General features: G+C 42.9%; 6 protein-coding genes, 1 long non-coding RNA gene and 1 pseudogene across 14 annotated transcripts in view; 5 read left to right on the forward strand and 3 right to left on the reverse strand.

Moving 5' to 3' along the window:
• Positions 1-61,972: 61,972 nt before the first annotated feature.
• On the forward strand, positions 61,973-65,147 carry LOC144690141 (uncharacterized). The gene is made up of 3 exons (XR_013578764.1): positions 61,973-62,185; positions 62,804-62,844; positions 64,724-65,147. It is a non-coding gene; the product is annotated as an uncharacterized LOC144690141 (long non-coding RNA).
• Positions 65,148-129,607: 64,460 nt separating this feature from the next.
• Positions 129,608-150,136, reverse strand: slc30a1a (solute carrier family 30 member 1a). The gene is made up of 2 exons (XM_078557025.1): positions 148,497-150,136; positions 129,608-135,890 (listed from the first exon to the last, which is right to left on the reverse strand). Exons 1-2 carry the CDS (start codon positions 149,146-149,148, stop codon positions 134,986-134,988), a joined length of 1,557 nt encoding a protein of 518 aa, XP_078413151.1. The 5' UTR covers positions 149,149-150,136; the 3' UTR covers positions 129,608-134,985.
• Positions 150,137-182,162: 32,026 nt separating this feature from the next.
• Positions 182,163-238,700, reverse strand: nek2 (NIMA-related kinase 2). Of its 3 annotated transcripts, none has more exons than XM_078557032.1 (9): positions 238,586-238,700; positions 209,315-209,532; positions 204,645-204,885; positions 204,164-204,246; positions 195,628-195,754; positions 190,548-190,770; positions 189,768-189,822; positions 185,726-185,799; positions 182,163-183,254 (listed from the first exon to the last, which is right to left on the reverse strand). In XM_078557032.1, the coding sequence occupies exons 2-9, from the start codon at positions 209,512-209,514 to the stop codon at positions 183,025-183,027; spliced, it is 1,233 nt and encodes a 410-aa protein (XP_078413158.1). In that variant the 5' UTR covers positions 209,515-209,532; positions 238,586-238,700; the 3' UTR covers positions 182,163-183,024. The 3 variants fall into 3 exon arrangements, with proteins under 3 accessions (XP_078413158.1, XP_078413156.1, XP_078413157.1); XM_078557030.1 differs by lacking the exon at positions 238,586-238,700 and adding an exon at positions 213,054-213,276; XM_078557031.1 differs by lacking the exon at positions 238,586-238,700 and adding an exon at positions 210,035-210,123.
• Positions 238,701-238,939: 239 nt separating this feature from the next.
• On the forward strand, positions 238,940-367,546 carry lpgat1 (lysophosphatidylglycerol acyltransferase 1). The gene is made up of 8 exons (XM_078557033.1): positions 238,940-239,048; positions 240,802-241,062; positions 272,377-272,495; positions 281,213-281,308; positions 290,616-290,883; positions 318,622-318,748; positions 349,770-349,876; positions 362,685-367,546. The coding sequence occupies exons 1-8, from the start codon at positions 238,979-238,981 to the stop codon at positions 362,837-362,839; spliced, it is 1,203 nt and encodes a 400-aa protein (XP_078413159.1). The 5' UTR covers positions 238,940-238,978; the 3' UTR covers positions 362,840-367,546.
• On the forward strand, positions 318,672-484,736 carry dtl (denticleless E3 ubiquitin protein ligase adapter). 2 transcript variants are annotated; one of them, XM_078557024.1, is made up of 15 exons: positions 318,672-318,748; positions 457,577-457,699; positions 458,357-458,455; positions 460,833-460,894; positions 460,985-461,105; positions 461,198-461,263; positions 467,161-467,276; positions 467,407-467,480; positions 471,433-471,536; positions 471,981-472,085; positions 476,255-476,367; positions 478,839-478,928; positions 479,768-479,882; positions 480,759-481,585; positions 483,226-484,736. In XM_078557024.1, the coding sequence occupies exons 1-15, from the start codon at positions 318,736-318,738 to the stop codon at positions 483,322-483,324; spliced, it is 2,127 nt and encodes a 708-aa protein (XP_078413150.1). In that variant the 5' UTR covers positions 318,672-318,735; the 3' UTR covers positions 483,325-484,736. The 2 variants fall into 2 exon arrangements, with proteins under 2 accessions (XP_078413150.1, XP_078413149.1); XM_078557023.1 differs by lacking the exon at positions 318,672-318,748 and adding an exon at positions 452,001-452,082.
• On the reverse strand, positions 387,374-451,891 carry ints7 (integrator complex subunit 7). Of its 2 annotated transcripts, none has more exons than XM_078557021.1 (20): positions 451,757-451,891; positions 448,563-448,692; positions 448,316-448,462; positions 447,417-447,554; positions 440,646-440,692; positions 424,530-424,729; positions 422,511-422,633; positions 420,725-420,842; positions 418,600-418,731; positions 415,539-415,636; positions 410,029-410,268; positions 408,925-409,062; positions 404,693-404,899; positions 402,705-402,899; positions 401,815-401,918; positions 401,107-401,175; positions 396,899-397,031; positions 393,996-394,094; positions 391,583-391,768; positions 387,374-390,959 (listed from the first exon to the last, which is right to left on the reverse strand). In XM_078557021.1, the coding sequence occupies exons 1-20, from the start codon at positions 451,848-451,850 to the stop codon at positions 390,672-390,674; spliced, it is 2,886 nt and encodes a 961-aa protein (XP_078413147.1). In that variant the 5' UTR covers positions 451,851-451,891; the 3' UTR covers positions 387,374-390,671. The 2 variants fall into 2 exon arrangements, with proteins under 2 accessions (XP_078413147.1, XP_078413148.1); XM_078557022.1 differs by having other exon boundaries at positions 451,726-451,891.
• On the forward strand, positions 419,242-420,358 carry LOC144690003 (cytochrome c oxidase subunit 7B, mitochondrial pseudogene; annotated as a pseudogene).
• Positions 484,737-540,422: 55,686 nt separating the features above from the next.
• The window catches only part of ppp2r5a (protein phosphatase 2, regulatory subunit B', alpha isoform), a 181,176-nt gene continuing 144,882 nt past the window's right edge, over positions 540,423-576,716 (forward strand). Inside the window, exon 1 of one of the 4 annotated variants that reach the window (XM_078557029.1) lies at positions 540,423-541,214. Coding sequence is in view for 3 of the 4 variants with exons in the window: in XM_078557027.1 (XP_078413153.1) it covers positions 541,631-541,790 (160 nt within the window). In the remaining variant the exon portion in view is untranslated. Of the gene's footprint in view, positions 541,215-541,328; positions 541,791-542,418; positions 542,468-576,716 lie in introns of those variants that run through there. The other 3 variants (XM_078557027.1, XM_078557026.1, XM_078557028.1) reach the window with 3 other exon arrangements.

Consider the following 576,716-nt stretch of genomic DNA (forward strand, 5'->3'; position numbering starts at 1 on the left):
AGGATTAATGCGCATTCATACAAACAGGGAATTAATCACCTTTACCTCGTTTAATCAGCACGAATTTGGGACATGATTCATTAAGCAGATGTCATCAATTGCTTCCCAGACCAAAAGGTGAAGAATTCTGATTTTCTGGAATCAAGTTGCTGATGGGGTTGAATTCTTGTTTAAATGTATTGAGTTTTCCTTCTGCTTTTAACTGGATTAATGTAAATTGTTACGTAAAGCATCAAAAAGTAGGTTGATGAAGAGCTTGGAATAATCCTCTCTAATAAGTACAAGAGGCTTTCCATAATCTTATCTTCTAATATTTGATGTTGTTTTCTACAGTTAATTTCCTTTTTTTCTCTCTTAAGTTTTCCTATTTAATTGTGCTTTTCTTTAGTTTCCTTTGTTTTTCTTATTAGGACAAAGTGGAGATATTTTTCTGTTATATATCCAACGTACTTCTAAATGCTGTATGCTAAGTTAAAGATTGAAGTAAATGTATTGCACATATTCAATATAGTAGACCAGGGTAAATATTGGGGCAAAAGTGTAAGATATTGGTTAATACATCATAAACACTAAAAATCTAAAATAAATGCAGAAAAGACTGTAAAGTAACCATTCTATCCTCTTCTGCAGTCCACCTTCTTGTTAGTGCTTTCTCCTGGTTCTGCACATGTCTGTGTCAAGGCAAGTACTAATTAACTTCAAATCTTTGCCTCACCTGCCCCCAGGGCCAGTTTGTGGCCCATGCCTAGTTACTCCTCAGACTCTACATGCTATGCCTTAGCAATTAGGAAGTATGAAATGAACTGTCATGTGGAAGTTGATAGTTTTCTCCATTGATTGAAAAATTGGTGCTACCTCTTACGCTTCTCAAGCATGTCCAGATCTGAATGAGCCAAAATCGTCTACTGTTTAATATTGTCAAAACAACTGCTATCATTTTTTTGACAGCTACCAGTATCTATACGCTATTAGTTTCAACTCCCCAGCTGCCAGCTCAGTCCGAGTAAAAAGATACAGAATTTCATCGTACTGTTCAACACTATCTGCCTCCAATATGAATTACTCCACTTTGCCCCTGTCCATGCCTTTGTCACCTTGAGGCTTTATTTCTCTAATGCAATTTTAACCGACCTACCTACTTGAATGCATCCAAAATGCAGCAGTCTCCAACCTCATCTACACAAAGTTCAGCTCTGCCATCAAACCTGCCTTTTCAAGCTTCACTGGATCTATAAGTTCCAACAAGTTGACTTCAAAGTTTTCATCCTGGTATTCAAATCTCTCCATGGCCCTGCACCCAGCTTTATAGTGATTGCCTCCTGCCTTATGTTCTTGCTTAATCCTCTTCTCCACTAACACTTGTCTTCTCCACATCCCTTACTTCCTCCATTCAGTATTAGTGCTCATTTGTTTAGCCACAATGCTGCTGCTCATTCCACTTCTCTTTGCCACCTTCTCTCTTCCATATTCGAAAACCTCTTCAAAACCCTTCTCTCTGACTCTCTTTTAGTTTACTCCAAACTCTCCATTTTCCCTTTACCTATTAACTGTACTGCCCTTCTTAACATAAAGTACTTTGTGGCATTTTCATGCTGATAAAGTGTGCTAGATATTCTGATTCAACAAAAAGTTTGATTATTAAAGAGAATGGTACATTAATACTTTAGGTTTAACATTTCATCAGAACTCACTGATAATACACACAAAACCACACATTCACTTATTGAAAGAACATTTGGAGCACTAAAATGTTCTTTCATTGCCTTATCAAGTCACCAGATGCTCTTTCGAATGTCCCACAAAAAGCCTTCAAAATCTATATGCTGTCCTATGTATTGAATAATGCAGTTGTACTTTAAGGCATCATGATTACATAGAATTTTACTATATACAAACAGGTCATTTGACCTGACAAGGTCTAGGTTCCACAGGAGCCTCCTATCTGTCTGAGGAACGAATGTGTGAATGCCATGGAGATGCTCAGCTATAGTAGCCTGTTCATGCAGCTGAACTAACTAAATGAATCAGTGAAATAAAAACAAATCCAAATCTGACATTCTTTTCCTAAAGGGCAATCAAAAATATCACAAATAAAAAAAAGCTGTAATTGTTCTATTTTATTGGAAGTTGTTTCCGAAGTAAGACAGTATCATGTTGTGAATTTTAACTTCTAAGCATCCCTACATTTCAATATGCAATGCAATTAATGGTAAACTCCCTTAATGTTTCAGAATCTGCAACACTAAGTTAGTCTTGCATGCACCCATTTTTGTTTGATAATACTAAAATTTGTGGAAAGCAAACTGTTACATAGTTTAAGATTGGATATTCAGTACCACAGGATGGCAAGAATCTGTTCAGTCATAAGCAAATGTATCGTTAAGTATCATATAATGACCAAAGTAATACACATTCATCAAACAGATTCTCCAAAGTGAAGGAAATGGGATGTTGCAAATGTCAATATGAAGTAATGTTGGATTGCAAACTGTACTAAGTTAACAGAATTCTATTTTACCTGGAGAACCAGAATCATCTGCCTTCAGAGAATGGAGTCGTGTCAGAGCCTGTGGATCGATCTGTGGTTCGGGGTGGGTGCATGGAGAATGGAGGGGACTTGGAGACCATTTACTGCAGTGGCCGAATAGTGAATGGGAGTGGTGCTGAGAGAGAAGCACCCAGTGAAGGTAGAATGAAAGCTTGGGAGCTTACGGTAGGTAAATAGTGAAAGGTTGTTTCAGCTGTTGGGTGAATAGTCAACAAGGAGTATTCTGACTGGAAGACGGAAGGAGGAAAGTTCTTAAATTGAGAGCTGAATAAGGGGTAGTTATTCAGAGTGGCAGAAGGTGGGAAGTTCATCAAGACAAGACAGTGTTGAGACCACTACCGTTCACAATTTAACAATTTGTAATCAAAAGCGCAATTTCTAAATTTACCAATCACACCAAATTGGGGTGGTGGATAGTCAATACCGAGGAGGACTGCAACAAATTACAGAAGAATATTCATAAATTTGCAGAATAGGCAAATAATTGACAAATGAAGTTGAGCACAGATAAATGTGTGGTAATACATTTTGATAGGGAGAATAGAGAGGTCACTTATTGGAAGTTGCAAGTCTAGGTGAAGTAGAGGGACGAAGGGATCTCAGAATAACAATCGTTAAAAGTTTTGCCACAGGCTAGCAAGGTCGTCACAAAAGCAAACAAAGCACTGAGCTTTCTATTTCTGGTGAGATAGAATTGAAAAGTAGGGAAGTTTTGCAAAGTCTTCATTGAACCTTGGTAAGATCACAGCCTCTATACTCTGTGCAAAGTACTTTGTGCAGTTCTGGTCACCATATTATAAAAAGAATATAGAGGCACTGGAGTGGCGCAGAGAAGATTTACAGATATGTGTGGTATACATATTAGGATAGGATTGACAGGCTGGGTCTAATTTCTCTTGAAAAAAAAAGGTTGAGAGGTGACCTAAGAGGTATTTAAAATGATGCAAGGTTTTAACAGAGTGGATACAGAGAGAATGTTTCCTCTTGTGTGGAGGAGCATAACTAGAGACCATCAATATAAGAAAGTCACCAAGAAATCCAATAGGGAATTCAAAGAATGGTGAGAATGTGGAAGTCATTACCATAGGGAAGCAAATAGTTTAAATGCATTTGAGGTGCATTATTAGACAAGCATATGAGGGGGCAAGAGAATAGATTGTTGCAATGATGATTTAGATGAGAAAAGATGGGTGGAGACTTGTGTGGAACATATATACCGGCATGGACTGGTTGGGCCAAATGGCCTGTTTCTGTGTCATATATCCCACGTAATCCTTTTAGATCAGGGGATGCTTCATTGCAAATGGCTAAGGAGACTAAAACACCATTTAAAAGGGAATGGGGTAAATATTTGAAAAGGAGGAACATTAAAGGATCCAGGGAAGTGGAGTTACAGGGCAGAGTGGCAGCATCATCACAGGCACTAGGGGGTGAAAAGCTTCTTCTCTGTACTGTGATTTATACCATTCGGTGAAAACACTCCTGGGTTCAGGAGCAGCTTAGAATTGTTGGTGTTGAACTGAGTTTGGGACAATGCGCTCTGTGGGAACGCCAAGCCAACTGCCCTTGTATGATCTCTAGGTTTGGTTCAGGGCTGTGATAACTGATTTTGATTAGTGAGACAGGATTTTCTTGCAGGCTTCGGGACCTTGATGTCAGGATTAAATGGGGGTCTCAACCCTTCACTTGCCAGGACCCAGACTGGGGGATCGATTTTTCCAGAAGTGGTCTCTTAATCAGCCTGGTCCATTCTCAGTGTCCTCTTAAGGATGGTGGGCAGGTTCCTAACACTGCCAGCCCAATCTCTGGCCTCTCTAGAGCTTCAGCGGCCCCATCAGGAGAGGTGACACTGTTAGGGCAGATCCGAGACCTTGAAGGTGTCTCAGGTATAAATTATAAATTTGAACTATAGATTCAGAGGGGCCAGGTAGGCAGGCCACTTGGAGTGGAGGGGAAACCCCTGTAGCAGCAATGTTTGGGCCAGAAGTGTGACCTTTGGTGAATGAAGCCTCTGGCACCAATGGCCCCCAGCCTGCCCCAGGGATTCAAAATGGCAGTGGGCCAGAAAATGTACCTCTAATTGGAGCCTTAATTATTTAAATTGGCTGCCCATCTCCATTCGGCAAGAGGCTGATCTGCATTCCTGGTGGCTGGAATGTGTTGGGGGAGCTGTTCCATCCAATGCAACCCCCCCACCCCAACTATCTTTACAGCCTTTCCCACCTCCAAGCCTGTATCCCTGAGATGAGGAAAATTCAACTGATGGAACGCAAGTACAGATTGACTCTGAGGCTCTGAGTTCAGAGTTATCCCCTTTGCACAGAACACCTATTATTATCAGTGAGTCACAGTATTGCAAGTGGTTATAGAAAAGGGAGGATGAGTCATTAATCCCATCTGACCTCTCAAATGTACATCAAAGCCACTATTTCAAAGAAGAGCAGGGGAGTTATCCTCGGGGTCCTGTCCAATATTTATCCCTCAATCACAAAATCAGATTATCTGGCCATTATCACATTGCAAACTGGCTTCAACCTTTCCTTCATTACAACAGTGATCACACTTGTTCAAAAGCACTCATTGGCTGTAAAGTACTTTGGAACATCTGGTGGTTTTGAAAGGCACTGTATAAATGCAAGCCTTTCTTTTTATTGAGCACCTTTCATGACCTCAGAATGTCCTAAAGCACTTTATAGCAAATTAAGTACTTTTGAAGTTTAGTTGCTATTGAAATGTAGGAAAAGTGGGATACAATTTGTGCACAGCAAGCTCCCACAAAGAGCAATGTGCTAAAGGTCAGATAATTTGTTTAAGTGAAGCTGATTGAGGGATCAATACTAGACAGGCCACCAGGGATAACTCACCCATTCATCTTCAAAATCGTTCCATGGGATCTTTTGTGCTCATTTGACAAGCAAACAGAGCCTTGGTTTAACATCCCTTTTGAAAGACAGCATCCCCAACCGTAAAGTACTCCCTTAGTACTGCACTGGAGTGTCAGCCCAGATTTTTGTGCTTTACGGCCAGATTTTGGCTGCAGAAGCAGGTAGCTCAGGTTGGGAAATTTCCCAACTTGGCAGCCCCACCCCACCTCAAGTAAAAAGTACCCCAAAATGGGTGATTTTCACTCCAGGGTGAGTGCAGGTTAGAGTCAGGCCCAGCAACCCTGAAAGCAGAGGATAGGTAGCCACAGGAGTGGGAGAATGCCGAGGTGGGATTGTTGGAAGGCCTGCCTTGGTTCTCTGGGACTTGATCCCAGTTGTTTTAGAAGTTATTAAGACCTCTAGCTCACAGTCCCTCACTGCCCCCACCTCCCCCATGGCCCCTCATGCCCTCAATACCAACTCATGCATACTATCTACCCTCCATAGCCCCACATAGCCTCCATGCCACCTTCATAGTCACTCATCCAGTATCCACCATGGGCTGACCTCAGGAGCCATGTGGAGTTGAAAAAAATCTTCTAACAATCTAATACAGCTTTCACCCCTACACACTTGATAGTGAAAAATCTCCCATTCATAAACTCATTCAAAGCTTTTAAATTTCCTCAAGTGGTTAATCTCTTATAAAAACAAACTTCTATTCAGACCCCACATCAAAGGCAACTAATCCTTTAATAGACTCTTTAAGCTGTCAACCAAATTGTGAATTCTGAATCCTCTGTTGGGAAAATTGTACCTTTTGAAACTCAGCCAAACATTCATAATGACCTAATGATAGCCCTTTGGGAAATGTCAACAAAGAGCTCTATTGAAATTGTATGACTGGACATTACTTTTTTTTCTAATCTACACCTGACAATTAAAGTAGTCCAGCACATAATTTCTTTTTAGCTCTCAGTTGCAGCCTGTTTTATTTTGAAGTTTAAAGAGTGGGGCATTTAAAAAAAATTTAGATCATGACAGTTATACAGACCTTATTCACTCTTCAAGTGTGTTTACGCCTACTCTATCAATTCATGATTCCCACACTCTGGGTTAAGGTCCTTTGACTCAGCACTGAGTTCAAATGCACTGCTGAGTTTTGGCTTCCTTCCTCTGTGAATCACACTCAGCCCCCTTTCCACTATCACCAAAAATTGTATGTCTGAAATGGAGGCAGGATTTCTGCATCTGGTTACCACCTTCCATTTTTAAAGGTCCGTGGTGTCTTCCGGATTCCACAAAAATCCGGCCCTAAGTCTCTGAATTGATTTGAACCCACAATCTCCTTGACTCGGAGGTGAGAGTGTTATCATCTGAGCCACGACTGAGAGGAATTGAGCAGAATTAGAGTGGTAGTAGTGTTACTATTAGTTGTCAGTATAATTTTGGCTAATTATTAAAAGTTAGTGGTGGGGTCAAAGTCCATCCCTCCTCTGGTTTTCCCTCTTTCCCAGCCTTGGTTTCAGTTTTTCGCCTGATTGTGTACGGCCTCTGGAGCCTTGGAATACAGCTGCTGAGCAAAGATACTCAACTACAGAGAATGGAATCTTCATTAGATAAATGCAACAACACTTATAGGCATTGAATGATCACATGGTCAAAATATCTCAAGATCAAACCTCTGAGAATATCAATAACTAGAGTTGGTGATCCGATCTGCAGGGGACTGCGGGACTTAGAATTTTGAGGCCAGTGGATTAAAGCTGTTACACTATCAGCCTGTCATCTGTAGTCAGCACTGAATACAGAAATTAAATTTATAACAATAAATGTATTCATATGAATGAGTTAGTATTAATGTCCAAGGATTGTTACAAGCTACAGTTAGACACAGAGGATTGTTAATATCACAGGAACTTGGCAATTTCTAATTATATCTAAGGTACATTAATTATAATTGGCTGGTCTGTCATACATGTAGCCATTTTGTTTGATATGGGCTGGTGGTAGCTTATCAGACTAGTTCCATTACTCCTTCATCGTGTCTCTTTTTTTAAACTTGTATTTGTAATTGAGTGCATTTGCATGGAACTATTTCAAATTCCCACTTGTGATTAACTATCTAATACATTGCAGTAAAAATAAATGCTGACCTTACTACTAATCCATGTTGTCTGTTCTTAATACAATCTGTACCTCAACAGTTTAATATGGGCCATCATTCACTTCAAAGGATTTCAGAGCGCAAAACTGCCTTTTCTCAGCCATTAAGATAAGGACCTGGTGCTGGCACTTGGTCACCAGTAACACAGGTGAGATCCCAATAATACAGGGTACAATCTTTAATTTCTATATTTATGATATGACATAGAAATTATTAGATATGGGTAAGTATTTCAGTTGCTTTATATCATGATCAATGTAGCATATGTGCCTGGTTAAAAGAGGAAACATTCATTTCTGAAAATTAGGCAGTAGTTCATGACACAGGTGGCCTAAGGTTTCCTTGTGGAGCCTGGAGAAACACTTCCAATATGCCTCATGATGACTGTGGTCACTTAGAACTTGTTTTGTTGCATTCAGAAGTCAGAGAGGAATTTTCCAGGATTGTATTTTTTCCCTGAATTGGTCTACTGTTTTTAACTGGGATATTTTGTCTCTCCCAGACAATTACATGGCTCTTGGTGGATGGGAACACTGGGGTCATGATGCTTAATTATAACATAACTGGATGAGACAGCCTCAGTATACCAGCTGGTCATTTTCTGTCTGTTATTTTCATTTGTTCAAGGGTACTAAGGGCTAATCCTCCATCCCAGGACTGCAGAACAGTGCTACACACAGTTCACGACTTGACCAGGGTTGACATGGTGATGCCTATGCTGAGAGTTTATGCACTCTTCACCCTCTTAAAGCAACACACACAATAATTCTTCACACTACATGCTTCTGATACCCAATCCTCCACTGTGGCTTTGCAACTCCCTTAATACAAGGGAAGTATCTTGTAGAATCCAGAAACATCTTTCTCCACGTTAACACACACCATACTTCCACATTTATTACTTCACTTCCCCCCCTGTCACTTGGTACATACTCCTCAACTGGCATCCTTACTCTAATTATCTCTGGGTGGAAGATGTTGCACAGCAAAAGCAGGCCACTAGAGGGGGCACCCCTTAACTCCTTTGAGAACAAAGCCAGCAATTCCTGACAATAGCTTGGCTACTGCTGTGGCAGTTAGTGAGCCCGGCATCTTGCTGTCATCAGATTGGTAACCTGGCACCTACATTGTTACCCAGGCATCTGTGTGAAGCACCACACAGACAAAACATTCAACTGCTTTCCTGTGTCTCATTAATCCCAAGGCAATAGGGTTCACACATTCTGCCATCCTTTCCGCACTACCTCCACTGCAATGAGGTATATGGCTGGTGGAAGATGGTGATGAAAACGTTGTTGGAGGAGAAAGAGAGGGACCTTATTTTGTTCCTCATCAAGCATGGAGATGATAATGATGAAGAGGAGAAGGAGGACCAGCCCACTCACCATTTCTAGCTGCTTCATCCTTAGCCCAATCTTTCATTGTCCTCCCACTTACTATCTCTGGTCTTTATTTCTGGTCTCCCAAGCAACGGTTCAGAGACATTCACCTGGGGGTATTAGCGAGGAATTGGCACCGGATGGATCACGAAGCACGAGGGAACTGGAGCAGTGGGGAATGAGGAAGAATGTGCCCCCTTCCCAGTGGAGGCTGAGGAGAAGACTGCCTATGGCTTTAGAGTTGTGGGACCCAGAACTCATGGACACTCGCCTGAAAAGTAGAATGTCAAACAGACTCTGAGGACAATCTTTCAGGATGGGTAGCAGTTGGCAGATCTGAGTCTACTGCTCTCCTTTGTGACATCATTTAACCTTTGACTCCTCGCAAGCATCAATGCAGCAAGTATCAGCTGCATTGAAATCTGCAACAGAAGCCTAGCAAAGGAAGGTCTGGAACCACTACCTGACCTTCTCCCATGCTTGTTTACAAAGAGATAATGGCCTCAGGTGATGAATATTCGAAAAGTTATGTCAGGGCAAAGAGGGCTGATGTGTTTTCACATGGTAGGGTAGGTATGTTTTGAAGGAGTGACCTAAAAATTTAGCCGTGCCCATTTTGGGGCATGAGGGCGAAGGGTGCAATCCCTATCCCCTAATAATGGACCTCGGGTCTCATTGTTACAGAGTGAAAAAGCTGCAAAGAGCAACCAATGAAAAGATTGGGCTACTGCTGGAATTGTAGTGGCCCTCAGGTAATTGAGGGAAGATGAGTAATTGGGCCTTGAGCCATTAAAGGTGAGTGATTGGGTTGGATCTATCAGTGGCTGAGGGGAGGTAGTGGTGAGTGATAAAGGCAGTGATAGCAGTGTTTGGGATAGTGGGGAGGAGAGGGGAGGGGAGGGGCATGTGGATGTGAACAGTGGCTGGAAGGATTGGCCTGCATTCTTTTAACATCAAAGCATTCCTACTACTCCTGGCTCCACATTCAGACAAATATGGGAAGCCTCCCTGCTGGTTAGCGCCATGTCATGCTGAGCAAGTTAAACACATGGTGAGTGAAACATGGGGGTGTTCAAAATAGGTCCAGCATGATTCACAGAACCCTAATTTGAAAAAATGATCCTAGCCTTCCAATGTTCCAGATGTGCACCCCTGCCAACAGCGTATCTGTCTTATATTATATGGTGGGCAGCCCACTTTCAGACAAAAATGTATGTCCTCTTCCTACACACCATAATGGGAGCTTAGTAGACCAGTTAGTGCCCGAAACAGGCACGTTGCAGCTGAATTTCTGGGTCATTGTCTTTTTATTTGAAAGTGGTGGAGAAGGCAATCAGGTTGTGGTATCCAGGCGGACCGAATCATATAGAGAAGACTTTGGACTTTATGCCTTCCAGTACCCCATGAAGCTGCCAGCCAAGATTCCTTCATGCGGGTATTGTCCTAATATCCTGTTTCCAGAAATTTAGCTGTCAGGCTGGTGATTCAAATCATACTTCTTGTGCCTAGTTCAGGATCCTTCTCTTCAAACTGCCATGCAACCCTTTCTGGATGGAAAAACAATGAATGGCATAAAAGCTACTGATAATTCTGGAGATCCTATCTGCCACATAGTGCAGCATCCTAGCCAACTTACCTAGGCAGAAAACGTGTGATTTCAATCACCAATCTGGCAGTTGCATGTGTTTGATTGGACCACTCCTTTACTTCAGTTTGGGGTCATTGGATTGGGCTCGCCAGCAATGGCAGCAGAGTTTATGCCCTATTACTCAGTAGCCAGACATTGATCTAGTTTTCTCTCTTGAAGACATCAGGGAGGGCTAAATGCCATAAGATGAAGGCATCAGGGCAGCTTCCGATGTACCAGACAGTGGCATGAAGGATTTTCTAAGAGGTGCCACAAACCATATGCACATTAATAATGTGAAATCCCTTCCTGTTCACATAGCTGAGGAGATAGTCTGAGGTAACCTTCAATGTGACATGGGTGCCATTGATGTCAGCCAGCAACTCCACAGAACCATGAGGTCTTTTTTTCTATGCTGCCTTTCCTGTAACGCCACAGCTTATTAAGGCTTGGTATTCATGTCTTTATTGCTTCATGGTTTTTGTTGCCTGTTTGAAAGGTGAAAGGAACTTGAGCTGGAAAAAGTTTTCAGGCAGCAGTGACCTTCATTGCTACAGACAGAGCTGCGCTGAGAGATGAGCATGAGTTGAGGTCTTCATGGGCAGAATCTTCAGATCGGCGAGTGGGGGTGGGCCCCACTCACCGACGCATAAAATGACGCACGGTGACGTCAGGCGTGTGTCCCGATGTCACCGCGCGTCATTCAGATATTTAGTTCAGCGGGTGCGCAGCGGAGCGCCCACCGAACTGAGAAAAGGCCTATTAAGGCCATTTAAATATCAATTAAAATACTTAACGGAGCTGCCCGTCCAACTGTAAGGTTGGCGGGCAGGCAAAGAGCCCAAGCGGCCTTCAGATTTATTATGAAACCTCATCCACGGGTGGGATGAGGTTTCATGAAGGTTTTTGAAGTTTAATAAAAACTTTTAATAAAATTAATTGACGTGTCCCAGCTCATGTGATACTGTCTTAAAAATATTTTTTCATCTTTATTAAAATGTTTAAAAATCAAACTAATCTCCCTGAGGCAGCTCTTTGCCTACTGCCTACTGCCCCTGCCCGCACAGGGAGCGCTCAGCGCTTCTGGGTGTGCTTAAAATGGTGGCGCGCAGTGGATCGCGGGCTGCGTGCCCAGCCACACCTGCTCCCGCTCAACCCCTCTGACGGGGAGAAAATCCTGCCCCATATAACAAGTCACAGGGAGGCCCGATTGCAACTTTTGAGAAGTTAATTCTTCTGATGGAGAGCACCTCAGAAAGATCCTCATAGATCTGTAAATTATCTTAGGGTTAACACCTAGCTGGCTGTTTGCTTCTGACAGGTTTTCTGATTCTCTTTGTCTCTAACAAAGCTGCTCTTTCTCCTCCATAGCAAAAATGGTATCCAATGGTATGTCCAAGAGAAGAGCCACACATGCTTTGAATTTACTCCGTGAGGGAGTCAGCGGTCCAAAACTCTGAGCAGTATTACATCGTCAAAATCAAGTGCAGGCCTCTGACAGTAATTCAAAAAACTTCAAACAATTCAGGTGCACTTTAAATTCAGATAACCTGTTGCTTTCAGAAAATGTGCATATTACAAAGTATGACAGAATTATTTTCAGCAGAGGAACAGGCCATTCAGCCCCACAAATCCATGACAGTATTTATACTCTACATGGGCCTCCTCCCACGCTTCACCTAACCCCATCAACATATCTTTCTGTTCCTTTCTCCCTCAAGTGGAATCTATCTTCCCCTTAAGTGCACTTATACTAGCCGCCTCAGCTACACCAAGTGTAGCGCAAATTCCATATTCTAACCATTCCCTGGGGAAGGAAGTTTCTCCTGAATTCCCCATTAGGCTTTTTTAGCAACAATCTTATATTTATGGCCCCTAGTCTGATCTCACCTGCAAGTGGAGACTGCTCTACATCTACCCTATCACACCCTTTCATAATCTTCAAGACCTCTATTAGGTCACCTCTCAGTCTTCTTCCTTTCTAAGGAAATGAGCCCCAACTTGTTCAATATTTCTTGATGGGCATAATTAATCAGTTTTGGTATCATTGTGCTAAACATTTTGTCATGCCCAGTAAAAGGCACTTCATATTCATAACTTTAAACATGAATTGTGCTTGTATGGAAGCTTCTGGAACTATATTTATTTAAAAAGGGACACTGATGAACTGTTAAGATGGCTGCCAAGGGGGTCAGGTGACCATTGCAACTTCAACCCAGACTATCAAGCTTCCAGAAAGTTCCGAATTGAATCATATTGAGTGGGAGTGCCCTTGAATGGACATGCCTAGACAGCACTCCTTTGTGGAATTCATAACTACCATTGTTCAAAGTTTCCCTTTGTGGGAGAGACTAGAAATAGGAGGCACAGTTTAAAAATAAGAGGCCTTCCATTTAAGACAGAGATGAGGAGAATTTCTTTCTCTCTGAGGGTAGTTAGTCTGTGGAACTCTCAACCCCAGAGAGTGGAGGAGGCAGGGTCACTGAATATTTTTGAGGCAGACGTAGATTCTTGACCAACAAGGAAGTCAAAGGGTATCAGCAGTTGGCAGGAAAGTGGATTTGAGGCCACAATGAGATCAGCCATGATCTTATCAAATGGCGGCCCAGGCTCAAGGGGCCAAATGGCCTACTCCTGCTCCTAATTTGTATGTTTGTATGTGAAGGCAATTGGAGAGAGTGCAGAAAAGATTCATGAGAATGGTTTCAGGGATGAGGAACTTCTGTTATGAAGATAGATTGGAGAAGTAGGACTGTTTTCCTTGGAGAAGAGAAAGTTGAGAGTAGATTTGATAGATGTGTTCAAAATCATGAGGGGTCTGGACAGAGTAGATAGGGAGAAACTGTTCCCACTCATGAAAGGATTAAACAAGAACAAGAGGGCACAGAATTTAAAATAATTGGCTTAAGAAACAAAAGCAACATGAGAAAAAACATTTTCATGCAGTGGGTGGTTAGGATCTGGAATGCACTGCCTGAGTGTATGGTGGAGGCAGGTTCAATTGAAGCATTCAAAAGGGAATTAGACTGTTATCTGAAAATGAAGAACATGCGGGGTTATGTGGAGAAGACGAGGTATGGCACTAGGTAAATTGCTCATTCTGAGACCTGGTGCAGACATGATGGGCCGAATGGCTTTCTTCTGCACCGTAACAATTCTCTGATTCTGTGAAATGATGACAACAGTCATCCCAGCACCAGTTCCTGTGGAACATCACTTCCCTTATTTCTCAATCTAAATAGCCACACCTTGTTTCCTGTTTTGTAGCCAGCTTGTTATCCATACTGCTACTTGACCCCTGACTCCACTTGTTCTGTCCTTAGTGATGAATCCACTATGCAGTACCTTATTGGAGGTGTTTTGGAAATCAAAATATATTACATCTACTGCTTAGGCCAATCTATTTAAATCATGTTTCTCCTTCATATGATGATGTGCAATATGAGGAAATTGATTGTTGCCTGTAACACTAAATGCATTACCCTTATCAACCCTTTCTGTTACTTCTTCAAAGAATGCAATTAAGCTGTTCAAACATGACCTTCCTTTACTGACCACTGTTTATTATATTTTCAGCAATCCTCTGGCACTATTCCCTTTTCTAATAATTTTTTATAAAATCTCTGCTCATCTCCCTAATTTCTTTTAATATGCTTGGATGGAATCCATCCAGATCAGGGGTCTTATTCTCTCTAATTTTGGTTAATTTAGCAATTAGCTCCCCACCATTCCACCTTAAAGATCTTCATATCTTTTTTGATCTCTTCTTCTATTGTCATGTCCGTCATCTTAATTCCCCTGATAAATACCCCTGCAATCTAATTATTTCATATTATTGCTATTTCACCATCATTACCTGGTGAGATTATCCTGTGTATCCTTTAGTGGGCCTGACCTTATCCTGATTTTTCTTTTATTTATGTGTCTGTTGTATGCTTTACTATTTCTATTCATATTTCTTGATATTTTAATTTTGTAGTTTCTCCTGCCATACTAATTGTTTTGTTGATTTCTTTCCTAACCTTTTCGTACTCTCTTTTGTCGTCCTCTGTTATTGTCTATGTACTTAGTGTATTCCTATCTCTTTTGCTTCAATTGTGTCCTTATTTCTTTATTCATCCATGGAGTGTCATTACCAGCTACCAGTTCTTGTTCTAAATGTATAATGGTTCATTGTATTAAAGCCCATGAAGTTCCTCAGTTCCAAATAGTTGCACACACAACAATTAAACACGCTATGCTCTTCTCTTTCTATATATAAACACACAAAATTACTTCGTTTAGACATCACTAGAGTTCCTCATTGCTTTTGCTTTTTCAGAAGTACAATATTCCTAAAGGAAAATTCCATTGATTTTCCATTAAGTATAATCTTTTATTAAGTAGTTGATTATTTTGGGCCTTTTTCCCCCTATTTTCAGTTCAACTTTGTCTTATCCTGTTGCATCTGAGATTGCAGCAATTATGTTTTTTTTAAAAAAACTCAATAAAAAAGACAATGGCAAAAGGAAAATAACAACTTCCATCTTGGCCGAATCAGGGCTGATTTCCAATTAATTCTGTGAAGCATTTCCCATGCTGTCCATGAAGCAAGAACAATGCTGTTAGTAATCATATTAATCAGAGTGAGTGCACCATCGGCAATTTAATGATAACTGGCTTGATGGACTTAATTAAGTTGGATGAAGAGCTGTATGAAAGCCCTCAACAGCAACACTCAGTGTCAAGTCAATCAGCCAGCTCAGGAGGAATGTCACTCAACTCAGCAGGAGTATGTTGACCCAAATTTAGCCTCGTTTTTCTTTCTGCTATTTTTCCAGGATGAACTGGGAAGAGACAAGTTGCAAAACCAGAACATTCGTTCTGGCCAATTCACTTCCAGTAAAAATACTGACTAGAATTATCAGTAATAACGAAGACAGTAAAATCAAAAACACATCCATGCTTTTATTTCCCTGTATGATCTTTATTTACCTACGAAAGAAACTGATAAGCGGAAGCTTAAATTTTCATCTTCACTCCCTGGGCACGAATCAGGCTGAGAGGATTGCCCGCCCATTGTGGAATCTATCTGATTTTTGTTCCATTATAATTAATGGTACGTACAATGGCATAGTGGTATGCTATTGGACTAGCAATCTGCAGGCTTAGACTAATGATCCAGAGACATAGGGCAGAATTTTGATCTTGGCGAGAGCAGGCAGTGGCAGTCAGGTGGGCCAATTAAGGCCCACCCAGCGTGAAAGCCGGCTGGAGAACCCCCGAGATGGGGCGGGTGGGGGCGGGGGCCTGTTGTCTGCCGGGTCCAATGGCGACCAGAGGGAGGCTGCCTGCGTCAGATTTGCAACAGCGACATGGCTGAGACCCAGGAAGGATAACGCATGCAGGAGGTGAGGTCAGCGGGGTAGCTGGCCCCACATTTCTCTGGTGCCTCGCTGCCTGCCTGGAGGAGGTGGCTGCCAGAAGGGACACCCTTGTTCCCAGGGATGGGAGGAGGCCACCACACCTCACCAAGAGGTCATGGGAGGAGGTGGCAGCAATGGTGAACAGCCATGATGTGGTGCGGAGCACTGGGTGCAGTGCCAGAAGCACTTCAATGACCTGCTGTGCTCAGGAATGGTGAGTACCGTGTTGGCATGGGTCAGTATGCAGAAGTGTCAAGGGCTGGCCATCCCCCCAAGGAGATCATGGGTGTTAGAGTCTGAACTGTCAATCACGTCGGAGCTGGCCAAGGGGGTGAGCCCTGGCGGCTTGGACTGAGTGTCTTGCGGCTCGAGGTCCACGACTCGGACATGTCCTGCAAGGTGCTCCTCAGCTGGGGTTGGCCAGGCTGCAATGGTGCTGCAGGTAGAGAGTGGACTAATCAATGCTGCTCTATCCTTTCAGGAGAAAACATCCCATAATAGTATTGAAAGGTCGTGAATTGGCAGGGGACCCCCACATCTCCTCATCCTCTCCTGCTATGAGCAGGAGACCTTGGAGCTTGAGAGGCATCTCTGTCAGCCGGCCGCGGTGAGGTTGGGGAGTCAGACGTAGGCAAGAGTGCAGTGCACTGAGGTGAGAATGTCGACTTGTGCAGCCATTCTAGTATACTCTCTTCATTGATGTGAGCTTTGAACCTGGAGTCCCCATTGATAATCGAAAGACAAGGGCACCATGATGCAGATCTCTGTTGTCTCACCAGGGTGCCTGGCATGCACAGTGACAGTGTCATGACTTTAACTAATGACATGTCCTTCTTCTCCCTTTTAGGTTCACAAGCAGGCACTCACACAGGACCCTGAAGGCCCACCCCTGACCCCAGAGGACCACCATGCTCCCCACGCACCTGCTTCACACCCAGTCTCTCAAGCAGGCACCAGCGCAGATACCAGCACCTCGGTGGACATTAGATCGCCATCTAGTATCTCGGTGCACATTGGTGAGGGCACTTCACACTCGCTTGAGATACAGGTGCAGACAGAGAGTGCGCAGGGCACAGGCAGTCGGACGACTGCTGATGACCAGGACGATGCTTAGTCGATGGCTGATGATGGGCCTCTGGAGTCATCCATTAGGCAGCAGATACTGGAAGTCCAGTGGGGCATGCGGGAGGATCTAGTGGAGATCATGAGGGAATGCATGCTATGGTCTCCATTTTGGAAGAGTCCCTGCGGAGCGTGACTCTCATGGCCAAGCACAATACCTCCTCCATGGTGAGAGTGGTGACTCTCATGGAGAGGCTGCTCCAGGGCCACAATCAGGGGTCCCTGGGGATGCGCACGGACCTTCAAGCCCACACACAGGCTATGACCTCAGCTGGTCAATGTCCGTGTGTGAGATGGATGGGGCACCCAGTATCCCAGCTAGGCGCTGGTCCATCAATGGTGAGCAGGGAGGTCCAGAGCGGCCACATGTTGGTGCACGACCTGCTTGTTGTCTCTGCGGGTGCCTCTCAGAGACCTCTGGATGACGGCAGTAGCTCCTCCGCCCCTCTGCCAGTGACTGTGGCATCTGATGAGGCTGCGGCAACTGGGGAGATGCCAGCCATGGCACTGGCCACTCCCTCTCAGGCGGGGCCGGCACAGGCTCCACTGGCCAGAGGACGACCGCCAAGGTCATCAAGGCCAACAGGGCAGCAGATTCTCTAGGCTGCCTCCGATGCCAGTGTCAGCGAGGGGGAGCACCTAGATGTAGCACACGTAACTGTAAGTTTAAAGCACCTTAAGCACAAGAGGGACTAGTCACGGGTGATCTTTTGTTTCCCAATTTTGCTTTTCGTTTTTTAACGATGTGACGACCAACACCAGTTAATGTTCAGTTCAAGGATCTGTGAGCTCTGACATTTGATTTTGTGTTATTGGCCTGAGTATGCTTTATTTGTTCTGTAGATGCAGGGTAGGCCAGTATTTAATGCTGGACGTGGGTCTCTTGAAACTTTATTGCACAGGCGCTGAGTGTATCTTGGTGGCCAAGGAAATGCTCCTTTTGGGATCTAGCATGGAGGCAGCAGCCCTGGCATGAGGTGGTAGTTCTTACTTGGCAGCCCAGCTGAAGGAGCATTGGATCAATGCGGCCCTGGTGTCCCTGCTTCCCTGGAGGTTACCAAGGTCTGGCTCCACACACTCAGTGTTCTCCTCACCGTGCTCCCCTTCTGACTCACTACTGGATTATCATCTGTGGTCTGTGGAGCTGTGTCAAGATCCTCTCCCTCCAGTGGGTCCCCCCTTGCCAGTGCCAGATTGTGGAGAGCGCAGCATGCAACCACAATCAGTGACACCCACTCTGGGGGGTATTGCAGTGCACCCCTGAACAGTCCAGGCATCAAAAGCTCATCAATGGTCCTCTCTACCACCGCCTTTGTAGAGGCATGGCTCCTGTTGTGCCACAGCACCGCTCTATTCTTGGGTGGCAGAGAGGCGTCATGTGCCACCTTTTCAAGGGATAGCCCTTGTCACCCGGTAGCCATCCATCCAGTCAGGCTGGAGCACTGAGGAGCCTCAGCACCTGGGAGTGTCTCAGGATCATGGAAGCTTCAAGGGTACCTTGCACAGACATGCTGAATCTGTATCTTGCGCTCACACGGTATCTGCACGTTCAAGGAGTAGAATCCTTTCCTGTTAACAAAGGCACCCGGCTGACCCCCTGGCACCTTGATGGCCACATGTGTTCAGTCGATGACACTCTGGACGGGGAGAACCCAGCAATCGCTGCAAAGCCTCCAGCTCGCTCAGCCTGACAGGCCTCAGCCAGGCGGAAATGAATGAAAGTCAGTGCATGTCTGAACAGAGCTTCTGTCACCAGTTTGACGCAACTGTGGACAGCTGATTGGGAGATTCCCCACAGATCCCCCACTGAGTCCTGGAAAGAGCTGGAGGCATAGAAGTTGAGGGCAACTGTGACCTTCAGAGCCACTGGCTTGGAATGTCCACCCACACAGTCGGAGCTGATCTCAGGCTAGATCATCTGGCAAATGCTCTCCCTGGAGAGGCGGAGCCTCCTTCAACATTGTACCTCAGACACATAGCTGTATCACAGCCTGTAAACCCTAGTGGCGGGATAGTGGTGTCTTCTGCGGCCCTTTCCGCCTTGGACTTCCTGCTGGCCCTGCACCCCTTATGCCTGCACCTCTCCTCCCACAGATCCCTCCCCTGGAAGCTGCACTGGGATACGTGGCCTCCTCTCCCTTCTGCCCCTCTCTTCTTTCTCAAAGGAGGTGCCTCCAGCGGAGACCACAATTCCCGTTACCACAGTAAGGGAAGGCTGCCTGATACCTAGAAGGGCCCACATGGCCTGAATTCTCCAGAGGCCTGGAAGACATTAATGAGTCCTGAAATGAAGCCTAGAAATGCTCAGAATGAAACTCTGAACTGAGATGAAGCTGTCCAGTTCAAATAACCAACCAGCAGCACACGATCTCCAAAACTCTCAGTATTCACTTTGGCAATGCTGCTGACCCTTCTTTTCCTGCCCATGGATGAGCTTTTGCAAATTGTGAGCTGCCCGCCTGCCCGTTTTGCTTGCACAACAGCCGATAAATCGCATGGGCAATGTTAAATCGCCGACAATTGGGATGTCAAGGGCCTTAGCTGGCCTCTTAATTAATGGTGGGCACAGCTCCATTTCCCACATGTGCCCACCCACCAACCGAAATACCGCACGAGTGCGCGTTGATATTGGGACGCTCATCCGATGTCAACATGCGTCATTTCACGCTCAAGCAGGTCGGGCACTCGCCCACCCACTGAGGTGAAAATCCTGCCCGTAAGTTGAAATCCCACCACTGCAGTGGGGAAGTGAAATTTAATTAATTAAGTAAAATGCTGATTATGAGAAAACTGTTCTAGATAACCATGATCATGAAACCACCGTATTGTTGTAAAGACCCATCAGGTTCAATAATGGCCTTCAGGGGAGAAGAGTTGCCATCCTGACATGTTTTGGCCTATATGTGACTCCAGACCTACATATGATTGACACTTAGCTGTCCTCTGAAATGGTTTAGCAAGCCACTCAGATGTATCCAAAAGGTTGGCTGACCACCACTTTCTCAAGGGCAATAAATGCTGGACTTACCAATGATGCCCAGATCCTGTAAAGGATTTTTTTTTTTAAATCAGCACCTTGTAAAATGGGTAGGCAATAAGGGGTGAGGATGAAAAGCTACCCCATGGGGCAGATTTTCATCTCCTGCAAAAAGTGGGAGTGAGATCAGGAAGTAGAAAAATAAAGGCTGCAGGACCGGTAATTCAAAATTTCCCCTCCAATTGAGCTTCACACAATCTTCCCCTAGGATGGAAAAGGTTCTGGTCGCGTCACTGCATTCACATCCTGTGACACCAGGGTCTCCATCGTGAAGGCCTAGAGGAAATTTGAAGTTAAATCCCTATGGTATGTTATTCAGGTTGAGAGGGTTATAGAAGCCTGTGGGAACCCCACCAGGTTATGGCAGTTCAGAAATCTTGTGGGAAGCCTTCTAAGGAGTCGGGAACATTCGGACAGCGACATTGAAATAGTTTTGACAACTTAAAATGTCATTGTTAGATGCTGTCTGATAAGTTAGATGCATTTTTAATACAATGATTGATCATTGGAATCTGTCCAGGAAAGGTAAGTTGACTACATTGACCAGCATTGTGTAAATGTAGAGATGCATTAGAGTACTTTTCCCAATTGAAAAAGGTGCTGTTGTGCATTTAAAACTGTAGAGAAGAGTGCTAGGGAACCCTCCTGTCATGATCTGAACAGTGGGCAGAACTTTTAGGTCGCCAGGCGGGCGCACACCTGACCCGATCGGACGCGAAATCACGCGAGATGATGTTGGGCAAGTGTCCTGACGTCATCCCGTGCTGGCGCAATATTTCGGTCGGCGGGCACGCACAAAAATTGGAAGCACGCCCGCCAACAATTAAGAGGCCAATTAAAGTAATTAAAGTTCCAATTGTCTCTGATTTTTTGTGGTTGGTGGATGGGCAAATTGGCCAGGTGAACTTTGCATTTTTCATGAAACCTCATCCAAGGGTGGGATGAGGTTTCCGTTATTAAGTGAAAGAGAAAGAAAAATCTATGGATGGCATTTTTGTCATGTATATGTTCAGGTGAATGTGATGTTTGGCCATTTTTTTCCTGATTTTAAAAACTTTATTTAATGCTTTTCAGGTCAATAGTTCCTTGAGGCAGCTCTCTGCCTTCAGGGAGCTTTCTGTCAGCGCTCGCCCCACGCTGACATCAGCGCCCACCCTCCTCCCGCCCCCACCCCAGCACCGCTGAGCTTCTCAGTGCGTGTTTCACTCTAGCTGGTTGTTAATTGGCCAGCTAGGGTGAAATCATGGTCGGGGGCCGATTGTGGTCAACGGTCCATTCCCCGGCCCATCCCGGGCCCACTGATCGCGCCCGCCTGCTTACCTAAAAATTCTGCCCAGTGGGTTTAATGTCCAAACTGCTTAAACTAAGAAAAAAAAAGCTATCTGTTCCTGGAGTCCTTCGAATGAGAGATCATTTGCTGTAGTTTAGAAAAAACCTAGCCAACTGCTGCTCCAATTTCAAAAGGGTCCATTGTATTGAGCTGTAATGCTTTGTTGACACAACTCAGGCCATTATGAATATTTGGCTGAGTTTCAAAGACTAATAATAGTCTGAGCATAGCATAGGATGGATAACATCGTTGTCCATGGGACAGAGAGTTTTGTGCAATTGACAGTTTTATTAGGTTATAATAAGATTATCTGTGTTTGTAGTTTTTAAGTGGACATTTGCTTAAATTCACAACTTTATGACCACTTAAGAGGTTTTCATCTTTTTTGAGGACTAAAATTTTTTTCTTTACTGGATTACTGGCCCGTCTCGCATTTCCTGAATGAGGGGGAAGATCCAGCCACAAGCTTTTCTTAATTTTGGTAAATAGGAGAGGGATGGTGGATGTGGGATAGCACCCTGAAGAGAAGAATTCCCCTCCCAGAATCTTCTGGCATAGACTGGACAGAACTGTCAGTGAGTTGTTTGCTATCTCTCTCAATGCCAATTCATAGCTGCATACTAGCCTTTTGTGTCTTAGTCCATGAATCGCAAAAGGCTAATAAGCAGGTACAGCAAGTAATTAGGAAAGCTAATAGAATGCTATCATTTATTGTGAGGAGAATTGAATACAGAAGTAGGAAGGTTATGCTTCAGTTAAACAGAGCACTAATGAGACCACATCTGGAGTACTGTGTACAGTATTGGTCACCTTATTTAAGGAAGGATGTAAATGCGTTAGAAGCAGTTCAGAGAAGGTTTACCAGACTAATACCTGGAATGGGCGGGTTGTCTTATGAGGAAAGGTTGGACAGGCTATGCTTTTATCCACTGGAGCTTAGAAACGTAAGGGGCAACTTAATTGAAACATATGAGATCCTGAGGGGTCTTGACAGGGTGGATGTGGAGAGATGTTTCCTCATGTGGGAGAATCTAGAACCGAGGGTTACTGTTTAAAAATAAGAGGTCACCCATTTAAAACAGAGATGAGGCGATATTTTTTCTCTGAGGGTCGTGAGTCTTTGGAACTCTCTTCCTGAAAAGGTGGTGGAAGCAGAGTCTTTGAATATTTTTAAGGCAGAGATGGATAGATTCTTGGCAATCACGGGGGGAGGGGGGTGATAGGTTATTGGGGGTAGGCAGGATGCACATTTGAGGTGACTATCAGATCAGCCATGATCTTATTAAATGGCAGAGAAGGTTCAAGGGGCTGAACAGCCTACTCCTGCTCCTTGTTCATATACACACAAATTCCCCATGACTTTGGAGGAACCAGAAAGCAGGCAATGCCAGGTTGCCCTCACAACAGCAGATGTGCCACCGACAGTAGCCGGCCCATTATTTGGAAGTGCTGGCACACGTGAAGAACCACATCAGTCCCAGGAATATAGGCTTCAGGGATTCAAATACAAATAAGCACCACATAGTTAATCATAAACAGCGCATACCAACTCAGAAAGGAGAAGCACCATGGTAACAGGCACTAGATTTTCAAACACTTAATTATTTCCTTAATAAATACTTTGGGAATAGCAGTTACTGAGTTTTATTGCAGAGACCGAGATCTGAAATGCACACGAGAAATTGCGATTGATTTTAATCTTTAGTGCTCGGGTGGAATTTGCTGAAAAGGATAGCCCAACTGTAATAGAACCTGCCTAATTTCATTCCATTTATTCTAGCTCTGCCAGCTATCACCCAAGTGATTAAGATGAAAATATTTTGCTGTTGGAAGGGTGATTGAGGATGGGCAAAGAGATGTTGGGGATTCTCATTCATTGCATGGGTCAGGGAAGTTGAGGACCACTTTTTATCCTTGGTTTGGGACAGAAATGAGATGATAATGCAGGAAAAATAGCAGTGCGCTACCGAAGACTGCCAATCCACCTGCAGCCATTGCCAATGGTATTGGAAATGAATAGCCACCTCAATGAGGTATATAAATTGGGGTCCTGTGACCTTCATGCAATTTGCAGATACCAATGGACATTAATGCTCCTCCTACCCTAAATCTTCCCACCCACCGCTGATCCTACCAAGACCCTCCCCGCTACATCCTCAGAATTCCTCTCTAAGGTTTTAAAATGCTCGACTCCAACCCAATGGAATCAGACACATAAAAGTTTATTTAATGGTCTTTGGAGAGAGAATCAATGGATCTTGTGTCCAGGAATATGTCCGAAATTAGGATTTGCTGAATCCTGCTGGCAGCTGGGAAATAGCTTTGTGGGGTGGTGTCCTCTACTTCTTCTGTTCCTGAGCCGTCTCCAGCAGCTGGTCTTCTGTGATCTTCTCCTGCAGCTCCTCCAGGTAGTTGCCTTTCTATATATAAAACATAGCAAACATAATGATCCAGGATACTTTGGCTGGCTTCTGTGCAACACCCTCTGACTTCTCTGGGCACTAGAAGTGTTATATGCTAATCAGATTCTTATTGATGGGCTATGGGTTGCTTCACCTGTGTTTGCCTTCTGTAGGTCTAGGCTGCATGGTGGTGATGGGCCAAGGCAACAGTGGAAACCGTTTGTCTTCCAGGGTCTAGTGTGTACCTGTCTGTGGAATGAAAAAATGGCATAAAATAACCATATTATAATTGCAGTGTAAGCTTGGCAGTGACTAGCATGATGTGGTGTAAATAAGCCTACCCAGGCGTTGGTGTTAGGACCCCTGCTCTTCTTAATATATATTAATGACCTAGACTTTGCTATGCAGAGCACAATTTCAAAATTTGCATATAATGTGAAACTTGAGGTATTGTGAACTGTGAGGAGAATAGTTTTAAACTTCTAAAAGGACATATACAGGTGGGTGGAATGGGCAGATAATTGGTAGATGAAATTTAATGCAGAGAAGTGTGAAGTGATTCATTTTGGTTGGAAGAACTGGAAGTGGCAATATTGTTAACTCCTTCTGAACTAAGTGGTGAAGTAGGAAATCAGACTCCAGTCTTTATACTTAATACTAGACTTACCTCATTTCTCTATTTCCTTACTTCTGATGAAAGGTCATACAGACTCAAAACATCAAAAATCCTCTCCACAGATGCTGAGTTTTTCCCAGGTATTTTTGTTTAGATTTCCAGCATCCACAGTATTTTGCTTTTATTTACAGAATGCAACATTGCATATGTCTGTCTCCTCCCTAATGAACACCCAGTGCCCCAGAAGGCTCTCTTTATATGTGCTTAAGATACATAATCAATCAATGCCATCCACCTGTACACCCTTAACCTTAATAATACAATTAACATACCATTAACAATATAAAATAAAAGGTACAATTCTTAAGGGGGTGCAGGAACAGAGGGGCCTGGAGGTATATGTGCACAAATCATTGAAGATAACAGGGCAGGTTGAGAGAGCAGTTCAGAAATCATACAAGATCCTGGGCTTTATAAATAGGGCTTAAGGTACAAAAGCAAGGAAGTTATGACAAACCTGTATAAAACATTGGTTTAGCCTCAATTGCAATATTGTGCCCAGTTCTGGACACCACTTTTTATGGAGGATGTGAAGGCATTAGAGAGGGTGCAGAAAAGATTCACGAGAATGGTTCCACAGATAAGGAACTTCAGTTACATAGATAGGTTGGAGAAGCTGAGGCTGTTCTTTTGGAGAAGGGAAGGTTAAGAAGAGATTTGATAGAAGTATTCAAAATCATGAGCAGTCTGGATAGAGTAGATAGGGAGAAATAATTCCCATTGATGGAAAAATCAAGATCCAGAGAGTACAGATTTAAGTGATTGGCAAAAGAAATAGCGACATGAGGAAAACCTTATCATGCAGCAAATGGTTAGGATCTGGAATGCACTGCCTGAGAGTGTAGTGGAGGAAGATTCAATGAAGACGAATTGTGTAGATTTATGTGTTTTTTTTTATAAGTTTATGAAATGCCAAGAAGCAATACATGATTGTTAATTCAGTGAGCAAAGCGTGACTGTTAGCTGTACCTAAACCATCAAGACTTGATGATTCTTCTTATGCTGACCTTTATGCAAATAACAATGGCAGAAGTGGAGCCGAGTTGGCTATATCAGCAAACTGAGTCTCTTGCAAAAGACAAAGGACAGGAAATACCCTTTTGGAGGACTGTGAGGAATACACAAGCTTGTTGTATATTTATGGACGAACACTAAAGCGACTGTAAGCCAATCAAGTGAACTTAAAAAGAGTTTAATCTAATATGGCACAAGGCCAGAGCCAAAAAGGGTATAGAGGAAAAGCTTGTTAGACCCCACAGTGCACATCTCGAGAGCAAGAAAACCATAGTCAACCGGACACAGCAAGATATAGTGCTGCAGTCGATTAGGAACCCCATGTACCAATATTCAGCTGAACTGACTGTACACCACTGCCTTTGTTAAGTATCACACTTTTTACCTATTGTGAAATATATTAATAAATCTGCTTGCCTTTTTCAACTCACCTGTACCCAGAATGGTCTGTGGTTAGTTACGAATGGGTCTTTAATCTGGATTTAGCCAGAAACATACAACTAATTGGATAAACTGAAGAGAAAACATTTATAGGTCTACAGGGAAAAGGCGGGGTAGTGGGCTTAGATTGAGCTGCTTTTGCAGAGAGCCAGCATAGGCATGAGGAGCTGAATGGCCTCTTTCTGTGCTGTAACCATTCAATGACTCCATCATTCTATGATAAGCTTCGCAGTGATGTGATAGTAGCCCTTTTGGTTCAGTGGTGAGGTATTCCTTTCATATGGGGCATATTGAGCAATACAATTCAACGGTTCTAATGTGCTGCCACTATACCCCAAGATTCTTTCTGGCAGAAAAGCTCAGACGACCAAGATCCAGATATACCAGGTCCCAAATTCATTTGGAACAACACTCTTGACTTTGTTAGGGAAGGAGTTTAAAAGGCGAGCCATGTCAGAGAGAGCAGGTGCTCTGGTACAAGAAGAATTCAATCCAGGAGCCTATTTTCATATTGTTTATAATCTCTCAAAGATAAACAGACCAAGGGCATTAAATTCCGCCCCAAATTTCTTCAATCGTTTCTCATAATTCTGACTTCTCAGAGTCAAGATCAGCCTTGTTGCTTTCCTCTGCACTGTTTCCAACACTTGAATGATTCCCTTCTGCTTTGCTGACCAGAACATGGGGCCGAATTTTTTGTCCCGTGGGTGGGCGCGAGCCCAACACGAACAGGAGTAAAATAGTGCACGATGACGTCAGGTGTGTCCCCATGTTGTCGCGCACACACGCGATATTTTGCTTATCGAGTGTGCAGTGGTGCTGGAGCAGCGCCCACCATTAATTAACAGGCCACCTAAGGCCCTTAACAGTCCAATTTACTGTAATTTTTCCTGCCCGTGAAATTTTCTGCTCGTCACATGGGCAAAACAGGCAGGCAGCCAGTCAACATTTTCACAAACCTCATCCAAAGGGGGGACAAAAAGGGTCAGCAGCATTGTCAGTGTGAGCAATGAGGAGTTTTGGAGATAGTTTGCAGCTGGTTGCTTATTGGTAATTTGGCAGCTTCATCTCTGTTCGGGGCTTCATTCTTAGCATTTCCAGGCTTCATTTCAGGATTCATTGCTGTTTGCCAGGCCCCTGGAGGATTCAGACCGTGTGGACCCTTCCAGATATCAGACAGCCTTCTGTAACCATGGTAATGGGGATTGTGATCTCCGCTGGAGGCACCTCCTCTGAGGAGGAAGAGAGGGACAGAAGGGAGAGGAGGCCAGGTGTCCCAATGCAGCTTCCAGGGGAGGGACCTGTGGGGGGAGAGGCGCAGGTACAAAGAGTGCTGTGCCAGCAGGTAGTCCAAGGTGGAAGGGGCCGCAGAAGACTCCACTATCCTGCTGCCAGGGTTTACAGGTGTCAATGCAGCTACCTTAATATGTCCGAGATGCAATGTCAAAGGAGACTTCACGACTCAAGGAAGACAGTGACCTCCATTTGTCAGATGATTGAGCCTGAGATCAGCTCCGACTGTGTGGGTGGACACCCCATGCCAGTGGCTCTGAATGTCACAGTGGCCCTCAACTTCTATGCCACTGGCTCTTTCCAGGGCTCAGTGAGGGATCTGTGTGGAGTCTTCCAATCAGCTGTCCACAGTTGCGTCAAGCTGGTGACAGAAGCTCTGTTCAGGCAAGTACTGTCCTATATTCTTTACCATTCGGACGAGGCCAGCCAGGCTGAGTGAGCCAGAGGCTTTGCAGTGATTCCTGGGTTTCCCCGCATCCAGGGTGCCATCGACTGCACACATGTGGCCATCAAGGCGCCAGCGGGTCAGCCGGGTGCCTTCATCAACAGGAAGGGATTCCACTCCATAAACGTACAGATAGTGTGTGACCACAGGATGCAGATTCTGCAAGTCTGTGCAAGGTACCCTGGCAGCTCCCATGATGCTTATATCCTGAGACACTTCCAGGTGCGGAAGATGGATGGATGGCTGCTGGGTGACAAGGGATATCCGTTGAAGAGGTGGCTCATGACGCCTCTCTGCCACCCAAGAACAAAGGCAGAGAAGCCTTACAATACAAGTCATGCCTCCACAAGGGCAGTGTTAGAGAGGGCCATTGGTCTTCTCAAGATGTGCTTCTGATGCCTGGACAGTTCAGTTCAGGGGCAGCACTACAATACCCCCCAGAGCGGGTGTCACTGATAGTGATATGCTGCGCTCTCCACAATCTGGCACTGGCCAGCGGGGACCCACTGGAGGAAGGGGATCTTGATACAGCTGCACAGGCCACAGAGGATGAATCTACTAGTGAGTCAGAAGAGGAGCATGGTGAGGAGAATGCTGAGGGCATGGAACTAGACCTGGGTAACCTGCAGGAAGGCAGGGACACCAGGGGTGCCTTGATCCAATGCTCCTTCAGCTACGCTACCAAAGATCAGCTTTAAATGCATGCCAGGGCTGCCGCCTCCATCCCGGATGTCTGAAAGGACCCTTTCATTTGAACACAAAGAACACTTATTGCCTGTGCAATAAAGTTCAGAGCCACGTACGTCCAGCGTTACATACTGGTGTACCCTGCACCTAAAATAAAAAGGTGAAGCATACTCAAGCCATGATGACAAAAACAAAATTTACATAAACTTCTCTGTTCTTCATTCCCAGACCAGTTTAGATAAACTAAACATAAATGAACATAAAATCACCCATGACCTGTCCCTCTTGTGCTCATGGTGCCTTTAACTTAGGCTTGTGAGTGCTATGCCAGATATTCCCCCCTCGTTGGCAGCGACATTGGAGACAGCCTGCTGAGTTTGGTGTATCATTGGCCTTGATGACTTTGGCGGTTGTCCTCCAGCCAGTGGAGCCTGTGCTGGCCTCCCCTGGGAAGGAGCGGCCAGTGCCACACCTGGCATCCCCCCAGCCATTACAGTCTCATCTGATGCCACGGTCACTGGAAGAGGGTCGGAGGAGCTGCTGCCATCATCCAGAGCACTCTGAGAGGAGCCTGCAGAGACAACAGGCAGCTCGAGCGCCAACGTGAGGTCGCTCTGGACCTCCCTGTACACCATTGATGCACAGGCACCTAACTGGGATACTGGATGCCTCATCCATCTCCCACACTGACACTGACCACCTGAGGTCATTGCCTGTGTGAGGGATTGCAGGTCCGAGCGCAACCCCAGGAACCCCTGATTCTGTCCCTGGAACTGCATCTCCATGAGAGTCACCACTCTCTCAATGGAGGAGGCAGTGCACACACCCATGACGTTCAACACAGTGCTCACACTCCAAATGGACTCCTCCATCACAGAGATCATGGCACACAGACCCTCATGGATCTCCACCAGATCCTCCTGTACATCCCACTGGACATCCAGCATCTGCTGCCTAATGGATGACTCCAGAGGCTCACCATCAGCTTTCAACTGAGCACCGTCCTGGTCCCCGGCAGCTCTCCGACTGCAGGCGCCCTGGGCACCCTCTATCTCCACCTGCGCCTCAAGCAACTATGAAGTGCCCTCACCAATGTGCACCAAGATACTAGCCATTGCTCTAATGCCAACCGAGGTGCTGGTATGTGCGCTGGTGCCTGCTTCAGAGAGTGGGTGTCACGAGCCACAAGACACTTAGTCCAAGCAGCCAGGGCTCACCCCCTTGGCCAGCTCCAGCGTGATTGACAGTTGGCACTCAGACTCTAGCATCTCTGAGGTCCATGGGAGGAAGGCCCCACCTTAACACTTCTACACGCTGACCCATGCCAACACAGTACTCGCCCTTCCTGAGCACAGCAGGTCATTGAAGCGCTTCTGGCACTGCACCCATGTGCGCCATTGGACCCAGCAGCCAACAGGCCCCCACCTCCACTCAGCCCTTCCCAGCCAGTGCAGAGTCGCGTTTCACGCTGGGCAGCACTTAATTGGCCCGCCAGCGTGAAATTCCTGTTTGTGCCCAATCGCGGGCGGCAGTCAGCTTTGCAACTGCTCCTGGTTCCTCCCGCTACACCTGCCCAACGAGGGAAAAATTCTGCCCATGATATAATACCAGAGCATTATGATTTCCTTTGACTTATAGTCTACTGTTTTGGCTATTTAGTTCAACACTAAATTGGTTTATTAATTGCTACTTTGTATTGGTTCAATGTCAGGTCCACTATTGAATCCCAGGTTGTTTCAACTTTGTCCTTAGCTAGTGCAATATTATTCATGGAATGCATATGTTGCCAACTCTTTCAATCCAATATGCATTCCCTCACATTCATCTGGATGAAATTTCATTTGCAACTTTTTGGCCTCTCAAGCCTTCCTGCCTTCTCCTCTCTTCTGAAAACACTGACTCTTAATAGGGGTGTAGATTTTTTGTAATTTGAATTGATTATAATTGAGATAACATTGACGATGGACAGCTCTGAACATCAGTAACATTATCATTGGGATTCCTTAAAATCAAAATAATCTCATTAACTGAAGCACCTTTTTACTTTTCCTTCTGTCAATTAATAGCTGTGTGGGGGAGTTGAAATGGCAAGTGTCGTAAGTTGCCAATTATATCTACTGATAGCAATTTAATCCCCTCACACTGTCAGAATCAGTAACTTCTCCCATCCAGAGCCCTGATGTCATCAGCACTTACTGATGAACAAAACTAGACTTTGTTTTATCTTCAGAGATAGGGGAGAGTTTCTAGAGAGTTGTCCCAATCTCCCAATGTAACCTGTGATTGAACAGCAAAGCAATCTCTGACGATACAGTGTAAAGGGTCATTTCTAAATATTTACAATAACAACAATTTGCAGTTATATTTAGTTCCTTTGATGTTAAAAAATAAGTCTGAAGGTGCTTCACTGAAGTATTATCAAATCAATTTTGAAACTGAACTACATAAGATGATAGTAATACAGGTGGCCAAAAGCTTGGTCAAAAGGTAGGTTCCAAAGAGAGTCTTAAGGAGGAAAAAGAAGTAGTGAGGCAGAGAAGTTTGGGGAGGGAATTCCAAGGTTTGGTGTCAAGAGAGCTGAAGACATGACCACCAATGGTTGAGTGATTTAAACTGGGGATGCAAAAGAGGTCAGAATTGGAAAAGAGCAGGTATCTCAGAAGGTTGTAGGCTTTGAGAAAACGAAGGCATTGATGAGGCTCTCCGTAGAAAATGAGCTGAGGCGGGCCAGTGTTGGGCAATGTTATGGAGGTGGAAGCAGGCAGCCTTTGTGATGGCGTGGACATGTGGTCAGAAGCTCATTTCCTATCAAATGTGACATCAAGATTGCAAACGGCCTGGTTTATCCACAGGGAGGGAGATTGATTCGGTAGCTGGGGAATGGAGTTTGTGCTGGGAACTGAAGGCAATGGGCCACAATGCCTGAGCTCCAGGGTACTCCAAAGATGCAAGCATAAAAGCAAAAAACTGCGGATGCTGGAAGTCCAAAACAAAAACAAAAAGACCTGGAAAAACTCAGCAGGTCTGACAGCATCTGTGGAGAGGAACACAGTTAACGTTTCGAGTCCGTATGACTCTTCAACAGAACTAAGGAAAAATAGAAAAGAGGTGAAATATAAGCTGGTTTAAGGGGGTATGGGACAGGTAGAGCTGGATAGAGGGCCAGTGATGGGTGGAGATAACCAAAAGATGTCATAGACAAAAGGACAATGAGGTGTTGAAGCTGTTGATATTATCTAAGGAATGTGATAATAAAGGTACAGATAGCCCTAGTGGGGGTGGGGTGGGGGGAAGGGATCGAAATAAGCTAAAAGGCAGAGATAAAACAATGGATGGCAATACATTTAAAAATAATGGAAATAGGTGGGAAAAGAAAAATCTATATAAATTATTGGAAAAAAGGGGGATCGGAAAGGGGGTGGGGATGGAGGAGAGAGTTCATGATCTAAAATTGTTGAACTCAATATTCAGTCCGGAAGGCTGTAAAGTGCCTAGTCGGAAGATGAGGTGCTGTTCATCCAGTTTGCGTTGAGCTTCACTGGAACAATGCAGTAGGCCAAGGACGGACATGTGGGCATGACAGCAGGGTGGAATGTTGAAATGGCAAGCGACAGGGAGGTCTGGGTCATGCTTGCGGACAGACCGAAGGTGTTCCGCAAAGCGGTCACCCAGTCTGTGTTTGGTCTCTCCAATGTAGAGGAAACCGCATTGGGAGCAGCGATTGCAGTAGACTAAATTGAGGGAAGTGCAAGTGAAATGCTGCTTCACTTGAAAGGAGTGTTTGGGCCTTTGGACGGTGAGGAGAGGGGAAGTGAAAGGGCAGGTGTTGCACCTTCTGCGGTTGCATGGGAAGGTGCCGTGGGAGGGGATTGAGGTGTAGGGGGTGATGGAGGAGTGGACCAGGGTGTCCAGAGGGAACGGTCCCTACGGAATGCCGCCAGTGGGCGTGAAGGGAAGATGTGTTTGGTGGTGGCATCATGCTGGAGTTGACGGAAATGGCGGAGGATGATCCTTTGAATGCGGAGGCTGGTGGGGTGATAAGTGAGGACAAGGGGGACCCTATCATGGTTCTGGGAGGGAGAGGAAGGTGTGAGGGCGGATGCGCGGGAGATGGGCCGGACACGGTTGAGGGCCCTGTCAACCACCATGGGTGGAAAACCTCGGTTAAGGAAGAAGGAAGACATGTCAGAGGAACTGTTTTTGAAAATGGCATCATCAGAACAGATGCAACGGAGGCAAAGAAACTGAGAGAATGGGATGGAGTCCTTACAGGAAGCGAGGTGTGAGGAGCTGTAGTCGAGGTAGCTGTGGGAGTCAGTAGGCTTGTAATGAATATTGGTGGACAGTCTATCAACAGAAATTGAGACAGAGAGGTCAAGGAAGGGAAGGGAAGGGAAGTGTCAGAGATGGACCATGTGAAAATGATGGAGGGGTGGAAATTGGAAGCAAAATTAATAAATTTTTCCAGGTCCAGATGAGAGCATGAAGCAGCACCAAAGAAATCATCGATGTACCGGAGAAAGAGTTGTGGGAGGGGGCCGGAGTAGGACTGGAACAAGGAATGTTCCACATGCCCCATAAAGAGACAGGCATAACTGGGGCCCATGCGGGTACCCATAGCCACACCTTTTATTTGGTGGAAGTGAGAAGAGTTTAAGGAGAAATTGTTCAGTGTGAGAACAAGTTCAGCCAGACGGAGGAGAGTAGTGGTGGATGGGGATTGTTCGGGCCTCTGTTCGAGGAAGAAATGGAGAGCGATCAGACCATCCCGGTGGGGGATGGAGATGTAGAGGGATTGGACGTCCATGGTGAAGAGGATGTGGTTGGGGCCAGGGAACTGGAAATTGTTGATATGATGTAGGGTGTCAGAGGAATCACGGATGTAGGTGGGAAGGGACTGGACAAGGGGAGAGAGAATGGAGTCAAGATAGCAAGAAATGAGTTCCGTGGGGCAGGAACAGGCTGACACGATCGGTCTGCCAGGATAGTCCTGTTTGTGGATTTTGGGTAGGAGGTAGAAGCGGGCCATCCGAGGTTGGGAGGCTACGAGGTTGGAAGCTGTGGAAGGAAGATCTCCAGAGGAGATGAGCTCAGTAACAGCCCTGGAAACAATGGCTTGATGTTCAGTGGTGGGGTCATGGTCCAGGGGGAGGTAGGAGGAAGTGTCTGTGAGTTGACGCTCAGCCTCTGTGAGGTAGAGGTCAGTGCGCCAGACAACAACAGCACCACCCTTGTCAGCAGGTTTGATGACAATGTCAGGGTTGGACCTGAGAGAACGGAGTGTAGCAATTTCAGAGAGAGACAGGTTAGAGTGGGTGAGAGGAGCAGAGAAATTGAGACGACTGATGTCACGCCTACAGTTCTCAATGAAAAGATCAAGAGAAGATAAGAATCCAGAGGGAGGGGTCCAGGTGGAGGGAGAATATTGGAGGTGGGTAAAAGGATCCGTTGAATGGGGAGAGGACTCCTGCCCAAAGAAATGAGCACGGAGACGAAGGCAGCGGAAGAAGAGTTCAGCATCGTGCCAAGCCCGAAATTCATTGAGATGAGGGCGCAAGGGTATGAAACTAAGTCCTTTGCTGAGCACTGAACGTTCAGCATCGGAGAGGGGAAGGTCAGGGGGTATGGTGAATACACGGCTGGGGCTGGGATTGGAAGACGGGATGGGGACAGAGGTCCCAAAGATGCGCTGAGTAAACCCAGACCCAGAGGTTCCCAGGTAAGGATTGCACAGCAATCACCCAGGAAGTGCAAACTTCCAGTTGGTAATTGCCCTGCACTAGGAACCATCCGTAGATGCAATTTAAATCACAAACTTTGGATGGTTCTTTTGTGCGGAATTTTCAGTCAGGGAACTCCTTGGTGCCGGTGCTCGGACCCCTGCTGCTCGTGAGCCAACCTGGGTCAATTGAATTTGTGGAGACTACAAACTAATGGTTAATAAAGTAGCTAAGCTAGACAGGCACCCCACTCCAAAAATCGAAGACCTGTATGCCAAGCTGGCAGGAGGGACATTGTACACAAAGCTTGACATGGGTCATGCTTATCAACAACTAGAGCTGGATAATGTCTCCTGAGAAATTGTCACAATTAATACCCACAATTGCCTTTCGGTGAGGCTTGATATTGCAGCGCACTATCCCCAGTGAGTCGTGACAGAGGCGACCAGTAACATCAGCTGCTTACTTTGATTCCTCTGGCATTCTGAAAAATCAATTACCAAATGAATCTATGTAGAATTCTAGCTATTTCTGGGTAGACACCTACTTAACACAATACACTATACAGAGCAAGGTTGCAGGCTGGATTAAGAAATGCAATGTAATTAATTGAGGCACTGGATCACAGCCCATCCATTCAAATCAATTAACTAATGGTTTGCGCTAGCCCTTTACATACCAGATTACAGTGAATGAATATATGGACTGAATTTTACGCTAATTGTGCCTGACCCAATCGGGCGTGAAATCACGCAAGATGACATCGGGCAAGCGTCCCAACATCATCCTGCATTCACGCGATATTTCAGTTGGCGGGCACGCGCAGGTGTCGGAGCCGTGCCCGGCATCAATTAAAAGGACACTTAAGGGCATTAAAAAGTCAATTGACCAAGATTTCACGTTGTCCATGCAATTTCACGCTCGTCGCACAGGCAAAACGGGCAGGCGGGCAGCTGACATTTTGCAAACCTCATCCAAGGCCGGGATAAAAGGGTCACCAGCATTGCCATTTTGTGTAGTGAGAAGTTTTGGAAATAGTTTGCTGCTGGTTGCTTATTGGTGCTTGGCAACTTCATCTCTGTTCAGGGCTTCATTGTTAGCATTTCCAGGCTGCATGTGAGGATATGTTGGTGTCTCCAAGCCCCCGGAGGATTTTGACCATGTCGACCCTCCCAGGTATCTGACAGCCTTCGGTGACCTTGATAATGGGAATTGTAGTCTCCGCTGGTGGTACCTCCTCTGAGGAGGAAGAGAGGGACAGAAGGGAGAGGAGGCCAGGTGTCCCAAATGCAGCTTCCAGGGGAGGGACCTGTGGGAGGAGAGGCGCAGGCACAAGGGGCACAGGGCCAGCAGGTAGAAGACAGAAGGAGCTGCAGAAGATGCCACTATCCTGCTGCCATGGTTTAAGCGGCAATGCAGCTACCTCAATATGTCCGAGGTGCAATGCCGAAGGAGGCTCTACCTCTTGACAGAGACCATGACCTTATTTGTCATTTGATTGGGCCTGAGATCAGCTCCGACTATGTGGGTAGACACCCCATGCCAGTGGCTCTGAAGGTCACAGTGGCCCTCAACTTCTATCCCTCCGGCTCTTTCCAGGCATCAGTGGGGGATCTGTGTGGAGTGTCCCAATCAGCAGCTGACAGTTGCATCAAGCTGGTGATAGAAGCTCTGTTCAGGCGGGTCATGACATTCATTAATTTCCGTACGGATGAGGCCAGCCAGGCTAAGCAAGCCAGAGCGTTTGCAGCAATTGCTGCGTTCCCCTGCATCTGGGGTGCAATCACATGTGGCCATCAAGGCACTAGCGGATCAGCCAGGAGCCTTCGTCAACAGGAAGGGATTCCACTCCATGAACGTGCAGATAGTGTGTAACCACAAGACGCATATTCTGCAAGTCTGTGCAAGGTACCCAGGCAGCTTCCATGATGCTTACATCCTGAGACACTCCCAGGTGCTGAGGCTCCTCAGTGCTCCAGCCCAGATGGATGGATGGCTGCTGGGTAACAAGAGCTATCCCTTGAAAAGGTGGCTTATGACATCTCTCCGCCACCCAAGAACAGAGGCAGAGCAGTGTTATAATAGGAGTCATGCCTCCACAAGGGCGGTGATATAGAGGACCATAGGTCTTCTGATGATGCACTTTCGATGTCTGGACTGCTCAGGGGCAGCACTACAATATGCCCCAGAGTGGGCGTCACTGATAGTGGTTGCATGCTGCGCTCTCCACAATCTGGCACTGGCAAGGGGGGGCCCACTGGAGGAAGAGGATCTTGAGGCAGCTCCACAGGCCACAGAGGATGAATTCAGTAGTGAGTCAGAAGAGGAGCACGGTGAGGAGGACGCTGAGCATGTGGAGGCAGATCTCTGTAACCTCCAGGGAGGCAGCGACGCATTGATCCAACGCTCCTTCAGCTAGGCTGCCAAATAACCGCTCCCATCTCATGCCAGGGGTGCCACCTCCATCCAGGATGTCTGAAACGCCCCTGTTATGTGAACCCAAAGTCCACTCAGTGCCTGTGCAAGAAAGTTTAGAGCTAATCATTACGTACTGGTGTACCCTGCACCAAAAATAAAAGGTGAAGCATATTCAGGCTACTGCAACAAAAGAAAATTTAGACAAAAACAAAAATCGCTGGAAAAACTCAGCAGGTCTGACAGCATCTGTGGAAAGGAAGACAGAGTCAACCTTTCGAGTCCGTATGACTCTTCGATCAGAAAAACAAATTTAGTGTTGATGTCCACACCAGTAGACATATAAATCAAACATAACTGAACAGAAGGTCACCTGTGAACAGTCCCTCTTGTGCTCATGGTGCCTTAAACTTACGTTTGCGAGTGCTGCGTCTTGGTGCCACCTCCCTCGACCACACACACACCCACACACCCACACCAACACCCCACCCCCCCGCCCCCCCCCCCCCCGCCCCCCCGCTGGCAGCGGCATTGGAGACAGCCTGCTGACTCTGGTGTCTTGTTGACCTTGATAACCTTGGTGGTCGTCCTTTAGCCAGTGGAGCCTGTGCTGGCCCTGCTTTGGGAGGAGTGGCCAGTGCCACAGCTGGCATCTCCCCAGTCATCATAGCCTCATCAGATGCCATGGTCACTGGCAGAGGGACGGAGGAGCTGCTGCTGTCATCTAGAGCACCCTGAGAGGAGCCTGCAGGGATGACAAGCAGCTCGTGTGCCAACCTCCCTGCTTGCTATTGATGGCTGGGCAGTTAGCTGTGATACTGGGTTCTTCATTCATCTCCCACACTGGCACTGACCACCTGAGGCCATTGCCTGCGTGAAGGCTTGCAGGTCCAAGCGCAACCCCAGGAACCCTTGATTCTGTTCCTGGAGCTGCATCTCCATGAGAGTCGCCAATGGAGGAGGCAGGGCACTCAGCCATGAGGGTCAACGCAGTACTTATGCTCCACATGGACTCCTCCATAGGGAGACCATGGCACGCATACCCTCATGGATCTCCGCCAGACTGCCAGCGCCCTGGGCACTCTCTGCCTCCGCCTGCACCTCAAGCAAGTGTGAAGTGGCCTCACCAATGTGCACTGACAATGTAGCCGATGATCTAACGCCCACTGAGGTGCTGGTATCTGTGTTGGTCCCTGGTTCAGAGAGCGGGTGTGACGCAGGTGCAGATGAAGCCTAGCCGTCCTCTAGCGTCAGGGTCCTGGGAATGAGTACATGCTGGCAACTCTAAGGGAGAACAAGGACATGTCATTAGTTAAAGTCATCCCTCTGTCACTGTGCATGCCAGACACCCTGGTGAGACAATGGGGATCTGCATCATGGTGCCATCATCTTTCAACGATCAGTGGGGACCCCAGGTTTGAAGCTCCCACCAATTAAGAGACTACGCTAGAATGGTTGCACAAGCCGAAACTCTCACCTCTGTGCACTGCACTCTTACCTTCATCTGACACTACCTGCCTCTCCACGCCTGGTTGTACAGGGAGCGTGCCAGATCTCCAACTCAAGGGCATCCTGCTCGAACCTGGTCAGCAGCAGTAGGTTGGGCAGACCTCCATCAGTCCATGACCTCTCCAATTGGTTATGGCTTGTCTTCTCCTGAAAGTACAGAGGAGCATTGATTAGTCCACTCTCTACCTGCAGCACCATTGCAGCCTGGCCAACCCCACCTGAGGAACACCTTGCAGGTCACATCTGAGCTGTGGCCCTCGAGCTGCAAGGCACTCAGTCCAAAGAGCCAGGGCTCACCCCCTTGGCCAGCTCCGGCATCATTGACAGTTGGCACTCAGACTCTAACACCCCTGAGCTCCACGGGGTGGGGGACAGCCAGCCTTTAACACTTCACCACACTGATCCATGCCAACATGGTACTCACCCTTGCTGAGAGCAGCAGGTCAGTGAACCTCTTGCGCCGCTCTACTTCATGGCTGCTGACCTGGGCTGCCACCTCCTCCCAGGCTTTCTTCATCAGGCATGGTGGCCTCCTCCTTCCGTCCCTTGGTACAAGGGTGTTCCCCCTGGCAGCTACCTCCTCCAGGAGGACCGCAAGGCATGCATCCGAAAAGCGGGGGGCTGAGTGCCCACCCAACCTGCCCTCCCACCTGAAGTCTCCAGCCTGCCAAGGCCATAAATACCATCTCCACAACGTAGACTGTATGTTTCTCCACCAGCAGCCTTCAAGGGGCTGCCTGTGCCGTTTTTAAACAGGCCTGCGGGTCGCCATTGGACCTGGCAGCCGACAAGCCCTCATCCCTGCCCGGCCCTTCCCGACCATTGGGAAGCTGCATTTCACACTGGGCGGGCCTCAATTGGCCAGCCAGCTTGAAATCGCGGTCGTGGGCCAATCGCGGTCGGGGGCCTGTTATCCGGTGCTCCCGGGCCTGCTGATCACACCCACGCGAGCTGAAAATTTAGACCTATGTTTAAATGCTTTTTCAATGCATTTGCAAATGCAAGTAATTTATAGGTTCTACATATTAAGAGACATGAGGTAATTTAAGAGGGAATTGAATAAGTGCTTGGAAGGGAAAATTATAAAAAGGACCCAGGGAAAGGGCCGGGATTGGGATTACAGGGGAGATTCCTGTTGAAGAATTAGCACCAACAGAGATATGATAGGACGAATAGTATTCTGTGCTCAAGTTTCTGATTTAACAGCTTCTGCAGTAAATGTGGATTCACCACAAACATTTAAAAGCAAGATGGACAAATTCATAACTGTGGCTGACATCATGTGAGGTGTTGGGCAATGTGCCTACTGGTCACTGTAGTTTTCTGGTCCATCTTTAGGGGTTAGGGAGGTGTCATGGAGGCTGGAGTTCACTGTGGGAGGGTTGGAAAGTGAGTTCGTTTTGGATTGCTTTAGCATAGAGCAAGTACAAACATAATGGGCCAAATGGCCTCCTTCTGTAGTTTGGTTCTATGGTTCAAACTCACTGCATGTGGACTTGTGAGCTGATAATGAAGCTAATGCCTTTCATGAGAGAGTTAGAAGAGTATTTTGAAGGTTATTTGAATAATACTCTCCCTGTGGATGAGTGCACGCCCCAGTCTGGTAATAGGGCAGAGGGCCAGAAAGGTCCCAAGTTCAGTTTCCCATTTGTGCTGAGTCAGTTAATCTCAGCTGATGTAGCCCCCCAATTGCTGCAATGATCCAATGTCACTTGGCTTGGAAGAGGCAAAAATGCCTCAAAGTTTTGGTAATCCTAAGAGTAGTGGAAGGGGTGCTGTTCCTTGCCAACGAGAAGTGGCAATCTTGAGCATTTTGCATACTAGTTCATCACACTCCAACCCTTTATTTAAATTTAGATTATTTGAAAAGGAGAAAACCGTACATGTAGGAAGGCTAATGGTGAGCAAGTACAGCAATGGCAGGAAACAATATGGATGAGAACACAACGCTACACTCATCTCAGTGGCTGAAACTGCTGACGATTTTTGTTTTGCTGGCTTGGGGCAGAACCAGGACTGCGCCCAAATCACTTTCATTCACACTTCTCCCAATGTGAGAGTTTTGATCAATCACAGTGCTTCAGGTAGAACTTCTGATATGAACTGTCATTTTCAGCTGGTGATCAATGTTGTTGACTCACTACTGCTGTCACCATGTTGTATTATCTCTTTCTCCACTAATATAAACGAAGCTGAAGGGCATGAAGAGAGACTGAACACAGAGATTTAATGGTGGTTTATTGTTGCTTCAGTTTACACATGCTAACAAACTGTGCAAGAGAACTGAATCATGTAATATTGCATCACTTCCTGTGATGACATACTTGGTAGCATAAATATATATTTAAATGATTATATTTAACATTCTAACAAACACACTATCACAACACCACAGACCAGTCCAGGCTACATAGTGTGGCATGCATCCGGTGGGTGTCAATGTGCTGTTCCTGAATGGACTCAGAATGCTGCCGCATATGACTCCCCTTGAGGCTGGCCACTCTCTCAATGGAGGAACTCTTGTGCTCAAAACCCTGAGCCATTGTGGCGCACATGAGCTGGATGGATGTCTCCATTTTCTGCCCATGACCCCACACCACCTCAGGGAACTCTGACATGTGGGAGCACATCTGTGGCTGTTGGTCTAGGTAGACCCTCCTTTCCAGTAACTCCTGAGGCCCTGCATCTGTGCCCAGCTGAACAGAGCCATGCCTATCCTCAGTCTTCTGAGGGGAAATGACTATAGCTACCTCTGGCATCTCCTCCTGCACACTAGGGCCATGTTCTTCAGCCAGTGCCACCCTATATAAATGCATGCCAAGACCCTCCAAGGTGAAAGTATCTGTGCTGGTGAATGGTGCGCTTGTAAGATGTGATGGTACTTCTTCAGTTCCATGATGTTCTTCTGGGGCCAGAGCGGGAGAGGGTGTCATTGGGTGGATGCCTGCACCTGTGGCGGAGATAGGAAGGGATGATGAGAGGTGGCCTATGAGATCAGAAGCTGCTGCAGAGACTACAGTGATGGGCTTTGACCCAAAAGCAGTAACAGCAAGGAAAATGTGTAATTACTTTAAAATGTTTGGGGAATCTGTAATGTTTTTAAAAATGTTTGAAAAGAACTTTTAAAACTTTGAATCACTTGTAAAGGGTTCAATTACGTAATTCTGGCCCTTTGGCCTGCAAGCAGTACCAACAGGAAGGAAGTTAAAAATACGGAGGCTGTGTGGCACACAGGCACAAAGAGGAAATGGAAGAGCTGGCTGCAGCATGTGGAGAATTAGCTAAATCCACAAAGGAAAAAGACTGGAATTCTACTTGGAAGGACTGTGTGGCTGAAACTGGGAGTATACAGGCGATGTGGAGTGCAATGTATCTGTTATTCCATGTGCAATTTTAAGTTTTTATCAACTGTGACTTGCCTGTTTATTCATATTTAATTTACGTTGATTCTGATTTGTTAAAGTAAAAATTACAAAAAGGGAAATCTTGGTAATTTCTTCATTAGGGGTCGCTTGGTAAATGTGTTTTTTTTTGTTTGCTGATCCCCATGGCGATTGTAACACTACACAATGCAACTCAATGCTCAGCATGCTATCGGTCAGGGTGCCCTTTGTAATCACCATCTCCACCATTAGTTTCCACTTCACCAGGGCCAACTTCTTCGTCCGTAATCCTGGCCACCCCCATCACTCGTTCTTCCATTGGTGTGATCCGCTGGAAGTATGGACCCCTGCGTCTGTTGGCACCCTTTCCTAGCCATTAAATGCCTACTTCTGCAAGGACAAAGGAGAGGTATCATGAAAGTTGGGGGTTGAAGTCACCTTTCCAGACTGTATAAAGTCATTGAATCTCTTCTGACACTGAATCCAGAATCACCTAATGACATTTCTGCAGCTGAGAGTGGCAGCTATCTCAGCCCATGACTGCTTTGTCTTTATGGGTGGCTTCCACACATCACCCTCAGGGAAGAGGACCTTCCTCCTCTCCTCACGGCCTACAGCATGATTTCAAGGTCATTGCCTAAGAAGCAAGGGGCTGCCCTGCCCTGGGTGCCAAAAGCCTCTGGTTTTCCAGAGGCATCATTGGAATCTGCAGTTCAGGCCAAAGCTCTGCGGAAATCTTCTGCATGCTCCTTTAACCCTCATGTGGCAGCCACATAATGGCTGCTGTGGAGAGTTTAAAATCAGGTTCACACTTCATCTGGCCTACATCCATTCTCAGCCCTGCGGCTGCTAACTGGCTGCCAAACCTCACTCCAAACCAATGAACGGGCTGCCCCCCTGAAAATCGTGACTCAAACCCACTTCCCCCAGGGGGACAGGTTCAGGATCGGGAAACAGTCCCAGCTTCTGTTCCCTGGCCCCAGTGTGAAAATTCAGCTCGAGGTGTCAGCAGCTTAGCCCTGGCCTTACCAAACCTGCATGGTTAAATAAAGTGTGAAATCCAACAGGATGAATAATGGGCATCTGATCTGAACTCATCCTGTTGCCTCTATGAAGGATTGGGTTAAAATCGACAGTTTATGTCAAACAAAGTAAAAGGTTGACTGACCTCCAACCTGAAAGTGTTCAAAATTGCAGTGTTCAAAATTGTCCATTAAACCCCAGGAAATAATCCTGTAAATTCTGCTCTCATGAGCTCCTTCACAAAATTCCTAAATCTGCCACTGTTGCAAAACATTTACTAATTTTCAATTTTTTTCCCCCGCAGGGCAAATAATGAAAGATTGGGTGTAGCTGGAGTTTAAACTATGACAAGGCCATTATCCACTGCACTTTGAGCATAATTACTTGTTTTAACACACCATGGATCAATATTCAAGACTGTTTTTGAGTTGTCAGCTTCTTTTGGAGCTTTGTCAGTTTGTTTGAAGTTGTTCATTAGCTTTTTCTAGTTTACTAAGTTGGCATGACTGCAAATGTCTTGCACCTACCTTCCCAGAAATTTTACCTTAAGGCCAGTAAAGTAAATAACCTGTCATAAATTACTCATGTAAATGGCTTGAATTGAGATTTTCACCAATGTCAAGATTAAAATATGCTCAATGATTTCAGTCTCTAAACATATAATCTTCAATGTTATTGACAAATTCATATGAGCCACCCCAGCACCTAATTGTCGGTTTTGCTGATTGACATTGAAACTCAACTAACTCTGAAGAAGGGTCATACAGACTCAAAACGTTAACTCTTTGTTTCTCTCTCCACAGATGCTGCCAGACCTGCTGAGTTTTTCCTGGCATTTTTTTGTTTTTATTTCAGATTTCCAGCATCTGTAGTATTTTGCTTTCATCTTAACCAAGTCCCTCATCTATTAAACTCATGGTGTCTTCTGGTGAAACAACTTAACTGAACAGAAGAGATCCAGATACTTTTGGTAATACATTTTGATGTGCATAAAGTTAAACATATGGATCAGTGAGGTCTGTTTGATGTGCTTGTGCTACTTGTATAATGCATAATACTTTTATATGCATAAAGTGTCCATCCACACACTTGGCTGGGAATGGAGTGGTATCGAACTTCGGATCAGAGTACAGAACTGACCCCTCCATTCCCGACACAGGAAAAGTTGCCTGTAGGGGTGGGACAGATATCAGCATCGTGACTCAAATCCACTTTCGCCAGGGGGCAGGTTCAGGATCGGGAAACAGTCCCAACCTCAGTTCTCTGCCCCCAATGTGAAAATTCAGCTCAAGGTATCAGCAGCTTAGCTTTGACCTTACCAAACCTGCATGGTTAAATAAAGTGTGAAATCCAACAGGGTGAATAACGGGCATCTGATCTGAACTCATCCTTTTGCATCCAAACTATTTAAACATTATTACAATCACATCGCCACCTTTCAGCAACACCGAAATGGCTACCACCTTGTTTATATCTACAGGTTAATTAGAAAGCCCGACATAACCAAAGTGTTCGTTTTCGCACGTAAGGGTTATTTTTGAATTGACAGCCTTTGGTGGGCCGTGGCAGCATTTTTGTTCCGTTTTTGCTGTTTTATAAAACAGCACGTAAGAAATGTAGTGAATGTATATTGATAAACGAGACTTCTGCTATCTCAATCTCTGAATGCTGCTCTACTATTAATATCTGCCACACCCTTATTCTTAATTGACCAATGGCTTGTAGCCAACTCACTTGATTCCCACTAATGTGTTCTCCTGTCACACTGGCCCCCACCCACAAGACCTGTGTTTCTCTCAGCCTGATTGTGTTATCATCGACCCAGAACCAGAATCAAAAATCAGTATTAAAAACTCATCAAATTTTCCTGTGCGTCTATTTATTTTGACACACAGCATGAAATAATGAACACTTTATAAGATGCAGGCAATAATTTAGAATAACAATTTAGAACTAAATCATTGTCAAGTGCATTTCAGTTCCCCCTCAACTCAACTCTATTAGTTTCAGGGACAGCTTAAGGATCTTCATAACAACTGTAATATAATAAATTCTCCTTATAAACCAACAGTATCCTAATTAGAATGAATTGGGATTGAATTAGCACCTTGGTACATGTCCACTTTAATTAAGTGCTTCCATTAACACAGCAGCCTCTTCCTGGTAGTAGTATATAAGCCTTAAAAATAAGCAGACTTACTATATGGTCTTAACATGTTGTGTAAGAATAGCAAAAACTATAAAGGATAATGCTGAGGCTGTACCCCCGACGTGCAATATTGCTCAACTGTTGATATGAATCACGGGAAAATGAAAACCACCACAAATTGGTCATGTCACCTTCCACATCTTATTCTGCAAACCAAGCGCCTGTTTCACATCAGGAAAGCAACATCATAACGTTGACTTCAATTTCAAAATGAAGTATTCCCTTATTTATCAAATTGTGCAATAGGTAGCTATTGGCAAACATCAGCAACTCTAGATATTCCTCTGGTCGGTACAGGCCTGGTATTTGCTGCTGTAGAGAAAGAGTCATGAGATTTTCTGCACATTACACAAAACTCCTGACAGTTGTGAAAACCAAGTGGCAAATGCACAAGTAATTAGAAAAAAAAAAGTAATGTGCAGAAGATAAAATTTATTGTATTCACTAAAAATAATATGGGTCTTGGGCAGTACCATGAAATGGACAGCAGAGAATGGGCCACCTGCTTGACTGCCTGAAACTGCACTTCCCATTCACTCTCGCCTCTTGACGCTACCGTCAATTAACTTTATTTCCCCGCCATTAACTTTAACGTCATCATATTTCATAGTGTAGCCTCAGTTTTACAATTTTACAGTATCAAGCTGTTAATGTTAAGTGTAAATATTTTGCTAAGAAGTATTTTGTCATCAATATTTCGTAGGTGTACATAATCAGAGTGAACATGAAATACCAAGGTGATGTTGATGATGGGTATGGAGTTTCATTAGTACTTGTCTGGACATGTTTTATTAAGACTGCTGTCAGCTTAATTAGATTTTACATTTCTCGATCAGGTGGTATTACTTTCTTTTCTGATTTAACAGTCTCCCAAGAGATACTTTTGCAAAGGCAGGAAAAGGGGATAACGTGTAATTAATGTATAGAAAGATTCAAATTTCATCACATCAATCAGCAAAGAGAAAAGCCAATTTAACTATTCCCCTCGCAACCATTTTTCTTTGTCATTTTTCTCTTTTCCTTTTCTAAAGACAGTGACTTACATCTATGTCTCCATTGGTGCTGACTAAAGCATCAATTCTTCATGTGATCCTGAACAGCTAAGGGATAATTTTACAAATTCACATTCCTGTGCAGACCTTTGCCCAGATGGGAGCACATATCAGGAATTTTTGGGCAAAGAGTCTCACTGAGGGAAGCATGTGCCTGCATGGGAGCAAACAGTTATAAAAGTAGAAAATGTTGGAAGTAACCAGCAGGTCAGACAGCATCATTAAGCCTGTTAATTTCTCTCTCCACCGATGCTGCCCGGTCTGCTGAGCATTTCCAGCATCTTCTGTTTTTATTTCAGGTTTCCAGCATCTGCAATATGCAGCTTTTCGATTTGTGAAATCAACCCTGAGGACCAGATTTTTTCATATGGTTTTCTGCCAAAAAAGGCAGTGGAGCATGCATTTTTTAAACAAATGTACTTAACGCAATGAAACATATCACCCAACACATCTGCAATAATAATCAATTAAAACTGCCCAAGTGAACATACAACAAACAAATTAGGAGCAGAAGTAGGCCACTCGGCCCCTCGATCCTGCACTACCATTCAATAAGATCAATAAACCACCACAATTGTCAAAAAAATTCAACAATACAACTGTGAAACACGTGAGATTAATAGATAATGGGTCAATAAAGATAGAGAAAACTCTGATTTATTGACCATGTTCTGTATGTACTGGTAACATCTATAATGGAGCATTTTGATAAGATTTTGGGTTGGGGAAGGGGCCACCATATCACAACCACAGGGGGCAGAATTTTATTGTAACAGACCAGCTCAGAGGACAGTGGGTCGTGAACCTGTGTGTCTCAGCAGCTCTTTAACTCAGCCACAATATTAGCATCCCACTCCCAGCTTTGCCGACCAATCAGAGAGTGTGGCCGTGTTGATGACCCACAACTCTCAATGAAAGGTTCTGTATTTAAAGGGACCCCAGCAGGGGTCAGAATGACTGTATCCTGCAATCTTTGTGAAGGCAGAATGAAGAGGAATGATGGCGGGAAGACATGGCAAGACTTCCCTTTGGTTCTCTGACTCTTTCCTGGAGGCGATGCTGGAGGTGGTGGGGCCAGAGGGAAACGTTGTTTCCCACAGATGGGAGGCAGAAGCCAGCATCTAAATCAAGCAGGTGTGGTTGGAGGTTGCTGAACTAGTGAACAGTAGAAGCCTGGTCTCTTGTAGTTGAATTCAATACCTGTCATCCAGGGCAATGCCAGAACTATTAAAATATATAAGTAAGTTCCTATGATTGCTGTAAGGTCCTTTCTTGTATTGGGCTGCACTGGTGCTTGACTTGCCAGCAACTCATGATGCTAACAGGCAGCAAGGTTCCTTCAGCAGTGCTTCTTAAAGGGCTCATTCACTACCTACAGCTGTTTGCTGGTTTGTCATTTAAGACCGCTGGTTATCTTCTGGGAATTATTTCTTGCTTTTTGACTCTAAGTACCTAATTCTGACTGCTGAGAAGATGTAGCTAGTGCTTAGCTGTTTTTCCTGTCTCCTAAACAGTGTTACTGCAGTTAGAGGTGGTCTTGTATGGCCGCTTTGGAGCTGGAGGGTGAAGGGGAACAACAAGAAAGATAGCAGCAAACAGGAGAAAGTGGTAGGAGAGGGAGAAGGACAACAACAGGAGGCCATACCCACAACAGGTCTACAGAGAGCTCTTCTTCCATATGAACTGCACTAAGGAGCAATGTGTGAGGCTTCGCTTCACAAAGGGGGTTGTCACTGAGCTAAGTCACTTGTTGCAGCCACAACTCAAGCCTTCAGCTTGTGGGCAGCATTTCCTGTGACTGCCAGTGTCACCATGTTATGGTGCAACATGCTCCTTCCAGGCTGCAGCAGGTGACATCTGCAATACCTTCCTATATTGGAGAGAACACTGAGGCTGTCTACACCAGGTGGGACATTAGGGGGAGAATTTTTCCTATGGCGGGCGTGCTGGGCAGGAGTGGGCGGGGGCGCGCCGCCATTTTACGTGCATAAAATGTGTAACGGGCAGCCGGTAGCGCTACCTGTGCAGGTGGGGGAGAGTCGGGGCCTGCGCTCTTTCACGCATGCACGTGAATGAGCGCAGCAATCTCCCTGAGGCACAGAGCTGCCTCAGGGAGATTAAGTGGATAATAAAACTTTTGAATAAATAAAGTAAAAAATTATTTAAACATGTCCCCTCATGTGACAGTGTCACATGAGCTGGGACATACTTGTGAAGTTTGCAAAGTTTATTTAATTATTTTATAAAACCTTCAGGAAACCTTATCCTGCCTGTGGATAAGGTTTCCTGAAAAATGCAAAGGCCATTTGGGCTCTTCGCCTGCTCACCGGCCTGAAGGTTGGACAGGCAGCATTCTTAACAACGCTAATTGCTTTTTTAATGGCCTTAATAGGCCATTGACAGTTCAGCGGGTGCAAAGCCGCCTCTGGCATCCCCACCAAACGAAATATCGAAATGATGCACGATGATGTCAGGACGCACGCCCGACATCACCACGCATCATTTCACGCATCAGCGTGTCGGGCCTACCCCGCCCGCTGACAGCAATATTCTGCCCCTAGGTGTCTGGCATCTTGATCAACAAAAAGGGATTTGTTCCTTCAAAAGATTTCTGGCAGCAGTCATGATTCATTTATCCTTTGCCAGTCCTCTGTGCCACCTTTATTTCAACTCGGCCATATGGTTCCAGCCTGGCTAATGAATGACAAGGGCTTTCCCCTTTAAACTTGGTTCATGACTTCTGTCAGGAACCCAGGCGCAGTTAATGAGTTGGCAAACAACAAGAATCAATCTGCCACCAGAATCAACATCAAACAGACAATTGGAGTGCTCAAGCAACTTCTGCTGCCTGGACTGCCTTGACATTGTTTGGCCTGAAGCCATGAGACTTCACAGGTCCAGAGAAAATGTTGCTGTCACCCAGGGTAATTCCCAACAATTAAATACCATTGCATCCCTATCTCTAGTCATATTTGGCATGCCTGATATGTGGATACTTTGACAAAGGAGCCTGGATTGTTAACTGATAAATAGATATCGTATGGCTGTGTCAGCCTATTGCTTGGCTATTTTGTAGGACAGGTCTCCCAATTTGAATACCAGGCCTCTGCTATTAGTGGCGAGAACTTTGCAAGATTGTCAAGGCCAGGGGTCGGCAACCAGCAGTTCTGGAGCTGCATGCAGCCCCCTGGGGTCTGATGTTGGGCTCCCAAGCAACTCCAGAACAAACACGCTTTTCAAACATTGACTGAATGTGTTTTCAGAGAATTGTTTTCCAATGTGCTCCCAATGAAGAAACATTAAAAAAAAATTAGCTGTCAAAAAATTCTTGTCTGACAAATACTTCAATAGGAAGAATGGCATCCTGCACGATCACCCACCATCCAATCATGTGGGTTATGTTCAGGCAGGACATTAATCAATAAAACTTTGCACTCACTCTGACTCTCGTTGGTCTGTTTGAAAAGCTCGGCTAAAATGGCACATTCTGACAGGTCGCCGTATTCAGAATCTGATTGGCATCAATGGGTTAGCGCTTCATGATTGGATGGATGTACAACAGGTAGCATGCTGATTAGTCAATTGTAACAGAAGTGCTCTTGATGGTCTTGATGCTGTGCTAGTGAGCACGTGCAAGCAGCCAAAGCAATCAATAAAAGAGAGCACTAGCTCTGGCCCTGGGGTTGATGTTGGTGAGCACACACGCCACGTGCATGCTGGCAGATAAATCATTGAAGGGGCAAACATACCCCCGGCCCTTGTTTTGAGGCTGTGTTGGAAATGGCTGCAAAGAGAAGGACTGATGAGGAAAATCAAGAATTTCAAGGTGAATGTATGGACTCGGTCGCATTCATCCCAAATCCGACTGGCCTCCCTGTGTGTCTCGTTTCTAATGAAAAATTCACCAACAACAATCTTGAAAGGTATTTCACCAAAAAGCACAGTGCCTTAGCCGGAAGTCATCCAGCTGGAAAGAACTCGAAAGGTGCAGGAGCCAAAGAACATGGGATATATTCACTAAGTAGGTGAAATCCTCAGATAACTAAACTACTGCTAGGCTTGTGGCAACTCAAGAGATTGTGAAATAAGAAAACTGTTCACAGATGGTGAATATGTAAAGGCGTGCTTTATCAAAGTCTCAGAGCAGCTGCACACCAATTATAAAAACAAAAATGAAATGATTCAAAAAATTAAAGACAAGCCTTCATCCGCGATGACCCTGAAGGACAGAGGAGTGAAAATGGCCACAGATAACACCAGCCAATAGATTGAGGATATAAATTGAGCTCCAGTGTGAGCAAGTGTTTTCAAGTATGAATTTCATAAAAAGCAAGTTGAGAAACCAGCTGAATGATGAATGTTTACAGCTCTGCTTGAAAATGAAGTGCTGGCATGCTGTTCAGATATCACACAACTCCCCCAAAAAATCCAGCAGCAGAAATCGCATTAAAGTAAGAGATTTTTTCATTTAAAGGAGTTAATGAAATAGCTTGTTTCGCTGTTTTAAACTTTTATTAATATTGTACTTGTGAGAAGGTATCATTCAATTAGCAACTTCTGGTCAAAATCTTTCAAATGATGTTGATAATCAAATGCAAAAACAAAAATACCTGGAAAAACTCAGCAAGTCTGGCAGCATCTGCGGAGAGACTGTTCTGTTGAAGAGTCATGCGGACTCGAAACGTTAACTGTGTTCCTCTCCGCAGATGCTGCCAGACCTGCTGAGTTTTTCCAGGTATTTTTGTTTTTGTTTTGAATTTCCAGCATCCGCAGTTTTTTGCTTTTATCTTTGATAATCAAATGTCCTCATTCATTGATGTTAATACATATACATATACTTCTCGCACTGCATCATTAATGAGCAAAGTCGAAGATGGTTCTTCTGAGATTTGTGAGTGCTTCCAACACATTCCAACCTCTCCCTGTCACCCAACAAGTTCCTCCCATCCTCCTCCACAGTCACCACCTCCTAATTCCACTTCATCCTGTGACATTCCTGTTCTCCCCTCTGTTTCCTTCAATGTTGACATCCCCATGCCCCTCATTAATTTGACCCCTCCCCTTCTGGAGGGCAGCTGCATCCTTATATTTAGAGACCGCCCCTCCCCCAGCCCCCACAATGAGACTATCCACTACCCCCCCATGTCATTAGAACTACTACCGTACCAGATCCAAATGCCTCCCCTGAATGTGACTGTGCCCTCTGCATCCCAGTACCATGTATCAAACCCCCAGGAAAAAATTCCGTAGTTGATTGACCACACCCTTCACTAAATTCTCTGCACAACCGTCACTGCCCAAGACTGGGACTAAGACATGAGTGCCATGCAGAGCCCTCTAACATGCCCCCAACAGTCTGGCCTCATTCCCATCATGGCCTCATCAACATGCCCCTGACAGTGTGGCCTTACACCCCGCACAGTCTCTTCAACATGCTCCCCGGATAGTCTTTCAACCCTTGCCCTCCAGTCCTTCCACCTCTCTGCTCCCCACCCAGCCCCAGCCCTGCCTCTGTCTCACCCCTCCCAGCATGCCACTTGTATACAGTCGTAAAACAGGACATTCTAATTACCCACTGGCGAGGAACCTAATTTGGAGGGGGAATGTGATTCCAGTGAATTGGCCTTTTAAGGAGCATTCATGACACGCTAATGAATGCAAATGGGGTTCCCAGCATTGCTTGTCAGGAAACTCAGTCCGCCTTTAACCCGCCATCAAAGTTGGGAGAACAAAATTTCAAACTATTTTCCTGCCGTTGGGAAACAACTTTTTTGACTTGCACCAAATTAAGTGCCCACGCCCGCCACTGTTCCCACTGCTGGTGGGAGCAGAAGATTCTGCCCAGTGTTTCCAGACCCCATGTCCACCCATTGTACCCCCTTCTGGTTCTCTGCTCCTGAATGCTAATAAATCAGTGCCCCTCACAATGTTACTCGTGCCTAACATCCCTGCTTTTATAAAACCTCCAACTTATGAGCAGAAACATGTAAGATCTGCCAGTCACACATCAAAAGCCTCATGCACAGCATGCATTTCCTGTAAGCATCACACTTAATTCCTGTCAGCAGTCACATTTCAAATATCACGCTTCGTTAAATTAACTCATTGTGTAAACCTTAAGGTAAATGACTTAAAATCTATAAGCAGATATCAAAACCCAAAGCAAAACAGGAGTAAATCAGAATGGAAGAGGCACAAAACATGTGAATTAAAAGTACAGAATACTGTTAAGGAAACGATTGCCCTTGATAATATATCGTGTGTCACATGATACAACATTACGTAACACGGCATTAAACAAATAAGGGTCATTATATTTTTGTTTTACGAAGGAGTAAAATAGCTGTAGTTCAAAATACTAATGCCTAGCAACCAAATGGTTTTAACTGGGTGAACCATTCTTCATAGGACTTCTCTGCAGATGATTGTGCCAGTAAATATCAGTCTGAAGTCTGTAGTTCTTTAACTATGCCTGCCAATTCAGCCATTAAGTAAGCACTGCGTAGTTTAATTTGTTTGTTACACAGCACTATAGCAAGTAGATGAGTATAATGCACTCAACACTATTTTTCTTTTCTTAGTAAACAGAGAGTTTATTTTTTATATGCCTGTTAATGTGGCTGATTTTTCCCCACTTTGCTTCTGGGGGATTGCATTCATTATTTCCAAATCAGTGACACTGTCTGAAATCAGAGCAACATTCTTTCCTTTCATTCTTCTCCCTCTGTGCAGCAGTACTACCACTCTATAGCCCAATTGTACCTCTCACACATTTCTCACAATGAGCAGAACTATGACACAGAATTTCCCCACATTTTAAATATACTGCGGTGCAGTGGCAATGGAGGATTCAGAACGGTCGTGGGTTGAACTTGTTTCTAACAATTTTCAATCCTGTTTTTGAGCCAATGAACTTCTGCTTCACATGGGCCATATCCTTCTCCCACCACTGCAGCAATGCTGATATTTAAATTGGATGACAATAATGGATGATGTTATAATTGCTTGCTCCAATCATTACTGCCTCCTTTATATTCAGTATCACTTACAATCAGATAAATGAAAAATCGGGCAGAATTCAATGCCCCCCGCAATGGGGCTGGATTCGGAGGAGCCCATGTGATTGGGTGGGAAGGTGTGGAGTGGAGATCCCGCTGCCTTCCCTTTGCCTTCTGATTTAGTCCAGGATGAGAAGGCTCGAGAATGGCCTTCGCACCCAGAGGCCAATTGAGGCACTTAAGGGCAACTTAAGGGCCCCATCCACCACTACTGATAATTAACTAGTGGTAAGCAGGGGCCATGCCACAGGCCTACTGCCAGCAGTACCCTGACAGGTAGGTCTGGGGCCTGGTGGTGGGGGTGGTGGGGGGGTGGGCGTTCCTTCCTTGTCGGGCACACCCCCCTCACCAGAGCCTCCCTGTCGCGTCCTAGCAAATCTGCTTTTTCCTGAGGCTCCAGCGAACGTTCATGGTCTAGGCCACACTGCAGTGCCAGCAGTGACTAACGCTTCTGGTGACATAGCCAATAATGGAGAACTGTTGGCCTCTGATTGGCTGGCAGCTCTCCAAGGTGGGACACCCACCCTGCACCAGGATTTCTGTGGGGAAATTCTCCACACAGGAGCCGGGAAGCCTGACACTGAGTAGGTAGGTGCCTGATTGTGATTAAATCCCATCAAACCTCCTGGAAATGGCCGTGGGGGTGTTTCCATCTGTTTTACAGTGGGTAGACAGGCCCCCACCGTGACCATTAAATTCCGTCAATTGTGCCTTGATACTGGCACAACTGCTAGATCTTTTCCTATATCTGAGCCATGTTTTGTGTAATTACTATGGTGGACTTTAAACAAGTAAAGTGAGAGTGTCTGCTCACCTGAACATTTACCAACATAAACATCCACCAACTACCTCACTCCACCCCCAACCCACAGTACTCACAATAAAGGATATTACTGACCATCATTCCTATGAACATTCCTCTATATGTGATGTTGATGGAGGAAGAGGAAGAGGAGGAGGAGAACCAAAGTAATGGAGAAAAATGTGGCAGTGTCAAAGAAGGATGAGGTCAATCCCCAAGTACCTCCATACAAATCTGTATCTCCAGGTGTAATTATGAGTGTATGAGTGAGAAAATATGCTTCACGGATATTGCTTTACAAGGAAGGCCTCAGATGGTCTGTGTCAGCTTCTCCACACAAATCTATGGCCCAGCACAAGTACACGAATAACTATGCCAGTAGTTACCAAGCTGAGTACTGCCTTCATAAATAAGATATAATACAAAAACAGAAAATGCTGGAAAAACCCAGCAGGCCTGGCCACATGTGTGGAGAGAGAAATAGAGTTAATGTTTTGAATCCGTATGACACTTCTTCAGAGCTGAAGAGAAGTAGAAATCTGATGGATTTTATACTGTTTAAGAGGGGGTGGAGTAGGTGGAGCAAAATAGAAGGTCAGGGATAGGTGGGAGCTCAGGAAAAAATTGACAAAGATGTCATGGACACAAGACGAAGGGAATGTTAATGCTATTATTAAAGACTAAAGAAGGTGCTGATAGTGGCATCAAGGTAAGAACCCAATGTGTTAATAGCAGAACAAGGGTTGGCACTCTGTGAAAGCAAATCATAAGAACAAGTAACAGATGGCCCTTCAGGTGAAGCAGCGTTTCACTTGCACCTCCTTCAATTTGGCCTATTATATATGCTGCTCCCAATGCAGCCTCCTCTACAATGAGGAGACTAAAGCAGACCGGGTGACCGCTTTGCAGAACACCTTCACTCAATCCACAAGCATGACCCAGACCTTCCTGTCGCTTGCCATTTGAACTCACCATCCTGCTCTCATGCCCACATGTCTGCCCTTGGCCTGCTGCAATGTTCCAATGAAGCCCAGTGCAAACTGGAGGAACAGCACCTCATCTTCCGATTAGGCACTTTACAACCTTCCGGACTTAACAACGAGTTCAACAACTTCAGACCATGAACCCTGTCCTCCATCTTGGCCCCTTTTTTAATCCATTTTTGTCCCCCAACACCAACATCCCCCTGTCCCCCCATCCCACAGGGTCATCTGTCACTCGTTCTTATGTTTTGCTTTCACAGAGCGCTGACCCTTGTTCTGCTATTAATACATTCTGCTCTTACCTTTATGCCTCCCTCAGCACCTTCTTTAGTCTTTAACACTACCATTAACACTCCCTTTGTCTTGTGTCCATGGCATCTTTGTCAAATCTTTCCTGAGCTCCCACCTATCGTTGACCTTCTATTTTGCTCCACCTGCTCCACCCCCTCTTAAACAGTATAAAATCTATCAGCTTTCTACCTCTCTTCAGCTCTGAAGAGTCATACGGACTCGAAACGTTAACTCTGTTTCTCCTCCACAGATGACGCCAGACCTGCTGAGATTTTCCAGCACTTTCTATTTTTATTCCAGATTTCCAGCATCCGCAGTAATTTGCTTTTATTTTAGTGAGTACTGCTTTCAACTTTTGTGCCACTAGTTCATTCCAGGTAGCAACAGGGGTCTTCTGTTCACCAAAAGCGCCTTTCTGTTTGCATTTGCCAGGTCACTGCAAAGGTCCGCAACAGTTTTTCTGGACCTGTGCCTTATATTCTTCCAATTTTTTTCCCGGTCATCTCCTGCAGTTGATGGCACATGCTGTGGTATGACTCCACTACTGGCAACTGATCTCTGGTACCTTGTTCAATTACCCATTCTTCACGAATCAGCCTAGTCAGTGAGTGTTGCCACTCTATTTATTTGTAGGAGTATTATAGTGAAGCCCTTTCCTGTCCTCACTTCATATCAGGGGCACCTGTGTTAGATTGATGGAGATCAACAATGCCGTTATATATTGCCTTTAATGTAGAAAAATGTCAAGTGTTTCACAGGGATGTAATGCAACAGAAAAATTAGAAGCAGGAATCCTGCTGGCTTTTCCCTTTACTGGACCACAATTACTGAAGCAAACTATAGAACCCCAACCACCAGCTTAGCTGTAAACAGCTAACTCAACACAGAACAAAGAACAACCTGGTGCCCTCCTGAGCCATATATAACTGTTCTACATAGGAGAGTACTTTTGCCAAATAGTTCCCTTTTAACTCCAAATGCTACATACTTAATTACTGGTACCAAAAATAACTATGATACACACATAATAGAGAAAATGGGCGGGTTTAAAAGTACCTTACCTTGATTCTGTGGAGTTGAGAAGAATGAAAGGTGATCTCATTCAAACATACTAAATTCTTACAGGACTCGACAGGGTTGGTACAGGAAGGATGTTTCCCTCAGCTGGTGTATCTAGAACCAGGGGACGTGGTCTCAGAATAAGGGGCAGGTCAGTTAGCACTGAGGTGAGGAGGAATTTCTTCACTCAGAGGATGGTGAATCTTTGGAATTCTCTGCTCCAGAGGGCTGTGGAGGCTCAGTCATTGAGTATGTTCAAGACTGAGATTGATAGATTTATGCGTAATGAAAACATCAAGGGGAGAATTTTCTCCCTGTCGGCCAGGCCAGTCGGGGACGGGTGCAGGCTGGCGCAGAGCCAAGCACCGCCCGCAATCGGCTGCGTACCGCCATTTTACGTGGGCGTGCTAATTAACACCCGTCCCAGTATGATGTGCACCCGGAAGCACTCAGCATTACCTGTGCGGGCCGGGGGAGGAGGGAGAATCGGGGCCTGAAGTCTTTGGCGCATTTGCATGAAGGAGCGCAGAAATCTCCCTGAGGCAGCTCCGTGCCTCAGTGCAAAAAATGGTTAAAAATAAAAAAAACTATTCAGACATGTCCCCTCATGTGACAGTGTCACATGAGCTGGGACATGCTTACGAATTTTAATAACATTTTTAAATTAATTAATAGGCCCGTGGATGAGGTTTCATGAGAAACGCAAAGGCCGCCTGGGCTCTTCATCTGCCCACCAACCTTAAGGCTGGAAAGGCAGCTTTCTCAATAGGGTTAATTGTATAATAAATGGCCTTAACCGGCCTTTGACAGTTCGGCGGGCGCGCAGCCGACTCTAAGTGCGCGTCCGCTGAACAGAAGATCAGAATGACGCGCGGTGACATCGGGACACACGCGACGTCACTGCAGGTCGGCGAGCGGGGGCTCAAGGGATATGGGGAGAGTGCAGGAAAATGGTGTTGAGGTAGAAGATCAGCCATGATCTTATTGAATGGTGAGCGGGCTCGAAAGGCTAAATAAGATCATAAGAAATAGGAGCAGGAGTCGGCCATTTGGTCCCTCCAGTCTGCCCTGCCATTCAATAAGATCATGGCGATCTGAACCAGGCCTCAACTCTTCTTTCATGCCAGCTCCTCATAACCCTCGACTCCCCAATATTCCAAAAATCTATCTATCTCCCCCTTAAATATTTTCAGTGATCTAGCCTCCACAACTCTCTGGGGTAGAAAATTCCAGACATTCAATATCCTCTGAGAAAAGAAATTCATTCACATCTCAGTTTTAAATGTATGTCCCCCTATTCTGTAACTATGTCCCCTAGCTCAAGATTACCCCACTAGTGGAAACATCCTCTCAACATCTACCCTGTCAAGCCCCCTCAGAATCTTGTACGTTTCAATAAGATCACCCCTCATCCTTCTAAATTCCAATGAATAAAGGCCTAACCTGTTTAGTCGTTCTTGATAAGTCAACCCCTTCATCCCAGGAATCAACCTAGTGAATCTCTTTTGAACTGCCTCCAATGCCAATATATCCTTTCTTAAATACGGGGACCAAAACTGTACACAGTACTTCAGGTGCGACCTCACCAACACCCTGTACAGTTGTAACAAGAATTCCCTATTTTTAAACTCCAATCCCCTAGCAATACAGGCTTAAATTCCATTTGCCTTCTTAATTACTTGCTGCACCTGCATGCTAACGTTTTGTGTTTCATGCACAAGAACACCCAGATCCCTCTGTGCTGCACTTTTTTGGAGTCCCTCTCCATTTAAATAGTAGTCTGCCTTTCGATTCTTCCTACCAAAGTGCATGACCTCACACTTTCCTACATTAAACTCCATCTGCCAAGTTTTTGCCCACTCACTCAACCTATCTATATCCCCTTGCAGATTCCTTATGTCCTCATCACAACATGCCCTCCCACCTATTTTTGTATCATCGGCGAATTTGTATACATTACACTGTGCTCCTTCCTCCAATCATTAATATAGATAGTAAATAATTGAGGCCCTAGGACTGATCCTGTGGCACTCCACCAGTTACGTCTTTCCAACCTGAAAAAGACCCATTAATCCCGACTCTCTGTCTTCTGTGTGTTAACCAATCCTCAATCCATGCTAATACATTACCCCCAATACTGTGAGCTCCTATCTTGTTCAATAACCTTTTATGTGGCACCTTATCGAATGCCATCTGGAAATCCAAATACACTACATCTGCCAGTTCCCCTTTATCAACCCTGCTTGTTATATCCTCAAAGAACTCTGACAAATTTGTCAAACATAATTTCCCTTTCACAAATCCATGTTGACTCTGTTTGATTGCATTAAGCTTTTCTAAATGTCTTGCTATTTCTTCCATAATAATGGTCTCTAGCATTTTCCCAACGACAGATGTTAGGCTGACTGGCCTATAGTTTCCTGCTTTTTGTCTCCCTCCCTTCTTAAACAGGGGCGTCACGTTAGCGGTTTTCCAATCCACTGGGACCCTCCGGAATCCAGTGAGTTTTGGAATATTTCGACTAATGCCTCCAGTGTCTCTGCAGCAACTTCCTTTAAAACCCTTGGATACAGACCATCAGGTCCTGGTGACTTGTCTGCCTTTAGTCTCATTAGTTTCTCAAACACTTTGTCTCTCATGATAGAAACTGTTACAAAATCTTTCCTCCTATTACTCCTTGCCTATTTGATATCTTTGGAACATTTATAGTGTCCTCCACCATGAAGAGCAATGCAAAATATTGGTTTAAATTATCTGCCATTCCCCTATTCCCCATTATCAATTCTCTAGTCGCATCCTCCAAGGGTCCCACGCTCACTTTAGCCATTCTCTTTCTTTTTATATTTTGGCAGAAGCTCTTGTTGTTTGTTTTTATATTTCTTTCCAATTTACTTTCATAATCAATTTTCTCCATTTTTATTAGCTTTTTAGTCATCCGCTGCTGATTCCCAAAAAATTCCCGATCCTCTGGCCTACCACTAGTTTTTGCTGCTTTGTATGCCTTAGTTTTTGATTGGATATTCTCCTTGACCGTCTTTGTTAACCACAGGTGGTTAATCTTTCTCATTGAGTCCTTCTGTTTGATTGGGATAAATTTTTGCTGAGCATTATGAAATATCTGCTTAAATGTCTGCCACTGCTCATCCACTGACCTTCCTCTTAGTTTATTTTCCCAGCCCACTTTAGACATCTCTTTCATCATACCTCTGTAATTGCCCTTATTTAAGTTGATGACACTGGATTGAGTCCCGAGTTGCTCGCCCTCAAACTGAATTTGAAATTCTACCATGTTGTGCTCGCCACCCCCTCGATGATCCTTAACTACAATATCTCTTATTAATCCTACCTCATTACACATTACTAGACCTAAAATAGCCTGTTCCTGGGTAGGTTCTGCAAAGTATTGCTCTAAGAAACAATCCCTGATGCACTCTACAATTTCATCTCCCATGTTACTCCTACCAATCTGATTTGTCTAGTCAATATGCAGATTAAAATGACCCATGAAAATTGTAGCGCCCTTCTTACATGATTCCGTTATTTCCAATTTATACTTTGTCCTACAGTAAGGCAACTCTTTGGGGGGGGCTATAGATGATTCCCACCAGTGACTTCTTCCCTTGCTATTCCTTATTTCCACCCAAACTGATTCTACATCATGATTTATTGCACCTATCTCACTACTCACCACCGCACTGATACCTTCCTTTATTAACAAAGCTACCCCACCTCCTTTTCCTTTTTTGCCTATTTTTCCGGAACATCGAATACCATTGAATATTGAGTTACCAGTCTTGATCACCCTGCAACCACGTCTCTGTAATAGCTATCAAGTCATATTCATTTATTTCTATTTGTGCCGTCAGTTCATCTTTCTTTGTTACAAATGCTGCATGCATTCAGATAAAGAGCCTTAAGCTTTGAATTTTTACCTTTATTTCTGCTATACTCTTCTCCTTATATTTTCTGCCCCTTCGATCATAAGGTCAGAAAAGGGGATGTTCGCTGATGATTGTACAATGTTCAGCACCATTCGAAACTCCTCAGATACTGAAGCAATCCATGTCTAAATGCAGGAAGACCTGGACAAAATCCAGGCTTGGACTGACAAGTGGCAAGTAACATTTGCGCCACACAAGTGTCAGGCAATGACCATCTCCAACAAGAGAGAATCCAACCATCGCCCCTTGATGTTCAATGGCATTACCATCACTGAATCCCCCACTATCAACATCCTGGGGGTTACCATTGACCAGAAACTGAACTGGACTAGCCATATAAACACTGGCTACAAGAGCAGGTCAGAGGCTAGGAATCGTGTAATTAGTAACTCACCTCCTGACTCCCCAAAGCCTGTCCACCATCTACAAGGCATAAGTCAGAAGTGTGATGGGATACTCCCCACTTGCCTGGATGAGTGCAGCTCCCACAACACTCAAGAAGCTTGACACCATCCAGGACAAAGCAGCCCACTTGATTGGCACCACATCCACAAACATTCACTCTCTCCACCATCAACGCACAGTAGCAGCAGTGTGTACCATTTACTGCAAGAATTCATCAAGGCTCCTTCAATAGCGCCTTCCAAAACCATGACCACTACCATCTAGAAGGACAAGGGCAGCAGATAGATGGGAACATCACCACCTGGAAGTTCCCCTCCAAGTCACTCATCATCCTGACTTGGAAATATATTGCCGTTCCTTCACTGTCACTGGGTCAAAATCCTGGAACTCCCTTCCTAACAGCACTGTGTGTGTACCTACACCACATGGACTATAGCGCTTCAAGAAGTAAGCTCACTAGCACCTGCTTAAGGGCAACTAGGGATGGGCAATAAATGCTGGCCCAGCCAGCGAAGCCCACATCCCGTGAATGAATAAAAAAAAAATTCCTGTCACATTTTGATTATTGTTCGCCTCTTCACTACCCTGCACCTCTGCTCTCTCGTTTCTTTTTGATTTTTTAAACTTCTCTTCAATTGAACCCTCTCCCCCACTAATTAGTTTAAAGTCCTATCTACAACCCTAGTTATACAATTTGCCAGGACACTGGTCCCAGCATGGTTCAAGTGAAGCCCGTCCCAATGGAACAGCTTCTCTCCTTCCCCAGTACTGGTGCCAGTGCCCCATGTCTCAGAACTCATTTCTCCCACACCAATCTCTGAGCCACACATCTACCTCTCTAATCTTATTTACCGTACACCAATTTGCACGTGGCTCAGGTAGTAATCCAGAGATTATTACCTTTGTGGTTCTGCTTTTTAATTTAGCCCTGAGCTGCTCGTAGTCCCTCAGCAGAACCTCCTTCCTAGCCCTATCTATACCTACCTGGACCACGACAACTGGATCCTTCCCCTCCCACTTCAAGTTTGTCTCCAGCACAGAAGAGATGTCCTTAACCTTGGCACCAGGTAGGCAACACAGCCCTTGTGGCTCTGTCTTTGCTGCAGAGAACAGTATCTATTCCCTTAACAATGCCACCCCCTATTACTACTACATTGTCTTTTCTCTCCCCACTTGAATGGTGCTCTGTACCATGGTGCTGTGGTCAGTTCACTCATCCTCCCTGCAGTCTGTGCCCTCGTCTACACCGGGAGCAAGAACCTCATACCTATTGGACAAGGGCACAGGCTGACGCTCCTCCAAAGCTAAATTTTGGATCCCCATACCTGCCTCACTCACAGTCACACCCTCCTGTCCCTGACCACGGTCCAAATTTGATGTAATTAATCTAATGGCTTACTCCTGCTCCTATTTCTTATGTCCTTAGAAGAGGACTCTGAGGCAATTAAGCTGTTATTACTTTCCTTGAAAGTTTCAATTCCTTAAACTTGGTCTTTTCTCTGGCCCACAATAGTGATAAAGTGTCCTTGAATTCTCCCATCCTGTTTACTATTATGTTTCATCATCAGCGCCCAGCATGACAGTGCGTGAATTAACCTGCTCAGCACAGTGAGATAAGCTGCTGATTTGAGTCCCCAAATAACAGCCTGTAACTTGTTTGTCATTTGCAATGTTGCGCCACCAAACAAACAGTTTCAGAGACCAGTAATTGCCAAAATTATAGCTCAAAAATAAGAAAACTATCAACTTGTTACCATCTAGCAAGTCTGATTCATTTGTGTCCACACTGTATTAACAACATTAACAACAGGGATCTATGGGGGTGGATTTCTGAAAGGTTTCTTCTGCTCTGTCGCCTTAACTTTAGCAGAACTTCAGTGAAAACAACATTTACGCAGGTAAATCAGATTTCCATCAAACTTCCAAACTGGTGCCACAGCTCCAGTGAATTTATTCTCCTTGTATGAGTGTACCAATTAAACAAGTGAACTAATGAACAAATTAACTAGCTGACAGCCCCTTAAAGGGACACTGTAACAAAAACAAAACTTTAAGGGTAGTGTAACAAATTAAATTAAAATCACATTTTGAAAATTGAAATTTCCCAGCTGCTGTGGCGGGATTTGAACTCATCTCTAGGAATCATCAGTCCAGGCCTCTTGATTAATAATCCAGTAACATGACCAATGTGCTACCGTATCACTCCCACTCCCGCCCGCGCCGGCAAATTTATTGTGCATGTTGTTATTAAAGTTTAAATCATCCTGCAATTTGTGGTGAGGAGTAGCTATCCTGTGAATTGCAAATTATTACAAAATGCTGGACAATTTGCAGCACTCCACTGTTAACCCCACAAAATCAGCAGATCATCCTCAACCTTCCTGTGAGTTGCAGAAATTGCAGCATTTGCACAAGTAAACTTGCTGCAGAAAGTTAGGGTTGTTATTTAATAGCTTAAGTAACATTTTAATGATGATATTTATGTTCCTGCAATGCCACTCAACCTTTTCACCCAGAAAGGGAACATTGAAACTGTGGAATCTCATTCCTACAGGAAGTAAATTGCTAGAGATTTTTTAAAAATTTAATATTTTTAATTGTTAATTTATTTTCTTTCTGGCTCTGTCTTTGACTCTCTATATTTCTCTTTCCGTATCTGATTTGATTTTAATTTACCCTATTTCTTTTTCCTTTGCTCCTCTGTTTCTTTCTCTCTCCTTAGTTCTAATTGATTAAGGAGATAGATGGCTGTTACATTTGTCACTTAGATCCTAGGTGCCCGATTGCTGTCACCATGCTTTATCAACTCACACTTCCAGCAACTAACAGGGCTAAATAGCTGTGAGTTGAAAGATAAGGGACACACCCTGAGATATTCTGTTCTAGCAAAATTTGAACCAGTTATCTATTCTGTGTATTCAGTGGGCGACATTAGTTGTCTGCGTGCCTAACATGTTACTAACACTCTGTGTTAAAACCATAGAACCATAGAAAAGTTACAGCACAGAAGGAGGCCATTCGGCCCATCTTGTCCATGCCAGCCCGAGGACACCCAGGTGCCCTTTCTAATCCCACCTTCCTGCACCCAGCCCATAGCCCTACAGCTTTCAGCACTTTAGGTGCAGATCCAGGTACTTTTTAAAAGAGTTTAAAGTTTCTGCCTCTACCACCAACTTGGGCAGCAAATTCCAGACACCCACTACCCTCTGCGTAAAAAAGTTCTTCCTCATGTCCCCCCCTACACCTTCTGCCACTTATCTTGAATCTATGTCCCCTGGTTCTAGAATTCTCCATCAAGGGAAACAATTTTATCCTGTCCACTCTATCTATTCCCATCATAATTTTGTACACCTCAATCAAGTCACCTCTCAGCCTTCTTTGTTCCAGGGAAAATAACCCCAACCTATCCAATCTCTCCTCGTAGCTACACTTTTCTAACCCTGGCAACATTCTTGTAAACCTCCTCTGCACTCTCTCCAGAGCTATTACGTCCATCCTGTAATGTGGTGACCAGAACTGCACACAATACTCCAGTTGTGGCCTCACCAGTGTTTTATACAATTCCAACATTATATCCTTACTTTTATATTCTATACCTCTGCCAATGAAGGAGCGCATTCCATATGCCTTCTTTACAACCTTGTCCACTTGAACTGCTGCCTTCAGGGACCTGTGTACTTGTCACCAAGATCTCTCACTTCATCTACCCCTCTTAGTATATTCCCATTTATTTTGTAATCCCTGTAACTGTTTGACCTCCCTAAATGTATGATCTCACACTTCTCTATGTTAAAATCCATCTGCCACTTTACTGCCCACTCCACCAACCCATCTATATCATTTTGGAGATTATGGCTATCCTCTACACTATCCACTACTCGGCCAATCTTTCTGTCATCTGCAAATTTCCCAATCGTGCTCCCAACGTTCACGTCCAAATCATGAATATATAACACAAACAGCAAGGGTCCCAACACCGAGCCCTATGGAACACCACTTGAGACAACTTTCCATTCGCAAGGGCATCCATCAACCATTACCCTTTGTTTCCTGTTACAAGCCAACCTTTTATCCAGTTTGCCACATTACCCTGAATCCCATGGGCTTTTACTTTCCTGACCAATCTGCCATGTGGGACCTTGTCAAATGCCTTGCTAAAATCCATGTACACAACATCCATTGCACTACCTTCATCAACCCTTCTTGTCACTTCCTCAAAGAATTCAATTAAATTTGTGAGGCAAGACCATCCTTTAACAAATCCATGCTGACCATCCCTAACTAGTCCATGCCTTTCCATATGACAGTTAATCCTATCTCTCAGGATTGATTCTACTAATTTGCTCACCACCGATGTAAGATGAACTGACCTATAATTGTTTGGCAGTTCCATTGATCCCTTTTTAAACAATGGAACTACGTTTGCATTTCTCCAGTCCTCCGGTACCTCCCCTGTATCTAGTGAAGATTGGAAAATCATCCTCAGAGCATCTGCTATCTCCTCCCTGATTTCCTTCAGCAGCCTTGGAAACAATCCATCTGGCCCTGGTGACTTATCAACTTTCAAGGATTTCAACCCCTCGAGTACTTCCTCTCTCTTTATGACTATCCCGTCATGTTGCTCCTGTTATTTACTTTATGTTTTAAATATTTTTGATAAATTTTTGCAGTACCTATGTATACTTCTGTGCAGTACAAATTTTAACACTGGGAAATGTTAAACCAGTTGAGAAGTTTTAAATTTTTCTATGTAGGAAATCAACTACAACTTCCCAGGAGCCATATCCTAACTGTTGAAAGGCAATATCTGTTATCCAAAGGCAAACAATGCTACTGTTATTATACACCAACAGAAATTATATGCTAGAAAATATACAAATAAAGTAAATACAGAAATCTAATTAACTCATGGGCCAGAAATTTTACTTCGTCGGGCGGGCTTGTTGGAGGTGGGCGGGGGTGGTTGGGAAGCTGACCACCGCCCGCGATCGGGGCCGGACCACGATTTCACGCTGGCGGGCCAACTAAGGCCCACCCAGCGTGAAACGCTGCTGCAGTGCTCAGCGCTGCCTGTGGGGGTGGGGGGGGGGGGGGGGGTTGGGGGGAGACCGAGTGGGGAACTTCGCGCACGTGCTCAAGTGCACGCAGGAAAAGCTCCCTGAGGCACAGAGCTGCCTCAGGGAGATGAAGATATGAAAAATTAAAAATAAAGATCTTTAAGATGTTAAAAAAGCATGTCCCCCTCATGCAGCTCTGTCACATGAGCAGGGACATGTTAGAAATTAGAATGCCCGCTCATTTCACAAAAAATGCAAAGGCCAACCGTAAGGTTGGACCGGCAGTGAAAAGTTTAATTCAATTACATAGCTAATGGCCTTAATAGGCCTTTTAATTGTTGCGGGTGCGCTGCCAACTCCTGTGCACACCCGCCGACCAGTATAGCGTGTGAGTGCACGATGATGTCGGGACGCTCACCCGACGTCATCGCACATCATGTTACACTCGTTCGGGTCGGGCGCACGTCAAGCAGAAAATTCTGCCCATGGACACCTTTCAAAGTCTATATGTTATTTTCACTCAGTGTCATTATCAGTTATTCCCAAGTCAGGTGAGAAAGAAGTTGCACTTATCACATCTCCAGGGTGGTCCCAAAATACTTCGCAATCAAGGAATTACTTTTGAAATGTAAATCCTAATGTTACGCAGACAAATGCAGAAAGAAGATCTCACAAACATGACCAGTAAATCTGTCTTTTGGTGGTTTGGTTGAAGGATAAATGTTGGCCAGGGTACCACACAAACACCCTGCTCTTTTTCAATTAGTGACATAGGCTCTTTCAAATTTTGCTGAATATTCATGCAGAGTCTTAGCTTAGCATCTCCTCTGAATGCTGGAATCTTTGACAATGCAGTACTCCCTCAGTACAGAACCCAAAGTGTTAGCCTGGATTATACACTCAAATCCTAGACCATGGCTTGAACTATTAACTTTGAGTTGGAGGTGAAAGTGCTGAAACAAAGCCAAACTGGCACTTAACTTGAAAAAGGGTGAAACTACCTCTGCTCTACCTCACAGTTCTAAACCAGAGCTGGAATTTTTTGATGGGCTACATTAATCTTAAATTCCCCACCTCATTTTCTCTTTTTCCTATCAAGGCGCCTCCTATTACTAAAATAGTGGTGACCTGATTTCATTCTCTGCTTAAATTATCACTTTCTAAACATGAGATTAAAATATAACAAAACTTCCTATTATTACTTTATTTCCTCTGTATTAACAACCACATAACAAATCTAATTGAAATAAGATTGGCATAATTTGAATTCTAGTCTTCAGAGTTAAAAATAAAGCATCCTTGGTCTGATATATGTAAAACATATTCATATTAAGCCTAAGATCCTGAATACAGGCTCTACTTTTTGTCTTGTAATTCACAGTTCTCCTTCATTCTTCCCCTTATAAAGGTTTAAGGATCCCTTCATACGTGTCTCACATAGGAATGGAGTGCAATGTCTGCAAGTCTCCTATTTTATTTTACAATGACATCAAGTACTTCCAGTACACAGTAAATTTATACTTGACCTGCATCGGTTTGTGTGTGTGATCTTGACAGCCCTGAGAAATAGATTCATACCAAAGTCAGCTCCAATGCGACAGACAGAATTAAAGACTTTGTGTAGGTGACTCATCTGAATCAGACAGCATAAAATGAAGCTTCACTTAGACGCCACTTGGACATAAATTACTAGAAAATAAGGTATGGCACATATTTTCAAATGTATGTTCTTTTGACCTTACATGGATTTGAATTAATTCTACACTTGTACTGCTTTATTTATAAAGACGAGATTCCTGTTTTGTTTGAATATGAAATTACATACTTCCATGGAAACAAATTGAAAACAGTCTTCATAAAGCAATTTGGCAGTATGATAGCTCAATAAATAGCACGATAGCGGCTATTGAGACTGTTAAAAAGGGGAAATGCCCTTTCGGGTCTAAGAATTATTCAACAAATAATGAAAAAGATATTGAGCTCTTCATCTGACATGACATTAATTGTCACTGATTTTAATGCCAGTTTCTAGCCTTTTTACCTCCCATGACTCATTGTCTGCTGATGCTCCATCGTAAGCCATTTTCTTGACAGTTTTTCAGTGGTGTTTTGCCATAGCCTTCCACTCTCGGGTTAAACAATTAAATAAAAGCCACCACATGTGCACGGTACTCAATCATGTTGACTTGATTTCAACAGCAAGTGAAATATGATCACCTTCATAACGTGAAGTTGCAACATATTCTTACCTTTCCAGGACTAATTCACGAGAGAGAAGTTAGTTCACAGAGTGCCACTAGAAGCAGACTTACGTCAATTCATCGAGAAAGGCAGCACTATTGACCACCACCTGCATGGCGTTCTTCATTTAAATAATTGAGGAATGTTGCATGTGCTGTAGGAAGCAGCCGATGACTGGCTGCTCCCCCAGGAAATTGATGTAATTCCGCTTAGTGTCACTAGAAGCAGCGCTACACGAACAAATTTCTCTTGCCATGTTGTCTTTTATCTCCCACAGGGCCTTCAGGCATGCAGGAGCGGTTGGTAGACGTCACTGATGTTGATTCCTCAGAGGAGCTGAGTCCTTCTAGAGTGCAGCATCACAGGACTATTGCAGACCATGCTCCAGCTCAGATATTTACATACATGAGACCAGAAAGGCAGATAGCTGCGTTTTCACCTGGTGACTTATACCTTAAAAGTGAGCAAGAGGAGATGGTGGAGACAGGGACAGTGGAAAGTCCATGTCGGATGGTGCAGCTCTCTCCAAGTTCTGCTCAGCTGACACATACTGTACACTGGGGGCCATCAATGACGAGGAGAGGTATTAAGCAGGAGCAGACAATGAGTAATGCTCTAACAGGCTTTCAAAATAGAATCGTCTTGATTGCAGAAAGATTGGAGGAGTCACCACAACCATGAGGTGGTGGCATCGCAGATACTGAAAGGATGTTGCCTTCCATAAAGTGACCAGTTACATGGACCATATATGTTCCAATCAGCAGACTCTGGATGCCAACACTTTAAATAGATTGACAGATTCCTTAGCCTTAGCCTTATGAAGCTGCATGGATCTGCACCAAAACACACTCCAGCACAGCGGTAGCAGTAAACTGCAGCTGGGCCATGAGAGAGATGATACGGAAAGGGGATATGAAAGAGGGGGCTCCACTCAAAGCGCTTCCACTTCTCACCCACAGCCCACCTCTCAGGCAGTACCCAACGTGCTGCCTCATCTGCTGATGGCCAAACCTGTTCCTGTACAGCTGCAGGTGAAGCAGCCATTAGCAGGGCCCTCACAGTCCCCAAAACTCAGTGAACATTGGGCAAGAGCATCTCAACAGTCAAAGCAGGCAGATGAGCAACCCGTCTCGAACTCTGCTGAAACCACATAAGTTGTGCCACATTGGAGTAACAGAGAAAGGAAGAATAAGGCTATGTCGTTGCAAAAGGGATGCACATAGATGCCTGAGAACATTTTATCTCGATAGGTTTTTGTTCTTTATTTAGCTCACATCAATCATCCTCTTTCACCACTTTCCCACCTTATCCATTCTTGGGCGCTGAGTGGGAAGTGGCTCTCTAAGCTGTTTGATGATGAATGTAAAGACATGGATCGGTAGGGACCAGTAAGTAGATGTTGAAAGGGTCCTTGGGTGGAGGGAAGAGTGTCTGTTGTATTTACTGTTGACATGGGTGTACTGGAGCAGCCTAAGTGAACCTTGCATAAATCAAGGCATCCAGGGCTCCCGGGCTGCAATGTGAGCAGCTGGGGGTGAATCGCTCTCATCAACTTCCTCTTCGTCTTCTTCCACCTCCCCCTCTGAATCATCCGAGCAGGACCTGAGATCTTCACCTTCTATCTCCCACAGGCCCAAACATCAACTTTTGCTCAATATGTGCAGAATACAGCAAACAACAACCATTCTGGAGACATTGGCTAGTGCGCATTGAAGAGCACCTCCAGGTGTGTTGAACATCCATACGAACATATGAATTAAGAACAGAAGTAGGCCACTCGGCCCCTCAAGCCTGCTCCACCATTTAATAAGATCATGACTGACCTGACTGTAACCTTAACTCCACATTCCCACCTACCCCTCCACATTCCTACCTACCCCCTGTAACCTTTCACCCCCTTGCTTATCAAGAATCTATCTACCTCTGCCTTAAAAATATCCAAAGACTCTTTGTTGGATCTCACTTTCTCTGCTGGCCCTCACTCCCTCTCTGCTGGTCTTCGCTCTCTCTGCTATCCCTCATTCTCTCTGCCGGACCTCACTTTCTCTGTCAGCTCTCATTCTCTCTGTCGGCCCTTGATCTCTCTGCAATCCTCGATCTCTCGGCCGGCCCTCATTCTCTCTCTGCCACCCCTCCCTTTCTCTGCCAGCCCTCATTCTCTTTGCCGTCCCTCACTCTCTCTCCCAGCCTTCGCACTCTCTCTATTGGCCCTCATGCTCTCTGTTGTCCCTCACTCTGTCTGCTGGCCCTCTCTCTCTCTGCCATCCCTCACTCTCCCTGCCATCCCTCACTTTCTCTGCCAGCCCTCATTCTCTTTGTTACCTCTCATTCTCTCTCGCAGCCCTTGCCCTCTCTCTGCCGTCCGTCATTCTCTTGGCCGTTCCCACTCTCTCTGCTGGACTTCACTTTCTCCGCCATCCCTCCCTCTCTCCGCCATCCCTCCCTCTCTCCGCCATCCCTCGCTCTCTCCGCCGGCCCTGGCTCTCTCCGCCATCCCTCGCTCTCTCCGCCGGCCCTCACTCTCTACGCCATCCCTCGCTCTCTCCGCCATCCCTCGCTCTCTCCGCCAGCCCTCACTCTCTCCACCATCCCTCGCTCTCTCCGCCAGCCCTCGTTCTCTCTCCCAGCCCTTGCTCTGTCTGCTTGAGAGAGTTTTCCTCTGATTGTGCAGCTGTAGGCCGCTGCTGTGGGTGGTGTTGCTCATGACCTTGGTCCTTACCTAAGGTCAAACCTAAGGCAGCATAAGTGCAACCATCCTCATGTGATAGAACAAAGGTCTAAATTGTACAAAGTAACCTCTCAGCAAAAATACAGTAAACAAACCCCTTGCTGCTAGCAAGTAAGAAAGTAGCTGTGAATACTGAGTACTTATTGGCACATTTCCCTGAGATTGCTTCAGGCACCTCAATTGCCTTTGTGTACTCACCTCAGTTTCACTGGCAAGTTTCATGAAGCCTGGGAACCCTGTGTTCTGAAAAGTGTAGCAATATTGCTTTAGTTCAATAATTAACATATAAAAATTGACAACCTACAACTCCCGGGAAGGCTTGCATGCATTCAACTTAATACACTCCACAAATGGGAAAGTCAGCAGGCTGGAGACAGTTTCTTGATATGCTGTCAAATTGACTAGTTGTAACCCCCAAACCCACACACTCTTTCACAATAAAATTCAGCCCAATGATTCAAACAATGGTGACATATAACCAATTTAATGAGGAAAAACAAAAGCTGAAACAAGGAACCAGCAACATTAGCTGTAGTGGAAGTAGTATAAAGGGTTAACAGATGGGATATATTTAGGGATGAGCAATAAGTGCTGGCCTAGCCAGCGACGCCCACACCCCATGAATGAATAAAAAAACATATGCTCATGTATGACGTAGATCATAATGTACCACTGACACCAGTCAGTCATATGTTAAACTTTTGAGAGTTTAGACTCATCCTAGGAATTGCGTGCCTACTCTGTCATCTGTTTAGATGTGTTTCTAATAAACAAGTGTTAAGCAGATATCACACAGAATCACAGTGTAAAAGAGGCCCTTCGGCCCATCGAGTCTGCACCGACACGTGAGAAACACCTGACCTACCTACCTAATCCCATTTACCAGCACTTGGCCCATAACCTTGAATGTTATGACGTGCCAAGTGCTCATCCAGGTACTTTTTGAAGGATTTGAGGCAACCCGCCTCCACCACCCTCCCAGGCAGTGCATTCCAGACCATCACCACCCTCTGGGTAAAAAAGTTTTTCCTCACATCCCCCCTAAACCTCCTGCCCCTCACCTTGAACTTATGTCCCCTCGTGACTGACCCTTCAACTAAGGGGAACAGCTGCTCCCTATCCACCCTGTCCATGCCCCTTATAATCTTGTACTCCAGCTGTGGCCTCGCCAAGGTTCTATACAACTCCAACATGACCTCCCAACTTTTGTAATCTATGCCTCGATTGATAAAGGCAAGTGTCCCAAATGCCTTTTTCACCACCCCACTAATATGCCCCTCTTCCTTCAGAGATCTATGGATACACACGCAAAGGTCCCTTTGTTCCTCAGAACTTCCTAGTGTCATGCCGTTCATTGAATACTTCCTTGTCAAATTACTCCTTCCAAAGTGTATCACCTCACACTTTTCAGGGTTGAATTCCATCTGCCAGTTATCTGCCCATTTGACCATCCTGTCTATATCTTCCTGTGGCCCAAGACACTCAACCTCACTGTTAACCACCCGGCCAATCTTTGTGTCATCCGCAAACTTACTAATCCTACCCCCCACATAGTTATCTATGTCGCTTATATAAATGACAAATAATAGGGGACCCAGCACAGATCCCTGTGGTATGCCACTGGACACTGGCTTCCAGTCACTAAAGCATCCTTCTGTCATCACCGTCTGTCTCCTACAACTAAGCCAATTTTGAATCCACCTTATCAAATTACCCTGTATCCCATGTGCATTTGCCTTCTTTATAAGTCTCCCATGTGGGACCTTGTCAAAGGCTTTGCTGAAATCCATATAAACTACATCAACTGCACTACCCTCATCTACACACCTGGTCACCCCCTCAAAAAATTCAATCAAATTTGTTAGGCATAACCTCCCTCTGACAAAGCCATGCTGACTATCCCTGATCAAACCTTGCCTCTCCAAGTGGAGATAGATACTCTCCTTCAGAACTTTCTCCAATAGTTTCCCTACCACTGACATGAGATTCACTGGCCTATAGTTCCCTGGCTTATCTCTACAACCCTTCTTAAATAGCGGAACCACATTAGCTGTTCTCCAGTCCTCTGGCACCTCCCCCGTGGCCAGAGAGGAATTAAAAATTTGGGTCAGGGCCCCTGCAATCTCCTCCCTTGCCTCCCTCAGCAGTCTGGGACACAAAACATCTGGACCTGGAGATTTGTCCATTTTTAAGCCTGCCAACACCTCCAATACCTTGTCACTCCCTATATCAATTTGCTTAAGAACCTCGCAGTCTCTCTCCCCGAGTTCGATACCTTCATCCTCATTCTCTTGGGTGAAGACGGATGTGAAGTATTCATTCAACACTCTAGCGATGTCCTCTGGCTCCACCCATAGATTGCCCCCTGGGTCCCTTATGGGCCCTACTCTTTCCCTGGTTATCCTCTTCCCATTGATATACTTATAGAATATCTTGGGATTTTCCCTACTTTTACCAGCCAGAGCTTTCTCATATCCCCCCTTTGCTCTCCTAATTGCTTTCTTAAGCTCCACCCTGCACTTTCTGTACTCCACTAATGCCTATGCTGATTTGCTTCCCTTGTACCTGCTAAAAGCCTCTCTTTTCCTTCTCATCGTAACCTGAATATCTCTGGTCATCCATGGTTCTCTGGGCTTGTTACTCCTTCCTATCACCTTAGGGGAAACATGTTGAGCCTGTACCCTCCCCATTTCCTTTTTGAACGCCCCCCCACTGCTCCTCTGTAGATTTCCCCACAAGTAGCTGTTCCCAGTCTACCTTGGCCAGATCCTGTCATATTTTACTAAAATCCACTCTCCCCCAATCCAAAATATTTTTTTGCAACTTGTCGATTTCTTTGTCCATAACAAACTTAAACTGTACCATGTTGTGGTCGCTATCACTAAAATGCTCGCCCGCCACCACCTCAGCCACCTGTCCAGCTTCATTCCCCAGAATTAGGTCCAGCACTGTGCCGTCCCTTGTTGGACCCTCTGCGTATTGATCTAAAAAGTTCTCCTGTACACATTTCAAGAAATCCACTCCATCCAAACCCTTAACACTATGTCTATCCCAATTAATGTTGGAAAAGTTGAAATCACCTAATATAATTACCCTATTGTTATTGTTTTTACACACCTCCACAAATTGTGCACATATTTGCTCCTCAACTTCTCGCTGACTATCTGGGGATCTATAATAAACACCTAACAATGTGGCTGCCCCTTTTTTATTCCTAAGCTCTACCCACAAAGCTTTCAGAGTTGAAGATCATTTTTCTTCTGAAGCTTCTTCCCAGAGTCCTTCAAGGGAGCAGCAAGTTCCTCAACGTTTCCTGAGTTCTTTTTTCCAGTCCCAGAGGGTCCAAAGCTTGATTCTCTTCTGTCTTCTCCTTTGGATCAGTCTTTTGTTGAACAGTCTTCATTGTTCTTGCAGCTCAATCATCCTGAAACCTACCCTCTGCTTCCTAGCAATGCTGACAGCAGTGCTGATGGTGTGGTCCTATTCTGCAGATGATGATGTCCTACCAGATGCCGAAGAAAGCTCTCATGTCTCCAAGCCACCTTCCCTAAGAGCCGACAATACTGAGGGAGATTGAATCCCCTGCACTCTAACTTGGGGAGGGGAAGAGTAGGAGTTGGAGTTAGTTAGCATCTGTAGTTGTAAAAAGGAGTTACAGAAATACAATGTAAAATAGTTAGACATAGCTTCATGTTGTTGTTAAAAAGTGGGATGGCATATTTGGGGGGAGGGGGAGTATAAAGGGTTGAGGGAATGGATAGGCTAATGTATGATGTAGGTGACAATGTACCACTGACACCAGTCAGTCGTGTGTTAGACTCTCTCTCTCTCTGTCTCTCTCTCTGAGAGAGAGAGCGAGAGAGAGAGAGAGAGAGAGAGATTGGAATTATGCCTAGGAACAACGTGCCTACTCTGTAACCTATTTAGATGTATTATTAATAAACGAGTGTTAAGCAGATACCAGAGTATGAGGCTATGAAGAACATTCATACGGACTCAAAATGTTAACTCTTTCTCTCTCCACAGCCAGACCTGCTGAGTTTTTCCAGCATTTTCTGTTTTTATACCAGAATGTGTCTACAGTCTGTCTATTGACCAAGTCTCACGACTAGAGTTCAAGACAGAAGTACAAATTTCACAACTGTGGAGTCATAGAGGTCTACAGCACAGAAAAAGGCCCTTTGGCCCATCGAGTCTACACTGGTCAAACAAATACCTAAACTATTCTAATCCCATTTTCCAGCTCTAGGCCCATAGCCTTGTATGCCATGGCATCGCAAGTGCACATCCAAATACTTCTGAAATGTTATGAGGGTTTCTGCCTCTACCACCCTTTCAGGCAGTGAGTTCCAGATTCCCACTACCCTCTGGGTGAAGAAATTCTTCCTCACATCACCTCTAAACCTCCTGCCCTTTACCTTAAATCTATGCCCCCTGGTTATTGATCCCTGCATGAAGGGGAAAAGTTCCTTCCTATCTACCCTAAATATGTCCCTCATAATTTTATACACCTCAATCATGTCCCCCCTCAACCTCCTCTGCTGTAAGGAAAATAACCCCAGTCTATCCAATCTCTCCACATAACTAAAATTCTCCAGTCCCCCGGTAAATCTCTGCGCTCTCTCTAGTGCAATCACATCCTTCCCATAATGCGGATTCCAGGACTGCACGCAATACTCTAGCTGTGGCCTAACCAGCATTTTATACAGTTCCAACATAACCTCCCTGCTCTTATATACTATGCCTCGGCTAATCAAGGCAAGTATCCCCATATGCCTTCTTAACCACCTTATCTACCTGTCCCATTACCTTAAGGGACTGGTGGACATGCACACCAAGGTCCCTCTGATCCTCGGTACTTCCCAGGGTCCTACCATTCATCATGTATTCCCGTGCCTTGTTTGCCCTGCCCAAGTGTATCACCTCACACTTATCCAGATTAAATTCCATTTGCCACTGATCAGCCCATCTGACCAGCCCATCCATATCCTCCTGTAATCTAAGGCTATCCTCCTCACTACTTACCACCCCACCAATTTTCGTGTCATCCATGAACTTAATGATCAACCCTCCTACATTCAAGTCTAAATCGTTATATATACCACAAACAGCAAGGGACCCAACACCGATCCCTGTGGAACCCCACTGAACACAGGCATCCAGTCACAAAAGCACCCCTCAAACATCACCCTCTGCTTCCTAGATAAAAGCAAAGAACTGCGGATGCTGGAAATCCAAAACAAAAACAAAAACAAAAATACCTGGAAAAGATCAGCAGGTCTGGCAACATCGGTGGAGAGGAGCACGGTTGACGTTTCGAGTCCTCATGACCCTTCAACAGAACTAAGTAAAAATAGAAAAGGGTGAAATATAAGCTGGGTAAAGGGGGAGGGGGGGGTTGGGACAAGAAGAGCTAGGTAGAGGGCCAGTGATAGGTGGAGATAACCAAAAGATGTCACAGACAAAAGGACAAAGAGGTGTTGAAGGTGGTGATATTATCTAAAGGAATGTGCTAATTAAGGGTAGAAAGCAAGACGAGCAAGGTACAGATAGCCCTAGTGGGGGAGGGGTGAGGTGAAGAAATCGAAAAAGTCTAAAAGGTAGAGATAAAACAATGGATGGAAATACACTTAAAAATAATGGAAATAGGTGGGAAAAGAAAAATCTATATAAATTATTGGAAAAAACAAAAAGGAGGGGGAAAAAAACGGAAAGGGGGTGGGGATGGAGGAGAGAGTTCATGATCTAAAATTGTTGAACTCAATATTCAGTCCGGAAGGCTGTAAAGTACCTAGTCGGAAGATGAGGTGCTGTTCCTCCAGTTTGCGCCGAGCCTCACTGGAACAAATCAGCAAGCCAAGGAGGGACATGTGGGCATGAGAGCAGGGTGGAGTGTTGAAATGGCAAGCGACAGGGAGGTCTGGGTAATGCTTGAGGACAGACCGAAGGTGTTCTGCAAAGCGGTCACCCAGTCTGCGTTTGGTCTCTCCAATGTAGAGGAAACCACATTGGGAGCAAAGAATGCAGTAGACTAAGTTGAGGGAAGTGCAAGTGAAATGCTGCTTCACTTGAAAAGAGTGTTTGGGCCCTTGGACGGTGAGGAAAGGGGAAGTGAAGGGGCAGGTGTTGCATCTTCTGCGGTTGCTTCCTCTAACCCTCTGCTTCCTGCCACTCAGCCAATTCTGGATCCAATTTGCCAAATTGCCTTTAATCCCATGGGCTCTTACCTTTGTTATCAGTCTCCCATGCGGGACCTTATCAAAAGCCTAGCTGAAGTCCAAGTAGATTACATCAAATGCATTGCCCTCATCTACACACCTGGTCACCCCTTCGAAAAATTCAATCAAATTGATCAGACATGGCCTCCCCTTAACAAAACCATGCTGACTGTCCTTGATTAATCTCTGCCTCTCCAAGTGTAGATTAATTCTGTCCCTCAGAATTGCTTCCAATAATTTCCCCACCACTGGACACTGATGGCAGTGTGTGGGGGAGAAGGCAGGGTACATGCTTCTTTAACCCCAAATTCATTTGGAGCAGCAGAAAGCCAACTGTCTTGTCACTTGTCATACAGCTATATAGGGAGGCTGCCTATAATGAGATGAATAGGACCGATAGAGGATCAGAGCGTTGGCCCTACATGGAAGACACTGTGGGGCAAATGAAGCACACTGGCCTTAAAGCTCAATCAGGCCATCTGATCCAGAGAATGCATTACCAGGTGTAGAAAGATAATGGTTCAAAAACACATTGGGGATAATTTTAACTTTAAAACCGTAGTATTAAATGGACAGTATCAGAGCAGCTCTGCCTGTTGTATAACATTGAATTTATTAGGAATGAAAATCAGAGAGATGTGAAGCAGGCAGCTATTCCAGTATCACCTATCTTACACTCTCACCAAAGGTCAAGTTAACCCAGCAATGGTTATACCAAGATGGCCTTATACGTTTTTCCTGTTCAAAGGTAAGAGCACATAAATACACATTAGTGGAATAAAGCAAGCTGGAGCATGACAGCTTCAGCTAGGCAGCAGTGGAGTGAGCAAAACTCTTTCACCAGACAAAACTTGCAGTACAAGGCTAATTGTCTGAAAGGCACTAAAAAATAAAGACAATGCAATGTCAACTGGACAATGCCCTGACTGCACAGTGCCAGAGACTGTAATAGTGTGAAGTGCAGGAAGCGTATCAGATACAAAGGAAACCTTTCTTTCAGAAAAGGTTCTACATAGCCCATGGAAAGCTGGAACTGGAAAGACTTGTAAGCCATTTACCAAAGCAAGACATTGTCATTACTGTTCTTGCCAACCCTATGTGCGAAAGCAAGTTGCATTTTTTAAGCATACTCAGCTCTTTAAGGAAAAGAGACAGAAAGGGAAGGTGGGAGGACAAGTGAAGAAGTTTCTTGAGGAAGAAGAGGGACTAGCTCCTTGTCACAAACCTTTGAGAGGCACAAATGGAACTGGGTAGGATGTTTGGAGAATTCAAGATAAGATGAGTGACTGCAGAGCAAGAAGGAAGAGAGGATACAGTAACTGCGCAGGTAGTTCAAAAGGAAAGAGATAGGGAATGTGATGGGATGAGGGAGTGGTAGGAACAGGAATGGGCAATGAGACGGTGGGGATGTGATGGGAGTGCAGAAGTGCAAATGGGGAGGGGATGGGAAGAGAACCACTGAGGACCACATTAGCTTTACAATCTCTACTCCAAATATAGCCTTCCGCATTGGTGACTCTTCCTACACCATTTTATGGCATTTCATCCACCTTCTCCCATCTGCGAGGAAAGAAGTAAAAGCCACAAAGGGAAGCAGAAAAAGTGAATTTCATAGGGAGAAACAGAAGCAGGACAGCAGAGACAGTGAAAAACAACAATACAAGGGCCTTGAAATTCCTCTGACATTTTGCCATAACTTTGCCAGCTTCGGCCTTCCCAGGAAGTTACAGTTGTACTACAAGAGAAAGTTTGAGGAAATTCAAGGCCAAAGACAATAGAGGTGAGTGAAAGAGAGAGACTATATACCTCCTGGGGTAAGGTTAAGAGCACCACAACTGGTGAGAGAGGGTTGAAGTGGGCGTTAAATTGGTAAATGCGTGGTAGAGGTCAGTGCGCCAGACAACAGCACCACCCTTGTCAGCAGATTTGATGACAATGTCAAGGTTGGACCTGAGAGAACGGAGTCAACTCGCAGACACTTAGATAAATTCAAGGTAATCAGGCAGAGTCAACATGGTTTTGTGAGAGGGAAATCAAGTTTAACCAATTTATTGGAGTTCTTTGAAGAAGTAACATGTGGATAAAGGAAAGCCAGTGAACGTACTGTATTCAGATTTCCACAAGGCATTTGATAAGATGCCACATCAAAGGTTATTGTGGAAAATAAAAGCTCGTGGCGTCGGGGGTAACATATTGGCATGGATAGAAGATTGTTTCCTGTTAGCTAGCCAGAGAGTAGGCATAAATGGGTCATTTTATGATTGGCAAGATATAACAAGTGGTGTGCCATGGGGATCAGTGCTGGGACCTCGACATTTTACAGTTTATCTAAATGATTTGGGTGAAGGGACCAGAGGTATGGTTGTGAAATTTGCCGATGATGGAAATATAAGTAAGAAAGTAAGCTGTGAAGAGGACATAAGGAGGCTACAAAGGAATATAGATAGGTTAGTGAGTAGGCAAAGATCTGGCAAATGGAGCATAATGTTGGAAAATGTGAAATTTTGGAAGGAAGAATAAAAAAGAAGCATATTATCTAAATGGTGAGAGATTGCAGACCTCTGAATTGCAGAGGGATCTGGGTGTCCTCATGCATTAATTGCAAAAGATTAGTATGCAGGTACAGCAATATTTGGAAAGTAAATAGAGTGTTATTGGTTATTGTGAAGAGAATTGAATTCAAAAGTTATGCTTCAGTTATACAGAGCATTAGTGACATCACATCTAGAGTACTGTGTATAGTATTGGTCTCCTTATTTAAGGAGGGATGTAAATGTGTTAGAAGCAGTTCAGAGAAGGTTTACTGGACTAATACTTGGAATGGACGGGTTGTCTTATGAGGAAAGGCTGGACAGGTTAGGCTTGTATCAGCTGGAGTTCAGAAGAATAAGAAGGGACTTGATTGAAACATATAAGATCCGAAGGGACCTTAACAGGGTGGATGTGGAGAGGATGTTTCCTCTTGTGGGAGAATCTAGAACTAGGGGTCACTGTTTAAAAATAAGGGGTCACTCATTTAAGACAGAGGTGAGGAGAACTTTTTTCTCTCAGTGCATTGAGATTCTTTGGAACATGCTTCCTTAAAAGGCGGTGGAAGCAGAGGCTTTGAAAATTTTTAAGGCAGTGGTAGATAGATTCTTGATAAGCAAGGGGGTGAAAGGTTATAGGGGTAGGTGGGAATGTGGAGTTGATATATAAATGTATGCAAATCCTAATCACAAGATAGTAAATAAGACCATAAGAAAAAGGAGTGAGTAGTCCATTCGGCCCATCAAGCCTGCTCCACCATTCAATAAGATCATGAATGATCTGATTGTGGCCTTTGCTCCAGTTTCCTGCCTGCCCCCCATAACCTTCAAGTCCCTTGTAGATCAAAAACCTGTCCAGCTCAGCTGTGAATATATTCATTGGCCCAGCCTCCACTGCTTTCCGTGGTAGAGAATTCCAAAGACTAACAACCATTTGAGAGAAGAAATTCCTCCTCATCTATATCTTAATCAGTGGCCCCTTATTCTGATTCTGTGTATCATTAGCAAATTTGGCAACAGTATAGTCAGTCCCTTCATCCATGTCATTAATATGGATAATAAAAAGGCGAGACCCCAGTACTGATCCTTATGGCGCTCCGCTTGTCAGTTTGCCAACCTGAAAATGATCAATTTATCCCAACTTGCTGTTTCCTGTTAGCTAGCCAATCTTCTATCCATGCTAATATATCAGCCCCAACACCATGAGGTCGTATTTTGTGAAGAAACCTTTTATGTGACACCACATTGAATGCCTTTTGGAAATCCAAATACACTACATCTGCTGGTAATCCTTTATCCTCCTCCTATGTCCTATGTTCGTAGGTCCTATGATCCTTCATTCCTATCAACCTTGCTTGTTACATTCTCAAAGAAATCTAATTAATTTGTGAAACGAGATTTCCCTTTCACAAAACCATGTTGACTCTGCCTGATTGTATTATGATTTTCTAAATGTCCTGCTACTATCTCCTTAATAGTGGATTGTAATGACAGATGTTAGACTGACTAACCTATAGCTTCCTGCTTTCTGTCTCCTTCATTCTTGAATAGAAGTGTGGTTTTCCAATCTGCTGGGATCTTACCAGAATCCAGGAAACTTTGGAATATTACGACCAATACATTCTTTATCTCTGCAGTCACTTCATTTATGACCCTAGGATGCAGGCCATCAGGTCCAGACGACTTGTCAGCCTTTAGTCCCATTTGTTTTCCTAGTACTTTTTCTCTAGTAATCATGTGGCCTGAATTTTACAGTGTCAGAGCAGGTGCGCAGCTATTCCAATCTTGCGTAAAATGGCACGCAATGTAATTAGGAGGGCATCCTGATGTCATCGCGCCGTCCCACGATATTACGGTCAGCAGTTGCACGTGGATGTCGAAGCACACCTGCCAACAATTAAAGAAGCAATTAAGGAGATTGAAAAAGCAATCCACGGCAATTTTATGTGACTCGTGCGATTTCACACTCAGCGCACAGGCCACTCAACCAGATGGCCTTCACGTTTTTCATGAAACCTTGATCCAGGGTGGGATAAAAGGTGAACAAGATCTTAGCAAGGTGAGTGGGTAGGAGTTTTGCTGTGAACTAGTTGGAGTTGGTTTACAGACAGTTTCTGGCATTTTTTCTGTGTTCTGGAGAACTCTCCGATTTCTCAGCATTTGCAGAGGCTTTCTGCCGAGAGGCCCCTTCAGTGCACTATCCTGTGCAATCATCTTCCAAAAAATGGGGATTGTCCACTCTGGTGGCGGGACCTCCTCAGAAGAAGGGGAGGGTCAGAAAGGAGAGGAGGCCAGGAGCCCGCAGGCAGTGTCCCAGAATGCAACCTGCAGAAAGAGAGACGCAGCCAGAGGGGGTGCAGTGCCAGCAGGAAGTGCAAGACAGAAGGGTCCACGGAAGATGCCATTATCCCGCAGCCAGTGTTAACAGACAGCGCTCTTGCTACCTGGAAATGTCTGAGGTCTAGTTCCGAAGAAGGCTCCACCTCTCCAGGGACACTGTGGCCACCATATGTGAGATGATTGGCCCAGAGATCACCTCAAACAGTGTAGGTGTCCGCCAAATGCCAGTGGCTCTTAAGGTTACAGTAGCCCTGAATTTTTTTGCCTCTGGTTCTTTCCAGAGGTCAGTGGGAGATCTATGCATGGTCCTGGTCTCCTGAAATCCTGCGCCCTGTGGATTCTCTGCCTCCACCAGCTCCTCATACAAGTGTGATGTGCCCTTACCACTGTGCACTCCCATCTGATTCGACGTGCTATTGCCCACCGACATGCCTGTGTCTGTGCTGGTGCTTAGTACGGAGAGAGGATGTGACATGGGTGCATCTGTCCGTGACTCCTCTTTGGGGTGATCAAGGTAGCGTCCTCAGGGTTTGCGGCACATTGTGAGGATGACGCGTCTGAGGGAGGAAGAGAAAATGTCTGTCACAAACATCAGTACAAAGTTATTGTGCATGCACTACAGTTGCTTGTCACAATGGACAACTGCCTCAGTGAGGCATTGTGAATGGACAAGCAATGGGGACTCTCGGCTTGAACACCTCATTCCAAATACCACTACCCTACATCTCTTATACCCTCCCCCAGTCTCTTCCCTGTCTACTGGACTCTTACCTTCCCCCAAGACCCCTGCCTCTCTGCCACCTGCGGATCTTGCTACACGCTCACATGCCAAATCAAGGGCTTCCACCTCAAACTTCAACAGGATCAGGAGTTTGTGAACCCCATCCCCTGTTTGTGCACGCTCCTGCGCATTATGGCTTCTCTTCTCCTGTACGGACAAAAGTGCTTTCATTAGTCCACCCTTTACCTTCCATACCATACCAGCCTCACCCCTACCCACCCCCAAACCCCATCAGGGGACCCTGGCAGCCTTAAGGGAGCTCACTGTGCACTTTTAAGTTCTCCCTCTGGAACCACATTGGATCCGGCGCCCACCACGCTCCTGCCCCCATTGGCAATGCTGAGCCAGTGCCAGTGCGCATTTCACATTGGCCAGCTGGCGTAAAATTGAGGTCAGCATCCGATCACGGGTGGCAGTGGATCTCCAATCTGCCTCCAGGCCTGCCAATGCGCGCGCATACCGAGAGTAAAATTCAGGCCATGACTTTTTAACATTCCCCCCCTCCCCTTTGTCTCTTGATTTTCTACTATTCTTGAGATGTCTTTTATATCTTTTACCATGAAGACAGATACATAATACTTGTTCAAAGTTTCTGCCAAATCCTTATTATTAATTGCCTGGACTCACCCTCTCAGTTGCTCATTTTAGCCACTCTTTTCCTTTTTTAAAATTTATTCATTCACGGGATGTGAGAATCGCTGGCTAGGTAAGCATTTATTGCCCATCCCTAATTGCCCTTGGGAGCATGGTGGTAATCCACCTTCTTGAACCACTGCAGTCCATGTGGTGTAGGTACACACACAATGCTGTTAGGAAGGGAGTTCCAGGATTTTGAGCCAGCAAAAGTGAAGGAACGGCGGTATATTTCCAAGTCAGGATGGTGTGTAGCTTTGGGGGGAACTTGAAGATGGTGGTGTTCCCAAGCATCTGCAGCCCTTGTCCTCTTAAGTCGTAAGGCTACGGGTTTGGAAGATGCTGTTGAAAGAGCCTTGGTGAGTTCCTGCAATGCATCTTGTAGATCGTACACATTGCTGCCACTGTGTCGGTGGTGGAGGAAGTGAATGTTTGTGGATGGGGTGCCAATCAAGCGGGCTGCCTTGTCCTGAATAGTGTTAAGCTTCTTGAGTGTTGTTGGAGCTGCACTTGTCCAGGCAAGTGGAGGATATACCATGATACTCCTGACTTGTGCCTTGTAGATGGTGGATGGGCTTTGGGGAGTCAGGAGGTGAGTTAAACTCCACAGAATTTCCAGCTTCTGACCTGCTCTTGTAGCCACAGTATTTATATGGCTAGTCCAGTTCAGTTTCTGGAGGAGCACTGATTCATCAGCTGAGGGAGGACGGTACATGGTAATCAGCAGGAGGTTTCTTTGCCTATGTTTGACCTGATTCCATGAGACTTCATAGGGTCCAGGGTCAATATTAAGGACTCCCAGGGCAATTCCCTCCTGAATGTATACCACTGTACCGCCACCTCTGGGGGGTCTGTCCTGCCAGTGGGACAGGACATACCCAGGGATGGTGATGGTTGCGTCTGGGACATTATCTGTCACGCTATTGCTTGACTAGACAATGGGACAGCTCTCCCAATTTTGGCACTATCCCCCAGATGTTAGTAAGGAGGGCTTTGCAGGGTCAACAGGGCTGGGTTTGCCATTGTGTTTCTGATGCCTAGGTCAATGCTAGGTTGTCCGTCCAATTTCATTCTTTTTAGACCTTATAGCGATTTGATACAACTGAGTGATTTTCTTGGCCATTTCAGAAGGCATCTAAGAGTCAACCACATTACTGTGGGTCTGGAGTCACGTGTAGGCCAGACCAGGTAAGGATGGTATATTTCCTTCCCTGAAGGACATTAGTGAACCAGATGGGTTTTTACAGCAATCGACAATGGCTTCATGGTCATCATTACTGAGACTAGCTTGTAATTCCAGATTTATTAATTGAATTTACATTCCAGCAGCTGCCGTGGTGGGATTTGAACCCATGCCTCAGAGCATTAGCCTGGTCCTCTGGATAACTAGTGCAGTGATATTACCACTACACCACCACCTCAACTTTTTATGTAACTTTATATGCTTTATATGCTTTTACTGTATGTTTTTACATCTCTTGCTAGTTTTCTCTCATCTCCAATTTCTCCCTCTTTATTTTTTTTAGTCACCGTTGCTAGTTTCTAAATTTTTTCCCATCTTCTGGTCTACCACTAATCTTTGCAACAGCATTGTAGGTCTTTTCTTTCTATTTGAAATCATCCTTCACTTCCTTAGTTAGGCATGGCTGATTCATTCTCTCGTAGAGTCTTTCTTTGTCAATGGACTATATCTTTGTTGAGATTTATGAAATATCTCCTTAAATGTCTGCCATTGCATCGCTACCATTTAATTTTTTAACCAATTTTCCCATTCTACTTTAGCCAACTTTGACTTCAGACCCTTGTAATTGCCTTTACTTAAGTTTAAGACTCTAGTCTCAGACCCACATTTTTCACCTTCAATCTGAATGTGAAATTCTGTTGCATTATGCCTCTTACCTAGAGGATCCTTTTCTATGAGGTCATTAATTAATCCAGTCTCATTATACATTAACAGGTCTAAAACAGCCTGTTCCCTGGTTGATTCCAGGACACATTGTTCTAAGAAACAGTCCTCAATACACTGTATAAACTCATCCTCCAGATTACCTTTGCTAGTTTGATTCATCAAATCTCTATGAACATTAAAATCGCCCTCGATTATTGTAGTACCATTCTTACAAGGCCCATTATTGAGTATTGCTGAAAAAAGAGACATGTTGTCAAAGCTTTACATCTTGCACTTATCAAGATGGATGCATAAAGGCCAAATTTCAAAGAGAGCAACAATTTAAACTGCATGAGAAAAGCATGCTGTATGGTTGGCAAGTCAACTCTGATTGGTCTAGGTGTTGTCATGGAGAATGCACCAGGGAACTATTGCCCCCTCATTGTGCAAAAACAGCACAATGCCTGGACGTGTTCTTTTTGCCTGCAGAGGACAGTCCCTGAGTATGAATATACATAGCTTCTAGCATGTTTAAGTAAGCCGCACTGTGAGCCCAACTGATAATTGTTGGTGTAATTCTTAGCACACCTGGGATTGCTCAGCAAGTGCTGTCCAATTGCAAAATCACATCTCACATTAGACATAATATTCTGAGTTTTGCTTGCACGGGTTGGTGGTGTATGGTCACTACTCTGTTTATTGCAAACAGCCAGAGAGATGTGCTGTTTGATAAAATTCGCCATCATTGGGTCACAGGGCCTATGTACCTGGCATCACACCAGCATGGAAATTCATATATCACATTACTCATTTGTGCAGTAGGCAGAATATCTTTTTGGCTTGACAGCAGTTAGTGGAAAATGCTGCTTCTGCATAATAGGAGCAAAAAATGCCTAGCTTCACTTGTTGCTCAAAATTTTGAGATACCTTACTTTTCCATGGTAATTTGAGGTAGACTGGGCTTTTGGCCCATTCATGAGTATGCACAATACACAGCAAGCAATGATCTGCTTGTGGTAGCCGTTATCCCACAGGATTGTGTTGATGTGCTCTATTTTGGCATCAAGTTTGCATGGTGAGCAAATAGCTCTGGCCCTCCCCCATTATTTCTTGATTTATACTCTGTCCTATAGCATAGCCACTGTAAGGGGGCCTATCAACTATTCCCACTAGTAGATTCGTTTCATTTTCTTTTTCTTATCCCCACCCAAACTCAACCTACGTCTTGATTCTCTGAACCAAGATCATTTCTCACTGTGTAGTGGTCTCACCCTTTATTACCAGAGCCACCCCACCACCCTTTTCTTTCCTCCTGTCCTGCCAAAATGTCAAATACCCTTGAATATTCAGGTCCCAGGCATGGTCAGCTTGCAACCATAGGGCAGAATTTTTAGCTCGGCAGGCGGGCGCGCACCCGACCCGATCCGGCATGAAATCGTGCAAGATGACGTTGGGCGAGCGTCCTGATGTCATCCCGCACACGGGCGATATTTCAGTTAGCAGGCACATGCAAAAGTCGAAAGCACGCCCGCCAATGGTTAAGAGAGCAATTAAGCCCAATAATGGAGCAACTGTCTCCAATTTTTCATTGCTTGTCCATCCTTACGGTTGGAGGGTAGGCGAATTGGCCAGGCGGCCTTTACATTTTTCATCAAACCTCATCCATGGGCAGGATGAGGTTTCCGTGATGAAATGAAATACAATAAATTTCTGTGGATAGCATTTTCAGTAACTAAATTTTCAGGTTATGATGTTAAATTTGTTATGATGCATGGGGGACACTTTCTTTCAGCTTCTGAAATCTTTATTTTTGATTTTTTAGGTCTTCAGCTCCCTGGGGCAGCTCTCTGCCTTCAGGGAGCTTTCTGACAGCACTGACCTGGGCCTGCTTTGACATCAGCGCCCGCCCTCCTCCCACCCCCACCCTGGTAGCGCTGAGCTTCTCAGCATGCACTTCATGCTGGATGGCCGTTAATTGGCCAGCCAGTGTGAAATCACAGTCGGGGGCCAATCACAGTCGGCGGGCCATTCCCTGGCCAATCCTGGGCCCATCGATCACACCCACCTGCCAATCTAAAAATTCAGGCCCGTGTCTCTGTAATGGTTACCACGTTATACTCATTTATTTCTATTTGTGCTATCAATTCATCCATCTTATTAGGAATGCTGCATGCATTTGGATAAGGAGCTTTTAATTCTGTCATTTTACCATTTTTCCTTACTCTGACCTTATTTGCTGGTGCACTCGTATGTTTGTATGCTCTGTCCCTTCCTGTTACACTCTGGTCATCATTAGTCCCTTGCACTACTGCCTTATCCTATTTCTTCCACTTTCTACTTCTCCCCTCACATGAACCCTACTCCCACCCCATCCTCCCCAACCCTGCCCGCTACTGCAAGTGCATCAGACCTTCACAGCTATATTAATACTGTGGCTACAAGAACAGGTCAGAGGCTGGGAATTCTGCAACCCCTAACTCACCTCCTGACTTCCCAAAGCCTCTCCACTAATTACAAGCCACGAGTTAAGGGTGTGATGGAATACTCTCCACTGGATGAATGCAACTGAAACAATACTTGAGAAGCTCAACACCATCCAAGAAAAAGAAGCCTTCATGATTGGCACCCCATCCACCACTTTAAACATTCACTCCCTCCACCACTGGCACTCAGTGACAGCAGCATGTACCATATACAAGATTTTCTGCAGCAACCCATCTAGGCTCCTTCAACAGCACCTTCCAAACCCGGAACCTCTACCACCTAAAAGGACAAGAGTAGTGGACACATGGAAACACCATGACCTGCAAGTTCCCCTCCAAGCCACACACCATCCTGACTTGGAACTGTATCACTGTTCTTTCATTGTCAATGGGTCAAAATCCCAAAACTCCCTTCCTAACTGCACTTTGGGTGTACTTACACCTGATGACTGCAGCGGTTCAAGAAGGCAGCTCACCACCACCTTCTCCAGGGCAATTAATGATGAGGAACAAATATTGGCCTAGCCAGCGATGCCCACAGCCCATAGAAAAATAAAGACTCAGTTGTTGTCCCTAGTTGGCTCAATGGTGACCTGGCTGATAAGTCTTCCAAAGCATCATCTGTCTAATTTGCCTTCTTCAATTAGTTGAAATGATTTTCTTAAAGTGAAGAAACTGTGACAGTTTACTTTGGAAGTTCTCAATGACCTGCAGGATCCTATGTTGATAGTCACTAACTGTTATGGCTGATGTAGTTGGTAAAGCAGAGTTATTTAAAAATCCCAGAGGGAAACTTTAAACAACTGTCATAACCTATAATTTTAAGTGTTATGTTTGAGATGCGACTCTAAGTTCAGGAATCAGACCATCAGTTCTTGAGGTTTTACATTAAGCTAATTGAAACTTTTTATTAATTTATACAGGGTAAAGATATATATACACATGGCTACAAATGAATACTATCATAACTTTTAACAAATTCCCAAACTAATCTCCATTAAGACATCAGCAACCCATAGACCTAACTAAACACCAGACAAAGCATTTTCACCTTACAAATTCAAAATGAGGTTCTTTTCACTGTGGAGCCAGTTGAGGGCTTACAGCTGCCTTTTGATCTTACATTGCCTCTGCCTGCACACCCGAAAACTACTGAAGTTATATCTACCAGCCCCATTGAATGTTAATTCTCATTGTATCAACAACCTCTTTGAACTTCACCTTTTAACAATGAAACCCTTTTCATCATACCAATTTTACTAGTAATATAAACATATTGCTTGGTAGCTGCTAGAAAGATGTCAATTTTTGCCGCACTTCTTGAATGCTCTATTCAAAAAATGCAAATGCACACTATCTCTCTTACATATCAAAACTAGTACTCATCAAAGCACCCAGTCTAGCTGTCTTTAATCCAATTAAGACATTCCCACAGACTAAACCTCTATTTTAAAAGAAAAACATTTTCCAAAACATTACATATATTAATAGCTTCATGACACTAACCATCTGCACATTGATGAAGGGGATGTCCTTGTGGTTCACAAAGTCCATGTATTAAGTTTTGGGGCCCAATTGACAACATTGGTGCCACTGGACTGGAGAGCCTTGTGATATGGAAAAATTACAATACCCTTTCATCCTGCTGCCAGTTTTCCAGGGGAAAAATGATTAAAATGTTTGCTCTGGCAAATAATGCATCAATGTAGTTCAGATCGACTGGTGTCACTGCTGTCTTCTGTAGAATGAAGCATAAAAGTTCAGAGCAGTAATCATCTTGACTACCATTTGTTCTGTCATCCTCACGATAGAGATTGTCTGCAGCCGGATTCCAGCAGATGGTGCAACCTGGTCACTTGATAAAGTAAAGCCCGAGAAGACAGTGCTAGAAGGCTGGTGAGAAATATTAGAAATTAATTTGCATTTTTAGGAGCTGAAATTGCTGTTCAATGATCTCATTATGAGTCATAAACCTTTGAAGCTAGATGATTATAGGCAATCTTGAAAATGTTGGCAACATAGAATGGAACATGTGGGATAAATGCACACTTATGTATATTCACAGAGCAGCTTTTTATTCTCTGCTCAGTGAGTAACATCTCATTTACGTCATGTTCGGTAGATAGCAATCAGACAAGATAGCTTCAGTTCAATAAAGACTGTCACATTATTTATGACATAAAAATGGTCTCTTAAATTTTTTGAAGAACATCCATCATGGGTTGCTTAGAGTCAAACAACATTTGAAAGAAAGAAGACTTGCATTTATTGTGTGCCTTTCATAACCTCAGGACATCACAAAATGTTTTACAGCCAATTAAGTATTTTCAAGTGTTATTAGGGAAATGCAGCAGCCAATTTTCACACAGCAAGATCCCACAAAAAGAAATGTGATAATGGCCAGATAATCTGTTTTATAAATATTGCTTTAATAATGGCTAAGGCACAAGGGAGAACTCCCTGCTGTCAGATCTTTGACACCTACCTGAGGGGTAGACCGTTCCTCAGATTAACATCTCATCCCAAAGATGACAACGTGCAGCATTCCTACAGTACTGCAATGGAGTGTTAGGCTGGTGGTGCTTAAGTGTCTAGAGTGGGACTTGAGCCCACAACCTTCAGCTGATGCTACCACTGAGCCACATCTGGTACCATATACCATAAAAGAGATGTTTTGACAAAAAAATAATTGAAACTCTGTTTCTCTTGCCACTGATACTGTCTGACCTGCTGAGTATTTCCAGAATTTTCTTATTTCAGATTTCCAGTATCAGCACAATTTTGCTTTTCCATAAAAGGGATAATTTCTTACCCTGAAATGTTTAGGATGTAGTGCTGCACAGTAGCAACTGCTAAGTACATCATCCAGCATCACTGGAGACAACTCCATTCCTGGCAAAGTAAGCACCTAATGATGGTAATGGATAAATACACCTCTCAGTGTGGCATTAAGCAATAGAAACCAGAAAATTCCCAGTTTCAATTAAATTAGCTGATCTTAGCTAGGCTAATTGGCACCAATGTCCCTGAGTCTGACAGGGTTTAAATTCATGACTGCTATTCAGTAACCTGTGCTAGAAATTGCTTATGTATGGTCATCCCAAGCAAAGGTCAGCTATGATGCATCTACAGTTGAATAACTTGCCTACATTAACTGTCAAGACTCATGAATAAAGAATGGTAATTTGATTGAAGCACCAGAGGATGGCTGTTAACTGTGGATCTGAGCTCCATTAGGAGTCAGCACACTCACAAAAGTCGGAGAGAAAATGGGAAACAAAAATAAAGTCAGTGGAATTAATTATTGGGCCAGGCGTGTAAAAGGTGGTTGGTGCAATTTTGTGGTACTGCCCAAAATGAATTTCACTTCCAGTTCCTGCCTCAACTACTAACTCACTTTGATCCAATTCAGAGAGTCAGTCTATCCTGACAGGCAATAGGTGCTAGGTAGGGCACACAATAGGAGACAATTTACCATAGCCAACCCACCTAACCAGCACATCTTTGGGTGGTGGGAGGAAACCAGAGCACCCAGCAGAAACCCACACAGACACAGTGAGAACATGTAAACTCCCCACAGACAGACACCCAAGGACAGGATTGAACCCAGATCCCTGTAGCTGTGAGGCAACAACCACTGCGCCACCATGTCACCCTCAACTACAAACTGTGGACATGAATTCCACAAGTCTTCAAATGTAGGTCATGACCCATATCTTTGTACACAACCAATGACCCAACCTCCAATTAAATTTATTAATCCTTGCTTATTCCCCGAACACATTTATCTGTGGTGGGAGAAAGGAACAGTTTACTGGCATGCTGGTGTTATTGTATTAATGGACCAAAGCCACCTTGTGCCATCAAGATACTAATTTGGCTGGCGATGGTGACATAGCAGTAATGTCACTGGACTAGTAACCCAGAGACCCAGGCTAATACTCTGGGACAGGGGCTCAAATCTCACCCTGGTAGCTATTGTAAATTCATTTACTTAGTAAAGAAAAATATGGGGCTGAATTTTTCCCCTGTCCGGGGTGTTGTGCGGGCAGGGGCGGGTGAGAACCCGATCAGCGCCCCCGATTGGGGACACATCGCCATTTTACATGGGCGGGCTAATTAATGCCCACCTAGCATGACACTCGCCCGGAAGCGGGATCCCCTGAGTCATTTCCTGCACTCTTTCGCGCATGCGCACGAAAGAGCACAGAGATCTCCCTGAGGCACCTCTGTGCCTCAGGGAGATCAGATCAGTTTAAGGTTTTAAAATTTAAATAAAGGAAAAAAAACTTTTAAAACATGTCCCCTCATGTGACAGTGTCACATGAGTTGGGACATGTCAATGAATTTTTAAAATAATTTTTATTGAATTTTAAAACACTTCATGAAACCTCATCCCGCCCGTGGATCAGGTTTCATGAAAAATACAAAGGCCGCCTGGGCTCCTCACCTGCCCGCCAACCTTAAGTTTGGGTGGGCAGCTCATTAAATTGTTTTAATAAGTTTTTAACAGGCCTTAATAGGCCTTTGACAGTTTGGCAAGCACGCAGCCAATTCGGGTGCATGCCTGCCAAACTGAAAATCTAAATGATGTCGGGACACCCGCCCAACGTCACCGCGCGTCATTTTACGTGTCATTTTACGTGAATATTCTTCCCATGGAATTGAAAGCTAGTCTCAGTGATGGTGACTATGGCACAATCATCACGAGTTGTAAAAACCCATCTGGTTCACTAATGTTCTTTAGGGAAGGAAATCTGCCATCCTTACCTGGTCTGGCCTACATGTGACCTCAGACTCTCAGCAATGTGATTGACTCTCAATTGCCCTCTGAAATGGCCTCGTAAGCCACTGAGTTCAAGGACAATTAAGGGTAGGCAACAAATTCCAGCCTTGCCAGTGACACCCTCATCTCATAAAAAGAATTTTAAAAATGTATTTACAAATAAGCAGATATGACAAAATTTAATAAGCTAACAAGGCTGCCGCTATAACTATATTATGGACGTGTAGGTTGACAGGTCACCTAAATAATCTTACATAATTCTAAATGCCTACTAAATAATGCTAACAGGCAAAATATATTAGTAATTAATAGATCATAGTCTATAGTGGCTTTATGCAAAAATCAATAAATGCTGATCTTGCTGCATTATTACTGTAATTGTAAACTAACAGTTATTATACAACAGTATGGGAGACTTTATAGAGAGCATATCCACTGATAACAGGTTTAACTCCTTCTCCATTGCAAATGCAGAAATGTTTTTCTTTGGTTATAATCTGGAATGCACTGCCTGAAAGGGTAATCGAGGCCAATTCAATCATGGCTTTCAAACAAGACTTGGATAAGCATCTGAAGGGACTAAAAATGAAAGGCTACAGAGAAAGCGTGGAGGACTAGAATTAGCTAAATTACTCTTGCTGAGACTCAGCATGTGCATGGTCTTCTTCTGTGATGTAACCATTCTATGATTCTAAGTTTCTCTCGAATGAAAAATTTGTCCACAAAACAACAGTCACCGCTCTTCAATAAATAATTGAAAGTGTGAATTACTTTGAGGTTCTTCAACACAGTAAAGTGCTATATTCTTCTTTGGACATTGTCTTACCATTGTACTTCTCTCTCTATCTCCACGCACTTGTCAGGATATCCATGGGGAAACAATAGGAAATTCTACCTACAGCCTGCTTATCATAGTTAAATAATATGGGTGGGTATCTGTACCCACCTTGGCACAACTGTGCTGCCAAGTCAGTAATAGTACCCTGTAATATGGGAGCAGCGCCCAGCCACTCTGACAGTAAGAAGGTTGGACCTATTGGGCTGAAGACTCCAAACTAGCAGAACTTTTTTGATGAGTCTCCAGTAGTGCAGACCCCAAACTAAATTGAAATTGATTGCTTAACATACTTAGATGCCACTGAACCTATGCTGCTGACTGGACTCTCAGGGTAACACAGGAACATTTCCGGACACATTAATGGGCCAGGCAGTAGACGTGCCAAATGCCAATTCCACCCAATTTCCTCTTCTACCAGAATAACCTCAAAATTATTCTGGGAAAATCACCTAATTTCTGGACTATATAACCTGGAAACATTAATGAAAACTAGCATATACTATGTGGCGGCACGGTGATGCAGTGGTTAGCACTGCTGCCTCACAGCTCCAGGATACCAGGTTTGATCATAACTTTGGGTGTCTGTTTGTGTGGAGTTTACACGTTCTCCCCATGTCTGTGTGGGTTTCTGCCAAGTGCTCTGGTTTCCTTCCACCACCCAAAGATGTGCTAGTTAGGTGGATTGGCTACGGTAAATTTGTAAGCGTATGCCCTGTGACAGACTGGCGTCCTCTCCAGGGTGTACCCTGTCTAGTTCCCATTGCCTGTCAGGATAGGCTCTGACTACCCATGATGATGAAGTGGTCCTGGAAAAGTGAGTGAGTGATCATATACTGTGAGGAGGGAACATATTGAAATTATGGTGCAAACTTTGCTGGACCTAAGTATTAATGATCTAGCTGCTGATAAGTCAGGTACACACAGAAGGGCTGTCATGCCGTTCCATGGAGAGAAATCGATTTTTTAAATTTAAAAAATAGGTTTTTTCTCCATATGATCTTCATTCCAATACTGTACTGTAAGATGGAGAATAGATCCACTGCTGCCACATGCTCAATGGAAATCTGTGTAGGCAACTAAGGGAAGGTCAAGGATTCATACGACTCACTGTCTTCCATCGTATCATTGATCAGCCCTGGTTACCTAGCAGATTTGCCGAGCTTTGTATACTCTTATCAATGTGAAGGAGATTTATGGCAATTCTCCATTTTGGATAATACATCAAACATCGAATAATTCTCAGAAATACCTGGAAAAACTCAGCAGGTCTGGCAGCATCGGCGGAGAAGAGCAAAGTTGACGTTTCGAGTCCTCATGACCCTTCAACAGAACTAAGTAGAAATAGGAAAGGGGTGAAATATAAGCTGGTTTAAGGGGGTGGGGGGGGCGGGGAAGAAGGTTGAGGGGGGGAGGGGTTGTTGGGACAAGCAAGCAGTGATAGGAGGAGATAACCAAAAGATGTCACAGACAAAAGAACAAAGAGGTGTTGAAGGTGGTGATATTATCTAAAAGAATGTGCTAATTAAGAGTGGAGAGCAGGACAAGCATAGAGCTACCTTGCTTGTCCTGCTCTCCACTCTTAATTAGCACATTCTTTTAGATAATGTCACCACCTTCAACACCTCTTTGTTCTTTTGTCTGTGACATCTTTTGGTTATCTCCTCCTGTCACTGCTTGCTTGTCCCAACAGCTCCCCCCCCCACCAAACCAGCTTATATTTCACCCCTTTCCTATTTCTACTTAGTTCTGTTGAAGGATCATGAGGACTCGAAACGTCAACTTTGCTCTTCTCCGCTGATGCTGCCAGACCTGCTGAGTTTTTCCAGGTATTTCTGTTTTTGTTTTGGATTTCCAGCATCCGCAGTTTTTTGTTTTTATCGAATAATTCTCTATCGTTATTGACCTTCTTCACTAGTGCTTGTTGACTCATACACTAGTAATTCCTGTACTTCCTGTTCTCATCCCAACAATCACTGCACTTCAAAATGAATTCACAACCTGAAATTCTTTCAAGTATTTTAATAATGTATTAAGGTGCTTCTTTCTCATTATTTGTCTTGGAGTCAGTGGGAATGTCTGTACTACTGTTGGCTTGCATGGAAACAGGTGCTCTTCTTCCATGGCTTTTAGAGAGCTGACAAAAGTTGCTATGTAAAGAACGCATTCAGGAGCAGTTCAAGAAGGACAATTATGCAACAGCAACATTGCTACTGTAAACACTATACAGGCAGTTATGTATTGCCAGTGTGCATACCGGACAGATTAACAGATATTTTCCACTTTGTTGTGCAAGGGTCAAAAAGCAAACGAGTGCTAACCCTTGATATGCTATTTACACCTTCTGCTATCTTACCTTTATGCCACTATCAGCACCTTCTTTACTCTTTACCACTACCATTAACACTCTCTTTGTCTTGTGTCCATGACATCTTTGTCAATCTCTCCTTAGCTGTCACCCATCCCTGTCCTTTTATCTCGTTCCACCTGCTCCACCCCCTCCTAAACAGTATAAAATCCATCATATTTCTACTTCTCTTTAGCTCTGAAGAAGAGTCATACAGACTCGAAACGTTAACTCTGTTTCTCTATCCACAGATGCTGCCAGACCTGCTGAGTTTTTCCAGCATTTTCTGTATATCGTATTTTATTCTTTGATCCTTTCATGTTTATTCATACTTAGATTTTAACATTGCTGCTAAAATGCAGCAAGTGAATTGGAAGACTTGATCCTTCTCAGCATATTAATTTATCCTCTGTTGGATTGGATAGGATATTGTAAGTTAGAGAATACAATAATTCTTATTTGTTTCTATTGTCTCTTTGTTTTGTTGATTCTGTCTTGTCTCCATGGTGCTGTCTCTTGGTCCTTTTCTGTTTCTATCTGTCTTTTTCTGTTATTTCCTTTTGGAATGGATGGCATAGCAGGCAAAGTAGTCATCAATAACTGCAGATTGCATTTTGGCTGTGTGCTGCAGGTTAACTATGGTCCTCAGTCACATTCCTCCCCAAATTCATTGTGCTTCCCACCGCACCCCCCCAACAATCTTTTGTGTTCCCTATTCCATCTTGCTACTATTCATTTCTCATCCTTCAACCTCCATCATTGCCATCATTAACCCTATTTCTTTCTCTTTGAATGACCCACTCAATCCCTGTAGCCTTCCATTCCCTTTGTTCCAATGTCACATACCTCACCTGTAACTGCCCATCCACTTTCCCATTGGCTTCCCTGAAAGTTGAATGCTAAAAGGCAAGAGGGTCCCACTTGCTCAATTAGTTTGCTGTCTCCCCTCCCCTCTCTGCTCCTTCCTAAACTTCCATCTCACTTGTCTCCCACTAGCGGGTTTTGTTTGCTTTTAAAAAGGGAACTGAATTAGAATGAAGATTAAAAACTGTCCTTCTGTGTGTACAATTCTCTCCCTCTCCCTCCACTGCCCTGCCCTGAGCTCTCACGTGTAATATTAACTAGAATCTCTATCACACAACTGCACATAATTAATATTCATTTTCTCACTGTCAGGTAGAGAAGTAGTTGACCCCAAAGTTCACTTGAAATATAACTGAATTGAAAAGCAATCTTTCTCTCTTACTCTCTTTCTTTCCCTTGTTTTTAAAAGTTTATAGAAGGAACACTGAAAGTACAGCAGCTATGTGATCAGAACACTGTCATTATTCTCTCATTCTCACACAGTCACCCATGGACTCTTAACCTCTCTGATTTTCTAAGATGCACTCAATATAAACTTGCACTTGGCAAAGATTGTGAAATTTGTCCTCTTATTGTCCAAAATTATCTGAATAAAAGCTACAGCAGAAATCGCTAAGAGGTAGAGAAAAGCATTCCATCATTACCTGGTAAATGATGCATTCTGGGAAATTAGCTACTTTGCACAATTACTCAGGCTTCACAATCAAATTCAAATCAGTCATAGCTCAGACCTTCAATTAATACTTTAAATGAACATATCAGAATAGTGTATACAAAATACAATTCAAATAATAAGTTGAGTCATATTGCTATGAAATATGTATTTTCTTATTTTTATTTTCTTCAAATCCTTATTTTGGATCTTAAAAAGTTCACTTCATGGGAAAAATATGATAGCTAAAAAAAATTGAGCAGTAAATGGATACCCAGTGAGCAGATTGTGAAATCTCGGCGTACTTAACATCCAGCCATTGCACTGAGTTTTATGTAGATGTATTGGATGAATCTCTTGTGCTGACTTTAGTGCTATCACATCCTCTTCTCTTATTGGGATTACTTTTTGTTCCTAAATTTGTTTCTTGACTGCTGACAAAGTATATTATGAAAGAGAATATTGGTATTTACTGCTTAGAAACTCAGTTTCTCTTTGACCAAGCTGTTCTATGTTGAACCACAGGCTGCTGGAAGGTTGCATTTATCAGTCTGAGTCACTCTGATTCAAACTTTAGATTTTGCAATGGGCTGTTGATCCTAACAGCATTTGTCATGTATCACAATGATATGAACCTCCACAGTCAATGGGAATATGCAGTCATTCTTCCCACTGGTCTATTCTAACACTCTGAGATCCATCACACCTGCATGTTTTTTTTTGATCAATGGTGACAACTCCATGAGAAAATGTTGCAAAGGGAGAAAGGTGTTCAATAACCTTCCTTTCTCCAATAATACCCAAAAAGCCTCAACTGTTACAGCCATCCCTGCAGCTTCAGCTTTCATTTCTGTTTCTGTTTCTGCTCTGTTTCCTGCACAATGACCCTTCTGGGGTGGGGGCCTGCACCAGGACCAGACCTTGCTAATAACCTGGTCCATAGAACCACAGTTCACAATGAGTTCCCCTGCTTTGAAAAACGGTAACAATCACTTTAGCGGTTTGGGTCACCGGTATCGTGAATCAGCTGAACCAGAAAAACTTTGGAGGTTCTTTGTGTGTTTTAGAAGGGGAGATTGTGAATTATTAAAATCGGTTGAGGAAGGGGCAGAGAGAGTGGCTGAAAAAGAGTTTGTTACTGCTGAGTTGAGGCAGACCACTCTGTGACTTGTATCTATCAAAATCACCTAGCATGAACTGAACTGTCACTTATCTCATTGGACTGAGTTGCAAAATCTACCATCCAGTCAACCTTGCTAAGCAAGTGTGTGTTCTGTCAAATACTACAAAGCAACATGCAACTTGAAGGGAACAAAGCACAGCACTTGCAAGCAGAGTGGAATATTTCTCAGTAACATTCCTACTGATGATGTTCAGGCTTTGGAGTCTGAGCTGAATTTGAAGCCAATTTTGCAAAGTCAAACAGAAGACCATTAGCCAGGCCCTGCTTTTTTTTTTAATCATTGCGAGAATGAAGACGCTTACATTCAAATGCAAACAATTGCTTTCACAGACAAGTCCATACTTGTCATAAAACTGTAGCATGACCTATGCCCAGGGCAACCTGGATGGAAGTGTGTTGAATAAACCTATGTCAATACTTACATCGAAAATTATACATATCTCTCCAACAGACAATAATCTTATAATCTATTCATGTCAAGCTAAAATCTATAGGTGCGAATTTGATCTCCTTAGCACCGCTGCAGGCAGCATTACAAAGGCCTAGCGCCTTATTACTGGGGCACATAATGCGTACAGCCACTTGGACACAGTCCACACGGTGCTCCATCAAGATAAGTGCGTTTGCGTCTGAAGGTTCTGAATCAGTGCTATCCCGATGTCAACAGCCCCATGTGATGCCAATTCTCCTAACTTGGACCATATAGCTCCAGGCAAATAAATCAGACATCACTTATTAGCGGTCAAGCATTCTGCTGAAAAATGGGCTGAACTTAAAGGATCACAAGTTGCAAGTGAGGTGCTCCAATTCAACCCGCGAGCACTTGGTCATCAGTCATTTTAATTCTCTGTTCCTTGCCCACTTTGACTCCTCTGTCCTCGGTCTCCTATACTTCTAACGAAGCTCAACATCAACTCGAGGAACAGCACCTCATCTTTTGATTAGACATTTTACAGCCTTTTGGTTTCAACATTAAGTTCAACAATTTCAGATCATTACCTCTGTCTCCATTTTTTTTTCTTTTTTGTGTTTATTTTTGTTTTTAATATGGCAGCTGTTAGTAATGACTCAGGTTTTCCCATTTGGAATTCCTCTTTCCCAAAAGCGAGTTGCCTCATGCTGTGTCACCAACCCGGTAGGCTGGGGAAGGCGAGAGCGCAGCAGGAAGGACTCCTTAGTGGAACTGACAAGCTGAGAAGGCTTTGACCAGTTACACTGAAGATTTGCAGAAATGGACAGGCTGCAAAGTTGCCTTGGACAGCTCTTTCTGTCAGATGTACCAGGTGATGCCAACTGCCTGGAAGGCCTTTCACCCAACCAGTACTTCACCTACCCTCAGCTGCACTTACTTGCTCCCAGCCTTCAGAGTTGCATGGGAGGAGCTTATGTAGCTACATTGTATCTATATGCCGAGGGTATGGAATAGGGAGCTTTCACCAGCTGCCTTCTCTGCAGGGCAGAAGGTATGGCTGCCGAGATGCAAATTGAAGGAGAATTCCCAACAGAGGGTCTACAGGTCTAATTTCCCCAGTATGTCGGAGCACCAGTGCCTCAGGAGACTCAGGTTCTCACGGCAGGTTACTGCTGACACCTTCATCCTCATAATTCAGGACCTCCTTCCCAGTGGACAATGCAAGCATGCATTGCCAATGCCTGACAAGCTGTCAGTCAGGATAATACAATTTGGCAGAGTCAACATGGTTTTGTGAAAGGGAAGTTGTGTTTGGGAAATTTATTGATATACAATATACAATTCGGCAGAGTCAACTTTTTCAATAAAGTATCATTGATTAGAGAGCACTTAAGGAAGGATGTTCCGTATGTATGGTAGGAGGACCATCAACGCCTGTTTGAGTCACTTAAACAGGCATTGTCAGGAGAGACGTGTTTTACAATACTACAAGTCAAGAAAATGTCGGTAGAAGTCATCACATCTCAAAAAAGGTTAGGAACACGTATTATGCAAGATGGGAAACCAACTGCTTTTCGCTCCGAAAGTTTATCGCAAGAACAATCAAATTATTGAAACATAGAGCGTGAGACACTCGCTCTGGTATTTGGTATCACAAGGTTCCACACGTACCTATTTGGTAAACAATTCATCGCGGAAACTGACCACAAACCATTGGAAGTGATTTGACACAAGCCACTAACGAGTGCACCACTCAGACGACAATGACTTCTGATATATTAAAAAAGGGATACGACTTCAATGTGTGTTACAAACGGGGTAGCAAAATGGTTACTTCAGACACACTGAGCAGGTTACCCAATCCAAAAAAGACTGTGGACGTTTTGCTAGACCTACACGTAGACGTCGTAGACATCGAATTGGAAGATGCACTCAATATCGATCTGATAGGTTTTGGTCAACACAAATACAACCAACTTCAGGAGGATACAGCAAATGATCCACAACAGAAAGCATTTGGAGAGTAATTGTAGAAGGTTAGCCTGGTTCAATATGAGAAGTGTCAGACACCTTCAGATGTTTTTGGTCATACAGAGATGAACTAGGTATTTCAAGAGGTGTGATTTTCAGAGGAAAACAGATGCTTGTACCTGAAGCTTTTTGCCAGAACATACTGTCACAGTTACACCAGGGGCAAGTTGGCATAGAACAAGCAACGCACCTGGCAAGGTATACTGTGTATTGTCCAGGGATCAACAACAATATCAAGAAGGCAGTGAGGTTGTGTGAAGCATGCCAGCGTCACCGACCACATCTACACACAGTGCCTGTACCACCCTCACGCAATTCTATTGTACCCTTGGTCCAAAATTGCAGCAGATATATTCATTATCCATGGTGACGATTTTATCTTTTCACTGATGACTTTTCCAAGTTTCCAATCATAAAACCATTGAAGGATACCTCAAGCACATCCATGGCGGACACAATGGGTGGAATCATCTCAGATTTTGCTCAAAGTGCGGCAGTAGGCAGGAAAAGGGACGTTTTACCCGCCGGCCTCAATGGCGGGTTTTCGCGACATATCGTCCCAGTCCCAGCGTGTCCTGCCTCATTAATGCTTTCCCGGAAAACACACCGGATTGTTCGTGAGGCGGGCTCTGATTTTCCTGCCCTGCGGTCACCTGAGGCCTCCAGTAATCCAGGTGCCATATTAAAGGGTGTCCCTGCACAGAGATAACACTCTAAGGGATTGGAAGCTGCTGCAAAGTTATGGCTGCCAAAGGGAGAAAACATGCTGCACCCAAATTTAGCGACGCCTCCCTCAGGCGCCTACTGGATGCAGTGGAGGCCCACCGTGAAGTCCTCTACCCCCAATCTGGGCAAAGACCAGCAAGCAAGGTCAGCAATCCAGCATGGGAGTCAGTGGCAGTGGTGGTCAGCACCAACACCCTCCAAAAAAGGACAGCCACCCAGTGCTGCAAGAGGATGAATGATCTCCTCCATTCTGCCAGGGTAAGTCACTCTTCTCATCACTCTTAACTCACACACTCATGAACCCATCACACATCCACAGGGATCTCACTCACTGCCAGTTCAAGGGACATCACCATTCACTCTCTTACATGCACCTTTCATCTGCCCTGCGGATTATGTCTTTATCCCATCCATGGCATCACTCACCACCCACACATGCCAGGCATTCCTCTCATCTGGCCTGGCAGGCATCCTGCTTACACTGTCTCCATCTGACTTCATGCAAGGCAAGCTGGCAGACAACAAGAGGGAAAGGCCACAGACTGGTGGAGGAATGCCTGACATTAAGGCCTTTGAGACTTTGAAAACAGAGCCATCCAGCTGGCCGATGAGAATCTGGACCATATGTGCACTGCCATCAGCAGACAGGTGTCAGACATTCACAGATGCAAGGTGAGGATGTCAGGACTGTCCTCACTGCATCTCATCATCCTCCACGAATCTTGCAGCTATGAATGTCTCCCATGCGTGCCTGCTCCGTCTGGCCAGTGTGATGGCCTCAACCCTGGCATCCTCGTCTTCGAGGACCTCATCATTGTCACCCCCTCCGACATTCTCCTCATCGGAGGAGACATGCAGCTCCTCCATCTCCTCCTCAGCCAGTTCCTCCTACCATTGCAGCGCCAGGTTGTGGAGCACGCAGCAAGCGGTGATGAGTACGACACCCTCAGTGGACTGTATTTCAGTGCCTCACCAGACCTGTTGAGATACCGAAACCACATTTTCAAGATGCCTAGTGTTTGCTCCACCAAACTCCGGGTCACGGCATGAGCCTCGTTATACTGTCGCTCTGCTGCAATCTCAGGTCGCTCCACAGACGTCATCTGCCATGTCCTCTGTGGCTAGCCCCTGTCCCCAAGGAGCCAACCCTGCAGCCTCTATGGACCCTGGAAATGTCAGGATCTGAGACCTGCTAAGGATGTAGGAGTCGTGGACGCTCCCTGGGAATCATGCGCAGACCTGTACAATGTGTTTGTGGTGGTCGCACACCAGCTGACCATTCAGCGAGTGGAAGCCTTTGCAGTTGATGTAGTTGACTACTTGTTGCCATGGAGATCGAAGCACCACGTGAGTGCAGCCAATGGTGCTCTGCACCTGTGGAAAACCAGAGATCTGCACAAATCCCAACGCTCTTGCTTCCTGGCTTTTCTGATCCCAAGCAAAATACACAAAGTTCTGTGCCTTCGCGAAGGTGGTGTCAGTGACCTCTTGGATACACGTGCGTGGAGGCTTGCGAGATTCCGCACTGGTCACCTGTGGACGACTGGAAGGAGCAACAGGCATAAAAGTTGAGTGCCACAGTCACTTTCACGGCCACTGGCAATGGATGCCCTCCATATCCCCGTGGCACCAAATCCTGCAGCAGGTGGCATATGTGATCGACCAGTTTCCTAGACATGAGCAAAACTGGTTCTCAGTCATCTGCAGGAATAACAGGTGCCATCTAAGATGGGTCTAGTGAGGTGCCCATGAGCGATGGCCCACTGTGGATCTTCAGCTGCGTGCACAGCAGGCCCTGCCACCCTTCATCTTGAGGGAGGTGCTCCCCCTTTGCCAAGCCAGGCGCCTCCGCAGCTCTCTTCTTCTCTGCTCCCTGTAAGCCATAAGGCTTAGCGCTAAATCACCAGGCTCCATGATCCTGATGTTCCCCTCCTGCAGGGTCAAAGAGAGAGACGTGTGAGTTAGCATAGATGTAAGAGACTTTCTTGGTTAAGTCCCCTTGGGTGGGCGGGGGGCGTGAGGCAGGGTGGGGGTGGGGAAGCGATGGAGTAGTGATATTGTCACTGGACTAGTAATCCAGAGACCCAGGGTAATGCTCTGTGGACCCGAGTTCAAATCTCACCATGGCAGATGGTGGAATTTGAATTCTAATGATAACCATGAAACCATTGTCAATTGTTGTAAAAACCCATCTGGTTCACTAATGTCCTTTAGGGAAGGAAATCTGCTGTTCTTATCTGGTCTGGCCTACATGTGATTCCAGACCCTCAGCGTTGTGGTTGACTCTTAAATGCCCTCTGAACTAGGGCAACTAAGGTTGGGTAATAAATGCTGGCCTGGCCAGCGACACCCACATCCCATGAATGAATAAAAGGAAGGTCTCCGGCTCCAGCTGCGTTCCAAGGCCCCTCCTCCATGCAGGAGAGCGCTGGCCACCATTTGGATCCCAATGTGTAGTGCACTCATTGGCTGTCCGGAACCCCACCCACCTCCACCTCACTCCACTTGACCAATTGGTGGCAGCTTCAGCCATTGGACTGCATGCTGTGCTCTCAGCTCAGGCACAGCCATTCTCCTAACCCGCGCTGCAAGGCTCCGCTGTTAGCTTGAATCATAATGGATATTGGTCGAAACCTTAATAAAGACATTGCAATGGGGCTGAGAGTCTTCACCAGTGACTGCACCATGGCCAGCTTTCGCAAGGGGATTGTACAACTTGCCCAATCAGCCAGCCCCTAAAACACACATTAATTTGCAGTCTGTGCCCAAGGGGTGAAAAGTTCTGGAGTATTTGGTGGCACTTTCATGCTTTTGCATTGCTTGAGTGGGCAGAAAAGCTTCAGAGGCCTGACTCCAAGTATGTCAATGGAGTTGCAGCTGAACAGTCTCAGGATGATTTTTGACAAGCTCATTTTTGACAAGCTTTAGCAAGTGTGTGGCCACTTCCCTCACCTCACCCCAAACCCCCCAGCATGTGTGAGTACTTCCTTCAATCTGTGCTGCCATGCAGGTGCAGAACTGTCTTGTCTACACGTAGGAAAAAAGCTTCAGATCATACATCCTACTCAGGGAACCTGGTCACCCACAGAAGTGTCCAAAGTGTACAATGAGTGTGGAACCAATGAGGTCACAACACTGAATGGGGCAACGTTAAGGACAAACAGAAGCCAGCTAAGGGAATTGTACAACTGTAAACTGTAAAACCCAGCACTCCAATTGTATCTAAAATACATCCAAACTCGGAAAGTGAAATTGTGGAAGACCACCATGAACACAGTCAACACTCCAATAATACATAGAACACCAACGCACCTACAAGTCAAGAACATCTAGATGGTAAGCCTAGGTCTCAGGAAGGTCATACTATTACAAGATCCAGAGGGATTAGCAAGCCACCCATACATTATACAGACTCTTGATCTCTTAAACAGAGATCTATCTTGTGTGAATAGTTTTTGCAACCACCCTACTGTGCATATATTTTTATTCTTAATGTATATAATGTTATCTAGGAAAAAAACAGGGTGCTGTGAGATCACTTTAAGGGAATGTGCAAATGAGCATGTAACCAGGATGTAGAGTAGCATGTGACCAGCAGCTAGTCGTGTGTGTGTGCAGGAATTGCAGGTGTGGTGTCCTTGTGAGTAATGATTGCTGAATTTCTGAAGTAGATCTGTCAGATGAGTCATCCATCCTGAGCCATTGAAATAAACCAAACCAATGTATCATTTACCAGCACTGGTGTGAGATTGGTGAGTTTGTTAAAGCAGACATAGAAACACAACACTAGCTGCCCCATGGTAAATTTAAAGGTCCAGTTTGAATGTTAGTGAGTGGATGAATGAGGTGGGTCAGGGATAGTTGGATAGTATGTAGGGGTGGTGGATGGGTGAGGTGGGTGGGTAAGGTGGATGGAGTGGGTGAGGCTTAAGTGGGTAGGTGGATGAGTGGGTTGGGGGAATAGTAAGGTCAGGTCAGGAGTGGTAGTCAGGTTGGGGGTTAGTCAGGTCTGGTCAGCGGAGATAGTTCAGTCAGATCAGGTCAGGTGGTGGTCCGGGGTGTGGGGGTGGTCAAGAGGGATAGTCGTGGGGGCCAGTGGGTAGTTGAGTCAGGTTGGGGCGGGGTGGGGGGGGCGGTCAAGAGGGTCAAGGGAGGTAGCCAAGGGGTCAGTACTGGAGTTAACCAGGAGTGAGATTAGGTTTAATCTGTCAAATATTCCCTAAGTAACTATCCAGCTAACTACATCAGAACTGTCCATAGTCTCCGACTCTAGCTCAGAGTTGGAGACATTCACGAGGCTCCTGTGGAGCAAAGGAATTGCCCGTTGGAAGTTAAAACTTCCCAGCTAATTCCCACAGATGTCAGCACGTTAAGACTTCCACAGGGTCCCAATCCGCATCTTTGGTCATGCATCCAGTCTCTGACGATCCAGAGACCTGAAGATTTGGTCCAGAGTCAACGTTTCAAGTCAATGATCTTTTGTCAAGAACTGATCAGCGAACGACAGAGAAATACCATAAATGGTTAAAAACAGTCCTTTATGCCATTTGTCCAGGGGTTCTGACAATGTTCCATGAATATTCACAGAATCAGAGAATCTTAATGGTACAGAAGGAGGCCATTCGGCCCATCATGTCTGCACCGGCTCTCCAATGAGCATTATGACCTAGTGCCATTGTGCTGCCTTTTCCCCATACCCCTGCACATTGTTTCTATTCAAATAATCATCTATTATTGTAGATCTGCTAAACCACACAGCAATTGAGAGCCAGAAGTTCCAACATTCCTGGGGTCCCATTCTGCTACTAGGATGCACTTTCATCTTACTATGTATTATGTTTATGACATTCAATAGTGTTAACCTAAAGAATAGTTACATTTTCATGAGAACCACATATTAGGGAATTTCCTAGGGAAAACTATGTGTTTTGTTTTGCCATGAAAACTGTTTTTTGACATAGGTCTCTTGACACATAATCAGCTGCTTTCATGTTTTGTTTTCAGGTCCTGTGATCACAGGATCATTGCATCAGTGTAGGGAGTTTGCTGACACGCTAACAGAACTTATTACTTCTTTACTTCTGATAATGAAAGCTCAGTTTCCCTGTAATTCTGTTTTTGAGCGACGCACAAAGCAAATTATTCCAGAGATTTTTTTAGGTAGTAAAGATGTGGGGAAAAGAAACTGTTACTTTAAAGAAAACCTGGACAAGCTCCAATACTGTATTTCTTGAGGAATTATTTGTCCACAAATAACTTGGAAACGATTAGAGATCCAAAAATCGAAGTCAAAGGCTAAATTTTCATGTGCGCTCATAATGGTGTGACATTTTCATCACATACTGGAGCACGACTTTCAAAAATACAACAGGTTTGTCTGCTAAAGAGCTGATGATAAAGGCTTTGAACAAACCTTGAATTGTCAATAGAGGTAGATTAACCTTCCAAAAGGGGAAAATCAGTATTTACCAATATCACTGCAATTATTAAGGGCGGAATTTTCCGTGCCTGTTGGCAGTGGGCATGTTTGGTGGCGTGAGCTGACAATATAGCGAGAAGGCCAAAATTCAGTTTCATGATGTTGCAAAACCAGTTAGCAATTGTCCGCTCTGCCCGTAAAAGGCGGGCGGCATTTCCCACCTTCAAATATCGGGAACTTCATTGTAATACATCTTCCTATCATTATAAGCCCAGCTTGCCAGTATCATCCCCCAACACTGGATCATCTGAGCACATCGGTGTGATTTCACACTGACGTGTTTCACAACTGAATAAAAGTGACGTGTACCTGGCAAGCTGCACTTCACTCAGGACTTCGAGGTTTGTTTGCCTGCCTGGCTTCGAGCAGCACTTGCCAGGCTTCGCAGGCTGCAAAACATCACTTTTAGGGGGGCTCACAGGCAGGTCTCTACCTACCAGATAAGGTGGGCGTGGCTTTTCAACAGCTGCAGGGTTAGGGCTTGCTTGGGGAAGGGGGAGAATGGTCTCAGGCAAGGGAAGAGGCTGCAGGGCAAGGGTTGTACTAGGAAAGCGCAGTATCCTAGGGTGTGTGTGAGGGCACAAGTTGATCTGTGCAAGTGGCCTCAAGATGGTGAGGGCTGTGGATGCAGTCTCCAGAGGAGATGAGGCCAGATGGAGATGTGAGGGTGTGTGTGAGAAAGTGAGTGGTGATTTTCCTTAAGCTGGCAGTGGGTGCAATGCCACTGAATGTGTCATGGGTTTGAGTGTGTGAGTTTAGAGTGATGAGATGGTTGCCTTACTCTGGTAGCACGGATGAGATCATTCATCCTCTATTTGCATTCAATGGCCACCCTCTTCTGTGCAGCATTGGCACTGATCACCACTGCCATTGCCTACCAATCCAGAGTGGTAATGTAGCTGCCCCCACTGTGGCCAGAGTGGGGGTAGAGGACATTGCAGCAGGCCTCCACAGCATCCAAAAGGCGTTCCAGGGGCAGATCACTGAATCGGGGGGCTGCAGCCTTCTTTCCTTTTGGGGCCATATCTTCTGTGCAGCAGTCCTGGGCTGGAAGCACTGAGAGGTGTGTGCACAGCTGTACTTTAAATATGGCACTCAGTGTGAGGAAACAGCGAGGTGATGGTGTGGCAGGCAAATGAGTGCTTGCCCACCATCGAAACAGCGTGTTTTCCGGGAATGCATGATTAATAAAATGGGATTGGAACGATATGGCATGAAAAGCCGCCATTGTGGCCAGCGGGTAGAATGTTCTTTTTCCCGCCCACGACTGCATTTAGTACAAATCTGGGACAATTCCTTCGCAGTCTGCTGGAAATTTCACAATTCTTTCTTTTAACGGTTTCAAAAGTTGAAGCACACCACATCTGTCAAAACATGGGCCTAGAAATTTCGCCACACAGGAAATGTACTTTGGGCTCTAACAGGCCTCCTAAGTCCTTCTGATGGGCAGGAAGTGCAGACATCCTTCTGGTCAGAAGTGAGCCACGTGTCACATTGGAAAAGGTAGAGGTACTGGCAGCAGAAGCATGTTGGGAATATTTTAATAGTGTATGTAAATTAAGGTTCTACCTGTCTTGCAGGACCCGTTTCTGATTTTGGAAGCCATCACTTGCCATGTGGTGAACTTGCCTTTGGCTGTGGCCGGAAAACTCGCATTCCCAGAGAGGCTCACCAGTTCCGGGCCACCATGTTACAAGGCAGCTTATCCAACCTCTGGGCTGGAATAAGTTAGGTAGATCTGAAATCATCCATTCTTTAGGGGTGGGTTGGGGAAGGAAGCTTCTTAACCCCACAAAAATAAATTAACCTACTGTGCTTCTGGAATACCAGCTGATACTGTAGAGAATGTGAATGCCATACACTCTGGACAATACTATCAGAACATGGTTATTGGAGTCAGAAGACCTGATTTGTATATCAAAAGGTTTTGCTCATTCTTCAAAGCAAAGATGATCATGTTCATCGTCTACAGTATTTGGTAGTGTTCCGGTGGGTATGTAAGTGACTGCGAAGGCCAATCTGTGCCCAGAAGTTTCTGCTGCAAATAGGACAGGATACCGCAGATCACCGAGTTTCGGGTGAGTTGCTGGCTTGCAATTTCATCTTTTTGTGTTTTTTCTCTGCCTCTGATATGCATTTGCTTTTGAAGGAAGCCACACCATATTTTATTTGTTTGTTCCAGGTGCAGGATTCTTTGGCGAGCTCCTCCCAGGACTCGAGGTTGATATCAAAATTCCTAAGTGAATCCTTCAGAGAGTATCCTTGTAGCGCTTCCTTTGACTGCCATGAGAGCAGACTCCTGACACAAGCTCTCCATGGAAGATTTGCTTTGGTGAGTGAGTGTCAGGTAGTCTGGCTACATGATCAGCCCAACACAGTTGTGACTGTCTCAGTATAGTGCGGTTTTTGGAATGCCAGCTCAGGCGAGCACCTCAGCATCAAGTATTTTGTCCTGCCATCTGATCCTCAGAAGCTTCTGAAGGCAGCTCAAGTGAAAGTGATTAAGCTTCTTGGCATGAGGCTGGTACACTGTCCAAATCGCGCATGCGTACAGCAAAGTGGGCGATATTGCTCTATAGATTTTCAATTTGATGGGCAGACTTACTCCTCTCCGTTCCCAGACTGATGTTCGAAGTCTGCTGAAGGCTACACTTGCTTTGGCAATTCTTGCAACCATCTCATTGTCAATACAAACAACTTGACAGAGAGTGAACTTATCCACTGCTGACAGGTTCTGGTCATGGACTGAAACCTTGGGCTCGAGATGCAGCTTTCCTGGAGCAGGTTGATACATTACTTCAGTTTTCTTCTTGCTGATCATAAGGCTGAAGTTGTTGCATGCATTGGAGAACAAGTCCATTCTACATTGCATGTCCAGCTCTGAACCAGCAGCTCATGCAGTCACCGGAACAGGAAATCTCAAAATATGCCCTTGGAGATGTTGGTCTTTGCCTGGACTTGTCTCAGATTGAGCAGCTTCCTGTCCATGCAATGTCTGATTTCGATGCCAAGATCGCCATCATGGAAGGCATTGGAGAGCATGGTGGAGAAAAATGTGAAGAGTATTGGCGCTAGCACGCAGCCTTGTTTAACTCCATTAGTAACTGGGAATGGGTCAGAAGACTCACCATTATCCAAGATACGTGCAAGCATCAATGAAACTGTCGAACCATTGTGGTGAATTTCTCAGGATAGCTGAATTTCTCCATTGCCTTCCAAAGGGTCCCACAGCTGACTGTTTCAAAGGCCTTGGTTAGGTCAACAAATGTGATAGAGGTCAATGTTCTGTTCTTGGCATTTGTCATAGAGCTGTCCAATTACAAACACCATATCAGTAGTTCCTTGGCCTTTTCTGAAACCGCACTGACTCTCTGGCAGTAAACCCTGGTCAAGATGTTGCACTAAGGGATTCAGAAGGATCCTGGTGATGATTTTGCTGGTGATGGAGGGGAGTGAGATTCATCTATGATTGTTGCAAGATTCACAAGTTCCTTTCTGCTTGTACAGGTGGACAATAGAAGCATCTTTGTATTCTTGCGGGATTGTTCCTTGCTCCCACATAGATTGAAAGAGTTCAGTGAGTTTCTTGGCCAGGCATTGACCTGCAACCTTGTAGACCTCAGTTGGAATTGCATCCTGGAGCTTTTCTGCTAGACAGGAGTTAGTTTGTGTTTGTCATTTCTAACAGAGTGCAGTTGATGACAACCTGTAGCTGCCTGTTCACTGATTCTTCACTGATGGATGAATGGCGATTGCGAATTTGATCAAAGTGCTGTGCCCATCTTTCTAGAGTTTGGGCTTTTTCTATGAGCAGTATTGACCTGTCAGCCCCAAGGATTGGTGATGAACCAGTAGAATGAGGTCCATAGGGACATTTCAGAGCATCGAAAAATCTCTTCCAATCTGCAAATGACTTAAGTTCATCTGCTTTCTGATTCAGCCAAGTATTTTACATCTCTCTGAGTTTGCATTGGACAGGCCTGCTTCACACTTGGATAGTAATGACTTGTCATTGAGATAAACCCTGCAAAGGCGATGTTTCTCCTCCAGTAGTTTCTGGATTACCCCATTGCTTTCATCAAACAAATCTTGATTCGTGATGCCAAGGTCTCCAGTGCAGTGGTGTACATTTTTTCCCTGACCAGTCATCCTCAATGCAGTGGGTGTTCATTTTCACTGTACAGGGCGACTCTCAAGTTTCTCTGAGAGATATTCCTTAAATGATTGCCTGTTTGGGTCTTGAGACATTGAGACGCTTCTGGTCCTTCATGTCCTGGGGGTGTCTAGGGGGATGTTTAGCTTTGAAATAATTAGACGGTGGTCAGTCCAGCAGTCAGCACTGAATATAGTTTTCGTTACATTCACATACCATCTGACTCAGGTGGGTACTCCAGCCACCCAACATGTAGGTTCTGGAGAAGATAAGGCAAAGCATTGGTGGCAATGTCACAGTATGAAGTTATCTCATCTGAGATGAGCTAGCTCAGCATGGACTGGAAATTAAACCTGCCTGGTTCACTTCATCACTGCACAAAGTTGCTAAAGCATTGGAAAAATTTGTTCGGCAATAAATTAATAGTTGAGATTAGTCAATTGATTAATCAAGCAACTCCATAAAGGACTTTTCATTATTATTCCAACACATTCCTAAAGAGATGTGTCATTAATTATCAAATATTTGGAATATATAATGTATAAAGAGGCAAGTTTTAAGGTGTCAGATGTGACTCAGTTGATAGCAGCCATGTCTCACGAGTCAAAAAGGCTGTGGGAAAAGGCAAACACTCCAGCGCAGTCCTGAGGGAGTGCTGCACCATCAGAAATTTCTAGCAGTGATTTCATGCTTAGCCATAGAGCGCACAGTGGAGGTCCCCCAGCCAGACTGCAATCAATTAGAAATCACTAAACTGAGGAGAACTTGCCCTTTTATTTTATTAGTCTCACTGTAAAAACTCTTGAAAAGATTACACCTTGTTAAATAAGGGGTAATTAAGTTTTTTATGGCACTCTAGGTTCATAATTAATGCTGAAAATCTCCACGGCCTTGAAAATTTAATTTTATATTTATGGAGTATCAAATTTCTCCATTATGATAAAAAAAATCACATTTTAATTTTTAAAAAATTTTTGATATTTCAGCTTCTACATTATTCCCATGTATATGTTCCAGTCATTTATTGCACATGCTGTGAAAGTTAATTAAAAGTGAAGGATAAATAGTGCATTTCATTTCTGGATTTGCTGTCTGTTAGAATACTTCAGTGTGATTAGCTGCTTACCCAGTCATGGTTGCTGGACACCTGAGGATCCCCTTGACTTGGAGCCAGATTTAAACTAACATTGGGAAAGGGGAAATCCACACCACAGAGATCATTAAATTTTTATAGACCATTTTCTTCAAGGTCAGTAGCAAGCGCTGTTGCTTCGCCACTGATGACAAAATCCAGACCAATGTTCGATAAACTAAAGCTCAATGACTTCTTGTACTTAATTACAAATTGACAGATGCAATCTTCACTTAAACATCAACGAACCTAAATGCCTGGGCAGTTATGTCTTACAGCCAAGGGCCCATCATGAGTATTCAAGCTGTTTAACCACTTTAGCAGCAGAAACAACCAATATGTCTAGAGTCCTCAGATATGGAGTTATTATAAATTTGTAATCATCATATCAAGCATCATTCCGTGATGTGGACAGAGGAGAGAGGCAGACATTGTTTCCTCCTCCGACTCTTGAACAGCTATGGAAAATGCTTCTGTACTATGAGCCATTTTACAAGTTGGTAAGCTCATTTTATTTACACTGCAAAATGGGTTCAGCAACAGTGGGATAATGTTTGTGCAAAACTCACACATGCTGTTATTATGGTCACCATAAGACCATAAGACGTAGGAGCAGATGTAGGCCAATCGGCCCATCAAGTCTGCTCCACCATTCAATGAGATCATGGCTGATCTGATAATCCTCAACTCCACTTTCCTGCCTTTTCCCCATAACCCTCGATTCCCTTGCTGATTAAAAATCTGTCTATCTTAGTCTTGAATATACTTAACGACCCAACCTCTACAGCCCTCTGCGGTAAAAGAATTCCACAGATTGACTACCCTCAGAGAAGAAATTCCTCATCATCTCAGTCTTAAATGGACGACTCCTTACTCCGAGATTATGCCCTCTGGTCCTAGACTCTCCCACAAGGGGAAACAACCTCTCAGCATCTACCCTGTCAAACCCCCTAAGAATCTTATACGTTTCAATGAGGTCATCTCTCATTCTTCTAAACTCCGATGAGTACAGGCCCAAACTCTCCTCATAAGAAAATCCCTCCATCCCCGTGATCAACCTAGTGAACCTTCTCTGGACTGTATATCTTTCCTTAGATAAGGGGACCAAAGCTGTTCACAGTATTCTAGGTGTGATCTAACTAGTGCCTTGTATAGTTTTAGCAAGACTTCCCTATTTTTGTATTCCATTCTTTGAAATAAAGGCCAACATTCCATTTGCCTTACCTATTACCTGCTGAACTTGTCTGCTAGTTTTTTGGGATTCATGCACGAGGACCCCCAACTCCCTCTGTGCTGCAGCTTTCAGTCTATCTCCATTTAAATAATATTCAGCTCCTCTATTCTTCCTGCCAAAGTGGATAACCTCACACTTTCCCACACTATATTCCATCTGTCACATTTTTATGTTTTTATCTGCCACGTTTTTATCTGCCACCTTTGACACTTTGCCATTCTGATTATGACCTTCCTCAATATCAACAGAAGTTCTGTACAGGATACCATGGTAAAAATGCATTCCTAGTCTTTACATATGGCTGAGCTCATACCACTAGAGGATAGTATCAAGGTGGCAGGTATTTTGAGGCAACAAGAAATATTACCACCCAAAAGACCATGGAACCATAACTGTTTACAGTCACAAAAGGAGCACATTCAGTTCATCATATCTGCATCAACTCTTTGTTAGTGCAATCCAAAGCTAATACCGCTGCCCTGTTCTCTGCCCAGTCTCTTGTACAAATTCATCATTACTCCCTTACTCTTGTACTCTATATCTATAATGCATAAAGTTCTATAGACCTTTCCCATGGCTCTATCTATCTACGTGCATTCAAACTTTCTGGGAAATCTGTATTTGAACTGCAACCACACCCTTGTGTTTTTTTCCAAATGCGTACTCCCACTCCTGTTTTTTTTTCTCCTAAAAACGAACTTATCAACATCAAATTGCATGTGCCACCTTTCTGCTAACCTATATCATTCTGAAGTCTTTTAGTCCTCACCATTTATATAATGTATCAACAGCAAACTTCAAGCTCTATTCCTCAGACCGAGTCATCTACATACCATGGCATGGATTTTGCAGTCAGTGCCTGCGATTCACCTCACTGACAGCAGCTCAAGTTTTTGCGGACTTTTGAGCGCTGTTGCTCAAGTCCAGAGTCTGATCCAGTGCAGTGCCTCTAATAGGGCATTTGTGATGTAAATGAGTAGGGAAAGCAAGGGAGAGCGAGGCTCTTCAACCAGATTGAAGAATCCTCACTAAGAGACACAGGGTGGAACTTAGCTCCGGGAGCAGGCTGGGAGATGGGGAGGGGTCGGGGATGGGTGCCATAGAATCAGGACGGAAAGCAGGACACAGAGTGCCCATCACTTTCCTAATTCCTTCCAATTAAGTTGGGAGAGGAAAGGTCAAGGGCAGCCTTCCCGCAGGGAGGCTATTTGAGGTCCTTATTATGGATGGTAGGGGGGCCTACTGATCGACATTCTGTGGCCCACAGAAAGCCTCATCAGCAGCAAGGGCTGCTTCCACTGAAAGAGCACCACAAACCGTCCACAGCTACCAACCCCCCACCCCCCTCCCTGCCCCCACCCTCAGCAAAACCAACCCACTTACTTGGGTTCCAGCGTCTGTTCCACCTTTGCTGCTCCGGGACCTGTTCCAGGGTCTGCTGGAGTACCAGTAGTGGCCACCGCTTCCAGCAATGCTGCTGGGACTAAAGAGCTGCTGACCCTCTGTTTGGCCGGCAGCCCTTGAGGGTTGGGGTTAAGAGGGAAAGATGGAAAGGTAAAAGTGGTGGAGAAAATAAAAAGATACTATTTTATCTCTGAAGGAATGAGTCTCCACACTTATAAAATTAAAGTTTCAGGGCCAGGGAGGTTGGCAATAATTAGCACTTAGAATTAAAAATTCACCTATGCTGGAATGCACATACACCAGTCCTAACATTGTGCCCATATTTTGCAGTTGTAATGACAGCAAAACTGTCAATGCTCACCATTATTACTCCTCTGAAAATTACAGCAACTTGGCAAGTCTGCACATGCAAAGAATGAGATGTAATTGGCAATCCATCAGTGTGAAACCTAGGCATTGATGAGGGCTTTCACTCTGATGCTACTAATCTCACTGTAAAAACCTGAGAAAGCTACACTTTATTGAATCAGATGTAACTGTGTTTTCAACAACGTGCTAACTTCATAATTACTGCTAAGCACCCTCGCTGACCTTGACAAGGTACTTTTATGTTCAAGTATCAAGTTTCTCATTTATGATTAAAAAATCCACATGTTTTTAATGTTTATCCTTATTTCCATCTTTATCTAATCAAAATAATTTCTTTTGATATCTGAAAATTTAAATTAAAAGCGAGGGATATTAAGCATTGTTAACTTCCTCCTTTATTGTGCATGAATCTTTTAACATCATTGGATGCTTACTGACATCACTGTTGTTGCATGCCAAAAGATTCCGCTGACTGGCACCAGACTGAAACTCAGTTGGGAAAGAGGAAGTCTATGCCACAGTGACACTAGATTTATGTTGGAAGCTTTCTTTGAGGTCAGCAGCAAATGCCTTTGCTTCACTACTGACCACAAAATCTAGCCCCACCATCATTATCCAAGCAAAATCTGGACCAACAAGAACAAAAATGGATCCACCAGTGACCCCTAGGGTACACTATTTTCATCTTTTCTTCAGTCTAGGCAGATTCACAGAATCACACAGTGCGGAAGAGGCCCTTCAGCCCATCAAGTCTGCACTGACACGTGAGAAACACCCGACCTACCTACCTAATCCCATTTACCAGCACTTGGCCCATAGCAACATACATTCACCTTGACCCTTTGCTCCATGACCATTAACCAACTTTCTATTACATTCCTCTGATTCAATGAACCTAAATATTTCAAATAAACTTCCTATGACACACCTCACCAAAAACCTCTGACAATCTACATCCACTACATTTGGTTTATCCATCCAATCAGGCTTCTCTTCAAAAAATTTTATATTTAACAATTATGACTTGCCTTTAAGAAATCTGTGAATGCCCTTGATTAATCAAAACAATTTTAAATACATTCTAGTTTTGTCTCAAAATGTTCATTTTAAGAGTTTGCCTTCATCAGACATTAGGCTAACTGGTCTATAATTACCTGGTATATCCTTCTCTCACAATGATTTTACATTGACTACTATGAGACAGTTGAAGAAAGTCAAGAACAACAACATCCATTTATGTAGTATTTTGAACATAGAAAATGTATCAAGACTCTTCACAGAGGATGAGGTGCCTTTGAGGACACTGGTATAAGATAATTCACACCTTCAGGTTGCTTTTGAAAGTACTGCTGCATTCTAAAGCATTCCTGTAAGCCAGATTGAACATTAGAGGCATATGAAAGAAGCACAGTTAGACTCCTTTTATGATTTCCTCTCCGAGGAAATGTTTTTTCTATCAGTAGGTTGGCTGAGATCCCACAAAGCATAGGGAGAATTAGGAGCACATGCCAGTACTCCATGGTGAGTCATTCCACACACCAGCAGTTCATGTTATTATTCTCATTATTATATCTTCCTCAGAATCTTAAGAATATAATCAGATAATGGAAGCATCTCAGTATAGAAAACTACATGGCAATCAACTTTTATTCAACTTTTCCTATTAAACAGCTATGTGAATGTATGATATCGGCAATTGATTATTCTGTGCATACATGTATCATCCTAGATGATGAAATTAACTATTTATTCAAATGACATTTAATTTCTGCTGCTGCCAAAAATTATCATTGAACTTAATCACCCTACAATATTAGATTCAGTTATCCTCAGGGATAGGTAGTTCTCTACTTTGCAATGGGTGGCTTCCAAGGTAATTACTCAATCATCACTAAAAGCCTGTTCTATTTCCTGTGATTTTCTATATCAGTTGTTCACTTACACTGCTGGAGGGAACAACCCATACCACAAATCATGAAAATTCAACAACTGGTATCATAACTTACTTTACATCTCAATTTTAAAAGTCTGATTTTGCCTGTCTTATAGAACAAAGCCAGAATTGTTAACAACTTGTAGTGTTAGTTTATCATTTTATCTTTTGGTTTATAATTTTACTCTGTCCCAGTGATGTGATGATTCAAAAATGCATGCAAAATACAAAAATTAATATTCAGGCATTTGGGGTATCCTGATTGCACTCCTAATATCTTGAAATCATGAGGCGTAAAGGGAAATCTGTTTGGTCACTATGCATTAATCATTGTCCATTGGATATTCATAAATATTTTGAGCAATTGAATTCACAAATTAATAAAAGCAGAAAATCCATTATGATTTTCTTTGAAATAAACATATCAATTAAATTTTCATTTTGTACATTGAATTCTTGTTTAGCACTAGATCAGTGTAGCCTGCTAGGTCACTTTATCATATAGATCTGAATTCTGATTGCCTAACAAGCAAACATATAAATTATGAAAAGGAGTAGGCCACTCAGTCCCTCAAGCCTGCTCCGTCATTCAATAAGGACGTGGGTGATCTAATTTTAACCTCAACTTCACATTCCTGCCTACCACTGATAACCTTTCATCCCTTTGCTTACCAAGAATCTATCTAATTCTATGTTAAAGATGTTCAAAGACTCTGCCACCTTTTGAGGAAGAAAATTCCAAAGTCTCTCAACCCTTTGAGAGAAAAAAAATTTCCTCATCTCTGTCTTAAATGGGCGAGCCCTTCTTTTTAAACAGTGGCTCCTAGTTCCAGATTCTCCCACAAGAGGAAACATCCTCTCCACATTCACCCTTTCAAGTCCCCTCAGGATCTTATATGTAGAATAAAGTTGTCTCTTACTCTTCTAAACTCCAGCAGATACAAGCCTTGCCTGTCCAGCCTTTCCTCATAAGACAACCTGCCTATTCCAGATATTAATCTAGTAAACCTTCTCTGAACAGCTTCCAATGCATGTACATCTTTCCTTAAATAAGGAGACCAATACTGTACACAGTACTCCAGATGTGGTCTCACTAATGCTGTGTATAACTAAAGCATAACCTCTCTAGTCTTGTATTCAATTCCCCTTGCAATAAACAATAACATTCTATTAACTTTGCTGATTACTTGCTATACCTGCATACTAACCTTTTGCAATTCATACACTAGGACACCCAGATTCCTCTGCATCTCAGAGCTCTGCATCTCTCACCATTTAGATATGCTTCTTTTTTATTCATCCTGCCAAAATGGACAACCTAACTCACCTCCTCATCCATATCCTTTTGTAGCCTCCTTATGTACTCTTCACAACTTACTTTCTCACCTATCTTTGTGTCATCAGCAAATTTAGCAACCATACCATCGGTCCCTTCATCCAAATCATTTATATAAAATGTAAAAAGTTGAGGCCCCCGCACCGGCCCCTGTGGCACATCACTCGTCACATCCTGCCAACCAGAAAATCCCATTTATGCCTACTTTCTGTTTCCTGTTAGCTAGCCAATCTTCCATCCATGTCAATATGTTACCCCCTACACCATGAGCTTTTATTATCCACAATAACCTTTGATAAGGCACTTTATTAAATGCCTTCTAAAAATCTAAGTACAGTCCAGATATCAGATCCCATTTATCTGCAGCACCCGTTACTTCTTCAAAGACTGCAATAAAATGAGTTAAACATGATTTCCCTTTCACAAAACCATATTGTCTCTGCCTGACTACCTTGAATTTATCTAAGTTCCTTATCATAACATCTTTAATAATAGCTTCTAATATTTTCCTTCTGACAGATGTTAAGCCAGCTGTCCTGCTTTCTGTCTGTCTCCCTTTTTGAACAAAAGGGTTACATTAGCTTTTTTTCAATCTAATGGGACCTTGCCAAAGTCTAGTGAACTTTGGAAAATTAAAACCAACGCATCAACCATCTGACTAGCCACTTCTTTTAAGACCCTAGGATGAAATCCATCAGGACCCGAGGACTTGTCAGCCTGCAGCCCCAACAATCGCTCAGTACCCTGGTGATTATAATTTGCTCACGTTCCTCCCTCCCTTCCAATTCCTGACTTACAACCATTTCTGGGATGTTACTTGTATCCTCTATAATGTTGCCCGATGCAAAATACCTGTTCAATTCATCTGCCATCTCCTTATTTTTCATTATTAACTCCTCACTCGCACATTCTATAGGACCAATGCTGCTTTGTTAACTCTTTCCTTTTTTGAATATCTATAGAAACCCTTACCATCTGTCTTTATATTTCTAGTAAACTTTCTCTCGTACTCTAATTTTTCCCTCCTTATTAGTCTTTTTAGTCATTCTTTGCTGTTTTTTACATTCTATCCAATCTTCTGACCTGCCACCTACCTTTGTGCAATCTATTCTTTTTCTTTAAGTTTGATACTATCTTTAACTTTTTCAGTTAACCACGGATGGTGGGTCCTCACTTGGAATTTTTTTTTCTCATTGGAATGTATCTATTCTGTATATTTTGAGATATCCCTTTAAATGTCTACCACTACATCTCTATTGACCTATCCCTTAACCTAAATTGCCAGTTCTCTTAAGCTAGCTCTGCTTTTCTGCCCTCATAATTGCCCTTATTTAAGTTTAAAATAGTAGTCTTGGATGCACTCTTCTCTCCCTCAAACTGAATGTAAAATTCAATCATATTATGATCACTGCTACCTAGGGTGCCTTTGCTATTAGGTCATTAATTAATCCCATTTCATTGCACAATACCAGGTCTGGTATAGCTTGCTCTCTGGTTGACTCCAGACCATGCTGATTTAAGAAATTATCCTGAAAACATTCTATGAATTCATCATCTACACTACCTAATCTAGGTCATAAAGATCGATAAATCATTTATCTTGCAGTTCAAGGTATACTTACGAGTAAAAATCACCATCACTTCTATAGCCTTTCGAAACAGAAGTACATGTACCTTATATATAAAAGGGTGCAACAAATTGTATTCTTGCCTTTTGGTCAAAGAACATAATTACTATTTGCAATGTAATAAGTAATATTTGATTTTGAAGGAAGGATTATTGGCCCAGTATGGAAGCCTGATGAACTTTGGAATCATAACTTCCCTGGGGTCAAATGTTCAGCTAGGTAAAATTCAATACATTGTAATTAAATTGCATAAAATTGTTCGAAGTCCAATTTAAACTCAGCATCATTTAGTACAATTCTACTTGCTGGCAATCATTGTGTGTTCTTTTTAATGAACATTCCATGTACAATTCCATCTAATAGCTTCCATACCCAGAATTAACTGTTTAAACTCACTAATCATAGAATAGTATCGAAAAGGAAGATGTTAAGCCTATTGTGCCTGTACTAACTTTGTAAAGAGCAAATCCACTGAGTACCAGTGTCCTTCATCCATAACCTTTTAATTATTTTAAAATATTTATCCACTTCCCTTTTAAAAGATATTATGAACTCTGCTTCATAATTTTTCCTGGCAGGGATTTCCATGTCACAAGTGTACAAGATAATTATCATGAGGAAGGCTATTTGGCACATCCAGAGAGATCCTAACATCTTTCAATTATAATATCCAATTATTCCTTAAATAATTCCAAGGCATTTGTCTCCTCTTTGGAGCTCAATCACAGGTTGATCACCCTTTATGTGAAGAATAATTTCCCTATACTGTCCTAAAATTAACTTTTATTAGTTTGAATCTATGCTCCCCTCATTCTATTTCCAGTTTAATTTATGATGAATTTACTTTTTCTGCATCCATTCTGTATACCTTAATAAGATCTCTTCTTAGATGTATCTATTCTAGACTGAAAAGCCAGTAACACCAATCTTCCATCATAACTCAGATCACAGCCAATTATGATTAACCTCTTCTCTACATTGTCTCTTGTGCTTGAATGCCTGTCGTGTTTCTTGGTAGTCAGAATTGAATGCAGTATTCAAAATGCGGTCCAACTCGAGCAGAGTTTTATCATAACCTACTTTAATGTATATTGGCTATGTAGTTCAACATCACAACAGCTTTAGTGTTGCTGCTCTGCATTGATTTGATGTGTTTAGCATTCAAGCCAGGTCTCTTTGAGCTTCATTCATAGCTATTTTAAAACCAGCCTTTGAGTGCATCTGTTGTGGTTAGAGTGATCTGTACTTGGTGAATAAGGCTCAAGACCCAAGAGTCAGATCAACTTGACAGAGATGTTATGGACAGCGCGAATGATTAATACAAGCAAGTTGTATGTCTATACACTCAGCAGCAGGAGTCTCACCAGGGACTAGGAGCATCACCAGTAAAGATTGTTCCTAAAACTGAGTTCACCTGAAGGAGGGTTTTATTACATACCTTTCTTGAAATGCACCCACTTGTACAGTTTGTCTACAGCTGTCACTCTCAAGAGATGACACATGATAGTTTCCATGGTCTTGTACCAAAACCAAAGACGATTATCCTAAAATTGTTAGGCTGAGGTCATCCCTTTTATCTTAGCAATTTTCCATTCTTCTCAGGCCAATAATCGCTCCTATGAAGCATCTTGGGATGTAAGAACTTTAAAATAGTAAAACATAAGTGTAAGTTGGTGTTATATTAGTTTAATACGATCATGTCTTGTTACTTAATTGTTTGTTTTAAATTTAGTTTACATTGCTCAGAATTTTATGCTGCCCCCCCAGTGGGTTCTGAGGTGGGGGGGTAACATGAAATTGCATGAACGGGATTCCGAGTTCTCGCCTGCCCGACCTGGTAGCGATTTTACACTAGGGTGGGCAAGGCCTTGGACAGAAATGTAAAAATAAAGTAAATTTGATCTCAGGCCAGAAGGGGAGTGGGGGGTGAGGGGGGCAGAAGCCAGAAGCCACATTCTGACTGGGGGCGCCCTCTCCTTGAGGCCCAGTGACCTCCGGACCTCCCTTCCACAACCACCCCCCCCCCCCCCCCCCCAACCACCCCCTCCCTCCGGCCTAACCCCTGGATTGCAATCCTGGTGACCCCCCAGGCCTTCCCTACCCTCCCCACCCTGGACCCCTGCCACTTACTTGTCCTCCAGCTCCCAGGACTTAATGCCAGACAGCTCCCTGCAGTGCCTGGCAATTCCCTGCAGTGCCGTCCCTGGATGGGCTGGAGAACTGCTGGCCAATCTGATTCACTGGCAGCTCTCCAAGGCAGGACTTCCTCCCGAGTGAGGGGCGTGGAAGTCCTGCCATATGCTTCCAGTCAACACTTGTAAAGCATAATACGGCATCGGGGCTGCTGGAGCTGACTCTTCGGATGGCGGGGGCCGAGCTCCTGCCATCCTGAAAATTCAGCCCATTGTGTTTAAACACGGATTGTCATATTTGCTTCCACTTCTGCTTTTTCAGTCTTAGCTTCCTATTTTAACTGGTTTGCTCAAGGGTATGTTTCCTGTCAGCAATGAGTCAGGGAAAAGTGGCTACGTGTATATATCTGAATCAGCTGATTGATTCCATTTACTAACTCACCACTTTGATGTATATTCAAGCCAGGTTATTTAACCTGTCCTGATACATTATCCTACATGTATTATCTATGGGCAGAATTTTACGCTGATCGGGCAGGCGCGCACCCAACCCAGCGTGAAATCTGGCGAGATGACATCGGGCGAGCATCCCGATGTCATCCAGCGCTCACGCAAAAGTCGGATGTGCTCACCAACAATTAAGAGGCAAATTAAAGTCATTAACAGCACAATTGTCTTTAATTTTACATTGTCCATCCAACCTTACAGTTGGTGGACGGGCAAATCAGCCAGCCGGCCTTTACATTTTTCATGAAAACTCATCCAAGGGCGGGATGAGGTTTTCGTGATGAAATAAAGTAAAAATACAAATCAGTGGACGGCGTTTTCATTATCTATATTTTCAGGTGCCTGATTGGGACGATTGTACATTTTTTTTCTGCTTTTCAAATCTTTGGGCAGAATTATTAGGTCAGCAGGCAGGCTCGCATCCGGCCCGATCAGACGCAAAATCGCTGTTCTTATATGAAGGTCTATTTCCTTCAATACTCATTGCCACCATTTTTTGATCCCTGGTGCCAATACATTAGGTTGCTTTATTTTACCTGTAGGGTAAGCTTGGAAATAAGAGAGAATGGTAGAGTCATAGAAGGTCTACAGCACAGAAAAAGGCCCTTTGGCCCATCGAGTCTACGCCAGTCAAACAAGTACCTAACTATTCTAATCCCATTTTCCAGCACTAGGCCCATAGCCTTGTATGCCATGGCATCGCAAATGCACATTCAAATATTTCTTAAATGTTATCAGGGTTTCTGCCTCTACCACCCTTTCAGGCAGTGAGTTCCAGATTCCCACCACCCTCTGGGTGAAAATATTCTTCCTCACATCTCCTCTAAACCTCCTGCCCCTTACCTTAAATCTATGCCCCCTGGTTATTGATCCCTCCACCAAGGGGAAAAATTCCTTCCTGTCTACCCTATCTATGCCCCTCAATTTTATACACCTCAATCATGTCCCCCCTCAACCTCCTTTGCTCCAAGGAAAATAGCCGCAGTCTACCCAATCTCTCCTCATAACTAAAACTCTCCAGCCCAGGCAACATCCTGGTAAATCTCCTCTGCACTCTCTCTAGTGCAATCACATCCTTCCTATAATGCAGATTCCAGAACTGCACGCAATACTCTAGCTGTGGCCTAACCAGTGTTTTATACAGTTCCAGCAAAACCTCCCTGCTCCTTTATTCTATGCCTCGGCTAAAAAAGGCAAGTATCCCATATGCCTTCTAAATGAAGAGTCATATGGGCTCGAAACATAAACTGTCTTCCTCTCCACAGATGCTGTCGGACCTGCTGAATTTTTCCAGCTATTTTTGTCGCCTTAACCACCTTATCTACCTGTCCCGCTACCTTGAGGGACCAGTGGACCACACCAAGGTCCCTCTGATCCTCGGTACTTCCCAGGATCCTACCATTCATCATGTATTCGCGTGCCCGGTTTGTCCTGCCCAAGTGCATCACCTCACACTTATCCGGATTAAATTCCATTTGTCACTGATCAGCCCATCTGACCAGCCTGTCGATATCCTCCTGTAATCTAAGGCTATCCTCCTCACTATTTATCACCCCACCAATTTTCGTGTCATCCATGAACTTACTGACCAACCCTCCTACACTCAAGTCTAAATCGTTTACATATACCACAAACAGCAAGGGACCCTTCACCAATCCCTGCTGAACCCTACTGGACACAAGCATCCAGTCACAAAAACACCCCTCGACCATCACCCTCTGCTTCCTGCCACTCAGCCAATGATGTTGAAATGAGAATACAAAAGGGAACATACATTTAAAATTACAATAGGCTTCAAATCACCAATAAATGTACCAAATTCCTTTCACTAAAGGAAGATGGTTCCAGGACATCACTGCAGGAGTTCCTTAGGGTAATATCCTAGGCCCAACCATCTTCAGCTGCTTCATTGATGACTTTCCCTCCATCATAAGGTCAGAAGTAGGGATGTTCGCTGATGTGATTGCACAATGTTCAGCACCATTCGCAACTCCTCAGGCACTGATGCAGTCCATGTCCAAATACAGCAAGACCTGGACAATATCCAGGCTTGGGCTGACAAGTAACATTCGCACTACAAAAGGGACAATGACAATCTTCAACAAGAGAGAACATAACCATCACCCCTTGACATTCAATGGCATTACCATCGCTGAATCCCCCACTAACAACATCCTGGGGGTTACCATTGACCTGAAACTGACCTGGACTTGCCATATAAATACTGTGGCTACAACAGCAGGTCAGAAGCTAAGAATCCTGCAGTGAGTAACTCACCTCCTGACTCTCCAAAGCCTGTCCACCATCTACAAGGCACAAGTCAGGTGTGTGATGGAATAGTCTCCACTTGCATGGATGAAGCAGTTCCAACAACACTCACAAGAAGCTCAACAGCATTCAGGACAAAGCAGCCCACTTGATTGTTTGTGGATGGGGTACCATTCACTCCCTCCACCACTGAACATATAGGAAGCAAGAACAGGAAAATACTGACTGGCTCAAGGCTAACATCATTGTGATGAAACCTGTAATTGAAGCTAAGCGATCCACTCTCAAGAGAGATCTGAGCGAGTATCAAGAGTCACTCAAAGTAAAGTCCAGCAGACTGCTAGGTGCACCAATGACTACTGGTTACAACTTTGTCAGAATATCTAGATGTACTTCAATACAGGGAATGCTAGAGGCCTTGTACGTATGAAGAGATCAAAAAGCCAACTGGCCCACCAGAAAATGGCTCCATTTAAAACAAAGGCAGAGATCATCGCCAACTGCAATAAACAGTTGGAAAGTTTTTTTTCCTTTATTCTTTTACAGGATGTGGGCGTCACTGACAAGGCCAGCAATTGTTGCCCAGCCCTAATTGCCCTTGAACTGAGTGGCTTGCTAGGCCATTTCAGAGGGCAGTTAGGAGTCAACAACATTGCTGTGAGTCTGAAATCAACTGGCAGATTTCCTAGCGAACCAGATGAGTTTTTACGACAACAATTTCACAGTCATCATTACTGAGACTAATTCCAGATTTATTAATTGAATTCAAATTCCACCAGCTGCCATGATAGCATTTGAAGCCGTGTCCCCAGAACTTTAGCCTGGGCTTCTGGATCACTTGTACAGTAATATTACCACTATGCCATTGTCTCCCCCTATAGATGAGTGAACACCACCTTGAGTTGTACCTGAGGGAGAATTCTGTCACTAAGGAAACTCTAGATACGATAGAAAGCCTGCCTGTCATGTCAGAGCTGGATATCTAACCCAGAGTATGGGATTTTAGCAAAGCTACTGACTCATTTGCCTACAAAGCTTCAGGTGCTGTTTATACTGCCTAAATTGATTAAACAAGGAAACTCCTGTAGCATGTGTACGAACTTCTCTAAAGCTAAAGGGAGGGGGTAGTGCCCAGGAATGCATGATGTAAAGATTGTGACACTGTACAAGAACAAGAATGACCGCAGCATTTGCAACAACTATTGAAGCATCACCTTGCTGAGCATCATGGGAAAAGTTTTTGCCCGTGTTGCCCTTGTCAGACTGCGGGTCCTGGCTGTACGCATCTACCCAGAATCCCAATGGGATTTCAAGACTGGAAGATCTACAATTGACATGATCTTCCCAGTCATGCAGCCAAAAGAGAAATGACATGAGCAAAGGAGACCACTACGTATTGCCGCCTTCAATCTCACCAAGGCATTTTATCATGTGAGCAGAGGCAGCCTATTTAAGTTGCAGGAGAGAACTAGTTGCCCACAGGAGCTGTTCATTGTGATCTCCTCTTTCTATGACAACATGATGGGCAAGATCAGTTATGATGGAGCAACATCAGAACCCTTCGAGATCCACAGTAGGGTCAAACAGGGTTGAGTTTGGCCCGATGCTCTTTGGCATATTTGTCTCTTTGCTACTGTCATATGCCTTCAGGTCATGTACAGAGGGTGTCTACACACATACCAGAACTGATGGAAAGCTATTCAGCCTTGCTCACCTGATCAAAGGCAAAGGTGCGCCAAGTCCTCAGGGTTGCTCTATACAGCCGATACCACACTAGCATTCCATATTGAGAAACACCTTCAATGGAAAAATGGACAGATTTTCCCTCAAACCTGCAAAGAGTTTGGTTTGACCATCAGCATCAACAAGACAAATGCCATGGTCCAGGATGTTGCCATACAGCCGACTATCAGTATTGACAATGTGATGCTGGTGGTCATCGATAGCTTCACATATCTAGGCTCCATGATCACCAATCTGTCACGTGATGCTGAAATCAACACATTCATTGCAAAAGCTGCAGCTGTGATGTCCATGCTGATAATGTGGATTGACAGCACCTGACTGAGAACACCAAAATACAGGTCTACCAAGCCTGCATCGTCAGTGCATTCTCTACAGTGAGAGATCTGGACAACATATGCTAGGCAAGAGAAAATGCTGAACAGTTTCCACCTTCTCTGTCTCAGATGTATCCTCGGCATCTCTTGGCATAACAACAAGGTCACCAACTCAGAGGTCCTGGAGTATGCTAATTCAATCAGCATACACTCATTGCTGAGCCAATGTCTGCACCTGCTCGGCCAAATTTATTGGGTATATGGCCATCATCCATCCAAAGGCATTGGGTACAGTGAACTGGCCGCTGGGTCATGACCTCCTGGGCGTCTGATATAAGGACACCTGCAGGTGAGAGCGGACATCAACACTGACAACTGGGGAACAGTCACTGTCGGCCATGACCTTTCGAGGCTGACTGCATGGAAGGGCATTGGAAGAGATGAGCAGGAACGAAAAGCTTAGGTGGCTGAGAAGAGGGCCCAGAGAAAATAGCGAATCGTACTTTCTCTGTCCACTGTCTTCTTCTGCAAAAAAAATACGGCAGAGATTGCCATGCCATAGTGGGGCTCCTGAGTCACACCAGGCAATGCTTAATGGAGAATTGACGACCACAGTGCAAACCATGGTCTTACAAGATGGAAGGCTGCCACCACACCAAATAAGCTTTGACCTTTTGTTCTCCAAATGTTTTGCGAAATCTACCTTTCAGTCGTGTTGTAAAGTTGAATGATAATGCAATATTCTATCAAATTACAATAGGCTGAATGTCCCAAGATCTAAAAAAATTAACAATGAATTTTACTCACAGCATTAAAAAAATGTGGGCATTAAGAGAATAACTCCCTATAAATTTTCCTTTCTCATGGAGGAGTGGGACTAACTTAGTTGCTCTTGCAAAGCCAGCATGAACACGACAGGCTTTAACTTTTCTACAATTCTAAGAGGAGCAGTTAAAAGGTCAGGTTTCAACATTAGTCTACCTGCATTGCAAAACGTGACATTGAAGCACGCGCAAAGTTCATTGTTCCTACTGTCATTTTCCTTTATGTTTATACATTTATATTTTAAATTTATTTATAATTATGTACCCCCACCTGTCACCATTATGGTACCTCCAATATTATTTCTTTCACACAGAAGCAAGGATAAATTGAAAAGGGATTATGCTCTGTTGATTACCCATGTTCATGAATAAGGGCAGACATAAGTAATCAATGATGTTTTTCTTCAAAGATGTGCCTTGGAAGTTAAAACTCTAATATTCCAATTTACGTTATCCAACTAAAAGTGAAGTCTTGACTTAATTTTATTTGTTCAGATTGCAGGTTTCTAGTATTTACTTCTTTTGCTTAAACCAAATTTAATGTTGCCATTTCACTAAATCCATTTTATCATTATGCTTTTGGTAGAATAATGGCTCCCCTATTTCTTTCTTCTCCCTCATCTGCTAGCACAGACAGGGGGACCCAGCTCTGCTGCTCACAAGCCAGGTTACACAGACTCCACGCAAATAAATAACAGTCAATGTGCTCAAATTGTAGCAATCACTTTCCACCCCAACTGAATCAAACTTTTACTGCAATAAGTTGAACAGGGACAAGGATCAAATTGTAGTTGTCAATTACCATTTAACCCAAGTTTTAAAAGGCCTGGCTTGACAAGACTCTGGATTACGTTTGGCCCTGAAGCCAGAGGTTGGACACCTTGATCTAAGAAGTTCCTTCCATGCCATTAAAGCCAAAAATCACAAAATACTAAAGATAAAAAAAACATATGAAACAGTCTACAAAAGAACCTTCTTAGATTAAAAGTGTCCAACCTCCAGCTTTAGGGTCAAACATAATCCAGATTCCTGTCAAATCCTACCTTTCAATGCTTGGGAACTTGGTTATTTAGCCTGTATTTTGTGCTCTCCGGTTTGTCCTATGTACATTTTATGAATGTGGAGGTTTCAAATGTACTATTTGTAGTACTATTGCTCCAAATCAGAACACCAAGATTCATTATTAGCATCCTGAGGTATGAAAATGAATGGGAACATTGACTTAAACCTCAAACGAGACACAATGCCCTATTGTTTGCACCCAAGGGGCAAGAGACATCCCTGGTCACCCAAGGGCACCCTATCTTAGGCTCCATAAACACTGGGATCACTTGATTCATTTGTCAAATAGTTTCTGATTGAAACTTACAGAATACCGAAAGGCCTGGATAGAGTAACGTGGGGAAGATGTTTCCATTAGTAGGAAAGACTAGGACCCAAGGGCACAGCCTCAGAGTAAAGGGAAGACCTTTTAGAACAGAGATGAGGAGAAACTTCTTTAGCCAGAGAGTGGTGAATCTATGGAATTCATTGCCACAGAAGACTGTGGAGGCCAGGTCATTGAGTGTATTTAAGACCGAGATAGATAGGTTCTTGATTGGTATGGGGATCAAAGGTTATGGGGAGAAGGCGGGAGAATGGGGTTGAGAAATTTATCAGCCATGATTGAATGGCGGAGCAGACTCGATGGGTCGAATGGCCTAATTTCTGCTCCTATGTCTTATGGTCTTATAGTTCTGATTATTTTAATGTTTCAGCAACATTAGAAGTATTTTGTTAATGGATTGGTGGATGATTTCCAGGCGACCATCAAATTCTAAACAAACACTGCCATAGCCACATTAATCAATTTTAATTCCAAAAACAGCAACAAATCCCATCAACTAAAGCTTGTTATTTTTCATTTTGTCAGGCCACGAATTCACTCCTAATAACTTCCTTCTAATGCCCATTTCATGCTCCATAATTACTGGGTTAGCATCATTCTTAACATCAAGTTATGAAAGTAGAAATTTGATATCCTGAATAAGCACCCCTTCTATTAATCTAATTAGGGAGCAAAACCCTAGTAAGCATTCCAAAAATTTAACCTGAACCAGCTGTTTCTAAAAAGGACACACAAACCAGATTTTGTCAAGACCACGTTTATAATGTATCAATACATTGAAATATTTCAAATTGTCACTATACGAAGTTGGAATAACTTTGGAAAATTACAAATGCAATATTTACAACAGCAATCAAAATTCCAGATGAGGAGTGTAGCAGTGTACAGATTTTAACCCCAAAAAAAAATAATGGTGCCTAGAACTGCACCAGAATCACTGCCAGAATTAGTCTGGCAACATTACTAAAGTAAACAAAAAGAAAATACACATACACTACACAAATCTAATACTTAAAAGTGAAAAAAATGTTAGTGCTCAAGATGAGTTTTCTTATTCAAACACCATATTTACTTTTAAAAAGGAAATGAGAGACCAGGATTAATTTCTAGATGATTAACATATACATCATCTTATTATGTCCTCACTTACAACTCTTCTCACTGCACTATCAACATATTATACTGATAACTAAAACCCCTGAATTGCTGTACTCCAACCAACATGCACAATTTTCATTACCTGAGCCACATCAGCCTCGTTAACTGATGAACAGATATTAGAGTGCTTGGAGTCGTTAATAAGACACACAGGGCACCTGAAGGTGAAACTTGGAACATTGTTTGTAAGCCCAACCAATTGGACTCATGTCTTTTGAAAAGGTTACACTTTTGGAAAAAAATAATTCTCCACTGATTTTAGTTACAACTCTTAAATAAACAGACTTTTGTATTATACATGATTATTTGTACAACCTAAGGATCATCCCCTCCCCCCAAAAATGTTTTTATTAAAAGGTTTGTCCAGCTTTTTGTACCACAAAATTAATTCAACCCAAATTCAAGTACATACATACAGAAATTGAATAAATAGCTCTAAGAGACTGGCATTTTCAGTACTCAAGACATTTGTGCAAATCCACAGTATTTCAGCAGCAATTCTGATATACAGCAAAGGTAGAAATCACGTGCCCTAAACCATTTGTGAACACATCCCAGCAAGGTTTAGCTCATTTGATTATAAAGTCCAAACATAACAGCACTGCCTTGACTATACAACCACAGTATGAATTTTCTTATGAAAGACATTGTCTTTACATTTATTTATGGATTTAAGCAACTACAGGAAATAAAATATTCTTGTTGTGGACAGTGAGTTAATCTGTGATTAACACAGGAATCACCAAGTTACCAATTTGGTCACAGTGCACAACTAAATAAAGTAATCATTGTTTAGCCTGCCTGCCTTGATGATCATCAATGATGCTTTAGAGAAGTCCTCAAAGCATCCCTGAAGAGGTCAAACATACCCCTGACTCATGGGAGACCATGGCTTGTGATCAACCAAAATGGAGAAGACTCAGAAGGCACTGAAAACATGGAGAAACTTTATCGGGAACGTGCACAGGCAAAGTCGAAGTGTCAGGGGGAGTGCACAAACCTTTAAACAACCAATCTACCCAACCCCTCATGTATCACCTGCCCCACATGTGGGGGAGTCTGCAGATCGTGCACTGGACTTATCAGCCATTTCAGAACCCATCAAACTGGAGTGGAAACAAGTCATCCTCCATCCCAAAGGACTACCCAAGAAGAAGATTATCTTTTCCCTCACCTGGAGGCAGTTTCTTCAAAACAACATACACTTCATTAAACATTCTTCTAAAAATTCTAAACCACGCCAAAAAAAAGTAGCAGTACTTTAAGCATACTGCCAAAAAGCCTTTGTTTTGTAACTTTTTCTGACAAAACAGTTCTAATTGTATTGATCCCCAATCAAGGATGAAATTCAAATCATTGCATTGTATGTGATTTGAACAAATAAGGCTCGAAATGGCAAGTGGCATCTGAAATTCATCAATTTCTTGTTAACTTGGGTGTGCAAAATTGCTGCTGTACCAACTGAAACTGACAAAGCTGCTGCAGATTTTAAACTACCATCGCTATAAGGCATCCTATAATTTCAAATGGATAAGATCAAACTGCTGATACACAATTTGTTACATTTCCCCCAGGTCATATCCCCCAGGTCATAAAGTGTAAAGAATCTATGGAATGCACATGAAATTCATACTTTCCTCTAAATAGGAATTTTATGCTTTAATTTTGGTCTAACAAATGCTCCTTGGAGGCATCTGAGAGAACTCTTAGTATGAAATTTACACTTTGGCTTCAAATCATTCCCTCCTAGAACTAAAACAAACATTCTGGAAATGTAAATAAAGTCCTAATTACCGATATATAACCAAATGATGTCTTTTCTCATATTATCAACATTAGACCCAAAGTGTTGTACTTGCTTTGTAATAGTAATGTCATATCCATCCCATGTCCCAAAACTTTTATACAGTGACCAAGTCAGATTGCTTTTCTATTAACTACAGGGAGATATCTTCAAGTTAAATCACTTTCAAAAATTTACCCCAAGTTTGAGACCTAGTGTGAAACTTCTTTCTCCAGAGTAGAATCCACACAATGCTGTAGCATGCATAGATTAAAATGACGATTTTCACACCAGAAATGTGTGTTCTAATTGGCATTACGAATATACAATGCCCAACTGTAAAGATTTGCGTTGGCTCAATCTGAAGCATCCACAGAATCAGTTGTAGAAGTTATTGTGTTTGACATGGAGGAGTAGAATTTACATGCAAGAATATATATGAACAAAGCAAAACAATTTGAGGAACAAAAGTATTAATGCATTTAATGAATCCAAAAAAGAGAGACTTGTTTCATTATGTATTTTCTTGTAAACCATTGAACAAAACACTTAAAAAAAAGTTTCTAATAACCTTCTAACCTTTCTAATGTCCTTTAGGGAAGGAAATCTGCCGTCCTTACCTGGTCTGGTCTACATGTGAATGCAGACTCACGGCAATGTGGCTGACTCTCAAATGCCCTCTAAACTAGGGCAACCAGGGATGGGTAATAAATGCTGGCCTGGCCAGCGAGGCCCACATCCCATGGACGAATTTTTTAAAATGATGATTTGCTCTTAGGGTATACACTATGTTTTCTAAAAGTACATGCTACCTCCTTCATGAAATTCACTAGATTTTTCTCCCTTTCTATTAAATTTGGACCTTAGATTGCATTTACGTTTTTGCTTTCTTCAAAAATTGCTTACTACCTTCATTTAAAACATTATGTAGAAACCTGTAAATGAGGACTTCTGGACCCCAAAAAAACTTCCACTTGCAGCTGATCTATTTAAAACTCAAAAAACAAGTCTAATCTCTTTCTTTTTTCCCCCCAATTCTAAAATTAACTCAATAGCATAGCCGCTGGGCTTCTTTAGAATACTGGAAAAAGTTATTTTCAAGCCTATGTGTGTCAATGTTCAGTCAAGACACTTCATCCATCTTCTAATATCACTCCCACCACTATCACAATCAGTAACAGACTTGTAATCAACAGTAGCACACCTCAATGCTAGTTTAAAATTGTGACTCCAGGTGGAACACATTTGGGATGATAGTCTACTCACACAGTAGGGTATTTTTCACAGTTTTAATGGAATTAATATGAAACTTGCATACACCCAATGGACTTTACTAAAATCAGAGTGAAAACACAAGTGTATCTCTTCAAATCTAGCATCAGAGCATTGTTTGTTTAAATTTAAACATTTTGAAGGTAGAAATGGTCAAAGTCATGGGAGGAGGTATTATACTTCAGGTTTACTCCAGAGGATTTGGCTGCAAATTTACTTAAATTTCAGTGGACAACAATTCACAAGCTTCTCAATGTGAAACTTTACATAATTTCTGCAGATGATGCCACATTAAAATCTAAAAGTGCTTCTACAAAAGGGAGCAGAAAGCTATGGTTTAAAAACCACAACGAAAATACAGAAACTGAAACCTGATCCAATTTTGTAAAGAAATTGTATGCTTTCATCAACATTTCAGTGGAGATGGTTTTGAGATTTAGAAGTGCATCATATAAAGCGTTAACAGTGTGTCATTAGCTTCCTCAAAATTCATGGTAATCATTACACAGAATTCATGTTTAACAAAAGTTAATCACTTTATATTTCTGCAGCTGCCTGACACCTCCACTTAGGCTAATCTCAAACTTGCATGGATTTTTGCTTGCCTACAAAACTACTGGCTTAAAATTTCAAAGTAATGATTATCAAAATAGCAATGGAGGTTAGAAAAAAGTTATGGTATGTTTTTTCCTCCAGGTTTTGACACAGTCTTTTGTACTTCATTACTGCATGGCAAGTACTGCTTATTGCGTACTAACTACCTTATCTGTAAACTGCTTCCATTGAGAGAGAGAGAAATTAAAGACAAAAATCCATCCAAATTTTGAGTCCCCTAACAGTAGCATTGGAAGTGCCACTGAAAAATGGGAGTATCCAGTCCAAATACCTTGTTGTGTTTGGAACAAAACAGTGTATCGTGTTAAATAGGGCAATCAGAATTTCTGGTAGCAACCAATCCAAAAATGAAACTAAGTAAGTTTAAAACAAATCACTAAGCTGTACATTGCTACAGTCGTCCACTTGTTTAGTATGCACTCAACCTTCAATGTACCAGTTCAGAAATCCGCATCCTACAGATTTAGTTGACAATTTTTTCTGAAATAAGCCCACAGCACTTGTTCTTGCGTATTTCAGTATATATTTTTTTTTTTACAAACTGGTCCAGAGGAAAGCTATTCCTCAAAAGAGGCAGAAACAAAATTATTGGCTGGGGTACAACTGCATATCAGAGTGTTAAAACATTACTTATGATTACCAGTTATAACTAACAGGATTAATGCAAGGGTTAACACAGACCATTCTGTATCAAAAACATTTCTGCTATCTAATAATTTAGAGAAATACAATAAATGCAATCTTCAAGCTAGAAAGGATAAAAGGTCACATTTTAACCACACAAAGCAAATTACCCATGCGTAATACCAATTATTAGATTTAACACTCTGGATTCAATGGGCTGGTTTCCACACCACAACCCTTGCTCACCTCCCCCAGTTTTATATAGCAGCAACTCACATTGGTGGGGACAAAGCGTTTGCAAGTTGATGTATAACTCTTACATCAATCTATATAAAACTGTTTATAGAAAAACCTAAGTAATTTCCCAAAATGCTATAGCCTTTAATAATAATTAAATACATTTTTCTGCTGACACAGTCAGTGATGCACTATCCACATTGCTTGTCACAAAGCTGTGATAACAGATTCAAGAAGTTTCTGATCAGCTGTCCACGAGTTTGCTTTGGAATGTGCCATTTATAAATCAAGGAGCAGTGGAACAAGTTCAATAACATTTGTGTTATCTGCCACAGTTATTTTAACTCAGTGCCAATCAATTCCAGTTGACAACCCCAAAATTTTAAGTCAATAAAGTACCACATCACTTCTAAGGTTAGGTTGGCTAAATTTACACAGCTGATTCATATTGTGTGTCTTTGTTTTTTACTGCATTGTTGCCACTTTCATTTCTTTCAGTCCTCACACTGGGGTGTTCAGGGGATTCCCTGATGACCTCAAGAGAATGAGTAGATGGAGTTTCCAACTTTAAATCGCTAGAGGACTTCTCGCCATTGCCGCAGCACTGCTTTAAGGCACATTGAGTCTTGCACGGCAGTTCACAAAGGGAAATACGTGATTCAGAGTTTACTGAAGCAAATTCTGGTTGGATGGTTGTGGCGTGGATTCCTTCATCGTGGAAAAAGTCTTTAATGCGTTTCGCTACATCCATGTAAGCAGTTGGGTCACGGCATTTAATGTGGGCTGTTGCAATAATTCTACTACCAGCTAACTGCCAGACATGAAGCTCATGTACAGCAAGAACACCTTCCAAGTTGCGCAGTTTCTCATTTATTAAGTGCATATCTATTTGTTTAGGGACTGTTTGTAATAGAATAAGAGCAGATTCCTTCAGAAGAGGATAGGTAGTGTACAGCAAGATACATACCATAATACAGCATAATGTGGGATCTAAGAACAACACCCAGCAGGGTCCAGCTTCTGGAATATTTTCACTATTTTCAGACATGTTTGACTGTGTGCCATTTAGATGTTCTCGATCAACACAATGATCGTGTAGACACATATTAATGCATGGGCCATTTTCAGGACATGGGTTCCAAACAAAGTAAAATATCAGTGCATTTACCACCACTATGACAGAGCCCAGGGCATCTCCTAACACATGGAGAAAGACACCACGCATGTTCAGTTGCGATGCAGAGTCATCAACATCTCCAAATTCATCACGATGATCGTCAAGAACAGAAATTCCATTCAGCTGAAGGCCCTCCGTACTATTGTCCCTCAGTAGATCTATATTGAAATAGAAACATTATTAGACACAAAAGACATTTTAAAATTGCAGATCTACAGCATTTCTTTATCCTTCTCCCCACCTTTTATAACTTCAATTTTTATATTTTTTTAAAATACTATTCCTAGGACAACAGACATCTTGCTGTAAATTCCACTGCCAATAAGAGCTAGGCAATGACAGTTCAGTGTGTGACCTGCCTCAGGATTGTCCCTCACAGGATACATCTTACAATACAAGATCATAACCCATTCATACTCCATGTAGGCCATTTAGCTCCTTGAACCTGTTCCACCATTCAATGTTATCATTAGCTGATTTGCGACCTAAATTTACATGCTCAATTTATCCAGCATCAAATGCCATTTGTGGAAAAGAGTTCCAAACTTCTACCACCCTTTGCATGTAGAAATGTTTCATAATTTCACTCCCAAAAGATCTGGCTCTAATTTTATATATTGCGCTCTCTAGTCCTAGACAACCCAGACAGTGGAAAATATTTCTCTTTATCTACAATATCTATTCCCCTTAATATCTTAAAACCTTCTATCAAATCACATGAACATTCTAAATTCCAGGGAATACATTCCTAGTTTGTTTAATCTCTCCTCATGATTTAGCTCTAGGAACCAGGTATCATTCTGATAAATCTATGCTGCACTCCCTCCAAGACCAACATATGCTTCCCGAGGTGTGGTATTGACAGCTGCACACAATACTCCAGCTGTTAGCCAAATCTGACTCATCACTAAATCTAATATGGCATGCCTCCTTCTTCGCTTAAAGACATAATGGGCTGGACCTTACCTAAGAAAGGATATACTTGCCATAGAGAGAGTGCAGCAAAGGTTCACCAGACTGATTCCTGGGATGGCAGGATTGTCATATGAGGAGGGATTGGGTCAATTAGGCCTGTATTCACTGGAGTTAAGAAGAATAAGAGGGGATCTCATTGAAACGTATAAAATTCTGACAGGGCTAGACAGACTGGATGCAGGGATGAAGTTTCCTCTGGCTGGGGAGTCCAGAACATGGGGTCACAATCTCAGGGTATGGAGTAGGCCAGTTATGACTGAGATGAGGAGAAATTTCTTCACTTAGAAGGTCATGAACCTGTGAAATTCTCTATGAAATAAGGTTGTGGAGGAAGTCACTGAATATATTTAAGGAGGAAATAGATTTCTAGACTCTAAAGATGTTAAGGGGTATGGGGAGGGAGTGGGAGTATGGCGTTGAGACAGAGGATCAGCCATGACCTTACTGAATGGCGAAGCAGGCTCGAAGAACCTAATGACCTACTCCTGCTCCTATTTTCTATGTTTCTATTTTACATGCCCCCACCAAATGTGTTTTCAGCAAGGGGGGAGGGGGGGGGGGTGGCACATAAAATAGGGTGGATGACCACCCCATCGCCTTTCCACCCACCCCCACACTCAGCCCCATAATATTGGAGGTGAGTGTACACTGAAGCCTGCCCACCGTATTTAAATAACAAAGCAAGGGACAACTGAACTTGTCAACAAGCCAACTGACCCCAATAATGTGACCCTGATAATGCGCCGCCCACGCCATAATATGTCGGCAGTTGGGTGGAAGTAGGCACGCTATTTTAAAAAAAATAAATTTGGGCGGGAAGGAAGAGGCAAGGGGGCTACTATCTTCAGGGGGTTGCCCTTAGTGCTGCGGGGTTGCAGCTTCCCTAAGATAGTACCGCCACTCCATATTTTCCTAACCGGCAGCTTGCAAAAATTCCTTACCCCCTCCCAAAACTGTCCAAACCCTCTCCACCCAATTCCCCGGATTTACCTTGCTCCAGGATCTATGGGCATTCTGCTTGGGACTGCTTGCAGTTCTGGCAGCACCCACGAGTGTGCTCTTGGCGTTGCCAGGGTTGCTGGAGCTGCTGACCAATCTGATTGGCCAGCAGCTGAGGGCGGGATTTCCTCCCCAGTGAGGGGTGGAAGTCCCACTGTCAGCCTTTTTAGTGCACCCACAGTGCATTATGGTTATGGCTCGACACCTACTTTGCTTCCCAGAAGGGGAGCCATCCATCCCCCCCCGATATACTGTCCATTGCTGCAGAAAACCATTCTGAACACAAGAAATTCACTACCTTTCTGATATGTGCTCGTCTGATTATCCCAGTCTATATAAAAGTTAATCCCTCCACACCCCATTAAATCCACATTGCCTTTACCATATGCTTATCCAATCTCTGCATTTAAGTAATTGACCATTTTTTTGCAGCTTCTACTATGGGGCCTATACAACTCGCACTACGGTCTTAAATCCTTTCCTATTTCTCAATTCTACCCATAAAGGCTCCACTGCCTGCTTATGTCACATTATATCCTCTTGCATTTGAAATGATTTCATCCTTAATGACAAAGGCTACTCTTCGCTCGCTACCATGTTCCCCATCTTTCCTGTGGGCCTTATAACCTGGTATATTTAAAGACACCTTCTTGAATTACTTCAGTTTACATAGCACTGTCAGATAGGGAGTTACATAGGGCAATCTGCCCCTCAAACCCATTCCATCATTCAGTGAGGTCATAGCTAATCTGCACCTTAACTCTGTATCCTTTTTATACTTTTGGATAGCAACGTTCTATTGATTTTAGATTTAAAAGTATTACTTGAGCTAGCATTTATGACTTTCTGTGGGACAAGGTTCCATACCCCTCCCACATCTTACACAAAGAATCATTTTGCAACTTCTCTCCCAAATGGCTCGGCACTGATTTTACTGTTAGGTTCTCTGGGACCCAGACTCCCCCACTAGTGGAAAGCATTTCTCTCCATCTATCTTATCAATTCCTTCCAAAATCCAAAAAAAACACAACCCAAATCAAATCACCCGTTAGCCTTCTGCATTTCAAAGAATATGAGTATAGATTATGTAATCTAACCCTAGGAGCTCTGGTAACATTCTGGGAACGAGTGCAGCACAGATTCACAAGGCCAGCATATTCTTTCCAAGTTCCAAGGAATTTGACCCAAAGGTGATGAACGAACAGAAATATATATTCATGTCAGGATGGTGTGTCTTTGGAAGGGAGATGATGGTGAGCTTTTCTTGGATGCTATTGAGCTTCTTGAGCACTGGTACAGCTGCACCCATCAATGGCAAGTGCAGTGTATTCCAGCACACTCTGACTTGAAGATGCTTTGAAGAGTCAGGGTGAGTCTCATTGCAGAATACCCAGTGTCTTACCAGTTCTAGTAGCCACAGCATTTATGTGGCTTGCCCAGAGCGGTTTTGGACCAATGGTGACACTCAGGAGCTTAAAGTTGAGGGAATTCAGTGATGGTAATGCCATTGAATACCAGTTTGGAAGTAGTCAAGCGCTATACATTACAAAAAAGCATTCAAAAAACATATGCAAAACATTTACATCCTTTGAATCATAGAATGGCCATTTGTGCTGTAAACCAGTCTGTCCAGTTTCTGCAAGAGCAATTTAGTTACTCCCACTCCCTGGAGCCTTGCAATTTTTTTTTCCTTCAGATGCTGCTCCAATCTCCTTTTGAAAGCCACGATTCAATCTGCCACCACCACCCTTTCAGACAGTGCATTCTTGATCATGACCATTCATTGTGCAAAAAAACTTTACTCCTGTTGCTGTTAATCTTTTGTCAATCACTTTTAAGTTTGTTTCCTCTGGTTCTTGACCTTTTTGCCAATGGGAACAGTTTCTCTCTAGACCATTTATGGATTTGAACACCTCCATCAAATCTCTTCTTCTTTAAGAACCACCCCAGATTCTCCAGTCTATCCACATAGCTGAACTCCCACTTCCCCATAACTATTCTTGTAAATCTTTGCTGTACTCTCTCTAAAGTGTTCACATACTTCCTAAAGTGCAGTGCCCAGAATTGGACACAATGCACCAGTTGAGGCCAAACCAGTGTTTTAAAAAGGATCATCACTAAATTCCTTGCTATTGTAGCTCTATTCCTCTCTCTATAAAGCTCAGGAACCCACATGCTTTTTTTTAAAATCACTTTCACAACCCACCTTCACCTTCAACAATTTGTGGACATATAGCCCCAGATTTCTTTGGTTCCATACCCTATTTAGAATAATATAATTTAGTTTAAATTGCCTCTCCTTGTTCTTCCTACCAAAACGTATCACTTCACTGTGTTAAACTGCATCAGTCATGTGTCTGCTCATTTCAACAGACTGTTTAAATCCTTTCGAAGTCGATCACTATCCTCACAGCTCACAATGCTTTCAAGTTTTGTGCCATCTATAAATTTTGAAATTGTGCCTTGCACATCCAAGTCATTAATATAGATCAAGAAAAGCAGTGTGTGCAAATATACATATCCATTTGTTCACATTAGGCAAAGCAGTCCCATTTACATTCTCAATAGCTCTCAAGCATTTCTTTTAATACATTCATTAATGGGATATAGATGCCATTAGCAAGGCCAGAATTTGTTTTCCATCCCTGGTTTTATACAACTAGTCAATCATGTTGGGGTGGGACTGGAGTCATATAGGCCCAATCAGATCAGGATAGCAGGTTTTCTTCCCTTAAAGGACTCTAGTGAATCAATTGATTGTTTTTATAAACGACAATTTGACAGCTTTGTGGCCATGCACAGTTCGGAGGAGAGTGTAGGGCAGCTGCATTAGTTTTGGATAACTCGAACAAAGATGAATGTCTTTTTCTGTACTATAAACTTCCATGAATCTAGGTCTCTCTGTTACAGAGGGCTTAAAAACTATAACATATATATTATATAAAGTATATACACATGCACACACATTGAAATCATTTACACTACGAATGAATAATTGTATTTTATCTAACAAATCATATAAAAAGCAAAGCCTTTCACGCTCAATATTTAAAAGAAGCCAACAATTAAGTTTTGACAACTGAATAGCTAGTCACAAAACATACCATCTTTAAGATGGTGGGGGTATAAAAACAGAATAAAGTCCAACTGATGGCATCTGTGAATCTAATCCAATACCAATGTAAACTCACTGATGGTGAGTTATCACATCTGGAAGCCTCTTATAGAATCACAGAATGAGACAGCACAGAAGTAGACCGTTCAGCCCATCATAACTGGAGCAACACTTTGAAAAAGTTATTCAATTAGTTCCATTCCTCAGCCTTCATACTGAAATCACTATGGACCATCTGTATATAAATTTTTATGCAGAATTTTAGAAGCACTTGCAGTATTGCTGTGAAGTACACTTTTTGTTTTTGTACTGCTTCCACAAAATTTACTTTGTATGCTTACAGAACTCGCTCTCGAACTATGTTCTGCAAGCTTCACAGCTATCAATTGTTCACTCCTGGGTTTTATCAGATAATTTGTCAAATCAAAAATGATATTTATTATAATGGCATTCCTTAAAAAACTGGATCACAATACTGGCATACAAGTAGCCTCAAGTCATAAGTTTTTTTTTAAACAAAGCAAGGCACATGCTACAGCCCAGGGGAGAAAAAATGGATGGCATAAACAAAATGACTGTAATCTCATTAAGTCACTTAGCTACAAAACTAACCTGGCCTATACAAAATGCAAATGTTGTCATCAGCTTCTGATTATGATTTGGTGACAATCAATAAAAGCAAGGTCGTTCAGGGTATGTCATCAAAATAAGACAATAGACATATAGTTTCCAAAAAAACACTTCAGTCTTTCATTTGTTACGACAATGTCATTAAGGCCTGTATGGTATGAAAAAAAAAATCAGCTCAGAACTTCACTTTTAACTTTCTAGCATGCCAGAGAATCTTTTCCTACAAATATCCAGACCAGCTGATTTTATTTTGTTTTCTGATCAAATATTCAAATCAAATCATTCAGCCAATTTAAGTTAGGAGGGCAATCTCAAGTACGGTCACTATTTTTGTGTTTCTGTGTTAATTTCATATTTGAGTAAAATTGTATGCTTTATCATTAGTGTGTTAGGATATCTTTCTATCTGCGATCAATTTCCCAAAAATGATGGGCCATCTGTGTTAAAAGCAGTTAAAATACTGCTGCTGTACAGGTGAAAGTTGCAATCATTCATTTGATTGAATGAGCTACAGCAATACATTGAGTTATAGGATAAAGCTAATAATTTTTACTTGTCTAATATACTGTTAAGAACTGAAGAATTGCACCACATAAATTGGTTTTAAACATTTGTGAAAATATATGATACAGCTAAGGAAGCTGTCAAAATACAAGCTATTTGCTTATAGTTTTGTTGTTTCAAATGGTATTGCAAAGATCATGTACTGACGTCAATTACCTACAAGGAAGTTGAAAATTTCTTTTATCTTTAAGCTATGATTCATCCCAGAACCAGAGTAAGAAACAAAAACCCTTTTGTATATTGTACATACTTCTCAGTCAGGGTAAAGAATTGGTACAAAACAGAATGAGTTAACTATATTTCCCTCTCTTTAAAATTTTAACACCACCTCTGTACAGAGCATTTTTGGGAGTTCAGTTATCTTTTAGTGGCTTACAATGAAACCAACCACAATTTGTGTAGAGACAAGGGGTCATCAAATTTAAAATTTTCATAAGAGGGAGGAGGGAAGTTGAGAAACTTTTGTTAGTTATTGGAGGATGCAATGCTTTGCACAGGAATTGTCAAGTAGATATGAACATCTGTTAAGAGAAAGTTGGATAAATATTTGAAGCAGAGGACCATATAGGCTATGGGGAGAGTGCAGAGTTTTGGATTGCTCTAGACTCTCTGTGCTATTCATTTCTATGATTCGAAAAAAAACGCTACTTCCTTTAATTTTACTGTAATTCAATACGTATTTAATACTAAGACCACATGCATCATTCTACACTTAATATTAAACTATTAGCATTAATACAGCAAAATAAATTTTTCCCTCTTTAAGCAATCTTGCCTCCATTACCAAGTGGGGAGAGTGCTAATTTTGGATAGAAATATAAAAGAGGTTTGTTTTTAAAAAAAGTAAAAATTATTCAATTCTAGGCCAAAATTCAAATGAACATTTTGCAAACATGATTGGTCATTGAGAAACCAAATAGAACACACTGTGGAATGTGCCAACTGAGATAACGTGTGTCCTATTGTATTTGGATAGTATTAAAATTTAATCCAAAATGAACAAATCACCAGTATGGTTACAGCTTGGTAAAGCTATGTCTATCTTTTAGACATCTAGAATAAAATTTAATGTACTACAAATTCTATTCCTAATTTCTACTTCAGTCACTCTCCAACTGGAATCGGTAGAGGATTTCCATGGGGTCTGCAAAAAGGGGGAGGTGGGAGCAGAGCCCAGCTGCCACATATGCAGCAGAGAATGAGCTGGCTGTCTCACGAGGAGGCCAGCAAGTGGCACAAACGTAATTATGTTTTCTTAAAACATTCTTTACATGCAGCACTTCCAAGTATTTTTTGCATAATCATAGATGGAGGATCTGTGATTACTAATCTCTTTGAAAAGAAGACCTTCAACCAACAGGTTTGAGATTCACTGCTTTATTTCTATGCTATTTCCTTATGGAAATTTGGTTATTATACATTTTGTCTTTCTTCTAGAGATAAGCTCCTGATACAAAATAAAGAATAAGCTTGAAATGCCTAAATGCTTCATGGTACTCGTGATCGGAATAAACCAGCTCAGATGCTGGATTATGTAGAGGAAGAATGTAATAGTTCAGGTAAACCAAAAAATATTTGTTTGGCCAACAATTAATTATATAGTGCACTGCTTATAAAACCAATGTTTGTCAATGTGCCGCAGTTTGTGGTCTAGCATTTTCATTAATGGCTGGATAGTGAGATATAGGCCATAATACTTAGCAGCTCATGTTAGTGAAATAAACAATGAGAAAATTTGCAATTTATTTTGGACTGCCATTGATGTATCCTATGATTCCATTAGTTTGAAAAGACTGTTCATTCTCAATCACATATACACTCTCTACAATCCTAGGTAACTGACTCCACCTCCAAAGACTTTAAGTGAAGTTAATTTAGGCCTGATTTTAGTTAATTGAAAAAACTGCTGGCAAAAGCAGTTTTTGAATTTTTCTGTCCAAATAAACATCTCTCAAATTTTTCAGTTTTCTATGCAAATTTCTTAAATGTCACAACCAACAATTCTAGGAACCTATCAATTACTTCCATCCCCAAAATCAAACCAAAACCTCATACAAGTCAAGCATTGCATTTCCGAGTATAGGCAATTGCTCTAACAACTCAAGTATAATCTAATCAGGGCTTCCACAAGTTGCAGCATCTTTCACAATACAAATAGTACTATTTCATGCAAGAAAATATTGCCAGAGAAATGCACAAGAATGGAAATAAGAAGGTGGTTGCAAATCATCTCAGCACAGATAGAAACCACAAACATCTCAAAAGACACGCAAAATAATGAGATTGAGTGTGTAGCCATGTGCATGGCTGGGAAACATTAGGTTCAAGGAGGAAAGCTGTACAGGGAAACCAACAGAAATATGGGAGGATGGTTTCAGGAGGAGAATGAAATCACTGAAGATGAGGAGTTGTCCAGTGCTAAGGCTGAAACAAAAACAAATTAGAAGGGTCTGATAAAATGATAGAGCAGGGAGAAGCATGAAAATAGGAACCTGACTGAGTCGTTTGATAAAGTAACATCGAGTTGATGAAGAAAGTGCACATAGACTTTCAAAAGGCTTTGACAAAGTGCATCATGGACTACTTGTAAACAAAATTACAGCCCATGGGGTTAAAGGGAGATTAGCAGCATGAATAAAAAATAGTTAAGGGCATAGAAAGCATAAGACTAGGGGTGAATGGTTGTTTTTCAGACCACATGGATGTGTACAGTGGTGTTCCTCAGGGCTCACTGTGAAGACTGTTGCTCTTTTTTGGTGTATATTAATGACCTGGACATGGATGTACAGGGCATCTTTTCAATATTTTCAGATGACACAAAATGGAAATGTAGTAAACAGTGGAGGAGGATAGTACCTGACTTCAAACGGACATTGACAGACTGTCAAAATGGGCACAGCAGATATAATTTAAAACAGAAATGTGAAGTGATGCATTTTGGTAGGAAGAATGAGGAGAGGCAATACAAACTAAATGTTATAAATTTAAAAGGGGTTACAGAGAGACCTGGGGATGTACTACATATACATATTATTGAAAGTGGCAGGACAAGTTGAGAAGGCTGTTAAAAAATGCATATGGAATTCTTGGCTTTATCAACAGAGGCATGAAGTACAAAAACAAGGAAGTTACTTACCTTAAACGTTTATAAATCACTGGTTAGGCCCCAGCTGGAGTATTGTGTTCAATTCTAGACACCACCCTTTAGGAAGGATGTCAATGCCTTAGAGAGTACAGAGGAGATTTACCAGAATGGTACCAGAGTTGTGGGGCTACAGATATGTGGAAAGACTAGATACAGCAACTGGGTTTGGCCCCCTTATGGCAGGAAAGGTTAAAGAAGATTTAGGAGATGTTCAAAATCATGAAGGATTTTGATAGATAAATAAGGAGACACTGTTTCTGGGACAGAAAGGTCACTAACCACAGTACATGCATTTAAAAGGTAATTTGCAAAAGAACCCCATGCATGATGAGAATTTTTTTTATATAAACACAGCAAGTTATGATCTGGAATGCAGTGCCTGAAAGGATGGTGGAAGCAAGCAAGTTCAATAATAACTTTCAAAGGAGAATTGGATAAATACTTGAAAAAAGAAAATGTTTGCAGAACTATTGGAAAGGGGAAAGGGAATGAGACTAATTGGATAGTTCTTTCAAAGAACTGGCACAGACACAATGGACCAAATAGCCTCTTGTGCTGCATCATTCTACACATAATAAACAGGGAAATGGTCAGACATGGAGTAGAAGTTGCAAGAATAAGAAAATTGGCCAACATCTCAAGAGGCATGCATGCCAATAATGCTGCAGTTTGAAGGGGAACATGAAGCCATAAAACAGAAGTTGACAATCAACATATACCAGCAGCCTTATTATTCAAAACAGTGTACTCCACTAATTGTGGATATGATCCAAAATAAAAAGTGACCTGAAGAAACCTCACTCAAAACCAAATACATTATACAAATTTGTATTTGCATTGACCCTTGCAAAATCCTCAAGACACCACAAATCAATTAACCATTTTGAGATGTAATCATTGTTATGTAGAAACTATTTGCAATCAACTGCACATGGCAAGTCCCACAAAAAGCAAATGAAAAAAGAATGACCAGCTAATATATTTGTTTCGATGACAATGGTTGACAGACAAATTTTGACTAACACTACTTGTTCTTTTTTGAATAGTGCCATGGAATGCTTTACATGGACCTGAATAAAAAGATGGCATCTCCAATAGTGCAGCAGAGCTTGGAACTATAATTTTATGACTCAAAGCTATGAGCACTAATAACTGAGCCAAGTCAAACAAGTTGGTGACAGCTAACATCACCAATTTGTCTGGACAGGCTTCCATCATGATGCTTAATATGCTTCTAAACTCCTCAGATTATGGAATATTTTTCAAAAATATAGTTGACTTAAGTAGCTAAAACGTGGAGCAGAGTCAATACTTCACCAGAAATAGTACCACTTCCATGTGCACAGAGAAAAGGATGGGTATCATGACACACCATTGTGCCTTTTGCTTCTGATCTTTTTATCACGTCACTGTAAGAGACCCAGATATCAGCCATGAGTATGCATGGTCTTCATGTACAAAGCTAGTCCACACCAACAAATTAAGAAGGAGTTCAATAGAGAAGATGTTTCCATCTTGGGAGTCCAAAACTAGACACCATAAATACGAAATGTTCACTAGTAAATCTAATAAAGGAATTCAGAAGACTCTTCTTTACACAGATTGACAGAATGTGGAATTCACAACCACATGGAGTGGCGAGAGAAATAACATTTTAGGGGATGCCAGATGAATGCACAAAGAAAAATGGAAATAGAAGGATGTCACAGAAACACAATCTTTACAGTGCAGAAGGAAGCCATTCAACCCATCTGAAAGAGTATTCTACCTAGTCCTGCTCCCTTGCCTTATCCCCATAACATTGCACATTCTCTCTTTTCAGATAGCCATCCAATTCCCTTTTGAATGCCTCGATCGAACCTGCCTCCACTACCCTTTCACAAAATTTGTTCTAGACTACAACCACCCTCTGGGTGAAAAAAATTTTCCTCACATCACTTTTACTCCTTTTGCCAATTATTTTGAATCTATGCCCTTGAGTTCTTGATACTCACTTGAGTGGGAACAGTTTCTCACTATTTACCCTGTCCATACCCCTCAGGGTCCTCTCAACCTTCTTTTCTCCAAGTCCTAACCGCTCCAATCTATCCTCATAGCTACAGTTCTTCATCCTGGGAATTATTCTTGTGAATCTCCTCTGTACTCTCTCCGATGCCTTTACATCCATCCTCAAGTATGGTGCCCAGAACTGAATGCAGTACTCCAGATGAGGCCTGATATGTTATCATTATGAGATGAAGTAAGATGAGAAGAGATTAATGTGGAACATAAACACTGATATGGTGTGTTGTAAAATGCTATGCAAATATTACCTTTTTCCCACTATTTCCCAGCATCTTCTAAAGTAATCCTCATAAAAGCATGCAGCTTACAGGTAAAAATTATATTTTAAAATGTACATTTTAGTATTCAATCTGCACAATTGGATTTTACTTTTCAATCAAAGCCAATTTGTTGGGCATCATTTGAACTAGTTAAATCAGGTCAGCAAGGTCAGCTTGCACTATACCCAATATTCGTCAAGATCTTTTGATTTTTAAAATCATCAATACTCGGTTGTACTGTAGGTCTTGCATTGGAGCAATGCAAAGCAGTGCACAGTTGAAAGCCCTATAACATAACCGTCAAATTGGCATTGGAATTATTGAAATATGTGGCAATGAATTTGGACATCCCACTCAAAAAATGTAAAGCAGCTGTGTAGCGCATCTCACTACCACCATGGGCATCTAATACTGTGGTGCTTGGCGGAGGACAAACAGCCATAATATTGGACATTACTTTGCAAACCGGATACAGTAAAAATCTTTTTGATTAAAATTAACATAGGTCCTAATTCAGTACATTACAGTTTAAATAGTCCAAAGGTTTGCTGAATATTCGATTTTGGCGAACATTGCTAGTGTAGAACAGAACGTTAGTTGCGTGGCTTAAAGTCATCTCGGTCGTTACCTGAAGCAAATTATAAGGAAACAACGCCAGGTAATGCCATAGAAATAAGGTGGAGATCAAACACTTATTAGAATTAGAATTAATGTGCTTTTTTCACTGGGGTTTTTTGTGCGGACATCGTGTCGCGTTGGGTTGAGATGGGTTACAGTGGGTATAGTAAACAAATCAGCCCTGACATTTTGCTATGATCAAAAACACTGAATTGATACAAGTAAAATGAATCTTCCACATTCCCAGTGATGTGGCAAAGAACCAAAGAGAACAACAGGTTTCGTTCTTCCTGACTGCTCTATAACGAGTCAATATTGCAGCCCCGTTCCCAGCAAGCTGGCTCCGAGCTCTCGCCCCCAGGGTTGACCACAAATATTAAAGAAGTGTATTTACCGTTAAGAAGTCGGGGGTCACCACTTCTACACGTACCGAACACGTCCTGCTTGTCGGGGTTGACGCCGTTGATGGTGCTGCCGCTGACCAGGATGTTGATCTCCTCCTGGTCGCGGACGCTTGTCCCGTTACTGGACAGCTTGTCGGCCTCGGCCCTCTTCTTCCTGCGGAGCCAGTGACCGCTGTCCGAGCTGGAGACGTGCGAGTGAGAGTGCGAGTGGCCGTGGGCCGCTCCGCCGCCGCCGCTGCCATGGAACATGCAGAGCCCCAGGAGGTTGACCAGGAGCCCGGCGGCTCCCACCCCGATCACCACCACCGCGTTCTGGATCTCCCGGGGCTCGCTGAAGCGCTCGATGGCCTCCAGCACGATGGTGAAGCAGAGCGCCGTGAGGAAGACGGCGTTGACCAGCGCTCCCATCACCTCGGCACGGATCCAGCCGAACGTGTTCTTGGCCGTCGACTGGGTCTTGGCGGCGAAGCGCACGGCGATGAGGGCCACCACCAGGGCGATGACATCTGACAGCATGTGGAAAGAGTCGGAGAGCATGGCCAACGAGCTGGTCAGCCGGCTCACCACCACCTCCACCACGAAGAAGCCGAATGTCAGCCACAGCATGCACATCAGGCGCGCCCGGTTCGGTTCGCAGTCCATCTTCCCTCAGTCTGTCAGCAGAGCGAACGGCCGGCGGAAAAAAAAACGGCGCCGTTCCAAAGAACAAAGGGCCGTTTAACGTCTAAAATAACGGCTGGAATTTAAAACTAAATAAAAAGGTGCGGGGCGGAGGCGTGAGAGAGAGAGACTTAAGCTGAAAGTTCTAGAGAACAGGGAAACTGCCTTTTCATTGTTTCACCCAACCCGTAACTATGCAGACGGTTATAAAAAAAACTTTTGCACCCGGCGGGTTTTTTTTTTCTGCGCACGGTATTTTTTTTCCCTTTCAGCACGGACCCATTTGTCTCACCCCCTCCCGGGCTTTCACCAAACCCTGCCTCTATCCGAAGCCAATTGGTTAAAGCTAATTAGCGATCATTCTTATTCGTCGGTTATGGTGTCAATCATTTTCAGCCTGCCCACTCTGCGCACCGCTCTACTGGGTTTTAAAAGTGTGGCTTGTCTTCTCCTCCTATTGCCTAACCCAGCGATTGTGACGTTGTCAGCTGTCATTGTCCCGAAATCAATCCACGACCAATGTTTCGGCTCCATCCCAGTCCCACCTTAACTTGGCGTCTATTGGCTACTGCTTTCAACCTCTTTCTCTTTAATTGGCTGAAAGTTGTGTCAAGTACACGCGGTCACCATTGTCTTCGCAGTGCGCTATGCTGATTGGTCTTTCTTGTCAAGGAGTTGGTCCCTGTCAATGATTGACAGACCGTCCTGTTTGATCGTTTCACACTTGTCGAGAAAAATCTTTAGCTCCAAACCAGAATGCATCATTTAGTGTGACTCAGCATTAGGGGAAAGTAATATTTCAATAGTTTAAACATGTAAAGCAAAACACCTAGCAGAACAGCTCAGTTCGAATATGTGCACGTTGTACTATTTGTTCTTTCGAAGTTTTATTTTTACTCATGCCAACTAAACTGTGGTTAAAGATTACCTGTTAATTGCATGCATATACAATAAATTCACGGATCATGTGCAATACAAACAGATATTGGCCAAGTCAGTATTAATACAATCTAACTCTGTTTAGTTGTTAAACAGACTCACGGGAGGCTTTTTTAATTTTTCAAAAAACTTCCCACCAACATTCAAATTTAATTCCTTCCACTTCGATTACAAAATAATGAGTTGAACGTGACATTCTCAGGAATATTTTGTTGATCTGTGCAAACCCAGCTTCGATATTTAATCATTAAGGGAAGTCACAGTATTGCATCATAGTTGAAGATTTGAGGAAGTCAGATTGACAGTTTTTCCACAATTAAAGGAATCAAACCAAATAAGAGAGGAATATAAACCGGAGAGAGGGGTTGGTAAGCACAGTCACGGGTGCGGCTGGTGGGGTTAAGCAGTGTTGAGGTGAGCAGTGTCGGGTGTGCGGGGGAAGTAAGTGGACATTGTCGAGGGTGTGATTGTCACTAGGGAGGGCTGAGCAGTGTCCGGATAGTGCTTTGACATTACAGCTGATTTACAGAGAGCTGGGCTCCTGAGCAGGCTTTCCGCCTGGTAGGAACAGCTCTAAGTAAATGAGTGTGAAAAACAGCGTTAATACTGGGCAAACAGCCCAAGTTTGTCAGCCTGTTCCTGCCCCACGGAACTCATTTCTTGCTATCTTGACTCCATTCTCTCTCCCCTTGTCCAATCCCTTCCCACCTACATCCGTGATTGCTCTGACACCCTACTTCATATCAAAAATTTCCAGTTCCCTGGCCCCAACCGCCTCCTCTTCACCATGGACGTCCAATCCCTCTACACCTCCATCCCCCACCGGGATGGTCTGATGGCTCTCCGCTTCTTCCTCGAACAGAGGCCCGAACAATCCCCATCCACCACTACTCTCCTCCGTCTGGCTGAACTTGTTCTCACACTGAACAATTTCTCCTTAAACTCCTCTCACTTCCTCCAAATAAAAGGTGTGGCTATTGGTATCCGCATGGGCCCCAGTTATGCCTGTCTCTTTATGGGGTATGTGGAACATTCCTTGTTCCAGTCCTACTCCGGCCCCCTCCCACAACTCTTTCTCCGGTACATCAATGATTACTTCGGTGCTGCTTCATGCTCCCGTCTGGACCTGGAAAAATTTATTAATTTTGCTTCCAATTTCCGCCCCTCCATCACTTTCACATGGTCCATCTCTGACACTTCCCTTCCTTTACCTCTCTGTCTCAATTTCTGGTGATAGACTGTCCACCAATATCCATTACAAGCCTACCGACTCCCACAGCTACCTCGACTACAGCTCCTCCCACCCGGATTCCTGTAAGGACTCCATCCCATTCTCTCAGTTTCTTCGCCTCCGTCACATCTGTTCTGATGATGCCACTTTCAAAAATAGTTCCTCTGACATGTCCTCCTCCTTCCTTAACCGAGGTTTTCCACCCACGGTGGTTGACAGGCCCCTCAACCATGTCCGGCCCATCTCCCACGCATCCGCCCTCACACCTTCTCCCAGAAACATGATAGGGTCCCCCTTGTCCTCACTTATCACCCCACCTGCCTCCGCATTCAAAGGATCATCCTCCACCATTTCCGCCAACTCCAGTATGATGCCACCACCAAACACATCTTCCCTTCACCCCCCCGGCGGCATTCCATATCGATCGTTCCCTCCGTGACACCCTGGTCCACTCCTCCATCACCCCCTACACCTCAGCCCCCTCCCACGGCACCTTCCCATGCAACCGCAGAAGATGCAACACTTGCCCCTTTACTTCCCCTCTCCTCACCGTCCAAGGGCCCAAACACTCCTTTCAAGTGAAGCAGCATTTCACTTGCACTTCCCTCAACTTAGTCTACTGCATTCATTGCTCCCAATGCGATTTCCTCTACATTGGAGAGACCAAACGTAGACTGGGTGACCGCTTTGCAGAACACCTTCGGTCTGTCCACAAGCATTACCCAGACCTCCCTGTCGCTTGCCATTTCAACACTCCACCCTGCTCTCATGCCAACATGTCCGTCCTTGGCTTGCTGCATTGTTCCAGTGAAGCTCAACGCAAACTGGAGGAACAGCACTTCATCTTCCGACTAGGCACTTTACAGCCTTCCGGACTGAATATTGAGTTCAACAATTTTCGATCATGAACTCTCTCCTCCATCCCCACCCCCTTTCCGATTTTCCCCCTCCTTTTTGTTTTTTCCAGTAATTTATATAGATTTTTCTTTTCCTACCTATTTCCATTATTTTTAAATGCATTTCCATCCATTGTTTTATCTCTACCTTTTAGCCTTTTACAATTTCTTCACCACACCCCACTCCCACTAGGGCTATCTGTACCTTGCTCGTCCTGCTTTCTACCCTTAATTAGCACATTCCTTGAGATAATATCACTACCTTCAACACCTCTTTGTCCTTTTGTCTGTGACATCTTTTGGTTATCTCCACCTATCACTGGCCCTCTATCCAGCTCTTCTTATCCCACCCTGCCCCCCTTAAACCAGTTTATATTTCACCTCTCTTCTATTTTTACTTAGTTCTGTTGAAGGGTCATTCGGACTCAAAACGTTAACTGTGCTTCCCTCCACAGATGCTGCCAGACCTGCTGAGCTTTTCCAGGTATTTTTGTTTTTGTTACGTGTTTACAGGTCCCGGGGCACCATCAGCGAGGGTCATTGATTTCCATCTGAGCTCAGTATCCAATAATGATGATGCTATTGGGGTGATTCTGCTGGATTGTGATAGTTGCAAAACACTCCAGTGCTTGATAAACTGCAGGAACGGGTTGAAGTTTAGGTCGATATTGGTTTCGTTATATAGGCATTGCAGCCTGTAATGGATGGATGCTGTGAAGTGAATCATTAGAATATCTTGCCCACTGAAGCATATTCTTATTAGAAATGCAGGAAAATAGAGTAAATTATCAATGGCAAGATCTGTGCGTCAGAAGGGGGAATTCTTGGTATATGTCACCAACCTCTCTGTCAATTACCATGTGCGAAGCAAACGAGCTCAGGCGAAATACATATTTGAAGGACTAAGACTGAACTTGGAGAAATAAGTTACACCACTCACGTCACGAACACCCTTATTTTTAAGTCTAAAATACTGCTGTGAAAACTATGTGGGAAAATAACGATTACCATTGATTTTAATGGTGGTGGGGGGGCTGATGCTATGATGATATTTTAAATTGTTATTGTAGTAATTATAGTTCTGATAAACGTAGGACTATAGCTTTAAGAATAATCCTGTGTTGTAAGATCACATGATCTGTGCAAACCGATGAGCCAGGAGCGTGGGGGAACCTCTAGGAGAGAGTTCTTCTTTAGTTATAGAGTGAGATGCACACATGTAGCTGCTGCTGCTCTCTTGTAAATAAAGTTCAATGTTTCCATCAAGTTGCCTGGAAAATCAACTCTATAACAGTTATCGACGAGGGTAGTGGCAGAGGGGCGTAGAAGTCTGGGGATTGACATAACAGCAGAAGTCTGCAGATGGTGAACTCTGGAGGCACCACAGAAGATGCGCTGGTGGATCCCTGGGAAGTCCTGCAAAGACTGCTTGGGAATTGCCTGGGAATTGCTGGGAAGTTTCGACTTCTGTCGGGCGATGATCCACCGTCTAGACCCTCTGAAACTCTGATTTAAAGTCGGAGACTTCAGATGGTTCGACTCATTTACCTGAATAATTACCCAGGGAATGTTAGAAGGATTAAAACCAGCTGTGACTCCTGGATAGCTATAGTAGTGGCTACCACCCCCAAACCCCCCACCCCCACCACTGGACCCACCTAACTATACTCCTCCCCACCCCAAATACCCCCCGATCACCCAACTACTGCCCCCAACCCCTGACCTCACACCTCTGGCTAACCCCCCCCACCCCCCCAACCTAACCCTCCTGACTACCCCCTGACCCTCCCTCCCGACTATCCCCCACCCACAACTACATTTCCAACTTATGAAGAGGTATTTAAACAATTCAACTTTTCATTCAATTGAAAACAGAGTGAATAGAATTACATGGAATCTCCAGCATAGAAACAGGCCATTTTCCTACCTGGTCTATGCTGGTGTTCATACTCTGCATGAGCCTCTTCCCACCCTGTCCCTGTATGCACCAAGCCCCCTTAAAATGTATCAATGATAGAAGCTTCAACGCTCCATTTGACAGTGATTTCCATATTTTCATCAACCTCTGAGAAAATATATTTTCTCTTAAATTATTTATTTAATCTGATGGTGGCTGGCTTTTTTGTGGGGGCGTGTAATGCAGATTTTTCAAAACGTTGAAGAGATTTATTTGAGAAACCTTGGCAAATTGTATGCAACTTTGGCCATATTCACGTTCAAGAAGCCATATATTCAGCACACTATCAAGATTAAAAAGAGCAAAAGATAAGGTAAATCAAGAACTGATGCTGAAGCAATGCTAAGCCTGTTATAGGAGAGAGAAAACTGAGTAAGAAAAGGAGTTCCACAGTTTGTAGGTCCTGGGAAACATTCTGTTACATTAACAGATTGCACAAGAAGTTTTCAATTCATCACAGGAGTCGGGAATGAAGATGTGTGCAGAATGGAATATTCAGAGTTTAGTAAAACGACAACAATGCTCAGCGGACCATTAATAATTTTTTTATCAATAAAGCACACAAAATAGTGAAGTATTGCCAAGAGCAAGTAGAAAACATCTATCTGGAGGCTATCAGTAAGAAAAAGATCTTCTTTCAGTTGACAGGCTTTTTTTTGTTTCACTTTCAGGATTGTAAGAGAGATTTGATAACAAAATCCCAGATATTGTTGCTGTATTCACTTTTACTAAATTAGTTACTTTACTAAATTTGCTAAGGATTAAATAAAGTTTTACCTCAAAAGCAAAAACTGAGAAAAAGTTGGGCAGGCAGACAGAAAGAATTACATAATGTAGCTCGTGCAGAATTGGTGTTCTAGAAGGACAAATTAATTCAAGCTATCCTTTAACAAAAAGGTTAGAGTAATCTCTGATTAGGAACTGGATTGAGAGTTGAGAGTAAAGTACAGATAGAAATGAAGGTATGCAATTTGTAACATGATAGCCTAGACTTCCTGATCAATATGTTTCGTTGTCAACATTACACATTTATTTTAAGCAGGCTACTTACTGCTTGATAATGTGAGTCCTAATCATACAATGGCAAGTTGTGAAATTGAATTCAATAAATGCGGCATTTTTTGACTGGCCTGGATAAAGTTACTATGAAAGCTTGTGGATTGTCATTTTAAAAAATATAACTGATTTGCTAACATGTGACTTCAGTGCTATGCTATATGCTTGACTTCAAGCCGTTAAGGCAGTTAGGGATGGGTAATAAATATTGTCCTTCCATGTTGCCTATATCCCAGTCACAATTATTTTTCTAAAAATGAACAATCTAGGCTGATGCTTCATGAACCACTGTCAAGGACATATAAAGTAGGATGTAATACTAGCTACATATTTGAAATTTTCCTGGATCTATTTGTTGGGATAGAGTGGAAAAATGGCACAGAGAAAAACATACAGAGCCTTCCCTCGGGAGATTGATTACATGAGTAAAACTCATAATTGTATAGCCTTTTCTTCCTCTATGCCTTCCACTTTTAAGAAAGCGTTTGCACACATTCATTTATAGGCAAAATAGAAGGTCTGCTGTTGTAATGAGTGAGGCTGTGTGCAAAATTACTTGATGGTATTTGTCCTAAATTTACCTTTCATAATCCTAAAGCTCCACCCTCTCTCTTGACTTGCTGTCCTGACATATTTGAGTTTACTTTATCATGTTATATAGCTTATTAATATAGTTCCTTATTGGAAAAGACCACCCTCACATACTACATATCCATTTCCAATTCAGCACCACACAGAGAATTAGTTGTGTATTCTGTTACTCATCAATCAAAGAATGCTATCTCAGTATCAGCAGAATCAAATTTGTTTGTTTTGGAGGAGATGTTATCTATAGATATACTAATTATTTTTTTCGCCTTGTGAGCATGTGTAATATATAATTACCCAATAAAAGTTACAAGAATGCAGGTGAAAAATATCAAATCAGTACATATCACGTATTATATGTACCAAAGAGTGATCCTAGGTTCACTATTGAGAAATATTGATCAAGGTTCATCCTGATAAACTGTGGTCCTTATCACTTCTACTGACCCTAGCCTTTGGCATATTAGTCTTGGGTTCTTCTTTGGCAGCCTTTCGTCTTGTGAGACAATGGTTTGCACCTTGGTGGTGAACTGTGTTAAAAATTGCCTGGTGCGGCTTAGTAGCCCCACTCTGGCATGGCTGCAGAGAAGATGGTGGGCTGAGATGGTGCAGGATTTACTAGCCTCTGTTATCTCTGGGTTCTCTTCTCGGCCAGTTGAGCTGTCTGTTTCTCCTTGCCTCTTCCAATGCCCCTCCAGACAGTCAGCCTCCAGAAGTCATAACTGTCGGCAGCTGTCTCCCAGTTGTCTGTGTCAATATCTGCCATCTTTATATCTCACTAGCTGATGTCCTTGCAGCAGAGATACGGAGGCCCAGGAGATTGTTACCCAGCAGCCAGTTCACCGCACAAAAGGTCTTTAGGTATACAGCCATTATTCATCCGATGATCGTGGCTGAGCCAGCACTGGCATAGTTGGCTTTGCAATGAGTGTATGCTGGAATTAGCAAGTTCCAGGACTTCTGAATTGGTTACCATGTCCTGCAAGAGATGCCAAAGATACGTCTGAGACAGCGAAGGTGAAAACAGTTCAACCTTTTCTTCTGCCTCGCAGATATTGTCCAGGTCTCACCACTGTACAAGAGTGCACTGAGGATGCAGGCTTGGTAGACTCGCAGTTTGATATTTTCAGTCACATTGCTGTTTTTCCACATTCTCTGACTGAGCTTGGATGTAACAGCTGCTATGTTTGCAATGCTTTTGTTGATTTCAGCAACAAGTGACAGATTGCTGCTGATTATGGAGCCTAGATATGTGAAGCTATCAACAACTTCTAGGGTCACATGTCAGTACTGATAGACGGTGGTATGGCAACATCCTGGACCATGACGTTTGTCTTCATGATGTTGATGATTAAACCAAACTCTTTACAGGCATGAGAGAGGCTGACCATTTTCCGTTGAAGGCGTTCTTCCATATGGACTGCTAGTCATCATTGGCATAGAACAACTCTCTCCAGAGGACTTCGCGCTCTTCTGTTTTGGATTTGGATTTCAAGCGAGCAAGGCTGAACAGCTTTTTGTCAGTTCAGGTTTGTAAGTAGACACCCTCTGTAGATGACCTGAAGTCAAATGACAGCAGCAAAGAGAAGAATATGCCAAAGAGCGTTGGGCCAAACCCAACCCTGTTTGACCCTGCTGCAGATCTTAAACGGTTCCAATGTTGCCCCGTCATAGCTGACCTTACCCATCATGTTGTCATGGAAGGAGGAGATCACAGCTTTAGTGGCCATCAATTTTCTTTAGCAGCTTAGATAGGCCGCACTGCTCACAAGGTCAAATGCCTTGCTGAGATCGATGAAAGCAATATATAGTGGTCTCCCTTGTTCATGGCATTTTTCTTGCAGATGCCAGAATGAGAAACCATACTGGGATTCAGGATAGATGCATTCAGCCAGAATCTGCAGTCTGATAAGGGCGACATGGGCTAATTATTTTTCCATGATGCTCAGCAGGAAGATGGCTTGATAGTTGTTGCAATTGGTGCAGTTGTCCTTGTCTTGTTAAGGAGCACAACCTTTGCATCATGCGCATCCTGAGGCATTGCCTCCTCCTGCAGCAGAGATAGAGAAGTTAGTGAATATGCTCCTCGAGTGCTAGTTTCTTTTGTTTGATGAGTTAAGGCAGTATAGCATCATCACTAGGAGCTTTGCCAATGTTAATAACTTTGCTGGGTTCGATATCAAGCTCTTTCATGACAGGAAGGGTCTCTATGGTGTACAGAGCCTCGTTAGTGACCGTGTTCTCCATAGGATGCAGTGTTCCATGCATCCATCCAAATGTTTATTGCGGGTGATGACCTCCCTGCCTTTGCTCTTAATGGAGCTGGTTTCCTTGCTGATGGACCTGTTGCCTTTTTGATCCTATCATGCCAGAGGCATTCCCTGTATCAAAGGAAATCTGGATATTCTGGAAAAATTGTTAACAGAAGTCATTGGCACAGTGCCTAGCAGTCTGTTGGACTTTCCTTCAAATGGCTCTTATTGCATCCAGAGTCTTCTCACTCAGGTCTCTCTTGTAATTAATGGGAGTGGATTGCTTAGCTTCAAGATCAGGTTCCATTACATTGATGTTAGCCTCAAACCAGTCAGCATTTCTCCACTCTTGCTTCCCATATGTTGAGAGGATGGTATTGTAAATAGTGTCTCTGTATGTTCCACTTCACTCCTGCTGTCTGTGTGGGGATGCCAGAGAACACCTATTCAATCGAGTCAAGGAGCTGTTGGTTCCTGTCTGGGTAGGCAGTATGGCTGAAGCTGATTCAAGGACTTCCTTCCTGCTTTGAACGCTAAAGCTTCAAGGGTTGCATCCTAACCCTGGTGCACACCAGGGAGGGATCTGTATCACAGTCAGCGATGTGGTAGCTGCGTGTGTTCAGGATGCTGTTGAGAAAGTCAGGTCTGGCGGTGAGCAGGCCCAGCTGGTGCCAATATCCTGATCTTGGATGTCTCCAGGACACCTTGTGGCATGGCTTGATCTAAAAGAAAGTGTTACACAGATCTTGTGGTCGCAACAAAGCTCAATTGCCTCTGTCTATTTTCATTTATCTTTCCCATGCCATGATGTCCAAGGCAGGAGGACCATGCTTCATGGGCAGCGCCCACTCTTGCATTGAAATCCCCCAGTAGGTAAAGATATTCAGTAGACATTCTGGTGATTGCAGTGTCAGGCTTCCAGTCGCTGTTGTGAAGCACAGTGTTGAAGCATAGACACTCATGATGTTAACTGGCCCCGTCTGACTTGAGAGGTGGTTAGAGAGGACATGTTTGGGACCATTTGTGGGGCATTCTATCATTGACAGTAGCGAGTTCCTTACAGCAAAGCATTCACCCTGCTTGCACATTTCTCTGAACTCTTTCCCTGCCAGGTGAACATGTAATGCCTTTCTTTCAGTAATCTGCTTTCGGTGAGCCTGGTCACTGGTAGGGAAGCTATGTCAATGTTCAGCCTATCAAGTTCCATGTCGATCACAGCTGTCTTGTGCACTTTATCAACCAGCTGCAAGATGTCCGTCAGTCCCATGCACATGAACCTGATGTTCCAGCTTGCCAATCAAATAATTGGCATCTTCTTTCTTTTTATTTGTTTTGTTTGTTTGCCTGATGCAATAGGTTCAGTCCACTTGCTGAGCAAAGACTCAAAGCTCCAAACATCCACTGAAGCAAGGGACTGGGACAGGTCAGCACCCTACTAGTCGGGCGCTGCCTGACTTGAGGTGGGCGGTGGCTGACCAGAGGGATGCAATGGTCCCTCTCACCATTGGAGTCAGCCCGTAGCACCCATTCTCTATGCCAATCAAGTTGAGATTATTACTTGTAACTGCAGTCTCCTGTGTTGTGAAAGCACTCTGCAGCAAAACTGGAGTGTCCTCTGCAGGGTGCAGGCACAGCTGAGGACTTGCCAATGTACTGAGAGGGAAAGACTTATGCATTTGGATCTCTTTTCACATTGCTGCTAGCTAGCGCTGTAGGCTGAAAATGAGATGCAAACTAGCACACAAAAAGCAGGAAGCACATTGACTCTCCACCTACACACTAGACACATCACCTAGGAGGTCTACTGGCACAGTGGTAGCATTCCTACCTCTGAATACGCCTAAAGCATGCGGTAAGAATGGGAGATTCTCCTGGTCAGTCAGAACCATATGGTAGCTGCAGCAAAACAGTCTCCCCATGTTAAAAGATATAGGGCAGAATTTTCCATGCCCGCTGGCAGCCGGTGTGATTGCAGACAATACGGCATGACCGGTTTCACGACGGCAGGAAGGCAGGTCCAGATCCTCGATGGCCGGTCCAGATCCTCGATGGCCAGCTGGATGGCTCTGTTTTCAAAGTCCGTGAGGACCTTGATTTCGGGCATTCCGCCACTAGTCTGTGACCTCTCTCTCTTGTGCGCCAGCTTGTCCTGCATAGAGATGGAGAAAGTGTAAGCAGGACACCTGCCAGGCCAGATGACAAGTATGCCTGGCCTGTGTGGGTGTTGAGTGGTCCCATGGACGGGATGAGGAATGATGGTGAGTGTGAGAGAGTGATGAGTCTCTTGACCCAGTGTGAAACACTGAAGATTCATTAACCACTGCAAAACTGGGACTGTGTTGCTAGGAAAGCCTACAATGAGAACCATAGTTTATGAAAAGAAAACTTCACATATACAAAGAAAGCGAGTAACTTTCAACTTTTTGCTATTGTAGCTGCTATAGTAACATAAATCATATTGTGTCAGCAAATAGGCTATTTGATGCTTTTGCAAAGGGGTTACTGCACCAAGTCACCATCACATGCGCTTGGTGATAATCTGCTCCAAGGAAAATGCCTCCTCACCTAACTTCTACTAGAATGAATAAGAGACATACTTTTTAAAAAAATGTTGATAATTTAATGTTGGGTAGGATGGGACTGTCAAAAACGTATAAAGTATAAATATATATAAAAATACACTATTGAGTAACTTCAGTTTTCCAATTATAGAATTACCTAGAATTTACAGCCTAAAAACAGACCATTCGACTCAACTGCTCTATGCCATTGTTGATGCTCCACACGGGCCACCTCTAACCTTACTTCATCTAACCCAATCAACATCCTTCTATTCCTTTCTCCCTCATGTACTTATCCAGTCTCCTCTTAAATGCATCTATGTTACTTGTCTCAACTGTGGTAGCAAATTCCACACACTACCACTCTCTAGTAATAAAGTTTCTTCTAAATTTCTTACTGGATTTATTCATGACAATTTTATACTTATAGTTTTTTTGGGGAGGGGGAACATAAGGACATAAGAAAAAGGAGAGGAGTAGGCCATTTGGCCCCTCAAGCCTGCTCCACCAGTCAGAAAGATCATGGTTGATCTGATGTGGCCTTAATTCCACTTTCCTGCCTGTCCCCCACTAATCATTGACTCCCTTGAGAATCAAAAATCTGTCTAACAGACTTTATTATATTCAAAGACCCAGCCTCCAATACTGCTCGCTCTGGGCAGTGGGGGAGGGGGTAGGGGTGCTTTGAGATTAGAAATTCCGCCTCATTGTCATCTTAAATGGAAGACCCCTTATTATAAAACTGTCCTACCTAGTTCTAGATTCCCCCACAGGGGACAACATCTTCTCAGAATCTACTCTATCAAACCCCCTCAGAATCTTATATGTTTTATTAAGATCACCTCTTATTCTTCTGAATTCCAATGAGTATAGGCCAAACCTGCTCAACTTTTCCTCATAAGATAACCCCTTCATCCCAGGAATCAGCCTAGTGAATCTTCTCTGAACTGCCTCCAATGTAAGTATGACCCTCCTTAAGTAAGGTGACCGAAATGCCACACAGTACCCTAGGTGAAATTTCATTGATGCCCTATAAAGCTGTGGCAAGATCTTCCTACTTTTATATTCTATCCCCTTTGCAATAAAGGCCAATATTCCATTTGCCTTCCTAATTACTTGTTGTACTTTCATGCTGATTTTTGCGATTTTAGGGAATCTGAATCTCAGAGCCACAGTGCCACAATTTGCAAACACCATCAGTTAGTCAAAGAAGTTTTTTTTTTATTCTTTCATGGGATGTGAGCATCACTGGTAAGGCCAACATTTGTTGCCCATTTCTAATTGACCCTGAGAAGTGATGGTAAGCCGCCGTCTTGAACCGCAGCAGTCCATGTAGCGTAGGTACACTCGCAGTGCTGTTAGGAAGGGAGTTCCAGGTTTTTTGACCCAGTGACAGTGAAGAAACGGCAATATATTTCCAAGGCAGATGGTGTGTGACTTGGAAGGGAACTTCTTTGAATTAAACATTTTTAGTACAATTTATGTATATATGTATGTGTTAAATATTTAGCACACTGATTCCATCTAGTGGCAATAGTGTATGCAGTGTAAACTCCTGCATATATTACATATGATGACAATAACAAAAATCTATTTAAAGTGGCACACTAACACTGAAATACTTCAAGTACACAACATATAAAAAGTTTGGAACAATGGTTGAAAATAAATTTCTCAAACATAATCCATTAGTAGAAACAGATTAGTGTAATCCCCATTTTCAAAATGGGTGACAAAACACATGCACAATTATAGACCCATTGATCTTACTATTATCCTGTCTAAAGTAATGGAATTGATTATCATAGAACTATAGAATTTATATCATAGAAGGAGAACATTCAGTCTACCTTATATGTGCCATTCTTTGCTACAGCAATCTACAACTAATCCCACCACTCTGTCTCTTCGTAGCCTTTTACCTTTCTCTACTTCTATTTTTATCCACCTTTTCCTTAGAAGAAAAGGAACAGAGTACATAAAGCAAGTGTTGGCCCTCTAGAGAGTGAGAATGGGGAGTTAATAGCAGAAAATAAGGGGATGGCGGATGAAATGAACAAATATTTTGCTGTTGTCTTCACTATAGAGGATACAAAAAGCATTCCAGTAATAGTTTAAATCAGGAGGTGGACTAGAGAAACAAACTTGGTGAAATTACAATCACTAGGGAAATGGTACTGAGCAAACTGATGGAGCTGCAGCTGACAAGTCTCCGGGTCCTGATGGATTCCATCCTAGGGTCTTAAAAGGAGTGGCTAATGAGGTGTAGGTGAAAGCAAAATACTGCAGATGCTGGAAATCTGAAATAAAAACAGAAAATGCTGGAAAAACTCAGCAGGCCTGGCAGCATCTGTTGACAGAGAAATAGAGTTAATGTTCGAGTCTGCATGAGTCTCCCACAGAGCTAAAGAGAAGTAGAAATGTGATGGATTTTATACCTTTTAAGAGGGGGTGGAGTGGATGGAGCAAAATAGGTCAGGGATAGGTGGGAGCTAAGGAGAAATTTGACAAAGATGTCATGGACACAAGACAAAAGAAGTGTTAATGGTCGTGCTAAAAACTAAAGAAGGTGCTGATAGTGGCATAAAGGTAAGATAGCAGAATGTGTTAATAGCAGAACAAAGGTCAGCACTCTGTGAAAGAAAAACATAAGAATAAGTGACTGATGGCCCTGGGGGTGGGGTGGGGGAGGCTTTGGGGAAAAATAATAAAAATAAATATTTTTTTCAATGAATGAAGTAATTAGATTTTTAAAAGGGTAAAGACGAAGGAGAGAGTTCATGGTCTGCAGTTGTTGAACTCAATGTGAAATTCAGAAGCCTGTAAAGTGCCTAATCGGAAGATGAGGTGCTGTTCCTCCAGTTTGCGTTGGGCTTCACTGGAACATTGCAGCAGGCCAAGGATGGACACGTGGGAGTGGGGTAGTGGATGTGTTGATGTTAATTTTCCAACATTTGCTAGGTTCCATCAGACTGGAATGTTAAAAAAACATAACCCCTCTATTCAAGAAGAGAGGGAAGCAGAAGGAAACTATAAGCCAGTTAGCTTGATGTCTGTCATGGGGAAGGCGTTAGAATCGATCATTAAGGAGGTTATAACTGGGTACTTAGAAAATCTCAAGGTAATCAGGAATAATCAGTATAGTTTTGTGAAAGGGAAATCATGTTTAACCAATTCACTGGAGTTCTTTGAAGTAGTAACATGCGCCTTGGATAAAGGGGAGCCTGTAGACATACTGTACTTCGATTTCCAGAAGGCATTTGATATGGTGCCACATCAAAGGTTATTGCGGAAAATAAAAGCTCACCATGTAAGGGGTAACATATTAGCATGGATAGGAGATTGGTTCACTGGCAGAAAACAGAGAGTATACATAAATGGTTCTTTTTCTGATTGGCAGGATGTGTCAAGTGAAGTCCAGCAAGGGTCTGTACTGGGGCCTCAACGTTTTACAATTTATATCAATGACTTAAATGAGGGGAGTGAAGGCATGGTAGCTAAATTTGCAGATGATACAAGGATAGGTAGGAAAGTATGTTGTGAAGAGGACATAAAGAGGTTGCAGACAGATATAGATAGGTTGTGTGAGTGTGCAAAAATCTGGCTGATGGAGTATAGTGAGGGGAAATATAAAGTTGTTCACTTTGATAAAAATAATTTAAAAATCAGATTATTACTTAAATGGAGAACAGTTTCAGAATTCTGAGGTGCAGAGGGATCTAGGTGTTCCAGTGTAGGAGTCACAATAAGTTAGTACAGCAAGTAATTAAGAAGGCTAGTGGAATGCTACCTTCTATTACGAGAGGAATCGAACTTAAAAGTAAGGATGTTATGCTTCAGTTATACAGGGCATCGGTGAGACCACATCTGGAATATTATGAGCAATTTTCCTTAACTAAGGAAGGATGTAAATGCATTGGAGGTGTACGGAGGAGGTTTACTAGGTTGATACTTGGAATGAGCAGTTTGTCTTATAAAGAAAGGTTGGACAGACTGGGCTTGTTTCCACTGGAGTTTAAAAGAGTGAGGATTGATTTGATTGAAGTATATAAGATCCTAAACGGTATTGACAAGGTGTACGTGGAAAGGATGTTTCCTCTCATGGGTGAGTCCAGAACTAGGGGGCACAGTTTTAAAATTAGGGGTTGCCCTTTTAGGACAGAGATGTGGAGAATTTTTTTCTCCCTGAGGGTCGTGCGACTTTGGAACTCTCTGCCTCAGAAGGCGGTGGAGGCTGGGTCATTGAATATTTCTAAGGTGGAGATAGATAGATTTGTGTCAGGCAAGAAAATAAAAGGTTATTGGGGGTAGATGGGAATGTGGAATTTGAAACACAAACAGATCAGCCATGATCTTACTGATTGGCGGATCAGGCTTGAGGGGCCGAATGGCCTACTTCTGCTCCTATTTCTTATGTTCATATGTTTGTAAGAAATTATGATCTAGCCTAAACACTCCCTGTAGCAAAGTATTCCATGCTCCAACAAACTTCTGTGGAAAGGCATTTCTAATCTCTCTTCTCACTGTCAAAGTGATCATTTGGAATTGATGACCCTTGTTCATTGCCTCTCCAACTAAAGGAACCAGGGTTTCTCTATTCAGCTATCTAATCCCTTATTAATTTTAAAAAACATTATTAAATTGCTGTTAAACACTTTGGAACATTCTGAGGTTGTGAAAGGTGGTAGATAAATGCAACTCTTCCTTTTTCTTTCCTTTTACATTTCCTTTTGGCCTTCTCTTCTTCAGTGGAAATAGTCCCAGTATTTCAAGTCTCCTCATAACTATAGTTGCCATTCTTTGTATCACACTGGTGAATCTACACTGTGTGTGCTCTATGTATTTAATGCCCTATATATAATAGGGTGGCCAAAACTGCACAAAGTACTCCAATTTTTTGTCTAAACATTCCCCTATAAAAACTCACCATCATCTCTTAAGACCTGAATCTATTGCCCTATTTATGAAACCTAAAATGTTGTTGGAATTCGTTTATGACCTTATACCTGCACTCATAGTTTTAGCAAATTTTGTACATATGAACATACGAAATAGAGCAGAAGTAGGTCATTTGGCCCTTCGAGCTTTCTCCACCGTTCAGTAAAATCATGGCTGATCTGTTTGTGTTTCAAATTCCACATTCCCATCTACCCCCAATAACCTTTGATTCCCTCGCCTAACAAGAATCTATCTACCTCCACCTTAAAAATATTCAATGACCCTGCCTCCACCGCCTTCTGCGGCAGAGAGTTCCAAAGTCACACAACCCTCTGAGATAAAAAGTTTCTCCTCATACCTGTCCTAAAAGGGTGACTCCTAATTTTAAAACAGTGTCCTGTAGTTCAGGACTTACCCACAAGAGGGAACATCCTTTCCATGTTTACCTTGTCAACGCCATTCAGGAATTTGTATACTGCAACCAAGTCACCCCTCACTCTTCTAAACCCCAGTGGAAACAAGTCCAGCCTGTCCAACCTTTCCTTATAAGACAACCCGCTCATACCAAGTATCAATCTAATAAACCTCCTCTGATCCACATCCAACACATTTACACCCTTCCTGAAATAAAGAGAACAAAGCTGCACACAACATTCGAGATGTGGTCTCACCAATGCCCTGTATAATTGAAGCATAACTTCCTTGCTTTTATGTTCAATTCCTCTCGTTCTGAAGGATAGGATTCCATTAGCCTTCTTAATTATTTGTTGTACCTGCATATTGTCAGGAACCTGTTTTTGAAAAATTTGAAGGACATTCAATTTTGGACATTCTTCCCCCTGAGTTATTTTTAAATGTTTGCAATGTTAATTTGGGACTGTGATTATGCCATTCTTCAAGAAACCACAGGTCAAGGTAGATGCCCAGTGGGGAACACCTGGATTTGGAAGAGATACTTTGTATATCTAAGTTAACAAAGAACTGCTGTTGCCAGGCTAGACTCTTGCTGATTGGATAAAAACTCCTGGCCTAAGAGAAGTATTCTTTGAACATTTTAGCCTTTAGGATTCGCAGTCGGGGTATGTGTCGGGATGCCTTCAAAGCAAGCTGCAAGAAAAAGACTCTCTCTGCCCCACCTTTGTGTTAAACTTTCCTCAGAAACGTTTCATCGGAATGAATCATCTGCGTTTTTTTTAAGTCTGCAAAGTTGTGGTAAATAAGAGTTATCAAGGACAATTTTACTAAAATATCCATCTGAAAGAACTTCCAGATCTATTGTGACCAAAATTCTGTTAGATCATCAGCGTCGAGATCCCTTCAAATTTTAGTCTTTTAAAACAAACGTTTCCATCCTCTGCAGGGGACTGTGTTTGTTTTGTCCTGTTTTGTGTTTGTGTGTGTGTATGGGGGTTCGAATATCTTTGTTTTTAAAAGGGGGGAAATTGTTACACTTCTAAAATACACTTTGTATGTTAACCAGTTTATTAATGTGTTTTTACAAAGTAGTTTGTTTTATAATAAATCAATATTTTTTGCGTTTACTGAAAGAAGCCTGGTTAGAGTCTTTTTATGCTGGGAATAATACTATCAAAAGTAAACAATTGGTCAGTTTTGTGGGTGAATTAAATATTTAAACTATTGTTATGACCTGTGGAGAAGTGGGGCTAGAATTAACTGTTCACTCCTCCCATCACAGTCCGTAACATAAGGTTGAGGTCTCTCACAGGATTTGAAGCATGGACAACGAATGATTGGATGCAGATTTATAATAATTGTTAAAGGATAAAGGTTTCTGATTCATTGGTAACCGACATCCTTACAGTCACAGTCTGGTGGAGGCATGCGTGAAATCAAGGTCCTCCCAGACTTGAAAACAGAGCCATCCAGCTGGCCAGCGAGAACCTGGACTGGCCCTGTGCTGACAGTGAGGTCAGCAGTGCTCCACCAAGTGAGGATCCAGCAGTGCAACATCCATCAGACAACCATGTTGTGAGTGATGCGTCCTGTTTCACAGGCCACTGCCATGCACTAATTATCTATCCTTGCTCTGGCAGGCACAACAGCCAAACAGCCGAGGCGGTCCATGACCCAAATCCTTGACTCAAGCCCCAAAGAAGTCTCTGAAGACAATCTGAAGGCACTTTCATTGATGACCCATCACAGCACTCACCCACACCCTCCACCAGCGCAAAGGCACACACCTTGGTGGGGCCTAGCTTTAGAGTAGTATCAGGATCATAATCTGGTGAGCAGGTCAGACTGTCAGATTCATAGCAGGCGACGGCAGGGACTTCCCAGGTCTCCGGCACTCGGAGGACTGCTGGAGGACAGAAATCTGCTGAGTCCAAGTCAGATGATGAGCCTCTGGACTCGGTCATACCTCAGTTGCTACAGCTGCAAAGGCAAGCTCGGGAACATCAGGAAGGGATGTCCACTGCACTCTTCAGATTGCAAGACACGACGGAGGAGTCCGTCCACCTTCAGTATGAGGTGATAGCGTCGGCATGTCAATGCACCGAGGTCAACATTGGTACGATGGTGGCCGCCATGGAGACCTTGGCCCAGGACACCGCTACTGCATTGCTATGCGGGATGAACTCCATCACTGACATAATAGTTGGCCTCCAACAGTGTCAACGCGAAAAGGGTATGGAGCAGCTCAATCTCACTCCAGCTACCCCTTCTCTTAATGGAGTCAGCCAGGAGCCATTGGGCACCCATGGCGAGGAGGATCAGCAGGTGCACAGCCCGGGGTCATCCACCCAGATCACTCTGGGAGTGTCCAGCACATCCGAATCCCTCTTCCTGTGACCCTAGCAGCTCCAGCTCCACAGGTAGAGGAGGGGACCACTGCCACAGAGCCGGACCCCGAATGAAAGCCGGGGCCCTCTAGGTCTTGGCCCGCCAATGGACGCCTGCCAAGGTCATCACAGTAGATGTCAGCAGGCTGCCTCCACCTCCACAGCAGATGTCAGGGGAGCACCAAGATGTAACGGCAAGGTTAGAAAGGTTAAGAAGATGTAGCTTGTTTGTTACAAAACAAATAAACTAAATCAACAAATCAAGGGACAAAGTAAAAGCAGCCCCTTAAAGGGAAACTGCAAAAACAAAAGACAAAATACAAAGGAAACTTACCAACATTAAATCAAAACGTGCTTAAAGGGAGTAATAAAACACCCCAGTTCCCACGGTGCCCACCGAGCATGGAAGTCCTCGAGGGTGCCAGCGGACACCGCATGCTCCCTCTCCAGGGGCACCCAGCCACGAACATAGCCACGGAAGAGGGGCAGACAGTCGGGTCGAATGACCCCCTCGATCACCCGCTACCTGGACCTGTTAATGGCCAACTTGGCTAGGCCCAGGAACAGGTTCATGAGGAGGTCCTCCTCCCTCCTGGCCCCCCTCCGCACCGGGTGCCCGTAAATCAGGAGCATGGGACTAAAGTGCAAATGAAGTAAAAGGTTTTTCAAGAAATTAAAAAGGGGGTGCAGCCTACAACAACCAACATACACATGGTCCACGGACTCCACAAGGCCACAAAAGACACAGGCATCTAGGGAGTCCGTGAACTGACACATCCTATGATTGTATGGGACTGCTGTGTGCTGCTGTGTGCAACACCCTCCACCCCAGTCCCTGATTGAAAAGGGGAGGACACCTCCATAGAGGGCCCCCCACTGGGGACCTCCGCTGCTGGACAAGGCATGCCAGGGCGTGCCCGAGCAGCGGGCGAGGGCAAGGAAGTGAAGGGTGTGCAGCAGCAGCCCATACAGGAAACCCCTCCGCGCCGTGCTAAAGGCCACGGAGGGCATTTCCATGAAGCAATTCAGATTGCGGGGCACCTGCTCCCAAGAGAGGGTTCAGGGCTCAAGGCCAATGTGGAATTCCATTTGAACAGGGGTACGCTCGGACCGAAGACCACCACGCACCTGCACCATCTTGAGTCCCAGTATGACATCGGGGCCAAGCACAACCATCCTAAGGTCTTGGATGGCATTGGCTGCAAGCCGGACGTCGACCGACGCACGTTGTGGCAATTCCTGTGGGAGCATCCAGCCCACTCCTCCACCACCCAGCACGTCCCCGATCCTGGTTACCCTGGCAGCCACAGCCCTCCTCTCCACCAGCCACTGAAAAGGGCGGAGGGGTGGATTCCTGAGCAGCGGCTCTCTGACCATAGCCGCTACTCCTGACGGCGGAGAGCTGCGTCGCAAGGCAACTATGTTCCAGACTTTAATCAGATCCTGGTAAAAGACGGGCAACTCCTGCAAGGAGCTACGAAGGCCCCTCAGGTCTACAAACAGGAGCTGCACATCATAATTCAGGCCATGCACCTGGCAGAAGAAATACATTGCCAGGGCACACCATCTCAAAGGGGGCTTGACGTAAAGGTATCACTGCAGGGCCTGAAGGCAGAAAGTTGCCACCTGGGTGCATAGGCACACCAGCACCTGACCGTCCTCCCTAAGCGGGAGACTCAGAACCTCAGCAGCGACCCAGTGCAGCCTTTTGTCCCAGAAGAAGTCGACGAGTGTTCTCTGGACTTTTGTGACAAAATCTGGGGAAGGGGTCAAAGTGACCAGCCGGTACCACAACATGACGGCAATCAGCTGGTTTATGATCAGAACTCAACCCCGGTAAGACAGCACTCGGAGCAGTCCTGTCCAGTGCTGCAGGCAGGTGGTGACTATGGCCTCTAGCTCCTGCCAGTTCGCCGGCCAGGATTCCTCAGTAGGGCAGAGATGGACCCTCAGATAGAAGAGACTGGTCCTGCTGCAGGTGACAGGCCTGAGCTCCTTTGGTAGGGGATCCATCTGCCACTAACTGACCAGGAGTCCAGAACACTTGCCCCTGTTGCTCCTGGCAGAGGACACAGCATAGTAGGCCTCCTGGCACTTGTGCATCCGCCACAGGTCAGCTGGGTTGGTGAACATGAGGAGTACGTCATCGGCATAAGCCGAGCGGACCACCCCAATGCCCGGCCGGCACAGAACCAATCCCGACAACCTCCTCTGCAGGAAAGGCTCTACGCAGATAGAATACAATTGGCCAGACAGGGGGCAGCCCTGATGCACTCTTCTCCCAAAGCGAAGGGGCGCCGTCCGGGACCCGTAAACCTTAACTCTGCGGCAGCGTACAGAAGTCGGATCCGGGCAACAAAATGTATCCTGCAGCCAAATGCTAGCAGAGTCCTGAATAAATATTCGTGATCCACCATGTCATAGAAACATAGAAAATAGGAGCAGGAGTAGGCCATTCAGCCCTTCGAGCCTGCTCCGTCATTCATTATGATCATGGCTGATCATCCAAATCAATAGCCTGCTCCCGCTTTCTCCCCATATCCTTTGATCCCTTTCGTCCCAAGAGCTACATCTAACTCCTTCTTGAAAACATACAATGTTTTGGCCTCAACTACTTTCTGTGGTAGCGAATTCCACAGGCTCACCACTCTCTGGGTGAAGAAATTTCTCCTCATCTCAGTCCTAAATAGTCTACCCCGTATTCTCAGACTTTGGCCCCTGGTTCTGGACCCCCAACATCGGGAAAATCCTTCCTGCATCTGCCCTGTCTAGTCCTGTTAAAATTTTATAGGTTTCTATGAGATCCCTCCTTATTCTTCTGAACTCCAGCCAATATAATCCTACTCAATCTCTCCTCATATGTCAGTACTGCCATCCCAGGAATCAGTCTGGTAAACCTTCGCTGCACTCCCTCTTTAGCAAGAACATCCTTCCTCAAATAAGGAGACCAAAACTGCACACAATATTCCCGGTGTGGTCTCACCAAGGCCCTGTATAATTGCAGCAAGATACCCCTGCTCCTGTACTCGAATCCTCTCGCTATGAAGGCCAACATACCATCTGCCTTCTTTACCGCCTGCTGCACCTGCATGCTTACCATCAGCGACTGGTCAAGGACACCTAGGTCTCGTTGCACATTACCCTCTTTCAATTTATAGCCATTCAGATAATAATCTGCCTTCCTGTTTTTGCTATCAAAGTGGATAACCTCACATTTATCCACGTTATACTGCATCTGCCATGCATTTGCCCACTCATTCAGCTTGTCCAAATCACACTGAAGCATCTCTGCATCCTCCTCACAGCTCACCCTCCCACCCAGCTTTGTGTCATCTGCAAATTTGGAGATATTACATTTAATTCCCTCATCTAAATCATTAATATATATTGTGAATAGCTGGGGTCCCAGCACCAATCCCTGCAGTACCCAACTAGTCACTGCCTGTGATTTGGAAAAAGACCCGTTTATTCCTACTCTTTGTTTCCTGTCTGCCAATCAGTCTTCTATCCATCTCAATACACTACCCCCAATCCCATGCACTTTAATTTTACATGCTGATCTCTTATGTGGGATTTTGTTGAGAACCTTCTGAAAGTCCAAATAAACCACATCCACTGGCTCCCCCTCATCAACTCTACTTGTTACATCCTCAAAAAATTCCAGTAGATTTGTCAAGCATGATTTCCCTTTCATAAATCCATGCTGACTCTGCCAATTCTGCCACTGTTTTCCACATGCTCAGCTATTAAATCTTTTACAATGGACTCTAGAATTTTCCTCACTACCGACGTCAGGCTGACTGGTCTATAATTCCCTGTTTTCTCTCTGCCTCCCTTTTTAAATAGTGGGGTTACATTAGCTACCCTCCAATCTGTAGGAACTGTTCCAGAGTCTATAGAATCTCAGAAGATGACCACCAATGCATCCACTATTTCTTATATGGTCAAGAGACAGGAAAGGGCTTAACAGACCAGTCCTCTCGGAGAAGTGGATGATGTCCCGGACCAGATGGATATTATCAAAAATAGTGCGGCTCGGGACCTGTCAGGACTGGTCAGGGTGGATCATGTGGTCCAGCACGAGCCGAGGCGAGAAGACATTGCCCTAGCAAAGATCTAGTAATCCGTGCTGATGGGGGAGACCGAGCACTAGTTCTTAAGGTGGCGAAGATCCCCCTTCTTTGGCAGCAGGACAATGACCGCCCTGCGCTACGAGAGGGGCATCTGCCCGGTGGCGATATGCTCCCCCAGGACCCCCGCGTAGTCATTCCCAGGACATCCCAGAATGCCCTGAAGATCTCCACGGTCACCCCGTCCAGCCCCGAGTTCTTGCCCCTGGAGAGGCTGTCAAGGGCGCTGACAGCTTCCCCAGATTTATCAGGGAGTCAAGCTTTCCGGCGCCCTCCGGGCCAACCTGCGGCAGGTCCTCCCACAAAACTCTGCGAGCATCCTCGCTGGACAGATCCAGGGAGAACAGGACAGCGTAGTAAGTTTTGACAATGACCCTTATGCCCTCCGGATCCGAGCCAGGGGATCCGTTGTCAGTCAGCATCGTAAGGAGCTGCTGACAGACCCCATGCCTTTTTTCCAGCGAGTAGAAGAAGGGGGAGCCACTGTCCAGGTCCATGAGGAACCGGATCCACAACCTCACGTATGCGCCCTGGGACCCGACAAGTTGCAGGTCCCGCAGCGCGACCTTCTTCTCATCGTACACCAGCCGCAGGGCTGAGTCTGCGTCGGGCTGACGGAGACGTGCCTCCAGGTCGAGCACCTCCTTCTCCAACTGCTCGACCCTGGATTTCCGCCTCTTTGCCGACACCCTCACATACTCCTGACAGAAGACGCAGATGTGAGCCTTGCCCACGTCCCACCATAGCCTCAAGGAGGGGAAGCCTCCCCATTTCCTTCCACAGCCGGCCCAGAAACAACAGAACGAGCCCAGGAACCACTTGTCCTCCAGCAGCAGGTTGTTAAAGTGCCAGTACAGTGGAGGGCACCAAGGGATCCACCACCTCACCCGATAACGACTCTAAGTCGTCCCCGGTGCCCACCACTGAAACCCCGTCCTCCTCCAGGTCATCGCCTCCAGCTTCTAACCCCTCCCCCATATTGAGTATGGGGACTGGTTTGGAACTGCCAGTCGGCTCCACCTCCACCTCGATCCCACCCCCAGGATCAAGGGAAGAGGGGTCCTCTCTGGACTCCTCTTGGGAATATGGGCCAAAGGGCAGCGGCAGCTCAGAGCTCCACTCTCTCTTGGGCACCAGGTCGCCCGTCGAGTCCAGAAAAAGCTGCGGACCTAGGATGAAGGCGCCCGGCGCTGAAGGTTGGGAGGGAGGTTGGAGGCCTTCCTCGCCACTGCCGCCCCATCACCCAGCGGTTGGGGCCATGAGTGAACTGCCACAGTCCCCTGGTGGGCCAGATGGCATCTCAGGGGTACAAGGTGGGTCGGGGTGGGGCACCACCACAAGGGCGATACCCTCACCGATCCCCGAGGGGCCCTGCTCAGGAGACCGCAGCAAGGGGTCTGGGATTTGGGCTCACCCCAGAGGGCAGAGCAAGGATTTACGGGGCGGAGATGCCATCACCTTTTCACTGGGGGAGGGGACATATCCGACCTCACAAGTCGTGAGGTCCTCCCCCTCCAAGGGGTGGCATCTCTTCCGAGGTAGGCTGGGGGCTGGGAAGACCCCCATCTGTGAGGTCCCCGTCGCCTTGTCCAGCCCCTCCTTCAGGGTTTTGGCTGGTCTATTCTTTTTGGGACAACCACCGGCTCGGGATCGTGCGCCCATCGCCGCCGGACCTGGAAATCCGTGCATGATCGATGTTGGGCCCAGCACATGACGCTGAGGCGCACATGGGCCCGGAAGCACGCGCAGACACGTCACCGGGGCTGGGTGATGTTTCTCTGCCTGACTCGGTGTCCCTGGGGATCAGGGTTGGTTTGTGGAATTCTGGGGTTTTGGGGGTCCACCTCTGCATGGCAGGCCTTCTTCCCATATGGGGTCACTCCTCCTGCCTCGCCAGCAGCCAAGATGGCGGTGCCACCCCCCCTTGCGGGGAGGAAGAAGTGGTGACAGTGAGAGGAGCGGTGGTGCCAGCCGCTGCTGCCTGAGTGACATTGGAAGCCTTGGAGGCAGGGCAGTTCTTTCAGACGTGCCCCACCTCCTTGCAGGCATGGCACCGCATTCCGTCTGCCGACCAGAAGATGCAGCCCCCTCAAAGGTGACATCAAACCACCACTCCATGCGACTCCTTCCGGGCCAGGCGAACAAAGACCTGGCACCGGAAGGAGTACACGTGACAGCGACTGGGTTCCCTGAGGCCGAGCGGGATCAGATTTGACCTCCTCCAGTTGCTGAAGGTGGGGGTGGAGGAGCTCACCGGAAATGAAGAGCTGGATATTGGATAAAACAAGTCTCTCCACGGTGGCCTCAAGAAGATCCACTGCCAGATTGATCCCGCCTACGGTGAGCCCCTTGGCCAGGGCCAGGTGCACCACCCGCTCAGACCTCAGGGAGAACACTGCCTTCCCATACATGCGCGAGGCTGCAACCATGGCCTAGGGGCCGACAACCCCCGGCCAAAGCCTTCATGCATGTTTCTACAGTCATCTCAGGGTGAATGTAGCTCCTTACCCCCATGGCTCTGGTCAGGAGGCAGAACGGTGACGGGGCTGCGGGAGCAGCAGAGGCCACGGAAGCAGTCACTCCCGCATAGGTCTTCTTGGCGGCCCCACCACTGGTGATTGCGCCGCCTCCACAGCTGCCCCAGAAGGCCAGGCCACCGGTGACCCCACAGCAGCCATTGTGGGGTGAGCCACACCCACCCAGAGCTCTGTCAGTGGTAGCAACAGTGTTTATAAAGGGAGGGAGGGAGAAAAGAAAGATTACCCTCTCTCTCCTGATGGTGTGTAAAGACAGAAGGGGAGGAGAGAGAGAGGAAAAAAGCACAGATGAGGAAGGGGTAATGGGTGCAGGGCGGGTGGGTGTCGCTGGGTGGAGTGGAGCAGGGTGGCGGGGGCCTAGCTTGTCTTCTCGTAGGGGGAGGGCAATGTCTTCATCAGGCAGCTGGTGCTGCCTGGCACACCGAAGTCAGGTCTGTCCCTGTTCACCAGGCTGCACCTGCTACCTGGACTTGGACATGAGCAGGGCGAGAAGTGTGGGAGGGGGAGGGGCAAGATGTTAAATGGACACACGCACACATCCCTTCTCCCTGAGTCCCTTCAATAGTCTTCTTCCTCCCCCTACAAAGCAACACTGTCTTCACAGCCCCCACCAAACAAAAGTCCAGGCGCCCTCCACAGATGTAATGAAAAAAGTCCTTGCCTCCTGGCCTCCCTGTCTTGCAGCACCTCCTCTCTCTCTCCTCCAATTCTTCAAACCTCAGGCCTTGCAGGCGTCAGGCCCCTGCAGCCCCAGTAACAGTACTAGCAGTAGGCCTCTAGTGTCCCTGAGGCAGCAGCAAAACCAGAGCAGCTTGTAAAAGTCCAGAGGAGTATGTTGGAAAAAGCAATAGTAGCAGCAGAGTGTACCTCTCCCAATAGCAGCAGCCACAGCCAGCACACAGCAGCAGATTCCACTCAGGCAAGGTTGAAGTGCACCCAAGCCCAATTAAGAAGCTGTAAGCTCCACAGCCTGGTCACGGGTGTTAATCACTTGTACATAATATTCACTATTGTCAATTAACTCCCAAGAATGTCTCCCTGCCTATGGCTCCTTGTTCTGATGAGCAGCGTTCGTGTCACTCAGATGTGAAACCTTGGCTCCTGCACAAGATAAAGGCAGGTGTCGCTGTCCAGGGCCTATACCCTGTGCTTTGTGCAGCCTTCACCAAAGTGGTGGTCCGGACTCACACTCACTGGACACATTACTGGTGCCTGCAGCTTGATGGTGCTTGTCATTGCTGCCAGAATGTTGTGGGCAGACATCACAGAGCTCCGTCATTCTCCCTGTGTGCTCTCAGCACCTTTAAGGTGGGGCTGGCACCCATCTCGTCAGTATCTGTGACCAGTGACGCTGTGCTCCTGAAGGGGACAGGTGAAGGCTGTCAAAGGATCAGGTGCATTTAAAGTTTGATGGCTGCACCTCCATGACATGACCCTGATCACAAAGCGCAAGCGAGCTGCCCTCGGCCAGACAGGAGTCAGACATTCACAGATGCAGTGTGAGGATCTATCGTGTCTCCTCACTGCATGTTATCATCATCCTCCAAAATCTAGCAGCTATAAGGGCCTCCCATGTGCACCTGCCTCGTCTGGCCAGTGTGATGGCCTCATCATCGGCATCCTCGCCTTCGAGGACCTCCTCACCCTCATCCCCGTCAACGTCCTCCTCATCGGAAGAGAACTCCAGCTCCTCTATCTCATCCTCAGCCAGCTCCTCTCCCTGTCGCAGCGCCATGTTGTAAAGGGCACAGTAGATGACAACTATGTTTGACACCCTCTGCGGACTATATTACAGGGCTCCACCAGACTGATCCAGGCTCTGGAACCTCATTTTCAGCATCTTGATGGTCTCTACCAAGTTGCGAGTTGCAGCATGAGACTCATTATACCTTCATTCTGCTGCAGTCTGAGGCCGCACGGGTGTCAGCCACATCCTCTGTGGGTGGCCCTTGTCCCAGAGGAGCCATCCCTGTAGCCTCTGCGGACCCTGAAAGACGTCAGGGACCTGTGACCAACTGGGCACCTTGGACACTCCCTGGAAACCGAGCGCAGACCTGCAGGATGAGTTTGTGGTGGTCGCACACCAGCTGCACATTCAGCGAATGGAATCCGTTGAGGTTGACAGAGATCTAAGCACCATGTGAGTGCAGTCAATGGCACCCTGCACCTGTGGGAAACCTGAGATCTGGGCAAATCCAATCAGTCTTTCATCCTGGTTTTCCTGGTCCCGGGCGAAATGGACAAAGTTGTGTTCTCTCGTGAAGGTGGTATCCATGACCTCATAGATGCATTTGTGGATGGAGGCTTGTGATACGCCACTGAGATCACCTGTGGAGCTCTGAAAGGAGCCACTGGCATAAAAATTGAGCGCCGTGGTCACTTTCACAGCCACTGGCAGTGGATGCCCTCCATGTCCCCATGGCACCAAATCCTGCAGCAGCTGGCAAATGTGACCAGCCAGTTCCCTAGACATGCACAGTCTTTGGCAACACTGGTTCTAGTTCATCTGCAGGAATGAAAGACGGCATCTATAGACCCTGGGTCTAGCTGGGTGCCAACCAGCGCCGGCTCACTGTGGCTCTTCAGCAGCGTGTATGGGAGCCCCAGCCGTCCCTTCTTCCTGAGGGTGCTCCTCCCTTTCCGCAGCCAGCTGCCTCGTTGCTCTCTTCTCCATTGTCTCCACTCTCTGTACGCCACGAGGCATGCAGCTAGTTTACCAGACTCCATGTTCCTGATGTACTCCTCCTGCAGCATGAAAGAAAGAGATCATGGGTTAGCTTGGGTATTCGAAGAACCTCTCTTGGTTAAGTCGGAAGGCCCCTTAACGCATCCCAGAGTGCTGGCAACCGCTTGGATGGCCAGTGTTTAGTGCACCTCCACCAGTGACTGCTCCATGGCCAGCTTTCGCAAGAAGATTGTAGAACTTGCCCAGTCGTCCAATTGTTCTGCAGTCCACTGAAATGATCATTAGTTTGCAGTCTGCGTCCGAGGGGTGAAAAGCTCTGGAGCATTTGGTGGCACATTCAGACCTCTGTGTTGCTTGAGCGGGCAGATGAACTAGAGGCCCAACTCCAAGCATGTCAATGTGGCTGCACCTGAACTGCCTCGGCTGCAGAGGAATGGTGACTTTATAAAAGGTTTCCCTAATGTGTGGCTGCTTCCCTCCCCACCCGCCCCGCACGTGCTTGTGCACTACCATCAACCAGAGGGCAGCCCTTGCCCCTCCCCTACTCACCTCAACCAGAGTGCAACCCTTGCCCCTCCCCTCAACCACAGGGCAGCCCTTGCCCCAGTACAGTACTATCAGCCAGCCGTGCCTGTGCCCTCGCCTGAATGCGCAGCGCCTCAACCTTGAGGTCCAACAGGCGACCCTCGCCAGTGCTGCAAAATGTTACTATGCAGTCACCTCCGAGTTCCCCTTGAAGTGCAATTTGCCAGGTGCACACCTTATAAATGCTGTTGTGAAACACGTTGGCGTGATTCGTGCTCAGACGATCCTGCGTGTGCGGGTCATTCCGGCGAGCTGGGCTTATAATGATATGCAGGTGCATTAGAATGAAGTTCCTGACGTCCAGCGGTGGGAAACGTGGCCCATCATTGATGGGTAGAGCGACGATTGCAAACATGTTTCACGACAGCATGAAACCGATTTTTGGCCTTCCCACCATTTTGTCCGCTCGCGCCTGCCATGACACCCTCCGCCAATGGTAGCGGACAATTCTGCCCTGGGTTTTTTAACTATCTTGCAGTTTTAAAGTTTTAAGTCAAAGTCTGCGTTAATCTAAATTAGTTTGGAAATACTTATCAGAGAATTCCCACTTGTGCCAAATTCCCTTTCTGACTAACTGTTCTAGCTTGTGAGGATTTATGAGTTTCTTATCCTTTTCCATCAGATTCTAGACAGCTCTTAATATTGATAAACTAGCAGAGATCCTCAAAACATTTGCAGTCAAATTAGTATTTTTATTGCAACAGTTATTCGTTGAATAAAAGATTTCTGGTTGTTATTTTATCAAAGACTTTAACAGAATCAAAGCTTCTCACTCTGGAAAAAAGCTACAAAAAGCTGTCCATGTGTAAAAACAGGCCTCGGAACATAAATACAAATTTTGTCAAGATTCTGGCCTTGTGTCTTGCTTATAGTCAGTAAGTATCAAAGTCTAATTGGGAATGATTTTCTCCTGACTTGAAAAGGCTGGTTTACACCTGATGGACAAGGTAACTTGCAAAACAAGGAGGGGAAAATAGACAAAAGCAAAATACTGCGGATGCTGGAAATCTGAAATAAAAACAGAAAATGCTGGAACAACTCACCAGGTCTGACAGCATCTGTGGAGAGATTTACAGAGATAATGTTTCGAGTCCGTATGACTCTTCTTCAGAGCTAAAGAGAAGTAGAAATGTGATAGAATTTATACTGTTTAAGGTGGGTGGAGCAGGTAAAGCAGGATAGGAAGTCAGTGATAGGTGGGGCTAAGGAGAGATTGACAAAGATGTCATGGACACAAGGCAAAGGGAAGGTTAATGGTAGTGGTGAAGAGTAAAGGAGGTGCTGATGGTGGCATAAAGGTAAGAAAGCAGAACAAGGGTCAGCACTATGTGAAAGAACATAGAATAAATGACATCTGGCCCTTTTGTGGGGGTGGGGGGGTGTGGTGGGGGGAAAGTAGACCATGGGTTGGATTTTGTGGCCCCCCTACAGGCATGTTTTTGGTAGGGGGGGCACATAAACTAGGATGGGCAGTTAGCCCACCACCTTCCTGCCCACCACCAAGCCATTCCCCCATAATATGACACATGGGTGGTGCTGAAATAGACAGCCTGCTCGCCATTTTTAAAACGATAATAAACAATCAACAGAGCTTGTTAACAAGCTAATTGATCCGTATATTACGCTGCCCACGCCATAACACGGTTGGCATGGACAGGTAGGTGGGAATAGATAGACCATTTTTTTAACCCAGCTAGTTAAAAGGCAAGAAGGGAGGTATGTCCTTTGTGGGTGCCCTGTGCATATCTGGGGCACCCTAGATGTTGCCTCCTCTCTTTGTTCCTTCCTGCCTGGCCTCCAAAACCTGACCCCCCCATCAGCCTCACCCCACTCCCTTCCCGCCCTAAAAGCCCAGGACTTACCCCATTTTAGGCACCACCGCTCTTCCTTGTGGGCCTGCTTGCAGCCCCAGCAGCACCCACTACTGAGTCCTTGTGCTTCTGGGACTGCTAGACCAATCAGGTTAGCTGGCTACTCTCGAGAGCAGGCCTTCCTGCCACTGAGGGGTTGGAAGTTCGACCCTCACCTGCTTAAGGCTGCCAGCAGTGTGTTATTACTGCAGGGCGGGCTTGCGAGCAATATACTGCCCCATAAAACTCAGCCCCATGAGAAGAACCAGTTAATCAGATGGTGGCCCAGCCAGATCTGTGCATTTCATGGCTCGGGGTTACTCTGAACAGGGTACTTGTATCATTTCATTTAGCACAATAAAAAGACAGTGAACTAGCTTGACTACAACAATGTGCATTATGATGCGTGTCATCTGCTCCAGTACAGCTTCTCGGTGCTCTCCTGATTAATATCCTTTTTCCACTTCCTCTAGGTCTTTCTCAAGAGCTGAAGCACCCCCTCCCCCCACCTATTTTGCAGTGTATTTATGAAGCTGTCTCATCCATGTGATTAATCAATTTCATATTACTTAATTGGCATTGTTTAATTGCATACAATGCTCCTTCCACTATCTTCTCACATTGAAGGAAAGTAAAGATACCTTGCAGTCCACAGTAACAGCAGCCAGCCACAAGGGAACAAAGAAAATCCACAGGCACTGCAAAAATCTATTTGTCAATTCTTTACATATCTCAAATTCTTTAAAGGATACAGAGAGTAATGGGATACATGTCACGACCTAAGCAGCATTGTTGATATCAGCACCAGGAAGAACTGATACCACGAATGAAGCTCTGGTTAAACTAAAGCAGTCAAAGCTGGGCCAATAATGAGGTACAGCCAATGCAAATTGATGAAAATAGTGTTCAGAAAGTTGACATAAAAATTAATTTGCAAAAAGAAAAAAAATCAAAAAGCATTTTCTAGGGTATGAACAAAAAGAAGCTAACAACACAAGCAACCCCACGGTGTGGATCTTCCGAGCAGTGGCAATGATGAACAGGTCGCTGCTGTGCCTGAAAATTCCAACTCAACACTGCTGTGCATTTCTTCTGGGCTCTTCTGATCCTGACTTTCACAGAAATGCACAGCAAAGTGCCCTTGGGGCAAAGTAGATTTGGGGGAACACAGGACATGCCCCCTTTTTACACCACCTGGCTGCTGTATGGTAAATTTAAAGGTCCAGACTTTGAACGTGAGCGAACAGATGAGTGTCTGGGTAGGTGCATGGGGTGGATAGTCAGGTCGAGTCAGGATTGTTGATGGGGGGAGGTGCGGTATTCGGGTGGTCAGGGTGTATTTAGGTTGGAGGGTAGCCAGGTGGTAGCTCGGTAGGACTGGGGGTTAGTTGGGTTGGTAGGGGTAATCAAGCTGGGGACGGGAAGGGAGGTAGTCAAGGCGGGAGTCCTGGTCAGGGGGATAGTTGGGTCAGAGGGTAATCGGGTTAGGTTGGGTGATTGGAGGTGGGGTGTCAGTTTTGGAGCTACCTAACATTTCCTGGGTAGCTATTCAGGTAAGTTGCACGGAACTATCTGAAGTCTCCGACTCAGAATTGAAGAAAACATTCGAGGAGGGTCCTGGGCAAGAAGGGAATTCCCCATCAAAAATTTAAATTTCCCAGCAATTCCTATGTAGATCTGCACATCAAGACTTTCACAGGATCCCAACATGCATTTTCAGTTGTATGTCCATCTCCAATTACCCGGAGACCTGAAGATTTGGCCCAAAATACCCTTTTCATCAGGGATTCAAGCTTCTGTCTGTGTAAGCTGCATGGGCTTATATGAGGGAGCCTCAAAGATACCCCATTAATTTGCACAAGTTTTCATCACAGCTTCCTGAAGGATGCTTTATGTAATAATGCCAGTTAAAATATGCTGAGATATTCAAGTGCGGAAATTGTGTTGAAAGGTAGCATTTGCATGTACAAAATTTGAAAGTCAAAGAGGTAGGTAAAAAATGGATTTTTATCAATTGTGGTCATACACAAATAATTTAAATTTATATCTATATTGCTGTATCAAAGAATATAAAACTATCATCCAGGTTTTCATTATATCCAAACAACTTTCAACTTCAATGGAGCAAAAAAACTGGTGGTATCCAATTGCTCGTCTGATATAACCCTGTGCAATTTTTTTTTCCCTGGAAAGGATAGGCAGGATATATAGTGGGCAGCCAGATTGATACAGCCAGTTTACTGCCCCCAAAGTTGAGTTGCCTCCATAAATTATATATGTACTACATGAACACAAACTGTACATTTTTAGAAATTAAAGTTTATACATAGAATGGAAAAATAAATTGATAACAAATTTTAAAATGAAGCTGTTTACCCCAAACTAAAGTTTTCTTAGAAGTATTTTACAACTAATCTGATCTCTTACTAAAAAGTAGTTGCATTATGACAGTGGAGAGTATAATAGAAATAAACGTACAACAACAAGGTCAAGAAATGGTGCATTTCAAGGGGCCATAACAGCCTAGTATTTGCTGTAGGGTGTGAAATGTGAAGAACAATTGTTGCACTTGGGAAGGTAGTATGTGATTCGCATGTGCAGAGAGCCTCAGTAGGGCAGCAACATACCACAGGATAAGATGAATCATGGCACGAGATGAAAACAAGCGGATGATTTTTAGCATGCTTCTTTCATTTGAATGTGAAAGCAAAAGTTGAGACTAAACCAAGATTCAATGTATGAGGTGTGCACAGTAAGAGAACAAAGTCATAATAGATCACCATTCTACAAATCGCAGCCTTTCACAGAATCAATTTTTTTTTAATATATAAAAGTGTCCAGCGCAGACGAATTAGCGCATGCCCAAAAGTTGTCGGCTTTTTAGTTGGTAATTTTTTTCCATTTCACATAATGCTCTGGCACGGAGGTTAGCAGCTTGCAATCTTTTCTTCAGATCCAAATTCTTTGGTTTATTAAGTCGTTTTGTTGCATCACTTTCCTTGAAGTGCATGTTTTCTTTACTTTCTCCTGCAAAATGAACTTTTTTCTTCCCTGGAGAGAATCCTGTGCCTATATAATCATCTAGTGGAGAAATCAGAAATACAAAATCAGTTTGTCATATTTTACAAGTTATGATGATTCCATGTTTTGAATCAAGTTTTATTTTAAGGGACCAGTCATTTTGGGGGGCTTCTAAAGAAGGGGATTGATAGAGGATGGAAAAATACTACCTCTACACCCCCACAAATCCCCCCCACCTCCCCCCCAAACTCACTCCAGGTGGTTCCCCTACGCAGGCCTTCAACTAAAATTGCAGATTGGGTTCCAATGATATCATCGGACCAGATCTGGATATTTAAAGCAGCACCCTATTTGCATCCTGTGGGTGCCTTGTTCACCTGCCCACTTTCAGCCAGGCAGAAAATAGTTAAATTGGGGTAAAAATCTTTTTGGACAAACAGTGAAATAATAAATTCAATTTACTCTACAAAGTAATTTTCAAGATAGAAGTGAAGATTGTGAGAGGTTGATCACATGCCTATGCTTGCAGACATCTTCATTACAGATACATAGTAATTAATTTGCTTGCAATATAAAAAGCATGTTTATTCCACTTGTGAGCAAATCACTTGAACTATTTTTTTTTCTTTTGTGTAGTTAGTTTTGTATTTCAGTTCCTTAAACAATCTATATGGTCTGTCCCACAGCAAGGTTAACTATTTTATTTTTAGTCACATTAACAAGCAGATCCATGCCCATAAATCATCATACTCCTGCTGGTGAGGATACTGAACTTTTAGTTTGCAGCAGCACAATCAAAAGTATAAACAAAAATATGGAATATGATGGGTTCAAACAACAGATTTGATTTGTTTGTCTGCATTTATTGATGCCACACCACTAGGAGGAGCACTTCCCACACATGTGCAAATACAGTCAGGGACATAATAGTCACCACATCCTGCCTGGCTGGATAAGGGAATTGGTTCCCTAATTCTTTGGAGATAAAATAAAAAGTAAATGTGGCACCATTGGGAGAATAAGAGTGCAGTAGAATAACATTTAAAAGTAAATAATGAAGAATAAAGTGATATAAAAATCAATAACAAACAAATCTTGGAACAAATCCAGATTGATCTTTGGGGCTGTACTACCAAAGAGGGATCTCAACTCCACCCGAGACTCTCAATGTATAATATTTTAATGAGTTGGTAAAAAATCAACAAAAACATATTTTGAATAAAATTCTTTTTAGAAAAATATCAATCACCCAATGTGGGGTTCGAAACCATAACATTGGGATGAAGGGTCCCTGAGCTAGCCAGGCTGCATAGGACTTCCTCCACACCGCCTTTCCAACTTGTTCACCGACTTCGTAAAGAGGAGAACTGATTTTCAACCAGAATACCCAATAAATCAGAAAACAATCATTTAAAACCTGAAAGTTGACATTCTATTTATGTGGCACTGTTAAAGTGACCTGAGTCCAAAATGTTATGCACCGCCATCTTGATGGGAGAAACTGTGTATGCGCCAGCAGTCATAGTGCAAGGCTGAGTGCACATGCACAATTGTTCCTAGGATATTGCCAAAGGGTGTCAAGATTTGGTGTATTTGTTTTGGCAAGCCTACTAGTTACAATAATGGCTAAGTTTGATAATATTGCAATGCAGAGGGTGCAGTCCCACATTATGTAGTTGCAGTGCCTGTGATGTCACTCCCAGTGACATCCCAAAGATGCGCAGATGAAACTCAACCAAAACAACTCAAAAAAGATACATCTTGAACTGAAACTGCAAACGATGCTATATCCTTTTTTCTAAAACATGCCTTTTTAAATAAAAATGGTAATATTTAAGCAGATTAATCAGATAGTTATTGCATGAGATTGTGACAGCTCCTGAGATAAGCATTTCAAGATTTGACAATAATGCTCCAGAAAGCAGAACTTTTCTGATCTGATGGGAGACTGGCAGGTATTTTGACAATTTAAATGTAAGTATGCTGCTCTGTATCTAACCCTTGCTTTGCCTTTCTTTGAAGTATGTGATGGGACAATGTACAGGGCAGTTTCCTCTGTATCTAACCCACTTGTGTAAGTGCAGGAAAGGGCAGCAAGCAAGAGACAGCAGAGGAACGAGAGGGACAGTGAGGGCTCAGGCCAGCAGCAGACTGGACTGTGCTAACACAATCCAGTACTGGTACCAGCGGATATAGTACAAGTCAAGCACAACAATATCAGCGGTGGGAGAAACTGCGCATGTATCAGTAGAAATAGTACAAGTCAAGTGCTACGTGCAACTATTCCTGTTGCACAGCCGGTCGGTGTCAGGAATTAGAGTACAATAATTTGATGCAGCGGCTCAAAGGAAAGAAAAAAATTAGGGGTTTATATTATATCAAAAATAAATATACAAAACCTACAAGAAAAATTTTGGAAATTCAGATACTTTATTAATAATTAAAAGAATACCAGATGTGTGCACCATTCATATTTATCATCAAGGTCTAGCCAGATAGGAGTGCCAGGTGGTTTTGCTAATATCACATACCTAATCTAAGGACTGCTGTCTTCAGTATTTGCTGTTCCTTCATCAAGGTGTAGTTCTTCAATATGCTCTCTGCCCTGTTCACAGAAGATAAAAATTTTATTTTTTTACTTTACCAAAAGCAATTTAATTTAATAGGAATCCTTGAAAGAAGACCTCATTCAACTTAAACAGATATATTATTTGATAAAACAAACTTGACACCAAGGAGACAATAAAGCAGGTAGGGGGAAAACAGAGAGAAGAAAAAAAAAAAGAGGAAACAGCATTACTAGTTAGCTGGTGCCAATATGAGTGCTGTTGGTATGGAGTTCAGTCTCAATCCAAATTACTCAGTTAAAAAATACTTACCATTTTCCATGAGATTTCTTTAAAAGAAAATCATTTAAATCATCATTTGTACTTTGAGAACTCATTTCTTCTAAATAAAGTTGATTAAAATAGCTTTGATTTCTTTTTAAAAATGTATATAATTTACACACACATACATATGTACATACATACGTACGTGTGTGTGTATATATGTCACACACAAAGATAACTGATGCAGTGAACATTCCACTTTCTTTGTCAGGATACATAGTACAATGCACTATAGGCCTATTTCCCCATAACCTATAGAAGAGAAAGTTGAGAGATTTAATAGAGGTGTCCAAAATCATGGGGGGGTCTAAGCAGGGACAAATTGTTCCCATTGACGGACAGGTTGAGAAGCAGAGGACACAGATTTAAGGTTATTGGAGAAAGAACTAAAGGTGACAGGGAAAAAACTTTTTTTTGTATAGAGTGACTAGAATCTGGAACGCACTACCCAAGAGGGTGGTGGAAAGATTCAATTGCAGCTTTCAAAAGGGAACTGGAAAAGTGCCTTAAGAGGAAAAATTGCAAGGCTATTGGGAAAGAACAGGCGAGTGGGACTAGCTAAATTGCTCTTGCAGAGAACCAGCATGGACTCGATGGGCCAAATGGCTGCCTTCTGCACTGTAACCACCCTATGCTTTTATGAAATTTAGCCACTTATCAGGCAAGGCAAATGCAGAATGGTAAAATTCTAGGTTTTTCCATTTTAGACTTGCATTATGTGAGATACATCAGAACCAGGTACAAAGTATTGGACATCAGCAACATGGGTGAGCCAGAGGAAGCACTATATGTTCATATTATACCTGGTGAATATTATCTATACAAAAAAACTGCTTTTCAATGCTTCTGTTTTGCACCTTTAGTGCTCTCAATCTTCTGAGTCAACACTTCATCTGTACTTTTTATGAGAATTGAAATTTTATAAAAGGCGCTCGCTCAGAAACAAAAAGCAGATGTCAGTAAGATGTTACTGACTACTGGGTTTACAAGATAGTGTCCTCTAGAAACTATTTATTTCTTTTGCATGCAATTCACAAGGAAGACTTTAAAAGTCAGCATGAGCATAGATGACAGCATGTGACATTTTAGGAAAGTTATGGCACAGAAAGAGGCCATTCAGCCCATCATGTCTGTGCCCGCCAAAAAAGAAACTAACCGCTCATTTTAATTCCATGTTCCAGCACCTGGTCCGTAGCCTTGCAGATTACTGCACTTCAGGTGCAGATCCAGGTACCTTTTAAATTAGTTGAGCGTTTCAGCCTCAACCACCAATTCAGGCAGTGAATTCCAGACACCCACCACCCAAGTACAAAAAGGTTTTTCCTCATGTCCCCTCTAATCCTTCTACCAATCACGTTAAATCTGTGCCCCCTAGTAATTGACCTCTCAACTGGAGGTACAGGTTTTTCCTGTCTACCCTATCTAGGCCCCTCAGTTTTGTGCACCTCACTTAGGTCACCCCTCAGACTCCTGTTCTAAGGAAAACAACCCACGTCTATTCAATCTTTCTTCAAAGCTGCAATTTTCAAGCACTGGCAACATTCTTGTAAATCTCTGTACTCTCTCCAGAGTAGTTATGTCCTTCCTGTAATGTGGTGACCAGGACTGTACATAATTCCAGCTGTGGCCTCACCAGCATTTTATACAGTTCCAGCATTATATCCCTGCTTTTGTATTCAATACTTCATCCAGTAAAGGACAGCATTCCATATGCTTTCTTTACCACATTATCCACCTGTCCTACCACCTACAGGGACCTGTGGACATGTACTCCAAGGTCTCTCACTTCCTCAACCCCTCTCAATATCCTCTTGTTTATTGAGTCTTCCAATGCTTTGTTTGCCCTCCCCAAATGCATTACCTCTTTTCCGGATTGAATTCCATTTGCCACTTTCCCGCCCACTCAACCAAACCATTAATATCATTCTGGTAACAACAGCTATCCTCTTCACTATCAACTACATGGTCAATTTTTGTGTCATCTGCAAACTTCCCAATCAAGCCTCCCGCATTTAAGTCCACATCAATAATATATGACAAATAGCAACGGCCCCAACACTGAGCTCTGTGGAACGCCACTGGAAACTGCTTTCCATTCGCAAAAACATCATCGACCACCATTCGCAAAAACATCATCGACCATAATCCTCTGTTTCCTGCCGCTGAGCCAATTTTGGACCGAACTCACCACTTTCCCCTGTATCCTATGGGATCTCACTTTTCTGACCAGTCTGCCATGTGGGACCTTGTCAAATGCCTTACTAAAATCCATGTGGACTACATCCATTGCATTAACCTTATCAATCCTTGATACTTCCTCAAAAAATTCTATTATTTTTTGACACGATCTTCCCCTAACAAAACCATGCTGACTATCCCTGATCAATCTGTGCCTAAGTGACAATTTATCCGGTCTCCCAGAATTGATTCCAACATAATTTGCTCACCACCAATGTCAGGCTGACCAGCTTATAATTTTCTGACCTATCCCTCGAACCCTTTTAAAATAATGGTACAACGTTTGCAGGCCTCTAATCCTGTGGTACCTCACCTGTACTACACCTGCTGCCTTGAAAGAGCAGACAAAATAAAAGAGAGTTAGACTTCGGTTTCAGGTATGTAATGGGCAAACACACTCCTCTCATTTTATGAATGGTAAGTGGGGGCTGTTCAGTGGGTCATTAATTTCATGGCATTAAATTTTTTTGGTAATCACCCCATTCATGACCATTACATCTGTTACTGTACTGGTACAGAGCTGTAGCAGCTATACTAAATGGAATATGGGGACTTTAGGTATTAAATATCAACAGAATAAAATTCAGAAACATTTGATTCACTAATAAACCTCCCATCATGTTGCACATGTGGCGTTTAAGTTTTCAGGTGAAGCAGGGTTAGAGGAATTAATTAGACCAGGGAATGCAGATGCAAAACAGTGCCCTACTGAGAGCAATACATGCTAGCTTTATTTTAATGTAACCCCTTCATTTCATATTATTTAGTAAAATAGCAAAACTTGAAGCAATTTGGGAAGCAATGAGCAGTTAGAGCTTGCATGTAATACAAGCTGAAGAGCTGCAATACACAAACCAAATAATATAGTTACATCAATGGCAAGAGGCTGTACTTTGTGTGACATATTTACAGATATGGTTTCCAGTAAAAATATAGGTACAAGATTTTGTAATGGGAAAACTGACTTGTATACAGATATAATTTTTTAATATTGTTAACATTAGGTTTTTCCACCTTTATTTAGCTGAGAGAGCATAGGCATTACATAATTAAAACGCATGAGAGAAAAATGCAAAGCTTCACTATGACACCAATAGATCCCCATCTTGGTGCACTTGCATTATATTTCAGTAATGACAACATACTCAAAAGCCAAGCATTTATTTAGCATGCCACTGAGAAAATTGGTTTTAAACATGGAGACTTACTGACTATACTGTACTAGAAATTATCATCTCCAACAGAAATAAAATTCTTCTACCCACTGTAGCTTTCACCAGTGCTATTCCAGAAAGGTGACAATTTTCCCAAAATCACTTCAACAAAAAGTGCTCCAGTAATGGTTTTCCAAATGGAGTGGGGCATTGAAATTAGATTTTACTGTACAAGTCTGCTGCCTAACTTCCTTTATCGTAATGGAAATACTAGTAAGCTGGGCTATTACCTAGAAAACTTTTCTTCTGCCAGTCTCTCTCGAATGCAAAGCTCCCGCTCACGTTCTGAAAAAAATTGAAATTAAATAGAAAGCAACGCTAACAGTATAGTTTCCATGTACATTTTTACTATTTGACATCTTCAAAATCCACTTTTTGCAAACTGAAACAGTTATGCAAACAGTTTGTTGCACAAGGTTCTGCACTGATCAAACATTCAGAGAATGATGGGAAGTTCAAAGTGGTATTCTGGATTATGCAAATAAATTTTATTATAAACATAATGCTCATGTATGACAATCTCAATGTTGCTTCCTCTTCCTGTAATGCAACTGAATGTAATTCAGATTTTATGACAAACAAATCAGTTACACAAACTGATTTGCATAAGAAAGTTGGCAAAACTTCATCAGCTAGAAGCTGGTGCTGAGGAAACAGGAGAAAGTATGCATAGTAAACTATTGTTTTATATTGAAGTACCTTTATTTCCTATATCCTACCTCCAACAAAAGAAACTTCACAGATCAATTTACTTATAATATGACCTAATTACCCAGGTTGATGACATGTACTTTCAACCAACTGCTGCTCCATTTCACATCCTCAAATAACTAATAGAGGAAGAAAACCCAAAGAACTGAAACCTTAAATAAACTTGCTATTCTGTGCTGCATTTGAATTCAACAATTCTAAGAGGCAGATCTCAAACCCATGTAAAATCCAATGAGACTCTTCCATTCTGTTGCAGTAAACTATAAATAAATAAAATAAAATCAAACAAGTATAATTACGTTCAAGAAACTCTTCTCTTTCTTTCAAGGCCTTCTCCCTGTTATGAAGCTGTTCCTCTTTAAGTTTGAGCTCAGTCACCAGTGGGTCGCTGTCCTGGAGATTTTCATTCTCTAAAGATCTCTTCCCTCGTCTTTCAGCTGATATTTTTCGCTGCTCTTCAGCCACCAAATCAGCAATCAAGATGTGCTGTATTAGCTCATCCACAGAAGGCCTCAGATAATCCTAGTACATAAAAGATAATCGATCACATTGAAAGAAGAAGCCACAAGTCGATTTCATGAAAACAAATAATCATTTTGGTGCGTGACTTCCACTTTTCCCCTTACCCTCCTTAGCGAGAATGTCACTTAATTTAAAGCAGTGTACAGCATTACAAATTATTCACATATTGGTTGGTTCTAGGAGTGAAAACCCAAAAACGGTACAGATCTTTCAATGCAGAATTGCATCATGCAAGTAGCCTCCATCATGTTTCTTAAAAATTGCTTTATCCCACTAGGTTTTCCTTCTTGAGCAACACAGGGACCAGGGTCAATCCGACTTGATGTTTGCTTAGTTCAGTGCTCAAGATTACTCAATATCACAGGATTATGGTCCTGTGCTAGCAACCCTGAGTCCAAATGGGAAATGGAGTCTGGTCTGGTCATTTATGAGCTGATACCAAATAAAAACAACCATGAAAACTGCTGGCTTGTCGTAAAAAACAACTAGGTCATTGATTTCTTTCAGGGAAGAAGAGACCCTGTCTGGCTTTCAAACAATTGCAGTCTCTTACTATGTAGTTAATTCTAAACACCCTCAGTGAGGCTAGGCATAGGCAAAAAATTCTGCCTTGCTACAAGTAGAACTGCTGTATTATTTCTAATATGTAGGAGTTTTTAACCACTGCAATATTAATAGATGATTCAATAGTATGGCCATCTGTTATAAGCTACATATTATCTGGTTCAGTGTCACCAGACACTCCCAAAAGTGGAACCCCATGTCCCTTACTTATTGAGACTGTACCTTTTACTGCCAAGTACCAGCTAAATAGTGTGAAATAGGGATGCTACATGGAATCCTTACCTTCCTAGGAACATTTTTTAAAAATTCAACTGAACAGCTTGGTGTGTTTGAGATAATAGCTTGCGTATTCACCAATGGCATAACATTTTGGGTCATACCAGTATACCTAAACTGAACTTTATTAATAAGGATCACTGCTGGGGTCACAGCAGTTCACAATCCATATAAATGATTTGGATGTGGGGACCAAATGTAACATTTCTAAATTTGCTGATGACACAAAATTAGGTGGGAATGTAAGTTGTGAGAAGGGTGCAAGGAAACTTCAAGGCCTCCTCCGGAGGTCCCCAACATCACAGATGCCAGCCTTCAGCCAACTTGATTCACTCCATGTGATATCAAGAAACAGTTGAAGGCACTGGATAATGCAAAGGCTATGGGCCCTGACAATATTCTGGCAATAGTACTGAAGGCTTGTGCTCCAGAACTTGCTGCGCCCCTAGCCAAGCTGTTTCAGTGCAGCTACAACACTGGCATCTACCCGGCTACTAGGAAAATTGCCCAGGTATGTCCTGTACACAAAAAGCAGGACAAATCCAATCCAGCCAATTACCGCCCCATCAGTTTACTCTTAATCATCAGTAAAGTAATGGAAGGGGTCATCAACAGTGCTGTCAAGCGATACTTGCTTAGCAATAACTTGCTCACTGATGCCTGGTTTGGGTTCCGCCAGAGCCACTCAGTTCCTGACCTCATTACAGCCTTGGTTCAAACATGGGCAAAAGAGCTGAATTCCCAAGGTGAGGTGAGAGTGACTGCCCTTGACATCAAGGCAGCATTTGACTGAGTGTGGCATCAAGGAACCCTAGAAAAACTGGAGCAGGGGGAAAACTCTCCGCTGGTTGGAGTCATACTTAGCATAAAGGAAGGTGATTGTGGTTGTTGGAGGTCAGTCATCTCAGCTCCAGGACATCACTGCAGGAATTCCTCAGGGTAGCGTCCTAGGCCCAACCATCTTCAGCTGCTTCATCAATGACCTTCCTTCCATCATAAGGTCAAAAGTGGGGATGTTTGCTGATGATTGCACAATGTTCAGCACCATTTGCAACTCCTCAGATACTGAAGCAGTCCATGTCCAAATGCAGCAAGATCTGTGCAATATCCAGGCTTGGGCTGACAAGTAACAAGTAACATTCGCACCACACAGGTGCCAGGCAATGACCATCTCCAACAAGAGAGAATCCAACCATCGCCCCTTGATGTTCAATGGCATTACCATCACTGAATCCCCCACGATCAACATCCTTAGGGTTACCATTGATCAGAAACTGAACTGGACTAGCCATATAAATACTGTGGCTACAAGAGCAGGTCAGAGGCTAAGAATCGTGTGACAAGTAACTCACCTCCTGATTCCCCAAAGCCTTTCCACCACCTACAAGGCACAAGACAGGAGTGTAATTGAATACTCCCCACTTGTCTGGATGAGTGCAGCTCCAACAACACACAAGAAGCTGGACACCATCCAGGATAATGCAGACTGCTTGATTGGCACCACATCCACAAACATTCACTCCCTCCACCTCCGACACACAGTAGCAGGAGTGTGTACCATCTATAAGATGCACTGCAGGAATGCACCAACGCTCCTTAGATAGCACTTTCCAAACCCACAACCACTATTGCCCAGAAGGACAAGGGCAGCAGATAGATGGAAACACCACCACCTGGAAGTTCCCCTCCAAGTCATTCACCATCCTGACTCGGAAATATATCGCCGTTCCTTCACTGTTGCTGGGTCAAAATCCTGGAACTCCCTTTCTAACAGCACTGTGGGTGTACCTGCACCACATGGACTGCAGCGGTTCAAGGTAGCAGCTCACTATCACCTTCTCATGGGCAATAAATGCTGGTCCAGCCAGCAAAGCCCACATCCCATGAATGAATAAAAAAAAGGGGACTTGGACAGGCTAAGTGAATAGGCAAGAATATGGCAAATGGAATATAATGCGAATAACTGCGAAGTTATCCACTTCGGTAGAAAAAAGCAGAATATTTCTTAAATAGTGAAAGGATGGGAAGTGTTGGTGTCCAAAGGGACCTGGGTAACCTTGTTCATGAGCCACTAAAAGCTAGAATGCAGGTGCAGCAAGCAATTAGGAAGGCAAATTGCATGTCGGCCTTCATCGTAAGAGGATTTGTGTACAGGAGTAAAGATGTCTTGTTGCAGTTATATCGAACAGGTGAGACCGCACCTGGAGTATTGTGTACAGTTTTGGTCTCCTTATCTAAGGAAGGATATACTTGTCATAGAAGGAGTACATTGGAGGTTCACCAGGCTGATCCCTGGGATGGGAAGATTGTCTTTTGAGGAAACTGGGCCTATATTCTGTAGAGTTTCTAAGAACGGAAGGTGATCCCAATGAAACTTAAATTTTTTCAAGGGGCTAGATAAGGTAGATGTAGATAGGATGATTCCCCTGGTTGGTGAGTCTAGAACCAGAGTACAGAGTCTCAGGATAAAGGGTAGGTCATTTAAGACTGAGATGAGGAGGAATTTCTTCACTCAGAGGGCGTTGAATCTTTGGAGTTCTCTACTCCGGAGGGCTGTGGAAGCTCAATCATTGGGCATGTTCAAGACTGAAATGGATGAATTTCTGAATACTAATGACATCAGGGCACATGGGGATAGCGCAGGAAAGTGGCGTTGAAGTAGATGATCAGTCATGATCTAATTGAATGGTGGAGCAGGCTCGACGGGCAAAATAGCCTATTCCTGTACCTATGTTAGGATTGTTCTTGTATATGTTAAACTTAGCAAGTGCTAAATAGATATCCAAGAAGTGCCCAGAAAAACCTTTCATTCATGCAAATTCTTAGTTTAGAGGCAATTCATCTGGAATATCAGTAGTTGCATCTTTATTGTTTTCCACAGAAACAAGGATTGATACATAATGGAAAGAAGAATTAACGTATTTAATGAAATAAGCCAATTTGTTTTGCAATTCTTATTGTAATGCTTTTCAAACCACCTTCCACGACGAAAGGATGAGGCTTATGTGAGCACATGAGATTTCAGTAGTCAATAAATGGAGCAAGGATGCAGTGCTAGCATCCCCAATTCACGTCATTATTTAACAGGTATTGGGCTGTAAAAGGTGCCTTCTCAATTGAAAGGGGCATGGGCCTCCACTTGCGGGAGCAAAAGGTGATACCAAGCCAGAGAATATGTAGTGAATAATCTGAAAATTTAAATGGATGGTCATGCCATTGAATCAACTGGTAATAATGCAGTAATAAAAGTTTCTCATACCTGTTAGGAAATAATATAGAGGCTCCAATACTGGGTATAAATACAGATTTCAAAGAGATGGTAAAGCCTTGATTTTATTAAGCATACATAGAACCATTTACAGCACAGGAGGCCATTCAGTCCATCGAGTCTATGCCAGCACACCGTGAACAATCCAGCCAACCCCATTCCTCAGCTCTATCCCCGTAGCCCTGCAAGTTTACTTCCTTCAAGTGCCCATCCAATTTCCTTTTGAAATTATTTCATCTTTCTTCCACCACCCTCACAGGGTGTGTATTCCAGGACATTATCACTCGTTGTGTCAAAACATTCTTCCTCACAATCCCCCTGCATCTTTTGCCCAAAACCTTATATGTGTACCCAGTCCTTGTACCATCAGCTAATGGGAAGTTTTTCCTGGTCTACCTTATCCAAACCTGTCAAGATCTTGCACACCTCTATCAAATCTCCCCTCAGTCTCCTTTGCTCCAAGGGGAATAACCCCAGCTTCTCCAAGCTAACCCTTGTGTCTAAAATCCCCTATCCCTGGAACCATTCTGGAAAATCTCCTCTGCACCCTCTCAAGGACCATCACATCTTTCCTAAAGTGTGGTGACCAGGCTGGACACAATACTCTAGTTGTGGCCTGACCAGAGCTTTATAAAAGGCTTACCATAACTTGCTGCACAGCAGGGAAGTTATCTGTCTACTGCTAACATATAAGGTTAGAAAAAAATCATAAAAATCTACATCATATAAAAAGAAAAGTTGATACTAACCTTAAGGTTTAGCATCCTGCCAAGGAGTTCGTTCAGTTCATCAGAATACCGATAAGGAATTCGTCTAAACTTGCCCTCTCTTATTTTCTCTGCTAATTCCTTCTGATTATATGCAGTGAAAGGTGGGCTTTAAAATAAAATTATAAATTGAGCCAACTATTCTTCTACATCTATTGCATATATTATAACCCAGAGATAAAACATGGTTGTATAGCCAATAGCAAAGCTTAAACTGGGCATGATAGCAGCAAAGAGTCATTTGACATCAAGTAAAAACTTGAAAGATGTGTGATTCAAGCTATGTCAAGGTTTTCTGGTTCCAAAATTATTTACTCAAACTCAAGCTAAAGAAATGCTACACATAGATTTTGAACTTTACCCCTAACCATGTTGTATGTCTTCAGTACTCAAATATGACCACTAGGTGTCATTATCCCACACGTTAACATCTCCATTTTGCACCAATTGCACAATGTAATCATATAATTCAACAGTTGTGATACACAATAGCATAGAGCACAGCCAGAAGGTTGCACAAAAAATGTACTGATTAGGTGAGAGTCTAAGTTTTTGTTAAAATTAATTTGAATAACAAACGTAAACTCATTTTTGAATGGGCATAACGGACAGGGTGATGGAACATAATTATTCTTTATTTCTTTCCATCATAAGTATTTCTTGATGTGTTTAAGATTGATAGTCTGGTGAAGTTTTATTACTACAGTTGGAAATGAGTTGTCATCAAAAGTAAGCATTTTATATAAGGGTAGGCTATGCTCCACCAGTGAATAACCCAATTTAAAAATATGAACAATGTCATTAAAAATCTATACTGAAACATTTTATAATTTCACTGGTGTGCCCTAGTCAGTTTCTTCATAAATTATATCTTTTGATATGGAAGAACTTTCAAAACATGTCTGCTAAAGCACATCTGTCTAAGAAAAGTAGCATAATTTGAGAACCTTCCCGAACCAGCGCTGTCAGTGGAATCTTACAATTTTGACTTGGAGATGTGACCAATTTTATGGGCGGAGCCTGATTTAGCATAGAAGATTGCAGAAAACACTAACACAAATGGTTTTGAATGTACTCACTTATGTTTAAAATTCCCAAATCTTCTGTGCTGGTTTGGTCAATTCCACCGGAATTGAACTGTTATCATCAGTGTAAACAATGGAAACTCAATCATTTTTTTTTAAAGAACATAGATGTTTAGAAATTATTTCTGAAAATTTTACTTGTCTGAGCTCAATTAGATTAAAATACTTCAAAACACTTTAGAATTGGCACTCATTTTTGATGACATAATAAAACTTTCAAATGACATTTCTATGCATGACTGAGAGGAATATATATACATATGAACATATGGATTAGGAGGAGTAGATTAGGATTAGGAGGCCCCTCGAGCCTGCTCCGCCATTCAATAAGATCATGGCTGATCTGATTGCAACCTCAACTCCACATTCCCAACCTCAACTTCACCTTTCCACCTACCCCCAATAACATTTCATCCCTTTACTTATCAGGAATCTATCAACCTCTACCTTAAAATGTTCAGAGACTCTGCTTCCACCGCCTTTTGAAGAAGAGTGCCAAAGACTCGCTGAGAGAAAACACTTCTCCTCATCTCTGTCTTAAAGGGCACGCCGGGGAGGCAGGAAGAGAGCCCGCACGTGCGGGTTGGGGGGGGGGGAAAGAGAGCTCGTGCGCGCGGGCGGGAGGAAGAGAGCCCGCGCCAGTGGAGGGGTGGGGAGGAAGGGAGAGGGTGCACACCAGGGGGCAAAGACCGCAAGCGGGCAGGTGTGTGAGGCGAACTACTGAGCGCGCACATGGGGCGGGGGGGGGGGCACGGGCGGGAAGAGTGAGTGCTTGTGGGAAGTGTGCGGTCTGGCTCACATGCAGGATTCCCACACAGACACACAATCACACCCACTCACGTGGTGGGCAAGTGAGAGTGAGCATCAAGGGATTGGGAGTGAGCCAGACAAACAGGCTCTGTCCCCTCACACTCTAATGGTGATCTTTATTAGTTACTCTTTAATTATCTATTTATTGTTTTGACATTGCTTTATTTTTGCTCAGTAAGTTGCTTCTTTTGTTTATGCCTGAACTTTATTTTGAAATTCAGGTTTAATGTTGTGCCAAACCTCATCTTCCTTATATTTGCACATCAGCCCATTGAGTGAAGAGAAAATCGAAATGTGCCCCCCCACTACTGCCAAGCAAAAAGGTTGGACAAGCCTGGTTTGGAAGAATGAAAGGTGACTTCATTCAGACATACAAAATTCTTCCAAGGCTCAACAGGGTAGGTGTAAGAAGGATGCTTCCACTGGGGGGCGTCTAGTATGCATGACCAGGGGACAGCGGCTGGGATTTTCCAGCCCTGTCGTGGGCGGGACCCGCTGCGGGCGAGGCAGCACTCCAGCCAGAAGTCCATTGACACGTGGTGGGACCGGAAGATCGCGGCAGCAGGTGGGTGTGGAAAATCCCACCCAGAGTCTCAGAATAAGAGGTAGGCCATTTAGGACCGAGATGAAGAGGAATTTCTTCACTCAGAGGGTAATGAATCTTTGGAATTCTCTACCCTAGAGGGCTGTGGAGGCTTGAGTATGTTCAAGACAGAGATGGATAGATTTCTAGTTATTGAAGGTATCAAAGATATGGGGATAATGGTTTTGAGGTAGAAGGTCAGCCATGATCTAACTGAATGGCACAGCAGGCTCGAGGGCTGAATAGCCTATTCCTGCTCCTATTTCCTATGCTCCCTTGTTAATAAAGAAGATAACCCATTAATTTTCTGTAATTTTCCAAGACATAAAAGGCTGCAACTGGAAATATAACAGATTATCCAGTCATTTTATTGTTTTGCTGTGCACAAATATCTTTGTTCTTTCAGCACCACTGAACCCCATGCATTCACAAAATTTACAAGCTTTGGAAAAGCAGAGAGCACTGCTTGAAATGTTTTTGAAGTACCAAGACTGACACATTGTGCAGAATTTTCCAAGCCCACTGGCGGTGGGTGTGTGATAGGTGGCGTGCACGGAAAATATGGTGTGACCCACTTCAAAACGGCAAGAAGGCAGATCACGATCTTCTGCTCAGCCCAAGGGCGGGCCGCATTCCCAGCCACCGGTCGGCAGGGAGCTAATTGTAATATATAAGCATATAATTAAAAGGCCACCCTGCCAGACTCTTGGAACCCTGCTGTATCATCCATCCGCGTCGGTGGGAAAGCACGCTGACGTGTTTTACAACAGCATACAGGCGATGTGCACTTGGCAGCCTTCACTTTGGGGGAACTGAGGGAGTGAGCAGCAGCGCTCTCCACAGCTCGCCTGTTGTTTACAGGCCTCAGGGGGGTGGGGGATGCCGTCCAGGGGCAAGTGCTGGCCAGCCTCGGAGGCAACTGCTGGGGTGGTGGGGGTCAAGTGCTGCCCTGGCATTGTATCCTGCGCACAGGCAACGGAGGTGTGGGGGCAGGGTAAGCGAGGGGAGAAGCCACACATTAGGGACACCTGTATAAACTGACCATGCCTCTGCAACTAAACAGTTCACGTGCAGCCACAGTGATATAATTAGGGTCAGGCTCCTAGCCTACCCACCCATGCAAGCAACGAGGAGGCACCAAAGGGCCACAAAGTGCTCCATATCTTACCCCACCCACCAGCACAGACATTGAGTCCTCCACCACTTTATTGGACCGCGGAGCAGTTGGACTGCACACATTGTACAATCTCCTCACCAACGCTAACCACGTAGCAGTCACTGCTGGAAGAACTCACAGCCCCTTGCAATCTCAGCATCCTGGTTTGGACCAGTATCTCCCATGTCGCAGGTTGACAAGGCAGCCATGCAGCGCACTCTTCTCTGGCCATCCAAGGGGGGACCAGCACTCTCTGGGAAGCATTAAGGGGGGGGGGGGGTCACACAGAGCCAGGAAAGGTACTAAGTACAGCTATGATAACTACGTCTCTCTCTCTCTTTCATGCTGCAGAAGGACCACATCAGGATCATGGATCCTGGTGACCCACAGAGACCGTAGAAGATGGAGGAGAGAGCGACTGAGGCACCTGGCCGCACAAAGGCAGGAGCAGCAACCTCATGAAGAAGGGGCAGTAGGAGCTGCTGCACACGCTGCCCAGAAGCGACACTGAGGGTCTATAGACACCGCCTGTCGCTGATGACTGCGCATGTCAAGGGACCTGGTGGCTCACATCTACCACTTACTGCTGGACCTGGCGCCAAGTGGACATGGAGGGCATTTACTGCCAGTGGCTGTGGAAGTGACCACAGCGCTCAATTTCTATGCCAGGGTCTCTTTTCAGGGCTCCACAGGTGACCTCTGTGGGGTTTCACAATCCGCCACCCACAAATGCATCTGTGAGGTCACGGATGCCATCTTCTCCATGGCACACAACTTTGTGCTGGGACAGCCAGGATGCAAGAGCCATTGGATTCGCCCTCATCTCAGGATTCCCACAGGTGCAGGGTGAAATTGACTGCAGTCATGTGGCACTCAGGTCTCCATCACTACACTCAGTGGACTTCATCAACTGCAAAGGCTTCCATTCACTGAACGTGCAGCTGATATCCGACCACCAAAAACGTATCCTGCAGGTATGCGCACAGTTTCCAGGGAGTATGACGGCGCCTACATCCTGAGTCGCACAAAGATCCCTGCAGCCTTCCAGGGTCCACAGAAGCTGCAGGATTGGCTCCTTGGGGACAAGGCAGTGGCTGATGACACCCGTGCGGCGGCCTCAGACTGCAGCAGAGCGACACTATAATGAGGCTCATGCAGCAGCTCGTAACTTGGTGGAGCAGACCATGGGGATGCTGAAGATGCGGTTCCGGTGCCTGGACAGGTCTGGTGGAGCCCTGCAATACAGTCCATAGAGGGTGTCACGGATCGTCGTTGTTTGCTGCGCCATTTACACCCTGATGCTCTAACGGGGAGAGGAGCTGGCTGAGGAGGAGATGGAGGAGCTGCACGTCTCCGCCTATGAGGACGACCCCGACGGGGATGAGGGTGAGGAGGTCCTCAGTGGTGCCAAGGGGATGAGGCTCTCGCACTAGCTAGACGAGACAGGCGCACTCGGAAGGCCCTCATAGCTGCCAGATTTGTGGAGGATGATGATGACATGCAGTGAGGTGTCCCACAGATCCCCACATTGCAGTTGTGAACATTTGACTCCAGTCTGGCTTATTACAGCATCAATACCCTGTGATGGAGACGCAGTGGAGGCCCTAATAGTCGCTCAATCACAGGAGGATGATGACAACATGCAGTGGAGGTGTCCCCATAGATCCCCACATCACAGTTGTGAACGTTTGACTCCAGTCTGGCTTATTGCAGCATCAATGCCCTGTGTGAATATCCTGTGATGGAGACACGGTGGAGGCCCTAACAGTCTCTCAATCACAGGAGGATGATGACAACATGCAGTGAGGACATTCCATAGATCTTCACATGGCCTCGGAGAATGTTTGACTCCTGTCTGGCCGAGGGCAGCTCGCTTGCACTCCATGATCAGGGCCATCTCAGTGACACAGCCATGAAACTTTAGGTACATCTGATGCTGCATCTGCCTTTAGCACCTCAGCCCTTCAGGAGCTGGTGCACAGCATCACTGGTCGCAGATGGTATGATGGGGGCCAGCCCCATTTTAAAAGGTGCTGACAGCACACAGAGTATGAAAGAACTCTGTGGCGCCTGCCCACTATATTCTGGCAGCAATGACCAGCACCACCAAGGTGCAGGAATCAGTAAAGTTTCCAGGGACTGTGAGGCTAGACCATCACTGGTCTGAAGGCTGCACAGAGCACAGGGAAGAGGCCCTGGACTGAGAGACTTGCCTTTTGTCTGGTGCAGAAAGGTTTCACATCTGAGTGACAAGAACACTGCTCATCAGAACAAGGAGCCACAGGCAGGGTGACATTCTTAGGAGTTTATTGACAATAGTGAACAACAAGTGATCAACACCCATATCCAGGCTGTGCAACTATTTTTACCTAACTTTCCTAACCTTGTCTTGGTTCTCCCTGGACATCCACAGCAGAGGTGGAGGCAGCCTGCTGATTCCTACACCCTGTCTGTGATGACTTTAGCGGGTGTCCTCTGGAGGGCCAAGACTTGGAGGGCCCTGGCCTGCTTACGGGGTCCTGCTGTGTGGCAGTGGCACCTTCCCTGCCTGTGAAGCTGGATCTGCGAAGGTCACAGGAAGATAGGATTCAGATGGGCCGGCCACTCCCAGAGTCAACAGGATGGATGGGTCCCAGAGCCTGTACATGCTGATCCTCCTCCCTATGGGTGCCCAAGGGCCCCTGGCTGACTCAGAGCGGAAGGGGTAGCTGGAGTGAAATCAAGCTGCCCAGCGCCCCTCTTGCGTACACACTGTTGGAGGCCAACTATGTCATCAGCGACGGAGTTAAGCCCACGCAGCAGTGCAGGAGTGACGTCCTGGACCAACATCTCCATGGCGACCTCAGTGCGTTGCAATTCCAGCGCTATCGCCTCAGCCTGAAGATGGACGGACTCCTCCATCGTGCCTTGCAATCTGAGGAGTGCAGTGGACATCCCTTCCTGTTGTTCCCTAGCTTGCCTTTGCAGCTCCAGCAACTGTGACATGTTTGACTCCAGGGGCTCGTCATCTGACTCAAACTCAGCAACGTTCTGGCCTCCAGCAATTCTCCAAGTGCTGGGAGCCTGGGAAGTCCCTGCCTCCGCTGCTGTGGATCAGAAAGTGCGATCACCAGATTGCGATCCCAAGGCTATTCTAAAGATCCATCCCACCGAGGTGTGTCTCTCTGCGCTGGTGGAGGGTGTGGGTGTGGCTGACGGGACTTCAGGGAGGGTGTCTTCAGATTCCTCTTCAGGGATTTCTTCAGAGCTTGATTGGAGGCTCAGTGTCATGGACTCTATCAGCTGTTTGGCAGATGTGCCTGCGAAAGCATGGGGAGATAATTAGTGCATGGCAGTGGTCTGTGAAACAGGACACATCACTCACAGCATGGTTGTCTGATGGATGTTGCACTGCTGGATCCTCATTTGGTAGAGCAGCGCTGGCCTCACCGTCAGCACTGGGCCAGTCCCAGTCATCATCGGCCAGCTGGATGGCTCTGTTTTCAACTTCTGTCAGAACTTTGATTTCTGGCATCCCTCCACCTGTCTGCAACCTTTCATTCCTGTTGAAAGCCAATTTGTCCTGCATGGATAGAGGTGGGGAGAGTGTATTAGGATGCCTGCCGGGCCAGATGATAAGTATGCCTGGTCTGTGTGGGTGGCGAGTGGTCCCATTGATGGGATGAGGACAATGACGGTGTGTGAGAAAGAGTGAATGGTGGTGTCCCTTGCACTGGCAGTGAGTGAGGGCCCTGTGGATGTGTGATGGGTTTGAGTGTGAGAGAGTTGGGAATGATGAAAAGAGTGATTTACCCTGGAGGAGATCATTCATCCTTTTGCAGCACTGGGTGCCTGTCCTGCTCTGCAGGGCATTTGCCCTGACCACCACTGCCACCACCTCCCAAGCCAGGTTGGTGACAATGCTACCCATCCTGCAGCCAGAGCAGGCAAGAGCACATCCTGGCGGGCCTCCACGGCATCTAGCCGTCGCTCAAGTGACCCGTTGTTGAAGCGGGGGTGGGGGCTGCACTCTTCTTGCCTTTGTTGGCCATGTCTCCCAGGCAGCGGTGGTGAGCTGGTGGCGATAAGCTCTTTGCTGGCAGCTGCTTTTTAAAGATAGCAGCTGTCATGATGCAGCAGCAGGATGATGGCAAACTGGCGAATGAGAGCCCACCCACCATGGAAATGGCATGTTTCCTGGGAATGCATAAATAACAAGGCAGACTCAGGAAGATACGGCATGAAAACCCGCCATTTTCCTCAGCGGGTAGAACTCCATTTTACCTGCCCGCTAGCACTTAGTGCAATTCTGGGAAAATTCGCCCATTGTGTCTGAAAATTGTTCTGCAAAGCCATATTGCGGCATATACCACTGTCTTCTCTCTCCCCACCCCAATTTGTTGGTAAATATCCAAGGATGATTTTGATCTTTCCTCCTTGCGTTTGAACAATCCAGCTTTATGCAACAAGTTCATGTCTATCAACTATCAAAGCCTATCCGTATCTGGAGAAACAACAGGAAACACATTTTCCATCTATTTAAACAGGAAAGCTTCCTACTTAAGACATCTTAAATCAATTTGTTTCTTCGTCCAACACCTAGGTAGAGCTGTATGTTTTGCAGAGTGGAACCCAACCACCCCCCATCTTAGAGATGTAATTCCAGAATTTCAAAGACTCAACAAGAAAACAAAAATGGGTTTCTCCCCCACCCCCTTGATTTGGAAAGTTTCAGAGAATCAGTCTGTACACAACACATTATTCTTAAGAAAGTTATCCATTTATAACAAAAATTAGAGACAAATGGCAAAAATAAAACACAAAGCAAAATAAAACAATTAAAACACAAGCTCTCAATCAAAACAGAAGATACTGTGGTTAGAATAACCTTAGTATAGAACTTACGAAAGTGCACAAAGTTCATACAACAGACATCCCAAGGACCATATGTCAGACTTCTCATTGTAAGACATGTGATTAATTTGTTCCTGCAAATCAAAACATACAAATGGTTAATATAAATTTATATAGCCAGTAACCCAATAATTGTCATCCTTAATTCACCCACTCTAGTTAGTTGGGTTATCTAACTTGCATTAAAGTATCAAAGTAATGAAAAATAATGTAATATTTAACAATTAGATCTAAACAAGATTGAATAATTAATAACCCTTAAATAGTCACTATATTCAAGAAACCTTTCCTATTGAAAAGGGGGAAATTTAACTTTTCTCGGCTAAGTAACAAATCATTATGTCATCCGTTAAATTCGGAAATTATTGGTTAAATTAGGTACGCAAAAAAGGAACACCATCATTTCAGGATTATTAACACTGGTTATTGCACATATTCCCATATATTATAAGCAAAAAATATATATACTCACTGGAGACATGTAATATGGAGTGCCAACAAAAGTTTTGGCAAAACTAGTGTCATGTTGCAAAATCCTAGCCAAACCAAAATCACCTAGTTTGACATTATGCTGTACATCAAGAAAGACATTAGCAGGTTTGAGATCTCTGTGTAGCACTGTGCGGCCACTTTCACTGCGTCTGTGACATTCTCGTAAGGCCAGAGCTAATTGAGCAAGAACACGCAGGGCAAAATCTTCTTCTAAATACCGCCTGAAAGACAAATAGGTTTTTTTTTAATTTTGAAAAAGAAACAATACTCCTGAAAATATTCAGCAAGAAACATAACCTAATTAACAAATTCATAACATTTCTACAGTTCAGTTTAAACAAAACATGCAAACAACATAGCAACAATATACTGTATAGGGGTTATCTTTATTATTACCTGCTGCAGCATAGTAGGTGCTGTCATCATCATTATTTAGCATTTTGGAAGCAGAGATATTAGAATCATTTATTCTTATTTTATATTATTGTGCCAGTATCTGCCTGATGATATTCATTCTGCTGGGGTACAAGTCCACAGGCACTCTTTGATACCCTACCAAACTGTTTATTTTTATTCATAAATAAGAAGTAAAATTGCAAAGGCTAACTGAGTCTACCTGAAATGGTAGTTCTCACCACAAGTACTGCCTAGTCTGAGTGATTTCTTTCTTTGCTTTTGACGATGAATCATGTGCGATATTTGGCACCAAATGTTAGTAGACTATTTGAATGTAGAGGCAAAGCAGCTAAGTCAAATGCTACCCCCAACCAACATTCATACGTTTCCAGCAGTTTTTAACATTGACCAATGGAAAGCATTTAATTAAGGGAGAAAGAAACTTCACATTCATAAATTTGAAACAAAGATTAAAGTTATTTTCAGCTTGAATATACTTTCTTTAGCACAAGAACTGAGACATCTTTGGAAAGATAATTTTAAAAGTATCAGTTTATTCAAGCACATTATTATTCTATAAAGGTTTGGGTTAGAATTAGTATTATAGACATAAAATATTTTAAATTTAAATTACTCAATTGTGTTATTTTTGAAAAAAATCTGTTCTTTTGAGGGGGGATCATAGAAAAATAGACTCTAATTAACTGAAGATCAATGTGGACAATGCAACAAAAAGAATTAAAACATTGATCATAGTTAATGGAACAGGAGGCTCTGGCACATTCAGCATCTTTGAGGCTTGGCGTTTTGAAACAGTTGTTATTTCCTTACTGATGGGGATTAAAAAATCAAATTACAAACTATTCTGCTTGAGTTTGAAACAATTTATAAGTAGAATCTGTTTCGCCACGGAGTATGTCCACATATATTTAGCTGAAATGTTTTGGAAAGGGGGTGGAATTGAACTGTTAATGGTGTTTCAATAACTCAAATGCTGTTTTTGCCACGAAAAGAAAACCCCTGGAGTGCATTCAAGTAGAAATGGAAACTTTTTTTATTGACATATTACAAAATGCCATCCAACCTAAGTTCCATACCACAACCTTTGAAATAATCTCTTTAAATAATGATGAAGAGCACACTATACTGGTTGCTAACATTATGCAACAAGCCCACGGTTGCAGTGGAATTGGAAGCCTGAGCCCAAGACCTCATTCCCAAGTTTCCCTGGAAAGCTGGAACTTTAGCAATTCTCTCTCATTAAAAATCCATGCATTTCCCCTCCCAAAAGTCAGCTACCCAGTGGCATTTTCCCAATGTATTTTTGGAGATGGAAACAGTAGAAATATGGCTACAGCAGGAGGAGACTGGTTAACCTACATACGCATAGCCTAAATTTGACCTGAAAGCAATATACTAGTTGCACAAGGAAAACGTCAGAAGCAGCAATATACAAACGCAAACTCTCGAGTTTAAAGAAAAGTTCAACCTAAAACCTTGAATTACAAAAATTACTTTCTGGATCAAAGTTGGAAATTAAATGTGTCCTCATAGGTTTCAACATTAAACAATGGCAATATGGCTGATACATAAAACATGGGCGAGGGAAGTTAGTCTGAATTAACATGCAGCCATTCAAGAAGCTTTACAGAACTTTGCTGACAAAAAGTCTCATGCAAACATGCTTTTGAGCATACCTGGCAGAACAGAAAGGTTAAGAAACTAGAAGCAGAAGGACAATAGAACATATTGGGCAAAAAAAAAGTGAATTCCATCTACAATCTTGATGAAAGAGGCGATGTCCACAGCTGCTTAATGACTAGCAGTGAAAAAGGTGAGAAGAGAGGGATTAGTTAGCTGTCACTTTGGGAGAGTAGGACCCAGCTAATATGTTCCAAATCGCGAGTATGCAATTACTTGTGGCTTGTAATAGAATAAGTGTCATAATATTACATAATTTCACAACAGCTTGTATTTATATAGCATCTTTTAAAATAGTCAAATGTCCCAAGGCATTTCACAGGAGTGTTATCAAACAAAATTCTACACTGGGCCACATAAGGGGATATCAGAGCAAACGACCAAGGTTTTATGGCGTGTCTTAAAAGGAGGAAAAAAAGGCAAAGAGGTTTACACATAAACATGGTAACAAGGAGCAGGGGTAGGCCGTTCAGCCCCTCAAGCCTGCTCTGACATTTAATAAGATCATGGCTGATCTGACAGTAACCTGAAATCTGCATCCCACCTACCCCCGAAACCTAACACCCTCTTGCTTACCAAGAATCTATCCACCTCCATCTTAAAAGTATTCAAAGACTGTGCTTCCACCACCTTTTCAGGAAGAGAGTTCCAAAGACTCACAACCCTCTGAGTGAAAATATTTTAAATATTCGGTTTTAAATGGGTGACCCCTTATTTTAAACAGTGACACCTAGTTCTACATTTTTCCACAAGAGGAAACATCCTCTCTAAATCCATCCTGTCAAGACACCTCAGGATCTTATATGTTTCAATCAAGTCGCCTCTTACTCTTCTAAATTCCAGCGGATACAAGCCTAGTCTGTCCAACCTTTCCTCATAAAACAACCCACTGGTTCCAGGTATTAGTCTGGTAAACCTTCTCTGCACTGTTTCCCACACATTTACATCCTTCCTTAAAAAAGGTGACAATACTGTACACAGTGCTCGAAATGTGATCTCACTAGTGCCCTGTACAACTGAAGGATAACCTCCCTACTTTTGTATTCAATTCCCCTCACAATAAATGATAACATTCTATTAGCTTTCCTAACTACTTGCTGTAATTACATACTAGCCTTTTGTGCTTCATGCACTAGGACACCCAGATCTCTCTGCACCCTCTCACCATTTAGATAATTTGCTTCTCTTTTAGTCTTCCTGCCAAAATTGACAATTTCAGGTTTTCCCACATTGTACTCCATTTGCCAGATCTTTGCCCACTCACTTAACCTAACTATATCTTTTTGTAGCCTCCTTATGTCCTCTTCACAACTTATTTTCCTACCTATCTTTGTGTCATTAGCCAATTTGGCAACCATCCCTTCAATCTTTTCACCCAAGTCATTTATATAAATTGTAAACAGTTGAGGTCCCAACACTGATCCCTGTGGCACACCACTTGTTACATCTTGCCAACCTGAAAAAGACCCATTTATGCCTACTCTCTGCTTCCTGTTAGCCAGCCAATCTTCTATTCATGCCAATATGTTACCCCCTATACCATGAGCTTTTATTTTCTGCAATAAGCTATGGGAGAAAATTCCAAAGCTTAGGGCCTTGGCAACTGAAGGCATGGTCACCAATAGTGGAGCAATTAAAATTAGAGATGTGCATGAGGCCAAAATTGAAAAAATGTGGATATTTCTGAGGGTAGTAAGACTGGAAGTGGTTAGAGATAGGGAGGGGACCCATGGATGGATTTGAAAACAAGGATGACAATTTTAAAGTCGAGTATTGTTTAACTGGGAGCCAATGTAGGTCAGCGAGCACAGGTGCGATGGGTGAACTGGACTCTGAGTTAGGATCTGGACAGTAGAGTTTTGGATGAGTTCATATGGACGTTGGACTAATAGTTGCACATAAAACTAAAATATCTTGTGAGTTTCTTGAATCAAGTGCAAACAACAGACAAAGTGATTGCAAAACACAACTTGTTGCTTGGCACATAATTTATCAAACTTGGGTCTTAAAGGGGCACCACATATCAGCAATTTACTGTCTGCCTGGGGCTGAGCGTACCATATAGTATAATATCCTGAGGACTTTGTATACTAAGTTTTGTTTTCTCCTTAATTGTAATGGATAGTAGTTTCTATTGCTGCTTACTAATAAAACGTTTTTCATATTATTTATACGGTCCTTTAGAAATTGGGAGAGGAAGCCCTCAAGAGTCTCTTGATTTGTAGCCTTCCACCCAAACACAGAAATGTTTGAAACATTTTTTTTTCTCCAAGCAACAATCCTAGTACAATAAAATTAACAGAGCTACAAGTGAAGCGCTCTCCCTTTCTCCTGGATTGTCCTCATTGACAAAATCTCGTTGGAATAGGAGTCAAGTAAGTTTAAGAAAAAATTACACTGAGAAGTCATACAGTTGTGACATGATGCATCCTTCTAAAAAAGAACTATGGATAACTTATGTTCATGTCCAATGAAAATTAAAAAAAACTCAGGTCATACGATACAATATTGCATGAATGCCTGTATCACGTAACACAGTAAAACACATTTTACCTTTCTCGTATACACTTGTTAATCAGACTGGCCAAATCTCCTCCTTCACAGAACTCCATTACTATGTACAATGTTGCATTTGTTCGGTCAATAATGCGGTCATAATACCGAACAATGTTTGGGTGTTTAAGTTCACGAAGCAAGTTCACCTCCGAGACAAGCATCTGTTTCTCTGCCTCAGACATGGATCCATAGTCCATCTCCTTCCAGACCAGGACCTGCAAAAGTTAGTTCATGTAATGAATATCCATTTCAGGCGGATGACAGTAGTTTTGAGTTGCAAAGATGGGTTAGTACATTTCTTTTTTAAAGTTGAAATTTGAGGATTATGTTTACAATCAGATTATTCAGTAAATTTTGCAGTATGTTGAATTGCATATTTATAAGTCCTCATCATTAAATATAAACTTTAACAGTTTAATTTTTTAAATTTAGCACAGGATCCCTTCGGCTTGACAACTTGCGCATCAGCATCACACAAGGTATATGTTGGATGCAGTCCTACTTGTGACATCTATATCTCATTCTTCAATTATCATGAAAGGTCAAAGCTATTTGGATCCACACTAGTTATATTCTTTGCTAAACAAAAATTATTCTGCAAGGCACATAGTATTTCAGGTGTGCAAATTCATTCTGCCATTCAGTGGAAACGCTAAGTAAAAACCAGGCTTTAGAAATTAGCAATAGCACTGAAGTGGTTCAAAGCAACTCACTTACCTTCCAGTAGACAACTTAAGGGAAGGTGAAGGATTTCCCTCCCTCTTATCCTCTGGAGTGAGAGGAAATGAATCTCACGCTTTCCTTTGAGCAGGAACAAATAATACTTGGGAGCTAATAACAGGCATACATGATAGAATTTCTGATTTTTTAGTAATTAATCAAAATTTTGTCAAATGACTATCCGTGACAATTAAACCAATCATGAGTCAATGGTAATTACATAGTATATCCTGAAATGTTAACCAAGATACCTACTGCAACCCAAAATAACGTGTCCATTATATGCCAGCATAATATCCACCTCTCTACCTCATCAAAAACAAAAATACCTGGAAAAACTCAGCAGGTCTGACAACATCTGCAGAGAGGAACACAGTTAACGTTTCGAGTCTGTATGACTCTTCAACAGAACTAAAGAAAAATAGAAAAGAGGTGAAATATAAGCTGGTTTAAGTGGGGGTGGGACAGGTAGAGCTGGATAGAGGGCCAGTGATAGGTGGAGATAACCAAAAGATGTCATAGACAAAAGGACAAAGAGATGTTGAAGGTGATGATATTATCTAAGGAATGTGATAATAGGTGACATTAAGGGTAGAAAACAGGATGAGCAAGGTACAGATAGCCCTAGTGGGGGTGGGGTGGGATCGAAATAGGCTAAAAGGTAGAGATAAAACAATGGATGGAAATACATTTAAAAATAATGGAAATAGGTGGGAAAAGAAAAATATATATAAATTATTGGAAAAAGGGGGATCAGAAAGGGGGTGGGGATGGAGGAGAGAGTTCATGATCTAAAATTGTTGAACTCAATATTCAGTCCGGAAGGCTGTAAAGTGCCTAGTCGGAAAGTGAGGTGCTGTTCCTCCAGTTTGCGTTGAGCTTCACTGGAACAATGCAGCAGGCCAACGACGGACATGTGGGCATGAGAGCAGGGTGGAGTGTTGAAATGGCAAGCGACAGCGAGGTCTGGATCATGCTTGCAGACAGACCAAAGGTGTTCCACAAAGCGGTCACCCAGTCTGCGTTTGGTCTCTCCAATGTAGAGGAAACCGCATTGGGAGCAGCGAATGTAGTAGACTAAATTGAGGAAAGTGCAAGTGAAATGCTGCTTCACTTGAAAGGAGTGTTTGGGCCCTTGGATGGTGAGGAGAGGGGAAGTAAAGGGGTAGGTGTTGCACCTTCTGCGGTTGCATGGGAAGGTGCCGTGGGAGGGGGTTGAGGTGATGGAGGAGCGGACCAGGGTGTCACGGAGGGAACGATCCCTACGGAATGCCATCGGGGGAGGGGGTGAAGGGAAGATGTGTTTGGTGGTGGCACCATGCTGGAGTTGGCCGAAATGGCGGAGGATGATCCTTTGAATGCGGAGGCTGGTGGGGTGATAAGTGAGGACAAGGGGGACCCTATCATGATTCTGGGAGGGAGAGGAAGGTGTGAGGGCAGATGCGCGGGAGATGGGCCAGACATGGTCAAGGGCCCTGTCAACCACCGTGGGTGGAAAACCTCGGTTAAGGAAGAATGAAGACATGTCAGAGGAACTGTTTTTGAAAGTGGCATCATCAGAACAGATGCGACGGAGGCGAAGGAACTGAGAGAATGGAATGGAGTCCTAACAGGAAAGCAGAGTGTGAGGAGCTGTAGTCGAGGTAGCTGTGGGAGTCGGTAGGCTTGTAATGAATATTGGTGGACAGCCTATCACCAGAAATTGAGACAGAGGGGTCAAGGAAGGGAAGGGAAGTGTCAGAGATGGACCGTGTGAAAATGATGGAGTGGAAATTGGAAGCAAAATTAATAAATTTTTCCAGGTCCGGACGAGAGCATGAAGCAGAACCGAAGCAATCATCGATGTACCAGAGAAAGAGTTGTGGGAGGGGGCCGGCGTAGGACTGGAACAAGGAATGTTCCACATATATGGGGTATGTTTCCACCTATTTCCATTATTTTTAAATGTATTTCCATCAATTGTTTTATCTCTACCTTTTAGCCTATTTTGATCCCTTCCCCCACCCCACCCCCACTAGGGCTATCTGTACCTTGCTCGTCCTGCTTTCTACCCTTAATATCACCTATTATCACATTCCTTAGATAATATCACCGCCTTCAACACCTCTTTGTCCTTTTGTCTATGACATCTTTTGGTTATCTCCACCTATCACTGGCCCTCTATCCAGCTCTACCTGTCCCATCTCCCCCCCACCCCCTTAAACCAGCTTATATTTCACCTCTTTTCTATTTTTCCTTAGTTCTGTTGAAGAGTCATACGGACTCGAAACGTTAACTGTGTTCCTCTCCGCAGATGTTGTCAGACCTGCTGAGTTTTTCCAGGTCTTTTTGTTTTTGTTTTGGATTTCCAGCATCTGCAGTTTTTTGCTTTTATCTCTACCTCATCACGTTGGCTACATCTTCAGATTTAATTACTCCAAACCTTTCCTGGCTGAGCTCTCATACTTCCAATTCCTAGCGGGAGCAAGTTCCACATTCTAAGTGCTCTCTAGATAAAGAAGCTTCTCAGTTCTTCACTGGATTTATTAGTGACTATCTTAAATCTATGGCCCCAAGATGTGGTCTCCCCTACAAAGTGGGAGTTTCTCTACATTTACCCTATCAAACCCTTTCATTATCTTAAAATATCTATCGGGTCATATGAAAAAAAAAATGCTCAGTTTACGACTCAGTCTGGTATCACCCTTCTGAATCATTTTTGACTTTGACTAGAGCTATTGGTTGGTGAAGAAAATTGGTTATTTTGACCAACACATTCAAAAAGGGTAATGAAGAAGCTTTCCAATTGGCCAGGGAATGGGGGGGTGGGGGTCACAGTCATGTGATGAGAGCTCCAGGATTTGGTGGGGATAAGAGCTGGCGGAGGCTTTCTCTCTCCCGATGAGCTGAAACTACCCCAGCGAGTGTTTTAAAAGTTCCTCATGACATCCCACTAAAACATCTCTCTCTGCATCCATTAGTGTGGTGGAGAAACCACCGTTTAATTGCTGTTAGATAGCAGCAGAGCCTCGCTCACCTTCCCGTCCGACTTCCTTCTGATCTTCTGGCACCTGCCGTAAGAACCGGAGCCGATACTCTCCAGCAGTTCATAATCCTCCAGGCGGGACGGCATTTTTCTCTACGCGGCGAATGGCCACGGACGTCGATATCCCCGGTTTGAGTTGAAGGCGACGCTGCGGGCTCGGCCGCTGACTCTGTGTGTATGTTACCAGCCAGCCTGTGCCCGAGTCGCGAGCCTAACGGACCAGAAGGCGCGGGCCACTCGCCAAACTTTCAAACCTCCCCGCCCCCCTCCTTAACTCCATTCCGATTGGTCGGCATCTCGACCTTTGATTGGCTCATGACCATAACAAAATAATTGCCTTGGCAGCGGCTGGCGGCGCGGGAGCAGCGCGCGAAATTTAAACGCGATTAGCGTTCGAGCTGGATTTTCGTCGTCTCGGATTTCGGGTCGTGTTTTAGTTACAATTGATTCAGGCATTGTTGAAAAGTCAAGTACACGTTAGTTTCTTGTTAGAGACAAGGTGATCCAATTTCTAAAATAATGTTCCTTTGAGGATCTCAGTAAATGGAATTAGAATTTCACTATATGAATGATTTAAAATGCTAAAAATAAACTTCAACCATAACACAAATAAAAAGGTAAAACTAGGGGTCACTACTCCCAGTATTATTTATTTTGTATCGAGACATAAGAACATCAGGAATATGCCATGGGGCTCCTCAAGCCTACTCCACCATTCAGATTCATAGCTGAACTTCTAAATCAATCCAATTTCTCGCTCCATCCCCAAATCCTTTGATTGTCTTAGTGTCTAGGGTTGCCAACTGTGATTAAATGTATGATAAAAACAGAAAGTGCTGGAAGAACTCAGCATGTCTGGCAGCATCTGTGAAGAGAGAAACATAGAGTTAACGTTTCAAGTCCAATATGACTCTTTGAGAATTCCAAAGATTCATGTCCCTCTCAGTGAATAAATTTTATCACACGTCACTTTTAAATGACTGACCCCATATCCAAAGACTATGACCCCTAGTTCCAGACTCCACCCAGGGAACACCTAGAATTCATCCTATTAAGTACTTTAATAGGTTTCATTAAGATCTTGTCTTAATCATTCTTCATGTCTAGTGAATATAGGCTCATTTTACTCAATCTAAAGCAGACTAAAACATGAAATGAGGATTGACTTGATTTCTACTACCATTACTGCTCTCTTTGCCTTGTGTTCCATGTCATCTTTGTCATTTAATCTCCCTCACCCTCTGACTATCCACCTGACCCTTCCCCCTTTTCAACAGCATAAAACCCATCACATCTTTACCTCTCTTCAGTTCTGAAGAAAAGTCATATTGCACTCAACATTAACTCTGTTTCTCTCCACAAATGCTGACAGACCTATTGAGTTTTCCCAGCACTTTGTTTTTATTTCAGATCTCCAGCATCCGCAGTATTTTGCTTTTATTCCTTACTTTTATACCTGTTAGGAAATGTTTTAATCAAAGTTAAATAATTCCTCATGATTCAGGCTTAAATGTGTTCCCCAATTGCAAGTTTATTACTCAGATACCAGTAGTATAACTATTATGGTTATACAATAGATTCATACAATCTGGTTTCTTGCAGACCCAAGGTGATCAAACTTGGCCTCTGTAGATGTTGGACATCCAACTGTCCTGCGAGTTCTGACCTTAGAGGGGCTGTTCTCTGATATTTAGTATACCCTTTCTTTGTGATACCCAGAGTGTATATTAAAGCAACTTCCTTCTCACCCAACCTCCAGACTTTACATAATAGCAGTCTTGATGGTTTAACTGTTAAGCAGTTAGTATTACAAAAGGAACAAGATGACCTAGACAATCTGAAATAGTTAAGTGATACAGCTTGGGTATTTCTACTGTTCTGGCCAATACCCGTTATTCACACCTGACATGGGATGTAGCCAACTGTCTCTTATAGTTTCTACTCCCATTGTTCTGGCCAATAACTGATGTTAACACAAATTCAAATTCTAATAACACACCGAGGCGTGATTAACTATAGGACTCAGGCAAATTCTAACAATTCTCCCTTGCAATAAAGGCCAGCATTCCAGTTGCCTTCCTAATTTTTTTTTTTTTTGTAAAAATATACTTTATTCATAAAATATCTTCAATCACATTCAAAACCATTTCAAAAACAACATTACAAGGGTACAATCCAGGTTAAACTTTTACAAAATGTATCACCAGGTGCATCAGTACAAACAATATTACAATCATTTACAGCCTTTCATTTTGATCTGTACAGCCCGAGGGGCTCTAAACAGTTCCCAGTCTCTCGGTGCGCTGTGGTAGAAAGGTCTTAGACAGCGACCTTTCCCCATTGCGCCTTTGCGGCAGCTGCCCCAAGCTTTAGTGCGTCCCTCAGCACGTAGTCCTGGACTTTGGATTGTGCCAGTCCGCAACAATCGGTCGGGGACAACTCTTTGTGCTGGAAGACCAACAAGTTTCGGGCAGACCAAAGCGCCTCTTTCACCGAGTTGATGATCCTCCAGCTGCAGTTGATGTTTGTCTCGGTGTGTGTCCCTGGGAACAGCCCGTAGAGCACAGAGTCCTGTGTTGCAGAACTGCTCGGGATGAACCTCGACAGCAACCACTGCATCTCTCTCCAGACTTTCTTTGCAAAGGCACAATCCACAAGGAGGTGAACAACGGTCTCTTCCCCACCACAGCCACCTCGAGGGCAACGTGCAGAGGGGGTGAGCCTCCTGGCGTGTAGGAAGGATCTGACGGGGAGGGCCTTTCTCACCACCAGCCAAGCTACGTCTTGGTGCTTGTTGGAAAGTTCTGGCGATGAGGCATTCTGCCAAATGACTTTGACAGTCTGCTCGGGGAACCATCCCACAGGGTCCACCCTCTCCTTTTCCCTCAGGGCCTCTAGGACGTTACGTGCTGACCACTGCCTGATGGACTTGTGGTCAAAGGTGTTTTTCTGCATAAATTTTTCCACCAGGGACAGGTGGTACAGCACGGTCCAACTACTTGGAGCGTTCCGCGGCAGCGTGGCCAGACCCATCCTTCGCAACACCGGGGACAGGTAGAACCTCAGCACGTAGTGACACTTGGTGTTTGCGTACTGAGGGTCTACGCACCGCTTGATGCAGCCACACACAAAGGTGGCCATCAGTATGAGGGCGATGTTGGGCACGTTTTTTCCCCCTTTATCTAGAGGCTTGTACATCGCGTCCCTGCGGACATGATCCATTTTCGACCTCCAGATAAAGCGGAAGATGGCTCGAGTGATCGCCATCGCGCAGGAGTCTGGAATGGGCCAGACCTGCGCCACGTACAGCAACAGCGAGAGTACCTCACACCTGATGACCAGGTTCTTACCCGCAATGGAGAGGGAGCGTTGCTCCCACATGCCCAGTTTCCTTTTCACCATAGCCACTCGCTCCTTCCAGTTTCTAACGCATGCCCCGGTCCCTCCGAACCATATCCCCAGCACCTTCAGGCCGTCAGCCCTGACAGTGAAGGGGACAAAGGATCGGTCAGCCCAGTTCCCAAAGAACATGGCCTCGCTCTTCCCACGATTTACCTTGGCTCCCGAGGCCAGTTCGAACTGGTCGCAGATGTGCATCAGTCTGCGCACCGACAGCGGATCCGAGCAGAAGACGGCGACGTCGTCCATGTACAGGGAGGCTTTTACCTGAGTGCCTCCACTGCCTGGGATCGTCACTCCTCTTATGCCCGGATCCTTCCTGATGGACTCGGCAAAGGGTTCTATGCAACACACGAAAAGGACAGGCGAGAGAGGACAGCCCTGCCTGACTCCAGATTTAATCGGAAAGCTATCTGTTTCCCACCCGTTGATTGAGACTGCGCTACTGATGTTAGTGTAGAGCAGTTGGATCCAATTTCGAATTCCCTCCCCAAACCCCATTTTGGAGAGCACATCCCCCATGTAGGTGTGCGATATTCTGTCAAAGGCCTTCTCCTGATCCAAGCTGATGAGGCAGGTATCCACACCCCTGTCCTGTACATAGGCAATCGTATCCCTGAGCAGCGCCAGGCTGTCAGAGATCTTCCTGCCTGGCACAGAGCAGGTCTGGTCAGGGTGAATCACCAATTCCAGAGCGGATTTGACCCGGTTGGCGATGACCTTGGACAGAATCTTATAGTCCACATTCAACAGTGAAATGGGTCGCCAATTTCTAATTTCCTCCCTTTCCCCCTTGTGCTTGTAGATGAGGGTGATGATGCCCTTCCTCATGGATTCTGACATACTACCGGCCAGGAGCATACTCTCGTACACTCCTAGCAGGTCTGGGCCGATCAAGTCCCACAGAGCCGAATACAACTCCGCCGGCAAGCCGTCGCTTCCGGGGGTTTTACTCTTCTCGAAGGACTCGAGGGCCTTAGTCAGTTCATCAGGAGTTAGCGGTTTGTCCAGGCTCTCCCGCGTACTGTGGTCTAAGACCTCCGTGATAGAGGACAGGAAGGACTGGGAGGCCGTGCTGTCCGTGGGCTTCACGTCATACAATCCGGCATAAAAGGATTTGCTGATCCTCAGAATGTCGGACCGTGATGACTTTACTGAGCCGTCTTCTTCCTTCAGGCTGCTGATCACAGAGCGCTCTCTGTGTACCTTTTGGAAGAAGAAACGTGAGCACGTCTCATCCTGCTCCACGGAGCGGACTCTGGAACGGAAGATGATCTTGGAGGCCTCCGAGGCAAAGTGCGAGGCTTGCTGGCCCTTCACCTCTTGGAGCTCCTCCTTGACATCGACCCCCATCGACTGCAGCCGGAGCAGATTCTGCATCTTTTTCTGGAGTCGGGACATTTCCCTCTGTTCCTTTCTAGCTTTCTGGGTGCCTTTGAGGATGAAAAACCTCTTGATGCTTCCCTTGATCGCTTCCCACCAGTGTGTCAGGGACTCAAAGAGGGGTTTCACGGTTCTCCAACCTTTGTAATCCCTCTTGAGCTCCTCAATGTTCTCTGGGGTCAGCAGTTGCACATTTAGCTTCCATGTCCCCCTGCCCACCCTCAGGTCCTTCTCCAAGTGGCAGTCCGCCAGTAGGAGGCAGTGGTCAGAGAAGAACACCGGCTTGACCTCGGTGGATCTGACTGTGAATGCACGGGACACAAACAGGAAGTCTATCCTGGAACGAATGGACCCGTCTGGCCGCGACCAGGTGTATCTACGCTGCGCTCCGTCTGCAGGGTTGCTGAAGACGTCGTGCAGCTTGGCATCCTTAACTGTTTCCATCAGGGATCTGGACGTAGCGTCCAATCTGCTGCCGGCCCTGCCGGATCGTCCAGCCGCATCGATAATGCAGTTGAAGTCACCGCCCAGAATGACCGAGTTGCCTTCCTAATTACTTGATGTACCAGCATGCTAACTTTTTGTGATTCATGTACAAGGACACCCTTTCTACTGCAGCATTCTACAGTCTCTCTCCATTTAAATAATATTATGCTTTTCTATTCTTGCTGCCAATGTGGACAACTTTACATTTTCCCACATTATACTCCATCTGCCAAATCTTTGCCCACTCAACAACCTTTCTCTATCCCTTTGCAGATTTTTAATAATCCTTCTCACGGCTCATTTTCCTACCTATATTTGTTTCATCAGCAAATTTGGCTACAATACAGTTGCTCCCTTTATCCAAGTCATTAATATAGATTGTAAATAGTTGAGCCCCAGCCCTGATCCCTGCAGCACTCCACTAGTTTTAAACAAAAACAAAAATACCTGGAAAAACTCAACAGGTCTGGCAGCATCTACGGATAGGAGCACAGTTAACGTTTCAAGTCCGAATGACCCTTCAACAGAACTAAGTAAATATAGAAGAGAGGTGAAATATAAGCTGGTTTAAGGGGGGGGTGGGACAAGAAGAGCTGGATAGAAGGCCAGTGATAGGTGGAGATAACCAAAAGATGTCACAGACAAAAGGACAAAGACGTGTTGAAGGTGGTGATATTATCTAAAGGAATGTGCTAATTAAGGGTAGAAAGCAGGACACGCAAGGTACAGATAGCCCTAGTGGGGTGGGGTGAAGGAATCGAAAAAGGCTAAAAGGTAGAGATAAAACAATGGATGGAAATACACTTAAAAATAATGGAAGTAGGTGGGAAAAGAAAAATCTATATAAATTATTGGAAAAAACAAAAAGGAGGGGGAAAATCGGAAAGGGGGTGGGGATGGAGGAGAGAGTTCATGATCTAAAATTGTTGAACTCAATATTCAGTCCGGAAGGCTGTAAAGTGCCTAGTCGGAAGATGAGGTGCTGTTCCTCCAGTTTGCATTGAGCTTCCCTGGAACAATGCAGCAGGCCAACGACGGACATGTGGGCATGAGAACAGGGTGGAGTGTTGAAATGGCAAGCGACAGGGAGGTCTGAGTCATGCTTGCAGACAGACCAAAGGTGTTCCACAAAGCGGTCACTCAGTCTGTGTTTGGTCTCTCCAATGTAGAAGAAACCGCATTGGGAGCAACGAATGCAGTAGACTAAGTTGAGGGAAGTGCAAGTGAAATGCTGCTTCACTTGAAAGGAGTGTTTGGGCCATTGGACCTTTTAGCCTATTTCGGTCCCTTCCCCCCACCCCACCCCCATTAGGGCTATCTGTATCTTGCTCGTCCTGCTTTCTACCCTTAATTAGCATATTCCTTTAGATAATATCACCATCTTCAACACCTCTTTGCCCTTTTGTCTGTGACATCTTTTGGTTATCTCCACCTATCACTGGCCCTCTATCCAGCTCTTCTTGTCCCACCCCACCCCCCCCTGCCTAAATCAGCTTATATTTCACCTCTCTTCTATTTTTACTTAGTTCTGTTGAAGGGTCATTCAGACTCGAAACGTTAACTGTGCTCTCCTATCCGCAGATGCTGCCAGACCTGTTGAGTTTTTCCAGGTATTTTTGTTTTTGTTTTGGATTTCCAGCATCCGCAGTTTTTTGCTTTTATCTCCACTGGTTATAGTTTGACAACCTCAAAGTGACCCATTTATCCTGACTCTATGTTTCCTGTTACTTACCCAATCCTCTATCCATGCTAATATATTGTCCGCAACACTATGACCTCTTATCTTCTGCAGTAACCTATGTGACACCTTATCGAACGTCCTTTGGAAATCCAAATACATTATATCTACTAGTTCCCTTTTATCCACCCTGCTTGTTACATCCTCATAGAATTCTATTAAAATTTGTCTAACTCACTTGCCCTAGATTATTATAAATTAAGGTTATGGGTGTGAAATTTCCTGATTTTTGGACATGCTGGCTATGACTTCTGGTGTGCTTGCGCCCATTGGAAACTAGGCGGATAAGACATAAAATTCAGCTGCCCACTTCCTTTCCAGAATTGCAGCATAGCCACGAGTGGCTCCCCTGCAGCCCTGGTCTCCATATCAATGCAGGTATCCTCTCCACACTCCAGGGGGCCAAGTAGTGTTGGAAAAAGCCACTTGTTCCAGGTAGCCTTCCCTTTTTAAAGGCATAGTCTCTATAAAAGAGGACTTGCAGCAATGCACTGCAGGCTGCTGGATAATTGTTTTTTTGCCATCCAGGGAGAATTATTCTTTAAAAATAAGGGGTCGCCCATTTAAAACAGATGAGGCGAAATTGTTTCACTCGCAGGGTTATGAGTCTTTGGAACTCTCTTCTTGAAAAGGCGGTGGAAGTAGGGTATTTGAATATTTTTAAGGCAGAGGTGGATAGATTCTTAGTAAGCAAATTGGGGTGATAGATTATCGGGGGTAGGTGGGATGCAGATTTCAGGTTACTATCAGATCAGCCATGATCTTATTAAATGGTGGAGCAGGTTCAAGGGACTGAATGGCATACTCCTTGTTCATATGTTCATAATAGAGGAACAAGAGGGCTCCCAGATTTTGTGACAGCATCCTAACAAACTGTATCAACAGGTTGAGACCAAGAAGGAGGCCATGTTTCCAGCAAGGGACAGGAATTCCTTGAGATTAACCCTATGTCATGCCCAGTAAAGGCATTTAATATTATGAATTTCCAGTCAATACTTTTTAAAATTACATAGAAACAGAGAAAATAGGAGCAGGAGTAGGCCATTCAGCCCTTCGAGCCTGCACCGCCATTCATCATGATCATGGGTGATCATCCAACTCAGTAGCCTGCTCCCATTTTCTCCCCATTTTCTTTGATCCCTTTTGCTCCAAGAGCTATATCTAACTCCTTCTTGAAAACGTACAATGTTTTGGCCTCAACTACTTTCTGTGGCAGCGAATTCCACAGGCTCATCACTCTCTAGGTGAAGAAATTTCTCCTCATCTCAGTCCTAGATGGTCTACCCCGTATCCTCAGACTGTGACCCCAGTTCTGGACTCCCCTACCATCGGGAACATCCTTCCTGTCTCTACCTTGTCTAGCTCTGTTAGAATTTTATAGGTTTCTATGAGATCCCCCCTCATTCGTCTGAACTCCAGCCAATATAATCCTAACCGACTCAATCTCTCCTCATATGTCAGTCCTGCCATCCCAGGAATCAGTCTGGTAAACCTTCGCTGTACTCCCTCTATAGCAAGAACATCCTTCCTCAGATAAGGAGACCAAAACTGCACACAATATTCCAAGTGTGGTCTCACCAAGGCCCTGTATAATTGCAGCAAGATACCCCTGCTCCTGTACTCGAATCCTCAGGCTGTGAAGGCCAACGTACCATTTGCCTTCCTTACCGCCTGCTGCACCTGCATGCTTACCTTCAATGACTGGTGTACGAGGACACCCAGGTCTCGTTGCACATTCCCCTCTCTCAATTCAGATAATAATCTGCCTTCCTGTTTTTGCTACCAAAATGGATAACCTCACATTTATCCACATTACACTTTATCTGCCATGCATTTGCCCACTCACTCAGCTTGTCCAAATCACATTGAAGCATCTCTGCATCCTCCTCACAGCTCACCCTCCCACCCAGCTTTGTGTCATCTGCAAATTTGGAGATATTACATTTAGTTCCCTCATCTAAATCATTAATATATATTGTGAATAGCTGGGGTCCCAGCACCGATCCCTGCGGTACCCCACTAGTCATTGCCTGCCATTCAGAAAAAGACCCGTTCATTCCTACTCTTTGTTTCCTGTCTGCCAACCAGTTTTCTATCCATCTCAATACACTACCCCCAATTCCATGCACTTTAATTTTACACGCTAATCTCTTATGTGGGACTTTGCTGAAAGCCTCTGAAAGTCCAAATAAACCACATCCACTGGCTCCCCCTCATCAACTCTACTAGTTACATCCTCGAAAAATTCCAGTAGATTTGTCAAGCGTGATTTCCCTTTCGTAAATCCATGCTGACTCTGTCCGATTCTACCACTGTTTTTCAAGTGCTCAGCTATTAAATCTTTTGTAATGGACTCTAGAATTTTCCCCACTATCAATGTCAGGCTGACTGTTCTACAATTCCCTGTTTTCTCTCTACCTCCCTTTTTAAATAGTGGGGTTACATTAGCTATCCTTCAATCTGTAGGAACTGTTCCAGAGTCTAGAATCTTGGAAGATGACCACCAATGCATCCACCATTTCTAGGGCCACTTCCTTAAGTACTCTGGGAATTAGACACAAACAAGCTGTTAAAATGCTGAGTGTGAGTTTTGGCATTTGGACTACAGACCGTATCAAGCCTCTGGTGAATACCTAATTAAATATAGACATAGGTGAGGGTAACTCACAGCCATCTGTGGTTTTCACATATCTCATTGTTTAAGGATGGGCCAACACCTACAGATTATGGAGTTTTCAGACTGCCTGTCTCCATGTTTCATCCTGGATAAAAAAGGAAAGATCGAAACTCAATAGCCACTGTCAACTTCCTATTGTATCATAGTTAACGTTTCAAGTCCGTATGACTCCACCAGAACTAAGGAAAAATAGAAAAGAGGTGAAATATAAGCTGGTTTAAGGAGGGGGGGGGGGGGGGGGGGGGGGGGGGTGGTTGGACCAGGTAGAGCTGGATAGAGGGCCAGTGATAGGTGGAGATTGCTAAAAGATGTCATAGACAAAAGGACAAAGAGGTGTTGACGGTGGTGATATTAGCTAAGAAATGTGTTAATGGTGATATTAAGGGTAGAAAGCAGGATGAGCAAGGTACAGATAGCCCTAGTGGCGGTGGGGTGGGGGGAAGGGATCAAAATAGGCTAAATGGTAGAGCTAAAACAATGGATGGAAATACACTTAAAAATAATGGAAATAGGCGGGAAAAGAAAAATCTATATAAATTATTGGAAAAAACAAAAAGGGGGAAAATCGGAAAGGGGGTGGGAATGGAGGAGAGAGTTCATGATCTAAAGTTGTTGAACTCAATGTTCAGTCTGGAAGGCTGTAAACTGGATGAACAGCACCTCATCTTCCGACTAGGCACTTTACAGCCTTCTGGACTGAATATTGAGTTCAACAATTTTAGATCATGAACTCTCTCCTCCATCCCCACCCCCTTTCCGATCCCCCTTTTTCCGATAATTTATATATATTTTTCTTTTCCCACCTATTTCCATTATTTTTAAATGTATTTCCATCCATTGTTTTAGCTCTACCTTTTAGCCTATTTTGATCCCTTCCCACCCCACCGCCACTAGGGCTATCTGCATCTTGCTCGTCCTGCTTTCTACCCTTAATGTCACCATTAGCACATTTCTTAGCTAATATCACCACCGTCAACACCTCTTTGTCCTTTTGTCTATGACATCTTTTGGTTATCTCCACCTATCACTGGCCCTCTATCCAGCTCTACCTGCCCCACCCACCCTTAAACCAGCTTATATTTCACCTCTTTTCTATTTTTCCTTAGTTCTGGTGAAGAGTCATACTGACTCGAAACGTTAACTATATTCCTCTCCGCAGATGCTGTCAGACCTGCTGAGTTTTTCCAGGTATTTTTGTTTTTGTTTTGGATTTCCAGCATCCGCAGTTTTTATCCTATTGTATCATGATGGCCTCCCCCATCCAAACCAGACTGGATGGGCCTCAGAAGTGTTAACGCAGCAGTCATGTAATCAAAACTAGTTTCAGGGACTGCACCCTTATTACCCCAGGACCCAGCAGATCATGAGAACCATCAGTTTTCAACCAATCTGAGAACCAGAGTCTGAAACTAGCTGTAAGTCATCAAGCTGCCAAAATATTTAACCTGTTCCAATTTCAAAGCTCACCAGATAACCAATCTCCTAGATATTCGACCACAAGAAACTTCACAACCAGCTGTGAACTCTTCATTTTACAAGGTCCTCACTGCAACTTTAAATCATCAGATCCATTCAAGAAACCACAGGCCTGCCACGTGGGAGACCATAAATCATAAACCAGAGACTTAAGTAATTGTAATTTGTAAAAGTGCACTATCTTGATCTATATCCATGCTTAGTCCCCTCAGCAACCTCGGATATCTCTCATCCAATCCGCAGGGCGACTAACCAACTTTAAGTACAGCCAACTTTTCTACTACCAGCTCTTTATATCAATATTTAGCCCAACAGTATCTCATCTACCTCCTCTTTCACTATGACATTAGCAACATCTTCCTTGGTAAAGACAGTTGTAAACTACTCATTTAATACCTCAGCATGCCCTCTGTGGGCCCATTCCTCTTACCATTTATATAGTTTATATAGCCTGTTGAAGACTTTTGGATCCCCTTTTATGTAAGTTGCCAGTCTAAAATGGGTGTATGAAATAGATGTAGTGAATGGTAGGTCTATGTCAGGGGTGGAAAAGTTCTTTTTAAAAACCTAACCTTGCTGTCCCATTCTCTCTGCCCAGATGCATGTGTTGCACGTGGTCTTTTCCCTTCCTCTTCTACCTCCTCCTCCGAGGTGGCCTTAAGCCCTCAGGAGATAGAGACTGGCTGGCGTAATTGCAAGATTGTGGAGGACACAGTACATCACCACAAACATGACACTTTCGGATGTGTACTGCAGAGATCTCCCCGAAGTGATCTAAGCAGTGAAATCTGTGTTTTAGGAACCCAATGGTTTGCTCCACTGTGTTGCATGTAGCTTTTTGGTTCTCATTGACGGCCTTCTGACCTCGCATGGTTGCATGGCAGAATGGAGTCATGAGCCATGTGTGGAGGGGGTAGTCCTTGTTGTTGAGCAGCCATCCTGTTCTCTGTCTTGGAGACCCAAAGACGGTGAGAATTGCTGTCACAAGATAAAAACATCATGGATGCTGTGAGGATATCAGCTTGGTCACATACCTACTGCACATTGACCCAATGTTTAAAAAATAAAAGACTTGCATTTATACAGTGCTTTTCACAACTACCAGCTGTCTCAAAGCGCTTTACAGTGAATGAAATACTTTTGAAGTATAGCCACTATTGTAATGCAGGATAATGATAGTTGATAATGCTACTAAGGATAATGTTACAATGATAGCTCTTGTAGTTGCAGTATCGCTCCCACCTTGACATGAGAAACCTGCAGATCCATGTTTGTGTAGTCGATGGCACCCTGCACCATCTGGAAGCCTCTTATCTTGTCGAACCCGTGTGAGGCAAGGTGATGTCTCCTCTCTTCCTGTAGAGCGTCACCTCCCAGGTGTTTCTTTGGACAACCCTTCACAAACCCTTCCACCAACTTTACCCAAGCACAAGTAAGCCAAAAGTACTTCAGCTGCAACTTGTTGAATGGTCCTTTAAATAACCTCAGAACAGAGCCCATCTTGCTTGCTAATGCCAGTATTCAGACATAGTGCTTTGAGTTTTAACATTTTATTACTTTCCCTAGTCATTAATGCCCTCTTAGTTGTCTCTTCCTGACACACTATTTGATTTTATCTGAATTGTGACTCTACAGCCATGATTGTGTCTGAGAGTCCACTTGTCAATTGGACAGGCCTCCAACCATTCATCCTCTATTCTACAGCAGAAAGGCAACTTGTTTCCAGAAACTTTCCACCAACATTCTATAATGAACTGCAGAACAATGTACAAAGTGTTCCAGGATGACTTGCTGCTCCAATTTTCCCTCTGCCTTTGTGGAAAATGGTATAATTTATAACTTGTGCCTTCCTCTGATGATTAATTTAAAATTTGGTGGAAACTTGGTGAAGTTTCAACATGGATTTTGCCCTCAAGCTTTTCAGTGCGGCTCAAACTCACAACCTTCTGACTCAGAGGCATGAGTGCTATCCCTGGTTTAAGCTAACACATAAGGCAGAGGTCATGAAATTCATTCACAGGTACCATGCAGGCCTACCTGCAAAGTTGAAGCATTGAAGGATGCATTGCTGACCACTTCCTATACAAGCTGCATGGCAAGAGGCGACTGGAATGGTGTCTACAGGTTCATCTCGTGTGTGCATGACATTAAAGAAGCAAGATCATGACATCACTAACATCAACAGGCTGATGCAATGCATGAATACTAAAGTTGGCTAACAAATGTGCAACGGTGGTACCACCAGGATCAGTGCTTGGGCCTCAACTATTTACAATCTATATCAAAAATTTAGATGAGGGTCCAAATATAATGTATCTAAGTTTGAAGATAATAGAAAACAAGGTGAGAAAGTTAGCTGCGAGGCGGATGCAAAGAGACTTCAAAGGTATTTGGGCACATTAAGTGAGTGGCAGATGGAGTTTACAGTCAGAAAATGTGAAATTATCCACTTTGGTTTAGCTGCTTCATCAATGACCTTCCCTCCATTGTAAGAAGTAGAAATCATATCTGATGACTGCACAGTGTTCAGTACCATTTGCAATTCCTCAGAAATGAAGCAGTTCATTCCCACATGCAGCAACACTGGGGCAACATTCAGGCTTGGACTGATTATTGCCAAGTAACATGCATCCACACAAATGACAGGCAATGACCATCTCCAACAAGTCAGAGCCTCACCACCTTCCTCGACGTTCATTGGCATTACCATCACCAAATGCCCCACCATCAATATCTTGGAGGTTACCCTTGTACAGAAACTGGTTGAATACCAATCTCTTTCAGGGAGGTAACCGAGTTAAGTAAGCAGTTCTTTAAACAGATAGTATAAATATTTACCCATGGTAATTCCATTTAAAATTTGTGAAAGTACAACATTATGGACATGAATTATTCAAAATAATATACTTGAGGTTGTTATGAATTAGTTATTTACAAAATTTAACTACTACATTTAAAAAATTGAAGCAAAATCTTGTAATAGTAAATTAATCATGTGTGCTTACATAACTTATAGCTAATCATTATGACTTGCTCCAGATGTGATGACGTAGTGATATTGTTGCTGGACTAGTAATCCAGAGACCCAGGGTAATGCTCTGGGGACCTGGGTTTGAATCCTGCTACAGCAGATGGTGGAATTTAAATTCAATAAAAATCTGGAATTAAAAGTCTAATGTTGACCATGAAACCATTGTCCATTGTTGTAAAAACCCATCTGGTTCACTAATGTCCCTTAGAGAAGGAAATCTGCTGTCCTTCCCTGGTCTGGCCTACATGTGACTCCAAACACACAGCAGTGTGGTTGACTGTTAAATGTCCTCTGAACAGGGGCAATAAATGCTAGCCTTGCCAGTGATGCCCACATCTCATGAGTAAATTTTTAAAAAGGTAAACTAGTACACCTTTTTCCAAAATAATGCTGTTCATTCTGACATGCCATGCCAGGAAGGAAATACTTGCCTTGATTTGCCTCCTCTTTCATTAAGTCCTTCAAAGCAACGATCTCCGTAGAGACAGATAACTTCTTAAAAGAACTGACTTCAAGTTTTAAGATTTATCCTGCAACAAAAACTAAAATCAACATTGACTAAACATTATTAAGTAGGCAAATCTGGCACATGCATTTCAATAGCACTTGACTTGAGCCACCTGTCCCCATGGTAACCAGGCTACAAAGGCTTATCATCGCACAGAACTAGCAGCAGGTCACATGTCCCTTATAATGCTTAGCGATCATAACACCTCCCCCCTGAAAAATTAAAAATTACTACCATATCAATATCAACATATTGTAAATACCTTAGCAACTAACTTACTAGATACAAGTAATCTTCTCTCCCCTTCTGTCGCATTTTACCATTATACATGCTGTCTTGGCAACATTATAAGGCTTAACCCGTCACACCCAATCTCATGTGATAAATAGGATTTAACGTTCAGTTTGTGCGAGTTTTTGGAATTTCAAATCTCTTGCAAATGGGAGTTCACATACTCTCATTCACTTCATGTCACTCATCACATCAAATTTTCTTTCTCATTTCATGTAGTTTTCACAGCTTTTCCATGTCCTGTTACAAAATTGTATATTCAGTTTGGTCTGGTTAACTAAAAGATTGGCATCTGCTTTCCTACTTCACCATTTGGCTTCAGAATGAATTAACAGTCTGCAGATTTAATTCTGACAGCTTCAATTCAGCTTCAGATGGTATTAACCCTTTGTTGTCACTATAATGTTTCAATGTGCCTTGATCATCAATAGTCCGAGCTTCACATCTTTAGTTGAAATAGTAATTTCCACAGCAGGATTACAGAAAACCATGGATTTCTGTACGTCATTTGATTTCTCTAATACATTTTCAGTTTTAACATCAATGGTCTTTTCTGGAACCACTGGAGATAGCAACAACTTATCTTCAGTCAGGTCATTTCCTAATATAAGATCAACATCTTTAATAGTTTACTTAGACACAATCCTCACATCTGTAATACTGGAAATTAAACCACATTTTAAATTAACTTTATGCAACAGAGCTGTTAAACAACTTCCATTAAAACCCTGTATTTTCTTTTTATTTATTCACAGGCTTCGCTAGCTGGGCCAGAATTTATTGCCCAGCCCTAGTTGCGCTTGAGAAGGTGGCGGTGAGCTGCCTTCTTGAACCGCTGCAGTCCATGTAGTGTAGGTACACACACAGTGCTGTTAGGAAAGGAGTTCCAGGATTTTGACCCAGCAACAGCGAAGGAACAGCAATATATTTCCAAGTCAGGATGGTGAGTGACTTGGAGGAGAACTTCCAGGTGGTGGTATTCCCATCTATATGCTGCCCTTGTCCTTCTAGATGGTAGTGGTCGTGGGTTTGGAAGGTGCTGTTTAAGGAGCCTTGGTGAATTCCTGCAGTGCATCTGTATCAATACATTTTTAATATAACAAGCTTTCTGGAGGGAAATCCCCTTCACCTGCCACCATCAGTAATTGCGCTAACCCTGTATTTCTAAAAATATTAATTTGCTTGCTGGATTTGCTGGACTAAAATGGGAACATTTCACCCTTAAACACAAAATTATGTGTTTTATAACCTCTACTCTGATCTATTCCGATAGTAAATATATTTGAGGGTACTTGTTTGTCACAAGCTCCATTTTCTGAAATCACACTGTACACTCCCACAAATGTTACAGATTTGGCTTTTAATTTCCAACAATCTGCCTTCACATGCCCTCTCATGACAAAAATAACATGTTGGTCCCCTTGAATCATACTTATCCTCCATACTGTCTTTTTTACTACACCGCCAAAGCGCAGCTCCCCTTTAACAGCTGCAGGCTGCCTTTAAAGAGTATCTGTAAAGTGAACAATCATCATCTCCCCACACCCTACCCTTTAGGTGAACTGCCAATGAACAATAGCACTGACAAACCACTTATTTATTTTAATTAATCAGGGCCCTTATTTGGATCCATGTGATTGGGTGTGTATTCCAAGTGCAGTGCCCCTTCTTCACCTCAAAACAAGCTAAAGCTAATTTCTACACTTCGGTGCAAAATTAGTTAGCCTGACATCCTAATGACTTAAATAAGTACAAAATTTTAAAGCCTCATGCATACAGAATGTAAGTTACCACCTTCTGGGCGGGGGGCGGGGGGCGGGGGAGGCAGAAGGTATGCCCCTAAAAAGGATAGAATCCAGAGATGAAAATAACTTCTACCTGGCTGAAAGCCAAAGGAAAAGAACAAATGAAATCTATGGTGTCAGTGTCTGTCTGTTGTTTCCCTTTGCTGAAGGCAGTGATGCAACAGGTGGGGTGAAAGCTTTATATAAAGATAACTAAAATAATACTTTGCCTATTTTTCCAAGATGTTTCTGCATTTTTTCACTTTTTTGGATTATAATTATTTAATAGCTTGAAATGAATGCCTATATATGATTACTTCCTGTCTGTGTCTTGTTATATAAAATTTGATTGATTGATAAGTACATGTTGAAATTAAATTGTGAAGACCTCTTTTTTAACTTGTCCACAGTACTGTCTACCCTATAGGATTTTTCTCTAAAAAAATGCAGCATTGAAAATACGTTTCTTTTTATTATCCAAGTCTGTTACACGACCTTGGTGTCCCATCTGGCTCAGCTGATGCTGAACATTTTCCAGACTTGGCCATATCTAAGACTCCAGGAGAAGAAACCATGGCATTCATAATTGAACACAATTGCTTTGAGCACACCTTTGCCATAACTTCTGAGACTTTCAAGCCCACAAAAGTGATGTCTGTGAGTTGTGGCTGAGTGTTTAGCTTTACTATGCCTTTTTGTTAGTCACTTACGTAATACTAGGTTTGCCAACCCTCTCTGATGCTGTTGCTAGCAGCCCAGGAGATCGATGTGCTTTAAATTTCTCACCAGAGCAGCAACATCCACTACTATTCCACCCCCAGCTCCATGACATCAATGGCTGTTTAACGGTACTTAAAGTTGACAAGGCACTGGGGCTGGATGAGATGCATCCAAGGATATTGAAGGAAGTGAGAGTAGAAATTGCAGGGTCACTGGCCATAATCTTTCAGTCTTCCCTAGACTCAGGGGTGGTGCCAGAGGACTGGAGAATTACAAACATTATGCCCTTGTTCAAAAAAAGTTGTAAGGATAAGCCCAGAAATTACAGACCAGTCAGCTTAACTTCAGTACAAAAACAGAATTACCTGGAAAAACTCAGCAGGTCTGGCAGCATCGGTGGAGAAGAAATCAGTTAACGTTTCGAGTCTTCATGGCCCTTCGGCAGACTTCAGTGATGGTCAAGATTCTAGAAACAATTTTTCAGGATAGAAAAGTGAGAAAGTTATTGCTCATGAAATGAAAGGGACAGTAGCAATGTGGATACAAAATTGGCTGAAAAATAGGAAGCAGAGAGTAATGGTCAATGGATATTTTTCAGGCCGGAGGAAGGTTTGTAATGGCATTCCCCAGGGGTCGGTATTAGGACCCTTACTTTTCCTGATATGAATTAATGATCTAGATCTTGGTGTGCAGGGGACAATTTCAAAGTTGATATGAAGCTTGGGAGTGTTGTGAACTGCAAGGAGGACGATGTGAAACTTCAAGAGGACATAGACAAGTTGGTGGAGTGGTGAAAAAAGATGCAAAAAGGGTGCAGTGTTAATAAGATTAGCTTACTTGAAAGTCTGGATTCAGAACATAATTTTGGTCCTAATTGCTGATTATTATAATTTGAGGTTGCCTGAATTTGCTAAACTAGAAACATACGAAAAAGCAAATTAGGAGCAGGAGAAGGCCACTCGGCCCTTCAAGCCTGCTCTGCCACTCAATAAGATCATGGCTGATCTGATTGTAACCTCAACTCCAAAATCCTGCCTACCCCTGATAACCTTTCACCTCCTTGTATATCAAGAATCTTTCTAGCTCTGCCTTAAAAATATTCAAAGACTCTGCTTCCACTGCCTTTTTGAGGAAGAGCAGGTTTAGTGCTCAAGTACTGACTAGATACAATTTTCATGGAACAGTAGATGTGGGCTCCTCACACCCACTTCCACTGAAGGTGTGGAGAACTCTGCATTTGAACCCACAACATTCTGACTCAAAAAAATAAGTTTTCTTTTAAATGAGCTATAAAAACAAACTTAATGGTTCTTAAGTCACTCTTGTAATATACTGTAAAGTGTCCTTTCTCTATGTTAAAGGTGCTGTATCGATGCAAATTGGTGTTTAAAAAAAGATGTGTTGGAAATATTCAGCAGATCAGGCATTATTTCTGGAGACAGAAAGAGTTAATGTTTCAGGTTGATGATCTTTTGTTAAAACTGAGAAAAAGTTAATTCCTCTAATTTGATTGATGTGATTTGGCAAAAGTGGACTGGGAACAGCTACTTGTAGGTAAATCAGTGTTAGAGTAGTGGGAGGCATTCAAGGAGGAGAGAGGGTTCAAACAAATATTTTTTCCCACAAAAAATGTGGGGGTCCCAAATATAGACGCACCAGGATGCCAAAGCACATACAATGTAGATATGTGCCAGAAAGAGAAGATTATATCAGCCACCGAAAGCTCTATACTGCAGAGAGCTTGGAGGTATATAGAAAGTACAGGGGTGAAATTAAGATGGAAATTTTGAAAATGAAGAGGGCATGAAAAGTGTAAACAAGTAAAATTAAGAAAATCCCAAAGATGTATTATAAATACATAAAGAGCAAGAGGACAACTAAGCAAAGGGTAGGGCCAATTAGAGTTCTAAAAGGTAACTTGTGCATAGATATGGTGATTGAGGGCATGGTTCTTAATGAATACTTTGCTACTGTCTTCACAAAAAAGGGAGGTGATGCAGACATAGTAGCTAAGGAGAAGGATTGTGAAAAATTGGATGGTATAAATGCAATGAGAGAAAAAATATTGAGGAATTTAACATATTTGAAAGTGGATAATTGGCCAGACCTGAATGAAATGTATCTCCGGCTTTTAAGAAAAGCAACAGAGGAAATAGCAGAGGCTCTGACCATTATTTTCCAATCCTTTCTGGTTACAGGTGTGGTGCTGAAGAACTGCTAACATTGTACTAATGTACAAAGGGAGAAAAAAATAGACTGAGTAATTACAGTCCAGTCAGCCAAACTGAATTGTTAGAAAAAATTATCTGGGACAATATAAATCATCATTTAAAAAGGCACAAATTAATCAGTCAGTGTGGATTTGTTAAGGGAAGATTATGTGTGACTAATTTGATTGAACTTTTTCAGTCGGTAACAGGAAGGGTAGTTTTTAAAAAATTCATTCACAGGATGTGGGCTTCACTGGTTGGGCCAGCATTTATTGCTCATCCCTTAGTTGCCCTTGAGTGAGTTGCGGTGAGTTGCCTTCTTGAACCGCTGCAGTCCATGTGGTGTACACAGTGCTGTTAGGAAGGGAGTTCCAGGATTTTGATCCGGCGACAGTGAAGGAATATTGATATATTTCCAAGTCAGGATGGTGAGTGACTTGGATGGGAACTTCCATGTGGTGGTGTTCCCATCTATCTGCTGCCCTTGTCCTTCTAGATGGTAGTGGTCATGGGTTTGGAAGGTGCTATCTAAGGAGCTTTGATGAATTCCTGCAGTGTATCTTGTAGATGGTACACACTGTTGCTACTGTGCATCGGTGGCAGAGGGAGTGAATATTTGTGGATGTGGTGCCAATCAAGCAAGCTGCCTTGTCCTGGATGGTGTCAAGCTTCTTCAGTGTTGTTAGAGCTGCACTCATCCAGGCAAGTGGAGAGTATTCCATCACACTCCTGACTTGCGCCTTGTAGATGGTGGACAGGCTTTGGGGAGTCAGGAGGTGAGTTACTCGTCGTAGGATTCCTAGCCTCTGACCTGCCCTTGTAGCCATAGTATTTATATGGCTAGTCCAGTTCAGTTTCTGGTCAATGGTAATCCCCAGGATGTTGATAGTGGGGGATTCAGTGATGGTAATGCCATTGAACGTCAAGGGGCGATGTTTAGATGCTCTCTTGTTGGAGATAGTCATTGCCTGGCACTTTTGTGGCGCGAATGTTACTTGCCAGCTCAAGCCCGGATATTGTCCAGGTCTTGCTGCGTTTGGACCTGGACTGCTTCAGTATCTGAGGAGTTGCAAATGGTGCTGAATGTTGTGCAGTCATCAGCGAATATCCCCACTTCTGACCTTATGATGGAAGGAAGGTCATTGAAGCAGCTGAAGATTGTTGGGCCGAGGACACTACCCTGAGGAACTCCTGCAGCGATGTCCTGGAGCTGAGATGACTGACCTCCAACAACTACAACCATCTTTCTTTGTGCTACAGAATACAGATGGCTCAGAAAGGATGTGAAAAAGCAAAGAGGGATTATGAAAAAAGACTGGCAGCTAACATAAAAGGAAATCCCAAAGTATTCTATAAGCACATGGATGATAAAAGGAGGAGTAGGGCCGATTAGGGACCAAAAAGGGGATTTACACATACAGGCAAGAGGCACAGCTGAGATGTTAAATGAATTATTTGCATCTGTCTTTACCTACTAAGTAGATGTTGCCCAGGCCATGGTGACGAAGGAGGAAACGCAGAGGCTAGAAGGGTTTAAAATTGATAAGAAGGAGGTATTGGATAACCTGTTGGTACATAAAGTTGATAAGGCACAGGGACTGGATGAGATGCATCCAAAAATATTGAAGGAAGTGAGAGAGGAAATTGCAGAGGCACTGGCAATAATCTTTCAATGTTCCCTGAATTCGGGGGAGGTACTGGAGGACTGGAGAATTGCAAACATTATGCCCTTGTTCAAAAAAGGTTGTAAGGATCTGCCCTGCAATTACAAACCAGTCAGTTCAACTTTGGTGGTAGGGAAACATCTAGAAACAATTATTCAGGATAGAATTAATAGTCACATGGAAAAATGTGGATTGATTCGAAAGAGTAAGCATGGAATTGTTAAAGGAAAATCATGTCTAACTAACTTGCTGGAGATTTTTGAAGAGGTAACAGAGGTGGTTGATGAGGGCAAGGCCGTTGATGTGATGTATATGGACTTCCAAAAAGCATTTAATACAGTACCACACAACGGACTTGAGAGGAAAGTTATAGGTCATGGAATAAAAGGAACAGTAGCAACATGGGTACAAAATTGGCTGAGGGATAGGAAACAGAGTAATGGATAATGGGTATTTTCCAGCTGGAAGAAGGTTTGTAGCGGAGTTCCCCATGGGTCGGCATTGGGATCCTTGCTTTTCCTGATAGATCATTATATATGATTTAGATCTTTGTATGCAGGGGACAATTCCAAAGTTTGCAGATGACACAAAACTTGGGAGAATTGTAAACTGTGAGGAGGACAGTGTACAACTTCAAAAGGACATTGACACATTGGAGTGGGCAGATAGGTAGCAGATGAAGTTCAATGTGGAGACGTGTGAGATGATACGCTTTGGTACAAAGAGCATGGAGAGACAGTATAAAATAAAGGATACTATTCTAAAGGGTGTGCAAGAGCAGAGAGACCCGGGTGTATATGTACATAAGTCATTAAAGGTGGCAGGACAGGTACATAGAGCTGTTTCTAAAGCATACAGTATTCTATGCTTCATTAATAGGAGCATAGGGTACAAGAGCAGGGAGGTTTTGATGAACTTATATAAGACACTGGTTAGGCCTCAGCTGGAGTATTGTGTACAGTTCTGGGCATCACACAATAGGATGTGAATGCGATGGAGAGAGTGCAGAAGAAGTTATTGAGAATGGTTCCAGGGATGAGATACTTCAGTTATGAGGAAAGATTGGAGAAATTGGTAATTGGCCGGGTTGGGTTTGTCTGCTTTTTGTGTACAGGACATACCTAAGTAATTTTCCACATAGCCGGGTAGATGCCAGTGTTGTAGCTGTTTTGGGACAGCTTGGCTAGAGGTGCAGCAAGTTCTGGAGCACAAGTCTTCAGTTCTATTGCCGGAATATTGTCAGGGCCCATAGCCTTTGCACTAAGTGCCTTCAGCCGTTTCTTGATATCACATGGAGTGAATCGAATTGGCTGAAGACTGTATTTGTGATGGTTGGGACCTCCAGAGGAAGCTGAGATGGATCATCCACTCAGCACTTCTGGCTGAAGATTGTAGCAAATGCTTCAGCCTTATCTTTTGCTCTGATATGCAGGGCTTCCCCATCATTGAGGATGGGGATATTTGTGGAGCCTCCTCCTCCAGTGAATTATTTAATTGTCCACCACCATTTACGACTGGATGTGGCAGGGCTGCAGAGCTTCGATCTGATCTGTTGGTTGTGGGGTCGCTTAGCTCTATCACTTGCTGCTTATGCTATTCGGCACGCAAGTAGTCCTGTGATATAGCTTCACCAGGTTGACACCTCATTTTTAGGTATGCCTGGTGCTGCTCCTGGCATGCCCTCTTGCACCCTTGATCCCCTGGCTTGATGGTAATGGTAGAGTGGGGGATATGCCAGGCCATGAGGTTACAGATTGTGTTTAAGTATAATTCTGCTGCTGCTGATGGTTCACTGTGCCTCATGGATGCCCTGACTTGGGTTGCTAGACCTGTTCAAAATCTATCCCATTTAGCACGGTGGTAGTGCCACACAACACGGAGGGTATCCTTAATTTGAAGGCGGGACTTTGCACAATGACTGTGCAGTGGTCACTCCTACCGATGTTGTCATGGACAGATGCATCTGCGGCAGGCAGGTTGGTTGGTGTGGATGAGGTCACGTATGTTTTTCTGTCTTGTTGGTTCCCTCACCACCTGCTGCAGACCCAGTCTAGCAGCTATGTCCTTTAGGACTGGGCAGCTCAGTCAGTAATAGTGCTAGCGAGCCACTCTTGGTGTAGGAGATTAAAGTCCCCCACCCAGAGTACATTATGTGCCCTTGCCAGCCTCAGTACTTCCTCCAAATGATGTTCAACACGGAGGAGCACTGATTCATCAGCTGAAGGTGGTACGTGGTAATCAGCAGGAGGTTTCCTTGTTCATGTTTGACCTGATGCCATGAGACTTCCTGGGGTTCAGAGTCAATTTTGAGGACTCCCAGGGCAACTCCCTCCTGACTGTGCCACCACCTCTGCTAGGTCTGTCCTGTGGGTGGGACAGGACGTGCTCAGGGATAGGGATGGTGATGATGGTGTCTAGGACATGATCTGTAAGGTATGATTCTGTGAGGACTATGTTAGGCTGTTGCTTAACTAGTCTGTGAGACAGCTCTCCCAATTTTGGCAGTAGCTCCCAGATGTTAATAAGGAGGGCTGAGTTTGCTGTTGTTTTTTTGCAGTGCTTAGGTAGTTGTGGGTGGTTTGTCCAGTTTCATTCCTTTTTTGTGTCGGTTTGATACAACTAAGTGACTTGCTAGGCTATTTCAGAGGGTATAAGAGTCAATCACATTACTGTGGGTCTGGAGTCGCGTGTAGGCCAGACGAGGTAAGGATGGCAGATTTCCTCCGGTGAAGCAAATGGGGTCTTTGGTTCATCAATTGTCATCATTAGACTTTTAATTCCAGATTTTTATTGAATTCAAATTCCATCATCTGCTGTTGCAGGATTCGCATCCTGGTCCTATGGATTACCCTATAGATTACTCATCCAGCGACAATACCATTATGCCATTGCCTCCCCCATCAAGTGCATTTGATGTAATCTACATGATTTTAGCAAAGCTTTTGACAAGGTCCCACATGGCAGACTGGTCAGAAAAGAACTCATGGAATCCAAGAGAAAGTGGCAAATTAGATCCAAAATTGCTGAGCTGCAAGAAGCTAACCAATGGATGTTTTTGTGAGGAAGGTTACTCTGAGTGGTATTCCACAGGGTTCAGTAGTCCCTTGCTATTTGTGATATATGTTAATGATTTAGACTTAAGTATAGGGGACATGATTCAGAAGTTTGCAGACGATACAAAAATTGTCCCCTGGATGACTAGTGAGGAAGAAAGCTGTAGACTGCAGGAAGATATCAATGGACTGGTCGAGTGGGCAGAAAAGTAGCAAATGGAATACATGATAATACATTTGGGAGGGCAGACAAGGCATGGAAATACACAATAAATGGTAGGATGCTGCAGTGTATGGGAGCAGGGGAGATTTATGGGGATGTCACAAATGAAGATTTTACCTATGAGTAAAGATTGGCTGGGCTAGATTTGTTTCTATTAGAGGAAGCTGAGGGGAGATTTAATCAAGGTGTATAAAATTGTGAATAACCTATTTCCCTTAGCAGAGAGGTCAATAACCAGGGAATAGATTTAAAGTAATTGGCAGAATGATTAGCGAATAGTTGAGATTTCTTTTTACTCATTCGGTGTTGACAGTTTGGAACTCACTGCCTGAAAGGACAGTAGAGGTAGAAACCCTTAGCACACTTTAAAAAGTACTTGGACATGCACTGGTAGCACCATAACTTAGGGGGCTACAGACCAGGAACTGGAAAGTGGGATTTGGCTGGATAGCTCTGTTGGTTTGTACAGACACGACAAGCCAAATATCCTCAATAAGATGCAGGAACAGAAGCAGGCCATTCAGCCCATCGAGTCTGCTCTGCCCTCAACTCCACTTTCCTGCCTTTTCCCCATAACCCTCGATCCCCTTACTGATTAAAAATCTGTCTATCTCAGTCTTGAATATACTTAACGACCCAACCTCTACAGCCCTCTGTGATAAAGAAGGTTCACTACCCTCTTAGAGAAGAAATTCCTCCTCATCTGTCTTAAATCTTAAAACACTCCCACTGTGCTGTAAAATTTCTATGTTTCTAACCCCTTCCAGTTCCGATTAGGGTCATTGACTTGAAACAGTGGGCCTGATTTTAACTCATTAAAACCCATTCACTTACACTGAGTTAAAATCAGGCCCGTTAGCTTTCGTTTCTCTCCACGGACCTGCCGAATATTTCCAGCAGCTGTAGTGATTTAGTTTCGGCCAAGGAGTTCCCACCGGCAGACCCACAGCTGTCTTTTACCATGAGCGTGGACAGGGAGCGCTGCTGTCGACGGCAGTGGCTCTGGAACATTGTGTATATTTGATAGAGGCACAAACACAAGATGATTGGTTCCTCTCTTTCCTCCCGCACCTTCTCTTCCTTTGTTCGGGAGCGTGACTCTGACGTGGTGCGTAATGCGTGGGGGGTGGCGGACGGTTGGGTAGGGGGGGGGCTTGTGCGCGCTGGTTTGGCTGGTTATACGTGAAGGCCGGAGATTGTAGTGGAGACACAAGGAGAAGGTTCTGGCAGTGGAATGTGCCGGGCTTCAGGGTTCTGGAACGCCGGGCGGTGAATGCGCAGCCCCGAGCCGAGCCCAGCCCCGCGCGCTGAGCCTGCTGCAGCGCCCAGAGCCCGCGAGCCATGTGAGAGGACAGTATGTGTGTCAATTGTTCAAGCTGGGCTCCTACTACTCTTCATTGTCGAGGACGGGGGTGGGGGGGTACAAGCTTCTATCAGACAGTCTAACAGTCGGGTCGTTTTTTTTTCAAAAGGGGATCCTGCTTGTCCATTTTTATTGAAAACGAACTAAGCCGTTTATATCTTTACATTGATGAAGCCGTGGGATTACCAACGGGGGGGATTATTTGTTTATTTTAATAATGGAGGGTCTAAGGAAGGAGAGAACGTCTTATGTTATAGTTGGTTTGAAAGTGAATATCGTAGATTTAAAGTCTCCAAAACGGGCATGGCACTGAGTAAGGGAAGGGCTGGCTAGCACTTGTCAGATGCGGATATTGTGAACGAAATTAATCACCGATTGGATTATTTGTATTATTTTCGTGTCTTGTTAGGAAATCAGTAAGGAAACCAGCTTCTTGGCCCAGTAGCTTCAGGCAGTTGATGCTCATCCCCGTCATATCTTTGGGTAACTGCCCAGACGATCAGTCCATGACCTCTCAGCTACCACTAAAGTAACCGTCCAGAGTTCTCTCGCTGTCCTCTTCATCTCGATCTTATTTCCTTTTATAGATACTGGATCACAAACAACATAGGTAAGGTTGTGTTTAATACTTCTCTTTAAATGATATTCTAGTTTTAATTCTGCTCGATCGCTTTTTCCAAAACGTGGGCGTGGAAGCCATCAGCAAATCTATCAGACATTATCCAAGCGATAGAGCAAGTAAGTCGCCTGCAATTTGGCAGTCGTGACCAAAGTAAATGAACAACAAGGACTAGACTGTTCAGAGAGAGAAAGTGCGTCTTTACACATGTAATCGGGAAGGCTCGTTACCTAGGATTCCCAAATGTGGATATTCTGCATTTAGTCTGGAATTGTAAATTTAGTCTGGGACTATAGATTGGTTTTGTTTTTTGTAATCCAAATACATTGTTTATTTTTGTTAAACCGATTAAAGGAAATTGAAATATTAAGTAGTGACGTAACTGGGGCGTGCAATACTCCAGTGTCTGCTTTTCAAAGTCTCAGTTTTCAAAAGTTAACGTTTGACACTTTATGTTAAATGTATGTTGAGGTTCATTTTTTTTCTAATTAACCTTCATTGTTCAATTCTCGCTATCGCCCGTATGAATCTGTTAATTTAAAAGCAAATTCTATTAATCGTTCTTTTCTTTGTTAAATTGAATTTACCTTGCTCTAAAAAGTGCTTTTCTCAAATTCTTTGGTGTAGGATATGGTTTATCACTACCGTTTTCGTGAGAACGAAGTGTATGATGATTGGAGGAGATTAATATTGCACGTTTTACTTTTCATTTAGTAAAGAATGGTTCAATTAGAAGATTTTTTATGTTCACAAATTAATCTTGAATTGTTCTAGCAAAGCATCCAATCAGAAAATTGGATTTTATGGTTGCAGTTCAAGTAACTTTGGAAATCTCACTCCAGCCATGGAATATAACCACAACCATAGTATGTCTGAACATTATGCACATACCACACTTTCAGGCTGTTTCTTGTGATAATGGTATCCAGTTTATGTTTGATTCAGTTTTGTACAGTACACTTATTAGTTATGATCTGAACTTGGTTTAATTGTATGCGGTGACCTTGGCAGCCACTGCCCTATGGGCAATAGCTGTTTTGCTAGAATGCACAATTTGTAATTCAGTTGATTTTTGTTTTGCATTTTGTACAAAAATCTACCATTGTTTCTGCAGGGCCAGGCAGAGGAGGTAGAGGCATGGCAATGAACAGAAAGGAAATACAGCGTGGAAGCTGGATATTGGTGAAAGGCACAATCCGATTTCTTTTTATGGTGATCAACAACCTGGCTGCAATTCCATCCTATATTTTGTATCTCATAGTTCTTCAGCCATTGAAATTACTTAATAGTAAACTGTTCTGGCACATGGAAGGAATAATGTTCAAATGGCTGTTGGCTATGGTGTCTTCGTGGGGTTGGACAGCAGGCTACACAGGTAGGAATTTAAGAGGAGTTGCTATAGATTGTTGCATCGCTAAATGAAGTACAATTTGATATATTTGTACACTGGTAGTATTTGAGAGTGTGTGCTAACCTTTGTGTAGAAATCAATAAATCATCAGCAAATATGTTTATTTTTCTGCTTTTCAAACACTTGATCCATAGTTATTCTGTTGGGAAGAAGGTTGGCAGGTAATCTGATCCAGCAATTTGTCAGTCTTGCTCTGATGCTATCTGAGAGCAGTAAGAATATTTACGTAGGTCTTGTCCAATGACACTTTTTTTTATTCCTCCTTCCTTGTGGGCAGTATTGAGCTCCACTTAGCATTCAGCTCCCATTTCTGAATGAACAGAGAAATTTGTGGAAAAATGTATGGTGTCTGCATCTGACTTTCATTGTCTTTTCTTAAATTTGTCTTTTGTAAAAAGGCAAGACCCAAAGAGTAATTGAGGAAACTTATTTCTGTCACTACTTAGTGCTCAGTAACACTTGTTTCCCTCCAGTAATTTCTCTTAGGGGGTTTGAGTGTGTCAACTCTGGCTCAGGTTGGTAGCACACTTACCTCTGAGTCCCAAGCTTTCCAGGCTTAAGTCCCACTCCAGGGTTTGAGCACAAAAATCAAGGCTGACATTCCAGTGCAGTGCTGAGGGAGTGCTGTACTGTTGTAGGTGCGATCCTTCAGATGAGGCATTAAACCGAGGCCCCTTCTCTACTCAAGTGGATGTAAAAGATCCCATGACACTATTTCGAAGAAGAGTATCATAGTTATCCCTGGTGTCCTGGCCAATATTTGGCCCTCGCTCAACATCACAAAAGCATGATCTGGCCATTATTACATTGGTGTTTTTGGGAGTTTGCTGTGCGCAAATTCAAAAGTACTCATTGGCTGGCTGTAAATTGTTTTGAGAAGTGCAGTGGTTGTGAAAAGCACTATATAAATGCAAACTTTTCATTTAATTCTGTAAGAATTGTGGAATATATGTTTTTCTTAAGCAGAAAAACAAACATGAGTATACAAGTCTATTTAAAATTTACTCTTTTGATCATGCTTTCAGTCACCTTTTGTAGCCCACTGTTGTTCACTGCCATCGTTTCTATGCAGTAACATTGGACTTTTTACTGTGTTTAAAAACTCCAAGTTGTTGTTGTTTTTGTTTTTGTTTATGCCATTTGTTAGAATTGGTGAGTGAAAAATTCAAAATTATGTGGGGGATAATACTGCTGCTAAGAATTTCTGTTCCTTGAAGTTTTGTTGAGTGATTCTACCTTTTTCTCCCTCTTCTTTCATTGTTTCCTATGATGCATCTTTCCATTGGCAAGTGGCTTAATCCAGGATTTCTGCCCTCATACTCTGAAATTAGTCACTGGAAGGTGTGAGCCAGTTCCCCATGGGTGTGGAGATAGAGTTAAATTTACTTGAAATTGTTGAAATCAGTATAACGTGCAGAAAACTGAAGATTCAAACATTTTGCTCAGCAGTACATCAGGTGCTTACGAAAAACTTCTAACAACTTCTAATACTATTAGTAAAGAATGTGTTCTAAAATATTCTGTACATCAGTAATCTTATGGAAATATAAAATATTGACAAGCTTTTTTAAAAAAAGACCAACATGCCACTGCTTGGAGATTAAGAAAGTTCCAGAAAACTTTATTTTGTTATTCAACTTGTGATATGCCACAGTGTTACCCAACTACCTGCTCAAATCTCTGCCCCATCCATCCTCATTTCTAACCACAAATGTGAGAAGCTCATTATTTGCGTTATCACCAAAGTAGAGACTATCTTTTTAGCTGCCTCTGCTCCCACCATCTTCTTGCCCACCAAGCCAATTCCTGCCTACCTAGCTTGTGAATGCCCATCTCTTCCTCACCAGGTTCAAACCATTCTTGAGGCCCATCTTGTGCTCTCTTGGCCCTGTTCTTACTAGACTGCTGATCACCCAACTTCACGCCTGGTCCAATGCAAACTGACATTGTAAATGGCTTTCTTTCAAAACCTCCATCACCCCTCTCTCAGAAAAAAACCCCACCCTTGATTCCTCTGTCTTTTCACACTATTGTCTAATTCCCAACTTTCCTTACCTCCCCATATCCTTGATTGTGTTGTTTCCAGATTGCTCATTTCTCCCTCAACTCTGTATTTTATTCCCTGTAGTCAGATTCCCACCTCTCCCACTGTACTTATTTATTTATTGTGTGCATAGTCACTGAACCAAGCGATAGCCTTGTCAGTGGTTAGATGGAGTTCTTTAAGCCTGTCTTCAAGTTTAGTCAGCGGACACTCCTTGACAGTGTGAATCGTTGTTTGGATTGCACGACAGCTGCAGCCTGGATAGCCTTGGCGACCCCATTGATGTTGGGTGGCTGCACAGAGACCTTGGCCAGTCTTGAAATGATTTTAAAAGGGCCAACTGTTGCTATGGAAAATTGAAGCCGGGTGGACAAGCAATGGGGTCTACAGTGATGGTGGTTTCAGGTGGATGTTTCCTCCTGCCATAGGTGTTACTCCTTGGCAAGGTGGGTTTAACCATATGGGGTGACGTGAGGGAAGGCATGGTGGGTTGAGGAGCTCATTGAATAAGGGCAGGCTTGGGTTCAAGTGGACCTTCTCCAGTAGCTTGCTTGTTGCAATTACCCTCCTGATGTGGGGTGGGGATAGGCAATGTTGCTTAGGACTGGGAGCCAGAGGAGGTGAGTTGATTGAAGAGTACCAGTGATGATGTCCATTGTTGAGTTGCACATTGAAAAGTTTGGTCTGAAAAGATTGGTACCATATTGGGGCACAGTATTTTGCAGTTAAGTATGTGATGGAAAGAGCAGAGGTCCTTAAGGTCTTGGCCTGTGTTCCCCGTGAGGTACTGGCAAGCTTACTGAGGAAGTTGTTGCAGGTTTTAATCTTTTCTGCTGTTATGATGAGGTGCTGTCTGTATGTGAGGATTCTGTCAAGGGTGCTGCCTAGATAAACAAGGTCGGGATTGTACTTCAGTCTCTGGCCATGCAGGGTGATGTTCAGTTCCCTCTTAGTGCTGATATTGTGAAGGCGGACTGTGTGAGAGACTGCTTTACTGGTGCTTGGTTGTAGGCACCATGTCTTGCAGTAGTTGGCCAGCTTTGCAATATCGTTGTTTAGTGCATCTTCCAGCTGAGGGAAAGCCTGAGCCTGTATGCCACAACAGATGTCATCTGCATAGATAAACGTCCGGGAGTGGATTGGGGTGGGCACAATTTGAACAGGGTTGGGGCTAAGACGGACCTCTGGGTAGCTCATTTGTCTGATTCCTCTAGGTGCTAGTCTTGCCGGCCAAATGTACCCTGAACTGTCTGTCCCAGAATAGCAATTCAATGACGTCAGTAACTCGAAGGGAGAACTCTTGATATTTTAATTAATAGGCCAGTGTGCCAGACTGTATCATACACTGCAGTGAGGTCAAGGAAAATTGCCCCTGTTTTGAGATTTCTTTGTAAACCATTTTCAATTGAAGTAGTTAATGCGAGGAGCTGATCATAAGTGCTTCTTTGCACTTAGGATGTTTTCCACTTCTGGCTTGATCCACTGTAGGGTTAGGTGCTTTACTACCTTGAAGCATACTGATAGCAGGGATATTGGTCAATAGTTGGATAATTTTGGGTCTTTGCCTGGCTTTGAGAGGCTGATGACGTTAGACATGTGCCAGGATTTTAGCAGTCTTCCCTTGAAGATGACCTTTGTCAACCAGGGGTGGGCCCCTGGGGCAAGGAGTACCAGGAATTCAGAGAGGATGTTGTCATAACCAGTAGCAGTTCCTGGCTTGTTGGTTTTTGTAGTATTTAGTCCAACTCCAGGGTGGTAAAGGACTCAGATCTGGAATTGTGCTGCCTATGGAAGGATCTCCACTTGCTCTGGATTTGCTTCTTCACTTTTTTTTCCCAGCAGTGCTTTTCCCATGTGAAGGAGATGGCTCACTACCTGACTGGTATTTACAAATGGGTGGCTTAACGTTAATGGTTGCTAGGCTGCTCTGAGGTGGCCTAGGACTCTCCAACATTTCCGACTTGAGTGGGTGAAATCAGGTTTTTTTTTGTCTCTTCCCACCTGGCCTGGCGAGCACAATCCAGGGATTCAATCAGATGGCCTGCCACATCTGGGTTGCCACACCTGGGTCACCCGGAGGATCCCTATTGTTGGAGTAGGAAGGCAGACTCCTCTTCCAGGCAAGGGATGTACACAGGGTGGTATTTCCTTGGAATGGTTCTGGTGGCGGCTATATAGATGGCTCTGCAGAAGCGACTGTATGCCAGCTGTATAAGGATATTTTGGGATGGTAGCGATGGAACATTTTGTTCCAATATCTTGCTGTATTCCTCCTAGTTGGCTTTTTGCAGGTTCCACTGCTCCTTCTTTGAGCTGGTGACGATTGGAGTTGAAGTCCAACTTGGATCAATGATGGGCTATGTAGAAAACTGAGCAAGACTTGGCATGATGCAGGAAATGGATTGCTGTGTACTGAGCTGACCCAGCACACGTGATGAGGGTCCAATTTTTTTTTTTATGGCTGTGATCATGGTTTATTACTTCTCAATCTCTTTCCAATTTTTGACAACCAATTTTCCTATCCTCCTCCGTTGTACAGTTCACAAGGGCTGCTTGCCTGGTTCCACTTTTACTTGTACAATCATAGCCAGAGCATTTCCACCAATTGCTTTTCTCCTTAGTATACATTGTCTCCTCCAAAGTTCTCCTGGGACCTATACTTGGTTCACTCCTCTCCTAGATGTTGCCCTTCATTTTCAGATATTGAATTGAAAAGTCTTCTGCAGGCATATAAATAGTAAAATGGTGGTAAAAGGAGGAGTAGGGCTGATTAGGGATCAAAAAGGGGATTTACACATGGGGGACATGGCTAAGGTATTGAATTAATACTTTACATCTGTCTTTACCAAGGAAAAAGATGCTACCCAGGCCATGGTGGGAGAGGAGGAAATTCAATCACTAAAAATGTTTAAAATTGATAAAGAGGAGGTATTGGATGGACTGTCTGTATTTAAAGTGACAAGCACCAAGACTGGATGAGATGCATCTAAGGATATGGAAAGGAGGGTGGAAATTGCATAGGCACGGGCCATAATTTTTCAGTTGTCCTTAAAACTCTGGGGTGGTGCCAGAGGATTGGAGAGTTGCAAACAATACGCCCTTGTTCAAAAGAGGGTGTAGGGATAAGCCCGGCAACTACAAACCAGTCAGTTTAACTTCAGTGGTGGGGAAACTTCTAGAAACTAAAATTCGGGACAAATAATAGTCATATGGACAATTAAGGAGAGCCAGCATGGATTTATTAAGGGGAAATTGTGTTTCACTAACTTGCTGGAATTTTTTGAAGAGGTAACAGATAGGGTTGATGAGGATAATGCTGTTGATATGGTGCACATGAACTTTCAAAAGGCATTTGATATAGTGCCATACAACAGACTTGTGAGAGAAGTTATTGCTCATGAATTAAAAGGGACAGTAGCAACGTGGATACAAAATTGGCTGAGTGACAGGAAACAGAGTAATGGTTAATGGATGTTTTTTGTGCTGGTGTAGTGGCGTTCCCCAGGGGTCGGTATTGGCACCCTTGCTTTTCCTGATGAATGATCTAGACCTTGGTGCACAGGGAACAATTTCAAAATTTGCAGACAATACAAAACTTGGAAGCATTGTGAACCATGAGGAAGACGGTGTTGAACTTCAAAAGGGCATAGACGAGTTGGTGGTATGGGCAGATAGGTGGCAAATGAAGTTCAATGCAGAGAAATATGAGGTGATACATTTTGGTATGAAGAACATGGAGAGACAATGTAAAATAAAGGGTTCTACTCTAGAGGGGGTGCAAGATGTCATGAAGCTATTAATGTATATAGTGTTATTGGAAATTATTTTTTAAATAGAGATTTAGTCTGTGGGTGTCTGTGTGTGTTTTAATTGGATTAAAGCCAGCTAGTCTGGGTGCTTTGATGTACAATAGTTTTGAGATGTAATCAGTAAGGTAGAGTGCATTTGCATTTTGTTGAATAAAGCATTCAAGAAGGGGAATGAAATCTTGCACCTAGCTAGGAGACACCAAGCAATATGTTTATATTACTAATAAAATTGGTACTATGAAAGGGGTTTTATTGTTAGAACAGGTGGAGTTTAAAGGGCCTAGTGATACCATGAAAATTTGCATTCAAAGAGAAGTGCTGGGTGTAACAGAAAGCAGTTTTGTGTGTGCAGGGCAGAAGCATATAACATCAAAGCAACTGTAAGCCTACAACTACCTGCAATTGAACCAAAGTGAAAGGAACCTCATTTTGAATTTATAAGGTGAAAATGCTTTGTCTGGTGTCTGTGGTCTATGGGCTGTTGTTGCCTTCGTGGAGATTAGTTTGGGAATTTGTTAAAAGTTATGATAGTAATTTGTAGCCATGTGTATATGTTTAACTTGTGTAAATTAATAAATGTCTAATGTAGTTTGGTATAAAAGTCTCTCGAACTGGTGGTCTTATTCCTGAATTTAGAGCTGCAGCTCAAAACATACCACTTGAAAATATAGGTTATGACAGTTGTTTAAAGTTTCCTTCTGGGATTTTAAATAACAGCCTTTACCAACTGCTGGGTCATAACAGAGGGACCTGGGTGTATATGTGCATGTCATTAAAGGTGGCAGGACAGGTTGAGAGTAGTTAATAAAGCATATGGTATCCTAGGCATTATTAATAAGGGCATAGAGTACAAGAGCAAGGAGGTTATGTTGAACTTGTATAAGACCCCAGCTGGAGTATTGCGAACAGTTTTGGGTGCCGCATTTTAAGAAGGACATGAAGGCATTGGACAGAGTGCAGAAGAGATTTATGAGAATGGTTCCAGGAATCAGGAACTTCAGTTATGAAGTAAGATTGGAGAAGTTGGGACTCTTTTTTTACCCTTGGAGAAAAGAGGGCTGAGAGGAGATTTGATAGAGGTATTCAAAATCATGAGGGGTCTGGACAGAGTAGATAGGGAGAAATTGTTCCCATGCATGAAAGGATCAAGAACGCGAGAGCACAGATTTAAAGTAATTGGCAAAAGAAGCAAAAATGATAATGAGAGAACATTTTCACACATTGAGTGGTTAGAGCCTAGAATGCACTGCCTGAGTGTCCTGGAGGCAGGCTCAATCGAGGCATTCAAGAGGGAATTGGAAGATTATTTGAAAAGAAACACTCTCCAGGGTTATGGGGAGAAGGCAGGAGAATGACACTAGGTGAAATGCTCATTTGGAGAGCTAGTGCAGACACAATGGGCGAGTGGCCTCCTTCTATACTGCAGCAATTCTATGATTCTATGTATACTGCCGACATCCAACTCTTCCTGTCCACTGTCACTCTTGATCCCATTACTGGTTCTGTGCTGTCAGACTGTCCAACCAGCTTTTGATGAGCCATAACTTCCTCTAGCTAAACATTAGACTGACCAAAGCCATTGTCTTAGGCTCCCACCGTTAGTGAACCATCAACTCAGATATCTCCTTCTGTCATTGCCTCAACTGAATCAAATAGTTTGCATTACTTGCTCCTAAACTGACACCATGTCCCTACCATCACAATGGCTGCTTACTTCCACCTTCATAACTTCATCCACCATTGTCCTTATTTCAGCCCATCTGTCCCACTATGCATTGTCGCCTCCAAATTCAACAATACCAATGCTCTCAACAACTTCAGATCATGAATTCTCTCTTCCATCCCCACCCCCTTTCCGATCCCCCTTTTTCCAATTATTTATAATTAAAAAAAAAATTATATATTTTTCTTTTCCAGCCTATTTCTATTATTTTTAAATTTTATTTCCATCCATTGTTTTGTCTCTACTTTTTAGCCTATTTCGATCCCTTCCCCCCCACCTCACCCCCACTAGAGCTATCTGTCACTTGCTCGTCCTGCTTTCTACCCTTAATGTCACCATTAGCACATTCCTTAGCTAACATCGCCACCGTCAACACCCCTTTGTCCTTTTGCCTATGACATCTTTGGCAATCTCCTCTTTGCCTCCACCTATCACTGGCCCTCTATCCAGCTCTACCTGTCCCACCCCCCTCAACCAGCTTATATTTCACCTCATTTCTACTTTTCCTTAGTTCTGATGAAGAGTCATACGGACTCGAAACGTTAACTGCATTCCTCTCTGCAGATGCTGTCTGACCTGCTGAGTTTTTCCAGCTACTTTTGTTTTTGAATACCAATGCTCTTCTAGCTGGCCTCCTATGCTCCACATCCTGTATACTTCAGCTCGTTGAAAAGTTCTGCCTACATCTTATCTTGTTCACTAATTAGCCTGTCTTTGTAGACCTACGCTGGTTTTCAGTTCCCCAATTTAAAATACCTTTTTTCTTCACTCGCTCAAGATGTGGGCATCACTGGCAAGGCCAACATTTATTACCCCTGAGAAGGTGGTGGTGAGAACCTTCTTGAACTGCTGCAGTCCATGCGGAGTAGGTACATCTACATTGCTGTTAGGTAGGGAGTTCCAGGATTTTGACCCAGTGGAGATGAAGGAATGGTGATAAATTTCCAAGTCAGGTTGGTGTGTGACTTGGTAGGAAACTTGGAGGTGGTGTTCTCATGCATTTGATGTTCATGTTCTTGTTCTTTTAGGTGGTGGAAGTCATGGGTTTGGAAGGTATTTTTAAAGAACCCTTGCTGAGTTGCTGCAACGCATCTTGTAGATGGTGCACATTGCAGCCTTGGTACACTGGTAGTGAAAGGAGTGAATATTTAAGTTGTGGATAGGATGCTAATCAGTGGGCTGCTTTGTCCTGGATGGTGTCAAGCCTCTTGAGTGTTGTTGGGTCTGCATTTAACCAAGCAAGTGGAGAGCATCCCAGCACAGCCCTGACATTTGTCTTGTAGATGGTGGAAAGGCTTTGGGATGCAGGAGGTGTTCCTTGCTGCAGAGTATCTGCGCTTGTAGCTACAGTATTTGTAGCACATCCAGTTAACTGTATGGTAATTGGTGACCTCTGGGATGTTGATGTGGGTGATTTAGTGTTGAATGTCAAGCGGAGACAGCTGGACTCTCCATCTCCACTGGGTCAAAATCCTGGAACTCCCTATCTAACAGCAATGTAGATGTACCTACTCCACATGGATTACAGCAGTTCAAGAAGGTACTCACCACCACCTTCTCAAGGGTAATAAATGTTGGCCTTGTCAGAGCATCCCTATTTCTGACCTTATGATGGAGGGAAGGTCATTGAAGCAACTGAAGATAGTTAGGCCTAAGACACTACCCTGAGGATTTCCTGGGGCTGAAAAGATTGGCCTCCAACAACCACATTTTCTTGCGATGGGTGTGACTCTAGCCATTGGAAAGCTTTCCTCCAATTCTCATTAACTTCAATTTTACTCAGGCCTCTTGATGCCACACTCAGTCAAACGCTGCAGTCACACTCACCTCGCCTCTGGAATTCAGCTCCTTGGTCCATGTTTGGACCAAGGCTAACATAAGGTCTGAAACTGAGTGGTCCTGGTAGAACCCACACTGAGCAATGGTAAGCAGGTTATTGGAGAGTTAATGCTGGTTTATAGCACCTTGATACCGTCCATCACTTTTTTGATGATTTGAGAGTAGGTAGATGGAGCAGTCATTGCCTTATCCCTTCTGTTCTTTAACCAGTGGTATACTTCACCCTGTTTCTTCCGCCAACCCTGCCAATTTCTGTTGTTCTTACTCCAACCTCTAAGACATCTCACCACCATTGGTAACCTTGCATTCAGACACCTGGCCCATGCTCTGAAACTCCCTCCCCAAACTACTTTGACCCTCCACTTTTCCTCCTTTTAAGACCCATTTTAGAACCGACTTATTTGACCAAGCTTTTGGCTGCCCTTTGGTTCAGTGTCCCTTGTTCAATGTTCAAATGTCACAGTGAAACATCATGGGACATTTTACTAGGTTAAAAAGCATTGTATAAGTGCAAGCTACTAATGATACTAGGCAAGTTTCCAAAGAAAAGACGAGTTGCTGTGAGTCATTTGACAACTTTCTAGTGACCATTTCATAGGCCATTAGATCTTGGTCACATGCCAGCACTTCATCAGGGATAGGATGTAAGGTAGAAAAAAGTAGAGAAAATACAATTCTGAAATGAGAGGACAGAATTCATGCATTTGAGAGAACAAGGCTGAGAACACTTAATTATTTTAAAGATGTTTTGACTTAATTACTGAAGTTGAAATATTGGCAATATGCATTAATGTAGAAATGGTCCCGTTCATACCAAACCATTTAGATATTTAATTATCTGAGCAAATATTCTCTTTATTGTTTGAACAGACTGTGCCTCGATTTTATAATCCACCAGCTAGCTATTATGTTTGATGCTGAATGTGATCCTATATTACTGCTCAGCAAGATATTTTATTACTGGAACGGGTGGCACTATAGAATTGTTATTAAATTCTGAACAATGAATCATTCCAATAAAAATAGGTAAGTGGTTAATCACAACATTGGGCGTGGCTTCTGGCAGGTTTGCTACGATTTATCCTTTTCAGGATTTCTCAGTATATTTTGTTCTTGCACAGTAACATACTGCTGGGGGCAGCACTCTACTCTGTTTCCATGGCTTTGCTGTGGGAGTGCTACTTGGCAATTTTCCATGATGTCCTGGCAAGTACAATATGTGCACTTCCTGTTTGCTTCCCACTTTAATGGTGAGTCTTTTACTGACCTCGAGAGTGCAGAAAGTAATGGAGTTGAACTCATAATTTCTTGGCTGTTTGCAAGAAACCTACTAGTTAGATGAACTGAGAATCTATTTTTAAAAAAAGGCTGAGGAAAATTCTAAATGATAACAAAATATTTTCAGATAATGCAATACAATATTCAAGTTTTATTAACTTGGAATATTATTATTATTTATTTGTTGGACCTAATTATAGTGAAAGTCTGATTAGTGGTAGAGATTACTGGTGCTGAGAGTTGAAGTGGAACTTGAGGACTAAAGCACAGCCACAGAATTTCTATTGTCAACAGGTCCCGAGGATCTCTAGTAAATCTCTTGGGCAAGTCGACTCTTCCATAATTCCATTAAATAAAAGTGAAATACTGGGGGATGCTGGAAATCTGAAATAAAAACTAAGTGCTGGAAACCCTCAGCAGGCCTGGCATCATCTGTGGAGAGAGAAACAGAGTTAACGCTTTAACGAATATGATGCACTTTGTTTTTTATCTCCCATAATTTCATACTGACTCCTGATTTCCTTACCATACTTATTTAGATGTTTGATTAGTGCCTCCTTCAACCTATCTTCTAACAAATTGCCCAGAGTAGATATGAGGGTCATATGGTCTTTGGTTTCCTGTGTCATCCATAAGGATTTTTTTAAAAAAAGAATTAGTGTTATCTTTTATCTACTTTCAAATTATCAGGTACTGTGCCCATTTGTGATGATTCTTCAACAATGGTGGTATGCCCATGGCCATTTTCATGAATCACTTGTACGAAGTCCAACTTGTGTCTTGTATCTCTTTACTACCTCAACTTATCTGATATCTGAAATTTTGGCTTCTTTGGTACTTTCTTGGTTACCCTAGAAATACAACTTCCTTGCTGGTCATCTCTGTGAAGACAGAAAATATAATTGATTTAGTACATTTTCTGTCATTTGTTATTATCGTCTTTCTGATATCTCCGTTCTGTTCAGCTGCTTGCTGTATGTGTATATATTTTTGTATATGCTTGACATTTCTTTTAATATTCCCTGCCATCCTAACCTCATTTTCTATTTTGTCTGCTGCCAAGTTTCTTCCTACATAATTTTGTTATGTTCATCTCAATCCATTTTACAACCTGTAGCTTTATCATTTAGGGACAGGTGTTTTTTTTCCTCCCTTATTCTAGCACTGTTACCCACATTGCTCAGTTCTTTCTTTTACTATGCTTTCCAACAGTAAGTAGGTGTGACAGCAATTTTTTTGAGTGATTGGTTCCAAATTCAATTATCTACAATACACAATCAGTGGGTCAAAACATTCATTTACACCCCATGGGGCTGTTTACAGCATGTTTGTTTTGCAACCACACTTTTCATGGTAAAGTTACCACATGTGAATTATGTGAATGTCTGACCGCCTAATGTTAAGTATGAGAAATATAATTTTAATGTCCATTGTTCTGGGATATTGTAAAGGAATCTAGAGCTATGTCATGGATATTATTATATAGAGTTACAATCATAGAATGTACAGTACAGAAATAAGCCATTCAGCCCAACTGGTCCATACTAGTGTTTATGCAGTACACAAGCTGCTTATGCTCCATGCTGAACCATTGGTGATTTGTAAATCAACGGTGGTGATATTTGGCTGGGTGGGGAGAGTGGAAGGGCATGGTCATGAATTCTGTGACAGGGTACCATCATCTGGATGAGGAACTGTGATTCAGAAGTCAGTAATTTTGGAGGGTCAGGACAGGAGAAACATACTTGTCATTTTTGACATTGGAAGGATTTTTGGCATTTGAAGAACATAATGTTATTTATAGTAATGATATACTTTGTGACAGACCCAAACTGTACCATCAGCAATCTCATGTATTCCTTTGTTAAAAAAAATCATGAATGCAGCATCCCAGAACCCATCAAAACACACCAATAATAGTGCAAAATATGGTGTGCATATGGTGGCCAACAGTAAAAATTATCTGCGCTCTGGACCATGACTGATCCAGGAGAGCAGAAGTCACTGCAAAAACACCTGTACTGGAAAATTGTATGGAATAAGAACAATTGGAATTGTCAGATTGGAAAATGTATACATCCAAAGGCAAATTGTAGACTCAATATCCTTATGTCCCTGCTCCGTTAGCAAAACCAGGGTGCCAGGTAAACATAATACTCTTTAGCACCCAGCCCTGCCAGTACAAACATCACGAGACAGATATCCAACTACCAAACTTGCCTCACAGCGGAAATTCACCCCAAATTCCTCTCCCCTCACTGAAGACAAACAAGGCTCCTCTTCCTTCCCACACCTCCACTAAAGACAACTAAGTCTCCTTCCCAAACTTGAAGACAAATTAGGCCTCTCTTGCCACCCAACTGAGGACAAATTGGATCCTCCTTGACTAATTGAACTTGCCTCCCCTATGATCTCCCAAGTATTCCAGAATGTACACTTAATAATTTAGTCATGTATTTTGTCATTATATGTTTATTCTGGAGAAGCTTTGTCAGGGTGATGCTTTTATAAGGCTAGTTCCCTGTTCTTGCACTGATCATTGACCGATAAATGGGCTTGGTTGCCAATAAAAATGGATAGGTTGTGTGCTTTTTGTTTTAGACCAGGAAGTCTATCTGCTGCAGAAAGACCAGATTTTTTGTTCTTGCTGGATGTTGAAGAGAAGAAACTGCTTGCTGCTAAGTTACAAATTTCATGATTGTTTCATGGAAACAGAATGTTGCTTTTGTCTTTCCTGCATTGTACTCTTGGAATTGTGGGTGGAACTCCTGCAATAGCTTTTTGAGGAAGGGGGGGTGGGTGAGAGAGAGAACAGTAATTGAATATTGAAGCCCAGCCTCTGCTGTTTAGTTCCCAGGCTTTGCCAAGTTAAATGATTCTGGCTAGGCTGCAATAGGAGCATTATAGTGGATCTTCTTACTTAGACTGAGTGGAAAGTGCACATATAAATGTTGGGGTACTAGGATCAGGCTTGACTGTGATGTGACCCATTAGCTTGCTAGCATTGGCTGTGCTTAAGTGAAGAAGGATCACTTCAATAAAGTAAGGAAAGGAAGCCTCCTTTATGTGGGACTTTGCTGCAAAGCTGTGATGCACCTGTTTCAGGTACAATCAATTTACTTTGAAATACAGAACCTGTCACATAGACAAAGCCACATTAATAGCAATCAGATAGATGACCTTTGTTGTGGTTGAAGTGGGGAATGGTGGCCGGGACACCAGGAGAAGTTGTTGACCCTCCACAAGTAGTGCCTTGGCCTATTTAGCTGAACAGGTGGAACATCTCATCTAATTGACATGAACTGGAATGCCAACCTAGATTTTTTTTTAAGTACAGTGAGACTTAAATCTACAATCTTCAAGCTCAATGACTCAGCCAAGTTAATGTAGTTACCGAAACGCAGCTGGTAGGTGTAGCGGAACTGCAATTTTTAATGCCTTTGGGAAATAAAAGAAAAATCTAGTTGGACATCTTTCATTCTGTAGTTACACCAAGATCCTGGTTCCTCAATCAGATTTGTTTTGTTCTTATTTTTAGCTTTGATCTTGTCTAGTACTTCATGTGTGTTTTTACTGTTTGGACTCTTGACACTGTGGACTTTTCTAACTTAATTACTTCACCAACTGGCTTGCTGACCAGCAATATTCTGTTGTAGCTAGGATCTCAGTAAAGCCATATTTTAGATGCCTGAAATGCTCATAGTATGACTACTTTAACTGCCAAAAGCACACAGCAGTACAATTATAGCATTTTGCCCGTCTAAACTCTTTTTGCTGGGAGAGAGTTTTTTGACTTCCTATTGCTACAGGCTTGTTGGTAATGGGTGAGGCAAGTTGTGGTAATAAATTGAGTTTTGTACACAAAGCATCTTGGATTAACTAATTTTTGCTGCAGTGTATTGATGCCAATAAACTAAATAAATCTATTAACAGAAAATGCTGGAAAAACTCAGCAGGTCTGACAGCATCTTTGGAGAGAGAAACAGAGTTGATATTTTGAGTCTGTGTGACTCTGCAGAGCTAAAGAGGTAACAGAGAGGGTTGATGAGGGCAATGCTGTTGGTGTGGTGTACATGAACTTTCAAAAGGCATTTGATATAGTGCTACACAACAGACATGAACAGAAGGACAAAGGGAGTGTTAATGGTAGTGGTAAGGGCTAAAAAAAAGGTGCTGATAAGCGGCAAAGGTAAGAAAGCAGAATGTGATAGTAGCAGAACAAGGGTAAGCACTCTGAAAACAACATGAACAAGTAATAGATGGCCCTTGTGGGGGTTGGGTGGGGGGAGTGGGCCGTTGTGGGGAAAAAGGATCGAGAATGGGATAAAAAAGGGAATAAAACAATGAATAAATGAATAAAAATAAATTTAATTGCCTTACTGTTATGAGCCAACTACAAGCAGCATCAACAATCACAGTAAAGAAATTGCACTTTCTGCCTAAATGTTGGAGGGAAAAAGTATGGAGTCATGAGGTACCCATGAGGGACATCACGTTAAATTTCATTACATAATCTAATTTTGTTCTGCAGAGGTCGGGCACCAAACTTAATTAGTTGTACTCTTAATGGGTTGAAGGGCTTATCTTATGAAGAAAGGTTGAACAGGTTGGGCCTTTTCCCTTGAAGTTTAGAAGAAAGAGAGGTGATCTTATTGAAACCTATAAGATCTTGAAGAAACTTGTTAGGGTGGATACTGTGAGGATGTTTCCTATTGTGAGGGTGACTAGAACTCTCAGTTTAAGAATAAGAAGTATCTCTTCTAAGATGGAGATGAGAATTTTTTTTAGTTAGTATGTGGAATTTTCTTCCCTGGAAAGCAGTGGAGGCTGGGTCATTGAATTTATTTAAGGCTGACTTAGATTTTTGATAGACAAGGGAGTCCAGGGTTATGGGGGGCAGATAGGGAAGTGGAGTTGAGACCACGACCAGATCAGCCATGATATTGAATGGCGGAACAGGCTCGAAGGAGCAGCAGTAGGACATTCACTCCTAAGTTCTATGTTCCTAATGTCGTGAAAAGGGAGCAACTGAGCAAAGGAGCATTGGAAACATGCTGGGGATTCAGAGTATGCTTTAGATATATTGAATATAGTGCTTTACCTATTTTTGAGGTGGGGGGGACATAATGTCCTTTTAAGAAGATCTTCTTAAAATTCTCAAGATGCAAGTTTCTTTGTTCTGGTGGTGCTGTATTCTGGTATTATTTCCTCAATATCTGACCAGTGTATTCCCTGAATTATATTTTTTAAACCAGCCTACAACAATAACCTGAGATGACCATCAACCTTAAATGACTTTCAAATCGAAAGGAAAAGATTTACATCTGATTGCACCTTATGGCTTGGGCTGTGCTTTGTATGGCATATTTTTTAATGCACTTTAAAAAGCCGTGATATATCTCTAGTAATCTAATCTACATCGTTTTATGTATTTCTTGGGTTTAACCCGACAGTTACACCAGTTTCACTGCAAAACTACACCTTGCTCCTATGATGAGGATTGATTCTCTAATCTTGCCATAGTGTCCAGCTTGGGTTACATGCTTTCTTTTTCCCAATGCTTGCTTGATAAACATTCCAACACTGGCCACTGTCTGTAATGTGAGATGCACTATGGCAGCAGGCCTTTCAAGAATTATATTTAGGAGCTGCACTCTACACCAATGAAAACAAAGATGAAGCACTTGTAGCAATTCAGCTCTGTGCATCCATTACAAGTATGTATTGCATTTCCTAATCCTTTGTTTTTAAAAAGATAAAAACACTGCAATAGTTTGGGTTGAATAATGTATTTGTGTGCAAGGTATTAAAAGCCAGTAGGATTAAGCTGATGTATTAAGATGCTTTGTATAAGCAGTTTCAGATATCTTTGTTACAAATTGTCATGTTGCTATTGTAGTTCTTAGTTGAAGTGGAACTATTAATGTTAGTGACAACAACTTGCATTTATATGGTGCATTTAATAATCATAACTTCCCAAGGCACTTAACATGAGCGATATCAATAAAAATATTTTTGACATCGAACCACAGAAGGATTTTTTAAAAATTCATTCATGGGATGTAGACTTTGCTGGCTGGGCCAGCATTTATTACCAATCCCTAGTTGCTCTTGAGAAGGTGGTCATGGACAGATGACCAAAAGCTTGATCAAAGAAGTTCTAAGGAGTATCTTGAGAGGAGAGAGAGAGATGGAGAAGTTTAGGGAGGGAATTCCAGAGCACAGGGCCAAGGCAGCTGAAGGAGTAGCCAATGGTAGAGCAATTTAAAATTGGGAGTGCACCAAAAGCCAGAATTAGAAGAGCGCAGTGATCTCAAAGACTTTTAGGACTTGAAGAGGCTGCAGAGATGAGCAGGGGTGAGGCATTGGTGGGATCTGAAAACAAGTATAAGGATCTTAAATTTGAGGCATTTTTGAACAGGGAACCAGTGTGGAACAGCAAGCGGGGGATGATGAATGGATTAGACTTGGGCCTAAATTTTCATACTTGCATCGCATGTGCAGAGACTGGAGAATTCCCAGTTCTGCCAACCTGACATCCATAAAAGCAGCCTCAAACATCAGACTTTTGGTTCAGATGGGGCAGGCTGTCATCGGGCTCAAGGGCAGGTGTCCCTGGAAGTAGTGTGGGGTCGGAGGCAGGCCCAGCATGGATTGGGCGACTTCGGCGAATATAAAAAGCAGGCCTTCAGAAAGGCCCATTTGTGAGTTAGGAAGTCCATGGTGAAGTCCCTGTGCCTCGGAGGAGACATCTTTGACTTGTTAGTTGAGTGGGGACTCTGTGAATATTGTCCGACTGTTAGCTGTCCCTGGAATGGATGGCCCTTCATGGGCTTTCCCAAGAAAAAAATGCCATTGCTGCCTATTCAGTGTACTGTACTGAAGCACTGAAAGCATGTAGTGATTCACTGAACGCAGCCATGGAGATGGCATTGTCTTGGCACCACTATCTGGAAAAGATGCTCCGCACTTAATTACTTAGCAGTTGTGCCTCAGTCGATGAATGATGAACAATGTCATGGTCATTAGCCCATCCACTTGCCACCCATCTATCAGCTTGTGCCCACACAATTTACCCTTGACCAGGTCCCTCACGTCTGCACACTGTCAAGGCATAACAGTATGACAAAGAAGAAATAAGTCAGTAAGGCTGTTAGTAGTCGGGGAGCACAGCATGCTAACTTGGAGTAGCAGCTGCAACGTGCATTTGTGCAGAGCCATTTTCTCTACCACACTTTAACAGTAATCAGTGATGATATGTTGAAAATGGTTAGTGCATGTAAACACACAAGTGAATGAGAGCATTGTAAGATGCATGGCTCGCTACCCTTTTTACCTTGTATTGATAGAACGTCACACACAGGAGACACTTAGGAGGCATGGGTCCATTTGCTTCACACTTCACAGATCAGGACCTGCAAATATTATTCGAAGAAGTCCAGAAGAGGAGAGCAATGCTGTGCCTTGCATGCTGGCACTCCTTCAGTTGCCATAAATAAGGGCTGGCTTCAAATTCCTGCTGTGGTGAGTGCAGCAAAAGAGCACTAGAGATCTTGGATACAGTGCTGGAAAAGGTTCAATGGGCAGCCGTGGTCACTAGCAACTATGGAGCAGACAAGGTCTCTGATGGAGGGGCTGGGAGGTGGAAGATGATGAGGGTGCTGAAGGGCTTTTGGTACCTTCACCCTCCTCAGCGACCTCCACAGCCCTGGGTAGGCCTTCAGATGGGTTAATGGGGCTGGCTGCTGTTGCGCAGCAGTCATCCATTCCAGCAACCACTGTGCTAACAGTACGACCGCCCTGTTAAGGGTATGCAGCTCCTCACATATTCCATGGATGTCCGTGTTCATATCCTGAGCAGACTGATCCAGACTACTGAGGGAGGCTTGCACCCTTTCCTGGCCGAGACACTGCTCTCGCATCTACTCCAAGTGCTGTTGCTTCTATTTCTCCATGACAGCGGCCAATCTCTCTTTGTCGGAGATCATGTGGTTGAGCCCCCGGGACAATGTGGAGCTCATGACAGCAATGGACTTCTCCATTCACAGCCCAAGAGCTCCCACTGCCTCAGGGAACTCTGCCCAATGTCCACACTGTTGATGTCCAAATACTGTGCCCCAAAAGATGACTCCAGAGGCTCCACGTTACTGCCTACTGGAGCACCATCGTGACTTTCCTCTGAGGACAGTACAAAGATGTCTGTGACTCTGACACCTCCCCCTGCACTCGAGCGGTGCCCCTCACCCTGTGCCACCAACTTAACATGCGCGCTACATTCCTCTGAAGTGCTGTATCTGAGTTTGCAGAGTGCGGGTTAGTCTGATGCGACACTGCCTCCTTGGACATCTCTTCTTCCTCCTGATGAGGGATGAGTTGGCCCATGTGGGGTGGTGGTGATGGTGGATGGGGCTGAGTGAGAAAAACTGGGACCTGCGCGAAACACAAAATGAGATAAAAGCAAAAAACTGCGGATGCTGGAAATCCAAAACAAAAATAAAAATACCTGGAAAAACTCAGCAGGCCTGGAAGCATCTGCGGAGAGGAACACAGTTAACGTTTCATGTCCCTATGACTCCTAGTTCTGTTGAAGAGTCATATGGACTTGAAACGTTAACTGTGTTCCTCTTCGCAGATGCTGCCACACAAAATGAGATATTTAGCCATAGTCCTTCATATTGTGAAAGCATGCTCTGATGCACCCCATTGCCTTTAATCATGCTTGCAGTGCCCTTATGATGCAACCCCATCCTTTTATTCCTTTTCACGCCAACATCTCCTTGTGCTCAGTGAACTGACATCATGACCTCCACCATTACCAACGTGTTCCAAGGTACAGTTGCTACCGCCTTTATCACCTGCTACCGTCACTGACGGACAGCTGCTCAGACACCCTGGCTATTTCCATGACCAATTGTTCCACTAGTCTAACCAGTTGCAGCCAGGCTGATCCACCCCAGTCCAGGCCATCTCCTTGGTGCTCATGATGGATGTCCCTAATGGGTGCTTGCATGAGGCCAGCCACCATGCTCCTCATTGTCATATAGACCGAATAATGAGCAACCTACCTCCACCTCCTCCAATGCAACAGCAACATGGAGGGGGGGGGGGCGCGACTTTGTAGGAGTTGGCATGAGCACAGAATCTGTGAGCACTAGTGGGATCATACGGGTGATAATGTGTAAGTATCACAACTGAACACTTTTTGAATATATGTACATACGGTACACTCATAGATGCCTCGATGTGTTTTTGTACACTACAAATCTCAATAGGAATGCTAACATAATGAACAACATTCTTACCAGGGACACTGAAGGCAGCATGCTGAGGCCCATCTTGCATTGACATCGTCAGGAGCAAGGGTGTGGCCAGGTTTGAGAGAGATTGGAAGCCATCATCCTTCAAGACTTCTCTGGCCTTTCACATAAGGTGCAGGGTCCAGAGGCTCAAAGGCTGAGATGCTGCTGCATCATTCATTGTCTATCCATGTTTGACTTTAGGTAGGCTGAATGATCAGACTCCAGGTGGAGGTCAGCAGGTGCATCCCAAGCACGAATGCTGGGTGTAAGGCATTCATCCACAAGTCAGTGTTGCGCATTGACCTAGGTGTAGGCAATGTAGGCCAAGATGCCATGTATGCCCCAGGGAATATTGCTTGTCTGCTGTCCCTACTACTTTGAATGCCATTGCATTCCAAGTAGCAGAGGGTGTGCTTCGTGAAGATAGCCGAGGTTTATGGAAGCCTGGAATGTTGCATATGGCGCCCAATCCAGAAACTGGACCATTGTCTGGAATGGATGCTGCCCAAGTTCATTCAAAGACCTGTTGTTGCACAGTTGTGGCCTTATTCTGCACAGAAAGACCTATCTGAATGTATATTGACACACACAATCATACCAGCAAAAATTGGGTGTAAAGTCACGTCTTACTGGCGCTCTCAGCATTGTGGGCACAATTTGCATTTGTACAGGGTAGCAGCCTTGGCATCTCATCTACAGGCACTGACATTTATGAGAGAGGGGCATGTTGTAAAGGACTTCTTGTGCGTGTTTGTAATATGCTGAGGCCAATGGTTATGATGGTGAGGGTTGCAGCCATTTTAATGTGACTGGGTCAAACTCATTGATGTTTTTTCTCTCCCTTGCTGGGGTTGGGCGGTCCCCCCAGTAAGTATGGCTTTCATGTGAAAGGTTCTTTAGTTGGAAGCTGCTCACCAAAAACTGGCTGATGGCAAATGTGATATCGGAGGACCCTGTGTGATTCTGTTTTGCACAAGGGCACGTCTGGTTCCATTCTGCACAGACCCAGCCTTGGCTACGTGGCCATGCCTCCCAGTTTCTCTACCATTGGTAGCCTTTTCATCCTCTTCCATTTGGAAATCATTAGAATGGACAGGGGTTTTTTCTCTCTCGACCTCCTCAGAGGTTGGAGCTCTGGCCATGGCGGTGTTGTCATTGCACAGCGGAGGGGCCTAGAGATCAATGTTGTTCAGCATACAACATACCGCCACTATTCTGGATACCCTTGCTGGGGCATACTGTAGAGCTCCACCAGAGCGATTGAGGCACCTGAAGTGCATTTTTAGAATTCCAATGGCCTGCTCGATTGTAGACCTTGTGACAACATGACTGCTGTTGTTGCGATCAACATTAATTTGAGGGCTCCTAAAGGGGCTCATTAGCCAAGGCGTTAAGGGGGCCCTTGTCCACTTACAGGCAGCCACGGATCTGCGAAGGTGGATGAAATGGCTGAGGGAGTTGGGAACTTCTCGGTATGAAGGAGTCAAGGCAGCTCCCAGCGAAACTTGCACAGCCATGAAGGAAAATCTTGTGGTCACAAATGACCTGGGCACTCAGGGAAATAGAAGGACTAGTGGTTGACGAAGGTGTCCAATTGCTGATATGGAGCCTTTATGGTGACCTGGGTGCCATCAATAACACCTTGCACCTGAGGGAAGCCTGCTAATTGGGCAAAAGCCTCTCTGCGTGTCTGATGCCAAATTAACAAGGAAGTTAATGTGCTCCCCTGCACAAGCAAACAGGGCATCTGTTACTGACTTTAATGCAGCTGAGTGCTGCTGACTGGGATATACCAGATAGCTCTCCTGCTGAGCCCTGAAAAGAGCTTGAGACATAATGATTGAGCACCAAGGTTATCTTTTATAGCCACTGGCAAGCCATGGGGATCAATAGAATGTGGTTCGAGAAGTTGCTGGACCATTCGACATATATCCGGACCACTTCACGGCTTAACCTCAGGCAAATTTGGCATTGATTCTCCCAATATATCTGAGGTCGGTACGACCTTCTCACAGGGTCGTACTTGGCTGGACTCCCCTTCCTTTCCTAATGTATGTGGCTTTGCCTCTAGCTCCTGACCTGGTGTCCTCCCTTGGGCCTCCAGCTTCTGACGTTGACATGCTTCTATGGCGCCTATGTGCAAGGGTACCATGCTCATCTTGTCTTTTCCTTGGCATGAAGATCAATGCGCCCTTCTTAAGCACAATGCTTTTCTTGCCACCAGGGTGCCTGAGTCTAGGGGCATAAAAAATGCCTTGCCAAGTTCAGCAGCCTCACCTTCCTACTCTCTTGTTGAGAATGAACATTTGCCACTTATGAGCTAATTCCAAAGGGTCCTCTCCAAAAGGGTACCCCAGCTATCCAAACAAATCCACAACACTCGGACCTACTCCTACCAGTGTAAGCTGCACATGTCATGTTTCACACTCCTACTTCACCAAAATGAGGCACGAGTGGAGGCAGCTGCTGGTTTATGTGGGCAGCTGCCTCCGCAAAACACGTATGTGCAAATCCCAACCTGCCTTCATTTTTCTCTCTCTCCCCACCCCACCCTGCAAAATTGGTGGGGGCCGTATTCGGGGGCAGGACTTCAATTTTTCGGCCTCGTCTGCCATTTTTGCAATGACTGAGAACTATTGCAGAAATTCGGGCCTTAGAGTGAGTTAAGATACGGGCAGCAGAGTTTGCACAAGTTTTTGGAGAGTTCAAAATGGAAGGCCGGCTTGGAGAGCATTGCAGTAGTCAAGATGCATAGATCAGGGCTTCAGCTTTAAGCTTTGATTCCGTTTGCATTAGAAGACTGGATGATAGCGGGTTGGTGTATTGTACTTTCATCGTGAACCTGGATTCAAAGCAACAAAGATTGATGGCCTGAATGTTTGTTTTTTCTCTCACTGCTTGTAAGGGCATTCCATGAAATGGATTTGAGATCCATTTCTTTATGGCCATGGAGCCACAGCACAACTGTCCATAAATTGGCTCAAACATCAGAAATTGTTTACGTGAACAGCAAAGGGAGGAAGAAGAAGGAAATTGCATTGGTGCAATGGAGTGTTGTGCTCTGTATCTGACTTGTGTTCATATGTGACCTATGTATTATCATTGGATTATCATTACATTTATATACTTCTGGCAAAATACCTATTTGCAGGGTTCTAGCTGTCTGAGTTACAGGCAAGTTTTATAACGTGTCTTAGAGGAACACTATTTGTATTGAAATGTGCGGCAAAACTTTTATTTACAAGCATGATGGTATAAATTGTGGGGAATGAATTGGGACAAGTGTATCAAGTGTCAGCAGGGGAACATTTAGGGGACAATGATCATGGTATCATAAGGTTTAGCTTAGCTATGGAAATGAAGAAAGAGCAATCCAGAGTGAAAAATATTAATTGGGGTAGCACCAATTTTAATAGGGCAAGAATGGATTTGACTTGAGTAAATTTGGAATCAAAGATTGGCAAGCAAAACCGCAATTGAACAATGGACTGCTTTATAGAGATGGTTGAGTTGAGGTACATTCCCATGAGGAGGAAAGATAGGGCAAAGTTCCCTGGTTGATGAAAGAAATAGAGTAAAATGAAGCAAGGGAGTATGTGACAGATATCAGGTTAATAATACAAGTGAGAGCCAGGCAGAGGGAAGTAAAAAAGAAATAAGAGCAGCAAAGAGGTAGTATGAGAAGAGGCTGGCAGCCAACTTAAAAAGGGAACCCTAAAGTCTTCTATAGGCAGATAAGTAATTAAAAGGAGGAATAGGACCAAAAAGGGGATTTATATGTGGAAACAGAGGACATGGCTGAGGTACTAGATGACCAATTTGCATCTGTTCTTACCAAAGAAGATGATGCAGTCAAAGTCTGAGTGAAAGAGGAGATACTTGAGATATTGTATAAGCTAAAAATTGACTGAGGAGGTATTAAAAAATCTGGCTGTACTTAAAGTTGATAAATCAGGACCGACTGAGTTGCATTCAAAGATAGTGACAGAAGTAAAGGTGAATATTGTGGAGGCATTGGGCATAATCTTCCAATCCTCCTTAAATGCAGGGGTGGTGCCAGAGGATAGAATTGCAAATGGGACACCTTGCTCAAACAAGTGTGCAAGGATAATCCCTGCAACTACAGGCCTGTCAGTTTAACCTGGGTGGTGGGAAAGCTTTTAGAAATGAAAACTGAGGCAAAGTTAACGATCACTTGGACAAATGTGAACTGATTAAGGAAAGCTAGCATGGATTTGTTGAAGGCAGATCATGTTTAACTAATTTGAGATTTTTGTTGAGGTAACAGAGAGTTGATGAGGATAATGCAATGCAGTTGATTTGATGTAACTCTTTCGAGTTATCAACAGATCGCATGTAACTCTTTAGAGTACATTCACAGTTCTTGGTTTTCCGGGAGTGGGACATGAACCCACAACCTTCTGATTCAAAGGCGAGGGTGCTATGAACTGAGCCACAGCTGACACCTCATGGACTTCAAAAATCGGGCTCTGGATGATGTAGATAAAGAGAAACATTTCCCATTGGTGGAAGGGTTGAGAACTAGAGGACACTAATTTAAAGCGATTGGGAAAAGAAGCAGGGGTGACATGGGGTAAAACCTTTTTATGCAGTGAGTGGTTAGGATCTGGAATGCAATGTGTGTGCACATGTGCATGTGCTGGACACAAGTTCAATTGTGACTTTCAATAGAGAATTGGATAATTATCTGACGAGAGAGATTTGCAGGGCTACGGGGTAAAGGCAGCTGAGTTGCTCTCTCGACAGCCAGCACAGACATGATGGGCTTCCTGTGTTGTAACCATTCTATGATTCTGTATTTTATCAGTTGCACATCTAAATATATAGATCTTCTCTCTACCTTGAGGGAAGAAAATATTTTGTACTGCTGCATATTTATGCACCCTTTGAGTTAATTTCTTGTTACTAACTTCTTAGAAGCTTTGATTAAAAGAGGCAAGGGTCTAAAATCATTTTTCTAAAAACTATATGCTAGGAGTACCAAAAAGCTGTAATTTGATATTATGAGAAAATGTATCAAGGTTTCTTATCTCTTCAAACTAGAACTAGCCTTTTTACGAAGTTTAGATTTGCTTTTTAACAGTCTTGTAACTGTTTGAATCGTGAGAACTTGCTCCTTTCCCCTACCCACTACCCCATAGCATCCCCACCTGCTTATACAAATACTTTCCACCACCTAGCCTGTCCAAATTACTGTGATGGTGCTGTGCCCTTTACGTTGCACCTTGGTCTCTTTCCTTAATTCCTCTCTTTCTTCTCCTTTGAGCATTTTGCTTTGTTTCACCCCTCTCACCTTTCCCTTAAAACCCTCACTGTGTTGTCAAATTTATAACATTCTGAAGTTATCATTTTGTTCAGACTTTAATTTTGGACATTAGAAATGTTAGTTACTGAGATAATGGTGGTTGGCAAATAAATTTCAAAAAACATTTTCAGAGAATTGTGGGAACCCAGTGACAAGGTTGTGCAATCACAGGGTGATGTTGTTGTAAGGTATTTTCAGAGTTAAAGACAATCACAGTACCACTTCTAACAGATATTGTAGGTACTTTTGAATTTTCAACTAAATGCTGTTGCTATGTACTGCATTAAGTACATAATAGATGTTGAATAGTTTTGTGATGTAGTATGCCGTTGTCTATTTTGTTAATGTTTATTAATTCTAATGTTTTGTTCCCAGTAACGTCTCATATTTCCCATCAATTCTAACTCTTCAGAACATCTATTAATCTTTTGTGCTTCACCCTTTACTTTCTTGTAATCTATGAAGCATATATTTGCTTCTCTTCATTTGTTTTCCATGCACGAATTATTGTCAACACAAATATTCCGTTAGGTTCCTTTCCTATATCAGAAACCATATTGTCTCAATTTCCAATGCAACGTTTTCTTTCATTTCATAGGTTTAGATATGCTTTTGCAAAATGGTACACAAAACCAGTGGTCCTACATTCTCCTTGTTCAGTCATTGTTTTTTTTCTCTGGGAGGGTGGAGGAGGTAGAGAATGATTATATATGTGGTACCGGCCAAGTCCATGGTACAATTCCTAAGCTATGGATCATGTTACAATTTTTACATGCAAGACCTCCATATATTGCAGCATCTGTTGGGACACTATCTTTTGCACCTGCTTTTCCTTTCCGTTTCATTTAATTTATTGCATGCTTGACCCCATTTTAATTGTTCACCTATCTCAATTAAAGTGGTGTCTTTTTCTTTGCTTTGAATTAGCTTCATATTTTCCGCCTGTCTAACCCTGAAATATTCTTTATTGTATGTTCATTTTGTGGGACCCAAAACCGTTCCAGTGTTTTCTTTGCTCAGCTTAAAATATTTTGTTGTAAAATCAAAGCTTCAGTGTACTATTCTGTAAAGGTCAGCAGCCAAAAAATGACTTATTTCTTCAATTAAGTACAATGTCTTTGCATAAACAAATACGCTTTATCCTGGAGTATAGAATAAAAATTTTAGACCCCTATATCTAAGTTAAGAAATTTGCCATGCAACCTTATTTTATGTTGAGCCCTGTCTCCCAGCACTTCCTGCTACTTGTTGATTTCCATGAAGTACTTGACAGGAGTGCAAACAGGCAAAATTGACAGGAAACAGAGATTAAGCAAAGAAACATCATGTTTCGCTGCATAGCCTCAGAATGATAGCATTGATTCGGAGATAAATAATAGTGTCTTTTTCATTCACTGTAAGAGGGGGGAAACTAAGCCAAGATAATTTTCAGACAAATTCTTGATAAGGCCATAATATGGCTTTATTCTGAAATATTCCTTTGTTCCACTATAGTTACTCTTCATGAATGCTCTGATAAACCACGGCCTTCAACTTGGAGCATGTTAGTTATGTAGAAAAGTTTGGAGAATATATTTTCTGTAGCCCAGAGCTGAATGTAACAGTGTGATAAGTATTTTGGAGCTGTTACTGAATCTCTTCCATGTTTTTCTACTTTTGAGTTAGATTAGGGTGCAGAATGTAATACTTGACTTCTGGTAATGGCCGGTTCTATTCGTGGTTGTTGTGACATAGAATGAGACTCAAATCTCTCATGGCTATTGTGTCAGGATAACAAGTGTAGTGTAATTGGGTCTTTTTTAAACAAGCCAAATAGAGTGAAATAAAAGTTTATTCCCAAATATCCGATCATCAAAGAAAAAGAAACAAGCCTCCAATATGACGACGCAGGGATTGCTTAGTCCGCTCTCTAATTCCTGAGGCAATACTTGTCTTTGGGGACAAAATATACTCTCATCGGACCAAAGCTGTTCATTGTGGCAATTAAGGGGTTTCAAAGAGAATCTTGCTAATACATTTTAATCTATATTTTAAACACCATTGAGGCAATTATTGATTTCATTGCTCAGACAGTTAACTACCAGGGCGAGGGTCTCAACTGCTGCAGAAACGACCTGCATTTCCACAAAGAAACTGCTCAATTTTTACTTTCAATAATAGTCTGATCCACTCCATTATTTACTGCCTATGGGGAGATAACAGCGTAGTGATAATGTCACTAGACTAGTGATCTAGAGGCCGAGGCTACTGCTCCAGGGACATGGGTTCAAATTCTTCCATGGCACTGGCGGAATTTTAAAATTCAATTAATAAAATCTGGAATTGAAGCTCGTCCTAGTGATGGTGACCATGAAACTACAACTGATTGTTGTAAAAACCCATCTAGTTCACTAATGTCCTTTTAAGGAAGGAAATCTGCCATCTTTACCTGGTCTGGCCTATATGTGACTCCAAATCCACAGTAATGTGGTTGACTCTTAACTGCCTTCTGAAATGGCCCAATAAGCTGCTCAGTTTAAGGGCAATTGGAGATGTGTAACAAATGCTTTACTTGCTAGCGATGCCCACATCCCATGAAAGAACAAAAAGACGATGATTACAAAGATATCCACTTCCCCATTTCTGCTTCATCCGTGCATTTATTCCTCAATTATTGAGAGAATGACTTGCTTGCATTTATAAAACACCTGTCATAACCTTTGATCACAGCCAATTAAGTACTTTGAATTGTAGTTTTACTGTTGTAATATGGGGAAATGTGGCAGCCTATCTGTGCACTGCAAGGTCCCACAAATAGCTGAGATACTAACCAGAATTTGTTTTTAGCAGTGTTGGTTGAGGGATAAATATTGGCCAATACACCTGGTAATCTTCCCTGCTCTTCAAATAGCCTCATAGCAACTTTTGCCCACCTGGGAGGGCAGACGGATTGTCCACTTAACATCTCGTTCAAATAATAGTATCTCTGCCAATGCAGCATTTCCTCTGTACTACACTAAGATAATAACTTAGATTACGTGCTCAAGTCACTGAGTGGGGCCTGGACCTGTGATTTACTGGCTCAGCCAAGAATGCTGCCACTGAGCCATGGCTGTCAAGTTGATACGTCCTAGCCCTTGGATAGCTCCAAACCGCTTGTACTGCCCTTCATTTGATCAACCAACCTGTAGATTGATGTGAAAAGAGATCCTGGCCTCTGGGCTAATTCCCCCACACGTTGCTCAAGCCATGCACAACTCATTTGAGGCTAATAAGTCATCACCTATACAAATGCTTGTAAAATAAAGCTTAGGAGAGCCTGCACTTTTGAAATGGTTCTCCAGTTTGAATGCTCAATATTCTAACATTTTATATTAATGTTAATTCTATGATATAGAGGAAGTGAGAGACTAGCTACATCAGAATATATTCTCTCGTTTATACTTCTAACAGCTTTTCCATTGTTTTGAAGGTATTTAATTAATCCATTTTAATTCCACGTACAATGGTTCTTTCCAAACCCATATTACTGCTTGCGGTAATGTGGTATCATGCACTCATGGGTCAGTAAGTATTACATAAAAGCAGGTCAGAGCAGCAGAGGGATAACTGTTCCTCTGTTGTGGAGATTGGATGCAATTCTAACAAGTGCTGTCATGTTAAATGGTCATGAATCATGTTTGCAAGTTCTTCATTTACAAAATATGTTTCATTTGATGCTGAATGTTGACCATCCACCCTAAGTATTTTTTTTTTTCATTTGTTGTTGGGATGTGGTTGTTGCTGGCTAGGCCAGCATTTGTTGCCCATCCCTAATTGCCCTTGAGAAGGTGGTGGTGAGCTGCCTTCTTGAACTGTCCATGTGGTGTTGCTAACCTGAAGCCAGAGGCTATAGCATGAGGGTTACCACTCTCATCAAGAATGGCTGACCAGGAGTCCCTCCCGTGCTTACTGCTTGCCAAAGGTATTTTGGAAGGATTTGCAGGTTGATAATCAACCTGTTCAGCCGCACCATGAACCAGACAGGAAACAGAGTATCAGTTAGTGTATGTACACCAGAGACGGCAGGCAGAAGGTCTAATCTCTCTAAGAAATCCAGCAAGCCTGCTGGGTAACTCGTGTGTTTGCTCTGAAGTTGAGGAAATAGTGAGGTTATATTGTAGTTTTTGGGTTTCTCAGGGAGAGATACCAGCTGAGGAAAAGAAGCTAGTGAATGTTCAGAAATCCACCAGAAGTCTAGTGTAATATATGGTTCATTTTTTCTTATTTAATAAACGGTTTATTCTTTGTGTTAAAAGTGGCAGACTCTTGTGAATGTGTTCAGTAACTGACCTCCATGGTTTTTTTAAAAAAAAAGTTAGGATCTATCAAGTCAGTTTTCACTCTGGGATCTGACTTGTCCAGTATTAAAATCAGCTGATCATAACATCAGATAATTTGTTTTTGCAATGTTGATTGAGGGATAAATATTAAATAAAACACAGGGGATAATTCTCCCGCTCTTCTTAGAAATAGTGCCATGAGGTATTTTACGTCCACACGAGAGGGCAGATAGGGCCTTGGGTTTAGTCTGTCATCAAAAAGACTTCACTTCTGACAATGCAGCCCTCCCTCAGTACTACATTTGAGTGTCAACCTAGATTTTTGTACTCAAGTGAGGTGGGACTTGAACCCACAATGTTCTGACTCTGAGGCAAAAATGCTACTAACTGACCTACAACTGACACTTAAATAACGGTAACACAAAGAATCATGGTGGAAAATTGAATTTCTAATTTCAGAAATCTCATTCAGTCATAACCTTGATGCTTAAATTTCATTTCAACTTGTTCATTTTCTACGGGTTGTGGTTTTGCACCCTTCTGTACCTCAAAAACATTTTTCACATTGGTGCAATGTTCAAGTTTCATTTGTTTTATAAGCTGCTGGTGACCTATAACATATCTGCTATATCAATAAGCTGCCCTTTAGCGACATCAAAAAACAGTTGTCAGTTTCCATACATGTGCTGACGACCCCAGTATTACGTCACTATCACTTCTCTCGACCCCTCCACTGTCTAGAAGTTGTCAGATAGCTGTCAGACATCCAGTATTGGGTGAGCGGAAATTTCCCCTAACTAAATGTTGGGAAGACCAAAGCCATTGTTTTCACCATGCCACTAACTTCAATCCCTAGACACCAACTACATTCATTTCCCTGGCAGTTGTCTGAGGCTGTTTGCAACCTTGGTGTCATATTGAATTCTAAGCTGAGCTTTGACTATATATCCATGCCATCATTATAACTCCCTACTTCCACCTCCATAACATTGCCTCACTCCACCCCTGCCTCAACTCATTTGTTGCTGAAACCATCATCCATGCCTTCATTGCCTCTGAACTTGACTCTGCCAACATGCTCCTAGCCAGCCCCCTCTGTAAACCTGATGTTATCCAAAACTCTGCTGTCAGTACTAACTTGCAACAAGTGCCATTTACTCATCACCCATGCTCACTGATCTACGTTGGCTTCTGGTTAAGCAATGCCTCATTTAAAAAAATTCTCATCCTTTATCTTCAAATTTTCCCATGGCCTCACCCCTCCCATCTCTTAACCTCTTCCAACCTTAGAACCCTCCAAGATATCTGTGCACCTCCAATTCTGGCCTCTTGAGCATCCTCGATTTTAATTACTCCACCATGGGTGGCTATGCCTTCAGCTGCCTAGGCCTTAAGCTCCTGAATTCCTTCCCCAAACAATCTTTCCAGTTTTAAGATGGTCCTTAAAATCTATGTTTTTGACCAAGCTTTTTATCTGCTCTAACATCTCCTTTTGTGGTTTGGTGCAAAACATAGTTTGATACCTCCCAAGACACTTAACAGGAGCGTTATTATGTTAAAGGAGCTACATAATATAAGTTTTTGTTGCTATGGATGTGAAAAAAGTTGGTTTTACATCGGACTGGTGGTACCTTGCTACAAATGCTTTTTCTTTCCTAGTGGTTGAATGGGGAGATGATGTGAAAGCAATTACTGAAGATGAAACCATGGTCTTAGTGAATCATCAGGCAACAGGTGATGTCTGCACCCTCATGATGTGTCTCCAGGACAAAGGGACGGTAGGGTCTGCAACCTTCTGACAGTTTCTCTTTGTGTTACAAATCTGAACCAGCATCCTTGCATTTCATGTTCACTTTATATGATAGTGTTGCTTGCTTATTCTAAAGAGCAAAGGTGAAATTTTAAGATAGCTTATACCAACCTCTGAAAAATAGATCTTTCTGCCAAGTTTGTGAATGCCTTGCTCCATGAGTTACTTTTCCCTCATGGCTCACCAGTTGGCCCCCTTCGAATTGAGTTTATGTGGAAGTTAACTCTGCTCTGTTGCTGGGCCACACTGTCAAATAGAGTCTGGTAAGAGTAATGCACCTAAAGTTTATATAAAAAAAAGATATTGTGTGAAACCAAATGGTGGTCAAGTCTGGAAATGCACTGTGCCTTCATTTTGGCCATGCTTTTAGTAATCCCCCACCAGTAATTCTCCCAACATGTCTCTGCATCCATTTCTTTTGACATTTTTCTTCCTATATCTCCTTAGCTCCCTTTTCTACTTTAAAATATAAATAAATTTATCGTAGCTTTATATTAAATTTACTACTTTAAAGGACTGCTTTGCCAGTTTATATCAAGATTTGGACTAAGTTTTTAGCCTGTAATTTAATAACATTTATTTATAGGGTCCTTGGTAACTTAGTAAATTTATCTAGTTAGTTGCTGAATTACAGACCAGAAGGTCCCAGTTACTATATCCATGAATGAGTCGCCAGGTGAAAGATGTGAGCTTGACTAGATGCTTTCTTTCCTATAATCTGTTTAGCTGCTTTTTAAAAAATTCTTTCATGAGGTGTGGATGTCGCTGGCAGGGTCAGCATTTATTGCCCATCCCTAATTGCCTTTGAGAAGGTGGTGGTGAGCTGCCTTCTTGAACCACTCCAGTCCATGTGGTGTAGATACACTCTCAGTACTGTTAGGGAGGGAGTTCAGGGGAGTTCAGAATTTTGACCAGCGACTGTGAAGGAACAATGACATATTTCCAAATCAGGATGGTGAATGGCTTGGAGGGGAACTTCCAGGTGGTGGTGGTCCCATGAGTCTGGTGCCCTTGTCCTTCTAGATGGTGGTGGTCGTGGGTTTGGAAGGTGCTGTCAAAGGAGGCCTGACTAGTTGCTGCAATGCATCTTGTAGATGGTACACACTGCCACTGTACATCGGTGATGGAGGGAGTGAATGTTGAAGATGCTGGATGGGGTGACAATCAAGCGGTCTGCTTTGTCCTGGATGGTGTCAAGCTGCTTGAGTGTTGTTGGAGCTGCACTCATACATGCCAGTGAGGAGTATTCCCCCATTGCACCCCTGACTTGTGCCTTGTCGATGGTGGACAGGCTTTGGGGAGTCAGGAGGTGAGTTACTCACCACAGGATTCCCAGCCTCTGACCTGTTCTTGTAGTCACAGTATTTATTTGGCTAGTCCAGTTTAGTTTCTGGGCAATGGTAACCCCCAGGATGTTGTTAGTGGGAAAAATCAGCAATGGTAGTGTTACTGAATGGCAAGGGGTGATGGTTATATCCTCTCTTGTTGGAGATGGTCATTGAATGGCACTTGTGTGGTGCGAGTGTTACTTGCCACTTGTCAGCCCAAGCCTGGATATCATCCAGGTCTTGCTGCATTTGGACATGGACTGCTTGAATATCTGAGGAGTCGCGAATGGTGCTGAACGTTTTGCAATCATCAGCGAACATCCCCACTTCTGAACTCATGATTGAAGGAAGCTTGTCACATGAATGTATGATAGAATGACTGTGTAAGAAACTTGCAGTAATGACAGCCCACAGACAATAACTTGCTAATAAAACTTTTTTTCATGGCTGCTGGGCAGACAAATACCTCACACCTGACCTTATTGCAGTTTCAGTTTATATTGTCTCCTGTTGATGTTTAAATTCTAGCTTTATCAAATTCTTGTGCTGTATTTCTTGTGAACCATGTAATTTCCAGCAAATGTTATCAGCATTTATAAGGGAACACATTGATTTTCACCATCTGAACAGTATGAGATCCCATTAATCGTTAATGAATGAAATATTATTTAATGGAAGCCTAAGAAATCAACCTGAACACAATATTAACAACAGAATGTTTAATCTTTAAAAATTGTGGTTTGTTTCTTAAGCAGATTAATTTGCTCCTAACATTAATATAACACTTATAGACCTTTTATTGTGGCTCACTAAAAAGTCCTTTTCTGTGACTTAACAGATCTGCTTATCCCGAAGTTTCACATGGGGCTAAATGATTGAGGTTGGCACTTGGGATCATTGACTGACTGGATTCATTAGCTAAAATTTGGTAGTTTCTACTCATCATGGACTCAGGGTATGTTATTTACACGGATGAAGAAAATAATTAGTTTCTTGTAGCTAGGGAGCTCATCATTTCTGAAGCAGACAATCATCCATTTCAGACTACAAAGAAGAAAGACACATTTATATGGTGCCTTTCGCAACCTCAGGACGTCTCAGAGCACTTCACAGCAAGAAGGATTTTTGAAGCGTATTCACTGTTGTAATATAGAAAATGCAGGAGCCAATTTGCGCACAGCAGACCCCCCATAAACAGGAATGTGACAATGACTAGATAATCCCCTTAGTGATGCTGATTGAGGGATAAATGGTAACTAGGACACTGGAGGTAACGCTTCAGAAATAATGCTATGGGATCTTTTATGCCCATCTAAGAGATGTTTAATGCCTCATCTCTTCTTTAGCTTTACACTGTAGTGTCAGCCTATATTTTGTGCTCAAAGGCAGAGTTATCCCAACTATCAAGCTCAAGTGGAGGTCAGCAGCCTGCACTGTGTAGGGAACAGTAACTCACCTGTGACTTTTCCCCAAATTGGTGAATTAATGACCAGAAGGAGTGCTCACTGGCCAATTAAGGATGCTGCGTTCTCCATTGGAGGACCAATTGAAAGTCTTCCAGCTTGAAAGCACAGTCGCAGATTCCATGGTGGGTAAGTGACGGGAAAGGGCACCTCAAAATGGAAGTGCCCTCTCTCCAACTTATTGAAATTTTACATAAAAAAGGCCTTTGCAACCTCACTGTGGAGAGCAAACCTTAGAGGGAGGGCCTCTAAGCCTGACTGGGGCGCTGGCCCATTGGCATGCTGCTGGGAGGCCATCCCCAGGCAGTTGCTCTGTCTCCCACTGCCTGGAGGAACCTGGAGCCCAACTGGAAAATCCCAGTCTGCCTCCAACAACAGGCCTTGATAGGCACTTAAGAGCAGTTAGCCAATTAACCTGCTTGTGGGAGGGTGGCTTGCACCACTGCCCCCACCTCTCTGCCCTGCCCTGCCCCGGCCCAAAGTCCACCTGCAGGAAAATGGGCCGGGGTGCAGTAAAGCTGGGAAGCCATCATGCTGGTTAGCTTTGCCCCCGCCTCAGGGCCCAAAGATCCAGCTCCAAGTATCTGGAAAGGGACTTGAGCAAACAACCTTCTGACTGGGGTGAGAGTACACACTAAAGCTGACTTGTTTGTTAGTCCCCTTTTCATTAAGAACATTAGGAATTTGCAGCTTTATAGCATATGTTTTCATCCACGTCTCAAGCACTTCACATCCAATTAATTACTTTTTAAGTGTCACTGATGTGGGTGAATAGCGAATTTCTATACATCAAGATCCCAAAAACAATGACATTAATGATTTGTTTCCTTGGTGGAGGAATATTGTCAGAGGGGGAGAGGGAATTAGTTTTTGATTTACTGTAGCAAAGAACTGACATTTTTCATGCTGAGCCAAACGGTCTTCTGAGGTGCTATAAATATCTACTGGGGCTATTTTAACCCTGAGTGGGATCAGGGGCAGGTGGCTGGTTAAAACCACTGTACAGCACTTTCTGCTGTGTCGCTACCATTTTAATCACTCAGCTCTTTCAGGTTTCTAATGTGCCCCCAGGGACATGGGTAGGGAGCTTCAATAATGCACACAAATCATGTCCCAGTGTCATTTTAACACAAAACAGTGGAAATCCCAACTTGGTAGTTTAAAACGAAGCAGAGTAGTTCTTAGAATCGCTGAAGCAGTATCTGAAGAGGCAGCCACCTGCAAGTAATTGGATCATGAGATCTGTATGCCATTCTGCTGTTTTTACCAGAAAAATTTCCAGCACCCAGGTCACTTCATGATCTCATTTTTGATTTACTTATTTGCATTAAGATCTATCTGCTTATCATGAGTACTTCTATTGCCAGACCTATTTGGATGAGGGAAGAGGGGGGAGGCGGTAGTGTAGTGGTATTGTCACTGGACTGGTAATCTAGTGATGCTCTGGGTACCCGGGTTTGAATCCCGCCACGGCAAATGGTGGAGTTATTGAAATCAATAAATATCTGGAATTAAAGTCTAATGATGACCATGAAACCATTGTCATAAAAGGAAATCTGCTGTCCACACCTGGTCTGGCCTACATGTGACCCCAGACCCACAGCATTGAGGTTGACTCAAAAATGCGCTCTGCACAAGGGCAGTTAGGATTGGGCAATAAATCCTGACCTAGCCAGTGACGCCTGCTTTCCACGAACAAATATGGGAAAAAAAGAGCAACAGCATCAGCAGCCAGCATGAGCAGCAGCTGAGCTTAATAGAAAATTGGCATTGAGTGGGGCTGTTTGTAGGAGGTCATAATCATCACACCGGGTTTATAGGCCAAGAGTTGATTTTTTTTGCTCTATCTAGCTGGTTGCATTTCTCCATTTTTAAGCTGTTGCAGACCTGCAACAAGATCTGCTGGACCAGGGGGCCATGCTTTGACTGTCAGTCACTACAATCCTTAACCTCTTTGACACTGGTTTCTTCCAATCTGCTATAGGGGACAACTCCTGCATATTTCAGTCTGTAGTATATGGTTGCATAAAGGGATAGCAATATATGTCCACGTCATTATGTTGTGCACAAGATGGTGTGTAAATTGGAGGTTACTGTGTGCGGCTCTACTCCATCTGCATATTCCCTTTTAGGTAGTGAAATTTGCGGGTGTTGGGGAAACTCCCAAAGAAGCCTTGGCACATTATTTTTAATTTTTTTACCCCTCTTTCGTGGGATGTGGGTGTCACTAGCAAGGCCAACATTTGCTGCCCATCCATAATTGCCCTTGAAAATGGTGTTGAGTCCTTGCGCCAGATGGGCTGCAATAGTTCAAGTACACCTACCGTGCTCTTGAGGAGAGAGTTCCGGGAATTTGATCCTGCAACAGTGAAGGAACAGTGATATAGTTCCAAGGCAGGAAAGTGTGTGGCTTGGAGGGGAGCTTGCCATGCATAAGTTCCCCATGCCCTTCTAGGTGGAAGGTGCTATCAAAGGAGCCTTGGCAAGTTGCTGCAGTACATCTTGTAGATGGTACACACTGCCGCCGCTGTGCAGTGTTGGAGGGAGTGAATGTTTAAGGTGGTGGATGGAGTGCCAATTAAGTGGGCTGCTTTGTCGTGAATGGTGTTGAGCTTCTTGAGTGTTGGAGCTGCACTATTCCAGGCAAGTGGAGATTATTCCATCACAATCCTAACTTTTGCATTGTAAATTGTAGACGGGCTTTGGGCAGTCAGGAGGTGAGTTACCCGACTCAAAATTCCCAGCCTCTGATCTGCTTTTGTAGCCTCAGTATTTATATAGCTCGTCTGGTTCATTTTCTGGTGCAGTGCATCTTGTAGATAGTACAAACTGGTACACTGGTTTTTATTGATAGGATGGAGATTTAGGCTGGTGGATGAAGTGCAGAACACCAAGACTGCATTGTTCTGGAGAGTGTCAAGCTTCTTGAGAGGGTGCAACTCCAGCAAAATTCAGGCAAATAGATAGTAAGCTATCACACAGCTAACTTGTGCCTTGTAAGTGGGGGCAGGCTTTATGAAGACAATAGGTAAGCCACTCGTGCAGAATACCCAGCTTCTGATTTGTTGTAGCATCCATGGCATTTATGTAGCTGATCCAGTTGAGTTTCTGGTTCCTGATAGTGAAGAACATGATGATGGTAATGCCATTGAATGTCAAGAGGAGCTGGTTAGAATCTCTCATTGAAAATGGTAATTACCAAGCACTGGTGTGGTGTGAACTCCCCTATTTATCAGCCAATCCTGGATTTTGCCCATGTCTTGCTGTATGTGGCCATGGACTGTTTCATTATCTGAAGAATTGCAAAAGAAGCTGAAAATTGCAAATGTCTGCAAGGAGCCCTCCTTCTGACCTTGGAGGGAAGGTTTGAAGCAGCTGAAGATAGTTGGGCCTCAGATGCAGCCCTCAAAATTTCCTGCAACAATATTCTTGGTTGTTACTGTGATTGTTGGTAACCTTGCTCTAGCACTGGTGGTGCCCTTGATCCTTTTTGTCAGTTTTACTAGAGTTCCTTGGTGCCATACTCCATTGACTGCTCTCTGAATGTCAGGGGCAGTCAGTCTTGTCTGGCTTTAGGGAAAACTGCTTTAGTGTCCATGTTTGGACACAGACCATAATAAGGCCTGGACCCAAGTGGCCTTGGTGGAAGCAAAACTGAGCAACAGTGAGTGGGTAATTGGTTATTAAGTGCTTGTTCGTGACACAGTTGACAACTCCTTTCACTGTGTTGCTAATATGCTAATGATTGGTAGGTTGATGTGGTGGCAATTGACCAGGTTGTATTTGTCTTGCATTTTGAGGACAGGACAGAACATACCTAGACATTTTTACACAGTTTGATAAATGTAACTGCACTGGAGCAGCCTGGCTATTGGCAATGGCTAATTCTGGAGCAGAGGCCTTCAGCAATAGAGCCAGAACGTTGTCTGGGCCTGCGGCCTTTGCCATTGGTCTTTTCCTGATGTCAAATGGAATCAGTTGAATTAGCTGAAGACTGGCGTTTGTAATGATTAGGACTTCAAGAGCAGGTCTTGAAACTCTTTCGAGTTATCAACAGTCACAGATTGCAACTCTTTCGAGTACAATCACAGTTCTTGGTTTCCAGGAGTGGGACATGAACCCACAACCCTCTGATTCAAAGGTGAGGGTGCTATGAACTGAGCCACAGCTGACACCTCCCTTTAAAAATTCTTTCGAGTTATCAACAGTCACAGATTGCAACTCTTTTGAGTACAATCACAGTTCTTGGTTTCCAGGAGTGGGACATGAACCCACAACCTTCTGATTCAAAGGCGAGGGTGCTATGAACTGAGCCACAGCTGACACCTTCAGGTCTTGAAGGAGCATCACTCTGCACTTCTGGCTAACTGTTTGCAAATGCATCAACTTTGTCTTTTACATTCACGCCTTGTGCTCTACTATGATTGATAATGAGGTTTGTGGAGATGCCACCTCTTGTTGCTTTATTATCCATCATCATTCACAACTTTTGGCAGTATTCAGAACTTCAACCTGATCTGTTATTTGTGGAAACATTTATATCTGTCTATAGCTCACCTCCTTCACTGTTTAGCATGAATATAATCCTGTGTTACAGTTTAACAACCTGACACCTCATTTTCAGGTGTACTTGATTTTGCTGCCAGCATGCAATTCTATACTCTCCATTAAACTAGGGTTGGTCATTGAGCTTGATGGTCATGGAGGACCTGAGCAATGTTATGAGCCTTGAAAATACAAAGTGTGATGATATCAGTTCTGCTGATGGAACAAGCACCTGATGGAGGTCTCTTTCTTTCCTCCCTCCCCCGCAACCCCCCCCCCCCCCAAAGTCTGAGCTTTTCACTAAGGCAAACTAGGAAGGTGGCAGGCCAACTGCGTTTTTTGTGGTATGCCCACTTAAGATTATAAAATTGATTTTCTGTTTATCACTAAGGGTGCATTCAAACATGTTGATACTAGAAAAGCAACCTCTTGGGCTAGTTATCCAAATGCAGAACTTGATGGTTCAGACACAAACTATATCTTGGTCTGCAATATAACATGATCTTCTGCAATTCACATCTCAAAGGAAAAGTTTAGCAGTGCTAAAAAGAAACTTTCATAAATGTCGAAAATATTGCCCAGAGCCCCTCCTGGGGATAGAATGACACACAATTTTCAAAAACCACTAAATTGTTTTGTTTGTGTGTTGCGACCTCATGACATCACAAAGTTGCCATTAAAGGAGTTAACATGAACACAGTTGAGATTTTGGAGGTGTTTACATGAATGGAGTGAGCACAGGGCAATTTGTTCACAACTTCCACTGATGGACCATGAGTGTGCCGTTAAAGCACTTGCTGCAAAAATTTGTGTTTTTGAATATTCTACTGAATGTAAGGAATCTAAGCCACAGCATTGCTGCACTGTGTTTTTTTTAAAAATAATGTTTAAAAAGTCATCCTTGTTTGAGCAGGATTCTCCTCTTGTCCTCAGCTTATCAGTTTCACCTGTTACATTAAATAGCCCGCCAACAATAAAGGGTGGCTACCTCAAAAAGGACTGAAGTATCGAATGAAAGTATTTTATGAGCAATGAGAATAAAGAGAAGGGTGCAGGACTGATGTGATGAATTGAAGGGCTCATGTACATGTGCAGACAAAAGGGTAGATAGTGAGACCAAGATTTTATATTTAGGTTAGAATTCAGCTTTGTTGCTGTAGGTGTGACCAGGAAATGACTTTGTGGTGAACTGTTTTTCAAGATGTACCAGTAGATGCTTTAATCCTCAGGAGTAATAATTAGTTTACCCTTTCAGAATTGCTCTCCTGGGAACTTCAAACCCTATGACTGTTTTCTGGTGCTGGTAGTTTGCATGCCAATTAAAAAATTTGTTTTTGTTTCTCCAACAGGTAGTTTGCAACATGATGTGGCTAATGGAATATATTTTCAAGTTTACAAACTTTGGTGTTGTCTCCCTCATCCATGGGGACTTCTTCATTCGACAGGTGAGGGAAATGATGATGTGCTAATTAGCACCATGTGTTTATTGGAACAACCACACAAACAGTAGAAGGTGTTACTGTTTACTGTGCAGTATAATGCTTGTACAGTTTCCAAACAGTTCTGGAGTTTCTATGTCGGGGACTTGGAAATAAAGTAGGGCATATTATTACCATGTTGGTAAATAAGCTCTTTGCACCAAATAACAATCTAAGTATTATTGTATTGAATAGAAAGCCTCTTCTAATGCAATGTGAGCACCTCTTTCCCACAATCTGACCAGTCCCCTTATATTTCTCATTGCATCATAGTGAGTTTCCCATTTCACACATGAATGCTTTGTGTTGTGTGTTGTCTCCAGTAAAGTTGAATTGAAGCCAGCTAAACTAGTCTTTTTACTTAATTTGTTTCTTGGAACTGCAGATTCTGAAAAGCTGTCCACATCAGCTTCTCTGGTGTCCTGTTCCTTTGCATGACTTATTTACAGCAATCTTTGTTTATGATTCTAGTATTCCTACTCCTACATTATCAATTTTTTGTTTAGCTAAAATATGGGCTGCAAATCTTCCATATCCAGGTCATCAGAGACTGAACATGTAATGGTAGATGCGCATTAGGACGCTGCGGAAGTCCTAATACGCAGATGTATTTGGGAATGACCGGGGAAGTTTAAACTTACGATGGGCTGATTCCCTGCTGCCCAGGACCCTCTGTAAATGTCTCTGACTCTGAGCTAGATACATGCTCCTTACCTGGATGGTTACCCAGGAAATGTTAGATGGTTTAATATCTGGCCTGACAGCTGGGTAACTCCACAACTGACCCACAGCCCCTACCCTGGACCTGACCCAATTCCACTCTTGATCCAGACCTGGATGCAAATTTTTCCTTCCCAAAAAAATTTAGCATCGTTCAGCTTTTTGCTGTCCTGTTTTGGTTCTCCCTTCAGTGCCCTAATTGAATGATTGGCCAGTCAGGGCAGAGAAAAACTACTGTCCAATGCCAAAGTTTCTTGCCCCCCCCCTCCCCACGCTCCTGGCCAGACCTGAATACCCCCGAGACCACTTGCTCGCCCCTCAAAAGCTTTGGGATCTTTAAACACTAAACTGAACATGGTGGCTGATGTTGTGAAAAGGGAGCATGATTTCTGCAGTGATCACCTTTGTTGGTCTCTGCTTGGATTCCTGCACTGAGCGATTTCCGTTTTACCCAGGATTGGAGGTTTGGCCTTTTTAAAAAAAACTTATGTAGGAACATGGGTAGTTTTCTGACTGGTCAGCGTTGGTTGCAGCAGTTCTGATGCTGATCGGAAGATTTGGGCCAAAGTGCGTTGTTGATAATGAGCTGACCCCTGGGTAGGTTCAGCTCCTAAGGTCATTTGTTTACTTAATTAAATATAAGCCATACGTGGTGGCCTGATTTGAGTTTCATGCCTGCAGGTAGATTGTTTAATGAAATGCTGTTTCTTTGTTTGCTCTTGTGGATGGTACAGGTGTGGGTATTGAGCTTAACATGTTTGGTCATGCTTGTATGTTACTGAGTAAACAGTGTTTGGCCACCAGCTAGACGTTGAAATGTTAGTTTCCAGGATGATGGGCTTGCTGGGGGAACTTAATTTCTGTTTTATAACTGGGTACACTTTCAAAAATATGTTGCATTTTTTCTCTTATATGCATAAATATTTTGGTGGTGGGATCACTAATTTATGTTTTACTGTTGTGAAGTACAGCCTGGATGGCCTTGAACAGGATTTACTAAAGCAAAGATGCAAATTGTTTTAAGACTTTTTGTTTTCTACAGTTTAAGTACATTGAAACAAATTTCATTAAATTAATTTTGTTAATAGGATGTCAGTAATCCTATGTTTTTAGCATTTTTATCCTGTGATGTATCTAGTAAGTAGGTAAATCAATAGCATTGATGATTAGCGGATTCCAGAGAAGAGAAGATTCAGTTTTCTATTTGTAAGTGTAAAGGCTTTCTTACAGTAAAGTGACTCCCTACCATACCATTTGAGAATGTGAACCTCACAATGCCAGCTAGAGTGAGTTGGTCAGCTTGATCAGCTTCAAGAGTGTCGGATAGAGAAAGTGGGAGTTCAGTGCTCCAATTATTTTTCTGGGAGAGCTTTTTTATGTGATAAATTAAATGGAGACTTGATGTTGGAATTATGGCTGCTGTAAACTTAATGGAGAAACAGTTTTATGAATGCAGTTTAATATAAATAGGCCATGACCATATAATAACGTTTAATGGCATTCACTAATTTCCTTTATGTACATTTTAAAGGACAATAATTGAATGTTCGCTGAAAGAATTGAACAAAAGGGCAACAGTTTTGATTTTGTGTAAATTGATTAGGAACATAGGAAAGAAAAGGAGCAGACCATCTCCTTGAGCCTGTTCACCAGTCAATGAAATCTTGACTGATCTGTGACCCAGCTCCATATGTCCATCTTGTCCCATATCCGTTAATACCTTTGGTTAATAGAAACCTATCAATCTTGGATTTGAAATTAACAATTCATTCAGCATCAACTGCAATTGTAGAAGAGCTTTCCAAAATGTATGTAGAAATGTTTCCTAACTTCAGTCCTGAAAGGCCTGTCTCTAATTTTTATACTGTATCCCTTAGAGTTAGACTCTCCGACCGGTAGAAATAGAGTAGATAGAGACACACTATCAATTCCCCTTAATATCTTAAACTTTACTCAAACCACCTATTAATCTCTAAATTCCAGTGTGTATAATCTTGTAATTGAAAGCTTAGAGTCCAGGTATCATTCTAGTAAATCTATGCTGCATTCCCTCCAGATCACTTTGTCCTTCCTGGCCAGAAGTGAACACAGCACTCCAGGTGCAGGCTAAGTGGAGCTTCATATGACTGAAACATGACTTCTACCTCCTTATGTTCCAGCCCTCTTGATACAGATTTGCCGTCTTTCTTTTGTACCTGCCCATGACGTTTTAATCTGTGCACCTGGATCCCCAGATTTCTTTGGACCTCCACTGCTTCTAGCATTTAACCATTTAAAAAATTATCCTGTTCTATCCTTTTAGGACAAAAGTGGATGACCTAACACTTGCCTACATCAAAATCTATTTGCCACAGTTTTGTCCATTCACTTTATTTATTAATGTCCCCTTGTAATTTTATGCTTCCAACTATGCTGCTTACATTGCCACCTATCTTTGTATCATTGGTGAGCTTGGATAGGTGGCTTTCTATCTCATCATCTAAACCATGAATAAGTACAATGAATATTTAAGACCCCATACGGAATCGAAATAGTATTTTCTGAATGTATTTATGCTTGTGGTGAGAGAGTTTGATGTGTAATGATTTCCTTTGGGGCATTTTAATGTGAAGATGGTAAATTGAATAGTTTGTCAAAACAAATGATGGCAAAATTGTTACAATCTCCATAGAGACCAATTAACATTTAAAAAGAAATTCAAATTTCCAGTTAATAGTTGAAAGAATGACATGTCAAGATGTCATATTTTAAAACTTTTTACTGTAACAAATGATTAAAAGCACTATTCACTAAACACTTCTTTTTGTAGGCAACGTATACTTTAAACTACAGAGAGGAACATATTCCCCTTTTACACTTATCACCCATTCTCAGTAAAACAATCTAAGCCTTTGATCTCTAACAATCAAGCTACCCAGGCTTACTGTCAGGCAGACTGCCGAACAGGTCACACGAATCCCCCTTAATTCACCCTAAATTGGAAGCTGCAGTTCCAAAATACAATAATCTTATAAACCTCAAAGTATTACAAAGTATTAATATGAATTTGAATTCTCAAAGAATATTTTTTAAAATTCCCTCTTTTCTCTAAGTTATCAAATAAGATTCCTATGACTCACTTATGGAAAATCCTGTATTTTGCATCACTATTGACTCTGGTGTTAATGGGCTATTAATACTGCAATTGTGATTTTGAAATTATGAACCAGGGCAGCCAGATTTAGGGCATCCTACATGGCGGTATAAGTTGATGAGTGCTGGCAGTTTTCGGTGGTTGGGTTTGTTGTAGAGGTTGCAGTTGTAAGTTAATAAAGTACACTTGTTTCAACCAAATGTTGCTATTGTAATTTTTGATTTGGCAAAACATAATGATTTTATTGTTTCCATACTCTCTTCAGTTTTGTCAGACAGGGGAAAACACTGTTTCACTAGGGAATGTCTAGCTCTACAGGGAAAATCTGATGGTGATCTGGGATCAGTGTCATTAAGTATTTAATTTGACAAACTTCAGAACCATGAGTTGTTTAAAATCTCTAGAACTCAATCCATCCCTGTATTTATATTTTTCCTCATTTCTTTTCATTTTTCTTACTCTCTCCTGTCTCCATTCCTCTGGTCAAAAGATAAGTAGCCAAATAGCTCCTGTCCCTCTCCCTATGCCAGTCTTGAGCTAGGTGAATGATTGTTTGTTTCTTTCCTTCCTTCTTTCTCACATTGCATCTCCTGATGATTTTGCTCTTTGCTAGTAATTGTATGGGGAGTTGCCATGATCAACCTAATGCTCTGAGTTGTAAGTTTCTGATACAACTGCATTTTTCTTGTAATCCACTTGGTCAATGTAAATGACCCAATTGGTTTTATTAAACCATAGTTGCCTGCTGTGTGTGTGTCCCAATCTATGTTGCCTCAGGATCCTGGTGTTAATGGGCTATTAATGCTAGATTGCAGGACACTCAACTGGTCCAACCATCCATCACCAGATCTGGTTAGACCACAAAAGTATTATTGGGCCTCACTCCCCTCTGCCAAAGTTGTCACCTGCTCCAATATCATTCTGGAAAGCAAAAGTAACACCTGGCTTCTTTACTACATTTGCTTAACAAGCCTTTTTGACTCCCTTCACTGTCACCTCCAAAAACAAGTGTGAGGAGCTGATCACCCACATGGGCAAAAAAAATGGTTGGCATAAGTATTCCATGAATGGTATCATAATGGTTGAATGAAAGAAAGAGATTTTTAGGTAGTAAATAACTCAGCGTTCAACATGTTCAATCACTGGAAAAACAGTCAACAAACCAATTACTGAATTAAGTAGCTAGATCCGTTGAGTACAAATTGGAGATGCCATATTAAAATGGTACAGAATACAGTTTTGAGTGTTGATTCAGATTTAGTCAAGAAGGAGAGATTTTTTTCTTATTCATTCATGGAATGTGGGCATCGCAGGCTAGGCCAGCATTTATTGCCCAACCACAATTGCTCTTGAGAAGGTGGTGGTGAGTTGCCTTCTTGAACCATTGCAGTCTAAGTAGTGTAGGTACATCCACAGTACTGTTAGGGAGGGAGTTCCAGGATTTTGACCCAGTGACAGGGAAGGAAGGATGACATATTTCCAAGTTAGGATGGTCAGTGGCTTGGAGGAACACTTCCAGGTGGTGGTGTTCCCATGTGTCTGCTCACTTGTGCTTCTAGATGGCAGCGGTCGTGGGTTTGTAAGATGGTGCCTAAGGAATTTTAGTGAGTTCCTGCAGTGCATCTTGTGGATGGTACACACTGCTGCCACTGTGCGTCATTACTGGAGGGAGCGAATGGCACCCCATCCACAAACAATCAAGTGGGCTGCTTTGTCCTGGATGGTGTCAAGCTCCTTCGGTGTTGTTGGAGCTGCACTCCTCCAGGCAACAGGAGAATATTCCATTGTGCTCCTGACTTGTGCCTTGTGGATGGTGGGCAGGCTTTCGGGAGTCGGGAGGTGAGTTACTCACTGTAGCATTCCTAGCCTCTGACCTGCTCTTGTAGCCACAGTATTTATATAGTGAGTCTAGTTCAGTTTCTGGTCAATAGTAACCCCCAGGATGTTGCTACTGGGGGATTCAGTGATGTTAATGCCATTGAATGTCGAGGGAAGATGGTTAGATTCTTTTGTTGGAGATGGTAATTGCCTACCACATGTGTGGCATGAGTGTCACTTGTCAACCCAACCTGAATATTGTCCAGGTCTTGCTGCAATTGGACATGGACTGCTTCAGTATCTGAGGAATCAGAAATGGTGCTGAACATTGTGCAATCATCAGTGAACATCCCCAATTCTGACCTTATGACGGAAGGAAGGTTATTGATGAAGCAGCTGAAGATGCTTGGGCCTTGGACACAACCAAGGAACTCCTGCAGTGACGTCCTAGAACTAAGATGATTGACCTTCAAAACTACAACCATCTATCTTTCTTTGTGCTAGGTATGGCTTCAACAAGTGGAGAGTTTTCCCCCGGTTCCCATTGACTCCAGTTTTGCTAGGGCTCCTTGAAGGCGCACTCAGTCAAATGCTGCCTTGGTGTCAAGTGCAGTCACTCTCACCTCACACTTGCAGTTCAGTTCTTTTGTCCATGTTTGAACCAGGGTTCTAATGAGGTCAGGAGCAGAGTGATCCTGGCAGAACCCAAACTGAGCAGGTTACTGCTAAGCAAGTGCCGCTTGATAGGATTGTTGATGACCCCTTCCATCACTTTACTGATGATCGAGAGCAGACTGATGGGGCAGTAATTGGCCGTGTTGGATTTGCCCTGCTTTTTGTGTACAGGACACACCTGGGCAATTTTCCACATTGCCATGTAGATTCCAGTGTTGTAGCTGTACTGGAACAGCTTGGCTAGGGGTGCGGCAAGTCCTTGAGCACAAGCCTTCAGTACTGTTGCCGGAATATTGTCAGGGCCCATGGCCTTTGCAGTATCCAGTGCCTTCAGCCGGTTCTTTATCACGTGGGGTGTATCGAATTGGCTGAAGACTGGCATCTGTGATGCTGGGGACCTCTGGAGGAGGCAGAGATGGATCACCCACTCAGCACTTATAGCTGAAGATTGTTGCAAATGCCTCAGCCTTATCTTTTGCATTGATGTGCTGGGCTCTTCCATCATTAAGGATGCAAATATTTGTGGAGCTTCCTCCTCCAGTGAGTTGTTTAATTGTCCACCACCATTCACGACTGGATTTGGTAGGGCTGCAGAGCTTAGATCTGATCCGTTGGTTGTGGTAGTGCCACACAACACGAAGTAAGGTGTCCTCCAATGTGAAGGTGGGACTTCATCTCCACAAGGACTGCACCATGGTCACTCCTACTGTTATTGTCATGAACAGATGCATCTGCGGCAGGCAGGTTGGTGAGGATGAGGTCATATGTTTTTCCCCACAGACTGTTTGAAACATGGAGCTGGTGTATGGAAGAATCAAGAGGCTAGTCATTCCTTTCTGGAGCACTATACTTTGAGGAAAGATTGAAGAAACTTAAGACTTTGTGGACTTGAAAGGAAGCAACTAATAAGGGTTCTCATAGATGGAAACTGTGTAGAAAATGTTAATTGTGAACACTACTTAGGCTATCCAGCTGAACAGGTGGAACATCTCATCTAATTGACACCACCTAATCCAACTGGAACGCCAGGAACAAAACTTCTTATCAGTGCCTGAGACGTTGGCCAAGGGCATGGATCTGAAGAAAAGGCCAAAGTAAATGGTGAGCAGGAACGGGGACAGAGGCGAGAGGAAGCACAAACGGAGATGGAAGGAGAGTTACAGCCTCTACCTCTGAAGCAGATCCACCCCGAGAGGAGCATCTCCTCCAAGGCCGTGTCAGTCTTGGACTCGTTCGTCAACGACATCTTCAAGTGCACCACCTGCAAGGTTTCCCGTCTGGCCCACTACAGCAAACGCAGACCTTGTCCTCCAGGGAGATCCAGACCACTGTCTGCCTCCTGCTGCCGGGGGACCTGGCCAAACACACTGAATCCAAGGGGACCAAGACAGTCACCAAGTACCGGTTGCACATAGGATTCACAGGTGGCTCCAGCTGTCTTGGTGTGGGACTACCAAAAAAATAGAGCTTCTGATTTCACAGTGTAGATGACCGCTGAGTTGTAACACCCTCCCTCAAAAGGCTTAATGTTACCCTTGCTTGTTATCTCGGAGTTAATTTGCAATGACCGAATTCCACCTTCTAAATTTTATGAAGGAAAGCAATGATAAAAAAACCTAGATTATCTTTGTAAATGCTACAATGAGACTTAAATCTGTCTTTGAGCTCAAAGCTAATGTAGCTACCAAAATGCAGCTAGTAGCTAATTACAACATTTTCGCCTGTGTAAATTTTTTTTATTAAGAGTATTTTGATTTCTTTTTGCTACAGGTTTGTTGGTAATGGTGAGGCAAGTTAAGGTAATAAAATTGAGCTTTGTATGCAAAACATCTGAGATTAACAGTAATTTTTGCTGTAGTGTATTGATACCAATAAACTAAATGTATCTATTAACAACACTGCCTATTTTCAGCCAACTAGGAGCAACATTAACAATCAGAGTAAAGAAATTGCAAGGTGGTACATTGGCACTTTCTGCCTACATGTTGGAGGAAAAGGTATGGAGTACCCATGAGGGATATTACAGTAAATCAGATCATGTAATGAAATGTAGTTCTGCACAGCATGTTACTGCAAAACTCAGGCACAAAATCTAGTTAGTTGTACTCTAATGAGGTTAAGGGCTTATCTTATGAAGAAAAGTCAAACAGGTTGGGCCTATATCCATTGGAGTTTAGAGGTGATTTTATTGAAACATAAGATCTTGAAGGGACTTGGTAGGGTTGATACCTGTGGGGGAGACTAGAACTAGGGGATACAGTTTAAGAATAAGAGATCTTCCTTTTAAGGTGGAGATGATGATTTTTTTTTGAGGGTTGTTAGTATGTACAATTCTCTTCTGCAGAAAGCAATGGAGGCTGGGTCATTTAAATTTATTCAAGGCTGAGTTAGGTTGATTTTTGATACACAAAGAGCTCTAGGGTTATGCGGGGCAGACTGGAAAGTGGAGTTGAGACCACAATCCGATCAGGCATGATCTTATTGAATTTTGGAGCACGCTTGAAGGGCTGAATGGCCTACTCCTGCTCCTAAGTCCTATGTTCCTATGCACTTTTAAGTTAAACCCTAATAGCAGGATAAGGAGAGGCAGTGGTTAAACAAAGGGCAGATAAGTTTAAGACTGACATCAGAAAGTTCATGATACAGAGTGATCAACAGGATGGGCCTTTGGTTTTTGTATTCAAGATGAAAGCCCTGGAATTAATTTGAATGGTATGGAGCTATTAGGTTTTTCTGGGAGGTGAATAGGCTTATCACCTATATTTACATTGTGATCTTACTACAATGCACTTTTGCTGGTATTGAGAAATTTGAATTTTTCTGAGGACCAGCGTCTTCTTTGAGCAACAGAGCCACATTGACTCTTTTGTAATGTCCATTAACTCTTTTCATCTATCGACTATTGTTTTTTGACATTTTAATTTCCAGGGTAAAGCTCATCGTGACCAGCAGTTGATTCTTCTCCGACAGCACTTAGAAAAATACTACAGGAGTCGGGACCGGAAGTGGATTGTTTTGTTTCCTGAAGGAGGTTTTCTGAGAAAGAGGCGGGAAACCAGCCAGTCATTTGCAAAAAAGAATAACTTACCATTTCTAAAACATGTAACTTTGCCACGTCAGGGGGCCACTGAAGTCATCCTGCAGACTCTATGTGCACAGCATGAAAATGGAGCAGTTGGTGATGCTAATGGAGCAGGTAAGTGTTGATCTGATGATGACTGTACCATTAATAAGTCTCTTTGGCTGGTGGCTGGGTTATTATTGCAGAAGTTTCAAAATGGGGTGACCTTGTTGGTGAAACCAATAATCTCTGGTCTGGCATTTTGAAATAGTAGGTATTAATCCTTGGATCCTTCTCCAAATTAGTAGATTTCAGTCCTATCATATAACCCATGTTGGAATGTCTTTCCATAAATTTCTTGAGTGGGTGATGACATAGTAGCACTTCCATGCTGACTTAAATAGAGTAAGAGAAGATGGGATTGATAATCCTACTGTACTACAGTTTTGTATGTGAGGCAACCTGAAACAGGAAAGTATTACATCTCCGAGGCAATGCCAAAGAGTGTGAAGATGCAGACTGCAATCCTCCCATTCCGTTCTATTCCAAAACTGACCAGCACTGCACGCAGCACTACATCGCTTTATGAAGGGTAGCAGGAACAATTCAATAGAGATAGCACTACAAGGTTGTTATTACATTCACCCTGGTTGGCAAAGAAAACTGATTGTTCTATACCTCATTCAATGTCTTCAGCTCCCTTGGCAGGAGTGCAAACCTGAGACAGGCATCACGAGAGGGAAAACTGAGGCTATGTGACCTTCCAAGTTGCAATCAAACCTTTCCTTTACAATGAACAAAATTCCATCTTTTTTTCCTGCTGCCAGTCACAGAGGAAGTTTCATCAGTTATAAAAACTGAGTGGAGCACTTTGTTTCCAGGCTGACCTTTTCACTCTGGGACCTGAGTTTCATTTCAGGCTAATGGGTGAAATCTAGATTTCACCTGGTTGCAAGAATAAGTTTTAAAATGAGTTGTCCTTTTTAAAATTTTTATTCTTGTGATATAGGCAATACTGGTAAGGCTGCGTTATCGTCCCAATAAGTTGTCAGTGTGACACCTTGAACTTTTGCCATCCTTGGTCCAACCTCTTGTTTGGGACAATTCATGAAGGAGCTCTTTGAAAGATGTGAAGTTTGTATTTTGAAAGCGGATGGAAGCCCCATCCTAGAGTCCTTTCATGCTGATAAGATTTTTCTTTGGATGGGACTAGCAGCTATAGAAGCACCGCCTCAGAATGGCCACTTTATAAAAAAAAATTTGAGCCTATTAGTCCCACATGATGTTCTGATATGTAAAATGCAAGACAGAAAGAAAGTCCATTTGCCTTAGATGCCATAGTTGTTAAATCAGTGTTGTCCAATACATGAGCCACTAGCCACAGGTGATGGATTGGTTGCCAACACTGCATGAATGGCCGCAGCTTCCAAGATGCCTCAAATATTCATTTACCTGTAATTGGCACTGAAAAATGGTCTTTTCAGTATTTTCATCAACATAGAGGCAGATATTGTGTGCTTCCATCAGCTACAAGAACACCAGCTGCTGTGCAACATTGGGCTGGCAAATCCTATGATTGTAACAATTTGCTGTGTCTTCATATTTGGTTGTACGTTTTTGGCAGGCATGCTGTTATGCCACCCAGTATGGAGTGGCAGAGTGCAACCACCCTCAAACCTCCCTGACACAACACCACAGACCACCTCAGCAGCCAACATAATGTGGATCAAGTGCTTGAATGTTCCAACCAGGCTAATCCTTGCATCTTTGGTTTCCTGTTCCTTGATTTTTGCATCTCTCTTCTTTGTTCTCTCACCTTTTTACTCTTGACAAAGCTGCTAATGGTTTTGATCCCTTTTGAGGGTTTTGATCCCTTTTGAGGGTGTCCAAATTCTTGCATAATTTTTGTCTCACCATTGTTAAAACCCTCATTAATTGTCCCCATACCTTTTCATACATGCAGGGTATTTCTTCCACCATTAAGTATCAGATCTGCATCTGTAACTATGCCAATGAGCTCACCTCAGAAAATTGGATGAAAACAGCCCTCTTTCATTTCAGGTTATAAAAATGCCATCCAGGTGTAAATAATGGCAATGTTAGAAAATGCAGTCAGAAGTATATAATTTTTGATGGTCTTTTCTGCCATTTTCTTGGGAGGAGAAATTTAATTTTTCAAAAGAAACAACCTGTTCAAATTTGAGATCTGAAAGAAATAATAAATCCATAGAAATTTAAAGGAACAGTTAGTTGCATATTTCCATTGGTTAATTTGAATAGCCTCCCTTCTGCCACCCTCGATAAACTTGAGCTTATTCAAAACTCTGCTGCCAATATCCTAATCTGCACAAAGTCCTGTTCACCCATCACCTTGTGCTTGCTGCTTATATTGGCTCCTGGTTTACTAACACCTCAATTTTTGAAATTCTCATCCTAGTGTTAAAATCCTCGACCCTCCCTTTGTCTCTAACCATCTTCAGCTTTACCATCCTCTGATCTCTTACATGTATTCCAACTCCCTTGGCTCCATCATCGGCAGGTGTGTTTTTTCACGGCACAGGCCCTAAGCTCAGGAAACCCTCCCCTAAACCACTCTGTATCTCCACCTAACTCTCCTGCTTTGAGGCTCTTTAAAACATACCTCATTGACAAAGCTTTTCTCACCTAGTATCACCTCGTTGGCTCAGTATCAGTTTTTGCCTTATTACACTCCTGTGAAGTACCTTGAGATGTTCTATACAAATGAAGGGTGTTGTTGCAGCCTATCTTGAGAAAGTTCCTTTCTCGCCAGAACCTTGAGGTGTGAGGTAGCAGTGAAATTGAATGGGGTGCATCAAAGTAAAGTTAGAAGGGACCACAGCTAACAGAAAAGAGGTAAAAGAGGAGTGTACTTACCAAATTGACACAGGAAAAGCGAGAAGGATTCTTTACACAGAATGAGGGTGAGATAAATAGTAAATAAAAATTCCAAAGTAGTAAACTGCTACATTTCTGCTCTTGAAAAGAGAAGTTTACTTTTTAATCAAAGAATTTTCAAAAAATTAAAGTTGCAATTAAGATCAGTCTCTAGGTAGGATGTAAACATCAAGGTGCATTTTCTTTGGATTGTTTGCAGTGTTTGATGGGGGGAAATGGAAATTGTTAAAAGCTAAAATAAATGGACCAAGGCAAAGTATTCAGACATTGCAAATATGAAACAAAAATCTGGAAACCTACAACGTCAGCATATGTGAATAGAACAAATAACATTTACATTTTGGGTGCAGGCCATTCTTCAAAACTGAAATGTAGAGGTTGACATGGAAATGAATACAATTAGAAAATCGTGTCCTACCCTGCTTTTAGCCAGTCCTACCAGGAGACATGTTATGTCACACTCGTCTGTCTTGCGCCATTCTCTCAAGTTGTAGCTTGTGTTATGACACAGCAGTTGGTAAAGGCTGAGTTATTTAAAATCCCAGAGGGAAACTTTAAACAACTGTCATAACTTATATTTTCAATTGGTATGTTTAAGATGCAGCTCTGAATTTAGAAATGAAACCGCCAAGCCTCGAGGTTTTTTATATAAAATTAAACATTTATTAATTTAACAAGAAATTAAATACATACACGTGTCTACAAATTACTATCATAACAACAATTGAACAAATCCCCAAATTAATCACTCCCAGGTAAATCTTCCCCAAGGCATCAATAACCCATAGACTTAAACAGACACCAGGCAAAGCACATTTTATCTTACGAATTCAAAATGAGGTTCCTTTCAATTTGTTTCCTTTGCACCATTGTAGGCTTACAGGCAGCTTAGATCTTACATGCCTCTGACTTACACACACAAAACTCTTTTCTGTATATACCTAGCCTTCCCTTTGAATGTAAATTCTTATTGTATCACCAGGCCCTTTGAACTCCACCACTTCTAGCAATAAAACCCCTTTCACAGTACCAATTTTATTAGTAATACAAACATATTGCTTGATGTCTCCTAGCTAGGTGCAAGATTTCACCCCCAGTCTTTGAATGGTTTATTCAATAAAATGCAAATGTACCCTCTACCTTACTGTTTAACATCTCAAAACTACTATACATCAAAGCTCCTAGACTAGCTGGCTTTAATCCAATTAAGACACACACACTCACACCCACAGACACAGACCCTACTGCAAGTCCAATTTAAAATAATTCCCAATAACTTTATATACATCAATATTTTCATGACACTTGTCTGCAACTGCTCTGTGACATCTGTCATCCAACTATGCCTAGGACAACCCCTCTTTCTGCTGCCTCAGAAACCTGGACGATAAATAAAGATACGTGGAAGAAAATAGAGGTCGCTGAAGTGTAGATGCTAAGATAGATAGGTTCTTGATTGGTAAGGGGATCAAAGGTTACGGGGAGAAGGCGGGAGAATGGGTTTGAGAAACTTATCAGCCATGATTGAATGGCGGAGCAGACTCGATGGGCCGAATGGCCTAATTTCTGCTCCTATGTCTTATGTAAGCTTAAACTCTGTATACAGACCATAAAACAAATGAAGAGGTGCTTGAAATTGCAAGAGCAAAAATAACTTCTAAGAAGTGACATCCAGAGAAGAAAATGGCAGTATCTTGCCCATTTGGTCAGAGCTGAAAAGCTACAGAAATCTTTTCTAGAGGGCAAAGTGGAGAAGAGCAGAAAGAAACATAGAAACATAGAAAATGGGAGTAGGAGTAGGCCATTCGGCCCTTCGAGCCTGCTCCGCCATTCATTATGATCATGGCTGATCATCCAACTCAATAGCCTGCTCACGCTTTTTCCCCATTTTCTTTTATCCCTTTCGCCCCAAGAGCTATATCTAACTCCTTCTTGAAAACATAGTGTTTTGGCCTCAACTACTTTCTGTGGTAGCGAATTCCACAGGCTCACCACTCTCTGGGTGAAGAAATTTTTCCCCATCTCAGTCCAAAATGGTCTACCGTGTCCTAAGTCTGTGACCCCCTGGTTCTGGACTCCCCCACCATCGGGAAATTCCTTCCTGCATCTACCCTATCTAGTCCTGTTAGAATTTTATAGGTTTCTATAAGATCCCCCCCCCATTCTTCTAAACTCCAGCGAATATAATCTTAATCGACTCAATCTTTCCTCATATGTCAGTCCCGCCATCCCAGGAATCAGTCTGGTAAACCTTTGCTGCACTCCCTCTATAGCAAGAACATCCTTCCTCAAATAAGACCACCAAAACTGCACACAATATTCCAAGTGTGGTCTCACCAAGGCCCTGTATAATTATAGCAAGACATCCCTGCTTCTGTACTCGAATCCTCTCGCTATGAAGGCCAACATACCATTTACCTTCTTTACTGCCTGCTGCACCTGCATGCTTACCTTCAGCAACTGGTGTGCGAGGACACCCAGGTCTCGTTGCACATTCCCCTCTCTCAATTTATAGCCATTCAGATTATAATCTGCCTTCCTGTTTTTGCTACCAAAGTGGATAACCTCACATTTATCCACATTAAACTGCATTTGCCCACTCATTCAACTTGTCCAAATCACACTGAAGAGGGATTGTCATAGGCATAGATGAAAATTAGAAATGAGGAGAAGGAAACCGGACAAACTCTAAAGAACAAAGAATAGAATGATGTAGCAGATCATCTCAGTCAAGTATTGGACAGAAACATTAAGACATTAAAGAAACAAAGATTGTGTGATAGCTAAGGAAGTAGGAAACTGGAGGAATATGAGTAAATCTCAACAGATGAGAATCTGGGGGAGTCAGGTCACAATTAATATTGGTTTGCTCAAGGGAATATAACTGTTCCAGGATTTCTATGCTTTTTATCTCCCATTTTTGTCCATTCCTCCAGCGATTCACTTAGCTATTTATGCACTTTTTTTTATTTCTTCAGTGCCTTAAATGCCTCTGCACTATTTAGCTTGGGCAATTTAGAAAAATTTGCCAGAGGTTTGTGGTCAAAATGGGACTGTGTCCAGGATAGTTTCTTGAATTAGTACATTGCTTGTCCAGCAATGTTAATCTATGTATGAATGACAAAGCAGGACAATTAAATGACCTGCAAGTAGGATAATACTTGGAAAATAGTGATCTTTACTTAATGAGATTCAAGGTGAAACTAGATAAAGAAAAATAGTTTAAAATCTACATCAAGGCACTATTGCATCAAGTATGGCATCAAAGAGCTTGGGCAAAAATGAAATTGTTGAAAGTCATAGGGAGAAACCTTCCAATGACTGGAGCCACACCTAATTCAGAGGACAATGGTGTGTTTGGCAGAGGTCAGTAATGACAGTTCCAGCGCATCACTGCAGAACTTCCTCCAGGAAACATCCAGGGCCAGTCATCTTAGCTGCTTCATTAATGGCCTTCTATCTGTCATTTGATCAGGAGTGAGGATCTTTGCTGACAATTTCATCGTATTCAGTACCGTTGATAATTTTGATAATTTAAAAAATATATTCTTTCATGGAATGTGGGCGCCATTGGCTAGGCCAGTGTTTATTTTATTGCCCACCCCTAGTTGCCCTTGAAGATGGTGGTGAGCCACCTTCTTGAATCACAGCAGACCATGGGTACATCCACAATGCTGTTAGAGAGGGAGTTCCAGGATTCTGACCCAGTGTCAGTGAAGGAAAGGCGATATTGTTTCAAGTCAGGATGATGTACAGCTTGGAGGGGAACTTGCAGGTGGTGATGTTCCCATTCATCTCTTGCCCTTGTGACCTCTACCACTTCAAAGGACGAGTTTGGAAGGTGCTGTTAAAGGAGCTTTGGTGAGTGGAACACTTGCTGCAGTGTTTCTTGTAGATGGTACACACTGCCACTGTGTGTCGGTAGTGGACAGAGTGGTTTTTGAAGGTGGTGGATTGGGTGCCAATCAAGTGGGCTGCTTTGTGCTGGATGATGTCGAGCTACATGAGTGTTGTTGGAACTGACTTTATCCAGGCAAGTGGAGAACATTCCATCACACTCCTGACTTATGCCTTGTTGGTGGTGGACAGGCTTTGGGGAGTCAGGAGGTGAGTTACTGTTCACAGAATTCCCAGCCTCCAGCTTTTCCAGTTCAGTTTCTAGTCAATGGTAATCCCCAGGATGTTGATGGCCAGGGTTCAGCGATCGTATTGCCATTGAATGTCAAGGGAATAAGGTTAGATTCTCTTGTTGGAAATGGTCATTGCCTGGCACTTGTGTGGTGCGAATTTTACTTGCCACTTATCAGCCTGAGCCTGAATGTTGTCCAGGTTTTGCTGCATGTTGGCACAGACTTCTTCAGTATCTGAGGAGTTGCAAATGTTGCTGAACATTGTGCAATCATTAGCAAACATCCCCACTTCTGACCTTATGATGGAGGGAAGGACATTGATGAAGCAGCTGAAGATAGTTGAAACTGGGACACTACCCTGAGGAACACCTGCAGTGATGTCCTGTGACTGAGATGATTGACCTCCGACAACCACAACCATCTTCCTTTGTGCTAGGTATGACTCCAACCAGTGGAGAGTTTTCACCAGTTCCCATTAACTCAAATGGTCCCTTGATGTCAAGGGCAGTCACTCACCTCACCTCACCTCTTGAGTTCAGCCCTTTTGTCCATGTTTCGACTAAGGCTTTAATGAATGGCCCTGCCAGAACCCAAATTGAGTATCAGCGAGCAGGATGTTGCTAAGTGTCACTTGATAGCACTGTTGACAACTCCTTCCATCATTTTGATAACCAAGAGTGGACTGATAGGGTGATAGTTGGCTGGTTGGATTTGTCCATTTTGTGGACAAGACATACCTAGACAGTTTTCCACATTGCTGGGTGGATGCCAGTGTTGTAACTGTATTGGAACAGCTTGGCTAAGAAAGCAGCTAGTTCTGGAGCACAAGTCTTCAGTACTATTGCTGGGATGTTGTCAGGGCCCATAGCCTTTGCAGTATCCAGTGCCTTCAGCTGTTTCTTGATAACATGTGGAGTGAATCAAATTGACTGAAGACTGGCATCTGTGATGCTGGGGACCTCCGAAGGAAGCCAAGATGAATCATCCACACAGCGATTAAGGCTGGAGATTGTTGCAAATGCTTCAGCCTTGAAGTGGCTCATGCCAGCCTACAACCAGACCTGGGCTGACAGGTGATAGGGAACATACACAACACAAGTCCCAGGTAATGACCACATTGAACAAGATAAAAATAAAAATACCTGGAAAAACTCAGCAGGTCTGGCAGCATCTACGGAGAGGAACATGGTTAACGTTTCAAGTCTGTATGACTCTTCAACAGAACTAAGGAAAAATAGAAAATAGGTGAAATATAAGCTGGTTTAAGGGGGGGTGGGACAAGTAGAGCTGGATAGATAGGTGGAGATAACCAAAAGATGTCATAGACAAAAGGACAAAGAGGTGTTGAAGGTGGTGATTATTATCTAAGGAATGTGATAATAGGTGACATTAAGGGTAGAAAGCAGGACGAGCAAGGTACAGATAGCCCTAGTGGGGGTGGGGTGGGGGGAAGGGATCGAAATAGGCTAAAAGGTAGAGATAAAACAATGGATGGAAATACATTTAAAAATAATGGAAATAGGTGGGAAAAGAAAAAATCTATATAAATTATTGGGAAAAAGGGGGTGGGGATGGAGGAGAGAGTTCATGATCTAAAATTGTTGAACTCAATATCCAGTCCGGAAGGCTGTAAAGTGCCTAGTCGGAAGATGAGATGCTGTTCCTCGTTGAACAGGATCTTGGGAGTTGGATGAGGTGATGGGCACCATTGGCAAGAAGCTGAAGTGAACTAGCAGCATCAACACTGGCTTCAATAACAGCAAAGATCAACTACTGTTGATAAATCATTCATCTCCTAACCTCTGAAAGCCTGTCCACTATCCATAAGGCTCACCAGGAGTGTGATTGAATACTCACCACTCATCTGGATATATATAGCTGCAGCAATGCTCAAAGAGCCTGACCTATTCAGGAGAGAGCGGTTTGCTTGACTGGTACCCTTGTGAGTGAAATTCATAGCCAGTCCTAACACAACTACTGTACTGTGGCCGCAGTACATAGCATTATGGAATTCCCTCTTCTTTGTGAGTTTCACTACCAAGAAAAGCAAGAGCAACAATGTTATGGGAACACCATTAGCTGTAAGCTTCCCAATTCATGTACTGTTCTGACCTGGACATTTATATAACTATTCCTTCATTGTTGCTCAATAAATGTCCTAGAATTTCCTACTTAACAGTATTTTGGGATGTCCATTGCTGTAAGGAAGCAATTCAAGGAGAAGGTCCACCACTATGTCAAGTCAACTTGGATGGGCAATAATGTAGCCTTGCCCAGAGCGCTCATCCCAAGAGCATAAAATCAAAATAATTAATTAATTTTGGTTGTTTGGAAGACTGAGCCCAGATTAATTGGCAGATCATAGTGAGCCAGCAATGATAGATATTTAAATAATGGAATAGGGGCAGGTTAAGTACATTACAGCCCGAATTAAATGGACTATGTCAAAACAGGCGCTCTTTGATTAAAATGGGGAAGATATAAATCAAAAAGGCAGCCTATTGCAGGAAAGGAGTTGCATTTGGATTGCCTTTAAGGATCTCACAACATTCTAAAGTCTTTTACTGCCAATTAATTACTTTTCTTTTTGAAGTGAAGTCACTGTTGTAGTGTAGGAAATTATGGCCATCCATCTGCTCTCTCAAAGTGCTACAAACCACAAGGAGATAAATTACCAGGTAATCTGTTTGTGATGGTGCTTCAGGGATAAATATAGGCCAGGACACTAAGAAAACACCCCAGCTCACCTGGGTGAGGGGCTTTGGAGGATGCATTGTGGGGTGGGGGGTGCATGGCGTGGCATAGTGGATCTGATAGGGTATGTGCAGTTTGGGGCATTGGATGGGTCAGGGGTGAGATGGCTTGGGGGTGGCATGAGGGACTTGAGGTTTAGGGGGCCTATAAATGATGTCGGGAGCTGGGCTGCTGTGTTAGAGAACCAAGGCAGGCTGCCTCATGAACTCCATCGGGGCTCACAAAATACACTGCAAGCCCGAACCCCATGTGAACAGACAAAATTCCTGGGCAAAGTCACATGGTTGCGTGTGCATTTCAGAAGACACAAATGTGCATTGGTTGGGTTTTCCCAAGTCCCAGGAACATCTGCTCCCACTCAACCCCCCAACCCGTATCATTCTAGTAAACTACGCTGCACTCCCATCAAGGGCAACATATCCTTCCTAAGGAAATTTCTGCTTGTCCAGTACTGAATGTCAGATAAGTGGTGTGATAATTTAGCAACAATTAAGGAATCGAGAGAGGTGGTGGTGCGGTAGAGCTGCGGTAGAGTCAGCATAAAAGTGAAACCAGGTGAGAGCAGTCCCACCTAGCTGGATGACAGTGAGGAGATGTTGGAGGATGGTGTACTCAACTATGTCAAATGCTGCAGAAAGGCCAAACAGGATAAGGAGGGAAAGTTTACTTTTGTCACAGTTACATAAGATACAGTAGATATACACAAGATGTTGTTTTGATTTTTTTTAGTACTGCGCAAGAGAAGAAAACCTGATTGGAGGGATTCAAACATGGAGTTCTGGAAAAGATGAGAACTGATTAGGGTGGTGACAACATGTTTAAGTACTTTGGAAATGAAAGGGAGTTTGGAGATGGGACTGTAGTTTGCAAGGACAGTGGGGTCAAGGGTTGGTTTTTTGAGGAGTGGGGTGATGACAGCAGATTTAAAGGAGATGGACAACACCTGAAGACGGGGAACCATTGAAAATATTGGTTAACATAAGGGCCAGGAGAGGAAGTTGGATGATCATTTTATTGGGAATAGGATCAAGAAGGCAGAAGGTGGGCCTTGTAGACAAGGTGATCTCAGAGGGCATGAGGGGAGATAGGAGAGAGACTGGAGAGAGATGCCAGTTCAGGGCTAGGGCAGGGGGGAGCATTAGAATAGGAGCAGGAAAAAACCATATTGCCCATCGAGTTTGCTGCGCCATTCAATTTGATCATGGCTGGGCTTCGAATCCATTTTCCCATCCACTCCCCATATCCCTTCCTTCATTCCTGAGACACCAAAAAATTTGTCTATCCCAGCCTTCATTATAGTTAACGATGGAGCATTCACAACCTTCTAGGGTAGAGAATTCCAAAGTTTCACAACCCTTTTGAGTGAAGTAATTTCTTCAGGGTTTAAATAATCAGCCTCTTATCCTGAGGCAGTGCTCCCATGTCCTAGATTCCCCAGCCAGGGGTAACAATGTCTTGAAATCTAATCTGTCAAGTTCCTTCATAACCTTGAATGTTTCAATGAGATTACATCTCATTCATCTGAACTCCAGAAATATAGAATCTATCTGCTCAACCTCTCATCCTAGGACAGCCCCCTCATCCCAAGGACCAATCTAGTGAATCTTCACTGTACTGCCTCCAAAGCAATTCTTTAAATATGTAGACCAAAACTGAATATAGTATTCCAGGTGTGGTCTCATCAAAGCCCCATACAATTGTAGCAAGACTTCTTTATTCTTGTACTCCAATCCCCTTGCAATAAGGCCAACATGCTATTTACTTTCCTAATTGCTTGCTGTACCTGCATGCTAACTTTGTGTTCTTTGTATGAATGCATTCAAGTCTCTCTGAACATCAGCATTTACAAGCTTCACGCCTTTTAAAGAATATTCTGCTTTTCTATCTTACAACCAAACTGAATAGCCTCACACTTCCCCAAAATATTCTCCATCTGCCACCTTGTTGCCTACTCAGTTGACCTGTCTATATTTCTTTGCAGCCTCTTTCTGTCCTCCTCACAGCTTGCATCTCCACCTAGCTTTGTATCATTAACGAACTCTCTGACTCTTCGTCTTACTCATCAGTATGGATTGTAAATAACTAGGCTCCAGCACTGATGCTTGTGGCCACTCCACTAGTCACAGCCTGCGAACTTGAAAATGTCCCATTTATCCCTACCGTCTGCTTACTGTCCGTTAACCAATACTCTATCCATACTAATATATCACCCCCAACTCTATGGCCCCTTATCTTGTGTATTAACCTTTTGTGCGGCACCTTCTTGAATGCCTTTTTTGAAATCCAAGTATGCTGCATCTGCTGGCTCCCCTTTATCTACCCTACTAGTTACATCCTTAAAAAAACTCCAATAAATTTGTCAAGCAGTATTTCTCTTTCATAAAACCATGTTGACTTGTTCTAATCATACTGTGCTTTCTAAGTGCATCATTAAGGCTTCCATAATAATAGATTCAAGTACTTTCCCAATGACTGTAGTTCCCTGTTTTCTCTCCCTCCTGTCTTGAATAGCAGTGTTACAAATGGTAACTTGCAATCTGCTGGGACTGTCCAGAATCTAGGTAATTTTGGAAAATCATAGTGCATCTCTTTTAGAACCCTAGAACGTAGGCCATTAGGTCCTGGGGATTTGTTGGATTTTAGTCCTTTAAGTTTCTCTAGTACTTTTTCTCTGCTGATATCAATTACTTTAATTTCCTCACTCATTAGCCCCTAAATTACTCTCTCTTCCTGATAACTTGTGTCTTCTACTGTGAAGACAGACGCAAATAATTTGTGTCCGTCTCTGCCACTTCCTCATTCCGGCAATGGTACTGAAGACTTGTGCTCCAGAACTTGCCACGCCCTTAGCCAAGCTGTTCCAATAGAGCTACAACACTGGCATCTACCCAGCAATGGGGAAAATTTTCCATGTATGTTCTATGCACACAAAGCAGAACAAGTCCAACCCGGCCAGTTACCACCCCATCAGTCTACTCTCGATCATCAGTAAAGTGATGGAAGGAGTCATCAATAGTGCTATCAAGCGGCACTTGCTTAGCAATAACCTGCTCATTGACACTCAGTTTGGGTTCTACCAGGATCACTCAGCTTCTGATCTCATTATAGCCTTGGTTCAAACATTGACAAAAGAGCTGAACTCCAGAGGTGAGAATGACTGTCCTTGATGTCAAGGCAGCATTTGACTGGGTGTGGCATTGAGGTGCCCTAGCAAAACTGGAGTCAATGGGAATCGGGGTGGGGGGGACCTTTCCATTGTTGGAGTCATACCTAGAACAAAGGAAGATGGCTATGGTTGTTAAAGGTCAATCATCTCAGTTCCAGGACATCACTGCAGGAGTTCCTCAGGGTTGTGTCCTAGGCCCAACCATCTTCAGCTGCTTCATCGATGACTTTTCTTCCATCATAAGGTCAGAAGTGGAAATGTTTGCTGATGATTGCACAATGTTCACCATTTGTTACTCCTCAGATACTGAAGCGGTCTACGTCCAAATGCAGCAAGACCTGGACAATATCCAGGCTTGGGCTGACAAGTGACAAGTAATATTCGTGTCACACAAGTGCCAGGCAATGAACATCAGCAAGAGACAATCTAACCATTGCCCCATGGCATTCAAATGGCATTACTATTGCTGAATCCCCTACTGTTAACACTCTGAAGGTTACTATTGACCATAAACTGAACTGGACTAGCCATATAAATGCTGTGGCTACAAGAGGTCAGAGGCTAGGAATCCTGTGGCGAGTAACTCACCTCCTGACTCCCCAAAGCCTGTCCACCATCTACAAGACACAAGTCAGGAGTGTGATGGAATATCTCCACTTGCCTGCATGAGTGCAGCTCCAACAGCACTCGAGAAGTTTAATTGGCACCTCATCCACAAACATTCACTCCCTCCACTACCGACAAACAGTGGCAGCAATGTGTACCATCTACAAGATGCACTGCAGAAACTCACGAAAGCTCCTTAGGCAGCACCTTCCAAACCCACGACCGTGACCATCTAGAGGGACAAGGGCAGCAGATACATGGGAACACCACAGCCTGGAAGTTCCTCTCCAAGCCACTCATTGTCTTGACTTGGAAATATATTGTTGTTCCTTTATAGTCGCTGGATCAAAATTCTGGAACTCTCTTCCCCCCCCCCCCCCCACCAGCGCTGTGGGTGTACCTACACCACAGGGATTGCAGCAGTTCAAGAAGGTAGCTCACCACCGCCTTCTCAAGGGCAATTATGGATGGGCAGTAAATGCTGGCCTAGCCAACGATGCCCACATCCCATGAATGAATTAAAAAAAAAACTTCCCAGGATAATTTCTCCTGTCCCTGCTTCTAAAGGCCCAACGTTTACTTTAGCTACTCTCTTTTCCTTTTTCTAAACTTGTAAAAACTCTTACAATCTGTCTTTATGTTCCAGGCTAGTTTACTCTCATATATTCTATTTTTTTCCCTTTTTTGTTATTTTTGTGTTCTTTTGCTGGTTTCTAAAGTACACCCAATCCTCAGACTTACGACTATTCTTTACAAAATTATAAGCCACCTCTTTTAATCTATTACTATCCTTAACCTCCTTAGCAAGCCGCAAATGGATCTTTCTTGCTAAGTTTTTGTTTTTCAATGGAATGTATTTTTGTTGAACCTTTTGAATTGTTTCTTCATATGTTTCCCACTGTTTGTTTACTGCCATACCTTTCAGTCTATTTACCCAATCAACCTTATGCAGCACTCCCTTCACATCTATATAATTGGCTTTGTTTAAGTTTAAGATTCTTGTTTATGATTGTGTAATTTTCAAACTTTATATGAAATTTAATTGTTTTATGATCATTATTTCCCATGGATCTTTTGCTATTGTATCATAAATTAACTCTGCTTCACTGCTCAATACTAGGTCTATATAGCTTCATTTCTAGTTGGTTCCACAACATAGTGCTCCAGGAAATGTTCTCAAAAGCATTCTACAAACCCATCTTCCAGACCACCTTTGCGAATTCGATTGGTGCAGGCTGTGAAAATTAAAGTCCTCAGCACCTATTCATTGCCTTCATTACATGCTGCAATAATTTCTTCTTTCATGCTCTGTCCAATGGTATAACTACTGTTAGGCAGCTAATAAACTACTCGTATCAGTGTTTTCTGACCCTTGCTATTCTTAATCTCCACCCATACTGACTCAGCTTCCTGATTTTCTGAGTTAAGATCGTTTCTCACTAATGTCATTATTTATCATTAGGGCCACTTCTCCTTATCCATTCTTCCTGTTTTTTCTAAATGGGATATTTATTTCCCAACCTTGGTCACCTTGTAACCAGATCTCTGTAATGGTGATTACCATATTTCCTCGTGTTAACATAGAGTTTCGAAGGCTAAGACATGAATCTAGAAGTCCTGTGCCTGAAACCGTCCTCTGCAATTTTCGCAGGAGGGGAATAGGGGTAGGTTCTAAAATTGCACATCTGTGGTTCCCGGAGGCAGCTGCCCATGTAAATGTGTAGCTGCCTCCACTCATGATTTTGGTGAGGTAGTGTCTGAAACTTGAAATGTGCAGATTAAACTAGATAAGAGCAAGTCTGAACTTTGTGGATTTATTTGGATAGCCAGGGTACCCTTTTGGGAAGGGAAGGGAAGGTACTTCTTTGGATATGGTCCCAGGACGCTGTTGGAGGAGATCAGGCACCACATGATTTTGTGTAAAATGTGCATAGGTTCATTGGAACTGCCCCAGCTGTCAAGGGATTTAACAATGCTGGGCTTTCATTTTTAAAGAAGGTGTGTGGAGTTTAAAAAAAAAAATCAGTGCTTGATATTTCTCTCTGCCTGTTGATATAAGCCTGTGCTACAAATCTTACAACCTAACACTATCACAATGGATTGCTTGTTAAGTAAGCAGTTTAATGGACAGCTCCAGTGGTTATAGAATAGAATCCTTGTTTTCGTAAGAGATTAGTTGAAGGAATTTCAATGTATTGAATATTTCTTTCAATCAGTTAGTGTTTTTCATTAAAATAGTGACATCATCAATAGACACAACTTTATTTTAAGTCAGCATAGCTCCTGAGTTTTCTCATGTTGGGTACTAGGTGAGTTGGCATGGAGCTGGTAAGAGTGACGGGGTTACATGGTTTGGCAAAAGTTGGCACTAAGTTGGCATAGAGACCATAAAGGGCTATGGGAATGAGTGGGGCAATGGGTTTGCATAGGGAGTATGATGTATTGCAGCAACTCACCAAGGCTCCTTCAATGGCACCTTTCAAACCCATGATTTCTACCAAAGACAAGGGCAGCAGGTGCACCACTTGCAAGTTCCAGTCCAAGCCCCGCACGATCCTGACCTCAAAACATATGGGTATGTGGGGGGGTGGGGTGCTGTGAGGGCTGTTTTTTTGTTTTGTTCATGTTTTTTAATTCACCAAAGTGCTGGTTCAGAGGCAGGCTTTCCACCCAGCCCACCTCTGCACCCAGTAGTCTCCGCCTCGTTCTGGGAGTGGCGGGCCTGACTTCTTACCCAGCCAACCCTTGACTTTCCGAGCCTCTTTTTCCTGGATCAGGTTTGCAGAGCCAGGAAATGTCCCATCTCTGCGCTCCCGACCTGGAAGAGCAAATCCAAACCTAAATTTTTAGCCAAAAAGTAAGGGGATCGACTTTTACATGAATAATATTTTCAAGGGGTTGAAATCCACTCTGTCCCATTGTCTTGCTGTCGCAGAGTTGTCAGATTGGAGTTGTTTCCTGCCAAACCCATCCCAAAAAGTAACGCAAAAGGAGCCAAAAACTTTTTATTATTAAATTTTTATTTATAAATAAATAACAAGCCGCTTGGAGACAGACATTAATTTGTGTACATTAACTTCATCAAATTTATCAAATTCGTCAAAAACAAAAGCCATTTTTGAACTTTAAACAATTTCATTCAGGTTTTTTTCATGTCCAGTTGTCTTCACTAACACTATTTTCTCTCCAACTTTGCTCACCGTTTTGAGTGGCCGGTATGTCAAAATTCATGGGAGTCTCATCCCTGTCCCCGATACAGGCTAATCTGTATACATTCTTTTGTTGAATGGCTGAAATGCAATAAACCTGTCATCAAGTTCTGTTGGGAGTCACTGTGAAATCTTGGCCTTCTGTCACAGTACGAAATTGTTTCTCTTCATAAACTTGGTACACCATCCAGGGCTGGCTTTGAAATCTGCAATGCCTAATTTTTTTGCTCATTTCAGAGCAAAGATTCGGATAGATCCTCGAGAAACTGAGAATTCATTCTGGTGATTTTCATTGACATGGTTTGCAACTTCATTTTCCAACTGCGGGCACATGCTAAGCGCTGTTTGCACGTTTGTTCTTGGGCATCTGCCTAAGCTGTGTAGAGTATCCTCCAATCTGTAATGCTTTTCTCCGATATCTTGAATTCTCTAGCTGCTGCACAATTATTTGTCTGCTCTGCAGTCTCAACAACGTTAAGTTTGAGCTGGGCTGTGTATCTGCCATTCTTCTTGATACCATGTTGACATATTAGAGGGCCGGATTGGTGGGAACACAGTGTGCACCAGTGAGGCAATAGCCTTGACAGCATGCGTTGATGTGCGCGGACATGAGGTGCTGATCGTGGGGTGCTATTCTATAAACCTACCAATGAGTAGGTTTGCACCAGGACGAGTTTGACTTCAGTGGCAAGTGGGTGGTAAGTACAGAGAATTAAGTCGGGGGCTAACTTTTACACAAAATCAACCATTCCTAAGTTTATACGGTGGATCTAAACAATTTATCTTTATTTGTACTGCTGGTTCACCTAATTGTAGATGCTCTGCACATTCAGATAAAGTGTCTTCCATTTTATTTTTTTTATGACTATTCTCTGCATGGACCTTACTCTCTACACTACTACAATTAAACTTTCTGCCCTTCCTGTCCCCTTCAGCTTGTCTTTAACCACATCAATAAACTATTCCATTGCCTCAACTTTTATCTTTGAATTTCTAAATCTCCCTACGCCTGAACCCTCCCTCCCCTCTCTTAGTTTAAAGCCATTTTTCCCTACTCTGACCATATTTTTGATGCACTCTTATGTTTGTACACTCTGTCTCTTCCTGTCGCACCCTGGTTACCATTACCTGTATTGCTACCCTGTACTATTGCCTTGCCCTTTCTTCCTTTCCCTTTAACTTTTCAAATCTTGACTCATCAATTGTTCTAAAAACCCACCTGGCTCACGAATGTCTTTTAGGAAAGGAAATCTGTCATCCTTACCTGGTCTGGCCTACATGTGACTCCAGACCCACAGAGAAACCTTCTGAAATGGCCAGGCAAGCCACTCCGTTCAAGGGGAGTTAGAGGTGCCCACATCCTATGAAGGATACAAAAAAAAAGAACGTACGAATTGGGAGCAGAAGTAGGCCATTCAATAAGATCATGGCTGATTTCATTGTAACCTTAACTCCACATTCCCGGCCGCCCTTGATAACCTTTCACCCCCTTGCTTATCAGGAATTTATCTATCTCTGCCTTAAAAATATTCAAAGATTCTGCTTCTACTTTCTTTTGAGGAACAGAGTTCCAAAGACTCATGACCCTCTGAGGGGGAAAAAAAAATTCTCCTCTGTCTTAAATGGGTGACCTCTTACTTTTAAACAATGACCTCTGGTTCTAGATGCTCCCACATCTACCTCCACCCTGTCAAGACCCCTCAGGATCTTGTATGTTTCAATCAAGTCACCTCTTACTTTTCTAAATTGCAGCGGATGCAAGCGTAGTCTGCCTAACCTTTCCTCATAAGACGCCCCACCCTTTCCAGGTATTAGTCTCGTAAACCTTCTTAGAACTGTTTCCAACGTATTTATATCCTTCCTTAAATAAGGAGACCAATACTGTACACAATACTCCAAATGTGGTCTCACCAATGCCCTATATAATGGAAGCATAACCTCCCTACTTTTGTATTTAATTCCCCTCGCAAGAACGGTAACGTTCTATTAGCTTTCCTAATTACTTTTTGTACCTGTATACCAACCTCTTGCGATTCACACGCTAGGACACCCAGATCGTTTCACAACTCTGAGCTCTACAATCTCACCATTTAGATAATATGCTTTTTTATTCCCCCGGCTAAAATGGACAATTTCACGTTTTCCCACGTTATTCTCCATTTGCCAGAACTTTCCCCACACACTTAACCTATCTATATCTCTTTGTAGCCTCGTTATGTCCTCTTCACAACTTGCTTTCCTACCTAACTTTGTGTCATTGTGAAAGATACTAAATTTATTTTTCAAATAAGATTAATTAATACAGCATTCTAAAACTGTTTGTAACATAGACTGTGTATTCCTTTTCCAGTGGATGAACATTTCCAGTGTGCCACTATTTTCGTGGAGAGAGAGAATTATGGCACCAATATCTTTTGTTTTTGCTTCTGCTGAATGGAAAGCCAAGCTGCTGGCATAATGCAAGATCTAGAGGGGTGACTAGTTTTAAAATAAAAATCCTTGGGAAGCAGCGGCCCTTTGGGGATTAAAAACAGAAAATTCTGAAAATATCCAGTATGCATGGCAGTATCTATGGAGATACTGTGTTCTGATGAAAGGTTATCCACCTGAAGTGTTAACTCAGTTTCGCCCTCCACAGATACTGGCAGATCTGATTGTTTCCAGCATTTCTGTTATTCTTTCATAATTCCAGTATCCACAGTGTTTCGCTTTTATATTATTAACTAATCTCTTAGCAACAAGATGATTTAAGAATTCGTAGGGTCAAATTTGGAAGGCATTTGATAAGGTGCCTCATCAAAGGTTAGTACACAAATAAAGAGCTTATGGTGAAGGGGGTAGCATTGGCATTGGTAGTAGATTGGTTAGTTAACAGGAAACAGAGTAGGGATAAATGGGTCATTTTCGGGTTGGCAAACTAATGATTAGAGTGCTACAGGGTTCAGTGCTGGGGCCTCAACTATTTACAATCTATATCAATTACTTGGATGAAGGGACCAAATGAATGGTTGATAAATTTGTTGATGACACAAAGAAAGGTAGGAGAGTAATTTGTAAAGAGGATATAAGGAGTCTGCAAAGAGTTATACATAGGCTAAATGTGTGGGCAAAAATTTGGCAGATGGAGTATAATATGAGAAAATGTGAACTTGTCCACTTTGACAGAAAGAATAGAAAAGCAGTACATTGTTTAAATGGAGAGGTACAAAGGAATCCGGGTGTCCTGGTACATGAATTCCAAAGTTAGCATGCATGTACAGCAAGTGATTAGGAAGGCAAATGAAATATTGTCATTTATTGTATGGGGATTGGAATGTAAAAGTAGGCAAGTTTGCTGCAGTTGTACAGGGCGTTGGTGAGACCACACCTGAAATATTGTGCAGAGTTTTGATCTCTTTACTTAAGAAAGGATATAATTGCATGGAAGCAGTTCAGAGGAGTGTTATGGACAGGAAGGGTGTTAATTTACACAGCCCTGATTTCTCCTCTCTCCACCCGTCCATAAACAGAAAGGTGTTTTGATTTACTGCCCCCTTTATAAGCGGTGGCATGTTCCCCAACTCTGTTTTGGCGTGGTCCAATTTCTATTAATACCCCACAGCAAACTCGTGATAGGATGAACTCAAAAGGGTTAGTTTATTTGCACACACTCAAAACACGGGAGGGGGTTTGCCACATAGCCCCCTATGCACTCATTCAGTACAAGAGGGATAGAGAAAAGAAAGATTTACAGGGCAAAGACCACCGAGAGAGAATTATTGTTTCATGCGAGTCCAGAGTTTAGAATCAATGCCCAATGAGGCATTCCTTCACTGAGATCCACAGGCTGAAACCCAATACTGTATAATTCACTTTTCCAGTAGCGTTGATTTCATACGAGGGGATAGGCATGCAGAGATCAATCGGTCTTATAGGCGATGGTACAGAAGCTCCAGTAAAAACAGTGTAGATGGGGTCAGGTAACCAGCCTGGGACAGAGTTCTTATTGCTGCTAGTTAGATGTTAAAATGGCAGACTGATTTTGCAGTATAGCAAGGCAATATAACTGGTTCTATCAGCTAAAGGTTCATGTCATCTGACTCCTACCCCTTCACAGGGGCTTTAACAAAGGGTGTGTATCTCTCGTCTGGGTTCTTGAGATGGTTAAATGTTCCAACTGTTAAGGGTTGAAAGGATGGTTGTGCAGTCCCTTGTCCTAGCAGACGAATAGACTCCAGTTGACCAACCTGAGTTTGGAAATGCAGGTGGGCTTTGTATAGTTCTATTTGAATTTGGTCTGTGCAGCTCACAATGGGTCATTAGTGTCTCTTCAGAGATGAGCTGTATGTTTCTTGAAAACTGCCAGATAGCTCTTTTTGTTCAGGGATCACAGACAGGCATAGCTTCAATCATTTTAAAAGGTCTGTCCAATTTTTAAAATTTTTGAAATAGCCATGATGATCACTATATATGTTTTATAAAAATATACAGTGTGAGGTCTTAGTTCCCTCACAGAAGATTCACTCAACCGATTCCTGGGATGAAAGGATTATTTTATGAGGAATGGTTGGGCCTTTATCCTTTGGAATTTAGAAGAATGGGAGGTGATTATTGAACCATTTAAGGTCCTGAGGGAACTTGACAGAGTGGACGCTGAGCAGATTTTTCCCTTTATGGGGGAGACTGGAGCTAGGGGATGCAATTTAAAAATAAGGGGCCTCCCATTTAAGACTGAAATGAGGAGAAATGTTTTCTATGAAATCCTCTACCCCCAGAAAACAATGGAGGCAGGGTCATTGAATATTTTTAAGGCTGAGTTAAATAGATTCTTGATTGACAAGGAAGTCGAAGGGTATTGGGATTAGACAGGAATGTAAAGTTGAGGCCAAAATCAAATCAGCCATGATCTTATCAAATGGCGGAGCAGGCTTAATAGGCCGAATGGCGTACTCCTTTATTTACATACAAACATACAAATTGATGCGCCCAGGAATTTGAAATTGAAGCAAAAGATAGAGTTGATAATTTCCTGAAAATGTCTGAGTTTACTTGCTCTTTGAAAATCATCCCAATGTAAAATATGGTGAATGCCTTTCTGTCACAGGTCAAAGGAGTTTACTCATGAGAAAACATCTATGTTTATGTTTGTAATGTTTCATTAGTGTATTTAAATTTGTATAGTTTAAAACCTCTAACCTCTCCACTTGCTCCTTACTTCTGTGATTATCAGGTGTTTACATGAACAGAACAGATTATGCATTTCAGGTTTAACTGGTTTATCTCAAATAAAGTTTACTTAATTAGCTGAGCCTCAAATAATCCGCAATAAGCTTCACCTGTAAATGATTTACAAATCACAGCATTCTCACAATTTCAAATGTTTTCTCTTGGTATTTCCCTTGGAGAATGGTCATATATTTTCATTATTTTAAATGGTTTGCAGAGTTGAAGGGTTTTGCCAGAACAATTAAAGAATTACTAATTATTATTTGGTTAAAGAATGAAAATTTTTCTGGAGATCTTTGCAACCTCTGAACCTGCTAATCAAAGTGACAGCATACAAATACTGTATTGTGGACAGATGTCCAAAATCAGAGATACTTGCACTGACTTCCTGCTTTTTACATCTCTCCTCAAACTTGCCATAATTTACTGGGTACAGTAGGATCGTGTTTATACTAGTCTAGTAATCCAGAGACTTGGACTAATGATCTGAAGACATGAGTTCAAATCCCACCATGGCAGCTGGGGAATTTAAATTCAGTATGTTAAATTAAAATAGAAATTGGCATGAAAAGCTAACACTGGTAATGGTAACCACGAAACTTCCTGGATTCTTATTAATGTCCGACATGGAAGGAAATCTGCTGTCCTTTTCAGTCATGGCCTTTATGTGACTCCAGGCCCACAGCAATATGGTTAACTCATAACTGCCCTCTGAAATGGCCTAGCAAGCCACTCAGTAGTATTAAAATGCTGTAAGAGTAAAACCAGATGGACCACCTGACATTAACCTAAGCACTGGACAAAGCAAAGGCACAACAATTCCAGTTGATCCTGCAAAATCCTCCCCTCTAACATCTGGAGATTTATACCAAAATTGGGAGAGCTGTCCAACAGATGAGTTGAGCAACAGCCTGACATTGTCTGTAAGGTATGATTCTGAGAGTATGACTATGACAACACCATCACCATTCCTGGATGTACCCTGTCCCACCAGTAGGACAGACCCAACAGAGGCAGCGCACAGTGGTAATTAGTCAGGAAAGGGAGTCAACAACATTGATTCTCGACTCCATGAAGTCTCATGCCATCCGCTTAAATGTGGGCGTGGAAACCTCCTGCTGATTACCACCTCCTGCCTGAGCTCAGCTGGCGAATGAGTACTTCTCTATATTGAACACCACTTGGAAAAAGCATTGAGGGTAACAAGGGTATTTATACTTTGGGGGTACTTCAATGTCCATCACCAAGAATTGCTCAATAGCACCCCTACTGACCGAGTTATCAGAATCCTGAAGAACGTATCTGCCAAACTGAGCCTGTGACAGGTGGTGAGAAAACTAACAAGAAGGAAAAGCCTCCTTGACCCATCAGTCTACCTGTTGCAAATGCAGCTGTCCGTGACAGTTTTGGTGTGTTATTGCCCTAGTGTGTGACTGTCATCCTCTAACTTCACTCAGTCTGATAATCCACAAGTTATTCCATGTATTGTAACAAATAAGTAGCTGTAGCATAATTCAGCAGGTGTTTTGTGTGCTGCTCATTTAGTGGTCCCTTGGAACCAGTCACGCTCACACCAGGAACCTTGACATCAGGGATGGCATGAAAGGATAAGTTCTCCTATTTGGGCTGCCTTCTGTTACATTAACACATGGGGTGGAATTTTATGATCCCGTCACAGAGGGGGCGGGGTTGTAAAATGTGGCAAACCATTCAAAAGACTGGAAAATCCAGCCGGAAGGAGGGGGCTGTAAAATTCTGCTCGTGATCATTTTTCACCAAGTTGCCGATCAGTGCAGCATATTGTAGTGCTTTGCATCTTGTACACCTATTAAAGAAATAATTACCTCTTCAGGCCCCTGTTAAGCAAAGGTGTGAATGGAAAATTTCTGTCCACATTCCCAAATCAGTAATCTGAAGATGTAATTTTTATATAGATCATAGTGGCAGCATTCTATGAATGCACAATTCTGTGTGCAAAGTCATTAGGAACAGAAACATATTAAAATTGAAACTGAGCTTTTTCTAAACAAAACTAAGTTTTACACGCATATGTATGCTTATTTGATCTTTAACAGTAAGTAGTAGAACCAACCACATTAATCGGTCATGCTGTCCAGAGTCTGCTAAGCTCTGTATCCATTTACCTCCCACTTTTGCAAACTAAAGCAATCAACTAGAACAATGGTCTTGGGAATGTACCTCAACAATACCTGAACCATCTCTTTAAAGGCAATCCATTGTTCCATTACAGTTTTGCCTTTTGATTCCAGTTTACCTGGGCCAAATCTGTTCTCACGCCACTGAAATTGGCCGCCCTCTAATTGTGTTTTTACTCTAGATTGCTCCTTGTCCTTTTTCTATAGCTAACCTAAACCTTATGATACTATGATCACTGTTCCCCTCCTGACACTTATCTCCCACCCCTGCCCCCAATCTTTATTCCCCAGAACCAGATCCAGCAATGCCTCCTTGTTGGGTCAAAAACATGCTGATCAAGAAAATTCTTCTGAACTCAATTCAAAACTCTTCCCCTTTCTGCCCTTTTACAGTATTACTATCCCAGTTAACATGAGAATTGTTATTATGATAATTAAAGCCCCCACTTTCATCAGCTGATGGGGGGGGTGTGCGGTGGTAGGTGGTAATCAACACAATGTTTAATTATGCATGTTTGGTATGACATCATGAGGTTTCATGGGTACGGAGTCAATGTTGAGGAATCCTAGGGCCATTCTTTCTCAACTTTATACCATTGTGCCACCACCAATAATGGGTCATTCCTGCCTTTGGGTTAGGACACACCCAGGATAGTGACGGAGGAGTCTGGGTCATTGGCTTAAATAATATGATTCTGGGCATATGAGTATGTAGGGTTGTCGCTTGATTGCCCACAGTTTTGACACGAATCCCCAAATGTTATGCGAGGAGGGCTTTGCCGGGGGTGCTGCATATGCTTCTGACTTATTTGAATTCACTGCCTATGTTAATGTCAGGTGATCCATCCAGTTTTATTCTTGTTATAATCCTCTTTGTAGTGGTTTCATACAACTGACTGGCTTGCTAGGCCATTTATGTTTTGATTCATTCACAAGATGTGGGCATTGCTGCTTAGGCCAGCATTTTTATTGTCCATCCCTAATTGCCCTTGAGAGGTGGTGGTGAGCTGCCACCTTGAACTACTGCAGTGCATGAGTACACCCATACTGCTGTTAGGAAGCGAGTTCCAGGATTTTGACCCAGTGACAGTGAAGAAACGGTGATGTAGTTCCAAGTCAGGATGGTGTGTGGCCTAGAGGGGAACTTGCAGGTAGTGGATTTCTGGGTATCTGCTGCACATGTCCTTTGAAGCGGTAGAAGTTGTGGGTTTGGAAGATGCTGTCGAAGGAGCCTTGGTGAATTGCTGTAGTGCATCTTGTAGATGGTGGAGGGAGTGAATGTTGAAGATGGTGGATGAGGTGCCAATCAAGCAGGCTGTTTTGCCCTGGATGATGTTGAGCTACTTGCGTTGTTGGAGCTGCACTCATCCAGGCAATTGGACAGCATTCCATCACACTCCTGACTTGTGCCTTGTAGATGGTGGACAGGCTATGGGGAATCAGAAGGTGAATTGCTCTCTGCAGAATTCCCAGCCCCCTGATCTGCTTTTGTAGCCACAGTATTTATCTGGCTAGTCCAGTTCAGTGTCTGATCAATGGTAACCCCCACGATGTTGATAGTCGGGGATTCAGCAATGATAATGCCATTGAATATCAGTGGGAGATGATTAGATTCTCACTTGTTGGAGATTGTTATTACCTGGCAGTTGTGTGGTATGAATGTTACCTGGCACTTGTGTGGCATGAATGCTACTTGCCACTTATCAGCCCAAGCCTGAATGTTGTCCAGGTCTTGCTGCATGTGGACAAAGACTACTTCAGTATCTGAGGAGTCGCAAATGGTGTTGAACATTGTGCAATAATCTGCGAACATCACCACTTCTGACCTTATGATGGAGTGGTGATCACTGAAGCAACTGAAGGTGGTCCATTAAGAGTCAACCTCATTGCTGGGTCTGGAGTCACGTAAAGGCCAGCATGGCTGATTTCCTTTCCTGCAGGACATTACGATTTGTCTTTTTAAAAAAAAAAAATTCTGGTTCATTAGTTTTGTGATCTGTATTACTGATAACCTGCTTTCTTTTCCAGATTGTGGATTAACTGAACTTACATTTCCTACTGCCTTGGTGGGATTTGAATTTATTTCTCTGGATCATTAGTCCAGGCCTCTGGATTATAATCTAGCTACAACTACAATGCTACTGTACCTCATAACTATGTAAGAACTAACCTGGTTCCTTCCTTTGGGGAAGGAAACTTGCTCTTAGTCACTTGGTAATGCAGAACTTGAATATTGCTGAAAAGAGAGACATGGTGCTAAAGTTTTTCATTTTGCACTCATCAGGACAAACGCAAGAATGCCAAATTTCAAAATGCCTCGGCCAATCATAGTTGACTTGCCTACCTATCAGCATCCTTTTCTCCTGTCATATAAATTGTAGTGATCGTTTGAAATTTAGCATTTTTGAGTTTGTCCTGGTGAGTGCAAGGTGAAAAGTTTCAACAAAATGTCTCTCTTTACAGCAATATTCGATCCTGCTATTGTTGCCTGGTCTGGCCAAATGCGACGCCAACCATACAGGAGTGTGGTTGGTTCTTAACCATGCTCTGAATTGGCTTAGCAACCCACTCAGTTGTATCAAAACTGCACCATCTTTTCGAGAGCAACTCTGTGTTAGCAATAGATGCTAACCTTGCCAGAAATATCCCTATCCCAAAATTATTTTCATAGAAAGAGACTTCTGCAGGTGCTGCCTATATGCAGCATGATCTAGATAAACCAGACGACGTTCTTCTACATTGTTTTAGCAGTGTCTTAATCCTGGACTTGCACTGCCAAGCCGAGTATGATCGCAGGCTGCATTTTATGCTACAAAACCAAAAATTACCGGAAAAACTCAGCGGGCCTGACAGCATCCACGGAGAGAAAGAGTTAACATTTCGAGTCTAGAGGACATTATTCGGAACTCATTTTCAGTCATCTGGACTTGAAACGTTAACTCTTTCTCTCCACGGATGCTGTCAAACCCGCTGAGTTTTTCCAGCAATTTTTGTTTCTGTTTCAGATTTCCAGCATCCACGGTATTTTGCATTTTATGCTAGTTGGCTGGTGGGTTTGGGGGGATGGGGGAGGCATGTAAAATCCAGTGGGCAGCTTTGCGCTGCCTACCTGTCTGCCCCTGCCCCCACTGCAGTTTTTCCAGTGGCGGGAATGACAGGTGCCCTACCTGCCAGTGGGCTAATTGAAGCCATTAAGTAGGCAATTAATGGCCACTTCAGGGTCTCATCTTGCTGCTGCTAGAATTTAACCAGTGGCAGGAGAGGCCCACCCAAAGTGGCCAGCCAGGTAGGTTTCCCTGCATTTTGGAGGGGTTGGGGGGAGGTGTGGACCCCCTTAAAATCCAGCCCCATGTTTTATTTCATTCTGAATGGGCTGCAGGGTTATGGGGAAGGGAAGAAGGTGAGATTAGCTGAGTTGCTCTTGCAGAGAGCTAGCATGAGCATGACAGGCCAAATGGTCACCTGTGCTGTAACCATTCTATGATTCTATGAAATGGTAACATTGGTGTTATTTGTACCAATTTACAGGCAAGTTGGTACTCTGCATACAAAACATAGTTTCTGAATACAGACAACTGACTGGTTTGATAAAGTCATGCTCATTTTTGGTCAGCACAAATTATCCACAGTGCATATTCACCCCTACAATCTCAGTGATTTCATCAAGGCCTAGATATGTGCAGAAAAATAAGTCTGCTTAACATTGTTTTTTTTATCTCTCTATTATGTAGTGGAAAAACAAAAAGGTCTCCAGTGGGTCATAGATATTACCATCGCGTATCACAAAGCAAAACCAATAGACATTCAGACTTGGATCATTGGCTACAGAGAACCAACTGTCACACATGTGCACTACAGGTAAGTCCTGTTATTCTTTTACATTTTTAACCTAACTCATGCAGCCTTTTCCCACTGGCTGATTGAAGAACTATGGACTGCCATATATTGGGATGATGTACTTGTTTAGTGGCATGCAAGAAGGACCTATTTATTATAATCTCATTGCCTTGTCAACCAAAAGGTTGTCTTCCTTCTCTACCCCTATCCCTTGATCATTACAAGACGAAACACTTCTTATTCTGTTGTTCACAATGGTTTGTAGAAAGCTGATCACAAAGCATTCTAAAGTATATACAGGTTTCAGACTTCAATAGAATTGGTAGCTTCTTTTGACTCCAAACCTGTAATCCTCAGACAATGAAGTAGTCTGTGCCTGCATGCAGCAAGACCTGGACAACTTTCAGGCTTGGGCTGATAAGTAGCATGTAACGTTTACACCAGACAAGTGGCAGGCATTGTCTGTCTCGAAGAATAGAGAATCTAACCACCTCCCCATGACATTCAATGGCATTACCATTGCTGAATTCCCTACCATCAACATCCTAGGGGTCACCTTTGACCAGAAACTTAACAGGGCTGGTCATATAAATTCAGTGACTACAAGACCTGGTCAGAGCTGGGTAGCAAGTAGCAGTAAATCACCTTTTGATTCCCCAAACTCTTTCCATTATCTATAAGGCACAAGTCAGGACTGTGATGGAATACTCTCCACTTCCCTGGCTGAGTACAGTTCCAACAACATTCAAGAAGCTTGACACCGTCCAGGAGAAAGCAGCCACTTGATTGGCAGTATTTAAACATTCACTCCCTCCAACACCAGCGCAGTGTGGCTGAAGTGAGTACCCATCTGAAAGTTGCACTGCCGAGCAACTTGCCGAGGCCTTTTCTACAGCACCTTCCAAACACATGACCTTTACCCTCAAAATGTCAAGAGGAGCAAGCACATGGGAACACCACCACCTCCAAGTTCATCTCTCAAGTTGCACACGATCCTTACTTGGAAATATATCGCCATTCCTTCATAGTCACTGGGTAAAAACGCCTGGAACTCCCTACCTAACAGTACTGTGAGTTTAGCTACACCACACATACTCTAGCGATTCAAGAAGATAGCTTGCCACCACCTTGAGGGCAATTGGCGATGGGCAATAATGCCTGGCCTGGGCCACTCGCATCTCATGAATAGATAAAAATTCTAGAATGTTGAATGTTTCGGTTTGCCTTTTATTTGGAGTGTGAATTGATACCCATATAGCTGTTGGTATTGATAAACCATTGATTTTATTTCTTCTCTAGACAACAGAAATTCACAAGTATATTAGGTTAGTGTAATCTGGAGATATTTGCTAGTACTTTGAGCTTCACAAATTAACACAAGCCTTTGTCAGTAATGAGTTTACTTTAGTAACAACTGCAATAGTTACTTGACACAGTGTGATTCCAGTACTGTGTGAATATACATGCTGGAAAGTGGACAATAACTACATTTTAACCACATTTAAAAAAATGTCTTAACCCAAGTACTTTGTGTATCCTCGAGTTCCTACTTGTTGACTAAGGCTGGAAAAATGTAGATCGATTTTTGATTATTGGGGGGAGAAAACCAATCAGAAAGAAGTAATTAACAGCACACTTGGAAACAGGCTGCAGAGACCAGCTTCCAGAGCAAACTTTAAATAAATGAATACCCAGGCCCTGTGTCCTCCAATCATAGCCCTCAGCCTTCCTGGGGTAGGGAAACTTGGGCCTTGCCAATCAGGCCCTTGCGAATGTTGACTCAATGCAATCTCCCCTGTGCCAAGGCCTAGGCCAAGGGCTGGGAGCTGTCAGCATGACATATATTCCAACGGCGCAATCCTTTCCTTCCCCTGACCCCCAAGCAGCATTGAAATAGGCCCAGATAAAGCCACCGCTTCCTCTCCCTGGGTATGTTGGGCATTGGTGGGGGATGCATCTCATCTGGATTCGAGTGATTGTGATTAAACAGCGGGAGTAGCATGCTACAGACAGAGCTAAGCAATCTCATAACCAGTGGATCAGATCAAAGATCTGCCATGCTGGCACATTTAGTCCTGAATGGTGGTAGACAATTAAACAACAAATGGGAGGAGGAGGCTCTATGAGCATCCCCATCCTCAATGCTGGCAGAGTTCAGCATGTGAGTACAAAAGACAAGGCTGAATTGTTCAGCCATCTTCAGCCAGAAGTGCCAATTGGATGATCCATATCAGCTTTCTTCTAAGCTCCACATAATCACACATGCCAGTCTTCAGCCAATTTGATACACTCCATGTGTGATTAAGAAACAGCTGAGTGCACAGGATACAACAAAGACTATAGACCCTGAAAACATCCCAGCTATAGTGTAGAGACCTGTGCTTCAGAACTAGACACACCTCTATCCATGTTCCATTACAGCTACTGGCATCTACCTGACAAAGTGGAAAATTGCCCAAGTGACCCTTTCCACAAAGAGCAGGACGCATTCAATCTGGCCAATTATCACTCTCCACTAGCCTTCTCTGTCATCAACAAAGTGACAGAAGATATTGTGGACAGGGCTATTATGTGGCATTTAATCATCAATAATCTGCTTGCCAATGCTCCATATCAGTTCTACCAGGCTAACTTGATTCCAGACCTCATTACAGCCCTGATCCAAACATGATCAAAAGAGCTGAATGCCATAGATAAGGTGAAAGTGACTGTTGAACACTCAAAACAAAAGTGAAAATTTTAATCATATGTGGCTTCCTTCAGGCTCAGGTGATGCCAGGACCCTGTGCCTTGATATCATGACAGCATTTTTACCAAGTGTAGCACCAAGGAGCCCTAGTAAAACAGATGTCAGTGGGAGCCAGGATGGAAAATTCTACCTATATTCATATCTAGCACAAAGGAAATTGGTTGTGATTGTTGGAGGCCAGTCCACTCAACCCCAGGATATCACTGCAGGAGTTTGTCAAGGCCTAGACCTGACCATCATCAGCTGCTTCTTCAATAACCTGTCCTCCATCATAAGGCCAACTGTGGGAATGTTGACTGATGATTGCATAATGTTCAGTTCCATTCGCAACTCCTCAGATAATGAATCAATCCATGCCCGCATGTATCAAGACTGGCTTGGTTTATTAACTGGCAAATAACACTCATACCTTCCTTCACATCTGCTTGTTATCTGTGCAGACACAGACGGACACCCCTCCATGTCTTTCTCACATTCGAGCACATACTGGGGACAGATTTCTGAAGTATACGACAATGATTTTGCTGCACTTTTATATTATGTGTTAATATGTTAAATGTATTATTTGCAAGTTTAACTGGGAGGGGTGGGGGTGCAGGGTTTTGGTGGCTAACCAAGTTATGTGTCAGGCATCCTTAAACTGTGTTGTTTGGACTTCAGGGAGACAAGATGGATATCCGCACTAGGAGGATTAACCAGAATAATAAAGACATTGATTTAGGATTTTTCAAAAGGTTCTGTGATTTGTTCTTATGAAAGTATAGACGTTGTCAAATCTCCTTCAAAACCACAGATCTACCAAGCAAGCTAAATTGTGATTCAGTTTCGTATCAAGCTATGTGGAATATTAACACTGCTTTTTTTTATATGAAAGCCTTACTGTGAGATGATTTGTGAATGTGTATTAAGACATGCTGTGCCCGGGTAAGAATCAACCGCAGAAGTAAAATTCAAATCTTCAGTCGTCTCATGACAAAGTAGGAGCTCAAATCCAAATAGTGATGTTGAATCAAAATTGTATTTAGATATCTAAAGATATGTATGTTGAAATTTTGTACTGGATGAGTCAGGTGATGTTGAAGATAAGCTTCAGCTAGCAGTACTTTTTTAAAATTCATTTACGAGATGTGGCCTTTTGCTGGCTAGGCCAGCATTTATTGCCCATCTCTAATTGCCCTTGTGTGGGTCTTGCAGCTACACTGTGACGAAAGAACCAACTGACACTGTGTCACTAAAAGATTCAAATCTAGAACATGCTTATCAGAAAATGGTTATCACTGTTGCACTCTGAGGTGCTTCAATACAATTGTGATACATGTAACTTCTGTTAATCAAAAACCAAAACACTTAAAATCGCTGACTGGAATTGCTATGGATGGGTAACAGCAATGCTGACATTGGTAAATAGGTTAGACAAACTTTATGAAGCTGATAACAGCTTCCAGAATTCTGAACATTTCATTACAACAGTGATCAGGAGTAGTTGGTGTCAAAAAAACCTGATTTTGAAGCATTCATAAGGCTTTTTTCGCAAAAATATACTTTTAGATATTTTATGAATAACGCACATTACAAAAGATTTCAAATGGCCATTACAGACGGTGCAATGCTATTCAAAATTTCTACATAAATCATGTTGCACACTGAGGTGCTTCAATACAATTGTGATACATGTAATATTTACTGTATACATTCAATGTAAGTTATACAGCCCAAGGGGTTCTATACAATTTCCAGCCCCTCAGTGTACAATGGTTGAACGGCCTTAGACAGCAACCTTTCCCCATTGTGCCTCTGCGGCGGCTGCCCCAAATTTTAGCACATCCCTCAGCACATAGTCCTGGACCTTGGAATGTGCCAGTCTGCAACATTCGGTCGTGGACAACATTTTGCACTGGAAGACGAACAAGTTTTGGGCAGACTAAAGAGTATCTGACAGGGAGGGCCTCTCTCACCGCCAGCCAAGCTACATCTTGGTGCTTGTTTGAAAGTTCTGGCAATGAGGCATTCTGCTAAATGACTTGACAGTCTGCTTAGGGAACCATCTGACATGATCCACCATCTCCTTTTCACGTGTGACCTCTAGGCTGTCAGGTGCAGACCAGTACCTGAGGGAATGGTGGTCAAGGTGTTTCTCTGCATAAACTTTTCCATGAAGGATAGGTGGTTCAGCACGGTCCAACTGCTTAGAGCATTCTGCGGCAACGTGGCCAGACCCATTCTTTGCAACACCAGAGACAGGTAAAACATCAGCACATAATGACACTTGGTATTTACGTCCCCGGGTTCTAAGCATAGCTTGATGCAGCCACACACACAAGTGGCATCAGGACGAGGATGACGTTGGTACGATATTTTTTTTCTCCTTTTATTTAAGTTTGTACATCGTGTCCCTGCGAACGTGGTCCATTTTTGACCTCCAGATAAGGCAGAAGATGGCTCAGGCGATTGCCACAGCAGCAGAGTGAGGAATGGGCCAGACTGAAAGTGTGTCACACCTGATGGGCAGGTTCTTACCCACAATGGAGAGGTAGCATCACTCCTACAAGCCCAGTTTTTGTTTGACCATAGCAACTTGCCCCTTCCAATTTTTAGCGCATGCCTCAATCCCTCAGAACCATATCCCCAGCACATTCAGGCAGTCTGACCTGACAATGAAGGATCGGTGAGCCTAGTTCCAAAAGAACATGGCATCGCTCTTACCATGATTTACCTTGGCTCACGAGGCAAGTTCGAATTGGTCGCAGATGCTTATCAGTTTGCACACCAACAGCAGATTCGAGCAGAAGACAGCGACATCGTCCATGTACAGAGACGCTTTGACCTGAATGCCTCCACTGCCTGGGATTGTCACTCCTCTTATGCCCAAATTCTTCCTGATGGACTCAGCAAAGGGTTATATGCAAAACATAAACAGGACAGGAGAGAGGGAGCAGCGCTGCCTGACTCGAGATTTAATTGGAAAGCTTCCAATTCCACCCAGTGATTAAAACAGCACAACTGATGTTTGTGTCGAGCTGTTGGAGAGGAACTCCACAATTGGATCCAAACCCCGACTCCATCATGTAGGTCGGCGTTTTTCTGTCAAAGACCTTCTCCTGGTCCAGGCTGCTGAGGCAGGTGTTCACACCCTGGTCCCGCACTATTCGGATAAGATTGCCTATCAGAGATCTTCCTGCTGGGTACAGCGCAAGTCTGGTCAGGGTGGATCACCAACTCGACCCAATTGGCAATGACCTTGCACGGAATTTTATAGTCCACATTCAACAGTGACATGGGTTTCTAATTTCCTACCTTTACCCTTTTTACTTGTCGATGAGGATGATGACGCCTTTCCTCATGGATTCTGACATGCTGCTGGCCAGAAGCATATCCTCATACATTTTGAGGAGGTCTGGGCCAATCCAGTCCCACAGAGCCGAATACAATTCAGCTGGTAAGCCATCGCTTCCAGGAGTTTTAGTCTTCTCGAAGGATTCTGGGGGCTTTAGTCACTCATCCAGAGTTGACAGTTTGTCCAGATTCTCCCGCGTACAATCATCTAAGACCTCTGTGATGAAGGACTGGGAGGCCGTGGTGTCTGTGGGTTACATGTCATAAAGTCCGGCACACAAGGATTAGCTGATCCTCAAAATGTCAGACTACGATGACTTTACTGAGCCATCGTCTTCCTTCAGGCTGCTGTTCATGGAGCTTTCTTGTGTACCTTTTGGAGGAAGAAATGTGAGCACTTCTCTTCCCGCTCCACTGAGCGGACTCTGGACCAGAAGATTATCTTGGAGGCCTCTGAGGCAAAGAGCAAAGCTTGCTGTCTCTTCACCTCTTGGAGATCCTCTTTGATATCGACCCCCTTCGACTGCAGCTGGAGCAGATTCTGCAGGCTTTTCTGGAGTCAGGAGATTTCTTTTCTTCCTTTCTGAATGCTTTTGAGCATGGAAAAACTTCTTAATGTTTTCCTTGATCCCTTCCCACCACTGTGTCGAGGACTTGGGGGTTTCACGGATCTCCAACCTTTGTAATCCTTTTTGAGTTCCTCCAATGTTTTCTAGGGTCAACAGATTCACGTTCAGCTTCCATGTCCCCCTGCCAACCCTCTGGTCTTCCTGTAAGTGACAGTCAAATCAGAAGGAGGTGGTCAGAGAAGAGCACTGGCTTGACATCAGTAGATCTGACCGTGAATGCTCGGTACACAAACAGGAAGCCTACCTTGGAATGGATGAACTTGTCTGATTATGACCAGGTGTATCTACGCTGCGCTCCATCTGCAGGGTTGTTGAAGACATCGTGCAGCTTGGCATCTTTTACTGTTTCCATCAGGTTTCTGGACATGGCATCCAATCTACTGTCAGCCCTGCCGGATTGTCCAGCGCATCACAGATGCAGTTGAAGTCGCCACCTAGAATGACTGGCCTGGATGTCGCCAGCAGCAGTAGGAGCTGCTGAATGATGGCCAGCCACTCGCTGTTTTGAGCTGGGGCATAAACATTAATTAACCAGAGTGGAGCATTATTGTACAATATGCCTGCCCGGAGGAGGCACCTACCACCCCCCCACCTCCTTAACTTTGGAGATTAAGTGCCTCCCCACAACAGAATAACGAGGCTGGAGGAACGTGAATCATTTCTTCCCGACCAGATCGATGGACCGTGGGACCACCATCGTGACCATTGGCTGGCTGTAGGAGCTGAGGTGTGGTATTGCACACTCCTGCAGAAACAGCAGGTCAGCTTTGACCTTGGCAAGGTAATCCAAATTTGCAACACAATGCGTAGCAAATTTAAGGCTATGTGCATTAATGGACACAATCTTTATCCCCATTTTAAAATGTTTTGCCCCTTACTGGACTTGTTGTCTTTGACAGTTCCAGTACTTTGGTCTGTTCCTGCATACCCATAGTGTTTGCAAATTGTCTCACTTGTGATGGGTTAAGGAAACTGTCCTGGCCTGCCCTGTTAGAAATGTTCTGCGAGATTTGGATTGATCTAGTACCACTATCATTAACACCCTTTTGTCCATGACATCTCTGGCAATCTCTCCTTTGCCTCCACCTATCACTGGCCTTCTATCCAGTTTCACCTGCCCCACCCTCCCTTAAACAGTATAAATTTCATTCCATCTTTACTTCTCTTTAGCACTGAAGAAGTCATACAGACTCGAAACATTAACTTTTTTTCTCTCCACTGATGCTGTTAGACCTGCTGAGTTTTTCCAGCATTTTCTGTTTTTGTTTCAAGATTTCCAGCATCCGCAGTAGTTTGCTTTTATATTGGATTGTTCCCTTTTGGAGAAGTCTTTCCTATATATTCCCCCTCGGGAATGTTGCTGCTCCCGGCTTCTTGGAGCTGGGGTGCGCTGGGGCAAGACTGGAGTGCGAGCACCTCTTCCCTGTCTCCACTGTTCTGGAGCTTGGATGTGTTGTTTAGGAAATTGTCACCACATTGAAACCCATGCATTCATTTACAGGTAATTTTCCCTGAAAAACCTCCTGCAGACCACCACTTCCCTCAGGCTGGCTGCCAATTTTTTTTGAATTGATCATTATTTTATTATCTATTCTACTTCATTTGATTGTGGATTTAGTGCATCACAGAACCTTCAGACATTTGAGATGGATTGGTTTGGATCTGGAGAGACTAATAAAAGCACAATTTCTCACCCACTAACTACAAGACACTGAATTTCCCTGGGACACGGTCCCAGTATTTACACTAGGATCATAACTGCTAATGGCCTTCATTATTGACCTTGCTGAAGTTTGCAGGTTCAATGTGAGGGAAACACATTTGCATAGGACAGGCAGGTACAAGCACCATAACAGAATTCTGCCATTAAGGTGGGGTTTTTTAAAATCCCACCTCACTCCAATGTCTTCAATAGCCTCCTACGTTAGGTAGCTGAACTGTTTTAAGTATTTTTTTTTAATTGCCATATCCTTGGTCCAGGCTGCTTTCTTGGCCCAATGATGGGATCCATTTTTGCCTGCCTGAAGCCCACCTCACTTGGTATACCAGCATCTAGAGATGCACCAGAATCCCATTGAACCAGTGGAACAGGAAACCCTGAGTTCCACCTCTGGCTCCCTTCCCCATAATTAGGTAAGTTAGTCACTCCTAGAAGTGATCCGTGCTGTTTGCAGGGGATTTGTGTTGTGGAAACGGCAGGGACTGATGGAACCCTTGAGGAATTTGGCCCCCGTGTGTTTATTGTGATTATTGTAAACTGGAAAATTGTATTTGTATTTTCCATAGTATGGAATGTGAGTCCTGAAGCTTTGTTTATGGAAAATGCTTATTGAGGTTGTAGTTGGTATGTGTTTTGAATGTTTGTGACCTATTGTAAAGTGGAGCTTCAGACTGTAGTTTGTCTGTGTGTGGTTTATTTTATCCACCTTAATATCTGGTTATTAGCAGTTCCACTGTTAATTTCAATCATGCATTAAAACCAATTTTGAAGGTGTATATTTTTCATCAATCTCTTAGCCATCTTCCTGCTTTTAGAGAGAGCAATGTTTTCTTGGCAGAAGTATGCAGCAAGCTACATATTTTCCTCCTCTTTTTAAAATTAGGAAATGTTAACAATTCAACAGTTTTTGCTTTGTTCTGTGCACACCTAAAGGGAAAACAGATACTTAAAAAAGCAGCGAGTTTGTTCTTTTTAACTACCATCAGCTGCCATCCTTCTGCGCTATCATAACAGCATTTAGTAACAATATTCCACTCGCAATCTCTCCAGCTTTGTTAACTGAGTAAGTGGAGGAAAGATCCAATTGAAAACATTACTGTAATATATATCTAGAGTGATAGGTAAACTTGTGCTAGGAATGGCAGATTGGGGATGTTCTACTTAACTCATTCTTTGGTCTGATGAATTCCAGCTAGTCCTGTTTGGCTAGCTGGTATTTTGCTGTAGTTATATGAGCAGCATTAAAATGTGTGTTTATTAGTGCTGAGCAATTTTAGTTCTCTGTTGGAAAAATGATTGGGAGTTTTCAACTTCTTCGCCCCTTGGCAAAGTACTGCACATGAATCTATTCAGCAGAACCAGCTCAGTGGTAACACTGATCCCTGAACCAGAAGGTTGTGAGTTCAAATTCCTACTCCAGAGACTTAGATTAAAACCAGTTAAAAGGCAGGAGTGGAGAAGAGGTCAAAGGTAATTTCTCACAGCAATTGGTAGTGGATAGTAGTGTACCATGTTATTCTGTCCTGGGACCGTCTGTTCACTTTGTATATCAATGATGAAAGAGATGGAGCAGTGTATAAATTTGCAAACAATACTACGATAGGAAGTATGGTTAGCAATTATGATATTGATAAACTGGTGGAATGAGCAAAAAATGGTGGTTGAAATTCAGTGTCAATAAATTTTTTTTTAAAATTCATTCAAGGGATGTGGGCTTTGCTGGCTGGGCCAGCATTTATTGCCCATCCCTAGTTGCCCTTGAGAGGGTGGTGGTGAGCTGCCTTCTTGATCTGCTGCAGTCCATGTGGTGTTGGTACACCCACAGTGCTGTTAGGGAGGGAGTTTCAGGATTTTGACCCAGTGACAGTTAAGGAACAGCGATTATATTTCCAAGTCAGGATGGTGAGTGACTTGGAGGGGAACTTCCAGGTGATGGTGTTCCCATCTATCTGCCACCCTTGTCTTTCTAGATGGTAGTGGTTGTGGGTTTGGAAGGTGCTATCGAAGGAGCCTTGGTGAATTCCTGCAATGCACTTTGTAGATGGTACACACTGCTGCTACTGTGCATTGGTGGTGGAGGGAGCGAATGTTTGTGGTTGTGGTGCCAATCAAAGAGCTGCTTGTGGGTGTCAAGCTTCTTGAGTGTTGTGGGAGCTGCACTCATCCAGGCAAGTGGAGAGTATTCCATCACTCTCCTAACTTGTGACTTGTGGATGGCAGACAGGCTTTGGGGAGTCGGGAGGTGAGTTACTTGTCGCAAGATTCCTAGTCTCTGACCTGCTCATGTAGCTGCAGTATTTATACGGTTAGTCCAGTTCAGTTTCTGGTCCATGATAACCCCCAGGATGTTGATAGTGGGGGATTCAGTGATGATTAAACATCAAGGGGCGATGGTTAGATTCTCCCTTGTTGGAGATAGTCATTGCCTGGCACTTTTGTGGCTTGAATGTTACTTGCCACTTGACAGCCCAAGCCTGGATATTGTCCAGGTCTTGCTGCATTTGGACATGGACTGCTTCAGTATCTGAGGAGTCGTGACTGGTGCTGAACATTGCGCAGTCATCAGTGAACACTCCCACTTCTGACCTTATGATGGAAGGAAGGTCATTGATGAAGCAGCTGAAGATGGTTGGGCTTAGGACACTACCCTGAGGATCTCCTGCAGTGATGCCCTAGAGCTGAGATGACTGACCTCCAACAGCCACAACCATCTTCCTTTGTGCTAGGTAAGAATCTAACCAGTAGAGTGTTTTCCCCCTGATTCCCATTGACTCCAGTTTTGCTTGGACTCCTTGATGCCACACTGAGTCAATTGATGTCAAGGACAGTCACTCTCAACTCGCCTCGGGAGTTCAGCTCTTTTGTTCATGTTTGAAACAAGGCTGTAATGCGGTCAGGAGCTGAGTGGCCCTGGCGGAAGCCAAACTGGGCATCAGTGAGCAGGTTATTGCTAGGCAAACGCTGCTTTAGTAGTGCTACATTTTGGTTCAATTGGCTGGATGATGTGGGAGAAGAGAGGGATTTTGGGGTTCCAGCTCTCTAAATAAATATTGAGTTTCAAGTGGATTAAGTTAATCAGAAAAGCTAATCGAATATTGGGTTGTAGAGCAAAGAGGTATTGCAGAGAAATATTGAGATGTATTAATTATAGAACCTGAGGAAGACCACAGTTGGGAATGCTGTATGCAGTTTTGGGCTCCGGACTATTGAAAGAATGCTGAAGCAATAGAAGGAGTTCAACACAAAATTACTAGAGGCAGAATTTTGCGCCTCGCGGGCGGGTGCGTGCCCAACCTGATCAGGTGTAAAATATCGCGAGAAGAAGCTGGGCAAGCGTCCAACGTCATCCCTCATGCACGCAATCTTCAGGTCGGCGGGCGCGTGTGGGTATTAGAGCTACGCCTACCATCAATTAAGAAGCCATTTAAGGCCATCAAAAACCCAATTGAACCTGATTTTATGTTGCCCATGCAATTTCGCGCTCATTGCATGAGCAAAACGGGCAGGCAGGCAGGCAGCGCATATTTTGCAAATGGGTCAGCAGCATTGCCAGTGTGAAGAGTGAAGAATTTGGGAGAGAGTTTGCTGCTGGTTGCTTATTTGAACATGACAGCTTAATCTCAGTTCTGAGCTTCATTCTTAGCATTTCTAGGCTTCATTTCAGGACTCATTCATGTCTCCAATGCCCCTGGAGGATTTTGACTGTTTGGACCCTTCCAGGTATCAGACAGCTGTTACCCTGTTAATGGGGATTGTGGTCTCTGCTGGTGGCAACTTCTCTGAGGAGGAAGAGATGGACAGAAGAGAGAGGAGGCCAGGTGTCCATATGCAGTTTGCAGGGGAGTGACCTGTGGGAGGAGGGGCGCAGAGCCAGCAGGTAGTTCAAGGTTGAAGGGGCTGCAGAAGACACCATTATCCTGCTGCTAGGGTTTACAGGCAGCGATTTAGCTATCTCAATATGTCCAAAGTGCACTGCCAAAGGAGGCTCCGCCTCTCCAGGGAGACCGTGACCTCCGTTTGTCAGATGATTGGGCCTGAGATCACCTCCAACTGTATGGGTGGAAACCCTATGCCAGTGGCCCTGAAGGTCACAGTGGTCTTGCCTCTGGCTCATTCTAGGGGCCAGTGGGGGATCTTTGTGGAGTGTCCCAATCAGCTGTCCACAGTTGCATCAAGCTGGTGACAGAAGCTCTGTTCAGGCGGGTAATGACATTTATTCATTTCCGTACAGACGAGGCCAGCCAGACTGAGTGAGCTATAGGCTTTGCAGTGATTGCTGGGTTTCCCCGCATCCAGGGTGTAATCGACTGCTCACATGTGGTAATCAAGATGCCAGTGGGTCAGCCGGGTGCTTTCATCAACAGGAAGGGATTCCACTCGATGAACGTCCAGATAGTGTGTGACCACGGGATGCAGATTTTGCAAGTGTATTCATGGTACCCTGGCAGGACCCATGATGCTTATATCCTCAGACACTCCCAGGTGCTGAGGCTCTTCAGTGCTCCAGCCTGACTGGATGGATGGCTGCTGGGTGATGAGGGCTATCTGTTGAAAAGGTGGCTTATGATGCCTGTCCGCCACCCAAGAACAGAGGCAGAACGGTGTTATAATAGGAGTCATGCCTCCACAGGGGCTGTGATAAAGAGGACCATAGGTCTTTTGAAGATGCGCTTCTGATGCCTGGACCGTTCAGGGAGAGTACTACAATACCCCCCAGAACAGGTGTCACTGATAGTGGTTGCATGCTGTGCTCTCCACAATCTGGCACTGGCAAGGGAGGACCCACTGGAGGAAGAGGATCTTGACGCAGCTGCACAGGCACAGAGGATGAATCCAGTAGAGAGTCAGAAGAGGAGCATGGTGAGGAGAACGTTGAAGGCGTGAAGGCAGATCACCTGAATCCTTCAGGGAGGCAGGGACACCAAGGACGCCTTGATCCAACACTGCTTCAGCTAGGCTGCCAAAGATCTGCTTCCACCTCATGCCAGGGCTGCCTCCTCCATCCCAGATGTCTGAGAGGACCCTTTCACTTGAACCCAAAGTCCACTCAGTGCCTGTGCAACAAAGTTTCAAGCCACTCACGTCCAGCATTACATACTGGTGTACCGTGCACCAAAAAAATAAAATGTTGAAGCACACTCAGGCCATTACGACAAAAACAAAATTTATTTCATTTTGACAATCCAAAAAAATTAACATAACCTTCTCTGGTCTTCATTCCCAGACCAGTAAACATAAACAGAACATTACACAACAGAAGATCACCCGTGACCAGTCCCTCTTTTGCTCATGGTGCCTTAAACCTGCATTTGCGAGTGCTACGTCTTGGTTCCCCCCACTCTCACCTTCCTGGCAGTGGCATTGGAGGTAGCCTGCTGACTCTGGTGTCTTGTTGACCTTGATGACCTTGGCAGTCGTCCTCTTGCCAGTGGAGCCTGTGCTGGCCTCCCCTGGGAGGGAGCGACCAGTGCCACGGCTGCCATCTCCCCACTCAATGCAGCCTCATCAGATGCCACAGTCACTGGCAGAGGGGCGGAGGAGCTGCTGCTGTCATCCAGAGGAGCCTGCAGAGACAACCAGCAGCATTTGTGCCAACGTAAGGTCGCTCTGGACCTTCCTGATTGGCATTAATGGAAGGGCACCTAGCTGGGATACTGGATGCCTCCTCCATCACCCACACTGGCACTGACCATCTGAGATCATTATTTGTGTGAGGGCCTGCAGGTCCAAGCGCAACCCAGGAACTCCTCATTCTGTTCCTGGATCTGTCTCTCCATGAGAGTCATCATTCTCTCAATGGAGGAGGCAACGTGCTCGGCCATGGGGGTCAGCGCAGTACTCATGCTCCGCATAGACTCATCCACAACGGAGACCATGGCACCCATACCTTCATGGATCTCCGCCAGATTCTCCCACACATCTCACTGGACATCCAGCATCTGCCGCCTACTGGACGACTCCAGAGGCTCATGATCTGCCTTTGACTCAGCATTGTCCTGGTCTCCAGCAGTCCTCCAACTGCTGGCGCCCTGGGCACACGCTGCCTCCGCCTGCTCCTCAAGCGAATGTGAAGTGCTCTCACTGCTGTGCTCCAACATTCTAGCTGAGGATCTAATGCCCACCGAGGTGCTGGTATCGGAGCTGGTGCCTAGCTCAGAGAGCGGGTGTGACGCAGGTGCATGTGAAGCCTGGCGGTCCTCTGGCGTCAGGGGTGGCTTTTCGGGGTCCTGTGATTGAGTGCGTGCTGTGGATCTAAGGGAGAACAACAACATGTCATTAGTTTAAGTCATCACACTGTCACTGTGCATGCCAGGCACCCTAGTGAGAGATGGAGACCGTCTTTGTGATCAGTGGGGAATCCCGTTTTGAGGCTCCCATTAATGATGAGACTACACAAGAATGTTTGCACCATCCGAAACTCTCCTGTGCACTGCATTCCTACCTTCATCTGACACCTCAGCCTCTCCGCGGCCGGTTGACCGAGGTGCATGGTGCCTCTCCAGCTCCGAAGCGTCCTGCTCCAATCTGGATAGGATTAGGTGGTTTGGGGGGCCTCCGCCTGTCTATGACCTTTCAATGTTGTTGTGGGCCGTATTCTCCTGAAAGGACATGGATTAGCGCGCACTCCACTTGCAGCACCATTGCAGCCTGGCCAACTCCACCTGAGGAACACCTTGCAGGACACACCTGAGTTGTGGTTCTTGAGCCGCAAGGCACTTAGTCCAAGCAGTCAGGGTTCACCCCCTTGGCCAGCTCTGGCGTCATTGACAGTTGGCACTCAGGCTCTTCACGACCCTGAGCTCCACGAGGGGTGGTGGCCAGACCTTAACACTTCCACACATTGATCCATGCCAACACGGTATTCACCCTTCATGAGCGCAACAGGTCGGTAAACCTTTTATGGCACTGCACCCATGTGCGCCGCACAATATCGTGGCTGGTGACCTGTGCTGCCACCTCCTCCCAAGCTCTTTATGTTAGTTTTGGTGGCCTCTCCCTTCCATCTCTGGGGACAAGGGTGTCCCTACTGGCAGCCACCACCCCCAAGAGGACCACGAGGCACTCGTCTGAAAACCGGGGGAGCTGAGTGTCCACCTGACCTGCCCTCCCACCTGGTGTCTCCAGCCACACTTGAGGCCATAACCTCAGTGTTCAGAACGCTGCAAATATCTCCTTCCCTGGCAGTCTTCAAGGAGCTGACTGTGCCATTTTAAACAGGCCGCCGGGTCCCCATTGGACCCAGCGGTCGACAGGCCCCCGCTTGGCCCTTCCCAACCATTGGGAAGATGTGTTTCATGCTGGATTGGCTTTAATTGGCCAGCCAACGTCAAATCGCGGTCAGGGGCTGATTGTGGGCAGAGGCCTGTTTCCCAACCAGTCGCGGGCCCACCGATTGCACCCGCCCACCAAGGGTAAAATTCAGGCCTAGGATTCTTCCTGAAAAAAGGCAATACAAATATGAAGACAGACTTTGAATCATTGGGGCTGCTTTATTTAGAATAAAGGCGATAATGTTAGGTGTTTAAGATTATGATGGGACAAAGCACTAACATGGACTGGTAGGGCTGACAGGCCCGTTTCTGTGTTGTAATTTATTTGGGAAGTCGTCTTATCCAATAAACCCATAATGAAATGTTAAGCTGACTCGATCATTTGTCACCTCAGATGCTTATTGAGTTACAAAGCGATGAACACGAGTTCTTTTTCTGATAAAACTACACAGGCAGCGTTTCAGCAGTTTCTGAAAATCATGCAGACCCAGGGTTGAATTACTTCCTTGACTTTGTTGCGGACTTTTAATCTCTTGCAATTTGTAGCATTTCATATGGTTTCATTTTGTGAAGCTTGCCCTTTGCTCCGGTTCGAAGCTCAACAACATAATTGAGGAAAAAGTCTCATTTACTATAGGCCCATAATGCACCTTTAGTGTTACTATGGCGTTGTGCCATCTCTAAAGTTTTTCTGTACTTAGTGATGCGATGATAGTTTATGTATTGAGGTTCACATTTACAGCAGAATCTATTATCCTGTAATATGTTCCTCCACATGGTGCATTGGTTGCAAAGTTCAAATTCATTTAATGAGGGAATCGTAGGGGCTGATGTGGGAGCTGATTATTTATTTCATCACATGATCAAGTAGAATTAACAGCTTTGCATTGCTGTTCTGCTTCAGGAAAATTCTGTATATAATATATATTATAAGTTTATATGTTAAGTAGCCAGGTAATGCATTAAATAAAACCCCTATTTTCTGCTGTATGAATACTGCTGTGAGTTAGTGTCCTCTTTTGTCATCATTAATCTTTCACTTGTTATATTGATCAGGGGAAGGCGCCTTATCATGAAGGTTACTGCACAAGATAAGGGCTCATGGTGTTGGGTAGAGGATTGTCTAACTAACAGGAAACAGAATTTGACTAAACAAGTCATTTTCAGGTTGGCAAACCTTAATATGACGAGGGTCATGCTGGGGCCTCAACCATTTACGATCTATGTTGATAACTTGGATGAAGGGACTGATTGTATTGCAGCCAAATTTGCTGACGATATAAAGATAGATGGGAAAGCAGGTTGTGAGGAGGACGCATGGAATCTGCAAAGGGATATAGATAGGTTAAGTGAGTGGGCAAAAGTCTGGTAGAGTATAATGGGGGAAAATATAAGGTTATCCACTTTTGTTGGAAAAATAAAAAGAATATTATTTAAATGGAGAGAGACTGCAGAATGTTACAGTACAGAGGGATCTGGGTGTCCTTGCACATAAAACACAAAGTTGGCATGCAAATAATTAAGAAGGCAAGTGATGGAGTATAAAAGTAGGGAATTCTTGCTGTAACTGTACGGGTGTTAAACCATATCTAGAGTACTGTGTAGTGTTGGTGTCCTTACTTAAAGGGGGCTGTACTTGTATTGGAGACAGTTCAGAGAAGGCTTACTAGGTTCATGGGTTGACACTGGCTGTGAAATGAATTCGAGGCAGTTATCATGTTTGACACTAAACTAATCAATTTGATCACTTATGGCACTTGCATTGGCCTTATTTTAAATAGCATTTCCTACACTTGTAGCATATTAGTGATCTAAAAGTTAGCTGAATGGTTTCATTGTTCTACAATGGAAATTTAAGTGAATGGTGAAGGAGGTTACAAGGACCTTTAATATAGAGGGACTTTGTGTAACTTCATGAGAGGGGAATCAACAGTTCACTGGAGGTGTATTATTTATTGATCCCTGGCATCTCTGACTGCATGACATAATGCTGGCCTTCTTTCTGTTTCCTGGCCTTCACCTAAATGTTATTCATTGGATGATGACAGTTGTGGCTGTTCTGTCTCTTCCAAATGCAAGCCTCTCTATTTGTCATGTTGTGAAACATGCAGTTCAATGCATGATGTGATGGATGTTTTGTGGGGCATATCATAGTCATATATTATCGCATCCTCTTCTTTAGTAAACACTGATACAAACTACCCATTAGGTATTATTTGACTTATTATTGTGATGCAGCAGGTTACTCTGGTAGAAAATGACTTTATGCCTGAAAATGCCAAGTGAGTTTCAATGTTGCCTATTCCAGTAAGAAGAAATGAAAACCAAAGGTTAGGCACTTCCAAATATGAGAAAAAAAGTAATCACCCTGAGCTGTATTTGGGCAACCTTAATGAATAAGCTGAGCTGCTTTTTTTTTACAGGCCTCCAGAATACTTGTCCATGCTTTCAAATAAGACACATCACAGAAAGACCTAAACAGGAAACACAAAGATGCTGTGTGGGAGGGATTGTGGTTGATGGATAATCAAGCATGAATGCTGATTATTCAGTTTGGGCTGAAATGCAACTTCTCATTCCTGTAAAGTTTTCATTTATCCTAATTGAATAGTGCATCTGGTGCTTGAAATTATATTTAACTTGAGGTGTTTTATCTGAATATTGCTGTCTCCTTTGGACCACCATCTTGAGAGGTGGTATGTAATTGTAAGCAGGTGCTGCAGCTGTAGTAATTTTCCATGCTTTTCTCCATCATCTCATCAGTCTTTGGAACTGAGTGACCAAATAATTAATGGGTTAAAACGCAGCTGTTTGGGATATATTTTAAACTCAGTGATCCACTTTTGTGTAATGACTCCTTTTAAGTTCAGTTGTGTAGACTCCAAAAAAATCAACAATAACAGCATGTGTTTCTTTAATTTACTTAATATTATGATTCCATGATCATTAACTTCTCAGATGTGTACCATTTTGAAAAATAGGCCAAGATTTTGTCGGGCCAACAGGGGTCTTGTCCACTGGTCAGAGAGCCACTGGACAGGAAATTCCTGTCAGTTCTACAGGGATGGTCGGATGGAATCAAGTGCTTTCAGGCGCTCACTTAATCAACCGCCATCATTACCCACAATTGAAGCTCCCCAGTGGTGAAAGTCTCGCCTACTGTGAACTGCTGGCAAATTAGAGGCCGACAGCTTGTCATTGCTGCCAACACTAGTGGGAGCAGTGATGGCTGGTGATGCCGCACCCTCCAGAGGCCCAGGATTACAGAGGGACCCCAGGCCTCAGGTGACTGAAGGCGGGATGAGGGCCATGGGGTGAGGGTCATTGGAAAGGGGGCAAGGGATTGGAGGGGAGGGGGCTGGCTTTCATTGCCCCCTGGCTGATGCTGATTCCTTTGATCTGGCACAGAGTGCCTGATAGTGAGGGCACCCCATCTCCCCAAGGAGAGGCCTCTGGCAAACCCAACAGGTTTTGCTGTGTGGCCTTCCGAGGGAGCAGAAGACCCATGCAGCCTCCATTTAATCCTTGAGCCACCGTAAATTGCGGTGAGCTTCGAGATAATGGGTGTCAATTGGCTCATTAATGAGCCTAATTGACATCTCACCAGTGGCTGGAAATCCCAAATCAGTACCTTCCGCCCTCCAACTTAAATCGGGATGGTTTTCCCATCACCAGGAGACTGACATGGGGCCTCTCCCATGATTAAGCTGGGCCTGGCCACCATGGTTCCCACTGCGACAGCTGCATAAAATCCAGCCCATAATCTCAGATTCTCTATTGCATTTAGGAATTATTTATTTAAAACGCAGTCTTCAACAACTTACTCCAGATTTCAGCACGACTAAAAGTAATAATTCTCGCTTGTCGACTAAACCTGTTCATCTTACCTACTCGAGTAAGCCAGATTGCATATCAGTCTACGCTCTTTTAAGCAAAACTAGCTATTTTGTTGATGGAAAATATAAATTCTTTAATTCTTAGTTTATTTTTGGTACCATGGTATTTATTTGGATGTATTCTGAGACACACAGAAAAATCTATTGCACAGGAGTACATTTTAGGGAGGGGGGTAGAGTGCTTAAACATTTTCTGTAACCAGTGTGTGAATGCCTACTGAGTATCTTGCTGTATGCAAGCCAATCAAATCGCGATCTTACTCTTAATTTTGATATTGTTCTCTTCTGAATTTTGGATCAGCTGAGCAAACCACAATGGTAATGCAGCAGGTTCAGCTCTGATCCATTTCACTGTAACAGTGGTTATCTGATAACTGGTTCTTTTTTGGCAACAAGCCTGCATTACAGTATACACTGTGACATTTGGGTTCAGTTTGTTGAAATGTTTGATTGGTAAGGCAGTAGGATGATACTGTGCATTGGGGGAAGGAGCATAACAGCATGAATTGGAAGGAGACTGGTTTAATATCCCTCTAAGCGCTGAGTTACCAATCTGAGCTGCCAAAGGGTACATTCAATAAAGTTTCCATGTATTGGAAGCAGATTTTGTGGGATGCCCCATTTACCGATATCAGTACAAAAATATTTGGTGAGAATATTAATTATTCATTAATTTAAACTTTGATTTTGATCATAAAAGTGCAGTCAATAGCTTGCCTTTCCTAGAAAGTTCTTAGTTGGAGTGGAAGTCAGACTGAAGGAATTCAAAAAGAGTGGTTGAAGAAATAGCAGTGGAACTGGATAATAATGATATGATGGACTTGACAGGAAGGATTGTTAGAAATAAGTGTGAGAACAGAGACGGAAGACAAGAGTTTTAAAGCTGTGTGGAGGTGAAGGGTGAAGTGGGGTGGGAGAGAAATAATATCTGAGCACAGGGTACAGTTAGTGATACCTGTGAGTACTTCTGTAAGGCAAGTAGTTTGCACGGTCAGCAAATGAGCTGAGAAGGAATCGAAGGAATAGCCCGCCAGTTCTTTCCCTGAAAGAAATTGGTCCGATCAGGGTTCAGGCTGGACAGTGGAGAAAAGTGAGTACTCTGGGGTTAGGACTGAGCAGGGAGCTTGGGGCTGGGAGATGCCAAGTAGACGATCTCAGTTTTGGAAACAGCAATCAATTAACTTCTTTCATCAGACTTCAGATATGAGAATAGAGAATGCAGTCAATGATGAAGAGGAGGAATTTACAGACGATCTTTGCTGCAACAATGATCTCATGGCTGGCAGCAGAGAGGGCAATATTGTTTGAGATGCTTGATCCCTCTCGTTGTCGTCTTTATTCTATAAGCAGAATTTTCCGGTCCCGCCAGCAGTGGGTTTCGTGGCGGGTGGGAGCGGAAAATTCAGAGTGAGGCCAAAAGTCAGACTCCCACTGGCGGGGAAATGAGTCGGAATTTTCCCCTCGCTACTTTTATGGCAGGATGATGGCAGATCAACTTTCCCGCCAATCCTTGTCAGGAATGTCATTAGCATGTCATGAATACGTATTAAAAATGCAACTCACCGGAATCACGTTCTCCCTCCCAATTACGTGCCACACCCATGGGAAATTAGACCAGTTTAAATCACGACTGGATATGTGGTGTGTATCTGTCCGCCCTCACTTCACTTGTCACTTCGAGATCAGTGCAACATTCAAAGCCTACTTGCAACAGTGCTGCTCCGGTCCCTTAGCAATGCCAATGTTAGCCCACACTGGTGGGGGTGTATGATGGGGCTGTTCACCATGGTTACCTCAGGTGTTGAGCTGTGCTGCTCACCGTGGTTGCCTCGCTACTCTGGTAAGATAGCATTGTGTGCTGCAAGTTTCAGGCAGGGCTGCATTCTAAAACAGAGACCAGCATGGTGACCGCGAGGGGGAGATGACAGGGACATGAGGATGAAGTGGGCTTGCTAGGGTTGGGGGTGGGGATTGGGGGAATGATGGCAGGCTGAAGGAAGATTTCAGGTGGGGAAGCTGGAGCCCGAAATGGAACAGTAGAACGCAGCCACAGAAGGGAGTAGATGGGATTCGATTTGCATGACGGGGAGAGGGTGCATGCAGATTCTAGAGTACTAAAGTGTGGCATAAGGTGGAAGAGTTGCACAGAGACTCATGGAGTGGGGGTGGGGGAGGTGGTGGTGGGTTTAGGGAAACGGTCTTGTGGTTATTCATTGACGAGCCAGAGAGCTGAGTGAAAGACAGTCATACTCCCTGGACTGATGCCAAGAGGTCAAAGTGAGAGATTAAAGGCAACCATGGGGCTCTGTGGGCTATGCTGCAGGGTTATGCATGGCACGTACATGTTCCTGCTCCAGAGAGGGGCAAGGCCTGTGTGCTGAATTGGGATCAGGCACAGCTTAGTATGCAGGGTGTGGTCATAGTCTCACAGTTGATGGAGACGGGGGTGTCGGGCTCAGTACTGGATTGCAGATGGGATGGTCATGGTCAGGGGAGGCATTTGTAGCCTGTAAATGGGGAAAATAATAAAGTAGTGGGTAGCCAAAACTCTCCTGGGGGTGGGGGGTGGGTGCAGCGGGGGTCACTCGGTATGTGACCTTGCACACAGCCTAAAGATGGGGAGGGACGAGGTCCACGTGGGGCATGGGGATGTCAACAATGATGGGTTCAGGGGGAGGGGAGGAATGCCCACAACAATGACAATGGGATCCAGGGTTACTGGGGGAGGGGGGGAGAATCATCGGACATCGTGAGGCTTCAGGAAGATCGGGGAACCCAAACTCTGACAGGGAAGGGTTGAAAGTGGTCTCAAAGTAAAAATTCTGCACCACCATCTTGAGACCCTGAAGTTATGGCACAGTTTAAAACCGAAGCTGGAAGAGAATCTGCAAGGGATGGGGGCTGAGGTGGTGTGGGAGGGGCCCACAGCCAGACTCAGGGACCCTAACAGGGGGCACCCTCATACAACATGGAAATGGAGCCTAAGCTGATAGAACCGAGGAAGAGCTTATTGAGAAGGTGCAGTTGGAGCACTTTAACGTGAGACTGTAGGAGTCATTGGGTTCATGATGAAGTTGATCAACTTGAGCATTAACAGAGAGGAATGTGGGAATTGAAACTCTTTCGAGTTATCAACAGTCACAGATTGCAACTCTTTCGAGTACAATCACAATTCTTGGTTTCCGGGAGTGGGACATGAACCCACAACCCTCTGATTCAAAGGCGAGGGTGCTATGAACTGAGCCACAGCTGACACCTCAACTCTTTCGAGTACATTCACAGTTCTTGACTTTTTTTTTTCCGGGAGTGGGACATGAACCCACAACCTTCTGATTCAAAGGCAAGGGTGCTATGAACTGAGCCATAGCTGACACCTCAAAAAAAAAATCTTTCGAGTTATCAACAGTCACAGATTGCAACTCTTTTGAATGCAATCACAGTTCTTGGTTTCTGGGAGTGGGACATGAACCCACAACCTTCTGATTCAAAGGCGAGGGTGCTATGGACTGAGCCACAGCTGACACCTCAAGGTGCAGCCAACCACAAAGGGAACACAGCTGCTGGACATCTGCAAGATGATCAATGAAAGCCTCTAAGATGCTTTGTGCAATTGGCATGGCTAACGGGCTAAAGGGCACCCAAAAGTGCAGGTTAGACATAATCAGTATACCAGATCAGACATAGGAGGAGTGCATTAGGTAAGGCTGAACATATCCTGGATGTACTTGAGCCTCTTCCAACCTCTCTGGGATTAAGATGTCAAGTAGCTGGGGTGGGATCTTGGTCACCTAGGTCTATGAGGTAGCGCCTCAGCTGGAACACTGAATCCGGGAAAGGCAGGCGCAGCTCTACGGCATGACAGTGGCTTCCTGGTTGTGATTGGGGCATCTACTATAGTTGCTCATTACTCTATAATCTGTTGGATCCCTGTCCACAGGGAGGAGGAGGATTAAATAATGGAGCCTGTGTTCAATGCTGCCTTCTTGATGACAGTGATCTGACTGAGGAGGAGAAGGGCCCAGCACAGTTTCGAGAAGAGGCCTGGCCTGAGGATTGTGGTCCAGGGAAGCCCTAACAAGACCTGGAGGATAAGGAGGTCACATCCATCCTACGAAGGTTACTCGCATGACCAAGGGTCTACCGAAGACACTGCTCCTATTTGGAGATGAGCGTGAGATAATGCCACGCACGTCTACACTTATCAAGAGATGAGGTGGCTCATATCTGCCACATTCTCCGGGAGGAGTTAATGCCACATGGACTGGGAGGACATCCCCTGCCAGTGCCCCTGAAGATCACCGTCACACTCAATTTCTTTGCCAGTTGGTCATTCCAGGGATCTACAGGGGACCAATGTGGCATCTCCCAGACCTCAATACTTAAATGTATCAAGGAGGTGAAGGATGCCCTCCTACAGTAAGGCTCATTATCATTATGTAAAGGTCACACTGGATGAAGCGAGGGTGCTATGGACTGAGCCACAGCTGACACCTCAAGGTGCAGCCAACCACAAAGGGAACACAGCTGCTGGACATGGTGGAGGGTGCAGGTGAATGCTATGATTTGTCAAATGGCTCATCAGCATCTTCCTCTGAGGTGGCCTAGGGGCTGGGGCTTATGTTGCTTGCGCGGGTCCGTCTGGACCTGCTTCTGCCTGTAACAGAGAGAAAATAGATTTGGCTCATGAACAGGCTGAATACAACAGTACATGTTACTTTGGATGTCAAGATATGATCAACTCACGAGGGCTTATCCGTACTGGCTTGCTGGGACAGACTGATCTTGCCTTCACAGGAGCAATCCCTGTCCTCTCCTGCCAATTTGGCAGCATCCCCCCCAAATTTGGGGAGCTCCTGGATGTTGGCCATCCTTGCTCCAGTCTGGGATCTCTTCCTCTAGTTGTGGGCAAGCTTGGCCTGCATGAAGACAAATAGATAGGATGTGATCAGAAGGGATGGAGTAGAGGTTGGGGAGCATGCATGCCTACTGTGTGTGCTGATCCGCCCCGCCACACAGAAACACATGCACACATGATAGATGAGATGTTGCTGAATAGGCTTTTGATGCTGATACCTCCCTGCTAATATTGTATGAGATTTCTGAACTGTGTGATGCTTTAAGTGCATAATGCCATTATGACTGTGGGAGTTTGGAGTGAGCTGAAGGTTGACTTACCCTTGCAGTGCGGATGAAATCATACTTCCTCTTACTAAATTGGGTGGCATTTCTCTGGTGGTTGCCGTGGAGCTGACCGCCTCCCCGGCTGGTGAGGTGAGGTTAGTGGACCTCTTGGATCATTCCCTGGGAAAAAGAACCTCCCGGTGCTGGCGGACACCTCTAATGTCACGCCTCCACGGAGCCGTGGCTAAATCTCGGTGCACTCTTCTTTCTCCTTGGGGCTATCTCCGGAACTTCTGACCATGCAGTTGGGCTGTGAAGAATAATGTGTGTTTGGGTGGTTAAATATGGTGCCAGGAGCTTCAACCCCATGAGATGACAGGCGGACAAATCAGTGCCCACCCCGCCACATGATTCAGCGAGCAACTCACTTATGCTTAATTAATGAGGCTTCAAACAGAAGATCGAGCATGAGGACCTGACCCACCAATCAGCAAGAAACTCGCCGCTAATCCCACTCGCCATTGTGTTTCGTCTCCGGAGCGGAAAATTCCATTTTGTGTGTTTAGCCACTGCAGATTTCCATTTAATATGCTGATGGTTTGCAGTGAACTGTTCAGGAAATGATGCCTGTGGTATTTACTGCAAGTGTTGGGGAGAAATATGGAAAATTAGTACTTATTCTATGAAGTTGTCAAGGGGTGTTGGTGTTTACAGTGCGCATGGACTGTTAGAAGAAACCAGTAATGCTCAGTGTACAAAGGGAACTGGTGTTACCTAATCTGCATGGTTTGAGTCGGTGGCATCAGAGCAGCGTTTTAGCTTGTGTTCTTAACGATAATCATTTTATTCTTGGCACTTTAAAGACGAAGAATGAACACGCTGCTCTGGAATCTGTTTGAACCTTTTATTGTTAAGTATTTACAGTTTCATCTAGATCTCAGTACTTAAGGAAAATATATCGGAAGCAAATGTTTGGTGTTTCAGATCATGAATTGTATTATTTTTAGAGTATGCAAATATTGAGAGAACACATTCAGGTCGGGGTATTCTGACCCTAACTTTGGCAGTCTAACCTACAAATCATTTCCAAGTCCTGGGGACTCTGTCCTGTCCATGCTGTTTACGTAAATATAATTTTTTCATCATTTTTCGTTTGTGTAGCAAACACTTAGCCATGTTTGTAACATTAACCTCCTGCCACTTTGGGTCTGTCTAAATGTCACAGACTTATTATGACCTCTAAACATGCCCCACACAGCAATCAATAGCATATCAGCTCACAAGTGCTTGAAGAACTACTCCAGATTGCAAGCAACTTGTACCTAATTAGACGCCTTAAATATTCTCTAGTCTCTTGCTCCTACCACCATGTCCCTTTTTTATTGTATCTGCAATTGAAATAAGTTATTCCATGGCCTAGTCTAACAATGTACTGACTGCTTCTGCATCTGTAATTTCCCCACCAGGAATTTATAATTCAGTCGGAGTTTCAATGCCTTAACGTTCACTAAAATGTTTTAATAACTGAGATCTTCATGGATAAATTGGAGCCTGTTTAGAGGGTGTATTGAAGAAATGCGATTCTATATGTTAGGGCTTATAATAGGACGGGAAAATCTCTTAATAAGAGTGCAGGGATTAGTTCCTGAATTTGCTGCAAAAATCTTACTGGACATCAAATGGTAAGATTTGTTGTGAAGCTCAGAAGCTTAAAAGTTAAATATCTTTTGACAACTTGGCATATTTTAATACTTGCTATTATAACTTGAATGTATTTGTGAGAATCTAACTTTGTATTTGCAGTATGCAGTTTTGTAGTTAAAGAAAAGATTGCTTATGAATAAAGTATTCACTGAATGGACTTTGTGCAGGCACATCACAGTCAGGATAGATGAGGTCAGAATGTGTCAAACCATTACACGCGCTCAAAGGTTGGATTTTTCTCTTTTCACCGAAGAGCTGTGCATATTCGTTTCCTACAGCAACCAAAAACAATTAGCTGAAATAAGGGACCATAGCCAACTGGAAACCATTTTATTACATGGATGATTAATAATTAATAATTACCTTCACAAATTTCTACTGTCTGTCTCTACACATGCTCGATTCAATGATTTTGAAGAATGCAGCCTGTGGGGGACCAGAGACTTTAATAGGTTTTTTTTTCTACTAAATGAGCAGAAAAGTCTAGGGAACTCCTATTGATAGAAAATAATAGAATATGTTTTCTTTTATGACATCAATTTTATCAGAGTTATGAAGACCCTTGAGTTGGATCATCTTCCAACTCTGGTGACTTCAGTTAAAGTTTCAAAGAATGACACTATACACGGACACAAGTTCAAACAGGCCTGAGGGCAAATCTAGAATTACTTGACTCAAGAACACACACTCTGGCTGGTAAATCTCCATCCTCAGCCAGTAGTGCAGTTTCCAAGGGTTGAGTTTTTCTTTGACCATTCTCAAGCATTGGAATAGCCCTTACCAAATCATAAATGACACTATGACTGTGACATTAGTGCATACAAACATAAATACGAACATATAAATTAGGAGCAGGAGTAGGCTGATTCCTCTTCTTCATTCTCAACCTCTGTCAGACACTGGACCTTGATCTGATCTTCCGACCTCATTTTTCCTGTCCATCGCAAAGACCTTCTGCCTCAGCCTTGACCTATCCTTTGCTGAATCCTTGCCTTTGGCACCCCCAGATTTATCTATTCAAATGTTCTCCTGGCTGACTTCTCATTCACCTTCAATGAACTTCAGCTGAACCAAAGCTCTGCTGTCTATATCCTATCTCATAAAGTCCCACTCACTAGCCATTGACTCCAGTTTAAAATTCCTATCATGGCCTCACCCTTCCTATATATGCAACCTCCTCCTGCCCATAGTTCCCCATTTCTCCAACTGTAGCCTCTTGTATACTGCCACTCCTTTTGCCCCACCATTAGGGCTTAGATGTCTGAAGTCATTGTTGCTAAGTTCAGAAATTCCCTCTCAAATTCTGTTCCTCCACCTGCCTTTCTTCCTTAAAACCCTCTTTAAAGCCTAGCTCCTCCTCCAGTTCAGTTCAGTTTTGACCTTTGTTTGATTTAAGGTTCCATGAAGGGCCTTGGGGTGCTTTCTCTACAACAAAGACACTATGTTGTTGTAATGTCACCACCCTACTGTTTGGAATGGAGCCAGTCTGAGACACGTGGGATATCGCATGATTAACATAATCAAAAGTCAGTGTCACACTACTTCACAATCACGATGCAGAGATAAAATTGTTATACTTAAAAATATTGAAGAAATTGGCAGTATTAATTTTTTACGGAAAACTGGGAATACTTACCCTAGTATTTTCTCCCTTCGAAGTGTGTCTCAGTTTAGAATGTTGTAGGTTCAAGCCCTTTCCCAGGACTAGAGCACTTAATCTGGACTGACATTTGGGGCTGGATTTTACAGCCACAAATAGGCAGCCCTCCCAGGCATTTACGTAAAATGTGGCTGACATTGAGTCGGAAACTCGACATCATCCCGCCAGTCTCTGATAATATGGAAGGCGAGCAGGTGCTGAAATCGGAACCTTTCCCATTATTTTGAAAAAAAAATTAGCAGGCAAATGAGCTTGTTAAATAAGCAATTCAGATACTATGGCAGCAAAAACACCTTGGTCTCCTTGAATCATTTCTATCCTGTATAGCAGGCTTGTGGAGCCACTGTCCGAAAGTAGGTAAGTTAGGCCAGTAAGTTCAATGTGCAAGTAAGTGAAATTCAAGATTTTGCAAAGGGCTGCTCCTCCAATCATAGGCCATTCCTTTTGCAAGTTTGCTGCTGAGTGAGCCAATCAGCAGCAAATGAGGGAGAGAAACAGTCTCTGATTGGAGGAGCAGCAAACACCGGCAGCTGTGCTGAGGGGAGCCAGGGCCAAGGGAAGCGGGTTCCAGAGCCTGGGGAGTGGCGGGGGCTGGCAAGGGCGAAGGGGAGGGTGTGTGTGTGTAAGTATGCCTTACTGGCCTCGGGTTTCTCACTCACTCAACACCAACACATACCCACCCACTCTCTGTGGGTGAGGGGAGTGAGTGAGCACCCTAAGACTAGGAGTGAGCCAGACACACACACACTGACCCTCTCACACTCTGGTCATTTTTATTAATTACTTTTTTTCTTAACTTAATTTACTGTTGTGATATTGCTTTACTTTTGTTCAGCAATTGTTTAAGCCTCATCTTGTTTTTTGAAATTCAGTTTTGTTTTTGTACCAAACCTTATTTTTCCAAAATTTGATCTTCAGCCTCTTGAGTAAGAAAAAAATGCAAATGTGCCCCCCCGACCCCACACCCCACACCCGAGCGAAATGGTTCAACAAGTCACCTCTATACTGTCTCTTCTACTACATTGAAGAGCATCTGTCTTTTCATTTCTACCACTCCCCTCATTGTAATTAGTGTTCTGTTCATTATCACTTCACTTCTCCCTCCAGCTCCTTTGTGGGTTTGCAAACAATGGTTTGCAGCCCCCTATGTGTTTATAGGATAGCTCATAACTATCAGCTAAAACTACAGCATCCCTTTTTTTGAGAAACTTTATGGTCTTCTAGGTGGGACCTGTTTCCTAAAGGAATACTATGTTTAAATTCTTCCAGTAACAACACCTCTCCAAGATTTTCAAAATCCTCATTCAATTTAGTCTCTGATTGATGGTGTAGGTCGATTATCTCTTTATCTCTAGCAACATTAAATATATTGATCCCAACTCCCTTTCATCTTAGAAGTAAATGGATACTTTACAGCATAACTGTTTACAACCAGATACCCACAATACCTTTCTGGGTCTTGGGAGATTCAGTGTCAACTCATGTTATACTCAGAAACTGTTGCTATTTTCTCCAATTGTAAATACTGTGAATCATCATCTCAGTAAAACAATGAGACTACTACACTACACTTGATCTTAGCCGATTTCTAACAATCAAACCAGCCAGGCTTACTGTCAGACATCTGCAGAATAGGTCACATGATCCCCTTCATTTGCCCTAAATTTGAAAGTACCGTCCCAAAGTCTTATAAACCAAAAGATACAGTCCCAAAAAGCTCCCCAGTGTTGGATTTTTGTGGAGTGGGGTGGGGGGGGTGGGGGGGTGTTCCAAAGATGCACTGGGAAATCCCCTTTCCCAGTCAAGGTTTGCACAGCAATTGTCCAGAAGTGCAAACTTCCCCTGGGCAATTGCCTTGCACTGGGAACCAACCAAAAATTGAAATCACAAACTTTGGATGGTTCCAACTGGGGGTAACACCAATAGTTACCTAGGAAAAAGTTAGAAGAATAAAACCACTTCTAACTTCTGGGTAATTCTCGTTCAGACCCAGACCAACCCCCCACCCGCCTCCAGGGCCCAACTCTCACCTACAACCCCGTCTCCCATCAACCACCCGCCCCCCCGAGGCCCAACTGGACAGCGCGCCTCCTCCCGAGGCCCAGCACCCTCGAGGCCTGATACAGCACCCTCGAGGCCTGATACACCACCACCCCTCCCCCCACTGATACACCACCCTTAAGGCCTGATACACCACCACCCCTCCCCCCACTGGAAGGATGGACCGACCTACCCCGCTCCTCTGAGGGCCCATTTCTCCACCCACCCCATTCTCCTCCTCCAAGGCCCGACTCCCCTCCCCCGACCTCCGACCTTTTCACCCGGTCACCTCCAGTCCCAACCCTCCCACCGCCACCTCCACCACCACCTCCTCCTCCTCCTCGAAACCTGTCCTCAACCCCCAAGTCCTATTCACTTACACCTTAGGCACTTCTCCCTAGCCTATCAAGGACCTTTAAACTTACCTGGTTTCCATCACATAATACTGTTTTAAAAAAAAGGGGGCAAGGCCTCCATCACTTCAACTCTCCTGCACTTCAACGCAAAGCCCCAGGGACACACTGCACTGCCCAGAACTCACGCGGCTTGGGTCAAAAGGTTGGGCAAGACAAGCTGGGCAAAAATAATTCAGGTAAGAAACGGCAGAGAGCTGCAATCTGGCACTGATTGCCACTCCAAGGAAATCCAGGCCCAATAATCTTATAAAGCTCAGAATTGTGACACCACCAAGATGTTGATGGTGGAGGAATGGCTCTGGGTATTACAGGAAGTGGTTGGACTTTTTTTTATTTGTGATGATCTTGGCCTGACAATTATGTGGTACAAATACTCTGGGAACCCATTGGTTTACAATGCAGGGTTTTAAAGAAAATATTGTGGCAGTGAAGTGAATATCCCCAAGCGGTAAGTTTGCCTCCCTGATTAGTTAAAGAGTGCTTTCCTTGTTTCTTTTCTGCAGGATCTATCCCATTAAGGATGTTCCTATAGAGAGAGAGGCACTCACTAGATGGCTGTACCAGCGGTTTATCGAAAAAGATGAACTTTTGGCACATTTTTATGAAACAGGTGAGTTCTGCTTAGCTGCTCAGGATGTGAAAAGAGCTTACACTTTACCTTTGTTTTCTGAGCGATGGACCTTATTGTATGACCTTCATATTGTACCCTCCTAGCAATACAAGCCAAAGTTTTATTTGCCTTGCCTTGGTCTTGTGACATGGCTTAGGACTTAAATTTATCAGCACTGACTTCCAGGTGCTGTAAACTTTTGCAAATAACCACTGCATTGGAGTTCACCAGATCCAAAGACCATACAGTATTTATCCATATTAAGGGACACCTGCTACAGACAGAGCTACTCCCCTAATGTGTTTTAATCGATCTGGAAATTTTGTGGTTGGGAAGGGTTCAGCCATTCACTGAATACTGTTACCTGAGTTGCTGTTATTTACCTTAAAGAAGGTAGCTGGCAGCTCTCATTCTGGAATTTGCAGTGTGTAACCTCAGCACTACTTTGAATTCTAAAGTTTTAAATAATTCTTAATAATTTTAAACACATCTTTAGTCTCATTAAAATAAAAAGCCTTTTCAACAAGCCAAATTCCCATTCTGTGTTCCATTTGATTATTTTTGTGCCTACTTCTTGAGAATTTTGGCATTTGTGTTAATCGGATCAGATCCTACCTCTTGACAATATAGAGGGCATCGAGCAACACGGTGACTAAATTCCAGTGAAATTTTCATGACCATGTTTTTGGGTTGTGGAAAACATTTGTTGTCACCTCATATTTGTAAATATAATTATTTTGAAGTCTTGGAAAAGAGGAGAAGAAACTTTCATCTCTTGGCATGATGGTAATTCATGCTGTGGCTGGAATTTTATTCATCAAGCAGTATTGCCTAATTATTGAAATCTAGACCAACTTATTGATATGTGAAAGTTATCCAAAGTACTTTTCTTTCAATAAAACTACTAAGTGATGGCATACTATAATTGAGTAATCAAGTTTCAGATACAGATCAAAATGAATTCCAAGGCCAAGAGTGGGCTACTTCAGATTGGGTCACAATTAAGAATTGATCAAACCAAGAAGGATGATCCCTGTTTAGCTTGAATCACAAACACTCACTGCAAGAAGCCAGGTGTACATATTTCAGTTGGATCAAGGCTTGGTAAGTAAATTGCAAGATTTGGAATTAGCTGTGCTTGATTTATTGCAGCTAAGCTGAGTTTTCTTAAGTACGATCTTTAATTTAACAGATCTAAAAGTTAGGTGTTTTTTACTAGAACAGAGAACCTTAAGGTGACCTGGTAGAGGTCTTCAAGATAATGAAAGATTATAATGAAGTAAGTGATAGGTTGTTGCCATTGGTCAGTGAAATATTAAGGAGAGGGCACAAATTAAAAATCTCAAAAAAATTAAAGGGAGAGTTTAGAATTATTTATTTTACACAGTTGATATTTATAATCCTCTATCTCAAGTGGTTGAAGTAGAGACTATTTTCTTTTAAAGAGAATTAAACAGTTATTTGAAAAGAGTAATATTAAAGTTTATTGAGAATGGATTAGACTAGATGGCTCATAGAGAAAAACAGCAAGAACAGACAGCTTGGGCCAAATGTCCCTGTTACTATGCTGTAACTTAGACCTAGAAGAAAGGCTATACTTATTTTTACAAACTTGAAGGAGCTACAGGGTATTCAGAATATCTTACTGAGTAGTGAATCCATCACAGTGCAAAAATTAACTTTATTAATAAATGTTTGTTTTTTTAAAAACTCATTTAGGCAAATCCTCATGAGGCTGACCTTTTTGAGTGTCTCTAATCTTTGTGACAGCTGTATTTTGGTAAAACCATGACCTGATGTAGTGAGGCTATTGAAGATTTAAACAAAATTTTATTCATTCGCATTTCTGAAACAAATTGTCTTCAGGCTTGAATGTAAATAAGAGTATTTTTAATCTTTTCAAACAGCACTGAAGTGGATAAAGAATAGAAGTAGATATTGCTGCCTCTAGCTCTAATGTTGAATCTCTGCCAGTCCAGAAGATATTAGGATGGTCATCACATGAGGTTCAACCAACTGTACTGCTAGAAAAGAAACTATTAAGTTCTGGAACATGACCGAGTGTAAAATATTTCAGGCTAAATCTTGCCGTCTTCAGACCATTAGACACTGGCGTACAACTGAAGATGCACGTCGAGACCCTGTGAAAGTCCTGATACGTGGACCTATGTGGGAATTGCCCAGGAACTTTAAACTTCCAATGGGCAATTCCCCTGCTCCCTGGGAATCTGCATGAATGTCTCCAACTTTGAGCTACCCTGCCCGCTCACCCACCCACTCAGTTGACTATCCACTTTCCCGTCCACTAACATTAAATCTGGATCTTTAAATTTACCATACAGTAGCTAGTGCTGTGAAAAAGGGGACCTGCCCTGTCTTCCCCCGACACTATTCTGCTCCGGTGGAGTTCCCCGAGGGATGCTGCACTGCATGTTTCTGTGAAAGCTGGGATCAGAAGACCCCGTTAGAAACGTGCTGAAGTATCACGTTGGAGGAGTTTATGAGCGCAGCAGCATTCCGGCGGCTATCATTGCCGCTGCTCGGTAGATCCTGGCCAACAAAGTTACAGCCTGAAGAAGGCAACTTGCTCACTAAACCACTCTCTTACCACCAACTTTTCAACTGGACTTTTCTCCTTTTCCTATTTCTCTGTCTTTTCCCCATATCCTTTTATAGTTTTCCTTTTCTACGCCATTCATTTACATAGCACCTGTAACCTTTAAAAAAAGCCAAGGTGCTTCACAGACACACAATCAAATAGAAAGAGACACCAAGCCAAATAAGGAGATGGAGGTGGGATGACCAAAGGCTTGGTCAAGTGGGTGGGTTTTAAGAGAAGAGAGAGATGGTGAAGCAGAGGGGTTAGGGAGGGAATTCCAAAGCATGGGGCCCAGACAGCTGAAAGGACTGCCACCAGTGGAAGGCTGAGAAGGGTGAATGCACAAAATGCCAGAGTTGGAAGATGCAGAGTTTTTTTTTGGGGTGGGGGCGTGGTGGGGGGATGGTTAAGGAGGCATGTTTATAGGGCTGAAGAAAGATAGAGGTGAAGAAGAGTGATAGGAATTTAAACGCAAGGATGAGAATTTAAATTGGAAGCATGGGAGAACTGCAAGCCAATCTTACTGGGTCAATGGGTGAGCTGGACTTACTAGTAAAATTTTGGATGAGTTGGAAGTTTTTCTCTGGAGAATGAGTGGCCAGCCAAGTGAGCATTGGAATGGCCAAGTATGGAGGTGACAAAGGAATGGCATGAGTGTTACAGCAAAAGATGGGAAATGTTACAGAGATGTATGTAGGAAGTCTTTGTGATAGAGAGTATATGAGGTTGGAAACTCAGCTTGGGTTGAATACAGTTGGACTCTGCATCTTTTTTATGCTGCTGCTACTTTATCTTTCTGCTGCCTTACTGCCTTTGGATATGCTGGCTGAGGGAGTGCGGCACAAGGTTAGTTGGCAGGGATGAATTGCATGAGGTGTGGTGTCTGATGGCCGCCATTGGGATCAAATGGCCCAAGTTATCCTGGCGGCAGGGAGGAAGCAGGATGGCAATGCCAAATGAATGTGGCGAGAAGGTAATTTAACTTGTTTAGCATATCATTATCATATATTTATGTAGAACACTTTGCAATCAAGCTGTATCTTTCAAATTCAACATGAGGCACATGGGATCACAGGCCTTCAGGTCCCCAACTGTTTAAAGCTGGCAGTGAGCAGGTGAGTCAATCTGAGGGGAAGGTGAGCCACTTGGAACTGCCTTCCATAACTCTGCAGTCATCTTGAGATAGGTGAGAGGAAGTTGTGGGTCACGATGGGGGGTGGGCGGGAGGTCGAGGATCATTGTGGGGGGAGAACAGGGTCACTGCAGAGAAGGAAAGGCAGCTTCAACTGGCTGCATGAGCTTGGCGAGGATAGAAGAAGTGCTTCACTCAGAGGCACCAGGTGTATTATCAAAGCCAGGAGGGCATACCATTGCCAGTCTGTGAATATTTGAAGTGCCATTGGAGCCACCATGGACCTCATTCACCCAGTTTGCCTGGATTCCCAAGCAGAGGAGGAATGGTGCAGATGCATAAATAGCATAAGGACATTAGCATGGAATTCAGCCTGGGGCAGAACAAAATGCAGAGGAACGTCAAGAGGGAGGAAACCAGGGGCCAGTCAGACGAAGATCCATGTCGGATGCCGATCTCACATGAACTATCTACAAATATTAGAGAGCCAATGCCAGCGAGGATTGCAGATGTCTCAGGAGGGCATCACAGACCTGTATACTATGCTGCAGGACGACCTGCAGTCTCTGGACTCTTGGGGAACCCAATGCCTCTGGCTCTGAAAGTCACGCGGACTGAAAATTCTATGCAAGTGGTTCCTTCCAGGATCTCCCAGGCAGCCGCTCATTACGTAATCAGTACCCTATTCAAGAGGGCTGGAGAGTTTATGCGCTACAGGACTGGCCCAAGAGAGCGAGGCAGATCTGTGGTCTTTGGGGCCTTTGCAAGCTTCCCACAAGTACAGGACGTGATCGATTGTACCCATGTAGCAATCTGGGTCATGTGACATTTATTAACTGGAAGGGTTCCACTCTATTAACATGTTACCACTGAAGACTTATCCTTCAGGTGTATGTTCAGTTTCCAGGGACCACTCATAATGCCTACATACTATACCACTCTCAGATACCACAGCTCTTCAAGACCTCTGCATTCTTGCATGGATGGATTCTAGGAGATGAGGGCTATCTACTCAACCTGGTTAATGACACTGGTGTGGAACCCTTGAACCTCAGCTGAGGAGCGGTATAACAAATGCCATGGGTCAACACTGACAACAGTTGAGCAGGTGATCGACTTCTGAAATTGAGTTCCACTGGCTGGACTGTTCCAGCGATGCTTTACAGTCTGCACCTCAGAGGGTCTCCCAGATAATCGTCTGTGGTGCATTACACAACCTTGCACAGCAGAGGGGGAAGGTCTTGCAGACTGAAGACCTGGAGGAGCCACACGCCTCATCTGACAAAGAAGAGAGCAGTCAAGTCAGCAGTTTAAGGCTCCTGCACCAGCTTCAAAAGCAATAGGGAGACAGGCGAGGGAGGCCCATGACTCCCGCATTCACAACTGATTTCAGCAGGCATGATGGCCTCTGCATCAGACCTCAATCCCACAATTTCCTCTACATCTCTCCACAATCACTACTCACTAGTATCTGTCAACAAGCCCCTCCACGTTTGTCATCCCAACCACAGAGAGGGCAATACTCTGCCTTCATCCATACAAGTTTGCAAATGATTGTGCAAGTATTCACACAGCTAACAAGGAGAAGACATTAACACCATACAACACACAGGAATAAAGGAAACAACGCTCTTTAATTACACACTATCATGAACTATCATATAAAGGTAATTTGAGAGGATATGAGTCTATAGAGGAACTTAGGTTAAGGAATGGGCAAAAATTTGGGCAGGTGGCAGGTATAATATGGGAAAACGTGAACTTATCCACTCTGGCAGGAAGATTTAAAAAGTAGTATGCTATTTAAATGGAGAGAGTCAGCAGAATTCTTATGGAACAGAGGGATCTGGGTGTCCCAGAATCTCAAAACGTTAATTATGTAGCTATAGCAAGTGATTAGGAAGGTAAATGGAATATTAGCATTTATTGCAAGGGTAATAGAGTATAAAAATACAGAAGTGTTGCTATAGTTGTACAGGGCCTTAGAACGCATCTGGAGTACTGTGTACAGTTTCGGTGGTCTTACTTAAGAAAGGATATAATTGCATTAGAAGCAGTTCAGAGAAGGTTCACTCGGCTGATTCCTTGGATGAAGGGGTCCATCTTTTGAGAAAAGGTTGAGCAGGTTGGGCCTACACCCATTGGAATTTAGAAGAATAAGAGGTGATCTTATTGAAACATATAAGATCCTGGGGGGACTTGACAGCGTGAATATTGACAGGATGTTTCCCCTTTTGGGGAGTCTAGAACTAGGAGACACAGTTTACACATTAGGGGTCTCCCATTTAAGACCGAGATGAGGAGAAATCTTTTCTCCAAGGGTCGGTTGTCTGTGGAATTCTCTTTCCCAGGGAGCAGTAGAGACTGGGTCATTGAATATATTCAAGAGCCATGATCTTATCGAATGGGGGAGCAGGCTCGGGGGGTGTGCTGACTGGTTTATTCCGGTCCCTAATTTTTCTATTCTTGTGGACAGCCAGGAGGAGTACCTTCAGAGAGGTATCACTGAACTCGCCACCATTTGTCTGAGCAGAGCTACTTGCCTTGAGCCATCCTCTACGCTGTTGTCAGAACAAACAAGGATGAGGTTGGAGATCTGGAGAATTAGTGCAAAATGAAGCTAGAGTGCTGCTCAGGATGGTGATTCTTCGCTGCCTCTGCAAAGAACAATGCTGCTGGCTTGTAGGCTATTTTATCATTGGAACAGGTCAGGGTACAGTTTAAAAATGGTACCTGGACCCCTGACCCCATCAGCTGTGCCAACTCAATATTTTTATTCCTGCCTCTGCCACATTATTTGGCCAAGCCCCACATCTCTTCTGGATTAATGTGGTCGTTCAGCCATTCCTGCTGCTAGTGGCAATGCTGCCCACTTTTGGCTCTGTGCCAGGACTGCTAAATTCTGTCCTTTCTCTTCCAGGGCCTCCATGAGGTGAATCCCTTGTATGGCAAAGTTATGCAGCACCACTACTATCCTTAACCATCAAATTGACCTATATTGCAGGCAATCCCCAAACCAATCCTGGGATCTGAAGCAAGTTTTTATCATGCTTTATGATAATTCTGAGGGCACTGTCAAGCAACAGCAATTTCCAGAGCTGCGAACCTTGACCCATTGTGGCTCTTCCTAGTACAACTTGCTGGCTCCGTGTGGTGTAACGTTCTGCAATATTTGTATCACTGCCTCGGGCTCTAGGAATTTTGAGACCTAATTATAGTGATGCTCAGCTGGCCTCCTGGGAAAGCACAGAGATAACAGCTGTGGCTCAATGGTAAGTGTACAAGCAATATTGTAGAGGGATTCAGAAGTGGAATTTTAAAAATCATTCAGCCCAAAAAATGCTTGATCAAAACAATTTTAGTGATCTCTGTTGGAACCATGATGGATGTGGAAAGGATTGGTGATTAGCTGTGACAATTCCAGTGATAAAATAGCCTGCCAACTGTGTGACTTCTCATACATGAACAGTAACCACATGGGTATTTCTGCTTTCAGGAACTTGGGGAAAACATTTGGGTGGGTAGAATTTTAAGCAGTATCTATTTTTAAAAGTAATTTTAAAATAATTAACCAATGAAGATTGAGTGATATTTGTTTGTGTGTTTGTGGAAGCTGAGAGATCTTGCAGTGCAGTGCCTTGAGTTGGTTTTGCATTAGTTTTCACAGAATTGTTACAGCACAGAAGGAGGCTATTCATCCCATCATGACTGCACCTGCTGTCCAAATGAGCAGTGCGTCTCATGCCATTCCCCTGACCTTCTCCCCACAACCCTGCACATTCTTCCTTTTCAGATAATCTAATTCCCTCCTGAATGTCTTGATGGAACCTGCCTCCGCCAAACTTTCAGCGCATTCCAGATCTTAAGCACTTGCTGCAGGGAAAAAGTTTCTCTTCATGTCTCTGTTGCTTCTTTTGTGCCCTCTCATGCTCGACCCTTCCACCAATGGGAACAGTTTCTCTCTATCCACTCTGTCCAAACCACTCATGATTTTGAATGCAAATCTCTTCTCAACCTTCTCTTTTCCAAGGAAAATAGCCCCAACTCCTCCACTTTATCTACATAACTGAAGTTTCTCATCCCTGTAACCATTCTCCTGAATCTTTTCTGCACTGTCTCTCTAATGCGTTCATATCTTTCTTAAAGTGTGGTGCCCAGAATTGGACACAATACTCCAGTTGAGGCCTAACTAGTGTTTTATACAAGTTTAACATAACCTCCTTGCTCTTGTACTCCACACCCTTAATAAAGAATAGGATGCTGTATGCTTTATTAACCTGTCCTGCCACCTTCAATGACTTATGCACCTATACACCCAGGTCCTTCTGCACCTGCTGACCCTTTAGAATTATACCCTTTATTTTATATTGTCTCTCTGTGAAAGAAATCACTTCACATTTATCTGCATTGAATTTCATCTGCCACTTGTCCGCTTATTCCACCAACCAGTCAATGTCCTTTTGAAGAACTATACTATCCTCCTCACGGTTAACAATGCTTCCAAGTTTCGTATCATCTGCAAATTTTGAAATTGTGCCTTGTACACAAAGGTCTAAGTCATTAATATATATATACGAGGAAGAACAGGGGTCCCAACACCAACTCCTGGGGAGCTCTACTATAAACCTTCATCCAGTACAAAAACCATCCATTAACCTTCCATTGTCACCCAGCCAATTTGTGTTTCCATGTTGCTACTGTCCTTTTTTATTCCATGAGCTCTAACCTTTCTCACAAGTTCGCTGTGAGGTACTGTATCAAATGCCTTTTGAAAGCCTAGTATACCACTTCAACAGCATTACCCTCTGTTACCTCTTCAAAAACACCAGCAGGTTAAACAATTTACCCGTAACAAATCCATGCTGGCTTTCCTTAATTAACCTGCATTTGCCCAAGTGATTTTGTCTCCAATTATTGTATCCAGAAGCTTCCCCACCACCAAAGTTAAACTGACTGGACTGTAGTTGCTTGGCTTTGCACCTTTTTTTGAACAGGGGTGTAACATCTGCAATTTTCCAGTCCTCTGGCACCACTCCTGAGCCTCAGGTAGACTTGAAAATTATGGCCAGCACCTCTGCAATTCTACTGTCACTTCCCTCGGTATCCTTGGATGCATCTCATCTGGTCTTGGTGCCTTATCAATTTTAAGTACAGACAGCCTATCCTATATCTCCTCCTCATTTTAAACCCTTCAAGTGTCTAAAATACCTCTTTTATCATGTCCTGTGAAGTATCATCTTCCTTAGTAAAGACAAATGCAAAGTATTAATTTAATACCTCAGCTATGCCCCTTGCCTCCATGTATAAATCCTCTCTTTTGTCCCAAATCATCACCACTCCTCCTTTTACCAACCTTTTACAATTTATATGCCTGTGGAATATTTTTGGATTCTCTTCTATGTTAACTGCCAGTCTCTTTCCATACTTTGTCTTATTTGCTTTTTCATTTCCCCTCTGAATCTTCTGTATTCAGCCCCTGGATTTGTTTTACCTACCTCTCCCCTTAATGGGAATGTACCTTGACTGTCCCTAAACTATCTCCTTCTTTAGAGGTGGCCCATTGTTCAGTTACTGTTCTTTCTACCAACACTTGATTCCAATTTATCTGACTCAGATCCCTCCTTACTCCATTGACGTTAGCTTACCCCAGTTAATTATTCTAGCTTGTCCCTTGTCCTTTAGTCAACCTAAACCTTATGATACAATGATCACATGTCCCCTAAATGCTTTCCAACTGACACTTGGCCCGCCTCATTCCCAAGAACCAGGTCTGGCAGTACCTTTTTCTTTGGACTGGAACATATTGCTGTAGAAAATTTTCCTGAACACACATTAGGAACCCTTGCCCCTCTCTGCCTTTTACACTACTACTATATTGGGATAACTAAAGTCCTCCCATTATAACAACTGTATCATTCTTGCTAACAACTCTAATTTTTGCACCTCTCTAATTTCCTTGCAAATTTGTTCCTCTACATCTTTCCCACTAGGTGGCCTATAGACTACTCCAAGCAATGTAATTGTACCTTTTTTTACCTTAGCTCTAGCTAAATATACTCTGTCCTTGATCCCTGAGAGACATCCCCTCTCTCCAGCACTGCAGTGTTCTTAATCAATACTGTCATCCTTCCCCCTCTTCTTCCTTTCCTATCTTTCCTGAACACCTTGCATCTAGGAATATTTAGTACCCCGGCCTGTCCTCCTTTGAGCCAGGTCTCTGTTATAGCCGCAACATCATATTTCCACAGGGCAATCTGTGCTTGTAACTCACCAGTCTTATTTTACCACACTCATGCATTCACATACATAAACAGTAACCCCGATTTAGACTTTGTTATTTCCTCCCTTACTCTGAACCCAGCTTATTTTTTCCTACTCTAGTGCTATCTATCTCTCCCAGTATTCTGTGCACCTTGGTATTCCTCTTTGATATTACCTCTTGATCCCCACACCCCTGCCAAGTAAGTTTAAACTCTTCCCAATAGCACGAGCAAATCCCCCATCAGGAACTCTGCCCCAGCTGTGTTTAAGTGCAACCCATCCAGCCTGTACAGGTAAAGGCAAAATACTGCGGATGCTGGAAATCTGAATCTGGAAAAACTCAGCAGGTCTGACACCATTTGTGGAGAGAAAGACAGAGTTAATGTTTCAAGTCCATATGACTGTTCTGAAGAAGAGCCATATGGACTTGGAATGTTAACTCTGTCTTTCTCTCCACAGATGCTGTCGGACCTGAGTTCTTCCAGCCTGCACAGGTCCCAGCTCCCCCCAGAACCAGTCCCAGTGCCCAAGGAATCTAGAGCCCTCCCTCCTGTACCATCTATTCAGCTACACGTTCATCTGCTTTATCCTTCTATTTTTATATTTGCACATGATACTGGGAGTAATCTGGAGATTACTACTTTTGCAAATTTCCTACCTAGCTCCCTAAATTCTGACTGCTAGACCAGATCTCTCTTTCTGCTTATATCATTCACACCAATGTGGACTATGACGGCTGGCTGTTTACAAACCCCCTCTTCAGGGTGCCCTGCAGCCATTCCGTGACACCCTTGTTTTTGGCACAAGGAAGGCAACACACCATCCTGGATTCACATCTGTGGCAGCAGACACACCTGTCTACTCTGCTAACTATTGAATCTCATGTCACTATTGTTCTTCCAGTTTTCTTTGTGCTCCCCTGTATGTTTGAACTACATGTGGTGCCATGGACTTGGCTTGGACTGCAATCTCCAGAGCCAGGATCTTTAGGTCGGGGGCAGGGCCCACTCGCCGACACATAAAATGACGCAGGATGACACCGGGCAGAACTCCTGATGTCACCCTGTGTCATTTCAATTTTCAGGTTGGCAGGGGCGCAGCCAAATCAGCTGTGCACCTGCCGACCTGTCAACGACCTATTGAGGCCATTTAAAAAGTAATTGATTTAATTGATGCACCTGCCCATCCAACCTTAAGGTTGGTGGGCAGGCCGGGAGCTCTGGCGAGCTTCAGAAAAAGCAGGAAACCTCATCCATGGGCGGGATGAGGTTTCATGAGGGTTTTTAAATATTTAATAAAGGTTAGAGTTAAAGTGATGGACACGTCCCAACTCGTGACAGTGTCACATGAGTGGACATGTCAGGGAAATATTTTTTCAGCTCCTTGGCCATTTTTAAATTTGGCGCCGATCTCCCTGAGGCGGCGCTTAGCCTCAGAGAGGAGTGTGCTCTTTCGCGCACATGCGCTAAAGAACGCAGTCTCGGCTGAGGGAATCCACCCCCACCCGCACAGGGAGCGCATAGCGCTTCTTGGCGGACGTCACGCAGATGACGTCCCCAGATGAACCGTCACTCATCAGTATTTAGAACTGAGTATTAGTTGGAGAGTGGAATGCACTCAGGGAACTCCTGCACTACCAGCCTGCTTCTTGACTATCTGGTGGTCACCCATTCCCTCTCTTCCTGCATACTGTTAAGCTGCAGGGTGACCACATCGATAAACATGCTATCCACAAAGCTCTCAATCTCTCAGGTGCATCGCAGTGATGCCAGCTGCTGCTCAAACACCGAAACCTGGAGCTCAAACTGCTGCAACTGACGACACTTCCTGCATAAATGGTTATCCAGGACATGGAACTCCAGGATGCTTCCCGACATAGCACAGGATGTGCACTCTTGAAGTTGGAGCAGCCCTGCCATTAATATTAAATAATAAACCTTGCTACTAATAATAAACCTTAGTACCTAACATACTTTACTGCTGCAGGTAAACCTTAGCACCATTAATAAATTTAGCTACTACTATAGTAACCCAATTTAAATTCTTAACTTCCCAGCTCCTAATCTGAAACTAGTACCTGCGTTTCAATAGGAAAGAGAAAAATACGCACCAGCCAATCACTTACCTAGTTTCCTGTCATGTCACACTTTGATTTGGAGTCCTCCCGCTGATCTCGCAGTGACTCTGTCACACTCTGCCACTCCTTTTATCCCCGCTGTGCTCTCGTCTGTCCCGCTGGTCTTTCAGTGACACACTCATGGGCTCTCTCCACCGCTCCTTTTATTTCCGCTTCTCCAACTGGTCTCGCAGTGACTCTTGCTCTCTCTCCATCGCTCCTTTTATTCCCGATATGCTTCCACCTCTCCCACTGGTCTCGCAGTGACACTCTCTCTTTCCACCTTTTATCCCAGTTGTGCTCTCGCCTCTCCCATTGGTCTCAGTGATTCTCTTGCTCTCTCTCCACCGCTCCTTTTATCCCCATTGTGCTCTCACCTCTCCTGCTGGTCTCAGAGTGACTTTCTATGTTGGGTGGTGGCATGTGAGTCATTTCAGAGAGGGAGGAAATGTCATTCCTGCTCTTAGGTGAACATGATATAAACTTCCTCTGACAGTGTGGCCTCCTTAATGACTATAAACCTACAGCTCTCCGTAGACATGTTGCTCCCTCGGGCAGAGGGGGAAAAAAATCATAAGTTGGGGGGAAGGAATGTTAATTTTAGAATGGTATTATTCATTAGATTAAAATTAAACAGAACATGCTTCCTTTTACCAAATTACTAAGAAAACTGAAAAACCATTTTTGTTTTTTTTTGCAGGAGCATTCCCACCTCCCAAAGGTCAAACAACAGCAACTTCCAGAGCTATGACCCTTGACCCATTATGGCTCTTCCTAATACAACTAATGGGATTTCTTTCTGGCTACATGTGGTATAACATTCTGCAGTACTTGTATCACTGCCTTGGGCTCTAGGAATTACGAGAACTAAAACATTGAATTAGGACTTGAACCCAAGCACGTGTGTCAGTGTCCATGTGTGAATGTAAATGTTTCTTGAAGGATGATAAAAAAAGAGAAGGATGGATTGGTTGCCTGTCATTTTTCGTCCAAGATTTTTAGACTCAAATTTAAAATATTAATCCAGATCATCAAGTCTACAACCTGGTGTTAAGAGTTCTACATGTTTACATGATCCTTAAAAAACCCTCACTGTTCAATTATGCTGCATATCTACGATATCCTCTTTGAGAGAAAAAAGTTGGAGAATACTTTGTTATTGCAGTAAAAACCATACCATCACTTCCTATTGCTTCAGGAGGCAACATTGCCAACAGACAAGACTGTCAGGAGAAAGCCCATATCTCCTATCTTTCCCATATTAAAATAATTCAGATGAGAAACTTGTCAGTGCTGCCACTGTTTTATATATTATTGGTAGTGAGAAGTGTTTGTTTCCCCTAGCAGTTATTCAATATACTTTGGTTTATGATTCATTAAAAGGCTACTGGTCTAAAGCAACTGAAATTCTAGTGATCATAGGTCATTAATTGTGACATTTTGACACTTAAATAGTTACAGATAAAATAGTTACAAAAGCTGAAAAAACATGCTTCATTCTAGTTCTAGTATGAATGATATATTTTGAAATGACCAAATAAAATGATGCAGCCAATCATGTAGTGTCTTACAGTTAGTAAGAAGCTGCTAGTTGTAGTTAGTTCAGGACAATTACAGCGCTGCTGTTGCAGAATAGACAGGCTGTCAGCACGGAAAATATTTGTTATAAAAGGCTTCATAAATGGACTAGAAACAGCAAAAAAAATGGTTTACAATTTAGTTTAAAGTACAGGACATCTGAGTAACTTTTACTCTGCTGCTTCATTGAACTCACTGATTTTGGCTGCATCTTTTAATGTACACATTCTACCATTTAGTTGAATTGTGTAGATGTTACTGAGGATTAAGTGAATTGATGCAGATGATTTTTAATCTTGATCCATAAATCTGTTGAGTCTGAAGAAGTTTTTATGGTTGTTCCAATTTGATGCTTAGAAATCACTACTTTTTCAAAAGATAAAAAAGGCTTGTGTCCTGATTCATCTCTTGAACTTCAATGTTTCATTTCAGTTAATGGGCTGGTAGCCTCGGCGTTAAGATGAATGTTTGAATGCCTGACACTGGATCCTGCCGCCCACTTAGAGACCAGTTCGATTGTTCTTCGGCCATTAGGATGAGCAAAATGGCTCACCTTAGGAAAAGGGAAAATGCATTATTTTGTATTCTAGTGTTTTGGGACTGAAGGTAGACACACTGGTTTATTTATGACTTAGAATATGATGTGTGTCTTAAATCAAAATATTCCAGGTAAAAAACAAATGATGTAAAGCATTAAAACATCTTAAATTGGTGTTTTTTTCCCTCCAATCAGAAATGAGGGAAATGCATTTGCAAAAGTCCTCCTTCCTGTTTAGGTGTTTTAGGAGCTTTAGAGATGTCTGTGCTCACCTATGTTGCTGGGAGCATATGTGGTGGCCTATTGCACTATGTTCCATTTGTATATCTACCCTTTCCCTGCAACAAGTGTGCACCCAGTTGGTTAAGCATTGTACTATATTGGCAGAAAAGTTGTGAAGCCGTTGATAGTTCTTCGTGTTCTTTACTGCAGCAGTGGATACCATGGAGGTGACAGCTATCGAAAAGACAAATGCCCTATTTTGATCAGCCAGCAATTTTAAAGTACTATTTGATAACCAGTCAGCATGTAGTTGTAAATGAGCATGCATTATGAAGTAAAATATTTAACAGAGGAGTTTGGGACCCCTGAATGGAAGCTATTCAAACAGTTGTACCTTTGAAACCAGAAGTTTCAATAACTTAAAACACAGCAAGATGAGAGGAAGGGAGAGCTAGCTAATTAAGTGTGATATAGAATAGTAGAAAAATTATAGGATCTATATACAGCAGATGGTGATTTTCTTTTGCAGAAATCATAAAAATCTGTGACAAAATGATGTGTTCACTCTTTTTCTCTCGCCTCCAATCCCTGCCTTGCCCTTTGTAAGGAGACAACTCTGAACTGTGCAACCTTTAGTTTAAGCACTGTGTGAAACACCAGCTGGATCTTGGTTACACTGAATTATTGAAAATTGAGTTGGCTGGTCTGAGTGTATTGCACCTTTTAAAGAATGACCTTTTTGTGTACTCCATTTCGGTGTTAATTGTTGTTACTTTGACTAGTCTGAAATCCTCATTTCTTTCAGTTGGGTAGCAAGGTGCTACAGCAAAGTCACAGTAGGAGACTACAGATATCAAAGTAATGATAAATTAGTTGCTGAGACCTGCTACATGCCACAAGGCAGTAATGTACTTTCGCTTTTCTAATTTTGGGACTGTCAACACATGTTAAAATAGTAATTTCAAGGAGTCTAACTTGTTGAATAATTCTTTATTAAGTCATTGTATATAAGGTATGAGGCTCCAACACATTTGGCTTTTGTTCTTGAATTGCATTTAATATTACATTACTTGAGATTGTCTGCTTGTTAAAATGTCTGTATTTCTGCTTTAAGAAGTAGAAAAAAATGTCCAAATTGCTTGTTTGATACATCAGTGTCCCAATGGTTGGCATATCTAGATTTTAATTTAGAAACAAATATAACTACATTTTTGCCATTTTTATGAGTAACTAGGAGCACCCTCAATGGATTTACACTGGCACTAATCTTAGACAGGCCAGTTTCTCAGTAACAAGACCAGTGTAACATAAAACAATAATACAATTCTTATGGGTAGAACCAATGATTATGGAGGGCAGAAACAAGCCTGACACCTCACCTAGATCACCCTCTGGACTAATCTCTTTCCTTTATATGGCAAGCCCCACATCATTTGCAAATCAATCATTCAACTCACTCCAGCCTTCAAAGTTTCAGTCATCCTGTGTTGGCTAATGTAGATCTACTGTTCAATTTCAAACTGTAAAAATGAGCTTTAGATTTGACTAAACATAACTTGCTGTCCTTTCCCACCACAACCCCAATTCTATAGTCATCTTTTCTGGAACTAAAATAGAGCAACAAAAAATTATGTCACATTATTTAGTGTGGCTGAGCTCATCCTTCATGTCTTTTAGCTGCAGGGGCTCCTGTCCTGAGTTGGTTTACACACTGCATCAGCTTTCTGGGGTCCATGTTCTTGCCTAGCTTCTGGGTACTTTGCAACTCACAACTGCGATCCATACGCCATCCCTCCCCGCGACACCTATACCAGGATGACTGTAATTGCCTCAATATTGACTCTTAAAGTTACTCAAAACATGCAACCTGGTAGAACCAATACAAATATATATTACAAAAACAGAATTACCTGGAAAAACTCAGCAGGTCTGGCAGCATCGGTGGAGAAGAAAAGAGTCGACGTTTCAAGTCCTCACGACTCGAAACGTCGACTCTTTTCTTCTCTACCAATGCTGCCAGACCTGCTGAGTTTTTCCAGGTAATTCTGTTTTTGTTTTGGATTTCCAGCATCCGCAATAGTTTTTTGTTTTTATACAAATATATATTATATGGGTTAAAATGTAAGATAATGGGATTTTTACAGAAATAAATCTGGCTACAGTATTTCCTTTAGGAGAATCATTTGGAAGTCTGCAGTTATAATAAAAATGATATACATTTCCATCTACATAGATAAATTTTAACCCTTCTGAATTTTACTGAATATCAGCTACTCACCAATCCATCTGTTTTCTTCTCTGGCTTGGGTTAAAATATGGAGGTGGGGTGTACAGCTGAAAGAGATTGGAATTTAGCTACAAGACAAGCCAGAGAAGTTAATTTTTATGGGGGAGCTGTTAAAAAAAAAAAGAGGAAATTAGTCTTGTGTTCTTCTGATGTGTTATTTACAGTGTACTTTTTCCAGTTTTGATTTTATACAGTGATATTGATCTCCACAAAAAAGTGGAGAATCCTATTATTTCACATTTATACTTTCATTGAAGTCGTGGAAGTGGTAGAGAAAACAAAGTATTGGATTTAACAGCCCCCCCAATTTTTCTTGAAGAATATTTACTCCCCTTGCTCCCCAGCAACTTGTAGAATCCATCTTTCAGGATATATCTGTTTTTGCTGAAATAATGCTGCCAGTTCACAGTATTTTTCTTGTAAAATATTTCATGTCCTAAATGTGTGAAGAAATAAAAAATTCCTGTAAAAGTCCCACATTAATGGATGAACAAAGATAAGACTCCATATCCAGGCATGTAGCAATTCAATGGGAAGCATTCAAAACCATAGATGGGAATACTTATTGAGCTGGCTTGCTAAATCTAAATCTGCTGTTTGTTTTCCAGAGAGTCTAATGGAGGAGTTTGCAAAAAAGAGTTTATGCTACAAATCTGAAACAAATGAATTTTAAATATTGCTGTTTATTTTCTATGAGTCCCGCATAAATATAGTTGACAGGTGTGTTTGAATTTTACTCTTGCCACTTTCTTTTAAAACATGCTGTTTACAATGTTTTTAATCTTAACTAGTACATAAGTCCTCGACCAGGTTACTGTCGATGTCAAACTGCAAAAACTCTTGATAATCTTTGTACCTAATTGTATTCATTGTTTTACAACTATTGTATACTAAAATATGCACAGAAGGGATATTAATAAAATATATTAAAAATGTATTGATATGAATACTACTTCACCATTTCTAAAAACAAGAACTTTTCAAGCCTGCCATGTTGTTTATATACTCTAATGAGGAAATAGTTTCATATCTAGGTGTTCTAGGTTGCATGTTGCTGTGTACAGTAATATGTGCGTGACAGAATGTTGATCAGTTCAATGCAGAGATCGATATTTTTAAATTTTATTCTCTCAAACTCCACTATTCCAGGGAAAAGCTGTAGAATGAATCAATGTAGCCATATCCATACTTGCTAGTTCGATCAAAATCAATAAATTTTTTACCTCAGGACAAAAGACAGTTGTAGTTCATTCTCTGATTATGTATTAACCTGTCTTGAAGAATTAATTGATTTACAACATTTATGTTATAGATACAGATGTAACTTCATTAGAAGAATCTGGGAGACCATTTCAACTTAATTAAACCTATGATTATTATTAAGGTAGAAAAAGACAATTTTTATTAACTTTGTGTTCATTCATATGTGTAACTGGAGGGAAATCATTCTGCATCTCTTCCCACACCCCCCATCCACGACCCCATCTCATCTTTAACTGCAGATGCCCACAGAAATTGGCTGAGTTAAGAATTATCTGTCAATGATGCAACAGCACTAAAATGCCTGGGTTATAAAATTTGGATAAATAAAATGGGCCTGTGTTGCTTGAAATAAAAACAGAAAATGCTGGAAATATTCAGTTGTCAGACAACAACTGTGGAGAGAAACAATGTTAACATTTCAGGTCATGATGATCCTTCATGCCTGCACTTTTGAGGGTTGAGTTGCAAGGGCTCAAGGCTGCATGGGGCCCAAGAGCCACAGGTTAATCATCTCAGATTCATGTCTACCATTGATACCTTGGTTCGGTGGTGTCAGTCATTTAGGCACTCAGAGCATCTTACCTTTGTGCAACTTGAGTAACACTGCCCTATGTTTACTTATACAATAGTTTATCTGAAGATGCGACAGTAGCATCCCCATGTGATCTGGATTGGATATTTCATGTCTTTTATGCATTGGCAGATTGAGTTACCACATCATTAAGGTGCTTTATTTCATGGTGAGGTGGACAAAGGGCAACCATTAAGATCAGATTCACTCAGGTTTTACTGACTATCTTTGCAATTAAAACTAACAAATGCTTCTCCACCCCACTTCAGTGAATTGGCTTAATTCCACTGCATTCTGTTCAATATGTGAGGGCAGACAGAGCCTCCTCCTTTTATTTTTTAAAATTCCTGTCTCCAGTTCCAGTTCTTAGACAAACACCTCTTCCCATGAAGTGGAATCCACCAGCCTAATTTGGTTTGGCAGTAACCACAGCTAAGTTTCAACTGAAGAGCATTAACACAGGAACAGTGAGTGAACAATCACTGGAATGTTAACCATCTTTCATTGTCTCCAGAATACTGAGACAGATGCCTGTTGGAAACTTTATCTATGCCTGCCATGTTGATCTGAGAATTTAACCTTTGAGACCTACGCTTAGCTCAATAGTAGATTTAGTCCCTGAATCAACCTCTTCTAGCTAGTGGTCAATTTTACACTCCTCCTTGCCTTCATTCCACTGGCCAACCTCCAGCTATGTGCCCACTGATACTCAGTACCCTGAACAGCTGGATTCACACCCTGTCCACGACTATCTCCAAATTTGGATGTGATGCTCAAAGCCAACTTCATGTCTGCAAATGAATTTCATTCCACTATAGTAGCTCAGACTTCAATTGGATACTCTCATCAATTCCTCCCTGTTTCGCCTATTTGCTGACATTCCTGAGTATCCTGGATTGCCTCTGTGTCTGCTTGTGTGTTTTGGTTGCTGCTCTGGATATGAACTCATTGCTTCTACCTCCCTTTGTTTTTTCTCTTGCACCTCCCCCCACCCAGGAGCATAGTTTCCTGACACCCTGTCATGCCACCTTTCATTTCTCTCCTCCCCCACTCCATACCATAGTCCATCAGTACTTTCCTATAGCTGTCTGTGGCTTTAATCTCTTTCAATAAGGTCACAGCTACCCTTGGTGCCTCTGGGCATTCCTCAAATAGACCAGTGAGGCACTTGTCACTGCCCCCTTATGAGCAGCAATGCTGCAGCTTTATCCTCTTGTTGCTCTTTCTGCCCAATGTGCTTGCTGAGACAAATCTTGCCAATATTCTTCCTGCTAATTCACGTACCTGCCACTATCCCTGAGATTCTGCTAACAAATCAAGAATCACTGCCCCATCTTTAATTTATTCCAGAATGTCTGTCCACAGAAACAAGGAAGCCCTTTGCCAGCAATGTCATTGTGAGCAATTGCATTGACACAATGGGCTGAATACCCCCGGGGCAGGATGGCAGACGAGAGTGGCAGCAAAATTGGGCTTCATGCTGGTGGCAGCATTCCCAGCATCTAAGCATCCATGCCTGATCATGCTTCAATTTTGCCAGCAGTAGGAGAGCCATTGGGCGGTGCTCGCCTGTGGGCCAATTGCAAGTCCTTGTAACCAATTAATGGCCACTTAAGGGCCTCCTCCTGCAGCTGCTGGGGTTTCACCCACTGCAAGAAGTGTCCAGCCAGCCCAGTGAAACCTGGTGGTTGGACAAGGGGCAGTGTGCCTCCTTTTTGGACTGCGAGTGCAAATCTGAGTCCCTGTTTTCCCCCCCACACCCCACCAAGATATTCCCCCTGCCACATTTCTCTTCTTGCTAGGGCCTGTCAGCCTGGCACCAGTGAAACCCCGGATTTACCTTCAAGTCCAGCTGCATCGCAATCACTTCTCTCTGGGACCTGCTGCTGGGACCAGAGAACTGCCAGCCATTCGATTGGCTGACAGCTCTGAGGTGGGGGCGTCCTCTCCAATGGGGCTGGAAGTCTTGCTTAAAGTAAATTAATTGCTTGCCCTCAGCATAAAATTCAGCCCAATAGCTTTGACTGAAACATAGTTTCTGGGTATTGACAGCTTCTGCTAACTGAAACCTACCATCTGAATATACTTTGCACCACTTGCCTGACCCAAAGTGCCATAGTGGAGGTGTAATCTTCATCAACAAAAAGTATCTTAAGGTGGAATTTTCCCAGATTTGCACTAAATGTGGTAGCAGACACGTAAAATGACATTTTATCCACCGGCTGCGATGGCAGGTTTTCACATCGTATTGGTCCCAAACCTGCCTTATTATTTATGCACTCCCAGGAAACATGCCATTTCCATGGTGGGTGGGCTCCCATTCGCCCACTGGCCATCATGTCAGGGGTCAAGTTTAAAGCCCAGCCGCAAGCACAGTTCTCATTGCTTCCAGCCCACCACTGAAAACTAAAAACTTGGCTTCTAGCTCTCTATCATGGGGATTGGAAAGTCAAACCCACAACTGGCCTCTGAGGTGGGGATCCCTTGGTGGCTATCCACTGCTGAAGTAAGGCCATTACAACAGATTGTAAATGTCATTACAATGTATTAATTAGATATTTCAAATTGATATGTTATACAAGAAGGCTTCTGACAGATACAGTTTTAGCTTCTGGGTCAAATGCAGCTTGCTGGATGGCATGTATGTTTTGTGGATTTAATCTGGTGTGAGCTATAATTAATTTACTATTTGCATTTTGATATAAATTTACCCATATATTCTCCTAAGATCCTGAAATGTGACCTGATCAGATCGCATCTGTATTTGTGACTGGAAATTATACTGAAGATACCAGTTTCACAGTACCTTCTCGTCTCTCACAAAGTGTTTCACACACATTATTTTTGAAATGCTGTCATTGTTATGTAGGCAAATGCAGCATTCCACAAACCAATGAGCCAAATGGTCACTTTGGCTGTAATATTTTTTAACTAATTAATTTCAAAAACATTAATGTTGATGTCACTAGAAGCACTTCTTGCTAATTATCTCCATAGTTACCAGTGTATTGAATCTGTCAGAGGCTCTGTTTGTTTAGCTTCTGAACCCTGTAGAGAGCGCTCTGTGCTCTGAAATGGCCTAGCAAGGGCAATTAGGGAAAGACAATATATGCTGGTCTTGCCAACCCAAGAATGAATTAAAAAGAATAAAAGAGGTTTTAGTGCACTCCTCAAACTAGGAAAATCTGTTGAGCTAATACAGATTTATTTGATAGACTACATAACACCAAGCACAAAATGGGCAGGGTCACCACTATTCACTGAAAATACCAGAAGATTGACTTTGCTGCAAAGTATGCAGCATTATGCTATTGAGAAAAAAATTTTCAACTGCTTGTAAAAAGGAAAAATGAAGTTTTTGAGATAGAAAAATTCCTTTTGAAAAACACATCTGAAATAATGCAGGAGCACAAGAAAAGCCATGTGACAGATGAGCCTTATGCAATGCTAACCCTGTAAAATTGGCATCTAGGGGCATCTCCAAAATTTTGGAACAATGAACCAAGCAGTAGATGCAGTGCTGCGTTTGTTCCTGCTTACGATCTATGCTGAATATCAGGGATGTATCGTGAAAGTGGGCACTGACTGTCCTACAGTACAATGGAACAATACAACTACAATACAGCAGTACACTGTTCCTTGGAAAACCAAGTACCTGGGAAGCACTCTGTATGCTTCAATGCAGGCAGTAAGCACAAAAGGGAATGGGAGTCTATGGTGTTCATCATTAAGTACCAGCACAGCCCAGTGGTAGCACTTTCACCTCTGAATCTGAAGGTTGGAGATTCAAGTCCCACTACAGCACTTAAACATGTGACTAAGCTGTAATAAGTGCAGTATTGTGTTTAGATGAAAATTAAACCGAGGTCTCTTTTGCTTATGCAGCTGGACATGAAAGATTCCATGGTACGACTTGAAAAGAGCAAGGGAGCACTCATGTCCTGTTTAAGGAATATCCCTTAATCAACACCAAAAGAGATTAATGGCCACCTCATCACCTCACTTCTATTTGCAGAACCTTATTGCACCTAAATTTGTTACTGCATTTTGCCTATTGAACAATACTAACTATACAAAGTGATTAATTGGCTGTAAAGTACGTTGGGATGTTTTGTATGCTTGAGAGGTGCTATGTAAAAATCAATAGGCTTCCAAATTCCATACTACTGTGGTAGTCGCCTTTTACTACGGCCAAGCCACTCACTCCAAATGGGCAAAACTCAAGATGCCTCCATTTCAATGAAAAAAAATCAAGTATTCAAATACACTATGTACAATTTTTTCAGTTGCCCTTGCTAAATAAACTTTTTTCAATCTGGAAAACTGTACCAAGCACAATGGTGAGTCAAACAGTTTTGCTATCCAAATGAAAAGCAGCAGATATGAGTCTTTCAGAATCTATTGTGTAAATCAAATACACCTTGAAGCTTCATTCATTTAACTGTGAGTACTTGATGCAAATGATAGGCCGCTACAAATTCAAGTCACCCTTCCTTTGGGTAAGCAAAGCCATGCTGGCATATTACAAAACGTTTTCTTCTTGATTCAAGTGAAAAGAAAAGCTTCCTTGCAATGAATGAATGGTGGTGTAGGGTTCAGTTGCATACATCAGTTATTACTTAACACTACAGATTCAAGTAGACAACTGAGTTTTTATTTATTCTTACATGGGATGTGGGCATCAGTGGCAAGGCCAGCAATTGTTGCCCATCTCTAATTGCCCTTGAACTGAGTAGCTTGCTAGGCCATTTCAGAGGCAGTTAAAAGTCAACCACTTTGCTGTGGATCTAGAGTCACATGTAGGCCAGACCAGGTGAGGATGGCAGATTTCCTTCCCTAAGGGACATTAGTGAACGAGACAGTGTCACATGAGCTGGGACATGTTTGCACATTTCGCAAAATTTATGTAATTATTTTATAAAACCTTCAGGAAACCTCATCCCACCCATGGATGAGGTTCGCTGAAAAATGCGAAGGTCGCTTGGGCTGTTCGCCTGTCCGCCAACTTTAAGGTTGGACGGGCAGCATTGTTAACAACGTCAAATAACTTTTTTATGGCCTTAATAGGCCATTGATAGTTCGGCGGGCATGCACCCGCTGAACGCAACATCGAAATGACACACGATGATGTCAGGATGCACTCCCAACTTCATGACGCGTCATTTTTTGCTTCGATGTGTCGGGCCCACCCCTGGACACTGACGACAATATTCTGCCCCATATTTACATCTGTCACTTTAGCTGACCAGAGACAAGGTAGAGAGAGTTGGGATTACCTTATTAAGGGTTTGATTTTCCTTAGCAATTAAATAAGCCATACCTTTATGATGAATGATAACATTCAATTAAGCTATTTTTCAAACTTAGCTTCCTTTCTTAATTTTAAAATTTATCGTCTATTGTATTTGCAAATGATAATTCCTATGGTCATCCCAGCTCACATCAAACAATAAATATGGTAGTGATTCTATCACATCTACGTCTGTACACTGTGCTGCTCATAATTCGCAGTCACTCGGAATAAATCTCATTTTCGATTTAAGTGTGTCACATAATTCACTTTTCACAATAAACACAGCATAATCTGTTTAAGAGGGATTGCAATTTCTCATTCTTTGATAATGTAAATTTCATTCATGCTATTTCTTCCATTACTGACAGCTCTGGAGTCAGATGTTAATAGGATGTGAGAGAGGTTTGGAATGTATACCTTAGTCCATGATACCTGAAGAGGAGAGACTAGGCAGCTGGAGCAGACCTGAAAGTAATCGAGAGCACCGAGGAGAGGGTAAATTGATGGCCAGCCCCAGGCCTCTCACTTAACTGGAGCGAGAGTCAACAGCAGTAGTAGATTGGGGTGTGCATGAGTTTGAAAATGTAAGAGAGGAAAAGCAAACTGTCAGCACAAGAAGGTAGTGAGTTGATTGGCTAGTGAGTATTGATAATTTCCCTTCAAAGTTAGGGAATTATTTTTAGAAGATGGGGAGTTAAAAATTTCAATATTATTTTAGAAATAAGGAGTAAGTAAAACATTCATTTAACTTCCCTATATTTAAAAAGAAGACAGCTCACCACCACATTCTCAAACGTAATTAGGGATGGCAATAAATGCTGGCCTAGCCAACGACATGAATTTTTTAAAAGTGGCATCAATAAAGGGAAGTGAGTAGCTGGTGAGTCTCTTTTTTAAGTAGTAAGGTTTATTAGTTGTAGTAAGGTTATTATCTAATAGACAGAGGAATGGCAGGGCAGGGCAGCTCCAGCTCTCGAGTGCACACCCTGTGCTACATGGGAACTCCAGGATACTCCCTGGATAACCATGTGTGGTGACCAGTAGGCAGTCAGGAAGAAACAGGCAAGCAGTGTAGGAGTCCCCTGAGTGCATCTCACCCTTCAACCAACATTTAGTCTTGAACGCTGCTGGAAATGATGGTTTATCTGGGGAGTGCAGCCAGAGCCAAGTCCATTCACCATTCAAGCCTGCTCTGCCATTCAATTAGATCATCACTGATCTACTTCAATGCCATTTTCCTGCACTATTCCTATATTCCTTGATATATTTAATATCTAGAAATCTATCAATCTCTGTCCTGAATATACTCAATGATTGAGCCTCCATAGCCCTCTGGGGTAGAGAATTCCGAAGAGTCACCAACCTCTGCGTGAAGGAATTCCTCCTTATCTCAGTTCTAAATGGCCCACCTCTTACTCTGAGATTGTGTCCCCTGGTTCTGGAACACCACCACCACACGAGCACCCACCGCCAACCCGCTGAGCCAGGGGAAACATCCTTTCTGCATCTACCCTGTCAAGCCCTTTAAGAATTTTGTATGCTTTCACCTCTCATTCTTCTAAACGCTAGAGAATAGAGGCCCAGTTTCCACAATCTCTCCTCATAAGCAGACCAAAACCGTACACAATACTCTAGGTGCGGTCTCACCAAGGCTCTGTACAATTGCAACAAAACATTTTTACTCCTGTACTCAAATCCTCTTGCAATAAAGGCCAACATACCATTTGCCTTCCTAATTGTCTTCCGCATCTGCATATTAGCAGTTATGAACAAGGGTACCCAAGTCCCTTTGGGAATTAACACTTCTTGAGTTTCACCATTTAAGAAATACTCTGCATTCCTGTCTTTTCTACCAACTTCGATAACTTCACATTTTTCCACATTATATTCCATCGACCTGTACTTGCCCACTCACTTAGCCTGTCTAAATCCCTTTGTAACCTCTTTGTATCCTCTTCATATCTCACATTCACAGCTAGTTTTGTGTCATCTGCAAACTTGGAAATATTACGTTTGGTCCCTACATCCAAATCATTGATGTAGGTTGTGAATAGCTGGGGCCCAAGCACTGATCCTTGTAGTACCTCAGTAGTCATAGCCTGCCAACCTGAGAATGATTTGTTTATTCCTACTCTCTTTTCAGTTCATTAACCAATTCTCAATCCATGCCAATGTATATAACCTCCAATCCCATGTGCTCTAATTTTGTTTACTAACCTCCTGTGTGGGACCTTACTGAAAGCCGTCTGAAAATCCAAATACACCACATCCACTGGTTCCCCTTTATTTATTCTGCTAGTTACATCCTCAAAAAACATGAACAGGTTTGTCAAACATGATTTCCTTTTCATAAATCCATGTTGACTCTGCCCAATACTACCATTATTTTATCAGTTTTCAGTTATCACATCCTTTAGAATAGATTCTAGCATTTTCCCTACTACTGATGTCAGGCTAACAGGTCTGTAGTTTCCTGTTTTCTCTCTCCCTCCTTTCTTAAATAATGGGGTTATTTTTGCTACCTTCCAATCTGCAGGAACTGTTCCAGAAGCTATAGAATTTTGGAGGATGACCACCAATGCATCCACTATCTCTACAGCCACCTCCTTCAACACTCTGGGATATAGATCATCAGGCCCAGGGGATCTACCAACTTTCAGTCCCATTAATTTCTCCAGCATTACTTTTTTTATTAATGCTAATTTCTTTCAGTTCCCCATTCTCGCTAGTCCCTTGGTCCTCTTGTATTCCTGGGAGGTTTTTTGTATCTTCCTCCATGAAGACAGACACAAAGTATTTGTTTAGTTTTGCTGCCAGTTCCTTATTCCCCAACATAAATTTTCCTGTCTCTGACTGTAGTGGGCCCACATTTGTCTTTGCTAATCTTTTCCTTTTTACATACTTATAGAAGCTTTTACAGTGAATTTTTATGTTTCTCACTAGTTTACTTTCATATTCTATTTTTCTTTATCAGTTTCTTCGTACTCCTTTGGTGAATTTTAAAATGTTCCCAATCCTCAGGCTTTCTACTTGTTTGGCAACTTTATAAGCCCCTTCTTTTGATCTAATATAATTTTTAACTTCTCTTGTTAGCCATGGTTGGATCACTTCCCCTGTTGGGTTTTTATGCCTCAAAGGAATGTAAATTTGTTGTAAACCATGTATTAATTCTTTAAATGATCACTATTGCCTCTATACCATCATACTTTTTGATACAGCTTCCCAATCTACCACAGCCAATTTGCCACTTATACCTTCATAGTTTCTTTTGTTTAGAATTAAGGCCCTAGTTTTAGATTCATCTATATCACTTGCAAATTTAATGTGACATTCTATCATATTATGGTCACTCTTCTCTAGGATCTCCTTTACAAACAAGATTATTAATTAGTCCTTTCTCATTGCACAATACTAGATCTAAAATAGCCCATCCTCTAGTTGGTTACTCCAAATACTGCTGTAGAAAACCATCTCAAATACATTCCAGGAATTCATCTTCCAAAGCAATAGTGCTAATTAAGTTTACCCAGTCTCACTGATTACTGTATTACCCTTGTTACATGCATCTCTAATTTCCATGCCCCACATTACCACTACTGTTCGGTGGCCTATAAACAACTCCTACCAATGTTTACGGTCCCTTGGTGTTTCTTAACTAATTTTACATCTTGATCTTCTGATCTAAGGTCCTCTCTCACTAACGTACTTTTTTAACAGCGCTACCCCACCTTCTTTTCCTTTTTGCATATCCTTCCCAAATGTCAAAAACCCTTGAATATTCAGTTCCCAGCCTTGGTCATCCTACAGTCACATCTCCATAATGACAATTAAATCATACCTGTTTACTTCCATTTGTGCCATCAATTCATCTAACTTGCAGCAAATGCAATGTGTATTCAGATAGAGTGCCTTTAATTCTGTCTTTTTATTATTTTTGCAACCCTAGCCTTATCTGCTGGACACTCTTAAGTTGGTACACCCTGTCCCTTCCCACCACATTCAGATTATCAATTCCTTTACTACTACCTTGCTCTCTTCCTTGTCCTCTCTCTTTAATTTATCACATCTTCCCTCACCTGATCCCTCGCCCCACTATTTAGTTTAAAGCCCTCTCTATTGCCCTAGTTATACGACTTGCCAGAACACTGGTCCCAGCATGGTTCAGATGAAGACCATCCCAATAGTACAGCACCCACTTTCCCCAGTACTGGTGTCAGTGCCCCAAGAATTTAAACCTATTTTTCCCACACCAATCTTTGAATCACGCATTCAACTTTCTAATCTTATTTACCCTACTCCAATTTGCTCATGGTTTAGGTAATAATACAGAGATTATTACCTTTGAGGTTCTGCTTTCAAATTTAGTGCTAGTTGCTCATACTTTCTAAACAGAGCCTGTTTCTAATCCTATTTATGTCATTGGTGCCTACATGGACCACGACAACTTGATCCTCCCCTTCACACTGAAAGTTTCTCTCCAGCCCAGAGCAGATGTCCAGAACCCTGACACTGGACAGGCAACACAGCTTTCTGGACTCCTGCTCTAGGCTGCAGTGAACTATGTCTATCATGCTTACTATACTGTCACCTACTACCACTACATTCCTATTTACTTGCCCCACTTGAATGGCTTCCTGTACCAAGGTGCCATGGTCCGTTCGCTCATCCACTCTGCAGCCTGCACTTTTGCCCATAAAGGCTGCAAGAATCTCAAACCTGTTGGACAACAGCAAGGGCTGAAGCTACTTCACTTATACCTTCTCGATCCCCATATCTGCCTCACTCCCAGTCACACCCTCCTGCACCCGACTAAGGACCAAATCTGATGACCCTATTCTAAGAGGTGTGACTGTGTGACTGCCCCAGGGACAAAATGTCCAGGTAACTTTCCCTCTTCCTGAGGTGTCGCAGTGTCTGTAGCTCAGCCTCCAGCTCAATGACTTTGAGCCAAAGTTCCTTCAGCCTCAGACACTTACTGCAGATGTGTTTGTCTTGGTTCACACAGGTGTCCACGAGCTTCCACATTCTGCAGCCGCCACACATCACCTGTCCTGCTATTTTTATAGCATTTAATTAGTTAATTATTTTACTAATTAAATTTTAATTAATGCCGTTAGTACTGCCTGTGCTTTTTATTATTTCGATGTTCACTGATGATTGCGTAATGTTAAGCACCATTTGCAATTCCTCAGATACTGAAGTAGTCCATGTCCAAATGCAGCAAGACAGACAAATGCAGACAATATCCAGGCTTGGGCTGCAAAGTGGCAAGTAACATTTGTGCCACACAAGTGCCAGGCAATGACCATCTCCAACAAGAGAAAATCTAACCATCACTCTTTGACATTCAATGGCGTTACCATCGCTGACTCCCCCACTATCAACATCCTGGGGGGGTTACCATTAATCATAAACTGAACCAGACTAGCTATATAAATACTGTGGCTACAAGAGCAGGCCAGAGGCTGGGAATCCTGTGGCGAGTAACTCACCTCCTGACTCCCCAAAGCCTGCCCACCATCTACAATGCACAAGTCAGGTGTGTGATCAAACATTCTCCATTTGTCTGGATAAGTGCAGCTCCCACAACACTCAAGAAACTTGAAACCATCTAGGACAAAGCATCCTGCGTGAATGACACCACTTCCACAAACATTCGCTCCCTCCACCACTGACACACAGTGGCAGCAGTGTGTACCATCTACAAGATGCAGTGCAGAAACTCACCAAGGCTACTTAGGCAGTACCTTCCAAACCCACGACTACTACCATCTAGAAGGACAAGGGCATCAGATACATGGGAACATCACCACCTGAAAGCTCCCCTCCAAGTCATTCGCCATCCTGACGTGGAAATATATCACCGTTCCTTCACTGTCACTGGGTCAAAATCCTGGAACCTCTTCCTTAACAACACTGTGCATGTACCTACACCACAGGGACTGCAGCGTTTCAAGAAGGAAGCTCATTACCACTTTCCCAGGGGCAATTAGGAATGAGCAAAAAATGCTGGCCTAGCCAGCGATGCCCACATCCTGTAAATGAATAAAAAATGTTCTAATTACCCTGATTGAAATTCCCTAGTTAAGATAACTAGGAAATACTCACCAGCCAATCTAATAAGCTTTACTACTAATAGTAAACCTTACTGCTTTGAATAAAACCATGCAATTACTAAAATTACCTGAGTTTTGAAAGATAAATGAGAAAAATACTCACCAACTAATCAACTACCTGTTTTCATGTGACATTACACTTTGCATTTTCTCAGAATGCGGTTGGTCCACTCTGGAGCCACAGATTGGATTAGATTAGATGGTCCTTTTAGGTGCTTCTGTCTGTCCCTGGTTCCTCCTCTATCCCGCTCTTTTAGGCGCTGCTGCCTATCTCTCCCACTCTTCCTATATGATGAAAAACTTAGAATATGAATACAGCAAAACTCAGTGAAAAGACATTTATAATTCAAATTATTGACGGTGAAATTGTAATTGCTGGCATAGCACAGCTACAATTCAATTCTGGCATAGGGCTTCTTTAAATATTTACAGCTGCAGGGATCTCACTTAATAATACCAGTTAGAACATTAACACTTATGTAATTAGCCAACTGAGGTGAATGAAAAATTGCTATTGGCAATATTTAAATTGGGATTTCATTTATATTTCCAAATCTGGCTCCCCTAATTCTAGTGACAGATTTAAAATATATATATATATATATGTGGATCTACAGATCCACTACCAGGATATGGCACTCTGATTTATAGTATAATTGCAAGGAGACGCCTCCTGGATTCCCGTCTTCGCAAACATGCCAATTCTCACAAAGTTATCACGAGGGAAATGATTTGCCAATAAAATTGTGCCTCTCTAGCAAACTCCAAAATCTCAACGTTATTCAGTACGCACCCATCTTGGGGTAGGAGGCCTAAAGACGACACCTCCACAGTTGTCACTTGTTGCTTTTTAAAATTATGTTTAGCTCAGTGTGAAGGGCCCAGGGCCCGGCCAACGCAGTAAGACTCTGAGGCTGGAAGTGTAGCTTTTCTAGCTATGGGTAGAGGGTTGGCCCCCGGCAGCCCTCACTTTGAAGCAATCTCTTCTTTGCCTTCACCTATCACTGGCCCTCTATTCAGCTCCACCTGTCCCACCCCCCCTTAAACATATTTCACCACATTTCTATTTCTCTTTAGGTCTGAAGGCAGTTTCATAACCTGATTGTCACCATTATGCCAGGTTAGGCGCACAAAGTACTAGCATTTTGCTATGCAGCTAACATTTAATTTATAACAGAAAAAAAATCAAAACACAAGAAATCAAATTAAGTATGCAGAAATATTTGACCACTGGAATAAGACCAAAGATCTTTGGATCTTTGAGGAGAGTACATCTTAATTACCAGCTTCTACCCACTTGAATGTGAAAATTTAAGTGCAAAAAGTTCTTGCAATCATCTGAAGAATTGCCACATTGGTTTACAATTGGTTGTTTCAGCTTTTTGACTTCTTCCAGCTCTGTGAATTTATTTAAGATAATGCTATCATTAAAAGAAATAGTAATACTTCTCAAGGTTCAATCTCATGCAGAAAAGAAAGTCAATAGGTGCCAATGCATATTAAGCAATGAGAGAGATATTGGGCAGAACTTAACATACCTCCCATGGCAAGTTTTGTGGCGGGGGACATTTAGTAAGAAGGGAGGGTGGCCATTGGAGTCCCTGTCATTATCCCACCTCAATCCTAATTAAGTCTATGGCAGCAAGCCACAGACTTCCCACCTCACCACAATTGAGCTTCTTAATTGCCAATTAATGCCCACAAGGACTTAGTCTTGCTGCTGTTATTAACCCAGCAGCAAGCAGGCTCGCAATGCAGGGAGCATAATAAGCAAACCTTGGCGTGTTTGCTTGTGGGCTCCTGGCAGGGTTCTGTTCAAAGACCCTAAGTGCCTAAGTGAAGGACCCCCCCCCCCCCCCATGACCCCTCCACCTGCCATCACTCACCTGTGCCTAGGTCCATCCTCGATCCGGGTCCTCAGGTGGGTACAGTACTAGCATCAGCCACCAGCTCCTTGGTGGCACTGCTGAGTACAGAAGAGCTGCCGACCTCTGATTGGTTGGCAGCTCTCTGTGGACAGGACTTCCCCCAGAATTCCTTAAGGTTGTAAAGGCAAAATACTGCAGATGCTGGAAATCTGAAACAGAAACAAAAATACCTGGAAAAACTCAGCAGGTCTGACAGCATCTGCAGAGAGGAATACAGTTGACGCTTCGTGTCCGTATGACTCTTCATCAGAACATCTCACTCTCTCAAACTTAGGTTGGATTTCTGTGTGTGCAGAACATCTGATGAAGAGTCATACGGACTCGAAGCGTCAACTGTATTCCTCTCCGCAGATGTTGTCAGGCCTGCTGAGTTTTTCTAGGTATTTTTGTTTTTGTTCCTTAAGGGTGTGTTTGCTGCCAATATCGCGCATGCGCAGTTGTATGTGTGGCACCATCTTTATAGGGGGCAATGTGCAGTAGGGCGCATGCGTGGTCATCATTGGCCCTGGAATTGGAAATATTACAGTGCTGGCAGCATCAAGTTACCGATGCTTGTAAAACAATTTACAGACAATACAAAATATATATGATCAGAAAGCGTGACAGTGGTTTACATTACTCCATTATTTGAATTGTCATTTAACTTGGAATCATGTGAAAAATATTTTTCTAATATGAAACTGATAATTCAATGAAAATGAACTGAGTCAAAAAAATTAAGTTGAAGCTGCTGCTGGGAATTCCTCTAGCATGATTAAAGGGAAAGTGTAAACCTGTTAAAAAGAAATGCAGAATGGAACAAACTATTGCGACTTGAATAAAAGCAAAATACTGCGGATGCTGGAAATCTGAAATAAAAACAGAAAATGCTGGAAAAACTCAGCAGGTCTGACACGTCTGTGGAGAGTGAAACAGAGTTAAATGTTTTGAGTCTGTATGACTCTCATTGTGACTTGAAGTTGTCTGATTTATCCTTGCTAGTTTTTAAGCATGCCAGTTTACCATTCCACACACTATCTCACTCTCTCAAACTTAGGATGGATTTCTGCGTGTGCGTTGACAAGTGTGTATGCGCAGAAGTGCTGTCAGGAGCCATGTTGCATTGGTAGGAGTTAAGTGATTTCTTAATCCTGGGGAAGGCCCGCCGCTGCCTTGTCAAGTGCTTGAGTGGCACTTAATCACAGAATTGGTACAGCACAGGAGGCCATTCAGTCCATCGTGTCTGCGCCAACTCTCTAAATGAGCAACTAACCGGTGCAATTTACTCACCTTCTCCTGTAACCCTGCACATTATTCCTTTTCAAATAACAGTCTAATTCCCTTTTGAATGCCTTGATAGAACCTGCCTCCACTACACTCTCCAGCAGTGCATTCAAGACCCCAATCTCTTGCTACACGAAAAAGTTTTTCATTATGTCGCTTTGGTGGGCTATCCCTAAAAGAGACACAGGGCTCCCATTGACTCTCCAGCCACAGGCCAAAATCCCGTCGCCTCCATTAAATCCAGCCCCTTATGTCCACTTTTACTTTTGTAATATCATTACTACTGAACAGTTTCTGACTTAAGATGTAGCATTGAAACTATTCAAAAACATATCCACTGAAATTAAATAAACTACTGCACTATTTTTCCAGAGAAATATCTTTTAGTAAAATACATTTCTCTAAGCAGAGATGCATAGCAAGTGATATTGGGTGGGAATTTTGAAGTTTTTTTTAATGAAGTATTTTTGGATGCCGTAATATATTTTTTTATAAAGAGCTCTGATCTGATACAAAATAAATAATCCTTTAAGGAAGTTTATAAACTGACATTCAATCCATATTAATTTGCAGTTGGAAAAAAAGCAACATGATTTTTATACCAAGCTCAATTTTTTTTAAAAGATTGTCCCTTGATTTATGCGACATGGGGTTGTTTGTCTCCTGGAATTACACTTAAAAGAACAGCAATATAAAAGCAGTTGATGAGGTGCCATCAGGAAAAAATAGTTGGTGAATGAATGTATTGATAATTCACCACAGAACAAAATGGCATATCAATTAATTATATAAATGATACCATAGTTTCATCCTTCCCGAAAATAATCATGCGCCAAATTTTGCTCTAGCCAATCATTAGACTACACTTTCAGAGTTTCAGGCTTATAATGGGGTATCATCCCACATGAGACAATGATCAAGGACAAGGAGATTGGATAGGTTGGGGTTATTCTCCTTAGAACAAAGAAGGTTGAGAGGTGACTTGGTTGAGGTGTACAAAATTATGAGGGGGATAGAGTGGACAGGATAAAATTGTTTCCCTTGGTGGAGAATTCTAGAACCAGGGGACATAGATTCAAGATAAGTGGCAGAAGGTGTAGGGGGGACATGAGGAAGAACTTTTTTACGCAGAGGGTAGTGGGTGTCTGGAATTCGCTGCCCAAGTTGGTGGTAGAGGCAGAAACTTTAAAATCTTTTAAAAAGTACCTGGATCTGCACCTAAAGTGCTGTAAGCTGCAAGGTTATGGGCCGAGTGCAGGAAGGTGCGACTAGAAAGGGCACCTGGGTGTCCTCGGGCTGGCATGGACAAGTTGGGCTGAATGGCCTCCTTCTGTGCTGTAACTTTTCTACGGTTCTAAGTAGCTTCAGTAAGTTTGGCTAACTCAGCACAGTTCACCACGGGTTCAGATTCGAGACCTTCCTTAGACTGCATATCTTTGTGCAGTACCACATTTACGCACTGATCCATCAGGGAACAAATATTTTTAGAGGCCCAATAGATTTACATGTAACCATGGCTACATCCAACCCATTGAGGACAAGATTTCAGCTGTGTTCAAGTGTAAATTCATTTACATAGTTTTCAGCTTTCTGAATAGATCAAATTCATTGAACCATAGAACCAGGTGCTGTCTCTCCAAGTATTACCAATACTGCAGTGAATCTTAAGTGGATAAAAGTCATTTCAGAACAATGTGCCTTTCTAAACCAGGTGTTCATGTTGAATAGTTCCTACATTTTGCTCATTTGGACTATTCTTCCATAGAGATAAATAATGCTATACAAACACCTAATTTCAGGAACTGTTAAAGAAGATTGAGACTTAAAAGATTTTCATTTGTATTAATTGAAATGTATGGTGTGTGCTGCAATCTTATTTTTCACATCCTTCAGGCACCATATATAATGTGATAATTTAATGTGATTGGGCACAGTTTGAGTCAGGGCAGCAAAACCAGGTCAGATTGAAGACTGGGAAATATGAAACACATCAAAGAATGACAGGCCTGACCAGAATATAGAAGTTCCCCTCTTACTTCAATCAAATGAGTAAATTAGACAAGATATCAAATCCAAAACATATGGTGACTGTTTGATTCAACTGTTAGAGCCTCTAACCTAGATATTTCTAAATTAGTGAGAGCTATTTCAATTTTGCTTTAGTTTGACCATCTGTCACTTATTTCATCTGAATTTTTCCAGAGTGTCTGCCAAAATAGATCCCCACTTCTAAGAAACACCCTGCAACTGTGACGATACCATGCTTTGAGATTAATATTTTCATACAGTAACAACTTGCTGGTTTTTTAAAAAAAAAATTCACAAAATACAGCTTGCCTCCCAAATGTTCAGAAGCAGTTTCTAACACTTCTAGTGACAGATGAATAACAAACATAGCTTGCAGCTAATGGTCTTTGAACTTCCACATTAGTTAAGAACAGCAGAGTATTAAATTTTAACAGAAATAAGTTATATTAGAAATACATCAAATCTTTATAGCAACCAGAAATATAATGAAAAAAGAATTTATTCTGGTTACTTTGAAAACAGATACAAGTTTACTTATGTAAGTAGCAACAAATACTGCATCTATATCACTAAAGTGAAGAATGGCACAGTCAGCATGTAGACACACAATGTATTAGAGTTGTGCAGAAGGCAGAAAGCAATTTCAGTCTCAAAATGCATCCATATGTTTTGGGGATTTAATATAGAATCCATCAGTTGGACTGTCAAAATAAAGAAAGCAGGACGAAGTTTTGAAAGACTATGGATCTACCATATTCCAAGCAGTGAATATGCAGTTGTGTGATATAGTGATTACCTTCCCCCCTGGTCTCTAGATTCTGACTAATCCCATTTCTGGGTGGAATTTTGACCCATTTAAATAACAGACAGAACTTAATTTACATCAAAAATATCACCTAGGTTATCCAAACTATGATCAACACTGTTACACAATCAGGCCCATTTAAATTTGGTATATTATTTAGCACCAGTATTTTGACAAGTTTGCACATTCAGTACTCAAACAAATTAGTAGACACTAATGAATAATATAGCTGATACTAGTTTTTCTAAAAAATTTTTTAAAGTTAGTTTGTTCCGACAATTAATTTAGATTTACTGGAATATTCCACTGAATCGGTTTAATCTTGTAATCAGCACAAATACCTTTTACATTCGGTCATGAGTATATTGAAAACATTAACCTAGGTCTAGGTTTGTCTGATACTGCAATGGAATTATTAAAGTATTTTCTTTGTACCACATTATGCAACATATCCTTTAGTGTGAGGGTGCAATTAAAGCATGGCAAGTTTTACCATAGCAATTTCCATTATAAATGGACTTCATAATGGAAATGTTTGCAGGAAGAGCACACAGATGCAGATTTTTTCTAAATATATTATTAGATGTCACTACTCAAGTCAGAAGATTCATTATTTTGCAGTAGGGGTGTTTATGCCATGTAAGAGATAACATCAAGGTCACTCATTTACAATGACTGAATAAGTCAAATTCAATTTTTATTTAACTCTGTTCTGGAGCATTTACTGGTACTTCAGTGATGGAATAATGGACAGGGTTCTGAAATTCATTGCAAAATGGATACAAATGATATTATATGTTCTTAATGCATTGATTGGAGGTAGATATCTATTGCTATGTTTAACAGTATTGTTGAGGGGGAATGGAGTTTAGCTGCACTGGGAAACTGTCCTGGGGTTGAACAGTATTGGGGTCCTGGTGTTTGATGGTATTGCAGTGGGGCTGCCGGAGATTGGCAACATTTGATTTGTCATCACTGTGCATAGATATCTTGTGGTTTGGCATCTTGTAGCTTGGCAAAACTGTTTGCCATGACTGGTAGGGGTGGAGGAAGGAGTTGGATATGAGGCTTGACTTGCTGGTAGATTTCTGGGATCTGTCAGGAATGAAGGGAGGTCTTGGTTAAACAATGGTGAAGAAATCCTGTGTGTTATAGCACTGGCTTGCAACTTTCTAAAGGACCCTTGTTGGTTCTGAATTTGGAGTTTTGAGATTGCTTTCAGGATGCCTGTATCCATCTGCCATTCTACGTTTCTCTCACAGACGAAAATGCAGACATGCCAATTACAATCAACAAAATACAGGTAGTATTTATAGCTTTCAAAATTAAACTGGCTTGTTTTTATTTGAAAAAATGAAACAGCTACAATAACCAGCTGTTAGCAAGATAAATCTACATTTTTCCAATAGTGAACAGAAGACAGATGATAATCGTGGATGGTAACTAAAGGCTGCTTGCTCCAAAATTAGACATTTTTAAAAAATGAATTCAACTGTAATGAGGAAAGCCATGTTTCCCTTAATTTAATGTACTTCATGAAATTTATGGGATAAAAAACAAAAATTACACATACAGACAGACCAGTTCAAATCCAGATTTCTTCGTTTTTTAAAAAAAGCTCAAAATAAATATTAACTGAATGAAGCTTTTAACATTTTTCCTCTCATTTCTTGAAATAATTTTGAAAAACAATTAAGCAGAAACTTCTAGAGGCTAAATAAAAATATTCCATCATTATAGTGTTTCCTGGAAAATTAGGTACACAACACATGCTTAGAATTCACAGTTTAAATTTAACTTGGGACAATGGGCAAAAATATTAAATCCACGCCCAGATTTTGGCAGAGCTCGGGGCCCTCAAATAAGGCTTTAAAGATAGAAATGACAATTCAATGGATAAATATATTTAAACCTTTATTTTGGACAAAGGAAATCCCAATTACTGAGAAAAGAAATGGCTGAGGAACAAATCTGAAAGTATTTTAAACAATTTGTGGGAACAGTCAGATTGGAAAGAGTGACAGGCTTACAACATAGACAAAGTCCACTCTAAATGTGGACAAAAGAAATTATAATAGGAAAACTGTGTGAACACAATGTGTGAAAATCATGACAAGATGACATCAAGTTGTGTAGACATAAAATGAGGTCAATCTCTAAGGATATGAAACCACTTCAATAATCTCTGAAAGCTACAAGCTGAAACATGTCAGGATATGAAGATAAATGATTTAAAAAACCCTATTAAGGTAAGGTATATAAATGTAACAGATCCAACTGGAGATTTTGGGTGCTAAAATCCATTGGCAACTGCCAGGATTCAGAAGTATTAAGCATTACATAAATCTACAATCTATATTTGTAATTCTGTAAACAGAATAGGTTACTCATCTCTAAATTACAGGAAAAGGCCAGGCAAATTGTGATCCATTATCTTGACTGCTTTTTATCTGAACAAACTTCAAAACTTGAAATTCTTCATTTTCAGAATTTACAATAAACTGAACATATATCTATTTAAAAAAAAACACAGGGGCAGTAAATATCAAGGTCATCTAGTCTATGGCAGAACCAAAAAACAATTGTTTGAGGAGAGGCCACCCCAAAAGAACAGGAAGATTTGTTTTTTCTCTGCTTACCTCCTGACTTTCCAGAGCCTCTTCATCAATTATAAAGCATAAAGTCAGAAATGTGATGGAATATTCTCCACTTGGAAAAGTGCAGCTGCAACATTACTCAAGAAGCTCAATATCATCCAGGACAAAACTGCCGACTTGACCAGCATTCCATCCATCGCCTTAAGCATCCACTCTCTCCACCAGTGGTGCTCAATTGACTGATCATTCCACAGCCTTTTGGCAAAGAGAAAGTCCCAGATATCCACCACACTTTGTGTGAAAATGTGCTTCCTGATTTCTTTCCTAAATGATCTAATTTTAAGATTATACCCTCTTGTTCTGGATTTTCCAGAGGAAATTACATCTCAATTGTGCCTCAATTCAATCCCATCAAATCCTTTTATTTTAAACAGCAAAGGAATAGAATCCTAAGTTTCTCATCACTTACTCATGAGGACAGGCTGCAGAAATTTGCAGCAACTCACCAAGGGTTCTCAGCAGAACCCCCACCATCTAGAAGGGCAAAGGCAGCAGCTGCATGGGTACACGAAGTTCCCTCCCAAGATATTCACCTTTTTGACTTTGACATGCATTACAGTTCCTTCAGCACTAGACAAAATCCTGGAACCTCCTACCTAACAGTATCAAGAGGGCGTTTTCATCGTACAGACAGCAGCATTTCAAGAAGATCCATCATCACCTTCTCAAGGACAACTTGGGATTGGCAATAAATGTTGGCCATTGTGCCCAGATTCCAAGAATGATTTTTTTTTAAAGAAAAAGGTGGAGTTCAAGGTGCAGAAATGCAAAGCCAATCGCTTTGAAAGTGAAATCAGAATATTTTCTTAACAGCGAAAGACTAAGCTGTGGAAGAACTGTCCACGTGCACTGATCCTAAAAACTGGTGCCCAAGTACAAAAGTAATCAAGAAGATTAACTGAATGGTGGCTTATCTCAAAAGAACTTGGAATTTAAGAGTAAGCAAGCAATTCCTCAATTGCACAAGAGTCTTGTTCAGCCCTCATGTGGATTACTGCATTCAGATTTGGCCACTGGACCTCAGGAAGGACATATTGATCTTGGAGGGGGTACAACATAGATTCACCAGAATTCTATGGGGGTTTAAAGGAACAACTCATGAGGACAGGTTGCAGAAACTTAGGATTCTATTCCTTTGGTGTTCCAAATAAAGGGATTTGATGGGATTGAATTGAAGCACAATTGAGATGTAATTTCCTCTGGGGGGCGGGGTATAATCTTAAAATTAGAGTTAGATCATTTAGGAAAGAAATCAGGAAGCACATTTTCACACAAAGTGTGGTGGATATCTGGGACTTTCTCTTTGCCAAAAGGCTGTGGAATGCTCAGTCAATTGACATTTTCAAGACAGATCAATCAGATTTTGTTAGCTAAGGGAATCATGGGATAGGAAGCAAAGGTTGGTAAATAATTAGTCATGGCAGAGCAAGCTTGGGAGGTGTACTCCTTTCCAAGACTGGCCAGGACAGAGAGCCAAGGTATTATCTTCATGGATACTGCCTTTGGATCTTCTTTTAATAAATGTGGTGATTTGCACTTTACAGCTGTGCCCCGCCATTAAAATTTGCATCAATTCACAATAATGGGATCGACACAAACCTTATAGCTACTGCTTGATCCAAGTTCACAATCCCTCCAAATTCAAAATTAGCAGATAAAGAATTAACCAACAAAAACATAACCAAAGCATACGTTCATAGCTAGGTTCTGGCAGGTACCACCATCAAACTGATTTCCTAAGAAACTTCGTTTAGTTAGAGCCAGATAAATCACGGCATACCTATTCCGAAATAGGGAGTTTAGAGAAGAAAGTGTGCAATCTAGTTCAACAGCTGATCCATAGAGCAGCACTGGTAGTGAAAGGTGGTTTTGGTTTGTTTTCTGATGGACAGGGCAGGAAGGGCTGGTGAAGAAAGCAAGATGAAACCCAGTGGGGAGTAGGCTGGAAACCAACCAAACAAACTTTATTAACCTGGGCCACAAATTGCATAATACAATATTAGGAACTTAATTGATAGAGTGCATCCTGATGTTCCCTAACAAAGTATTATGTTGGGCATCTGATATTTGGCAAAAGTCTTCATTAGCTTGCAAAATATTCTCACACAGTCTATTTCCTAAGTATAAGTAATTCATCATTAAAATCTACAGAGTGCATTCCTTTGCAGCTGTGACTGTTGTTGTGACTGCTGTTGCTGCTGCTGCAGGCGTAACTGCTGAGAGAATGGATCCTCCATGGATTTGATAGCAATGGTAGTTTTGGGTCCTGTTTTCCAAATGATGCCATTAGAGTCAATAACAGATGCTTCAACAGAAACACTGTGGTTCCCAAGTGCAGCAAAACACAACAGGAACTGAGTGCTGAAATAGTCATTATGGGGCTCCACCCGTTGCTCCATTTCATTTGTCATATTCTCCAGCAATACCTGGGAAATGGACATAATAGGAAATTTAACTCATACCACAATCAGCATTATAAAGCTCATATATTATACTGAAGTTATAACTTCAACCAGCTTTATAAATCTAAAGTTTTAACAGTCACAATTATGCATCCAGTTTTGAGATAAAATATAATCACTGAACATTAAATTGTTCATAAAGAGTAACAAATGGACAAAGACCTAAATACATAACTGCACTACACAGTAACAACTGTAGTTTTATCTTGAATTAAATACATTCACATTTTCAGTAATGAACATCACTTAAAGACCAGGTTAAAGCTGCACATGAAGACAACGCAAGCTATCAAACTGTGCCTGAAGCTGTACAACACATCGCCAAGGAATACATTAATTAATTAAAATGAAAACTGTACGGATGTTGTATTCTCAAACATTTCCATTCTAACCCTAACAATCTACTAGAACTATATATACTAGTTAGCAATCAATCACAAACATGTTTTTTACAAATATTCAACAATATTAATTTTTTTCTTAAAATCCATTACAAGAAAAAGTGTTTCAAATATGAGGTTATTAAAATTGTGTTAGAGTCTGTTTAGGTTAAATGCAGCATTTTAAACACTATGGGGGGCAGCTACCTTGTAATCTTGCACACCCTTGGTCTGTAGTGAGGATGAAACGTTTAGGCAAACTGCCTGAATTTTCCGGAAGAACCCAGGCTTCGAGCCATGCTGGATAACACCTTCCACCTTCAGAGCCAGTTGTTGGTTATTCTGCACAGTGATTGGTTCTGTTGGAGTGCGGGGAGAAGGTGACAGTGCCAACTGCAAAAACATTAGAGAAAAGGAATTAATTTTAATTGTAGCTATCCAATGACAAACATAAATTAATAAAAAGCCAGTACCAGCTTTTCTTAATTCAGTTAGTTTAGAGGCTAGACCAAAGTGGTGATTTTTGGGTTACTCAGTTGAGGTGCTCCCATACACCAGAAATTTTATTTCACAGTTCCATGAAGTGTAGTGTATATCAGCAGTATAAGACTTATTTTCATAAGGGAGCATCTGTCAGGTAATTACAGGCCAGTCAGTTTAACATCTATGGTGGGGAAATTTTGGAATTTTTAATTAAAGCTGAAATATCTGATTGACCAAAGTGTAATTAAAAGCAGCCAACATTAAGTTCAGAAAGGAAAATTTTGCACGGTAATCTGATACAGTTCTTTGAGGACATTATAGATATGGTGGATGGGGGTTAAATGCAATTGACACGGTGCACATCAACTTTCAGAAGGCCTTTAACAAGGTACTTCAAAAGAGGCCACTGAGAAAATTAAGGGGCACAGAATTAGGGGAGCGGTACTAAACTGAATTTAAGACTGGTTAAAATGGAGGAAAGCAAGGCGAGTTAAGGACAAAGTGAGGTGAGAGTGGCTGCCCTTGACATCAAGGCAGCATTTGACCGAGTGTGGCATCAAGGACCCCTAGCAAAATTGAAGTCAATGAAAATCAGAGAGAAAACTCCCTCCTGGGTGAAGTCATACACAGCACAAAGGAAGGTGGTCAAGGTTGTTGGAGGCCTATCTTCTCAGTCCCAGAGCATCGCTGCAGGAGTTCCTCAGAGTAGTATCCAAAGCCCAGCCATTTTCAGCTATTTCATCAATAACTTTTCCTCCATCATAAGGTCAGAAGTGTCGCTGATGATTGCACAATGTTCAGTTTCATTTCAAACTCCTCAGATACTCAAGCAATCTGTGCCGACATACAGCAAGACCTGGACAACATTCAGGCTTGGGCTGATAAATGGCAAATAACATTCATACTACACAAGAGCAAGGTAATGATCATTTTCAAGAGAGAGTCTAACCATCTCCCCATGACATTCAACAGCATCACCATTGCTGAACCCACATTATCAACATCCTGGGGGCTTTACCATTGACCAGAAACTGAACTGGACCAACCATATAAATACTATGGTTACAAGAGCAGGTGTGTTGCTGGGAATTCTCCAGTAAGTAATTCACCACCTGTTTCCCCAAAGCTTGTCCACCATCTGCAAGGCACAAGTCACAAGGGTGACAGAATACTCTCTACTTGCTTGGATGAGCGCAGCTCCAACAACACTCAAGAAGCACACCACCATCTAGGACAAAGCAGCCAACTTGATCGACACCCCATCCACCACCTTAAACATTCACTCCCTCCACCACCAATGCACAGTGGCAGCATTGTATACCATTTACAAGGTGCAGTGCAGCAACTCACCAAGGCTCCTTCGACAGCACCTTCCAAACCCGTGACCTCTACCACTTAGAAGGGCAAGGGCAACAGACGCATAGGAACGCCACCACTTGCAAGCCACACATAATCCTGACTTGGAACAATATTGCTGTTCCTTCACTGTTGCTGGATCAAAATCCTGGGACTCTCTTCCAAACAGCACTGGGGTGTGCCTGCGCCACAAGAACGGCAGTGGGTCAAGAAGGTGGTTCACCACCACCTTCTCAGGGGCAATTAAAGATCGGCAACAAATGCTGGCCTTGTCAGTGACACCCAGACCCCATGAAAGAATCAAAAAAATTTCTCAAGAGTGGTAGAGGTGGCAGACTTCTTTTCTGGGTCCGCTTCTTTTCATTGGATTTATTAATGACTTGGCTGCAAGGCCAGAAGTAGTGGTGGCCAAATTTGCAACTATTAGTAAAATGGATGGCATTGAAAGTAATTCTGAGGACCAAAGAAGCTTCAAGATGTTATTGATAAGAAGTTGGAATGGCCAATGAAGTGGCAGGTGAAATGCAATGGCAGTACGTGTGAGGTGCTATATTGTGATACAAAAAGAGATTATATTGAATATGGCAGGCTGGGTGAATGTGGACAGAGACAAGGAAAGCAGGGAGTTCTAAACTGAGGAAGAAGGGGTTACTCATGACTTAAAAATTTAAGAAGGTTAAAAAAATTACTGAAGCATGCAATTTCAAAATCTGAGGAATCACCTTCCAATAATGTCTTTTAAGATCAGAAGTAAAAATCAGAGTTCATTCAATAGACATACCTTGATGCTGGTAGACTGAAGCTTTTGGAAGAAATATCTCTGAAATGACAAGGGGACCTTCAGCAAGGAAATAATAGCCCCACAAAGGCACATTGTATGCTGGAATCAAAGTATAAGGGAAGATTAATAAGCATTACACTGGCAGTAAAAAAAACATGCTTAGGATATGACACTAATTGCATAGGTTTTTAATAATCCAAATGTAGATAATTAAATAAGGATATTTATCTGCAAAATTACCTGTATGGTTTTTGAAAGGCATCTCAAAAATTTTAGCAACAAGTGAAGCTAGCTGTTTCACACTGCTACAATGCAGTTGCAACATGAGTGATATTTGCAACAGGATGCTGCCATCAAGCCAAAAAGATGCTCTGCCTATCACACAAATGAGTAACGTGGTATACGAATTTCAGTGCCGTGTGATGCTAGGTATGTAGGCCATACATCCCAAAGACTGACAGATTGTATAAAACAGCATGTCCCAGCTGCTGTTTACAATGGGCTTGGTACAGAATGTACGCAACCAGCCTGTGTTTGCATAACTCAAAACAGTGTCCAACATCAGATATGATTTGGCGATTGGACAACATTCGCTAAATAATCTTCAGTGTGCTAAGAATTACACTGACAACCAATTTAAGATAGTCAGTCGGGCTCAGTTTGGCGCATTTGCGTGTACTGGAAGTCACATATATTAATACACAGGGCCCTGTTCTTTTTAGACAGCAAGAACATGTACACACATTACGCCTGTTTCAGCTAAACAAAATAAGTAACAGCCATTCGCTGACTCATTCCTTAGCACATTGTCTTGATCAATCAGGGTCAAGCTGCCTGGTTTAAATTTCAAACAATGCTTGGCAGATTACTGTCAGTCACCATCAACTGGTGCATTCTCCATGGCAACATTTCTACCACAGTCTACTTGCCAACCAATCAGTACTCTCTTCTCATAGTGTAAATTGCTGTTTTCCCCCCTATATTGGTATTGTTGCAAAGTGTCCTGATGAGTGCAAGACAAAAAGCTTCGACATTTCTCTTTTTTCAGCAATACTCAAGTTCTAAACTACCAAATGATTACTAAATTAAATAGATCAGATCCCCACAAATGTTTTGCTGAGTTTTCCTCAATTCTCCACCTGAACTTCTTCCTGCCCCCGTCCTCATTTTCATCCAATTATTTAACTGCCTCCTAAATTCTGCTTGACCTGAGGAATAGTTGACTCCATATATGCAAGATCATAGAAGATCAACCATACATGTATTATACATATTCTATGTGCTTTATTTGATTAGTAAAGTTAAACTTAGGTTACTTAGTGAGGTATTACTGTAAAAAATGTCACAAAGATTAAAACAATTGTTAAATGTTGTTATTCTGGAGGTCCGTTATTCTAATATTAAACATAAATACTACAGTAATGCTTCATCCAGTTAAATAAACACTCATATTATTGACATTTTAGCTAAGAGAGTAATAAAGAAAAGAACTGTGGACATGCTGAACTGGAGCCTGGACACCAGAGTTAACAGGTTACAATAGTTGTTTTACTAGTCTCAATAATGAAATAATATTAATTTCTAGGAACCTTTAATGAACTCAGGATATCTCAAAAGCTTCATAGTCACTGAAGTACTTGTGAAGTGCACTCATTATTTTAGGGAAGCATGACACCAAGGTCTCACAAACAGCTATGAGACAAATGACCAGATAATCTACTCTAGTGGTGTTGGTTGAAAGATGAATGTTGGTTAAAATATCAGGAAAGCTCCCTACTCTTCTTTGAAAAGTGTAATTAAATTTATTACATTCATCGAAGAGGACAGTCTCAACTGAAAGATGGTACCTCTAACAGTGCAGGATTCCTTCAGTACAGCACTGAGGTGTCACCCTAGATTATGTGCTCATGTTTGTGGAGTAGGGCTTGGAAGCAAGGTTACTACCACTGAACCACAACTGATAACCAAAGAAACACAAATGACACTGCTGAATGTCTAGTTAATCCATGCACTGCTGAGTTGACAGAACTATCTGAGATATGCAGCTGCAAAGTGCGTACGTGGATATAGTGAGAAGAACAGGTTGAGGTTTAATTGTGTTTCTCCTCAATGTTTGCAGATGACTTGACCACTATTCAAGTTTATACTCAAGCTCAAATGATACAGTTAGGTGGGAAAGTGAGCTGTGAAATCAACACAGAAACTGCAGAGGGATATAGGCAAGTTGGGCGAGTGGTCAAGGACATGGCAGATGGGATACAACTAGGCAAAATGTGAAGTTTAGCAAGAAAAATTTAAAAAGCAGAATACTTTTTGAACGGTGAGACACAGAAATGTTTGCATTCAGAGGGACCTGGGTGCCCCTATACATGAATCACACAAAGTTAAACATGTAGGTACAACAAGCAATTACGAATGGTTTAACTTTTGTTACACAGGGATTGATGCAGAAGAGTAGTCTCACTACAATTATGCAGGGCATTGGTGAAGCCACACCTAGGAAGTGCTGTGTGGAGTTTTGGTCTCCTTATCCAAGAAAGGACATACTTGCCAGAGTGGTAGTGCAATGAAGGTTCATTAGACTGAAGGGATTGTTCTAGGAGGAAAGATTCAATGGACTTAGGCTACATTCTCTGACGTTTAGAAGAATGAGAGGTGATTTATTTGAAACATACAAATTCTTAAGGGGCTGGCCAGGGTAGATGCTGAGAAAATGTTTCCCCTGGCTGGGGAATCATAACCATAATCCACACCATCAGGAAAGGAGAAGAGCAACAATGGGTGAAGAAATTAAACATTTGAACCATTTGAGGAGCTGAACACTTTTTCACAAAACAAAGGCATTTTATAGGCACAAACTGCCAATATTTATTATTGAACCAGCTGCAATCTACATTACTTACCAGGTAGGAAACAGGAGGATACTTTCTGCTGAGACTCTCAACGTCCTCCAGCACTTGAGCAAACACAGACAGCATGCTTCTTTCATACTCGCTCTCAGCATGCACACTCCCACTACATCCGTACTCTTGGAAACTGCAGGAGAGTCAATTAAAACAAATCACCTTCAAAGTTTTCTAGCAGCAATATATTTGGATTTTAGCCAAGTCAGTTTATACCTATTGTACTCCATAGTTTACTCACTATACTAGAGCTAGTTTTATATGCATATGACAGAATTGATGGGAATGTCTGTAATTTTATGTGGAGCACAGAAGGAGGGTGACAAAAAGTTAAATAGGCCTGCTTCATTACTGAGATAAACATAGCAGCACACCCATTATTGTTCTGTGTAATTTTCTCTCTACACGGCTAGCTTCATGATCCAAATAAAGGTTTGTGATGGCTAGGGTAGATGCATCTACCAGATTAAGTGCTTTGTGCACCAAATTAAAAAGGAAGTAAAATTATAATTTAAAAATAACTTTGAAGATGTTAAGAACCATAGAAAAGTTACAGCACAGAAACAGGCCATTCAGCCCATCGTGTCTGCGCCGGCCGAAAAAAAAACTAGCTGCTCACTTTAATCCCACCTTCCAGCACCTGGTCTGTAGCCTTGCAGGTTACAGCACTTTAGGTGCAGATCCAGATACCTTTTAAATGAGTTGAGGGTTTCTATCTCCATCACCAAACCAGGCAGTGAATTCCAAACACCCACCACCCTCTGGGTGAAGAAGTTTTTCCTCATGTCTCCTCTAATCCTTCTACCAATCACCTTAAATCTGTGCCCCCTGGTAATTGACCTCTCTGCAAGGGAAAGCAGGGCATCTCTGTCTACTCTATCTAGGCCCCTCATAATCTTGTATGCTTAAATCAGGTCACCCTTTAGCCTCCTCAGTTCCAAGGAAAACAGCCCCAGCCTATCCAATCTATCCTCATAGCTGCAATTTTCAAGCCCTGGCAACTTTCTTGTAAATTTCCTCTGTACTCTCTCTAGAGCAATAATGTCCTTCCTGTAATGTGGCGACCAGAACTGTACACAAAATTCCAGCTGAGGCCTAACCAGCATTTTATACAGTTCCATCATCACATCCCTGCCTTTGTATTCTGTGCCTTGTCAAAAAAAAGGAAAACATTCCATTTGCTTTCTTTACCGCCTTATCCACCTGTCCTGCCACCTTCAGGGGCCTATGGACATGTACACCAAGGTCTCTCACTTCCTCTGCCCCTCCCAATATCCTCCCATTTATTGTGTATTCCCTAGTTTTGTTTGCACTCCCCAAATGCATTACCTCAGGCTTCTCTGGATTGAATTCCATCTGCCACTTTTCCGCCCACTCAACCAAACCACTGATATCATTCTGGAGACAACAGCTATCCTTTACACTTTCAACTACACAGCCAATTTTTGTGTCACCCGCAAATTCCCCAATCATGCCACCCCACTTTTAAGTCCAAATCATTAATATATAAGATGGAATCCACTAAGTAGGACTGTCTCATTTAGAGGCAGCAAAAAATGTAGTGACCTCCATTTCAACATAATTTTTATGATCATTTTATATGGAAGTGCAGAAGACTGTTAACATATCTAGCCATTTTTGGGCTCCATTGGTCAAGTTGCATGTGTAAGTTATGGAACACTTTCATAATTGGGCCCTAGTTTTTTTAAAACAAGATTCAAGGTTTTTTTTTCTGGAAGATTTGCAACTGATGCAGGCAAACAATAGTGAAATAAAAACAAAAAATGCTGCAAATACTTAGGTCAGGCAGCAGTTCCAGCATTTTTTATTTTATTTCAGATTTCAAGCATCCGCAGTGCTGTGTTCTTGCACGCAAGGAATAATACTGAGGCTATACAGTTGACAGCATACATGAATTGCATTGTTCCTTTCTTTCCCATGCAGGGTTCCAGGAAAGGTTTAGCTCCAAACAGGATGACATGATACTGCAGTATGAGGATATTTATCAAGCACTTTCACAACATTTGAACAAATTTCTGCAATTTTGCTGTATTGCTCAAGAAATTTATATTTATTGAAGGATGATGCGGAACTAGGGCTCCACATTTTGCACCCCGCCAACCCCCAAGTGGGAATGGGGGCCGGGTTGTGGGGGGGGGGGTTAAGAGAAGCCCAAAATATTTCATATCGAGTAATGCAGTGTCATTGAAAACTTGCATGGAATAGATTAATTTTGCTTCAGGGTCTCCATTTAATACCCCACTCTGCGAAACGAACTGTCCTAACAAATGTCCACGAATTATGAATTATCCTGACAAAAAACGCTCCCTCTCCACCAATTAGTCTAAGCATATCTAAAACCATCACCCTCCCTCCTGGATTAACCTAGTACGCAAGATGATCTTGTTTAATGTAGAAGGGATGCCATTTTTTCCCCCATAATTATGAGAAAACAAATTTTAATTAAAATTGGATTTTAACTTCTGCTATTTAAGAAATGATTCAGAGCATTAGTATTACATCTTCCAGGTTAGCCATAAGGAAAATGGGATCTTCTGTAATACACTAATCCAAGGAAGGCTGAACTGTTATTATTGCAGCAATTGTGCAAGATATCAATGTCTGTTCAGCAAAACGCTAGTGCCAGTTAGAATTTGGGACCGGCTCCCTGAGAACTGCAGGGGTATTACTTGCACAGGAAGTGCAACAAGTTTACCATCTGCCAGAAAACAATGTGACTGAAAAATAATTTTGGCTCGATAATCTTTATAAATTGTTCTACAATTTTATTCCTAGGGTGTGGGCAACCCATATTTCTTGAAATTTATACTGTTTAAGAGGGGGTGGAGCAGCTGAAGCTGGAAAGAAGGCCAGTAATAGGTGAGGGCAAAGGAGAGATTGATAAAGATGTCATGAACAATAGGACAAAAAGGGGTGCTAATGGTAATGGAATGGGCTAAAGGAGGTGCTGATAGTGGCAATAAGATAAGAAAGTAGAATGTGATAATAGCAGGACAAGGGTAAGCACTCTGAAAAGAACATCATGAACAAATGACAGATGGCCCTTGTGGGGGTGGGGTGGGGGAAGGGGACGGTGGTGGGGAAAAAAGATCGAAAATAGGATAAAAGATGGGGATAAAACAATGAATAAAATTGAAAATAAATAAAAATAAGTGGATAAAAAATGTAAATTAAAAAATAAAAATTAATATTGAAAAAAGAGGGTAAAAAAGGGGTGAAGATAGAGGAGAGGGTTCATGGTCTGAAGTTGTTGAACTCAGTGTTAAGTCCGGAAGGCTGTAAAGTGCCTAATGGGAAGATGAGATGCTGTTCCTCCAGTTTGCATTGAGCTTCACTGGAACATTGCAGCAGGCCAAGGACGGACATGTGGGCATGAGAGCAGGATGATGTGTTGAAACGACAAGCAACAGGTAGGTCTGGGTCATGCTTGCGGACAGACTGAAGGTGTTCCGCAAAGCGGTCACCCAGTCTGCGTTTGGTCTCTCCAATGTAGAGGAGATTGCATTGGGAGCAACGGATGCAGTAGACCAAATTGCAGGAGGTGCTAGGCAAATTTATGCTGTTGATGCAGGTTAGTAGAACCAGGGAAGAAATTGACAAAGTATTTAATCAAAGCCATTATAGCTATCAGTTCAAAAACGCTCATCCTATCGGTCTGGGTTGGACCCAGAGTTTAAGTGAAAGTGAGGTATGCTAACTCATTGCACACTCAAGTTCTTCCCCCAAAACAAGTTCCTGTCAAAGATACTTGACAGCATATTGCTACACAATAGGGGGAGATGGTGGTGTAGTGGTAATATCGCTGGACTAGTAATCCAGAGACCCAGGTTAATACCCTGGGGTTCAAATCCCACGTAGCAGCTGGTGGATTTTGCAGTTGATAAACCTGGAATATAAAGCTAGCCTCAGTAATGGTGAGCATGAAATTATCACCGATTGTTGTAAAAACCCATCTGGTTCATGAATGCCCTTTAGGGAAGGAAATCTGTCATCCTTACCTGGTCTAGCCTACATGTGACTTCAGACCCACAAAAATGTGGTTGACTCTTAAATGCACTCTGAAATGACCTAGCAAGGTTTGCTCAAGGGCAATTAGGGATGGGCAATAAATGCTGGCCTTGCCAGCGATGCCCACATCCTATAAAAGAATAAAGAAAAACAATAAAATGCATAATAGAAGTTATTACCTAGCAGAATCTGGATCCAGGATTAGTGCTTCAATAGAATGAGAAATCAGTAGGCAACTTTGTTGCTGTCTATGCATATAGTTAAGGCCACAGTGTATAGCAAATAATTAAACTGCACCACCTTGTTCCCAATTGTGTACATTACAATTTATCAAAAATGGCTCAGTCTTAAAAAACAGAAATAAACCATCAAAATTTATTCTGCATCTTTGCTGCAATCTCAAACTTTTCACTTCAGTAGGGGCATAAAACTGGCAGCAGTGTTTGGTCATCATTTATATATGCCGCTTTATTTGCCTTTGAAAATCAGGCAGGGCGTGTAAAAGTTGGCCAATCCAATACCGCAAAATTATCGTCCTGTTCCCCGTTCACTACCCTCCATTGCTCACGTCAATGCAGAATGAAGCAAAATACACCAACCCACTGTCCTCCGGGGGCAGGATTGAGTTAATGTGTACAAAATGAAAGACTTGTCAGGGTGAATTTTAATAACTATGAAACACAAGACCATTTGCACCTTTCTGTGCAAAACAATTCAGCATGCATTTGCAACCGCTAAAAAAAGTAATCGCAAAACAATCACTTGCTGACAGTGGTAGTATCCACAACTGACAGTTTTTAGGTTTTCTGCCTCTAGATATCCAATGTTATCTTTTTGTCACAATTGATGTTCAAAACAAAAATTTCCAGCTCAGCAGAAAAGGATACAGCTCAACATTTCTCAAGGTGGCAGAGTCAGCATCAAAGGAGGATTGATAAAGGTCATGGTAGCGCGTTGCTAAACTTCTGAACTCTTCCATCGATACCTTCATCTAAATGAATGCAAACACAATTGAGTTGAGAATAACTGCACATCTTTTTACTTAGAAGTTCAAAACTGAAAAATATTAAAAGAGGTTGACACAACATTAAGCTTAAAAGCAAAATTGGCTGGTGTTTCATGAGTGGAAACTGCAAGTTTTGCCAGAATTCAGCAAAAGCATCAAAAACAAAATACACACCCGTGAGTGAGTTAAAGGAAGTAACTTGATCAAAAGGTTCTGGTAGAACAAAGATCAAAATTCATAAACAGCAATTGAAACATTAGATCAATGTGCTTACTTTGAACCTACTCCTTGCAATCTTACAAACGTGTAGTATTCTCAGTACATTTGCACCAAATTGTGACCTATGCACAAGTATTTTGCCTGTGTGCACATTACAATTAATTACACCATGCCATTCATGTGAATTCAAATCATCGCACCCAAAAGATAATCCCTAATCTTTCCACTCCAATGACAAGAAATCATGGTGATAAAACAATGTTTTGTCCAGCCTAGAGTAAGTAGTCGACATTACTATGAACTTCATTCTGCTTCTACAATTTGCAAAGTACATGGTTACCACCAAGAATGTAAACATCACTGCTCAGTTACCTGGTGTAATGGCAATGGATTCAGAGGACATTTAACCTACTCCAGCTGCCAATGTGGCTTTATGATATAATTTCAATTACTTCATTGTGTTGAAGATCCTCTAAACCAATCTGTAAATGATCATCTAGCCCAGTCCTAAAGTAGTCCTGATCCAAAGCATAGAGTAAAGCATGTACATACCTGGTTGGTAATACGGCCACATCTCTGCAAATCATTTCCGGATGCCATAGCAATTGCTGTGGCAATGGCAGGTGGAGGGCTGGTCTTCAGGCTGTTACAGGTACAAATCAGTTGAGAGAATGCCTGCAGCATGTCAATCCTCAGTTTGATAAATTCACACTGAAAAGTCAGGGGGTTTGAAGGTGTACTTGCAGCCTGAAAGGAATATTAAATTTAACACAGCTTGCTATTGTTATGCTCTCAAACTACTCCATAAAGCTGTTTTTTTAATATAAATTTGCAAGTTTGCTTTCTCTTTTCCTGCAATTGCTTTAATTATGATTATAAAAGAAAATCAAACAGCAAGTTTTTTTTGCAGGGGGAATGGTGTTGACATGTCTGAAGATGCAATCTGTGCAAGTGGCATACAGAACATCTTTATCCTAACAAGGAGTCTTTTAAAAATAGGAACACTGCAAGTGCAGTGAGGCTTGTTAAACAGAAAAGTGCGAGGAGTTTCACTTTGGCAGAGAGGTTAGAAATGCTGGAGGAAAGTTAGAAGCCTTGTTTGTAATGTTGCATTTTTTAAAATTTGTAATATTGCAGAAAGATAAATCATATGGATTAAATTCAGTCATAATGGTTTTTTATACATTCACCTTATTGTGAAATAAAGCAGCTTAACGATTCATATCCGATCTTATCCTGCAAGGTATTGGCTCAATCCACTTTGAGACTCTGAAGCACATATTTATAAGGTTCACATCACAAGGGGGTATTATTGATAAAAGCAAAAAACTGCGGATGCTGGAAATCCAAAACAAAAACAAAAATACCTGGAAAAACTCAGCAGGTCTGGCAGCATCTGTGGAGAGGAGCACAGTTAACGTTTCCAGTCCAAATGACCCTTCAACAGAACTAAGTAAAAATAGAAGAGGTGAAATATAAGCTAGTTTAAGAGGGGGTGGGACAAGTAGAGCTGGATAGAGGGCCAGTGATAGGTGGAGATAACCAAAAGATGTCACAGACAAAAGGACAAAGAGGTGTTGAAGGTGGTGATATTATCTGAGGAATGTGCTAATTAAGGGTAGAAAGCAAGATAAGCAAGGTACAGATAGCCCTAGTGGGGGTGGGGTGGGGTGAAGGAATCAAAAAAGGCTAAAAGGTAGAGATAAAACAATGGATGGAAATACATTTAAAAATAATGGAAGTAGGTGGGAAAAGAAAAATCTATATAAATTATTGGAAAAAAAAAGGGGGGGGAGGAAATCGGAAAGGGGGTGGGGATGGAGGAGAGAGTTCATGATCTAAAATTGTTGAACTCAATATTCAGTCCGGAATGCTGTAAAGTGCCTAGTCGGACGATGAGGTGCTGATACACTATGTTATCATGCAAGTAGAAATATAGCAGCCAGAATTAACTCTGCAAAAGGATGCCGAGTCTGCTTAGTGGAGTGACCAACACCTCTGAACCTGAGAAGGTACCTGCACCAAATCTAAGTTTGTAACACTTGGTCATCAGGCACAGCTTACATATTGAAGGATGTGTGAAAATGGTCAAGACTCTCTACTGCCTCTCCAGCTGCCCCTCAGTATTCTAGGTTCCATGACGTTAGAGCACTTTGAGTTCAACCTACTTCCTCATCTGTAGTTATCACAAAACCCTAAATTAGTGTAATCCCGCCAAAAAAGATAATCATACTTAAACTGCATTACACTCAAGCCAGTTTTCCTGCACTATAAGTGGTGTTTTGTTTAGATTGTTTTTCTGAGAAGAGTTTGACACTTATTTTTGTGAATTAGACTTCTAAAGGGTTTTATATGGCTTAATATATCTTGCCTTCAAATTGCACAACAAGCATATGACACAGCTGCCAACTGCAATGTCCTCTGGGAAGCTGACAAAACAGTTGTCATCTATTCTGCAACAATATAAATCTGAAAGAATTGGACCACTGCTGAAACTGTGAAGTTTTAAACTGGACACATGCATTTTGAATTGAACTTACTGTCAGTGAAGCAATGCCCCTCTGGTAGTATTTCAAAGCTTCAGCAATACAGGCCAATGCAACACTAGATTCACTCTCCTGTAGGTCAGCCAGACATTGCTCTGCTTTTGAGAATTCCTTCAAACTATTTAGCCAGAAATAAAAGTGTTCAGAGGCCACTTGTGTCAGCAAGCCATGGTAAAGTTCTCCAGCCATATCGTGGTTTCCCTGAAAATACCATGAGAAAGAAATATCAGTAAAAGACATATCTGCAAACTGGTGACATTTCAAAATGTAAGCGTTGAATGGGCAGAAAAGATTCTTGTCCAAATTTCGCTTCCCATCTTTTAGTCTTTTGTGTTGTACATACTTCACTAATTGAAACTACAGGTGACAAACACAGATTTTTCTTCCCATGCAAAGTACTTGGCTTCCTCTCCTCCCCTTTTTGTCATGATCAAACTTGGAATCTCAGTGTGTGGGGAACTACAGATTAACATTTATGATCTGTCACAGCAGAATGTCTGGCCTGCACACAACTTCAGCCCCTAACTATCTGGTTGATCTTTAATGCCTTCTTAGCAACCCATCCTGTTGCAGAACAATTGCCACATAATCAAATTTTCTACAATCTAAAGTAAATAAGAGAATGGTTAATGGTCTCAGTACCATGTGCATGACATGAAAGTAAACAAATACGTGGTGCCTCTGTAAAGAACAGTTAAGATTGTTCCTACAATTTCAATCCTAGTAGCAGCTAACACTGAATCTGAGCCGATGAATTTCATTTGTTCTTGTATTAGCTTGCTAAAATGATAGTGAGCAGGTTGGGTTGGGGGTATTAAACAGACTCTTTCAGCAGAAAGGTAGCTTAACAATGAAAATCTACTGAGGTTAACCTGTTCCTATGGGAACGATACATCTGGTCACTGCAAATCTAAATTGTTTAATCAGGTAGAAGAAAACAGAAACCTGGCTGTTTGATCAGTTTCCAAGCCTAGACTCTCCAATCAGATAGTGACTTTCCTTTCTAGTGCAGAAAATGTTAACAATTAGGGGGGGAGGAGACCAGGTGGAAAGGGGAGGAAAGGAGATAAGGATCACAAAACTAGAAATGTGATCAAATTGTTCAGGATTTTCGGTGCAACCTTGCTGCACTACTAGGTATCTGCCACTAGAGGCTGTAAATAAACTGTAATAAACATTTACAGCCAAAGTCAGAACACGTTCCACACAATGAAGAATACATGATTGACATGCTAATTGCAGGTTATCCTGATATCCTCTATTTCAGCCCTAGAAACTATCAAATCAGCACAAAGGTCCATGTACTATACTGACACCATACACCAGAGGTGGCTAAACCTTCAACCTTCTGATTTTCTTCAGACATTTAAGAGCCACAAGACACGGACAACCTTTACAGATACGTTTTTATCACTATTGCTTCCGTGATAAAACCTTCAGCTTTTTCCTCTATCTTCCACACTTCCTTCACACACAATTCAGATCATGGCAGAAACAAATCTGTTTCACTGACACACATCAGAGCTAGCACATGCTCAGTTTAACTGACTTTGGCAGCCTTGCCCTTACAATGTGAAAAATCAGTCAAGAGGTTAAAAACAATATTGATTTTACTTGAAAAAAGTTGTAACCACCTACTTAACAACAAATTTGAATCAGAGTACCAGTGTCCCAATACAGTAGATTCTTACATTCCTGTCCTGCATTAATCTGTTTCCTCCCTTTCCGGACGGAGGCTGCAAGTTGAAGGGTCAGCAGCGAGAGGGTGGGTTGGGGAGCCATGGCCCAATATAAGATGGCGGAAACTATGAAAGAAATCTCATGACGGTGCTGGAGCGCCATCCCAGTGCTGCTGCCTGCTCTCCGGTTCTCTCCTGTGATGCGGTTTGTTGCCGAGGCTGCATCCGGCTGTTTATCTCCCTCCAACGCATGATTTAATGGGTTTCACAGCACAAGGAATGAGCTGCGCTTTTGTGTGTCAAAGACCTGCATGCAGCTCATGGGCCACAGTCTGGTCACCCCTGCCATATACCAATAAGTCATAAACCTCCAATTTTTAACTAATACCTGTAAGATGGTTTTCAGAATATGCATTAAAAGATTGAATTACTTGTTTGAATTCTGGTGAAAGGATAAAAGTGAATGAATAAATTTCATAAAGTATGAATAAAAAACTCAGTTAAGTTTCTTAGACATAACCTACCTTTACAAATCCTTTTTGTTGGCTCTCTCATCAGTTCAAATTTCTTCAAGGGTCACTCACTCTGTTCTTAATTATAGGTTCCAATAACTTTCCCACAACAGATGCTAGACTAACAAATCAATATTTTTCTTGTTTTCTCTCTCACCTTTCTTAAGTATGGAACTTTGATATTTTTCAATATTAAAATACAATTCCTGAATTTAGAATGCTTTGAAAGATTCTGGCTAAAGCATCTGCAATTTCAACTACTTCCTTTAAAATCCTGGGGTGGAAACCATCTGGCCCTGGGAATTTGTTGATCTTTTAAGTGCCATGATTTTTGCTAATATTCTTTACTTGCAATTCCGGTCCTTGACTAATTATTTCTTCCTTGAAATGTCAGATTGGTTATCCTCTTCCTCCACTGTGAAGAGGCAGAGGAAGTAGATATTCACTCGGACATGAAGTTGGGCAGCCTGACAGCATGCAGATGATTGACATGGTTGAACAAAGTGCCAGAGTTGACAATGCAGAATCAAAGAGAAACATTGCTGGGCTGTAGTGGTCACTTTCAGAGAGGGAAGAATGAAAACATGCAGGGGTTGTTCAATAGACTTAGAAAATGGCAGAGAGGTGTTACAGGGTAATGGAGAACAGCACAGTTGAACTTGTCAAATGCTGCAGGGGTGTAGACGGTGATAAGGTGGTATAATGTACTGTGGCTGCAGTCACGTGGTGAAATTTGTGATTTTGGTCGGGGCAATCATGATATTATCAGCAGGGCAGAAACCAGACAAGAGAGATTCAAGTAGTGAATTGCAAGGGAGTTTTAAGCATACACAACTGTGGAACAATGGCCCAAACCTTCCAGTTTCCAGATTATCAGAGACTGGACACATGGCTAGAGATGCATGTAGGGACCCTGTGGAAATCATGGGAATTGCCCAGGCCATTTTAACTTCTGACAGGCAATTCCCCTGCTTCCCGCGACTCTCTGCGAAAGTCTCTAACTCGGAGCTAGAGGCAGAGTCTTTGGACAGTTCCAATTTACTTACCCAGGAAATGTTAGACAGAAAATGACCTGGTCTAACTCCTGGGTAATTCCAGAATTGACTCGCAACCACACGTGCCAACCCCCTCATGCCCTGACTACTACTGCTCAAGCCCTAACTACCCCCACACTCCCTGACCACCCCCTACCCACCTGCCACACCCACCCTAACACCCTATCCATTCACTCATTTATCCACTAACTCATTCACTAACATTCAAACTCGAATTTTAAACTCACTGTAAGGTAGTCAGTGCCGCAAAAAGGGAGAATCTCTTGTCCTGTCCTCCCGCCCCCAGCCCCCCAACTCTACCCTACTGCAACGGAGCTCTTTGAGGGACGCTGTGCTCCGCATTTCTGGAAAAGTCAGGCTCGGAAGACCCAGCAAGAGATGCGGAGAAATATTGAGTCGGGGCAAGTTCGAGAGGAGTAGTAATTCCACTCCTCGGAAGATACAGGCCAATATGCTCTCGTAGCTCAAAGAGGAAAGGGAGGTTAGGGATGGGTCACTAAAAGAATCCGCCTCCTGCTCCTTTGCTTACTTTCACATTCACCTGTTAACTGCACCTTCTGGCCCCTATTTATAGGTGGATAATGGGATGCTTTTCAGAGGTGGAGGGGGGGATTGTGGAGAAAGGTGGAGGTTTTGGAAAAAATCACAGGGGTTGCATTTAAGCAAGGGGATACAAGAACACTGCCTATGTTTGCTTCCACTCCTGCCTGTTTGAACACAACCAGCAAACATCCTCGATGACAGAGAATCTAATAGTCCATCCAGCTCACACGTACTCCTTAGCAGAGTCTGAAATAACCCTGGGTGTTTTCACTAGGCAGAGAATAATGAGTAGGGAGAAACCTTTAAAAAGGAAGACATCATGCTCCAGTTTCCAAGTTACTTTTAGGAGAAACAGATGTTCCTCACAAATCTCAGGTTTTGACATATTAGCAATACTTGCTTAGTGTTTAGCTATAATTCATTCATAAAATACTCACCATTCTGGATGCCTGTCGGGCAATTCTGTAAACTGTCCAGCCATTGGCGACATTTTCCAATTGTTGTTTTATGACGCTTTTGACTTCAGAAGACAAGGTTTTCTGATTGGCTACAAAAATAACTGTAGCCAATGCTACCTGGCAGGCAAAGAAGCAAAAATACCGAAAATAAATTTTAAAGTGTAAGGCAACAACTTACATTTATAGTGTCTTTAATGTTATAAAACATCCTAAGGTGTTATACAGGGCCATAATCAAACATAATTTGAGCCAATAACAAATTGACCAAGGGCTGAAATGTAAGTAATCAGAAGACAAGTCAATTTAGTTTTGGTGTCACTTTGCAATGGCAATTTCATAAACAAAACCAAGGGCATAAACACAATGTGGCTATTTTTTGAGAAAATAATATTTTTAAACAATTTTGTATTTTGGAGTGACACTATGAAATGAAAATTACTGGAGGCAAAATACAAATTTTCTTTGGTAAAGAAAAATTTCATATTCATTTGTCAAATTAAATGAGTTGCATATCAAAGGATCGTGTCACTTTTCAAAGGAATAATGATCGATTCTGAGTTTAAAAAAATAATTTTTACTTAAGCTAGTATTTTAAAATAATTTTAACAAATCCTAGCTTTATTTTTAATACCTTAAAAATACAGGCTTTATGGGTTGATTCACCAAAGGTAATAATTCAGGTAATTAAAGGCAGTCAGCTAACATCATTGGCAAGTAAACCTTGAGTCCATAGCATAGGATGAAACGTACTCTTAGAAAGACATAGGTTTGTAAAAAAGCAAATTATGAATGACAAATTAAATAATAATGTATTCATAAAGACAAATGTAATAGCTGTGGTCTGTGTGAATCATTAAATATATTTGATCAGGTGTCATTGAGAGCTGGCATAGATGCACTGGGCTGAATGGCCTCTTTCTATGTAGTAAAATGTTATGATTCTCCCAAGCGATTCTACTTGTCAATGCTATACAGTCAATGGACTATTTTCTTGTACAAATCAGTAACACCAGAGTCTGAAGTACTCATGTTCCTTTCATTCAAATGCACGATCCTCATTAAATAAATATGGAGATTTTTTACCAGAAGTTCTTGTTGCTTGTCTGTCGATGAAGATCCAATCATGTTGTACAACTCCATCAGTTCGCCTAGCATCCCTTCTCCCAAGACAGGCAACTGCACTGCTATAGCTGCAAGGCAATGGCACATTGGAATACGAGCAGTGTCCTGTGCACTATGTAGTTGGGTCAGCAGAGATTCAACCACTGGCTGACTCAGGTGTGGGCGACTACGCATCAGCTTTACCATGCAAGTAAATGCAGTCTGTACAAGAGGAAAAAATACAACATTTGAGCATATCAAATCTATGAATCCACTGATGTCAAAGAAACACATTAGGATTCCACAAGTACCAATGAAGACACCAAGAGCACAGACACCCGGCTTATTACAACATCAGAGAAAGACAAACTTTATAGAATAATTAGAAAAACATGGCACTGATATATAGTATTAAAAAATAACAGCAACAAAAACATTATTATCCCGCCAACCGCATGATGGACCAGAGATGGTTAATGCGTCAGAAGTGCAAAAATGTGACACTAAACTGCCATGCATGTCCATTTTTGCAGCAAAGTCTGACTTTCTCCAGCACCCAACTGGCACCATGTCAGATCCTCCGGCACTGCCACCATGATGTTTGACCTTACACTCCCACCTAGCATGATAGCTGATCTTTTCACACCAAGTCGTGATCACCAACATCCCTCCCCACCAATTCCCATGCATCGTCCCTGAGTCTCCAGCTGTAGCTCCCTGCTGCTGGATTTTTCTCTGGTTGCCGGATGGGAAACAGATCCAAAATGATGAGATATTGCTGTTAATTTCAGCAGGGCCTCCATGTCCCAGGCCTTGTCGTGTCCTTGAGTCTATCATTCATTCCCATAGCCCCATAAATATGGAGCTCGAAATAATTAGTGTTTCACCATGTACTGAGAAAATTTTATTGTCAGGTACTATAAGGTATCAGTAATTCTTGAGCTTTAGATTAGCTTCCAACTGTTTCAGTCTGATTGTTCATCTAGGTATCTATCTTCTAATCCAAACCATCCACGTCCTTCACACTTGCTCATTTCCTTGGAGTGGCAATCAACGTCGGATTGCCACTCTGTGTCCAATTACTGGCGTGGATTTTCTTCTGTACCTGCCTCGCCTGACCTTCTGACTCAGGCTGGGCGAGATCCAGGCAGCACAGCTGTCCTCGAGGCCCAGTGTGCAGTCCGGCAGAGTCGAAGTGAAGGAGGATACGCTCCCTTTTTTTACAGCAGTAGCCGGGGCTTGGGGTGTGTGTGTGTGTGTGGGGGGGGGTTGGAATACGTCTGGGGTGTGTGTGGTTGCTGGGGGAGGGGGGTGCGAGGGACTCCTATGGAGGGCTAGGGAATACTGTTAGTCATGGCGTGGGGGGAGTCCCCTGGGGGTTCAGTCTGGGTCTTTGCAATAGTTACCCAGAAGTTAGAAGAGGTTTTATTCTTCTAACTTTTTCTGAGTAACTATTCATATAATCCTGTCGGAACCACCTTACAATTTAAATTGCATTTTCAGATGGTTCCCAGCAAAGGGCAATTGCCCAGGAAGTTTGCGCTTCTGGGCAATTGCTGTGCCAAACCCTTACCGGCGAAGTTCCAAAAGAGTTTTCACAGTCCATCTTTGGGGCAGCCACTCAATCCGACGCTGGGGAACTTGGAACGTGCGGCCCAATGTCTCAGTTACATTTTACCAGGGTGGACCCTGCAATTTGAGGCTGCCTCACCTATCCAGCCAGCTGGCCCCTGCCCAGCACAAGCCTTTGACTTAGCTGCCAGGCCCTGGGTTTGAAAGCACTAGCTCCCAGTCATAGATTTTGCTACTTCCTGCTTGAGTGGGACCACGTAGTGAGGCTGAGGCCTTGAACACCATAACAAAATATAGCCACCTATCAATGCAAGCATAAAATCAGGGCTCAATACTCAAGGCTGCACTGATTTTAATAGTAATACTTAAAAAAAAACTATGGCCTGAATTTCATGCTCACCTGTGACAGGGTTTTTAGGTCGTGGTGGTGGGGGGGGCGGGGGGAATTGAAGGAATGGGATTCCCTCTGGGTTCCTGCCCGCCATAACCGGGCAGGTATTTTACAATGGACAAGGCCATGGACAGGCCCTTGCCTCAATTTAGGCCCTCAAGCAGCCAATTATTGGCCACTTGAGGGCCATTTCCTGCCTAGTCTCAAACTTTAGGCTGGCGGGAGGATTTACCTGGCATGGGGGAAGCCTGAAAATGAACGGGCTTAGGCCTCAAGCAGGAAAGGGGGGGGGGCGCCTCCATCAGAAGCCCCCTTCTGACTTTGGGCGCTCATCCCCTTAAGGTCTAGTGGCTGCTGGACCTCCCTTCCCTCCCTAGCCAATCAGATTGGCTGGCAGCTCTCAAAGGTGAGACTTCCTCCTAAGTGAGAGGCAGAAGTCCTGCCTGCAGCCAACTGACGCTTACAGGTTACAGCATGCACTAGGCTTTGGGGCAGTAATATCTTCAAGTATACATCTGCTGTGAATATTTACAGAATAATTTTCAGACTTTGTCCTGCATTTATATTAACTGTGGGTGGGGGCAGGGGGGTGGGTGGGGGGAGAAAAAGAGGGAGAGGGATGTATTTTGCTACTGCCTTTCAGTCTCTGCTTGCTTTCTTCAAGTTCCTTGTTCTGTACTTGCAAGCCCAAGGTAGGCACCGACCTCACTGTTTTCTCCCTCCTAGCCTGAGCATCTCCATTCCCTTCCTCCGAGTCCTGGAAGGTTCCAGCTTCCTTGTCCCTACCTCCTGGTCCCAGTTTTCCTGTTCATTAGCTCCCAACACCTGGTTCCTCGATGCGCTCTACTTGCTCACTTCTACCAGTCCTGACCTCCTGTTCTTCCCTTCCTAGTATTCACTTCACTTGCAAACTAGGATACTGCTTCACAATTACATTCCTCATTCCCTAGAAGGGGGTGGAGTTGCAAGCCCAGTGACTGTCAGAATCTTGAGACACTCAATCAGGCTCCAGTTTTCTGTAGGCGGATTCAGGAGGCGAAGGGAGAAAGGAGAACCAGTGGAAAGGAGAGCAGGGATAGAGAGCGAGGGGGAAAGAGGGAGTGCAAGAAAAGGGGCATGGGGAAAGAGAGAGGTGAAAATGGAGAAAGAGCTGACTGCAAGAGAAGACAAAAGACAGAGGGCACCAAAAAAAAAGTGGGGAACAAGTGGAGACACTGAGTTATGTGGAGTGATTTGTGCATTAGATAAACCAGTACATACCACAGATGTTTACACTGTGAAATGCTAATGAGTTCTGCATACTCGGCCTTCATAAATGGGACCAGCAGTAAAAAAGGGGACAGATTTATAAGCAAATTCAGAAAAATTTAATATCTTAATGACACTAAATCACAGTATAATGATGATCTTTTGAGCACTGAAACATTGTCAAAACATTACAACTCTAGTTGTCTTCATATTTCAAAAATGACAAAGGGAAAAGTGTACAATGATGTTCAGTGATTTATCACAACACCGACCTCGCAATCTCATGTACATTAAAATGATAAGTGCAGTCAGATAGAGCAGGAAAGATAGCAGGACGAATAGAAGGTGTGCCTTCCCCAGGATGATCTTATATTCCCTCCGATAGGCAGTTTACAGTGGCATGCTGAGGGGCTGAGAGCAAGTTGGCCAACTCATTCAGCTGTAATTAGTGGATGGATGGCAGCAAAATTAGAAAAAACGTTTTTCTCAAACAATGAAGGGTTGGGGGTTGATCTAGGTTCATATTTATAGTTCATAATGTGAAAACACTTGTGCATTACATCCTAGTCTATTATTAAAATTATTTCTTACTGCTTCCCTTTCACATCGTTGCCCTTTCCCATTTTTTCTTCTTTTTCACTTAATAGAATCATGCAGCACAGAAGGAGGCCATTTGTCCAGTCATACCTGTCCCGGCCTTTCAAAAAAGCTGTCCAATTTATTAGCACATCCCAGTCTTTTCTCCATAGCTCTGCAAATTAATCCTTAAGTACACAAGCAAGATACTTCAGATGCTGGATATCTGAAATAAAAACAGAAAATGCTGCATATACTCAACAGGTCTGGCAGCATTGGTGATGAGAGAAACAGTTAACGCTTCAGATCTGTGACCTTTTATCAGAACTGGAAAAAGTTAAAAATGTGATAGGTTTTGACCAAATGAAAGGAAGATCAACAAAAGGGAAGGTCTTTGATAGGATGTGAGGGGCAGGAGAGATTAAATGATAAAACATGTGTCCAGAGGAGGTGTGAAAAGCAGGACAGCTGTTGTAACAAATGGAAAGTACATTAGAAAGCAAAAAACAACAAATAAACATGAAAAAAAATGGGGGAAGAGATTATGATCCAGAACTGTTAAACTCAATGTCCAGTCCAGGAGGCTGTAAAATGTCCAATCGAAAGATATGGGGTTATTCCTCAAGCTGACAGTAAGCTTCATTGGAACACTGTAGCAGGGGAAGGACAGAAAGGTCAGAGTGGGAACAATGTAGAGAATTAAAATGACAGGTGACTGGAAGCTGGTGGTTATGCTTGTGGACTGAATGGAGCTGTCCCAGTTCTGATGATGGTCATAAGATATAAAATTTTAACTCCGTTTCTCTCTCCACAGGTGCTGCCAGACCTGTTATGTATTCCCAACATTTTATGTTTTTATTTCTCTTCAAGTACATACGCAATTGCATTTTGAAAGTTCCTATGGAATCGGATACCACCATCCTTTCAGGAAGTGCATTCCAGATCATACCAATTCTCTTGTGATGATTGTTCTCCTAATTTCCCCCTAGTTCTTTTACCAATCATTTTAAATCTATGCCCTCTGGTTCCTGACCCACTTCCCAGAGGAAACTGTTATTTTTTCAGTTTTCAAATTGCTTCCCGCCCCGTTTATTCTTTTGCAATTATGTAGCTGTGACTGAAGCAGGCTGAGAACGTTGTCAGTGGCGCAGACTTCAATCAGGACTCGACAAGAAGTGACTCTCATTATAGTCCCAGCAGTTTATCCATTTTAGTGAAACTGCAATTCAAATAGTTCTGCTTAAGTCAGGTGTCTTCCTGTAAAGGAGGGGCAAAAAATAAAACTAGCGATTCCTACTAAAATCAGCATTTGCAGCATCCTGATATCAGGCCACCCAGTTTGCCCTCTCAGCCACAGTGATATATCCTGTTAAGGAGAAAAGAGGTGCACATACTCCATTGAAGGATAACACAGTCTGAAAACAGACTGAACAGGGGCTGTACTTTATTGAGGCCTGTCAGTGTGCTTAATTAAAATATACTGCAGAACTCTAGCTTTAATTTCAAACAGCACTGATCTGAGAAAAAGTTCATTCTAACAAAAAAAAAACATTTGTTTTATAATTCTTCCTTTTTGGCCACCACACTCAAACTAAAGGGAATGTACTGCATCAATATCCTGGGCATGGCAAAAGTAACCCTTCTATGGTAATGGAACTCTCATATGATCCATCTCACCCATGCATGAGCAAATCTTATTCCTTACCTTTAAAGCATTCTGCGCTCCTACACCATTTTCTTGGCTGCAAAGAACTAGGATAGACTGCAGGGCAGAAACTGCATCTTGTTCCAAAGACAAAAAATCTGCAAGCAGCAAACATGATCAAAATAAAGTATCTGGGATGGTAGCTAAATATTATTCTACCCCCACTGGTAAGCAGCAAATCCAAGGCGAAGTGTAGGAGTTTGGGAACTGTAAAAGTCTAGTGCTAATACTGGCTAAGCAATTTCTCTTTTTTGAAATAGTGATATTGACAGAAGCAAAACAGAAGATGTTCTTATCCTCAGTAAATTCAAGTCAATAGCTCAGTCATAGTTACAATATCTACAGCTGCACCAAGTAAAGGACTTCATAATTACATACTTGATTTGGCCAGTTGGAGTAGCATTCTTTTTTTTTGGCAGGTCGTAGTGGAAGAGCCAACTGTAATGTTGACAGGATGCAGATGAACATACTCTAACTACGAGCAAAATTTTCTACGATGACTGGATGATACCATTTTATTAATACCCAAAATAATGGGCAATATAAATTAAGCTTAACATGCATGTGACCAATTTTCTCAGTCAAGTGTATAACATGTGACTATGCTACTTGAACAGCTTTTTGGCCAAAAAAACAATTTTTTCCATTCACATGAATAAAAGTGTGCCTTTGTGCAGCATAGTTTTTGGCACTTCAAAACATCAATTCAGTTTATACTTTAAAAAAAACACTGAACAAGAAATAGCTACAACATATAAAGTTGGATTATTGGCGATCAGAATACAGATTATCAACGGATACCTGGGATCCAGAAAGACCAGTGCCTTTGATTATCACTTTTAGTACATGTTGTTGCTTCTTGTTGACTAGTTTTCATTTTGAAACCACTAAAGATCACTCAACATCACCCAATGCTATTCTGGCCCCTATTTATGGAAAGGATGTTAGGTGATATATGGAAATTGTAATGATGCACCTCTGGCTGTTTAAGGCTAACAGCGCAAAGTAAATGTAAGTGATTATTGGATCAACACAACAAATTATAAACCAGGTCCGAGAGGTAAAAAGACAAAGTTCAAACTCATGGGGCACCCATCTTCATGCATGTTCTTCTGATATAATAGTCATCTGATACCTAACACTCAAATTAAAATATTGTCAATTATGTCACAAAGAAAGGCATTAAGTATATTTTTTCTTTACTCAATTATGTTATATTTGTTTAAATTTATTTACCTGTGTGAATCAAATTTTGTCTCCAAAATACTCAAGGACAGCATAACTTTAGACCAACATTTCTGGTGTCCATCAAGCTACTGATCAATTTTCTTCCCCTTCACTGGTTAGGATTTAAGTTTGCTTTTCTCCTTTCTACTGCAATTACCTGCCGTCAGTATTCATAGATCATTCTGTGCAAAACCTTGCACAATTTTAATTCTACCCCTCAAATCACATGCACACTTGAACTCAACAGTTCGATGCCCAGCCCGTTATACAGCTAAAAATAAATTTTATAACAGAATAAGAAAGCGTTCTGGAATAAAATAAAAATTTACAAGCTTCTCTATCTCATCTTTTCTTTGCTCCAATTCTCCTCCTTTCCCCCTCCTCCCCACCACCTTACACACAATTCCTGACTACACACGAGTAAGATTCAAGAACATCCCTGACTGTGGAATACCCATTCTAGATACTTCATAATCAGAACTCAGTTGCGCTATCTAAACCAAAGAACTGCAATTCACCAGCTACTGAGTCTGCATCAACTCGTACACAAAGACCTCAGAAGTGTCGAGTGACTAATGCAATGTATCAGAGCAGCCAGGTTATAAATTTTCAGACGCAATGCGCAGACCCAAGACCCAGAGCTAGACACTGCCTCTCGATATCAAATCTGATTGTAGTGTCTTCCACTCAATTTGATCCTGCTCTAGCTACTGCTTTCTATCCAGGTGTCTTCCCATGGTTAAAGTCTGGGCTTTCCATTATCCCCAGTTCAGGCCCAGTCCTAGGTCTCGTCTTGCTCACTTGTACCCTTTCATCCATTCCTTTTATAAACAAAAAGAAGTAAATTATTGATTCTTTCAATAAAAAATTTGAATCAAAATCCATATTTTTAAATTACATGCTTAACTGTTAACAATATGAGCATAAATTGTTAAATTTAAAGCTAAAAATAATGAATAAACATAAATAAAATAAACAAATTATTTAAAGTATTTTCTTCAAAAAGGTTCTTTATAATCGGATTTACTAGTAACCAAATAATACATTTTAAAATCAGATGATTGCAAGAACTTTAAAGCACATTCCTATTATTGATGCTTAAGAGGTGAAGCTGCATGTTGGTTCACGTTTATTTATAGTTTTTAGAGTGCCAATGACTCATGGAGCTAGAAATTTAAATAAGCTCCATGATAGCTTATTTAAATAGATGGCTGTTAGGGCTGCATCTGCCTGTAACTTCCATCATTTGAGTCTATTTCTCTGAACAAAATTTTAAGGCAAGCAGTCAAAGCATATTAAAATTATGGGCAGGATTAAAGCACCATTTGTCCACCTTCAATAGTGATATTTCAGCTTTTATTATAAACATTAATACAAATGCAATGCTTTTGTTAATAATCTTACACCAGATCTGCAATATAAACAGAATATTCAATGCAGAATTTATCCCAGTCATATCAAAACTATGACATCTCACTTGGGTTATCAGCATTGATAGATTGGGGTTCTTTCCTCCTGTCCACTCATTTGATAAAAATCTAAATTTTGTCCACTTTTCACTGTAAACATATTATAAATATTTATAGGTCCTAATCATTATAAACCACTTTGCCAATGAATTTGCTTCTAATTTAGATTCCTGAATGATTTTCTGAACTTCTTCAATTGATGATTCCATGAATGGAGGGGAGGTATATTTGTTTTCTTTTCTCCAGTGTTGTATTATTAAGAGCTAAAATAATTATTCCACCTAGATTTGGCACAAAGACCTTGCAAAATTCTTGCAATCAATCTAGAGCAACATAACCTCTAGCATTTGTTTTTCAAAGATTACCTTTCTCTAAGCAGGAAGCTACGTTTGTCAGAACAGTAACACTGTGGGCTGCAATTGCACTGTTGCTATGGTAACAGCACTCTTGTACAAGTTTTATCAAGTCATCAGGACGTATTGGAGCAGTACTGTTTCCTTTTAAACAAGGAGAAATGCAAATATCATTAGCTGCATTCATATTTCAATCGCACAGCATACAAATCAGGCAGTCCAATCATGCATTTACAAAGGATGGAATAAAAATAAGGTTAAGAGCTTTTGGTTTAATCCTGGAATCACTTTTGCCAGTTCCAGTCCAGAAACAAATTCACAACAGTTTAACTATCAAATATTAATTTTACAAATAAAGTAGATTGCCAATTTCAGTGACATTTTAACATACAGCTGGACTCCCACACAGAATTTTCTTAAACTGGGTGCTGTAAGCTACTAAATATATATAAGTGCTGTAATTATGTAGTTCCTGATTAAAGGTGCAAAAATATCTCAAGTGGATAGAGCACTCATTTGAGTAACACAGGGAGGTCCTGGATTCATTAACTACCCAGACAGATGTTAATAATCATTTTAAAACAGTATCAGTGAAGAAACATTATCCCCTCCAAAATTGTTTCACTTCCTTCCTCATTGTTTTCATAGGCTGACATGGAGTGTCAGTATTGAGCGAGTGCTGCGCTGTTGGAGTTATCGTCTTTTAGTGGAGATGTTAAAAGGCCCCATCTAATCTCTCAGGTGGATTTAAAAGACCACATGGCACTATGTTGAACAGCAGGGGAGTTATTGCCGGGCAGCATTTATCCTTCAATCAGCATCAATAAAATAGATTAGCTGATTATCATCATGTTTTTTGTGGAAGCTTGCAGTGTGCAAATTAGCTGCCGCGTTTCCCACATTACAACAGAGGCTACACTTCTAAAATACATCATTGGCGGTAGAGCACTTTGGGGCATGCCAAGGTTGTGAAAGGCATTACTATATAAATGCAAACTTTTATTTTTTTCCCCCTTGGGCCACAACTGATCCCGGAGTAAAAGTTGCACCCGAAGCAGTTGATCTCCAGCAGTGATGCCAACAGGCCCCCAGTCTTTGTTCATGAGCTGAGACAATGACCTTTAACACACTGGTTGCATGCTTGCCATCGTCAACACACAGCTTCCACAAAGAATTGCAAAATATAAGGTGGACAAAACATGCTGATTGTTCCGCTGCCTAGTCCAAGATCATTCAGACCAACTGTAGAGTTCTGACCTTGAATTGTATACTGAGTGTTTGATTGTATTCAGGTGGTGGCATTAACTGGGGATTCACTTATGCTCCTACAAATACCATTTTGTTTTCCTGAAGGGTAAACTGGAGCACGGTGGAGGTGGTGCCTTTGACCAAGAGTCTGCTTTCCCTGGCTGGTCAGAGCATTCATCAAAATGTAATGAGACAAGCTCACCACAAAACTGGTCTTGACTTTCATGACAAGTATGGAAATGCTATCCTTGTGGGAGGATTAGCATTCTGTGTTGCAGTCTGGAGTTATGTTGCAACGCTGACTGGGCTCATATGGAACGTGTCTCCTATTGGCAAGATCACCCCTCAAAATTGGAGGGAAGACTAGAGGAATGGACCAAGTGTTTGCAAGAAATTGAGTACAGATGGGCTGGATTGCAAAGTTGCTTCTAGGCTCATGGCTTCTACTGTACTGATTACCTCTGTATATTGGGTCTCATAGTAAATCAATAAATTATAGAAACTTTAAAAAAAAAACAAATAACAGCCTGAAACTGTGATTGGTGGGTTTAGAGGTGCATGTTTGTAAAGTGTCTCTGTAAATAAAAGTTTATAAGTATGTAAAGATTAGGCTCTTGTTCTAGCCTTCACTACCTGACTATCTGAGACTGTCATCCATCTCAGCCTATGCAACTCAAATGAACTGGGATTGAACTGTTAGGAAGGCACGCTTCAGGAAATATGATCCAATCTGACCTACCCATTAGTACTATGCATCAAAAGGAAGTTTCCTTTGCCACAATTCTACCTTCAGAAAATAATCTACTCAGAACTGCACCACAAGAAGGTAATTTCACACACCTGATTAAAATCACTAACAATAAAAAGTTAAAAATTTCACTGGCCTTACCTTGTGAATTATAGTAGTACTGTTTCATAGCTATAGTTCCTGAGAGTGTGGACAAAACAGAAAGTGTACCCAATTTCAAGCTGTCATAAGGGCTCTGTAGGGCACATTCACACAGTGACTTGACAGGGGAGAGAAAAAACAAGTTATCATTACTTAGTCAAGAAGAGTGGTTGAAGACAAGTCATTCCATAAACAGTTGGAATTTTTTTATTCGTTCGTTGGATGTGGGCGTTGCCGGCTAGGCCAGCAATTATTGCCCATCCCTAACTGCCCTTGTTCAGAGGGCATTTAAGAGTCAGCCACATTGTGAGTTTGGAGTCACGTGTTGGCCAGACCAGGGAAGGACAGCAAATGTCCTTCCCTAAGGGACATTCGTGAACCAGATGGGTTTTTACAACAATTGGCAATAGTTTCAGACTTATTTAATTCCAGATTTTTATTGAATTCAAACTTCACCATCTGCCATGGCAGGATTCGAACTGGGGTCCCCAGAGAATTACCCAGGGTCTCTGGAATATTAGTCCAGTGATAATACCACTATGCCACCGCCTCCCCGATAATAAGATATGATAATAAGACAATAGATTTGGCATTTTGGAAGGATGTGATCAAATAGGCTGAAGGATCCTCCTTCATCCAAACCTAACCTATGACATTGTGTCCTTTAACTTGTTAAACATTAAATAGTTATTATTTATAAGGGTAAATGTTATTGAAATAGCTGATTAATTTAAATCATTACACACATTGAACAATCTCTACTCCAAACACTTCTGCAACTGTACCGCTGGTAATATTCCATCAGGCAGCAAACCTAAAGACCCTTAGTGACACAAGCTGTAAAAATTGTTACATGGAACAACAGCTTGCATTTATGAAGTACCTTTCACATGAAGAAATAGCCATAGGAATACGAACATGAAGCCTGGAAGATTCAGATCAGAATAGGTAACCAAAAACTTGGTCAAACCAAGTATTTGGAGGCTTTTAAAAGGTGAAGAGGTGGTGAGATTTAAACAGGGAGCTCAAGAGAGTGCAACTGAGGTAGTTGAAAGCTCTGCCACCAATAATGTGGAAGAGGGGAGATGAGGAGAAATTACTTTACACAGTGAGTTATGATGATCTGGAATGCACTGCCTGAAAGGTGGTGTAAGATATTCAACAGTAGCTTTCAAAAGAGTCAGCACAGGCACAAAAGGGCCAAAAGGCCTTCTTCTGTGCTGTATGATTCTTGTGAACAATCTAACAACCCAGAGACATCAAAAGTGTTGGAGAGGTAATATCACAAGAAAGTTTAATTAGTTAGAATAAAATGGGCTTACTGAATTTCATGTAAAACTATGGTTGCTAAGGTAGTATGTTTGAGCTGCACATATGAGCGAAAGAGGAAAAGACAGAGCATTATTTCCAAGATGTGCATCTTCATAGCTGGTCTGCAATAGCATTGGGACACACCAATGAGCACTTGCTGTTACTCCTTGACACAGACATTGAACATGACCAAGGAAGGAGAGAACCAATGGTTTAAAACTCAGATCAAGAAAAAGTACAGCAATTCATGAAGAGCTCTCACACTAATGGCATCATTAGTTGAAGCACACATCATGTTAACAAAGAATTTTGAGAATAACTTTAAAAAGGACTATCTAGTGAAAAGGATGGAGCAATGCATGTATAAAGCAACGAGCTGTAACCCAATTTGCTTAAGCACTCCTTAAAGAATCATGACGAATTAATTCAGTCAACCATTTCTCAGTATTCGTGCCTGGATTTAATCTGAAAATACCTGAATGTTATCTCTGCTCCACATGTGTGGTGTCTTATTAGCCAACAATTTCAGATCCTGAACAGAAAGTCTCTTTACAGCTTTTCTGGGGTCTTCTTTCAAATATTGCAGCAAAAGTTGAATCTGTTCAACACACAGGTAAAGTGTGACAGAAGACAGAACAAATTAGCAGAGCCTACAATGTACTGAAGTTTCAATCCTAAACCACACTTCTTTAAAAAAAAAAGTGTACATCAAGATCAATTCTAAGGAAAGTTTGAATACAACACCTATTTTGACAATGGTATTTTATTCTTCATAAAATCACCAAAACCCTTGTGTAAAACAATAGCTTATTTGGGTCCTTGTTGTGTTACGACTGCAGCCGATGTTATTCACTGAGCAAGCCAAATTCCAGAGGGAAACTTGTCTTGCTGATCATAACTTTTTTTTTGCTTTGTATTTTGAAAACAAGGGGAAAACTACTGACCCCAGAAGCATAGAATCCCAGTAACACTTTTAGGAATTTAAAATTAGAAGATTTATTAACAAGAAGAGAAAAAAGTTAAACACAGAAGATTAAAATTACAGTTGAAACGGTCTGACAAAACATTAATCAAAAATAAAAAGCCCTGGTCAGAACACACAAGTAAACTACTTGGCAACAGCTCCCTTACAGATTTTTAGCCATAAAAATCCAGTCATATCACCCGAGGCAAAAACTGATGCTACTTTAATAAAGTACACCACGTGATTCTCATTCTCTTCTCTTCCACTCTGCTGTGGAAATCCAACGTAAGTTCAGAAACAGACTGCTTTCTGGAAACAAAGACTTTTCTGGCTTGAAACTGGATGGATGCTTCAAATTCACAACTTTTCTCAGCATAGAGCTGGTCTCAGGATGTCTCCTCCACACAGCCACCTCAAGACAACATCTTTCCTTAAATATATTTTTCCCCTTTCATCCTAGACTCCATTGTCCTAAGCACCTCTTTGAACTCAACTTTTTCCAAAATATAAAAATCTTTCATGTCTTTCTATTACCTCCACTTTTTGGTCAAATAAAATTAAAAATTTTTCCTTGTTTACTTATGAAACCATCATAAGTTGTTAAAGTCCCTTAAACATCCTTTGAAATTTAGCAGTTGAAAAGTCAAGTCCTTACCTATCACCTAATGCAAATTTTAAAATTCAACTTATTTACTTGTAATTCCAACTTCACCATAGCCTCTCATTACAAATACATGCACCCAGCACCTTTACCTTTCATCTCAGTTCCCCCAGACAAACTGTCTTTACTAACCTTCCCCAGTTTAATTACCCATGGACACAAGCACAAACACAGCCTTCTTTACAGAATACTATCATATTCCCAAAAACATTAAAAAAGACAACATCCATCTTCACAGTAGAATAAGGAACATTCTTCCTTCTCTCCTACACTCTGCAGGCTTTCAAAACAGAACTCTTGATTACTTGACCATTGTTTCTCTATTTATCCTGTCTTCTCAAATATTCATTTCAATCTTCGGAAAGTTCTGCATCATGGGTGGGAAATGGCCTTTCAAATAAGTTTCTCAATATAGTTTTACAAAATGTTTTTACAAGGCAATTTTTCAGCAACTACCATGCAAAATAGTCTGCTGTTGCTCATTATATTTAACATTCACCAGTTCACCACATTGAATACCATAAACCCACAACAATATTGCACATTGCAAAATGAATAGTTCACATGTAGTTTGCACTAACAAAATAACCTTACAGAATTATGACAAATCAAAATTAAACAAAAAGTGAAAACAAAAGCTGTTTTATATTACAGTCAATTTAGTGCTCCTGCAGCCGCAGTGGATAGCAGCACTGACTTAATTTTGATGGGCAGAAGATCTCAAGTTACCTGCCCATGATTTCCCACCATTAACCCTGTTGAGAGCATAATTAAATGAAATGATTAAATTAATTAAATACACAATTATTTAAGTGGAGTGTACTAGCGGTTTTCTAATGAATCAGTGCTCTTTAAAAGATAACCCTTACCTGCTTTGGGATATCAACCAGTGACGAAGCAGCTAGTTGTGTAAAAGTATGCAGGGTAACTATTACCATCTTGGTGGAAGGGTACAAAGCCACCAATTGCTGAAGAAGGACCCGAGTGCTGGAGGCGAGGGTGGCATCATGATGCATATGCTGTAGAATAGGGATCAGCTTTAACTTCAGATCCACGGGTGTAGCTAATCCTGGAAAGCAAAGCTTTAAATAATTAAGACGGAGCTATGTTTTCTTGCCTTCAATGTTCCTCAAATGCAATAACTACAGTACATCTTGGACAAACACAATGGGCTTAAGGGTGGGTGTGGTATGCAAAGGATGCCCAAGTCAGATAAGCAAAGGGCATAAATTGGGATGCAAGGTTCGAAGGCATAGAGCTGTGGAGTTAAATTCTAGATGAGAAAAGCATTTTTGCGCAGCAATCACATTGTTTTATCTGTCATTGGTTCACTTTGCCACATTTTCATCTTCAAGGTTGAGCTGTCACACTCAAACAGCTTTTTAATGTAATGAAAAAAGTCAAGTGGACTTTCTTCATTTCTTAAATGATATACATCCACTGTAAGAGAGGAATACAGCTCAACTTGATATAATACCCCAGAGCCCAAAAGCACACAAAGTATGCTACTCCAGATACATGGTATCCCACATGATCATCTATTTACATACTTAGAAAACCCCAAGGCCTGTGCCATTGCACCAGCTCATTATCCTCAAGCTTAAGTGAAACTAACCCTCCAAAATAATAACCCTGCAGGGATGGATAATTGGGCTTCTGAATGGTTGTTGATCTATGGAATTCTCTTCCCCAGAGAACAGTGCAGGCTGGGTCACTGAATTTATTCAAGGAGTTGGACAGATTTTTGATAGACAAGGGAATCTCGGGTTATAGGGGCAGACGGCAAAGTGGAGTTGAGACCACAGCCAGATCAGCTATGATCTTACTGAATGGTGGAGCAAGCTCAAAGGGTTGAATGGCCTACTCCTGCTCCTAAGTCCTATGTTCTTATGACGGATGGTCGGTCAATATTATGCAAACACTGAAGACAACACTACCAGTTATGTAGCCAACATTTTCCATTCCACATTCTGTGCATGCTGCAGCAAGCATATCAAAATAGTACAAATATAGGATGGGGAGGCACCTGTATCAAATCTAGACAGACAAAGGGGACCAATCTGCCAAAGATGCTAGTATATTCTCAATTCAATTTGTGCAATAACTAGTGGCGGCTGTATGAGGACATATTTAATGCGATAGCCTTCTCAATTGAATCCCAAGTAAAAAATGGTAAAGGTGGCATGGAATGGCCCTCAACTAGTCTGGGTTTGGTCCCTATAAAATAGTAGCATTTTTGGGCTCATTCCACCCCATCTCTACACCTCCCATCAATCCTACATTCCAGCCTGTACCCACTGCCTTTCTGACTCTGGTATCCTATACATATTCCATTCCACTCATCCTTCTCCATCCCAAACAGAACCTTCAGTTATCTTTATCTACTATCTGGGACCCAAGGTGATGTTGTTTCTGTAACATTGCTGTATTTTCCCTTTTTGGTTATAAAGTTGGTAGGGGGCGGGGAGGTGACGATATTGTCAATGTAACCTGGTGTCTAGCTGCAATGAATCCTTCAGATAATACAGATTCAGCCACAGTGCACAGGTAGTGGAACCAATCAAGCAGAGTTCACTTGCACCTCCTTCAATTTGGTCTACTGCATTCACTGCTCCCAATGTGGTCTCCTCTACATTTGGGAGACCAAATGCAGACTGGCTGACCGCTATGCGGAACACCTTTGGTCTGTCTGCAAGCATGACCCAGACCTTCCTATTATTTGCCATTTCAACACACCATCCTGCTTCTCCTGCCCACATGTCCGTCCTTGGCCTGCTCCAATGTTCCAGTGAAGCCCAACACAAACTGGAGGAACAGCACCTCATCTTCCGATTCGGCACTTTACAGCCTTCTGGGCTTAACATTGAGCTCAACAACTTCATACCATGAACTTTCTCCTCTATCTTCACCCCATTATTAATCCCTTTTTTAAAATTTATTTCTATTTTTTATTTACTTATTTTCATGTTTATTTTTAGTCATTTATTAATTGTTTTATCCCTTCTTTAAATCCCCTTTTTATCCCTCCTATCCTTTTTCCCTTATCACCACCCCTTCCCCCCACCGCACTCCCAATAGGGCCATTTGTTACTTGTTCTATGTTGTTCTTTCAGAGTGCTTACCCTTGTTCTGCTATTCATATTTGGTTTCTTTACCTTCATGCCACTATCAGAACCTTCTTTAGCCCTTACCACTACCATCAACACTCCCTTTGTCTTGTGTCCATGGCATCTTTGTCAATCTCTCCTTAGCCCCCACCTATCGCTCACCTTCTATCCAGCTTCACCTGCTCTCCACCCCACTTAAACAGTATAAATTTAATCACATTTCTACTTCTCTTTAGCTCTGATGAAGAGTCACATGGACTTGAAATGTTAACTCCATTTCTCTCTTCACAGGTGCTGTCAGGCCTGCTGAGTTTTTCCAGTATTTTCTGTTTTTATTTCAATAAAGTAGACTGCCGTTTTGGATGATGTTGAGTTTCAGGTGTTGCTGCAGTGGCACAATCCAAGGCAGTGACAAGTAAGCCACCACACTCCTGATTCGAGCCTTGTAGATGATCAGAGAAGCATTGAGGAGTCAGGAAGTGTGCATTTCATGGCAGAGAATCCAATTTCGGCCCTGTTGTTGCAGCCAATGTTGATAATAGCTGATCCAGTTAATGTTGAGCCTCAAAATGAAGATGGGCACGGTAATGGTAGTGCCCTTGAGTGTCAAGAAGTGATGGGCTGGGAGTTAACTTGCTCAAGACAATCATTAGCTGGCATGTGGCAAGAATGCTTCCTGTGACATTTCAGTCTAAACCTGGATGTTAAATAGGTCCTGCTTTAATCTATCATGGGCTGCTTCACTACTGAAGGGATTCTGAATGGAGGTGAACACCTTAAAATCATAATCAGTGAAGAGCCCCACATCTGCCACCAACTGGGGGGAGATGCCATTTTCCGTCTGTCTGCTTATATCTTTTCAGTTATGTATGATGTCAGAAGAAATGCTTACACAGAAACCTGTGCCCAGAGGAAGAAGAATGTCCAGCCTTCAGGCTGATTTGTCTTCTGTTTCAGTGAAATCACAGATACTGTTGGTTATTTCCTTAAGCAGACCATGTGATCTGGATACCTGCCAAGAATCTAGATAGAGAGTAGTGAGACCCAGGGATCAAACAATGTTTTCCACTGAACACCAACTTACTGCATTCTACTAGATGCTTACAATTGATTCTGTTCACCTCCATTAGATGAATTGAATATGTACTCTACCAGACCAGGGGCTCAAGCTATAAACTAATATACTTAATACAGACATAAGCAAACAATACTCATAATAAAACAATGTATTTACACAAATTAACAAACTTTGCCATTCCTCATGTGCATTAAAACAATAGAATTACTTCTTTTGAGCAGCCTTCCAAAATGACAGGGTCCCTGAAATAAGTGCTTACTTCTTTAAAAGTGCTATCAAGGAATCAAACTAGCCCAGACTGTGTATTGGATGTAGAATAACAAATGACCTGCCGCCACTGGTAAATCCACAATTGAAATTTTAAAGGGAGGTGTCAGCTGTGGCTCAGTTCATAGCACCCTCGCCTCTGAATCAGAGGGTTGTGGGTTCACGTCCCACTCCCGGAAACCAAGAACTGTGATCGTACTCGAAAGAGTTGCAATCTGTGACTGTTGATAAAAAAATTGAAATTTCTGCCACAGTCCACAGTGTTATGCAAAGAATCACAGCCAATGAAACCATGCTTTCTGATAGCTCATACAATCTATTCCAGCCGTGCCTGCTTCTTTAAGCTCAGTCAGAAAAATTGGCTGAATTGTTTCAAAACCTTCTGGCAGCATGGCAGAACAAAGGACATTAATTATAGAATAGTTAATTGCGTAGACTAGCTGCCATTTTACAACATTCAAACAAAGACAATGTTTGTGGAACCTCGTCATTCAGAAGCTTTAGCATGAAAAACTTGATTCAAGCTAAAAGAGTTTCAAACTCAGCAGAAATAAATTCTATAGGCAGTTTATTTATTTGTTCAGGGGATGTGGGCATCACTGGCTAGGCCAGCATTTATTGCCCATCCCTAATTACCCTTGAGAAGGTGATGATAAGCCGCCTTCTTGAACTGCTGCAGTCCCCGTAGTGCAGGCACACCCACAGTGCTGTAGGGGAGGGGGTTCCAGGATTTTGACCCAGTGACAGTGAAGGAAATGCAATATAGTTCCAAGTCAGGATGGTGTGTGACTTGGAAGGATTACTTGCAGGTGGTGGTGTTCCCATGCGTCTGCTGCCCTTGTCCTTCTAGGTGGTAGAGGTCATGGGTTTGGAAGGTGCTGAAGGAGCCACTGAGTTGTTGCAATGCATCTTGTAGATAATGGCAGCAGTCTGTACTGTGTGTTGGTGTTGGAGGAAGTGAATGTGGTGCCAATCATGCACGCTGCTTTGTCCTGGATGGCTTCAAGTTTCTTGAGTGTTGTTGGGGCTGCACTCATCCAGGCAAGAGGAGAATATTCCATCACACTCTTGACTTGTGCTTTTGATGATGGACAGGTTTTGGAGAGTCAGAAGGTGAATTGCACTCCACAGAATTCCCAGCTTCTGACCTGCTCTTGTAGCCACAGCGTTTATATGGCTGATCCAGTTCAGTTTCTGCTCAATGGTAACCTCCAGGATGTTGCTAGTGGAGGGCTGACCGATGGTAATGCCATTGAATGTCATGGGGAGATGGTTAGATTCTCTCTTGCGGGACATGGTCATTGCCTGGCATGAATGTTACTCAACACGTATCAGCCCAAGCCTAAATATTGTCCAGGTCTTGCTGCTTCAGTATCTGAGGGGTTGTGAATGTTGAACAGCGAACATCCCCACTTCTGACTTTATGATGGAGGTAAGGTCTTTGATGAAGCAGCTGAAGATGTTGGGCCTAGGACACTACCTTGAGAAACTCCTGCATCGATGTCTCAGGACTGAGATGATTGGCCTCAAACAACCACAACCATCTTCCTTTGTGCTCGGTGTGACTTCAACCAGTGGGGTCAATTCCCATTGACTTCAGCTTTCCTAGGGCTCCTTGAGGCCACACTCAGTCAAATGCTGCCATGATATCAAGGGCAGTCACTCTCAGCTCTTTTGTCTGGGTTTGGACCAAGGCTGCAATGTGGTCAAGAGCTGAGTGGCCCTGGCAGAATCCAAACTGAGCATCAGTGAGCAGGTGATTGCTAAGCAAGTGCCACTTGATAGCGTTGTCAAATACACCTTCCATCGCTTTGATGATCGAGGGTAGATCTCTAGGTTGGATTTGTCCTACTTTTTGTGGATAGAAAAACCTGGGTGATTTTCCACATTGCAGGGTAGATGCTGTGTTGTAGCTGTACTGGAACAGCTTGGCTAAGAGGCAGGGCTAGTTCTGGAGTACAAGTCTTCAGTGTTATTGCCGGAATGTTATCAGGGCCCATAGCCTTTAGCTATTTCTTGATATCACGTGGAATGAATCGAATTGGCCAAAGACACACATCTGTGATGCTGGGGCCCTCAGGAGGCCGAGATGGATCATCTACCCAGCACATCTGGCTGAAAGTGGTTGGAAATGTTTCTGCCTTATCTTTTGTCCTGATGTGCTGGGCTCCCCATTAATGAGGATGGGGATATTTGTGGAGCCTCCTCTCCCATTGGTTGTTTAATTGTCAACCATCATTCATGACTTGATGTGGCAGGACTTCTGAAGTTAAATCTGATCCACTGCTTCCACTATTTGGAAAGCAGTAGTCCTGTGTTGTAGCCTCAACCAGGTTGACACGTCATTTTTAGTTAAGCCTGGTGCTGCTCCTATCATACCCTTCTGCGCTCTTCGTTGAACCTGGGTTGATTCCCCAGCTTGATAGTAATGGCAGAATGAGGGACATGCCAGGCCATGAGGTCAGAATTAGATGAGTGCAGGCATCTGAGGATTTTGGGTTGGAGGAGATTACAGGGAAAGGGAGAGGTTTGCCCATGGACAAATTTGAAAACAAGGATAAGAATTTTAAAATCAAGACATTGCTTGACCAGGAGCCAATGTATAGATCAGCAAGCACAGTAGTTATAGATGAATAGGGCTTGGTGCAAGTTAGGACATGGGCAGCAAACTTGTGGATAACCTCAAATTTAAGGAGGGTAGACTGTGGGAGGCCAGCAAGGAGTATTTTGGAGTAGGCAAGTCTAAAGGTAACAAAGGAATGGATGAGAAGTTCAGCAATAGATGAGCTGACACAGGGGCAAAGTTGATCAATGTTACAGAGGTTGAAATAGGTGGTCTTAATGATGGCGCAAATGAGATCGGAAGCTCATCTGGAAGCCAAGTATGACACTAAAGCTGCAAACCAACTGGTTTAGTCTCAGAATATTGCCAGAGACAGGGACTGAGTCAAACGGCAGGAAAGAGTTTGGAGCAGAGGTCAAAACACTGGCTTCAGTCTTCCCAATATTTGATTGGAGGAAATTTCTGCTCATCCATGACTGGATGTCAGGTAAGCAGTCTGATAATTTAGAAACAATGGAGGAGTCGAGAAAGGCGGTGGTGAGCTAGCGCTGGATGTCAGTGTAAGCGAAAATGAATGTTACGCTTTCACACATTGTCATTGGCAGCTTGTGGATGAGAATTAGAAGACCCCCCCAGGATAGAGCTTTGGGGGGGTAAAGGTCATGGTGTGGGAGTGGGAAGAGAAACCATTGCAAGTGATACCTGGTCATAATTAGACTGGTATGAATAGAGCCAGACGAGAGCAGACTCACCCAGCTTGACGACATTGGAAAGGCGTTCGAGGATAATTGTGTGGTCAACTGTGTCAAAGCCTTCAGACAGGTCGAGGACAGGGACGGTTAGTTTACCTTTGTCAGAATCATGTAGGATGTCACTTGTGACTTTTCTAAGAGCCATTTTAGTGGTGTAACAGGGGCAGAAACCTGATTAGAACAATTCAAACATGGAATTCTGGGAGAGGAGGACACCTATTTTGGGAGGCGGCAACACATTCAAGGACTTGGGAGAGGGCGAGAGGTTGGAGATGGGCAGTAGTCTGCAAAGACGGTGGGTTCAAGGTTTTTTGTTAAGAAGGGGATGATGACAACAGATTTAAGGGAGAGAGAGCCCACACCTGAAGGGAGAGTGCCATTAACAATACCTGCCAACATGGGGACCAGGAGGGGAAGTTAGGTGGTCGCAGTTTAGTGGATCAAGGGAGCAGGTGGTGGGGGGGGGGGGGGGGGGGTCTCATGGACATGGATCTGAGAGAGCACCTGAGGGTAGATAGGAAGAAAACTTGTGAAAGGGCTGGGGCATGAGGGAGTTTGAGGAAGTCTGGCCACGTGGGCTAGTGGAAGGGCAACGGCAAAGGCAGAGGCAGCTGATTGGATGGGTGGTCTTGATCTTACTAAAAAAATATGTTGATGAGCTCCTCGCACTTATTGTTGAAGGTGAGGGTATGAAGGAGGGGGTTTGAAAAGACAGTCTGCAGTAGAGAAAATAAGCCAGGGCTTATCTTTGCCTTGGATTGATGCTGGAACAGTGAGCAGTTTTAGCAGGTGAGAACAGGATCTGATAGTGCTTTATGCAGTCCAGCAGATCTGGTGGAGGATGGCTAAATCATTTGTTCATCATAGCCTTTTAAGTTTGTTTCCCTTAGACTTGATGGAGTGGAGATGAGGCTTGTTCCAGTGGAAAGGCCAAAATGAAAGAGAGTAATGGTTTAATTGGGGATGAGGGGAAAAGTGGATGTGAGGGTGGGGTTGAGTGAATCATGTTCCGTTCCGGCATCCTTCCATCTACGAAAGATGGACACGGAGGAAACAAATCCTTTTTAGATGGGGCGTCTTCATATGGCACACCTTTGCTGATGGCTGAAGGAGCCAATTCTTGTGAGGTAGATCCTGCCACACATGCCGCAAGACACTACCAAGTGCCATTGTGGGTTGTTTTCGGCATTGGTGCCTGTTGCCAAGCCACCGAAGCTATTGGCCATCATGGTGGCACATGCCAGCCCACAGGCGTCGCCGTTTTCCTTTGTCATCAGCTGTTGACACTGCGGACAGACTTCATGTCACACTTGCAAACATTTTTGAAGTGGAACTTAAGCCGTCCTACTGGTCATCTGGTTCTGGATATCTCACCATACAGGGAGTCCTTGGATACACACCCCGCATGATGTACCCGAGCAAATGAAGCCATCTCTATTTGATGAGTGGCGAAATGTTGTGGCAAACAGAGGGCCAAAGGCTATCGTGTTGGGATTTTGAAAATACAGTTTTAACTGAATTTAGATTTTTTTTTCCCCAGGGGTGGGTACAAAGGAGGTAGGGTTGGGGTTCCAGAATAATGCAAGGAAGTGTTCAGAGATGGCCTTATCTGTGATTGGCACAATGGGACCAGCAAGATCATGTGAAATGGCAAGATCAAACAGGTATCCATGATATTTGTGTTGGGAAGTTTGCATGGAGGGAGGAAGTTAGGAAGGCTAAGAGGGTAGTGAACTCAGCCATTTGGTGCAGAGGCTAAGGGAGGAAAGCAGTAAAGATAACTCGATAAGAAGTTTATCATATGTGGGAGAGCTGTACAGAAAGATGATTTTGAATGAGAGGTGAGAGGGGTGAAATAAGGCGAGATGCTCAAAAGAGGAGAAAATGCCAGAATAGGGGATTAGGCCAAGTTGCGATTTGGTGATAACTGCAGCACTGGCACTGCGACGTTATTGATGGGGCACATGGTGGAAGATATAGCCAGGCAAGGAGGTTTCATTAAGGGGAAAGGTGTCATCACCCCTCAGCCAGGTTTTCCTCAAGGCCAAGATTGTCAATGCAATCATCCACAATAAATTCATGGAAGACAAGGGGCTTGCTTGCAAGTGAATGGACATTGTGGAGGGAGATGGTAGAAAGGTGTTATAATTCTCTACTCATTCACTGAGTAAAGGGAGAATCTGGAGCCAGTCTTTCTTAAGATAGGTTTATTGACATAACTCAGGACACAGACTCCCTTTGCCTCCTCCCACACAGGTGGAAACTGGTTCTTATATTCTTAAGAATAACAGCTGCTCTCACTTACAACTAGAGCATGCACATCATTGTAACAGGGTTCTTCTAACAGGGTGATGAGAGCTGATCCACTGGCAAAGCCCACAAGATCAGTGGTGGGAGGGGCGAGTTGGACAAGAGGGAAGTTGCAAGGTTAGCCCCAGTAGGCGACTGGATGGGAAGATCGATGAGTGTGGGATGTGGCAATTGGAGTTGCTACTCATAATGGGTCAGCACCAAGTGCCTTGATGAGCCCTTCAGAGGATGCCGAGAGAGGCACAGAGGGAAGCTGTGGACTTGTCTCCAAGGGGGAGTTAAACCACTGAGTCCGTTAATCACATATGAATAACCCATCAATACAGTCTTTGGGTTTTTGGATAATATGCTTTCAAAAGGGCTAGTATTCTGTGTGAATCTAAGTCTTTTAACTCCTGGTGCTGTTACTGGTCAGAAAGCATCCAAATTAATAATTCAGTACACTGTTTCATTATCTTATCACAGCCTCAATTCCTGAAAATATACCAGGTCAAGTGGCCCTGTGGCCCAGCAAACACTAAGCAAGCAATCAACACAAGGTACTTCCCTGATGAATGCTCAGATTCACATGATGTTGCCCATGTCAAGAGTTCTCTCCTGTTAGCTTTGCAAGATTGGCCTATTGCAGGGCTAGCTTATGTGAAAAAGGGTAAATGTGTATTTACATAGACACATTAGATAACAAACATGGATGCCTAGATGAGTCTGTACCATATGCCTCCTTTGATATTACTTTAAACCTCCCTTGGAACCAATAGATGGCTCCTTCGACAGCACCTTCCAAGCCTTGGAAATATATCGCCGTTCCTTCACTATCACTGGGTCAGAATCCTGGAACTCCCTTCCCAACAGCACTGTAGGTGTACCTACACCACATGGACTGCAGCAGTTCAAGAAGGCAGCTCACCACCACCTTCTCAAGGGCAACTAGGGACGGGCAATAAATGCTGGCCCAGCCAGCAAAGCCCATGTCCCGTGAATGAATAAAAAAGAGATGGTTAGGTTGCAAGTTTTTATAATTGTGAAATCCAATGAATAATACCCTCAACAATATTAACTCATGCCTGCTTTGTAGCTTGAAATTCTTATGATTATAGATCCATAGACCGTGATCAACATCCAGCAAGAGGCTGATGAGACAATCACTGAAGTACAGATATGCACAGGGATGCTGCACATTTCAATGTGCGGTGACCCATGGAGAGGCACTTTAGGAAAACTGGATGCTGAGGAATACTATCCCCTTAAAACTGAATGCAAGAAATCTCCAGTGGCTTTCTGATGGCAATATGAATCTTTTGGGTCTGTGAAAACTGACTAATCCCCAAGCAAACTATCTGGATGCGTGGCAGCATTTCAAATTTTCCATTTCAATAATTTGATCCCTGGTTTAAACTGGAATTTCTTTCTCCCTGCAGTTTTCGCCGCCAACCCCACCGTTCCCAAAAACCAACACTTATGTAACTAAAAAGTATTCAGCCTTTCCTAATCAGGGTGCATTCTTTACACAGACCGATCTTGTAATCAATCTATCCAAGCAGAAATTAATAAGCAGCTCCAGTATAAAGAATCTAGCATTGAGGAAATATTTAATGAGCTGCTGATTTGATGTCTGAGGCAGGCTGGATCAATGAGAGGCATCTCTGGCGTAGATAGCAAGCCACACTAAATTATGATTGCTGGGGGCTGCAGAAGTGTCACAAAAACATTCAAACCTGGCTGTGCTTTGCTGTAACCTGCGCGATGATGTTACAAATGCAGGTCCATCTTAGATACCTACTGGACTTCAGTGGTTTCAGTACACCCCATAAGCAGCCAGAGTGTCTTACTTTTATGGGAGTTGACTCATCCTGTCATATGTCTATTGTACAATCATGTACCTCAGAGGCATAACAATAGCACCTCCTTAAGATCTGCAGTGGATATTCACATCTTTCACACTTGCATTTCTTTAACTGAGTGCTAATTTAGGAATTCGGCGGAGGTGGGAATCTCTCTGTTAAATTTTTCCTCAAGCTATAATTTGGATTAGCAGTCAGACTGACTTAGAACTTTAAAACTGTAAACTAGGTAAGAAGCCTAGTTAATGGAAACTGCCTGGCAGTGGCAGTTATGTCAATCAACAGAAAGTAAATAGGTATTAATCACTGTAGCAGGGAGCTAACAGCAGTTGCAACTTGGGCATGAGTCATCAGCTCTCTATAAAAGCAGACAGGTTTTGCTATTGTACAGCATGTGACAGAGTCAGAGTGCGACCAGGTATAAATCTTAACTTGGGAAACTGGTGCGTGGTGGTGGGGGATTAGGGCTTTTTATATCTTCTTTCCAGCCTCCAGAGGCTGTTGAGTATTCAAAGCTTTAATTCAGTGAGCAGGTAGGTGATTGGTGAGTTTTTAAAGATTTTATCACTCTAAATCTGGGCAGTGGTTTAAACTGGTACTGGGGAGATAGGAGTATTGCATTAAATTTATAGCTTAGCTATTTATACTACTTGGTATAACTACAGACGTCAGGTGAGTGATATTTCAAACCTTTAACCTAATTAGTTAAAGTAAACATAATAAAGATGGCAGGCCAGGTTACGTGTTGCACCTGGAGCATGTGGGAACTGGTGGACACCAGTGTGATCCATGGCAACCACCTCTGCAGTAAGTGTCTGCAACTCAAGAAACTTTGACTCAGAGTTGGTAAGACGGAGTCTAAGCCTGGACACTGCGATGTATCAGGGACGTGGAAAGTTATCAGGACACTTTGTTCCAGGAGGCAGTCACACCCCTTAGGGTGCTTCAGATTTGGTTCGTGATCAGTGAGGAAGGTGTGACAATGAGTGAGGCAGATATGGGATGCAGAAGGTCGCACTGGAGGAGCCTCAACCCTTGCAACTGTCTAACATGTTTGAAGTTCTTACAGCTTGTGGGGGTGAAAGCAAGGTCTGCAAGGAGGATGAGCAAACTGACCTTGGCACCATGGTAAAGGGAGCTATTCAAGTGAGGGGAGTAAAAAGGAATGTAGTGGTAGGAGACTGTATAGTTAGGAGGATAGATTCTGGTCTTTGCAGCCAAGGGTGCAAATTCTGAAGACTGTGTTGCCTGCCGGTGCAAGGGTTAAAGAGTGGGAAGGAAAGGACCCATTGGTCGTGGTTCATGTGGGTACCAACAGCATAGATATGACTAAGAGGTTCTGCTGAAGTTGTGTGAGCAGCAAGGGACTAAATTAAAAAGCAGAACTATAAAAATAATAATCTCTGGATTGCTACCTCAACTGTGAGCAAATTAGTACAGGGTAAATAAGGTTAGAAAGTTGAATGCATAGCTCAAAGACTGATGTGGGAGGAATGGGTTTCGATTCATGGGGAGCTGGCACCAATAAATCAAGCAATAATTGTGGGAGATTTTAATCTTCAAATAGATTAGACTAATCAAATTGGCAAAAGTAGCCTGGAGGGGGACTTGAGGGTGCATTCGGGACAGTTTCTGAGAACAATATGATCTGGAACCAACCAGGGAACAGGCTTTTTTAGAGCTGGTAATGTGTCTTGCTGAAAAAAAGAGATGTGCTGTCAAAACTTTTCATCTTGCACCTATCAGGGCAGATGCAAGAACGCCAAATTTCAAAAGGAGCAACTATTAATATTGTATTAGAAAAGAGTTCTGTTTGTTAACTCTGATTGGTCAAGGCGTTGTGATGGAGAATGAATCAGGGAACTATTATCCCCCCACTCTTTTGTTTAAATTTCAAAAAAGGCACAATACCTAGACAAAATGCCTTTTGTCTGTAGAGGACAGATCCCTGTACATAAATATATACAGCTTCTAGCAAGCACAGGTGAGCCACATTGCGAGCCTGACCGATAACCTTAAATTGTTTGTCAGTGTAATTTTTAGCACACCCAGGATTGTTCAGCAAGTGCTATGTAATCGTGGAATCACATCTAATGTTAAACATTATATTCTGAGTTTTGCAAGCAAGGGCTGGTTGACTATGGTCAGCACTCTGCCTATTGCAAACAACCGACAGGACATGCTGTTTGACATGATCCGCCAGTCGTTGGAACGTACAGTCTACCTAACTCGCATTGCACTGGCACTGGAATTCATAAACCACATTATTAATTTGTGTGGTAGGCAAAATGCCTATTTGGCTTGATGGCAGCTTTGCATCAGTGGAAAATATCACTCATGTTGCTACTGCACTGTAGCAGCATGGAACAACTAGATTCATGCGAGACTCAAATTTTTGAGAAACCTTACCCTTCTGGGGTAATTTGAGTAAACCGGCCACATTTCAGGTCTGTAAATGGCAGCCTGAGACCCATTCTTGAGTATGAGTGATATACAGTGAACAATGATCCGATCAGGGTAGTCATTATCCCACGGGATAGCTTTGATGTGCCCTATTTTGGAATTAAGCTTACACAGTAAGCAAATGGCTAGGCCCCTATCTGCGAGTTTGCTGACAAGGCCAATCTTGTAGCGGGTAGAGCTGTAGAAATGGGTTCTCTACTACTGTCTACTGCAAGCCCACTTTCACCAGTCAATGTATGCATTAGGATTCCTACAGAATCTGGAGATTGGGAGTAAATATATTCATAACAATTTATGAAGCAATATTCTGGGAGTCACGGATCTGTGTTTGATTCAGGACATTGATGTTGCTTCCTGATATAGCATAGCAACGTGCATTTGGACCACAATCAAGGGCAGCAACTGACTTGAAAAACATCTTGTTTTAGCAACTCCTTAACCTTGGGTGAGTCTTTGGAAAATAACCTCTCTAAGCAGGCTTGCTAGCACTCCATGCTAAACTGATTAGATCTGTAGTACAACTGTTGAATCTGCATTGGATACTGTACAAGGGTTCTTCTAAATTTTTCTGAACCATCAATCTAATTTAGGATAAGATGCCAATAATTTGCACATGTTGGTCTAAATAATCATCAATAGAGATACTGTCATGAGGAAATCCATGAACACCACCCAATAATTCTCAAACTCCAGAGAAAGCCTCTACTCTGGGGTCAAGCTTCAACAATGCATCCATGGACAATTTATCACTGTACTCCCAGTTGACAATCCCGCCATTCCCACCACCGTTCCCAGCCCCCAAAGGAAATCTTGTTACCGGTTGACTTTAGGTGACTAAGAATGGCTTTAAACCCAGCCACTGGATCACCAAAAGCTACAAGGAGCTAGCTTGTCACTATGGATGGGTGAAAAATTCTTATTGATCACCATCAGTCTTGTTCAGGTAGGCAACCCAAATGTAAAAGAAAAAAATGCAAAATCAGTTTTGAGTCTAAACACATAAATTTATCCCTCAAAATTTTAGATTCTCACCATTTCATATGAAAGCTGTCTCCCACAAGAAAAAAAAGCAAACGATGTCTTCTGGTCTCTAATTATTTCTAACTCCCACTTCTTTCTCAAAATGCCTCTCATGTAACATATTCCTTTATTGAAATGTTCAATGTAAAACAGACAGCATTTTCAAGAGCACAAAGAAAGACATGAGTCAGCATGCTATAAGTCAGAAATGAGAAATGGGTCCCATTAGAAAGGAGTTACAACATAGAAGAATAGGCTTGGTGGTGTGGAAGACTTACCTCAGTTAACAGTCTTCTCACATTTGCTGTAGGCATGCAGACATGTTCCCAATTGGTGGGAGGAAGGGATAGGAAAAAACAAGTAGGCTTAGGCCCTGCAGGCAGAGGTGAAAGGCCTGGGCCCAGAAGACAGGCAGCAGGCTGAGTAAAGAAAGGGAGTGAGCATGTTGGCTGTGGAGCAGGGAGAAAATGGAGTATTCAAGTGGTGCAGAGAGCATAGCAGTGAGAAGAGTGGAGTGCCAATTGGTTTCTGGTCATCATGCGACTACATTAATGGTCCCTGGTAACCATGTTATGAATGAGAGGTTTTATGAGATGGATACATTTAAATTGTCTCTTAATTTAAGGTACAACAGAATGCCCTGGAAAAAGGATGGTATGAAGTTGTACTGGAATATGTCCGGCAAAATCCAGGCGATGGTTGCCATGGGAACAGGGGCCTAGGTTAAGACTTACCAAAACCACATGCCATATTTCATTCCTGAACAGAGGGGGGGAAGAGGACGAGAGGGAGGGGGCCGAGGGGGAGGGGATGAGAGAGAGGGGGAGGGGACGAGAGAGAGGGAGAATGGGAAGGTTGGTTTTTTTTTTGCCTTGTGCAGACTTAAGAGACTCCTAGACAGCCTGATTTTTAAAAAACCTGGACAGAGAGGGAAGCAGATAGGAAAGCAGCAACCATTGTGAGCAGCAGGGAAAAAGCCATTCTCTGCAAGCTAGGTGGAATGCTCATGAATGCATGTTCTCTGGGTGAAGCAAAGGAGCCTGCAGAGATTTAAGGTCACTGACAGATTCGCTGTGCTAAGGCCAGGACAAGCATTCACCAGAGTGAACCTTGTCGCTGTAACACACAATCACTGGACATTGTGACTCAGTGAAATGGGGAGAAGTGAACCCATGGAAGCTGACTTTCAGCTGTTTCCTGTAAATTCTGCAATTCTGCAGAGAGCGTGCTGTTCCATAAATATTCGGTGTTGGGTTATTGCTCGTATTAAAACACAAATAAAGGTTATCTTTTCTGTAGTTTCGAGCATTAGTTGCCTATGAAGTAATGTTTAGTTGATGATGTTGATTTTAGTTTGTTTGTTACATAAAAGTCTTAAAACTCAATCTTATCATGCGATTCCTTTAAGTTGGTCACTGGGAATTCAATTTTTTTTTAAGCTATCGGTCTCTACAGAGGTCGTAACAATCACACAACCGATGCGATGCATGAAAACATAAATTATACAGGCTTTTGTTTTAAAATAATGGATAGATTGGAGAGGTAATAATAACTCTGAAATTACATTTTATTTTGAAGTCTTACCTTCAATCATTTCACCAACCTTGTTGCAAATTCCTGCAGCAAAATCCCTGGGGGGAGGGCAGGGAGAAACAAATGGAAACACACAGTTTACAATTTTGAAAATGAAAATGCTGAAAGTAACACAGGGATTTGTTTTAATTCTTCACAATTTTGGTTACTGTTAGTCAGTTTCCAAAGAGTGCATGCAGGTATTTAGTATGGAAGAGTAGGTGGTTGTGTACTTGAATTATTTCTATACCTTGGTTCCAAGTTCCAAAACAATACCATCAAAGGGTCATCGATTTGAGATGCTGACAGACCTGGCAAGTCTTTCCAGCGTTTTCTGTTTTTGTTTAAAACAGAAGTGCACGAGGGTGGTGGTGTGGTGTGTGTGTGTGTGTGTGTGTCTGTGTGTGTGTGTGAGAGAGCTAACAGCAGGAGTTCCTCGTTATCTCAATTGGATATGGTGTTTTTGCATGTGCTCTGACATCTACTTCTCGTTAGCTAAGATCCATGCTGGACACAGTGAATGGTCATTTAGGTGTCATACAGGAACCATCTCTTCAAAATGCTTTCAAATGTGTAAAACTGTACATAACAATTATATATTAATCAGCATTCTAAACTATGACAACCAGTTCAGATTCAACATCTGCAGGCTTTAATATTAAGGCAAAATGCTGTGGGTAGAACTCTTAAAATGAACGTAATCCTTGCCGCAATATACGCTTTTTAAATCCATGTACAGAACACGAATTAAAGTCCAAACTATAATAAGAACCTCAGAATTCTTTTAAAAATATGATAGGGGACAGAGGAAATGCAGTGGAAGTGGTTTATACAGACTTTCAGCAAGCACCTCATCACTAAAAAATATAGAGCAATCTTCACATTTTCATACGCATAGTCAATGAATTACATTTGCAATGCAGTCATTGTTGTTACATAACTAAATGGAAAGGTCAATGGAATTATTAATAATAGAAAATGGTTAGAGAACAGAAAACAAATGATGAGGTAAAGCTTTCATGGACTGCAAGATATGAGTTGTGTTAACAAGGGCTTGTGCCAGTGCTGCTCTTATTCCAACATAAATGATACCGATTTAGGAACTGAGGAAACAATATTGATATTTTCTGATGATGACAAATAATGGGTTTGGATGATAAATTGAAACAAGGAGTGTGATAGACTGCAGGCGAACATAAATAGGCTAACAGGATGGGACAGTAGTAGCAGATGGAGTTTGCTTTTTATTAAAAAAAGCAGTGCAACATATTTTGAGAGTAAAGATAAAGAATTCAAATGCAACTTAAATGGTAATATTCAAATTGTAGTAGAGGGGCAGAGAAACTACAGATGCACGATCATTAAAAGTGGAACTCTCAGCCACAAATTACTGTTGAAGCAAAATATGTTTAAAATGAATTGAATAATTTCTTGAAAAAGACTTTTAAAGGATAAAGGAAGTGAGGAGAGTGGGATGAGACTGGATGGCTTCTGTCACAGAAACATGAGCACAAACTTCATAAGTCAAATGGCCTATTTATATATTTCACAATCATGTACCTTGTTATTCTAAAAATGAAATATTCTAGTTTTGCAGCGTGTTCTTGCTCCTGGTTTCAGTACAGTTCAAGATCATTAGACTTGGTACAGTAAGTCCTCACTATAAGTTGCCCCACTTGAAGTCATTTCACTATAACACGGTTTACTCCTCAAGGCCTTTTTTGTGATTTACATTGCCATTTTCGACTTTACGTTGTCTGCATTGTAGCCACACCCCCACGGCACTAAACTCTGGGCCAGTCGCCACCATGTTCTGATGCCGAAGCTGCCGCTGCGTCACCAGAGGCCCTAGCTGTGGGCAGAGACAGGCAGCAAGCAAAAGGTTGAGCTGAAAGAGTGCTGTGGGTGAGACACAGAAGCTGTGCTACTCAGGGCTTCTTTGGGTGATTTAGTGTTATCTAATTTGAATGTATATAGTATGTGTTATATTCCATGATTTATTTTGTTTTGCAAGTCATTCCAGCCAGGAACATGCTGCACATGTATCGTACAGTATTTCAACTTGTACATTGTTTTTTCCAGGCAAATGTCCAAAGGAACCTGACTCTGGCTTTAACATCAATTCCTATGGGAACCCATGATTCACAAACTTGTTTCACTTAAAGTCACGATTATCAAGAACGCAACCACAACTTATATAGAGGGCTTGTGTAACAGTAAGCCTTAGCTTAACTGCAAAAGCAGAAGTTTTCACAAAACAGCAATAAACAGCTGAAAGCTCTGCCTTATTTCACATTCATTTAATCAGTGAATTGTAACAAAAATCATTTAAATTTGCTTAACTGATCAAATTTTACTGAACTGAATTGTCAACAAAGCAACTTTATACTGAAAGTTTTTAAAATCATTAAAAAGGAACCAATGGCACTTATCCACTTTGTCTGGCAGCTGGCCATCTTTAATATGCCTGCCTCTTTCATTGCACAAAAAAAGTGAAAGACAACATGCTTAATAAGTGCAGCTACTGGTGGAGAGAGGTTACGCAGATGGCATAATCAGGTTCAAATAAATTGAACTGTGTTGTGTTAAGTTATTTTAATATCAGCTTGTATGGATTAATCATCGAATGAAACAGAACAACATGCTATTTGGTCAACCATACCAACTCTTGTTAGATCTATCCAGTTAGCCCCACTTCCTTACCCCTTCAGAGCCCTAGAAATTGTTCCTCTTCAAATGTTTATTGAATTCCCTTTCAAATGTTATTGAAACTGCTTCTACTACCTTTTTAGGCAGTGAATACCAGATCACAACAACAAATAATGCAAGAATTCTATCCTCGTTGTCTCTGGTTCTTTAGCCAATTACATTAAATCTCTGTCCTCTTATTACTCCCCCTTCTGCCACATGAAACATTTCCTCTTTATTTTCCCTATCAAAGCCCTTCAGGATTTGAAACACTTGGTGAGACCACACCTGGAGTATTGTGTGCAGTTTTGGTCTCCATACCAAAGAAAGGATATACTTGCTATAGGGGGAATGCAGCAAAGGTTCACCAGGCCGATTCCTGGGATGGCAGGATTGTCGTATGAAGAGAGATTGGGCTGACTAGGCCTGTATTCACTGGAGTTTAGAAGAATGAGAGGAGATCTCATTGAAATGTATGAAAATGCTGACAGGGCTGGACAGACTGAATGCAGGGATGGTGTTTCCTCTGGCTGGGGGGGCCTACAAGAGGTTAAAGTCTCAGGATACGGGGTCGGCCATTTAGGACTCAGATCAGGAGAAACATCTTCACTCAGAGGATGCTGAGCCTGTGGAATTCTCGACCACAGAAGGCTGTGGAGGCCAAGTAACTGAATATATTTAAGAAGAAAATGGATAGATTTCTCGGCTCTGAAGGCATCAAGGGGTATGGGGAGAAAGCAGGAGAATGACGTAGAGATAGATGATCAGCCATGATCATACTGAATAGCGGAGCAAACTTCAAGGGCCAAATGATCTTCTTCTGCTCCTATTTTCTATGTTTATTTGTTCATCTCATACACTTTATTTGCTACTTTTATTTCCTCTTTCAATTCTCCCCTGTACTTTTTATACTCAGCTAGGTTCTCTACTGTATTATGAGCCTGACATTTATCAGGAGCCTGCATTTTCTGCTTAATTTTAAAATCTATATCTTTAGTCATCTAGGGAGGTTTAGCTTTGGATGCCCTTGCTGTTCCCGTCTTGGCAATCACAAGTCTGTACCAAAACTGCCTCCTATTTTGAAAGCCTCTCTTTCCTAATTTGCTGTTTTATCTGCTAATCTTTGGTTGCAATTCATCTGGGCCAGATCCTTTTCCAACTCACTAAAAATACTCAACTGGAGGAGGGCTAATTTCACATTTAATTTTCCTCGTTCTGTGCTATTATGATATTGTGATCACTGTTTCCCACATGTCCCCCCCACTGACAAATGCTGTATTTACCCCACTTTATTTCCCAGAACCAGCATTGTTTTCTTCCTCATTGGGTTGGAAACATACTGAACAAGAAAATTATCTTGTACACATTTCAGCAATTCCTCCCTCACTTTGTTCTTTACAATGTTATTTTACAATGTATATTATTTTAACTAAGATCCCGTTATCACTGCTCCGCAATTCTGGCCTATGTCCGAAATATGCCTGCAAATTTGTTCCTCTACCACCTCCGTGTCATTTTGTGGCCTCCTGTCTATACCCAGACGTGTACAGGTCCTCTAGTGTTCTTTAATTCTAACAAAATAAATTCAATCTTTGAACCTTCAAACACGTCACTCCACTTCAATGCTACAACATTTAATCAGTAGTGTTGCCACCCAACCCCATTTCTTTCCCTTCTCTATCTTTCCTGGATGCTTTGCAACAAGGATTATTAAGTATGCATTCCAACCCTTGTTGAAGTCAGGTCTGTTATTGTCGCCATATCATGATCCCACATGGCAATTTGTGCACTCCAAACATAATACCATAAGATGTAGGAGCAGAAGTAGGCCACTTGGCCCATCGAGTCTGCTCCGCCATTCAATGAGATCATGGCTGATCTGATAATCCTCAACCCCATTTTCCTGCCTTTCCCTCATAACCCTTGATTCCCTTACTGATTAAAAATCTGTCTATCTCAGCCTTGAATATACTTAATGACCCAGCCTCCACAGTCCTCTGTGGTAAAGAATTCCACAGATTAACTATCCTCTAAGAGAGGAAATTCCTCCTCATCTCTGTCTTAAATGGGCGACCCCTTACTTAGATTATGTCCACTGGTCCTAGGCTCTCCCCACAAGCCCCCTAAGAATCATAAACATTCCAATGAGGTCGCCTCTCATTCTTCTAAACTCCAATGAGTACAGGCCCAACCGACTTAACCTCTCCTCATAAGAAAATCCCTCCATCCCCGGGATCAACCTGGTGAACCTTCTCTGGACTGCCTCCAATGCCAATATATTCTTCCTTAGATAAGGGGGCCAAAACTGTTCACAGTATTCTAGGTGTGGTCGAACTAGTGCCTCGTATAGCTTTAGCAAGACTTCCCTATTTTTATACTCTATTCCCTTTGAAATAAAAGCCAACATTCCATATGCCTTACCTATTACCTGCTGAACTTGTATGCTAGCTTTTTGGGATTCATGCACGAGGGCCCCAAATCCCTCTGTGCTGCAGCTTTCTTCAGTCTTTCTCCATTTAAATAAATATTCAGCTCCTCTATTCTTCCTGCCAAAGTGCATAACCTCACACTTTCTCATTATATTCCATCTGCCATGTTTTTGCCCACTCATTTAACCTGTCTATATCCCTCTGTAGACTCTGTCATCCTCAGCACTTGCCTTCCCATCTATTTTTGTGTCATCCGCAAACTTGGTGATAGTACATTCATTTCCCTCATCCAAGTCATTTATATATATTGTAAATAATTGTGCCCCCAGCACTGATCCCTGTGGCACTCCACTAATTACAGGTTGCCATCCTGAAAATGCCCCCCCGTATCCCAACTCTGTCCTCTCTTAGTTCGCCAGTCCTCTATCCATGCTAAAATACTAGTCCCAGCACCATGGGCTCTTATCTTATTAAGTAGCCTTATGTGTGTTACCTTATCGAATGCCTTTCAGAAATCCAAATATATTACTGGTTCCCCTTTATCTTTCTCGCTTGTTACCTCCTCAAAGAATTCTAATAAATTTGTCAGGCATGATTTCCCTTTCATGAAGCCATGCTGACTCTGCTTGATTAGATTATGCATTTCTAAATGCTCTATTACATCCTTTATAATAGGCTCCAACATTTTCCCAATGACAGATGTTAAGCTAACTGGCCTATAGTTACCTGTTTTTTGTCTCCCTCCCTTTTCGAATAAGGGTGTTATTCATTGGCAGTTTTCCAATCCTCTGGGACTTTTACAGAATCTAAGGATTCTTGGAAGATCACTACCAGTGCATCCACTATCTCTGCAGCTATTTCCTTTAATATCCGAGGATGCAATCCATCAGGTCCAGATGAATTATCTGCCTTTAGCCCCACCAGTTTCCCGAGTATTTTTTCTCTAGTGATAGTTATTGTATTTATTTCCTCCCCCCTTTTGCCCCATGATTATTTAGTATTTTTGGTATGCTATTAGCGTCTTTTACTGTGAAAACTGATGCAAAGTATTTATTCAACTCCTCTGCCATTTCCTGGTTCCCCATTCTTACTTCCCAGCCTCATTCTCTAAGGGGCCTATATTGACTTTGGCCTCTCTCTTCCTTTTTATATATTTAAAGAAACTCTTACTGCCCGTTTTTATATTACTTGCTAGTTTGCCTCACATTTCTCTGCACTTGCTCCTTCATATTTCTGAACTATATTTTATTCCAATGATGTTTATCTCTCTCAATCCTCTGTGGACCTCGTTACTCTACTCAATGCTTCATCCTAGTGCCCAGCCCCCATGCCAATTCGTTCACTGATTTTGCATCAGCTAGAATACCTAGCCCAGAACCTGCAGATTACCAGATTCTTTCTGTAAATAAAACTACACAGCAAGGCGTCCTGGATTTGGCTGCCACTTCACAGAAATGATTGACCAACACTACCTACAGTCTCGTGAGGGGCACAGAAGCTACCCACTACATGCAGCAGTTTTGTTGATAATAATATATTAAACATATGTGCCAATATGAATGAATATTCTTTCATCTTATCCAAATCAGAATTGAGATGCAATTATTCTCAAACATCAGTGTTATGGCAGGGATAAATGTAATTTAAAAGCTCTACTTGTACTTACTTGGATTGTGCAGAAAAATGGGCAGCAGCAAAAATGGCAGCTTCTACTTCGATATTATCATGTGAATCTAAACTCTGCCGAATGCTGTGGTGAGCATTTTTTCTGTCAGGAATAATAGAAGCCATACTTCCCAGCATTCTGCAAAAATATAGAATCCAGTGAATCATACTTTCACTGATTAGGTACACAATGATTGACTGACACACTCACATGCTATCATGTGAATTATACAAAGTTGCAGATCACAAGAGCACTGCTCTTGTAAGTGCAATGCTCATATCACCCCAGGTGGCTTGAAATTCCTCTAGGATATGCCTAACACATACAATACATAAGACAATTCTTGATAAATTCTAGTCAGTTGATTTTTATGAACACACACCAAAGGAATACCTGTTACATCAGCACTTAACATTAATCAAGAAGTATATTGCAGATGAAATTGGAGAAACGTTCTAATAGATATACACAAGGCAAATGACTGTTTATTGGACTAAGTACCAAGCTATAAGTCAATTAAAAGGTGTAGATGATATCAAGTCAGAGCAAATCTTGATGGGCTTACAATGAAAAAAACTAAATTAAATTACCTTGAAATTACCCCCATTAAAAAAATGATATGCGTACCACAATTTTATTCAGTTTGAGGCGTGTTTTTGCAATTGACTCCTGGGAAATCCCATGACCAATATAGCAAACACCTCAAAATAAATAACACTCTCAACAGATTTATTAATCATCACAGTTATAGAGGTCAGTGTGATTGTAGTGTTGTTTACTTACCAAATGTTTTTATAAATTTGATTCATTTATTTTGGCTAAATATCTGTAAAGTCACAACAAATACTACCGGCTCAAAGGCACAGTTTGTTTTGACCCTTCATTGGAATTTTGCCTACCGGAGAGTGATAGCTCTGGCCACTGGATCATTGCTGTGGATTACTGAGAAGACTCTCTTCACAAACTCGTCAACGTTCAAGATTTTCTCCAAGTGCTTTTCACTCTGCTGAGTCACCTTTAGTACACACAATCTCAAAAAGTTGTTTCTAAAGGAGGGAATCATTAAAGTTAGTTAAGTCATATTTTTTAAAACAACTATAAAGGAGTAATTGTTAAAATACCCTTTCAAGAGATTGCAATGCTTACCCAACTCTGAAGATGTCTGCAAGTTTCAAAAAAGCAGAGTTTATAAGAATCGGAAATGGGTACTTTTGGAACAGCCTAGGGAAACGAACAACTGCTTCACACTGCTCACCAAGTTTCCCTGATCTCAGTCCTTGAGAGATAGGATACAAAACATCACATTGGAACTTCAACTCACTGCACCACATTTTAAGGTTTACATTATTTATCATACAAATCAGGTCAAAATCACTAATTTTTTTATTTAACATTTTTTGCACTTTTAAAAGTTAAAATTCTGAATCTTTCTTGGGAAGCAGGTAAAACACAACAGCTTTGTTTGTAGCAGAGTTCTATTTGCAAACAGTTCTGACCTCTACTCCTGGCTGCTCATTGAGCCATTCCTAAACAAAAATCAAAAATCACCGTTTCGATCTATCCTCCTAACATTTTTAAAATTTATTGTAATGTACTTCTCACAATTAGTTTCAATAAAAAATACAGCATTTATTGAACTGTACTTCTAATATGTATGTTTCGCAAATGGGAGATCCCAGCCCAAATGCAGATGCTTGGAATGAGATTCTCATGATTAAATGACGGCATGAAATCCCACCCTCAAACAGTTATCTTCCATTCCCCAATTTGTTTCACACTGCCACTCTTGGCTCCTTTGTATTAGTGTTGATTTGCTCAAGAAATTCAAATCTGCTGCAGTCTGTGAACACAAATTCCAGTGGTCTCAGCTGATGGAAATTCTCATCCACAGCCAAGTGGGAAGCTCAAAAAGCAGCAGTGTTAGCAAAGAGTCGAGAGTGGCAGTGAATGGCTCAAGAGAATATTGCCTCCATGAACTGGCAGAGTGGAAGAGAACCTTTGTGAATCAGATGGGTTTTGGGGAGAAAAGTGGGTCAATTGGAGCAAGGAAGGAGGAAAAGGTAGGTGAGAAGAGCATTGCCTTCAACTGAGAAAGAGAAAAGCAGCACCTCTATGAAAGCATTTCATGGAATAAAAGGAACAGCAGCAATGTGGATACAAAATTGGCTGAGTAATAGGGAACAGTGAGTAATGGTTAATGGATATTCTTCAGGCTGCAGGAGGGTTTGTAGTGGAGTTTCCCAGGGGTCAGTATTGGGTCCCTTCCTTTTCCTGATATATATTAATGATCTCAGCCTTGGTGTACAGGGAACAATTTCAAAGTTTGCAGGTGATACAAAATTTAAAGCATTGTGAACTGTGAGGAGGACAGTGCAGAACTTCAAAAGGACATAGACGAGTTGGTGGTTTAGGCTGATAGGTGGCAGATGAAGTTCAAGATGGGGAAGTGTGAAGTGATCCATTTTGTCAGAAGAACATGGAGAGACAATATAAAATAAGGGGTGCAACTGTCAAGGGTGTACAGGAGCAGACGGACCTGGGTGTATATATTGCTAAGTCATTGAAGGTGGTAGAGAGCAGTTAATAAAGCATACAGTATGCTAGGCTTTATTAATAGTGGTTTAGAGTACAAGAGCAAGGAGGTTATGCTGAACTTGTATAAGACCTCAGCTGGAGTATTGTGTACAGTTCTGGGCGCCACACTTTAGGAAGGAAGTGAATGCATTGGGGAGAGTGCAGAGATTTACAAGAATGATTCTAGGGATGAGAAACTTCAGTTATGAAGATAAGAACATAAGAAATAGGAACAGGAGCAGGCCATTCGGCCTTTCGAGCCTACTCCGCCATTCAATAAGATCGTCTTGTGTTTCTGTTTCCACGTTGCCATCTAACCCCGATAACCTTTGATTCCCGTGCCTCACAAGAATTTATCTACCTCTGCTTTAAAAATATTCAATCACCCCGCCTCCACCACCTTCTGAGGCGCAGGGGTCCAAAGTCACACAGCCCTCAGAAAAAATTTCTCATCTCTGTCCTAAAAGAGTGACCCCTAATTTTAAAATAGTGCCCCTAGTTCTGTACTCAACCACAAGAGGAAATATCCTTTCAATGGATAGATTGGAGAAGTTGGGACTGTTCTACTTGGAGAAGAGAAGGCTAAGGAGATTTGGTAGAGGTGTTCAAAATCATGAGGGGCCGGACAGAGTAGATTGGGAGAAACTGTTCCCATTTGTAAAAGGATCAAGGACAAGTGGGCACAGATTTAAAGTAATTTGCTAAAATGAGACAAGAAAAAAACTTGTTCACACAGCAAGTGATTCACGTCTATAATGCACTGCCTGGAACTGCGGTGGAGGCAGGTTCAATCGAGGCATTCAAGAGGATATTAGATGATTATTTGAATAGAAACAACACATAGGGTTACAGGGAAAAGGCAGGAGAATGGCGTATAATGCTCATTAGTGAACTGCTGCAGACGAGATGGGCAGAACTGCCTCTTTCTGTACCACAGCGATTCTGTGAAGTGGTGAGCATGGAAGTAAGAGTGGCTCTGTGGACTTAGGGGTGGAGAAACAGATCGATAGAGCCAATGAACTTGGGAGCATGAAGAAGCGTAAAAATAAGGCTGCTTTATTTGTTGCTTTAAATTTTCAGTCAGTGTTGCTTGGATTTGACACTTGAAATTGTGCTCATATAACAGCTTTGATGCATTTTTGCTCATAGCCCACTGCACAATATTTCATTTGGGAATTCTAGATCACAGGGTAACTGACTTATTAGTGGATTTGCAGTCAATTTAAATGAATATTCTAACAGCATTTAGACCATGTTAGAAACCTAAAAAAAGTAAACACAGAACAGATTTGCCAAAATCATCTGTATTATGGAAAGAAACAGAGCCATTCAGGATGCATATAATTGTTCATTTTTGAAGGACAATTTGCAAATTGTGTGTCTTTTTAACCTAAATAGACAGTTTCACTCCAATAACCAAGGCGGAGTTATAATATGCCGCTTTTCTGAAACTAAAAGCGACAAAATCAATTCGCATCCGTCAAACAGCGGCCGTGTTGAAATTGCGCTTACAGATTGAAGAGTTTACACCCAATTGTATTAGACCACCACCGTCAAAAGGCAGACTTGCGATGAGAATGAAAAACAAAACGCCGCTGCTACTCAGAGATGGTCTAATTCACCCAGATGGATATTTTACAGCCAGCTCCGTGCCGCACTGGAAAGCATTTCCCGAGTTTGTGAGTGAGATGGGCCACATACAGGCTCTGCCGACACCCGGCAGTCACCAGCTCACCGCTACGCCCGGCAGTCACCAGCTCCGGTACCTTTATCCAGCTCCATCAGAGCCGAGTTCGCGTCCATCTCCTGTTCACCATAACCACCTTCCGACAGGAACGGCCTAGCGGCCGCCAACGCCATAACTACAACCACCTCGGCCTCAAACCGCCTCCTCCCAGTAATGCCACTGGAGTGGAAGTGACGGCGCGAGTTACTTCCGCTCGGCGACCAATCAGCGCGCGTGACGTCTATTTGGCGGGAGGTTGATTAAGGGGAGAGCGCGGGAGTTGCAGTGCTTTAGTTCAGTAACACTGACTTTGCAAGATGTTGTTCCGTGCTGTTCTTAATAGCAGAATTCGCAATAAAACGCGGGGTGAGAGGCTACTCTACTTTTTCTATTAAAGGATTTTATTTTTTTTAAAGTCGTGACGTGTTTGTAACTTTCTGTAGTAATGCTTGTTTACATTTTATTAATCAGAATGTTTCTCTAATATCCTGGACCAACTTCTTATATTTAAATATAAACTTATCTCACTTCATGTTTTTCGATTATTAATTTTAAAGATACAAATTTCCTGAAGGTTAATTGTTTGAAATGCATGTTGCAGTAAAGCTTATGGTGACTATCTAATTATATTGCAATATGTCGGTTCGAAATAACTGCTCTGTTATTTTATTTACGATATTGGTCTTAATTGGTATTGGCTTTAGAGGAGAAAAGTTATTTTCTGACGATTTACAGTGTGTGTTGGTGAGGCTGATAAGTCATTGCGTAAAATAACCAGGGTCAAGTTATTTCCGTTAGATATATTTGAATGAGTTTAATCGAGCCTGTAGATGAATCCTTTTTGAATGGGGACTAGCAATAAGTTTTAGTTTTTAACTTTGTTAGATATTTTCCGAACTGCTAAAAGGGAAATTACTTTTTTAAAAAAAAGGAATCCAACTTAGATTAAGTCCTGTTCATCTATTGCCCCCTGTACTTGCTGATCTATATTGGTTCCAGGCTAAATAACGCCTAGGTTTTAAAATTTGTATCCGTTTGCAAGTTCCTCCCTTGCCTCGCCCCTCACTATCTCTGTAATCTCCAGCCCCTCAGCCATTGCATCCCTGGTTTTAATTGCTGCACCATTGCAGGCCACGCCTTCAACTGCCTAGGCTCTCAGCCTTGAAATTCCCTCCCTAAACCCCTCCACCCCTAGACACTCCTCAAAACTAACTTTGACCAATCTTTTGTTTATCTTCCTTTATCCCCATATCTTTCTAGGTGTCATATTTTGTTTTATAATACTACCGTGCAATTCCTTGTCTTTTTTCTCTATTATGTTAAAGCTGCTATTTAAATACAAGGTGTTGAATCTGTTTGTGAAGAGACTGGAGAAACTATAGATGAAAGACGGTTAAGTGGAGTATTAAAAGAGATGTTTTGTTGGGGACAAGCCATTTCTACTGGCAGTAGATTGGTAGCTGAGGTGAATATTTTTTATCCAGTGAGTTGTGACAATTTGGAATGGATACCTGAAAGGCTGAGGCAACTTTAGTAGAAACTCTCAAAAGGGAATTGATGTGTACTGTACTTGAAAAGGGAAAATCCTGCGCTGTGGGGAAGTGCAGAGAAGGACTAATTGGATAGTTCTTGCAAAGGGATGCTTTGGGCTGAATGGCCTCTTTGTGCTATAAGATTCTATGTTAGTTGTTATCATGTGTTATATATACGTTTCATGGATATTTTATACATTACTCTTATGGCACACATTTTCTATCAGAGATATTCATTAGGTACTTGAGTGGATGTGGAGCACTGGAGATATGATGCACCATAACAGTAAGGGTCAGGCTAGGTGGAACAGGGAGTCAGTCTCCTGTTAGTCATTTTTGTACGTTCCTATAATGAACTAACTGATTTGTGTTGCTATTTGAGTTTTGCCTTTCAGTTCACTATTTATATCTAACAGTAGTTAAATAGCGCAGAATGTTGCTGGAGGAAAAATTCAACTTGAGATGCCATATGGTGCAGGAAGCCCACCATCCGACTGTTTTTATTGTGACATACATTTAAAATTGCTCCCCAGAGGCAATGTACTTCCACCTGATTCTAATTGGAATGGAGCTGCACAGATCAGAAAGATCCCACATTATCTCTTCTCAGCACAGATTCATCTAGAGTGCCACAATCGACCCTATGCTGAATCTCGTGGCTCAATGTTGAAAAGTGTAGATGTTGGATGAGAATGAAATTGAGATCAGCTGTGATACTTTTGGATTCGTGTATGGTTAACTTGAATGTGGCTCTGGATGGCTGGCCTTTGGTATGGGAAGGGACAAAGCTGAACAAAAATTTAACTCAACTAACTTGGTTGAGTATTTCTCTTCAAATTTCCTTTTGGATACTGCTTTCTTAGTGCTTCATTTCTGTACAGACTACTGTAAATTTGCATATGTGGAATATCTGATGCATAGGAATTAGAAGCAGGAGTGGGTCATTTGGCCCTACGAGCCTGCTCTGCCATTTGGTAAGAACATAGCTGATCTAACTGTAGCCTGATTTTAAAAGCAGATACAAATTGATACACAAGATAAGTTGTAAAGGTAGTAATCTCTGGATTACTCCCGGCATGTCACAGTAGTGACCATAGGAGCAGAAGGATAGAGCAGATGGATGCGTGGCTGGAGAGATGGTGCAGGAGGGAGGGCTTTAGATTTCTTGAGCGTTGGGACCATTTCTGGCGGACCTGTACAATTGGATGGGTTACATCTGAACAGGAATGGGATCAACATCTTCGTGGGGATGCATTTGGGGTGGAGTTAAACTAAATTGGCAAGTAGTAAAAGTAATTCAGAGGGGAGAGAAGTTGAGATGAAATTAGAAGTTAAAACGCTAGAAAGTGAGTGAGAAGACAGAGGAAACATAGGCTAGATAAGAAAGAAGTGAGTTTAGCAAGGCTAAATGGAATATAATTTAATGCAAGGAGCCTGAGGAATAAGACAGATGAGCTGAGGGCACGGATAAGCACATGGGAGTCTGATATCATAGCTGGGACTGAGATTTGGCTAAAAGAAGGGCAGGATTGGCAGCTCAACATTTCCTGGTTTTGGAGTATTCAGACGAGATAGAGAGGGGGATAAAAGGGGAGGGGTGGGGGGGTTGCAATATTGATCAAGGAATCAATTAAAGCAGAGAGGAGGGATGATATCTTGGCAGGATCATCAAATGAAGCCATATGGGTAGAAGTAAAAAACACAAAAGGGGCAAACATGCTGCTGGATGTGTACTTTAGACCCCCAAACAGTCAGGGAGAGAGAGAGGATCAAATGTGTAATCAAATTTCAGAGAAATGTAAGAATAATAAGGCAGTAATATTAGGGGACTTTAACCCAGATATTAACTGGGATAGTTTTAAGTGTGCAAGGTAGGGAGGAGCAAAATTCATAAGTTGCATCCAGGAGAACTTTTTTAGCCAGTATGTAGAAAGCCCAACAAAGGGACGGGGCAGTTTTGGACCTAAAATTCGGAAATGAGCCCAAGCAGGTGGAAGGCGTATCAGTAGGGGAGCATTTTGGAGATAGTGACCATAACTCAAGTTAGATTTAGGATAGTTATGGAAAAGGATAAGGTTGGGCTGGGAATAAAAGTTCTAAGCTTGGGGAAAGGCTAATTTTACTAAGATGATATACGATTTGGCCCAAGTGGACTGGGAGCAGCTACTTGCAGATAAAACTATGTCAGAGCAGTGGGAAGCATTCAAGGAGGAAATAGCGAGAGTACAGGGCAAATGTGTTTTTGTAAAGACAAAGTGGGGGACCAAGTCTGGAGAACCCTAGATGTGAAGGGACATAAAGCTTAGGATTAAGAAAAAAAGAGAAGCTTATGACAAATACCAAGGGTTCAATACGGCAGAGTCCTTAGAGGAGTGTAAAAAGTGCAGAGGGGAACCTAAAAAGGAAATTAGGAAAGCTAAGAGAGTGTATGAGAAAGCATTGGTGGGTAGAATAATAGAATAAAGGAAAACCCAGAGGGGTTTTTTAAATATTTAAAGAGCAAGAGAGTAACTAGGGAAAGAGTAGAGCCAATTAGGGACCATAGAGGTGATCAGTGTGTGGACCCAGAAGATGTGGGTACAGCCCCCAATGAGTGTCAGTCTTCATAATGGAAAAGGACAACGCAGGTATAGACATCAGGGTGGAGGACTGTGGAATGTTAGAGGAAATTAACCTGAGAGAGAGGAGGTACTGGCGGTTTTAGCTGCCTTAAAAGTGGATAAATCTGCAGTCTCGGATGAGCTGTATCCCAGGCTGTTGAGGGAGGCAAGGGAAGAGATATCAGGAGCCCTGGCAGTAATTTTCAAATCCTCTCTGGCCACATGTGAGGTGCTAACGTTGTCCCATTATTAAAAAAGAGAGGAAGGGATAGACCAGGAAGTTACAGGCCAGTCAGTCTAATCTTGGTGGTGGGGAAGTTACAAAATTCTGAGAGACAGAATATATCTGCACTTGGAGAGACATGGATTAATCAGGGATAGTGAGCATGGATTTGTTAAGGGAAGGTCATGTTTGACAAATTTGATTAAATTTTTTGAGGAGGTAACCAGGAGTGTTGATGAGGATAATACATTTGATGTGGTCTACATGGACTTTAGCAAGGCTTTTGATAAGGTCCCTCATGGCAGACTGGTCAAGAAAGTAAGATCCCATAGGATCCAAAGCAAAGTGGCACGTTGGACCCAAAATTGGCTGAGAAGCAAGCAGAGGGTGATGGTAGAGGAATGTTTCTGTAACTGGAAGTCTGTTTCCAGTGGGGTTCCACAGGGTTCGGTGCTGGGGCTCTTGAAGTTTGTGGTGTACATAAATGATTTGGACTTAAACATAGGGGGTATGATCAAGAAGTTTGCGGATGACACAAAAATTGGTAGGGTTGTAAGTAGTGAGGAGGATAGCCGTAAACTGCAGGATGATATCAATGGACTGGTCAGATGGGCAGAGCAGTGGCAAATGGAATTCAACCCGGAAAAGTGTGAGGTAATGCACTTGGGGAGGGCTCACAAGGGATGGGATTACGCTATGAATGGTAGGACCCTGGAAAGTACTGAAGATCAGAGGGACCTTGGTGTGCATATCCACAGATCCCTGAAGGTATCGGGACAGGTCGATAAGATGGTTAAGAAGGCATATGGGATACTTGCCTTTATTAGCTGGGGCGTAGAATACAAGAGCAGGGAGGTTATGTTGGAACTGTACAAAACGCTAGGCTACACCTGGAGTACTGTATGCAGTTCTGGTCACCACATTATAGGTAGGATGTGATTGCACTGGAGAGGGTGCAGAGGAGAATTACCAGGATGCTGCCTGGACTGGAGGGTCTGAGCTATGAGGAAAGATTGGATAGGCAGAGGTTATTTTCCTTGGAGCAGCAAAGGTTGAGAGGGGACCTGATAAAGGTGTATAGATTGTAAGAATCACAGTTAGGGTGGATAGGAAGGCACTTTTTCCATTTATAAAGGGGTCAATAACAAGGGGGCATAGATTTAAGGTAAGAGGTAGAAGGCTAAGAGGGGAGTTGAGGAGAAATTTTTTTCACCCAGAGGGTGGTGGGAGTCTGGAACTCAGTCAGAAAGTGTGATTGAGTCAGAAACCCTCGTAACGTTTAAGAAGTATTTAGATATTCACTTGCATTGCCATAGCTTCCAGGGCTGTGGGTCAAGCGCTGGAAAAGGGGATTGGTGTAGTCAGATCTTTGACTGGTGTGGACGTGATGGGCCGAATGGCCTCTTTCTGTGCTGTAAACGTCTTGAGTATTAAGTTGTGCAAACATTTGTTTATTGTTTGTTGCTTCTCCATCACCTTCAGTATAATTTTAACTTTCCCATCAGAACCTCACAGCTACCCCTTGGAGACCCTGCTGCAATATTACCAATGCAATCAACGGGATGAACACACTTCATATGGTGACCTCGGGGTGCCAGTTCCTCCTTTTGTCTGCTTGTGGTCGACAGGTAAATTGACCTATGCACTTCATGCACACTTAGTGCATCTCACTAATTTTCATTGAGAGTAGACGTTAGTTTGGGATCTTGATATAATCTGCAGTTCCAATAGTTGGAAGCTGTAAGTTTGATTGCCACATAACCTGAAGTTACAGCATGATTATCCAAAGCAAACAATTAATGCCTCTGAAATGTTATTCAGTATATTGATGGGAATAAAGAAGGAGAAATAACTAATCTGATTCAAAATGCATTAGTAATTCAAGTATGTGTCTTCCCTTAATTATGTTGAGAAACAATGCACATAAACCAGTTGGACATTCAAAGTGTGGTGAGGAGTTTGAGTTTTAGTGCTGTGACATTTCACGCTGCCAGCTGTAAGAATTGGAGGTGTTATTTATTTAACATACACACTTCAGTTGAGAAATGTTTTGGATGGTATTAGAGTTGGCATCTGCCTATCCAACTAGAAGAGCCTCCATAAAATTGTACAGAGAGAATCATACTCATCAGACTTAAATCCTAATATATGTTGATACAAAATTGGGGGATCCCTTCTTATTCTTCATTTGTGTAACTTAGTATTGGTCTCCATGTGAAAAGGGCCATGTGCAAATGAGTTATTATCGTTATGCTGATTGATTTTTTAACATGACTGCTTTACAGCTGAGCAGTTACATCAGGTCCTTGGAGTAGCAAATGAAGAAGGTGTAGTCAGGCTGTATGATGCGGAACATCACAACAAGGAGGACCCAATTTTTCGAGGTGTGTGAAGATTTTGTTGGTTTGCTTTCCTTTTTTTTTGGCAGGGATGTTTCTAAATTTTGATAGTTTCACACAACTATACTTTTCATTTTAAAAATGTTATCACTATTTTATAAACACAAATCCTTCATCAGCAAAGTGATGAAGTATTGTTGACAGTGCTATCAAGCAGCACTTTGTTGGCAATAACCTGCTCACTGACACTTAGTTTGGGTTCTATCAGGGTCACTCAGCTCCCAACCTCATTACAACCTTGGTCAGAACATGGACAAAAGAGCTAAACTCCAGAGGTGATGTAGAGTGACTGCCTTGACATCAAGGCAGCATTGACTGAGTGTGGCATCAAGGAGCTCAAGCAAAACTGAAGTCATTGGGAATCAGTGGGGGATGGAAATTTTTCCACTGGTTGGAGTCATGCCTAGCACAAAGGAAGATGGTTGTTGGAGCTCAATTATCTCAGTCCTGGGACATCACTGTGGGTGTTCTTCAGGGTAGTGTCCTAGGTCCAACCATCTTCAGCTGCTTCACCAATGACCTTCCCTCCATCATAAGGACAGAAGTGGGGGTCAATTCGCTGATGATTGCACAATGTTCAGCACCATTTGCAACTGCTCAGATACTGAAGCAGTCCATATCCAAATGCAACAAGACCCAGACAATATCCAGGCTTGGGCTGTGAAGTGGCCAGTAACATTCGTGCCACACAAATGCCAGGCAATGACCATCTCCAACATGAGAGAATCTAACCATCGCATCTTGACATTCAATGGCATTACCATTGCTGAATTCCCCACTATCAACATCCTGGGGGTTACCATTGACCAGAAAATGAACTGGACCACCCCTATAAATATTGTGGCTAGAAGAGCAGGTCAGAGGCTGGGAATTCTGCAGCAAGTAACTCACCACCTGACACCCCAAAGCTGAGGCACAAGTCAGGTGTGTGATGGAATACTCTCCACTTGTCTGGATGAGTGCAGCTTCCACAACACTCAACAAGTTCGACACCACCCAGGAAAAAGCTGCCCACTTGATTAGCACCCCATCCACCACCTTAAACATTCACTCTTTTCAGCACCGAAACAAAGTAGCAGCAGTGTGTGCCATCTACAAGATGCACTGCAACAACTCATTAAGGCTCCTTGGACAGCACCTTCCAAACCCACAACCTCCATCACCTAGAAGGACAAGGGCAGCAAATGCATGTTGTTCTTCGAGACATACCATCCTGACTTGGAAATATAATCGCCATTCCTTCACTAACACTTGGTCAAGATCCTGGAACTCCCTTTCTAATAGCACTGGGTGTTCCTACAACACATGGACTGCAGCAGTTCAAGAAGGCAGCTCGCCAACACCTCATGGGCAATAAACGCTGGCCCAGGTAGCGACACTCACTTCTTGCGAACAAATATTTTTTAAAAACCATCCAGTTAAGATATAGCTGTAATAGTCCTTCTTAGTGCCTGAAGGATAGAATGGTATCACACTAACTGGATTCCTGCTCAATTGCTATTGTAGCTCTGTATGAAGTTTAGTTGCTTCCTATGGCCTTTTTTTCCCCTGTCTCCAGTTCAGAGGAGTCATATAGTCAATCAAATTATCCACTTCTTGGAGCAGTGGCTCCAGTGATGTGGAGAAGTTTTTCCTCTGAAAGCACTGAGCTGTTGGCCTAAGCTGTGATGTTGGATATAGCCATTCTCAGTAGTGGTGCATGGCGCACTAGGCTTGGGCAAAGATACAGGTGCTTCTAAAATGGCCTGAAAGCAGCTCACTGACAATTAAGGATGAGCAATAAATGTTGGCTTTGCCAGTGATGTCCAGTTTGCGAATGAATTAAATAAAATCTAAAGTACCGTGTGGAGATTTTGATAATTTAAACTTTAACTTAAAGACGAAGCAACTCCTAACTTAATTCCAATTTCATGAAAGGTGTTTTTGTGATATATCATGGTGATCCCTGGCCTGTTTAGCATAATGATACCAGAATGCATTCATGGTGAGATTTCAGCTGTTTATTATAAATAATGAAATATTAAATGCATTCTTTATAACTGCTGTAAGTGGCAAAGAATGTAAATCTCCCTTCTCATCCAACAATGTATGATACTGTTCTTCGCACTGAATTACATGCCCCCGTACCCCTTATCAATGATCGTACTAGTGACAGACCTGTAACTGTCGACTACCCACCCTAATGATTTGAAATGCTGTAGACTTAATCTAATTTTGGAAGGGCAAAATTGTTCATGGTTTTTTACAGCTTAAATTGACATTGTATTTCCCACAGTTTTCTTGTACTGAGGTCCCAGTGACAACTGCGTCTATGTTTTCTAACCTAGTTTCTACTCACTAAATTAGATTTTTATGTTTCCAGCATGGTTGGCTCACAACAATGCAGTGTTTGACCTTGCGTGGATTCCTGGAGAGCCAAAATTAGTAAGTATGTTTTCCTTGTACATTCCTTTAACGGGCAAGAGCATGATGACAGTGCTGTTGAACATTTGAGCTTTTGTGTGTGTTTTGAAGGTTACAGCTTCAGGAGATCAGACAGCAAAACTGTGGGATGTGAATGTGAGTGAGCTCCTTGGCACATTTAAAGGGCACCAGTGCAGCCTCAAGTCTGTGGCATTTGGAAAGCAGGAAAAAGGTACTGTTTTGAAATGTTTTAATTTGTAGACTTTATCTATACAGGGGGAAAAAAATCATTTCATATCTTATCCATTTTTGTTTTTTAAAAAGCTGTATTTTGCACTGGTGGAAGAGATGGCAACATAATGGTCTGGGACACTCGCTGCAGTAAGAAAGGTAGGTGTTGCCTAAAGATAGTTACGTGAACACATTTTATTCACGTGGCAATAGTGTTTAATGAGTTGTGTTTTGGGCATTTGGATATTTTGAGAATCAGAAAATTTACTATCACTAAACCTTTTTTCAAACTTTATCTTCATCGCCTCACATAATCTTGAGTCCCTCTGTCATTTACATTCATTTTGCAGTGCACCCTTGACCAAGCCACTGCCATTGAAATTATATAATAAGCCCCTGAGAGGTACACGAGAAATTCTTGGCAACCCCCACCCCCTGCCTGGAGACCTCTCTCTGATGTTTTGAAAAGAACATTGGAATTTGAGAATATGGACACATTACTCAGTAGGAGCAGAAGTAGGCCATTCAGCCCATTAAGCCTGCTTCGCCATTCAGTAAGATCATGGCTGATCTGTTTTGTGTTTTGAATTCACATTCCTGTTTACCCCTAATAACCTTTTGAGTCCCTTACCAAACAATAATCTGACTACCTCTTCCTTAAAAATACTCAATGACCCTGCTTCCACCACCTTCTGAGGCAGAGTTCCAAAGTCGCACAACCCTCAGAAAAAAATTCTCCTCATCTGTGCCTTATAAGGGCAACCCTTAATTTTAAAACAGTGCCCTCTAGTGCTGAACTCACCAACAAGAGGTAACATTCTTTCCATGTCCACCTTGTCAAGACCATTCACATCAATCAAGACACTCTTTGCTCTTCTAAAGTCCAGTGGAAACAAGCCCAGCCCGTCTACCTTTTCCTCATAAGACAACCTGCTCATTCCAGGTATCAATCTGGTAAACCTCCTTTGAACTGCCTCCAATGCATTTACATCTCTCCTTAAATAAGGAGACCAATACTGCACGCAGTTTCAAGATGTGGCCTCGTCAGTGCCCTGTAGAACTGAAGTATAACATCCTTACTTTTCTTTCAATTCCTCGCCTAATAAAGGATAGTATTCCATTAGCCTTCTTGATTACGTGCTGTACCTGCATACTAACCTTTTGTGACTCATGCACTAGAACACCAAGACCCTTCTGCACCTTGGAATTCTGCAGCCGTTCTCCATTTAAGTGATATTCTGCTTTCCCTGCCAAAGTGAAAAACTTCACATTTTCCCACATTATATTCCATCTGCCAGATTTTTATTCACTCGCTCAACGTCTATATCCATCTGCAAGCTCCTTTAGTCCTCTCCCCAACATACTTTCCTATCTATCTTTGTGTCATCTGCAAATTTAGCTACCGTGCCTTTGCTCCCCTCATCTAAGTCATTGGTGTAGATGGTAATAAGTTGAGACCTCAGCAAAGGCCCCTGCGGAACTCCACTCGTCACATCCTACCAATCAAACACCCATTTATGCATTCTCTGTTTTCTGCCAGCCTGCAAATCTTCCAACCATGCTAATATATTACCCCCTACACCATGAGCTTTTATTTTCAACAATAACCTTTGATGTGGTATCTTACCAAATGCCTTCTAGAAATTCCAAATACAGTATGTCTACAGGCTCCTCCTTATCCACAGCACATGTTACTTCTTCAAAGAACTGTAATAAATTGGTTAAACATGATTTCCCTTTCCCAAAACCATGCCCACCCTTCCCGATTACCTTAAGCTTTTCTAAGTGCCCAGCTGTAACCTCGCTAAGGATCGATTCTAATGCCTTCCCCTTGACAGACATCAAGCTAACTGGCCTATAGTTTCCTGTTTTCTACCTTACTCCCTTCTTGAATAGAGAGTTTATATTTGCTACTTTGCAGTCTGATGGAACCTTTCCACAATCTAGGGAATTTTGGAAAATTAACACCCAATGCATCTACTCTCTCATTAACCACCTCTTTTAAAACCCTAGGATGAAGTCCATCTGGACCCAGAGACTTGTCAGCCTGCAACTCCGTCAGTTTGCTCAGTACCCTAGTGATTGTAATTTCACCAAGTTCCTCTCTCCCTTTCACTTAATTAACATCTATTACTGGAATGTTTTTTGTATCCTCTATATTGAAGACATAAGCAAAATATTTGCTCATTTCATCCACCATTTCTTCTTATCTGGTATTAACTTCCCATTCTCACTCGCTAGAGGACCAGCACTCACTTTACTTGCTCTTTTCCTTTTTACATACCTGTAGAAACTTTTGCTGTCCGTTTTTACATTTCTAGCTAGCTTCCTGTCACACTAACTTCTTTTTCCTGATTAACCTTTTAGTCATTCTCTGCTGTTCGTTATATTCTGACCCACTCACCTTTGCAGTTAGATGCTTTTTCCTTAAGTTTGATGCTTTCCCTAACTTCTTAATTAAGCATGGATGGTGGGTCCTCCCTTTAGAATTTTTTTTTATATAGTAGGAATATACTTATCCTGAGTATTCTGAAATATCCCCTTAAACATCTGCCACTGCTTCTCTATTGATCTAGCCTAGTACCCCAATTCACTTCAGCTAACTCGGCTTTCTTGCCCACATAGTTGCCCTTATTTAAGTTTAAAATACTGGTCTTAGACCCACTCCTCCCTTTTAAGCTGGATGTAAAATTCAATCATATTGTGGTCGTTGCTACCTAAGGGTACATTCACTCTGAGGTCATTAATTATTCCTGTCACATTACACAATACCAAGTTTAATATAACGTGCTCTCTAGTTGGTTCCAGAAAGTGCTGCTCGAAGAAACTATCTCAATAGCATTCTATGAACTCCTTATCCAGACTATTACTTCCAATCTGATTTTCTAGTTAATATGTAGATTAAAGTCACCCATGATTATTGCCATCCCTTTAGCACCCAATATTTCTTGTATAATTTGTCCTACATTGTGGTTACTGTTAGGGGCCTGTAGACCACTCCCACTGGTGACTTCTTTGCCCTGCTATTTCTCATCTTCACCCAAACTGGTTCTAAATCCTGATCTCCTGAACCAAGGTCATCTCTAACTAATGCCATCCTTGATTAACAGTGCTATCCCTCTATCTTTATGTGGCTTCCTACTGGCTGCTGATAGACTTGTAGGCCCTTCAGAGGCACCCACAATCAAATTTTTTTCCCAGTACCTTCCAATGCTAATAGGGGATGTGGAGAAAAATTGAGGTAGTCTTCTTGGAAGTAGAACAGTGGGATTAAATAGAACCGTCAATGCCACAATTTGCTGTTGACTAGATTCAGCTTCTTCTGGCTATCCAATTATAAATATGCATTTTAAGGGTAACCATTTCAGCAAGTACTGTAAATGATTTTCTGAACAGGTAATCGTTGCCTCTTGGGCGTTTTTTTTTGCTGGCTGTAAAGGTTTTATTAAAACTGAGTTCAAATGGTCTGAACCCACTTTGCAGTGACTTTGACACCAAGATTCCAGTTCAAGCACAAAACTGGCTTAAAAAGCTAGTCATGGATTGCTGGTAGCAGAAACAGGAAAAAAAATCTTGATAGATTACAGGGGTGTGCCTTTTTTTTTTGAAGTTGAAAACCAAGATGCAAAAGAGCAGAAAGAGCTTTCATCTGTACTTGGTTTTGTTATTGACGGCTTAGAAGTGCTTGATGCTGACACTGGCTGTGAGATCATTTTGTTCTCTTTGAACTGATCTTTTATCTTCCTTGTAAAATTCACATTAAGAACTTGAATTTTTCATTCGTAAACTGGGACGATCAATGTGTTGCATTGCAGTAAAATGTCTTATCTAAAAGAGTGTTTCTCAACATCTTTTAAGAGAAATACACAATGTCATGAAATCACTCAGTTGTACATCAGAGAACTGCAATTTACTCCATGTGGACTCTGCATAGCTTAATGCACTGTGCAATGCTGGTGGATTAGAGTTTTCAGGTTCGTGTGGTCTCTTTTCGGCTCCAAGTATTACATATGATTTATTTTTCATTTCCTACTTCAGAATCAGTTCTACTGATGAAGTGGTGAATTAGGGCTCGCCTAAGTCAGGAAACATTTGTTGGGTTATGTGAAAAGAGGAGGAGACTGGGTCTAATTAGTTGGTTCTTTCAAACAGCCAGCACAGGTACTGAATGACTTGTGTGACTGATTCGAAGTCTTACGTACCACTGTTTTAAGCCAATGACCTGGGTGCAGATGTTCTTAGTGGGTTGGGTGCAGGCTTTTATTCTTACACCCAATAAAATGGGAGAGGGACATATGTGTAACAAAATGAGGTGCTTTTCATAAGTATTTGCCTCCCATCTTGGATCTGTTATGGAGATTGTGAATGGTGCAAGCATAACTTGAGGAATTGTTGGGGCATCTGTGATCCCAACATTTCTCCAACCTTTGGTGTTTGGGCTGAAATATTAACTGATTGTAATGTCAGATTATTAAAATATTTCTTTAATAGGGGGAATGTGGCATTAAACAAAATTGTGCCTTGTGTAAAGTTAGATCATTGGCAATTGTATTGAAAATTTTCGATAGATTTTGCTAAGAGATTGTGTGCACTGGTCTCTTCATAACAGGATATCATAAAAACAAAAAACTACTGCGGATGCTGGAAATCCAAAACAAAAACAGAATTACCTGGAAAAACTCAGCAGGCCTGGCAGCATCGGCGGAGAAGAAAAGAGTTGACGTTTCGAGTCCTCATGACCCTTCAACAGAACTAAGTAATATTAGGAGAGGGGTGAAATATAAGCTGGTTTAAGGTGGGGGAGTGGGGGGGAGGTGGTTGTAGGGACAAGCAAGCAGTGATAGGAGCAGATAATCAAAAGATGTCACAGACAAAGAGGTGTTGAAGGTGGTGATATTATCTTAACGAATGTGCTAATTAAGAATTGATGGCAGGACACTCAAGGTACAGCTCTAGTGGGGGTGGGGTGGAAAGACTGACAGGGCATTAAAGATATAGATTTAGAAATAATGGAAATAGGTGGGAAAAGAAAAAATTCTGTTGAAGGGTCACGAGGACTCGAAACGTCAACTCTTTTCTTCGCCGCCGCTGCTGCCAGACCTACTGAGTCTTTCCAGGTAATTCTGTTTTTGTTTTGTGACTGGATATCGTATGTGCTTTCACTGTTTGGAGCAGTATTTGCATTCAGAGAAACACTTTTAGAAGTTGTTTTATAACAATTCTGATCTTTTGATTTCTACTTTTCATTTTAAAGAGCAGATGCTGGCCTCAGTGGTGCATTCACTGCAAAAGTCCTGTTTAAAGGCAGCAGAATGACCACACACTGATGCTGAACTGCAACAACATATAAAAGCAAAACACTGCAGATGCTGGAAATCCAAAATAAAATGTGTCCTGATGAAAGGTCACAACCTGAAATGCTAACTCTGTTTCTCCCTCCACGGCTGTTGCCAAACTCGCTGAGTATTTCCAGCATTTTCTGTTTTTTATTACTGCAATAATATAAATTTATTTACGAATGCCAGTCCTATTCTTTTGTAGTCCAACTTGGCACTTCCTTCTCAACAATACCCAAATGGTTACCAGTGTCTCTTTGAAACTAATGTATTATATTTAAGATAAGTTTAAAAGGGTACAGTTCTCTAACTTATTTTTAATTATGGAAGGGATGAGGCTCTGATAGGGAGGTTGCCTTTTTCAATGTCCCCTGTATATAATTCTGCGGTGCATCAGTGTGAAACTGAGTTATGCAGAACGTAAAGCTGAGATCCCTAGCTTCAAGAGGTGGCCAAGATACTTCCTTTCTGTGATTTGGTTATGATGTTCACTTCACCACCACCAGCCCAGGTCTAAGAGATGGCTAATTCTCAATGTCTATGTTAAGGCAGGCAGAATGACAATGGCCCTGAATGAGAATAGTATAATCAAGCAATTGGTAGCTTCCTCACATGACAAATACAGCTCGAAGAGTGTTAAAACATGAAGAATGTGTAGGGGGGGGAGAAAGACTGTCTTAATTTTGAAGGTTATTCATAAGACTTCTTGCTTCTGGTTAGATGGATTTTACAGACAAGTGAAGCAAATTACTGGGGCTCACAACACACAGGCCAGGCAGACTCCTCCAAAACAGAAGAAACGACGACTGGCTGCACGGGGACTTGCTCCTTCTGTGGTATGATTCTTTTCACTGTAGTTCTCTGTACCTTTCTGTGGCGGTGCTCCGATCAGTGCTGCTTCAGTGGTTGGGTTTCCAGTCTCCTGATCATAATGGTGTGCTGAGTTGTGTCTCTTGTTTTCCACAGGATTTTCAGCAGAGTGTAACAGTGGTGATTTTTCGAGATGAGAAAACTTTGATTTCTGCGGGGGCAGTGGATGGGTAAGTGGAACTTGGAACAGGAATGAGAGCTGTGTTTATCATATGAGGAAGCTAACAATTGCTTGATTAAAAGCAAAATACTGCGGATGCTGGAAATCTGAAACAAAAATGGCTGGAAAAACTCAGCAGGTCAGACAGCATCTGCGGAGAGGAAGACAGTTAACATTTCGAGTCTGTATGACTCTTCATCAGAACTAAAGAAAAATAGAAATGAGGTGAAATATGAGCTGGCTGAGGGGGGTGGGACAGGTAGAGCTGGATCGAGGGCCAGTGAAAAGTGGAGATTGCCAAAGATGTCATAGACAAAAGGACAAAGGGGTGTTGACAGTGGTGATATTAGCTAAGGAATGTGCTAATGGTGACATTAAGGGTAGAAAGCAGGATGAGCAAGTTACAGATGACCCTAATGGGGGTGGGGTAGGGGGAAGGGATTGAAATGGGCTAAAAGGTGGAGATAAAACAATGGATGGAAATAAATTTGAAAATAGTAGAAATAGGTGGGAAAAGAAAAATATATTTTAAAAAATTATTAGAAAAAAGGGGGATCGGAAAGGGGGTGGGGATGGAGGAGAGAGTTCATGCTCTGAAGTTGTTGAACTCAATGTTAAGTCCGGAAGGCTGTAAAGTGCCTAGTCGGAAGATGAGGTGCTATTCCTCCAGTTTGTGTTGAGCTTCACTGGAACATTGCAGCAGGCCAAGGACGGACGTGTGGGCATGAGAGCAGGGTGGAGTGATGAAATAGCAAGCGACAGGGAGGTCTTGGGCCATGCTTGCAGACAGACCGAAGGTGTTCCGCAAAGCGGTCACCCAGTCTGCGTTTGGCCTCTCCAATGTAGAGGAGATTGCATTGGGAGCAGCGAATGCAGTAGACTAAATTGAGGGAAGTGCAAGTGAAGTGCTGTTTCACTTGAAAGGAGTGTTTGGGCCCTTGGATGGTGAGGAGGGGGGAAGTAAAGGGCAGGTGTTGCACCTTCTGCGGTTGCATGGGAAGGTGCTGTGGGAGGGGGTTGAGGTGTAGGGGGTGATGGAGGAGTGGACCAGGGTGTCCCGGCGGGAACGGTCCCTACGGAATGCTGATGGTGGGGGGGGTGGGGGGGTGAAGGGAAGATGTGTTTGGTGGTGGCACATCATGCTGGAAATGGCAGAGGATGATCCTTTGAATGTGGAGGCTGGTGAGGTGATAAGTGAGGACAAGGGGGACCCTATCATGGTTCTGGGAGGGAGAGGAAGGTGTGAGGGCGGATGCGCGGGAGATGGGCCGGACACAGTTGAGGGCCCTGTAGACTGAGGAAGATTGCTTGATTATACTGTTCTCATTCTGCCTGGCCCCCCTTAACTTATTTAAAATAAATACATTTCTTCTAGATTTCTGGTAATTCAATGAATCATGATTTCTCTCTACCTTCCTTGATTTGTTCTCTCTTTTGTGCACCCCCTCGCCTGCCCCCACACTCTCTCTTCATCTCCTCCCATTCGCCACTATGATTCTAAATGAATACCCAAGTGTGGCTTTCAGTTAAAAGCCTGAGAAGGGTGAAGGCCTTGTTGCTCTCCTCCTAAGTATTTTTTAATCTAGTTAATATTCTGGTTGGTAAAATGCAGATTTCAGGTCAAACAGGGTAGGGGAAAATAAATAGACCAAGAACACAGATGAGTGGAAGCGGAGAGTGGCAATGAGAAAGAGGGGAGAGAGGAGGTTCGGTAAAAGAATTATCAAGAGATTGGCTCCAGCCAGATAAATGATGCTGGGAAGGGTGAGGTGAGATGTGCTCACAAAAGAAGCTGGGGTGGGTGGGGGGCACTGATCACTCAAGTAATGGTTTACGGTATGTGGAGAGGTGCTCAACTTAGCTTTGCAGGCTTGGATCAAATGAATGCCAGTGTGGGGTAGGGAGAAGGTTGACTCCAAACGTCTATATACTGTTCAGAGGGGAAGTAGGGCATTCACTATATTTCTGCTCTGTGCAGAGGTCCAAAGTGTGGACTGGGGTTGGGGTGGAGGGGGGGATTCCTTCCAGATTGCTTTGCACATTCAGAGGGTTGAGGAGAGGCTAAGCCTGTGGGGGAGGGATTGCAGAATATCCCTGCTTAGTGGGGGTAAATTTAAACAGCAATTATATCTATGACCAGATCATCTGTTTTAATGGTATAAAAAAAACCTGGAAAACCCCAGCAGGTCAGGTATCATTTGTAGAAAGTGCAACAATGTTTCTGTTGCTGAGTGTTTCCAGCATTTTCTGCTTTCATTTCCGATCGCCAGCATCTGCAGTATTTGATTTTGTATCTGTGTTAGAAAATAGAGATAGTTTAATTAAGTTATATTAGTATTTATGGGTATTAAGAATCAGTTTTAGCTTTAAAGTTTAAGTTCGATTAGTATTTCTGTATCTGTATGTTAAGAAAAGGTCAAGTTGAGTTCTCATTTCACTTTTATAGGGTGTCTGCATTTCTAATGAGAGTTTACAACTGTAAGACAAGTTAAGCAAACAAAGGTAGAAAAACTGGGCTGTTGCCTAGCAACAGGGGTCCAGAGAGGCAGGTCCCTCACACACACACACACACACACACACACACATAAGAAACTAGAAACAGCAGTTTGATTTGGAAACTGTTTGAGTTCAGTTGGTTTTGAAGACAGCTGCCAAGCAGAAGCAACCTAGAAGGGACAGATAGCCAGATCCAAGCTAAAGTTGGTTGAAAGTAGCTGCCACAAAGAGACTAGGGCAAAGGGGATAGATAGCTAGTCCCAAGCTAAAGAAGGAACTCCCCAAGAATCCAGTGGAGCGAAGCAGGAGAGAGTCCCAAGCAGACCTTCTAGTCAAAGGAAGGACAGGAACCTGGAAAAGGTCCTGGTAAGTGAAGTCAAGGGTGAGGGGCAGAGAAAGGCTCCAAGCTTCACGTTTAAAGCCTCAAGCTGCAGGAAGCAGAGTCAAAGTGATATAATGGCTTGTGAGAAGTCAGAAGGCCTAAAGGACGGCTGAAGGCCTGTAACTCTTTGCTATGGGCATATGACAGCTGAGTCAGTGTGAGTGCATGGATGACAGCTTAAATGCATGTGGTGACCCAGGGAAGAGGAACATCAGAAGGAGAGTACGAAACCCTGGAGTTGAACCCTTGTGGAAGGTGTCTGAGAGAAAGCATCGGTTTGGGAGACTATTTCAAGGCGAGTTCTTGGAAAGTGGAGATTGGAAACCCTCGTGTGAAAAACAGAGTTCAGTGAGACTGGTTGGTTCACGGTGTAAGAGGCGTCTGGGGGTGGAGTTGAGGAGAGATCCATAGCATATGTCTGAGGTGCCATCTATCACTTAGTTTCAGTGTGTCATGTGTTTGACCTCAGGTCGCCAATTGGTTTACATAGACTGTGTCGTTACTGTGAACATTAGAATATAAGATAGCTTTTGTAACTTGTGTTATCCTTACAAATCCGTATTTATCTGTAAACGTATAGTTGTAGGTGAAGGAGTATTGTAATATAGTTCACCTTTCCTTGTTTAATGTTTTATGCGTTTGTTAAAAGCTCATTAGCTGACTCCTGTGATTCTGTTCAGTAGCCCCTCTCCACATATCTAAACAATCAAATAAAAGTTAGGATCCATCAAGCTGAGTTCCACCCTGCCATCAGGCTTGTCCAGTGGTAACCTCAGCTGGGGATCATAACATCTGTTTTAGTGATGTCTGTTGAGGGGTAAATGCTGGCCAGGACACTGTTCTTGAAATAGTGCTGTGCGATCCGAGAAGATGTTGGTTTAATGTTGGATTCGAAGGATAGCACCTTCAGGACTGCATTGAAGTATCCATTTAGATTACAATCTCCAGTTTCTGGATTGTGACTTGAAGTCATACCTTTTTGACTCGGATGCGGGTGCTGGTACTAAACCAAGGCTAACATTTCTTTAGACCGTTTATGCAAAGTCTGTCACATCTTTAAAATTGGATTATATTTATTTTCCAGCGTCATCAAAGTGTGGGATTTGAGGAAGAACTACACCATTCATCACCAAGATCCCGTGCCAGTCCAGTCCTTCCCTTACCCAGGAACCAGTGCACGGAAGCTAGGTACATATCCTTTTCCTGTCAGTGCAGCTTTAGGAGAAGGGTGAGGATTCATTGATGTATGGTTAGGAATCTGCTATTGAATGTAGAATTATTCCCCTGAAGGAGCAGAGGAAATGGTGCATGACCTACTCTGACCAAGTGTCATAATTCAAATTGCAGGAAGCAAATCCTGCAGAAGTAAAATATTGAAGTACTTAATGTTATGAAACACTGAATATTTAAAACTGTTATGTTCTCGTCTGAATATTTTAAAAATAGGGCACCTTAACTGCAGTTTATATCTGTTCCTGAGGCCTAATAGGCTTGTTTTGAGTTAGATACTTGCATTGCATGATAGTATTTATTGATTCAATTGTAGTACAATTCGTTTCTGGCTGTGGAAAATTAGATTTTTAAACTATACCCTAAAATAATTGGGGAATTTCTATCTCTTCACTTTTGCAGGATATTCCAATCTTGTCTTGGACTCAAGAGGCTCCAATCTTTTTGCAAACTGCACTGATGATAACATTTACATGTTTAATGTGACTGGCCTGAAAACTGCACCAGGTGAGTAAGGGCTTGTCTGTCTGTTACACTTTGGTAAAGGAGAGGAGAGGAGCTTTTTCATTTATTTAGGGACCATAAGGCCAACTTTTCTACTGTTCTTTCCTTATTTCTTCTTTCAACAATGAGAATTAGATTAATTTTTATATAAAACCTATATTTGCATCCTTTTGTTTCCAACTTGCCTACACTTTAAAAAGTAATTGTGTAAAGTGTTTTAAGACTTTTTGATATGAATGGTGCTGTGTGGATGCTATTCCTTATAAAATCTGATGAGTAACTTACCTCGGAGTAGCACAAATTGCATTTAACCTACAATGTTGGTGCAAAGAATTTAACAAATTTGGAGTCTAGGTCTAAACTGACCCTGGAATACTGAAAAGCTAGCCTTAGTAATAGTTACCATGAAACCGTTGTCGATTGTCATCAAAATGGTTCTGGTTCACTGATGCCATTCTTGTCTGGTCTGGTCTACATGTGACTCCATACCCACAACAATGTGGTTGACTCTTGATGTCCTCTGAAATGGTCTAGCAAGTCATTTGGTTGTGTGAAACCAGATGGACCACCCAACATCAACCTCAGCACTGGAAACGACAATGGCACACCCAACTCTGTCAACCCTGCAAGAAGAGCTGTCCCACAGACTAGCCAAGCCACAGCCTGACATTGTCTGTAATGTATGATTCTGAGTGTATGACTTTGTCCCAGACACCCACCATCACCATCCCTGGCTATGTCCTGTCCTACTGGCAAGACAGACCCAAACAGAGGTGGTGGCACAGTGGCGTATAGTCGGGAGGGAGTTGCACTAGGACGACTCAACATTGACTCTGGGCCCCATGAAGTCTCATGGCATCAGGTCAAATGTGGGCAAGGAAACCTCCTGCAGATTACTACCTACCTCCCACACCCCCTTGAGCTGATGAATCAGTGCTTCTCCATGTTGAACACCACTTGGAAGAAGTACTGAGGGTGGCAAGGGTGTATAGTGTACTCTTGATGGGGGACTTCAAAGTCCATCGCCAAGAGTGGCTCGGTAGCACCACTACTATAAGGCTATAAGATGTAGGAGCAGAAGTAGGCCTTTCAGCCCATCGGGTCTGCTCTGCCATTCAATGAGTTCATGGCTGATCTGATAATCCTCAATTCCACTTTCCTGCCTTTTCCCCATAAACTTTGATTCCCTTACTGATTAAAAATCTGTCTATCTCTGCCTTGAATATATTTATCGACCCAGCTTCTACAGCCCTCTGCAGTAAAGAATTCCACAGATTCACGACCCACTGAGAAAAGAAATTTCTCCTCATCTCTGTTTTAAATGGGTGACCCCTTATTCTGAGACTATGCCCTCTGGCCCTACACTCTCCTACAAGGGGAAACAACCTCTCAGCATCTACCCTGTCAAGTTCCCTAAGGATATTATGTTTCAATAAGGTCGCCTCTCATTCTTCTAAACTCTAATGAGTTCAGGCCCAACCGACTAAACCTCTCCTCATAAGAAAATCCCTCCGTACCCGAAATCAACCTAGTGAATCTACTGGCTGAGTCCTGGAGGGCACAGCTGCTAGACTGGGTCTGCGGCAGGTAGTGAGGGAATCAACGAGGGAAAAACCTACTTGACCTCGTCCTCACCAATCTACCTGTTGCAGATGCATTTATCGATGACAGTATTGGTAGGAGTGACCACTCACACAGCGGTAAAGGCAAACTCCTGTCTTCACACTGAGCAATACCCTCCATTGTGTTGTGTGGCACTACCACCGTGCTAAATGGAATAGATTTCAAACAACTCAAAGCAGGCATCCATGAGGTGCTGTGGGCCATCAGCAGCAGAATTGTATTCAACCACTTTCTGTAACCTCATGGCCTGACATATCCCTCACTCTACCATTACCATCAAACCAATGGATCAACCCTGGTTCGATGAAGAGTGCAGGAGGGCATGCCAGGAGCAGTACAAGGCACACCTGAAAATGAGATGTCAACCTGGTGAAGCCACCACACAGGACTACTTGCATGGCAGACAGCAAAAGTATCATGCGATAGATGGAACTAAGCGATCCCACAATCAACATCAGATCTAAGCTCTGCAGCCCTGCCACATCCAGTCATGAATGATGGTGGACAATTAAGCAGCTAACTGGAGGAGGCGGCTCCACAAATAAACCCATCCTCAATGATGGAAGAGCCCAGCACATCAGTGCAAAAGACAAGGCTGAAGCCTTTGCAGCCATGTTCAGCCAGAAGTGTTGAGTAGATGATCCATCTCAGCGTCAGGACTCCAGCATCACAGGTGCCATTCTTCAGCCAATTCAATTTGCTCCACATGATATCAAGAAATGGCTGAAGGCACTAGATAGTGCAAAGGCTATGGGCCCTGGCAACATTCCAGCAATGGTACTGAAGAACATACAAACCTACAAAATAGGAGCATGAGTCAGCCATTTGGCCCCTCGACCTGCTCCACTATTCAGTAAGATCATGGCTGATCTGTTTGTATTTCAAGTTTCACATTCCCATCTGCCTTTAGATTACTGGGTTACTGTTGACCAGAAACTGAACTGGACCAGCCATATAAACACTGGCTACAAGAGCAGGTCAGAGGCTGGGAATCCTATGGTGAGTAACTCACCTCCTGACTCCCCAAAGCCTGTCCACCATCTACAAGGCACAAGTTAGGAGTGTGATGGAAAACTCTCCACTTGCTTGGTTCAGTGCAGCTTCAACAACACTCAAGAGGCTTGACACCATCTAGGACAAAGCAGCCTGCTCGATTGGCACCCCATCTACCACCTTTAACATTCACTCACTCCACCATTGACAGTGGCAGCAGTATGTACTGTCTACAAGATGCACCAGCAACTCACCAAGGCTCCTTTGACAGCACCTTCCAAACTTGTGACCTTTACCTCATAGAAGGACAGTTGCATGGGAACGCCACCACCCGCAAGCACCCCTCCAAGCCACACACCAACCTGGCTTGGAGCTAAATCGCCATTCTTCCACTGTCGCTGGGTCAAAATCCTGGAACTCCATCCCTAACAGTACCTGCACCACATGGACTGCCACGGCTCAAGAAGGCAGCTCACCACCACCTTCTCAAAGGGCAGTTAGGGATGTGCAATATATGTTGACTTAGTCAGCGATGCACACATCCCAAAAAAGAACATGAAAAACAAACTCCAATGCACTCAGAACTCAAGTTTGGCTCTGACATTTTGCACCACAATTCTTGTCTTGATGCAAAGTGAAACAGCTGCATACCAAGCTGAGAGTTGTAATATGAATACAAAGGAAAAACATTGCATTTATATAGCCTGTTTCATGACCTCAGCCCATTCCAAAATGCTTTACAACCAATTAAGTCATTTTTGAAGTATCGCCACCTGTTATGTACGGAAATGTTGCAGCCAGTTTACCTACAATAAGGTCCCACATGCAGTGTTGGGATAAATCACAAGATGATTATTTTGTGAGATTTTTATGTCCACCTGTCTTACAAACTTAAATTCTTGGTCAGAAGGCAAAGCACCTTTCCGAAGTGAAAACTGAGCTTGTGGAACTTGAGGCAACAGCTAGAGGGTGTGTTTTTAATTTGCTTTGCCTGAAGTCTCCCTATGTCTAATACAAACTGGTTGAGGGAATGAGTTAGGGTTTTGTTCCAGGTCTGTAGTTGACGACATTAAAGTTTGCGAGGTTCTTTCCAGGATAAAGGACTTGTATTTTGTAAGGTGCATACGCCATAAAAAGCTTGATTTTCCCTTCTCACACTGTGTGAGATTTGAACATATCCGTGTGAGGAAATATGGGCAGAGCTCAATGAACTCTCATGCACTGTACTTTCCTCGAATGTCTAATATGACTCTGCTTGCATTGACATCTTGGTTCAGCTTGAATGTGACTTGTTCCATTTATCAAGTTCAGAGTCACAGTCAAGACAACAATTGGAGACTTTGTACCATTGAGAAAGAATGCAAACTCGTAGGTAATATAAATTAATTAGTAGCATCATTATTTTTGAGCTGCTTGACCTACTCTGGCATGTTTTTAAAATTTCCAATAATTTAAGTCCAAAAATCTGATGCTAAGTTGCCCGAAGCAGGTCAGATCTTAATTCATGGAATTTCTTTATCCACCTTTTAATAACTGCCCTTCTATGTTTTATATAGTGGCAACCTTCAATGGTCACCAGAACTCCACCTTCTATATCAAGGCCAATCTTAGTCTGGATGATCAATTCCTCCTCAGTGGGTCCACTGACCATAATGCTTATATCTGGAAGGTGAGTGACTGCTGTGCAGTTTGAAGCGGAAACAGGTGCACCAAGCCAAAGTGCGTATTAACACTACACTTTTCAATCTGCATCAAAGAGCCCTTCAGGACTCTCCCCTCCTCTTTTCTCAACTGTGGTACAGTTGTGCTGAAAGCAAACAGCTTGGAGTAACTCAGTGCAATTTATCAGTTGTTTGCTGTGTAAAAGTAGTACATTTCTGCCATTTTAATTTTCTGCTTTCCTTTACGTGCTGCTTCTTCTGCCACATGGTTTGATAGACCTCCCTCTACTGCACTTAAATTCTTATTCTTCAAATCTTTTCTCTTCAAATAATTATCCAATACTTTCTTGAAAGATGATTGAATGATTGGACCCTGCCTCCACAGTGCATTCCAGATCCTAACTATTCGCAGTGTAAAAATGTTTTTTCTCCATGTCACCTCTGATTCTTTTGCCAATCACTTTAAACCAATGTTCTCTGATTCTCGATGCTTCTACCAATGGGAACAGTTTTTCCTGCCTATTCTGTGCAGACCCTCATGATTTTGAACAACTCTGTCAAACCTCACCTCAACTTTCCCTTCTGTCAGGAGAACAGTCCCAGCTTCTCCAATTTATCCTCGTAAATGAGCTCTCTCATCCCTGGAACCATTCTCATAGTTCTATTCTGCGCCTTCTCTGATGCTTTCACAGAAAGATTGCTAACGCGTGGTGCCTGGCACCCTGAACTGGATGGATTATGACGATGTCAGATGTGACCAGATTCATTGGGGGAGAAATTAACATCAATTCCTCAGGGGCAGGCAGCCCCATGAGCCATTACCTGTGTGGGTTCTTCATTGATGATATTGCCAGAAGTGGGGCGACATGAACAATTATTTCTCCCCTATTATTCTTCTGTGTAAGCCTGCAATAGGTCCCATTTAGTTCAGGATCTAAATTAAATGTTTTATTTTGGTGTTTAAGTATTGATACATTGGTATTTTGCTAAATTCTAGTATAGCCTAGGTTCAACTTCTGGGTTTTGCTTTAACTCGCTCCAGTGTTTCATTAAATATATTTTGTGCCCAGTGCGCACTCACTGTAAACCTACATCTTTTTTCCTGATAGATTTTTCATGTTTGAGTTCATTGTAACAGCTAATCTATTAACTGTCACATCTGCGTCAGTGCTGAAATGGAGGGTGACTCATCACAGGAAATTGAAAGCCTGCAGAACTGTTGTCAGAGGTTAAGAATCTTCCTGTGATTCTTTCTTTGAAAAATTGAGAAAGGGATAAGAGAGATTTATGGGGTTAACTTATCGGTAATAATTTCCTCCAGGTAAAAATTCCCTGTTTCTGAGTAGTGAGTCTTTTAAATCGATACTGATTTCGTTTTCAACAATCTTCCCTCAGCTGTCAAAGCATACAATTAATTTCGGTCTTGGACAATGTGACTCCATGTTGAAATGACAGCTGCAGTTCTGTGCTGTGCAGGAGTCTATTTAACCAGCACCTTCAGGGCTCTTCTGTTGTTCATTGTGAAGTGAGAAACTGAACCATATGAACCAAGAGGCATCTATATAATCAATTTTCTCTTATGTGTTAGCTGATCCTGACTGGGGCAGCAGTGGTATTGCAGCTAGCCTCAGCATCTGGCTTCTGGATATGGAAAAATTAGCTACGATAGCTGCTCCTGTATGCTAGCCAGCGACTTCTGCTGGAAAGCTATTCTAGGTACATAAGATGAAAACGGGTTTCAGCTTGATTGTGATGCCTACCATAATTGAATAGGTTAACTTCACTAGTTTCATCAGTGAAGGTTTCATGGGGCTGTTTATTGCACTACACCACCGCATGAATCGTCACTTTCACAAAATGATGGGGAGATATTGCAAATGATAAACTTGCTGCAACTGCTTCCAGTGAGTTGTGCCGTTTGAGTATATTGGGGTAGCAGGAAGCTTTTTTTTTCTCCACAGAAGATCAGCTCTGAACTGTCCGGTGATCTCCTGTGTAGACGGATAGTTTTTCAAGACTCCTTGTTACTCATCTTTTCACCATCATCTGCAGAAAGTGGGTCAACGTGCATGAGACAGACTGACAAATTAGCCTAATCTATTAAGATGGAGAGATGTTTGAGCTGAGAATTGACAAATTCTGTCATCTTATCACTAAAATTTGGGCTACACTAATGTGTCAAGAACTGCACCATATGATCCAGTTCCACTCTGGAGTCTGTTTGGCAGCATTCCAGTCTAGACTGCAAGCATTTAGTCACAGTGACTGAATGCTCATGGCAACTTCACAATAATAATTTGAGTCTGAATTGCAGCACTGTCGTTAGAAGTTGTCCCACTTGTGACTTTCTCTCACCTGAATATGATCTGGGATTTATAATTGCATCAATGAGATCCCATCAAGCTGAACATGATATTTGGCTTGTTGAATTATCTTGCTTTAATGCAAATCAATTTAATCCTGATTCTCATTATTTCAGGTCTCTGATCCTCATCATCCTCCAACAGTGCTCCATGGGCACACTCAAGAGGTGACATGTGTGTCCTGGTGTCCATCGGACTTCTCAAAGGTCAGTATGTGCGCGCTTGTGATCTGTCAGGTGGTATTTAAAGGGGAAGTTACCGTCAATTTGGCTATAGTATACACAGTTTGTTCCAAGTTGTCGAGCGAAATCTGTCACTCAGCTGATGCTGACCAGTTGTTCTTATAAATGGGACAATACGTTAATCAGCTGTACTTCTCAGGACCTTGCCCAAGCAAATTCTGCTTAATTGAAGCATCTGGGGCAGCCAATTTGAGCCAACTCATTGACCTGATTATTTATTTTGAAAATTGAACATTTTTGTTTCTGTGAAGTATGGAACAAATTATTCTTTTTAAATATATAACTTTGCACTGGCCCTGTTGGTTGTTTGACTTTACAACCGTAAGTTGGGTGACTCATATTTGAGCCAGTAGGGGGCGATATCGAAGCTAAGTGAAACTACTAAATTTCACTAAAGATGTATGATCAGCTAATTCTTACCACACCAAATTAAGAATTTTAATGTGCGCTATTGGAGTAAACTCCTAAGAGTATTTGAATCGCATCTGGGGGTAGCAAAATTTGTAGGTGTATCTTCAATGTGGTCTTGAAGGAAATATAATTATCTTGGCTGATCATTCTATAATTTTGCTTTTATCAGCAATGGGCTTATTTTTAGTTGAAAAAAAAATCCCCCTTCATGCTTTGCCAAAGATTGGAAATGTTGTCCATTCTAAAAGCTAAAATGGCTAACTACATGAAGGTAGGCTCTCTGCATAAATAGGAGCCCCTTCTGCACAATGCCCCTCCTGTAAATTTATACACCAAAAAGCTAAACATTTGTGATTTTGGAGTCCTAATTCTATATCTGTCTCCTCTTTTAGATTGCCACGTGTTCTGACGATAATACTGTTCGAATCTGGCGTCTCAACCGAAAAATGGGTGTGGCAAGGTCTGATTTGGTGGGAACTGCATGCCAGAAGAAGCATTTGGAGAAAGGTAACACAGTCCCGCATCGTACACATGGCCTTCAGGAGAACGTGGTCTTGTGTACAGTGATAGCATGATTTGAACTTTATGTATACGTTACCACAGGGCTACAAAATGTAACTCAATGACCCCATATGCAATAAAAGAATGTTGAACTAAACTTTCTTCTTGGGCAAGTTGTACTAAAGAAAAGCAATATTCTCAAAATTTCTAAAAATAGAAGCTGGTTGTAACACAGCAGGTCATTCAGCACATGAAAGAAAAATTAGGTTAATGTTTCAGCAGTGACCCTTCAGAATACAATTGCATTGTTCTGAAAGTATGTAACCTGTCTTTCTCCTTCAGATGTTATCTGACCTACTGTACTTCTCTATTTTTGTATATTTTTACTTCAGAAAATATATTGGTGTATTCCTTTTTCTACTATTAAATATCTTCATGGGCTATTAAGCACCATAATGATGAGAATGAGATTTTCAGTCCCATAGTTGTTTGTCACTTGAGCTTCCAGCCTTGATTGCAATATGTTTAGGTGACTATTTGCCAAGATGGAGAGGCAAATGTTTGACATGCAATTGGGTCCGCTAGTTGTAACTTGCCATGTTGTGCTCAGCAGTAAATATGAGCATAACTGCATAAAATAAGTTTTTTAAACAAATTGTTATGAATTGTTGTGCTGGTGAAGACAAATTTTGTAGACACTTTGCACAAAATTTTGGAAACATGCAGGATGTTAATATGCTTACAGGTACGTTCCAGGATACTTTCATGATAACATGACAATGCTGCCTAGAGAGTTTATGAATTAGTAACTTTAACTTGCAGTTTCTTTATTACTTTTGAAATGTTGAATCTTAGTAAGTCTTATCATCTTGCTTTTAACAGATGCTGTGATTCAGCCAATTAACAATACACAATCAATGAAAGAAGGCTCAAATCTGCCATCACCACAGCAAGCTGCATGTGCCCCTAATGTCAATGGAAGCCCTTCCAGCACACCCACCTCTGTGGCTCAGAGATCCGTGGACAAGAATTATAGACCATGTCAGCTAGCTCAGACAAGTTCTACTTCCCCAAAGTCTGCTTCTGGGAAAATGTCGATCAAGAAATGGGTTGTTAAGAGCCCCAGCACTCCTGCCTCACTCTCTGATGCTCCCAACACGTCACCGAGGAGTGTGCTAGCCCCAGTTGAACAAAGTCAATCAAAAAATGTCTCGGAAGCTGTAAACAACCAGATTTTTGAGAAGAAAGTTAAAAGGAGATTGGACACCAGTGGTGGATCAATAATGAACAAAAGTAAAAATGGAGACAACAGTATTGTAGCAGAAGTCAGCCCTGTTTCTAAAAGATGTAAAATTGGTATCTGTTGTTTAAAGGAACAGAGTTGGAAAAACTCATCTATGGAAGGTACAGAAGATAAAGGGATGAAAAGTTGTGACTGTGACACCAGGGAAAACCCCCCTCTGGCAAGCCCCTTCCCTAGTCCAGAGCGGGAAGATTCTTCCTCTTCCTGCAAGCCCCACTGCAGACAGAAACCCGCAATACTGGACAAAGAAAACGGCTCTCCTCAAAAATCAAACTGGCTTTCAGACCTGAGGGCCAAACAGAAACTTGAAATGAGCATTAGGATAGTGAGATCACCCAACAGTCCGACACTGTCATGGAGTCCAGCTATGAAGAAAAGGGAAGAAAGGACTACAACAGGCTTGCCAGTAAGTTGTTTACTGCAATGCTGTGTACTATATTATGATGGGTACAACTGTAAGGACAATGATTATGAAATAAACTTTATGAACAGGGGCATGCTTAAGTTGCAGTGGCTCCAATGCTCGAATTAGGCTTTTGGTTTTGGTCAAATTTCAAAAGCTGCAGTTGGTTTTATTTCAAAGGGTCCTTCTTGGTTCATTTGGCTATTTTAAACACTTAACCCAATAACCCTGCATGAGGGATTTTTCCTTTTGTTCATCCATAATTCACATCCTCTGTAATGATAGTTCTTTCCAAATGCTCTTCACAGGTTTAAACACTCCATTTTTTTTAGAATCCCAGTTGGTGCCCCTTTATATATAAAAAAAAACACCCATTTTGTTTTTGCTGAGTCACTCATCCAGATAATTAGCTTGGATTTTTTAAAATTGCATTTCCTCTCCCTCTCTCTGAGGGAATTATTAATAGTGAAGAATTCTGGTATGCATTCATAGACATTATTCAGCATCTTGTGTTTTCTGATTGTATTTGCCGATGAATAGCCCTCTACTTCATAACTGCAAGGGGTTAGACGCAAGTGACATAATTTCACCATAAAAAGAAAAATAGAGCTTCCTAGGTAAATGACATTTTTTTTATTTGTTCATGGGCTATGGGTATCACTGTTAAGACCAGTGTTTATTGTCCACTCCTAATTGCTTTTGAGAAGGTGGTAGTGAGTCACCACCTTGACCCATTAAAGTCCATGTGGGTACACCTATCATGCTGTTAGGGAGGGTGTTGTCAGATTTTGACTCCGTTTGGTGTTGCTTTTTCATCACTATTTTCAAGTCAGGATGGTGTGAGATTTGGAAGGGAACTTGCAGGTGGTGGTGTTCCCATGTACCTGCTACCCTTGTTCTTCTAGGTGCTAGAGGTCATGGATCCAGAAGGAGCCTTGGAGAATTGCTGCTGTGCCTCTTGGAGATGGTACAGATTGCAGCCACCATGTGCTGACGGGGGAGGGAGTACATGTTTAAAGTGGATGGGGTGCAAATAAAGCAAGCTGCTTTGTCCTAGATGGTGTCTCGAGTGTTGTTGGAGTTGTTTTCATCCAGGCAACAGGAGAGTATTCCATCATACTCGTGACTTGTTCCTTGTAGATGGTGGAAAGGCCTTGGGGAGTCAGGCGGTGAGTTACTCGCCATAAAATTCCCAGCCTCTGACTTGCTCTTGTAACCACAGTATTTATGTGGCTGGTCCAGTTAAGTTTCTGGTCAATGGGTAACCCCAGGATGTTGATTGTGGGGGATTCAATGATGCTGTTGAATGTCACAGAGAAGTGATTAGATTCTCTTGTTGGAGATGGTCATTCCATTATTCTTGTGTGGCACAAAAGTTATTTGCCACTTATCAGCCTAAGCCTGGATGTTGTACAGGTCTTGCTGCATATTGGTTTGAACTGGTGAACATTAAATACCCTTCATGCTTTGCCTCAGTTAAATCAATTTGCTGATGCCATTGGTGTTTTCCATTTAAACAAAATTGACAAACGCAAAACAGGTGTTGCTTAATTTACCTTCCATGCACATACTTAGTATCTGAAAAACGTATTATTTGTGTGGCAATAAGTTTGTCATAATCTGCTTTTTTTTTTACTCTACAGACTCCAGCTTCAATGCGCAAGATCTCTTCATATTTTCAGAAGTCACCTGGCCAACCATATTGTACTGCTGAGAATGGACAAATTATTGACTTAAATTAATACAGCTTTATGACCTCGTAGCATTCGTGAGGGAATGCTTGTCTTCATTGTGCAGTTTTTCCTGTCAGTGTGCCATCTGTGATGGTGCAGTTGTTACAATTAGCTTGTCAATGAAACTGGGTTAATAGTTTTAAATTAATTCTTTAACGTTTTGGTTTTTTCCCCCAATCAAATAGGTAGGTAACAATTCAAGTTCTGATACAATAAAATATGTACTGGTAATGGAACTCTGTACTAGAGATCCAAGGCTTGTGTTTTGAGTATTGATTGTTTCATGTACAGAGGGTGGATTTCTATGTACATATATAGAGGACTCAAAGCTCCTACTTGCACCAAATGAGCAATTACAGAAAATAAAGGATGACTAGCAAAAACAAAATTCCTGTATTTAACTAATCAATGCCCGAGTGCTGAAATAATCACTTTGTTTTGTTTGCTTCTTTGTAAAAGATGTGATTTCATTTGAATTTTATCTGATTTTTAACCAACATTTTCCAGCATAACTTTATTTTTACTTTTAAAAGGCACTGAATTGCAACTATATATATGAAGGCCCCACTTTCTCAACCTTGCCCCTTACCTGAGGTGTGGTGACCCTCAGGTTAAACTTACCACCAGTCGTGTCTCTCTAATGAGAGAGCAGCCTGTGGTCCCCTGGGACTATTACGACTTTCATGTATATAAACTGGTTGTGTTACTAGTCAGTTATGACTCTATTGTTCTTCAAACTTTGCTCCGCATATTTCAACATGATTTAGAACATGAAACAACAAGCAATTTTTGTTTAGATACAAACACAGCTTGGAATTAAATTATTGCATAATTTATATACAGATTTTACTTATATAAAAGGCAATCTTATACTTTGAAAATGCATAAAGGTTTCTTACTGTTACATGTGTATATGGAGTTAAATGCTTGGCTGCAAGGAATAATGTTTTTCAGCGTCAAGCCTGTGTAATCATGATATCATGTAACAATGATACGGGGGAGGCATATTGATGATTTCTTAAGTCAAAGCAATGGTTTATTTACATTGAGCAGTAGAAGCACCCTGCCCTTTCCCAGCCCTCTAACTTTCCGATTTCAATGCATATAGAACTGTGACACAATGTGAATTGATGGGGTTTTGCCATTGCTGGTGTGCTCTGCCCTTTCATTGTGTTACTGTTAACTATTCTGGATTGTTCTTTTATTGCACGTCAAGGTTAACTTACTGATGCTGTAAAAAGTTTTGCAACTCAGACTTATCATTGAATTGTCTGCAGTAGTTTTACTGGATAGTCTAATGCAAAAGTTCCTTATCTGATGTAAAAGTTACACTTTTTTTCTCGAGCAGTTTTATTTTAAATTGCACATTAAATTTGCAGCTTGTATTGATCATCTCAAAGTAATTACAAGGTTTTAATTGATTTCTTCGTCCATGAAGTTTGGTTCAATTTGTACCCTACGGTTTGAAGCAAGGTTCTGCTTCCAAAATATGTGGTTCATTCTCCATTTAAGATTACCGTACTGAATTAATCCGTGTTTGAAATACATATTGCTTTCCATTACCATCCTGGCATTTTTCTTAATAGAAAGGGATTCCACTCGATCAATGTCCAGCTTGTTCATGATCACAAGCAGAGCATCATGCAAGTCTGCCTGATTTCCTGACAATAGTTGTAGTTTATTCATTCTCTGCCAGTACCTTGGACCGCCTTTATTACAACTAGGCTGTAATGGCAATTTTCTTTCTAGTCTGTGACTTTAGTTATGGCTGCTGTCAAGAACAAAGTGCAACTGCAGAGCTGGTTAACAATGAGAACTATGCTACTACCAGAAACACAATTAAGCAGATCTTTGTGTGTTGAAAGCAATATTTCTGCTGTTTAGACTGATCTTCACTTTTCACTGTAGGCCTGACTGCATTACAGTTGACTGTTATATGCCACACAACTTTTCATAATGCACTATACCTGTTACCTGGGCATCGAGGAGTGCTGGCAGTAGAGGAAGAGCTGGAGAAATATCAGCCACTAGTGTTCCAGCTGTTGGAGCTCTTGGCAAGCAGATCATTCAAAAGTGGTTTTATGTCAACTGTCATTCCTCCCATTCCAGATACACCCAACAGAGTTACAATCTTTATCACTGACGACCTTACTTTTACTCAGGCTAATGGGTCTTCCCCTCACTTCACTACAAATAGAATGCCCTGACAGTGCATGTTAAAATTCAGTCCCACTGAGGCATGCTCAACCATGCCTATTAGCTCTGGTTTCAATACTACGAGTATGTAAGCTCCCAATTCAGATGCTATAAAAAGGTTACTATTTCCTTTTGAAATGCACCACTCACAATTTGGGGACAAGAAATAAGTTTATTTTATTTTAAATATTCTGTGCTGCAATTGTCATTCTCTGAAGCAGAGTTTCAGCCCTTGCATGGTTAAATTGGGAACCAATTTGATTGCCCCAATGAGTGTCAAGTCAAACTATTGAGTCAAGTCAAAAGTTCCTGAGCCCAAAACAAAGGGTAGAAGTTAAAGTTGGAGTAAAAAGCTGAAGAATTATTGGCACATTTTTCGAAGGGTCAATTGTGGCTCCCTTGTAAAGGGACAGGTGTTCTGGTAATGCTAAGACCCATCTGTGGTCGCTCGAGCCGATGGCTTATTTTACAGATTACTGCAAGCACACTCAAATTCTTGACACGAGGGAACATAGCTGGGTGCAGATGGAGGTTGTCTCAAACAAGTCCTCGCAGAAACTACCAACAACTCAGATCTGTTCGATATCCTGGTCAAATTTCTGACCCCTCTGAAATACTTCCAGGGGGCTTAATTCTGTCAGCTCTTCAGATTGGTAAAATGTTTCTTTAACTTAATAGAACAAGATATACCATCTGGTGATGAGAGAAATAAGCCTGATTTTTTAAAAATTCTTTCACGGGATGTAGGCTTCACTTGCTGGGCCAACATTTATTGCCCATCTCTTGTTGCCTTTGAGAAGGTGGTGGTGAGCTGCCTTCTTGAACGGCTGCAGTCCATGTGGTGTAGGTACACCCACAGTGCTGTTAGGAAGGGAATTCCAGGATTTTGACCCAGTGACAGTGAAAGAATGGCAATATATTTCCAAGTCAGAATGGTAAGTGACTTGGAGGAGAACTTCCAGGTGGTGTTGTTCCCATCTACCTGCTGCCCTTGTCCTTCTAGGTGGTAGTGGTCATGGGTTTGAAAGGTGTTGTCGAAGGAGCCTTGGTGAATTCCTGCAGTGCATCTTGTAGACACTGCTGCTACTGTGTGTCGGTGGTGGAGGGAGTGGATGAGGGCTGCTTTGTCCTGGACGATGTTGAGCTTCCAGTGTTGCGAGAGCTGCACTCATCCAGGCAAGTGGGAAGCATTCCATCACACCCCTGACTTGTGCCTTGTAGATTGTGGACAGGCTTTGGGGAGTCAGGAAGTGAGTTACTCGCTGCATGATTCCTAGTCTCTGACCTGCTCTTGTAGCCACAGTATTTATATGGCTAGCCCAGTTCAGTTTCTGGTCAATGGTAACTCCCAGGATGTTAGGGGATTCAGTGATGGTAATGCCAATGAACATCAAGGGGTGATGGTTGGATTCTCTCTTGTTGGAGATGGTCATTGCCTGGCACTTGAGTGGCGTGAATGTTACTTACCACTTGTTAGCCCAAGCCTGGATGTTGTCCAGGTCTTGCTGCATTTGGACATGGATTGCTTCAGTGTCTGATGAGTCACAAATGGTGCTGAACATTGTACAATCATCAGTGAACATCCCCACTTCTGACCTTCTGGTCAGAGTGGGATGGAGAATTAAAATGTACAGGCAGCCAGGAGATCAGGGTTGCTTATGTGGACATCAGTGATCATCCAGTCTGTGTTTGGTCTACCCATTACAAAGAAAACCATAGTGTGAACAGGGAACACAATATACTAATTTGAAGCTACAAGTAAATCTGTTTCATCTGGGCGGAGTCATTGTGACCCTCGACCATGAGAAGGGAGGAGGTAAAAGGGCTGGTGTTGCATCTCCTGCCCTTGCACAGGAAGTTGCTGTGGGAAGGAGAGGGGTGATCAAGTGTTGCGGAAGGAAAACTTTGGAACGCAGAAAGGGGAGGTGAAGGTCTGTTTGGTGGTGGCATCACTCTAGATGGTGGAAATAATATCTGTTGAATGCTGAGGCTGGTGGTGAGGACAAGGAAATCTATGTTTGTGAATCTTCCATCACAATTTTTTTAATAGTTCCCAGATTCATAAACTGATTCAATGATCATTTCTATAGTTAGTGTTTTTCAGACCTTGCAGCGTATAAATTGACTGCCGTATTTCTCTACAACACAAGCATTTCATAAGGTTTGGAAAGTTTTGAAACGTCTGGAAATTGTGAAAAGTGCTTTTTATGCAAAATCTTTCTTTTTAAATTCCTTAACCAATATTGTGTTAAATGCAACATAATAAGCACAACAAATGCAGTACCAGTTTGTTTAAGAGGTAGGTATTACTCGTGTTTTTGGTCAGATTCAATTCTGATAAGTTGTTTGTAAAGTCGCCACATTGAACACTGCAAGCTAACCCACACTGTAGCAAAAACTATGGCTCCAATCTTTGCTGGGGAGGGAATTCCAACCGTCAGCTCTGTTCTGGTTCCCTAAGCACAGTGGAGTTTTGACTCAGCAAATCATGTTTTTCAACAGCAATCCCCACCCTGATTAACAGGTTTGGCTCCCTGGTGGCTGGAGGAGGCCACAGAAAAGACCCCCAGAAGAGGTGGCCGTTCATGAGTCAAGGTTAAATATGGAAAGTCCCCCATTATCACTGCTCTATAGTTTTTGCACTTCGCTGTCATTTCCCTGTAAATTTGCTCCTCTATATTTTTCCCACTACTTGGTAGAATATAGCCACTAGTGTAATAAAACCTCTATTGGTTTTTAACTGTAACAAATTAGATTATATATGAATTAGGAGCAGGAGGAGGCTACTCGGCCCCTCAAGCCTGCTCCGCCATTCACTAGGATTATGGCTGATCTGATTGTAACCTCAACTCCATATTCCCACCTACCCACAATAACATTTCAAACAGTGACCACTGGCTCTAGATTCTCCCACAATAGGAAACATCCTCTCCACACCCACCCTGTCAAGACCCCTCAGGATCTTATATGTTTCAATCAAGTCGCCTCTTACTCTTCTAAACTCCAGCAGATACAAGCCTAGCTTGTCCAACCTTTCCACATAAGACAACCCACAACCCTTCTATTCCAGGTATTAGTCCAGTAAATCTCTGAACTTCCAATGCACTTACATCCTTCCTTCCTTAAATATGGAGACCAGTACTGTTCACAATACTCTAGATGTGGTCTCACCAATGCCCTGAATAACTGAAGCATTTCCTCTCTACTTTTGTATTCAATTCCCTTCCAAGAAATTATAACATTCTATTAGCTTTCCTAATTACTTGCTGTACCTGCATACTAACCTTTTGTGATTCATGCACAAAGACACCCAGACCCCTCTGCACCCCAGAGCTCTGCATTGTCTCACCATTTAGATTCTTCCCTCACCATTTGCGATTCCTCAGATACTGAAGCAGTCCATGTCCAAATCCAGAAAGACCTGGACACTATCCAAACTTGGGCTGACAAGTGGCAAGTAACATTCGTGCCAGGCAATGACCATCTCCAACAAGAGAGAATCTAACCATCGCCCTTGACATTCAATGACATTACCATCGCTGAATTCCCCACTATCAACATCCGGGGGGTTACTATTGACCAGAAACAACTGGACCAGCCACATAAACACTCTGGCTACAACAGCAGGCCAGAGACTAGGAATCCTGCAGCAAGTAACTCAACTCCTGATTCCCCAAAGCACATCCACCATCAAAAGGCACAAGTCAGGAGTGTGATGGAATGCTCTCCACTTGCCTGGATGAGTGCAGCTCCAATACTCAAGAAGCTTGACACCATCTAGGACAAAGCAGCCCATTTGATTGGCACCCTACCCACAAACATTCACTCCCTCCACCACCAACGTACAGTGGCAGTAGTGTGTACCACCTGCAGGAACTCACCAAGCCTCCTTAGACCGCATCTTCCAAACCCATGACCACTACCATCTAGAAGGACAAGGGCAGCAGATGAAAACACCACCACATGGAAGTTCTCCTCCAAGCCACTCACCATCCTGACTTGGAAATATATCACCATTCCTTTACCGTCGCTGAGTCAAAATCCTGGAACTCCCTTCCTAACAGCAGTGTGGGTGTACCTACACCATATGGACTGCAGCAGTTCAAGAAGGCAGCTCATCACCACCTTATCAAGGGCAATTAGGGATGAGCAATAAATGATGGCCCAGCCAACGATTCCCACATCCTATGAATGAAAAAAAAACCTTTTACGATTCTTGCGCTAGGACACCCAGATCCCTCTGCATCAGAGTTCTGCAATCTCTCACTGTTTAGATAATATGGCTCTTTTTATTTGTCCTGCTAAAATGGACAACCTCACATTTTCATACTTTACACTCCATTTGCCGGATCTTTGCCCACTCACCTAACCTACCTATATCCTTCTGTAGCCTGCCTATTTCCTCTTCACAACTTACTTTCCTAACTATCTTTGTGTCATCAGCAAATTGAGCAAAAATACCATCAGTTCCTTCACCCAAATCATTTATATAAATTGTAAAGAGTTGAGGCCCCAGCACTGATCCATGTGGCACACCACTCGTCGCATTCTGCCAACCAGAAAATGAGACATTTATGCCTACTCTCTGTTTCCTGTTAGCTAGCCAATCTTCTATCCATGCCAATATGTTACCCACTATACCATAGTTTTTATTTTCTGCAATAACCTTTGCCTTCTGAAAATCTAAGTACAGTACATCCACCAAATCCCCACCTATTACTTCTTTAAAGAATCCAATAAATTGGTTAAACATGATTTCCCTTGCACAAAACCATGTTGACTCTGCCTGATTACCTTGAATTTATCTAAGTGCCCTGTTATAATGTATTTAATAATAACTTCTAACATTTTCCCTATGACAGATGTTAAGCTAACTGGCCTATAGTTTCCTGCTTTCTGTCTCCCTCCCTTTTTGAATAAAGGAATTACATTAGCTATTTTCCAATCTCATGGAACCTTCCCCGAATCTAGTGAATTTTGGAAAATTAAAACTAATGCATCAATTATCTCACTAGCCACTTCTTTTAAGACCTTAGGATGAAATCCATCAGGACCTGGGGACTTGTCAACCTGCAGTTCCAACAATTTGCTAAGTGCCACTTCCTTGGTGATAGTAATTTACTTGAGTTCCTCCCTCCCTTCCAAACCATGATTTACAGCTATTTCTGGGATGTTACTTGTATCCTCTATAGTGAAGACTGATGCAAAATACCTATTCAATTCATCTGCCATCTCCTTATTTTCCATTATTAATTTCCCAGACTTACTTTACATAGGACCAACACTCACTTGGTTAACTCTTTTCTTTTTAAAATATCTATAGAAATTCTTACTATCTGTCTTTATATTTCTAGCTAGCTTTCTCTCGTACTTTAATTTTTCCCCCCTTATTAATTTCTTAAATCATTCTTTGATTTTTTAAAAATATTCTGTCAATCTTCTGATCTGCCACCCAGCTTTGCACAATTGTATGCTTTTTCTTTAAGTTTGATACTATCTTTAACTTTTTAAGTTAACCACGGATGGTGGATCTTCCCCTTGGAACTTTCTTTCTCGTTGGAATGTATCTGTTCTGTGTATTCTGAAATATCCCCTTAAATGTCTGCCACTGCATCTCTATTGACCTATCTCTCAACCTAAATTGCCAGTTCACTTTTGCTAGCTCTGATTTCATGCCCTCATAATTGCCTTTATTTAAGTTTAAAAGACTAGTCTTAGACCAAGTCTTCTCTCACTCAATCTGAATGTAAAATTCAATCATACTAGGATCACTGCTACCCAGGGGCGCCTTCACTATGAGGTCATTAATTAATCCTATCTCGTTGCACAATACCAAGTCCAGTGTAGCCTGCACCCTGGTTGGCTCCAGAACATGCTGATCTAAGAAATTATCCCAAAAACATTCCATGAATTCATCATCTATGCTACCATTGCCCATATGGTTGTTCCAGTCTATATGCAGATTAAAATCCCCCATGATAACCGCCATACCTTTCTGACAAGCTCCCACTATTTTTTCTTTGATATCCCGTCCTACAGTGTGATTACTGTTAGTGGGCCTGTAGACAACTCCCACAAGCAACTTCCTGCCTTCATCATTTCTTATCTCTACCCAAACTGCTTACATATCTTGGTTTCCTGAACTCAGGCCAGCCCTCTCTATTGTGTTAATGTCACCTTTAATTAACAGAGTCATCTTTTCCTAACTTCCTATCCTTCCTAAAAGTAACATACCCATCAATGTTCAGGTCCCAAACTATCGCATCCCACAGCCATGTCTCTGTAATGGCTATTAGATTGTTCTTATTTATCTCCACTCTAAGTTCATTCTGTTTTGTTTCAAATGCTACATGCATTTAGATACAGTGCCTTTTATTATTTTTGTAACCGCTAGCCCCTGTTAGCTTTCTCTTAGACTTGTACTCTCTATCCCTTCCTGTCATGGTCTGTTTATCATTTCCCATATTAATACCTTCATCCCTTCCCTTGTGTCTACTCTTTGATATACCACATCTTCCCACATTTGATTTAGTTTAAAACCCTTTCTACTTCCCTAGTTATGCAATTCACAAGAACACTTGTCACAGTATGGTTCAGGTGTAGACCATCCCAACAGTGCAGCCCCCACTTTCCCCAGTACACATGCCAGTGCTCCACAAACTGGAACCCACTTCTCCCAGACTTGCCTTTATTAGCTGAGGCATAGAATACAAGAGCAGGGAGGTTATGCTGGAACTGTATAAAATGCTGGTTAGGCCACAACTAGAGTACTGCACGCGTTCTGGTCACCACATTATAGGAAGGATGTGATTGCACTGGAGAGGATGCAGAGGATATTTACCAGGGTGCTGCCTGGGCTGGAGGGTCTGAGCTATGAGGAAAGATTGGATAGGCTGGGGTTGTTTTCCTTGGAGCAACGAAGGTTGAGAGGGGACCTGATAGAGGGATATAAGATTATAAGGGTCATGGATAAGATGGATAGGAAGGTACCTTTTCCATTTGTAGAGGGGTCAATAACCATAATCCATCCATAATATAATAATAAGAGGTAGAAGGCTAAGAGGGTAATGGAGTAGAAATTTTTTCACCCAGAGGGTGGTGGGAGTCTAAAACTCACTGCCTGAAAGGGTGGTTGAGTGAGAAACTCTCATAACATTTAAGAAGTATTTAGGTATTCACTTGCATTGCCATAGCCTCCAGGGCTATGGACCAAGCGTTGGAAAATGGGATTAATGTAGTCACATCTTTCTTGAACGGCACGGACACGATGGGCCGAATGGCTGTAAACATCTATGAGCCTACCAGTCTTTGAGCCACGTATTCATCTCTCTAATCTTATTTGCCCTATGCAATTTGCACGTGGTTCAGGTAATAATCCAGAGATTACTACCTTTCAGGTTCTGCTTCTTAATTTGGTACCTAGCTCCTCATACTGACTATACAGAACCTCTTTCCTTATCCTGCCTATGTCATTGATACCTACATGGACCACAACAACTAGATCCTCCCTGTCCCCCTGCAAGTTCCTCTCCAGCCCTGAGCAGATGTCCCGAACCCCGACACCAGGCAGGCAACATAGCCTTCTGGACTCTCGCTCTTTGCTGCAATGAACAGTATTAATCCCTCTCATTATACTGTCCCCTCCTACCACTACATTTCTGTTTGCTCCCCCTACTTGAACAGCTCCTGTGTCATGGTGCCATGGCCAGCCTGCTCATCCACCTTGCAGACATTGCTTTCGTCCACACAGGGTGTGAGCACTTCAAACCTGTACTTCCTTGGGCCTTACTCTACCTTACGTAATTGAAATCCATCCATTGGTTTTTGATTTATATTGTTTACCGACAAACAGACTAATGGGCGAAACATTACCTTCTCCTTTCTGACCCTCATAAATCTCCTCCGTGTGCTGTCTGGTGCGAACACTTCCCTCTTATGATGTGCTGACCAGAACTGTGTGCAGTCTTCCAGTTGTGGGCTTAACTAGTGTTTTGTACAGTTCTAGCTTAACATTCCTGCTCTTATGTTCTCTGCCTCAGCTAATAAAGAAAAATATCCTGTAAACCTTCTCAACCATCTTATCTCTTGTCCTGTTACCTTCAGGGATATGTGGGCATATATATGTGGGCAAAGTCCCTCTATTGAGATAGTGTTCAGAATTTATCATAAAAAATCATATATTAAATACACATGTATGAATTAGAATGTGAAAGAAAGAATTGAAACTCCATGGACTTCAATTCAGTAAAACATTCATATGCAGAACTTAATTTTGAAAAGTTTTTAAAACATTTATTCATGGGATGTAGATGTCACTGGCTAGACCAACATTTATTGCCCATCCCTAATTGTCCTTGTGAAGGTGGTGATGAGCTGCAGTCCATGTGGTGGTGGTACACCCACAGTGCTGTTAGGGAGGGAGCTAGAGGATTTTGACCCAGCGACAGTGAAGGAAGTGAGTCAATGATGTGTGACAACCAGACACACATGGAATGATCTCTTGGTGCTTTACAAAATGTATCAAAACTCAAAATTGGCAAATTAAGTAGGTGAGAAATTGGGTTCAGTTGCATCCATTTTTTGGTGCTACAAGTGTCCCTAGGGTTCCAAACTGGTGTCTGCAGTGCACACTTCTGATATGAAGTTCACTGGATGCCATCTTAGTAAAGGGGTCTGCATGAGCACACTTAACATCTGCCAAAACTTTGCAAAGTAGGCAGATCATGACATCAGTCAGCATGCACCAGCCATTTCGGAGTGCCACAACCCAGCTGATGCACTCTTAACCTTGCACATTAAGCAACAGAAAGCTGACTATTTAAGGGAATTATCAACCACTTACAGATTAGATGCTAACTTATTTTTCTGGCTGTTGCTACAATTTACATGTACTTTCTATGGTTGTTTCAAAAAGCTAAAGGGAGAGGTGTGCCAGGTGCAGAAGTACTTTTTTGCTGACTTCAAGACTTCTGCACATATCAGTTGCTCACAAACATGAGTGCACTGGTAGATCTTCCTCTTGGAGTTGAGTATTGATGGGAGAATTAGCAGAGGCCGCACTGAGCAGGACAATTTATTAGAAGATGAGGAGGAGGAGGCAGGGAGGCAGTGATCTTGATAGCCCCTTTCTGTCTGGGCTATAGAGAATGAATCAAGTGTGATGTCAATAACCTCAACCTCAATTCCCCATTCACCAACACTGCCACAATCCTTCCCTCTGTCACTGACCTTCACATCATCCTCTTTCCCATAGCGCTAAAGTAAAAACCACCACAATTACACATTACAAATCAAATTTATAAATTAAGTCATGCCATACTGCATACAAAATGAAACCAGCATCCTTGCCCATTCCCTTAGTGCCTGTCTTCCATGAGACTTTTCATGTCCTTGTGCTCCTACAAAGTGCTACCATAGTACCTGCAGCATGGCTGATGGAAGGTTGCTGACTTTCAGTGAGACAGATGGTCTTGGAGGATGACCTTGAGCAGTTTTGGACCTAGAAAAGCCCAGCTGCAGACTGCACCACCTCAAAATGGATGGCAGCAGGGTGGGCTGGCTCTCTAACAGGCAACATCAAAGGCACTGGCAGAGTTGCAGGGGTGGGAGGATGAATGCTGTCCTCCTGACAGAGGACAGAATGTTGGAGCTATGACCAGTTCCCCAAGGTGGTGCCTTAACATCAGCAAGCCCAGTAGTTTGTTGGAGGACAAGTTGTCGGACTGCTGAGTAACCCACTCTTGCATGACAGCAATCTGAATTTCTACTGCAGCACTCAGTTGTCGGGAAGCTACAACCTGCCCTGCAATGGAAGCTGAGACATCAGCAATCAGACATGACGTTAGCCCTGAAAATCCATGGAGTGGCAAGTTAAGTCAGGTTGCCTCTCCCCTCCTAGTTTCTTGCCTTAAAATCCAGTCGCTTCTTTCTCGCCCAACCATCAATTCAGGCCGGGCAAGAACTGTCTAGTGCAGCGAGTTCCCAAGTTCCCTTGTGTCGAGGGCAGCAGAGTCAGAGGTAAGGAATCCAAGCTGCCATAAAGCAGGTAAGTTTAAAGGTCCAGTCACTTTGAGAAGCCAAGGAGAAGGTAAGTTTGTAAGGTAAGTGGGTAGGATTGGGGAATGGTGGGGTTGGTTGGTCAGTGGGGGTGTGGGGATCAGGTGGTCAGGGGTTCCTGTGGAGGGTTGGGTGCAGGCTGGCCAGTACTATTGTTATGCAGGAGTTAGAAGTGGTTTAAATCCTTCTAACTTTGCCGGGATAACTATTCTAGTAAGACAGTCAGAACGATCTGAAATTTGCGATTTATATCGTACATTCAGATGGTCCTGATTGCAGGACAATTGCCCAACAGAAGTTTGAACTTCATGGGAAATTGCCATGCAATCCTTACCTGAAGACTTCTGGGTGGGGGGTGGGTGGTGTGGTTCCCTAGTGCATCTTTGGGCGACCCCCCCCTGTTATGACGCCCCGGAGCTCGGAAGTTACAGGCTATTGTGTTGGGCCCACAAATGCATTGATGAATTTGGACACCAATTCCATGCTGGACAGGATGGTTTCAATACTCTGTGTAAAGCATTGTGCTGAGTTGGTGCCAGATTCCCTCACGTTCCTCTTCATTGAATGCAGGCCTCCAAATACGTCAAGCATTTTGTTGTGTACATCCATTAGTGTTCTTCTATAGCCTGGCAAATCAATGTCTTCATCTGAGTCACCTGCAACAGAACTTGTCCATCATCCTGCAGTGAGCAGTCTTCCTTCCCTCACTGCAGCACACTTGAGACTGATGTTTCACCACATGCAGGTCTCACCTCTATGCCACCCTCTAAGATTTTTGCAATTTCAGTATCTGTGCTAGAAGCTGTGAGTATGAAATTGTGATGGTTTGTTTTCATCATCACTGTCTTCTAGGTCTTCCTTGACTGCCTGACCAGGTATCAGCTCCTGGGCACCTATAAGGAAAGATGCACAAGGGAAAGGTTGTGGTGAGGGCAGAAGGCAAAGTTAGAAGTGCATCTGCAGCTTGTGAGTCACAAGAGATTGTGGAATGAGGGCAAAATGGCGCATGAGAAGGCAGATTGGGTATGAGGACATGTGGACATGTTCATCTTCAATAGATTCAGCCTTGCTGCTGGTCACAGCTTCACCTCAGCAACAGCCTTTCCGATGGCCAGCACCATCTCCTACATAGGGTTTAGAATGTGTAGGCCTGCCTCCCCTCTCCAGTTAGTTCCTGCTACCTCAGGTTGTGAGCCATCTTCTTCAGCAAGAGAGAGGGAAGTGTGTCAGTGAGTGTTGTGCAACCTGTTTGGGCAATATGGTCATCATGGTCGAATAGCTAGCAGTGTACGTAAGGCATGAGATGTGGGTGTGAGACTTGCACAATGCTGTGTGTGAGAGCGAGGCGAAGCATATGAATGCTTGATCTGAATCCTGTTTGATAGAAATGGTTGGTAGGTGAGTGATTGGGATATGTTGAGTTGAGCAGTGGCTGAGGCTATTGGTGCAATTCGTAGGAAATAGCATTTGAACATGCACTCACTGACTTCGACCACTGGTGTGAAGTCATTAAACTTCTTGTGGCACTGCATTTGGGTGCTTGGAGCTAAACTCCTGGCATTTACTTCCATGGCTATCAGTTCCCACTGCCTTCTCATCATATGTCTCGAGGGCCTCCTAGCCTACTTTCCACCAACCTTCAGTGCAGTATTCAAGAACCTTGGTGCATGATCTCTGCTATGGTCAGCCATTGTGGTCAGCACTGTTCCACCTGCAGCTACAATGCACCTTCCCTTTAAGAGGTGCAAGTTAGCTCTAAGTAGTTCTAGCCTGGTGGAACCCTGCTGATGCGTGTAGCCAATGAACAGCCTGGTTTGTACTGCCTGCATACAGCAATTGTTATAACGAGCAGGTAGCATCCGGTGCCCATTCTGGAGGTGAGGGGTTGGGGTTGGGGGTGGGGAAAGAGAGAATGGGGAGGCGGTGGGAGTGGGAAAGAGAGTTCTAATTTAGACCCTATTCTCTTTTAAGCGGAACTGTTACACACAGAGTTTATGCAATACAATTACTCAGCTGTGTGGTCACTGCTCTGATGATGATTAATGATAAAAGAGAGCAATTTAGCACAACAGCTTTAACAAGGAAGGATTATATAATGTGGTCATATCTTTTATAGTTATTGCCTTTTAGAAAATAAGGCTCTCGACTGTACTGACAATGGTTGTGACTGAACTAAGGAAGAGCCTTCATTGGTAAATGAAACACTCGGATCGAAGGTATGACATGAACTGGACTCTGCACATGTACAGTCCGTGCACAAAAAAATCATAAAAATGATAATGGTTAAAGAACTAAGTTAAAATGTCCCACTCTATAGTATGCTGGCAGTAGAACATATTTTGGGTAAGTAGAATCAGTTTAGTCTTCAGAACACATTTTAAAACAGCCGGCATTATGGTTTGGCTCTTTTCTAACAACGTTTTAGATGTTCATGCTGCTTTTGCGGCTCATCTCCTACCTTGCACCCTCCATAAACTTGAGCTAACCCAAAACTCTGCTGCCTGTATCTTAAATCACACCAAATCCCATTCACCCCTCACCTCAGTACTCGTTGACCTACACCAGCTCCCTGCAATGCCTCAATTTTAAAATTCTTAACCTTGTTTACAAATCTTTCCTTGGGCTCACCCCTCCCTACCTCTATAACCTCCTGCAGCCCTATAACCCTCCCGGGATCTCTGTGCTTTTCCAAAAATAAAAAAAACAGCTGCCCATTTTAACTCCACCTTCCAGCACCCAGTTTGTAACCTTGCAGGTTACAGCACTTCAGCAGATCCAGGTGCCTTTTAAATAAGTTGAGGATTTCTGCCTCCAAAACCAAACCAGGCAGTGAAGTCCAAACACCCACCACCCTCTGGGTGAAGAAGTTTTTCCTCATGCCCCCTTTAATCCTTCTACCAATCACCTTAAATCTGTGCCCCCTGGTAATTGACCTCTCTGCAAGGAAAAGCAGGGCATCCTTGTCTACTCTATCTAGGCCTCTCCATAATCTTGTACACCTCAATCAGGTCACCCCTCATCCTTCTCAGTTCCAATGAAAACAACTCCACCCTATCCAGTCTTTCCTCATAGCTGCAATTTTCAAGCCCTGGCAGCATTCTTGTAAATCTCCTCTGTACTCTCTCCAGAGCAACTATGTCCTTCCTGTAATGTGGTGACCAGAACTGTACATAAATTCCAGCTGTAGCCTAACAAGTGTTTTATACAGTTCCATCATTACATCCCTGCTTTTGTATTCTGTACCTCATGCAATAAAGGAAAGTATTCCTTATGCTTTCTTAACCACCTTATCTGCCTGTCCTGCCACCTTCAGGAATCTGTGGACATGCACACTAAGGTCTCTCACTTCCTCTACCCCTCCCAATATCCTTCCATTCATTGTGTATTCCCTAGCATTGTTTGCCCTCCCCAAGTGCATTACCTCACATTTCTCTGGACTGAATCCCATCTGCCACTTTTCTGTCCACTCAACCAAACTATTGATATCATTCTGAAGACTACAACTATCCTTTTCACTATCAACTATACAATCAATTTTTGTGTCATTTGCAAATTTCCCAATCATGCCACCCACTTTTAAGTCCAAATCATGAATATTTACAACAAATGGCAAGGGACCCAACACTGAGCCCTGTGGAATGCTGCTGGAAACTGTTATCCATTTGTAAAAAAATTCATCAACCATTACCCTTCGTTTCCTGTCACTGAGCCAATTTCAAATGCAACTCGCCACTTTCCCCTGTATTCCATGGGTTTTTACTTTTTTGACCAGTCTGCCATGTGGGAGATTGTCAAATGCCTCACTAAAATCCATGTAGACAACATCCACTGCACTACACCCATCAAATCTCCTTGTTACTTCCTCAAAAAATTTGGCTAAATTAGTAAGACATGACCTTTCCCTAATAAAACCATGCTGACAATCCCTGATTAGTCTGTTCCTTTCTAAGTGACAGTTTATCCTGTCTTAGAATTGATTCTAATAATTTGCCCACCACAGGAGTCATACTGACTGGCCTATAATTATTTGGTCTACCAACAATAGATTCACAGTCACTATTACTAAAACTTTACATTCCAGGTTTATTAATTGAATTTAAATTTCACCAACTATCATAGTATAAATTTCACCAACTATCAGAGTGGGTTTTGAACCCATGTTCCTAAAGCACTAGCTTGGACTATTAGTCTAGTGACATTAGCACTATGCTACCATTTCCCCAAAGTGAGATGTGTTTTTTGAATGATTTGAGGAGACCTACATGCAAATACCTAGCAAGCAGTAATATACAGAGCCCAGTACTCCTTTCAAGATGTTACAAGAGAAACAGTGCATCACCAAAGAAGCTGTAGATAAACTTCATCGTCTGGCACAGCCAGATTTGCAACTCACCTCCAATACTAAGGCGAAATAAGATACCAACAGTGCTCGACATTTTTGGCTTCACGTTTTCTTAAAGAGCTAGAGGAGATTTTACTTATACACAGGTCATTATGTCATTAGTTGCTGCATGCGGCTGTATTTGACTGAGTGTTGCACCAAGGAGCCCTTGTGAAGTCAATGGCGATCAGGTAAAAACCCTCCACTAGTTGGAGTCATAACTAGCGTAAAAGGAAAATAGTATATAGTGTGGTGGATGTCCATTACTTCAACCACTGGACATTGTTCCTAATGTTGATCAAGGTTGTGTCCTTGCCGCAAGCATCTTCAGCTGCTTCATCAATGACCTTCCCTCTATCATAAAGCTAGACCCACGCTGATACACAGTGTTCAGTTCTGTTCACAGTTCCTCACATAATGAAGCAATCTGTGCCTGCATGCAGCAAGCCCTGGGCAAAATCAAGGCTTGGACTGATAGGGCAAGTAACATTCATGCCACACAAGTGCCAGCCAAGAATCCAATCGCTTCCCCTTGGCATAGCCATTGTTTAATTCCCCCCACCATCAACATCCTGGTTCGGGGGGGGGGGGGGGGGGGGGGGTGTTGGTGGGCGGTGGGGGCTGGGGCTGTGGAGGGTCACCACTGACCAGAAACTCAACTGGACTAGCTACATAATTATTGTCGTTACAAAAGCAAGTCAGAGACATGGATATTGTAAGGTGAATAACTCACTTCCTGACTCCCCAAAGACTGTCCACCACCTACAAGTCACAGCTATGATGGAATACTCTCCACTTGCCTAAATGGGCTCAAGTCCCACAAAACATAAAAAGCCCGACACCATCCAGGACAAAGTAATCCACTTGAGTGGCACCCATCTGCCACCAGCATATTGTAGCTGTAGTGTATACCATCTATAAGATGCACTGCAAATCCACAACCTCTATCCACTAGAAAGATAAGGCCAACAGGTGCAAGTATGTCAACATTCCTTCATTGTCGCTCAGTCAAAATTCTGGAATTTCCAACCAAACTTCACTGCTTGGACTGCAAAGGTTCAAAAAGGCAATTCACCACCACCTTCTCAAGGGTGACTAGGGATGGGCAATAAATGGACACTCATATCCTGAGAATAAATAAATCTTTTTTAATCAAGTCAAATGATTGACGCATTGTTTAATAATCCTGCAAAGTTCATTAATTTTGGCACGACTCCTACATAACATTAGAATGCTTTAAGATTTTATAAATGTTGTAGGCTTATCCAGCAAATGCTGGGACTCCGTTTTGCTAAGGTCCTGGTACTCCAGAATTCCGTATCTCTTCAAGTTTAAGGAATACTCTCCACTTGCCTGGATGAGTGCAGCTCTAACAACACTCAAGAAGCTAGACACCATCCAGGACAAAGCAGCCCACTTGATTGGCACCCCTTCCACAAACATTGACTCCTTCCACCACTGACGAACAGTTGTACCAACTACAAGATGCACTGCAGGAACTCACCAAGGCTCCTTTGGCAGTACCTTCCAAACCTATGACCACTACCATCTAAAAGGACAAGGGCAGCAGATACACGGGAACACCACAACTTAGATGTTCTCGTCCAAGCCACTAACCATCCTGGCTTGGAAATATATTGCCATTCCTTCACTGTCACTGGGTCAAAATCCTGGAACTCCCTCTCTAACAGCACTGTGGGTGTACCTACACCACATGGACTGCAGCGGTTCAAAAAGGGAGCTCACCAGCACCTTCTCAAGGGCAATTAGGGATGGGCAATAAATGCTGGCCTAGCCAGCGATGTCCACACTCCATAAATGAATTTTAAAAGAGTGGCTGATTAGTTATGGAAGACAAGGACTTTTCCCATCATCCACAGTTCTTTATACTTGTTCAGATGTGTACAACAGCTACAAAAGAGGTATAATGAAACCCATTTCAGGGCCTGCATCACAGAGCACACTATTGGCATGCTAAAGAGGTAATTCTGCTGGCTGCGTCATTCTAGAGGTATCTTGCAGTATACTGCTAGCAGAGTATCAAGAACGCTTGTGGTTTACTGTGTTCTCCACAATTATGTCATGGAAAAAGGCCGGAAGAAGGATATCCCGAGGAAAAAGGTGAATCGGGAATAGGATCATGCCATGCAGATGAACAGCAGCAGTAGGACCAACAGCACCAACAGCATACTAACCTTGTTTGGGAACGTTCAAAAAAAAGAATTCCGATGAACAATTGTCATCATAAGACAACTGTCATCATAAGACTACTCAAAATCCATTTTTTTACTGTGATTAAAACTATAATGATTTTCTTTCCCTTGGTGCCCTTGTGTACCATTCTTAAGCCTACTTTGGTGCCCTGAGTCAGTGCCAATTATGGGTCAAGTTTCTAGAGCTGTGTGGCTGTATTTTAGTAAAATTTGCCTTTTGGAACTCACATGGTCCTTTTGTCAGGGTAGCTCACCTGTATTCAGCCTGCTGCATGTTCTGTCTCCAGTGGTTTAGAATCGGCAGCTAGTGCTATCTATTTTCAGCTACATGAAAGGCAACTGAGACCACTGAATAGAGAGCTCATGGGTGCTGCACAATCTGGACGTTATGTGTGCGGACTCCTGCCATGCCATTTGTACATGACCCCATTGTTTGAACAATGTGAGGGAAGAGAAAGAGAAAAAGAAACAAAAACAGAGATCCTGTCACCCCTAACAGCAATTACTCACATGCAGAATTTTACAACTTGTTCTTCCACTTTTACAGGGTGATACCAGCAGATCTATTACCTCAGTTATCTGATAGCCATCTGGGAGACATTCCTTGAATGCCAGCCCTAACCTAACTCCATAAATCTTGTCATAGGAGTAACTTTCGCATAGTGACCATGAAAAGCAAGACACTGGTGAGATCTGTGAAGCAAAAAAACTGTCACAGCTTTCAAATCCTTCTGATTCCTTAATCCTGAAGGTGGTATATTCAGAAATTTGAAGACAATTATCATTAATGTCACAAGAAAGCCCCAAGCTTGGTGGTGAAGAAGACACTGAGACTTGGATGCTTTGGCACAGACTATTTATTGCTCACCGCAATGTTTGATTCTCCACTCTAATACAATTGCCTCAGTGCTGGCTGAGTCTTCTTTATATACACATCTGAGTATAATTAACTAATCAATATCCAACATTTTTGTTCAGCTTATTATCTTAAAACACTAGGTATTTAACATCAAATAACATAACCTATTGGATATTAACAGATTCCCCTCTTTTCTTTAAATTAGATTGATATGCAAGCAAAAACTAAATAATAATACATGCTATCATATTATACAATCAAACTTTAACATTCTCTGTATTCCCTCCTTGTCTTGAAAACAATTTTTTTTAAGTAAGGTTACGGCATGAAAATTTTCATGTTCTCATAATCTACTATAACACAAGGTGTCCCTTCTCAAGGATATCCTACAATTTCATTGGACGAGTAGTTTTTTATGTGAAACAATGTGACAACTGGTGACTTGCATCAATCCATTTTATTTTGGAAATCTCCTTCCTTTCCAACATCTCTTATACTTGTGAGATCAATCCTCAATCTCTTTTCCATGACGCTCTTTGTCGAATGGGCATTGTCCCAGGGTGAACGGTTATCTATATAGCATTCTATAGGCATATTTTTCCACGGTTGCCCTTTATATCGGAGTTCCTTTAAAATACTCGACAAATACATAGCCATATCTGTCACTTCTACTGCTGCAAGTGTCTCCACAACTAAGGTGCTTTTAACTACTCTCTTTATTTTCTTTGGGCAGAATTTTCCCCCTGTTGGGGGGGAAGTTTGGGAGCGGGTGCGCAGAAGCGTGCCTCCGATTGGTGCCCCCAATTGGGGGTGCGCCGCCATTTTACATGAGCGGGCCAATTAAGGCCCGCCCAGCGTGATGTCCACCAGGAAGCGCTATGCGCTCTCTGTGCGGGCCGGGGGGTGGGGGGATTCCCTGAGCCGAGAGTGTGCTCTTTCGCTAAGTGCTGCCTCAGGGAGATCGGCTCCACAATAAAAAATCTTAAAAATAGAAAACAGAAATTTCCCTGACATGTCCCCTCATGTGAGTGTCACATGAGCTGGCATATGTCCATCACTTTCAAAGACACTTTTATTACATTTTTAAAAACCTACATGAAACCTCATCCTGCCCATGGATGAGGTTTCACGCTTTTTCTAATGCCCACCAGGGCTCCCGGCCTGGCCCGCCAACCTTAAGATTGGACGGGCATGTCCACTAATTACTTCAATAACTTTGTCAATGGCCTCAATTGGCTATTGACAGGTCGGCGGGCACACAGCTGATTCTGCTGAGCCCCTGCCTACCTGAAAATGGGGCAGGGTGACGTCAGGAGTTCAGCCCAACGTCATCCCGTGTCATTTTATGTGTTGGCGAGCAGGCCCCGACCCCCACTTTCCAACCGGGAAATCCTGGCCTTTGATTCCCATGCTAAAGGACAACATTTATCATTTCTTCCCACTAAAAAGATAATGAATCCTGCTGTACTCGAATAATCCTCGGGAAAGTTAGTGCGTGAGGCATCACTAAAATTGATTAATTTCATCCTTTCTGGGTCACCCAGGTCTGGAAATCTGAGTGTACATTCTTCTAAACTTAATTGCCTCAATGTCTTCTTTTAGCACTGCCCCAACAGTAGCATATCTCAGCATGGTGCTCAATTCTAATGCATATAGCATGCACCCAGTCTAGTTTGTGCGCATAACCAGTTTAATTGCCCAATTAAGCTTCTTAATTTATCTGCTTTTTCCTTGGTCGTAGAGCCTTCCTTTTGTGAGGAAGTGGCCCGATTTATCGGGATACTATGAACATTCTCTGGGTAAGACTGTTGAGTCAGGGTTATTCCCAACTTAAGATAAAAGCAAAAAACTGCAGATGCTGGAAAACCAAAACAAAAATAAAAATACCTGGAAAAACTCAGCAGGTCTGACAGCATCTGCAGAGAGGAACACAGTTAACGTTTCGAGTCCGTATGACTCTTCAAAAGAACTAAGGCAAAATAGAAACGAGGTGAAATATAAGCTGGTTTAAGGGGGGCTGGGACAAGTAGAGCTGGATAGAGGGCCATGATAGGTGGAGATATCCAAAAGATGTCATAGACAAAAGGTCAAAGAGGTGTTGAAGGTGGTGATATTATCTAAGGAGGTGACATTAAGGGTAGAAAGCAGGACAAGCTAGTGGGGATGGGGTGAGGGGAAGGGATCGAAATAGGCTAAAAGATAGAGATAAAACAATGGGTGGAAGTACATTTAAAAATAATGGAAATAGGTGGGAAAAGAAAAGTCTACATAAATTATTGGAAAAAGGGGGATCGGAAAGGGGTGGGGATGGAGGAGAGAGTTCATGATCTAAATTTGTTGAACTCAATATTCAGTCCGGAAGGCTGTAAAGTGCCTAGTTGGAAGATGAGGTGCTGTTCCTCCAGTTTGCGTTGAGCTTCACTGGAACAATGCAGCAGGCCAACGATGGACATGTGGGCATGAGAGCAGGGTGGAGTGTTGAAATGGCAAGCAACAGGGAGGTCTGGGTCATGCTTGCGGACGGACTGAAGGTGTTCCGCAAAGCGGTCACCCAGTCTGCGTTTGGTCTCTCCAATGTAGAGGAAACCGCATTGGGAGCAGCGAATGCAGTAGACTAAATTGAGGGAAGTGCAAGTGAAATGCTGCTTCACTTGAAAGGAGTGTTTGGGCCCTTGGACAGTGAGGAGAGGGGAAGTAAAGGGGCAGGTGTTGCACCTTCTGCGGTTGAATGGGAAGGTGCTGTGGGAGGGGGTTGAGGTGTAGAGGGTGATGGAGGAGTGGACCAGGGTGTCCCAGAGGGAACGATCCCTGCGGAATGCCGCCAGGGGGGGTGAAGGGAAGATGTGTTTGGTGGTGGCATCATGCTGGAGTTGGCGGAAATGGCGGAGGATGATCCTTTGAATGCGGAGGCTGGTGGGGTGATAAGTGAGGACAAGGGGGACCCTATCATGGTTCTGGGAGAGAGAGGAAGGTGTGAGGGCGGATGCACGGGAGATGGGCTGGACACGGTTGAGGGCCTTGTCAACCACCATGGGTGGAAAACCTCAGTTAAGGAAGAAGGAAGACATGTCAGAGGAACTGTTTTTGAAAGTGGCATCATCAGAACAGATGCGACGGAGGCAAAGGAACTGAGAGAATGGGATGGAGTCCTTACAGGAAGCGGGGTGTGAGGAGCTGTAGTTGAGGTAGCTGTGGGAGTCGGTAGGCTTGTAATGAATATTGGTGGATAGGCTATCACCAGAAATTGAGACAGAGAGGTCAAGGAAGGGAAGGGAAGTGTCAGAGATGGACCATGTGAAAGTGATGGAGGGGTGGAAATTGGAAGCAAAATTAATAAATTTTTCCAGGTCCAGACGAGAGCATGAAGCAGCACCAAAGCAATCATCGATGTACTGGAGAAAGAGTTGTGGGAGGGGGCCGGAGTAGGACTGGAACAAGGAATGTTCCACAAACCCCATAAAGCGACAGGCATAACTGGGGCCCATGCGAGTACCCATAGCCACACCTTTTATTTGGAGGAAGTGAGAGGTGTTTAAGGAGAAATTGTTCAGTGTGAGAACAAGTTCAGCCAGACGGAGGAGAGTAGTGGTGGATGGGGATTGTTTGGGCCTCTGTTTGAGGAAGAAGCGGAGAGCCATCAGACCATCCCGGTGGGGGATGAAGGTGTAAAGGGATTGGACGTCCATGGTGAAGAGGAGGCGGTTGGGGCCAGGGAACTGGAAATTGTTGATATGATGTAGGGTGTTAGAGGAATCACGGATGTAGGTGGGAAGGGACTGGACAAGGGGAGAGAGAATGGAGTCAAGATAGCAAGAAATGAGTTCCGTGGGGCAGGAACAGGCTGACACAATCGGTCTGCCGGGACAGTCCTTTTTGTGGATTTTGGCTAGGAGGTAGAAGCGGGCCGACCAAGGTTGGGAGATTATGAGGTTGGAAGCTGTGGAAGAAGATCTCCAGAGGAGATGAGCTCAGTAACAGTCCTGGAAACAATGTCTTGATGTTCAATGGTGGGGTCATGGTCCACGGGGAGGTAAGAAGAAGTGTCTGCGAGTTGACGCTCAGCCTCTGTGAGGTAGACGTCAGTGCGCCAGACAAGAACAGCACCACCCTTGTCAGCAGGTTTGATGACAATGTCAAGGTTGGACCTGAGAGAACGGAGTCAACTCGCAGACACTGAACACTCTGGGACACCCTGGTCCTCTCCTCCATCACCCCCTACACCTCAACCCCCTCCCACAGCACCTTCCCATGCAACCGCAGAAGGTGCAACACCTGCCCCTTTACTTCCCCTCTCCTCACCGTCCAAGGGCCCAAACACTCCTTTCAAGTGAAGCAGCATTTCACTTGCACTTCCCTCAATTTAGTCTACTGCATTCGCTGCTCCCAATGCGGTTTCCTTTACATTGGAGAGACCAAACGCAGACTGGGTGACCGCTTTGTGGAACACCTTCGGTCTGTCCGTAAGCATGACCCAGACCTCCCTGTTGCTTGCCATTTCAACACTCCACCCTGCTCTCATGCCCACATGTCCGTCCTTGGCCTGCTGCATTGTTCCAGTGAAGCTCAACGCAAACTGGAGGAACAGCACCTCATCTTCCGACTAAGCACTTTACAGCCTTCCGGACTGAATATTGAGTTCAACAATTTTCGATCATGAACTCTCTCCTCCATCCCCACCCCCTTTCCGATCCCCTCTTTTCCAATAATTTACGTAGATTTTTCTTTTCCCACCTATTTCCATTATTTTTAAATGTATTTCCATCCATTGTTTTATCTCTACCTTTTAGCCTATTACGATCCCTTCCCCTCACCCCACCCCACCCCTCATTAGCTCGTCCTGCTTTCTATCCTTAATGTCACCTATTAGCACATTCCTTAGATAATATCACCACCTTCAACACCTCTTTGTTCTTTTGTCTATCACATCTTTTGGCTATCTCCACCTATCACTGGCCCTCTATCCAGCTGTACTTGTCCCACCCCCACCCTTAAACCAGCTTATATTTCACCTCTTTTCTATTTTTCCTTAGTTCTGATGAAGAGTCATACGGACTCGAAACGTTAACTGTGTTCCTCTCCGCAGATGCTGTCAGACCTGCTGAGTTTTTCCAGGTATTTTTATTTTTGTTTTTTATTCCCAACTTAGCCTGCCTAATGCCCAACTTCATTTGGGCCTTTTTCATTGAAGGCTTACTTAGCAGTAAAGGTATTTCACTCGGTACAACATCAGTACTGATAAGGTCATTTACCCCTGTTATTTTACACGGAATTACTATTCTTTTTAATGATTTCAACATGTTACCATTGCCGAACCTGAAACAAGTGGAACTGTCATTTTCTTGGACTTTACTTCAGTCTTCCTTACTTAAAGAATCCATGGGCAGGATTTTCAGGTCTTCGGGCTAGCCTAGTGGGTGGGCCTGGGAGTGGCCAGGAAACGGCCCACTGCATGCGATCGGTCTCCGACCGGGATTTCATGCTGAATGGCCAATTAACGGCCAGCCAGCATGAAAGGCATGCTGAGAAGCTCGGCACTGCCGGGGTGTGAGGGGTGGGGGGGTGGGTGGTGGTGGTGGGTGGAGAGGAGGGCGAGTGTAAAAGTCTGCGCAGATGCGGGGGAGAGCGCACTGAAAGCTTCCTGAAAGGAGGGAACTGCCTCAGGAAGCTGAACAATTTTAAAATCAAAAATAAAGATTTTTAAAATCTGAAGAAAATGTCCCGACATGGGACTCACTCACAATAACGTAAGCAGAAGAAAAATTCTGGCGAAAAATTTATATTTATTTTTTATTTAATTGTGGAAACCTCACCCCACCCATGGAGGAGCTTTGCTAAAAAATCAAAAGGCCGCCTGGCCAATTTGCCCACCCACCAACTATAAAGTTGGATGGGTAGCAAAAAGTAAGTTTAAATTAATCGATTAAGGGCCTTAACAGGCCTCTTAATTGTTGGCAGGCAAGCTGCCAACTTTCATGAGTGCCCGTCAACCGAAATGTCGCGTGAGTGTGCTATGGCATGGGGATGCTTGCCCGGTGTCATCGCGAAATATTTTACACCTGATCGGGTCGGACGCGTGCCCGCCCGTGCGACATAAAATCCTGCCCCATGTAACAGTTCAGCCAGTCCACTCCACATATCGTGGACGTACATCCACTATCTAGAACTGCGCAATTGAATGAAACTACAACTAGGATACTCATTAGCAAACTGGAGCTTCTGGTGACCAATATGATTCCTTCTGATTGGTTAGTATCGTTCTCCTCATCTTCCGTACCTTACATATCATGTGCTGTTACAAAAACCCTGTTTTAAGTTTTTGGGCAATTCAACGTGTAATGATACTTAGAGTCACATCTGAAGCACTTGCTGATCAATACTTGGTTATTCCTGGGCTTCAGCATCCTTCCATAATTGCCCATCTCCCACCACCTGTTATAGTTCCCCAAAGGGCCTCTGTCCTTGTACCTTTTGTTTGTAACTCTTCTTGCGTATAGACATTTGGGCCCTATATTCAAACGGTTGCTAAATGCTGCTCACATTTGGTGTCACTGCTGAAGACATTTGATCCAAGAGCGTTTCTCTCTCTTTGAATCTAATTCCGGTTAAAACCTAGAGCCTATCCGTGTTTGATATCCTAGCACAGTCCAATAATTTAAAGACATGTACTGATTTAGGAATTTCCAAGTGGAATCACTGCAAGCTCGTATGTAGTAGGTTAACCTCCATGCTGTATTCTTCTATGGAAGAATCATCCATTTTCTAAATTTATCAAAGTCTGACCAAGCCTCATAGACATTCAATAAGTCACCTTTCATATAAATTTTATCAATGAATTTTAAGAGAATGTCCAAATTTTCTTCATTGTCCTGTTCCTGAACATCTAGTTCCAGGAACACTTTGCAACTGATCTTGCTCCTGGCTGGAAATGAAGGTGCGAGAGCTATTCCTTGCTTTCTTTTCGGTAGAGGTGTAACCTATGTCAATGCATTGACTGTATTTTTCCATTGATCATAAGGTTCTGTTTCATAAAACAGTGGTGGAAAATCATATCTTGCCATCTTGTACCTGGTTTCACAGCCTTCTCTCAAAAAAAACTCCAATTCTAACCTTTTGTTTGGAAGAAGTAAATCTTAGTCTCCGACCTTCACCTTCAGGCAACCATCCCCTGTTACCAATGTCACAGGAAAGTCCAGAGCTTGGTTGTGAAGAAGACACTGAGACCAGGATGCTTTGGTAGAGACTGTTTATTGTCGTCACAGAGCTTACTTCTTCACTCTAACACAATCTCCCCAGTGCTGGCTGATTCCTCTATCTATACACATTTGAGTATAATTAACTAATCAATACCCAACATCTGTTCACCTTATTACCTTAAACTACTAGGTATATAACATCCATCAACAGAACCTATTAGATACTAACAATTAATTGACATTAATGAGGAGAACATGACCACAAAGGAATTTCAGGAGCAAAATCCTGCCCATGTTCTTCTTCCCCAATGCCCTCAATGTCTCACTCTGCATCACTTGTTTTCTAAGTTACTAAGCCTAAGTTCTAGAAAAGAAGATGGAAAATCGGTCTCCAATTTGCTTGAAATGGCCACCACCTCCAATATTCTGACGTGATCCTGGTCAAGGCCCAAGCCTCAACACTTTTGTTGACCCATTTCCAACCCTTTGTTAATCTTGTTGCCAATATCTTTCTGGTCCCTAGGTCACTGAGGGCACAGGCAGCTACAACTGTAGGAATCTAGCAGGTGACACCATCCTAAAAGCCCTGCCTGTCAAGCCACTAATGGGGCAGATGGAAATTCCTGTTGGGAGTTGGACAGGTGGAATATCCAAGCCAAAGTATTCAGAATAGAGGCTCAGCATTTTTTGTTCTTCCCTTATTCACCAGTCCTAACCCCATCCACTTCACCTCAAAATGTGCTCTATGCCTTGAAATCCAGCCATAAAAAAGGTGACACATGCAGTTAATAGTAACACAAAGCTATAACAAATTTTATGTAGTACTTTATCCTTCACTCCCAATTTTGTTAAGATCCAAACTCTTGCTCTGTGGGCTATTCTTGCCCCTTGATATAAAATGTATATCAGAAACAAATTCTCCATATATGATCAGTGCAAATAACATAATTGAATGTCAGTTTTAACACGGCACAAAGATTGAGAGAAAGTACTTAGCCTCCTTCAACTCTAGGAAAGCAGTTGAAGGTGAACGTATTAAAAATGATGGACAGGTAAATACCATCTGGTCCAGCCAGCCCATAGCACATAATTGTGATATCTTATATATAACAATGTACTCACTGCCCACCCCACCCAAAACAATGTGATCTCTTGGTACAGGTGTAAACCTTGCCAAAAACCTAGGTCAATTTGAGGGAGAAAAGGCACTGGCAATTGAAACAAGTCCGAGAGATCACTCTGGCCCTGGATTCCCTACCTTTTGTAAGAGATGACATTCATCCTAATCAGAACCAGCTCCAGCTTTCACTTGAAGGAATTCAGCAAATCAGCATCCACCACATAAGACAGCAGCCAATTCCAGAGGTTCACTATACTCTTGGGAATAAGCCATCTCCTGGCATCTACGTAACTTAAATTTGTGACTCAATGGTCCTCCTTAATCTATTTAATTGGAACAAACTCTAATCTCTTCATCATTTCATTAGCCTCAATCAGATCACCCCTAAACCTACACTTCTCTAAAGTGTAGCATCTCAACTTTTTAGGCGATCTTGATAAATGAGATGCTTTATATTGGGAATTAGTTTTGTGACTCTCCCCTGCACTCTTTCCAAAGCGTCAATATCACCCAGCACGTGAGGAGACTAAAACGGAACCCAGTACTCCAAGTGAGGTCCCGTCAAGGTTTTGCACCAGGACAAAATAGCATGCCTCTTCTTATAATAAATTGTCCTATTAATAAACACAAATACCCTAATCTAGTTATCTATTCACGTCATTGCTTGTGTATTTTTAGAGCTCTATGCAACAGAACACCCAGATCCCTTCTTTTCTCCATCTTTTTAATGCTTTTCCATGAAGGATGTTGAACATTGAACATTCTCCCTGCCCACATGATTAACACTCCACTTATCCAAAATAAACATTAAATGCCAATTGTGAGCCTAATCTCCCAATACATTAAGCTCCACCTGAAGCAGTCAAGCATCAACTACAGTCATAACATTCACACAGATTTTATCATCTGCAAATTGCTGCAGCTACATCCAGAACACAAATTATTTTATACATGTTAAAATTTTGATGTAGGTGCATTTTATGCATGTATCCTATTCCGATGTAGGTATACTGATAAGCATACCACATTCCAAATTAATTGGGCTATATAAGTAAGATTTAAGTCTTATTAGTGTAAGAGTGGAAAGATACTAGGGCTAAACTGTGATTGTATTACAAAAACTGCTGTTATGACATATTTTCCAAATTCAGAAGGCACAACAGCAACATCTATACCCTGGCTCCTGAATCCAAGTGGAGCAGAGCTTGACACTTAGTCACCATGTGAAAGTCAAGCAACCTTGTCTGTTCAGATCAACCATGTTGTATTGGATTAACCCACTAATCTCATGCAATCTAGTCTTGCTGCTCTCAGCCTGTTGAAAAGGCACCTTGAACAAACAGCTTGGACCTATGCTGATATCAAAACACATCTGTAATCCTACAGAATTCTGTAGAAGAAAAAGACGGGTGACTTAATCTTGCAATACTAGATTTATCTCTTTATTTTCCAGCAGAAGGCAATCTTGAAAACAACCTGCTCCTTTTGTAATGGTGAACAAAGGAGTTTAGTGGATAGGAAAAAAATATGGGCATTTCAAATTAGAGAGTATAGGGATAGGAGTTCTCTGCGTGGTCCTGAAAGTTTTGCAACAATCTAGGGAAATGGCATAAAAGGACAATGCTGGAGAGAATGTTAACTTGAGATCTTGGAAATGCAACCAATCATAAAGTGGCTGAGTTTCACATAGAAACATAGAAAATAGGAGCAGGAGTAGGCCATTTGGCCCTTTGAGCCTGCTCCACCATTCATTATGATCATGGCCGATCATCCAACTCAATAGCCTGCTACCGCTTTCTCCCCATGCCCTTTGATCCCTTTCGCCCCAAGAGCTATATCTAACTCCTTCTTGAAAACATATAATGTTTTGGCCTCAACTATTTTCTGTGGTGGCGAATTCCACAGGCTCACCACTCTCTGGGCAAAGAAATTTCTCCTCATCTCAGTCCTAAATGGTCTACCCCTTATCCTCAGACTGTGATCCCTGGTTCTGGACTCCCCCACCATTGTGAACATCTTTCCTGCATCCATCCTGTCTAGCCCTGTTAGAATTTTATAGGTTTCTATGAGATCACCCCTCATTCTACTGAACTCCAGCGAATATAATCCTAACCAACTCAATCTCTCCTCATATGTCACTCCCACCATCCCAGGAATCAGTGGTAAACCTTCGCGGCACTCCCTCTATAGCAAGAACATCCCTCCTCAGATTAGGAGACCAAACTGCACACAATATTCCAAGTGTGGTCTCACCAAGGCCTTGTATAATTGCAGCAAGACATCCCTGCTCCTGTACTCGAATCCTCTGGCTTTGAAGGCCAACATACCATTTGCCTTCTTTACTGCCTGCTGCACATGCATGCTTACCTTCAGCAACTAGTGTATGAGGATACCCAGGTCTCGTTGCATATTCCCCTCTCTCAATTTATAGCTATTCAGATAATAATCTGCCTTCCTGTTTTTGCTACCAAAGTGGATAACCTCACATTTATCCACATTATACTGCATCTGCCATGCATTTGCCCACTCACTCAGCTTGTCCAAATCACACTGAAGCATCTCTGCAACCTCCTCACAGCTCACCCTCCCACCCAGCTTTGTGTCATCTGCAAATTTGGAGATATTACATTGAGCTCCCTCATCTAAATCATTAATATGTATTGTGAATAGATGGGGTCCCAGCACCGATCCCTGCAGTACCCCACTAGTCACTGCCTGCCATTTGGAAAAAGATCCGTTTATTCCTACTCTTTGTTTCCTGTCCCATGCGCAATTTGAATGTTTGCCATTGTCTATCCACCATCATCCTTTTAAATAACGTTTCCCAATCCATCAAAGCCAACTCGCGCCTCATATCATCGTAGTTTTCTTTATTAAGATTCAAGACCCTTGTCTCAGAATCAATTACGTCACTCTCCATCTTGATGAAGAATTCTATCATATTATTATTGGTCATCCCCAAGGGGCCTCTCACAACTAGATTGCCAATTATTCCTTTCTCATTACACAATACCCAGCCTAGGATGGCCTGTTCTCTAGTTGGTTCCTCAACGTATTGGTCCTGAAAGCCTGTATACACTCCAGGAATTCCTCCTCTACGGTATTGTTACTAATTTGATTTGCCCTATCTATATGCAGATTAACTTCACCCGTAATTACAGATGTTCCTTTATTGCATGTGTCTCTAATTTCCTGTTTCAAGCCATTCCCACTACAGTTTGGGGACCTATATACAACCCCCACTAATGTTTTTTGCCCCTTAGTGTTTCTCAGCTCTACCCATACAGATTCCATATCATCGGAGCTAATATCTTTCCTCACTATTGCGTTAATTTCCTCTTTAACCAGCAAAGCAACTCCACCGACTTTTCCTTTTTGTCTGCCTTCCTAAATACTGAATACCCCTGGATGTTCAGTTCCCATCCCTGGTCACAATGCAGCCATGTCTCCATAATCCCGACTATACCATACCTGTTCTCATCTATTTGCACAGTTAATTCATCCACTTTATTCCAAATGCTCCTCGCGTTAAGGCACAAAGCCTTAAGTCTTGTCTTTTTAACATTACTTGTTCCATTCCCACCATTTTTCACTGAGGCCCTGTTTGATTCTTGCCCTTGATTTCCCTGCCTATCACTTTTCTTATTTCCCTTTCTGTCTTTTGTTTTTGTCTTTCATTACCCCTCCTCTGACTCCTTGCATAGGTTCCCATCCCCCTGCCATTTTAGTTTAAACCCTCTGCAACTGCCCTAGCAAATAGTCCCCCAGGACATCAGTCCCGGTCCTGCCCAGGTGTAACCAGTCCAGTTTGTACTGGTCCCACCTCTCCCAGAACCGGTCCCAATGTCCCAGGAATCTGAAACCCTTCTCCTCACACCATCACTTCAGCCACGTATTCATCCGATATATCCTGCTATTTCTACTCTGACTAGCACGTGGCACAGGTAGTAATCCTGAGATCACTACCTTTGAGGTCCTACTTTCCAACTTACTTCCTAACTCCCTATATTCTGCTTTTAGGACCTCATCCCTTTTTTTCACCTATGTTGTTTGTACCAATTTGTACCACGACCACTGGCTGTTCACCCTCCCCCTTCAGAATGTCCTGTAGCCGCTCTGAGACATCCTTGACCCTAGCACCAGGGAGGCAACATACCATCCTGGAGTCTAGTTTGCTGCCACATGAACGCCTATCTATTCCCCTTACAATTGAATCCCCTATAACTATTGCATTCCCGCACTTTTTACTCCTCCCCTGTGCAGCAGAGCCAACCATGGTGCAGTGAAGTTGGCTGTTGCTGCTTTCCCCTGAGAGGCCAGAGGCCATTCCCCTCAACAGTATCCAAAGCGATATATCTGTTTTGCAAGGGAATGGCTACAGGAGATTCCTGCATTGCCTGCCTAGTCCTTTTGCTCTGCCTGGTGGTCACCCATTCCCTTCCTGCCTATGAACTCTTAGCCTGCGATGTGACCACCTTTCTATATGTGCTATCCACGATACTCTCCGCCTTGCGGATGCTCCACAGTGTCCACAGCCGCTCCAGCTCCTAAACCCAGGCTCCCAGGAGCTGCAGCTGGAATCACTTCCCATGCACATGCTGGCCCTGGGCACTGGAAATGTTCTTGGCTTCCCACATAGAGCAGGAGGAGCACACCACGGCTTTGAGCTCTCCTGCCATGACTTACCCCTTTAAATTAAATCAAACCTTTTGGAAGATACTTAATATCAAATAATATCAATTACTCTAGATGATGTACAAGATGCTTTAATATATTTTTGCTATTGCTGGTAGATTAGACAATGCTGAAGATTATTCTTCATCTGGTTTACTCTCCATCAGCAAAATGTAGCGTATTCCAATGTAATTCAAAACATACAAATTAGATAGTGAGGCAAAATATGAAAATGAATAAGAAATTGGCTGAAGGATATTAAATACAGGTTGAGTGTCCTTTATCTGTAAATCCACAAACTGAACACATCCAAACACTGCACTTTTAATGAACCTCATCAACTTTTAGTGCAGGAAGTCTAGTTGTTTGACTGCACTGTTCACTTTGCAATTTTTGTGGTGAACATGTCAAAAAGAAACTTATTATAGTATCCTGTGTTTATTATTCAGTGATACATATTACTTTTCTAGCCATTTTATTTACGTTAGACTATAACTAGCCTAGGCTTAGGCTATTGTAATGTACCTCAAGCTATTGTAATGCACCTAGCACAAAGGAAGATGGTTGTGGTTGTTGGAGTTGCAATCATTGCAATTCCAGGACATCACTGCAGGAGTTCTTCAGGGTAGTGTCCTAGGCAAACCCATCTTCAGCTGCTTCATCAATGACCTTCCTTCCATCATAAGGTCAGAAGTGGGGATGTTCACTCATGATTGCACAACACTCAGCACCATTTGCGTCTCCTCAGATACTGAAGCAGTCCACGTCCAAATGCAGCAAGAGCTGGACAATATCCAAGCTTGGGCTGCCAAGAGGCAAGTAACATTTACGCCACAAAAGTGCCAGGCACTAACCATCGCCCCTTGACATTCAATAACATTACTATCGCTGAATTCCCCACTATCAACATCTTGGGATTAGACTAGAAACTGAACTAGAATAGCCACAAATACTGTGGCTACAACAGCAGGTCAGAGGCTAGGAATCCTGAGGCGAGTAACTCACCTCCTGATTCCCCAAAGCCTGTCCACAATCTACAAGGCACAAGTCAGGAGTGTGATAAAATACTCTCCACTTGCCTGGAAGAGTGCAGCACCAACACTCAAGAGGCTAGACACTGTCCAGGACCAAGCAGCCCACTTGATTGGTACCCCTTCCACAAGCATTCACTCTCTCTATCACCGACACACAGTAGCAGCAATGTTTACCAGCTACAAGATGCCCTGCAGGAATTCACCAAGGCTCCTTAGGCAGCACCTTCCAAACCCACTAACGCTACCATCTAAAAGGACAAGGGCAGCAGATAGATGGGAACACCAATACCTGGAAGTTCCCCTCCAAGTCACTCACCATCCTGACTTGGAAATATATCGCAGTTCCTTAACTGTCATTTGGTCAAAATCCTGGAACTCCCTTCCTAACAGCAACGTGGGTGTACCAAACCACTGCGACTGCAGTGATTCAAGAGGGCAGCTCACTGCCACCTTCCCAAGGGCAATTAGGTATTGGCAATAAATTCTGGCCTAGCCAGCGACACCAACATCCCATAAATATCTAAAAGAAGTTTATATACAGTATCTGAAAATCAAAATAATCTGAAATCCGAAATGCAATCGGCCCTGGGGGTTTTGGTGTAAATATTGTTCTCATTGAGGGTGTGATTTTAGGCTGAAGGGTACAGCAAGGATAACGTCAGATGAATAAAGGGACTGGTGATAGAAACCCTACTAGTTCCAAATTTACAAGTCAAACAAAACTCGATGCAAATTGTTTAACTTTACATCAATTTAGTCTGAGGAGACTGTTACAGATACTTAAAAAAATAAATCATGTACAATCTTTAAGTGGGTGGGATGATGGTAAGTGAAATTCACCATGAGTAATTGTAAAGTATTGCAGATTAGAAAAAAAAGCAAACATGCAAACATTTATACACAATGGGCTGAATCGTCCCAGATTTGCACTAAATACAGTACGACGTTTTACCCGCCAGCCGCAATGATGGGTTTTCATGTTGTATTGTCCCAATTCTGCCACATTACTTATGCATTCCCGGGAAACACGTCATTTCGATGGCAGATGGGCTCTCATTTGCCTGCCTGCCATCATCTCGCCATTTGATCACGCTGGGCGCCATATTTAAAGTCCAGTCGCGCGCATACATCTCAGCGCTCCCAGACCACGACTACTGCAGGGAAGATGTCCACAAAAGGCAAGAAGACTGCAGCTCCCAGGTTTAGCGATGCATCACTGGAACGCCTTTTGGATGCCTTGGAGGCCTGCCACGATGTCCTCTACCCCTGCTCTGGCTGCAGGATGGGCAGTGGTGTTACCAACCAGGCTTGGGAGGCGGTGACAGGGGTGGTCAGAACCAGTGCCCTGCAAAAGAGGACAGACACCCAGTGCCACTACAGGATGAATGGTCTCATCCGTTCCACCAGTGTAAGTCACTCTTCTCATCACTCTCAACTCACACACTCACAAACCCATCACACATCCACAGGGACCTCACACCACAAGGGACAACATCACTAACCCTCACACACGTCCTCACAACTCCATCAGTCTCATATCCTCTGGAGCTCACATCCTCATTCCTGTCCACATCTCCACTCACCACACAAACATTCCATGCAATGCCATGTGTCCTGCTCACACTCTCTCCATCTGTTTTGATGCAGGAAAAGCCTGCTCACTTCAGCAGGGAGAGGTCCCAGGCTCGGGGTGGAGTGGCCCACATTAGACCCCTCACTCACTTTGAGGACCGTGCCATCATGCAGATTGTTGAGGACATGGACCGTGCCTGTGGTGACGGTGAGGTCGGCGGTGAATACCCACCTGGGGAACCTGCACCACATCAAGTCTCCCTCAATGCAACAGTGGGTGCTCTCTCTCCTGCTTTTGACTCTGCTGCCATGCACTAATTATCTCTACTTTGGTTCACAGGGAGCTCTACCACGACTCTCTTTTCACTTTCAATTTAGCAAGCATGGTCTGGTTTCACTGCATTGTGCACTCCCCCATCCTTTACCCTCCCCCGCTCATCCATTTCCTCTCCTCCATCACAGTTGACCCCCACTGGCATCACCCTCCACCTTCCCTCCATTATCGGCCAGCCACAATCCTTTTCCTTCGGGGATGTCCAGGTGAATGTGCATGTTCCCTTCCTTCCCAAAAACCCCACCCCCATCCACATTGACCTCCCTGACCTCCTCCTTCCCACCCCCGGGGTCCGTGTCTGCCTCCAGGTCCCCACCAACCACCCTCGCCGTCCCTTCTATCACCACCGTCAAACTCTCACCCTCCCACCCTACTGCCTCACTCTGCCCTTGGTCATTCTCACCCTTCCTCCATATCACGCCCACCCTCAGTTCACTCCCCAGGAGGCAGACATGGACCGACCCCCTCCTGTGCACGTTCACCCGTGCATCCCCCTCACCCTCCACACCCCTTCCCCCCCCCCGCACCCCTTCCCCCCCAGAACCCCTTCATCAACATTGACAGAGAGTTAATTTATGAAATTGGCCATCAGAGTACTTTAGAATCAGACTTTCAGCGTTAATGGCAAAAAATATTTTAATGTGCACAAGAACAGGCTATGGGCAGGATTTTCGGGTGGTTGGGCTGGTGCAGCGGGTGGGCCCGGGGCCCAATGACCGGCCAGCCAGTGTGAAAGGCGCGCTGAGGAACTCAGCGCTGCCGTGTTGGGGGTGGGAGGAGGGCAAGTGCAAAAGTCTGTGCGTGTGCGGAGGAGCGCGCACTGAAAGCCCCCTGAAGGCAGGGAGCTGCCTCAGGGAGCTGAAGAATTTTAAAATCAAAATAAAGATTTTTAAAATCGGAAAAAATGTCCCCACATAGGACTCACTCACATGAACAGAAACATTATAAAAATTATGTCAAAATATTTTTTAAAATCTTAATGTCGGAAACCTCATCCCGCCCATGGATGAGGTTTCCTCAAAAATGCAAAGGCTGCCTGGCTGATTCGCCCGCCCGCCAACCATAACGTTGGACGGGCAGCAAAAAATAGCAGTTACTTAAGTATTTAATAGCCTTAATAGGTCTATTAATTGTCTGATGGCGCGCTGCCATCTCTCATGCCCGCCCGCCAACCAAAATATTGCACGAGTGAGTGATGACATCAGGATGCTCACCCGAAGTCATCGCATGCTATTTCATGCTTGGGCATGTCAGGCATTAGCCCACACGCCAAGCAGAAAATCCTGCCCCATGTATACGTAAAGCATTTGTCTATTTGTGTGCATCATGCATAAAGTCTATACATCAAAGATAATTTTAATAAAATACATCTGACTAATTACTGGAAACTTATTTATACATGACTGCTACAGCCTATGAATGCTCTATTCAGAATGAAAGCATGTTCCCCCACCATGTGCATTTACAATAATCCTCAATGCTTCAGGGACAAAAATAATTCCTGGCTGCTCTAACAGTTGAGGTGTCACCTCTACATTTCTCAGATTTCTACTGAAACATGTTAATGAAAACAAACCAGCAGCATTATTTTGTGCCTAGTTGCTTTTCGTTCATTATGAATGGGGGCCTGGAAGGTATATCATTTATCACTCAACCCCCAGCACTGGACTGTTCACAGGTCACCAGTTCGTCACTGATGTGCAGGGTCCAGGTCCAGCAATATCATCTGCTCCAGGTATGACATCAGCACTGAACACCATTATAGCTCTGTTTGACGAAGGGCTCAAAATTGGTTTGCATCCGTTTTGGGGTGCAGGGGTTACGATTTGCGATTTGACCACACCCGACTTCCATGAGTCAGGCAGCGTGCAAACTTCATCATTTCCAGCTCAGATATTGGCACTCTGAATTTCAGAGGGCAGCGTAGATTTGGGTCTGCAAGTGATGAGTCACTGCACACAAATAGGTTACAGCCAAGCCAAGGGCAAAGATAAATTGTGTGCCAGCTCACCAAGGGCAAGGTCGCAAGTGTGTGTACTGTTACACGAGACGAGATGAGGATGTTGATGAGGTGGCCTCTAAGACAATGCTGGATATGCTTGGTGCAGTGGCAGGCTTGTCAGGCAGCCTGTCAAAACACAAGGAGGAGTCCAGATCCAATGTGGTAAAGGGCATTGTGCAGAACTTGGGGCCTTTCCTTTTCAGCATGGTAGTGATGCCCAGCCCCATGACTGCACTAGGTGGCCACTGTCTCAGTTTCCACTGTAACTCAGACAGAAGCCACTCAAAGTCTCAGTGCTACAGTGAAAGTTCAGACAGAGGTCATGAGATCCATACTTGCTACCAGGCAGGTTCGGACTGTGGATCATGACTGTGGATCATCACGGCTGTGTATCTCAGAGCTCAAAGGGACCAGCAACCTGTCCTCCAACAGATGACTAAGGCAATGACACATAGTGGACCATGGAGCATGAATTATAGAATTTGTGCACCTACCTTAGCACACTGAGAGTGCCCTTGCTTGCATCTCTCAGCCAGCCAGCCCAAATAACTTTCGCCCATGCCAAGATGGAGCAATCCAAAGCCAGGCCCTCAACGTTCAGGGCTGCTTGAGCAAGTAATTCAAGGCCATCTGCAGTCTCTCCTAGTGAAAGTCAGCAGCCTTCCACTGGGCATGCTGCAGCCACTGAGGTAACACTGCTTAGGAGCACCAGGCCAGGCAAAGCTACCTGCCAAGGCAGGCACTAAGGGAATGCCTAAGTGTGAGTAGTTAAGTAATGTTTGTTCTTGGATAGAGATGTTATGGAAAGGCTTTTGTTGGTGTCTTTTATTGCAAGATCTTGGCCAAGGGGATGTTGTGTTGGGCATCCCAGGTGGATGGGAAGGCTGGGAAGAGTGGAGCCAATGATGGTGAGGGGATGATCTTCTAAGGGGACCAGAGTCTTGAGTAGGTGCTCCTGGACAGCCCATCTGGAGTGAAGGGGTCGCAAAAGCCTCCTCCCTGTCTCCTGAGGTGGCCTCTGGATACCTGGTGGCAATGTCTGTGCCCTCATTATAGAGATACAGTCCACCACAAACTTTGATACGCGCTTACCCCGAGCATTCCAAGCATCAGAACTGTTGCTAAAGGATGGCAATTGTCTGGTCCGCCACTTTTCTTGTCCTCAAGTCATTGGGTGGCAGCGGAAAGGGGTCATCAGCCATGTGTACAGGGTGTATCCCTTTTCTCTGAGCAGCCTCCTTCTGGGTGGTTTAAAGATGGTGATAACGCAGACTATCTCAGTATGAAGGAATTGTGGTTCTGTCAGGATGGTGGGCATTCATCAGCATGTTGTTTTGTACTGGTCGCACAGCAACATAAGTGGGAACGCTCCATTTTTACACCTCCCCATGTTGACATTGCAGTTGTTGACTCCTTGCACCATTGGCAATCCTGCTAGATCAACATGCCCGCTTATCTTGCTTCTGTCTGCTTAGAGAGAACACAATGAAATTGCCTGTCCTGGCATACAGGGCCTCCATTACCTCCCAGTTATAGTGATGGATGCTGTGCTGGGAGGTGTTTACTATATTGACTTTTCCACTTGGAACAATCCTGAGGTGTAGAAATTGAGGGTCACAGTGACCTTGACTGGAGCATTGTGCTTGCCCTGGTGAAAGGCTGCAGGTACTATTGAAGAAATTCTCCCTCCTTACTAAATCTGAGGCATCTCAAGCATTGTTCCTGGGAGAGGTGGCAGTATGATAAGTGCTCCTTGATAGCTTGTGGCAGTTAGGGCCTTCTGTGGAGAATTCCCCTTCTCCTCCCTCTGTGCAGAACTTCTCCTCTCTGCAAACTCTGTTCCATTTTTCTATCATGTTGAATACCCAGCACCATTGCAACCACAGTCCCCATACCGCTTGCTGAATTGGTAAAGACAAATAACAAAATACTCTGCCCTCCCTGTATGGATGCACCAACTGGCTGCAACACTTCTAAAACAGTCCACAGGACTTCCACAAACTTTGCTACAGCAGAAATAAGTCAAAAGCACTTCACCTGCAAATTGGATGGCTGTCCCCTTAAATAATGCTGGTGGGAGGTCTCTCATGCAGCTGAATGCGTGTGCAGTTGAGAACGATTAACACAGATGTACACTGGATCTGTGCGGTCCAAGTTTCCAGAACGGATGTTAAATAAGCTGGAATGGCTGACCGATGTCACAATCTGACCACTTTGACACTTTCAGCATAAACACAATACATGACTGCTTGCACCCTTCCCAACATGGGGAACTGCACAGGCTGCATGGGAAGCAGTCCAAAGCATATCGCACGCTATTTTCTTACTTCAGGGCTTCCATCGCACTGACACCAACTGTGTTATGAATCCAATTTTGTGGCCAAAAATGTTCATGGAAGTTTGACCATCTCTTTAATTGTTTTTTTCCCCTTTAATAGGAAGCAATCTAACTGTTTATGGATTAAATTTTATATCCACAATTCTGTCTCCCCACCACTTCCCCTCAAGGACTTAATTACTTCTCTCCTCTCTTGTTCCTATCATTCACTTCCTTGTCTCCAGTCATCTCTATTCCCACATCAGACATCTGTTTAAATGACTCATGAAGCCAATATTGACATAATATAAACAGTCAGGGGAGTGTAGATGAGAGAGAACCCAAGAGAGAGTTTGAGAGTGAGAAATATTAAGAATAAAGACATATTTTTGTTAACCTAATTAAACACATGGGAGTTGATATTAACCCCCCACCTCCATGACAGGTGCGAAATGTTGGGGAGAGGTGGGTAAATAAAATATAAACATTGCAAAATGTGACCCTGACCCTGCACCTAGAGCCATTTTTGCAGCAGCAGGTTGCATTGTGTGCCTGTGTCAAACCTTGGAGAGATGAGACCTTTCATAATAGTATTTAAATTAGGCTCCCACGGCACTGTTGGCAGCTGGATTTAAATTTAATAGTTGCCTGCTGGATTTCCCGAGAGGTCAGGAAACCCGGCAGTTAAATGGCGACAGGAGCAGATGGCTATAGAAGTTAAGTGTTCTTGCACCCCCTTTGAGCCAGGAGGAGCAGGAGTACTTCTCACTGGCCCCTTAATCAAACCTTCTGCCAATCATGTCTTTTCCTCACTGCTGCAATTGGGCAAAGCCCCCAACCCCCGATCTTGAGGCGTGTGCCCCACGATTGGCCAAACCCCTTCCCCTCCAACCTTATTTTCTCTCCCTCCGATTGCCAGGGCCCCCACCTCAGTGCACATCCAAAGGAATTGCTGGCACTTACAAACAAAACAATTCTATCAATGTCCCTCATCAAAAAATAAAACTCTGCAGTAAAATAACATCTGATTGTATAGTGATCTTAAAGATGTTTACTGCAATGATGTGAGTTGTGTTAGCTGAAGAAAGTAAGGGTCTAACACATATTGGTTCATCCACAGACTCAGAGACAATGTCCAGTTCTAATTTTAAAAAATACTGCAGATGCTAGAAATCTGAAATAAAAACTGAAAATGTTAGAAATAGTCAGCAGGTCAGGCAGCAACTGTGGAGGGAAACAGAGTTCTTGTTCCAGAACGATGATGCTTCATAGGTTATTACCAAACAAGGCAACGCATGTGATTCTCTGAGTTTATTAAAAATACGTAAAGCGATGAACATTGTGGAGTTCAGTGAGACTGGACTGCTATTCCCTTGGTTAACTGCATATGGAAGTAGAAGCTATTTTTTAGCCCAACTATAGGATCAGCCTTTAAATGGGAGTTTAAATGGACTAAGTGAAATGCACCATGGTCATGAGCGCTGACAAATGCTGCCCTTACCAGTCTAGCAATACTGGCATTGGTACTTGTATTGCCTTGTTTGACATTAGTCTGTTGTTCATTGTTTTTGACACTTAGTCCCCAGTTCCCATTTTTCCATCCCTCTTTCCCGATTTTTGGGTTCTGAATTCCCCACCAACTTCCAATCTTTATCGATTGTCAGGGACTGTTTCCAATGGTTCCCATTTGCAGCCTCATACTGTTAGTTCTCCTGCCCAGCAGCCGGCAGCTTGTCAATCTGACTGGCTACTGGGAAGAAAAGGAAAGTTAAAAACATGATAATCAGGTCCTGCTGTTAAATTCAGCAGGACCTCCACTATCCTGCATCCACACTCCCTGCTCCCTCCACACAAATATCATGCGTCCCATGGCGCTACATGGTTTTTGTTCAGTTTGTGTAATGCCAAGATATTTCTAAATAAAGAGGTAATCCCACTTCAAATGAGTGATATTTATAAGGCCATTTTCTGCATGATGCTCCTTCTCCCTCTGCTACTTCCCCACCTCTCAATATTTCTCTCTCCAAATGACTTTTCCCCCACCTTTGCACAACAGGAATACATGCTTTTTTCACTCCAAAACTTAAACTAGAATGAGCTGGCAAGGACGAAATCCCACTGGATAACCCTGAATCAAGGACTTGAGCTGGATCCTGACTAAACTATGTATATCTACAGGTATCACAAAATGTTTGATACACATTTAAGTGGCACTTAGTTGTTGGGAAAGGGAGAAGAATATAAAGATCCATCATGTACAAGTAAGAATTGATGTATTTGAGAAAGATACGTAATACTGATGAAACAATCATTCTTCAGAATAGTTTCCCAATTAAATTTGGAGCAGAAAATACTTCTCTGTTGGTAAAATGTGACTAAGAAGTATTTTGCTGCGCACTTGTCCCATTTTATGCTAGAATGCCAGCTATTTATTTTTACAACGTTCTGGGTTACCATTATTGTTTGATGACTTCCTTCATGGATTCATGTTAGATGCAATTGACAATTTAATTCCCTTTGGATCGAACACCATCAAGTTGCTGCATTTGTTTACAGGTTTAAAAAATCATGCTCCACATTTATAATGTACCTGATGGAATTTCCTTCACAGATGTGGCATTACAATTATAGTTATTTACTGTCCAGTTGTGAATATTTAGTTAATTTAGAACTTAATTGTTATTAAGTTGCCTACTGGTGTTCCTATGTAATATTTTATACTAGTCAGTCTCCCATAATGTTGCACACAGGGAGTCAAGATCAATTGATGTATCCAGTTCATCAGGGTTAGCGTGCAGGAGGATAATTCAATCCAGGTAGGTGTGGGGTGTAGGTGGAGATGTGGAAATTGATGTGGTGATATCATCTGAAAAAAATGTTAGGTTCCACATGAATGCTGATGACCACACATGACTTTTCCCGATCCCTCCACAGTCTCTAAGTTGTCAACATTCAGTATTGGATGAGCAGAAATTTCCTGAAACAAAATATTGGGAAGACCAAAGCCATTGACCTGAGATTTTGTCGGGCTGGTGGGGGTCTCGCCCACTGGTCAGAGAACTGGTGGAGAGCACCCGTCAGTTCTGAGGGGAAGGCCCAATGTATTAAGTGCCCTTAAGTGGCCATCGTCAGGCTTTCCCCATTATTGAGATTCCTGGTGGCAGAAGGCCCGCCTGCCGAGAGCTGCCAGCCAATAAGAGGCTGGCAGCCCCTCATTCAGCCAGCGGCAGCAGGAGCTGCGGCTGCTGGTGACAATAGGACCACAGGTCAAAGGTGAGCGAGGGCAGAATGGAGGTTATAAGGGTGGGGGGTGGAAGCCGTTGTTCCCATTTAATCCCTGAGCCACCACTAAACTGCAGTGGGTTCTGGGATAATGGGTGACAAATGGCTCATTCATGAGCATAATTGATACCTGCCGCCAACAGCAGGGAATACTGCAACAGTCCCTTCTGCCCTCCCACTTAAATCGGGGAGGTTTTGCTGCCACTGGGAGACCAACATGGGGCCTCTTCCATGATTAAGTGGGCCTGGCTGCCAAGTTTCCCGCCATGATGGGCTGAATTAAGTCCAGCCCATTGTCTTTGGTCCCCACCACAAACTCAGTTCCCAAGCCACTGACTCTATTCCTTTCCCTGGCAACTGCCTGAGGCTGAACCAGAGCATTTGCAAAATTGGTGTCATATTGGTAAAAGCAAAAAACTGCGGATGCTGGAAATCCAAAACAAAAATAAAAATACCTGGAAAAACTCAGCAGGTCTGGCAGCATCTGCGGAGAGGAGCACAGTTAACATTTCGAGTCTGTATGACTTCAACAGAACTAAGGAAAAATAGAAAAGAGGTGAAATATAAGCTGGTTTAAGGTGGGGGGGGCGGGGAACAGGTAGAGCTGGATAGAGGGCCAGTGATAGGTGGAGATAGCCAAAAGATGTTATAGACAAAAAGCCAAAGAGGTGTTGAAGGTGGTGATATTATCTAAGGAATGTGCTAATTAAGGGTAGAAAGCAAGACAAGCAAGGTACGGTGAGGAGAGGGGAAGTAAAGGGGCAGGTGTTGCACCTTCTGCGGTTGAATGGGAAGGTGCCATGGGAGGGGGTTGAGGTGTAGTGGGTGATGGAAGGGTGGACCAGGGTGTCCCAGAGGGAACGATCCCAACGGAATGTCGCCAGAGGAGTGAAGGGAAGATGTGTTTGGTGGTGGCATCATGCTGGAGTTGGCGGAAATGGCGGAGGATGATCCTTTGAATGCGGAGGCTGGTGGGGTGATAAGTGAGGACAAATGGTACCCTATCATGGTTCTGGGAGGGAGAGGAAGGTGTGAGGGCAGATACGCGGGAGATGGGCCGGACACGGTTGAGGGCCCTGTCAACCACGGTGGGTGGAAAACCTCGGTTAAGGAACAAGGAAGACATGTCAGAGGAACTGTTTTTGAAAGTGGCATCATCAGAACAGATGCGACGGAGACGAAGGAACTGAGAGAATGGGATGGAGTCCTTACAGGAAGCGGGGTGTGAGGAGCTGTAGTCGAGGTAACTGTGGGAGTCGGTAGGCTTGTAATGGATATTGGTGGATAGTCTATCACCAGAAATTGAGACAGAGAGGTCAGGGAAGGGAAGGGAAGTGTCAGAGATGGACCATGTGAAAATGATGGAGGGGTGGAAATTGGAAGCAAAATTAATAAATTTTTCCAGGTCCAGACAAGAGCATGAAGTAACGCCGAAGCAATCATCAATGTACCGGATAAAGAGTTGTGGGAGGGGGCCGGAGTAGGACTGGAACAAGGAATGTTCCACATACCCCATAAAGAGACAGGCATAACTGGGGCCCATGCGAGTACCCATAGCCACACCTTTTATTTGGAGGAAGTGAGAGGAGTTTAAGGAGAAATTGTTCAGTATGAGAACAAGTTCAGCCAGACGGAGGAGAGTAGTGGTGGATGGGGATTGTTCGGGCCTCTGTTCGAGGAAGAAGCAGAGAGCCATCAGACCATCCCAGTGGGGGATGGAGGTGTTGAGGGATTGGACGTCCATGGTGAAGAGGAAGCGGTTGGGGCCAGGGAACTGGAAATTGTTGATATGATGTAGGGTGTCAGAGGAATCACGGATGTAGGTGGGAAGGGACTGTACAAGGGGAGAGAGTATGGAGTCAAGATAGCAAGAAATGAGTTCCGTGGGTCAGGAACAGGCTGACATGGTCAGTCTGCCGGGACAGTCCTTTTTGTGGATTTTGGGTAGGAGGTAGAAGCGGGCCGTCCGAGGTTGGGAGACTATGAGGTTGGAAGCTGTGGAAGGAAGATCTCCAGAGGAGATGAGCTCAGTAACAGTCCTGGAAACAATGGCTTGATGTTCAGTAGTGGGGTCATGGTCCAGGGGGAGGTAGGAGGAAGTGTCTGTGAGTTGACGCTCAGCCTCTGCGAGGTAGACGTCAGTGCGCCAGACAAGAACAGCACCACCCTTGTCAGCAGGTTTGATGACAATGTCAGGGTTGGGCCTGAGAGAACGGAGTGGAGGGTCCTGGATGGGTGTTGGTGTCGATGAGTTGTTGGAGCTTGCGTTCCTTTGCACCTGAAAAAAAGAGACAAAGTTTCTTGTTGAGGCGTCGGATGAGATGAAGAATAAAATTAAACTTGGGGTATGCGCAGCTTAGAAATAGGGTGCGGCGGTGCTGCTGGAGGGAGAGGTCGAGTGTGTTCATATGGCGGCGCATGGCATTGAGTGTGGATCTCAGAATGCGACGAGAACAGCAGTCCGAGGAGTGTTGTATGTCCCGGAGATATCTGTAATCCTGGGTGGGTTCGAAACATGAGGGATGGAACTTCAGTTGAAATCCATGTGGGGTAAGTCGGAGACAGAGACAGTCACTGAGGAAGGAAATATGGCTGTGAAAGCAGGTTTTAGTAAACACCTTGTCAAATACCAGGAGAGAAATGGAAAGCAATGAAGGTGAACAAGGCAAAAGAGAGAGACGGAAATCCTGTCGGAGAGAAAAGCAATACTTCTTCAAGGTTGGCATTCCTTGAAGAGAAGTTGCAGTCAATTAAACACTAAGATAAAAGCAAAAAACTGCAGATGCTGGAAACCCAAAACAAAAATAAAAATACCTGGAAAAACTCAGCAGGTCTGGCAGCGTCTGCGGAGAGGAACACAGTTAACGTTTCGAGTCTGTATGACTCTTCAACAGAACTAAGTAAAAATAGAAAAGAGGTGAAATATAAGCTGGGTTAAGTGGAGGGTGGGACAGGCAGAGCTGGATAGAGGGCCAGTGATAGGTGGAGATAGCCAAAAGATGTCATAAACAAAAGGACAAAGAGGTGTTGACATTTTGGACCTGAAATGAACTTTCAACTATATATCCTTACCATCACTAAGACTGTCTGTCTTAACATCTGTAACATCACTCTGCCCCTGCCTCAGTTTATCTGTTGCTGAAACTCTCATCCATGACTTTGTTACCGCTTGACTTGACTATTCCAACATATTCCTACCGGTCTCTCATCTTCTACCTTCTATAAACTTGAGGTCATCCAAACCTCTGCTTCCTGAATCCTAACTTGCATCAAGTACTGATCACCCATCACCCCTGTGATTGCTGACTTAGTTAGGTTAGCTTCTGATTAAGAAATACCTCAATTTTAATATCATCTTTGTTTTCAAATCTCTCCATGGTCTTGTCCCTCCCTATCTCTGTAACCTCCTCCAGCTCTATTTTTCCTTGAAATATCTGTGCTCCTCCAATCCTGGCTTCTTGCGCATCCTTGGTTTTAATCGTCCCTCACTGGACCTCATGCCTTCAGCTGTAGAGGCCCTAAGCTTTGGAATTCCCTTCCCAAACCTCTCTTCCTCTTTATTTTCTCTTTTAAACCTATCTCTATGACTAAGCATTTGATCATCTGCCTTAATGCCTCATTTGGTGGCTTGATGTCAAATTTTCTTTGACAATGTTCCTGTCAAGTACCTTAGGATATTTTATTTAAATTCAAGGTACTGTATAAATGCAAATCATTGTTGTTCATGGGAAGAGATGTATCAAAGGATTGGGCTGAAGATATACAGGGGCTTGTCTGCTGAAGGCAAAAGGAACATACCTAGGCATTGCGCCTTTTTGAATTAAGAAAAGCATGGTGCATTCTTTATGGCAACACCTCAACCAATCAGAGTCAACTTGCCAACCAATCAGTACCCTCTTCTCATGCAATATAAATTATTCCTCCCTTTGAAATTTGGCATTCTTGCTTCTGTCCTGGTGAGTGCAAGATGAAAAACTTCGACAGCATGTCTCTTTTTCATCAATATTCAAGTCCTGTACTACCAAGGGACTATTTGCAAACCTCTTAATTATGCATTTAAGTCCTATATTTAAGTCTAAATCATTGATTGATATATCAATTATGAAAAGCTAGGGATCTCGTACTGAACCCCTCTGTAAACAGCCTTCTTGACACAAAACAATAATTGGTGATTACGCTTTGCTTCCTGTGTCAATATTGGATCCAACTTGCCACTTACTCTTGAAACTCATGGGTTTTGACTTTATTGACCTGTCTGCCATGTGGGATCTTGTCAAAAGCCTTACTAAAATCTATGTACATCATACACACTACCCTTATTGACATTCTTTGTTACTTACTCAAAAAATTCACTCAAGTTAGTTGGACACAGCCTTATCTTAACAAATCCATGTTGACTGTACTTGAGTAATCCATGCCTTTTTAAATGATGGTTAATTCTGTTGCTCAGAATTTTTCCAATAATTTTTCCACCACTGAGATGAGGCTGACTGACCTGTCTATATCTGTTTCGGTCTATACCTCTCTCACTTTTTAAACAATGGTTACAAAATTAGCAGTCCTCCAGTGCTCTGGCGTCATTCCTTTAGGTAAAGAAGATTGGAAAGCAATGGTCAGATCCATCGCCACCTCCTCCCTTGCATCTCTTAACAGCCTGAGGTGCATTTCATCTGAGCCTGGTGATACTATGAAAGATGCTAACCCCCTTAATATCTCTCACTACGTTTATTCCATCCACTATTTCACATTCCTCTTCATTAATGTCTGCATTATCCGCCAGCTCTTTTGTGAAGGCAGCACAAAGTATTCATTAAGAACCATGCCCACATTTGGTCTCTCCATACACATGTTAACTTTCTGGCCTCTAATCAGCCTTACTCTTTCCATGGTTGTGCCCCTGCTATTTATTTTTATAAAACATCTTTTGGTTTTCCTATATTTTACTTGCCAATATGTTTTCATGCTCTCGCTTTGCTTTCCTAATTACCTTTTTAATTTCACCCCTACACTTTCCAAACTCCTATAAGCTTTCTGCAACATTGAGCTCGGAATCTGACATAAGTTTTCCTTTTTGCCTTATCCTACCCAATATGCTCTTTGACATCATGGGGGTGTTAGATTCTGGAGTGCTTTCTTTACGCTAACATATTTGTTCTGAATCCTCCACCTCCTCTTTCAATGTTCCCCATTGCTTTGGCACTGATTTACCTTCAAGTAGCTGTTTCTGTTCCACTTTTGCTAAATCGCAGCTCATCTTAGTAAAATTGGCCTTTTCCCAGTTACACACAAACATACAAACTAGGAACAGGAGTAGGCCACTCGGCTCTTTGAGCCTGCTCCACCATTCAGTAAGATCATGCTGATCTAGTGCTGGTGTCAGTTCCACTTTCCTGCTGCCTCTACCACCACAACCCCTCCATAACTCTTGACTCCCTTGTCTATGAAAAATCTGCCTAATTCTGCCTTGAATATATCCAATGATTCAGCCTCCACTGCTCCCTGGGGAAGAGAATTCCACATACTGATAACACTCAGAGAAAAAAATTCCCATCTCAGTCATAAAAAGGGGACCTCTTATTCTTAAACTAATAGTTGCTTGATAGCATAGAATTTGAGCATTGCTGAATAAAGAGACATGCCATCGAAGCTTTTTGCCTTGCACCCATCAGGACAGATTTGCAAGAATACCAATTCTAAAGGGAACAACAACATATACTGCATGAGAAGAGAGTACTGATTGGTTGGCAAGTGGACTCTGATTGGCAGAGGCATCGCCATGGAGAATATAACAGGAAACAATTAACTGCCAAGTTTTTAAATTCAAACCAGGCAGGTTAACTTTGATTGGTCAAGGCATTTTCATGGGAATAAACTAGGTGCATTCTCCATGGCAATTCCTCTTCCAATCATAGTCCACTTGTCAACCAATCAGCACTCTCTTCTCATGCAGTATAAATTGTTGTTCCTTTTGGAACTGGTACCCTTGCGAATCTGTCCTGATGAGTGAAAGATGAAAAGCTTCGACAGCATGTCTCTTTTTTCAGTAACATTCTTAAACTGTGTCCCATAGTTCTAGTCTCCCCCAAAAATGGAAATATCCTCCCAGTATCCTACCCTATCAAGTCCCCTCAGGATCTTACATGTTTCAATAAGAACACCTCTCATTCTTCTCAATCCCAATGGGCATTAGCCTAACCTGTTTAATCTTTCTTCTTAGGATAAACCCTTCACCCCAAGAATGAGTTGAATGAACCATCCCTGTACTGCTTTTAATGCAATTAAATCTTTTCTTTCCAAATAAAGAGACCAAAATTATACACAGTATTCCAGGTGTGGTCTCATTAATGCCCTGTACAGCTGCAGTAATACTTTCCTGCTTATATATTCCATTCCCCTTGCAATAAATGCCAATATTTCATTTGACTTCCTAATCACTTGCTGTACCTGCATACTAACTTTTTGTGATTCATGTACCAGGAGACCCAGATCTCCATATCACTGAGTTCTATAATCTCTCTCAATTTAAACAGTATACTTATTTTCTATTCTTCCTGCTAAAGTGGACAAGTTAACATTTTCCCACATTATTCTCCATCTGCCTATTATTTTTCTGCTCCTTTAATTGACATCTCTTTGCAGACTCTCTACCTCCTCTTGACAATTTACTTTCCTACTTATCTTGGTGTCATCAACAAATTTAACTACCATACATTCAGCCCATTCATCCAAATCAATCATATAGATTGTAAATGGTTGAGGCCCCAGCACTGATCCCTGTGGTGCTCCACTAATTTCCCAACCCTGAAAAGACCTATTTATCCCTACTCTCAGCTTCTTGTTAGCTAACCAATCCTCTACCTATTTTAATATATTACCCCCTACACCATGTTCTTTTATCTTGTGTAATAATCTTTGATGTGGCACCTTATCAAATGTCTCTTGGAAATCCAAGTACACATCTACCCCTTTATCCACTTTGATTGATACTTCCTCAAAAAACTCTTAATAAATTTGTTAAACGTGATTTAGGGGGTCAGTTAGCTCACTTGGCTGGTTTGTGACGCAGAGTAATGCCTACAGTATGGACTCAATTCCCATACCTGCTGAGGTCATCCATGATGTCTCTGCCTTCTCAACCTCACTCCTCGCCTGAGGTGTGGTAACCCTCAGGTTAAACTCACCACCAGTCTTCTCTCTCTGATGAGAGAGCAGCCTACGGTCCTCTGGGACTATGGTGACTTTCTCTTTTACAAAGCCATGTTGACCCTGCCTGATCACATTATGATTTTCTCAGTAGCCTGCTGTAACCTCCTTAATAATGGATTCTAGCTCCCTATGACAAATAGTAGGCTAAATGGCCTGTAATTTCCTTCTTTCTGTTCTCACTCCTTTCTTGAATAAAGATGTTACATTAGTTATTTTCCCATCCGCTAGGACCTTTCTGGAACGTAAGGAATTTTGGAAGATTACAACCAATGCATTGACTATCTTTGTAGCCACTTCTCTTAAGATCCTAGGATGCAGGTCATCTGGTCCTGGGGACGTGTCGGACTTTAGGTCTAATAGTTTTTCCGACACTTTTCCCTAGTGAGGGACTCCTTGCATTAAGCACTGCCAAACTCCCTTGTTGCCTATTTTCTAACCTTTTGTTTCCTCTGTCTTCTAGACCCAGTTAATAATTTTCTACAAAAACAGAATTACCTGGAAAAACTCAGCAGGTCTGGCAGCATCGGCGGAGAAGAAAAGAGTCGACGTTTTGAGTCCTCATGACCCTTCAACAGAACTGAGTATAGTTAGGAGAGGGGTGAAATATAAGCTGGTTTAAGGTGGGGGGCGGGGGGGGCGGGGAGAGAGAAGTTGAGGGTGGGGTGGTTGTAGGGACAAGCAAGCAGTGATAGGAGCAGATAATCAAAAGATGTCACAGACAAAAGGATCAAAGAGGTGTTGGAGGTGGTGATATTATCTAAGAAAATGTGCTAATTAAGAATGGATGGCAGGACACTCAAGGTACAGCTCTAGTGGGGGTGGGGTGGAAAGACTGACAGGGTATTAGTTGTAGATTTAAAAATAATGGAAATAGGTGGGAAAAGAAAAATCTATATAAATTATTGAAAAAAACAAAAGGGAGGGGGAAGAAATGGGGTGGGGATGGGGGGAGGGAGTTTAAGATCTAAAGTTGTTGAATTCAATATTCAGCCCAGAAGGCTGTAAAGTGCCTAGTCGGAAGATGAGGTGCTGTTCCTCCAGTTTGCGTTGGGCTTCACTGGAACAATGCAGCAAGCCAAGGACAGACATGTGGGCAAGAGAACAGGGTGGAGTGTTAAAATGGCAAGCGACAGGGAGGTTTGGGTCTTTCTTGCAGACAGACCGCAGGTGTTCTGCAAAGCGGTCGCCCAGTTTGCGTTTGGTCTCTCCAATGTAGAGGAGACCGCATTGGGAGCAACGAATGCAGTAGACTAAGTTAGGGGAAATGCAAGTGAAATGCTGCTTCACTTGAAAGGAGTGTTTGGGCCCTTGGACGGTGAGGAGAGAGGAAGTGAAGGGGCAGGTGTTGCATCTTCTGCGTGGGCATGGGGAGGTGCCATAGGTGGGGGTTGAGGAGTAGGGGGTGATGGAGGAGTGGACCAGGGTGTCCCGGAGGGAACGATCCCTACGGAATGCCGCCGGGGGGGTGAAGGGAAGATGTGTTTGGTGGTGGCATCATGCTGGAGTTGGCGGAAATGGCGGAGGATGATCCTTTGAATGCAGCACATTTTCTTAGATAATATCACCACCTTCAACACCTCTTTGATCCTTTTGTCTGTGACATCTTTTGATTATCTGCTCCTATTACTGCTTGCTTGTCCCTACAACCACCCCACCCTCAACTTCTCTCTCCCCCCCTCCCCCCCACCTTAAACCAGCTTATATTTCACCCCTCTCCTAACTATACTCAGTTCTGTTGAAGGGTCATGAGGACTCAAAACGTCGACTCTTTTCTTCTCCGCCGATGCTGCCAGACCTGCTGAGTTTTTCCAGGTAATTCTGTTTTTGTTTTGGATTTCCAGCATCCGCAGTAGTTTTTTGTTTTTAATAATTTTCTACCTTTTATTTTCAGTTCTGCTGCTCTCCCTTCTGAATTTGTGCTCAGGTTCCCATCCTCCTGCCAGGCTAGTTTAAACCCTCCCAACAGCACTAGCAAACCTTCCATGCCGATATTGATCCCAGCCTTTTCAAGGTACATCCTGTCTGGCTTGTAGAGGTCCCATATCCTTTAGACCAGTCCCAATGTCCTAGGAGTCTAAAGCCCTCCTTCCTGCATCATCTTTCCAATCACGCATTCATTTGCATTATCCTCTTTCTGTCTGCACCCACTAGCACATTGCACAGGAATAATCCAGAGATTACTACCTTTGAGGTCCTGAATATTAATTTCTTTCTGACCTCCCCTAAGGACCTCATCCTCCTTTCTACCTACGTCACTGGCCCGGGTATAGATTTCTGGCTGTTCACCCTTTCCTCCTGCTCAGGATATTCAGCAGCCACTCAGTGCCAATCCTTGATCTTGGTACCACAGAAGCAACATACCATCCTGAATGTAATAGTTATCATTCAGGCAAAGCAGAAGCAGGCAGCGGATTTGGCCAGTACAGGGATTTAACCAGCAACATTAGATTATTAGCATCATGTGCTCGCCATCTGAACTAACCAGCCTGCACAATTAGCAATCTATTGTCTTAACTCTCAGTCACCTTGTCACTCCTCAATCTAATTAGCTCTAAGCTGTTATTTAAAAAATAAATCAAGTATCAGGACACATTTAAATAGCATTTGATTGGGTGACCAACTAAGTTAGTCTAATATTGTAATACTGTAGATCACTGTCATTATCAGCTTTCAAATATTATGTGCAGTTTTGGGCAATGACCTTGAAAATGACATTGATGTGTTGGGGACAGTCCAAGGAGCACCAGGGATAATTCTGGGACTTAAACCATGAGGAGAGACTCAGAAAAAATCAAAGGGAGACATAATTCAAGACTTAAATCTACATCTCTTAATGTTTAACATGTTATTTTACTGAGCTGTGAATTCAGAACTAGAGGACATGAATTCAAAGTTAGCAGGCTTCAGATTAAACTAGAGTTTAGAAGATTTTTTTTCCTCCTGCAGAGCCATAATTATATGAAACTGATTCACAAGAAGTCCTGGAAGTTAAATAGATTAACTCCTTCGAAAAGGAACTGGAGAAATATTTAGTTTGGAGCGGTAATAGAGGTGCCAGAGAAGACATAGAAATATGGAAATGTATGGGATTCAAAAATTCATTCTAGTCCATCTGTTTGGTTTCAATGTAAAAATTGTTCTCACTGACTAACTTATTACCTTATTTATATCCTAGTCTTCTTTTCCACAGTATAAACATTCCAAGCTTCCACAGGCTGTCCTCGTGGTTTAGGTGCCTAAATCTTGATTTCAGTTTGATTTCCTTTCTCTACTTTTTCCAAAATTGGAATGTCCCCATTGTAGTACAGTAACCATAATGGTACAGAGAGTGGAATTGAATTAGCACTCTATACTGCATGCAATTCACCAGCAAATTATGGTTTCTCTCTCTGGCTTCTCTATTGTTATCTTTCATATGTCAATCCCACTGCTTATTGCCCTTCCAGTCTGATCATTTCCCACATTTAAGGTATAAACTGAGATGATAAAATATGGGGAAGATGGAAATGTGATAGATTAATTTTCTGTAGTCTATTAGGTGATTAAAGAATTAGGTTAGAGTAGTTGATACAGGCATGACTGCGATTCTTCAATTCTTAGAGTGATATTTCTGGCCTGTAATCTTCATTCTTCCCAAGAATGCACTTTTTTGCTAATAACTTTCACTTCTCGAAAAGAATATGAATTTTACTTGCGGTGGATAGATATTTTTAATTCCACTACCTTTATAGCAAAGTTTTCTAAATAAATCTTTTCTTTTCCACTTTGCCTCCGACATTTTCTTTTTTTGTTTGGATTTTCTTCTTAATGACAAAATTTAACTATGGAGGTTAATTTATTATGTTTCTGGGAAGACCAATCTAGGGGAATATAATATGGTGCTCATGGAACAGATATTGTATTTTGGATGTAGTCACATCCATGTAGTATGGACAGAAGTGCAGATATGTGTAAACAAGGTCCATTAACCTATCATGAGGAAATGGTGACCAGAAATCATCACCAAGATATCAAAGAAGATTCAACGTTTTTATTTATAGTTATATGTTTTTCTTTACTTGTTTTTGTTTTTATAGTTATATGTTTATGTTACTATTACTTGAGGCAAATACATGCCTGATTCAAGCAGTGTTCCACAGTGGAAAGATAAGTTCTATTCTTTCCTTTTTGATATGATTGGATTCCTAATCAAGTGACGTACTTAAATTTGATTTATGGAGTGATGATGAGTGGTACAAATCCAAAATATTATAACCTGCTCTTCTCTTGACAGATGCTTACTAACCTACCATATCTTTCCAGCATTTCTTTTTACTTCATTTTATGTAGGACTTTTAATACAAAAGCAAACTGCTGCAGACACCAGGAATCTGAAATAAAAACAGCAAATGTTGGAATTGCACAGGTCAGGTACTCTCTGTGGAGAGAGAAAAACAGTTAACATTTCAGGTAGATGGCTTTTCATCAGGTTAGTCCTGAAAAAAGGTTATTGACCTGAAACGTTAAACTCTCCACAGCTCCTCCCTGACTTGCTGAATATTTCCAGCATTTTCTGCTTTTGTACTGAATGCTGCAGTACCAAGGAATCTGGGTGTCCTTATACATGAATCACAAGTAGTTAGAATGCAAGTATAGCAAGTAATTGGGAAGTCAAATGGAATGCTGCCCTTTATTGCAAGGGGATGAAGTATAAAAGCAAGGAAGTCTTCCTGCAACTGTACAGAACATTGGTGATAAGGCACTTGGAGCACCGTACAGGTTTGGTCTCCGAAAAGAAAGATGGATATACTTGCATTGGAAACGGGTCAGAGAAGGTCCACTAGGCTGATTTCTGGGATAAAGGGTTGTCTTGTGAGGAAAGATTGAGCTGGTTGGGGCTATAACCATTGGAGTTTAGAAGAATGAGAGATGATCTTATTGAAACATGTAAGATTCTGAAGGGGCTTGACAGGGTGTTTACTGGTAGATTTTTTCCTTGTGTGGGGAATTGAGAACTATGAGGCACGGTTTAAAATAAGGGGTCTCCCGTTCAAGATGGAAATAAGGAGAAAATTCTCCTGAGGGTAATTAGTCTTTGAAATTTTCTTCTGCAGAGAGCGATGAGGGCTGGGTCATTGAATATATCCAAGGCTGAGTCAGATCAATTTTTGATAAGGTTTTCGAGGGTTATGGGGAGCAAGCAGAAAAGTGGAGTTCAGGCCACAGTCAGATCAACCATGATCGTATCAACTGATGGAGCAGGCTTGATGGACTGAATGGCCTACTTGTGCTCCTATTCCTTACGATTTTATCATTTTATAGACATGTCCAGCACAGTCGTGACAGGAATTGCTAGAAAATCTTAAGCTGAAATAGCTATGGATCTGAACTGGCAACGAATCAATAAAGACACACATTTTAATTTTATATAAACCTTGCTATTCAGATCTATTACTTTTATTTTGTGATCTAAAATAGATCCACAATTTTATAACAGAATATCTCTAAACACTGTAAAAGCACCTTCAATTAGAGTCATAGAGGTCTACAGCACAGAAAAAGGCCCTTCGGCCCATTGAGTCTGCGCCAGTCAAACAAGTACCTAACTATTCTAATCTCATTTTCCAGCACTAGGCCCATAGCCTTGTTTGCCATGGCATCGCAAGTGCACATCCAAATACTCCTTAAATATTATGAGGGTTTCTGCCTCTACCACCCTTTCAGGCAATGAGTTCCAGATTCCCACTACCCTCTGAGTGAAAAAATTTTTCCTCACATCCCCTCTAAACCTCCTGCCCCTTACCTTAAATCTATGCCCCCGGTTATTGATCCCTCCACTAAGGGGTAAAGTTCTTTCCTGTCTACCCTATTTATGCCCCTCATAATTTTATAAACCTCAATTATGTCCCCCCTCAATCTCCTCTGCTGCAGGGAAAATAACCCCAGTCTATCCAATCTCTCCTCATAGCTCTCCAGCCCAGGCAACATCCTGGTAAATCTCTCTGCTCTCTCTCTAGAGTATCACATCCTCCTTATAATGAGGATTCCAGAATTGCACACTATACTCTAGCTGTGGCCTAACCAGCATTTTACACAGTTCCAGCCTAACCTCCCTGCTCTTACATTCTATGCCTTGGCTAATAAAGGCAAGTATCCCATATGCCTTCTTAGCCACCTTATTTACCTGTCCCGCTACCTTAAGGGACCAGTGAAAATGCACACCAAGGTCCATCTGATCCTTAGTACTTTCCAGAGTCCTACCAGTCGTGTATTCCCGTGCCTTGTTTGTCCTACCCAATGCATCACCTCACACTTATCCGGATTAAATTCCATTTGGCACTGATCAGCCCATCTGACCAGCCCGACTATATCCTCCTGTAACCTAAGGCTATCCTCCTCATTATTTACCACCCCACCAACTCGGGTTATTTTATGAAAACAATCAACATTTTAAACATAAAATTAACTCATTGCCAAAAGTCATCTAGAGTTCGCAACATACTTTTGAAGTCCTTGTGAATTATCTTTTGTATTATTAAAATGATCTAATAAACAAATATTTAGTCTGTGCCTGAAAGGTGTATTCATCAACCATTTTCCATCTGATTTATAGAAATCTTATTTCAAGTACATTGCTCTCTGTTAAATGAGATATATCTTCAGAAAATTAACATGATAATTTTAAAGGGTAAAATGTATTTGACTCTGTTACAGGACATATCCAATAGCGAATCACAAATACAAGATGTCACTATACACAACGTGTAAACAAAGAAACCTATTATGCAGATTTAATTCAGCATTTTCAAAATTTGACCTCAATAATTTACGCAAAAAGTGCCGTTCACAAATAGGTCGCAAAACATCTCAACGAATAAAGGTTTAAAGCAGCAAACAGGGTAACGCCGAAGTACATCATTTAAACTTGAAACGCGAGAAATTCATTTCCTCATAAAACACACACAAATAACTCCACATATCCACAACAACACGATCGGTCACAATCCAACCACCAATCACATCGGCCTTATTTATCACATGCCCTCGAAACAATATGGCCTCCGCCAACCGAACTTGGTGGCGTAGGGCCCACCCCCAGGCCCTCCCGATTGGCCAAGTGACGACTACAACTGCGCGGATTGCGCTCAAGGGAATGTCGTTTTCCGACTTCCGATTGGTCCGTCGCATGTCAATCATAGCCGTTCCCCCACATTTCCGCTCCACAAGATTGGTTGATCCCAACTCAATTGGTGTGTTTTGGAGCGCGCGAGGGAGGCGGCGATAGTTGGTGGTTCCCCCCTCTTTTTTTTAAAAAAAAACGTGTTTGTTTTAAATTTAAAGCCACGATTGACCTCGAGCGGTTTCGGGCCCGTTGAGAAAAAGTGCAAAAAAAATTGTCATCGCTGTTGTTTTGCGGGAGGCGGCTGTTGATGGACACGCAGAGAGCTGCTGCGAGTGAAGGCGACAGCGGCAGGTCGCGGGTATTGACAGCGTGTTAGTCAGCTCCAGCTCGGGGGGGTGGGGGGGGTGGGGTTGAGGGTACCGCCAGCGGGGAGGGGGGTGGGTGGGGGGGTCCGGCCAACAGCCACTCCCAGGGGAGGGGGGCCATCGGAGAGGAGTAGGCCGCGGGGTGCCCGGGCACCGAGCTCCAGTCCTCGCCGCCAATATTAACTTCTCATATTATTGCCTGCACTTTTTAAAAAAAAATATATATTTTGCTCCTCTCTTCCCCCCCCCGCCCCCCTCCCCACGGTTACTTTAACCCTTTTATTGAATCTGATTCACATATACACGGTTCATCACCCGCTGCCTCTTGCCTAAGAACACACCCCCCCACACTTCTCCCGCTGCCACCAATTTTCCTGTCGGTGTGGTCGCCAGTTTTTATTTTAAGAAGATGTCGGCGGCGGCGGCCGTGGTGACAGCAGCGGAAAAAGTGGATGGTTTCACCAGGAAATCCGTGCGGAAAGCGGCCAGGCAGAAGAGGTCGCAGGGATCGTCGCAGTTCAGGAGTCGGAGCAGCCCGGTCGAGATCCTGCTTCTTCCGCCCCTCAAAGGTACTGAGATCCCCGGTCTAATCCTGTTCATTTAACCATACAGAAAGCATCAGCACCGCCCCACATCCCCCCCCCCCCCCCCCCCCCATCCATTAAAATATCCAGCTTCGATCAACAACCCCACTCGCGCTTCAACGTGCCCAGGTTTGAAGATTATCCACCACTTAACACATTAAAATATCGAAGTTCAGAAACCAGCCCCGGCCTTCTTATCCATTAAAATACCCAAGTTCAGAAACCACCCCCAACTCGCCAATCGAAATATCGAGTTTCAGTGAATACCCATACTTACCAATCACAGTAGAGTTTCAGAGAATACCCCTACTCGCCCATCAAAATATTAAGCTTCAGTGATCACGCACCCATCCAAGTACCCAGGTTCAAAGAATACTCCCTTCTCGCCCATCAAAGTATCAAGGTTCAGAGATTACCCCGGTAGTCACACGTCAAAATGCCTTGTTGCACTCCTGTTCACCTAAGAAGCATTGTGGTTTGAAGACCACCCCATCGTCCATCAAAGTATCCAGTTTTGAACACTAACAAATTCAGAGACCAACCCCACTCGCCTATCAAAATATCGAACTTCGGAACCACTGGTCCATCTCAAAATATTGAAGTTTAGAGATCACTTCCTCACCTAGCAATGTACAGACCTCACATACTTTTCCTATTGGCTGGTAAGAGATTTTAATCCTTTACACATGAATATAAGTATCAACATTTAGAGACTTTTGCACCTTACTCATCCATCAATGTATTGTGTTTTGGAGATTATGCCCTGTTCCCTACTTGCTCATCAAAATATCTCCTTTACAAGCATTACTGAGGTTAAAAATGTTAGTCCGACTCATAGAAATGTCATTGTTCAGAGACCAATTGTAGTTCACAAACAGCACTCTACATTTAGTTCCCAAGGTTCAGAATTTATTCATCCCCCTCGCCTCCCCAATAGTCAGCAATACAAATCTGTACTTTCAGAGACTTCAGGTCACTTTCACTCTGGAAAGTTTTGAAATTCTTTGACTTGACACTCAGAAGTATCATGGTTCAGATACTTTATCCCTTCACTCCCTCTAACCTTTAATAGTTTTGAAGTTTGAGAACTTTGCTCCCCATTTTTGCTGAGAAGTATTAAAGTTCACTGATTTCACCACTTTCTCCCATGTCTGCCTCTGATAATTTTTAATTTGCTTTCTATAGTAAAGGTAAAGATTTGGTGTTTACCCCTTCCTCAAAGATTGAGTGATTGAGATAATTTAGTTCTGAATTAAGTTAATTTAGCAATCAAATTTGTTATCTTAAGATATAGATTTGAACCTTATTGTGGTTCTTTAAATGCTTGAAGTATTGGGATTCCATTTTGAGACGAGATCTCTTGAGACTGTTATATGTGCATTGTTTTTTTGTTTAATTGTTTTTCATTGAATTCAATATGTTGAGCAATTTAATGCATACGCATTTTTTTGAAAATTTACAACTTTAAAATTTTACAACACAATGCAATGGAATTTAAAAACTCGCTATAGTGCATTATTACTTAATTGATTTCCAGAGTCAGTTTCATAAAATTTATTCCCAAGAAATAAAAACAATAGTTTCTGTTTTTGTCGCTGATGTAGAAGACTGATTTGTGTCTATGGTGCTAGAATTGTGAATCTTGAAGTTGGAGATTTGCTTAAAACTTATCTGTATTTACTGTACATAGTACTTGGCTTCAATGGGTGATAGTGGGGAACTGTTTGAAGTTTTCAAAAATGTAAATTAAATTTATAAATTTGTACAAGTTCAGTTTTACTTCCTACGTACTTGCATAAATAGGTGGCACTGATGAAATAAAAATGATTGTCCTGCAGTAGTCAATTAAAACTGCAATTGTAATAGAAATGAGTTCAATTTTTCCCCCTCCCAGTTGTAATTTCATGGAAAATAAGTAGTATATTTCATATAGTTATATGTTAATTATCATTTCTCAGAGGTGAGCTTTCACCCATCTTTTTGGCTTCCTTTTTCCAATGGCTGAATATGTCCCTTGATATTTCCTTCCTTTAAGTATTTGCACGGAAATTGCTTACAGCAACAATGTGGTGGAATACATTCTTTCCCCCTTTTTCTTGCATGAATTGCAACTTGTCTAAAACTTCACTACTTGCAACTTCTCCTGTACTAACAACCCACTTTCCTATTCTCCCAGCTTCATATAATATCTTCATATTCATTTTCTTGGCCTTTCTACCTCTAACTCTCAGTCTGTGTCCTGTCATCCTACACATCTCCACATCTACTTGCTTTCCTTTTTTAAGGCACTCCTTTAAACCCACCTCTTTGACCAAACTTTTTGACTTCTGACCTAATATCCCCTTATTTGGCTCAGTGTCGTACTTGGTTTTGCAATGCTCCTGTGAAAGCCTAGTAATATTATGTTAAAGGTGCTGTACAAATGTAAGTTATTGGTCTTCTGACACGGCCTCTATTACATGCTTTCACTTTCCTCTCCACCCCTTTCTGTTGTCGTGTTGCACAGCGTTTACCAGTCTTGGCCTTTTTTTCCTCAAATTCTTTTCCTAAACCTCACTTCCCACCTTCAGAAACCTCTGACGCCAACTCTTCGACCTAGTTAATAATCATCTCTATAGTTATTCCTTTATTGCTTAGCTTTGGTTTCTTCTCTGTGAAGCATCTTGAGATATTTATTATATCAAAAGCATTACATAAGTGCAAGTAATTTCAAGCAAACCATGTTTCCCATTTGAAGTTTAAAATTGTGTTTTGAGTAGGTGTGTTTTATTTCAAAATTTAAATAATTCTGATACCCAAATATTATAAACACAATCATCTGATTATGTAACTAATAATGAATTCTGAATAAACTGTACAGTGCCTGCAGTTACATAAGTGTATGCATAAAAAAAGCTATGGAATATATGAAAGACAGAAAATCTTGGTAATCAAATCATATCATAAATGTTGTTAGTAACTATTTTCTGAATGTCTCTATGGAGTAATAGATTTTAACAACTTTAATCCATATTGGATATTATGCACGCTATCAGCAATCACTATCAACAAATATCAGCAAATACACTTGTTATTAACAAAGTGTCTTTAATATGGTAAAAAAAGGCCTGAGGGTGTTACATAATTTTAACTTGAGGGAAATGCAAATAATGTTTCAAATTGCTCTGTAATGTCTGGTACATGGTTTGATTCAGTAGCAACCTTGCAAGTAATTCATGATTTGCTGTTGTTTATTTAGGTTTCTAAAATGTAGAAGAGGCATCTTATAATTATGCAGTGACAATATTTTGTTAACATTCTTTTATGGAATGGCAGTCTTTAAGATTATGGAATTGCTTAAATAATTCTCATCTGCTGCAGTATTCGAGTTAGGACTGCTACTCCTTGGTACCAAGAGGAACATTTGACAGTAGTTCTACTCCTGAATATTGTCCAATGATTTCTATGTATTTTTGGTGAGGACTGGATGGGGTTTGGCCACTCGTGAGGTAGTGCTGGGTTTCTAGCAGCAATGCAAGTAAAAAGTCAGCATTTTCAAGAAAGGGAGGGAGAAAATTAGTGGAGAAAAATTGAAAAAAAATCTTCTGTTTATTAAAATCCTCAAATTATTTAGGCTAAACAATTGAAGTAACAGACTCTTGTTCTAGGCTAGAAGTCCACCATTGGCTTTGAAGTGCTTTGGGAATGTACTGAAGTTTTGAAAGGTGCTTTATCAATGCAAGTTTGTCTGTTTCTGTTGCTCTGTGCACTGTAAAGACCATGTGGTAGCAATATAATAACGTTTAGTAAGTTTATTCTTTTCAAAAAAATAATCAGTATGTAATGACAGTTGTCATTGCAGGACTGAATTGTTGGGCCCTGTTCAAATTTGCCTAATTTCAACATCCATAACTAACTTGTGCTTTTTTGACTGGTAATTGAACTAATCAATACAAAATTAGCTTCACTTCAGATCGGAAGGTATTTCTGATCTCGTAAATACATCTGAAGTTTTCCAAAGATCTATCTTATTTGTCTACTACCTACAACACCTCTCCCATTTTTTATAAAATCTATCTTTTTCTCAGTTTATTCCCTCTCTCTGGCTTGCTCTTGCTCACTTGCGCTCACAGCCATTGACTCCTGCTTGTGCTCTGCCTCTCGTGGCCACTTGATCCTCTGCGCGCTCTCGGGCTCCCAAGATCTGAAACCTCAGTGGCCTGCACCTGCAGCACATGTAGCCCCCACTTTCCCACCCCTCTTCCCACACCCCACTCGGGCCCGTGTGACCATCCTTCCACTCCCGCACTTCTACAACCTCTGCTGCACAAGTTCCCCACAATCCGTGGCACACGCGTTGCCTGTCCCCAAAACCTGTCTCGCACGCTCCCCTTCTCCCCACCTCTAGCGCTGATCCTACCTTACTGCTCGTGCACGCACACCTTTCCCCCAATCCACTGCTGCGTGTGTGCCCACCCCGCATTCCCTGCTGTGCCAGCACCCCCCCTACCCTCTGCTGCATGTGTGCTCCCCCTTCCCCGCATTCCCAGCTGCGCCAGTGCACACGTCCTTCCAACCCATGCCTCACATGCACAGCCCCATGCACTGCTAAGTGGGCGCTCTGTCACTCCTTGTGGCATGCGTGACCCCACTGGAGACTTGCTCCCTTCCCACCCCCTGCTGAGAGTGCACTACCTCAAAACCTTGCCGTGCACATGCGCCCTCACCCCTTGATGCACATGCTCCCCAAACCAAACGTGCTCTTGCGTGCGATCCCCAAACCCACCTGCTCTCGCGCGCTAAACCCTGTCTCACGTGGTCCCGCTCCCACCAAAGTCTGTTGGTGCGCAGTCATGCTGACCAAACCCTGTCATGTACACTGCCTTCCCGCCCAACCATGATGCATGTTCTCCCTCCCCCGCAGCCGGCTGGGCGCGCTGGCCCTCCCCCGGCTGGTTTGGGTGCGCCAGGTGTCCCCCACGGCCGAAGGACGAAGATGCTGCTAAACTCATAGTGAAGGACGAGGTGATTGACAGACTGTATGTGCTAAAAATCGATCAAGAGGAGGTATGGAAAGGCTGACAGCAATTAAATGCGATAACTCGCTAGGATGAATGGGATGCATTGAAGGATGTTGAAGGAAATATGAATGGAAATGGATGGAGGCACTGGCCATAATCTTCCAATCTTTGTTGGAATCAGGGGTGGTGCCAGAACACTGGAGAATTGTGAATGTTGTGCCCTTGTTCAAAAGAAGATGTAAGGATAAAGTCCAGCAACTGCAGGCTAGTCATTTTTGCCTTGGTGGTGGGAAAACCTTTAGAAAAGAAAAAGCCTTACAAAAGCTATTTGGACAAGGGTGGATTATTTAAGGAAAGACAGCACTGATTTGTTAAAAACAAATCACGTAGAGGGGCCCAGACAGGGTAGATGAAGAAAAACTGTTTCCGTTGGCAAATGGGGTCAAGAACTAGAGGGTGCAGACTTAAGGCAGTTAGTAAAAGAACCAAAGGCAACATGAGGAAACATTTTTTAATACAGTCAGCGATGAGGATTTGGAATACCTGAAAATAGTGGAGGCTGATTCAATGCGCAGGGTTATGGGGTAAGCATGAGAGTGCGATTAGCACAATTGCAGTTGCAGAGAACCGGTGAGGACTCGACTGGCTGAATGGCCTCCCTCTGTGCTATAACCACCCTATGGTTCTCTGACATTGACCCTTCAGAAATCCTGTTAGCTCTGTCTTTATTGCAGCCAACATTTATAGCTATGGAGTGAGACCTGAGGAGTTTTGACTCTAAAACTCTGACTGAAAACACCATACTGACAATTTTAATTTTTAAGCTGAAAACTATGAATCACATTAAGAAGTGAGATGAAAGCATGAGTAAAACAACCAAAATATTCTCGCTGGTTTATAAAGCTTAACTCTTTGTGTTTCTTTTAAATCAATAAAATCTTGAAGCCTTCAGTAGTTTCTAGAACACTGTAAGTTAGACCACATGTCCTTGATCAAAAGCTTTTGCATAAGAAATGAACCCTACAGTGTCTTTTGTTGGCCTTTGATTGTATAACAGTGTGGTGAGAAGGGAAATTAAAAACTGACACAAAGATCAAATTGTTTTCCTTCAGTCAAAGTGAAATTCAGGGGCATAAGGAATGCCTTACAGATTTACTGATTTCAGTTTTTAATACCCATAGAACCAAGTAACATTTCTAATGGCGGATGAGAGACTCTGTGGGATGGTAAATGCAGAAATTGGTTTGCTTCCAATGCTTCTTAAGTAATCCATATAAACAGGGGTTGGACAGTTCCCTTTGAAGTTCTACTTACATAATAGCCAGGGGTGTAGATTCTTACAGGGACATTATTGATCTCAGTTAGCTGCTGTATAAAACAATTGTAGTAAATCAGCAAGGTATTGGGGTTGGTAAAAATGCGCTAAAAGAACTATAATCTGGAAAGATGTGCGATTGACAGAATTATGTCACAATTTACTGTCAGTAACTTGCTGTGTTTGCAGTTTCTTTAATAGTCAGATTTTCGTTGTAAGATATATATATATAATTTTAATCTTAATGTGATGGGCAGGTAATTTGGTTGCCAGTGTAAATAGTTATGGGATGATTAATAGGCCTGTAGCGCACAAGGTTGCAACTATTGGCTTAGAGACAAATTAGTCTATTTCTGGAAACTGTCTTTTTGATACACAAGTTAAAATGTTGGGAAAAGTCTGCAACCTCACAATTTTGTCAATTTTACATTTTTGACGAAGACATCCAAATTTTAGACAATCTTGATGGGGTTTGTAGCCAACTGGTGGATGGGAATGTGCATGCAGTAAATTCATTTAATGAAGTTCTTCAGAGTCTACAGAATTTTCAACAATTAGCTGGTCAACTCTTTGCAGTACACATGTTCAATTTTGGATTGAATTACTATAACATTCAGATGTTTTTACAGGTCTAATGGCAATTATCAATTTTTCTCGGCATTATGCTTGTTTTTTTTGGACTGTTAGGAGAACCTGCATGAGTGGTGAGGGAAGAGACCAATATAATGTACTATTTCTATTGTGTAACTTTTGACAATCTAATCTGTCTATAGATTTTTTAGTACTCTAAATGCTATGCTGCAAAAAAAAATCCAATGGCTGTTGGAATTTGTTCTTCATGCTTTTGCTTGATTAATATGTAACTTAGTTCAGCTGCTGTATTAAAATGGATTGGCAGATGCTATGGTGGAATTTTTCACAGGACTATTTATGTACGTGAGAAAAAGGTAGTTTAAAATTGAGTTAATCTGCCTGAGGAACTGTCAAACCAATTTACAATGACATTAGGACATATAACATCTAGTTAATGCAAATAACTATATTAGCAAACTGGACATCTTGTAATAAATGCCCCTTACAGTACTTGGTGCTGTACGAGTTTTACTTTAAACAGCATACAACATGTGCTCAACTAAGTTTGATGGACTTAAAAGGTCAACAAGAATTCCCGTAGCTTTATTTAGTTTTCTGTCTGAATGGATGCACCACTGCAGGCAATAGAAACAATTTGCTCAAAATAATTAGAACTTTCTTTTAATGTTCAATAATGTTGTTGCAGAATATTCACAGAATATTGCTGAAAAAAGACACGTCTAAGCTTCTTGTCTTGTACTCGTCAGGACACTCGCAAGAATACCAATATAAGACAGAAAGCAACAATTTGTACTGTATGTGAAGACAGTGCTGATTGGTTGTCAAGTGGCATTGCATGAAGAATGCGCCACCAATGGTGACTGACAATTAACTGCCAAGCATTGTTTGAAATTTAAATCAGACAGCTTGACCCTGATTGGTCAAGGCATTGCCCTGAGGAATGAGTCAGCAAAAGCTGTCACTTATTTTGTTTAACTGAAACAGGTGCAATTTATGTACATGTTCTCTCTCATATTGTGTCCAGACCCCAAGACACTAGTGGTCTGTTCAAAAGCAAATTATCTGCCTACTATCACAATTTGAGTACAGTTGTGCTGAACTTCATGCAGCTTTTGGTCAGGCAGCGAAACTATAGATCAGTTCCCAAACTGTTGGTTGCTACCCCTTTTGAGGCGGCAAAAACAGCGAATGGGCTTGCGAGCTTCCCCCTCCACCAAGGCTGAGGCCCAGGCAATGCCCGGCCTTGCCCTAGCCCTATTCGTGTCTCAGTATTAGGATTTTTTTTCCTCCTTCTCAACACCATTTGAAAATAGCTGCGTGCTGGCTAGGGCTCAGGCAATCAGAGTTGGCAACCACTGACTGGCTGACCTGTGTGTATGTGGGAGGAAGAGGGGTGTGTGTGTGTGTGGAGTTGATTACAGTTTGTGTTGGGGAGGAGAGGGGCTGATTACAGTGGGCGTGTTGGGGAGGAGAGGGGCTGATTACAGTGGGCGTGTTGGGGAGGAGAGGGGCTGATTACAGTGGGCGTGTTGGGGAGGAGAGGGGCTGATTACAGTGGGCGTGTTGGGGAGGAGAGGGGCTGATTACAGTGGGCGTGTTGGGGAGGAGAGGGGCTGATTACAGTGGGCGTGTTGGGGAGGAGAGGGGCTGATTACAGTGGGCGTGTTGGGGAGGAGAGGGGCTGATTACAGTGGGTGTGTTGGGGAGGAGGGGCTGATTACAGTGGGCGTGTTGGGGAGGAGAGGGGCTGATTACAGTGGGCGTGTTGGGGAGGAGAGGGGCTGATTACAGTGGGCGTGTTGAGGAGGGGAGGGGCTGATTACAGTGGGCGTGTTGGGGAGGGGAGGGGCTGATTACAGTGGGTGTGTTGGGGAGGGGAGGGGCTGATTACAGTGGGCGTGTTGGGGAGGGGAGGGGCTGATTACAGTGGGCGCGTTGGGGAGGGGAGGGGCTGATTACAGTGGGCGTGTTGGGGAGGGGGAAGATTACAGTCTGAGTGGGTGGGGTGCTTCACTGATTTTTCTGTCACTGGGGAATACGGAGAGCTTCGCTGATGCTTAAGTGGCCAGTAACTGTCACATGTTCAGTTACTAAGAAGCAGTACATTTTATTCATGAACCCCAGCCTCAGGTTGGGAGGAGCACCACTCCACATTCAGGCAATGTGAATTAAATCCATTTTATTCTGAAGCTGCATTGTGTAGCAGAATCCACAGTGATACTATAGCTTCTGAGACAATGAATGTTGCTTTTCCATTTGAAATCCTCAGTAGAAAATTAAAAGTTTTGATTCATCTCACATGAAAATCAGTGCTATAGATCAGTAATGCTGAATACAAACGTCAGTTGTAGCTGCTGCTTCCTGGCCAAGGTCTGTCAGTTGGAGTGGCTCAGATGAAGTAATGGATTGGTAGGTACATAAAATAACATTTTGTAAAGTATTCTAAAAATACATTTTCATATTTGTATGATATTTGTCTATCTAGAAAAAGCAAACGTTAATTACTATATACTGAATGTTACTATGCTGTTTTATTGCTGTTTTGATTTTGTTGGAGTCTGGGGTCATGTTAAGTTTCAAGTGTTAAAATGGGGTCACATTGGAAAATAGTTTGGGAAGCACTGCTCTAGCTGGAACACTTCCAAGTCAGCATGGAATCTTGCTCACAGGCATGGTTGCGAGGTGGTGATTTAACTCCAGAGTAGCCAAATCATCTATTAGCTGAAGCAGCCATTGATGCAGATGTTCTATGGGACATCACGGTTTGGTGTCCCTGTTTGTAGTGTGGGAGGCAGAGAAGGAAGAAATAGGTGCAATCAAAAGATGTTGATAGGAAAAGTAGGAACTATTATAAATTTTTAAATAATTGTAATATTTTAAAGAAAACCTAATTTTTATTTAAAATCCTAGACCGCCATCTTGTTGTGTTGCAAATCATTTACTTTTTTTTCTTCTACACAGGCAGATTTTTGACTGTTTCCTTCTGATTTCCAAAAATCTATTCACTGACTAAAGAGATTACAGGAGCCTTTTGTCACGAGACAGCATATTGTTGGATACCCTGTCCTGTACACTTGCAATCTCATTGCCAGTTAAAATCATTCCATGGTAATAGTTTTAGGCAGAAGAAGACTGGAACTCAACAGCACTGTGGGTGCACCTACACCACAGGGACTGCAGCGGTTCAAGAAGGCAGCTCATCAACATCTTCTCGAGGGCAATTAGGGATGGGCAATAATTGCTGGCCAAGCCACCGACGCCCACATCCTGTAAATGAACTTAAAAAAGACAGTCCACCCAGCACACTATCCATAGCATTCTTTTGGTGCGTTTCTAATGACCCTGAATTTTATTTGTTGCTGAGATACTTTTACAGAATCACTGAATAGTTACAGCACAGAAGGAGGCCATTCAGATCATCAAGTGCTGTGCAAACTCCCTGAATGAACAATTCACCTAGTGCCGTTCTCCTGCCTTCTCTGCGTAGCCTTGCATATTTTTCTTTTTCAGATGATAATCCAATTCCCTCTTGAATGCCTCACTTGAACCTGCCTCCACCTCACTCAGGCGGTGCATTCCAGATCCTAATCACTTGCTGTGTAGAAAAAGTTTTTCTTCATTTCGCCATTGTTTCTTTTGCCAATTACTTTAAATCTGTGCTCTCTGGTTCTTGATCCTTCCACCAATGGGAAAAGTTTCTCCCTATCTGTCCAGATCTCATGATTTTGAGTACTTCTATCAAATCTCCTCTCAACCTCCCCTTTCTCCAAGGAGAACAGTCCCAACTTCTCCAATCCAACTATGTAACTGAAGTTCCTCATTGCTGGAACCATTCTCATGAAACTTTTCTGCACTCATGCCTTCACATTCTTCCTAAGGTGTGGCGCCCAGAACTGGACACAGTAATCCAGTTGAGGCCGTACCAGTGTTTTTATACAAGTTTAACATAACTTCCTTGCTTTTGTACTCTATGCTCTTTTTAATAAAACTTAGGATGCTGTATGCTTTATTAACCATTCTCAACCTGCCCTGCCACCTTCAATGATTTATGCATATATACACCCAGGTGCCCAGTGTTTCTCTACCCTCTTTAGAATATGGGAAAGAACAGGGGTCCTAACACTGATGCCTGGGGAATTCCACTATAAACCTTCCTCCAGTCGGAAAAAGATCTATTAACAACTACTCTCTGTTTCCTGTCACTCAACCGATTTTGTATCCATGTTGCTACTGCCCCTTTTATTGAATGAGCCCTAACTTTGTTCACAAGTCTGCTGTTCAGCGCTTCATCAGATGCCTTTTGGAAGTCCATGTTAACCACCTCATCCACTGTCTCTTGTTACCTCATCAAAAAACTCCAAGTTAGTTAAACACAATTTGCTCTTAACAAATTCATGCTGCCTTTCCTTAATTAATTTTGTCCTGAATCATGGTTTCAAGAAGCTTCCCCATCACGGAGGTTAAACTGCCTGGCCTGTAGATGCTGGACTTAGCTTTTATACCCTTTTTTGAACAAGGGTGTAACATTTGCAATTCACCAGTCCTCTGGCACCACCCCTGAGTTTAAGGAAGACTGGAAAATTATGGCGAGTGCCTCTGCAATTTCCACTTTCACTTCCCTCAGTATCCTTGGATGTATCTTATCTGGTCCTGGTGGCTTATCAATTTTAGTACAGTGTCCAATACCACCTCCTTATCAATTTTAAACTCTTCAAGAACTACCTCCTCTTTCACCATGATCTGGGTACTATCTTCTTACTTGGTAAAGATAGATGCAAAGTATATTTAAAGTTCAATTAATACCTCAACCATGCTCCATCCATTAATCCCCTTTTCGGTCTCTAATTGGCCCTACTCCTTTTACCATCGTTTTGCTAATTATATCCCTATAGAAGACTTTTGATTCCCTTATGTTAGCTTCTGGTCTCTCTTTGTACTTTTGCTTTTTCAATTTTCCTTTGAACCTTCTATATTCAGCCTGGCTGTTGGTTGTACTATCCACCTGACATCTGTTATAAGCACATGTTTTCCACTTCAGCTTCATCTCTATCTCTTTTGTCATTCACTGAGCTCTGGGTTTGTTTGCCGTACCTTTCCTCTTTGTGGGAATATACCTTAACTGTGCTCGAACTATCTCTTCTTTCAAAGCAGCCTATTGTTCAGTTCCTCTTTTGCCTGCCAATCTTGAATTTCAATTTATCTGATTTATCTATTCTCACCCCATTAATGTTGGCTTTCCCTCAGTTAATTATTCTTACCTAGATTGTTCCTTGTCCTTTTCCATAGCCAACCTAAACCTTATGATACAATGATCGCTGTCCCTATGTGCTCCCTACTGACCTCATTCTCAAAATCCAGGCCTTGCAGTACCTCCTTTCTCATTGGACTGGAAACACACTGCTGTGGAGAATTTTCCTGAACAACTCTGGGGCTCATGCTCCTCTCTGCCCTTTACACTGCTACTATCCCAGTCTGTATTAAGATAACTAAAGTCCCCCATTAGGACTACTCTCTAATTCTTGCACCTCTCTGTAATTTCCTTGCAAATTTGTTCCTTTCCCACTATTTGGTGTCCTATAGACTATACCTAGCAATGTAACTGCACCTTTTTTGTTTCTTAGCTCAAATAGATTCTGTCCTTTTCCCCCCGGGACATCCATCCTCTCTCTCCAGCACTGCAATGTTTTCCTAATCAGTGCTGCCATTCCTCCCCTTTTGCATCCTTTCCAGAATATCTTGTATCCAGGAATATTTTATTTGCATTCCTTATCTTCTTTGAGCCAGGTCTGTTATAGCCACAACATCATATTTCTACCTGGCTATTCCCGTCTGTAACTCACGAGTCTTATCTACCACATTCTGTGCATTCATATACATGCACAATAAACCTTATTTAGCCTTTATTACTTTCTCCTTTACTTTGAACCCACCTAAAAATTTACTATTTCCTGCTCTAGTGCTATCTGGCCGTCCCAGTTTCTGCGCACGTTGGTATTACTCTCTGATGTTACCTCCTGGTTCCTACAGCCCTGCCAAGTTAACTTAAACCCTTCCCAATAGCACTAGCAAATCACCCTGCAAGGAAATTGGTCATGGCTGCGTTTAGGTGCAACCATCTTCCCTGTTCAGCTTCCGTCTCCCCAGAGCTGTGCCCAGTGTCCCAGGAATCTAAAGCTCTCCCTCCTGCTCCATATTTCCAGCCATGCAATAATCAGCTTTATCCTCCTATTTCCATACCTTGTGTGTGGAATCTGGAAAAATCCAGAGATTACTACTTTTGAGGTCCTTGTTAATTTCCTACCTAGCTCCCTAAATTCTGATTGCAGGACTACATCCCTCTTTCTACCTAGTTATTGGTACTGATGCAGATTACGACTATTGGCTGTTCGCCCTCTGTCCTCGGGGTGCTCTGCAGCTGTTGCGTCACATTGTTGACCCTGACACCAGGGAGGCAATATACCCCTCAGGATTCCCAACTGCAGCTGCAGAAACACCTGCCTATTCCCCAAACTATTAAATCTCCTATCACTATTGCTCCTGCAGTCGCCTTCTTGATCCCCTGTACAGCTGAGCCAGCTGTGGTGCCATGGATTTGGTTCTGTCTGCACCTCCTAAAGAACCATCACTTTCATTAGCATTAAGAACTGAATACTAGTTGGACAGTGGGATGCACTCAGGGGATTCCTGCACTATCTGCCTGTTTTTTCTTGCCTGTCTGGTGATCACCCATTCCCCCTCCCTGCATATCGTTAAGCTGCAGGGTGACCAATGATGAAATCCGGTGCTTGAACTGCTGCAACTAGTGACACTTCCTGCATTTATGGCTATCCAGGACATGACAAGCATCCTAGAGTTCCCACATAGCACAGGATGTGTACTTGAGAGGTTGGAGCTGCCCTGCCATTCCTATCTTTATTAGATAATAAAGTTTGCTATGACTAATAAACCTTGCTACTTTTTTTTTAAAAAAGAGACTCATCAGCTACTCTCTTCCCTTCTGTTGATGCCACTTAAATACAGGAAATCTGAATGCTTTACTTGTAACTTTTTTTTAAAAATAAGGTTTAAGTTTTAATTTCCCAGCTGCTTAGACTAACTTGCTAAAGTTTGGAGAAAGCAAAACACAGCCGCAGTACTTGCCAGCCAGTCAACTCATGGCCTTCCTGCGATGTCACAATTTGATTTTTTTTTTCATTTTCAAACTCCGGTCTGCTGTTTCTGCTCCTGACTCTTTTCAGTTAAGTGACAGTCCCTGAGCCTTGGCCTCCAAATTATCTTCTCCCCACTGTTCCCGATTTCTAACACTTCTCTGTACACCCTCCAAAACTGAATATCCTTTTTGGAATAGGGAGACCTAAATTGCAATTTCTATTCCAGGTGTGCTTTCACAATGGCTAAATACAGTTTTCAAATGACCACTCTGAAGTTATATGTTATATCATTTGCTGTACATCCCAACCTTTATTTGTGCTTTTTAAAGAACATGAAAGCAGTGCAAAACAAGCCTGAAAATGCCCAACAGATCAGCCAGTATCTGAATAGAGAACCAGAGTTAGCATTTCAGGTTGATGACTTTTCATGTTAGTATTGAACAGCGTTTGATCAAGCACATAGCTAAGCAAAATGTTGGGAGTTGCGTGAAAGAACAAAGGCATTCGTGATAGGGGGGAGGGCATGACTGATTAATTGAAAGAAGGGCTGATGGGTAAGGCAAAAGGAAATAGTTCTGGGACAAATAAAGAAACAAAGGATGGGTCTAGTGGAGGTGTAAATAGTTACACCAGAACAGCAGAGAGGGAGAGGAGCATGGGAACCTAGCAGGGTAAGGTAGGTAGGCCCCAGGGATGTCGACCACTCCAAGCATCTCTTTCACTTTCAGTGGCTGTAGTGCAGCCATCCTCCATTATCAGTATCTGCTGTTGAAGAGAATGTGAGCAAGAGTTAAGGTCTAAAATTTAAGGTAGGTCATCTGTAAAGTGCCAAATAGAATAATGGGGTGCTGTTTGTTGAGCTTGTGTTGAACTTTCTTGGGACAATGCAGGAGGCCAAGAACAAAGAGATCAGAGCAGGGAGTTGGGTGGAGAATTGAGGTCTCAAGCAACTGAAAGCTCAGGGTCACATGTGCTGGCTGAATTGAGGCATTCAGAAAACCAGTAACTCAATCTGTGTTTGGTCTTTCCCATGTAGAGGAGCATGAAATACAATAAACTTAAGTTGGAAGTATGGTGAAATCTTGATAAGTCAAACTTTGATGACACACAATTCCACTTTTGTCGAAGTTATCAATCGTTCCTGCTGGAGAATGGCAAAAGCTATAGAACAAATGCCCGTGTTTAGCTGAAATTCCACAGTGGCCGATCTGGGTTAGCCGTAGTTTTGTCTGGTGCCTGCAAGAGAAATAATGCTGAAATTGGGGATCATGTGACCAATTAGAATGAAGTGGTTGGACCTAAGAACGCTCAAATTTCTCTGAAGTGACTTGCAAAGCGTGCGAGTATGGCAAAATCTGAGAGAAAGTAAAAAGTGTTGTCAATTGGAGAGAAGGTGAAGTTGATACAGCAAAATTGATAGAGGAAAACTGCAATGAAATGGAAAGCAGACATTGCGAATGAATGGGAGATTCCACCATCAAGTTTGTCCACCATTCTGAAAGCCAAGGAGACCATCATGGAACAGTTTAACAAACGAGTATTCTCTCCAGCAAGGTAGGAGAAGAGAATGGCTACCAACCCCTATGTTGAGCAACATATGCTAACGTGACTCAAGGCAGCCCACGCAGAGAACATGCCCATCTCCGGCCCAAACTTGCAGGAAAGGGGAGTTGCCAAGTGAAGAAGCTGGGACATATGGAGTTCGCCTATAACGATGGAGGGCTGGACTGATTCAAGAGAAGGCAAGATGACATCTTCCACTTAGTAAGTGATGAGGGCGCTGTCATTGCAATAGCAATGATAGATGTTTGGCTCCAAAATGGTCTTGTTGAAGTCTTGAATATGTATGCACAAAGAGATATTTTTAACGTGGATGAAACTTGACTGTTTGGTGTCGTTTGTCATTCTGCTCTTTGATGTTTAAGGGGGCATGCTTAATGGTGGAAAGCATAGCAAGGATTGAGTCTGTATGGTCTGTACCAACATGAATAGCACCAAAAAGCTGCTGCTTCTCATGATAGGGAAGTCCAAGAAGCCATGGTGTTTTGCCAAAGTCAAGGCCCTACCCACACAGTACAAGACAAATAAAACTGCCTAAAGGACCTCCAGCATTTTTGAGGCATGGGTCGAGAAAGTGGACAAAACATATCAAAGGTATGGAGTTTCTAGCAGAGACAACCATGGAAATTTATGTGCAGGTGGATGATGCTGTATGATGCATATTGGAACTGACAGATGATGCCATCCTAGGTGCGGTATGTTTTCCAGCCAAGAAGGCCAATGACCCTGAAGAATCTGATGAATGCCCCCTTGACCACTTGCTTTCCTAGCTGATGCCCTGAAGGCTGTAGTGATGCTCCAGGAATTCATACTGTCGAACGAAAGCACCGAAAAAATGTTTGACTGCATTGATGACATGGTAGACTAAATCGTGCACGCCTGAAAACAGCACACTATGCAGAGGAAGATTGAGATATTCTGGAGCTAAACCCTGGCCTTTCTCAAGGCCAACCCCCAGCCTTTTTCTAGGGCTACACAATGTCAACCATGAACAAACAGAATAAAGATCTTTTCACTCTTCTACTGTTTTTTATCTAGCATTTGAATATGAAAAATAAAGTAATGTGTTAGATGCGTTTGTGGGCATATTGGGTTACACAGAGACTCATTCAAGTGGCAAATTGGGCCTCCTTGGGAACCATGAAGCCTTGCTTTACTGGAATTTGAAGGTGGCTTTTCTGGGATTTGACTCATTGCGAGTTTACTGTAGAAATAAATTGCTGTTTAACCTGGAAGGAATGTTTGGAGTCTTGAATGGTGGGAAAGGAGGAGGTGAAAGGACAGGTGTGTTGCTTGCATGGGAAGCTGCTGGGAAATGGGAAGTGGATGATGGAGGGTTGGATCAGGCTGTTTGGAGGAAGTAGTCCTGACGGAATGCAGAGAAGATAGTGTGGTGGTGACATTGCACTTTAGGTAGTGAAAATGGTGGGGAATGACCTGTTTAATGTGGTGTTGGGTGGGGTGAAAGGTCAGGACAAGCTGAGCCCTATCATCGTTCTGGGAAGGGGCAGAAATGTGTGAAATGGGATGGACACGTTTGAGGACCTTGTCAGTGATGGGGAGGTGAATCTTGGGCTCGTGAAAACCAAATTCGTTTTGGAAGCACTGGCGTGGAAGATGACATTGTCCAGACAGCTGAGGGGGAAACGGAGATTGGAATAGAGATGGGTGGAAGTATGAGGGTATATAGTAGACATTGATAGAGAGTGTATCCCCAGAAGTAGAAGTAGAGGGAGGTAAAGTCAAAGATGCTTTATGTGAAGGTGTGGAAGTTAGAACCAAAAGTTGAAGAAATTTTCGAGTTGTGAAATGACTTGAGTTCACTAAGAATCCAAGATTTCTCCTGTAATATCTGCTGTTAATTTCCATTTAGTATATAATCCACGTTAACCATCTGCCAGATTTCATAACCTTATGTTTGTGATTTAAATTGCACTCGCCATTTATGTGCACTGATCAAGTTTGCCAAGATCCTTTTGAATCAGTGCATGCTACTATTTGCCACTGCTCCCAGTTTGCAATGCTCTGCAAATTTGAAGACTGGAACAATTCCTTAGAACCATAGAAAAGTTACAGCACAGAAGGAGGCTATTTGGCCCATCTTGTCCAGGCCAGCCTGAGGACACGCAGGTGCCCCTTCTAATCCCACCTTCCTGCACCTGGCCCATAGCCCTGCAGCTTACAGCACTTAAGGTGCAGATCCAGGTACTTTTTGAAGAGTTTAGAGTTTCTGCTGCTACCACCAACTTGGGCAGTGAATTCCAGACACCCACCACCCTCTGCATAAAAAAGTTCTTCTTCATGTCCCCCCTAAACCTTCTGCCACTTATCTTGAATCTATGTCCCCTGGTTCTAGAATTCTCCACCAAGGGAAACAATTTTATCCTGTCTACTCTATCTATTCCCATCATAATTTTGTACACCTCAACCAAGTCACCTCTCAGCCACCTTTGTTCTAAGGAAAATAACCCCAACCTATCCAATCTCTCCTCGTAGCTACACTTTTCTAACCCTGGCAACCTTCTTGTAAACCTCCTCCGCACTCTCTCCAGAGCTATAACGTCCTTCCTGTAATGTGGTGACCAGAACTGCACACAATACTCCAGTTGTGGCCTCACTAGTTTTTATACAATTCCAACATTTATATCCTTACTTTTATATTCTATACCTCTGCCAATGAAGGAGAGCATTCCATATGCCTTCTTTACAACCTTGTCCACTTGAACTGCTGCCTTCAGGGACCTGTGTACTTGTATGTCAAGATCTCTCACTTCATCTACCCCTCTTAGTATATTCCCATTTATTGTGTAATCCCTGTAACTGTTTGATCTCCCTAAATGTATGACCTCACACTTCTCTGTGTTAAAATCCATCTGCCACTTTACCGCCCACTCCGCCAACCCATCCATATCGTTTTGGAGATTATGGCTATCCTCTACACTATCCACTACTTGGCCAATCTTTGTGTCATCTGCAAATTTCCCAATCATGCCCCCCACGTTCACGTCCAAATCGTTAATATATAACACAAACAGCAAGGCTCCCAACACCGAGCCCTGTGGAACACCACTTGAGCCAACTTTCCATTCGCAAGGGCATCCATCGACCATTACCCTTTGTTTCCTGTTACAAAGCCAACCTTTTATCCAGTTTGCCACATTACCCTGAATCCTATGTGCCGCCTTCTATATCATTTCTAAAAATTATAACCAACAGTAACTCAGCACTCAACCTTGTGGCACTCCACTGGCAACTGGCTGCCAACCAAACCCCAGCACATGCACTGCTTCAAGTTGTCGATCAACTAATCTTCATTGTGTTGCTACACTTTGGATTTAAAATCTTCTTTTGCTGAAGAGATCCTAGATTTTAATGGCAATTCGATGAGGAGTATTCTGGAGAACAAAAGGGTAATTTTTAATGGCAATTGGTTGTTGTTGCTGTTATTCTATTTGTTTGTTTGGTAACTTGCTTTTCCTCAGCAGGTGAAATGGAAATTAAATCATGCTTGGAAGCAAGATATTCCATGATCAGTGCACAAATAGAAGTTATTTGGAGTTTAGGCTTTGCACTAATATAGCAGTGCTTAAGAATTCAGATTTCAAAACTAACCGTTGATGGGAAGAGAAAGTGATTCACAGCTGTCTATCAAACATTGATAATTTTGAGTTGTGACTTTACTACTGCACTTGTTCAAAGGATATTGCATTGGCAAAATTCTTATCAGAATTGCATTAAGGTTGTTGCAAGATAAGCCTAGAAGCTTGCAACTGACCAGCAAAATAATCTTCAGGACTTTGCACATTATTAACTACCTGTTTTTCTTTCAATCCACTGATAGTTTAAGGAATTATCTAGGTCTAAGATTTTCTTTCTGATCTGAAACTGCTAACTAATGAGGCAGTTCGCACATACCATGTGGAAGCCTAGGGTTAGATCCTAATTTGTACATTTAAATGGGCAAGTTGTCTGCTGCACTCTGCATCATGGGAATTTTAAATCTGCTGAGCAGTAAAAACCATGAAAATTAATAATGATATGAAATATGTCCTGCATGTCTGTGAATCCTGTTGGCATAACCATGGTTTCCACATGTAGCAGAATAGATATGGCATTGAATTAGTCAGGTTCAGAGTGAAGTTCCAAAGTGAGCTAGACTCCAATTAAATAATAAAGAAGCAGGTTGCGTTAGAAAAGATTAGCTTCACATCATTACAATATATTTCAGATAATATGTGAACAGGAACTAAATTTAGCTCTCAAAATTGTCGTCGAACCACTTTTTTAAAATGAAAAGTAATTAACTCTCGGGCTCCTCCTAGACCTAGAGCTCTGTTAGTACAAGCACTTAGTTTACTAGATTAGTCACATTGACATAGCTACTTAGAAGATTGTTTGGTAATGAATTCCACAAAAGCTAAGCATTTGTTTGATCAACACCTACAAACGTGTGCCTTGACACTAGTCAGCCCTACTTGTGCACTGACATTTACATTTCCTTCCCACTGTATAATATAAAACAAGTCTTGTACCTGTTCTATGGCCTTCTTTGTTCCATATACCATCCCCTCAGTGAAATGAGTCGTGTGCCCATCATGCCAGCGCTAGCACTGAAAGGGTTACTAAATAATACGAGACTCCTGCTTTTGCGCATAGCTCTGCAGATTTTTTCTTTTTAAGTGGAAATCCAATTCCTTTTTGAATGTTACTATTGAATCTCCATCACCCTTTCAGGCAGTGCATGTGCTATCAACAAGAACAACAACTTCCATGTCAAACAAAATTTGACACTGAACCATGGAAGAGCTATCAGGACAGATGACCAAAATCTTGATCAAAGAGGTAGGTTTTTAAGGAGTGTCTTACAGGAGATGGAGGGGTTTAGTGAAGGAATAGCTGAGCTTGTGGCCTAAGCAGGTGAAAGAAAGGTAGAACGATTAAAATCATGGATGTGCAAAAGGCCAGGATTGATGAAGCTGAAAGATCTCAAAAGCTTGTAGGGCTGGAGGTTACAGAGATATGGATTTGAAAATAAAGATGAGACTTGGATCACAACTTTGAGTAGAAAAATTCTCCTCATCTCCCCTTTGGGTTTGTTTTACCAATTATTTTAAATGTCTTCCACAGTTCTGACCCTCCAGCCAGTGGAAACAGTTTTTTCATTGAATTACATAGAATAAACTAAATAAACAGGCCGTTCGGTCAGCTGGCCTGTGTCAGTGTTTATGCTCCACTTAAGCCTCCTCCCATCCTTCCTCATCTAACTATCAGCATAACCCTCTATTCTCCTCTTCCTCACATACTTATGTAGATTCCCCTTAAATGCATCTATACTGTTTGCTTCAACCATGCCTTGTGGTAGTGAGTTCCACATTCGTGCCACCTTTTGAGTAAAGAAGTTATTTCTGAATGCCCTTTTTGATTTCCTGGCCACTGTCTCATATTGATGGCCTTTGGTTTTGCTCTTTTCCACAAGTGGAACCCTTCTGTGTCTACTTCATCAAAACCTTTCATACTGTTAAAGAGCTGTATTGCGTCACCTCTCCGCCTTTTTCTAAGAAGAAAGAGATCCAGCCTGTTTATCAATTTCTGATTTCTCCACTTTCCCCCTATCTACTGTATGAAAACTGCTCATAATTTTGAGCACCTCTATTAAATTTACCCTTTTCTGTTCTAAGGAGAATAATCCAGAACCAGATCTCCAGATGGCCGAAACCCCTCACCCTTGTTACCATTCTCTGTACTGTTCCAAAGTCTTTGTGTCCTTTCTTAAGTGTAGTGCCCAGAATCAGACACTAGTTGAGTTCTAACCAGCGCTTTATAAAGGTTACACTTGACTTCCTTGCTTTGTTGCTCATTGAATCCATTTATAAAACAAGAACCTTGCATTATTTTTCAACATTTGTGTTGCCAAATAAACTGCATATCCACTGGTATAGTACTGAACTAGCTTTGTTATTAACTGGATGTGAGCATCATTGGTAATGCCAGTATTTGTTGCCCATCCTTACTTGCCTTTGAGAAGGTGGTGGAGCTGCCTTCTTGAACCACTGCAGCCCATCTGGTGTAGGTACACCCACAATGCTGTTAGGAAGGAAGTTCCAGATTTTTGACCCAGTGCCAGTGAAAGAATGGCAATTTTAGTTGTAAGTCAGGATGGTGAGTGGCGTGGAGGGGAACTTGTAGGTGGTGGTGTTCCCATGCATTTGTTGCCCATGTTCTTTTAGGCGCTAGGGATGGCAGGTTTGAAAGGTGCTGTTCAAGGAGGTTTGGTGAGTTGCTGCATTTTGTATATGGTACATGCTGCTGCCACTGCACCAGTTATGGAGGGAGTTAATATTGTGGTGGATGGGGTGCTGATCAAGTGGGCTGCTTTGTCCTGGATGGTGTAGAGCTTTTGTTGAAGCTGCACTCATCTAGGCAAGAGAAGAGTATTCCATCACACTTCTGACTTGTGTCTTGTAGATAGTGGACAGGCTTTGAGGAATCATGAGTTGCTGCAGGATTTCCAACCTTTGACCTGTTCTTGTAGCCACTGTATTTATGTGCCTGGTGTAGTTAAGTTCCTGGTCAATGGTGACCCCCCAGGAAGTTAATGGAGATGGATTCAGTGACGGTAATGCCAATTGAATGTCAAAGGGAGATGGTAAGATTCTCTCTTGTTGCATATGGTCAATGTCTGACACTTGTGTGGCATGGGTGTACCTCGCCATTTATCAGCCCATGCCTGAATATTGTCCAGGTCTTGTTGCATATGGGCATGGACTGACTCAGTAACTAGTTGAGGAGTTGCGAACATTGTGCAAACATCAGCAAATATCCCCATTTCTTGCGATGGAGGAAAAGTCGTCATTGATAAAGCAACTGAAGATGGTTGAGCCTAGGATACTACTGCAGTATGATGCCTTGGATCTGAGATGTTTGGTCTCTAACAATCACAGCCATCTTCCTTTGTGCTGGGGTATGACTCAAACTGTGGTGAGTTTCATCCTGATTCTCATTGACTTCAATTTTGCCAGGGTTCCTTGATGCTATACTCAGTTAAATGCTGTCTTGATGTTGAGGGCTGTCGCTTTCCTACCTCTTGAAATCAGCTCTTTTGTCCATGTTTAGACAAAGGCATTCATGAGGTCAGGAGACAAGTGGCCCTGTGGAACCCAATCCGAGCATCTGTGAGTAGGGTATTGGTGCATAAGTGTCGCTTGATAGCATTCAACACTTGCCATCACTTTGTTAATGATTGCTGTGGTGGTAATCCAGATTGAATTTGTCCTGCTTCTTATGGACAGGACATGCCAGGGCAATTTTCCACATAGCTGGGTAGTTGCTCGTGTTGTAGCTGCACTCGAGCAGGTTGGCTACGGGTGTGGCTAGATCTGGAGCAAACATCTTCAGTACGATTGCCAAGAGATTATCAGAGTCCATACCCTTTGCTTTACCCAGTGCCTTTAGCCAATAGAAATGAAAACTTCCCAATTGACACACTCTTGATGTGGGCATGTTTTGTTCAGTTGTTCAACAAGGTGGGATGCTTCAGTTCAGTGATTTGGGACGGGGGGGGCGTGGGCGAAGGAGTTCAGCATGCCCATTCTCCCTGTCCTTCACCACCTGTATCCAAATCCTGCACACCTCCATCTCTCTTTCACCTCCCTACCTCCTTCCTTCCACCCTTGCACCATCTCTCCTTTCTTCAGCATCCCATATTCCCCCTTCGCTCTGTCCCTTCTCCCCTTCGCATTGTCGCCTAACCCCCCCTCCACCTCGCCCCGTCACCTGCCCCTGATGCCCTGTCCCTCCCCATCTGCCCCATCACCCTGCCTCTTCCCCTCCACCCCCTGCCTCACTGCACCTTCCCTTCCACCCCCCCGTCCCATCACCCCTCCCCTCCACCCCTGTCTCACACCCCTTCTCCTCCCCGTGTTTCCCTGCTCCCCATCTGTTGCCCCTCTCCCTCCGCTACCTCCTGCCGCTCCTGCCTCTCCTTGCCGCCCTGTGGCCCTGCCGCCCCGTAGCCTTGCCCCTCCCCACCGCCAATGGCTCTGTGGCAGCAGGGGTGGGGTGGCGGGAGAACGCCAATGATCAATCACGGCCAAGCTAAAACAGAAACAGAAATATCTGGAAAAACTCAGCAGGTCTGGCAGCATCGGCGGAGAAGAGCACAGTTGACGTTTCGAGTCCTCATGACCCTTCAACAGAACACCTGGCTTAAGTTTCAAGCAAGCTTAGCAGTTAACGGTCAGCATGAGCTGGCGCATTTTACATGCTAACACCTCTATCAGAGTTCACTTGCCAACCAATCAGCATCTTCTTCTCATACAGTATAAATTTGCTGTTTCCCCTGACGTTGGCATTTCCTTGCAAATTGTCCTGATGTGTGCAAGAGGAAAAAGCTTTGTCAATCGAAGTCTCTTTTTCTTAGCAATTCTTAAGTTCTGTACTACCCGACTGTGCTTTATGTTGAGCGAAAGATTGTCATTCTGAATGTAATTGGAATCAATGCTTTTTATTATTCGTTCATGGGATGTGAGCGTCGCTGACAAGGCCAACGTATGTTGCCCATCTCTAATTGCCCTTAAGGTTGTGATGAGCTGCATTCTTGAATGTTGCAGTCCATGTGGCTTGGGTACATCCGCAGTGCTGTAATGGAGGGAGTTCCATGTTTCTGGTCAATGCTGCAGAATTGCCGTAGAAGGCAATTGTGATAGACATTAAAGATGTAGCAGATTTTCTTAAAATTTTTAATATCTATGGCAACTGACTGAGAATCTCCCAAATTTTCTGTCTGTCTGTATCTATTGATTTGTTTTCTGCATGTTGGGGAGGACATACTTTGCTATTTAGTTTACAAACTACAAAGACAGATGGTTGTCATTGTTGAGAGACATTACTTAATCTGGGTTGTTTGCGTATTTAAAATAGGTAACCAGATAACTTAATATCATTTATTTGGTAGCAGGAGGTGGAGCTATTAAGTTATTATTGTTAATCATATCAAGGATCCTGGTATGCAGTCTCTCACAGCTTTGCTTTGCCCTTGATATAAATGAAAGACCTGAGGAGAGGACCCTGTTGCTTTTTAAGTCTATTTGGTGGACAACTATGTACCGTGCATTGTCAAATCTGTGGCAAAAAGTCAAGTTCTTCTCAAATCATTGTGCTGCAGCACATTAGGGATTACTTGGTGATTAGACAAAGCCTCAGGTCTTTTTTATTCTTCTGGCTGAGAAAGCTGTTATAGTGTGATGTTGAGGTTAACAATCCATTCAACTGCTCCAGCTGATGCAGTGTGAATGGTTGTGATGCCACCAGGAATGGACCTCTGAGGACGGAAGTTCAGTATGCGGGTGTTGGTCTTGCTTATTTGAGCTGTTCCTCATGTTCCACTGTGGCCTGTGCTCAATTGATTGAGAGTTGTTCAGAATTTCTGTGGAAGATTGAAACCTGGGTCTTCACCTGGGTCAATTACCAGGTTGGCATTGGTGATGTTTTTAGTCAACCAGGAAGTGTGCCATCGAGAGGTGGGGCAGTTTGTAGATTACGGAGTGTGTTCTAGTAGGGACTATGGGATTTCAGATGAATGCGTGGGTTTTTTAAGGCCCTGTGTCAATGGGAGTGCTTTGTTAGCTGTCAGCCAATGGTGTTCTTTGAAGAGAATGTTTTTCACTGTGGACGTCAGGAAGTTCAATGTGTCTAGCACAGGAGGTCACTCGAGTTGTGTTGGTCTCAATGCCCCAGAAATAATCCTCATAGCTTCCCAGAGGTGGTTATCTGCCATGTTTGTGTGGCGGCTTCAGAGCCAGGTTGAGTAGCAATAGTCTGATGTTGGGTAGACCAGGGTGAGTGAAGCAGTGTGTAGAGCGTTGGCTATGCTGCCCCAGGTGGTACCTGCCAGTTACCGTATGAGATTCACTCTTGTATTGACCTTGGCCTCAGTGTTCTGGAGGTGTTGCTGATAGTTCAAAGTATGGTCAAGAGTGATGCCAAGATATTTTGGCATTGAGTAGTCGGCACAGAATTGGACGTGAAGTTCTTCCCTGGCTTTCGAGTTGTTCAGGTGGAAGGCTGAAACAACAGTCTTGACAGTGTTTGGTTGAAGTTTCCATTTTCCGAAGTTAGTTTCCAGAGAACATATATCTTCATGATGTTGAGAAAACACTCAAAAGTTCTTTAGCTTGGAAAGCTCAGGTGTAATTCTGGATTATAGATGGTTGTCCAGGTATGTTATCAGTAAGGGATGTAGGGTAGTGTTGCACTTTTGCTACTTTTGCACCCAAAGAGTTGCAAGTTGATAGCTTTCTAGTTAAGGAAGCATGTATCTATTGATTTTCCAACACTATCTTTTTGCTTTTAATATTAGGGTGTAATGTTTAGTCTTAAGTTGCATAGTCAAAGAAAGTGTTCTTATGCTATCAAAATTCATGATCTCATCATACTTTTGGTGGTGAAGATTAAGGGGCAGATGGGAATTAGTTGTGGGGAAGAGGAGTTGAAATTTTAGTTCGAGGGCACCACACTAATGCTCTATGGTCATGCAAAATCTGGCAGTGGATGATGACTCGATATACATCAAATACATTCAAGATTGAGGCCTTCTGACTTGAGGGAATGATTATGGGAACTACACCAGGGAATGGCACAGGTAGGGGACTCTAATTGGTTGGGAACAAGGGAGCGGAAGGCTGGGATATTGTGAAGGTGGAAGCCAGAAAAGGGGAGCTTGATAGTGAATTTAGGAGGAAGTTTTGTGGGTTCCCATGAGGATAGTAAGACTGAGCCCATACAGGGGGAAATGGGTGGGAAGTTAGTTGAGAAATGGTTGCAAATTGCATTGCATCAGTGATCAAAATCTTGAGTGAAGAGACTACTATGAGAAAACGTGGTTTGAAGGATGCCTGTAGGTGTTGGTGGAAAAGAGTAAGATTGTGAGAGGGCCAGTGGAAGAGGTGAATGGGATGGAGCAGAGGCAAGGAGATTAGTGATGGTTGCAGGTGATGGATTGTGAGGCTGTTGGGGCAGAAGTCAAAGGAGAGAGAGTGATGTGTTTGGAGATTGAAATCACTGAATATGAAAAGTTTATAGATATTGTGGCTGTGTAGCCATCTCTGAGGAAGTTGGCATAGAGTTTGGAGGCTACATCAGATGAGAATTATGAATGAGAGGCAGGTAAAGGGTAGAGTGTGGTGCTCCAAACGGAAATTGTCAAAGCAATGGGAGAGTGTGTGATGGCAGTCAGGTGGGGTAAGTGATGGGATGTGGAACTGGGTGGGGAGGAAGGCAATGTGGAGAGAATTGCCATTGATGTACCATGATTTGGTCAGTGCCAGGATGTCAAAAAATTCGTCCACAATAAGATCCTGGATAACAAGGCAGAAACAGAAATACCTGGAAAAAGGGCTTCTTGTCCCAACATTAGATAATATCACCACCTTCAACACCTCTTTGTCCTTTTGTCTGTGACATCTTTTGGTTATCTCCACCTATAAATGGCTTCTTGTCCCAACAGTATTTCTGTTTCTGATTTTGTTTTGGATTTCCAGCATCCGCAGTTCTTTGCTTTTATCCAGGATAACAAGGACCTGCTCCTGAGGGAGTGAGCATTCTATAGTGTGGTACGGTTTAGGGTGATGTTTGTTGTTCACCAGTGTTGTCATAGAGGTCAGTGAAAAAGTAAAGTGGGATTGGTGGAGACTAGGGAGGTTAAATCTGCAAAGCTAGCTGGGTGAGATAATTGTTGAAAGTGGAGTGGTTGGAACAGTTGAGACAGCTGCTGTGGTAGAGTCATGACTGCTGCCACAGAAAATGCCAGGTGTGCACTAGCAGTTTAGGAGACTCGGTGTTGGTTGGTGATAGGAGATATGATGAGTTGAGTAATTGCGGCTGGGAACATTTAGTGGTTGGGGGTGGGGTAGAATAATGGTGCAGGAAAAGGGTCATAAGATCATAAGAAATATGAGTAGGCCATTGAGCCTGCTCTGCCATTCAATAAGTTTATAGCTAACCTGATAGTTGCCTTAACTCCACTTTCCTGTCTCTCCCCCATTACCCTTAACGATCAAAAACCTGCCTTGAATATATTCAGTGACCCGGTCTCCATTTTCTCTGTGGAAGAAAATTCTTAAGTATAAGGATCCTCGGGGAGAAGAAATTCCTCCTCATCTCTGTCTTAAGTGGGAGACCCTTCATCTTTAAACTGTGCCCTTTAGTCCTAGATTCTCCCATTCAGCATCTACCCTGCCTGTCAAATCTCATCAAAAGTTTAGACGTTTTAATAAGATCACCTTTCGTTCTTCTCAACTCCAGTGAGTATAGATGTAAACTGCTCAACCTTTCCTCACAAGACAACCCCTTAATCCTAGGAATCAGCCTATTGAACCTTCTCTGAACTGCTTCCAATGCAAGTATATTCCTCCCTAAGGAGACCAAAACTGAACACAGTACTTTAGCTGTGGTCTCATCAGTGCACCGTACATTGTTAGCAAGACTTTCCTATTTTTATATTCCATCCCCTTGCAATAAAGGCCAACATTCAATTTGCCTTCCTAATTACTTGCTGTATCTGTGTGCTGACTTTGTGATATAAGTGTTAACGACACCCAGAATCCCCCTGTACAGTCTCTCTTTATTTAAATAATGTTCTGCTTTTCTATTCTTCCTGCCAAGGTGGACAACCTCTCATTTTCCCAAATTATACTCCCATCTGCCATGTTTGCCCACTCATTTAACCTGTCTATATCCCTTTGTATCCTCCTCACAACTTGCTTTCTTACTTAACTTTGTTTCATCAGTAAATTTGGCTGCACTAGAGTCTGTCTCTTCATTCAAGTCATTAATATAGATGGTACGTAGCTGAGGCCCCAGCACTGATCCCTGCAGCATTTTCAGGTTGACAAACAGTACCTAGTAAATGACCCATTTATCCTGACTCCCTGTTTCCTGTTAGTTAAACAATCCAGCATCCATGCTAATATATCACCCCTAAAAAAGCTCTTAACTTGCACAGTAACCATTTATGTGGCATATTATCAAATGCCTTTTGGAAATCCAAAAACACTCCATCCCTTATCCAAAACAAAATAAAAACAGAATTACCTGGAAAAACTCAGCAAGTCTGGCAGCATCGGCGGAGAAGAAATCAGTTAACGTTTCGAGCCCTCGTGGCCCTTCGGCAGAACTGCCATCCCTTATCCACCCTGCTTGTTACAGCTCAAACTCTAATAAATTTGTCAAACACAATTTCCCGTTCATAAAACCATGTTAACTCTGCCTGATTATAATTTTCTAAATGTGCTGCAACCACCTCCTTAATAATGCATTCCAGCATTTTCCCAATGACAGATGTTGGACTAAAGGCCTATATTTTCCTGCTTTTTGTCTTTCTCCTTTCTTGAATACTGATACATTTGTGGTTTTCAATCCCTTGGGACCTTTCCAGAATCTAGGGAATTTAAGAAGATTACAACCAATGCAACCACTATCTCTGCAGCCGTTTCCTGTAAAACCCTCGAATGCAGACCATCAGGTCCATGGGACTGAAGTCCTATTAGTTTTCCTAGTACTTTTTCCTCTGGTGATTGTGATTATTTTAAGTTCCTCCCTCCCTTTTGCCTCTTGATTTCCTACTATTCTTGGGATGCTCCCTGTGTCTTCTAATGTGAAGACAGATACAAAATACTTGTTCAGAGTCTCTGCTATTTCCATGTTTCCCATTAATAATTCTCTGGTCCAACCCTCATAGTAGGGACTGCCACTTAGTTGAGCTACTCTTTTCATATACTTGCAGAAGCTTTTACTGTCTGTTTTTATATCTCTTGCTAGTTTTCTCTTGTACTCCAATTCTCCCTTTTTTAGTCATCCTTTGCTGGCTTCTAAAATTTTCCCAGTCTTCTGCAATACCACTAATCTTTGCAGCATTGTACCCCTCTTGTTTTAATTTTGATGCCATTCTTAACTTACTTAGTTAGCCTTGTTCAAAGTTAGGAAATATCTCCTTAAATGTCTGCATTAGGGTTAAGGTTCGCTATCATCTTACCTTCTAACCTGTTTTTCCATTCTACTTTAGCCAATTTGGTCTTCATACCCTTGCAATTGCCTTTATTTAAATTTCTCACCCTCAAACTGAAAATGAAATTGTCATGTTATGATCACTCTTATGGATCCTTTACTCTGAAGCCGTTAACTAATCCTGTCTACACGTTACTGAATCTAAAATAGCTTGTTTCCTAGTTGGTCCCAGAATGTGTTGTTTTAAGAAACTATCTCAATACATTCCATGAACTCGTCCTCTGGACTACTTTTGCTAGCTTGATTTGTGCAATCCATACGAAGATTAAAACCTTCCATGATTGTTGCAGTTCCTTTATAGGCCCCCATTATTTCTTGATTTATACTCCCCTACAGTGTAGCTACTGTCAAGCGAGCTATAAACCATTCTCCCCAGTGACTTCTTTCTTTTGCTATTTCTTATCTTTACCCAAATGGATTCTATACTTTGATCCTCTGAGCCAAGATAATTTCTCATTGCTGTACTGATCTCATATATTTTATCAGCAGAGCTACCCCACTTCCTTTTCCTTTCTTCTTGTCCTGAAAAGTCAAATACCCTTGAATATTCAGTTCCAAGCAACCATGTCTCTAATGGCTATCATATACTCATTTATTTCTTCGTGCTATCAATGCATCCATCTTGTTATGAATGCTGCGTGCATTCAGATGAAGAGCTTTATTTCTGTCTTTTTATCATTTATCCTTACTCTGACCTAATTTGTTGATGCAATCTTATGTTTGTACTCTTCCTGTCAATTCTGGTTATTGTTACCCCCATTGCTACCCTCCACTATTGCCTTGTCCTTTCCCTTTAATTTTTCCAATCTGCCTTCATGTGAACCCTCCCTCCTCCCTCACTATTTAATTTAAAGCCCTCTCTACAGCCTAGTTATACAATTCATCAGGATGCTTGTCCCAGCATGGTTCTGGTGAGGGCCATCTTAACGATACAGCTCCCTCTTTCCCTAGTACTGTAGGCATTGCTCCATGGATTGAAACCCATTTCTCTCACATCACTGTTTGAGCCATGCATTCAACTCCCTAATTTTATTTAGCCTATGCTAATTTGCTGATGGCTCAGTAGTAACCCAAAGATCATTATCTTTGTGGTTCTGATTTTTAATTTAATCCTTAGCTGCTCATATTCCCTTAGCGGAACACCCTTCATAGTCCTACCTGTTTACAAGTTGCAAAGACCTGGACCTGTTGGACAATTGCAAGGGTGAGGCTCCTCCACTGCTACCTTCTGGATCCCCATACCTGTCTCACTCATAGTCACATCCTCTTGTTCCTGATCATGGACCAAATATGAAGTGCCTAGCCTATGTGACTGTGACCTGGAACAAAGTGTCCAGATAACTTTCCCCTTCCCTGATGCATAGCTGTGTTTGCAGCTCAAACTCTAGCTCATCAGACTTTGGAGGTGAAGTTCCTCAAGCTGCAGACACTTATTGCAGCGGTGGTTGCTGTGGATCACACTGGTTCCACAAGGTCCCACTTGCTACAGCTGCAACGCATCACCTGTCCTGCTACCTTTGTTGTGTTTTATTTGACTAATTAGGTTTCAAGTTTTGCAATATCACTCAACTGTTGTCTGTAGTTCTAACAAGTAGTTTAACTAGTTAAGCTATAAATTTAATGAATACTTTTATCTCCCCAGTTTAAGCTACTGCCTGGGTTTAGAGTGATAAAATGTTAATAATTTAACAGGCAATCACCTACCTGTTCACCAGATTAAAGGTTTGAACATCATCTTCTGGAGGTTGGAAAAAAGATATATAAAAAGCAGCACTTCTATCCTCCTCTGCACCAAATTTCCCAAGTTAGGACTTATACTTCTTTGCACTCAGGCCTTGTCACACTCTATGCTCCCACATTCTGCAATAGCAAAACCTGTCTAGGAGGAGCATAGCTGGATGATAGCTGGAGTATGGCATTAAAATTGCTGTTCAATAAAATGACAGTGAATAGGCCAAGATGGAAACCTTAAATTACACAGACGTAGGCATGACAAGAAATGGTGTGTTGGGGTGGTGCTGATAAGAGGAGGTAACTAGTGCAATATTGGGACCAATCTTGAGCAAAACCAGGAGACACCTGAGCTCGATTCTGGTTCAGAATGGGGAGGGATGAAGGTACAGCTTGGTGGTGATGGTGATCCATCTGACAGTTAACTAAGGAGTGGACTTGGGAAGGTTGATGGTGAAGCTGATGGTGCTCTTAAGGCTATTCTAGAAGTGTTTAAGGAAGGGATGATGGGTCAATGGTGGAGCAGAAATTGACCCAGAGAAATGTTTGAGGAGTGAAATTTCATTTGGGGGCCAGTGGTGGTGCAGAGAGTAATCTAGAAAAACTGCGATATCCAGGAAACCAGGTGTAGGTCCAACAGAGAAACTTGCTGATCCTTGAAGCACAGGTAAACAGTGTAGGAATGGAGCAATGACCAGGAGTGATTGGAAGAAGGATAGTTCGATCCAAGTAAACACTGTAGGATCCAAACTGGCAACCAGAGGAAATGTGAAGCCAGCCCAGCCTAGGAATCCAGTGGGACAGTAGATGGAAGCTAGGAAACCAGCACAAGATTGGACAGACAGATCTCGTGGTATTGCGGATGTTTAATCTCAGCTGACCCGCACTGTTGCCTATCTGATTAATATTTTTGCTCTCAAGCAGTAGCTGGTTCCTAACTGATGTATTGTTGCTATGTTACAGTAACCATAGTGATTTTGATGTCATAGTCTGCCCCGTGGCATTTTGCCACAGTTTTTAATCCCAGCTCATAGAAACTTTAGCAATCAAAGTTCATTTTCAGCACAAAAACTCTGTGACCCATCAGGTGTTTAATATCAGCAAACAAGTTCATTGTTATATGGGATATTTAATCCCAGCTTGATGTATTGGTACATGAGGTATTTAATTGCTTGCTGCTGGTCTCCATTTTGAAGACCAGTGGAGAAGGATATGAAGGTACAGCTTGATGATGACAATCAGACTTTGGGGTGATTAATCATTGCATATATCCAAAGCACTTTGGATTGTAAAGTGTAAACTATAGTTTCAGATTAGGGATCTGCAGTCAACTGATCCATTTCTGGAAAATGCTGCATGCTTTGTAAGTAACAGTGGAACATTAATGTGAAGTGGCATCTGCATCATATGCTGACAGAACAGCAAAGCTTCATTGCTCAGATGCAATTTTTTTTTGTTGCTGCTTGTTTTTAAAGCTGCCTTGTTTCATCATGTTGTCTTTGCATAGGTAACCCTTGATCTTGTCACTTTCCAATTGGGTATAAATAAAGGAAAATAAAATGTGTGCTCTGAAGATGAATGAGCATTTCAATCTTTTAAGAAAATGTGTGTCAGAATGTGTTTGTTTTTACAGAAATTATATCTAATTTTGTTTGTATGCTTGACCTCAATTCTTGAGCATTATAGGTAATCACGTAAGATGTTAAACTTGACTCTGTTATCTTACATATGAATTATGTGTCAATTTCTTTTGAAAATAGTGAGCTATAAAATAAAATAATGGAACTTGCCATTTATTATTTCTCCTTGTTACCAATTTCACCAGGTTAAATTTCAACAGTACATGGAAAGGTTTTGATATTTAACATCATATTTTAGGAACAGTGATTTAATTGGAGGAGGGGTTTCTTTTTGTATTACAAGTAAAGTTACTTGAGAAGGGCAAAATGAGTTGAAAATGTTGGAAAAAGAAAAGAAAATTGACATCAGTTGAAGCAGCTGCTTCAGCCGCACTTTCCCGGATAGTAAACCTCATGGTGTTATTAACGGCTGTAATACTTCGTAGTGGCGTTGACAGTATGGATTAAAAATATCCTGTATATCTTGGCCCGGTGGCTTTCAAATTTTCAATGTGGGTGATCCCTTGCAATTATTAATTCATTTGTGGAGATTCCCTTCCTGGCTTTGAAAAATAAATACCTGTTGCTGAAGAAAATCATTGATAACATTGCAGCAAACATTTAGAGTCAGAAGGCAGGATTTTCCGGTTTACTTCAGGACCTTGCCATCGGGCTCAAACGGGGGCCAGAAGCCTGCAATGTCGGAACAGTCACTGATGTGTGATTTCCCCCGAATTTGCCAATTAATGGCCAGAGGGGGAGCTAGCTGTCCAATTAAGGATGGTGGATGGGCGGGAACCCAAAGCTGAAGGGCCATTAGGAAGCCCTCCAGCTTGAAAGCAGCAACAGGATGCCGTGGCAGGGGACTGAGGGAGAAGGCATCCCAAAAAGGAAGCACACTTGTGACATCTCTTTCAAATTTAAAATAAAAAGGCCTTTGCATTTGGGCCTTTGCCTGTTGCGGGCAGGGGGAACCCTTCCACAGAGTAGCCTGTGGCTGCTGCAGAACTTGGGCAGGCAGAGAGGGCCTCAGCAAGCCTGGAGCATATGACTCCAGGCAGCGCTCAGTTCTCTGTGGGAACTTGGAGGCTGACTGGAAAATCCCAGAAGGTCTCTGACAGCAGATCTTAATAGGCCCTTAAGCAGCTCAATTGGCTACTCACTGCTCAGAAAGTTGTCTGTGGGCGGGAGGGGGGGAAAAATTGTTATGCCAGCTGGCAGTGTGAAATTCTATGCCTGCCCACCTTTGTACCCACCCCTGAGATGGGCTAACAATCCAGCCCAAAGAGTAATTATACACAGAAGACCATTCAGCCCATCAAGTCCATGCTGGCTCTATGTAGAGCAAGAGCAACCCAATCAGTCCCATTCCCCAACTATATTCTCATAGCCCTGCAATTTTATTTCCCTCAAGTTCCTATGCAGTTTCCTTTTGAAATCATTGATTTCAGTTTCCAATATCCTTGTTGGCAGCAAGCTCCAGGTCATTACTACGTGCTGTGTAAAAGAAAAAAGTTCTTCCTCACACCCCTATATTTCTTGCCCATCCCCTAGTCCTGGTGCGATCAGCTAATGGGTACAGCTTTTCTTGTCTACCTTATCTAAACCTGCCATAATCTTGTGCACCTTTTTCAAATTTCCTCTCAATCATCTTTGCTGCAATGAAACAACCCCAGCCTCCCCAACCTAACCTTGTAGCTAAAATCCCTCATCCCTGGAATCGTTCTGGTAAATCCCCTCTGCACCCTCTCGGGAATTTTCACACTTCCTTTCTAAAGTGTGGTGACAGAACTGGGCACATTATTTGTGGCTGAATCAGAGCTTTATAAAGGTTCAGCATAATTTCCCTGCTTTTGTACTCAATACCTCTAGTTATGAAG

Source organism: Cetorhinus maximus, chromosome 14 (assembly GCF_964194155.1).
Source record: "Cetorhinus maximus chromosome 14, sCetMax3.hap1.1, whole genome shotgun sequence".
NCBI classification, from domain to species: Eukaryota; Metazoa; Chordata; class Chondrichthyes; order Lamniformes; family Cetorhinidae; genus Cetorhinus; species Cetorhinus maximus.

Coding starts and splice junctions, on each gene's coding strand:
- lpgat1 (XM_078557033.1), top strand. CDS start 238,979: ATGCGCAGCCCCGAGCCGAGCCCAGCCCCGCGCGCTGAGCCTGCTGCA. Junction 281,309..290,615: donor GGGACTTCTTCATTCGACAG/GTGAGGGAAATG, acceptor TTTAATTTCCAG/GGTAAAGCTCATCGTGACCA. Junction 290,884..318,621: donor TGGTGATGCTAATGGAGCAG/GTAAGTGTTGAT, acceptor TCTATTATGTAG/TGGAAAAACAAAAAGGTCTC.
- dtl (XM_078557023.1), top strand. CDS start 452,034: ATGTTGTTCCGTGCTGTTCTTAATAGCAGAATTCGCAATAAAACGCGG. Junction 461,106..461,197: donor ATTTGGAAAGCAGGAAAAAG/GTACTGTTTTGA, acceptor TTTTTTAAAAAG/CTGTATTTTGCACTGGTGGA. Junction 479,883..480,758: donor GAAGAAGCATTTGGAGAAAG/GTAACACAGTCC, acceptor TGCTTTTAACAG/ATGCTGTGATTCAGCCAATT.
- slc30a1a (XM_078557025.1), bottom strand. CDS start 149,148: ATGGACTGCGAACCGAACCGGGCGCGCCTGATGTGCATGCTGTGGCTG. Junction 135,891..148,496: donor TGACCCCCGACTTCTTAACG/GTAAATACACTT, acceptor ATTTCAATATAG/ATCTACTGAGGGACAATAGT.
- ints7 (XM_078557021.1), bottom strand. CDS start 451,850: ATGGCGTTGGCGGCCGCTAGGCCGTTCCTGTCGGAAGGTGGTTATGGT. Junction 397,032..401,106: donor CTGGATCCAGATTCTGCTAG/GTAATAACTTCT, acceptor ACTCTCCTGCAG/TTTCCAAGAGTACGGATGTA. Junction 390,960..391,582: donor AGGGTGTGCAAGATTACAAG/GTAGCTGCCCCC, acceptor TCCATTTCCCAG/GTATTGCTGGAGAATATGAC.
- nek2 (XM_078557030.1), bottom strand. CDS start 213,149: ATGCCGTCCCGCCTGGAGGATTATGAACTGCTGGAGAGTATCGGCTCC. Junction 204,247..204,644: donor CTCCATATTACATGTCTCCA/GTGAGTATATAT, acceptor TTTGATTTGCAG/GAACAAATTAATCACATGTC. Junction 190,771..195,627: donor GCAGGATGCTAAACCTTAAG/GTTAGTATCAAC, acceptor TTTATGTACTAG/GATTATCTGAGGCCTTCTGT.